Raw genomic sequence first — 576,716 nt, 5'->3', positions numbered from 1 at the left:
ACAGAAAATGTCTAGTGATTATAGGGTACAGCTCAGACACTACTTCCTCAATAGAATTTTCCTGTGTCTCCAGGTTAGGGCACATCCTCTCATGTAAACACATTCATTACACATGTACATCTCTTCTATCACATTTACCTCAATTGTAAGTATACAATCATCAAGGTAATGAATGTTTAATATCTGATCTCACTAATTAGAATGTAAACTCTATAAGGGATGGGATGATATCTGCCCCATTTACCTCTAGTCCTGGCACCTAGCCCTGTCCCTGGTACAAATAACACATGCAATTTTTTCCCCCGACAAATGAATAAATTGACCAGGCATGGTGGGTCACACCTGTAATCCCAGCACTTTGGGAGGCCAAGGCAGGTGGATCACCTAAGGTCAGGAGTTTGAGGCCAGCCTGGTCAACGTAGTGAAACCTTGTCTCAACTAAAAAAAAATACAAAATTAGCTGAGCATGGTGGCGGCCACCTATAATCCCAGCTACTCGGGAGGCTGAGGCAAGAGACTCGCTTGAACCCAGGAGGCGGAGGTTGCAGTGAGCCAAGATCGCGCCACTGCACTCCAGCCTGGACAACAACAGCAAAACTTCCAGTTCAAAAACAAAACCAAAAAAAAATGAATAAAATCGGTGAGGGACCAGAAAAACAGAAATGATAAAGTTGGTTTTAGATAGATTGAATCTAAAATAATAACAAGGCAACAAGTTAGAATATTTAAAATAGACAATTGAAAATATGGGACCATCAAGGTGAATACAGTCTAATATTCCATGGGACTATGGTCTTTCAAAAAGAAGACCAAATATCCAAATACCAAAAATGTTTTACTTCCCCAAAGGACGAGTGATTTCCACTTAGGGGTTGAGTGTTGATGAACAGAGGGGCTCATTCAGGAAGTCTTTTGTGTCTACACACCTGGTGTTTTACTAACAGGCTTGACCCAAACTGGAGTGCCAACCACGGGCAAAAAAAAAAAAAAAGGAAAAAATATTACATACAGAAACCTGAAATAATTTTAGTTTTATTTACACAGGTTGTTCAGCTTAGAAACTGAAGTCAAATTTAGAGATTCAAACAACTCATATAATGGGTACATTTTCTACCATCTTTTTCCTTGGTAAACAGCATTCAGAGACAGTGAAAACAGAGTGTCTTTCTAAGAAGAGCCCACTGTTCCATTCAACATTCTCCTCCACACCCACTCTCTGCTCAACATAAAGGTTTTGCTTGTTTGGGGTTATTCTGAGCTTAAGGAGCACTTCTCAAGAGAGTAGCCTAAAGGGTGTTTTTGTATTTTCCTTCCTGAGGTGTGTGCAGGATGAAGGAAAAAAATAACAGCCACAGCTATCCTCCTGTTCAAAACAGTCCATCAATCATTTTTCTTCTTACATATTTTTCTTCAATATTTAACAGAACCGTGAGTGGCTAAAGTCCTAGAAACTTCAGACATATCAGTCCCTTAATAAAAATAAAAGACTCCTGTTTTCAAAACACAATGTTGGTTGCAAAGTATAGATATTTGGCTAATGTTTACAAATATTACATGTCCTAACTTAAAAGAAAAATTATGGAAAGGAAAGAGGAAAAAGCTGTGCTTGGGTTTTTTGGGTTTTTTTTGTTTGTTTGTTTCTTTTTGGGGTTTTGTTTTGTTTTTTTTTTTTTCCAGACGGAGTCTCACTCTGTAACCAGCTGGAGTGCAGTGGTGTGATTTCGGCTCAGGGCAACCTCCATCTCCCAGGTTCAAGCTATTCTCCTGCCTCAGCCTCCCAAGTAGCCGGGACTACAGATGTGTGCCACTATGCCCAGCTAATTTTTAGTAGAGACGGGGTTTCACCATGTTGGCCAGGATGGTCATCTCTTGATCTTGTCTTCCACCTGCCTCAGCCTCCCAAAGTGCTGGGGTTACAGGCATGAACCACTGCACCTAGCTTGAGCTTTATTCCAAAATTCAATCCAGCCCTTACTAAATCAGTAGTTTATGTTGTCAGCAGCAAAAGAGGAATCTCCGGACAAGGAGAGAAAAGCAGGTAAGAAACACCCAGAAGAGAGGAGTTGAGCTGAGATCAAGGAAGGGATGATGTGAGGCCTTCTTTGAAGCTGAGCTTGGACTTCAACGTTTTTTCATAGCTTATTCTCCAATAATTTTGTCCATTCACTGGCTACATGTGTTACCTACTACATTTCAGGGGGCAACAGGAGAATAAAGACTTAGCCGAGAAGTAGGTGAGTTACTCAGACACTTGTCTACTTGTTGAAACTCCTTCTTTTTTCTCCTTTGCTGGCATTTTGCTGGGCAAGGAAAGAGAAGAGTTCACAGATGCCTGAAGATTGGTCTGTCGCCCTAAATACATCACGGATATGCATAGCCTACAGGTTCAGAAATAGAAGGCAGGTAGGAAATGCCATGCTAACCAGGCCCATACAGGATAAACCCCTACAAAACTCTGCAGTCTGATGTTTTTCTTTTTTCTTTTTCTTTTCTTGAGACAGAGTCTCACTCTGTTGCTCAGTTTGGAATACAGTGCAGTGATCTTGGCTCACTGCAACCTCTGCCTCCTGGATTCATGTGATTCTCTGGGTCTCAGCCACACAAGTAGCTGGGACTACAGGTGTGTACCACCAGGCCTGACTATATTTTGTATATTTGGTAGAGACAGGGTTTTGCCATGTTGGCCATGTTGGTCTTGAACTCCTGACCTCAAGTGATCTGCCTGCCTCAGCCTCCCAAAGTGCTGGGATTACAAGCTGAGCCACCGCGCCAGCCTGCAGTCTGATTTTTTAGTGCATTAGGATTGCTCTTTCATTTTTCTACACACTCCCCTAGTCTGCTCATTACTGCATAAAATTCCAGACTTATAAGGCAAATTTTAGAAAAGAAAATGCATATTTGGCTAAATAGGTAAAGTTCCATAAATGATTGTTAGTATAGTTTGTTTTTCTTTTTTTAGAAAGTAAGTTTGACAAGTTTATGAGGACAGAGAAAAAGGGAGTAAAGGGGGATTTATGAAGGGTCTAGCAAGAGCCTAGAAAAGTCAGGCTAGGAACAGAGACCAACCCAACCTTTGACTGAAATTAGACCTAAGGCTGGCTCTGAAGCATTTGTTAAGTCCTCTTTTTTTTTTTTTTTTTTTTTGTCTCTGCTATTGAATCCAAAGATGGTAGTACAAAAGTAGGACCTTTCTCTAAGAATAAGTCAGTGTTAACTGGTAAGCAATAATACCTTATTTACACATAATTGAGATTAAAATGTCTAGCTAGGCAGTACGATAACTACCATATGGAGAAGTGGCTTTCAGTGGAACCTGCAACTCCAGCCCTAATCCCCATAACATAAAATTTCTCCAGGTCTCACAATAAAATAATGCTCACAAGAGTAATTTAGGAGTGTATCATATGCATACTAACATATCATATACATACAGTATGATTCATAAATCGCACCCATCTACAGAAATAATATGAGCATGTAAAGATGTGTAGAAGAATTTTCATTGCAGCAGTTTATGAGAATAAAAATTTGGAATCTCACTGTATTCATTTCCTGGGGCTGCTGCTGTAACAAAGTACCACAAACTGGGTGACTTTAAGCCACAAAAATGTATGGTCTTGGAGTTCTGGAAGCTAGATGTCCAAAATCAAGGTGTCCGCAGGGCCACGCTTCCTCTGAAACCTGAAGGGGAATCCTTCCTTGCTTCTTCCTAGTTTCTGTGGTTGCCAGCAATCTCTGTGTTCCTTGGCTTGTACATGCATCCCTCCAAGCCCCTGTCTTCACACAGTCTTCCCTGTGTGCATGTCTGTCTCTGTGTCCACATTTCTCTCTTTACTGGTCATTGTCATATTGGATTAGGGCCCACCCCAAGGACCTTATTTTAACTCAATCACCTTATAAAGTTCCTATTTCCAAACAAGGTTGCATTCCTAGGTAGAGGAGATTACAACTTCAACATAGCTTTTTGTGAAGGGCACAATTCAATTCATAACAAATATGAAAGCCCATCAATAGAGAAAACAAATTCTGTATTTCTGCAATGGACCACCCTATAGTCATTTAAAAAAAGAGAGAGAAAGGTACTAGGTGCACTGACCTGGAAAGCTGTCTGGGACATATTATTACTGCGTATTATCCAATGCATACAATATGTGTGGATACTAGTCTATTTATGTGATACTTGACAGTTCCTGTTATTGGTAAGGCTTCCTGTCAATAGTAAGCAATTAGTAGTCAAGTTTTGAGGTAGTCAGAAGTTATATGCAGGTTTTCAACTGTCTCCCAACCCTTGCATTGTTCAAGGGTCGTCTGTGTAGAAACAGAAAAGATTAGTAACTGTTAGGAGACGGTGAGCAGTGGATGTGGCTGTAAAAGGGCAGTATGAGCAATCTTTGTGGTCCTGGAAATGTTCTTGACTATATCAATGTCAACACCCTGGTTGTGATTTTGTGCTGTAATTTTGTAAGATGCTACTACTTGGGGAACCTGGTTAAGGGTATATGGGATCTCGATGTATTATTTTTTTACAACTGCATGTGAATCTACAATTAACTCCAAATAAAAAGTGTAATTTTTTAAAAAGCAGGTGCACCAAAATCTCAGAAATTATTACTAAAGAGCTTATCCAAGTAACCAAAAACCACTTGTACTCAAAAAACTATTACAATTAAAATTTTAAAATGTTAGCTCTCTTTTTTTCTCTGCCATCGTGGTGCGTGCTTGACTCCACTTACCCCCATACCTTCTCACAAGACTTTCGGAATTAAGCACTTCCTGGCCAAGAAACAAAAGCAAAATCGTCCCATTCCCCAGTGAATGCAATGAAAACTGGTAATAAAGTCAGGTACGGAAGAAGACATTGGAGAAGAACCAAGCTGGGTCTATAAAGAACTGCCTGTGAAATGCACACATATTTACACTGTGTCAAGGTCACAACCATCTTACCATATCAAGCTGAAAATACCACCACTATCTGGACAGTTGAACATGTTTTATTAGAAATATACATTTTTTCTCTGTGTATGTGCTGCAGGTGCACTGGTAGGCTGGATTCAGTAATAAATATGGGAGTTTTCATTTCAAAAACAAAATATTTAAAATTAAAAAATAAGTAGACCTGTGTCATTCAAATTCATGTTGTTCAAGGGTCAATTGTAATTTGTCATTTCAAGAATGTCATATAAATGGAACCATACAGTATGTAACCTTTTGAAATTGCCTGGTTTTTTGCCTGTAGATGTTCAATTGCTCCAGCACCGCTTGTTAAAAAGACTATTTTTCCTTTATTGAATTGATTTTGCACCTTTATCAAGTCAGTTGGGTATATTTGTGTGGGGCAATTTCTGGGTTCTCTTCTGGGTTCTGTTCCTCTGTTCTGGGTCTGTCTGTCTGTGCAACAATACCACACAATCTTGATTCCAATAGCTATAAAATCAGTCTCAAAATGAAGCAGACTAATTCCTATGTTTCAAATTTGTTTTATACATTGTTATGTATTTGCCCCTTCATAAAAATTTTAAGATAATCTTATACATATCTGCAATAAAATCTTCCAGGAATTTTTGCAGAAATTGACCTGCAGCTGGGCACGGTGGCTTACACCTGTAATTCTAGAACTTTGGGAGGCAGAGGTGGGTGGATCACTTGAGGCCAGAAGTTCGAGACCAGCCTGGCCAACATGGCAAAACCTTGTCTCTACTAAAAATACAAAAATTAACCAGGCATGGTGGCACACGCCTGTAATCCCAGCTACTCAGGAGGCTGAGGCAGGAGAAATGCTTGAACCCAGGAGGCAGAGGTCATAATGAGCCAAGATTGTGCCACTGCACTCCAGCCTGGGTGACAAAGTGAGACTTGGTCTGAAAAAAATTTTTTTTTAAAAAGAGATTGACCTGCATATCAATTTGGAGAGAGCTGGCTGGGCACAGCGGCTCACTCCTGTAATACCAACACTTTGGGAGTCTGAAATGGGACAATTGCTTGAAGCCAGGAGTTTGAGACCAGCCTGGTCAACATGGCAAGACCCTATCTCTATTTAAAGTTTTTATGTAAAATGTAAATAAATAAAGAAAAATATTGGAGAGAATTGATACATTCTCTATATTGAATCTTCCAATCCATGATCGTGGAATGCCTGTCCATTTATGTATATCTTCTTCATTTGCTTTCATCAGCACTGTGTGGTCTTCAGCATGCAAGTCCTGTGCATGTTTTGTTAGATTTACACCTAAATATCTCTCTTTTTTTTAGGCATTGAAAATGGTATTGTATGTTGAATTTCAGTGTCCTGGAATTCACTGCTGGTATAGAAATACAACTGATTTTTTTTATCTTTATTTCATATCCTGTGACCTTGCTGAATTCACTTCTTAGTTCTAGGAAATTTGTTTTTGTGGATTCCTTAGGACTTTTTATGTGGACAATCATATCATTTGCAAATAGGGATACTTCTGTTTCTTTCCTTCCAGTTTATTTACTTATTTCCTTTTCATACCTTATTGCACTATGTTGAATAAGAGTGATAAGGCTGACATAATTGCCTTTTTGCCTATCATAAAAGGTAAGCATTTACTTTTTTACTCATTAAGTATAATGTAGGTATAGGTATATACATGCTCTTTATAAAGTTGAGGAAGTTTCTCTCTATCCTATTTTTCTGAGAGTTTTTATCATGAATGTGTCAAATTTTTATAAATGCTTTTCCTACAGTAATTGATATAATAATGTAACTTCTCTTTTTTAACCAGTTAATATGATAGATTACATTGACTAATTTTTAAATATTGAACCAGCCAAGCATCTTGGAATAAATATTGCCGGTCATGGTATATAACTGTTTTTGTATCTTGCTAAATTCTATTAGCTAATATTTTGTTAAGGATTTTTGCATCTATATTCATGAGAGATGTTGGTCCACAGTTTTCATTTTTGTGTTGTGTATTGTCATTGGCTTTGATTATCAGGATAGTAGTTTTATTAAATGAATTTGTAAACTTCCCCTCTTCTATTTTTTGGGAAAGATTGTGTAGAATTGATATTAATTCTTCTTTAAACATTTCATAGAATTATCCACTGAAACCATCAGGGCCTGAACATTTCTTTGTTGGGAGTTTTTAATTATGAGTCTGATTTTCTTGAAAATGTCAAAGATATTCAAATTATCTATTTTATTTGGGGTGAGTTGTGGTAGTTCGTGTTTTTTGAGGAATTGTTCTATTTTTCTTAAGTTTTCAAACTTACTTGTGACAAATGTTTATAGTATTTCCTCATCCTTTTGACAGCTGCAGACTCTGTAGTGATATCCTCTATTTCATTCCTGATATTAATAATTTGTGTCTCCTTTTCTTTGTTAGTCTTGCTAGAGGTTTGTTAAATTTATTGACCTTTACCAAAAAAAGAAAAAAAAAAATAGCACTTTGTTTCATTGATTTTTCTCTATTGCTTTCTGTTTTCAATTTCACAGATTTCTGCTCTTTATTATTTCCTTCCTTCTGCGTACTTTGGGTTTATTTTCCTCTTTTTTTTCCCCCCGGGCTTTTGAGGTGGGAACTTAGGTTACTAATTTGATACTTTTTCTCTTTCTTAATGTAAGCATCTCATGCTATAAATTTCTTCCCCACTGCTTTAGCTGTGTCCTACAAATTTTGATAAATTGTATTTTGAAGAGTGGGATAGCAGTGAGAGTTCCAGCCATCCATAGTGGGGTGGTCTCATTAATGCTGGATAATGGTAAAAGTCCTGACTCCAATAGGCCTGTTTGACACCATATCAGTGGGAAGGGGTAGGTAGCTACTTTGCTGCCTGGTGGAGGTTGAGGTCGAGACTCTCCACTTGGTCTTCAGTGACACAGCAGGGGGCCTGCCTTGTTACCTATCCCAGGAATCAAAGTGACTTAGGACTTTTTATGTCCTCCTGTTGAGGCAGGAAGGCTGGGCTCCACCACGTGGCCTTCGCTGGTATAGGTGAGGGTGGGGCCCCGGTTTTTCTGTGGTGTTTGCCTATAGCAGGATGAATATTGTCTAAAAGATTTCTGGTTGCCTCTTTATAGGTTGACTCTTTCCTACTCCTTTGGCTAGAGAGAGCAGGCTTTTGTCAGGGTTGTTTGGTTGGTTGGTTGTTTTGGCGATGCTAGTTAGTGTTTCTGGGTAACCAGGTTTTTAAGCTCCAGGGCTGGGATATAGAAGGCAAAAAGAAAACCCCAGGGAACTCACCATCATGTTGATCCTCAGGTTCCTAGGTTCATTGCCAGTCTGCTTTCTGCTCTTCCCACTTCAGACTCTTCTCTTACGTTCGTTTTGTATATAATGTTGAGGGTTTTTAGTTGTTCTTAGTGGGAAGAATTGGAAAAAGTAATCTACTCCATCTTCCTGGAAGTGGGAATTGTACTTTTACTTTTTGCTCTGTATAATAATTGATTATTCTTTTTAAATGGTGGGAGTATGAATAACCTCTAACATTTTTCTTTTGTGTTTTTTACTGTCAATATGATAAACAATGAATCTATGTGGTAAAGCTATATGATCTTCCTGCTGTAAAATTTTTCATGTAGAATATATTTACATGAAAAATCTCAGATAACAGGAGGCAAAGATTCTTGTCAGATTATTTATTTCATGCAACTGAAAATGTTTCTTACAGTATCTCATAATCCACATTTAAAATATTAAACATAAGCTTTGCACAGTGGCAGTATCATAGCCAATGAGGTTTATCTGAGGCACAATTATTGCTAATTGAAAACATTTCCCAATACCCTGCCATGAAGACTTGCAATAGAGTTGACACTAGTAATTTTTGACAGTCTCCATGGTGACTGAATATAATATTGTATATTATACTTATATATTACATATAGCCTTGTAATAAAGATGCAGTAGACATAGTTTCTTTAAACCTGTATTTTCTCTTCTCTCTAAATCATACTCAAATAATAGTTAAGAGTTCAAAAAGTAAAATATTACAAGGAAAAAAATTGTAATGGAGACAGATGCAAAGAAATTTTTAGTGAAAGAAAGCAGCTGAGTATATGGTAACTGACTTAACAAACCTCATAAAGGGGAAACCAAACCAGGCAGTGAGGGAATTCCAACAACAAGCAAACCCTAGGACCCTGGAAAAGTTCAGAACTTGGAAGTACATGGTAACTTTCATGGAAGTGAGAGTGTGACCAAAATAGTAGAATTGGTTGAAAGTCTATAGAAAGCCCTGTGACCCCCATGTCTCCTCCTGTACCCTAGACAGCTAAATGATTACTTTGTCCTCTAACTTGTTTGATGAGAAACTTATTTTCTGGTGAAGTTGAACCAGAAAGACAGTCTCTGAGCTTGAGGTTTCCACTTTCAGTTGATGGATGGTTGAGTGTTCATATACTGAATGGTGAAATTTCATAGCCATTTTCTTTTATTGGACCTTCAAACACTGGCAACCTGACTTTTCATTCCCAGAGAATTTCCAGTGTGGGAAACGGACCAACCCAAGGAAAATGACTTACAAGTACTGGCAGGCATATGATTAAGAGTAGTCCCAGAAAGAGAAAAAAGAGAATACTAAGTTTGAAAGATTATTTTTAAAAATTAAAGACAATTTCCTACAACTAAAAAATATATCTTTCCACCTTAAAAAGACCCATCAAATACCCATACAATAGATGGGAAAATGCATACATTCTGAAATTTCATATCACTAGGACAAAGAGAATAGCCTAAAGCTTTCAGTACAGAAAACAATACAAGTCAAAAACACAGCATCAGTAATCAGGATGTCACTGGTCTCTCAACAGCAGCTTTAAGTCTAGAAGATAATAGTAAGCAGCTTTCACAGTACTGAGGAAAAAGTATTTCAAACCCAGCATTTTATACCTCACCAAATTATCAAGTAAATGCAATGATAGAATAAGAAACTTTCAAACTTGTGAGGTCTGAAAAGATTTATTTCTTATTTACTTTGTCCAAGAAAATACTAGAGGAAGTGGTCCAGCCAATACAAGCAAGCCAATAAACTGTAAGGAAAAGCAAACGGGATACTCAGTATGACAGTGAAGGAAGATCCCAGGGCAAGAACTGTATAGCAGGCTGGTTGAGAGAGCAACCAGTCCAGACTGAAGTAAAAAAGAGCACCGGGAGTGCAGAGAGACAAAGAGAGAAAGGGAGAGAAGAAAAGAAGGAAGGAAAGAGAGAAAGAAAGAGAGAGAGAGAAAGGAAAGAAAGAAAGCGAAAGAAAGATTGAAAAGAAAGAAAGGAAGGAAGGAGGGCAGGAGGGAGGGAGGGAAGGAAGAAGGGAGAAAGAGAAAGGGAGGAAAAGAAGGAGGGAAGGAGGAGAGAAAAGAGAAGGAAAGATAGCAATTGTTGTATCACTTTATAATGTGACACTTCTAGCAGAGAGGTTTAGGATTCATGATATAAAACTAAGCAAACAACAGAGACAATTATCAATTCCAAGGAAAACAAAAAGTTGCTCAGAGCAGGAAATGAAATCTTAATCCCCTTACATGGCTTAATTACAAGTAATTTTCACATACTCCTAGTATTTTAAATGCTGAATATCATCTTACCAAGAATTACGGTAAAATCATAATGTGTTAGAAAAAGGGACATGGAAGGAGGGTATGTAACTATAGGTAAGCTAAATCCTCACCTTCCATAGTAAAAAATCAATAGCTAATATTAAACACCTTTAAATAACAGTGTGTATTAGTCCATTTTCACACTGTGAATAAAAACATACCTAAAACTGGGCAATTTACAAAAGAAAGGGGTTTATTGGACTTACACAATCCCACATGGCTGGGGAAGCCTCACAATCATGGTGGAAGGCAAGGAGGAGCAAGTCACATCTTACATGGATGGCGGCAGGCAAAGAGAGAGAGCTTGTGGAAGGAAACTTTCATTTTTAAAACCGTCAGATCTTGTGAGACTCATTCACTATCAGGAGAACAACATGGGAAAAGTCCTTCACCATAACTCAATTACCTTCCACCAGGTTTCCCCCACAACACATGGGAATTATGGGAGTTACAATTTAAGATGAGATTTGGGTGGGGACACAGCCAAACATATCATTCCGCCCCTGGCCCCTCCCAAATCTAACATTCTTTTTACATTTCAAAACCAATCATGCCTCCCCAATAGTCCCCCAAAGCCTTAACTCATTTCAGCATTAACTCAAAAGTCCACAGTCCAAAGTTTCATCTGAGACAAGGCAAGTCCTTTTCTCCTATAAGCCTGTAAAATCAAAAGCAAGCAGTTACTTCCCAGATACAATGGTGATACAGGCATTGGGTAAATACAGCCATTCCAAATGGGAGAAATTGGCCAAAACAAAGGGGCTACCGGCCCCATGCAAGTCTGAAATCAAGCAGGGCAGTCAAATATTAAAGCTCCAAAATGATCTCCTTGGACTTCATGTCTGATATGCAGGTCATGCTGATGCAGGAGGTGGGTTCCCCTGGTCTTAGGTAGCTCCACCCCTGTGGCTTTGCAGGATACAGCCTCCCTCCTAGCTGCTTTCATGGGCTGGCATTGAGTGTCTGTGTCTTTTCTAGGAGCATGGTGCAAACTCTCAGTGGATCTACCATTCTGGGATCTGGAGGATGGTGACCCTCTTCTCACAGCTCCACTAGGCAGTGACTCTGTGTGGGGGCTCGGACCCCAAATTTCCTTTCTGCACTGCCCTAGCAGAGGTTCTCCCTGAGCATCCTGCAAACTTCTGCCTAGACATCCAGGTGTTTCCATACATCTTCTGAAATCTAGGCAGAGGTTCCCAAACCTCAGTTCTTGACTTTTGTGCACCCACAGACTCAACACCATGTGGAAGCTGCCAAGGCTAGGGGCTTGCACCCTGTGAAGACGTGGCCCAAGCTGTACCTTGGCTTTTTTCAGTCACAGCTGGAGTGGCTGAGACACAGGTCACCAAATCCCTAGACTGCACACAGCAGAGGGACCCTGGGCCCAGCCTGTGAAACCACTTTTTCCTTCTCAGCCTCTAGGTCTTTAATGAGAGCAGCTACTGCAAAGGTCTCTGACGTGCTCTGGAGATACTTTCCTCATTGTCTTGGGGATGAATATTTGGGTCCTCGCTATTTATGCAAATTTCTGCAGCCAGCTTGAATTTTTCCTCAGAAAAAACGTTTCTCTTTTTTATGCCATCATCAGGCTGCAAATTTTCTGAACTTTTATGATCTGTTTCCCTTTTAAAATTGAATGTATGTAACAGCACCCAAGTCACCTCTTGAAAGCTTTGCTGCTTAGAAGTTTCTTCTGCCAGATACCCTAAATCTCCCTTAAGTTCAAAGTTCCACAAATCTCAAGGGCAGGAGCAAAATGCCACCAGTCTCTTTGCTAAAAGATAGCAAGAGTCATCTTTGCTCCAGTTCCCAGCAAGTTCCTCATCTCCATCTGAAGCAGCTCAGCCTGAATTTCATTTTTTATATTACTATCAGTATTTTGTTCAAAGCCATTCAACAAGACTCTAGGAAGTTGCAAACTTTCCCACATTTTTCTGTCTTCTTCTGAGCCCTCCAAACTGTTTCAACCTCTGCCCGTTACCCAGTTCCAAAGTCACTTCCACATTTTCAGGTATCTTTTCAGCAGCACCCCACTCTCCCAGTACCAATTTATTATATTAATCCATTTTCACGCTGCTAATAAAGGTATACCTGAGACTGTACAATTTACAAAATAAAGAGGCTTAATGGATTTACAGTTCCACATGGCTGGGAGGCCTCACAATCATGGCAGAAGGCAAGGAGGAGCAAGTCATATCTTACGTGGATGGCAGCAGGCAAAGAGAGAGACCTTGTGCATGGAAACTCCATTTTAAAAACCATCAGATCTCATGAGACGTATTCACTATCACTAGAACAGCACAGAAAAGAACCACCTGTTACTCCCACTGGGTTCATCCCAGGGCACATGGGAATTGTGGAAGTTACAATTCAAGATGAGATTTGGGTGGGGACACTACCAAACCATATCACAGGGCAACGGTATTTGCATATATGGAAGTAAATACTGTAAGAGCTAAAATGAGCTGAAGATGTTTGCCTCTGGGGAATTGGAATCAGATATGAAGAGGGTACTGAATTAAAATCTCTTTTAAAAAGATTATAACTTATCAAATCTTTAGTTTTAATTCTCATTTTTATAATAAAAAAATCACAATTCAAAGACACAATTTATTTTAAACTCTCTTTTTATTAGAGGCAATTATTAAGTATTTACGTATCTAATGCTTGGGTCTGTTTAGCCTTCTGATCCTTAGTCATTTTGGGTAATATCACACTATTATCTATGCCAATAAAAACATAATTTAGATAATGTGCCATTTTCCTTGTTCACTCAAATTTAACATTTATTCAGAAGGTATTCACAACAATTTGACAAATTCTTAACTAGCTCAAAATTGCTGTCATCATTATATTCATTTTATCATTATTTATCTGTAGTAAATGATCTTTGGATTGGTCCCCAAAATAATGACATAAAATTTTCAGAGGATATTCCATCATCATTTTTGCCTGGACCACAGCACACTTATTAAAACCCACTCAAATAATCTGATTTAAGTTTTAATTAACCACTTAGTTTCTTAAATGAGTTTTGGAAACATGCCATGCTCTTAAATTAGTACTTGAGAGTGAGCTATCATTTGCTTTTAAAGACTGTTCCAGCACATTGCCAGCACTTGAAGACTAATGAAAGAAACAATCAGTCTAATGTTCTAGTATTAAACAAATTTAATTTTTTATTCCTTTGTCAAAAATCATATGCCTATATTAAGTATTCTGAAAATCCAATCGTTCTTCAAATTAAAAAAAAAAAAGGTGGAGAAAGTTTTGTTATCTTTAGTAATAATGGGCCAGCCACGGTGGCTCATGCCTATAATACCAGCACTTGGAGAGGCAGAGGCAGAAGTATCACTTAAGTGCAGAAGTTCAAGACCAGCCTGTGCAGCATAGCAAGTCCCCTGCTTCTACATAAAAAAAAAAGAAGAAGAAGAAAAAGAAAATTAGCAGAGCATGGTGACACATGCCTATAGTTCTAGCTAGTTGGTAGGCTGAGGTAGGAGGAACACTTGAGCCCAGAAGTTCAAGACCATAATGAGCTATGATGGTGCAACTGCACTCCAATCTGGGAAACAGAGTACGACTCTGTTTCTAAGCACATTAACATCATCATTGGTCCCCTGAAATGTTTTACAGAGAAAGATACATGACTCTAGCATATTCTTGCTAAAAATGCAGTTCTGTCTAATCTCGAGAAAACATCGGACAAATCCAAATTGAGAGGCTTTCTACAAAATAACTGATTCATTAGAGGTGTCAAGATCATTTGAAGACAAAGAATGAGAAACTGTCATAGATTGGAGAAGTCTAATAAAACACAACAAAATTCAGTGTGGGATATTAGAGCCAAACAAACAAACAGAAAAAGGATTTTAGGGAGAAAACTGGTGAAATGAATACATTTAGTTAATAATGTTATAACAATGGTAGCTTCCTTGCATTGATAATTGTAGTATGCTTATATAAGTTATTAACATTAGGGGGAAGCCAGGTGAACAGTATGCAGGAACTCTCTATCTTATGTTTGTACCTTTTCAATAAGCTTAAAATTATTTATAAACAAAAAGTTTAAAAAGAAGCATCAAAGAGTCTGGGCATGGTGGCTCATACCTGTAATCCTAGCACTTTGGGAGGCTGATGCAGAAGGATTGCTTGAACTCAGGAGTTCAAGACCAGCCTAGGCAACACAATGACCATGTCACTGTTGTGTGTTTGTTTGTTTTGAGACGAAGATTCACTCTTGTTGCCCAGGTTGGACTGCAATGGCACAATCTCGGCTCACTGCAGCCTCCACCTCCCAGGTTCAAGTGATTCTCCTGCCTCAGCCTCCTGAGTAGCTGGGATTACAGGCATGCACCACCGCACCCGGCTAATCTTGTATTTTTAGCAGAGATGGGGTTTCACCATGTTGGTCACGCTGGTCTCAAACTCCCGACCTCAGGTGATCTGCCTGCCTCAGCCTCCCAAAGTGCTGCAATTACAGGTGTGCGGCACCGCACCTAGCCTTCTATTGTTTTTTTAAATTTAAAACTTTAAAAAACAATCAGAAAGCAAATTCTTTTTTTTTTTTTTTTTTTTCTCTTTTTTTTTTTTTTATTGCATTTTAGGTTTTGGGGTACATGTGATGAACATGCAAGATTGTTGCATAGGTACACACATGGCAGTGTGCTTTGCTGCCTTCCGTCCCCTCACCTGTATCTGTCATTTCTCCCCATGCTATCTCTTCCCACCTCCCCACCCCGCGCCCCTCCCCCATTTCCCCCCAACAGACCCCAGTGTGTAGTGCTCCCCTCCCTGTGTCCATGTGTTCTCATTGTTCAACACCCGCCTATGAGCGAGAATATACGGTGTTTGATTTTCTGCTCTTGTGTCAGTTTGCTGAGAATGATGGTTTCCAGGTTCATCCATGTCCCTATAAAGGACGTGAACTCATCGTTTTTGATGGCTGCATAATATTCCATGGTGTATATGTACCACATTTTCCCTATCCAGTCTATCATCGTTGGGCATTTGGGTTGGTTCCAGGTCTTTGCTATTGTAAACAGTGCTGCAATGAACATTCGTGTGCACGTGTCCTTGTAGTAGAATGATTTATAATCCTTTGGATATATACCCAGTAATGGGATTGCTGGGTCAAATGGGATTTCTATTTTTAGGTCCTTGAGGAATCGCCACACTGTCTTCCACAATGGTTGAATTAATTTACATTCCCACCAACAGTGTAAAAGTGTTCCTATTTCTCCACATCCTCTCCAGCATCTGTTGTTTCCCGATTTTGTTTTTTATAGAAAAGGAAAGAATGAGATCTTAATCAATCTATAAATCAGAGATGTACATTAAAATGTCTTTCATTCGTTTTAGTTCAAAACTAAAATAATGTACTATATATGTCAGTTGTTTCCTAAGGTATTGCCTTTATTAGATGTAGTTTGTTCCTATTATGTAATGGATACTTATTTGGCTCTAAATTATCACCCTTATATTTGGCCTTGCTAGATAATAGGTTATTTTTCTCAGTTTGCTCCCAGATCCATTCTCCACCCTGCTCTGCGCCTTAGTGGGGGTAACTTTGCATCCTCATCCATTGCCCTCTGGCTTCTGGTTGGAGCATTTTCTCCCACTGAGGCTTCATCCGGCTGACTATTCTGATAGTGGCTGGGTTCTTTGACAGCCACAGCTCTTGTTGGAGGCCTCTTCCAAGGTCACCACTCTCACTGGCTGGGATAATACCATTTCCTCTCCTGCCCTTTGGATGTGTAAATTAATGGCTTCCTACTGTTACTAATCCCTGGATGCCTCAACATCCCTTGTTGGGTCTCTTAATCCCTTAATCCACCTGCAACTCTGTAAATAATCCCTTTAAACAACACATCCTTTTAAAAAATCCCAGCTGCGTGTACTATCCCTTTCCTATCAGAGCCCTGACTGATACAGACATGTTACTGAAAATCACTGGGGCTGTTTTATAGGCTTCTCTCTCTCTCTCTCTCTCTTTCTTTCTTTTCTTTTCTTTTTTTTTTTTTTTTTTGGTAGACTCACAAGTATTCTTTTAATCTCCTACAGGATTTTCTATATACACACATACACACACACACATTTTATTTATTGTTTATTTATTTTTAAGACAGAGTCTCAGTGCCATTGATCCCCAGGCTGGAGTGCAGTAGCATGATCTCCCTTCACTGCAGCCTTGACTTACCAGGCTCAAGTGATTCTCCCATCTCAGCCTCCTAAATAGCTGAGACTGTAATATTGGGGTTCAGGGTACCCTAAGAGGATATTTCTACAGGTTCTTGGTCTCCTACCCTATCAAGAATGAAAGAGGGGACCACGGGACAGTGCCCAGTAAATGTGGGAATCAAAAGTGTCTGTAGAAAGTGATTTATTTAAAGAGAGAAACAGGAGAAGGAGAGAGAAGGAAACAGCTGACTCTTACGCTGAGTGAGAGAATCCAGAAAGATGGAATCCAGGAGAGGAAAGCAGCTTCCACACTGAGTGGGAGGGAATAGAGAGAGATGGAGTTTAGGAAGGGAAGACAGGCATCCACGAGAGAGTGTGGAAGGGGACTCCAGAGGGGAAATCCAGGACAGAGGAAGACGGCTTCCTCGAAGGAAGTGTTCGTGGAAGGGGACCCAAACATGGAGTCCAAAGGAGTGTGGGAGAAGGGGACTTTTAACCTGGGAGGAACCCCCACCTTCTCCAAGACCCCAGGCCAATCAAAGGAGTTCCTTAGAACTTCCGCTGGAGTGATTGACTTTTAGTTTCTCTCCATGCCCGTGAAATTTAAACATAAACAGTTAAATCTCCCAGATGAAGAGAGATAGGAGGGGTGTATGGTGCTAGGAAGTTCTTGCCCTTAAAACTAGGCCCCCTTGTGGACCTGGAAAGAGAACACATTCCCTCAAGACTACAGGTGTGCACCACCCACTTGGCTAACTTTTTTATTTTTAGTAGAGACAGAGTTTTGCCATGTTGCCCAGGCTGGTCTCTAACTCCTGGGTTCACGCAATCCTATTACCTCAGCCTCCCAAAGTGCTGGGATTACAGGCGTGAGCCATTGCACTCAGCTAAGTGTCACAAGTATTCTTAACACTTCTGGATTCAAATTGCATAAAATAACATCATGAATTGCACTTACTCTACTCCAGAGGTGTCCATTCTTTTGGCCTCCCTGCACCCCATTGGAAGAAGAATTATCTTGGGCCACACAATAAATACACTAACACTAACAGTAGCTGATGAGCTTTTTAAAAAATGGCAAAAAAAAAAAAAAAAAAAAAAAAACAAAAAAAAAAACCTCATATGTTTTAAGAAAGTTTACAAATTTGTGTTGGGCCGCATTCAAAGTCATCCTGGGCTGCAGGTTGGGCAAGCTTGCTCTACTCTAAAGCAATATAATTTATTTTATCATATAATGATTTTGAGATGATCTCTATGGGAATTTGAAATTTATCTTATCCTGACAACATTTCCCTAAAGACCTATAGAATAAATATCTAGTACCAGTGGCAATCAACCCCAAGACACAGCAAAAATGAAAATATCTCCAGCATCACCTAAACAGAGAGGCAGTAACATCTATGGTTCACAGCACATGCCCTGAGGTGTGGCAGACTTGGGTTCCTATCCCAGTTCCTGAGCACAATAGTTGTATGATCTCAGCATATTTATTCTCTCTGTCTCAGTTTCCTCAACTGTAAATTAGATTAAAATGTTTATCTCAAACAGGAGTTAAAAGAAGATTAAATGAGATATTCTAAGTTTAGCTCTTAAGATAGTGTCTTACACAGAGTGAGTGATCATTTTTGTTTACTTTTATTAAATAGGCCTATTTTATTTAATCTATTATAAGGTATGACCCAAAAGGAAGCACTACTTAGCCTAAAGTATTATTGAATTGCTTGCCCAAAGACTTAGTAGAACTAAGTGACATAATGTATGAATCAGTCAATTACTTGGAAAATGGAAAAAAGAGAAAACTCAGTTTTTCCCCAGAACCCTTCTATGGAAGGGTTATCCTTGGAAGGATACACCTTAGGAGGGCTATCTAGTGTATATTTATCTGTCAGAGCCTGAGTGTGAGTTGGAAACTTCACAGCCTGTTGTCCACAGAGAGTAAGAGGCCACTGCTCTTTCTCTTAGGAAAGAGTTAGGAAAAAATCTGACCCCAACTTCTGTATGGTTGAATGGAGGTGGCAGAACAATCTGAAAAAAGGTATTGCTGGCTGGTGGAGGTGGCTCACAGCTGCACACTTTGGGAGGCCGAGGTGGGTGGATCACCAGGTCAGGAGTTCCAGACAGCCTGACCAACATGGTGAAACCCCATCTTCAGTAAAAATTAGCTGTGGTGGCACGCCTGTAATCCCAGCTACTCAGAAGGCTGAGGCAGGAGAATTGCTTGAATTCAGGAAGTGGAGGTTGCAGTGAGCCAAGATCGCGCCACTGCACTCCAGCCTGGGTGACAGAGTGAGACTCCATCTCAAAAAAAAAAAAAAAAAAAAAGAAGTTTTGCTTTCTTTCCTTTTCTGAAGTTACCATAGTCCGGGAGTAAAAGGGAAGCTGTTCAGGATGCCTGTTTTAATTTTTCAATGGTTTGATTTTCAGGTATTTATGGTAAAGATACTTACCTTCTTTCTCCCTTTATTATCAAAGGAGTATTTACTTGTAATAAACTCAAAAATACTGAAGTGTCTAAAGTAAAAACATGATAGTTACCTTCTCAACACATACTTTTAAATTCAGAAATCTCTCTTCTACTTCCAACTTTTATCCTTATGAGTATATTAAAATAAATATAAAAGTGTGGGAACAAAAGAAATTGGAATGCATTACTTTAAACTTAAATTAATTCAAAAGGCTAATTAAGTTTGAAATTATTCTAAATGACTCTAAGTGAAAATTCAACATTCATTCATTCATTCATTCAGGAAATAAAGGTGTTTCCATCACATTCTTGTCCCCATGGAAAGTTGCTCCTAAGGATACACTTCCCTGGCTGTCTTCTCACTTCCTTTTTCCTTTGACCTGAACTTACATAAATTGCCATTTGCAAACCATTTCTTCTCTCTCTGCCCTCAAAAACTCCAACTCCTATGAAGTTATTCTATCCAGCTTTATGAGAGCCTATCCTTGTTTGTGCCGTCATCTGTGATCTCTTAAATTATTTCATGTCCCTCATTGAAGATTGCAGCACATGGCTCACTGTTTCCTTCTTCACTCTGCTTTGGTCACCATTTTCAAAAACTGTGACATCCATGTGCTATCCCATTCAACATTACACCTTCCCAGTTTCTTGATCTCCTTCTTTCTCATGATCTTTTAATCTTCCTCCATTGCATCCTCCTACTTCTTCTAGTCATGACTTCACCTTATTGTTATCAATAATTAGATTATCTTCTACAACACTGATTGTTTCAAGGCTTTTCTCTCCCACCAGTGCATTTACCCTTGGATCTCCTAGCTATTGACCTTATAACTTGTTCAATATCCATTACCTAATGAATGGCTTCATTTCTGCCCCCTACCCCGCCACCAGCTTTTTTTTTTTTCTACTTTATTCTCTATCTCTACCCAGAAAAATGTAAGCTCCATGAGGACAAAAGTCTACCTTTTCACTCTTAATTCTAGTGCCTGGACCAGAATCATGCCTCACACATAGAAGGAACTCAATAAAAGTTAAGTAAGTGCATGAGAGGCCAGGCACGGTGGCTCACACCTGCAATCCCAGCATTTTGGGAGGCCAAGGTGGGTAGATCACCTGAAGTCAAAAGTTTGAGACCAGTCTGATCAACATGGTGAATCCCCATTTCTTCTAAAAATACAGAATTAGCCAGGTGTGGTAACACACGCTTGTAATCCCAGCTACTTGGGAGAGTGAGGCAGGAGAATCTCTTGAAGCCAGGAGGCAGAGGTTGCAGTGAGCTGAGTGATTGTACTCCAGTCTGGGCAACAGAGGGAGACTCCATCTCAATAAATAAATAAAATAAATGCATGAATGCCTAGTGGAGCCAAGCATTTGGCAAGGATAAAGAGACAAAAATAAAACCTCTACCCTCAAGAAGTTTAATCTATTTATGCTTATATATTTGCACATGCATGCAAATTTCAACTATTTTTTCCTTGAATCAATTGCCTATTCTTAGTTCATTTCAAAAATAATCTTACATTTTATTATTCCAATGTCCTTCTGCTAGATTTGGAAAGTCTCTTACTGGTAAGAAAATCTTTTAGCTTTTCAAGCATATCTTTTAGATATATAAGTAATTGTGCAAGGCATTGAAAACCCCTAAAAATAATTAGCTGGTTTTTAAATCTATTTCATACAAACAACTATCAACTCAAAAACACTAGAAACTGATGATGTTGGCAGTCACCCTTCATAAGCAGGACAGTATTCAGGTGCATTAGGAGTTTCATATTATTTTCATCTTGTGCCATCTCTAGACCCATTGATAGCCCAATGACACCATTGTGCAAAACAGAAAATAACTCTACTCGAGACACTTTATTGCCATTGCCTAGAAAATTGTTGTAGTAACTATAGAAATCTGCCACGATTGCTGATATGAATGGCTCCCATTAATGTTACACAGTTCTACAGTTTTAAAATATTGTTCAACCCACTATTTCCAGAATGTATTTGATCATGGAACCTTTCTTTATTCTTCATGCTACTTAAACATATTACATGGAACTAACATTTTCTTTTATTATTATTATTTTTTTTAGACAAAGTCTCGCTCTGTCACCCAGGTTAGAGTGCAGTGGCACAAACTGGGTTCACTGCAACCTCTGCCTCCCAAGTTCAAGCAATTCTCCTGCCTCAGCCTCCTGAGTAACTGGGACTACAGGTGCTCACCACCACATCTGGCTAATTTTTGTATTTTTAGTAGAGACAGAGTTTCGCCACGTTGGCCAGGCTGGCCTCAAACTCCTGACCTCAAGTGATCCACCCGCCTCAACCTCCCAAAGTTCTGGGATTACAGGTGTGAGGCACCACACCCAGCCAACATTTGCTGATAGGCAAACATTGCTCTAGGTTACCATATAAAGTGGTTAGTTTTAGGCCTATGGCTTTTATTCCAATTGTATATATTCATACTATTATTCTCTGTTCTTTAAGGGTTAGACCTGGAGTCAAATGGACTTGGATGTGAAATCCAGCTCTTAAATTAACTTTGAGTGAGTTATACAGTCACCCTAAGAATCAATTGCCTCATTTGAAAACTGCAGATGGCAATAGTACTTTCATTAGAAGATTACTGTAAGGACTACAAGAGACCTTGCTCTGGTCTCTGAGTGTGCTAACATCATTAAATGGTAATTAATCTACTCATAATGTTCTTCAGGCTATCTGATTTATAGAACAGAATTACTTAAAAGAAGGTGTATTTGAATGAGGAAGCATAAATTTGAAGGAATCACTGTAAAAAGTGAAAGCTTGCTAGGTGTGGTGGCTCACGCCTGTAATCCAAGCACTTTGGAGGCCAAGGCAGGCAAATCACCTGAGGTCAGGAGTTCAAGACCAGCCTGACCAACATGCTAAAACCCTGTTTGTTTTTTTTTAAAAAAAAAAAAAAAAAAAAGTAAAAGCCAACTGGATTTTGTTGTAAATTCATTTTTATAAAAACAAAAGTTGTTTGAATTTTAACCAGAATTTCTGAGTTCTTCAATAGACAACATACACAAAACCCAGGTCATATGTCAATATAGAAAGAAGACCCATGTCTACACACATACTCCACTATTCATGCCATATGGGTAAAATAATCGCTCAGTCATAAAGAAAAGTAAGGCCATTAGCCACACAGTTCAGAAGCTGTCCCCCAGCTGGTAGACCTGAGAAGCCAGCATTGCAGTCTACTACAGATTAATTCACTGACTAATCATTCCCTGACTTCAGGTACTTGCAGATCTAACTTCATAGAAGCTGGGCAAATTCATAAGCCTTTTGTCACACAGCCAATCTGGCCCCAAGTCTTGAAATATTTTTACCTACTGTACATGCACAATAGAAATGTGAACTTCTATAGATAGGACCATTTTTTAAATTACCACTAAAAAGGCAAACATCTTGCCAGGCATATTCTGATGGCACCAATATCCAATATCCATTTTCTACCTTTAGAACTGGCTTGAGGGTGTGGTCAACTTGGTGACTATACATATGCAAAAGATGTGGTTTCTGGACTATTAACTGGGAATGTGGGCCTGTGTTAGTTTGTTAGAGCTGCCATAACAAAATACCACAGACTCAGTAGATTAAACAACAGAAATTGATCTTTTCATAGTTCTGGAGCCTGAAGTTCAAGATTAGGGTGTCAGCAGGTTTAGTTTCTTTTGAGGCCTCTCTTTCTGGCTTACAAGTGGCTGCCTTTCTCTGTGTCTGCACATAGTCTTTCCTCTACGGAAGCAACTGTCTCTATCCCAAGCACTTCTTTTATTTTTATTTATTTATTTATTTATTTGAGATGGAATCTCGCTCTGTTGCCCAGGCTGGAGTGCAATGATGTGATCTCAGGTCACTGCAACCTCCACCTCCCAGGTTCAAGCAATTCTCCTGCCTCAGCCTCCGGAGTATCTGGGATCACAGGCACACACCACCATGCCACGCAATTTTTGTATTTTTAGTAGAGACAGGGTTTGGTCATGTTGGCCAGGCTTATCTTGAACTTCTGACCACAGGCAATCCACCTGCCTTGGCCTCCCAAAGTGCTGGGATTACAGGTGTGAGCCACTGCACCCAGCCAAGCTCTTCTTATAAGGACACCAGCCATACTGAATTAAGGCCTACACAAATGACCTCACTTAACCTTAATTATCTGTTTAAAGACCCTATCTCCAAATACAGTTGCTGGGAATTAGAACTTCAACATGCACATTTGGGGGGACTGGAAGTTAGGACTTCAACATATGAATTTGTGGGGAGACAATTCAGCCCATAACAGAGCCCAGTTCTAGAACAGCAGTAGTACTTGTCACTTCTGTGAGAGTGCTGGCCTGTTTGCCCCTGGCTAACAAAAGAACAGAGTCCCAGAGCTTTATCTAAACACATTTTCCTGCGTAAAGACCAACTCTTATTTCCATTTTTACCTCTGCAACTGAGAGAACCTGGAGAACCACAGAATAATTGGAGATCTTTATCTATATGCTTCTATAAAGTGTGGTAAAGCGCTTATTGTGAAAAATGCAGCTGAACTGCCCACATTAGCATTTACGGTAGAGACACACTGCCTTTATCGCTTCGCTTGTGGCTTACCAGTTACCCTCTTACCTCCTAGTGACTCAAAGCTGTACCAGCAGCCAACCTCTGAAGGTAGCCCTTTTCTCCTCAAGATGAACAGCTCTGAAAACCAATGGAAGTTAACAGCCAAGATGTGCAGTTTTCAAGTTAAAGTTACTTGGGACTTTTAAAAAATAGTTTTTCATATTGTCATATTAATAAGGGCACTAGTAAAAAGGAATGTCACATCTAAAATACTTAAGGGAAAAAAAGACTATTACCAAGAAAGCAATGGTTATAAGTGTACTTATTCTTGGTGTGAAACACTAGAAACAGTATTGAAGGCACAGGGAAACAAGCTGAGAAGGTAAAGGCTGGTGTAAGACTGAATGATGGTAGTAGTGGGCTTTCAAATCAGTCAGTTTTGATGATTGAACTCGTACCGTACTAAAATTGTTGGAAAAAGTGTTTCGATGACTAAAATCTTTTTGTTACATTGGTGTATACTAATGCAGAGAATAATGACTGTGAAACAAATCCATCTTTTGCTTTAATATAACCAAGATCGGTTTTAAACTGGTTTCGATTGCTACAGATATGAGAAAGATATTTAAGGTAGTATTCCCTACAAAGTGATCATACTTGCTCGTCAATAAATGATTAAAAGTAACTTTAAGAGATGTTCTCAGTGAAATAGATCTTCAAGTCCAGCTTTCCAGCTTTGCAATGGGCCAGGTGTAGACGTTCCAGACACGTTGCCCATAAACCATGTGACAGCAGGGGGAGCTCTTCTGTTAAAATCCGCAGTTCTTTTTAAAAGCTGTTAGGACAGCATATTCGCTCGATACCCAGCCTTCAGCAGTGATGTATTGTCTTCAAATAACAAAAGTCTGTTTGAGCTTTAAGTTTTATTTGGGGCGGTGAGGGGGCAGGGAGCACGTCAAAGTAGAACAATTATGAATATAATTTAACAAGGTCTTTGTTATTAGTACGTGCTTAGTTTCTTCTGAATGTTTATGTCTGATTCATTCCACTAACATTTGCTGAGGACCGACCGTGTAGGACACCAACATATATACTGTCAGCAGTCATCCCAGATATCGCTAAAGGAAGGCTTGGAACTTTAGAATATGCCACGCGCACTTTACGGGAAGAACATTGTAAAACAAAGTGTCACGTATTTATCCCACTCAAAAGTAGAGTTCACTATAGCATAGTGGTGTTCGGAGCAAATAGCAGCAAGAGCTACTATTTTCAGTTTGCATCCTGAAGACACAGGTGATTTTGTAACAATATGTAACAATATTTGCATATTTCTACGGCCAATCACTGGCACTCCCTGCAACAGAATCCTCGGTTGCCTTTCCACCCCACAACACTGGGTTGCTTTCCTCATTCCAAAGCGTGGTCTTTTTTTCCTCCTCGCTAACCTTCGCCATCCCACTCGCTCCCTGGAGAGAATCCACTCGGGTCCGAGTCAAGGAGCTGGATTTTCAATTGCTGCAAGAGATTCTCTACCCACAGAACCGCAATGGGGGAAAGTCTGTGTGTCGCTGTTTAATATTGGCTCACTGGCGCATTTTTTTAAAACTAGGTTTAAACCAGGAGGCATCAAGCATCTTGCATTTTCGAACCCTCCCTGTTTCGTTTTCAAGCTAACGAGGTCTTAATAGCGATCATGCAAAAAGCCTTTTTTAAACACCCGCTAGTCGCAAGTCATTGGACAGGACTCTCGCCGCGGCAAGGTCTCACGTGGTTTAAACGCAGCCTCTGCGAGCCATCCAGAGCGTTTGCTGGGGTGTCACTCCGAAAAATGTCCTTCTTTTCTGTAGAAATAAAACAGACCCAGTTTAAATGGGAAGCCCTTGGCTGACCAAAACTGAGCCTTCTGAGAGGCACTGGCGTCCCGGAGGACCGCCGCCTGACTCAGGACTTTAAAGGTTCCCGAGTTCAAGGTACTCTGGACGCCACGACTGCCACCCCGCTGTCCCCGCCCGCGGCCCCGCGTGCCTGCAGAGGTGCAGAAGGCGGGGTGCCAGCCCCGGGCCGAGGTCGCCACCCGGTTGTGCAATCCGCCTATGCAAATAAGCGAGGTTATTCCGGCCAATCGGAAGCCGGATGTGTCGTGACGCACGCGCCGAGCGCCCGTAGTATTTATAGCTCGTATTTAAAGAGCCCTTGGGAGTCTCCCCCTGCTCGGCTGGGCGGCGGCGGCGGTGGCTGCTGCGGGGCTGCAGCGAACGCGGCGCGCGTGAGGTGGCGGAGCGGCCGCCGCGTATCCCGGCCCTGTGGCGTGTTAGGTGTGGGGGAGCGTCCTTTCACGTTCCAGGGTTGGTTTTCCCCACGTCCTCGATCGGCTTCTGGAAAGGGGGAGGAAACGCTGCCGCTTTGACAGTACTTTTGCTTAAGACAAAGCCAGGGGTCGGGAGTCTCAAAAGCGCTGTGGGCAGAAGGTTGGAGCCGACCCCACCCAGGTCTTCCGTCGGAGCGCCGAGCGGAGCGGTGCGGTTTCGCGGTGCTGACCGCACGTTCCGGCGGCCTTCCTGGGGGGAGGGGACAACAATGCCTCCTGCGAAACCAAAAGTCGTGGAATTTGGGGGCGGGGCTCTTGGGCCAATTAACGTGTATTCGTGGAAAATAAATGGCAAGATAGTGGCAGTGATGATCTTGGCGTTCAGTCGATTGATCTGACTTCCCAGCCAGCGAACTGCACACTGCGGCGCGAAAGCAGGAAACTGGCATTACGTCAGAAGACAGAAGAGCCCCAAACTGCAAGGGCTGCATCTGCAGGGCTGGCTGGCTTCCTCTCCTAAACCTAAACCTTTCTTTTCCAGGGAGCGGCTTCGCTGGGCCGCAGGCTCGGGCACCGGGTTCTGCCCCAGCGAGGCACTGCAGGATTTTAGGCTAAGGGCGGGGGGCGCTGGAATGACTTGGGAACTCTTGGCCACAGTGTCCTGGGCCCCGTCCCGGTTCGCCCTACGGTCTCCTCTCCTCTGCAAGCTCTTTAGGAGCCACACATTCCTTTTAAAGATAGCCCCGCGCTTGGATGGATTTCCAGCATTCCAGGACGGCGTAGGGAACCGCGCTAAATGTGCGGCTGGTGTCCTTAGTTGAGCGTGAGGTCAGGTCAACCCCAGGAAACAAGTGGTGAATGGGGAGAGATCCTAGCAGCATGCAGGACTGGACGATTTCTTAACACCTTGTGAGGGGTCTCATCTCTCGGTATGTAGGGACGTGATCACAGGCTTGTTCTGTCAGGCACCCTTCTCTTGAGGTTTTGTCGCTGATGTTAAAAATCCCTTAAAGACAAACGTGAAACAGAATGTTGTGATTTAATACATTTGACCTCCTGGAACACGTTGAGGAGTTTGACACTATTTTTACCTGCTCCGCGGTTCCCTCACTGCCAGATTCAGGGTCATTACAAGGTATCCTTAGCAGCCAGTTCTAGGGTCCTGCCCCACTCCACCCCTGGGCAAAGCTTAACAGAGATGACGATAATAATGATGATGGACTGTTCTGTTCTAGGCAGCATGCCGCCTGCTTTGTGAGTCACTACCTCACTTAATTCTCATAGTAGCTGGTTGAGGCCAGTACTGTTACCCTTTTCAAAGATGAGAAAACAGACTCAGAGGATTCGTGTGTCCACCAGCTGGGAGAATGTGAACCCAGGCAGCCTGACTCCAGAGCTACTTCTCTCCCACTGTCTGGGGTGGGGACCTTCCAGGCTTACCTCATACCAGGAAGGCAGGGACCTTCATTCAGTCCTGCTATCCTGTCAACTTCAATAAACCTAGTCCTGGTTAAACATGAAAGGTGTCAGGTGACATGTTTTTTGGTGTGACCTCACGTAAGAGATACTCTTTAGGAAAACCCAAGATACTTGAGCTAATTTTCTCATTGCCCGTGTTTGCAACCGTACCCTATAATAAAGTCGCTTAATGATTAAACTTTATATAGCACTTAACTTCTAGCTCAGGCCATTAGGTAGTGGCAGATTCTTTTCTCCTCATTAAACATACAGGGAAACTAAAGAACTGATTTGGCTGGTGATGGTGGCTCACGCCTGTAATCCCAGAGCTTCGGGAGGCCAAGGCAGGTGGATCACCTTAGCCCAAGAATTCCAGACCAGCCGGGGCAACCTGACAAAACTACATCTCTACAAAAATGAGCCTGGCGTCGTGGTGCGTGTCTGTATTTCCAGCTAATTGGGGGACTCATGAGGGAGAATGACGAGCCCTGGAGGTTGAGGCTGCAGTGAGCCAAGATGGCACCACCGCATTCCAGGCTAGACAACAGAATGAGACCCTGTCTCAAACTAAATAAATGGAAATAAGAACTGAGTGATTTATCACGTAAATTAGGGGTGAGGTAGTGTTCAGAATTAGCCAATAACCTAATTCAAGGTCAGATAAATCTCTGCTTTTCCCTTTGGTTGCCTTATCCTCTGAGAGCCAGGGAAGATTTGGGAAGATTGCCTGTGAGTAGTGTCTCGGAAGGGAAATCCAAATGAGGAAACATTTAGGGGGAGGGGTTGTACTGTTTATACAATGACAGTTGCGTATAATAGAAATGGGTGATTGGGAAGTTAAGTACCTGATACTGGCTTTGCCCCATCCCAGCTGGATAGCCTTCTACAAGCTGTGGAATCTGAGACCCAGTTCCTCATCCGTAAAGTGGAAGTTAACCTGCCACCCGTCTGCTGGCAGCCCTGCTCCTGACATTCTCCTCTGCTGCCTTGTTGCCCAGGCTGGGGTGCAGTGGCACGATCGTGGCTCACTGCAGTCTGGATCTCCCAGGCTCAGGCCGTCCTCCCACCTCAGCTTCCCAAATAGCTGGGACTACAGGTGCACACGACTATGACTGGTTAATTGTTGTATTTTCTATGAAGACAGGCCTTGCTGTGTTGCCCAAATTGGTCTCGAACTTCTGGACTCAAGTGATCCTCCTGTCTCGGCCTCCCAAAGTGCTGAGATTACAGGAGCGAGCCACCTTGTCTGGCCTCCTCTAGTCCCTTAAATGCTGGTTTTTCTCAGTGTTCCCTCCTAAGCCCAGTCCCTTCTCACTCAGGACACTCTCCCTGAGGGATTTTACCCATGCTGTGCCCCTGTAACCACTTGCAGCGTGTCTTTCTTGCTCGTGCCTCTTTCCTGAGCTCTAGACCTCTGTATCTGGCTGTGTACAGAACATTCCCTCTTGGACACCTCAAGCTTGAATGTTTCAAGCTGAAATGCTCATTATCTGTCTCCCAGCTATCTCTGATGAGAGTCTACTCCAGCTCTTTATAACCCCACCCAGTTGTTCAAGTCAAAGTCTGCTGTCACTCCTCTTTGCCTTACCCAGTTCATGAACAGCCAACTGCTAAACATGGGTTGGGCCGTCAGCTGCCTTCTGTCTACTAAAACCTCCAACAGCTGTATCTCCTCTATCTTTCCCCTTCAGTGGCTCTCATTGCCCTCAGAATGAAGCAAGGCAATGAAGGCTACAAAGCTCCTCAAAATTGGGCCCACACCTGGGTCTCCCACTGCCCCTCTTGCTTGCTTGCCACCCTTCAGCCTCTTAAATTCTTTCAGTTCCTCTAAAAATGCCAAATTTGGCTGAGAACGGTGACTTACGCCTGCATCCCAGCACTTTGGGAGGCTGAGGCGGGTGGATCACAAGGTCAGGAGATCAAGACCATCCTAGTCAACATGGTGAAACCCTGTCTCTATTAAAAATACAAAAATTAACTGGGCATGATGCCGTGTGCCTATAATAGCAGCAACTCGGGAGGCTGAGGCAGGAGAATTGCTTGAACACAGGAGGCAGAGGTTGCAGTAAGCCAAGATCGCACCACTCAACTCCAACCTGGTGACAGAGATTCCGTCTCAAAAAAAAAAAAAACACAGATGCCATATTCTCCTGATTCTCCTGTTGTTTCTTTGAGCTTTAGCATAGGCTATTCCTAGAATGCTGTTATCCCATCCTCATGCGCCTTCTCGGACTAAACAGCTGCAACTACTCTTTCATTTCTTACTCTATGTCACTTCCTCCAGAAAGCTGTCCCTGACAGCACCCAGCTCCACTGGAGGTGCTCCTACAGCTTGCTCAAAACACTGTGCTTCCTGTGACAGTACCCGTACACTGTGTTCTAAGTGTCTTTTAACTTTTCTGAATCTGTGTCCATATTCCTACGGAAGGGGGATACATCAGAGTCACTGGGGATACTTGGTCAATCTGCACCCAAAACCTCACCTACTCGTCCCCACTCCCAGTCTGCCATGAGTGTATCCTGAGCACAGGGAGTCCGTGGTTCTCATACTGTGCTGCACCCCTCCAGTGCCTCAGGGTGGGAAAAAGGCTGAGAAGCATTGCCGTAGACTGGCAGCTCTACAGGAAAGACATCGCAGCTGTCCTGTCTACCACTGTTTCCACAGTGCCTGGCACAGGGCGAGGTGTATGGTTGTGGGCACTCAGGAAGAACCTGTTTGTTTGATTGATTGTGGGTGAGAGGATTAGAAAAAAATGTGCACACTGAGTCCCCAGGACATAACAGGCATTGAGTAAATCTGGATTGTCTTTCCCGCCACTTGCTAAAATGGAGCTTAGGAGTTACCATTTGATACCTTGTGCCTGTCATCCTTGTCACCCTTCATCCTCCAAGTGAAAGGGAAAATGTTTAGAGTGGGTTCCTGGCTATGCCTCATCATTACCGCTGGTTTTTGTTTTTTTTTTTTTTTTTAAATATCTTATGAAACCGAGGCCTAGGTGTTGATTGGCACTGTTGTTAGTAAGCAAACTGCCTCACATTTATTTTCTCTCTCTGCTTATTGGTTGTTTTGTTTTGGTTTTGTTTTTTGTTGTTTTTTGTTTTGGAGATAGGGTCTCACTCTGTCACCCAGGCTGGAGTGCAATGGTACTATCTTGGCTCAATGCAACCTTTGCCTCTCGGGCTCAGGTGATCCTCCAACCTCAGCTTACTGAATAGCTGGCACCATAGGCATACACCACCATGCCCTGCTCTTTTTTTTTTGGTCTCTGTTATAGAGACAGGATTTCGCCACATTGCCTACGCTGGTCACGAACTCCTGGACTCCAGTGATCCACCTGCCTCGGCCTCCCAAGGTGCTGGGATTACAGGTGTGAGCCACTGTACTAAGTCTGGTTGTTTTTTAAGAAGGAGCATGGCTCCCAAAATTCTTCTTGAGGGGAGCTACCTTCAGAAAAGAAACTTTCCTCATAATGTCATTGAAGAAGTGAGACTGAAACTTGGGAGAGTCAAGGCTGGGAATATAAAGGTGTACATTGGGACCTAATGAGACCCATGGCACTTCTGAGTCTGGGCAGGGCTCCACTAATAAATGGGTGACTGCGAGGCGGGCATTCGTGGCCTGGAATAGGCCTGCCCAAAAGAAAACAAGATATAGCCAGATCTGGAGTCAGGGCTAGATTTGAGTTTAGCGGTGTGGCCTCGACCAGTAGCACAGCCTCTCTGGGTCCTTCCTTGGCTTCATTCTTGGTAAACTAGGATTTCTTTTGTTCTACCTACCTACAATTATACCCCATGGATTGTCACAATACAGTTTGTAAGATGTAAAATATTATATAAATATTGAGCACTATTATTATTATTTTGCGATGGAATGTCACTCTGTCACCAGGCTGGAATGCAGTGGCACGATCTTAGCTCACTGCCATTTCCACCTCCCAAGTTCAATCAATTCTCCTGCTTCATCCTCCCAAGTAGCTGGGACTACAGGTGCTTGCCACCATGCCCAGCTAATTTTTGTATTTTTAGTAGAGACAGGGTTTCACCATGTCGGCCAGAATGGTCTCCATCTATTGACCTTGTGATCTGCCCTCCTCAGCCTCCCAAAGTGCTGGGATTACAGGCATGAGGTATCATGCCTGGCCATATTGGGTATTATTAATGTGCTATGTAACTATAAGGTAGTCAGTTATGGATTGAAAGTCAACACACGTTTATTGAGCATCTCTTGGTGATAGGACACGAAAGATTAATGAAGATGAAAAGAAATGTATATTTATTGATCCTGCCATTTCTGTTCCAAGTGCTTTACAGTCTTTATCTCTTTTAATAGTGCCAAGGGGGCCGGACGCAGTGGCTTATGCCTGTAATCCCAGCACTTTGGGAGGCCGAGGCAGGCAGATCATCTGAGGTCAGGAGTTCGAGACCAGCCTGGCCAACAGGGTGAAACCCCATCTCTACTAAAAAATACAAAAATTAGCTCAGTGTGGTGCTGGGTACCTATCTCAACTACTCAGGAGGCTGAGGCAGGAGAATTGCTTGAACCCGGGAGGCAGAGGTTGCAGTGAGCTGAGATTGTTGCTCTGCACTCTAGCCTGGGTGACAGGTGAGATTCCGTCTAACAAAAAAAAATAGTGCCAAGACTCCCCTCAAGAGGCTCATATTCAGAAGGATGACACAGGTACCTATTAAAATTCTTATAAAGCAACTACGATAAATACCCAAATTGTCAACGCTTAACAAGTCCTTAACAAGTCCTAATTATTTTACCTTGGAAATTTATCTGATTTGACCCTTCTCTCTTACCCTGTAGACTCTGCCCTGATCTTCTGTGATTTTAAGCTTTCTTCACCCATGACTCATGGTAAGAAATACATTTTACATTGTGACACAAGAAATGCATTTTGCAGTTCAAATTTTAAGAAAGCCACTTTTATATGAGGTGTGAACAATTTTCAAAATGCAACCAAGAGGGAATCTACTCAAGATTTAAATCCAACAATTAGCATTCCATTTTTTCTCATTTATTTTCCAGGTAATAAACCCTACATTACACGTTATGATTTCAACCCTGTCATACTTTGTGTCCAAACTGATGGTGCCTATTTTGAATGAGGGAGTAGACTCTCGGAGATGAGGGTGAAGGTGGGGAAGGCATAAAGAAATAGTGCCAGGCTGAGCACGGCAGCTCACATCTGTAATCCCAGCACTTTGGGAGGCCAAGGCGGAGGGGATCACAAAGTCAGGAGATCGAGACCATCCTGGCTAACATGGTGAAACCCTGTCTCTACTAAATATATAAAAAATTAGCTGGGTGTGGAGGCACGCATCTGTCGTCCCAGCTACTCAGGAGGCTGAGGCAGGAGAACAGCTTGAACCTGGGAGGTGAAGGTCACAGTGAGCCAAGATTGTACCACTGCACTCCAGCCTGGTGACAGAGCAAGACTCCACCTCAAAAGAAAAGAAAAGAAAAAGAAATAGTGCCATTGATATTTGGCTGTGGAAGAATAAAGTAGAATTAACAGGCCTATGCGGAGGGGAAGACATGTCAAGTAGAAGGAACAGCAGTGGTAAAAAGATGGAGATAGGAGAGTTGGTAAGTGGGGGAAAGTTCATGGGAGTGTGGTGTAGTGGGGAGTGGTGGCACTGGGTAGAGATAAGGGTGAAATATGAAAGCCCAGCTGGTTCTAGAGGACCTTAGATATCATGCTATGAAATCAGGATTTTACAGGTAATGAGTCAGGCTCCAAGGACATTTTTTATTTCTAAGAGGAAAGTGACAGGATTAGAGCTGTCTTTTTTCAGTAAGGTAGTTGTACAGAAGCCAGACTGGAGACAAAGAAACAAGTTGGAAGTAATTGTAGTGACCTAAGCCAGTGATCGTGAGAGCCTAAAACAGTGGTTTTCAAACTGTGGTTCACAACCTGTTAGTGAATCCTGAAATGATTTTAGTGAGTCACAACCAAAAATTGTTGTTTCATCCGTCTCCCATTTTATGTGTTAATAATTACAGGTTATGCATAAACTTTCTGGGCAGTTTAAATTTTTAATAAACTCACTACTATGATAGATTTAAATATTCAAAATGAGCAAAGTGAGTTTACTTAAAATTTAGCGTGTTTAACTACAGAAACGTTAGCTTTCAACATAGACATTGTCATTTTGGACAAAAAATATGACAAGATTGAAACCATGAAGTATAATGTATAAATGAGGAAAACATGGATAGTTAAATGTTAGATTTAAATCTTGAGTGGATTCCCTCTTAGCTACATTTTGCAAAATTGCATTTTATATAAAAGTGACTTTATTAAACATTTGAAGTTCAGCATTATAAACCCCCAAAATTTGAGACAGGTCTCAAATAACTTAGAAAGTTTATTTTGCCAAGGTTGAGGACATGCCCATGACACAGCCTCAGGAAGTCCTGACAACATGTGCCCAAGGTGATCAGGGCGCAGCTTAGTTTGATGCATTTTAGGAAGACATGAGACATCAATCAATATATGTAAGAAGTACGTTGGGTGGGTCTGGAAAGGCGGGACAACTTGCAGCAAAGTCAGGAGGACTGGAAGTGGGGAGCTTCCAGGCAGTTACATTCTTCTGTAAGTTTCTGGTTACCCTTTCCAAAGGAGGCAATCGGATATGCATCTATCTCAGTGAGCAGGGGGTGACTTTGAATAGAATGAGAGGCAGGTTTGCCCTAAGCAGTTTCCAGTTTGAGTTTTTCTTAGGGATTTGGGGGGCCCAAGATATTTTCCTTTCACAGAATGCATTTATTTCCCTTTTTTTTTTTTTTTTTTTTGTTTTGCTCTGTTGCCCAGACTGAGAGTACAGTGGTGCCGTCTTGGTTTACTGCTACCTCCACTTCCCAGGTTCAAGCGATTCTCGTGCCTCAGCCTCCCGAGTAGCTGGGATTACAAGTGTGCCACCACACCTGGCTAATTTTTGTATTTTTAGTAGAGACCAGGTTTTGCCATGTTAGCCAGGCTGGTCTCAAACTCCTGACCTCAAGTGATCCACCCACCTTGGCCTCCCAAAGTACTGGAATTAGTACCCAAAATGCATTTCTTGTGTCGCAATGCAAAATGTATTTCTTACAGTGGGTCCTAGTGGAAGAAAGTTTAAAAACACTGACTAAGGGCCAGCATTGGCTGACTCACACCAGTACTGGCTCACACCAGTACTCCCAGCACTTTGGGAGGCTGAGGCAGGCGGGTCACGAGGTCAGGAGTTCAAAACCAGACTGGCCAACATGGTGAAACCCTGTCTCCACTTAGAAATAAATAAATTAGCTGGGCATGGTGGTTCATGCCTGTAATCCCAGCTACTTGGCTGGCTGAGGTAAGAGAATTGGTTGAACAGGACCTGGGACCCAGGAGGAGGAGGTTGCAGTGAGCCAAGATCCCACCACTGCATTCCAGCCTGGGGCACAGAGCAAGTCTCCATCTCAAAAAAAAAAAAAAGAAAAGAAAAGAAAAGAAAGAAAGAAAAGAAAAAAATACGGACTTAGATTTGGGCAGTGGCTATAGGGTGAGAGAGAAATGTCAAGATACCAGAAATTTCTAAAGTAAAATAGTGAGGACTTATTGACAATTGGATGAGCAGGTAAAGGAGAAGGAAATTAAGGATGACTCACTGGTTTCTAATTTGGGCTGCCAGGGCACATGGGGATATGGATCAGTTGATTTCCACCAGTATCTCTTGATAGTACGGAAGCATAGACAAATGAGGAAGGCATGGTTGGAGCTCTTGAGGCACTCCACATACGTGAAAGAGACTTGTAAACAGGGTGTCTTAATAAAACATGCTAACTGTAGTCATAGAACTATACACAAGCCCAGAGGCAGCCCAGCGTGGGTGTTGAGAAAAGCTTTCCAGAGGAGACATTCTTTATGAGATGAGTTTTGAAGGAGGGTTGAAGTCAGCCAGAAGTAGATAGGTAAGAAGGAAACTGACGAAGACCAGTGAGGAGGAAGAGCAGGATGTTGGTGTGAGCGGCTGTGTGTATGCACATAATGTGAGTGGGTGTGTGAGCCAGTGTTGTAAGCAACGTGATGTTACTAGAACCTTGAGAAGCGAGAGAGGAAGCTGGCTAGGGTAGAGACAGGTTGTAAAAATCCTTGTCCATCATGCTAAGCAGCTTAGCTCTTGTGTAAGATATAAAGAGTTACGGGGGCTGGAGGGAGCGGGGAAGGGGAGGGCTATTTTGGGGTTTTTTGTTTTTATTTTTTTGTAGAGTCTTGTTCTGTCGCCCAGGCTAGAGTGCAGTGGTGTGATCTCGGCTCACTGCAGCCTCTCCCTCCTAAACTCGAGCGATCCTCGCACCTCAGCCTTCCTGGTAGCTGGGACTGCAAGTGTGCACCACCCTGACCGGCAAATTTTTGTATTTTTTGTAGAGACGGGTTTTTGCCATGTTGCCCAGGCTGGTCTCCAACTCCTGGGCTCAAGCAATCTGCCCACCTAGACCTCCCACAGTACTGGGATTACAGGCATGGGATTACACCACACCTGTCCTGGAGGGGTTTTTAAGGACGTTAATAGTGACAAGGTCACAATAAGGTAACTTTTCTTTTTGTATGTTATAGTCCTTTTTAAAAAAAAAATTATTTTAGATTCAGATGATATGTGTGGTTTGTCACGTGGGTATATTGGGTGATGCTGAAGTTTGGGCTTCTAATTATCCCATCACCCAAATAGTGAACATAGTATCTGATAGGTAGTCCAATTCGTGCCTCTTTCCCTCCTTTCCCTCTTTGGAAAAATCTTCAGTGTTTATTGCTTTTATCTTTGTGTCCATGTGTACCCAATGTTGAGCTCCCACTTACAATTATGAGAACATGCATTGTTTGGTTTTCTGTGCCTGCACTAGTTCACTTAAGATAATGACCTCCAGCTGCATCCATATTGCTACTTAGGACGCGATTTCCTTCTTTTTTATGGTTGCATGGAATAAGTCTTTAAGGGAAATTAGACTAAAGGTCAAAAGATTGGAAATGGAGAAGTTAGTCTAGGTATGCGATGCTGGACTGCACTAAGGTATCAAAAAAAGGGTGAAGAGAATAGAGTCACAAATTGACAAGGCTTGGTGATGAACTGAATACGGAGAACTCTCTTCTTTTTTTTTTTTTTTTTTTTTTTTTGAGATGGCGTCTTGCTCTGTCACCAGGCTGGAGTGCAGTGGCATGATCTCAGCTCACTGCAACCTTCATCTCCTGGGTTCCAGCAATTATCTTGCCTCAGCCTCCCGAGTAGCTAGGACTACAGGCACATGCCGCCACACTCAGCTGATATTTGTGTTTTTAGTAGAGACAGGGTTTCACCATGTTGGCCAGGATGGTCTCGATCTCCTGACCTCGTGATCTGCCCACCTCAGCCTCCCGAAGTGCCAGGATTACAGGAATGAGCCACTGAGCCCAGCCTGAATATGGAGAACTCCTATCAGTCAATGTCTGCTCAGGAAAACAGAGCCCATGCCAGCAAGTTTGATAGAAAAAAAGTTAATTATGGAGAACTTTTTTGAAAAGACATTAGAAAAACTGAAAAGGCAGGTAGGAAACAGGAAACCGGGATTAAGGAATAAGGCAGAGCAGGGTTATTACCCCAAAGCTGGAGGGACCAGAGGGACAGGTGGTGTCATCAGAATCCAGGAGCGGTGGCTGCCTGGAGGCAGCTAGACCAGAAAAGAGACGCAGTCACTCTCAGAGAAGCCCCTGAAACAAGGAAAGGGAAGGTACAGGCTGGTTTTCCTCCTCCCACTGTCCTGTTATCTTCAGTTGACCAAATCTAACTAGAAGCCAGTTGGGCAGGGAGCCTGGGAAATGTGACTTTTTGCAAGACAAGTAAAGCAAGGGGAGGTGAGAAAATAGATGTGAGCAAGGCAAATAAATACAGAATGAAGATAAAGAAGTAGATTAACTCCTCCCTGAAATTGCTTGGATCCAGGTTGGATGACAGTGTCAGAACTTGGGATTAGGAAAGCAGGAAGAGGAGAGAATGACAGATAAGGAAAAAAATATAATCTGAATTACTGACTTTTAAAGTCCCCCTTACTGTCATATTGTTATGTATATTATTAAGATTATAGGTAGGCTGGGCATGGTAGTTCACACCTGTAATCCTACCACTTTGAGAGGCCGAGGCAGGTGGATTACCTGAGCTTAGGAGTTCGAGACCAGGCTGGCCAATATGGTGAAACCCCGTCTCTACTAAAAATACAAAAATTAGCTGGAAATCGCTTGAACCCAAGAGGCAGAGGTTGTAGTGAGCCAATTATCATGCCACTGCACTCCAGCCTGGGCAACAGAGCAAGATTCCATCTCAAAAACAAACAAAAACAGAAAAAAGATTATAGGTAGAATTTATTTTAAAAAAAAGTATTTTTAATAAATATTTAGAATGGTTTTGTAGTGACTGTTAACATGGTGGAAGAGGGAACTCAATGTTTTGAATGAAATGAGCAGTATTTTCCCCCCAGAACTTACCCTCCCCCCAGGTCTTGTTTATAACATTTCTGTTTGCAATCTATAGAAAAACAGGAGGTGCTTATTGAATCTCTACTCAGTGCCATCCACCCACTGTATCATTACACAGCATTTGTAACAACAGATGACACACGCTATCTCATTTAATCTTTAGAATAGTTTTTTTGTTGTTGTTTTGTTTTGTTTTGTTTTTGAGATGGAGTCTCGCTCTGTCTCCCAGGCTGGAGTGCAATAGCATGATCTCAGCTCACTGCAACCTCCGCCTCCCAGTTTCAAGCAATTCTTTGCCTCAGCCTACTGAGTAGCTGGGATTACAGGTGCTTGCCACCACGCCCAGCTAATTTTTGTGTTTTTAGTAGAGATGGGGTTTCACCATCTTGGCCAAACTGGTCTTGAACTCCTGACCTCATGATCTGACCCGCCTCGGCCTTCCAAAGTGCTGGGATTACATGTGTGAGCCATCGCACCCAGGCCAGAATAGTTTTATGAGGTGGGGACTATTTCTCATTCCTATGTTACAGATGAGGAAACTGATACCTAGTGAGATTTAGTGTCCTTCTTGCCCTTCCCACCTAAACCTTACAGCAATTAAATGTTGGCTGGTTCTAGAGCATTGGGCTGTCTGATTCAATGTCCATGCCCTTCTCCCCTATACCGTAAAAGTCTTACAGACTCCAAAGTGCATCAATCCACGTAACTAAAACAATAATACTGTAATTGTACCTACATACATCAGTTTCGTGTGAACTAATGAATGCTTTTGTGAATATTCTTACTTCTTTTTCATTGTAGAGTTTCACAATTATGCTTTTGTTTCCCAAACTGTTTCTGCAAACTGGGAGTGCAGTAGGCAGAACTCCTATGGTGGGAAGGGACCAGAAAGCTAAGTCAACATGGCTTATACATAAAAGGAAGCTTATTGCCGGGTGTGGTGGCACACACCTGTAATCCCAGCACTTTGAGAGGACAAGGCAGGAGGATTGCTTTGAGCTCAGGAGTTTGAGAGCAGGTTGGGCAATATGGCGAGATATTGTATTTTTTTCTCTACAAAAAAATACCAAAAAAAAAAAAAAATTCCCCGGGTGTGGTGGCAAACACCTGTAATCCTAGATATTCAGGTGGCTGAGGTATGAGAATTGCTTGAACCTGGGAGGCAGAGGTTGCAGTGAGCCAAGATTGCACCACTGTACTCCAGCCAGGGTGACAGAGTGAGACATTGTCTCAAAACAAAACAAAACAAACAAGCAAACAAAAAACAGCAGCTTATTGACTCACTTAAGCTAAAAACTCCAAGTGTTGGCTAGTCTTTCACCATTGTTAGATAGGCTCAAATGACACTATCAGGATTATTTTTCACTCTCTATGTCTTAGCTCTGCATTGGCCTCATTCTCTTGTAGGCTTTGTCCTGGTGGCCAAAATAAATAAAAGGTTTACATGTCCTTGTTAGCTGGTGGCCCCAGAAGGAGAAATGCCCTATTTCCCAAAAACCCTGTCAACCTCCAAGTTCCAGTTTGGATGCATGGCCCCTCCAGACTAACCACTGTGTCCAGGAAATGGCACTCTCTGATGCTCAGGCCTGTAGTGGGAGAGGCAGAGCTATCTGGTTGACAGTTCTATTAGAACCCCATGATGCTGGAGAGGGAAGCAGTTGCCCAGAACAAGGCTCAAAAGACAGTAACAAAGTCACAGATTTCTGCTAAAGGGAACATCTGAAACTGTCATTTTTCCTGCTCATCCAAACGGAATTCTGGAAGTTTTCAAGACCACTGGATGATTGTGCATTCTACTCTTGACTTAGACTAAGAAGACATTCCTTTGCACTTCTGTTTTTAATAGCACTTCTACTTGGAATTCTAAGCCTTTTTCTTCAGGAGGCAAAGTTAAAGCATCAGAGTAACATGCAATTTTGGAAAACATTCAGAGCCTCTCTAGCAACACCACATTTGTACCCTCTGCTATCTTCCCTCCAAACTCCTCCCACGCCTTCCCTCAAGAAATCTGAACTGTGATTCTATGGAAAACCACTGGATCTGTCTTCTGATATATGTGGTCAGCAGGGTGGTCCAAGATCTAAGGCATTGTTTTGGCAATCAGTCAGTCTTTTTTTTTTTTTTTTTCTTTTGGCAACTGAAGACTGTCATTTAATTATTGAAATATTTTAGGAAGTTTTCAAAAGAATTAGTGAGTGCCATTTGAAAACTGCATTCTGCTGTTTTGCCCTCTCTAATCCCATGCTAGCCTGGTTTATTTTAGAAGCCAGCCTGATGACCAAGATTACTCTTTAACACTGAGACTGTGACAAAGCAGATAGATGCCTCACAGAAAGTGGACAAAGACTCAGCTGGAGCCAGTTGTCTGTCTGTTTCCTGTTGGTATGCAATCTAGCTTTAAAGAGTGTTACTACTGGAGATTTAAATCTGCCAGTACATGTTAAGTATGCCCTATACAATTATTCATGAAACTTGCTTCAACTCGCCAGTACAGCTAGCTAGATGCCTATGCAAATAAACTATTCTACTTCTGGAAATGTCTGCAATTAGTACAGCGTGCTGGTCTTCCATTAATTGTTTTCTATGTTATTAATAATAGGTGGAATATTCTTTCCTGTAATGAAATATGTTAATATTAGCTCAGTAATCCACAAATACAAGGGTTCTATCATTCAGCTAGAGTCCCATTTTCCTGGTGCTTTCACCTTGTGGCGATTCTCTCTGCTGTCCTGGCTAGCTATTTTGGAAACAAAAGTAGATTCAATTCTTACTTAAGTGATTGTTGTTACAAGCCTTATATTCCTATTTCTTTAATTCTGTGCTGTTACTGTCTGGGTGGTTAGGACTTCTAAATGTTATTATTATTATCATTATTATTATTTGAGATGGAGTCTCGCTCTGTCACCCAGGCTGGAGTGCAATGGCGCCATCACAGTTTATGTCAAACTCTTCCTCCTGGGTTCAAGCTATTGTCCTGCCTCACCCTCCCAAGTAGCTAACTACAGGTGTGTGCCTAATTTTTGTATTTTTAGTAGAGACAGGTTTTTGTCATGTTGGCCAGGCAGGTCTCGAACACGTGACCTCAGGTGATCCACTTGCCTTGGCCTCCCAAAGTGCTGTGATTAGAACCTTGAGCCACTGCACCTGGCCTTCTAGGTGTAATTTGCCTGTTTTATTTTTATAGCCAAGAACACTGTTACGTATTAAGACCATTTAGCTTAGCCTTCTTAAGGCTAAGTAAAACCAGTTCCCTTACCAATTTAATGCCCTGTTTTCTAACTCATCATTCTCTGCGCTATGCTCTGTATCCTTTCTAGTTTCTCCACATTCTTTTAAAAATATGAAACCTCAGACTGGATGTGAGTTTCTAATATGGGCTTGACCAACCCTACATATACTGGGAAAATTACTTCATGGTTTTTGTGTGTCATATTTCAGTTAATATACTGGAGCATCATGTCAGCTCTTTTTAAATAGCAGTTCTACATTGCTGACACATTCATGGTGACTTAAGCTGGGCACCTAGATGGTACTATAAAGCTGGCTTTCAACTTTTTTAAGTTAAAGCATTATGAAAGTTGTTACGGTGGCTATAACTACCATTCCAGGAAAGTCTCCTTCAAATAGATCATCGTCCTCATATTTTACATTTTGGCTATTTTTTTTCCTTCTGAAAGTTCAAAGTTCTTAGCAATAAGTTGTCTAGCCCCAATTAACTATATGGTTTCAAAATAAAATTTTACACTTACATCCTGTAATTTTAGACTGCCAAGCAAAACTTCTCATGGAGGGCTCTCCTTTTAATCCAGTATTCTCAAACACTTTTCCCACTTGTTCTTGGGGATCCTCCTTTTTTGTTCTTGGACACCTAAGGACAAGCACCGCAGGCTTTACTTAAGACTTCTCAGAACGAAATAAAATTAGCAGGTTTTCATATAATTAGCATATCTTAAAGTTTCTACTCAAAAATTCTTTTTCATGTGATTTAATCCCTTATTTCCCTCTCTCCCACTTATATTTAATCATACCTAATATTATATATTTTAAAAATGTTTTGAGATAGGGTCTGGCTCTGTTGCCCAGGCTGGAGTACAGTAGCACAATCTCAGCTCACTGCAACCTCTGCCTCTGGGACTCAAGTAATTCTCCCACTGCAGCCTCCTCAGTAGCTGGTACTACAAGCACCTGCCACACACCTGACTAATTTGTTTTTTAGCTTTCATGGAGATGGGGTTTCACCATGTTTTTCAAGCTAGCCTTGAACTCCTGAGCTCAAGTGGTCTGCCTGCCCTAGCCTCCCAAAGTGCTGGGATTACAGGTGTGAGCCACTGCACCCAGCCTAATATCATTGTTTTTTGTTTGTTTGTTTGTTTGTTTGTTTGTTTGTTTTTTGAGACAGAGTCTTGCTCTGTCACCCAGGCTGAAGGGCAGTGGTATGATCTTGGCTCACTGCAACCTCTGCCTCCCAGGTTCAAGCAATTCTCCTGCCACAGCCTCCTGAGTAGCTGAAATTACAGGCACCCTCCACCATGCCTGGCTAATTCTTCTATTTTTAGTAGGGACAAGGTTTTGCCATGTTGGCCAGACTGGTCTTGAACTCCTGACCTCAAGTGATCCACCTGCCTCGGCTCCCAAAGTGCTGGATTATAGGCGTAAGCCACCATGCCTGGCCCGAATATAATATTTAAATAGTACTATTTAATCATACCTTATATTACTTTTATGTGTTTATTTGGTAAACACAGGTTGCCTGGCTCACTATATTGCCCAGACTGGTCACTAACTCCTGGTCTCAAGTAATCCTCCTACCTCAGCCTTCCAAAGCACTGGGATTGCAAGCATAAGCTGCTATGCTCAGCCATACCTTCTATCACTATTAAATAATAGTGCTGAATTTATGAAGATATATAAATTTGTAAGTCCTGATCCCTGATCAATACTTTAGTTCTGGCAATATTCTATATCCATGTAGTATTTGACCTTTCTTTGGAGTTCATTAGATTACAAATAGACAAAGAGTGTCCATCTAAATTTACAATGTAAAGCTATTTTTTTTAGTGAGCCTCGTGAGTCATTTTGATTATTGTATTGATTGACAGTATTGTGCGTCCATCCATTTAATTTTTCTTTATAGAGGCCTATAATCCACTTCATTTCTGAAATGGTCAGGGTTCATTTGCAGAAAATAAAATCTACTCAAGCTAGTTGAAGCAGGAAAGGATTTATTATGGGGTATTAACTGGCTTAAGAACCATTGAAATGCGGAGCAAACAGACTTGAGGTGGAGCTTTAAGGACAACTGACAAAGCTGTGCCACAGAACTGGACCACCATGGTAGCTATTGCCTCTTCTCCAGTCAGGAAGCTGCAGGTTCTAGAATTACATTACCGCTGCCACCATCATGAAGCTACTGCCACACCTACTGGCTTCAGAACCACTTCGTGCTTATTACAATCCATAGCAACAAAACCCATGTCCTACCTCTTGCCATTTTTACCCATGAAACTAGTGACTAGACAGTGAGGGTGCTCTGGCCGGGAGCAGTGGCTCATGCCTGTAATCCCAACATTTTGGGAGGCCAAGGCAGGAGGATCATGAGGTCAGGAGTTCAAGACGAGCCTGACTAATATGGTGAAACCCCGTCTGTACTAAAAAGACAAAAAATTAGCCAGGTGTGGTGGCGCACATCTGTAGTCCCAGGTACTCAGGAGGCTGAAGCAGGAAAATCACTTGAACCCAGGAGGCAGAGGTTGCAGTGAGCTGAGGTCACATCACTGCACTCCAGTCTGGGCAACAGAGTGAGACTCTGTCTCAAAAACAAACAAACAAACAAACAAAAATTGTGAGGGTGCTCTACTAATGCTGTTAAAGAAAGCCCAGCACCTCCACAACTGTGCTGGCCAGACAAGGTAACAGCAGTAAGGTTTGCTCTCACACAAATGCTTCACACTGGCTAAATCCAAATAAATTTTGCGACCCAGCTGCAAGGAGTCTGGGAGACCTTCCAATTTCTGCAGAATAGGCAGGCACATTGGAAAGCTGAGGGAAAGTGTATTGAACACCAGTCTACATGAGTATGCCTCCATTTTTGTCATCTTTTTTTCATTAAAAAAAAACAACTTACTGTCCTTTTCAATGGCAAGTTGTAAATCAATTTTGTTATTAATTAGGGTTGAAGACTTCCTTACAACTCTTACTACAAATACACCTCCAATGATATTTTTATATAGGATTAAATATGACAATAGCATATAATTCTCTGTGATAAGTATTAATAAATCAGTTATGTTCTTATATAATGATATATGAGCATCTGCTACACATATTACATCTAAGTGGACACAATAGGGATTGAAAAAAATAGACACATAACACAATGCTATTTTCCTCAAACAACTCACACTAAAATGGGAAACAGAAACACACATGGAAGGATGTGCCTTCCAATGCAAAAAATCTGGGTTCAACTCTTTCCTACTTTATCTATCAGATGTGTAACATTGCCATATATAAGTGCATATGCCAGATATACACATATATCAATATAGATATAGAGAGAAAACTTGGTAACTAAAATAGCTAGAACTTAGTAGGCCTTGAATAAACTATAGCTACTAAGGAGTTATAATGATAAAAGCAATAGAAAAATTACAGTAGGATACAATAAATGATTGTCATCAAGTGAGTAATGAAGGTAAGTACCTTGTAAAGCATTCAATCATTTGTACTGTAGAATCTAATTTTAGCACGAAGTGTTAACATTTTTATCCAGACCGATCCATGGAGGTTTACTGTGGTCAACGTGAGTTCTGCTAGGGTCATTGCAGTTTTACCTTGGCTTTCACCCTCTTGCTCTCTACCAGTGGCTTATTTCCCTGCCTTGTGATTCAGGTTTTTTCTCATCAAATTCCTCCATCAAATGGACAGGCCAATGAGGGACTGATGGTGTTGTGCAGACAGGCTTTGGGCCATCATGGGGCAGGTTGGGGGTGTCTTTGGCAAGACCAACACCCAACAGATATCAGAAACAACAGAAATTGGTTTGCCTGCCTTTAAGGCAGGGACCAATATATGTCTTCTCTAGATAGGTATTCCATATTTTGAAAACAAAAGCAAGGCCACCTTCCCCATGTGTGTTTGTTTGCCATGACATTGTCCCCAATGCATATGATTTTTTTTAAATGAATTTGAGCCAGTTTCCTTGATTAGATGCCTCTTTATTGTTTGTACAGGTAGCAGACCACCCACATTATAATTTTCCCTAATGTAAAAAGCATAATAGCTAATATTTATCCAATGCTTACTACATGTCCATCACTTTTACATACTTTATTTTATCTCATTTCACTTTAATTCAATGAAGTAAATGAATTGTGATTTTTACACATGAAGAAATAGATTATGAAAAAGCCCATCTTGGAAACATCTTTAATGAAATGAGCTATTTCATTCATGTATATGTGTATGTTTGTGTATCTGTTTTGCGTGTGTGTGCAAAAAAATCTTCGCAAAAACAAGTAAGAATTATACACATGGGTGACATATAAAAAAACAAAGATGCACTCCAAAACAACCCAAAAGTGTTTTCTCTGGGTAGCAAGATTGTTTTAGAAACTTTTTCTAATCAAATTTTCTACAATGAAGATTTTTCAAACTTTTGGCAATTCTAAAGCTTTCAATAAATATAGACAACTTTTGCTTGATTGCACAGTGTACTTTAAGCATCATATAGTTAACGCAAACAGCATACTCTTTGACTAGTTAAATCTAGTACTCATATTTATATCAGATTTTGAAGCATAATTTATTTACATTAAAATTCATCCTCTCCTAATGTACAGTTCAATGAGCTTTGACACGTGCAAAATCATGTAGTGACAATCACAATTAAGATAAAGAATATCTCCATTCCCCAGAACTTTCCCGTGCCTTTATAGGCAGTCCTTGGCAAGTACTGATCTGTTTTCTGTTCCTGCAGTTTTGCAGTTACTATCGAGACAAATCTACAATGGAAAACTGAAACTCTTACAAGTGGAAAGGCATGCTTTTCTTAGATATTTCTGTAACCACAACAAAGTACATCAGACATTTTTCATTTTAATTATTTCAAAGGATTACAAAGAGATTGCATGTCCAGAATGTGATATAAATGGAATCATGCAGTCTTTTGTTTCTGGCTTCTTTCATTATAAATATAATATTTGATTACCTTTTGTTACAATATGAATCTGAGATGTTTAATAATAATAGGTTTCTTTTATTAATTTGAACTTTATAAAGTTGTAATTGGGGTGCCTTTAATTATCTTTAGTCTTTTACTTAAAAACTGACTTTTCTCCCTTCAATAAAACTTCTGTGTTCTAGATAGCCAACACATTCTAGTTCATAGATTCAAGTTTATTTGCTAGATTGCTAGAAGTGAAAAACTGAACAAAACAAAACAAAACTTATTATCAACTGTTGCATATTTAAGGTAATCTATAAAAAAAATTTCTTTGCAATCCTTTGAAAGGATTAAAATGCAAAATGATATACTTTGTGTGGTTACAGAAATGTCTAAGAAAAGCATGCCTTTAAGAGTTTCAGTTCCATTGTAGATTTGCCTTGATAGTGACTGCAGATGTCTGTGCTATTAGCTGTTCAGTTCTGACAGCAAGTTCAAAATCTATCAAATTTATTGTCTGTGCACATGGTGAAGCAAACCTTCAAGCTCAAAAAAAGCCTCTTAGTTGTATTTCTTGTGAGAGAGGTTTTTTTCTGTTTTGCTTTGTTTTTGGTTTTTTGAGACAGAGTTTTGCTTCTTGTTTCCCAGGCTGGAGTGCCTTGGCTCACTGCAACCACCGCCTCCCGGGTTCAAGCTATTCTCTTGCCTCAGCCTCCTGCGTAGCTGGGATTACAGGCATGAGCCACCATGCCTGGCTAAATTTTTTTTTGTATTTTTGTTAGAGACAGGGTTTCACCATGTTAGCCAGGCTGGTCTCAAACTCCTGACCTCAGTCAGGTTATCCACCTGCCTCAGCCTCCCAAAGTGCTAAGATTACAAGCGTCAGCCACTGCGCCCGGCCAGAGAGTTTTTTAAGTATACCGTTGGGGTGTCTTAAAATTTAATGTGAACTTTAGCTCCGCACTTATAACTGCTTTGATGTGAGAGGGAAGCATTTGAAACAGAGCCATTCTTTTGGTGACTTTTAGCACATTGCTAATCCTTTAGCTGAATATTTTCAGGGTCGTTAATTATAACTTTTAAAAACAATTATTGAGATATAATTAAATTGTCACAGATTTTATTCATTTAAGATGTACAATTCAACAGGTTTTCGTATATTTACATAACAGTGCAACCATCATCATAATCCAGTATTATAATATTTTCATCATCCCAAAAAGAAAGTTTCAATTTATTAGCAGTCATTCTCCCTCCCACCGCCAGCCCCATGCACCCACTAATCTGCTTTCTAAATGACAATGACTTTTAACTGGCAGGGTTTTGGTTTTGATTGTTGTTGTTTTTTAAGCCCTGTAGCTAAAGGGGGGGCCATATTTTCATATTTACTTCATGTTAATTTTTTTTTTTTAATTTTGGACACTAACTTAGGGCAATTCATCATTACCTTTGTGAGAATGTCTGGATGAAGTTGAATTTTTCTAAAAATAGCTCTTTTTAAAAATAGATCTTTCCCTTTCTTCCCCCACTACAGTTTTTAACGCTGTTTCTTTCAATCCTTTGAACGTGTAGCTAACGGACAGTTGGTGCTCAGGAAAGCAAATATTAGTATGAGTGGTTCCAAAAACCCCTTCCTTTAGTAATTAACAGGGAGTTTACATAGCTAAAAATATTTCAATAACACACATTTTCTCAACAAGTTACTTAGCACAAGTAAACAACAAAAGTTTTTAAATATATGAACAGCAGCACTTTTGTTTCATGTGTTTTTTTTTTTAAGTCTAGGTCTGTTTAGCATTTAAAGGAAAATTCAGTTGGATGGAGTGGAGAGATCCTGCTTCTCTGCTACTTGTATTATTTTGCTGGTGACCTCAGCTCTTGCCTGAGTTTTTACTACTGGTGAAGAAAAACAGTGTTTCTAGTCCTCCCTGCAACAAAGATCTCATTGGGTGAAGACAAATGACTAACTATTAGAAACAGAGTGCCTTCGAGATATGTACTTCTCAAAATAGTAGACTCCACAGGAAAAAGGAATCAGAAAATATATTCCATTTGTGGTCATGTGGTCTAATTTGGCATCTTAAGGTTGACTTCATATTTCAAAAGAAAAGACTGCTGATAAGTTTACTCAGAAATATTTGTCAGATTTATTTGTTAGTTCATATATTCATTCTGTATTGCTGTGTAACAAATAATCTGAGAATTTAGTGACCTAAAATAATGGCGTGTATTATTTTTCACTGTAATGATGAGCCAGAGGAATTTAGGGAATGGTTTGGCTGGGCAGTTCAGGCTTGGTCTTCTCATGAGGTTTGCTCAAATGTCCACTGAGATTGACATGTAAAAGCTTTATTCAGGTACAGATGGCCCACCCACATGGTTGGAAAGTTGGTGGTGACTATAGGTAGGAATGTAGTTTCTCTCCACATATGCCACTCGGTAGATTTGCTTAAATATCCATCACATGGCATCAGACTTCCTTCAGAGTAAATAATACAAGAAGACAAAGCACAGCTGCAAAGTCACCTGGCTTCAGAAACCATCTGTTTGATTTATTGGTCCCATGCAGCAGCCTGTCTTAATGTGGGAAAAGACTTTACAAGGGCACGGATACCAAGGAGGTGAGAATCACTGGGGGCCCTCTCAGAGGCTGGCTACCATAGCTTATACTATAACGCCTTACAGATAATTCTTATTTTATTTTATTTTTTATTTTTTTGAGATGGAGTCTCACTCTATCATCCAGGCTGGAGAACAGTGATGCAATCTTGGCTCACCATAATCTCCACCTCCCAGGTTCAAGCGATTCTTCCGTTTCAGCTACCTGAGTAGCTAGGATTACAGGTGCGTGCCACTATGCCCAGCCAATTTTTGTGTTTTTAGTAGAGATGGGGTTTCACCATGTTGGTCAGGCTGGTCTCAAACTCCTGACTTCATGATCTACCAGCTTCAGCCTCCCAAAGTGCTGGGATTACAGGGGTGAGCCACAGTGCCCAACTGATGTTTTATTTTTTAATAAAGATGGGATCTCACTATGTCCCCAGGCTGGTCTCAAACTTTTGGGCTCAAGCGGTCCTCCTGCCTCAGCCTCCCCAGCAGCTAGGATTACAAGCGAGCACTACCACACCCAGAACCTAATTTTTTTTTTTGAGACAGAGTTTCACTCTTGCTGCCCAGGCTGGAATGCAGTGGTGTGATCTCGCCTCGTTGCCACCTCCACCTCCTGGGTTCAAGCGATTCTCCTGCCTCAGCCCCTCGCATAGCTGTGACTATAGGCACGTGCCAACATGCCCAGCAAATTTTGTATTTTTAGTAGAGATGGGGTTTCATCATGTTGGTCAGGCTGTTCTTGAACTCCTGACCTCAGGTTATCCTCCTGCCTTGGCTTCCCAAAGTGCTGAGATTACAGGTGTGAGCCACTGTGCCAGGTCCAGATTTTTAAACATAAGCAAAATGCAAAGCCATTAATTTCTTTTCAAATATAAAAATCCTTTTAGATATTTATTTTTATTTTTATTTTTATTTATTTTTTATTTTATTTTATTTTTTTTTTTTTTGAGACGGAGTTTCGCTCTTGTTACCCAGGCTGGAGTGCAATGACACGATCTCGGCTCACCGCAACCTCCGCCTCCTGGGTTCAGGCAATTCTCCTGCCTCAGCCTCCTGAGTAGCTGGGATTACAGGCACGCACCACCATGCCCAGCTAATTTTTTGTATTTTTAGTAGAGACGGGGTTTCACCATGTTGACCAGGATGGTCTCGATCTCTTGACCTCGTGATCCACCCGCCTCGGCCTCCCAAGGTGCTGGGATTACAGGCTTGAGCCACCGCGCCCGGCTATTTTTATTTTTAAAATATAAAAATCCCCAGTGAACAGCAAAAATGTGATGAAAACACATACTTATTTTAGATTCCAAGGCAAATACTCAAGTGTTCATTAAGAATATCCTATATCCCTAGAACTGTGCTGGGAACATATCTTAAAGGATGTGACAAAGGCATCTTGGAATTTTATCTGAAGGCTATCTTTTCAGAATCATATTCCCTGCCAAAAGTTAGGCATGGAATTCAAACTCAATCCCTCAGTATATGCCTATATCTCCAGCTTTCTCTGGTGAATTCTGGTTTTCTCTTGGTCCTAAGAGAAAGTAGAATGCTACCTATCAGAAACAGAGAAGGGCCAGGCACAGTGGTTCATTTCTATAATTTCAACACTTTGGGAGGCCGAGGCGAGAGGATGGCTTGAGCCCGGGAGTTCGAGATCAGCCTGGGCAACATAGGGGGACCCTGTCTCTATGAAAAAAAAAAAATAGCCAGGCATAGTGGTACACATTTATTGTCCACAGCCTGGGCGACCAAATGAGACCCTGTCTAAAAAAAAGAGAGAGAGAGAAGTCTAGATCCTAGCCAAGGTTTCTTTTTTTCTTTTTGCAAAAGAGTCTCTCTCTGTCACCCAGGCTGGAGTGCAGTGGTGTGACCTTGGTTCACTGCAATCTCTGACTCCTGGGTTCAATCAATGCTTCTGCCTCAGCCTCCCAAGTAGCTGGGATTACAGGTGTGTATCACCATGCCTGGCTCATTTTTGTATTTTTTTAAAGTAGAGACAGGGTTTCACCACATTGGCCAGGCTAGTCTCAAACTCCTGACCTCAAGTGATCCACCTGCCTCAGCCTCCCAAAGTGCTAGGATTATTGGCATGAACCACTGCACGGGGCCCCATGCTTTGTTTTGATTATTGGAATACATCCAGCATTCATTGGGATTTTCTTACATTTCTAAATTTGCTCATGATTGAAAAAAAGTCTGAAAGGAAATGCACCAAATTATTAACAAAGGGAATTGTGAACATTTACTGGTTATTTGTTTCACACCTTTCTCTCAAACAGCCACCCTCTCTATCTGAGAAACTGTTCCTCTTTCTACTCTTGTCAATTGATCCTAATGGAGATGGTCATCTTTCTTTCAATACTATTCCTCTGGCTGCAGCAGTTGGCCAATTGTGCCACCCAAGACCTCCTGGTTATTGTGATTACTCTAGAGATTAGCATGTACCCAAGCCAGACTAATCAGAGTGCTTTTTGAGGGTTCCGCCAATTTACTTCTTCTAAGAAGGCAAGGAAGATTTCTACCCTCTATAGTCACTAAGATGATTCTTGAGCTGCTGGTGGCCGATCTCATTCCCAGTGGAAGAGAACCAGTCTGAATTAATAAAGCTAACATGCAGAGACAAGTGGAGATGAGACAGCCAGCCATGGGTCCCTGATTCCCAGGGAACCAGATCCCGCACTTACCCTTCTGAAGTCTTGGTTATGTGAGCAAATAATTCTTGCTATTTGTTTAAAATGGATCAAACTAGGCTTTGGTTACTTGTATCCTTAAACTTTGGCTAGTATGTTTTGAGAAGTGGTTGAGAAAATTTAATTTCAACTTTAGACATTAATTGTACTAATCAGAAAATTTTGGCTACAAATGAAAGAAATGCTATTTGAGCTAGCAAAAGCAACTGGGAATTTATTAGGTCATGTACCCAAATATAGGAAGGGCATAGGTGAAGCTGTCCTGAGGCATTTCTAAAACCAAGGATCTAAATGCCATCAAGACTCACTGCTATTTTTCTTTCTGGCTTCCAGCTTTATTCCTCCTCAACTGTCAGCTTTCTTTTTTCTTTCTTTCTTTCTTTTTTTTTTTTTTTTTTTCTTTGAGATGAGTTTCATTCTCGTTGCCCAGGCTGGAGTATAATGGCACAATCTTGGCTCACTCCAACCTCCACCTCCCAGGTTCAAGTAATTCTCCTGCCTCAGGCCTCCCAAGTAGCTGGGATTACAGGCATGCACCACCATGCCCAGCTAATTTTGTATTTTTAGTAGTGATGGGGTTTCTCTCTGTTGGTCAGGCTGGTCTCGAACTCCCGACCTCAGGTGATCTTCCCACCTTGGCCTCCCATAGTGCTGGGATTACAGGCTTGAGCCACCGCACCCAGCCATATTGTTCATATATTTTATAACAAGCAGGTAGCATTTGATATTAAAACTGAATAAATCTATATTATATATTATCAAATCTTAATTATATATGTAATATATGTTACATGCTACATAATAATTATTCCCTATGTATCATATTACATTTTATAGATTTATTTGCTTATAATACTAAATACTTTCCCTCTGAAGGCATGTCAAGTTTGTAAGAGATCTTAGAAATCATGTGGTTTGCAGCCTGGCCAACATGGTGAAACCCTGTCTCTACTAAAAACACAAAATTTAGCTGGGCATGGTGGTGTGCACCTGTGATCCCAGCTACTCAGGAGGCTGAAGCAGGAGAATTGCTTGAACCCAAGAGGCAGAGATTGCACTGAGTGGAGATCATGCTACTGCACTCCAGTGTGGGCAACAGAAAAAGAATAATAATAATAACAGAGAGAGAGAGAGAGAGAGAGAGAGAGAGAGAGAGAGAGAGAGAAACCCCTCTCATGTTATTCTTGATCAGGAATGTAAATACTTTCATATCTTCAGTGCTGATTTGAAGAACTATGAACATAGATTTCTCTGGGAAACAAAGAGTTGAGATATAACAGCAGAGTTGACTAAACTAGTAGCTGTTAATTAATCTGTAATCTTCATATTACCTTGGAAAAATTGCTGTCTCTCTGATATCCTTTTCTTATTAAAAACTTAGAGTAGGCCAGGTGTGATGGCTCACACCTGTAATCCTAGCACTTTGGGAGGCTGAGGCAGGAGGATATCTTGAGTTTGGGAGTTCAAGACCAGCCTGGACAATATAGTGAGACCTCATCTCTACAATTTTTTTTTTTTTAATTATCCAAACATGGTGGCACACACATAGTTCCAGGTACTCAGGTGGCTGAACTGGGAGGATTGCTTGAGGACAGCAGGTCAAGGCTGCAGTGAGCAGTGATCATGCTACTGCATTCCAGCCTAGGTGACAGAGTAAGACCTGGTCTCAAGAAAAAAAAAAGAGAGAGAGAATAATAATAGTAAGACTACTTACATTTTAATTATACCACCGGAGGTGGGATAGTGGGGGAATATGGCTATGGTATCTTTACAAGCACAATCTGTAAGTGGCAGCTTTAATCATTTTCTCTGTACTTTTTTTTTGAGACAGTTTTGTTCCTGTTGCCCAAGCTGGAGTGCAGTAGCACAATCTCAGCTCACTGCAACCTCTGCCTCCCAGTTCAAGAGATTCTCCTGCCTCAGCTTCCCAAGTAGCTGGGATTACAGGTATGTGCCACCACGCCTGGCTAATGTTTTGTATTTTTAGTAGAAATGGGGTTTCACCATGTTAGCCAGGCTGTTCTTGAATGCCTGATTTCAGGTGACCTGCCCGCCTCGGCCTCCCAAATTGCTGGGATTACAGGCATGAGCCACCATGCTTGGCCTCTTGGTACTGTTATTAAGATGAAATCTGACCAGGCAGTGGGAACACCTGTAATCCTAGCACTTTGGGAGGCTGAGGTGGGCAGATCACTTGAGGCCAGGAGTTCAAGACCAGCCTAGGCAACATGTCAAAACCCCATCTCTACAAAAAGTAGTTGATGTGGTGGCACACACCTGTAGTCCCAGGAGGTTGAGGTGAGAATCACCTGGGCCAGAGATGTTGAGGCTGCAGTGAGCCAAGTTGTGCCACTGAACTCCAGCCTGGGTGACAAGGGTAAGATCCTGCTTCGAAAAAATAATAGTAATTTAAAAATAAAACTTATTCAGCCAAGCTATAAAATTAGCCTAAAATGCTGAATGGCACTTTAAGTTCAATTGGTGTATTATTTGGTGCTTATTAAACACCAGCTTCTTTCAGAACCTTTTTAGAGTACAAAATGTGGTCTGTGTTCTCCAAGTCTTCTGAGTTTTTCAGCAAGAGTTCTGTTTGCTGTTCTGGGACACTGCATTCTTCTGTCAGTGAAGCACTTTCCCCTAAGTAAACTGAAATGTTAAAAGTGTGAGTGGTATTTTGAATTGTGAACATTTGAAAGGATATAGATTGACTATATCTGTCATAAGTGTTTAGAATGATATGTCATAAAGCATAAAAGTACTAAAAGTAAAAATCAGTAAGAAAGTAAAAAAGAGAGCAATTCATGAAAAATTGTGTTTGTCCTGTTTAGTAAGGCAAATGATGGTGATCATGATGATGGTAATAATAACAAATGCTCATCTCTGTGAGTAAGAAGAAATGTTTCATTTCTGCATTTCCAGAGAGACACACCTAAGACATACCTAAGACAACCTTCTCAGAAAATGGCATGGGTCTGAGGTAAGAGGGGCACTGGTTGGCTAGGATTTTATCTGAGTGTGCTCTTCTAGCGTGGTAGAGTGGCAAAGAACATTGGCTGGGCGCGGTGGCTCATGCCTGTAATCACAGCACTTTGGGAGGCCAAGGCAGGTGGATCACCTGAGAATCTGAGATCAGGAGTTCCAGACCAACCTGACCAATGTGGTGATACACTGTCTCTGCTAAGAATACAAAAAAATTAGCTGAGTGTGGTGGCGGGTGCCTGTAATCCTCACCACTTGGGAGGCTGGGGCAGGAGAATCACTTGAACCTGGGAGGTGGAGGTTGCAGTGAGCTGAGATCATGCCATTGTACTCCAGCCTGGGTGACAGGAGCGAGACTCCATCTCAAACAAAAAGAACATTGAAGACATAAATTCCAATGCTAGTCTTCCACCTATACGCTGTGTGACTATTGACCTGTGTTACTTTGTTTTCATAGACCTCAGTTTTCTCACATAAATTTAAATATAGCCAGATGCAGTGGCTCACGTTTGTAATCCCAACACTTTGGAAGGCCAAGGCAGGAGGATCACTTGAGCCTCAGGAGTTTGAGACTGACCTGGGCAACAAAAATGAGATTCTGTCTCTACATAAAACAAATAAATAAAATGAATTTAAGTATATATTTGTGATATTAAATTTATGAATTTAAGTTTATATTTATGATATTAAATATCTACTTAAATATATATTTTGTTATATATTTTTATATATTTTAAATATATATGTTAAATATATATTTAATTATATATATTGTTGTTTTATAACAACAGCAACTAACCTATGTGCAGACTTGTGCAGATTACAGGAGATCAAGTGACATGCAGTGCTTGGCATGTCATGGATGTTCAGCAGGTATTAGTTGAATTGGATTTGTATTATTTTGTCATGAGACAGCCTCACCATTGAGTGATAATGAGGTTTAAAGAGCAAACCATGGGACTGTGAACATGGTGGGACTGGGAAAACTGAAGGTGAGTGGAGCATTCCTGGAGGAAGGGTTTCAGGCAGTCCTGGTAGATGTTCCTCCCCGTGTGTGGAGAAAGGTGAGAGTTTAGACTCACTTCAGTCTGTTTGCCTGGGGCATTCTAGTTTGCCTAGTGATCTTCTGACATTCCTAAGGTCTTTTGGTCTGCAACCTGGAAAACCAGTGCTTAATCTGAATGGAGTCCGCCCTCAGACCCCCACTCCTCACCCCAAACCCTTAGGACTTCATCTAGCTTTAGCCCTATCCAGCCAGCTTTGACAAGGCAGGGGGCAGAGGCGTTGGGAGATACTGCTTAGCACATTGTCGATGCAATGCTTTAGTTGTTACTGGTTTACATTTTGAAATAACATTAAAACCAGGCCAGGTGTGGTGGCTCATGCCTGTAATCCCAGCACTTTGGGAGGCCGAGGCGGGCGGATCATTAGGTCGGGAGATTGAGATCATCCTGGCTAACAAGGTAAAGCCCCATCTCTACTAAAAATGGAAAAAAATAGCCTGGTGTGCTGGCAGACATTCCTAGCTACTTGGAGGCAGGAAAATCACTTAAAATCTGGGAGGCAGAGCTTGCAGTGAGCTGAGATCGAGCCACTGCACTCCAGCCTGGGTGACAGAGCAACACTCTGTCTCAAAAAAAAAAAAAAAAAAAAAAAAAAAAACCAATAGGATGTGCAACTTGGGTCATAAAATTAATTATAGTTAATGAGCAGAAGGATGCATTTTATAATTATTATAATCTGAAGGTTACAAGAGAGAACTCTCATTTAGTGGTAGTTTGTGGTGTTTAGCTCCTTTGATCTAGCAGCATGCTGGTACAAGATTTCTATGTTAAACAGAGAGAAAATTATTCATTTAAAGTGCAAAATGTCACTGACAAATGGAGCAGAATCTCTAATTCATTTGTCAGTGCATTCTCTCCATTTGAACAGCTAAATGCAGAAGTGAGGACAAGAAACCCAGCTTCTTAGGAAGTCAGTCTTGAAGGCGCTTCCATCCAGGCCCAGGTGAGGCCGATGAAAAACACCTGTCCCTCACAGACACAACAAGTCTTTCTTAATTAAGATGCCATGTGATTGCTCTTCAGACACCTCTTTCCAAGACCCCACCTGCTTTTGTGAAAAAGTCTTTATTCACTGTCTATACACAGTTGTTTATTTTGTCTTTCTTCATTATAATCACATGCATTCATACGCTTCTTAAATAATACTTTAAACATCCTGATGAGTAGGTTTGTGCATTTATCCCTCAAAACTCTTTTTTTTTTTTTTTTTTGAGATGGACGTTTGCTCTGTCACCCAGGCTGGAGTACAGTGGCACAGTCTCAGCTCACTGAAACCTCCGCCTCCCGAGGCCAAGCAATTCTCCTGCTTCAGCCTCCTGAGTAGCTGGAATTACTGGTGCCCGCCACCACGTCTGGCTAATTTATGTATTTTTATTAGAGATAGGGTTTCACCATGTTGGCCAGGCTGGTCTGGAACTCCTGACCTCATAATCTGCCCGCCTTGGCATCCCAAAGGGCTGGGATTACAGGCCTGAGCCACCGCGCCCCACTCTCTTCCCCCAAAACTCTTTATTCACTAATGCCAGCACTCTCTTAGCTCTCTTGGATTCCCGGGTTTTTTTTTTTTTTTTTTTTTTTTTTTGCTCTGAGACAGAAAAAAAATAGGCTCTAGGCTAGAGTGTAATGGCATGAGCTCAGCTCACTGCAACTTCTGCCTCCCGGTTCAACTGATGCTCCTGCCTCAGCCTCCCGAGTAGCTAGGATTACAGGCGCTTGCCAACATATCCAGCTAATTTTTGTATTTTTAGTAGAGATGAAGTTTCTTCATGTTGGCCAGGCTAGTCTCGAACTCCTGACCTCAGGTGATCCACCCGCCTAGGCACTTTGGGAACAAAGTGCTGGGATTACAGGCATGAGTGACCATACCTGGCCTGTTTTGTTTTGTTTTGTTTTGTTTTGTTTTGTTTTGTTTTGTTTTGTTTTCAGATAGAGTTTTCTCTCTTGTTGCCTGGCAGGAGCTCAGTGGCATGACACTGGCTTACTGCAACCTCTGCCTCCTGAGTTCAAGCCATTCTCCTGCCTCAGCCTCCCAAGTGGCTAGGATTACAGGTATGTGCCACCATGTCCCACTAATTTTTGTATTTTTAGTAGAGATGGTGTTTCACCATGTTAGGATGATCTCGAACTCCTGACCTCAGGTGATCCACCCACCTTGGCCTCCCAAAGTGCTGGGCTTACAACAGTCTTGAGCCACCACACCCAGCCTTTAAAAAAAATACAGGGTTGGGCCGGGTGTGGTGGCTCAAGCCAGTAATCCCAGCACTTTGGGAGGCCGAGGCGGGTGGATCACAAGGTCGAGAGATCGAGACCAACCTGGTCAACATGATAAAACCCCGTGTCTACTAAAAATACAAAAAATTAGCCGGGCATGGTGGCGCGTGCCTGTAGTCCCAGCTACTCAGGAGGCTGAGGCAGGAGAATTGCCTGAACCCAGGAGGTGGAGGTTGCGATGAGCCAAGATCGCGCCATTGCACTCCAGCCTGGGTAACAAGAGCGAAACTCCGTTTCAAAAAAAAAAAAAATACAGGGTCTCGCTCTGTGGCCAAGGCTCAAGTGCAGTGGTGCAATCATAGCTCACTGCAGCTTGGAACCACTGGGCTCAACCACCCTCCCACCTCAGCCTTCTAAGTAGTTGGAACTACAGGAACATGCCACTATGCCTGACTGATTTTTAAAATTCTTTTTAGAAATGGGGTCTCACTGTTTTGCCAAGGCTGGTCCTAACTGCTGGTTTTAAGTGATCCTCTCATGTAGCGGGATTTCAGGGATGAGCCACCATGCCCTGCTCTCTGGGGTTACTCTTATTCATCACTAATATCACCCATTCTTTAGAGTAAGAAAATAATCTTATTTTTCTAGTTTCTAAGTTTTTAGAGGAACACCTTACATCTATCAACACTAATAATAAGCCATGTAGGCCGGGTGAGGTGGCTCATGCCTATAATCCCAGCACTTTGGGAGGCTGAGGTGGGTGAATCACGAGGTCAAGAGATTGAGACCATCCTGGTCAACATGGTGAAACCACGTCTCTACAAAAAATACAAAAATTAGCTGGGCATGGTGGCGCGCGCCTGTAATCCCAGCTACTCGGGAGGCTGAGGCAGGAGAATTGCTTGAACCCAGGAGGCGGAGGTTGCGGTGAGCCGAGATCAAGCCATTGTACTCCAGCCTGGGTAACAAGAGTGAAACTTCGTCTAAAAATAAATAAATAAATAAATAAATAAATAAATGATAAGCCACGTGCAACCTCCAAGGCTCTAAAAGCCATAATTTTCTATTTCTACATCTATAAATTAGTGTGAAATCAAAGTTTGCTCTATGGATTCAAGTTTTACCTTATAGATTTGCCATATAACAGCAGGATTACCGTTCAGGTGGCTAGAGTCACTGATGTAAGCAAACTTTCAGACAATTTTAAAAATGCATTTTAATGACTTGGTACTAGAGGCTTTCACCACTTGTGACTATATAAAGAGGATGATTTTAAAATTCTATTTTTCGATGATGATTACAATCACATAAAATTGTCTTCAAACCGTGGATCCAGTGATCTAAAAGAATCTCAATTCCAGAGGTAGCTCTTAGGTGCCTAACTGAAATTACCCTCTTACCAACATATCTATATTTTTAAAAGAACTTTATAAAACTAGGAATTTTTAAATGTTAGAATAGCAACTAAGAAAGAAACTCTTTCAGTCAGGCACAGTGGAAGCACTTTGGGAGGCCAAGGCAGGTTATCACCTGAGGTCAGGAGTTCGAGACCAGCATGGTCAACCCCGTCTCTACTAAAAATACAAAATTAGCCAGGCGTGGTGGCTGGCTCCTGTAATCCCAGCTACTCAGGAGGCTGAGGCAGGAGAATTGCTGGAACCTAGGAGGTGGGGGTTGCAGTGAGCTGAGATTGCACAACTGCATTCAACAAGAGCAAAACTCCATCTCACAAAGAAGGAAGGAAGGAAGGAAGGATGGAAGGAAGGAAACTTGCTTTACAAATTGTGATAAACTTTAGGAGCTAAAGGTAACATTGTTATGACATAATGCAATAAATATGCATTCTACTGCTGCTATTTATTATTTCTCATTTCCCAGTCTTATTTTTGTCCTTTTTTACACTAATACATCATTTTGCCTAATTACTTAAATATCTTCATTTGTAAAATTGGAGATCCAATAAAATCCCACAGGTGTTTCCCATGTCTAACATCCTGCGGTTTCTTAGTCTTTTCCTCAGATCACTCATTATCTCTTCTTCACAGCAAAACACCCAGCTTGAAATCAGAGAATCCGTCAGTGGCATAGGATACTATGCAAACAAGAAAAGTCACTGTTTGACAGAAGGGAAATGGAATGCTAATAATAAGTGGGAATAATTAATGACAACCGTTATGATTCCTATGAACACATCATGATGGCAAAAAGAACAGCTTAAACCTGTATGGGAACTACATTTGTGTTCCAGTTTTGATAGACAGTAGAACCACATTCTCTTGTTTGAAACACAGTCTATATAAGTCAGTGATATCAAGTGATAAACTCAATGGCTCTTTGATACACCTTAACTTTTAAAAAAATTGTATCTAACTTTCTCAAATGTAACTTTGATTTTGAAATAATTTTAAAGTCACAGAAAGGTAGCAAGAATAAAACAAGAGAACTCTTAAATACGCTTTACAGATTCATCAACTTTTATTTATTTCTTTTTTGAGATGGAGTCTCACTCTGTCGCCCAGGCTGAAATGCAGTGGTGCAATCTTGGCTCACTGCAACCTCTGCCTCCCAGTTTCAAGCAATTCTTCTGCCTTAGCCTCCCGAGTAGCTAGGATTATATGCACCCACCACCACACCTGGCTAATTTTTGTGTTTTCAGTAGAGGCGGGGGTTTCACCATGTTGGCAAGGCTGGTCTCGAACTTCTGACCTCAGGTGATCCACCTCAGCCTCCCAAACTGCTGGGATTACAGGTGTGAGCCACTGTGCCCACCCTCACCAACTTTTAAAAATTTGTTAAGTATTGTTCTTGAAGCATTTGAGAGTAGGTAGCCTGCATCTTGTCCTTCATCCCTTTATACTTCAATGTGTGTTTTTTAAGAACAAGAATATTCTTTATGTAGTCACAGTACAGTTAACAAGTTGAGAAAATTGAATACTGCCAGAATATTTCTACTTTAGAGTGTCTGTTCCAGTTTTGTCAGTTTATTTAACAATGAACTTTATGACGTTTTTCTTCTTCATTACAGAATTCATTCTAGGTTTATGTATTGCGTTTAGTTGCCATTACTGTTAATTCTCCTTTAATCTGAAACAGCCCCTCAGTCTTCGTTTTCCCTGATGTTGACATTTTTCTTACAGATGGTTGCTTCATGGAATGTCCCCCCATGTGGGCTATTTGATGGTTTCTCATGATTAGATTCAAGTTATGTATTACCATGTAATGTATTATGTGCTTCTCAAGGTATTTGTTATATACGCTCATGATGTTAATCTTCTCACTGGCAATTTCTTTTTCCTTTTTTCCCCTAATTTTTATGTTTATTTATTTTCAATTTTTTAGCTTTTATTGTAGGTCTGGGGATACATGTACAGGTTTGTTACATGGGTAAATTGCTTGTTCCTGAGGTTTAGTGCACAAATGATTTCATCACCCAGGTAGTGAGCATAGTATCCAATAGGTAGTTTTTAGACGTTCATCCTCCTCCCACCCTCTACGCTTAAGTACCCGTAAGTAGGCCCGAGCCTATTGTTCTTCTCTTTGTGTCCATGTGTACTCAATGTTCAGCTCCCACTTGTAAATGATAACATATGGCATTTGATTTTCTGTTCCTATACCAATTCACTTAGAATAATGGCCTCCAGCTGTATTCATGTTGCACCAAAGGACATTATTTTGTTCTTTTTTATGGCTGTGTAGTATTCCACATTTTCTTTCTCCAGTCCACCATTGATGGGCATCTAGGTTGATTCCATGCATGTCTTTGCTATTGTGAATAGTGCTGCAATGAACATAAGAATGTGTGTATCGGTGACAGGTAATATTATCAACTTGATTGGATCGAAGGATGCAAAGTATTGTTTCTGGGTGTGTCTGCGAGGGTGTTGCCAAAGCAGATTAACATTTGAGTTAGTGGACCGGAAGAGGCAGACCCAGGTCCATCCTCAGTTTGGTGGGCACCATCCAATCAGCTGCCAGCATGGCTAGACTAAAGCAGGCAGTAGGTGGAAAAAGAAGACTTGCCGAGTCGCCCGGCCTTCATCTTTCTCCCGTGCTGAATGCTTCTTGCTCTCAAACATTGAACTCCAAGTTCTTTAGCTTTTGGACTCTTGGACCTACACCAGTGCTTTACCAGGAGTTCTCGGGCCTTTGACTACAGACTGAAGGCTGCACTGTTGGCTTCCCTAATTTTGAAGTTTTGGCACTTGGACTGGCTTCCTTACTCTTCAGCTTGCAGATGGCCTATTGTGGGACTTCACCTTGTGATCGAGTGAGTCAACAATGCTAGTTAACTCCCCTTCATATATAATTCTATCCTATTAGTTCTGTCCCTCTAGAGAACCCTGACCAATACAGTGTGTTTTGGGTAGAACAATTTATATTCCTTTGGGTGCATACCCATTAATGGGCTTGCTGAATCAAATGGTAGCTGTGTTTTTTGAGAAATCTCCAAACTGCTTTCCACGGTGGCTGAACCTTCCCATCAGCAGCGTATAAGCGTTCCCTTTGCTTCACAACCTCGCCAGCATCTGTTATTTTTTGACTTTTTAATAATAGCCATTCTGACTGGTATGAAATCGTTATCTCCTTGTGGTTTTGATTTGCATTTCTCTAATGATGAGGGATGTTGAGCATTTCTTAAATATGCTTGTTGGTTGCATGCATGTCTTTTGAGGAGCATCTGTTCACATACTTTGCCTGTTTTTTTAATGGGGCTTGTTTTTGCTTGTTGATTTAAGTTCCTTATAGATTCTGGATATCAAACCTTTGTTGGATGCATAGTTTGCACACATTTTCTTTCATTCTGTGGGTTGTCTATTCTGTTGGTAGTTTCTTTTGCTATGCAGAGGCTCTTTAATTAAGTCCCACTTTTTTTTTTTTTTTTTGAGTGCAAAGGCAGGATCTCAGCTCACTGCAACCTCTGCCTCCCAGGGCCAAGAGATTCTCATGCCTCAGCCTTCCAAGTAGCTGGGACTACAGGCACCCACCACTATGCCCAGCTAATTTTTATATTTTTTGCAGAGACATGATTTTGCCATGTTGGCCAGGCTGGTCTCAAACTCCTGACCTCAGGTGATCTGCCCGCCTCGGGTTCCCAAAGTGCTGGGATTACAGGCGTGAGTCACCGCTCCCAGCCTGAACCACTGCACCTGGCTGAGTCCCACTTTTTCTGTTTTTAGTTTTGTTGCAATTACTTTTGGAGACTTCATCATGCAATATTTATGAAGGCTTATGTCCAGAAAGGTATTTTCTAGATTTTCTTCTAAGGATTTTATAGTTTTAGGTCTTACACTTAAGTCTTCATTCCGTCTTGCATTGATTTCTATATATGGTGCAAGGAAGGGGTCCAGTTTCAATCTTCTGCATATGGCTAGCCAGTTATTCCTGCACCATTTATTGAATAGGGAATCCTTTCCCCATTGCTTGTTTTTGTCGGCTTTGTCAAAGATCATATGGTTGTAGGTATGCAGCTTTATTTCTGGGTTCTCAACCCTGTTCTATCGATCGATGTGTCTGTTTTTGTGCCAGTACCACGTTGTTTTGATTACCGTAGCCTTGTAATATAGGTTAATATAGAGTAGGGTGATGCCTTCAGATTTGTTCTTTCAGCTTAGGATTACTTTGGTGATTCAGTCTCTTTTTTGGTTCCATATAAGTTTTAAAAGTTTTTTCTAGTTTGATAGGAGTAGCATTGAATCTGTAGATTGCTTTTGGCACTATAGCCATTTTAACAATATTGATTCTTCCCATCCATAAGCATGGAATGTTTTTCTATTTGTTTGTGTTGTCTCTGATTTCCATTTTTTTTTTTTTTTTTTTTTTTTTGAGACAGTCTTGCTTTGTCATTCAGGCTGGAGCACAGTGGTATGATTTCAGCTCATTGCAACCCCTCCCAGGTTCAAGCAATTCTCTGCCTCAGCCTCCTGAGTAGCTGGGATTACAGGCACCTGCCACCACACCCAGCTAATTTCTGTATTTTTAATAGAGATGGGGTTTCACCATCTTGGCCAGGCTGATCTTGAACTCCTGACCTCGTGATCCACCTGCCTCAGCCTCCCAAAGTGCTAGGATTACAGGCGTAAGCCACTGCGTCCAGCCTCTGATTTCTTTGAGTAGCGTTTTGTAGTTCTCCTTGTAGAGATCTTTTGCCTCCATAGTTAGCTGTGTGTGTTCCTAGGTATTTTATCTTTTTGTGGCTATTGTGAATGGGATTGCATTCTTTAGTTGGCTCTCGGCTTGGATATTATTGGTGTAGAGAAATGCTACTGATTTTTGTCCTTCGATTTTGTATCCTAAAACTTTACCGAAGTTGTTTATCATTGTGAGTCTTTCGGCAAAGCCTACAGAATTTTCTAGGTGCAGACTCATATTTGTGAAGAGAAATAGTTTGGCTTCCTCTCTTCCTGTTTGAATGCCTTTTATTTCTTTCTCTTGCTTACTTGCTCTGGCTAGAACGTCCCTCACTGGCAATATCCTTCTAGTCACCCGGTTAAGGTGTGATCTTGTTTCTATTACTGTTTACCCATTTATGACTAATAAGCAATTTATGGGATCACATCTATTTTTATACCAGTGTTTGCCCCAAATTTATAAAATTAGAAGTCTAATAAAATGCCAGAATTATCATGAGAGATTTTTTTTTTCTTTTTTGAGACGGAGTCTCATTCTGTTGCCCAGGCTGGAGTGTAGTGGCACAATCGCAGCTCACTGCAACCTCCATCTCCCAGGTTCAAGCAGTTCTCTGCCTCAGCCTTCTGAGTAGCTGGGATTACAGGTGCCCACTGCCACACCCAGCTAATATTTTGTATTTTTAGTAGAGACAGAGTTTCACCATGTTGGCCAGGCTTGTGTCGAACTCCTGACCTCATGATCCACCAACCTTGGCCTCCCAAAGTGCTGGGATTACAGACATGAACCACCGTGCCTAGCCAACATTTTTTTTTTTTTTAACTGTCTGTCACCCAGGCTGGACTGCAGTGGCATGATGTCAGCTTATTGCAACCTCCACCTCCCGGGTTCAAGTGATTCCCTTGCTTCACCCTCCTGAGTAGCTGGGATTAAAGGCCCCCGCCACCATACCGGGCTAATTTTGGTAGTTTTAGTAGAGATGGAGTTCCACCATGTTGCCCAGGCTGGTCTCAAAATCATGACCTTGTGACCCACCTACCTCAGTCTCCCAAAGTGCTAGGATTACAGATACAAGTCACCACACCCAGACAGAATTCTTTTAAAAGATATTTTCCAAGTATGTCATTGAGACTGTAAACTCTAAAGCCAAATGCCTTTGGTTTAAATCCAATTCACATCCCTTCCTTGCTGGAAAGCGTGGTAAGTGACCTTACGTCCCTTTGCTTCAATTCCCTCATTAATAAAAAGTTAGGAGATCAAAATAATGCCCCAGTTCATGGTGTTGTTACAGAATTAAGTGAGTTAATAATACATATCTGGCACATAAAACACATAATAAATCTGGGATTTTATATAGAGCATATTTTATACATAATATATACTTTTTGCCTCCATAGGGCACTATATACTTTTTAGGGCACTCTTAAAAATACAGGATAGTAACTAAATACTTTTTTTTTTAGGGCACTATAGTTTATATATATATATATTTTTTTATATGTATATACTTTCTAGGGCACTCTTAAAAATACAGGATAGTAACTAAAAATCCAAATAATGAAGTAATTATTATTTTTTATTTTTTGTACCCCAAATTTTATTAATATAAACAATGTATAAGTGGGCATATTTGAACCAAATTATTCAAATATAATGAGCATTTAAATATGAATAACAACCTATGATTAATTCCGCAGAGTAAACACCAGATGTAAAAAGAATGAGTTAAAAGATATGTATACGTTTAAGGTCCTCAATGCATACTGTAAATCTCCCAAATTTTGTATACTTTTTCAGCAACAAGCACAATTATTGATCTTTTGATACTTATTTCAACTTTAAATATTATCTTTTTTACATATGTATTTAAAAATTTTTTCCATAGGTTATTGATGCACAGGTGGCATTTGGTTACATGAGTAAGTTCTCTATTGGTGCTCTGTGAGGTTTTGGTGCACCTATCACCCAAGCAATATACACTGTACCCTATTTGTAGTCTTTTACCCCTTGCCCCCCTCCCACCCTGAAGTAATTATTTTGGATGCAGCTGTTATTCTTCTACCATTAGATCTAAAACATAAATTTAGACAGATATGGCTGGGTGTGGTGGCTCACGCCTGTAATTCCAGCACTTTAGGAGGCCGAGGCAGGCAGATCACCAGCAGTCAGGAGTTTGAAACCAGCCTGACCAACATGGAAAAACCCAATCTCTACTAAAAATACAAAATTAGCTGGGTGTGGTGGCACATGCCTGTAATCCCAGCTACTTGGGAGGCTGAGGCAGGAGAATCACTTGAATCCAGGAGGCAGAGGTGGCAGTGAGTTGAGATAGTGCCATTGCACTCCAGCCTGAGCAACAAGAGTAAAACTCCCTCTCAAAAAAAAAAATTAGTTGAGTGTGGTGGCAGGCACCTGTCATCCCAGCTCCTCGGGAGTCTGAGACAGGAGAATTGCCTGAACCCAGTAGGCAGAATTTTCAGTGAGCTGAGATTGTGCCACTGCACTCCAGCCTGGGTGACAGAGTAAGGCTTCATCTCAAAAAAAAAAACAAAACAAAAACAAAAAAATCAAACAAAAATTTAGACAAATATAATTTTATAAATTACTTGCAAGTGTTTTGATGTTTTTTGTATTTCATTTCTTGAACAAATTTGCAACAAGCTTTCATAATGTGCCAGGCACAGATGTAGGCACAGGGTATACAGTGGTGAACTAGATGGCTCCCATGGAGATTTTATTCTACTGGAGAATATAGTTAAGAAATGAATATATAAATTAAGATAATTTCAGGTAGTGCCAATTGTTCTGAAAAAAACAAATCAGGGAGATGTGATAGGGAGAGCCTAGGTTGGCAATATTAGATGACTCAGTCAGGGGGAAACATTTTGGTGACATACATATTTAATGTGTCTTCACTGCTTAGCTAACAAAATTTTTCATAGAATTATGGTTCGAATTGAAACAACATGGAACAAATCCTTCCTAGTACATTAAGCTCTATAAATAAGGTATTATCACAGCTGTGTAATGTTTTTACTATTGCAGAACATGTATCAGTTAAGCTGATCTTGCACAGTGCTACTCTTAATTGAAAATGTGCCCTCTTTATCATCATCCCTTCTTAATTAAGCTGCTGATGTCATTGATTACATACTTCCATTTAGAAACCAGTGGCATGAATACTTCCTCCTTCCCTCTGCTGTATTTTCTATCTTAGCTGTTCTGGATGTTAAGTTTTCCTTTCAAATGTGTTTTGTAGCGTCCGAAAGTAAAAACCACATTGAAACTTACCTCATCGCTTCATCATTCCTTAATTTCTCCACTGTGCTGCACTGACTTCAGAGATACTGTAACATTCAAGGATTATCTTTTGTGCCTTTTGAGATCTTACTCAAGGTTGCTCTTGTAACCCTCCTTGGACTTGAGGTATTTGGGGCTTGAAAGTCAAATAGATTTTCCTTTGAAGTTTTCATTTGCTGTTTACCAGCTGTGTGACTTTGGGAGTGTTGCTTAACCTCCCTAGTCTCATCTCTAACATGTAGAGTGAGGTTTAGATAAAGTGAAGTGAAATTATAGTTGTGAAAGGCTAGCACAGCATATTGCCTGGGGCTCAAGCTGCTCTTCAACTATGGCGTTCTTTTCCTCCACTCTTACCCCCGGTGAACTCTGTGGAGCTAATGGAGCTAAGGAATTTCTCCAAGGAGTTCCTGAAACTGGCCAGCTCCCTTCAAGGTAAAATTTCTTATCCTGAGAGAACAACAAATACCTTGATGATGAGGTGGTTTCCAAAACTACTTCAACAGGCTAATCCAGGATTTCTTAACCTGGGAACCACAGACCCTAGAGCACGGGAACTCGGGGTGTGCAGAGAGAGAGCTGGGATATGTAAAGGCCTTAAGAGCAAGCTGCGCCCCTTCTGATTTGTGGTCTGTGTCCCCAGTGGCCAGAACAGACAAACTTGCCCTTTCTAGTTCTGCTCTAGTTCTTGATCAAGTATTTATATACCATTGTCATTTCATTCCTAGTAAGTTAGAATGTAATGGCTTCTCATAGCCTAGGACAGTATTTCTCAAAAATGTGATCTGCTGCAGAATCTCCTGGTTGCTTTGTTAACTAGGCAACTTTATGAAACCTCCAAAAGTACTAAATCAAAATCCCTGAGGGTGGAACCCAGAATCTACATTTAATAAACATGACAAGTGACTCTTTTTTTTTTTTTTTTTTTGAGACGGAGTTTCACTCTTGTTACCCAGGCTGGAGTGCAATGGTGCGATCTCGGCTCACCGCAACCTCCGCCTCCTGGGTTCAGGCAATTCTCCTGCCTCAGCCCCCTGAGTAACTGGGATTACAGGCACGCGCCACCATGCCCAGCTAATTTTTTTTTTGTATTTTTAGTAGAGACGGGGTTTCACCATGTTGACCAGGATGGTCTCGAACTCTCGACCTCGTGATCCACCCACCTCGGCCTCCCAAAGTGCTGGGATTACAGGCTTGAGCCACTGCGCTCGGCATGACAAGTGACTCTTAAGGCAGATGAAAGTTATATACCTGGACTCTTACCATATATTTAATAGATATCTTACCCTTCTACTACTAACTTTTTTTCATCCAAATATAGAAAAGGAGATGAGATTCTGAAAATGTCTGCTTTGTAAAATGATTTGTAAATTTCTGTAAAACAATTTTGCAAGTTTCTCATGAGTTAATGCTTTGCCCAGAGAATAATCTTACTACAACAGGGTGAGTATAAGGTATAAGAAAAACATTGATCAGCCTGGTGCGATGGCTTACACCTGTAATCCCAGAAATTCAGGAGGACAAGGCAGGCAGACCACTTGAACTCAGGAGTTCCAGACCAGCCTAGGCAACATGGAGAAACTCCACTGTTGCAAAAAAAGAAAAATGCAAAAATTAGCCAGGCATGGTGGTGAGCACCTGTGGCCCCAGGTACTTGGGAGGCTGAAGTGGACAACTGCTTGAACCCCTGAAGGTTGAGGCTGCAGTGAGCCATGGTTGTGCCACTGCACTCCAGCCTGGAAGCCTGGGTGACAGAGTGAGACCCTGTCAAAAAAAGGACAGGAAAGGGAGGGGAGGGGAGGGGAGGGGAGAGGAGGGGAGGGGAGAGTGATCAATTTGGAAATTAGGTGTCATTTTACGTAAATTCACGACTGAACCCTGCCTCCATCTACTTGGGAAAACAGTGTTCTTAAAGGGATGTTCAATGGGATTGCTTGCGTTAGCTCTTTTGCATGGCTTTAGTTTCCATATACAAGGTGTAAGGGTAACATGACATATGCAGTCCTCATGTTGGGGAGCTGGGGCAGACATGATGTTCCATCCCAGCTTGAGGTGTATGGATTCTACAACCACAGACCTCCCCCCGACCCAGTGTTGCTTTTGGGTCCTGTGGCTTTAAAAGAGGGGTGACAGCCAGGTGGAGATTCTGCACATACACAGTGGCAAGGCTTATACCTATAGATGCTTCCTTGTCTCTGTGGATTTTGAAGATACCGTGTATCATGTAAGTATGATCAGGACCAGAAATGGTTGGCTAAGTCTGAAGTTTTTTATGTTTGTTTAGTCTTCTAAACAGAGTTGCATAAATGTAAGAAATTTTAAAATGGGCTTTGGGGTTCAAAAGATCTGACTTCAGTTCTGACCCTACCATTGCAAACTACGTGACCTTGGGTCTCAGTGAGGATTAAATATTGTAATATATATGAAATGCATGGCGTGTAGAAGTTTTAACATAGGCTGTTATCAGGAATACCCTTTCACTTAAACTGTAAACACCTATTCAAATACAAACTAAGAAAGGAGGAGGGATCTGGGAGGGGGGTGTACCTAACACCAACAAGGTGGTTTGCTTTTGGAAGGAGATGGGGAGTCGGTGTGGAGAGGTTTGGCTGTTGCTTAGAATTGGGTGGCCACATCTAGGTTTAGGCTCTGCAGCAGCTAAGGAATTACTTACAGAACTTTCCAGACTTTACCAAAGGATACTTAATGGTGGAAGAGATGGAGGGAGAGGAAATCTCTGAGGATCTAGGGAAGCGCTCTAAGTGAGTGTGCCAAATAAAATTTCCCTGTCTGCAACATATACACATTTACTTCTGTATAAAAATTATGCTTTGCCCCTGCTCCCCACAAATCTTTATGGTAAATTGGTAGTCTAGAAAGTTGCACTCCGTGTATCCTAAAACCTAAAATGCCCCTGGGTGATTTTTCTCAAACACAACAGTTTGAGAAACAAGCACTGAAAGTCGAAAGGATAAGCCCACATCCGTTCATAGGGCCCTCCACGGTCTGAGTGCGTTACCTATTCTGCCCTCTGTCCCTTCCAAATGCCTCCCCACTTCCCAGATATAGAAGGGCCTTTAGCTGCCTCAGGCCTTTATTTCGGTGTTTCTGCCCTGCCTGAAATGAAGGACCTTCCTTCCAACTCTCCTTTAGGAATTTGGGCTGCTACAACAACATACTACAGACTAAGAGACTTAGTAACAACCACCATTTATTTCTTGCAATTCTGGAAGCTGGGAAGTCCTAAGTCAAGGTGTTGGCAGATCCAGTGTCTGGTGGTTGGTGTCTGATGGTCTCCTGGTCTCCGATGTGCCTTCTTGCTGCATCCTCACCTGGAGGAAGGGCTGAGGCAGCTCCTTTGGGCCTTTCGCAAGGGCACGAATCCCATTCATGAGGGCTCCACCCTCATGACCTAATCACCTCCCAAAAGTCCCGTTTCTTACTACTATCAATTTGAGGGTTAGGATTTGAACACATGAATTTGTGGGGGACACAAACATTCAGACCATAGCACTCTTCTTCCCTACTTCTCCCCACAATCTAATTCCGCCTCCCAGATCCAGCTGAAAAACACTTCTGTGAAGCCTCCCCAGCTTCTCTAGACAGGCAATATGGCTCCCTCCAGCACCCTCCTGGTACATTCCACAGCAATTCCTCTCTGTTGGGAAAAGCAGCAAAGAAGAAAGGACTTACAGAGTGCCTACATAAATTGGTTATGAGCAACATATAAACAAGGAACAACAAACTTCGGAGGGCCGCAGGAGGCCTCTGAGGAGGAAAGCCTCTCTGTGCCTCATGTTCCGGTGCAGGGTAACCTAGGCTTTGTCAGCATAAGCATTGTGCTGAGGGACATAAAACCCCTTCATAGCACTATTACGGAGCCAGACTGTAGGCTCCTTGTAAGGCCCAAGTTTCATCAGCTGGACATAGATAATAAACTAAAGATAACCACAGGTTCTTGTTTTGTGAAACTCCCAAACCACCACTGTTATCAGTCCTTAGAATGACACACCAGTTCCAGCTCACTGATTCACTTCTGGCTCACTGGTTCACTCTTCCATACTCCACCCCCACCCTATAGATCAAAGTGATTGTAATCAATAAATAGTGTGAATGATCAGAGCTCAGGGCCTTCACTGCCTCTGGTAATAAGTGATGGCCTCCTGGTCCCACTGTCTCTCTTAATCTGCCTTTTTCTCATTCCTTTGTTGCCACCGAATTTGGGGTACCCATGGGTGATGTAGGGCTGGCTCCCTACACCTCTCCTGCTCACTAATGAGATAAACCTAGTCTTACTCACCTTCTTATCCCCCAATGCAGGGAATATTTAGTACACCTTCAATAAATTAGTGTAGACAACTAATTAACAAAAGAAAGGCAACTGGAAATGGAGTTGTTTTAAAAAGGTTTTGTCCTTACACCTAGGATTGTCCTTTGGGCATGGAGGTTAAGATGAGTCCAGCTTAAAGAGAAAATCCTGAATGATGTTAGCCCGTATGCGTTAATGTGATCTGGTATACGCAAAAGGCCTTTACATTAATTATATTACTTTGTTGTATTTCCTCTTCATGTTATATATTTCTAGAGAAAGATGATTTTCAAGTGAAAATTTTTAAATTTTGCAGATGGATTTGTTTGGAAAGTGAGGTAAGAGATGTTTTACCAAAACTGGTTCATTTTTTATTTCATATTTTTAGTTCGTCAGAGCAGGCTAAATTCAGTCCTCCTGTGATTTTTCTCAGAAGTTTTCCCCCTTTAAATAGATAAGTAATGATGTGAAAAAGCACACACACACATGCTCACACACACACGCTCACACACACACAGACACACAGCTGTTAAGAGGAAATAAATTATGCCATCATAGGAATCCAGTATTCTGGGGATCTTGCTATATTTGGCTTTAGATACACAATAAGCACTGAAAATTGTTAGATGTAGCAGTTCAGTTTATTTAATTGCAGATACTAGAAATAACAACAACCAAGAAAAGAGCCAAAAAAAATCTAGTTATGAAATATGCTGCTACCCTGGAGGCCTGCATTAACTTCTACCTATTAGTACATTAGTAATCCCATATATAATAGTGCTAGGGCATATCAATATCTTAAAGAAATGCGGGACCAGACTTATAAGTTTATTTTTAATCTTCATTTCTACTCTTATTTATCTATACTATAATCGCTTATAGGGCCTATTTGAGAGTCAGTTCAAGAATTATTTATTGAGCTTCCACTGTCTGTCAAGTCTATGCATACTTAATACTTTGACTATAAAAATTAGGACATGGTCCCTGATCTTCAGGAACTCACAATGTAATCAAAGAGAGATGTAAAGAAATACCTACAATACAGCTCTTTTATTGAGCCCAGGGACCTAGCACCCTCCTTCATGAAGTGACCTAATTCGCATACACTTTACCTCATTAACAAAATTGTGAGGTGTATCCTTCTCTGCAAATCTTGAATTCACTTGAAAATGTGTATCGGTTTAAGCACTCATGAGCACACACACAGCAGCATGCGAGCTGAAGACACTGATAACTACAAAGGCCACAAGAGCATGCAGATTTGAATGCTAAAGTATTTTTGTTGTTGTTGTTGAGACAGAGTCTCACTCTGTTGCCCAGGCTGGAGGGCAGTGGCATGATCTCAGCTTACCACAACCTCAGCTTCCTGGCTTCAAGTGATTCTTCTGCCTCAGCCTCCCAAGTAGCTGGGACTACAGGTAGGTACCACCATGCCCGGCTAAGTGTTTTGTATTTTTAGTAGAGACTGGATTTCACTATGTTGGCCAGGCTGGTCTCCATCTCCTGACCTCGTGATCCACCCATCTCAACCTCCCAAAGTGCTGGGATTACAGGTGTGAGGCAACATACCTGACCTAAAGTGGTATTTTAAAATTGGGAAATAAAAATGATGAATTATTACTTGCGCTATAAGCTTAGCTTTAAAATAAACACTGCTTTATTTTAGGCAAATACAGTAAGAATTCTTTTCTATTTAAATGGAAATTATATTTCTAACTTTAATTTTTTGAAGACATGAATACTGGGCCAGGCACGGTGGCTCATGCCTGTAATCCCTGCACTTTGGGATACTGGGGTGGGAAGATGGCTCAAGCTTAAGACCAGCCTGGGCAACATGGTGAAACCCTATCCTCATAAAAAAAAAGTATAGAAACAAGCCAGGTGTGGTGGTACGTGCCTGTGGTTACAGCTACTTGAGGACTGAGGCAGGAGGATTGCTTGAGCCCAGGGCTCAGAGAGCCACTGCACACTGGCCTGGGTGACAAAGTGAGACTCTGTCTCAAAAAACAAACAGTAAGAGTATCCTTCTCCAAATTTTGCCCCTATTTCAACCTTAATAAGTTAATTAATGTCTTCCAAACTCTAAACTGTCAGTCTTTTTCCGGGATATTTTCTGAGGTCACTCATTAGTAAATAACTAAGGAATTTTGAAGACAATTGCTTCTGACTAAGTATTGATCATTTCTAGGTGGTTCCAGCTGAATTTTAATTGTATGTTTTCTTTTGGCTTAGCCTCAGTTGGTAAACCTTCATGAACAAAGATCACAGAGATGTCTATAATTGCAAATGGATCAAGGAGAATCCACAAAGTCCAGAAAGAGAGGAGTGAGACTACAGGTGAACATTATCAAACTCCTCACCCATGAGAACCCAGATATATAAACATTCAATAAGTGTTGAGGGAAGCTGGTGATCTATCTGAAAACTAGAGAGAAAAATAACCACTGTGAAATGGTTTCACAGGTTTTCACACACAGGAACCATGTCTGATTGGAGATTTTGCTTTCAGGAGCCACTGAACGTAAATACTCCAGGAAGAAAATCAAAACGCTTTTACCACATTGATATGATTTGGTTGTGTCCCCAGCCAAATCTCATCTTGAATTCCCACATGTTGTGGGAGGAACCTGGTGGGAAGTAATTCAATTGTAAGGGCAGGTCTTTCCCGTATTGTTCTTATGATAGTGAGGAAGTTTTCAGCAGTGTGAAAATGGACTAATACAGTAAATTGGTACCAGTAGAGTGGGGTGTTGCTGAATAGATACCCAAAAATGTGGAAGTGACTTTGGACTAAATAACAGGCAGAGGTTGGAACAGTTTGGAGGGCTCAGAGGAAGACAAGAAAATGTGGGAAAGTTTGGAACTTCCTAGAAACTTGTTGAATGGCTTTGACGGAAATGCTGATAGTAATATAAACAATAACGTCCAGGCTGAGGTGGTCTTATATGGAGAGGAGGAACTTACTGGGAACCAGAGGAAAGGTGACCCTTGTTCTGTTTTAGCAAAGAGACTGGTGGCATTTTTCCCCTGCCCTAGAGATTTGTGGCACTATGAATTTGAGAGAGATGATTTAGAGTATCTGGCAGAAGAAATGTCTAAGCAGCAAAGCATTCGAGAGGTGACTTGGGTGCTGTTAAAGGCATTCAGTTTTATAAGGGAAGCAGAGCATAAAAGTTCAGAAAATTTGCAGGCTGGCAATGTGATAGAAAAGAAAAACCCCTTTTCTGAGGAGAAATTCATGCGGGCTACAGAAACTTGCAGAAGCAACAAGGAGCCAAATGTTAATCCCCAAGAAAATGGGGAAAATGTTTCCAGGGCATGTCAGAGGTCTTTACAGCAGTTTCTCCCATCACAGGCCTGGAGGCCTAGGAGAATTGGTTTTGTGGGCTGGGCTCAGGGTCCCTCTACTGTGTGCAGTCTAGGAACTTGGTGCCCTGTGTCCTAGCCACTCCAGCCATGACTAAAAGGGGCCAAGGTACAATTTGACTGTTGCTTCAGAGGGTGGAATCCCCAAGCCTTGGCAGCTTCTATGTGGTGTTGAGCCTGTGGGTACACAGAAGTCAAAAATTGAGGTTTGGGAATCTCCGTCTAGATTTCAAAAGATGTATGGAAACACCTGGATGCCCAGGCAAAAGTTTCCTGAAGGATCAGTGCCCCCATAGAGAACCTCTGCTAGAGCAGTGCAGAAAGGAAATGTAGGGTCAGAGCTCCCACAGAGTCCTTGCTGGGGCACTGCCTAGTGGAGCTGTGGGAAGAGGGCCACTGTCCTCCAGACCCTAGAATGGTAGATCCACTGACAGATTGCACCATGCACCTGGAAAATCTGCAGACACTCAACACCAGCCTGTGAAAGCAGCCAGGAAGGGGGCTATACCCTGCAAAGCCACAGGGACAGAGCTGTCCAAGACCATGGGAACCCACCTCTTGCATCAGCATGTCCTGGATGTGACACATGAAGTCAAAAGGGATCATTTTAGAACTTTAAGATTTGACCACCCTGCTGGATTTCGGGCTTCCATCGGCCCTGTAGCCCCTTTATTATGGCTAATGTCTCTCAAAAGCAAGTTAGTTACTTCCTAGATACAATAGGGGTACAGGCATTGGATAAATACAATGGGATGTCCCATTGTATTTATCCAATGCCTGTACCCCTATTGTATCTAGGAAGCAACTAACTTGCTATTGATTTTACAGTCTCATAGGCAGAAGGGGCTTGCCTTGTCTCAGATGAGACTTTGGACGGTGGACCTATGAATTAATGCTGAAGTGAGTTAAGACCTTGGGGGACTGTTGGGAAGGCATGATTGGCTTTGAAATATGAGAACATAAGATTTGGGAGGGGCCAGGGATGAATGATATGGTTTGGCTGTGTCCCCACCCAAATCTCAGCTTGAATTCCCATGTGTTGTCAGGGGAACCCTGTGGGAGGTCACTGAATCATTGGGGCAGGTCTTTCCCCTGCTGTTCTCATGATAGTGAGTAGGTCTCATGATGGTTAGTATAAGGGGTAGTTTTCCTGCACAAGCTCTCTCTGATTGCTGCTATCCATGTAATATGTGGCTTGTTCCTCCTTGCCTTCCACCATGATTGTGAGGCTTCCCCAGCCACATGAAATTGTAAGTCCGATTAAACCTTTTTTTTAATAAATCGCCCAGTCTTGGGTATCTTTATCCAAATGTCTTTATCAGCAGCATGAAAACAGACTAATACACTCACTCATTTGATTTCCCTGGAGGAAAATAAGGTTGGTGTTTTTGTTTTTGTTTTGTTTTGTTTTGTTTGAGACAGAAGCTTGCCCCATCCCCCAAGATGGAGTGCACTGGCACAATCTCAGCTCACTGCAACCTCTGCCTCCCAGGTTCAAGCGATTATCCTGCCTTAGCCTCCTGAGTAGCTGGGACTGCAGGAGCATGCCACCAAACCCAGCTAATTTTTGTATTTTTAGTAGAGATAGAGATGGAGTTTCACCATGTTGGCCAGGATGGTCTCAATCTCTTGACCTCATAATCTGTCCACCTCGGCCTCCCAAAGTGCTGGGATTACAGGCATGAGCTACCACGCCCAGCCAGTTAGCTGGTATTCTTAAGCAAAACATTTATACTCTCACACCTTTACAAAAAAAATCTATTGAGAATAATTTACTCATTGAAACTGTGATTTAGCCTTCACTGACAAAATGATTATAATACCTGTTCTTATTGTAGCTGGCCACACTTCGGTTAGGATCAGATATTCATATTCATACTTCTGACTGTCGAAAGGACAAATTCTGACTATAGAAAGGAAAAAGGAAACTGTAATGATACAAATACAGTATTTGATTTCAAAGGTATGTTTGAAATCATCTGCTATCCAGAGTGGAATTCTAACATCAGAATCTAGACTCCCATCCAAAATTAAATTGCCAATAAGTTATGGCAGATTTTAGGAAAAATCATGACACTCTTGTTCTCACATAGTGCTCAACTTAGTCCTCCTAACAAATTTGCCATATTTCACTCTATTCTTCAGTCTCACTATACATTATCTTTTTGAGAACACAGATGGTGTCTTACTTACCAACAGATTTCCAGTAGCTAGTACATTATTGGGTACACATTAAATCTTTTAAAAACAGTTGTTAAAGAAGTGTATCCATTAAAATGCTGAGATTTTTATTACCAATCTATAAAATTAAGACAACAGGTCATACAAGTTATCACAAGATAACTGTAATGTCCATTTCAAAGGAAATAAACAAAGCATTTAGTACAGCATGTGGGGGCACAGTATAACATCCATAAATGTTTATTTCTTTTTCACAGTTTTCTTGTGATAACTTGTGTATAAGACCTGTTGCAATGATGCAAAGCAGCACAGAAGTTCCTTATACATTACCAAGAAGGCTTTGCATTTAAATCTTTTCATATGATTTCAAGGTAATCTTGAAAATCATTGAATATACTTTCTTTTATAACTGCAGGCACCATTGGGTGATTTTCTGTAATGCATTTTTATACTCTGGTCCAACAGATTTTTAAAGATGTCTTCAAGACCGTATCTGGAACAAGAAATAAACAAATGAACACTTATGGATGTTACACTATGCCCCCACATGCCATACTAAATGCTTCATTTCCTTTGAAATGTTCATCACTCTTATCTTGTGAAATAGCCATTAAACTCTCATTTTATGAGTAACGAAATCAGTGTCTTTATTTGTAACTTCTGAAGGAATGGAAAATACCTGAAATAGAAGCCATCCAGAGAAAAACTGTGCTCAGTCCTAAGATACGCCAGTACTGGAAGATATCCAGAGCAGATGAAATAGACAAAACACAGCTCCTCAAGGAATAACCACATGTCACAGCATTCTCTATAATAAACACACAGTATTGTTGAGTATATTCCCACAGGGCCATTTAAAGTAATTGGATGAATCTAGAATCTAGCCTTAGGCATACAGTTGCTAGTAAAGCTAGTGAATAGGTAAGTCAGTCATCTTTGAGGCCCAGTTGGCCTCTGTGGGTCATGATAAAATGCTGGAGTCCTCCCCACGGCTCTGTCCTTAGAATTATTTATGTACACCACAAATATGTCCATAATTTGGCTGTATATCCTAGATGTACATCTTCAACTTGGATCTCTCTTGAATTTCAGCCTCAGATAAACTGACTTCTTGACATCTCCAAAATGTGTCTTACGTTGAACCCTTGATATTTCCTCCTCCATCAGTGACGAATCAACTGTGGATGCTATTTATGATCTGGCATTTCCTTACCTCCCTGACTTCATCTTCCACTGCTGTCCTCTTTGCTAACTCCGCCGCAGTCACGTTGCCTTCATTGCTGCTCTCCAAGCACACTTGGCAAGCACCTGCCTCAGGACCTCTGCACCTGCAGTTCTCTTCTTGGGATGCCTTTCCCCTAGATATTCACGTGGCTTCCTCCTTCACCACCCTCAGATCTGTGCACAAACGGCACTTTCTCAATGAGGCCTTCCCATCTAAAATTGCAACCGCCCCCACAAGTCACAAGCACTTTCTATCTCCTTCCCCCTCTTGCTTTACTTCTCTTTTTTAAAAATTAATTTATTCTCAGTCATTTTTGCAGTGGAAGTTGCTTTACTTTTCTCCTTTGTACTCAAAACTATCGAATCATCTATTTATTTTTCTTATTATCAGTAAGAAACACTTCATGAAATCTTAGACGTCTTTGATTATAAGATGCAACATTATTTTTGTATCACAAGAAAAACAGCTGCCAATTACAAATGTAAGATGGTACTAAGTCAGATTACAATTTCAGAGATTTTGAAGTGTGAAAAATTGTGCATCTTACATTTGATGAAATAAAGTATTTTCTGTATTGTATTTCTCTCTTACTAAAATGCAACTTCCATATGGATGTGGATTTTTTTAAAAAAATAGAAACAGGTCTCACTGTGTTGGCTAGGGTGGTCCCAAACTCCTGGTGTCAAGCAATCCTCCTTCCTTGGCCTCCCAAAGTGTTGGGGTTACAGGTGTGAACCACCACATCCATCCTTGATATGGATTTTTATGTCTGGTTCATTGCTGTATTATCTGTCGTGTGGTAGATGTTTAATAAATATTTGGTGAATAAATGTTAAAAAAAAGCTAATGAAAAAAATGAATAAATAATAGACCCCTATATGAGCAGAGTGTATCTGTTCTAATTACCTTAGAAGATTGAAATCTAAGAAGAAAAAGATCATGGAGGATGTCAAAATTTGATCTGAATTCCCTAGAGTTTTCTGAAACCTCTAGAGAAGATGATAGACTAATATTAATTCCACAAGTGCTCCTGATATTCTTGGGTTGAATGCATGCAAGGGCCATCCAACCTCGGTTAAAGATTTTTCCAGAATACTCTCTGCTCCCAAAGCTTAACCTAACAAGCTCCATCTTATCAGATTCTCAGCTCAGGCATCACCTTAGAAAGGGGTTCCAAGACTGCACATTCTAGAAAAAGTAGCCACCACCACCACCTATCCCAGCTCTACCCATTCATCTCTGTCTCATCACTTGTTGTCTTTTATTCATAGTACTTATCACAGTATGAAATTATACTGTGTGCCTAGAATGATGTCAGAAACATAAAAAATGCTCAATAATTAGTTGTTGAATGCATGTACCTGGAGAATTTAGATCCCTCCAACTCTGTTCCCTCCCATCCTGACCTAAAAAAGTTCCAGAGAGTTCTATTGTTAAAGTCATTTTCTTTTAGTAAAGTTATACATATTCAACAAATCTGATTATAAAGGAAATGTGATATTTGGACAAAGGTAACATTAGCTGAGAGGTACCCATTAACACGTTGATAAGCGCTGCTTTTCCTGATGAACACTTTTTATCTAATCAAAAACAAAGCCCTGAGGGATGGGGAGAAGTTGGTTAGATGGCTTAGACCAGTGGAATTCAGAGCAGCAACTGTGAAAGTGAGAATCCCCAGAAGCTAGTTTTCTGGACCTGAATGTGAGGAGAAGGGGCATTAAATGGCTGAGTTTGACCTCTCTAACCTTTTGCCTAGGATTTGACCAAGCCCAATGGCTACTTCCGCTTCCCCTTCCTTTTTCCCTTTCCTTTCCCTCTTCCCCTTCCCTTCCCTTCCTTTCCCTGAACCTTCACCCTGTGGTTTTTCTCAGCACCTTTTATATTCATCTCTGCTAAGAAGGAATGCTTTCTATACGTTTTAGGTTTTTTCCTTCCAAAAAGGATCATCTCCAGTATATTATTTGTATAATGCAATCTCAGATCTACAAATTTTTCTAATGTCAACCTACAATTTTCTTGCTGTAGTTCATTCTTCCTTTGCACTATCTCTAAAGGAAAGAAAATGTCTGTTTAGCATATAATTCATAGAATACTCTTCCTATATTTAAAGATCCTTAAATTCTACATTTAATAGGTCAGCTGAATTTTTTTTTAATTAGCTTTATTTGCTGTATAAGGCGGTTGGTTATTGGAAGAACTTCAACCAGTGTTTATAAGCCAGCTTTAGTCAAATCACTTTGTCTAGACACTTCACTTCAGTTTTCTGCAGTTTAAATATCCCAGATCTTTAAGCGTTTCCCTATGGGGCCAGTTTCACAGAACATTAATTAGTTTTGTGGTTCTTTCATAAAGTCATCTCAATTCTTTTTTCCCCCTCTAGAAATGACAGCTTTTTTCCTTCTAACATAAAAGCTTTCCAACCAGTGGATTTCTTTTGAATCTCTGGATATCTAAAACCTGCATTTATATCCTTACTGAAGAAAATTATATAACTTTCTGTTTTTCTTCTATGTACCTTTAAGTGATTTGTTTTTTCACCTATAATTCTATTATGCTAATCAGCTCAGAAACATGGTCAGAGTGTGTGTCCTAGACCTAGACTATTCAAAATTAAGTAAGAAGAGAAAAGAAAAAGAGAGACAGAGAGAGAGACAGAGAGATTAGAGGACAACTGTTTGTGGTTACTTAGGAATAGAGAATTTAAAATTTTAAATATAGACAGCCCAATAGGTATTAAAAGCCTAGAATTGTGTGCATTTGTATTAATTCTGTGTTAAAAGCGAGTATTATTTTTTGGTATATTTAAAAGAGAATTTTGTGTATAGAAAAGATTATTTTGAACTTTTATATTAAAATGACAAGTTCTAAACAGTAGCTCTTCATTAAGGTATTAAATTCAAAAAATTAATTCAAAGTCTGGTAATTAATAATAATTATATATAAGGGCCATCAATTATGTTTTATCTCATTTATAGGTAAATGGGCTCCTTCAAATAGCTTAAACTCTATTTATAGATTTAAAACATTAATTTTCTTTTCAACACTCTAATTGTCTGATCTAACAAACTACCCTGGTACCAAATAAACCATGAATCTAATAAATTTATAAATACAATGAGCTTTAGCATCTCTTCACTACTCTAATACATAGATCAACTCAATAAAATTTCAACTTAAATCACAAGTCTAAATCCATTAAGCATTACCTACATGTTTAAAATAGAAACTAAGAAACTGATCTGTTAACTATAATAGGCTAAATTATAAACATTGAAAGTACACATGATGAAACCCCATCTCTACTAAAATATAAAAAAATTAGCCGAGCGTAGTGGTGGGTGCCTATAATCCTGGTTACTTGGGAAGCTGAGGCATGAGAATCGCTTGAACCCAGGAAGCAGAGATTGCAGTGAGTCAAAATTGTTCCACCACACTCCAGCCTGTCTCAAAAAAGTACCAAAAATACTAAGCATATATAGATTTTCTAACACAAAATATGTTAATATAATGAAAAACTTTCTAAATCTTCATAGAGTTGGAAGAGGCTTAGTCATCAAGGAAGTGATGATGTCATCCTTCACAGTTTGGAGGATTACCTCTCTGTGAAATTTATGGATTGACTTTTTCGCTTGCTAAAGCTTCGTGGGTGCTAGGTGATACAGGCTGAGACAACACTCGATGGGTGTTTATGACCCTGAAAGGGCACATTGAGCCCTATTTATAGCCTGTAACAGAGATTTCGTCATTTGAAACAAAAGGTGGTCACTTAGCCAAAGACCTTAGATGTGAGTCATCTTATTGCCTAATTTTCAAATCATATTGGGATCTGTAACACCCACTCTTGAAGCTTTCTCATTTGATTGAATTTTATATTTCTTTGGCTTTTGGGATGTTTAAATGTCTTTTTTTTTTTTTTTTTTTTTTTTTTGGCAGAATTTTGTTCTTGTTTCCCAGGCTAGAGTACAATGATATTATCTTGGCTCACTGCAACCTCCACCTCCTGGGTTCAAACGATTCTTCTGCCTCAGCCTCCCAAGTAGCTGGGATTACAGGAATGTGCTACCATGCCCAGCTAATTTTGTATTTTTAGTAGAAACGGGGCTTCATCATGTTGGCCAGTCCAATCTTGAACTCTTAACCTCAGGTGATCCACCTACCTCAGCCTCCCAAAATGCTGAGATTATAGGCATAAGCCACCATGCCTGGCCATTTAAATGTCTTTTTAGTCAAACTCCTGCATTCTTTACATGTACATGTAAGTTTTAGAACCATTCAACTACTACAGATAATAGACTAATAATCCATTAAATTCTGGCTATGTCTTCTGATTTGTCTGATTATTTTATAAATTCTAAGATCATCAAGCTGACACCTTGCACCTCTCTTCTAAAAATGTATCCTAAAGAAATATTCAGAGGTGTGCAAAAGAATTCAACCACAGGAATTTCATTACAGTATTATTTTTAGTAGAAAATGACCTAAATGTCAAACAAAGTCTTCTTTTGTTATTTTAAAATTCTATTAAGCTGAGAACCACAGTTTGTTCATTTTTGTTTCTAGTTTTGTCTAGGATTTACCTTATGGCATTGCATACAGAAGGTGCTCGATAAATGCTTATTAACGGAACAGGTAACTAAATAGTCTTATGGACACCCCTCTGCAGCAATTGAGGCACTAGGAGTGTAGCTTGGGAGGGCTTTATCTGCAAAACCTCTCTGTGAGCCCTTTTTCAAAATGAATAACTGTTTTTCAGGTCTTATGTCACGTGCTATACAAACTCACAGCTTTAATCCTCTCTTTGTAACAAGACATGGCTTCTAAGCCCCTCTATGTAAAATTCTAGATATGACACTGCACTGTAAGATGCAGTCTTCAAGGACAAAAAGGAAAAGAAACTTCTCGATATCCTTTGTCACCTTTGTTCTCTACAGGAGAAAACGATGTGGAAAGGAGAATGGATCGCAAACCAGCTAAGAGGTAAGTGCCTCTGCTCTGTTATCGATCATGTCAAATGCTTACCTTTTCCAAAGTTTGTGTAATAGACATATATTCCTTTTGGAATAAAGAAACATAATGCTTTGAAAACTATGCTTAACTAATGCTATAATCTGCTTTCAATTTTTATTTATTCAATTTATTTCTGCCAATGATGTAAAAGCTTTTGTTGTGCATTGTTCAATGGACACCTTATTACAGTAATGCTCCTGGGCAGCACTGAAACTCACTGTCATTGAAAACTTGAATTATACCATACTAAGAATGAAACTGCTAACTCAAAAGTAAAAGAAAAGAGTCTAGAAAAACAGCCCAAAGCTTCAATGACAGGGCTGGTCTGGTTCTTGCAGGCTCTGCTCGCCTCCTCAGAGTAGAAAAACACAGGTTTATAAATTCAGGGTCTTTCCCAAGGAAGTTCTTTTTTTTTTTTTTTTTTTCTTTCCTTTTGAGATAGTTTCTTTCTGTTGTCCAGGCTGAAGTGCAGTGGTATGATCTTGGCTCACTGTAACCTCTGCCTCCTGGGTTCAAGTGATTTTCCTGCCTCAGCCTCCCAGGCAGCTGGAACTACAGGCACACATCACCATGTCCAGTTAATTTTTTTGTATTTTTAGTAGAGGGGGTTTCACCATGTTGGCCAGGCTGGTCTCAAACTCCTGACCTCAGGTGATCTGCCCACCTCAGCCTCCCAAAGTGCTGATTACAGGTGTGCGGCACCATGCCACAGTTAATTAGGAGGTTCTGATTTCCAAAGTGAGACAGATAATCAGATAACATTGGTCTATAAAGGGGGTGTAGAGAATGTTGTTAACATTGGGTCGGGTGTAGTGGCTCACGCCTGTAATCCCAGCACTTTGGGAAGCTGATGTGGGTGGATCCTGAGGTCAGGAGTTCAAGACCAGCCTGGCCAACATAGTGAAACTCCATCTCTACTGAAAATACAAAATTAACCGGGCATGGTGGTGTGTGCCTGTGGTTCCAGCTACTGGGGAGGCTGAGACAGGAGAATTGCTTGAACCCGGGAAGTGGAAGTTGCAGTGAGCCAAGATCGCACCACTGCACTCCAGCTTGGGCAACAGAGTGAGACTTCGTCTCAAAACAAACAAACAAACAAAAACAAAAAGCACAATGTTGTTAACATTGAATTCAAGGAAAGGGTTTACTTTTTTACTTTGAATAAAATGAAAGGGCAGTAGATGCACAGAGTGACAGGTGAGAGTGAGTCCCAGGAGGTTACTACTGTCCACCCTTGGGGGCTGCTGGGAGTAGTGGCTGACACCCTTAGCTGCAGTCCTGGAAGGCTTGCTGGAGAAGACAGTTTTCAGTAGCTGCTTTCTCAGACACACATAGCAAAGAAATTGGTGTGACATCAAGTTATGCTAAAAAAAGAACTGGACATCTAGCTAGTAAAAAAGAAAACAGAAAATAGGGTTTCAGTGTTTCGGAGTCTCACTGGGAGCCCCACGGTTGGTGAACTAATAACCCTTGGACAATTATCTTAGAGTTTGGTTGCCTGATGATCTAGGGTCTCCTCCCTACCCAGACCCCATTTCAATCTCATGGTTTACATGCTATATATGCCCCCATCTCCACTGCAAGAGCTCCTGTATCCCTCCATACCTCCATCCCCTCACCTTAGTGCCCTCTCCGTCAGTTACCTATTTGAAATATACAAATAACAGCAGAAAATCACTGTGATAGGTGATATTTAGGAGCTGTGTAACATGGTATAGTTACAGATAAATAAAACCCAGGCTCTCATGCTGGCCCTACTGGGCTCTGTAAGTCTGTTTCCTCACACTTACAATGAGGATAGTATGCACACTTTCCAACATTGCTGTCAGGGTGGAATGAGATGATGTCTGTGAAAGTACTGTCTAATGCTCACTTGCTACGTGATTGGAAGATAAATCACTGTATTTTTCAAAATATGAAAATATGGCCAATAACAGATGAGTTTTGATACAGTCTGATTGATTATTTTCCTTCTTTAGTCTTGGAATAAGTCTTCTCTTAGCTAAAGAAATTTCAGTAATAATAACTACATCCAACTTAACATTTGCATTAAGACTATGCTACACTATTGAATACGAACATGCAGGTTTTGGATTTATAATTCTGCCATGTGACTTTAGCACATAGGGGCTTCCGTTCTAAGTAAGGTCCAAGAAGGGCTCTCTTCTAAACTCAGCTTTGGCTGGTAACAAGTACTCTTCCCTTTGGTTCTCATCAGTTGTCTATAATCTACTCTTACTCAGGTCTGACCTCTGCAAGGATAAGACCTTTTTGGCTATTCTAAACAACCTACTTTTACCTTGTTGAGTATTACTACTAGTACTTAATGGCTGAGAAACTCCAATGGAGATTTGGTCATGAAAATAATATTCATTACATAGTTCTTGTTTATAGAATACATTGTATTTGTCTAATTTTTACAACAACCCTGCAAGGTAGTTATAATTATCCCTATGTTGCAAATGAAGGCATTAAAGCCAAAAAAGATTAGGTAACAATCAATAGTAGCACTTAAATTCAAAGCATGAGGTTTTCACAGCACTAAGCTATCTTCCAAATCTGTTTATTATGCATTCATTTTGTTTTTTTAAATTTGTAGTTAATTAACTTGTTTCTATTCCATAAGCTACTAATCACAGTATCTCTTTGTAAAAGGCTTACGTTACACTCCCGATTACTTTTGTTTCATCTGCATTTCTAAGTTACAATCACCTGTTAGACAAAGATAATGCTCTCCAATTCTTAGGTGTTGTCATTGTGTACTTTCAGTACAAGGCAAGGAATCTAAACACTCTTTATACATACTTTTTAAACTAAACGAATCAATGAAAAAGAGAGATCATAATGAGAACTCCAGATCATTACTATCCATCAAAAGTTGAGCCCAAGATAACCTGAGGTCAGGAGTTTGAGACCAGCCTGACCAATATGATGAAACCCCATTTCTTCTATAAATACAAAAATTAGCCTGGAGTGTTGGTGCACACCTGTAATCCCAGCTACTCCGGAGGCTGAGGTGGGGGCATCTCTTAAACCCAGGAGGCGGAGGCTGCAGTGAGCCAAGATTGCACCACCATACTGCAGCTTGGGGGACAGAGCAAGCCTCCCTCTAAAAATAAAAATAAAAGAAAATAATAGAATTGAGCCCAAGAACGTGAGTCAATATGTATTGACCTATGTCAATACTGCAGAGGTGGTGGAAATACCTGCTACCCAAAGAGGTCAGATCCTCAAAAAGTCTCGCCCAGTGTCACCAATTTGCCAAATAAATGATTTAAGTTATTTGTTTTTCATGATGAGGTGAGCCAATGCAGAGCTAACCTAAATCCTTGCCTCTAAAATGTTTTTTAAAAAATAAATTTTAAAGTTGTTATTTAATTATAGCCAAACACATCCAAAAAGTGGCAATAACAACCAATGTTTTTGTCACCCAGTTTTTAAAAATAGCTTACCTATGTCTTACTCTTTTAGACATTCAGATATTACTAAATATATTTTCTCGCTAAAATGTTAACTGCCAAGATTCAGCCCACAGTCATATTTTTATAGGCAAGTTACATATCCCTGAAAAATTATAGAAATACACAATAACGCCTACATCCCCAGGGCCAAAATCCACAAGCAGCTTCTACAGACCTTGTGCTACAGGAGGCAGCAGTTTTTCCCAACTAAAAAGGACTCGTAAAAATCTCAAAGGAGATGAAAACACCTTTTTAAAACATGAAGCATCAAGCCATCCATTCCTGTAAAAAGGGAAAGGCACCAGTTAAAAATATATCCCATGTTCTTTTCAATCTTGTTTATTGTATTCATAAATAAAAATCTCCTACCATATATTTTATTCATGCATATATCATGAATATTTATTCATATTTATTCAACAGCAACAAGGTTCCCAACAGTACTCTGGCTTTGCCATTTGTATTCATTTGTTTCAGTCTCTATGGACTTGGTTATTATTAACAAAAACCATGCCTGTGAATTACAATTAGGGCTTGGAGAAATTGTATCATCAGTCAAACATTTGGTGAGTGTTTACAACATGCAAGACACTGTGCTAGGCACTGGGCATATTCAAAATAAAAGATAAAATTTATTTAAGATGAGAGTTAAATTGAATACAGTTATTACTATGCATGCTTAATATCATACAGACATCCGACTTCTATAGCCCTTTGAAGACTGAGCTGTAAAAAAAAAAAAAAAGAAAAAGAAATTTTAGAAAATCTGAGCTGAAAACAATTTGCCAGTCAGTATTTTGAGATGATTTGCCTTTGAAATTATGTGGTTCTCTCTAGATGTATTCATTCTAGTACCTAGTGTATTGTTGTTCACATTGGCATTCACCAAAATACATTCTAGTTTGAACCGAGCAAAACAAAGGTAACTGGAATTTCTCAGAGCCTTTAATACAGTAATGAGTTTCCTGGACATATTCAACAATGAAGATTTTTAATTTTGTTTTGTTTACAGCATGTCTACTATTAATATCTAACAGAACCTATGTTTGTTTCCATGTTTGTCTTCTCAGGAGTATGGAAGTTCAAAGAGAATTGTTTTTTAATTTTTACATTTTTATTGTTGTTTTTAATCTAAAACAATTTAGATAAGCATGCTGTGAGTCATCAGAATAACTGTCTTACAGCTGAGTAGTGTCGTGCGGTTTTAGTGTCCTCCTTTGCATTTCTGCTTATGAGCAGGTTAATAGCAAGCCAAATGACATCATGCTTTGTTGCACAAGCAAAGGTTCCCAGAGATTTGAATAGAGGAAAGTGGTAGGAAAATGGAATCATTACATTGAGCATGGTTTACAGGCTTGCTGAACTCAAGAGAAAATGTGTAGTAGATAACTTTATGCCAGAGCAGGAGTCTGGAGTTTATATATTATTTCTTCATACAGTCCCTCTCATGGCAGTTCACTAACATTAGCATAGTTACAATTTTAAAGCTTTAAAAAACGATTCTCTTCTTCTTCAACAAATTTATTTATTTTTTATTTTAATTTTTGGAGACAGCGTCTCACTCTATCACTCAGGCTGCAGCACAGTGGCACAATCTCGGCTCACTGCAACCTCCGCTTCCTGGGCTCAACCAGTCCTTCCACCTCAGCCTCCCGAGTAGCTGGGAATACAGGTGCAAGCCACCACACCTGGCTAATTTTTGTAGTTTTTGTATAGATGGGATTCCACCATGTTCCCCAGGCTGATCTTGAACGACTGAGCTCAAGCAATCTACCCACCTCAGCCTCTCAAAGTGCTGGGATTACAGGCGTGAGCCACCGTGCCTGGCTAAAAAACTATTCTCATGTACTGCATTTTGCAGGAAACTACTAAAATTGTTGGCAGAACAAGATAATAAATGATAAACATCATAAAGTATTTCAAATGCTGAGACAATGGCAGTGAGTCAAAGGATTTGTTATGTGAGAAAGCAAAGGGATCATGTAGACAAACACACAAACACATTGTTCTACTATTTAATTTGACATTGACAGCTAAGTTTAAGCAGAACATCAATCATCACATTAATGTTGTAGACATATATTGTAATTTGGTTCTGATTTGTTAATTTTCTTTGGTTTTATTGTCATATGAAAGTTTTCCCTCATCTAATAATTAGGAGTTTCCTTCATAATTAGGAGTTTTTCCTCATCTAATATTTGTATGTGATTTTAAATGATATAATAAAATAATTTAAATCAATATTTAGAGTATTCAATACTCTCCCTCTCTACTCAATGTTGAAAAACACTGATATAGTGAAAAACTCGAGTAAAAAAGGCTTGAGTTCTAACTCAACATTTAAGTCTGAGTCTCAATTTACTCACCTGTAAAACTAGAATAACACTAAAATGACCTTTTCACTGTTGTTGAAGGTACCTTGATCAATGTATGACACATAATAGGAGATCAGTAAATAGTAGCTAATTTTCATCAGTAACACAATGTCAGAATCTGTAACTGTACAGTTTTGTGGCCCAAATCTGAAAATTAGAACCGTTGAGTTGGGCAGCAAAGAGAACCAACCTAATACCAGAAGAATGGTTTAGCCAGTAAGTGCATCATGATTCTCTATATAAAATAAAAATAAATATATATAAATTACCATATATATATATATATAGTACCAAATATATATTTTGGCCAAGTAGACGTGTGTTAAAATCAATATTCAGTGAAGCTGAATGTTATTATCACCATTAGCGACTTAACTTCTGGGATACAAAACTAAATCAGAAGTGTTATTTTTTAAAACTATTATGATTACAATTATATTATTAAAAATTAGACAAATTTTCAGTTTGATATGACAGTTCGGGTACAATAATTTCTTAGCAAAGTTGGCTAAGGTTGTTTTAGAGCCTGCATTTGTGTTATTGGACAGACGCCCCCTTTCAAGTGGCACATATAATAGCAACACTCATCTTTTCTGTGCAAAGCAGAAAATAATTCTCTTTTTTTTTTTTTTTTTTTTTTTTTTGCTTGTCTTTTAACTTCATTAGTATCCAAGACTGGGGAGAGGGATGAGGTGGGAGAGATCAAGAATTGGGGAGCAGATGGGAGGCACTACCTCACTCAGGAGACTCAAGTCCTCACACAAGTTTAAGGTGAAGGAAGCAGGGGCAGAAAAAGACTCCCTGCTCACAACAGTGGCTGAGGGAGAAACTCCTGGCCCAAAGCCAGCTGGACGCAGGGTGACATTGCTCCCCCTTGTAGGCCATCTTAGCTATACCTTTGTAGCTGTGGCCCTAGGCAGAGGAGCCACCTGGGAACTGAACTAAGGCAGGTTCCTTCTTCCAATAGGAGACACAGCTGGGAGGGACTGTGCAGACTGAGCAGGGTCAGGCCAGCTAGCAGCCAGCCAACATTCATGTCCCTCACCAGTCCCGGGAGGGTCCCCAGCCGAGCACAGATCTGATCAGTGCCTGCCAGCAGCTTGAGCTGGAATGCCCTGGGAGGGTCCGTAGAAGGTGGTCACTTGAGGAGCTTCACAGAGAGGCAGATGTCAGCACAGAGGAAGATGCTCATGAAGTCACAGCCTACCTCCTGAGCAATCTGGGAGATCAGGTGGCCCTTTAGACCAATCAGGAACCTCACATAAGATTCTTTGGGCACCAGAAGCTTCTGTTGGATAACCAGCTCCCCACTAGGTCCTTCCTCCCACACTGCCGTCTTCTGCTGCACATTGTAAGGCACCTCTTGGGACAGGTGCTCTAGGAGCTTCTCTCGATGTTGGCACAGATCTCTTCTGGTGTCTGGTTAGTAAGGACTTCACTGTGGTACTCCCAGAGCCCTGGCTAGGCCCCCTGTGCCAGGAGGTATTGCTTTAGTGTTTTCACATCCTCCTGCCTTAGGGCTGACAACATGAAGAGTGCCTGGAAGTGGGGCCAGCCAGTCCTCTGAGGGCTTCCCACAGATTGTGTGTTTGGGTCCTTAACTGCTGGGCTGGGGCAATGGGTGCCAGGGTGTGAGTGGAAGGCCTGCCTCATCTTGAGCTTTTTGCCATTGACCATACCTTCAGGGAGGGCTGCCCTGAGCTCCAGGAGAACTGACTTCTGCTTCAGACAATCTACCTTGTTCATGATCAGGATACTAGGGATCTAGGAGAACTTGGTCAAGCACCTGAGCAACTGGGGTTTGAGCTGGTTCCCAGTCCACTTGTCAGAGACATCCACAGGAACCACAGCAAGATCAGCAGACTCCATGCTCTTCCATGGATCTTCCAACAAACGGAGCCCCAGGTGGTGCCTCTTCTGTTTAACAGGACCGATAATGCCAGGTACGTCAAGTAGAATCACCTGGGTCTCCTCTGCGCTGACTCCCAGAGCGTGGCAGCGAGTGTATGCAACTTCTTGGAAACAGGGAACACCTTTTGGCCCAGTAGCTGGTTGGAGAGTGTTGACTTCCCTGCATTTCGGCTTCCGGGAGGACCACTCGTAGGACCCGGGGATTCTCAGGCGTATCAGGGTGATGGACCAAGCGGCGATCCTGCTCATCTCTGTGCATGGACACTGCAGGGACAGAAGGAGTCACCGAGCTGTCAGGCTGAAGGAATCTGAGGACTGTGAGAAGCCGAGGCCAAGCTGGGACGGAGAAAGCGGAGCCCGCCACCCAGGACACGCACCTCCGTCGATAGCCTAAGAGTGAGGTAAAGGGATCACCCGCTCCCTCACCACAGGAGGGTCCACCTGCCAGACGTTTAACGCTGCCCCAACGAGCCCAGCCCGGCGCCAGCCACGGGCAGCCATTACCACCGCAAGGCGTTCCGGAAAATAATTTTCGGTAACGTTTCCTGGAAGAAATTTTGTACCTAGGACTCACAGCTTGGGTAAGTCTAAAATATCCTTTATCTTTACATGATTAACAATCTATAACAATCATTTTAACAAGGTTTTAAAGTATTTTTTGAACCCATAGACTCAAAACCCAGAGAAAGTATCTTAAAGCACTCTTGCAAAGGCTATTGCTTTGGAGTTAGGGGAGTGAGTACAAGGTATGTTTTGAGTGACTTCTTTAAGATTCTCTTCTTTCCATCACGGGCTTTATCTTTTTTTTTTTTTTTTTTTTTTTTTTTTTTTTTTTTTTTTTTTTTTAGTTTTTCTTTGGCTATCATATACGTTATCATGAGTGTTACTATACATAATTTTGGAGCTTTTTATTTTTGTGAAGTTTGTAGGTAGTAACACTGAATTATTTTAATTCATTCTTGCAAGGTTTAAAGTAATCCCAAATAGGGACTTTTTTTTTTTTTCCTGAAAAATGGCCTATGTGGAATTAAATAACTACAATTAAATGCTCTCCTAAAAGTTTATTTTTGTTTAATGTTTAAAATTTCACTTCACAAAACAACAACTCTTAAGATTGTATCATGGTGTAATTTTAAGAATATCTGTGTTTTTCTGTCTTATGTTGTTATTTTTATGTTTATGAACACCTGTTTATAAATTCTTATTTTTTCTAAAGTTATCTAGGAATGCCTACCTTAAAATATGTCCACAATTTTTTTATCTCTAATTTAAAAATCCAAAAGCTCTGAGAAATGAAAATATTTTCATAACTCATTTGGCCACAGAATCTGTGTAATCTGATGTGAGGCTTAGTGGGAGTGGTCACACATTTTACCATATAGTAATGTGCTACATCATCTTGTTTTCTAGCCCCCCCAGCCCTGGAAAGGTTGATAAATATGGTACCTGCAATCTATTACCTTCCTAAAATCTGAGTAGCTCTGCATTTCAAAAGACATATGGTCCTAAGGAATTCAGATAAGGAAGCGGGGTGCCGTGGCTCATGCCTGTAATCCCAGCACTTTGGGAAGCTGAGGTGAGTGGATCACCTGAGGTCAGGAGTTTGAGACCAGCCTGGCCAACATAATGAAATGCTGTCTCTACTGAAAATACAAAAAATTAGCTGGGTGGGGTGGCAGGTGCCTGTAATCCCAGCTACTAGGGAGGCTGAAGCAGGAGAATCACTTAAACCTGTGAGGCAGAGGCTGCAGTGAGCCGAGATCACACCATTGCACTCCAGCCTGGGCAACAAGAGCAAAACTCCCTCTCAAAAAAAAAAAAAAAAAATTCAGATAAGGGATTATAAATCTATTTTCATAGTAACTGTCAATCCTATTTTTCTACTTAACTGTTTGAAAGCTCTTAATAATTGAGGAACTTTTTGGAAGATAAAATTAGTAAGTTTATAATCATTATTATAACATTTTACTCTCAGAATAGTAAAAATGTATTTATAGTTCAGCTGTCAAAACTTGAACAAACCACATAAATGAATTTTTGCTCAAAGTAGTATCTGGAATACTTACATTATGAGCATTATAATAGAAATCTATGTATTTGTAGTATATAATATATATAATATAGTCACTTATATTTGAAAGTGAATGTTCACATATAAATATTAATCAGAATAACAAACCTTGTTTGTGTTACTGACATTATATTATGGAGTAGGCATTCAACTATTCTGCCTTTCAAAAGACAAGGTCAAGTCTGAAACTGAAACCAAATAGTAAATTTTGTTTGAATTTGGAGGCTGAGGCCAGACTTCAATGTATCCTAGACTATATATATGTGTGTATATTTTCCAATTTTACTCAAAGACCATTATCACATTTTTAAAAGTGGTTTAGATTCTCATAAAAATTTAACAGAATGAGCATGGTAATATCGGAACTTACCTTTCAGAAGTCAAATTTTGAAGCTCTCTTCTTCAGGACTTTTTAAGCCTAAAATTTAGAATTATTATTATTTGAGACAGAGTCTCACTCTTGCCTCGGCTGGGGTGCAGTGGCACAATCTCGGCTCACTGCAACCTATGCCTCCTGGATTCAAGTGATTCACCTGCCTCAGTCTCCCAAGTAGCTGGGATTACAGGTGCCCACCACCATGCCCAGCTAATTTTTGTATTTTTAGCAGAGATGGGGTTTCACTATGTTGGCCAGGCTGGTCTTGAACTCCTGACCTCAAGTAATCCCCCCACTTTGGCCTCCCAAGGTGCTGGGATTACAGGCGTGAGCCACCGTGCCCTAGAATTATTATTATTTTTTAATCAAGAGAAAAAAATAAGACTTTCTCTATGTGGAGGGCTATAGTATATGTGTGGGTAGTGGTAGAGGAGGTCCATGGATAAGCTTCCTTTGGTGGATGGAACGTAGGCTTTGCATCCACGTGATCTGTATTCAAATTTCAGTTTCTGTGTTTTCTAGCTGAATAGTCTTGGAAAATTGGCTTATTTTCTAGACAGTTGTTGTCTTCACTTTTAAAACTGAGGCGACAAAAACTACCTTTCAGGGTTGTTGATACTGCTAAATGGATTAATTTATATAGCTGTCTAACACAGAGTTACACTATGCGTAATACAGAATTCACTATCACCTAGTAAGCAGTAAAACAGTGCATGGCTCTTCCTCAAGGGAAAAGTTTCGAAGAGGGAAAATGTAAGTATGTGATTAAACCTCTGCCTTTACTAAACAGACTAAATACATAACCGAGTGCCTCTTCTGTCTTTACTTTAATCTTGTGCTAGTTACTATGCTCGTCCACATATAGAATTATCTGGATGCCAAAAATATCTGAGCTCCTCAAGATGAAAAGTGTTGTCACAGAGAAAAGTGTTGTTCTAACCAGTTCTTCCAGCCACATCAAATATGGGCCACACATGAAAGTTTGAGCTCACCATCCCCCTCTCACTTTTTCCCCTTAGCTTTCAGCTAAGACAGCTGCTGGATTCAGCCCTTTTCAGTGTTCCTCAGAGAGCTGTGAGAACTGAACCAGAGCGGCTACACACCAGCCATTTCTCCATGACCAGGAAAATCCCTGAGCATGCCTGCAACACTAATCATATCTTTAGAAAAATAGATGAGTAGGGGAGCACTTTGCAGTGGGTGGGCTGGAATTCATCCCATTCTGCATGAATTTCAGAGTATTCCCTTTGAAGTTCAGTCCCTGACCTACAGTTTGGAAGAACTGGGAATGTTTCTATTACCGTTATCATCAGCAGTGGTTTTATTGTTACTTACCCTATGAAAGATATTTCTTCTTATCTTGAAATAGGGCATATGAAGTATGAGTAACAATTCTTGAAAGTAAAAATATGCTTCTCATTTTTCTAGGATAATGCTTAGAAAATGTGATGGTCATTTTAAGACAAAGCTTACTTAAGTGATATAACATTTTAAAGAATTCATTTTTTAAAAAAACTCATTTTTGGTTCATCACTTAAGTGTTTTTATGCTGAGTTGTCACATATTATTTATTTAGTTAATTTGCTTATTTTGCCATGATTGTATCCTCTTCTGGTATTTTCACTTTTTACATGAAATACCGATTATATTTCTTAAGTGCCAGGAAAAATGAGAACACTTTAAAGAGCTGGAAGTATACTGTATCTCACGCTTGATGCCAGTAAAAACAACCCACAAACCAATAAAGAGAAGGCAAAGGAAATGCAATGTCTGCAATGAGTCATTTAACAATATGGTAGTCAAAGGTAAAAGAGGAAGGCTTGGATTGTTTACACTCTTCTTCGGCTCTTCAAATACCGCCATCAAAGCCCTTCAACTTTAGCAGATTATTATTTGTATCTACTTTTTTGTTTGTTTTTTGATTTTTGGTTTTTTTGAGATGGAGTTTTGCTCTTGTTGCCCAGGCTGGAGTGCGATGGTATGATCTTGGCTCACAGCAACCGTCACCTACTGGGTTTAGGAGATTCTCTTGCCTCAGCCTCCTGAGTTGCTGGGATTACAGGCGTGTGCCACAGCGCCTGGCTAATTTTGTATTTTTAGTAGAGACAGGATTTCTCCTGCTAGTCTCAAACACCTGACCTCAGATGATCTGCCCGCCTCGGCCTCCCAAAGTGCTGGGATTACAGGCGTGAGCCACTGCATCTACTTTTTTAAGGAAAGAGATCAGGCAACGTGGGTTTCCTTTACTTCCGCCACCCTGAATTTCTTCAGATTGCTAAGGATGAAGAGACTAATTTCCTCTCCAGGGACGACTCCACACCTATGCCCTGCTCTCATTCTTTCCAGTCTTCTCCATGGTCTTGCCCTCCATCAGTCATCCTTCTATGAAGTGTCAATCACTCTTGATTTTCCTTGATTTCTCCTTGACCTATTAATGGAAACATGCTTGATGTTTCATATTCCATTTTAATGTCTCTTTTGCTTTTCTAACTTCATTACCAAATGGTCACTTTAAATCTAGGTCCTCCACTCTACAAAAATGGTTCTCCCAAAGGTCACCAGTGGCCTCCCTAAACGGCCTTTTCTCTGTTCTTACCCTTTCTGATCTCAGCAGCATCTGACACTGTTGACACCGACTCTCTGTTGCATTCTCTTCCTTGAAGTCTTAGATTCCCCTCTGAACCTTTAACCTCATTATGCTTTACAGATTTTCCTTCACTTCTGCTCATTAAATGAAACACTACTAAGAGTCTTCCTTGACCCTCTCTTTATCTTAGTCTCTTTGGTGCTCTTTCTTGGAAAGCTTATTTATTCAACTTTTTCAACTTTCTGCAATGACTTCAAAATATATGTTTCCAATCTTGACTTCTCTCCTAATTCAGCATCTGAATTTCCAGTTGCCTGCTAAACACTGCCATATCTCCAAAACAATTAAAATTTTAAATTTGAAAGCCAAATGAAGCATCTCATCTTTGAAACGTTCTCATCTAAGTTAATACATTTTCAGCCTCCAAGAGCATTTGGGAGCACTTTCAGCCTCTCCCTTTCTCTTACACTCTGCATGAATTTAATCAGTGAAACTCTGAAACCAGACTGACTTGGGTTGAATCCTCCTTGTGCCACTTTCTAGAACTGTGACCTCAGGTTAATTGCTTAATCTCCCTGAATTTTTTCATCTGAATTAATCAAGTACCCATATTTACTCAGCCCAGGTATTGCACCAGTTAAATGAGACAATGTTCACAAAGCACCTTGTATGTGCCTAACATATCACAACCAGGCAAATAATTTTTCTACATTTTAAATTTTTAGTTTTGCTTACAAATAGTTGCTTTTATTGTAACATTTTCTCTTTTGATATTACTTCGTTGTCACCACCTTTGTTTTGCATCTCATGGCCACTTGCCTAGACAATTGCAACTTTTCTAGAAATACTTTCTTGCTTATCTCCCAGCCTCCTGTCCACGCTGGTTACTACTACTAGAACCCTTTCTAGAGCACTGCTATCATCTTGCAATGCCACATGGCTTACAGAATAATAGATGACAAGCTTCCCATCTTGGTATTTAGGTTTCTCCACAACCCATTCCTTCTCAGCCTTTTAAGATCACTACTACATATGTAGTCTCCTGAGCCCCAGGTTTTAGCCGGACTGGACCCTTAATTCAACATTCTTTACTTTCCTAACTCCTTACTTTTGCTCACTCATGCTCTTTGTCAACTGATGGCATCTGATTAGGCCATGTGGCCATGGCACCAATTGTCTGCATTTATTAAAATGATACCAAGAGAAAACCACAAGGAAATGCCTTTATCTGACATAAAAACTATGTGTCAGAAACTTTTCTAAGTGCTTTGGAGATACTAACTCATTTAATCCTTATAACAACCTTACAAGTTAGGCACTATTAGGATCCTAATTCAAAAGATTAAGAAACTGAGGCATACAAAAAAAGTTAGGCCAGGTGCCCAAGATCATTATAAATAGCACAGCCAGCCTTCAAGTATAGATAGTCCAGACAGTCAAGAGTACGTGCTTCGCTCATCACTATGCTGCCTCTCCTAAAGGTTTGTCCAGGGCAGCACCAACATTAAATAGTTTTAACTAAGGTTGCCAATCTGTGTACATGAAGCTAGACACCAATGGTTAGGACCAAACAGGTCAGGAGTGAGATGCATTGTTGTATGAGGAAATTCCAGGTTGACAGTTGCAAGATGAGCAAATGGAAATTACCTGAGCAAAGTTCAGGGGCTCTTGACAGCTTTGAACACAGAACCCATGACCTCTGTGATGGCCGAGTTGGGAGAGCGAAGGGACCTGACACAAGCAAGTCTGTCTTGTTCACAGTCATCTGTCTCACCCTGTCCCCATGAGGTGTGAGCTTCCCGGGAGAAGGAATTATGCATTCTTAACCTTTGTGGCCTCCTAGCATCTGATGTAGCAGACTTACTTAGTCAACACACATCAGGTGCCTATGTGCATTAGGAACAGCATAGGGATTGAGACGTTTCATGGTTTCTTCCCTCAGAGTTGCTTCGGTACTTTTTCTCTGATTTGTTCTGTAAATTGTATTTGTGTGAGACAGATGATTGCCAAGAGCCCTTCTCCACAGTCTTTGCAGAAGCTATATAAATCACCTTAAAACCACAGGGCTTTCTGGAAATGAATTAGGGCTGAGACTTACAGAACTGACTCTGGGGAATTTTAATTAGAACTGCAAATTCATCACACAGATTCTTTGCCATTTGGTGAATCAAACCTATTCCAATAAAATTGCGTGCTTGGCTTCATTACAAGTGCTGTGCCTTCTCCTCTGTATTTCCTCTGATACCCAGCGTAGTGTCTAAATATGGTAGACGTATATTTGCTATACATGCTAGATGAATGCATGTTTGATGATAAGAAATGCTAGTGAAACTTTACCATTTCAGCACTTTCTTGTTTTTGTCTCTGAAGTTTTAAGTTGTTTTCCTCAGCGGGGAAGGTTGGCTGGTACAGTAGAGAAGTGTCGGGGCTATTGATCACAAGCCTCTGACTCTAGAATTAAACAACAAAAAAGGTTTGAGATAAATGTCCTATTTTAAAAGTACACACAAAGTAAAGTTCGTTCTCTACACCATTGACCACCAACCCAGACCTTCAACGTTTTCTTTCACTTGGGATAAAAAAAGAGGTTTTCACTGCAGTTTCTCCTAAATCATATAATTATAGGGGTCTTGAAATTACTGGATCTAGTCTTTGACCTTCAGGCAGAAAGTATGTTTAAAAATTTCCCTGAGTGAAAATCGTTATAGTTGTGTCTTGAATTTTGTATGCAGCATTAGTTTGTATAGATGTGGAGGCCATAGGTACTGGCTTGCTTTATTTGCAGTGTCATGAAGAAGTCAGATGTAGCTAAACTTTTTCTTTTGTGGGGTCTTTGAAGTGGTATAAAAAAGGAATTGATGTGGTTTCATCAGTTCTAAACCAGGATCCATCTCCAACACTGACCCATTGAGAAAATAGGAAATAAGAAATAAGTCAGGTTGGTTGCTTCTTGTCCGTCTCTAACCTAAACACTTTTTTAACAGTTAGGGAGAATGTTTGATGAAATAAAGACAAATTTCAATATCAGCAGAGACTAGATTAATGCATACTTTATAGTAATTAAACTAATAGCAATGATGTAATAAAACTCCACTGTTCCTTTTAAAAAAAGAAAAAATTCCCTGAGCAGATTAGAGTTTGTGTTGTTTTTAGGATACATTTAGAGCTTGCAGAACTACCACCAATAACTAGTTTAGTGTTTAATAGCTCAAGTCTTATTTCCAATCAAACCTTTCCAATATTTCTTTCTCTTCTCTTTAGTGGAGCTTGAGAACAACTTGGTAACTTCGTGTACTTACTTTATGAAGTCATTTATTTTTCTCAAGAAAAAAATTTAGAAAATGTAGTAAGTGAATTATAAACCCCTGTATTGCAGGGCATTCCTGCACATAAAGATGCTTATATTAATATAGAGACAAATAACATGGATATATGTTGTAACTAAACAAATATTTGAGATTGAGTCTTGGTTCTAACTCTTACTAGCTATGTGGTTTTAAAGGAATGTAATGTTATCTTTATGAAATTATGTTTCTTTATCTAAATTAATATGTGAAATGAAATTATGATAACCTAATAGAGAGTCTTTCTTATACCATGAAACCATCTTCCTTTGGGGATGGGAGCATGCCAGCTTATCAATAATCCAATACTACTCAATTATCACAGCAGAACAGGAAATTAGACTTGTATGCCTACTTTCTTTATGAGGCTGTAAATTCTTCAGGACAGGGATTCTGCCTTATTAATCTTCACAGCCTCTATTACCTGTGCAATGTACAAGGTAAGTATTTAGCAAATAAGTATGGGATTTAAAAATTGTCTGATTGAATTATTTATAATAATTTAATTATTAGCTGAGCTGTGTAAAGTGTCTCATGCCTATTATTCCAACACTTTGGGAGGCCAAGGCAGGAGGATCACTTGAGCCCCAGAGTTTGAGGCCAGTCTGGGCAACATAATGAGACACCATCTCTACAAAAAATTGAAAAATAAAAAATTATCTGGGTGTGATGGCATGTGCCTGTAGTCCTGGTAACTCAGGAGGCTGAGATGGGAGGATCACACTTGAGCCTGGGAGGTAAAAGCTGCAGTGAGCTGTAATCATACCACTGCACTCCAGCCTGGGCTGAATGAATGAATGAATGTTAGCTGGTTACCTGAAGGGAGACTTGATGTACCAAAATAACTCTTTCTCATCTTCAAGTATATAGAAAGACATTTGCCTTCTTGTACTTCATATATATCAGCATGAAGATTTTTAATTTAGCAATAAACTAAACCTAAATTGTGTAATATAACATGTTCTAAATCCTGGAAACACTTCTTTGCCCTAAAACTATACGTTCATTCTAAAAGGAGAAAATAAAAATGATCATACAGAGCAACAAGATTAAATATTAGACAAAGAAACAAGTAAGACATTTGAAACTGACATGACTGAAGGAAGCAACGCACATTTAAATGGCAAATATTTTACTCCAGGGACTTGGCTAAAGCATTTAAAAATCTAGGGGCCAACTATGTGAACTCTGGAGACTGTTGGGAGGGTAGTTACTGCTATGTGGGTGCTGGAAAAGAATATGTCTTTTCTTTGCACAGGCTTCCAGAACTAGTTCTCTTGAATGCCTAAAATATTTGTTGTGGTGTTTTACAAAGCCATGTCAAGAGCTTTTTCTTTTCCCTTGCTTTTAGAGAAACTATTGTCCCCTTGAACTTCTTTTCAAACATAGTGTGTATTTTTTGATACTTGTAGCAACTTCATAAATTCTTTTCAGCTGTTTAGTTTAGCCATGTGATATAAAACTTTTCCATTTAAAATGCAAGTTTACCAAAAGAGAAGACATTAATAAGAAAATGTCAGTTGTTCCTCTTCCTTTTGGTTGACCTTGTCAAACAAAAGAACTACTTGAGTTTACCCTCCAAGGTCTTGGTGAGGGAATGAATAGACTTTCCTTTCTAGACACACACACACAAACTCTTACATTCACACCCTGTCACACTCTTTAAACACACAGATATTTAGCAAAAGAAAATTTTTTAAGACAGTGTCTCTCTTGCTCTGCTGCCCAGTCTGGAGTGCAGTGGTGTGATCTCAGCTCACTGCAGCCTCAACCTCCTGAGCTCAGGCAATCCTTCCATCTTCACCTCTTGAGTAGCTGGGACCAAAGGAGCATGCCACCACGCCCAGCTAATGTTTTTATTATATGTCGAGACAGGGGCCTTACTATGTTGCACAGGCTGGTTTCAAACTCCTGGGCCCAGGCGTTCCTCCTGCCTTGACCACCCAAAGTGTTGACATTACAGGCATGAGCCACTACACCCAGCCATAAACAAAAATATTTTCCAAAAGGGCTTTTTCTTCTAAAAATCCCTGGGGTTGGGTATCTTGAACCTTTGTTCCAGATGAGCTGATGATCAAAGAACCTGGGGTGATACCAGAACCCACCAACTAGACAATACTTTCAGGGTAAGCACAATCTATTCATGACACTTGGACTACACAAGGCCATTCAGACTCAGCTGCAGGAATTTCTGTCCAGTCGTAGAGATTCTTTGTTACTCATCATGAACGCAATCTTACCACTCCTCACAGCAGAGCACTCCAGGCAGAAAAGCCTCTTGCCATCTCAGGTGCAGAGAATACTGACACAAAGTATGTGAACTACAGATTCAGATGACAGGTATTTTGCAGAGAAAAATACATTCTGAGAGATACTCTTCACAGCAAAGGAGACCCTGTGATTGGAGCCTGTCCTCTAGAACCTTCAACCCATCTTGAAAGTTCTAGATGCCATTTGTATATTTAGCACAAACCGGGAAGATACAGCCAGAGTTAAATCTGTTACTGGAAATTAACTTGGAGTCTACTTGTAATAACTTGTTTGTTTGTTTGTTTCAATAGGTTTTTGGGGAACAGGTGGTATTTGGTTACATTAATAAGTTCTTTAGTGGTGATTTCTGAGACTTTGATACACTCATCACGCAAGCAGTATACACTGTACCTAAGGTGGTCTTTTATCCCTAACTCCGTTTCCACCCTTTCCCTGAGTCCCCAAAGCCCACTATATCATTCTTTTTTGTTTTGCTTGTTTTTTTATTGAGACAAGGTCTTGTTCTGCCACCCAGGCTGGAGTGCAATAGTTCGGTCTCTGCAGACTACAACCTCTGTATCATTCTTTTTCTTCTTCTTCTTCTTCTTTTTTTTTTTTTTTTTTTTTTTTTTTTTTTTTTTGAGACAGAGTCTCTCTCTCTTGCCCAGGCTGGAGTGCAGTGGCATGATCTTGACTCACTGTAACCTCTGCCTCTGGGTTCAGGTGATTCTCCTGCATCAGCCTTCCGAATAGCTGGGATTACAGGCCTGTGCAACCACATCAGGTAATTTTTGTATTTTTAATAGAGACAGGGCTTCACCGTGTTGACCATGCTGGTCTTGAATTCCTGACCTCAAATGATCCGCCCACCTTGGCCTCCCAATTTGCTGAGATTATAGGCCAGAGACACCACACCTGGCCAAAAAATTGTATCATTCTTATGCTTTTGTGTCTTCATAACTTAGCTCCCCGTTATGAGTGAGAACATACCATGTTTGGTTTTCCATTCCTGAGTTACTTCACTTAGAATAATGCTCTCCAATTCCATCCAGCTTGCTGAAAATGCCATTACTTTGTTCCTTTTTATGGCTGAGTAGTATTCCATGATGTATATACATATATACATTTTTTATTGCATTTTAGGTTTTGGGGTACATGTGTAGAACATGCAAGATTGTTGCATAGGTACACACATGGCAGTGTGATGTGCTGCCTTCCTCCCCATCATCTATATCTGGCATTTCTCCCCATGCTATCTCTCCCCAACTCCCCACCCCTGTTGTCCCTCCCCTATTTCCCCCCTACAGACCCCAGTGTGTGATGCTCCCCACCGTGTCCGTGTGTTCTCATTTTTCGACACTCACCTATGAGTGAGTACATGTGGTGGTTGATTTTCTGTTCTTGTGTCAGTTCGCTGAGAATTATGGTTTCCAGGTTCATCCATGTTCCTACAAAGGACACGAACTTATCGTTTTTGATGGCTGCATAGTATTCCGTGGTGTATATGGACCACATTTTCCCTATCCAGTCTATCATCGATGGGCATTTAGGTTGATTCCAGGTCTTTGCTATTGTAAACAGTGCTGCAATGAACATTCGTGTGCATGTGTCCTTATGACAGAACGATTTATAATCCTTTGGATATATACCCAGTAATGGGATTGCTGGGTCAAATGGGATTTCTATGTCTAGGTCCTTGAGGAATCGCCACACTGTCTTCCACAATGGTTGAACTAATTTACACTCCCACCGACAGTGTAAAATCATTCCTATTTCTCCACAGCCCCTCCAGCATCTGTTGTCTCCAGATTTTTTAACGATCGCCATTCTAACTGGCATGAGGTGGTATCTCAATATAGTTTTGATTTGCATTTCTCTGATGACCAGTGATGATGAGCATTTTTTCATATGTTTGTTGGCCTCATGTATGTCTTCTTTCGTAAAGTGTCTGTTCATTTCCTTTGCCCACTTTTGAATGGGCTTGTTTGTTTTTTTCTTGTAAATCTGTTTCTTTATTCATTTGTTGATTGATGGACATTTGGGCTGGTTCCATATTTTTGCAATTGCAAATTGTGCTACTATAAACACGCATGTGCAAGTATCTTTTTCGTATAATGACTTCTTTTCCTCTGGTAGGTACCCAATAGTGGAATTGCTGGATCAAATAGTAGTGCTACTTTAAATTCTTTAAGGAATCTCTACACTGTTTTTCATTGTGGTTGTACTAGTTTACATTCCCACCAACAGTATAAAAGTATTCCCTTTTCACCACATTCATGCCAACATCTACTTTTTTAAATTTTTTTATTATAAATATTCCTTAAGGGGTAAGGTGGTATCTCATTGTGGTATTCATTTGCATTTCCCTGATAATTAGTGATGTTGACCATTTTTTCATGTTTTTTGGCCATTCATATATCTTCTTTTGAGAATTGTGTATTCGTGTCCTTAGACTGCTTTTTGATGAGATTGTTTGTTTTGTTCTTGCTGATTTGAGTTTCTTATAGATCCTGGATATTAGTCCTTTGTCAGATGTACAGATTGAGGAGATTTTTCTCCCACTCTGTGAGTAGTCTGTTCACTCTGCTGATTATTTCTTTTGCTGTGCAGAAGATTTTTAATTTAATTAGGTCCCATCTATTTATCTTTGTTTTTGTTACATTTGCTTTTAGGTTCTTAGTCATTAAGTCTTTGCCTAAACCAATGTCTATAAGGGGTTTTTCCAATGTTATCTTCTAGAAATGTTATGGTTTCAGGTCTTAGATTTAAGTCTTTGATCCATCTTGAGTTGATTTTTGTATAGGATGACTGATAAGGATCCAGTTTCATTCTTCTGTATGTGGCTAGCCAGTTATCCCAGCACCATTTGTTGAATAGGGTGTCTTTTCCCCACTTCGTGTGTTTGCTTACTTTGTCAAAGATCAGTTGACTGTAAGTATTTGGCTTTATTTCTGGGTTCTCTATTCTATTCCATTGGCGTATATGCCTGTTTTTATACAAATACCATCCTGTTTTGGTGACTATGGCTTTACAGTATAGTTTGAAGTTGGGTAATGTAATGCCTTCAGATTTGTTCATTTTGCTTTGTCTTGCTTTGCTATGTGGGCTCTTTTTTGTTTCCCATATGAATTTTAGGGCTTTTTTTCTAGTTCTGTGAGGAATTATGGTGGTTTTTGATGGGAATTGCATCAAATTTGTAGATTGCTTTTGGCAGTATGGTCATTTTCACAATATTGGTTCTACCCATCCATGAGGATGGGATGTGTTTCCATTTGTTTGTGTCATCTGCAATTTCTTTCAGCAGTGTTTTGCATTTTTCCTTGTAGAGATCCTTCATCTCCTTGGTTAAGTATATTCCTGAGTTTTTTGTTGTTGCTGTTTTGGCAGCTACTGTAAAAGGGGTTGACTTTCTTATCTGATTCTCAGTTTGGTCACTGTTATAGCAGAGCTATAGCAGAGTTACTTATTTGTGTACATTAATTTTGTATCCTGAAAATTTGCTGAATCAATTTACCAGTTCTAGGAGCTTTTCAGATGAGTCTTTAGTGTTTTCTAGGTATATGATCATGTCATCAGCAGACAACAGTTTTATTTCATCATTACCAATTTGGATGCCCTTTATTTCTTTCTCTTGCCTGATTGTTCTGGCTAGGACTTCCAGTACTGTGTCAGATAGAAGTGGTGAAAGTGGGCATCCTTGTTGTATTAGTCAGGGTTCTCTAGAGGTACAGAATGAAAAGGATAAATGTACATATGAAGGGGAGTTTATTAAGGAGTATTGACTCACAGGATCACAAAGTGAAGTCCCACAGTAGGCCATCTGCTAGCTGAGGAGCAAGATAGCCAGTCTGAGTCCCAAAACCTCAAAAGCAGGAAAGCCAACAGCGTAGCCTTCAGTCTGTGGTCAAAGACCTGAGAGCCCCCTGGCAAATCACTGGTGTAAGTCCAAGAGTCCAAAAGCTGAACAACTTGGAGTCTGATGTTCAAGGGCAGGAAGCATCCAGTATGAGAGAAATAAGAAGACTGGAAGACTCAGCAAGTGTAGTCCTTCCAACTTCTGCCTGCTTTATTCTAGCTATGCTGGCAGCTGATTAGATGGTGCCCACCCAGAGTAAGGATGGGTCTGCCTCTCCCAGTCCACTGACTGACATGATAATCTCCTCTGGAAACCTCGCAGCCACACCCAGGAACAACTCTTTGCGTCCTTCAATCCAATCAAGTTGATACTCAGTATTAACCATCTCAAGTCCACCCCTTGTCAACTTGAACCCATACATATCTCCTGCAATTATACATAATTTTCAAATAAAGACAATAATAAGGTCATAGTTACGCCTAACATAATTATTTCGGCTGTACTTCATACAATCAGAAGCACACTAATCCTTAATCTAAATACTATTACATAAAGTTAGCAATACTTAAATGCTGATATGAAGTTAATAAATCTTATGTCACAGGATAAAGGAAAAAGAAAGGAAATAAAAGGAAGATATTTTCTTAGTACAAGTGTATACATGCACAAACATGTTCCTAACAAAGTAAGGAGGAAATACTCAAGACAATTATAGTCCTCATTTCTGCAAATGGTCACGTGGTTGTAGCTGGTATTGATGACTACCTTCTTCTACCACCCATTATGTATTCCCTTTGCCTTCAGCAAGTGCCTCAGCAGGTCATGGTTTTTTACCTGATGGAGTGACCCAAACCTTCATTCCTGCAGGGTCTGAGCCATTTGTAGTCCTGCCTGAATTGGGTTTTGTAGTTTTCCATTGACCTTAATCACAGGGCATGGTAATACTAAGAGACACCCTAAGAGAGCCCTTGTATTCCACGCATACTCTTCCTCACCTCCATTGTGGACTGACTTACCTCCATAGTATGCTGATTTCGTGTTAGTAGTCTGGGTCAGTCACCCCAGCCAACACTGTAACTCCCTTCTTAGCCTGTTCACTTAGGGATAGGAGGAACCCAAAGTTTCCAGGTGTCAATCTTAAGTTCCAGTTTAATGAAATTGTTGTGTGCTGTTGGTAGCATTCCTCCTTATGAAACTAAGACCTCTAGGCCAACAGAACATAATGTTGCAGAAACGGGAAGCAAACATTTTGCTAATGAATCCCTAGGGGTGATGGTGACTGGTGCCACTTCCACTTCCACACCTTGATTCCTGGACCCATGAATCCTGGCTAAGGGAACAGTGCCACATATTGGATACTGATTCAGGGCATACATAGCCTTCTGAAGAACTTTGCCCCAATTCTGCAAAGTATTGTCACTTAGTTGGTATTGTGATTGTGACTTCAAAAGGCCATTCCACCATTCTATCACTCCAGCTGCTTCAGGACAATGGGGAACATGGTAAGACCAGTGAATTCCATGAGCATGAGCCCACTGCTGCATTTTTTTAGCCATGAAGTGAGTGCCTTGGTCAGAGGAAATGCTATGTAGAATACCATGATGGTAGATAAGGCATTCCATGGGTCCACAGATGATAGTCTTGGCAGAAGCATTACGTGCAGGATGGGCAAATCCATATCTGGAGTATGTATCTATTCTGCTGAGGACAAACCTCTGCCTCTTCCATGATGGAAGAGGTCCAAGTAGCTGGCTGACTACCTTGAGGAATGGTACCACATTGAGGGTTCAGTGTTGGTCTCTGCTGGTGGCAAATTGGGCACTCAACAGTGGCTGTGGCCAGGTCAGCCTTGGTGAGTGGAAGCTCATGTTGCTGAGTCCACGTGTAACCTCCATTCCTGTCACCATGGCCACTTTGTTTATGGGCCCATTGGGGTATGACAGGGTGGTTGGGGAAAGAGGCTGAGTGGTATCCACAGAATGAGTCGTCCTATCTGCTTGATTATTAAAATCCTCCCCTGCTGAGGGCACCCTTTGGTGAGCATCCACATGAGATACAAATGTCTTCACAGTTTTTGCCAATTAGAGAAGTTCATCCATATACCTCTTCCCCAGATTTCTCTGTCACTAATTTTTCAATCATGCTTCTTCCAAGACCCCTACCATCCAGCCAAACCATTGGCTACGGCTCATGAATCAGTATATAATCGTACATATGGCCATTTCTCCTTCCAAGCAAAGTGCACAACCAGATGTACTGCCTGGAGTTCTGCCCACTGGGAAGATTTACCTTTGCCACTGTCCATCACAGATGTCCTAAACAGGGGCTGTAGTGCTGCAGCTGTCCACTTGCAGGTGGTGCCTGCATATCATGCAGACCGATCTGTAAACCAGGTCCTAGTCTTCTCTTCCTCTGTCAACTGATCATAGGGAATTCCCCATGAGGTCATCAGTGTAGGCTGGGGGTGAGAAAGCAGGGTGGCAGGAGTGGAGACCATGGGTGTTTGAGCCATTTCCTCATATAAACTTGTGCCTCCAGGACCTGCTTGAGCCCAATCATGGTATATACCACTTCCATTTGATGATGGAATGCTGCTTTGCATGGCCCACTTTATGGCTATATGGCTTAGAAAGCACCTAGTTCATGATAGGCAGTTCAGGTCGCATGGTGACTTGATGACTCATAGTCAAACACTTAGTTTCTACCAAAGCCCAGTAACAGGCCAAGAGCTGTCTCTCAGAAGGAGAGTGGTTATCTGCAGAAGATGGCAGGGTTTTGCTCCAAAATCCTAGAGGCCTCCACTGTGATTCACCTATGGGGCGCTGCCAAAGACTCCAAACAGCATCCCTATCTGTCACTGACACCTCAAGCACCATTGCATCTGCTGGGTCATATGTCCCTAGTGAAAGAGAAGCCTGCACAGCAGCCGGGACCTGTTGCGGAGCCTTCTCCTCTAGACCCCACTCAAAACTGGCCACTTTTTGGGTCACTTGATAAATGAACCAGAGTAACATGCCAAATGAAGAATGTGTTGCCTCCAAAAACTAAATAGGCACACTAGTCATTGTGCTTCTTTCTTGGTTGTAGGAGGGGCCAAAAGCAGCACCTTACCTTTCACCTTAGAAGGAATATCTTGACAGTCCCCACACCACTGGACCGCTAGGAATTTTACTGAAGTAGAAGATCCCTGAATTTTACTTGAATTTATTTTCCATTCTCTGGCGCACAAATATCTCACCAATAAGTCCAGTGTGTTTGCTACCTTCTCACTCACTGGATCCAGTTAACATAATGTCATCAGTCTAATGGACTAGTGTGATTTCTTGAAAGGAAAAGTGACCAAGATCTCTGAGAACAAGATTAAGACACAAAGCCAGAGTTGATATACCCCTGAGGTAGAACAGTGACGATATATTGCTGGCCTTGCCACCTGAAGGCAAATTGCTTCTGGTGGGTCTTATGGACAGGAATGGAAAAAAAAGGCATTTGCCAAATCAATGGCTGCATACTAGGTACCAGAAAATATATTAATTTGTTTCAGCAATGAACAGATCTGTTCTAGCAGCTGCAATTGGAGCTATCACTTGGTTAAGTTTATAGTAATCCGCTGTCATCCCCCGAGATCCCTCTGTCTTCTGCACAAACAAAATAGGAAAGTTGAACAGGGATGTGGTGGGAATCATCACCTCTGCATCTTTCAAGTCCTTGATGGTGGCACTAATCTCCACAATCCCTCTAGGGATGTGATATTGTTTTTGATTTACTATTTTTCTAGGTAGAGGCAGCTCTAATGGCTGACATTTGCAATTTCCCACCATAGTAGCCTTCACCCTACCAGTCAGGGAGCCAATGTGGGGGTTCCACCAACTGCTGACTATGTCTGTGCCAATTATGCATTCTGGCCCTGGGGAAATGACCAAAGGATGAGTCTGGGGACCCATCGGACCTACTGTAAGTAGAACCTGAGCCAAAACTCCACTAATTACCTGACATAAGCCTCTACTTTAACGGGAGGACTGCAGTGATGCTTGGGTCCCCTTGAATCAACATCAGTTCAGAGCCAGCGTCCAGTAGTCCCTGAAAGGTCTGATTATTCCCCTTTCCCCAGTGCACAGATAATCTGGTAAAAGGCTGGAGGTTTCCCTGGAGAAGGGTGGGAGAAAGATTAACAGTATAAATTGTTGGTAGTGTAGTGTAGTCCTTCCTCAAGGGGGCCTGGCCTCCCTTTCATTCAAGGGCTTCTGGGTCTGTAAATTGGTTCAAGTCTGGAAATGGATTGAGAGGCTGTAATTCTTTATTTTTATAATTCAAATTAGTTTTTGTCCACTCAGCCTGAAAGTTTTTGCTTATACAAATTACTATAGAAAGAATGCTGTAGGCTTCTTATCAATTTCACTTCTAGGAACACTGTGATTAGCCAATGCCAGAGCTCTACACGAGTCAGACTATTCTGATTGCTGCTTTGCCTCTGCTATCTCTTGCAGTAACTACACCCACCTTGCCTTTGAAGGTTGAATACCACCGCTTGGCGCCTGCCACTTCGAGATTCAATTATTCCCATTGCGTTTAAATTTTCTAATTAAGTGACTACAGTTCCCACTGTAAAATCTGGCATGCAGAGAAGAGCAATCACAGCTCTTCAAGGATGCAGGTGCTACCCTCATAAATCTATTTTGCAAAGCATTGGTGAAGGGTATGTCTTCTGTATACTCCCAGATGGGATGAGTAGGTCTAAAGTGACTCATCTACCCTAGCATCCCAGTCTCCCTAAGCCTTTGGATCCTTTCCTCTACATTAAACCAAGGGAGATCAGGCATTTCCAGCTTGCTCACAATGGACCATCTTTTGATCCATATTTTAGCTCCTCAAGCAAATAGACTATTAGAACCATTTGTAACTCCCCAAGCTGTAATAGTAAATGGAGGATCCATGCCTAGTGGACCCATGTCAGTGAATTCAGTCTGATTCAACTTTGTTTCTTCCATCGTTATCCCACATACTTAATGTCCATTCCCATGCATGTTCTCCAGATTTCTGTTTACATAAATTAGAAAACTCAAGCAGTTCTTTTGTAATGTAGCACACCTCCTTGTGAGTCACACTCTGAACCTCACCTCTAGGGGCCTGTTGTGACTTGAGTCTAGTTATAGGTCTAGAAGCAAGCAGGGGTGTTGGGGGTGGGTTCGGAGGAGAGTAAGTATTATTTTGCCTGGCAACTGCCTCAGGGGAGGCCATCACTGTCGCTTTAGGCAGTACAGAGTTAATCTCCTTGGCCAAAGGTAGAAAGGCTGATGGCAGTGTGGGTGGGGGAGGTGATGTTGCCACTACCGGTTATGGGGAAGCTGTTCCTTCTGGCAAAGAAGGGTCATCAGAGTTTACGAACTCAGTGTCCCCGGCCCCCTCAAGGTCTTCCCACATGACCCCATTCCAAGTTGCAGGGTCCTATTCATTTATAACCAATTCCCTCACTTTAGCAGTAGATACCTGGCAAGGCTGAGCATGCACCTTTCATTGCAGGTCAGCCACTCTCATGATAAGAGCTTGTGTCTGATTTTCTGCAATTTCAGACCTTTGTCTACAAGAGATAAGACACTCACTAAGGGCAATCTCAGAAGACTTGAGACTCGGTATGTGCTTCGGTAGCCAGGAGTTAGATTTCTTGAGCTCATCCTTTTCTTTCATCACTTTTCCAACAAACATATGAGCAACCAACCATCTTCATTATATTCCTTGGTTCTCCACTTATGGTCAAAAGTATTATGTATAGAGTCACTAAATTCCTTGACTTTCATGAGTGGTGAATCAGGAGTATCAAATACATTTATTTTGCGTAACTCTCTAAAGAATGCATGCCAAGGACTATCAGTGTTCTTCATACTATGAGAAGTAGAGTGCTTAGCATTTTTGAGTCTAATCAAATTAAACAGCCAACTCCAGAAACCTCAAAACCAACTAAAGAAAACCATTCTTAAAATTCTGTTCCTCTAGAACCACTCCTGGTACCGAAATCCGTATTAGTCAGGGTTGTCTAGAAGGACAGAACTAATAGGATAAAGGTACATATGAAGGGGAGTTTATTAAGGAGTATTGACTCACGTGATCACACGGTCAAGTCCCACAGTAGGCCATCTGCAAGCTGAGGAGCAAGAACACCAGTCTGAGTCTCCAAACTCATAAGTAGGAAAGCCAGCAGTGCAGCCTTCAGTCTATGGTCAAAGGCCTGAGAGCCCCCTGGCAAATCACTGGTGTAGGTCCAAGAGTCCAAAAGCTGAAGACTCCAAGCTAAATTTGGAGTCTAATGTTCGAGGGCAGGAAGCATCCAGCATGAGAGAAAGAAGACTGAAAGACACAGCAAGTTTAGTCCTTCTGACTTCTGCCTGCTTTATTCTGTGTGAGCAGCTGATTAGATGGTGTCCACCCAGATTGAGGGTGGGTCTGTCTCTCCCAGTCCACTGACTCAAATGTTAATCTCCTTTGGAAACACCTTCACAGACACACCCAGGAACAATCCTTTGCATTCTTCAATCTGATCAAGTTGACACTCAATATTAACCATCAACCTGTCTTGTTTCAGTTCTCAGGGAAATGCTTTCAGTTTTTCCAAGTTTAGTATAACGTTGGCTGTCGGTTTGTCATAGATGGCCTTTATTACATTAACATATGTCTGTTCTATGCTGATTTTGCTGAGAGTTTTAATCATAAAAGGATGCTGCATTTTGTCAGATGCTTTTTTCTTCATCTCTGGAAATGATCATGTGATATTGGTTTTTAATTCTGTTTATATGGTGTGTCACAATTATTGATTTGAGGATGTTAAACCACCCTTGCATCCCTGGTATGAAACCCATTTGATTATGGTGGATTCTCTTTATGATATGTTGTTGGATTCAGTAAGCTACTCTTTTGTTGAGGAATTTTGCATCTATATTCATAAAGGATATTGGTTTTTTATGTTTTTGTTATATTCTTTCCTGGTTTTGGTATTAGGGTGATGCTGGCTTCATAGAAAAATTTGGGAAGAATTCCGTCATTATTTTTTGGAATGGGATTGGTACTAATTCTTCTTTAAATGTTTGATAGAATTCAGCTGTGGATCCATGTGGTCCTGAACGTTTTTTCATTGATAATTGTTTCATTACCATTTCAGTCTCACTGGTTGTTATTGGTCTGTTCAGAGTTTCTATTTCTTCTTGGTCTAGGAGAGTTTCTATTTCTTCTTCTTCTAGGAGAGTTGTATATTTTGTATATTTCCAGGAATTTATCCATCTCCTCTACACGTTCTAGTTTATGTGCATAAAGGTGTTCATAGGAGCCTTGAATAATCTTTTGTATTTCTGTGATATCTGTTGTAACATCTCCTGTTTCATTTATAACTGAGTTTACTTGGATATTCTCTCTTCTTGGTCGATCTTGCTAATGGTCTATCAATTTTACTTATCTTTTCAAAGAACCAACTTTTTGTTGTATTTATCTTTTATATTTTGTTTGTTTCAATTTCATTTAGTTCTTCTCTGATCTTGGCTGTTTATTTTCTTCTCTGGGATTTGGGTTTGGTTTGTTCTTCTTTCTCTAGTTCCTTGAGGTGTGTGCTTAGATTGTCTATTTGTGCTCTTTCAGACTTTTCGATATAGGCTTTTAGAGCTATAAACTTTTCTCTTAGCACTGCTTTTGCCGTATCCCAGGACTTTTGATAGAATATGCCATTATTATCATTCAGTTCAAAGAATTTCCATCTTGATTTCACTGTAAACCCAACAATCATTCAGGAGCAGGTTATTTAATTTCTATGTATGTGCATGATTTTGAGGGTTCCTAGTGGGGTTGATTTCCATTTTATTAAGACTGTGGTCTGAGAGAATACCTATATAACTAATAAGAGTACTTATATAATTTATGTAATTTTTATTTTCTTAAATTTGTTAAGACTTGTTTTGTCATCTATCGTATGGTCTTCTTGGAGAATGTTCATGCATTGATGAATAATAGAATGTATATTCTGCAGTTGTTGAGTAGAATGTTCTGTAAATATCTGTGAAGTCCATTTGTTCTAGGGTATAGTTTAAGACCATTGTTTGTTGACTTTCTGTCTTGATGACCTGTCTAGTGCTGTCAGTGGAGTACTATTATTGTGTTGCTTTCTATCTCATTACTTAGGTCTAGTAGTGATAGTTTTATAGATTTGGGATCTCCAGTGTTAGGTGTGTGTATATTTAGGATTGTGATATCTTCCTGTTGTTATTTTATCATTATATGAAGACAGCAAATACTTTATTGGTGATGTTTTTTGTTTTTTGTTTTTGTTTTTGTTTTTTTTTTGAACCATTGTTTCACTCTTGTTGCCCACGCTGGAGTGCAATGGCATGATCTCAGCTCACTGCAACCTCTGCCTCCCAGGTTCAAGCAATTCTCCTGCCTCAGCCTCCCAAGTAGCTGTGATTACAGGCATGTGCCACTATGCCCAGCTAATTTTGTATTTTTAGTATAGACAGGGTTTCTCCATGTTGGTCAGGCTGGTCTCAAACTCCTGACCTCAGGTGATCTGTCTGCCTCAACCTCCCAAAGTGCTGAGATTATAGTCATGGGCCGCTGAGCCTGGCTGCTGATGAGTTCTTATACATTCTGCTATCATGTGTCTTTTAAGTGGAGCATTTAGGCCATTTACATTCAACATTAGATGTGAGGGTCTGTTATATTCATCGTGTTATTTGTTGCTTGAATACCTTGTTTTTTGTTTATTGTATTATTGTTTTATAAGTTCTTGTGATAATTATGCTTTAAGGAAATTCTATTTTGGTATATATTGAGGATTTATTTCAACATTTAGAGCTCCTTTTAGCAGTTCTTGTTGTAATGGCTTGGTAGTGCCTAATTCTCTCAGCATTTGTTTATCTGAAAAATACTGTATTTTTCCTTCATTTATGAAACTTGGTTTCACTGGATGCAAATTTCTTGGCTGATAATTATTTTGTTTAAGGAGGCTAAAGATAGGACCCTAATCCCTTCTGGTTTGTAAGGTTTCTGCTGAGAAATCTGCTGTTAACTTGACAGGTTTTCCTTTGTAGGTTACCTGATGCTTTTGCTTCACAGCTCTTTAGATTCTTTCCTTCATCTTGACTTTAGGTGAACTCATGATTATGTGCCTAGGTGATGATCTTTTTGTGATGAATTTCCCATATGTTCTTTGAGCTTCTTGCACTTGTATGTTTAGATCTTTAGCAAGGCCAGGGAAGTTTTCCTTGGTTATTCCCTCAAATATGTTTTCCAAAATTTTAAATTTGTCTTCTTCCTCAAGAACAACAATTATGCTTGGGTTTGGTCATTTAACGTATCCCAAACTTCTTGGAGGTTTTGTCCATTTTTAAAAATTCTTTTTTCTTTGTCTTTGTTGGATTTGGTTAACTCAATAGCTTTATCTTGAGCTCTCAAGTCCTTTCTTCTCCGTGTTCAGTTCTCTTGCTTACTGAGAATTTCCAGTGCATTTTCCATATCTCTAATTGTGTTCTTGATTTCCAGAAGCTGTGATTGTTTTTTATGTATACTATCTATTTCACTGGAGCGTTTTCCATTTATATCCTGGGTTTTTTGTTTGTTTGTTTGTTTGTTTCATTTCTATAAATTGGACTTCACCTTTCTCTAGTACCTCCTTGATTGGCTTAGTAATTGACCTACTGAATTCTTTTTTGGCAATTCAGAGATTTCTTCTTGGTTTGGATCTATTGATGGTAAGTCACTGCGATCTTTTGGGGGTGTGAAAGAACCTTGTTTTGTCATATTACCAGAATTTTTTTTCTGGTTCCTTCTGATTTGGGTAGACTATGTCAGAGGGAAGATCTGGGACCCAAGGGCTGCCGTTCAGATTCTTTTGTCCCATGTGTGCTTCCTTGATCTGGTGCTCTCTCCCTTTCCCTAGGGATGAGGCTTCCCAGAGACAAACTGCAGTGATTGTTATTTGTCTTTTGGATCTAGCCACCCAGTGGAACTACCAGGTTCTGGGCTGATAATGGGACTTCTGTCAAGAGTCCTGTGATGTGATTCATCTTCAGGTCTCTCAGTTGTGTGTACCAGCAACTAATCTGGTGGAGATAGCAGGGGAATGATTTGGACTCTGTGAGGGTCCTCGGTTGTGCTTTTGTTAAGTGCACTGGTTTTGTGTTGGTCGATCTCCAGCCAGGAGGTGGCACTTTCAAGAGAGCGTCAGCTTGTGATAGTATAGGGTGGATCAGGTGGTGGGTGGGAAGATAAGGGTCCCAACAGATTATGTTCTTTGTCTTGGCTACCAGGGTGGGTAGGGAAAGATCATCAAGTTGGGGCAAGGTTAGGCTTGTCTGAACTAAGACTCTGGATGGGGCTTGCTGCGGCTGCTGTAGGGGATGGGGATGTGGTTCCCAGGCCAATGGACTTAGGTTCCCAGGGGAATTATGGCTGCCTCTGCTTCTTCACACAAGTCACCAGGGAAGTGGGGGAATGCCAGCAGTCACAGGGTTTACCCAGCTCCCACACACCCTGCAGCTCGAAGGCCTGTCTCACTCTCACGGCGTCCCACAACAGCACTGAGTTTATATTCAGGCAGCAGATGAGCAGGGCTGAGAACTTGCCCCAGGCTACAAGCCTCCAGCTGAGAAAGCAAATGGACTCACAGTTCCTTGCTGTGTCGCAGAGCCTGCAGCGGCAATCCACCTCCTTCAAAGAGTCCGTAGATTCTCTGGACTTTCCTGGTATGTTCTCGTGGCAATTCTTGGAGCAAAAGTTTATGATATGGGTCTCTATATGCTCTGTTTGTCTGAGTGGGACCTGCAAGCTAGTCTGGCCTCCTATCTGCCATTTTCCCCCATCTTTCTACCCTTCACTTTTGAAAGGACGTCATGTTCAATTTAATGCCAATCCTAGCCGGAAAAATCTACATAAATCTTTCAAAGTATTTGTTGTAGCTATTTTCTGATTAACTCTGGGAATTATTCTCTCAGTGTGGATTGGACTGACCTGAAATCACTTGAAAAATTAAAATAATTAAACATGGTAGTAGTTTAAGAAAACAACGTCTAGTTTCTGTATCATTTATGTGAATATTTGAGTTACTGCACTTGTTGAGAAATGGTTATCAGATTAAATCTGACCAGGGCAGAATCACCATTCTTTAGGTTTGGAAGTAATGTTTCCCCTTAAGGGCAGACATGTCTTTCCTGGTATATTCATGAGAAGAGGCAATTCCTAAAGCAGAAAAACTGTAGTGACCTCTCGGTAGATAAGAGAATAAAAAGCTCCACCTCCCTTCTTGTTAAACTGTAAAGAATGTAGGTGTCCAGGGAAAGTGGGCCCTACAGGCTAGGGTTAACAATAGCCTTTTCCAGGTGGAAGCAGGAAGGTAGCCAGTAAGGACAGGCCAGCATTCAGGGTGCCATACAAAATGAAAGTCTCTAAACTAATTCATTTGCCAGATTTTCTAAATTAGTTTTATTCTTTTGTTAGGTTGCTTTGTAATTGTTCAGCCTTGTAGTAAAATCTTGTTTGACTGTTCCAGATTTGTCAGCCCTATTAAAGATTGTAAAGAGAAGGAATGAGTGAGAAAGTTGGAGATGATGTCAGAAAGCTCCACAGCAGAGCGGTGTTTACCGGAGTCAAGTTTTCAGAGGCTAAAGTCCTGACTGGTTGTGTTTTTTGTTGTTGTTGTTGTTTTTGTTTGTTTGTTTGTTTGTTTTTAATAAAGACAGGGTTCCCCATGTTGCCCAAACTGGTCTTGAACTCCTAGAATCAAGTCCACCTCTATCACTTATGTGAATATTGGGTCACCTCACTTGTTGAGAAACTGTTATCAGGTTATATCTGACCAGGGCAGAGCTACCATTCTTTGGGAGTTTTTTATTTTATTTTATTTTTTAATAGAGACATAGTGAACCCTTTCACTATGTTGCCCAAACTGGTCTTTAACTCCTGGACTCAAGTCCACCTGTATCAGCCTCCCAAAGTGCTGGGATTCCAGGCATGAGCCACCTCATCCAACCAGTCCTGGCTGTTATTATGACTGCAGCCTCATGCAAGACCCTGAGCCAGACCATCCAGCTAGATCACTTCAGAGGTAACAAATGTTTGTTGTTGTAAGCTGCTGAATGATGAAATATTTGTTGCACAATGATAAATAATGAAGGCATAACAGTATAGAGCTAAGAAGTCCAGGAAGAATGTAAACTAGAAGAGGGAGACTCGGATCGTACCGATGTCCCAGCTCATCGCCACCACATCTTTCCTTGGGGGCTTTTGGTTGAAGTCTAGTTGAGGAATGAGATGGTGGATTCGCTTTTGTACTCATCAGATTGAGGGAAGAAAATGCCCACTCTAGACCATAAAAACACAACTGGAAAGAGCCAAGTGGAGTCAGGGTCTGAGCTGAGAGAAGCCCTAGGGACTGTGTTCAAGAGGAGAAAGAAGTGCCTACCAACACGAAGGAGGAGTGGGTTAGGGGAGAAACCTGCTTTCCATAAATCCTCCACTTCAAAAGGGAAAGAAAAATGACCATTCAGGACAAGAAGGGCCTCAACTTGTTAAAGAGTCAGAGATCCTTTGGGCAGGGAGGCCTGAGAGCCAGGCATCCATGGTGAGCCTCTCCAATCTTTCTGCTTTCTGGGAAAAAGAAATGCTGAACAGCCTCTTCGTATCAGGGAGGGGTTTAAAAGCCCGATTTGAATAGATCATTCTCTTTTTTTGATTAACCACTAATAACTTTCACATTTCCAAATGGCTGAGATGAACAAAACAGTAAATTGGAATACCTGTCTTGCTCTAGGGTCCCTACCCAGCTAAATAGAAGACTCCATGGAAATACTGAAAGCAAGAGTGAAATTTGTGGCCAAGCACAGTGGCCCAGGCCTGTCTGTACTTACAGCATTTTGGGAGACTACAGTGGGGGGATCGCTTGACACCAGGAGTTTGAAACCATTCTGGTCAACATAGCAAGATCCTGTCTGTACTAGAAAAAAAGGAAAAGAAAAGAAAAATTAGCTGGGTGTGATGGAGTGGCACCTGTGGTCCCACCTACTTGAGAGGCTGCGGTGGGAGAATCACTTGAGCCCAGGAGATTGAGGCTGTAGTGAGCTTTGATTGTACCACTGTACTCCAGCCTGGGTGACAGAACGAGACCCTGTCTCAAAAAATAAAATAAAATAAAATAAAATAAAAATAAAATTAACATTAGAAGAAACTACCTTACAAAATCAACCCAAGCAGAAGCACATGAGATGAAATACTTGGAAAACTAACACAACTCTGATCAAATAGGAATTGGTTGAGGGCAGGTTGGCTAGTGATTGGATTCCGAGACATCCAACAGGTCCTAGGTAAATAGAGGTGGTGGTCATGGTAGTAAGACTGTCTATGAGGTCACAACTAAAAGATGATAATTTATGAAAGTCTCCCACACTGCTGAGAGAGGAGTAGACAATTTCTGAAGCCTTCCCTCCTAGGGAGCATGATAAAGCAGGAGGAGATGAATGGGTCGGAAGGGGGTCAGGGGAAAGCATTGAAGACTGAGCTATATGGCAGATTATTCTGCCTGCTCCATTCCCAGCCAGAGGCTACCTTAGCGGACCAGCAGGGCATAGGGGAAACTGAGGAATGAGTACCAAATAATAATCTATAGGCTATTCTGACAGGAAAAAAATGAGTAACACAAAATAGTTGCAACAAGTTTCTTTCTAGCATTAAAATGTGAATTCTAGATTTATTTTTTTAGAGAGAGTGACATTGCATTACAGGATTCCTTGTCTATTTTTCACATTTGCCAGTCACTTATTTAGACTTTAAACAAAGTAATTAATTGATCATATTGTAGAACAATATGAATTACACAATGTTAAGTGGGAAATAAAAAGTAGGTTACAAATAGTATGGCAGTACAATTCTGCTTTTGTTTTTAAAATGTTTGTATATTACATTCAATGATGCTCGATATTATTAGTAATCAAGGAAATGCAAATTAAAACCAGAAATGAGATACCACTATATACCTATTACTTTTTCTTTTTTTCGAGACGGAGTCTCGCCCTGTTGCCCAGGCTGGAGTGCAGTAGTGCAGTCTTGGCTCACTGCAACCTCCGTCTTCCAAGTTCAAGCAATTCTCCTGCCTCAGCCTCCTGAGTAGCTAGGATTACAGGCGTGCACCACCATGCCTGGCTAATTTTTTTTGTATTTTTAGTAGAGACAGGGTTTCACCATGTTGGCCAGGCTTGTCTTGAACTCTTGACCTTGTGATCTGCCTGCCTCAGGCTCCCAAAATGCTGGGATTACAGGCATGAGCCACTGTGCCTGGCCACTTATTACATTTTTAATTTTTTTATGTGAAAATAACAAGTGCTGATAATAACGTAGATCTAGAACTCTCATTCATTGTTGGTGGGAATGGAATTGGAAACAGTTTGGCAGTTTTAATTAATAAAGTTTTTTTAACTTTATAAAGTTAAGAATTTTTAAAATATTTTGTAAAGTATAAAGTTTTACTTTATAAAGTTAAACACACTATATGATCTAGTGAACTCACTCCTAGGTATTTACTGAAGATAAAGAAAAACACTGGTCATATATGTTTATAGTAACTTTTTTCATAATCAACAAAACCTAAATGTGCTTCAACTGGTGAATGAGTAAACTGTAACACATACAATAGAATATTACTCAGCAAAAAAAAGGAATAAACTACCAGTACATGCAATAAAATGGAGGAAGCTCAATGTGAAACATTAAGAAAGGAGGGTTAAACATGTATGATCCTGTTTATAAGACATTCTGGGAAAGGCAAAGCTGTAGGGACAGAAAATAGATCAGTGGTTTCCAAGGGCTACGGTGAAAGACAGGTTGACCTTGAGGAGATACAAGATAACTTTTGTTGGTGCTGAAAATATACCATATCTTAATTGTTTGGTATACATATTAGTAGTGGTCTATAATTCAGTTTTAACTTTTTTCTTTTTTTCTTATTAGAAGGTTTACATACTTTATTTTACATATACCATGGAGTAGAAATAAAAAAATCAATTCTCTTATTTTAGTGTACAGTTCTGTAACTTGTTTTGACAAAGGCATATGATTGTGTAACCACTACCTTATCTAGCTTTCTACATGCTATTCTCTACTGAATAGAACAAGAGACCTACAAAAAAAAAAATTAGTTCCAATGATTGAGCAGAAAGATGCAAGATGAATCTGGAATATCTCACTGCACCAGAAAGTTAGGATTTGCTCAAGGAATGGAAGGACTGTATTAAAAGGACACAGAAGACAGCTGCAATGGCCAAATGTGGGACAATTTAGATGTCCAAATACATAAGTAATGATAGCAATGGATTACACCCTACTGAGTAAAATAAAAATCTGTGAGCTCATACTGACATACATGCATATATATAGGAAAGCTCTTCTTTACAGTAGGAAGTTGACTAATAAATATAAAGAAATAAGAGTGTTAGGCTGGGAGCAATGGCTCACGCCTGTAATCGTAGCACTTTGGGAGGCTACGGCAGGTGGATCATGAGGTCAGGAGATCAAGTCCATCCTGGCTAACATGGTGAAACCTCGTCTCTACTAAAAATATAAAAAAAAAAAAAAATAGCTAGGCGTGGTGGCACATGCCTGTAGCCCCAGCTTCTCAAGAGGCTGAGGCAGAAGAATTGCCTGAACCCAGGAGGTGGAGGTTGCAGTGAGCTGAGATCACACCACTACACTCCAGCCTGGGCAACAGAGTGAGACTCTGTCTCAAAAAAAAAAAGAAAAAAGAAATAAGAGTTCCAAAATGTTCAATGGATGCTAAACCAAAAACATCACATTTTGATGAGGAACAGGACATTTGCATGGTTTCACAGTGGAGAAACCTGGAGAACACTACCCTATCCAAGTAATCATAGTCAGTAGTAACAGTACTATGTGCCACTTCTGTGATTGCTACAAAATGGAGGTCAAACCATGATTTCCATGGTTTTCCTGGGAAAATCCATAACCTAAATCTAAACATGAGGAAATGTCAGATAAACACAGGTTGAGGGACAATCTCCAAAGTAATGGCTGTATTCTTCAAAAATAACGGGGTTAAAAAAAAGCAACAGAAAAGCCGGGGAATTATTCCAAATTGAAGAAGACTGAAGAGCTATGACATCTAAGCACAATGCCTACCATCGGAATCCTAGATTAGGAAAAATACCAGCGATGACTATTAGAGAATCCTTGATCCAATTGGAATATGAACTATGGATTTGACAATAGCATTATAGCTATGTTAAATATCCTGATTTTGAGTACAGGAAATGCACAATGAAGCATTTAGGAAGAAAGGAACATGAGGTCTCCAACTCATTACTATGTTTCAGAAAAGAATACATACATGAGTAGATACAATGGTAAAGCCAATAGAGCAATATGTTACCAAAAAATGGGTGAATCTGAGTACAGGGTATACTGAAGACTCTTACATTGCTGCAACATTTTCAAGTTTAAAATAATGCCAAAAGAGTAAGTTTTTTAAAAAAAAACAATATTAGGGATATGCTGGAGTCGTTTTGTACCAATCATGTGTTCCCATTGAGCAGGCAGAGATGCAACTAGAGTTTTATAGCTATTTAGGGGAGTTTATCAGAACATTTGCAGGAGCTCTGAATGCTTCTCAAATCTGGTGGAATCCTTATTCAGTAAAGTTGGTATCATATGTTGGTGCACATTCCTGTGGAAACTTTGGGAGGCCCACATTCAATTAGAAACATGAGGTATTACTGCCTTACTTATATATCCTTCTCCAACTTTCCATATCTTTTACTATTTTAAGACAAAACCTTAAAATGGTGATTTATTGGTTAACCTATATACTAGCTACAAATTCAAGTCCCCTGCCATACTGTATTTTGCCTAGTCTCAAGTGTATAGGACAAAAATTAGGCCAGAGGAGGTGTGGGAATATTATTCAGTGGAGAAAAGCCTCCATGAGCAGCAAATTTGGAAATATTTGCAAAATATCCTTCTACCTCTGGCTGAAGGCATGAGGCACGTGTGGAAACTTGGTGAACTTTTCTTATCCCTAAATACCACCACTTGCTTCTCCGCGCTTTCTTTTTTTTTTTTTAAGACAGAGTTTTGCTCTTGTTGCTCAGGTTGGAGTGCAATGGCATGATCTCGGCTCACTGCAACATCCGCCTCCCGGGTTCAAGCAATTCTCCTGCCTCAGCCCCCCAAGTAACTGGGATTGCAGGCACGTGCCACCAAGCCCAGCCAATTTTGTATTTTTGGTAGAGATGGGGTTTCTCCATGTTGGTCTGACTGGCCTCGAACTCCCAGCCTCAGGTGATCTGACCACCTTGTCCTCCTAAAAGTACTGGGATTACAGGCGTGAGCCACTGCGCCCAGCATTCTCCATACTCTTAAAGCTTTGTACTACATCAAGTGATGAGGAAAGATCAGTGATCAAAATAAATAAAAATAAATTTTCATAGAAAATTGACATTAGCATGGTATAATGGAAATAATGCAGACTTTGGCGTCAAAATATCTGGATTCAAGTTTAGCAAACCACTCCACTCTCTGTCTTCATTTTTTCATCTGTAAAAAACACATGGCTTCCTGGTTTTGGAGACACAGAGTTCTTATACAATAAAAAATACTAGTCATAAAGGAAAGAGAGTCAGAAATTGGACTACATTGGAATTAAGAACTGTTCAAAGAAGAGACACTGTGAGGAAAGTGAAAAAACAAGCTGTTAGGCGAGTAAATAATATCTGTAATATAACTCAATTACAAAGGACATATATCCAAGATACACAAAGAAACTCTGTAAGTCAATAACGACAAAGACAGATAACAGAAAAATGGGTGAGGGATTTCAACATACACATCACACACACAAATATCCAAATGGCCAATAAATGCATGAAGAGGCTGGATTCCAGTGATAGTAATCAAGAAAATGAAAATTAAAATTATACTGTGATAGTACTACATACTCACCAGAAAGGATAAAATTAAAGACCAGCAACAGCAATATGCTAGTGAGTGGCCAGAATGAGAGGAACTCTCATATGCTATTGAAGGGATTGTGAATTGGTACAACTGAATGAAAACAATTTGACATTGCCTAGGAACTGCATAATCTATGACTCAATAATTTCACTACTCCATATCTACCCTAACTTGTGCACATGTGCGCCCCAGGACACATGTACAAGAAGGTTCACAAAAGCATTATTTATATTTGCCAACTCTGAAGCAATCCAGATTTCGATCATTAGTAAATGGAATCTAGGCACAGTGGCACGTGCCTGTAGTCTCAGCTACTTGGGAGGCTGAGATGGGAAGATCACTGGAGCCCAGGAGTTCAAGGCCAGACTGGGCAACACAGCAAGACTGTGGGAGAAAAAAAAGTAAATGAATAAATTAATTATGGCATATTCATTTAATGAAGATCCTCCATAGCAATGAAAGTGGATGAACTATAGCTGAAAATAACATCAATAAATATCAAAAAACATTATGTTGGGTCAGAGAGTCCAGGTGCAAAAGAATACATATAGTACAATTCTGTTTAAGTCAAGTTAAAAAGACAAAAATTGCAGTGTTTAGGTATGTATTATGTATCTGTGGGTGGCAGCACTGTAAAGAAAAGCAAGAAAATGAGGGCCATAGGTGTCAGGCCACAAACATACCTACCTTGGGTGCAGAGGTTGAGCTAATTGTTGAAAAGGGTACAGGGGGCACTTTTGGGACCTGACAATGATCCTTGATCTGGAGGTGGTTACCCAGTTTATTTTCTTAAATCCTTGAGCCGTATATGTTTTGTGTACCTTATTGTAAGTATATTGTATTTTAAAATGAAGGGGTTGAATTTATTTTAAAAGATGAAATTCTATCAGCCCTATCTATGTCAAATATTTGTTATGAATCAAATAAGAAATGTAAAGGCACTTTAAACCTATAATGTACCATATATTTATGCTGCTGGATTTTCTATTAATAGCAAAATAAATACCTATAAAGGGCCAAAGAGACATCTTCACAATGAAAATACTAGAGTAGCATATCCTAAATTGAAATATCACATTTCTAAGGGCATAATGGCTACCAGCCTAAAGCTCTGCTAAAATGAATTCATCCTGTCTAGACCAACTCAGCATCAGAAGTGAAAACAGATGACTGAGCTATTTCCTTTTCTTTTTAAATTTGACTAGTAATGCTCATTGATATGGTTTTGGGCCTGTGTGAAAATTAAATCAGAAAACTCAAGGTAACAGTTGAAAAACAAGAAGGAAAATTCTAAGTGATAATTTATAAGCACAACTCACATTATCATGTTTCCCCTAGCTTCTTTTGCACCGCTGATCTTTTAAAATTACTGTTTATTATTGATATCATCTATAAGAGTAATAGTAGCAAGTAATAATTATATATCCTGAAAGTCAGAAAATATTTTATTTAAAATTATTCACTTTGTGAGCGAGTTGGAGATCTTTCCTTTAAGGTACCACTACTATAGCTAGGATTCTCCTATCTACTACTATTAATAAATTAGCAATTTATTCATAAACTAATTTCATAACACTTTTGTTTCTTCAGTAATTTAGTAATATACATAAAGAGGGAGTTTTTATGGAAGAAATCATTTGTAGATCTCCTTAGACTTTATACTACCTGCATAAACATAGGAATCATTTTTAACCTCCTCTTGTCTCTCTCTATAACTAACCTGGTCCTCCTGATTGTACTTTCATTCTATTTTTAATTGTCTCCAGATTCTGTGTTTTCATCCTTCCCCCGGAAATGGTTTTACTTCAGAAAGCCACCATTCCCTCCGATGAGCTGTTAAAATGACCTCCTAACTAACTCCTCCTCTCTTCTCTGCTTCTAATTCATTCTTCCTCCACTAATTCATTCTTCACATGATATATGATTTAATCATGCCTGTTTCTCCCTTTGAAATTCTGATGGCTCATTCCAGCTTCTAGTTTCATCTCTTGCCACCAGTCCCTCCTCTCCACCCCACACCCCACCTCCCCATGGACTCCAGAGATACCTTACATTACAATTATACTGAACCCTCTGAGCATTCTTTCAACCCAGCCCTCCTCTACCTATATAAGCTTCCTATTTCTTGCCAGTCAAATGTCTACCATGGGCACATTAGTAGTCATTTAATAAATATCAGTTGACTACAAAGCTGTTACACCTTAATGGAAATGCACATGACTCTCCCAGGCAATTAATTGCTTTCTGTTCTGGGACTCCACAGTGACTTGTTCCTATAATGATTACTGTTTTGTAACTCTTTATTCTTCAAGAACAGCAGCTCGGTTTATTGATTGTTGTATTCAAATAGTACCTGTCATACAGTCAGTGCTCGATAAAATGTAATGCTTTCTTACTATTTTTCTAAGTTTTGTAAATGGTAAAAACAACAAGGGCAAATGAATAAGGAAACTCTTTTGGGGGGTCCTGGGAATGGCTGCTGTTAAAAGAAGATTGACTCATTTCAGCCTTTCAACTGCATGGATATCTAATACATAACTATTGTATACATCCTCTGTGTCAGTAACTATGCTAGGTATTAGGCACAATAACTCATAATTGCTTTCTTATGGCACTTTATATCTGGTGGAATAATAGAGCTACCATGATTGGGTCTAAGAAAGGTGTTTTCCCATTTGCCTTCATTCATAGGAAATGCTTGGAATAACCTGTATGGAAAGGATCAGCTTTTCTTTTTTTATCTTAGCCTTTAAAATAGCTCCTTTCATCATAAATGCTCATAAAAGCATTTCTCTGCTTCTCCGTCACTTGACTTGAGGTTTTCAAAGTATCCCTCAAAGAATCTGATTTGAAAAAAAGAAATCTTTAGTCATCATGATGTGAAATTGATCCTCGGTCACATGCTTTTCTTACTCAGACAGCAATATTAACCACTATCCTATTAAGTGGCGCCAATTATGTTTAAACGCCCATCATGTGATCATGGTTTGTTGGCTAGCCCCTATTTGAATGAAATCCTTTAGGTTTACGAGCCTTGTAGAAGGTAAATAATCAGACTGTCAAACAAGCTTTACTGTTAGCAATTAGTTCTTTGTGGGCTATACAAGACATGATAGTAAAGCATTTTGGTTAGGAAAATAATTTTCCTTCCTTTCTAATATAATTAAATTTTATGTATTTTAAACCCTAATAAAAAAGACTTTAGGGAGAGGTTTTATGTTAATTATTTAATACACACACATATTAAATTCTTATCTTCCAGAGCAGGTTGAAAATAAAAATTAAACATTTCAGTTAATTATATTCCTATATCTGCCATTCATAGATGATCAACGGTTCAAGATTTAGAGTTAATAAAATCCATGTAACATTATATATATACTTTTAGCAATGTATTAGTCTGTTTTCACGCTGCTCATAAGGACATACCTGAGACTCGGAAGAAAAAGAGGTGTAATTGGACTTACAGTTCCACGTGACTGGGGAGGCCTCAGAATCCTGGCAGGAGGTGAAAGGCACTTTTTACATGGTGGTGGCAAGAGAAAAATGAGGAAGAAGCAAAAATGGAAGTCCCTGATAAACCTATCAGATCTCATGAGACTTATTCACTATCATGAGAACAGCACAGGAAAGACCTGGCCCCATGATGCAATTACCTCCCGCTGGGTCCTTCTCACAACGTGTGGGAATCCTGGGAGATACAATTCAAATTGATATTGGGTCAGGGGACACAGCCAAACCATATCAAGCAGCAGGTAACAGAAAACTTTGGTTAAAATGGGCTTATACAGAGGGAAGGCAGGCTACAGATGCATAGAGTCTAGGTCCACTTCTCTGTAATCTCTTGCCTTTGCCTTCTCTGTACAATGGCTTTATCTTCAGCTTCGTAACAAGGAGACCAAGCAATTTCAGGTGCCAACTTCAGATGTGACACAACAATATCCAGAGGAGGAGGGCACTGTCTTTCTTTGTGTCACAAAGGATGGCTAAACCCTTCCCCAAAGCCCCCAGCAAACTTTCCCCTTAGGAGAATTATGCCACAAAGAAGTGCCTCAGTCAGTTTCTGGTCAGGGACTAAGACTGTCATGATTGCCTCAAGACCAACAAGAATTTAGCACCCAGAACTAAACTGGTGGAGCCAACATCCCTTGAAGCCCCTAGTCCTAAGGAGGAGAATGGACACCTAAACAAAACTAGAGTTCTGTTAGTATCGAAAAAGCAAGGAAGTTGGTTGTTGATTAGGCAATCAGCATCCACTGCAGGCCTGAAGGATACATTATTCTGTGAAGTGGAAGAGAGCTGAGAAGACACCCTAAATACAAAATTCATAAGCTTCAAATTTTTGCCTGGGGCTCAACTCTGGTTTTAAATTCATCTTTAATTAATATCCATTATTGTTGTACATCAGTCTCAGAAACATGTGTCAATAGAGATTTTCTAGTTACCAAATAGTTGCTAATAGAAACAGCCTATTAATAGAATTATTAAGTATACTAAGTCATCATGCTTTCTATTATGGAGTAACTAAGGCATCCATCATGCTTTCTATTCCCCACCAAAGCTAGTGTAAAACAACTAATTTTTTGTGTTAATGATTTCATAGACAAAATACAGCATGCTTCCTGCAATTTATTGAAGAGTTATTTGATAACATGCATAGGTGTCTAATGTTTCATGATTTAGTCCTCAGAAGAGGGAATACATTAGCTTAATATTTAGATTTCTAACCATTAGTTGTATTGTCTAGTATTTCGGTAATCTGATTGTTTACTCATTAACTTATTAACTCAAATAATATTTTCTATATATATTTCGTGCCAGGCACTAGGCAAAACTCTGGGAATATAAAATTTGGTAAAAATGGACTAGATTTTCTTGAACAGATAGATGTTTTATTCAGTAGGTTTAGAAGAGTAAATCTCCTGAGGGATACTCCTTCTTTAAAAATCACCCAAATCAAAAAATATTCCACGAGAAGAAAGAAAGGAAAATAAATTTAAAAAGCCAAATTTTCTTCAAAGGGAGAAATGGTCTGGAACATAATTAATGCTGTGTTTTAAGAATTATTTTCTTAAAAGCTTCTTGTGGAGGTAAGTTTACAGTTTGGAGGGAACTGTTGGGAAATAGGAGACTTCCTCAGTCCTCTTGCTTTATCTCCATAGATGGTAAACACTTAATGAGCCCAAACCTGTGATATCATCTACCATCACACCTTTGCAAATAGTTATCTCATTATCAAATGGGAATAGATGAGAGGAGAGGAACCCACAGAATCTGGCAAATACATGTCTTTATGGCTAACAAAGCATAGATTTCAAAGAATTCTATTTCTGTTTCATAAAATGTAGATATTTTGACTGTCAAAATCTCGGAGGCTGGGGTTATTATTTGTAATTAGGTACTTTCTGCAACTACCTAGTGTTTATTACACTCTTTTGTTTTCGACACTTGCTTAAATATTTTATGCTGAGAAACATAAAGTAAATTCATTGCTCATTGTCCATTTGTAAAACTTACACATGAAGTCTGCTCCTTGCTTATTTGGGGATAAATTCATCATAAGACCCTAAAGGCTAGAAACAAAGATGCAATTTGGTAGCTACCCTATGTTGGAAACACATTCAAACAGTAATTTCTATTTACATGCAAAAAACCTCAAAGTTGCCTGACATAAAGCAGGAAAAATTATGTAAACTCATAGGAAATATAAGCACATCTTTTGTATCTTATTCAGTTCAATCCAGTTTGATAAAATAAATACATTACAAAAGCCCAGATGAAGGTTAATGGGGTTATGATTGAAGACAGTAACATTGAGAGTAGAAAAAGTTGAGCAATGTTGTTGCACAGGATAATATATAAATTCCTAAGCATGACATGAAAGACTCTTCACAATCAGATTTCTGATTGCCTTTCCTGCTTCATCTTTTGTCTAACTACTTCACGTTCCAGCCACTGAACACCACCTGGGATTCCCCACATGCTTCATATCTCCATTCTCTTTTCCCCAACATTTTATTTTGAATATTTTCAAACAATGTTTTAAAGAATGTTACAGTAAGCATCCATATGACCACTACCTACATTTTATTTTTATTTTACTGTATTTACTTTATTATATTTCTACCCCTCTATCTATTCTTCCATCAAGTAAATTGCAATCACCAATGGTCTTGCCTCTAACCGCTTCAGCATGCATATATTTAACTAGAGATTAGTGTCTATTTATGGCCTTTTATCTTCTTTTTTCCAGAAAAATTTACATATAGTAAAATGCATAAATCTTAAGTATACCATTCACTGAATTTTGACAAATATACACAGCTGTGTAATACAAACTCATGCTGAGAAGTTTTATTTTGAATATTTTCAAATAATGTTTTAAAGAATGTTACAGTGAGCATCCATATGTCCACTACCTACATTTTATTTTTATTTTACTTTACATTACTTCTGGGATTTTCTTCATAGCTTTTCCCAGTCAAACCCAGTCCATCTTCCAGACGTAACTACTGCTGAAATTTTTTTCCTAGAGATAAGATTAGTCTCATATCAAAGGAATCACGCAGCATGCACCCTTCTCTCACCTAGCATAGTGTTTTTGAGTACAGTTGAGTGTATCAGTTCGCTCCTTTCTAACTGCTGAGTTGTATTCTTTTGTATGAAAATATCCTGTTTGATTATGCATTCTCCTGTTGACAGATACCTAAACTGTTCCCAGTGTTTGGCTATCACAAATAAAGCTATTATGAACATTCTTGTACATATCTTTATTTGGACTTATGTTTCCATTCTCTTGGGTAAACACTAGTGAAATTGCTGGATCATAGGATAGGTATATGTTTAGCTTTCTAAGTAATAAATCTCTTCCTAAAGTGGTTGTGCTATTTTACACTTCTCTGCCAATGTATGAGAATTCTAGTTGTCCCACATACCCAACAGCTCTTGATGTTGTTAGTCTTTTTATTTTTATCCGTTCTGATAGGTATGTGGTGGCATCTCATTGTTGTTTAATTTGTATTTCCCTAGACACCTGACAAAGTTGAGTTTTTCTCATGTGTATTTTTACACTTCCTTTCATGATGTGTCTGTTCATAATCTTTGGCTTTTTATTATTGAGTTGTAGAATTTCTTTATAATCCTGGTTACCAGTCTTTTGTCAAAGAATTTTCTTTTTTTTTTTTTGAGATGGAGTCTCACTCTGTCCCCCAGTCTAGAGTGCAGTGGCATGATCTTGGCTCACTGCAACCTCTGCCTCCTGGGTTCAAGTGATTCTGCTGCCTCAGCCTCCTGAATAGCTGGGACTAAGGCTGTGCCACCATGCCTAGATAATTTTTTGTGTTTTTAGTAGAGACAGGGTTTCACTGTGTTAGCCAGGATGGTCTTGATCTCCTGACCTCATGATCAAGCTGCCTCGGCCTCCCAAAGTCTGGGATTATAGGCATGAGCCACCATGCCTGGCTGTCAAAGAATTTTTAAAACATTTTCTCCAATCTGTGACTTGCTTATTTATTTTCCTAATGATTTTTTTTAAATAATCGGAGGTTTTTGACTTCATAAAGTCTAGTTTGTCAAATTTTTATTTTTGGGTTATTGCTTTTCATATCCTAAGAAATCTTTGTTTGTAAGGCACAAAAATATTCTCCTGTTTTTCTTTGAAAGCTTTATGGTTTTAGCTTTCATGTTTAGAACTGTAACCCAACTTAATTTAGTTTTTGTGTATAGTATGAGAGAGAGGTTGATATTCATTTTCATTTTTTACTACATTGATAGTTATTTCAAAAGTTGGTTGGGAATAATTCCCATATTATTGCTTTAGTCATTTTTTAAAAATCAAATGACTGTCTAATGTAGATCTATTTCTGGGCTTTCAGTTTCATCCCATTGATCTATTTCTTGATATTTATGCCAGGACCACAATTTATTGATTACTGTAGCTTTATAATAAGTCTTGAAATCATGTAGTATAAATGCTTCAATTTATGTTTCAAGTTTACTTTGATTCTAGATCTTTTGAATTTTCATATAATTTTAGAACAAGCTTGTCAATTTCTACCAAAGGAAAAAAAAAAAAAAAAAAACACCATGCTGGAACTATGATTTGGATGGCATTGATCTATAGACAACTATGTTCTTTATTTAAAAAAAAAAAAATTTTTTTTCCTCCATGCTTTTTTCCATGCTACTTCAACTGCCTGAAATTTCCTTTTCCTATGTCTATTAAAAGGCAACTCTTGCTCATTTTTTATGATTCAGTTCAAATAGCACTTCTGGGCTGGGTGCAGTGGCTCATGCCTGTAATCCCAGCACTTTGGGAGGCCAAGGTGGGTGGATCACCTAAGGTGGGGAGTTCAAGACCAGCCTGACCAACATGGAGAAATCCTGTACCTACTAAAAATACAAAAGGTTAGCCGGGTGTGGTGGCACATGCCTGTAATCCCAGCTACTCCGGAGGATGAGGTAGGAGAATCGCTTGAACCCAGGAGGCAGAGGTTGCAGTGAGCTGAGATCATGCCATTGCACTCCAGCCCGGACAACAAGAACAAAACTCTGTCTCAAAAAAAGAAAAGCACTTCTGTTAAATCTTTCAACCTTCTCTGGAGGTACAATTAATTATTCCTTCCTCTGAGTTCCATAATTAGTTACATACTGTATATTTCAATACCATTTATCATTTTATATTATGATTGTTTTAGGTTGCAATATCCTTCGTGTTGCAATATCTTTTTTCTCAACTAGCCTGAAAGGTCATGAGTAGGGAATATCTTATTCAGTGTTATTTCCTATCACTTAGCACAGTAACCGATACATCGTAAACTCTTCTCAAATTTTTATCCATGAAACTTCTTCTCATGTGTCTACATATACCAAGGGTTACATCTTACCTGAGGGACACAGAAATAAACCTACATAGATAAATGAATAAAATGATTACGGATAATGCTAAGTGACATAAAGACAATAAAACCAGAGAAAGGGGCAAAAGGGTAGAGGACATTGAGGGATATGTTGCAACTATTTCACCTCAGGCAGTCATGGAAGGACACTGAAAAAGTGACATCTGAGTTGAGAAAAATGATGGAAATGGAGCATTCATTAGGATTTGTGAGGGCTCAAGAGCCTTTCAGGCAAAAGGAACAGAAAATGCAAAAGCCCTGAGGTGAAATCAAGCTTAGACCAAGGAAGAACCATTATTGAGCAACTGAGTGTGTCTAACAAGAAGGGTTTATGAGAAAGCCTCACAGACTTCAGACTTGAGAAAATGAGTAGATGTTATTCTGTCAGTGAAGCCGGAGGGAAAATAATCTAGGCAGAGGCAACTATATATGGCAAGGAGAAATACGCAGTACAAGGAAAAAGTGGTAAGAAATGCAATTACAGAGATAGGCAGGAGCCAAATGCTGTAAGTCTCATAGACCATAGAAAGCAGCTTGGACTTGATTCTAATTGCAAAGAAAGTTATTAAATTCAGAAGATGATATAGTAAGAGTCTTGTCTATGGATTGAATAAGGTATATAAGGAGAACAAGATCAAGGGTGATTCTTACTTTTTCTGGCCTGGGTGTGCAATGGGGCCATTTACTGAGATAAGGAGGAGGAGCACATTTGGGCCGAAGGAATGGGAAGGAGGAGAGGCCAAAAATCAGAAGTTCCATTTTGGAAATGTTAAGTTTGAGGTGCCTGTTATTCAAGAAGAGATGTTGAGTAGATAATTGGGTATATGAGTCTGGAATTCAGGGGAAAGGTCAGAACTGGATGTACTTGGGAGTCATAAGCATATGGCAGGTATCCAAAACTATAAGCATGGATGAGATCACTAAAGAAGGAAAGAGGACTAAGGAACAAAGGAGACTGGAATAAAGAAACTGTGATAGGATAAAGCCAAGAGCCTATGATACAAAGGAAGCCTAGAGAAGAAAGAGAAAATGTTTCAACAAAGAAAGACTAGATAAGAGATCAAGTCAAATGATGGGTGGAAAGCTGGCCTGTAGAAATTGTCTAGGATGGAATTACCTGGTGACCTAATAAAAGCTGTTTCAGTAGACCGGTATTTACAAAAGTCTTAAAGTGGATAGAGGAGTGATTACAAGGTGCAAAAGGAGACAGGTAACATAAATCACTTCGAAATTTTTGTTCTAAATGTGCAGAGAAATATTGAATCAAAGGATTTATTTTATTCATTCATTTTTAACTTGGGGTGATATTAAGGCATATTTGTATGCAGATGGAAATAAACTAGCCATGAGGTAGAAAGTGAAAGAAAAAGGAAATAATTTATGATACAAGATCCTTGTTAAAATGACAGGTTGAAATGAAGAGCACAAAAGGAAGGCTTGGCCTTAGGAGCAGAATTAGTTATTCCATTGCAAGAGGAAGGGAAGCAGAGCACATGGGTACTGGTGTTATTTCACTATTACATGGGTAGTACTACATTAGTACCATGTCCAATGTTAACACTGTAGGGTGGTAGATTTGCTGGAAAGAAAACATAAATAAAATATAGGAAAAGATGAAAAACTTGTTGAGAGACATGAAGATTGATTGGATTAAAAAGAGTGAAAAGCACTTAAACATTTTCAGCATTACAAGTGAATGTGGTAGGAAGGAGTGTCACTGACAACATTTTTAATCAATTCATTCATTCATTGACTCATTTAGCAAAAGGCAGCATGGACAAAACTGACACCATGCCTGTCCTCAAGGAGCTTTCAGCTGAGGTTACATAATACATAGTTCTTGAGGATCCTATTATTTTATGAGACACTAGAAGAAAATGGATCGCTAAAGCATTGTTCCGTGGTCATGAATAAAAACAGGGGCTGTTTATTTTTCCTGAGATGCATTCTTCAAATAGGATATCTTGAGATACTCTTTTTAAATTTTTTTTATTTTTATTTTTGTTTCTCATAGGGCACACTAGCATCTCAACTCTTTTTAATTTTAAAATTGCTTTTATCATGACTGTATTACAAAATATGAACTCAGTGGGCCCCAAATGTTTGTCCCTGTACAATCATAAGGTGGGCATAGTTACTTTGTCCTTTTGAAAGGCTTTTTTTCTGATCCCTTCTTCTGAACTGTTCATATATTTGTGGTTGGTTACATTCCTTCTTTAGATATGGTGATATAATCATTCAACTTACTACAGTGTGCCACAGTAGAGATTCATCATTAAGAGTATGGACCCTAGTACCAAATTGCCTAGATTTAAAGAACATCTTTACCATGGACAAATTCAGTGACCCTTCTTTCTAAGCCTTTCTAAGCCCAAGTTTTGTCTTCTATAAAATGGGAATAATATATATGGTGAAATATATTTACACAAATAAGTGCATGTACAAAAGGCAAATCTGAATTAGCTCCATGGGTTACACCAATGTTAATATCTTGGTTTTGGTATTATAGTTGTGTAAATGTTCACATTAAATGGGGAGAAGTGTGCTTGGGACTTCACTGTATATATTTTTTTTTTGCAACTTTGCATGAATTTATTATTCTTCAAAATAAAAAATTAGAAAAATGGTCGGGTACAGTGCTCACACCTGTAATCCCAGCACTTTGGGAGGCCAAGGCAGGTGGATGGCTTGAGATTAGGAATTTGAGACCAACTTGACCATCATGATGAAACCCTGTCTCTACTAAAAGTACAAAAATTAGCCAGGCATGGTGGCAGGTGTCTATAATCCCAGCTACTCAGGAGGCTGAGGTAGGAGAATCACTTGAACATAGGAGGTGGAGGTTGTAGTGAGCTGAGATTGGCCACTGCAGTCCAGCCTGGGTGACAAAGCAAGACTTGGTCTCAAATTAAAAAAAAAAAGAAAAAGAAAAATGTGAATAATAACAATACCTATCTCATAGGATTTCAGAAAAATTAAGTAATTTGAAATATATGTGTAAATTTTTTAGAACCGTGCCTGGTATACATTAAGCATTATATAAATGTTAGCCATCAGTTAAAGGTAATTTTTATTGTATTTGCTCTCATTTATTTTTATAGTTTTACTCTCTGAGGACAACTGTATTCCTTTCATTGGATAATCCTTGGGTGAACTGTGTGTAATTTGAATATTATATATGCCATATACGTATGTATAATACATACACTTTTATAATTTAGTATAGTGTCAGGCACCCAATAGGCTTTCTACAAATGTTCATTCTACTTTCGCCTAATGTTAACATCTTACATAACCATAGTACGTTTGTCAAAACTATTAACAAAACTACAGACATTATTCTGTTTCACCAGTTTCTCCACTAATATTCTTTCTCTGTTCCAGATCAAGTCCAGGATCCCACATGACATTTAATCATTGTGTCTTCTTAGTCTCCTCTTATCTGCCTCAGTCTTTCCGAGTCTTTTTTCTTTTTTTTTTTTTTAATTTTTAATTTTTGAGATGGAGTCTTGCTCAGTCACCCAGGATGGAGTGCAGTGGCACAATCTCGGCTCACTGTAACCTCTGCTTCCTGGGTTCAAGTGATTCTCCTGTTTCACCCTTCCTAGTAGCTGGGACTACAGGCACATGCCACCACTCCCAGCTAATTTTTGTATTTTTAGTAGAGATGAGATTTCACCCTGTTAGCCTGGCCTCCTGACCTCAGGTGATCCATCCACCTCACCTCGGCCTCCCAAAGTGCTGGGATTACAGGTGTGAGCCACTACACCAGCCTCCATATCTTTTGAAGAGTATCGGTCAAGTAGTTTGTAGAATGTTCCTCAATTTAGGTTTGTCTGACGTTTTCTCGTAATTAGTTTAAGATTGTGGATTTGGGGAGGAATTCCACAGAGGTGAAGTTCTATTTTCATTGTATCACATGACAGCATACGTAATATCAGCACAGCATATCACTAATAAAACTGACCTTGATCACTTGGTGAAGGTGGTGTCTTCCAGGTGTCTCTACTGTAAAGTTGCTGTTTTTTTTCTTTTCATACTTAATTTCCTTTCCATAGTTTGAAAGCAAGTCACTAAGCCCATACTAAAGGAGAAAGGAACTAAGATCTACATCCCAGAGCAGGAGTTTCTTTCTATATATTATTTGCAATTTCTTAGAAAAAAATATTTGTCTCTTACACCAATTTATTTATTCAATCATTTATTTATATCAGTATGGTCTTGTAAATATTTATCTTATTCTTTGAATGATAATCCAATACTATCGTTGTTTATTTTGTTGCTCAAATTGTTCCAGCTTTGGTCATTAGAAGCTTTTTTGGGTTAACTCCTGTGTCTTTTTAACATACTCCCATCCTTTTTCATTGTCAACTATTCTTTTAAAGCATAATAAATGCCAACACACACAAAAATGTATTCTCTAACAAATGGAGCACAGTGGCAATCTTTGACACTTTATGTTGGCAGGTACTTTTAATTATGACATTCTGGCAATAGACGCTTTCTGATATCACTACATAGATTCAAACTTTTGTTTTACAACATAAAATTCCTTGAAATTTTTCACATATTGTTCCACTACAAAAAAAAGAACTTGAAAACTGAGAAAACATTGAGTATCTCCTGTACTTTTTCACTTTCTGCTTCTCAGTCTTCTGGAAACTGAGAAATCTGTGGAAATAATTCTTTCATTTTTTTTCTATAAAAAATAATAATACAGTAAATAGATCCCCTTGGTTGAGAAGTGTGACATAGTGAGGAAGCCCTCCTGATCCTGGCATCTAGTTGCTTTAGAAATTCTGGAAGAGCACTGCCAAGTGTTCCCCGAAAGCCTTACTAAATATCCACCTGAGTTGTTCTAGCAGAGGCTTTTCTGAGCCATCAGGCATTCATGAGCATGACTATACTGGCAGTCAGGCAATCTTCTGGGGAGAGATGTAAATGTGATGAAGACATTTGTATCATCTACGAGTAGTTCCAAAACAAGCCAGAAAGCTGAGCTAGAAGAGGAACAAACACGTTTATTTAGAAACTCATGGAGTTTAGTGGATTTTAATATACCTAAAAAAATACTAACAATATAAAGTGCTTATTTGTACGAGGCATTCGAATGGTCACTTTTACCTTTAATTCTTATAACCTTAGAGGTTAAATCTTTGTCCAACGTCATTATATTAGTGTGCTTGGTGTAAGTGACAGAAAATCCAACATTACAATGGCATAGACAGAAGTTTACGTCTCCTGTGTGAAAGTCTGTGAGCTGATACTATGTTTTGAGGCATGCATGGTCTTGACTTTATGGTCCAACGTGGCAAGCATCTATGTTCCAAGCAGAAGGAAGGAAGGAGTAAAACAGGACACACATGCTGCTCTTTAGAAAGGCTCCCAGAAGCTTCTCCATGACACTTCTGGTCACAGTTTACTGGCCAGAACTTAGACACTGGCCATATCTAGCTGCAAATTAGGCTGAAAAGTGTAGTCATTCATTTTTCCAAATGGCTTTGTGCCGAGTTTTCTATAACTACAGAAGGGAAGGAACAACTAGAAGTTGGGAGATATTAGGAACACCTAGAAGTCTTTGCAGTAGTCATAGTAGTAAAGATGGGATTTAAACTCAGATATGTCTTGCCCTTTTTTTTTTTTTTTTGAGATGGAGTCTCACTCTGTCACCCAGGTTGGAGTACAGTGACATGATCTCACATGATCTCAGCTCAATGCAACCTCTGCCTCCCAGGTTCAAGTGATTCTCCTGCCTCAGCCTCCTGAGTAGCTAGGATTACTCAGGCGCATACCACCATGACCGACTAATGTTTGTATTTTTAGTAGAGATGGGCTTTTACCATGTTGGTCAGGCTAGTCTCAAACTCCTGACTTCATGATCTGCCTGCCTCGGGCTCCTAAAGTGCTGGGATTATAGGCATGAGCCACTGCGCCCAACCACCCTCATGCGCTTTCTAAGCCAGATATGTTTATGAAGAAAGTTCTAGAAAATATGTTGAATTGGCCCCTTTAGCATTGTGAAGTTAACCAAAAGGAAGGAACATGTGTGTGACATGGGATGGAAAGGAGCTGAGAAATCAGAAACCGGGCATTGTGAGTAATCATAACTTTTACATGGGCAAGAACAATTTTGCTAAGTCTTCAGGTTATCCTGCAAAAGAAAAACAATATTTTGAGCAGCTCTCATCTGAGACCTTAGACTTTAGCTATGCTGTCTAGCACAGTAGCCACTAGCTTTTTGCAGCTACTGAGCCCTTGAAATATTGCTATTTAGAATTGAGATGTACTTAGTTTAAAACACACACTGAGTTTCAAAGACTTAGTACCAACAAAAAATAAAATATATTTCAATAATGTTTTATATTGGTTACATTTGAGATAATGATATTTTAGTACATCAGAAATAAGCAAAAATTGAATTAATTTTGCTGATTTCTTTTAATCTTTTAAAATATAGCCACTAGACTTCAAATTACATATGTGGCTTGCATTCGTGGATTTCATAATATTTCTGTTGGAAACAGATTTATCTAGAAGACAAAAGATTGTCCTATAGCTTCTGTCATGAAAATGGTTTTCTTTTTTTTCTTTGAGGTGGAGTCTCACTCTGTCACCAGGCTGGAGTGCAGTGGCATGATCTGGACTCACTGCAACCTCCACCTGCCAGGCTTAAGTGATTCTCCTGCCTCAACCTCCCGAGTAGCTGGAACTACAGCGTGCACCACTGGCTGCCACGTCTTAGAGACACTCAGGTAATCTCATGGAGAGGCCCATATGGAAAGGAACTAAGGCCAAGGCTAACAGCCAGTGTCAACAAGCCACCATGTGAGAGAGCACCTTGGAAGCAGACCTTCTAACCCTACTGAACTCTGAATGATCCTAATCACACGAGAGACCAATTTGGGACCAATTGCCAAGCCATCCCCATAGTCCCTACCCATAGAAACTGTAGGAAATAAGAAATGTTTATTGTTTCTTTCAAGCCACTAGATGTGGGGGTCATGTTTTGTTCCATGCATATTTGTTACCTATATAACAATAAATAAGTCATACAACCTTATAGGAATATTAAAAAAGAGAAAAAGGAGAGTGAGAATCCTAATACAAGAATATGGTTCTTTCCCAGAAAGATGGTAGTGATTAAGTGGGCAGCCAGGGCTACCTGGTACTCCCGTTTCTTATTTGCTTTAAACACTTACCTGGTTATACATGTTAGCATGTATAGCATCATAGAAACTAATATCTCCTAATAGATGAAAAATAGCAAATTGATTCATTCAAATTGCATTGCATGATAAAGAATAATCTGACAGAGGATAATCTGTTAGTTTAAGATTCTATATTGACACTTAAATATATTAAATCTCAGCCACTGTTACTCATAGAAAAATAAATATTAACTTCTTGTGGAAATTTAAACACATTTTCCCACTGGTTAATACAATGAAGGCAAGACTTTCTCTAAATGAATGATAGGACTTCTGCTATTATCGTCTAAAGAGGACTCTAATCATTGAATTTTTAAATTGACTTCTCTGCTAGAAGATTGGATTTTTACCTTGATGTAGAGTATTACACAAATACAATTTTTTTAAGTTTTCATGTGGCGTTTTAAGCTTGTTAAATAGCATTTTTTTTCCTTTTTTAAATTTTTATCCCTCAAATTTTTTAGTTTTGTTAATTAGTTCATACTTTCTTTTAGGGTTCATTCAACTTTACATTCAAATGCTTACTCAGCAAATGATGCAGGTGCCTTTCCACTGGTCTTGATATGAGGCAGCGTGCTGAGAGCCAGCAGATCTGTGCTTGGTCATGCTCCTAGCCTGAGTGGTAGTACACCATAACATAGCTTCTTGGCACTTGAGTCCCCTCATCTATAAAATAAGCGCCTTGGACAACTACATTCTAAAATTCTCTAAAATTGGGAAAGTTACTGAATTTTGAATATTCAGTCACCCATCTTATAAATCAGTAAATCAGAAACACATACATGTGTTGTATGGGTAGAACAATAGATTTTTAGTCATGTTTGTGTTCTTGACACCTGGAGTTGTATGTTGCATGATAATTTCACTGCTGGAAGGATTTTAAAAAGGAAACATTATCAATAAGGTAAAATTAATGTCTTAATTGCTGGGCACAGTGGCTCACGCTTGTAATCCCAGCACTTTGGGAGGCTAAGCGAGTGGATCAGGAGGTCAGGAGTTCGAGACAAGCCTGACCAACATGGTAAAACTCCATCTCTACTAAAAATACAAAAGTTAGCTGGGCGTGGTGGCACACACTTGTAATCCCACCTACTCAGGAGTCCGAAGCAGAAGAATTGTTTGAACTTGGGAGGTGGAGGTTGTAGTGAGCTGAGATAGCACCACTGCACTCCAGCAGCCTTGGTGACAGAGCAAGACTCTGTCTCAAAAAAAAAAAAGATTGATGTCTTAAAACGCTATTAAGAAAAAGTGCATAGAAACCAGGAGTGAGCCAGAGTTACAAAACAGATAATACCTTATATTTGAAAAACAATCTTTTTCAAGGAATTATGATTTAAATTACAATTAAATTATATCTTAGTTAAGGAATGTGAATACTCCAATGAACTAATATCTTTTCCTTATGTTCTTCCTAATTATTTGATCCTATAATGAAAAATTTTCAAAACACTGGATTTTTACAATAAAAGTATAATTAAGTAGCTATAACACAAATAATTCTTTTTTTTTTTTGAGACGGAGTTTCGCCCTTGTTACCCAGGCTGGAGTGCAATGGCGCAATCTTGGCTCACCACAACCTCTGCCTCCTGAGTTCAGGCAATTCTCCTGCCTCAGCCTCCTGAGTAGCTGGGATTACAGGCACACGCCACCATGCCCAGCTAATTTTTTGTATTTTTAGTAGAGACGGGGTTTCACCATGTTGACCAGGATGGTCTCGATCTCTTGACCTCATGATCCACCCGCCTCGGCCTCCCAAAGTGCTGGGATTACAGGCTTGAGCCACCGCGCCCGACTAACACAAATAATTCTATAGCAAACACTGTATGTACATCTCAGTCAGCATTTTATTTAATGCTGCTGAAAAGTCCTTCTCTAAACCAGCAATGAAACATTAATTCATGACCAGTAAAATTTTACTGTTTAGTATTTAGTGTAGACTGGAGCTAACATTTACCTAGGTACAATAATCCCTCTGCATTGTATGCCATATTTCTTTAGATACACACATCAAAGTCATGAAGGAGCCACCGTTATGCCCACTTTTTAAACAAGGAAGGACTGATAAAAGAAAGTAATTAATTTACGCATTTTGACATGGCAAGAACGAGGGACAATGGGATTTGAACACATATCTTCAACAAGAGTTTCCAAGCTTTTTGTTAAGCTGTGGAATCTTTCCAACAGGAAAACCTTCTGTTCATATGAAAAATATAAAACGGATAAACTCCTGGACACTCTTGCTTGTGCAGCTGGTTTTGCTGCTTCACTTCTCTTTCTGTCTCTGCCTCCCTCTGCCCTGCAACATCCCGCAGTTTGAAAACTACCGTGTTTTGCCTGATGCCATCTTGTTCTAGTTTTTCTAGAAACAACGATCCTCATTTAGTGTAACAAACCATTCTCTATAAACAAGAATACTTGGCAAACCAGAGTGACACGTTTTTGTAAGATAACATTTGTGAAGCTGTAGATAGTATACCAGGTAGATGTGGTGGTGACAATGATGGTGACGGTAGAGTCTACTCTATGTAAACACTGCACACTTGTTAGTTTCAAAGTTAAATAACAAAATATGTGCAGGCCTTTACAGCTCCTAGACAGTTTCACTGGTCTCTTCTGAGACTGAAAAGAATCAGAGTCATTTTTTGAGAGCGGTTCCTTGTTGTTGTTGTTTGCCGTGTCACCCTGCTAATTAGACATGACCTGAGGACTCATGGCCTATGAGGAAGCCTGGCACAAGAGGAGAGTCCTTTCTTCTGTCTTAAAAGGGTTTGAGTATGAAACATCCAGGGAGGGGTCAGCATTGGGTAAATGCAGAAGTGGAAAGAGGGAAGACAGGAAACAGAAGCCATGAATAAGCAAAGCCATGAGGCAGAGAGAAAGTGAGTGAGTGACGTCAGTAGCAATGATTGGAAAAATAAGCAGGTACAGAGAAATAGAGACAGAAGAGCTGAGTCATGTGCATGGCAAGGAGCCAAGAGTTTGTGTGAGGTCACCAGGGTGTAAGTTATGCTACTAGATCAGAGCTATTACTCAGTTGTGACTTAGTGACTATAGCGCAATTCTAGTTTTCCATGAGCCCGTCAATAAGATCTTTATATATATATTTTTTCTACTTCTCCATAAAATATTCTTTTTGTTGGAGGCGGGTGGAGGGGGGTGGATGGGGTTTTGCTTTTGTTGCCCAGGCTGGAGTGCAATGGCACGATCTTGGCTTACTGCAACCTCCGTCTCCAAGGTTCAAGCGATTTTCCTGCCTCAGCCTCCTGAGGAGCTGGTTTTACAGGCATGCACCACCACACCCAGCTAATTTTGTATTTTTAGTAGAGATGGGGTTTCTCCACATTGGTCAGCCTGGTCTTGAACTTCCGACCTCAGGTGATCCGCCTGCCTCAGCCTCCCAAAGTGCCGGGATTGTCGGCATGAACCACTGAGCTCGGTCATTATATCCTTCTTAATCAACCTGCATTAATTGGGCCAAGTGGTCATTTCTCTATTCTTTGCACTCTGAAAGAATCAAATTAACACAATATTGAAAGAAGCTTGCACAGCACCTGGAACATAATAGGAGCTCCACAGGGCATGCTTATCAGGATTTTAAAAGAGCTCCTTTGGGAAGAAGCAAAAACTGCAGACTAGCTCTCAAATCCAAGAATCATGGTTGGTTTGGATTTTCAGTTTGGTAGCTTTTTTCCCCTCTTGCTTTAACGGTTTTTTTTAATTCTAGGAGAAAGCCCAAATTGGATAAATTTAGATATGGAAATAAAACGCATGTTCTCATAATTTGGGAGAGATGGATGAATCTCTTGGGATATGGGGTTTCGCCAAATATTTCAAATTATTTTTTAAATATTATGGGCTTGGCAAAAACAAAATGATTTTCTAAAAGAACTTGTCTTTTTAACATTCAAATGGTCTCAAGGGAAATGTAATGTACATATTTCTGTTTCAGGTTATATAACTCAATATCGTTTAATAGGAATTGATTGATGTTTAAAAATTCAATAAGGGTTTGAACTAAGAAATATTTTTGGATGTTAAAACTGTCTTCTGAGAAAAAGGTTGAATAAGATGTTTTCTTAAAAGGGTCTCTGTGCTTGGCCTCAAACTTTACCAAATATTTTTCTTCCTTTGTATAACAGAAAATAACCTTTGTATAATTCTAAATAACCTCCCTTATTTTCCAGTTACAAACAAAAAGACAGAAATTTGAATTCTAGAATATTAATGTATTATTGAGCAACAGGGAAGAAACCAACCATACAATTAATTTGGGTGTAAAAAGAAAAGAGAGAAGTAGAAACAGAAAGGAAGGAGAAAGAACTACTGAGATGTTAAAGGATTACATGCTGATGAATTAAATGACACATAATCAACAACCCAAATTTCTTTCTTTCTTTTTTCTTTTTTTTAAGACGAGGTTTCACCATGTTGGTCAGGCTGATCTTGAACTCCCGACCTCAGGTGATCCGCCTTCCTTGGCCTCCAAAGTGCTTGGCTTACAGGCGTGAGCCACTATGCCAGGCCAACCCAAATTTCTCTGTGGAATGCATTAGGTTTCAGAGCAATCTAGAGACCTCAGCTGGTATAAATCTACTTTCACTCGACTCTCTTAATACCCTGTTCTTCTCCCATTATAATACTCAAACTTTACTGAAATTACTTCCTAATTGTCTGCCTGTCCTCTGCATTGTAAACTGCGTGAGGATAGGGTTCGTGTCTGTCTTGTTCTCCACTATTCCCAGAGCCAGCATAATACTGGCAGAATTGTTACCATCTCTTCCTAGCTCAGAAGTATTTGTTGAATCAAACCTTGTAACACACTCATGTGTAGAGGTTAAAAGCACAGGCTCTGAAATCCAACTCAGTGTCATTTTTGTTTGTTTTGTTTGTTTGTTTGAGATGGAGTCTCACACTGTTGCTCGGGCTGGAGTGCAATGGTGTGATCTTGGCTCTCTGAAATCTCTGCCTCCTGGGTTCAAACCGTTCTTCTGCCTCAGCCTCCTAAGTAGTTGGGGTTACAGGTGCCTACCGCCAAACCCGGCTAATTTTTGTATTTTTAGTGGAGACAGATTTTCACCATGTTGGTCAGGTTAGTCTCGAACTCCTGACCTCAGGTGATCTGTCCACTTCAGCCTCCCAAAGTGCTGGGATTACAGGCGTGAGCCACCGCACCTGGCCAGTGCAGTTTTGAAATCTGTTTAGTGGATACAGTAATGGTGCCTACCTCCCTGAGCTGTAATGAGAATTATATGAGGAAATACGTGTATAGCGCTAGACATGGTGCTTGGCATATTGTTAGTGTTCCAAACACTGTTGCTTATGAAAATAATAATGTGTATTTCCCCTTAGCAATGAATCCAAGTATTTTTCTCTCAACGAAAGAAAGTTTTTACAAAAATAAAATAAAAATGGGTTTTTTAAACACACACATTGTTTAGTCATGCACATTTTATCATCAACATAGCCTGAAACATTACAGGTAATACTCTTAAAAATCTTCCCCTCCCCCACAATTGGCTGACTGGCCATTCTTCCCATTAGTGAGTCATTTGATCTTACTCATTTCTGGATGAATTCAGCTGGCTGCTGGAGAATATGAAGGCTTGTAATTCTAGATTATTTTGGCCTAATAATTATGTCAGTCATTTAAAAGAATGGCCATGATTTAACGGTTACATAGTCAAGAATTCCTAGAGTAAGGCATTTCTTTTTTTTTAACACTAGCATGACCCTGACCCTAAACAGAGTATAGTCAGGTCACTAACTGTGGCCACTGCCCAAGTGTCCCTTGGGCAGATGACACAGAGATTGAAAGGCCATAATTGACTGACTGTACATTCAGGAATGACAACTGGCTTTAACAGAATTCAGCAACATGGCTGGAGGGTAATAGGTAAGAGAGCTAACATTGACTGAACACTTAACAAATATAGATGCTTTATGTATAGTATTTCTTATTCTTTTTATTTATTTAGTTTTTTAGACAGAGTCTTGCTCTGTTGCCTGGCTGGAGTGCAATGACATGATCTTGGCTCACTTCAACCTCCACTTCCTGGGTTCTAGTGATTCTCCTGCCTCAGCCTCCCAAGTAGCTGGGACTACAGGCATGTGCCACCATGCCCGGCTAATTTTTTTGTATATTTTAATAGAAATGGGGTTTCATCATATTTGCCAGGATGCTCTTGATCTCCTGACCTTGTGATCTGCCTGCCCTGGCCTCCCAAAGTGCTGGGATTATGGGTGTGAGCCATCGCACCTGGCCAGTATTTCTAATTCTTAAAACAAAACCTATGAAACGAAATCTGTATTTCCCATTTCACAGATAAGGAAACTGAAGATCAAATAGGCTGAGTCTTTGCTCAAAAGTTCACGTAACTAAAATCACAGGACAGTATCATTTTCACAATTTGTATGTAAATGTAAAACTGCTCTAAAATATACAGCTTATTTCAAAAATAAAAATATTTCCTTTCTAAATGGAAATCCTTAGAAGAAAAACTAAGTTAAAAAATAAATTTCTAAAACATAGACTCTGCTGGGCCTGAAATAAACCCAGTTCTGTCTTTTTTAAATTAATTAATTTATTTATTTTTAAATGGGGTCTTGGTCTGTTTTCAAGGCTGGAGTGCAGTGGCAAAATCTTGGGTCACTGCATCCTCTAACTCCTGGGCTCAATTGATCCTCCCACCTCGGCCTCCCAAGTAGCTCTGACTATAGGCACACATCATCAGGCCCAGAAAATTTTCGTAATTATTTTTGGAGAGATGAGATCTCACTGTGCTACTCAGGCTGGCCTCAAACTCTTGGGCTCAAGTGATCCTCCTGCCTCAGCCTCCAGAAATGTTGGAATTATAAGCATAAGCCACTGTGTCCAGTCCCCAGTTCTGTCTTAATCTTAATGCAAAGAGCCTATGCTTTGCTGCCTGCCTAGTGAGTATAATGAGATTTCTAAAAAGACAGAAACCATTACACAGATTGGGTCTTTTATTTTGCTGATAAGTTGCATACTTTGTGAGACTGGGGTGTTGCCTGTTTTGTTCATTGTTCTATCTTTGCCACTCAACCCAAAGCCTACCATAAAATCGTGCACCATAAATGTGTACTGAATAATAAGTAAATGCCTCTTTCTTCCTGGAGGTCCCTGGGAAATAGAATGGTAGGTATCACTAATTACTCAAATGTATCGTCAGGCATTGTCTTCATAAAGGTCTTCAATGAGCACACAGTACAGAGGTTTACTGCTCTAGGGGCAGGACTGACTTTGTGATTGGTGAGTCATCTGAGGAAGGCTGAGAGTGAACCCCTGCATCTCACCCCCTCACCACATATACCCATTAAAATTCTCCCATTCACTACCCATACCATCTAACTTGCATCACTTTGAAAACTGCTCTCAGTGAGTAAATGCTCATTTAAAGAAGGTAATAAGGAGAGAGTCTCCTATTGGATAATTAGGCCTACTTGAATAAAGGAGGTAGTGGCAGCTAAAAAGAGAAAGAAAAAAAAAACCTCCTGGGGCCCAAACAAGAAAAGCCAAGGAATATTATGCTAGAAAGTAGGTCAGTGGATGTCACAAGGCCTGACCCACAGTAACTGAGCTCTTCACTTGGTAGCTTCCTAGGCAAAGTGGCTGTACCCACTTCTGCCTGATTCCAAAGCCAGGCCATATTCTCCTCCATCATGGGATAGAAAGTGGCAAACTGTTTGATGGTTCTACTCTTAGGCTCCCAGTTCTGTAAGAGGAGGTACTTGTGTGCCCTGAGCATTTAACATGGTACCTGCACTAAGTAGGTGCTCAGTAAATATGCATAGCTTGACTAAGTAAGCCGTATTTTGTGTTAAGGATTTCATTCCTAATCACTTTGGGAAAAAAAGAAATGGATACATGTAAGGGAACCCCCTAAATTGGCTGCTATAAAGATTACAAAGCCCTTTAGAAGAGCAATTATTTTTCATTTCTTTTGCTTTTTATTTCCACTTTTACAAGCCATGCATTGTTTTATTATTTTAGAAGTAACAAACTTATCATTAAAATTTTTTAAATAATTAAAAACTTTTCATTTCACTGCCCACCATATTCACCATTACTAGTTTAATAAATAGCCTTCTAAACTTTGCCATACATATGTGTAAATATTTCTCATTACAAAAATAGGATCATACAATTTTATAATCTATTATTTTCACTTAACAATATACTGAAAATAATAATAAACATATTTTTATATCATAATTATCAGTGGTCATATGGCATTCTTAGGCAGCTGTATACTATATTTGATACTAAAAATCCCTGGTGTCCTTTTTTTTTTTTTTTTTTTTTGCAGTACAACTATGTTAAATATGTATCTTGCTTGTTTTTAAACACTCAACAAGGCTTTACTGACAGCTGAATTTTTTTTTTTTCTTCTGAGACAGAGTCTCACTCTGTCATCCAGGCTGGAGTGCAGTGGCACAATGTCGGCTCATTGCAACCTCAGCCTCCTAGGTTCAACCAATTCTCCTCCTGCCTCAGCCTCCCAAGTAGCTGGGACTACAGGTGTACACCACCATGCCATCTAATTTTTGTATTTTTAGTAGAGAGGGAGTTTCACCATGTTGTCCAAGCTGGTCTCGAACTCCTGAACTTAGGTGATCCACCTGAGTTGGCCTCGCAAAGTGTAGATTAAAGGCATAAGCCACCACATCCAGCCTTACTGACAGCTGAATTTAACAGGAGAGAATAACAGAACAGGGAGTTTGAAAGTAGATGCTGGAACTGGTAACTCTCAGAGTCTATAGACCCGAGGTCCTACACACGGATCCTCCAAGGGCCTAAAAGCCATTTCTTACCTTAGTCATAGCCTTCTTCCCCATTGCAGAGTTCCCTCACCCCAATCCATGTTTTATTTAGCTTTAGAATAGATCTCTACCCATTTTTTTTTTTTTTTTTTTTTTTTTTTTTTTAAGAGATGGAGTTTCGCTCTGTCACCCAGGCTGGAGTGTGGTGGTGCAATCTCGGCTCGCTGCAACCTCCGCCTCCTGGGTTCTTGGCAATTCTCTTGCCTCAGCCTCTCAAGTAGCTGGGACTACAGGTGCATGCTGCCACGCCTGGCTAATTTTTTGTATTTTAGTAGAGACGGGCTTTCACGGTGTTGCCCAGGCTGGTCTCGAGCTCCTGAACTCAGGCAATTCGCCCACCTCGGCCTCCCAAAGTGCTGGGGTTACAGGCACGAGCCACCGCACCCGGCCTTTCTACCCCTTATTTTTTAGGAGAGCCTCATGATCTATTGCTCAGCTTTGCCACCTTCTTCTTTTTAACTTCCATTCCCAGCCAGAAGATGCAATACTGGCAGGATAGGAGATTTTCTATTATTTTAAGACAAATATTTGCATCTTTTAGAGTGGCCTACCTGTTAACAAGCAGCTCATTGGCTTCTGCCTATCTCTTTTCAGCTTACACATTTAGGCAGTGCTATGGTTTGGATGTGGCTTGTTTGCTCCTGTGGTATCTCATAATAAATTATCCCCAGTGTGGCAATGTTGGGAGATGGAGTTTAGTGGGAGGTGTTTGAATCATCGGGTGGACCCCTCATGAATGGCTTGGTTCTTAGGGTAGGGAGTGAGTGCTCACTCTCTTGAGATTGAACTGGTTCTCTAGGGAATAGATTCGTTCTGTAAGAATTGGTTGCTATAAAGCCAAGACATCTCTAGGGGTTGGTCCCGCTGACACATGCACAATTCTTTTTTTTACCTTCTCTGTTATGATTTGAGCCAACACAAAAGCCCTCGACAGAAGCCAAGCAGATGCCTCAAACAAGCTGGTGCCAAGTTCTTGTACAGACTGCAGAACCATGAGCTCAATAAACCTCTTTTCTTGATAAATTATCCAACTTTAGGTCTTCCTTTCCAGCAACATCCAGTGGACTAAGACAGGCAGTGAAAGAGAGTTTCCTGGTACCTCTCAAATTCTTCTATGCCACCAACCCCATCTCTGCTCAGTGAAGATCTTGAGCCCATCTTGGACAGTCACAGGCCATGTCACCATGACCCTATGCCACTCCTTCTGCTTGCCACACTTAAGTCACCCCTAAAAATCATTCTTTTCAAGTCCCACATTACCTTGGGATGGGCCCCACAACAGTGTATTGGTGTCTTTCTGACTTTAGGAATGTTACAGGCCATGTCTCCATTGAATACAGAGAAACAGTTATTCAATTCAACACATAGTTATTGAGCACCAGGCCCTAAGTAAGACTGGACTGGAACAGGGTCAGGAAGTAAAAACCTTGAGAGCACAAGAGACATCAAAGCAAAGAAAACACCTGTTGGAGAAGGTCTGAGAAAGGGAATACAACACTGAGTCTCCCTTTTTTTTTTTTTTTTTTTTTTTTTGAGGCGGAGTTTCATTCTCGTTGCTCAGGCTGGAGTGTAATAGCATAATATCGGCTCACCGCAACTTCCACCTCCTGGGTTCAAGCAATACTCTTGCGTCAGCCTCTCAAGTAGCTGGGATTACAGGCATGTGCCACCACACCCAGCTAATTTTGTATTTTTAGTAGAGACGGGGTTTATCCACGTAGGTCAGGCTGGCCTTGAACTCCCGACCTCAGGTGATCTGCCTGCCTCGACCTCTCAAAGTGCTGGGATTACAGGCATGAGCACCCGGCCAGCACTGAGCCTCTTAAGCTGCATGAAGCAGGGACCTGTGTGTGTGTGTGTGTGTGTGTGTGTGTGTGTGTGTGTGTGTGTGTTTGTTTACTGTTATACTCCCAATACCTGATACAGTGACTGGTACATGGTAGACATTTAGTTAATATTTTAAAAATGAATGAATGAACAAGATATAACTCTTGTCCTAAAGAAGTATGCAATCTAGTAAACTAGAAACAAAGGCAGTGCTCCCAAGGGGATAAGCAAAATGGCAGCAAAGGTACCAGATCCAGGCTTGAGGTGGTCAGACAGCGCTCAGGACTGCAAATTTTGGTTTCTCCAGTTTGCCAGAGATTGTAGTAAGACTGGGAGAATGATAAATGATAAATCAAATGGTTCTACTTCCTAGCCAAATGTGTTGAGCTGTGTCAAACTTTTTATTCTGTTTGCTGCTAGTATATATCTCCTTAGTTTATCTTCATGACTGGCCCTTAATATGCCTATTTCCATTTTAATAGCTATCATGGAGTGCAAATGCAAATTTCTTTCTTTCTTTCCTTCTTTTCTTTTCTCTCTCTCTGTCTGTCTCTCTCTCTGTCTCTCTCTCTCTCTCTCTGTCTGTCTGTCTGTCTCTCTCTCTCTCTCTCTGTTTCTTTCTTTCTTTCTGAGGCAGAGTTTCTCTCTTGTTGCCTAGGCTGTAGTACAATGGCACAATCTCGGCTCACCACAACTTCTGCCTCCCAGGGTCAAGCAGTTCTCCCGCCTCAGCCTACTGAGTAGCTGGGATTACAGGCGTGCACAACCACACCCAGCTAATTTTGTATTTTTTGTATAGATGAGATTTTGCCATGTTGGTCAGGCTGGTCTTGAACTCCTGACCTCATGACCGCCTGCCTCAGCCTCCCAAAGTGCTAGGAGTACAGGCGTGAGCCACCGTGCCTGGCTTCCAAATACAAGTTTCTATAAATAATTTTAGTATTAACCTTCCTTTTTATCATGGATGTAAACATTATCCTTTCTGGTTGAATAGTACAGTGAGGCAGAGAAGGAGAAAAGAAAAAAAAAAAAAAAAACAGTGTGGATCCTTAAGAACAACAAAACCAGAGGTAGGAAGTCTGTGGGTTCCTGAGTTACTAGGGGGAACTAATTTCTGAAAACTGCTCTGAGTACTTAAAAGGAAACTTTCCCTTCAGAGAACAAACTAGAAAGTAAAAGTAAGGTTGTCCAATTATTTCACCACGCCTTTCTACTCTAAATATGAATGAGAAAGTTGAGGGCCTGGCTCAATTACTACCTGTGCTTCTACTTTAGGCTGTTACAAAATAACTTGTATCTACCTTTAAAGTTACTTGGCTTAGGGCCTGAAAAGAAAAAAGATTATCTTTTGGTCAGCCACAGAGGCTCCCACCTGTAATCCCAGCACTTTGACTTGAGGTCAGGAGTTTTGAGACTGGCCTGGGTAACATGGTGAAACCCTGTCTCTACTAAAAATTCAAAAATGAGCTGGGCATGGTGGCATGTGCCTGTAGTCCCAGCTACTCCAGAGGCTGAGGCAGGAGAATTGCTTGAATGTGGGAGGTGAAGTTGCAGTGAGTCGAGATTGTACCACTGGACTCCAGCCTGGGCAACAGAGTGAGCCTCCATCTAAAAAAATTTTTAAAAAAATTAGGAAAGAAAATTATCTCCTAAAATGAAAGCAAATGATGCTGTTGAACATCACAAGTCCTTGTTCCCAAATAAACACAGAAAATGATTCTTTTTAAGGACAATTTTCAACCACAGGGTAGCTCTTACTCTAAAACATATTGTTAGCTCCTACAGAATCCTGCAGGAGCAGTGCACAGATGGTGTGTGATACTGAGATTTGTGAAGGGCTCTCTGTATGTTGATGGTATTAGTTGATGCCCATGATCAGCATTGCTTAATCAACAAATAATAAACAGCAAGGACATTTAGTGATAAAATAGAATGCCATTTGGGCTATTAATATTTTCATTATGGAAAATTCAGGGTAGTATGTAAAACTTCGGGTAAATATGTTTATCCCTGTTAACTGCACGGGTGCTTTGTGAAAAAGACTTGCTGAATAGAAATCAAGGCTAGTGGTGGTGATACATTATGCATAATATTGGAGAGCTATGTCATAGGAACCTGAATTACTTGGGTAACAAAACATTTCATATGGAAACTATGTATATAATTTCTCAAGTCAACAGAAGAGGTTAAAATTGATGGATCATATACTGAAATAGAGCTGACTGAATAATTCATCCTGATTTATTTTCCAGTAGGAAGGGAAAATATTCATTTAATTTTAATTTGTTGATGTTTTAGACTAGAATTATTCTAATTGAAACATAAGTTAGTGCTGTTGCATATATCCATAAAAAAGTTCTTACTGGGAATGTTATGCTCATTCTTCTCATTCTTTCAGTTCAAGCAGCAATGTTTCTAATGAAAAAATTTCAAACTAAATGTCTAACAAAATGATTTTGTGTTTCTCTTTTCACATACTGAGGTAATCATGCAAGAAAAGCAAATAAATCATTTTCTTTGGGGTGAAAGCATTCATATTTGATAAGTGTTTTGAAAGTAAAATGAGATTTTACATAAACATTTTACATTTTTTATGGACTTATCTTTATTGGTATTCTTTTCAGGAAGGGATCATTACTAAAAGAAATATGCACATATAAAAATATGTATGACAAAATACAGTTATGAATAATTTGTGTTAGAGAAATAAAGAAATCTTGCAGAGTATAAACTCAGAACTTAATACAAGAAGAATATGAGAAAGAACCTAATGATAAAAATGTTCCAGGAGAATAGTATTAAAGACAATAAAAACAAAAATGTTTTGTTTTAATGAAGATAGGACTGCTACCTAGAAATACAATCCAGAAGACATAAAAAAGAGGAAACAACAAATTACTGAAAGAGAAAAACATAAAACAGAAGATACATTAGTATATCTCTGTTTTTAAAGATGTCATTGAGGTCTTAATGTGGCCCCTCTGGATGGTTGCCAACTCAGAGTTAGACTAGAAATGTGCTTGAGAGACCTAAAATAGAAACTTTGTTTCACATTCTTGCTCCACTCCTGAAATTTTTTTTTTTACTACATTTAAAACATTACTTTATAATTACTTAAGCATTTCTTATGTATGCAGGGGCACTAGTCTCTGATGAAATCTTATAAAACTGTTTATAACATATTTCATAGTGGATACAAAAAGCAAAGGATGGCCAGGCATGGTGGCTCACACCTGTAACCCCAGCACTTTGGGAGGCCAAGGCAGGCGGATCACCTGAGGTCAGGAGTACAAGACCAGCCTGGCCAACATGGTAAAACCCCATCTCTACTAAAAATGCAAACAATTTAGCTGGGCATGGTGGCTGCACCTGTAATCTCGGGGAGGCTGAGGCAGGAGAATTTCTTGAACCGAGTAGGTGGAGGTTGCAGTGAGCTGAGCCAAGATCACACCATTGCACTCCAGCCTGGGTATCAAGAGTGAAACCCTGTTTTTGTTTTTTGTTTTTTGTTTTTTGTTTTTTTTTTTTAAAAAAGCGAATGACAAACTACCCCACCTCCACTCCTACCTTTAGTTTCGGCTTTGTACCCTCTGGCTAGAATTACATATGAAATAGGGAAACTCTATTTTAACGTGACTGTTACTGAGAATAGGGGTAATAAATAACCACCATGAAGAGTGACCAATGCCGGATTATACTTCACAATATTTTGTTGGGAGGGATCAGGTTTATATTCAGGGCATAATCTGGGTATAATGTTAATGTATTTTTATTGAGCATATATTCTGTTCTGGGCACTAAGGTACTCTCTATGAAGGATGCAAAGACAATGGAACATGATTGTGTCTTTAAGGGACTTACAATCAAGTAGGGGATATAACAATACATACAGCTATAATAAAGGTCTGCTCTGACAAGCAATGCTCTGATTGTCTAATATATTGACAGCAACCTGCTATGGTTTGACTGCGTCAAAGTTTGTGTATTAGAAACTTAATCTCTAATGCAACAATGTTAGGAAGTGGGATTTTAAAAATATGATTAGGTCATAAGGGCTCTCCTCTCATGAATGAATTAATGCTGTTATCTCAGGAGTGGAGTTTTAATAAAAGTATGCATTTCGCCCCTTTCTTTTCTTGCTCTCTCTTTCTTTCTTACCTTTCTGCCTTCCACAATGAATAACACAGCGAGAAGGCCCTTGAAAGATGCTTGCACTGTGATAATGGACTTCCCAGCCTTCAGGACTGTGAAACATTTATTACTTTTTATTATAAATTTTCCAACCTGTGTTATTCTATTATAGCAGCATAAAATGGAGTAAGATAAAAAAATTATATCAAGAAGTGGGGTGAAGTGGGGCTGTTGCTATAAGAAATACCTGAAAATGTGGAAGCAGTTTTGAAACTGGGTAATGGGGTAGCGGCAGGAAGAATTTGGAGGAGCAGGCTAGAAAAAGTCTAAATTGCTGTGAGTGGAGCATTAAGGACAATTTTGGTGAGGGTTCAAAAGACAAGGAAAGTTGGAGGGAAAGTGTAGAACTTCTTAGAGATGACTTAAGTGGCCATGATCAAAATGTTGGTGGATATATGGACAGTAAAGGCCATTCCATTCTGATAAGGTCTCAGATGGAAATGAGAGATCACTTATTGAAAACTGCACTACAGGCCATTTTTGTTATAAATTGGCAAAGAACTTGACCAGATTGTGTCCATACGCTAGGGCTTTATGGAAGATGGAATTTAAATGCAGTGAGCTACCATATCTGGTGGAAAAACATTTCTTAGCAAAATATTAAAGAAGCTGTGTGGCTACTTTTAACAACATACAGTAAGATGCAAAAGGAAAAAAAAATGACTTGAAGACAAACTTTATAATTATAAGAGATGCAGAATGAAAAGATTTTGAAAGTTTTAAGCCTGGCCCTGTACAGAATAAAAAGGTGTATTCAGAAGAACAAATCAAGGGTGTGGCCAAGTGACTGTTTTCGAAGGAGATTAATACAGATGGAAGGGAGCCAGGTGCTATTCATCAAAACAATGGAAGAATGTGCCCAAAGGCATTTCAGAGCCCTTAGAGACTGCCCCTCCTATCACAGGCCCAGATTCTAGAATGGCACAATGGTTTGAGGGAACAGGCCTGGGTCAGTTTTCATGAACCCACTGCCCAGAGCCACACAGAGTCTCTGTAGATTCTGGTGCAATGCTCCTTGGTCACCTCAGCCATGACTCAAATGGGTCCAAGTGCAACTGGACCTGCCACTGTGGCAGGTGCAAACCATAAACCTTGTGGCATCCATGTGGTGCTAATTCTGCAGGCATGCAAAACGCAAAAGCTGTGGGGACATGACTTAGTTCACCTAGATATTTTTTAAAGTTAGAATTATTTCATATATACATTATGCATCCTAATACTTAGAAGATTGGATCTGAGATGGACAACCTATTTCCAGAGCTAGTCTGGGGCATGAACTCTGCCCAATACAGGAGTTCAATGCTGATAAGTCACTCACTAGCTAGGTAGTTCAAATTCACCCTCCAGAAATTTGAATGAGACATGCAGAGAGAGTAAATTTGTTGATAATGTTGCTGGAGTTGAGAAGCAGAGATGGAAGGTTGCTAAGTCATAGTGATAGCAGAAAAGAACAAAGGGTAACTGATGATGTGTTGCTTGAGTTGAAGGGATGAGGATGGCCAGCAGAGGCAGACAGCTAGTGCTTCTGAGCCTGGAGGGGCCCAAGCATGGCTGTATCCTGGGAAAGGTTCTTTTCTCAGTTGATATGGCTATTGAGACACTTTCTTGTTCTTTTACTTTCCTGCAGAGCTTCACAACATATTGCTATTGATTAGGAGGTAGCCTGGGTGTGCCTGTTTTTTGCACACTGAAAGGACCCTTCCAAACACAACTAACACATAAGAGAGTTAAGTGCTTAGCAGCAGGATGCTTCTTACTCTTGCAGTTTCAGCACCAGACACTCAGAGGCCACACAGATGTTTGAATGAATAGGAGAAATGGATATAAAGTATAATGAGAGTCAAAGGGAGTGGAAATTATTTCTTTTTTTTCCCTGTAAACTCTGCAAAGAAGTAGAAAATCATTTCTTACTGAGAGAATCAGAGATAAGGCTTTATGATGACAGTGTCATCTGAGAAGAGCCTTGAAGAGGGTGCCAAGTTGTGTGCGAAGGGGGGATTGCTTCCCCCAGACATATTCTCTAAAAATGGGACTTTTACAGTGTTTTGAATGTATTATGTTGTCACGAAAGTTTCTGAGGCTATGATAAAAATACATCAGAGAGAATACTGTAAAAATAGCAGGCAAATATTTGCACTTTTGGAGAGTTTTCACTTTCCCATAAATCCAAGGAATAGGTATAACACAAGGGTCTAGAAATGTCTCCCCATTAGAATCTGCTTTGCTAATTCTTAAAAATCACGGAGGATTCTGACATGAAACAAGAATTCCCAGCAGTGGGGAAAAATCATAGTGGCAGGACAGCTACAGGAGTGGAGAAGTTTAGCTTCAAGTAAGGCACCTTAAGGGAAAGAGTAGTGGCAAATATGGTTGAAACAGCAGACTCAGGTTTGAACTTTATTCTATAGGTATTAATGTTGTAGGCATTTATGATTTCTAAACAAGGGAGGGACGTCAGCAGTCTACATCAAGAAGATTAGTCTGAAAATAGTATGAAGTGAATTTGAAGAAGGAAAAATCATAGTTGAGGGAACCAGTTAGGAACCTAGTACAAAAGCTTAGATGAGAAATTATGTGCATTATCATTATAAAACTACATACACGTTTCAGTGTTATTACTGAGTATGTGTGTCAGTGTTTTGCATTTATACGCGTTATGATTTATTTATTACAGCTCTTTATGGTGAGCTACTGTCATGGCAATACGACACTCCTTCCTTCCTTCTTTCCTTCCTTCTTCCCTCCCTCCCTCCCTCCCTCCCTCCCTCCCTCCCTCCCTCCTTCCTTCCTTCCTTTTTTTCTCTCTCTCCCTTTCTCTTTCTCTCTCTCTCGTCTTGCTCTGTTGCCAGGCTGGAGTGCACCAGCGCGATCTTGGCACACTATAGTCCCCACTTTCTGAGTTAAGTGATTCTCCTACCTCAGCCTCCTGCGTAGCTGGGATTACAGATGCACACCAATACACCCAGCTAAGTTTTGTATTTTTAGTAGAGATGAGGTTTCACCAGGTTCCAGGATGGTCTCAATCTCCTGACCTCATGATCCACCCACCTCAGCATCCCAAAGTGCTGGGATTACAGGCATGAGCCACTGCACTCAGCGTCTTTCTTTAATTTATAGCAATGGAATCACATACAAGATAGAGCTCCATAACAGCTTGTCTTTTTAACAGCACATAAAAAAAAATAATAACTACTCTACACATTGTTTACTATTTTGTGTAGAGATGTTACTGGAAGCCAAATCATCCCCAGGTTCTCTTACAAAGTAATACTTTTTGTTTTTCTCAGATGCTCTGAAAAATCTTAGATTTGAAAGAAAACCAAAAGTGATCTACCTTTGGATGTTGAGTTTCATATGTTAATGAGTCAATGCATAACACTGCACCATTTGGAAATTTTAAAATTCCCATTTCACCCTGTGAACCTACATGCATTACAGCAGCTTGCTTCTAACCACCTGAAACCATGGTCATGATGAATGGCTTTCAAGTGTTTCACTCTCAAATTATTTGAAAATGATGGCCCACCAGCTTATTAATAATGACATCAAAGCTTTGCTTGCTTTCTTCTTTATTTTGTAGGGTTTCTAATTTTCCTTAGAAAATGAATCAGACCAATAATTCTCAGTCTTTTCTCTCTCAGACACAAATGATTAAGGATAATCACATTAATAATATGCTCCCATGGGAACTAACTGCAACTCCCACTCAAGGAAGCCATATGATAATTCAAGCCAGCTTGAGAAGCATTGTGCTAGGGGTAACCTTGAGCATGAATTAAAAATTTTTAAGCCAACTGAAGTGTGAAATACTTTAACATTAGTTACAAATGACTTATAGATATCCTCACAGTGAAATCCATCTCAATAGTTTGCTAGTTCAGAGCTGCTAGACTTGATGCTACCACTGCCAGCCATTATTGAGTGTTGGTGAGGTCTACACACACAATATACTCCCCCACCATCCACACACATGTGCACATTCCCAGTATTAATTAGACTTAGACTCTGTCTTGGTCCATTTTGTCCTGCTGTAAAAAATACATGGAACTGGTTATTTATTTTTTGAGATTGAGTCTTGCTCTGTCACCCAGCTGGAGTGCAGTGGCGCAATGTCGGCTCACTGCAACCTCTGTCTGCCTCCCAGGGGCAAGTGATTCTCCTGCCTCAGCTCCGGAGTATCTGGGATTGTAGGCACCAGCTACAAGACCCGGCCAATTTTTGAATTTCCAGTAAAGACGAGGTTTCACCATGTTGGCCAGGCTGATCTCAAACTCCTGACTTCAGGTGATCTGCCCTCCTCGGCCTCCCAATGTGCTGGGATTACAGGCGTGAGTACTGCGCCCAGCGAAACTGGGTAATTTATAATACACAGAAAATTATTATTATTATTATTATTATTATTATTATTATTCCCAGGCTGTGGAGGCTGGGAAGTCCAATACTGGGGCTGGCTTCTGGCAAGGGCCTTCTTGCTGCACCGTGCCATGATGGAAGGGCAAAGACAGAAGAAGAGAAAGAAACAAAAGGGAGCGACATTTGTTCTTTTATAAGAAACCCACTCCCTGGATAATTATATTAAATCCATTCATGAGGGCAGAGGCCTCATGGCTTAATCACTTCTTAAAGGTCCTGCTTTTTAATATTGTTACACTGGGGATTAAGTTTCCAACATACACTGTCTGGTGGACACATTCAAACCATAGCAGACTCAGTTTTTCATTCTTACCTCTATTTTCTGAACTTTGACTTTTCAAACTCTTAACAAAAATTGTATACAATTGTTTAGTATGTGCTCTTTGAAGAACCTGTCCCAAATCCACTAGTTACACTCCCCTTTACTCATAACACATTTTCATTTAGAAAATTAGATTGGTTATTGAGAGTTTATTTTATTTGTTTTGATAAAACTGATTTTAGGCCAATAGCTGTCTTAAACCATAAAGAGAAAATAAGAAATAAGATAGGTTTAAAGGTTGTCAAGTGCCTTCTCTCATATAAAATCAAGAGGAGAATTTTCAATCAGCTCACAAATTTATCTATTAACAGAATTCATTTTGATAGTCCTGCCATTCACTTAAAAAAATACAAACAAAAATATAAACTGTATAATATTCTGAAGCCAGCAGAAAAAGTTGAATAGAATACCCGCTTATCCTTGATTGTTGATGAAATAGCTATGTCAGAATGATTTTCTGGAAATACCTATTTATTACATTTTAGCATGTTTTCTTAGTTGGCTACATTCTTATTCATTCTGAAACATGTCAAAGTGGATTTGGGGATTTCTTTATTTTTTTCATTTAACAAATATTTTTTGAGTATCTATAATGTATTCTAGTGATGGGGGAAATCCACAGTGAATAAAACAGACACAAATCCCAGCTCTTGCACATTTTCTAGTTGGGGTGGGGAAGACAGACTATGAACAAATAAATAAGTGAAACATATTGTATGACAGATGGTGATAAGTTATATGGGAAAATATGCAGATAAAGAAAAGAGAGTTCTGGAATGGAAGTTTCATTTTTTAAGAATAAGGTGGTCAGGAAAGACCTCACTGAGAAAGTGGCATTTCAGCCCAGAGCTGATAAGGAGATAAGGGAGCAGATCATGGGTTATCTGGGGAAAGAGCCTTCCAGGTAGGGAGAACAGGAGGTGAAAAGGCCCGGAGGCGGGTGTCTTACTGGTATGTTCAGGGAACAAGAGGAGGTCAGTGTGACAATGAAAGCTCAAACAAGGGGAAAGGAGTAGGGCATGGAATTGGAAATGTAAGAGGCCCTTTCTAGGTCATCTCAGGGTTTTGCCTGTGAATGAGATGGGAAACTACTGGAAGTTTTGAACAGAGCAGTGACAAGATTTTATTGTGGCTGACTTGAACATCAGTGGATGGGATACAATGACTTTGAGGTCACTTAAGTAACGACCTCTACAGAGCTGAATGTTTCATGGAGGTGTGCTAAGATTTCATGATTCCATTAAGTTTGGAGGAATTTCATAGTTTTGGCTTTTTTTTTTTTCCTGAAAAAATTAAGGAAGGAAGGATGGAAGCAGACAGGAGGGTGGGAAGGAGGGAGGAAGGGACAGAACAAGACAGGAAGGAAAGAAGGTGTAAAAAAATGAAATCAAATATTGTCAAGACATTGCGAGTAGTAACTTTCATTAAAACAATGTAGTCCATTCTCCTGGAAAACATGGTCTATTGTAACACCAGTCCGGGCCAGATGTGGTGGTTCATGCCTGTAATCCCAACATTTTGGGAGGGCGAGGTGGGCAGATCACCTGAGGTCAGGAGTTCGAGACCAGCCTGGCCAACAGTGTAAAACTCCATCTGTCCTAAACATGTAAAAATTAGCTGAGCATGGTGGCAGGTGCCTGTAATCCTAGCTACATGAGAGGCTGAGGCAGGAGAATCTCTTGGACCTGGGAGGCGGAGGTTGCAGTGAGTGGAGGTTGCAGTCAGCCGAGATTGTGCCATTTCACTCCAGCCTGGGCAACAAAGTGAGACTTTGTCTAAAAAAAAAAAAAAAAAAAAAAAAGTCTGGAGACAAGATAGTGTGTTTATAGTCACAATAAATACACAATAATTCTTTGGTTTACCTCATAGCTTTCCTTCAAGCTAGAACAAGCCCTGCTACCCTGTCAGTTAAACTGTTTACAAAATGCACAAAAATTTTATTTGGAAACATTTTATTGGCCTCTTGGGATGTTCAATCAATTAACATTTGTAAAGTACTTTAAGATGCTCAAGAACACAAGACTGACTTAGAAACAAGAATTTTCAATTATTGCAAAGAAATGTACTATTCGGGGCATCTATTTTACTTTAAATTTTATCTTAATGATAATCTCTCCTGGTTACCATTATCAATAAATACTGTCTAATAGGAAATCAGATAACCTGTTCTGAAGAATAAAACAATAGTTTGAGGAAAGCTAATTATTGCATTGGTCTTTCTTAAATTTGGCCCTATTTTATTAGCAAGAAAAAAAATTCATAAAAAGTTCTTTAAAACAGCATTTCTCAAAGTGTGGTACAGGCACCTTTAGTGGGGGTCCTAAGATATATTTAGGAGGTCTGGAAGATCAAATCTATAATCATAATAATACTGAGGTGTGAGATGTTATTTTCCTTTTCATGTTCATTTCTCTCATGAGTATACAGTGGAGTTTTCCAGAGATTATATGTGATATCTATACAGATAGAATACAGGAGCAGATTTGAGAATCTAACTTCTTCTATTAAACAAGGCATTGGCCGGGCGCGGTGGCTCAAGCCTGTAATCCCAGCACTTTGGGAGGCCGAGGCGGGTGGATCACGAGGTCAAGAGATCGAGACCATCCTGGTCAACATGGTGAAACCCCGTCTCTACTAAAAAAATACAAAAAAATTAGCTGGGCATGGTGGCGCGTGCCTGTAATCCCAGCTACTCAGGAGGCTGAGGCAGGAGAATTGCCTGAACCTAGGAGGCGGAGGTTGCGGTGAGCCGAGATCGCGCCATTGCACTCCAGCCTGGGTAACAAGAGTGAAACTCCACCTCAAAAAAAAAAAAAAAAAACAACAAGGCATTAAGGATTTGCAAATATGTTAAAACAGTGACACTCTTCTCACTACATTTTTAAAAATATAATTGTTGCCGGGCGCAGTGGCTCAAGCCTGTAATCCCAGCACTTTGAGAGGCCGAGGCGGGTGGATCACGAGGTCAAGAGATTGAGACCATCCTGGTCAACATGGTGAAACCCCGTCTCTACTAAAAATACAAAAAACTAGCTGGGCATGGTGGCGCGTGCCTGTAATCCCAGCTATTCAGGAGGCTGAGGCAGGAGAATTGCCTGAGCCCAGGAGGCGGAGGTTGCGGTGAGCCGAGATCGCGCCATTGCACTCCAGCCTGGGTAACAAGAGCGAAACTCTGTCTCAAAAAAAAAAAAAAAAAAAAAAAAAAAAAAAAATATATATATATATATATATATATATATATATATATATAAAATTGTTTTCAGAATAATGTTATTTATGTTAATATGTGATGGGTTTATTATTGTTATTTTAAATAAATAACTTCTAAATATGTGAAATGATCCCAACATCAAAAAGTCTGAGGAGTACTGCCTTAGAATGTGAGTTCCAAGATAGCAGAGATATTTGTCTGTTTGGTATATCAGTCCATCCCAAATGTCAAAAAGGGTACCTGGCATATTGTAAGTGCTCAGTAAAAAAAATGCCTATTGACTGAATGAATGAATAAAATGTTGTTAACATATTAGATTAGCTAATATTGAATATTGGCTTTTTTTTTTTTTTTTTTTTTTTTTTTTAAGACAGGCTCATTCTGTTGCCCAGGCTGGAGTGCAGTGGCACAATCTCGGCTCAAAGCAACTTCCACCTTCGGGGTTCAAGCGATTCTCCTGCCAAAGCCTCACAAGTCTCTGGGATTGTAAGTGCCCACCACCACACCCAACTAATTTTTGTACTTTTAGTAGAGACGGGGTTTCACCATGTTGGCCAGGCTGGTCTTGAACACCTGACCTCAAGTGATCTGCCCACCTCAGCCTTTCAAAGTGCTGAGATTACAGGCATGAGCCACCATACCTAGCCTGCTGATATTGGTTTCTAAAGGGCCTGTAACAAATGGCAGTGTTTGAGTTTTTTGAGGTTTGCATATATTAGAACAGAATTAATTTATGCAGACATTAGAATTATTTATGAAAATAATTCAGGGTAAAGTGAAATAGTCATTTATATTTCCATTTACCACCTCTCTACATTTAGACATCATATATAAAAAAATATTTCGCAAGGCAGAACAACCTTCCAAAAAGAATATAGCTGAAAGGTGACTTGCTTCATTAAACTGAGGATATATGGATCCTAAATGAGATGTCTGTTTCCAAAAGGTTAACACTCCTAGACTCCATGTTAAACTCATGTGCACAAATAAAGCTCTATTTGAATACATAATACCATGAATGGAATATAAGCACCTGACAACATATCCAATAACTGTAATTAGAGAGAAGAGACAGAAAGTAGGAAAATCAGGCTTGTAATCAGTAGGGAGTCCAATTAGCACATCCTTGGGAAATTAGAAGGAAATGATTTTAAAAAATATTTCTGATTTCTGATATTCTTAAAAACAAACTAAAGTATCTTTTTTTTTTTTTTTTTTTTTTTTTAATTAAACAGGGTCTCACTCATCAGTTAGGCTGCAATGCAGTAGTCCTGTGATTGCAGCTCACTTTAGCCTTGATCTCTTGGGCTCAAGCAATCCCCCCCTTCCCTAAAGGCAGGACCACAGGTACACACTACCACGCCTGGTTAATTTCTGTATTTCTTGTAGAGATGGAGTTTTGCCATGTTACCATTTGCCAGGCTGGTCTCAAACTCCTGGACTCAAGCAATTCTCTTGCCTTGGCCTCCAAAGTGCTGGGATTACAGGTGTGAGCTACCATGCCTGGCCTAAATGAAGTACTCTTGCATTATGTAGACAAAAGCAAGACCAAGAGACCTAAATTGACTTGAAGAGACCTCACTTAGAGTGGATTATTAGTCCTATTATTTTCTTTATAGCAACTTATCAACAAATCTTTATTAAGTGACTAATATGTGCCAGGATTTCTCTGGACATTGAGGAGTCAGTGGTCCCTGACTCATGAAATTTATATTTCAGGGGAGGAAACAGACAAGCCATCAACAAATGATCAAGATAATTTAAGATATGATAAGCGCTAAATATAAGAATAACACAGGCCACTATGTGAAAGAGAGACTCATTGAAAGACAGAAGTTAAGGGATAAGGTGAGGAGTGCTGATTTAGACCTGGTATTGGGGAGTCTTTCACAGAAGCAGTGGTATTTAGCTGACACCTGAAAGACAGAAAGCCTGGCTGGCAGGGGCATGCTGGACTGAGAAGAGCAGTCACAAGCCTAAGGAAGGAATGAGCTCAGTGTGTACCAGGAAGAAAAGGGCAGCTGAAGTTGAAGCCTAGTGAAGATAGGTCTCAAACCATGCAATCAGAGGTAGGCAAAAACTAGATCATGAAATAGATTTAAGTTTTAACAAGAAGCCATTAGAGAGCTTGACCTGGTCAGATGACCCATTTTGCATTTGTAAAAGAACCAGTCTGGCTGCTCTGTGGAGAATAGATTGCAGAGGAACAACAGCAGAAGCAAGGAGACATGTTAGCTGCTGACTGTCTGCCTAGGGGAGGGACAGCAATGGCTTGGACTACACTGGGAGCAGGGAGGAAGTTGAGAAGTGAACACATGTGGAGTAGATTTATTTATTTAAAATAATGTAAATCTACTTGGGCGTGGTGGCTCACACCTGTAATCCAGCACTTTGGGAGGCCAAGGCAGGCAGATCACCTGAGGTCAGGAGTTTAAGACCATCCTGGCCAACATAGTGAAACCCCGTCTCTACTAAAAATACAAAAATTAGCTAAGCATGGTGACAGGTGCCTGTAATCCCAGCTACTCAGGAAGTTGAGGTAGGAGAATAACTTGAACCCAGGAGGTAGAGGTTGCAGTGAGCCAAGATTGTACCACTGCACTCCAGCCTGAGTGAAAAGAGTGAAACTCCGTCTCAAAAATAAATAAAATGAACATACGTGTGCATGTGTCTTTATAATGGAGCAATTTATAATCCTTTGGGTATATACCCAGTAATGGAATTGCTGGGTTAAATGGAATTTTTATTTCTAGATCCTTGAGGAATAGCCACACTGTCTTCCACAATGGTTGAACTAATTTACACTCCCACCAACAGTGTAAAAGTGTTCCTATTTCTCCACAGCCTCTCCAGCATCTGTTGTCTCCAGATTTTTTAATAATTGTTATTCTAACTGGTGTGAGATGGTATCTCAGTGTGGTTTTCATTTGCATTTCTCTAATGACCAGTAATGATGAGCATTTTTTCACGTTTGTTGGCCTCATGTATGTCTTCTTTTGAAAAGTGTCTGTTCATGTCCTTTGCCCACTTTTGAATGGGTTTGTTTTTTTCTTGTAAATCTGCTTTAGTTCTTTGTAGCTTCTGGGTATTAGTCCTTTGTCAAATGGTCAGAAACTCTTAAGTTTAATTAGATCCCATTTGTCTATTTTGGCTTCTGTTGCCGTTGCCTTTGGTGTTTTAGTCATGAAGTCCTTGCCTGTGCCTATGTCCTGAATGGTTTTGCCTAGGTTTTCTTCTAGGGTTTTTATGGTATTAGGTCTTATGTTTAAATCTTTAATCCATCTGGAGTTAATTTTAGTGTAAGGCATAAGGAAGGGGTCCAGTTTCAGCTTTCTGTACATGGCTAGCCAGTTTTCCCAATGCCATTTATTAAACAAGGAATCATTTCCCGTTGCTTGTTTTGGCTATGAGAGGGACAGTGGGGGTGGGGGGAGTGGGGAGGGATAACATTGGAAGAAATGCCTGATGTAGGTGACAGGGAGATGGAGACAGCAAACCACCATGACATGTGTGTACCTATGCAACAATCCTGCAAGATCTGCACATGTACCCCAGAAGTTAAAGTACAATAAAAAATAAAATAAAAATAGCGTAAATCTTATCTGGCTCATAGGAGGAATTTTATAAATGGTAGCAATTATTACATTACTCCATTATTAAACATGAAGCTTGAAGAGATTTATGGATTTGTTCTAGCTCACAGGACTAGTAAATTAAGCCAGGGCACCATACCCACCGCTACTTCATACTGTCATGCTATCCACAAAATATCTTACCTGAGGTCTTTTTTTCCTTCCAATCTTTTCTGCATGTAGCTGCTATTCTAATCTTCCTCAAACATTGCTTTCATCATGTTTACCCTGCTGATAAGCACATTATGTGTATTCATGTGGTTATTGAGTAATTGCAATGAACTAGGCTCTACCTGTGGGTGGGGTTCACACACCTGAGATATGGCTCTTGCCTCTAGGATTTTAGAATCTACTTGCAGAGACATAATTGACCCACCTAAAACAATAGAGAGGGAGATTAAAAAATGAGGCAGCGTAATCAACAAAGCATTCATAGAGAAAATAGGTCTTGTTCTACATCTTGAATGAGGGAGAATTTTAGCAAGGATAAAGGCAAAAAGGTGTCCGGTGAGAAAAGGAGCAGAGACATAAATAAAATATCCAATTTTGGTGATATATTGAGGGGATTCACTTGAGATGAGAAGAGCATCTATCTGCTTTGAGAAGTTTGGAAACAAAGTCATAGGGTCAGGATGGTACCTGACTATGGATGTTCTAAGATTTGGATTGGATTCAGCTGGATGTAAGAAGTTGTTACAGACTTGTAAGCAAGATTAAGTCCCGGGAAGGGGAGACTTAACTGGGATTAGAGATAATTTTCCCCTATAATTTCTAAGGTACTTATCATCTTTAGGTACTCATTTGGTACTTAGCTTGTAACTCTTTCTACTGTTCAAATATATACCCAGTATGCAGGTAGCCTGTATAGAGCAGGCACAGAGTAAATGTTTGATGACGATAAAAGACATGTGGAAGGAAGGTTAATTTGGCAACATTATAGAACTGAATTGAGACAAAGAAAGCCAGGAGGTAGGAAAGTCAATGAAGAAGTTGTTACAGAAGTGTAGCTGAGAAGGAAGACAGAAGAGGCAGATACGGGAAAATACTCAGAAAGTATAATTTTTTTTTTTTAGATGGAATTTTGCTCTTGTTGCCCAGGCTGGAGTGCAATGGTGCCATCTCGGCTCACCACAACCTCCACCTCCTGGGTTCAAGCGGTTCTCCTCTCAGCCTCCCAAGTAGCTGTGGATTACAGTCATGTGACACCATGCCCGGCTAATTTTGTATTTTTAGTAGAGATGGGGGTTTCTCCATGTTGGTCAGGCTGGTCTTGAACTCCTGACCTCAGGTGATCAGCCTGCCTCGGCCTCCCAAAGGGCCGGGATTATAGGTTTGAGCCACCACGCCTGGCCAGGAAGTATGACTAAAAGGAGCTGTGACCAATTTTAATAAGGAGTGGGTTAAAAAATTAATTTAAGTTTTCAAATCTAAATGTTCTGGAGGACCATGACATCACTCAAGTGAGATGGGAGAATAGGACCCCATCTCAGGTAAGACAGAAGTGTCACTTCTGTCTTACCTGAAATGTCACTCAGGTTAAGACAGAAGAATTGAGAGAGGGAATTCATTAGAGGGAATAAGGTGGAGAAATTGGCTTTGGACAGGCATTTGCCGTGGTAACAGAATATTCATTTAGAAATGGCCCAGGAGATTGGCTTGATGAGAATGAAGTGCCTCTGAAGAGAGAAGATTGAAGTTTGTTATAATTTCATTGACTTCAACGGTATTTACAGAGGACTCATACATGCTAAGAACCAAGAAGACATGGAATTAAAAGAAACAGGGGCCTGGAAGAATTTACAACCTAGTTCAACAGTTATGGGAACACATATTTGCAAAAAAGGTATATAAAGTATAGTGAAATAAGTGTCCAGTAAGGACAAAGTGCTGAGTAAGCGAAGAAAGTAGCATCCATTCATCTGTTCAAATTCCTGTGAGAGTCAAAAGGTTGTGCTGAAGTAGAGTCCATGAAAGCACCGTAGGTGGCTCCTACTGCTCAAGTTCCCCTCCTCTGTGTCCTGCTACTCTGGTCACAACTGTCTGGACTAAGGGTTGGCATACAAACAGTTAACACAATAGTCTTTTAGCCAGACATAAAGAAGGTCAGCCACCAATCAGGAAAATCGTGTCCCATAAAGGTCTTTCCTATGGAACAGTGAATGACAGACATGGCCAGATCCTCGCTCTTGGAATGCTTTGAATGTTAGTCACAGAGTGACCACTAGAAGCACAGAGAGCAATGGAAGCTAAGACTCCATGAAAAAGCAGTGGACAGATGGTGATTTATGAAAATGGCAAAATTACTAGTTATAGGCAATGGATACTTGTTGATCAAGGGATGAGCAGGGCCCCACAGCCTGTTGCGGGATCGCAAGTGCAGTCGATTCCTGGACTGAACAGCAGCTCTCTGGCTGATGATAGGGTTTTCTAAAGTGTTCTTATTGCCTTAAAGTAAATCCTCAGCATTTGCAATACTCCGAGGATGTCCTAGCATTTTACACCTTTTGTAAGAGCCCAGGTAACATAAGGGCACTCCTGTTGTTTTGGCTTTAATTCTATCTGCAGAAGAGGGTTTCTTGTGAAAGAAAGGCCAGTATGGTCTTCATACAGCAGATAAAAAGGATGTGTACATGTGCAGTTTTGTACATGGTTGCTTTTCCAGGACAGTCTAACAGTGGAGGGTAGAAACTTCAGTTATAGCTTAGAGCAGGCCTGGAATCCCCACGTTTATATTTATTTCCTCTCCCTTTTCCCGTGTGATCACAGTCTGGTTCTGTGTGCTTGTTGTTGGAGAGAGCAAGGGAAAGGAGAGCCACCAGGCTTGAGAAAGAGGAACCCTGAAGACAGCAGAAAATACAGGTTCTAAGAATTTGAGTATCTACATCAGAGTTTCTCAATGTGCACACAGTGAAGCACCAGTTTAGGATCATTTGATTTGTTAAAACTGAAAACTACTGGTCTACTTTAGACCAACTGAATAAAATATCTGGGTGAGGGACCGAGGAACTTGCATTTTCGGTAAGCATGGCAGGTGATTCCTAAAGCATTTACCCTTGAGACTCACCCACTGCTGTAAGCTCTATGTTTGTTTTGTTTTGAGACAAAATTTCACTCTTGTTGCCCAGGCTGGAGTGCAATGGCCTGATCTTGGCTCACTGCAACCTCCACCTCCTGGATTCAAGTGATTCTCTTGCCTCAGCCTCCTGAATGCTGGGATTACTGGCTCCCACCACCACACCTGGTTAATTTTTGTATTTTTAGTAGAAATAGGGTTTCACCATGTTGGCCAGTTTGGTCTCGAATTCCTGACCTCAGGTGATCTGCCCACTTCAGCCTCCCAAAGTGCTGGGATTACAGGTGTGAGCCATTGCACCTGGCTAGCTCTATGTTAAGGAAAGAAAGGGACTGTTGCAAAGGAGGTGGTGCTGGCTTCTAAGAAAGTACCCAGGACTGAACAGCAGAAAGACCTGACATAGCATATGTATATATTGCTTTGGAAGTGAAAAGGAAGGAGAAAGTGTCTGAGGTAAAGCTGGGGTGGGGGGGTGCATGAAACAAATGGTTGGATACAGATTTGCCTTGGGAATCATGAGCCTAGATGATAACTGAGACCACGTGGATGGATTAGGTTTCTGCTAATGCCAGAATTTTTATAATCAGCATAAAAGTGCTATATAAAGCTTTTTCCTGTTCTATATTATAGTCCTTTTAAGATGTATGGAATACCAACTATAGGAAGAACATCATATTCACAGCTGTAAGAGAAAACAAGAGCTTATCATGTACTTGATGTTGCACAAAATAAATCCGTGATTTATGCTCAAGTGACCACAGAGTAACATACACGTAAGTGCAAATTCATTCATTTAAGAATTCCTTGTGTCTATTATGTACGACATAAGTGTCTCTGGACTGTGCAGAATGTGGCTTATCAGGTGACTGGAGTGAGTTTCAAAGCAGATTTTGTAAGATGAAGACGAGACTGACAGAAGGTTTGCGACACTCTGTCTAAGTAAAGATTTAGAGTCACAGAGTTCATGGATTAGAATTTAGACTCCACAGAGGGTCCTGTGATTCACTCAATATTCCACAAATATTTATTGAATGCCTTATTTGTGTCAGAGACTGTTTTGGGCACTAGAAATTTAGTAGTAAATATAGCAAAACCCATTCCCTCATGGAGCTTACATTCTGGTGGGAGAAAGAGAGACAAGAAAACAAAATAAATAGTGGATTGCTGAAGGTGATGAGAGCTCTGGAGAGAAAGTAGGAAAAGCGATAGATTTGGGACAAGGGGGAAATTGCAGTATCAAAAATGATCTTTTTAGGGAAGATTTCATTTTAAAAACACTTTAGAACAAAGATTTAAATAAGGTGCCAGGCAGAGGGGTAGCAAGTGCATATTCCCTGAGAAAAAAGCCTGCCTGGCGTTTTCAAGGAACCAGTAACCAATGTGTATCTATGGAAGTGAGGAAGGGAGAACAGTAGGATGAGAGTTCAGAGAAGTAAGAGGGTAGGGGATATCAAATAATTTAAGGTCATGTAGGATTTTGAGAATTTTGCTTTTATGTCAAGTGGAATGGGGGCCATTGATGATCTGGGAGCAGAGTGAACACATGATCTGACATAAAGGATACTCCACTTTTGAACTATGTTAACTTGGGCCCAGCTTTTAACCTGTAAATCTATTTATTTATTTGTAAAACAGTAAAAACTATTTTACCGTATGAGGTTGTCCTGATGATTAAATAAGATGATACGATAAATGCAAAACATTTAGCTAGTACTCAACATGGAGTAGGCGCATTTTCTCCCCTTCCCTGTCTTCCACTTTCTTGTGCTCCTTCCACCTGGCGCTAGGAGGGGGGAGACTGGAATAAACCTTGCAGATGACAGCCCTTGTTAGAAAGGAGAGAGTAACAGTTGACGTAAAGCCTTGCTTAACAGACCTAATAGCTGAGATTTCAGGCAGCTTTATTGGTGGTTTGTGATGTGGACTAGAGGAATGGAACCGAAAGCAGAGTCTTGGAGGAGGGCGATGCTATCAGGTACAGGCGCTGCGTTTCCAGCCCTCAATCCTCAAGCCTCTCCCAGAGTACCTTTCTAGGTAGTTTTATCAACTCCGGGGATGCTAGCATGTTTAATTGCCCCATTGTTTCAGGTCTTAACTCCATGAACATTAACTGATCAATCTCAGTCTTCTAATTAATGTCTGAATGACTCCTCAGGTCTAAACTACCAAGGGCACCTCTACTGAAAAACAGTTTGTCTTCTGTTTGTGATTTCGGGGGCAATGGGGATGTGCGAAGTCCCTGTTTAGAGACCTTGTGATGGCTTCAAAATATCAAGAAAGATAGCAAAATATCGTAGACCTCCTGCCCCGAGATTATTAGCGTTGAAACGGTCGGTCGCGTTTGTTTGGGCCTGGGGCTAAATTCCCAGCCGGAGTGCAGAGGCTGACAATAATCGGGGCGGCCATCAGAAAGCCCCGGGTGGGAAGTTGCCCGCCGGGTCTCCCTGAGTCCCCGAAGTCGCCTCCCACTTTCGGTGACTGCCTGTTTATTTACGTGCAGTCAACGAGAGTACACGGATGCGCGCCAGCACAGGCCGACCCCGAGGGCGGCGCGGCGCTCTTCGCAGCTTCTCCGTGCAGACCGCTGGGCGCGGCGGCGGGGCCGCTCGCGGCGTCTCCCTGGTGGCGTCCGCTCCGCTCGCGCGGTCGGGTCCCACTCCGGGTCACAATCCGCGGCGGCTGGGACGGCCTTGCGGCGAGGCGGGGGGCGGGCCACCGCGTGGGTCCGGCGGGCCCTCCTCCCGCCGAGGCGCCGCCCAGACTCGCTCTCCAGCCCGCCCAGCTCCACCCTCGACCGCCCCAGCACCCCTTCCTCCGCCGCCCCGGCCCCCGCTCCTCCCACGCCGGCCGGCCCGGCCCCCTCCTCCTCCCCGCCGGCGCTCGCGGCCGCCTTCTCTTCCCGCTTCCCACACCGCCCTCGGCCGCTCCCTCTCACACTCCAGTCTGAAGAGGAATCGAGCGCGGAACGCATCGATAGCTCTGCCCTCTGCGGCCGCCCGGCCCCGAACTCATCGGTGTGCTCGGAGCTCGATTTTCCTAGGCGGCGGCCGCGGCGGCGGAGGCAGCAGCAGCGGCGGCGGCGGTGGCGGCGGCGGCGGTGGCGGCGGCTCGGCCAGTACTCTCGGCCCCCGCCATTTCGGACTGGGAACGAGCGCGGCGCAGGCACTGAAGGCGGCGGCGCGGCGAGGCTCGGCGGCTCCCAGGTGCGGGAGAGAGGTACGGAGCGGACCACCCCTCCTGGGCCCCTGCCTGGGTTCTGACCCTCTTTGCCGGCGCCGGGCGGGGCCGGCGGCGAGTGAATGAATTAGGGGTCCCGGGAGGGGCGGGCGGGGGGCGCGGGCGCGGGGCCCGGGCGGGCGGGGTGAGGGGGGTCTGCAAGGGGAGGCGCGCGGACGCGGCAGCGCGGGGAGTGAGGAATGGGCGGTGCGGGGCTGAGGAGGGTGAGGCTGGAGGCGGTCGCCGCTTGTGCTGCTTCCTGGACGGGGAACCCCTTCCTTCCTCCTCCCCGAGAGCCGCGGCTGGAGGCTGCTGGGGAGAAACTCGCGCCGGGCCAGCTGCCCCTCGGGGCGGTGGGGTGCGGTGGAGGTTCGTCCCGCTGCGCCCCGGCCTCCCTTCCCCCTCTCCGCGCTCCTGCACCTCTTGCCTGCCTTCCCAGCACTCGGCTGCCTCGGTCCAGCCTTCCCTGCTGCATTTGGCATCTCTAGGACGACGGTCTAAACTTCTCCCTCGAGCGCAGGCTGGACGGATAGTGGTCCTTTTCTGTGTGTAGGGGATGTGTGAGTAAGGGGAGGTCCCCGTTTGGAAGAGCATAGGAAAGTGCTTGGAGACCACTGTTTGAGGTTATTGTGTTTGGAAAAAAATGCATCTGCCTCCGAGTTCCAGACTGCTCCCCTCCCCCATGTATGGGCTGTGACATTGCTGTGGCCACAAAGGAGGAGGTGGAGGTAGAGATGGTGGAAGAACAGGTGGCCAACACCCTACACGTAGAGCCTGTGACCTACAGTGAAAAGGAAAAAGTTAATCCCAGAAGGTCTGTTTTGCTTGGTCAAATTAAACACGAAGAAAACCCGCAGAGCAGAAGCGAGGCTTTTTCTTTGCTAGTTGAGTGTAGACAGCAGTAACAAAAATAGTACTTCAAGTTTAATTTACCTGTTCGTGTCCTTTCCCCTATTTCTTCTGTATTACCTTCATCCCTCTTCTATACTACCCTCATTTTGCAGATGTTTTCTTCATCCCAAGAGGTATTACAGTATTCCAAAACAGCACTTAAACATGATTTTTTAAACTTACAGAGGAATTGTAGCAGTCCACTAGCTAAACCTAAAATGGGCATGTGCATCTTTTTTTTTTTTTTTTTTGAGATGGAGTCTCGCTCTGTTGCTCAGGCTGGAGTGTAGTGGCATGGTCCGAGCTTACTGCAACCTCTACTTCCCGGGTTCAGGCGATTCTTCTGCCTCAGCCTCCCCTACCGAGTAGCTGGGATTACAGGCGCCTGCCACTATGCGCGGCTAATTTTTTGTATTTTTTGTAGCGACGGGGTTTCACCATGTTGGCCAGCCTGGTCTCGAACTCCTGACCTTGTTATTCGCCCGCCTTGGCCACCCAGAGTGGCATGTGCATCTTACAGCTGAAGTCCTAAGTTAGCCTTCTTAAATCTTGATACCTGTCAAAACAGAAAGGTTTTCTAATTGTTGTACAACATATATGTTATGTTTATAATAAATCATTTAAAGAGTAAGTTATAAAGGGGAAAGGTCTGTTTGTAATTATCAGCTCAGAAATAACCATGTAACTGGTGGCACTCTGAAGTGACTGAGGTCCAAAATGCTGATTCTTAGATGTGATAAACTACAGATATCAAATATGGTTGCTAACAGTAGTTTATTTTGAGACTGTAGCCATCCACAGTATACCTGCTTTTAAGAGATGTTAGATGGTAATGCAGTTTTATGACAAATAAAAATGTATTTTTTTCCATAACAAAATTGTTGGATTCAAGACCTTGCTACCTTTTCTAACTCTGGGTGAGGGAGCTCCTCCCTCCCATGATCTTCATTTGATAAGACTCCTTTGGAACCAGATCTTTCTAGTGGATTTAAATGTGACTTGGTTTCAAAAATCTAATTCAAGGGTTTTTTTTTTTTTTTTTTTTTTCTGGAAACAACCATTGCATAAATAAGTAGATTGGAAGGTATATGTGGCTCTGAATTCGTACATATACACAAACTCTAAACCAGTGTCTGTCCACAGTATTTCCTAGGCTAGTAGACTTTTTGGTCTTAACGACCCCTCTACACTGTTTTTGTTTTGTTTTGTTTTTGAGTCTCACTCTGTCACCCAGGCTGGAGCGCAGTGATGCGATCTTGGCTCACTGCAACCTCCACCTCCTGGGTTTAAGCAATTCTCCTGCCTCAGCTTCAGAAGTAGCTGGGATTATAGGCGCCCACCCCCATGCCAGGCTAATTTTTGTATTTTTAGATCCGGGGTTGCATCATTTTGGCCACGCTGGTCTCGACCTACTGACCTCAGGTGATCCACTGGCCTGGGCCTCCCAAAGTACTAGGATTACAGGCGTGAGGCACCATGCGTAGCCTGCCCTCTTAAAAGTTACAGAAGGGGCCGGGCAAGTTGGGTCTTGCCTGTAATCTCAGCACTTTGGGAGGCTGAGGCAGGAGCGTTGCTTGAGGCCAGGAGTTCGAGACAGCATGCTCAATCTAGTGAGACTTTGTTATAAAGAAAAAAAATATTGAGGATTAAAAAGGTACCTGATTTGTGTGAGATTTATTGATATTTACCATATTAGAAATTAAAACAAGTTTTTAAAACAAATTTTAAAAGTGTATTAATTCATTTAAAATGGCAATAATAAGCCCATTACTTGGTAATATGAATATTTTATGAAAAATTAACTATTTTCCAAAACAAAACCAAATATTAGAAGGATTGTTTCACATTTTAGTAAATCTCTTTAATGATGTGGCTTAATAGAAGACATGGATTCTCACTGGGCTCAGTGGCTCGTGCCTGTAATCCCAGCACTTTGGAAGGCTGAGGTGGGCAGATCACCTGAGGTCAGGAGTTTGAGACCAGCCTGGTCAACATGGAGAAACCCCGTCTCTATTAAAAATACAAAATTAGTCGGGTGTAGTGGCACATGCCTGGAATCCCAGCTACCTGGGAGGCTGAGGCAGGAGAATCGCTTTAACCCCGGAGGTGGAGGTTGAGGAGAACAGAGACGGCACCATTGCAGTTTAGCCTGGGCAACAAGTGAAACTTCGTCTCAAAAAAAGAAAAGAAAAGAAAATAATAGGACTGTTAATCCACTTTAAGTCAGGTCTCTGCAAGTCAATGTAGATCTCTTGATTTTGCTTCTGTCTACATAATAAATATAAATAAATAAAGACGTGGATTTTCACATCTGCATCTGCATTCAATCTATTGTGATCACACATATGGAAAACTTGTGAAAGGATGGGAATGAAAAAAGGGTAAAAGATACCTTAGTGTTATTGAAAACAGTTTTGACTTGCACACCAGAAAAGTCTTAGTAACCTGAGGGGTTCCTGGACCACATTTTGAGATCGGTTTTAGGCTATCCAAACTGGTTGGGGGGAGGTTGGGGTAAGCAGGGAGCTAGAGGTTACATGTTAGTGTGATTCTCCTCATCTCTTCCTAACTGCTTTGGCCTACATTTGAAATAAAGAGTGGAGTCAAATGGGTAAGATACGTGTTTGTAGTGGTTGTTAACTTCGCCCTACACAAGCAGCCAGTAAGTCTAGGTAGAGCAGAGTGACTGTGTGTGATACAAGTTTTCTAGCGTGTGGTGCTCTTTGAGGCAGGGCTTAGGAGTAAGGTTAGCAGGTTATCATTTGGAAAAGCAAATTATTATTTTTGATCTTCAGTAAATAGGATGCTGTGTGTATTTAGTGTTTATCTACAATATATGCACATTCATTAATCTGGAACTATTCGTCCTATAATACAGGATTATGTATTGTGATTGATGCATTCACTGCCCTTTTTTTCTGCATTTCTCTTTATTTGCAATAATGTGTTACATGAGGGAAAGGAGATGAAATTAAACATTCATATTATTTTTAAAAATTTGGAACAACTGACTAAAAAATAGCGTGTTTTATTTTCTGTGTGGTGTTTGTTAAACAAGTTGTCAGTGTTCATACACCTGTTGGGAGACATTGTACAAAAATCAAAGACTAATAGTTACATGGATTACTGAGATATATTCACTTAAATCTTTTAACAACTGTTTTCTTAATAAAAACAATGTTTATCTCTAATCTTTTTTGTTTGTTTTGAGATGGAGTCTCACTGTGTTGCCCAAGCTGGAGTGCAGTGGCGCGATCTTGGCTCACTGCAACTGCAACCTCTGCCTCCCGGGTTCAAGCAATTCTCCTTCCTCAGCCTCCTGAGTAGTTGGGACTACAGGCGGGCACCACCACGTCTGGTTAATTTTTGTATTTTTAGTAGAGATGGGATTTCACCATACTGGCCAGACTGTTGAGCTCCTGACCTCTGGTCATCCACCCGTCTCAGTCTCTCAAAGTGCAGGGATTACAAGTGTGAGCCACTGTGCCCGGCTTTCTAATCTTTATTTAATTATCTTTTTTGTGCAGCAGTGATACAGGATTATGTATTGTGATTGATGATCACATCACCTGTACTGAATAGTTAATTCAGAGTTCTGTTAGTTTTTACCTTTATTTTTTCAGAGATTTTTTTTTTTTTTAAAGGCAGTCTTGCTCTGTCACCAGGCTGGAGTACAGTGGGGCGATCTCGGCTCACTGCAACCTCCTGCTCCTTTTTCTCCAGAGATATTTTACAAATTAAGATGTCATCAAATATTGTTCCTCTCTGCCTCCGTGTTTAAATTTTTATTTCCCTGTGACACAATCCAGCTTTGTTTGACATTCTCCCAACCCTCATCTGATTTTTTACTGTTAATATTTATCCAGGAGAACTACTGACCTGATGCTTTAAAAGTTTTTCTGAAGCTGTTGCACATTGACTTCTAACTCTTAGAGGTGAGGGTCAACTAGGAAAACTGTAACAATAGGAGTGGAGATAGCTGTCAACAACTTTTTTGGAGGGTGTGTCTATAGGGTGTAGAGCACTGTGCTAGACACTTGCATGAGTGAAGTAATGATCTTCTGAGAGCCTTTAGCTGCTACAGAACAGCAGTCTGGCTGTTTAGATAGAGCAATTTGAATTTTAGATAAAAGAACTATCTATGTAGTATTTGTGTGTATTTCTTAAACGTTGATGGAGGAGTTTGTAAATGAAGTATAGTTCATGATGATGTACATCTGTATTCAACTGGAGTTTTCATCATTGAATTTTGTAAGGTATTTTGAAATAACTTTTTATATAAAGGTGAGTTTGTGTTAAAAGGTACTGATAGAGTGTTTGATAGTGTGTGTTAACCTCATGTGTGACGTGTTCTAATTTAGTCACATTTTCATTATTTTTATTATAAGGCCTGCTGAAAATGACTGAATATAAGCTTGTGGTAGTTGGAGCTGGTGGCGTAGGCAAGAGTGCCTTGACGATACAGCTAATTCAGAATCATTTTGTGGACGAATATGATCCAACAATAGAGGTAAATCTTGTTTTAATATTATGCATATTACTGGTACAGGACCATTCTTTGGTACAAATAAAGATTTCTCTGACCATTTTTGTGAGTACTTATTATAAGATAATTATACTGAAAGTTATTTTAAATTATCTGAAATGTACCTTGGGTTTCAAGGCTTTAACTCAAGTTGCATGTAACCATCAGTATGGGAGCTTTACTTCCCTTGGGGGTATGTCAAGGTCCATGATGTTCACTCTCCGTGCATTTTGATTGGAAGTGTATTTCAGAGTTTGCGAGAGGCTAAAAATGTGAATTTGTATCTTATCTGTACCTAAAAGACATGCTTTTTAATCTGCCTTTTATTTTTGTGGATTTCTTGGTATCGTGACATCATATGTAAAGGTTAGATTTAATTGTACTAGTGAAATGTAATTGTTTGATGGTTGGTTTTTTTAAAACTTCATTAGCAGTATTTTCCTATCTTCTCAACATTAAAGTAGTGGAGAACCTACAACTACCTGAGAAATTTTAAAAAATGAATTCTTTGCCTGAGGTATGATTTATGTAGAAGTACCATTACCAACTTTACCTTTGCTTTGTTGTCATTTTTAAATTTACTCAAGGAAATATTAGGATGTTTACAATATTTCCTTGAATAAACATACATTTTTATTATGTCTTTAAGGATTATTTTCAGATTTTTTTAGTTTAATGAAAATTTACCAAAGTACAGGTCAGCAGTAGAATGATAAATAAAGGCCTGGAAGAGACCTTGAGAGGTCAGGTAGTAGTATTTCTTTCTGCCTCCTGGCAGCATTAGACTCAGATCATCTCAGGCAGATGAGGATTTATTTGATCTCAAAGACCTGCAGGAGGGGACATTCCCCACCTGTCCTTGTTAAACCATTTTCAGAACATACTTATTAGCATATTTTACACATAATTTGAATCTTGATATTTAACATCAGTGGAGATGGAAAATAAGCATATTCCCTTGTCTTTGAAATAGCCCTTATTGTTAGATTATTTCGTAGACTTCTTTACCCCAGGTTAAGCAGTCCTAATCCTTTAGCATTTATTCTACATCTAATGAGCTAATTTTAAAAATTCAGTTCTGAAAAATTTCTAAGAACTCTTTTCAAGCCCCAAGCTGTGAAATCTAGAACAGGTCAAAGTGCCCTATTAAGGTACTGTACTGTGTAATGTCTTAAAGAACACTTTGCACTGAGGTGAGTTCTGAGGGCATTGATGGCCTTGGGAAGGTGTTTATGCAGTTTAGAACTTGGAGGTTTGATTAGATAACTGAATTCATAAGGAAATGTCATGTATTTTTTGTACTGTAAAAAAGTGGATAAGTAATGCTTATTTGCAGAGATTTGAGTTAAACTAAGAAGCAACTTTATTTGGCTTCCAATATTAAGAATTTACAATAGTAGAGGGAAACAGACTAATTGAAGTGGACGGCCTGTGTGATAGTCTCTGTGTATTTACTTTTGACAAGTTAATTCAATGTGTACTATAGTTTTGTTTGTTCCTTCAAGGAGGTTTGAATAGTGCACGCATTTCAATCTATATTGCAAATCCAGGGTTACTTGGCAGACTACTGTTTAAATCAGATGTAAAAGGAAGTTTTAACAGAATTCACTTTATGCATGAACATTTTCCTGGGATTTTGAAAGGTAGTTTTCCTGGAAATGTAGTCCATCTTTCCTGAAGATCTGAGAAATTCCATTACACTCTGTTTCCAATCAGAGGCCATGAATACTATATGAGTACATAAAGCATGATGTCATGAATGATAAAGTAGGTTAGGAAACCTTTTGCTCATAATTGTTAAAATGCAGTATAAATCTTGAAGAAATAAAGCTAACAATTAAGCCTTTATTTGCGGGGGAAGGTTAAAAAAGTTTGTAAAAAGTTTGTAAACTTAAACCCATAACTCTGATCATGATTTCTGCGAAACCGGAAAACTTGACTCTGGGAAGCATTGATTACCTGTGAACTTTGAAACTGATGGTCCCTGACGTAGTTTAGCCGTTTGGAAAAAGGTATCTGAGATTATCTCTTATCTCCCAAGTTAAAATGAGTCTCTAAGGGAACTGACAAGTTACATTAAGTTCTTGGTGTAAACTGTGAGAAAGGCAAGAGAATTTAGCAGTTTAACTTAATAAATAGTTGGTTAAACAGAAATGCTGACTCCATGTTATTGTAAGAAGTTAAAAATTTAGGAGGGTATGGGGATTTCACTGCTGTTAGGTTTTGATTGGTGAATAGTATGGGTCAGAGAAGATTAGAAAGGCTATGACTGCACATTTTGGAATTAATAGCAGTTTTTCTACATTTAAAATGGAATGAAATTTTTAAAAAATTTAACGTATTTTTTTGATGATTTAAATTTTGTAAAATTTACACTAAGAGGTAAATAAGGAGGGCAGCCATTGTTTCTTTCATTTTATAGATGACTCTGAGAGGTTCTAACTCATCTAAGGATACATAGCTAATAAGTGGTGGGATTTGAATTTAAATTTTCTGAGACCAAGTTAAGTAGAATTTCCACTGTACTCTTGTATAGCTTTTTATTTATTTTTTATTTTATTTATTTTTGAGATGGAGTCTTGCTCTGTTGCCAGGCTGGAGTGTCGTGGCACTATCTCAACTTACTGCAGCCTCTGCCTCCCGTGTTCAAGTGATTCTCCTGCCTCAGATTCCTGAGTAGCTGAGACTACAGGCATGTGCCACCACGTCCAGCTAATTTTTCTATTTTTTTAGAAGACACAGGGTTTCATCATGTTGGCCACGATGGTCTCAATCTCTTGACCTTGTGATCTGCCCGCCTCCCAGAGTGCTGGTATTACAGGTGTGAGCCACTGCACCTGGCCTTGTATAGCTTTTTAAAACTGAAAATTAGCTGTCTTTCAAGTTAAGAAAATACTTATTAATGGAAATTAAGTCAGATTTGTCAATAAATCAAAATTTGAAATTAGCCTACTATTTAATGGCAACTTAGTGGCAGAGATATGATGTAAAATCATTCAGGCATGACACATGGAGCATGTTTATATTTGAGGCTGTGCATATAATCACCTTTACTTGCATTGTGAAGGATATATCATTATCTTTTGTGAAGTCCACCAGGCCTGGCAAGGTGGTTCACGCTTGTAATCCCAGCACTGTGGGAGGCTGAGGTGGGCAGATCATGAGATCAGGAGTTCGAGACCAGCCTGGCCAACACAGTGAAACCCTGTCTATACTAAAGATACAGAAATTATCTGGGTGTGGCAGGCGCCTGTGGTCCCAGCTGCTTGGGAGGCTGAACTGGGAGAACTACTTGAACCTGGGAGGCAGAGGTTACAGTGAGCCAAGATTGCGTCACTGCGTTCTAGCCTGGGCAACAGAGCTAGACTCCGTCTCAAAAAAAAAAAAAAAAAAAGTCCACTAAAGAGTCCCACTACCTTGTTAGTAGGGCAAGATTATTAAAAACTCAAAATAGGCCCTAAAAACAATACTCGGCTAGAAATACCTGCTTTTATAACTCAGAGATCACTTGTTATCAAAACCTCGAAATTTTTTTTAAGGTAAAATGTGGTGGAAATGTAAGTTTTGTTTTTAAAAAAAATACAGGTAGTTACAGAAATCAGAGTGATCAGTTGATCACTTACCAAATATATATTAAGTATCTTCTGTATATAATATGCTAGTAAGAATAAATATAGCAAAAAGTATTTTTTCCTTGACTCTAATTGTTTAACAAATGCATGTTTTTATTGTGGCACCTATAATTCATTTCAAGTATTATGCCCTTCTTTGATGGAACGGTTTCCTCTTCAGTAAAGAAGACCATATTAATAATTGAATTGGTTTGTTTCATCTTTAGTGTTCTGGGCTGTGGAGTATTTATTTACCAGGGTTTATCAGTTTTCAGTTTTTTTTATTTTTCCATGTTCATTATAGAATTCATTTTACCTACGAATAAAGTATGTAGATTATAGAGAGAAAATTTGTAAAATAAAACTGATAAGAGTGGTATAAGAAAAGCCTTATGTAATTTGTATGCTGTTATTCTTCTGAGTTTGTACACATATATTTGTGGTAATCAATGAGGGATGGTTGGGTAACTGCCCTCCAGGGGATGTTTGGCAACATCTGGAGACATTTTTGGTTGCTACAACTTGGGGAGAGAGGACTGCTACTGGCATCTATTCAGTAGATGCTATTACTTTTAATGGCAAAACTGCAAATATTTTACACCAACCTAATATTAAACTTCCTGCAGTGCACAGGCAAGCCCCCATAACAGAGTTATCTGGCCCCAGACTTCAATAGTGCTAAGGTCCAAACCCTGCCTGGTATGTTACCTGTAGCTTTAAACATCCTTTAAATTGTCAAATTCATGTCGCTGACATTAGGTTTATGTTATATTTTCAACCATAACATAGATTTAAACTTTACCTTTTGTAAATTAATAATATGTTAGCTTACTCCAGTGTTCTATTAAAACGTTCTGTTTAAAATCAGAGACACACAGCAATTTTATAAATGCCTTTCTCTTCAGGGCTGTGAAGCTCTCCCCACTTTTGTGAGTGCCCTCTACTGGCCAAATTATTTGCTTTTGTAACAGATAACAAATCCTGTTTGTATAGTTTCCCTGTTTAAACTGTGGGTATCATCAATTTATAAATGTATCCATTTTATTTAAAAGTTTTATTTTACATGATTGATTTAAAAAACTTAAAGTATCAGTTTTACTCTTTGCTAATATTAATATAAAGATTGCTGTGTGGATTAGTTAGGCCTAACTAAATAAGTAGGTGAGTATACTGAACTAAGGAAAGAAACTAGGCGATGTATGAGAAAATTGGGTGTTTTCTGTTGTTAACACTCACTGAGCTTATTTTGTTGAAGGGACTAAAAAGCAGCAGTGTGGCTCTCTGAGTCAAAGCTTGGTGTTAACGTTGCAGGGGGTGTTATGAGGGTCCTATTCAGAAGTGGCAAATTGTGAAAGTTTACATTTTGTAGATTTTTATAGAACTGTAGAATAGTTGTGGAGCACCTGATTTGTAGAATAAGTGAACATAAAACTCAGGCACTGTATTTAGGTCAAATTAAGAATAAGGATTTATAAAATAAGTATTTACTTAGACATGACTGTTAAACTTTACTGGTCATGTCTTTTTCTACCTTGGGTTTTTATAAATATAAAGCTTTAAAAATATACAAATGGAAGTTGGTAGTGGAAATAAGCAAAAGGAAAAAAATGATTTTTGGTTTGGAATCTTCGAAGATTCTGGTTTTAGCAATACAACTAATTTCTTAATCCCAGAAATGATCTTCACTGCCCACTTTGTACTGTGCAGGCTTCCTATGGGCTGGAGATAGACACTAGGGAACAAAACAGACTAGATTCCTGCCTTCATGGAGCTTATTAGTTTTAGGTGTACACTTATCCCTTAGTATCCACTGGGGATTGGTTCCAGCACCTCCTGCAGGTACCAAAAGTAGTCGGGCGAGGTGGTGCATTCCTGTAATCCCAGCCACTTGGGAGGCTGAGGCAGGAGAATGGCTGGAACCCAGGAGGCACAAATGGTAGTGAACCGAGGTCACGCCAGTGCACTCCAGCCTGGTTGACAGAGCAAGACTCTGTCTCAAAAACAACAACCACAACAAAAACTTAGTAGAAATAGTGAAAATAAAATATTTGAAAGGATAAAAGAGACACAGTAACTACCTTAGATACTTTTTTCAATGTTTTATTTTTAAAAAATTACAGGCGCAGTGGCTCAGGCCTGTAATCCTAGCACTCTGGGAGGCCGAGGTGGGTGGATCACCTGAGGTCAAGAGTTCAAGACCAGTCTGGCCATCATGGTGAAACCCCATATTGAAAAATAAATAAATAAAAATAAAAAATAAATATGTAAATAAATAAATTCAAACCTATAGAAAAGTATTAAAAAATAGTACAATGAGTAGCTGTTACTCTTAAACTAGATTCACTAATTAACGTTTTGCCATAGTTGCTTTCTCTAGATCTGTTCATCTGTGTATAGAGGTATACACTTAGGTGAATGTATATTCTTTAATAGCTGAACTAAACTTTGAGATTAAGTTGCACCTGTTATGACCCTTCACCTCTAAACTTGGTATAACTTTTAAGACGGGTCTGCAAACTATGGGCTGCTTTCTGGCCAAATCCTAGCCACTATCTTTCTAAATACAGTTTTATTGGAGCACAACCATACTTGTGTGTTTACATACTGTGTGTGGATGATTTCACTGATTTCACACTGCAGTGGCACAGCTGAGTAGTTGCAACCAAAATGACTAAAAGCCTAAAATATTTACTATCTTTAGATCTTTATAGACTTTTTACCTTCATAGAAAAAGTTTCTGACTTTGTTCTAACAATGGAATATTTCCTCGTATAACTACAATATTTCCTTATATATCTACAACATAATGATGAAATTTAGGAAATTCAGCATTGATGTAATCCTTTGTCTCATATGTAGTCCATATTCTAATTTTGTGAGTTGATCTAAGAATGACCTTTTAGCAATTTTTTTTTCTGATTCAGGATCAAAAATTAGTTGTCCTGTCTCAGTCTGTTTAATCTAAGACTGTTTCTTTGCTTTGGTCTTTTATGACAATGACACTTTACAAAGAACTCAGGACAATTGTTTTGTAGTATGTCCTCTAGTTTGGGTTTGTCTTATTGTTTCCTCATGATCAGATTTAGGTTAAACAGTTTGGGCAGGAATGCTACATAAGTGATGTTGTGTCCTTCACCTTGGATCACAACAGGAAGCACATGATGCTGGTATGTCCCATTATTGATAACATTGATTTTTTTGGTTAAGATGATATCTATCAGATTTCTCTCTGCAAAGTTGTCTTTAATGATTTTAATAAGTATTCTGCGGGGAGATACTTGGAGACTAAAAATGCCCTGTGCGCCAATATATTTGCATCCAGTAGGATTTAGCATCCATTCATAATTCTTGCTTAAATAAGTTACTACCATAATGGTTGCAAAGTGATAATCTTCTAACTCTGTCATCATTTCTAGATTAATTAATTGGCATCTGCCATTAAAACAGGCTCTCTTTTTTCTTCCCTCATTTATTTGTTTGGTTTATTTTATTTGTATCAGTATGAACTCATGAATTCTTTTTAATTTAATGTGTTGAAGTCTTTTACAGTGATTATTGATTTCAGTGCTCAAATTTGTTTTCATAAGGCCGATGGAATCCCTTTTAAGCTGGCTTCTGTATCCTTTTAATATGTCTCCTTCAGTTTTTGAGTTCTTCCTTCCTTTCTGGCACTACGTATTCCAGGTTCACCTTGTTCTTTTCCTGTACCCAGCCTGGATTCAGCCATTTGTCTAAGGAGCTCTAGTTCCTTTTAGTGGGGAATGGTGTTCAGACACTAATATCTGGGTCTTAGGTGTGTTTATATAGTGACGATGGGGAGTCACTGCTTTTAGACCCTTTTCAAGGCGCAGAGCTCAGAAATGCATGTTATTAATAATCAACAGTTAACTAATCTTCACCTTCTTTCATCCAGAGTGAGAACCCTGGTTCTACCCTGTTTCTCCTTGTGTAGATTTATATGCTAAACTGTACACTTGTGAAATGAAAATGATAATGTCAATTCTTAAATTATGGATCTTACAGTATTATCTAAGTAACATAGATCGAATGATGTAACTTTAGGTTAGTTTCCTTATTTGTGGAATTTGGATTAAATATTTGTCTCCCTTGACAAAAATGAGAATGCTTTCTTATTATCAGAGTATCCTTAAACCATTAAGGAAAACATTTGGGAAAAAAAAAAATGAGCTATTTGGCTGCATAAAAATTAAGCCGTCTTTAACAAAGATACAAGACAAAACCTAGAAAAACCATTTGGTTCATGTAACAGGAAGCTATCTTATATGTAAATTAGAAAAAAGCAAACACAAATAGAAAAAAAGGGATGGGGGGTGCTAAAGATATAAATAGGCAGCTTGTCTACCAAAAAAAAAAAAAAAATGAGTAACATAAACATATAAAAAGATGCTTACTTCATGAGTATAATGCAAGTTCAAACAATAATAACATTTTTGTAGTTTCATATTGGCTAAGGTTAAAATAACTGCTAGGAAGGATATGGAGAAATGTGTGCTTTGTATTGTACTGTAGTGGGAGTACATACCCTCAGACTTTGTGGAAGTCAGTCTGGAAATAGTTTCAAAATGTAAACTACATGTCCTTTGACCAGGTAATTCAACTTCTTGTAATTTATGCAAGGACTTAATTGGATAAATGTTTAAGATGTTTATACAAGGTTTATTGCATCTTTCATGATTTTTTAAAAATGGAAATAATCTTCATGTCTCCAATAGAGAATGGCTGAATAAGTTATGGTATATCCATACATACCAATTACATAGTTGTTGGAAAGATTAGTAGATTTAGATATACTGACATTGAAAAGTGTCCATTATGTAAGTGAAGCTGGGTCACAGCACCTTGTGTTGAGTATTCCATTTATCTAAAAACAAACTTAATTACTCCCTCATTTTTTGTGGTGTTTTAGTTTTTAAAAATAAGCTTATGCCATTGGGGCTGGGGGAAAAGTATTCATTTTGGAGCGAGAAAAGGGCACTAAAATATCAGATAGCATTAGATTATTTCATGCATCTTTTTAAAGCCTCAATAAATTGGGTAATTCAGATGTAGTCTTGGATTAAGGAAATTGCTATTAAGGCTAAATAAAGAATAACTGAGAGGTATATAATATAAAATATCAACATTATATTGGCAGCTATAATGATTAAGATTGGATCCAAGGTCATTCCAGCCTCTCATTCTTACGTAGACTTCTAGTGATTACTTGTAGATGAATGCCGCATGACTTCAACAGGTTATGGTCATTACATCCTTATTTTCAAAATTTGTCATATAAATTGTCCTTGAGTTGGGCGCAGTGGCTCACGCCTGTAATCCTAGCACTTTGGGAGGCTGAGGTGGGTGCATCTCCTGAGGTCAGGAGTTAAAGACCAGCCTGGCCATCATGGTGAAACCCCATCTTAAAAAAAAAAAAAAAAGTAAAAGTTGTCCTTGAGTTTATTCGATTTTTGAACTAGTTTTTTCTCTTGTAATTAGTACGTATTTAATTCTCTCTAGTATGAAGCTAATGTTCACCATTCTTTTAATTTGAAGTATCCAGCATTTGGTAAAGAAGTCTTTGTTTTCTTTATCCTTACTTTTAGTGAATATCTTAGTTTTTAATTGAAAATTCTGACATGAAAACAAGCTTTTTAACATCCTCACTCCCTAATCAAAACAGAAATCCTTTGTAACCTTCAGTTTTAGCTCTCCTTCCCTGTGATTTGCCCAGCTCCATTATATTTATTTTGAAATACAGTGACCAGTTTTGCAAAATTATTTCAACTATGGATGCCCAATGATTTTATAAGGACAAGATACCCTTTCTGAACAGTTCCTAGTAGCCAGTAGCCTGCCCCTACTTTTTGGCCTACGTGTAGTATATTACATAATGCAGTTAATTTTTTATAGCACTTTTCATTTTATAAAGAGATTTTCATGGTCTTTAATACTAATCTATGTATAAAATCCTGTATGCAATTATTTACCTACTTTTACAGCTGAAGGAACAATAGCTTAGAGAACATGCGAGATTAAGGAGTTTGCCTAAGCCCATAGCACAAATAAGTGAAGTTCTTTGGCTGTCTATGGATTGAAGACTCCCAAGTCTATCTCCAGCCTGGGCTTCTGTCCTCAGCACCGGACATATGGTTCAAGCTGCCTGGAGGTCATACCCACCAGGACAACCCATGAGCATAGGGAATTCAACATGCTCAGTATCAGTCATCTTTTCCTTCACTCTTCCCCTTTGTATATAAGCTCTGTTATTTAAAAAAATTGAAATGTATTCACATAGTATACAATGTTCTCTTTTCAATTGTACAGTTGTTTTTAGTACATTCACAACGGTTATGCAGCCATTACTAATTCCAGAATGTTATTATCACCTCAAAAAGAAGTCCACATCCATTAGCAATCACTCTCTAATCCCTTCTCCCACCAGCCCCTAAAAACCACTGATCTGTCTCTGTGGAATTGCCTACTCTGATTATTTCATATAAATAGAATCATACAGTGGGTTGCTCAGATTACGGCAATGGAAATCAACAAGTTGGACGTCCACTCAGAAACCTAATTAGAAAGTTGGTAATTATAAGGACCACAGATGGATAAATCTATAATGAAGGGAAGAAACCAGCCTAAAAAGGCTGAGAATACCCAAAATCAGAATGCCTCTCCCTCTACAGGGGATCACAGGTTCCTCATCAGCAATGGAACAAGGCCCGATGGAGAACGAGTTTGTTCCATTAACAGAAGTAGGCTTCAAAAGGTGATTGAAAAGAAACTTCTGAGTTAAAAGAACTTGTTCTAACCCAATGCAAAGAAACTAAGAACTTTGAAAAAAGGTTTAACGAAATGCTAACGAGAATAGACAATTTAGAGAAGAATATAAGTGAATTAATGGAGCTGAAAAATACAACACGAGAACTTCGTGAAGTATGCACAAGTTTTAACAGCTGAATTCATCAAGCAGAAGAAAGGATATCAGAAGGCGAAGACCAACTTAATGAAATAAAACGAGAAGACAAGATTAGAGAAGGATAAAAAGGAATGAGCAAAGTCTCCAAGAAATATGGGACTGTGTGAAAAGACCTAATCTATGTTTGATAGGTGTACCTGAATGTGACGAAGAGAATGAATCCAAGCTGGAAAATATTCTTCAGGATATTATTCAGGAAAACTTCCCCAACCTAGCAAGGCAGGACAATATTCAACTTCAGGTAATACAGAGAACACCACAAAGACATTCCTCAAGAAGATCAACCCCAAGGCACATAATTGTCAGATTCACCACGGTTGAAATGAAGTAAAAAATACTAAGGGCAGCCAGAGAGAAAGGTCAGGTTACCTGCAAAGGGAAGGCTATCAGACTCACAGCAGATCTCTCAGCAGAAACCCTACAAGCCAGAAGAGAGTGGGGGCCAATATTCAACATCCTTAAAGAAAAGAATTTTCAACCAAGAATTTCCTGTCCAGCCAAACTAAGCTTCACAAGTGAAGGAAAAATACAGTCTTTTGTGAACAAGCAAGTACTTAGAGATTTCATCACCACCAGGCCTGCTTTACAAGAGCTTCTGAAAGAAGCACTACACATAGAAAGGAACAACCAGTATCAGCTTTTCCAAAAATATACCAAAAAGTAAAGATCATCAACATAATGAAGAATTTACATCAATTAATGGGCAAAACAGCCAGCTAATATCAAATGGCACTATTAAACTCACATTTATTATTATTCCTAAATTTAAATCGATTAAATCCCCCAATCAAAAGACACAGCCAAGATCCATCAGTATGTTGCATCCAGACTCATCTCAAATGCAAGGATGCACAAAGACTCAAAACAAAGGGATGGAGAAGGATTTACCAACCAAATGGAGAACAAAAATAAATAAATAAATAAATAAAAAGCAGCAGTTGCAATTCTTGCCTCCGGTGAAATGGACTTTAAAGCAACAAAGATCAAGAGAGGCAAAGAAGGACATTACACAATAATAAAAGGATCAATGCAACAAGAAGAGCTAACAATCCTAAATATATACGCACCCAATAAAGGAACACCCAGATACATAAGACTTATAAAGAGACTTAGACTCCCACACAATAATAGTGGGAGACTTCAACATCAATATCAGACAGATCAACGAGACAGAAAATTAACAAGGATATCCAGGACTTGAACTCAGATCTGAAACAAGTAAACTAAATAAACATTGATACAACTCTCCACTTTAAATACACAAAATATACATTCTTATCAGCACCACATCACACCTACTCATAGGTTTAATTGAAATATTGGTTGGCTGCTTGTTTGTTATTTTCTTCCCTCATTTTTTTCACCCAGTCTCCATTATTAAGTACAGTTATTGACATAAAAGAGGTTTTCAATAACCATTTTTAGACTGCATTCTATCCTGGGCAGTAAAACAACACTCCCTTTCTCTCTCCCTCTTCCTCTTTCTTCCTCTTCTTCATTCTTTTTTTTTCTCTCTCTCTTTTTCTTTTTTTCCTTTAAAAAAGTTCTTAAAAAAAAAAAAAAAGAATAATACAGTACATGGCCTTTTGTGTCTGGCTTCTTCCACATAGGATTATGTTTTCAGAGTTCATCTGTGTTTCTGCTTTGTGGATCAGTCCTTCATTCCTTTTTATGGTTGAGTAATACTTACATAGATATACCTTATTTTGTTTATCTGTTCAGTTGATGGGCATTTGAGTGATTTTTGTCTTACTGGTTATTTTGAATAATGCCACTATAAACATTTTATGTATACATTTTTGTTTGACCATATATTTTCAGTTCTCTTGGGTATATATCTAAGGCGGAATTGCTGGGTTATATGGTAGCTCTGTCTTTGACTTTTTGAGGAACTGCCAAGTACCAACTAGTTTACATAAGTATTTCTCAAATTTATTTAATTTCCTTGATCCATACTGTTGTTGCTGCCTTCGTTCAAGTTTTGTCATTTCTTTTTTTTTTTTTTAATTGAGACAGAGTCCCTGGGCTGGGGTGCAGTGGTATGATCTCAGCTTACTGCAGCCTTTGCCTCCCGGGTTCAAGTGATTCTTCTGCCTCAGCCTCCCGAGTAGCAGGGATTACAGGCATCCACCACCATGCCCAGCTAATTTTCTGTATTTTTAGTAGCAACGGGGTTTCACCATGTTGGCCAGGCTGGTCTCAAACCCCTGACCTCATGATTTGCCTCCCCAAGTGCTGGGATTACAGGCGTGAGCCACTGCACCTGGCCAGTTTTGTCATTTCTTGTAATAATTCCTAGCTCATCTCCCATTCTTTGCTCCTCTCCCTCTCTCCCTCTCTCCCTTCTCTCGCTCTCATTTCCACCCATTTTTAACATTTGTAGAATTGAGAAGTCTAGTCCAGAAAGCAGAGCCACACTAGATATTTTAGCATGGAAAAGTAACTAGGTGTTAGGAGACTGAAAGGCAAAAAAACACTAAAGTAACACAGTAACATCAAGAATGGCCACTACTTCTGAGATTCAGGGAATGCTGGGAAGATTTGGGGGTTGTTAGAACTGGAAGCTCAGAGAAGGGGCCCCTTGTCTCTGAGGCTTTATTCCTGCAGAGGTGGTGCTGTTGGCTGCTACTGGTACATCAGAGTGGATATGATGAGGCAGTGTCTGGAATGGCCCCAAAATTTTGTCCCTTTCTATAATTTGTCATAATAATGCTAATAGTGAATCTGATCCTCTCTATTTTAAAAACCTTTTAGTGATTTTGTATAGGATGAAGTTTAAAACTCCTTAAATATGATACACATGACCCTCCATAAGCTGGCCTCTGCTTGATTGTCCAGTTTCACTTCTTGCTGCTTATTTCTAAGGCCTCTAAGTCAGGGTTCCCCAAACCGTGGGCTGCGGACTGGTACCCCCCTGTGGCCTGTGAGGAATTGGGCTGTACAGCCAGGAGGTGAGCATTACTTGTCTGAGCTCCTGTCAGATCAGTGGCGGCATTAGATTCTCACAGGAGCGTGAACCCTGTTGTGAACTGCGTGTGCAAGGATCTAGGTTGCATGCTCGATATGAGTATCTAATGCCTCATGGTCTGAGGTGAAATAGTTTAATCTTGAAAATATCCCCAAACTCTGTCCATGGAAAAATCGTCTTCCACGAAACCAGTCCCTGGTGCCAGAAAAGTTGGGGACCGCTGTTCTAAGCTAAAGTTATATTATATATATATATATAAAGTTACATATCCTTGGTTCTGTGTACTCAATATGCTGTTCCATGTTTTTTGTATTCTCTTTGCTCCTTTCTGCCTGGAATGCGCCCCCTGCCCCTGGTCTGTCTTAATTCATACAAAGTTGATCTCTCCTGTGTGCCACCATTGTACTTTGTCTTGCATATGGTGTTACATTAATTTTATTTTAATTATTTATTTACATTCATGTCTCTTCCATTCATTCTGGTTGCTTGAGGTCTAAAACTAATGTGTGACACAGAATGTGACACCTAGATTTTCAATAAGTGTTCCTGTGATACAGGGGAGACCAATGTGGGTAGATGGGAATGAACTCATCAACCTCTGTTTACATACCTTAAATTCCCTGTTTCTTCTCTGTTATAATTCTCACAGTCTACAACAGTCTTTGATGGCTTATAAACTAATAGCGTGGAACACATCGTTTTGTGATGGATGTAAATAATCTTTCGGAATAATAACAAAGTACTTGAGCATTAGTTGAGTAAAAGTTTCTCATTTTTTCCTACACATGTTATTAAACACTATTTAAAAAGTCCTTACAATACTTAATACGTTAAGAAAACTTACAGTTTCAAAAGGAAATCCCCAGGTAATACATTTTGACATTTTCAGCAGTTTTATTCATATTGAGAAGAGTATCTCATGGAATTGGCAGCATGAAGGTGGAGATTAAATGGGATGATGTTTTAATATACTTATAACAGTATCTGACATATAAATAAGGGCTCAGAAAATGTTGACTGCTGAAATTACTATTAATACTAATATGGTTACCTTTAGTAAAAGTTATTAGTTAACTATACTACAATAAAATATGTACTCGGAATATATATATTATTTTGTTTTGATACATGGAATATGTCTTTCTGTGTCAGGGTCACTGCCTGTGTTGGAAAACTAAGTTGAGTATGTTAAAAGGTGAACACACTGAATAATTTAGTTATTAATTATAATGGAAAACTGACAGACTGATGTTCTGGTTAATGAGGTTATTCTACCTTGAATGAGTTAGCTTTTAAATTTCTCTAAATAGGTCTACAGAGAAGTTTCTGTATATCAAAATAACATTTAAAGGCATTTAATAAACCAGGAAACACTTCATTTAAAAAATCAGGCAAGTTAGTATTAAAGATGATTAAAATTCCACATGGGCAAAGGACACACCCTGGCAATAAATATGAAGATAAGAAAAAAAACCTATATAACATTATTACTCCTTAAATAAATTGATATTAAAACAGTAAGAATTTGTAGCTTATCAAACCAACACAAATTTAAAGTAAAAATATGAAAACTATTGTAAGTAATGATAAAATGGGTATACTCTTAGTGTTTTATAGAAAAGTAGTATAAAGAACCTCATGTGTGTACCAACCAGCTCTTTCATATCTTCATATTTGGCTACATGTGGTTTAGCTGGGTTTTTTTTTCCCCCAAGGATAGAAAAGTTAATACTGTTGAAGACTCCTGCATCATTTTCCCTAGTCTTAGTCTCTTCCCTCCCATAAATGTATTAAAATCTCTTGTCTATTGTTTTAATTGTATTTTTCCATAAAAGTTTCCGTATTATATATAATTTAATTGAAGCTAAGATTTATTAATATATGTACTGTAATTTAAAAATTAACAGCTGCCAGGTGCAGTGGCACAAGCCTGTAATCCCAGCACTTTGGGAGGCTGAGGCAGGTGGGTCACGAGGTCAAGAGATCGAGACCATCCTGGTCAACATGGTGAAACCCCGTCTCTACTGAAAATACAAAAAATTAGCTGGGCATGGTGGCGCATGCCTGTAGTCCCAGCTACTCAGGAGGCTGAGGCAGGAGAATTGCCTGAACCCTGGAGGCGGAGGTTGCGGTGAGCTGAGATCGCACCATTGCACTCTAGCCTGGGTAGCAAGAGTGAAACTCCGTCTCAAAAAAAATAAAAATAAAAAAAAATAAAAATTAACAGCTTCATTGTCCTCATAAAATTTATCGTATCTTAAACTTGTGCTTCTTTTCCTAAGACTGTTTAATAAGAGAAAATTGAAATAAAGATTTTAAAGCAAATTGCTGAAAGATTTAAAAAATTGCCAGGCACGGTGGCGCATGCCTGTAGTCCCAGCTACTCAGGAGGCTGAGGTGGGAGGATCCCTTGAGCCCAGGAGTTCTGGACTGTAGTGTGCTATGCTGATTGGGTGTCTGCACTAAATTCGGCATCGGTACGGTGACCTCCCAGGATCAGGGGACCACCAGGTTGCCTAAGGATGGGGGAACCGGTCCAGGTCGGAAATGGAGCAGGTCAAAACTCCTGTGCTGATCAGTACTGGTATCGCACCTGTGAATAGCCACTGCACTCCAGCCTGGGCAACACAGCAAGACCCCAGCTCTTTAAATAAATTAATAAATAAATAATAAATTAGAAAAAAAAAGGAAAGATTAAAAAAATCTATCTTTGCAAACTATTACATTGAAAGTGGGGGAGTTTGCTATGAAATTTTCATTTCAAATATGTAGTATCTTTAGAATATTTGAGAAGGATTTGTATTTCTGAAAAATCTGTTAAATTGTGTTTATGTTTACTGTTTAATTGTAATATAAACTTTCATTTATTTTAAAGTATCTGCGTATATTTACATCATATAATTCATTCACTTATTTAAGAGGCAATACTGATTATCTATAGTGTTCAAGACTGTTAGGTACATAGTGTGTAGGGGTGAGTAAAACAGGCATGAGCCCTACTGTCATGGAGTTTAAAGCCTAGTAGGGGATATAGACTTAAACAATTTCACAAGTACATACATAATTACAAACTATAATACATGCTGTGAAGGAAACATAGGAAGTGCCAGGGAAGGAGGAATGCTTTGCATTTTGATTTTTAAGACTGAAGAGTGCAATTGGAGGACTTTGAGCAAGTGAATGACGTGATCTAACTTTCATTCATTCATTCAGTTATGTACTTAATTTTCTCCTGGGCTTAAGTGATCCTCCCACCTGACCCTCCCTGAGTAGCTGGGACTACAGGTATGCACCACCACACCTGGCTAATTTTTAAAAAAATTTTGATGGGGTTTCTTTCATCAGGTCGGCCAGGCTGGTCTCAAATTCCCAACCTCAGGTGATCCACCTGCCTCAGCCTCTCAAAGTGTTGGGATTACAGGTGTGACCCATGGTGCCTGGCCCTAACCTACATTTAAAAATTATCACTTGCTGCTGTGTGGGGAATATATTAAAAGATTAACAACAGGGATACCTGCTGTTAAGCAATTGCTGCAGATTGCCTGAGACAAAATAGTCATCATAGATTAGGGGGATGGTGGTGGTGGTAGGTGGTTGGATGTAGGGTACATTTTGAAGATAGGTAAATGGTGCAAGATTGTGGGTCAGTTTTAAATGCCTAGGTAATTTTTCTTCGTAAGACATTTTAGGATGCCATGTTAAGTATCTCTTTATAACTGTCATTAAAAAATAAAACAAAACAAAAAAAACACTGTATTTTCTTAGCATCATTTCCCATAGTGGCATTACTGTGTCAAAGGCTATGAACATTTCAGTGACTCTAGATAAATACTGTAATTGCTTTCCAAAAAGACTGTGCCTGTTAATTGTATCCCCAGAAATGTTGGAATTCTGTCTACAATTCAGTCTTGACAGTGTAGTACATTTCGTTTAGAAAAGTTTTTACTACTTACATAGATGTAGAGAATAGTACTTTAGCTGGGAGTGAGGAGAATATGGGCAATAACTTTCCTTCATTTAATATTGTATTGCGAGTTAGTTTAAGTTATTTTATCCCAGTTTCCTAAGGCTACATATTAGTAACTTTGGTAAATTACATACCTAATTTAAAAGTTTACTTTTTTGAAAGGCTAGAAGTAATAACTAATTAAGAATGTAACATCTTCATCCTTTTCTTTGCTCCATTATTAACTGGTTTCATTGTAGAATACTCATGTTTTTGAATCAGTTTTCATAACCAGCACTTTCTCAGAGTGGTAATTTAAAAATATATATTTAAAGAGAATAAATAATATGTGTTGAGAATACTTCAAATATGTGAAGTGTTATTAACTTACAGCAGGAGTTGGCAAACTTCTGTAAAGGGCCATTTGAATCTTTGTTGCATAGTCTTGGGTTTTTGTTTTTGTTTTTTTAAACAGCCATTTAAGTATTCTTAGCTCATGGGCAATATAAAAACAGTGGGCAGGAGCTGGCCTGTGGGCAGTAGCTTGCTGAACCCTTATTTAGACTCCAGTTTTGTTGAAAGAGTCTACATTCATGCATAGTTTTTTTCTACCTCCACGTACAGTTGACCCTTGAACAACATGGGTTTGAATGACATGGGTCCACTTATTATACACATCTTTTTTTCCCAACGAAATGTAGATATGGAGGCTGACTTTTCATATACATAGATGTTGCTGGGCCAACTGTAGGACCAGAGATCAGGGCGGGTCTTGGAACCAATGCTCTGTATCTATCAAGGGATGACTGTATTTCTCATGGCCTGACCTGAAGTTGGAACAGAATTTTATTAATACATCATTTTTGTTGTGTTTGTTTTCTCTTTATCAGTTCTTTTTAGATCATATTTAATCATTTCATACTTTTTGTTCTTTAGTTTTTGCCAAGTTGCACTGAAAATAGCTCAGTGACTAATTGCACTTCTAAGGAAAAGGACCCTAGTTAAAATTAACTCTGAAAATACTGAATTTTTAACCTAAATCTTTTATTTCTTTTCAACAGTATTGTTTATGAGTAGGTTGTGATTTACTTTGAAACTGAATGTGGCTCAGAACTTTGCTATCAATATTTTTAGGGTCTGGTAAGGAAAAGATAATAGGAATGAAATATGTTAGTGAATAGGGGACTGTCACTATTTTATATTTCCACCAGCAATGCATAAGGATTCCAGTGTCTGTTATCCATTTTTTTCATTTATTTTCCATTTTTTGAGATTTTTTTTTTCGTTTTATTTTTTAATAATGGCCAATCCTAATGGGTATGTGGTAGCATCTCATAGTTTTCATTTCATTTTCCTGATGATTGATGATGTTGAGCATCTTTTCAGGTGCTTGGTGGCCATTTGACTGTCATCTTTGGAGCAATGTCTTTTCAAGTCCTTTGCCCATTTTAAAATTGGATTTTTTTGTTGTTGTATATAACACCTTTTTTAAAGTAAAAGGTGCACTGTAATAATACAGACTATGTTTCTCCCTTCTCAGGATTCCTACAGGAAGCAAGTAGTAATTGATGGAGAAACCTGTCTCTTGGATATTCTCGACACAGCAGGTCAAGAGGAGTACAGTGCAATGAGGGACCAGTACATGAGGACTGGGGAGGGCTTTCTTTGTGTATTTGCCATAAATAATACTAAATCATTTGAAGATATTCACCATTATAGGTGGGTTTAAATTGAATATAATAAGTTGACGTTAAGGAATAATTATGGTTTTTGAGTCTTTGCTAATGCCATGCATATATTATCAAATTAAAATTTTGAAATAATTTTTGCGAGGTAGGTAATATCTCTGTTTTATAAATGGAGTTCTTGGGGGATTAGAGCAGTGGGGTAATCCAGACTGCATCGGTAATGGTGGTTCTGGGATTGAAACTAGGCCTGTTTGACTCTACAACCTTCTTTCTGTACTCTTGACTGTTCTACACTAGAAAAGCAAGACTTTAAACTTTTTAGATACATTATCAAAAAGGAAAACCATAAACAAGAATATGAAAAGATGATTTGAGATGGTGTTACTTGAACAGACTTAAAAGCTGTTACGTGTATATAGTGTAGAATTCTTTGGATTAGATAAAGGGATTTTATATATATAAAATATATAATATATAAATATATATAATACAGTTATATATTAATATATAATAAATTATATATATATATCTAGAGATATATCTACATATATCTATATATACCTGTATAGATAGATCTGTATCTATCTATATGTATATATGTATATATATATATATAAATATGTATTTTTTTTTTTTTTTGAGACAGAGTCTTGCTCTGTTGCCCAGGCTGGAGTGCAGTGGCGTGATCTCTGCTCACTGCAACCTCTGTCTCATGGGTTCAAGCAATTCTCCTGCTTCAGCCTCCTGAGTAGCTGGGACTACAGGCACATGCTACCATGCCCGGCTAATGTTTTGCATTTTTAGTAGACCCAGGGTTTCACTGTTTTAGCCAGGATGGTCTTGATCTCCTGACCTTGTGATCTGCCAGCCTCGGCCTCCCAAAGTGCTGGGATTACAGGTGTGAGCTGCCATGTCTGGCCGGGAGTATATATTTAAAAAAACAAAAGTTTTGAAAGATTCAAGAATTCGGGCATTACCGTTTTTTTAAAAAAATCAGACAGAGCTGCATAAAACTATTAAAATAATCATTATTGTACTATTTTATATTCTGTTTCTTTGAGGGTTTAGTTTTCCTAAAACTACATATTAAGCAAATAAATCACTCCCTGGCTATGTCGTGTAATGGTGAGTTAGCCTAGTTAAGAGGTTTAACATTTTATTTAAGAACATTATTTCCACATGTTCACTGTGTAGTCTAGTAATAGAGTAAAAGACATTTGGGTGGGTGGTAGTGGTAGTATTTTTATAGAGGAGTTAACAGGTGAAATTTGGTAACTTATCCAGGTTTACCCAGCTAATAATAGAGGAACTGGGAATTTGAACCAATTCTGACTCAGTTATCTGCTGTGTTCCTTCTTTTGTGCTCTATCTTTGAAAGTCACCTAAAATTGTGAGGGAATATAATTTCACCCCAAATTTAGAGTTTATGGACTTGTCATATTGAAAATTACTAACATGTAGAAGGGCTTTTAACACCTAGATATCAAAATCTTTCTACTTGTCAACTTTGTTTTTTGAGAAAGTAATGTGAAAATTATCTTAATGCTTTAGTTCAGGTTTTTGTAAAAATATTTTTTATCTTTATACATTTCACATGTGTTTCTGAGATTATAGTCTGTTACAGCACTTTTGGTCTAGAGTTTTTCAGTAGTTTCTGCTTTGCTATTACCATCTACCTGCATATTAATCTATTAGGTTATAGTTTTACTATACTACTAGGTATCTGGTCTTTTGAGAGAAACACAAGGTTTCTGTTTTAAAAGGTAGAGAAAAAAATAGTAGAAGAAGGAAGGAAAAGTTTGTGTAGTGGAAACTAGGAATTACATTGTTTCTTACAGTCAAATTTTATGAGGCAAAAGTTGTGGACAGGTTTTGAAACATACTTTGTTACTAATGCCTCTGCTATAACATTTTTTCCTTTCCCAGAGAACAAATTAAAAGAGTTAAGGACTCTGAAGATGTACCTATGGTCCTAGTAGGAAATAAATGTGATTTGCCTTCTAGAACAGTAGACACAAAACAGGCTCAGGACTTAGCAAGAAGTTACGGAATTCCTTTTATTGAAACATCAGCAAAGACAAGACAGGTAAGTAATACTGAAATAAATACAGATCTGTTTTCTGCAAAATCATAACTGTTACGTTGTTTAATGTGATATATCAGTTTTTTTCTCAATTGTGCTGTAACAGGAAATAAAATAATGTTTATTTAGTGAATGTTTTCTTCTCTTGAGAGGGCAGTGCTTCTTAATCCAGTGCCTGCGATACTGCTTTTGGCTTTGGTTTATTTCTACATTGAAAGTTTCTCTTCAGTTCTGAGCACATCTTAACATTTAGAATCCAAGAGATGTGGGGTTTTTTTTTTTTTCACTGTTACACACACACACACACACACACACACACACAGAGCACAGATTTTTTGAGTTTCCTATTTCAGTCGTACTTTTAAACCATTATGTCATGTTTCGAGGTTAAATTTTGTTGTATTTGAAGATTTTTACTTTGGCAGAATTTTTTTTGAGGATATGTTGATTTTTGGAGAAAGTTCTCATTAAAGAAAGAAAATAAAAGCAAATAGAAATTGTTATTCATTTAAAGCATTTTTCTGACAAAAAATAATGCCAGAGGGAACCTGAATTTTGTTTTAAAAATCTTCGTTTTAAAAAATTACTTTTTCTTTAGGTAAAATAAAATAATTTCAATTGATATTATTTAACCTGTTTGTATGATGTAAGAGTTTAACATATAGGAACAAATCTTAGAAATGAATACATGAAGATAGGAAGGAATTAATTTTCATATAGAGTCATATGTCCCTTAATGACAGGGATACTTTCTAAGAAATACATTGTTAGGTGATTTTGTCCTTGTGCAAACATCTTAGAGTATTTTTATATAATCTTGGTGGTATAACCTACTATACACCTGGGATATATTGTGCAGTCTCTTGCCCCAGAGATAGACACCTGTGCAGTATGTAACTGTACTAATGACTGTAAGCAGTTGTTAACACAATGATAAGTTTTGTGTGTCTAAATGTACACTTGGGCTCCCCTAAATTTATATTTTTTAAATTTCTTGTTCAGTAATAAATTAAGTAGTTTAATGTAACTTCTTTACTTTATAAGCTTTTTAATTTTTCCTAACATTTTGGCTTTTGTAATAACACAGCTTAAAACACAAACGCATTATACAGCTATACAGAATTTTTCTTTCTTTATGACCTTACTCTGTAAGCTTTTTTCCATAGTTAAAAATTTTTATTTGTTTTTGCTTATAAAATTTTTTTGTTGGCCGGGCGCGGTGGCTCAAGCCTGTAATCCCAGCACTTTGGGAGGCCGAGGCGGGTGGATCACGAGGTCAAGAGATCGAGACCATCCTGGTCAACATGGTGAAACCCCGTCTCTACTAAAAATACAAAAAAGTAGCTGGGCATGGTGGCACATGCCTGTAATCCAAGCTTCTCAGGAGGCTGAGGCAGGAGAATTGCCTGAACCCAGGAGGCGGAGGTTGCAGTGAGCCGAGATCGTGCCATTGCACTCCAGCCTGGATAACAAGAGTGAAACTCCGTCTCAAAAAAAAAAAAAAAAAAAAAAATTTGTTTGTTAAAAACTAAGACATGCATACACATTAGCCTAGGCCTGCACAGGGTCAGGACCATCAATATCAATGTCCTCCACTTCCACATCTTGTCCCACTGGAAGATCTTCAGGGGCAGTAACACACATGGAGCTATCATCTCTTATAATAACACTGCCTTCTTTTGGAATACTTCCGGAAGGACCTGTCCAAGGCTGTTTATAGTTAACTGTTTTTTTTTCTAGTGAATAGAAGGAGTACACTATAAAATAATAATAAATAGTATAGTGGATACATAAACCAGTAATAGTCACTTATTACCATTATCAAGTATGTTGTATAATTGTAGGTGCTATAGCATTATACAACTGGCAGTGCAGTAAGTTTACACAAGTATCACCACAAACACATGAGTAGTGTGTTGTACTACAGTGTTAGGATGGCTATAACATCACCAGGCAATAGGAATTTTTAAACTCCATTATAATCTTATGGGACCACTATCACATATGCAATCTACTGTTGACCAAAATGTCATTTTGTGGCACATGACGGTACTAATAAATTGATCAATTTTTATTCCATAAATTTCTTTAGGGCTTTTTCTGGTTACATTTACCTGTGAACCCAGAAAACCAGTTTTTTAGAATTTAACTTCTGTAATGCTGGGAGTTAAAATAAATTGATGATAAAAATAGGCATTCTAGAAGTTTATCAAGTTTCATAAAAGTGCAAAAATGTAAATGGAAATTATTATCCAGCTAACATATATATTTCCCTAGTGAGAGCATATGTACCTCTTCCAAGTTATACAAATTTGATACATAGTAAAGAAACAATAATTTCTACTTCAAGTCGTTTTTGGGAGATTAAAAACGGAATTTCTCTATTTGACCATTATACAAATTTCTCTGGCAGTTTTACTGAAACCTGATTTATAGGTTAAACTTGGAATATATCATATCACTTTACTTCAGAGGAATTAAGATTTCACTTAAATCCATTTCCAGGTTCCAAAGACTGGGAAGAGGCTTGGTTTTTGTCTTTATTTTTACTAGTCTCCCATAATCAGTCTCCTTGATTTTTCTTAGGAGAGAAGGTACTGAGAAAACATGATTCTAATATTTATTACTTTTTCTTTCAACATTTTCTTATGAAACATTTTCAAATACAAAATTGAATTTTATTTGAAACATTTGGAAATCTACCTAGATTCTACCATTATCATTTTATTATACTTCTAAATTTTAAAAGATGTTTTTTATACTAGTGAACATTTTAGCTTACGTTTCACAAAGAAAAAATTTAAGAGACTTTGCATAATGTTTTAAAGGGTTGCAGTACAGAAGTCCTTCTTATATTTTCTTAGGCATACAAATCAACTGGGCTTATTAAAATACAGATTCTAATTCAGAGGGTTTAGGTTGGGACTGAGTCTGCATTTCTTACAAGCTCCCAGGTGGTACTTTTCTTGGTACTTGGACTATATACGTTGAGTAGAAGAGCAGTAGAGGACATAAAAAGAGTCTCGTTATTCCCACAGTGTTGCTCTCCACTTCGCATTTGATAAGATCCTAAAATAGCTGTGTATCCTTTTGATGGTTGTATGATCACTATCTCAGAAGTACTAATTGATTCTTGCTATTTAACCTTAATACTTTAATATAACACAGCATTCATATTTGGTCAGAAAACTGACTGGCTTCTTTTATAAGAGATTTTTAGTTTTTTTACAGTTTTGTGGCCTTGGGTTTTTTGGTTTGATTTGTTTTGTTTTTTTGAAGATATGTAATACGTAAGTAGATGAAATTTATAGATATTTTTATGTGGATCATCTAATTAAAATATGGAGGGATATAGTGTAAAAGAATGCTTGTACTTCTGAACCTAGCACTCAGCCTTTCTTTTGTATATCTCTTTTATATATTTCTTTTATATTTCATTGATGTTTTTATGTAGTTTATGTTGCTAAACTATAACTTAGATATTTAATTTCTGTCCTTCGATTTTCTTTTATTAAATGGACTTGTTGATTTGCCTAGAAATTAATTTGCCTTCCAAAAGTCTATTAATCTTCCTCTGTTTAAATTAATTTGATATTTGCATGCTTCTGGGAGATTTTAAAGAGCTATTCTGAGTAACTGTAGAGATTATAAAATTATATATGTAAATTTTAATAAGTTTTACATCTCCAGTTACTGGTGAAAATGTCAAGCCCTCCTTTCTGCAGAATATTTTGTTACTTATCTGTTATTCAGCTTATTTATTTGTTTTTTAAACCAAATTTATGCGCATATCCTTGTATTTTATTAGGTGGTTTTATGCCCTAATATTTAGGGTCTTGATCATGAGCCTAAAACACGTAAACACCCAGAAAGAATTATATTCAGGTTAAAGGAACAAAACATTCATTTAGAAGTTCTCATCCATGTAAATCAGAGACTGGCAAACATTTTCTGTAAAGGGCCTGATAGTAAATGTTTTAGGCTTTGAGGGCCACAAGTGGTATCTGTTCCATATTTTTTTCATAATTATAACCCTTTAAAATGCAAAAATCATTGTTAGCTTGTTCATAGTATGGCTCATGCCTGTAATCCCAGCTGGGAGGCTGAGGTGGGCGGATCACCTGTGGTCAGGCGTTTGAGACCAGTCTGGCCTACGTGGTGAAGCCCATCTTTGCTAAAAATACAAAAATTAGCTGGGCATAGTGGCCGGCACCTGTATTCCCAGCCACTCAGGAGGCTGAGGCAGGAGAATCACTTGAACCGGAGAGGCAAGAGGCTGCAGTGAGCCAAGGTCACACCACCGCATTCCAGGCTGGTTGACACAGTGAGACTATCGCCCCCCACCCCCCACCCCCCCCAAAAAAAAGTCTGTGGCAGGATTTGGCCTATGGGCTATGGTATGCTGATTCCTAATTCTCTGGGTAACTTTAGTGTTTGATTAGATGCTAGAAGTTAGGTCAACCTTTTATCCTGAATTTTGCAGGCTAACCTTAATCTTAAAGTGAAACTATGTATTTCATGAAAAGGAAACAGAAATTTTACCCTAGTCCTTCTTTTTTTTTTTGAGGCAGAGTCTCCCTCTGTCATCCAGGCTAGAATGCAGTGGCGGGATCTTGGCTCACTGCAACCTCCTCCTCCTGGGTTCAAGTAATTCTTGTGCCTAAGCTTCCTGTGTAGCTGAGGTTACAGGCATGCACTACCACGCCCAGCTAGTTTTTGTGTTTTTAGTAGAAACAGCATTTTGCCATGTTGATCAAGCTAGTCTTGAACTCCTGGCCTCAAGTCATCCTCCCACCTGAGCCTCCCAATGTGATGAATTACAGGCATGAGCCATTGTGCCTGGCCCCTAGTACTTTCATTTCTTTTTTTTTTTTTGAGACAGAGTGTTGCTCTGTCGTCAGGCTAGAGTGCAGTGACGTGTGATCTCAGCTCACTGCAACCGCCGCCTCCTGAGTTTAAGCGATTGTCCTGCCTCAGCCTCCCGAGTTGCTGGGACTACAGGCACCTGCTACCATGCCCAGCTAATTTTTGTATTTTTAGTAGAGACGAGGTTTCACTGTGTTAGCCAGGATGGTCTTAATCTCTTGACCTGACAATCTGCCTCCCCCAGCCTCCCAAAGTGCTGGGATTACAGGTGTGAGCCACCACTCCCGGCCATTTTTTAAGGAAAGAATTCAGCATATTCATGTTTTTACCAACTTAATAAGTTACCATTTTAAAAAGCTGATTACCTAGCTAGAATATAATATATTACGTAGTCTTTACACTTAGTTCAGTCCACATCTGAAAGGCTGAGAGTTATTTTTTGCTAGTAAATTATGTGGTCTCTATGTTCCTAGTGTATAAAAACTGTTATCTAGTTCACATGTATCTGCGTTGATGACAGATTTTTCTATTCCCTTTGGACAGTGCATGGCCATGTTGGCAAAAGCTGTCAAAACTGAAACATTAACACCATGAGAATTGTTTGTTTTCCAGTCTGCTAAAATCAAAAGTGGGGAAGGTTCAGTAAAGTGAATGACAGAAGCAGAGTTCTCAGGGTATCTGTTACTCCTCATTCAGCTGTTTTGCTTTCTGGGAGTCTCAGTTTAAATATAGTGTGAAAATTAGTTTTAGGAACTTAAAAATGTTGAGTGATTAATTTCCTAGTTGTGTTGTTAATTTCTAGATATTTAAATCAATTGTTAGAGCTCCATTAAAGAATGCTTTGTAAAACAACCTCCTTATGTGCTATGTCTCTCTGTTTAATAGTAGTTGAGTTTGTGTACATGAGATCAATATTTTGGACTTTAACTTTTCAGGAGTTAAAAATTGACAGAACAGTTACTGTGCACTTGCTGTGCACCATGGTAGTCTCCCAAGTAGTGGTTTTTCTGCATTTCAGTAGTACATGAGATAGGCTATAGGTGGCAAGGTTTCTTGAGAAAGTCAGGGATGCACAGTTGGGTATACATCTTCTTCCTCCATGCCCCTCCCTGCAAGAAAGCTGATAGTCTTGGATCTGTATACAGTTCAGTTAGGGCATTCAATGTGTTATTTCCTTGACAGAGTTTTGCAAGAATTTGCAGATTCAACAGGAACAAAAACTTACTTAAAATCTCTTAGTAAAAGCATAGTCCAGCAAGAATTAGATGATACTTTTGGTTAACAGTTTTTCCTCTATGTGAAGTGCTTTGTTTCCATTGCCTCACAAGTATGTTTTAGAGATAATAGTTGAGCTGAAAATGTTGTCAGTCTCTTGCTTGTAAAAAATTTACATATTTAAACTTGTATACTTTTATTCCTACATATTTTCAATCTCAAAGTTCAATCATCGACTTTTGGAAATGAGTATATGTGTATAAAAACAAAAGTAGGCTGGGTGCAATGGCTCATGCCTGTAATCCTAGCACTTTGGGAGGCCGAGGCAGGCAGATCACTAGGTCAGGAGTTCAAGACCAGCCTGGCTAACATGGTGAAAACCCATCTCTACTAAAAATATAAAAATTAGCTGGGCGTGGTGGCAAGCACCTGTAATCCCAGCTACTCAGAAGGCTGAGGCGAGAGAATCGCTTGAACCTGGGAGGCGGAGGTTGCAGTGAGCCAAGATTGTGCCATTGCATTCCAGCCTGGGCGACAGAGCAAAACTCCGCCTCAAAAAGAAAAAGTAAAGAAAGAAAATGAGTATGTGTGGCAACAAGCCATATTCTCAAAAATAAATCATTGCGTGCCAGTTGAGAGCTTAGTGAGTAGCCATAGTGGGTATTAAATATCTGTTTTGGCTATATTCATCTTTAAAAATTATCTGCAAATTTTGGAATGTGAAAAACCAGTGTTTTGTTTTGTAGGTATATATACTATAATGCATTTTTAAAATAAGAGCGAGTGCCAGTGCTTTACAGTATACACAAAGATAATGTTCTCATGTTCTCTTGATGTCAGTATGACTTTAAAACATATTATCAAGAAATAACAGTCTGGAAAACTGTGGTAAATAATGGATTCTCTAAAACCTAAGTTTCTTACTAGTAAAAATAAGAAATGGAAAAAGTCACTGTGTGCTATTATTTGAGCCACTGAGGTCCTGACACTGAATTCTTGGTGGTGGATAATAATCTCTTCTTTTTAATTATTGGCTTCCAATTCTCTCTCTGCATTGCTGGAAACAAAAATCATATATTTCACTATTGGTGGTGGGGATGCTCACACTGAAAAAGTAGACACATTCAAACTGATTTTAGAAGTAAGTTACAATCAAAATTTGCTTCTGCTAAATTAGTAGAGGACCAATACTGTTTTTCTCCTTCATAGCATGTTTTGGTACTTCTACATTGACCTTATAACTTTTTTTTTTTAAACAGGAATAGAAGTTTACATTCTTAAACAATTTATGAAAATATGAGCTTTTACCTGGTTTGTATGTGTGTATATGTATATATACATATATATATTTAAATTTCATGCATTGATTTTCAAACTGAGAGTATTATTTGTGAAAATATCTTACAGAGTTCATGGTTTACATTTTACATGCTACAAAAGTTATTTTTGTGCCTTAAGTTATTTATGTTGCTTATTAATGAAAATTTTGAATACATAATTTTCTCAAGGACAAAGCTAAAAATAATAAACCCTTTCCTTTTGAGGATTAATGATAAATTTAAACTTTAAAGCATTAAAATTTTTTTTCTTTTAGAGACAGTCTTGCTTTGTTGCCCAGACTGAAGTGCAGTGGTACAGTCATAGCTCACTGAAGCCTCAAACTCCTGGGCTCAGGCAACCCTCCTGCCTCAGCCTTTTGAGTACCTGGGACTTGAGGCTCATGCCAACATGCCTAGTTTATTTTTAGTAGAGTTGAGGTTTCAAACATCTGGCATCTCTTGCCTTGGCCTCTCAAAGTGCTAGTACTACAGCCATGAGTTACCACACCCGACCCTTAAAATCTTTTATGTACAGGTGTAAGTGGGTATCTTAATTTAAAGTGCCAACATATTTAATTATTTCTAAAAGTGGTTGAAAACTTGTATTTCTAGTTGGCATAGCTAACTAGTTGACTAAGTTGATTCCATTAAAAATAAGAATGTTCTTAGACTGTAATGATTTTTGTTATTAGTTAAATAGAAATCTATCACTGGATAGTATATGTTAATGACTTGAGATACGCATTTGAATATATAATCACATTACTTAAATGCGTACTTTTGAACTGAAACTTAACATTATGAATTTTAAATTAAAATTTGACTTTAGAGGTAAATTTCTGTATGTTACTAAAACAGTTCTTAATATACTTCTGAGATTTCTAAAAATTAGTGTGCCCTAAAGAATTCAGGTCTGTTTTTCTTAACTACTGTAGGCAATAGATGTACAGATGATTTTTGCATGCAAAAATTAAGCCCCTAGCCATTGGTTTACTTCAATTAATACGTAGTTGCCAATTCTCTGTGTGTGATTGAGTTTAAAATTATGAATGGGGCTGGCTGTGGTGGCTCATGCCTATAATCCCAGCACTTTGGGAGGCCAAGGCGGGCAGATCACGAGGTCAAGAGATTGAGACCATCTGGCCAACATGGTGCAATCCCATCTCTACTAAAAACAGAAAAATTAGCCGGGCGTGGCAGTGCACACCTATAGTCCCAGCTACTTGGGCAGCTAAGGCAGGAGAATTGCTTGAACCCAGGAGGTGGAGGCTGGTGAACCAAGATCACGCCACAGCACTCCAGCCTGGCCAACGGAGCGAGACTCTGTAAAAACAACAACAACAACAACAACAAACTACAGATGGTACTTTTGATATATTACCTTTTTAGGTGCTGGGTCCATTTGCTACATTTGGTTCAATAGAAATATTGATGTTACCAATCTTAAGAAAGTTAAAATATGCCAATCCCCAAATTAGGTAATTAATTCCCAATTTTAAGATAAAAGAACAGAATTCCCTTAAAATTAAATGTGCAGTAAAATATACCAACTTTAAAAAATACTTACCTTTCTTTTAGAAGAATGAACCCAGTATTACATCTTTTAATTTGCACTACATATAGATTAATATTTCTGTGCATTTCTCTGTGCCCCTACTTTGGTGGTATGCTTTTCTGAACAAACTAGCAGCACAGGTAACTAAGCACTTTGTCCCATTTGATGACTGTTTAATTTCTAGTTTGGAAAAGATTAAGAACTTTTATCTCCATATGGCCAATATATGATTGTGCCTGTTGTCATAGCTTTCTTATCATAGGCTTAAGCAAGAAGAACCCTGTTGAGTGTTTAAATTAGAATAGAAGGTACAAAGCCAGTATGACTGAACACTGTTCTAAAAATTATTTTTAAGACTTGTGGTAAGGCCAGGTTTGGTGGCTCATGCCTGTAATTCCAGCCCTTTGGAAGCCAAGGTAGGCGGATTACTTGAGCTCAGGAGTTTGAGACCAGCCTCAGCAACATGGTGAAACCCCGTCTCTACAAAAAAATACAAAAATCAGTCGGGTGTGGTGGTGCTTGCCTGTAGTTCCAGCTATTTGACAGGCTGAGGCAGGAGGATCACCTAGCCTGGGAGGTGGAAGCTGCAGAGTAGTGATCTTGCCACTGCACTTCATCCTGGACAACCCAGTGAGACCCTGTCTCTAAAACAAAAACTCAAATAAACAAAACTTGTAGTAAGGATACAAAATGTTCCTGTTTAGTGTGTGTCCTTCAAATAATGCATGATGTTTTTATATTATGGCAGATAGCCTTAAGATTTTAATTTAAATAACGTAGTTACACATGTACAGAAGACCCATCACTTTTTTCCTAAGTCAGAGAAATGATTTAAAGCGAATTTCAGTTTAGGCTTTAATTCCAAGGTTAGCAAACTAAAATGGTTGCATTAATTGATAAACAAAATGCGAATACATGTATTTACACTTGTCATAATCTCTCCTAATTCCTAATTTAAAAATTTTAAAATTTAATTCCATTAGAAAACAAAATTGACTTTTAAGAACAAACCAGGATTCTAGCCCATATTTTAAAACTGCATCCTCAGTTTTATTCAAACAGTCTGATGTCTGTTTAAAAAAAAAAAAAAAAAACAAATCTCAGGCTCATAATCTCAAACTTCTTGCACATGGCTGTCCCAATAAATTACTCTTACCAATGAAACAGACTTTAAAGAAGTTGTGTTTTACGATGCAGAGAGTGGAGGATGCTTTTTATACATTGGTGAGAGAGATCCGACAATACAGATTGAAAAAAATCAGCAAAGAAGAAAAGACTCCTGGCTGTGTGAAAATTAAAAAATGCATTATAATGTAATCTGGTAAGTTTAAGTTCAGCACATTAATTTTGGCAGAAAGCAGATGTCTTTTAAAGGTAACAAAATGGCAACCACTTTAGAACTACTTAGGTGTAGTATTCTAACTTGAAATATTAAAAGATAAGAAACCTATTGGTACAGTTAATATAATGGGAATTATGAGACAGTTTTGATGGCTGTAGTACACTAATTATATTTGGCATAAAGTCTAATGATTTAATGAGTCTTAGGTAAACTGAATATTTGGGAACTGATATTTACCTTTATTTTTAACGGAAATCATACTCAAGTTTTGAGATAATCAGCAGCGTTGGGGTTCTTTTTAGGTAGGGAGAAAAAAATATGAGAGATAGTGGAGAGCAATAATATTGCATGGCCCAGAAGGTGGGAAAAAGCCACTCTTAAATGTATTTTTCTTTTGGATATTTTATAAGCAAATAACCATTTTTCTGCCTAAGTTCTCCAACTCAGTGGCATCAGTAGCACTTTTTTATCCCAGTGAGAAACCTGGGAGTTTTAGGATGACTCCTACTGCCCTCTTTCCTCCAGTTCCCCAGTTGGAAGTGTCCACAAATTCCTGTGATGTTACATTCTGTGTCTTTTATGCCATCATTAGTTCAGGCCCCTGTCATTTCTTTCTGGACTGTTAGAACCTCCTATCTGATTTACTAGTTGCTGCCATGATTCATTGTGCAACTAGAGAGATATATGTTAAGAAATGTCATTTTTGGCTGGGCACAGTGGCTCACACCTGTAATCCCAGCATTTTGGGAGGCTGAAGTGGGCAGATCACCTGAGGTCAGGAGTTCAAGACTGGCCTGGCTAACACGGTGAAACCCTGTTTCTACTAAAAATACAAAAAATTAGCCAGGCGTGGTGGTGCATGCCTGTAATCCCAGCTACTCAGGAGGCCAAGGCAGGAGAATCACTTGAACATGGGAGGCAGAGGTTGCAGTGAGTCAAAATTGTGTCATTGCACTCCAGGTTGGGCAATAAGAGGGAAACTCCATCTCAAAAAAAAAAAAGTCATCTTCTTATCTTTAAATCTAGGTACTAACTTAGCTATAGAATAAAATCTCATGTTGTACAGCATGTCATAAATAGTCCCTACTACCTTCCCACCACTCCATCTCTTTTTTGGTCTTATATCTAAAAACTTCATCATCTTGCCTGAATGTCTTTTGTCCTTCTATAAATAAATGGCATGTTATTTCCTACCTTCCCTTGAATCTTGGCTCTCGTTTGGGATGCCAGTATTTTTATCCCTAGTCTTACTAATTAGCTAACACTCTCATGATTCCTCATTCTCCTATGCTCTAAAAATCTTTCTTTAACCACTTAAACTAGGCTTAGAACCCTTCCTGTATATTCCCAGGATATTATTATTAACTATTATGTTTCCTCTGTTATGTTGAAATAACCTCTTCTGTTTCATTCCTATATTATTTGACAGGAAAATCTTAGCCAGAATTACGTATTTTTAATTTTTGCACGCCCATTGCCTAGTAAGGTTCCTGGCACATAGTAACTACCCAGTAAATATTTATTGTGTGGAATTCTCATTTTTGTTTCTAAACTAGCCCATGTTAAACTCTGTCTTGCTCAGAAAATACTTCACTAGGTATCATAAAATTCATGGCAAAGCTTAATTAAGCTTTGGATGCATATTGTTTATAATATATCATGTTCTTGAGAACGGGCAGTAATATTGCCGTTTTCAAAAACTAGCATATCATTTTTTTTTTAGGAGGGAGAGGAGAAGGAAGGGGAGGAGGAGGAGGCTACTAGCATATCATTTATTATACTTACAACAAGTTGGTGTTCTTTATTATATGAATTTTAGGTGTTTTCCAGAAGTATAAAATATATATCTGAATAGTAGACTCGATCCCAAAAGATGTTATGTGGTGTACTAATCTACTAAACTCAGAAACAAAGCATAATTGGCATTAATTTTTACTGAAATTTATGAACTCAGTATTTTTTGAGTATCATTGTGTAAAGCAGTATTTTGCAATTAAAGCAATTTTGCATGTTAAATTTTACCATTGTCTCTAAATTAAAATATTGCAAATTTAACAATGCAGTTTGAAAAGTTGCACATTTTAAATAAGAGTACCATGACCAGATTTTTGGTGGTTTTTATTTTTTATTTTCTCCCCCTATTGTCTCACAATTAGATTATTTTAAGAATAGAACTGTTTAGAGTGAAATAAATGTTATGCTTTAATTTATATTTAAAACAAAGGTGTAAACATACTATTCTAAAATTTCTAATTTGTGCAAATCTTGTTTTATACGGTGACTATAGGTGAATGTCACAATTGTTTGATGGTAGACATGGAAGTAATTTATATAAAAAAAGAAGTATACTTGGTAATAATTAAAAAATTAAAGTTAAATACAAAATTTTTTTAAAAGATTTATGGCCAGGTGCAGTGGCTCATGCAGAGGTGGGTGGATTGCCTGAGCTCAGGAGTTTGAGACCAGCCTGGGCAACACAGTGAAACCCCGTCTCTACTAAAATAAAAAAGAAATTAGCTGAGCATTGTGGTGTGCACCTGTGGTCCCAGCTACTTGGAGGCTGAGGCAGGAGAATTGCTTGAACATGGGAGGTGGAAGTTGCAGTGAGCTGAATTGCAAGATTGCACCTGGGCGACAGAGCGAGACTCTGTCTCTACAAAAGAAAAAAAATTATTTGACAAGCTGACTGTGGTGGTGTGCACCTGTAGTATCAGCTGCTTGGGAGGCTGAGGCAGGAGGATTGCCCGGAGTTTGAAGTTGAAGGGAGCTATGATGGTGCCATGGCACTGTAGCCTAGAAACAGAGAGAGACTCCATCTCTAAAAAAAATTAAAAATAAAAAAATTTTGGGCCAGGGTCAGTGGCTCACACCTGTAATCCCAGAACTTTAGGAGTCCAAGGTATGAGGATTGCTTGAGGCCAGGAGTTCAAGACCAGCCTGGACAACACAATGAGACCCCAGCTCTAGCAATGAATGAATGAATGAATGAATAAAACTTATTTGACAATGATAAACATATATAAATTAGCTTTTCTCGGTTCTGAAAAAGATCATGTTTAACCGAAATAATTACTGGAATACTACTTTGGTCTTTGTGTGTATGTGAGAATGATTAGTTCTCATATGAGAAAAAAGAATTCACTGCTCTGTGTAATTGTGACATTTCCCTCATTATTGAAATTAATTTTTTTATTATTTATTTTTAAAATAGAGACGAGGTCTTGCTGTGTTGCCCAGGCTGGTCTCAAACTCCTGGCCTCAGACAATTCTGCCTCACCCTCCCAAATTGCTGTGACTGTAGTTGTTAGCCACTGCACCCAGTCAAAATTATTTAATTCTAAGAAGATGATGTAGAGAGCAGAGGTCAGTGCAATGTGAGCCTGAAATCTTTGTCAGAATCTTAGAAAGTGATGTTATCAAATTCTGTGTTTTCACCATAAAATGTGTCTTCTCTGTATCCATCACATGGTTTCTCATTTTTTTTTTTTCTGCTTTACCATTTTGGTATCATTGGCATTTTTCTTCATTAAAAAAGTGGTAGAAATGGAATAGATTACATAAGGATGTGATCAAAGGGAATTAATTCATGCAGGGTGAGGGAGTTAGATTAGATCCTCTTTTAAGATCCCATCACATTCTAAGGGTTATGATTCTAAATTGTCAAGTGCTGGCAAGCTACACGATAATTTTTATTACATCATTGAAAATTTTCCCCTCTGTATGAGTTAAAGAGGTTAGCCTAAAGGGATACAAACACATACATACATATAATCAAGCCTTGATGATGGTATTGTGTTGCTGATAAATTATTTCTTAACCACTTTTCCTTTCTCCTTTGGGAGAAACAAAAGCATATGTTTGTGTTGTATCAGTAATGATATTATAAAGTGGGAAACATCAATGAGTGCAGTTTGGGGACTTTATTGGAGACATTTATTCACTAGTGCTCAAATAAGTTAATGCTGTTTTTATCCTACTGTTCTCTTAATATGGACAAGCCTCTCATTCCCATTCTGTTTACCTCTTAAAATACTGGTCATGCTTATGAACACTCGTTAACTGTAGCTAATTTTCAGTGTTCATGTTCTAAATTTTATTATTTTGAAATATTAATCTTATTAGTACATTAAAGGAGAAATATCACTTAACATTTTTGGGTTTTTTTTTTTTTTTGAGATGGAGTCTCACTCTGAGTGCAGTGGTGTGATCTCAGCTCACTACAGCCTCTGCCTCCTGGGTTCAAGCAGTTTCCCTGCCTCAGTCTTGTGAGTAGCTGGAATTACAGGCTCCTGCCACCATGCCCAGCTAATTTTTGTATTTTTAGTAGAGATGGAATTTCACCATGTGGGCCAGGCTGGTCTCAAACTCCTGACCTCAAGTGATCCACCCACTTCGACCTCCCAAAGTGCTGAGATTACAGGCATAAGCCACTGCAGCCAGCCCACTTAACATTTTAATTTTAAGATAATATAACCTGAATTTTTTACATGTATAATTTTTATATTTATTTACATAATTTATATTATCCAACAGAAATGATTACAATATGTAAAAACCCAGTTTTCATTGTTCTTCAAGTGGGTTGATTTATACAACTTGATGTGTTGGGTATTTGTTTCTAAGACTCCCTCTGCTGCCTAGGTTTGGAAGTATATTGTGAGGTTAACAAATTTTCTTTTTATAGTTACTACTCAGTTGAACAGGCTTTAAAATACAGAGAGAATTATATTTTTTCATTTTTTTTTTTTGCTTTTATTTATACTTTTAAGTGGAGACATGACAAGAATTGGCTTGTGTACGGATCTTGCATAATTTAAGTATTGCAGGTTTAAAATCTACTGTTCTCCCACTTTTAGAGTGCCATTTTTCACACTGTAGATTATTAGGTTGAAAATTATTATGGCTTAAAATTACTTTTAGCTATTAAACAACCTTGCTTTAGTCATAAATAGATGGTGGTTGCAGTGACTGTTTAACTCTGAAGGCAAGATATTTGGCCTTATATGGCAAGCTTTTGAATACCTAATGTATTAAACAGAAATTAAAACTTTATGGGATAAAGAGAGAATCTCCTCCACATTGGTAAACTTTCAAAAGATTTAGCTGATTTCTCCACAAATCTGAGGTATTAGGTTTTTTAAAGTGGTATTCTCCTGTGTTGTGGTCTCTTTAAACCTTTTTTTTTTAATTGATAAATATATGAATTGAAAGGAATCCCTTAATATATGTTATTTGACAACTGAAATACTATGTTAAGATACTGTTTACTTCTTGATAAATTATTGGACTAGGATATTTGAATACTGTTTACTTCTTGGTAAATATTTAATCCAATGGATTTTACGTAAGTATAGCTCAAATACTGTTATTGTGTTGAAGATTTTTGAAAATAGTTTACAGCTGCATGGCTTATATCAAATAAGTCCAGAAACACAAGGACAATTAAGTGTACACACATACACGCAAACACAAATGCATTTGGATTTTGGTGACTGAGGTTTCCCAATGTGGAAAAAAATAGTAGCAAATTAAGATCGCCTGTGAAAAAGTCATTACCTTATTCAAAATTCTGTGCTGTTGATTATCCTTGCCTATTGTGAAAGTTAGTGTTCCTGTTTATAATATTGACAAAATATCTGTGCAAATTACATTTAAGAATCCTAAAGTCTAATATATGTAATATATATTCAGTTGCCTGAAGAGAAACATAAAGAATCCTTTCTCAATATTGTTTCCATTAATAAATGGAAATCTGTTATTTGTACACATGAAGCCATCATATATATTCACATTTTAATACTTTTTATGTATTTCAGGGTGTTGATGATGCCTTCTATACATTAGTTCGAGAAATTCGAAAACATAAAGAAAAGATGAGCAAAGATGGTAAAAAGAAGAAAAAGAAGTCAAAGACAAAGTGTGTAATTATGTAAATACAATTTGTACTTTTTTCTTAAGGCATACTAGTAAAAGTGGTAATTTTTGTACATTACACTAAATTATTAGCATTTGTTTTAGCATTACCTAATTTTTTTTTTTCCTGCTCCATGCAGACTGTTAGCTTTTACCTTAAATGCTTATTTTAAAATGACAGTGGAAACTTTTTTTTTTCTCTAAGTGCCAGTATTCCCAGAGTTTTGGTTTTTGAACTAGCAATGCCTGTGAAAAAGAAACTGAATACCTAAGATTTCTGTCTTGGGGTTTTTGGTGCATGCAGTTGATTACTTCCTCTTTTTCTTACCAATTGTGAACGTTGGTGTGAAACAAATTAATGAAGCTTTTGAATCATCCCTATTCTGTGTCTTACCTAGTCACATAAATGGATTAATTACTAATTATAATTTCATTTGAGGCTTTATAACTGGTTTTACTCAAAACATTGAGGGAACACAAATTTATGGGCTTCCTGGTGATTCTTCTAGGCATCATGTCCTATAGTTTGTCATCCCTGATGAATGTAAAGTTACACTGTTCACAAAGGTTTTTTCTCCCTTTCCACTGCTGTTAGTCATGGTCACCTTCCCAAAAATACTATATTTTTTCTATAAAAAGAAAAAAAATGGAAAAAAATTACAAGGCAATGGAAACTATTATAAGGCCATTTCCTTTTCACATTAGATAAATTAAAGACTCCTAATAGCTTTTCCTGTTAAGGCAAACCCAGTATGAAATGGGGAGTATAGCAACCATTTTGGGGCTATATTTACACGCTACTAAATTTTTATAATAATTGAAAAGAATTTAACATGTATTAAAAATTATAGGAATTAAATGTAGTCTCCCTGTGTCAGATTGCTCTTTCATAGTATAATCTTTTCTTCAACTTCAGTCTTTGAAGATAGTTTTAAGTCTGCTTGTGATACTAAAGATTATTTGGGCCAGTTATAGCTTAGTAGGTATTGAAGAGACGAAGGTTGCAAGGCCAGGCCTTGTGTGAACCTTTGAGCTTTCATAGAGAGTGTCACAGCGTGGACTGTGTCCCCGCGGTCATGCAGTGTTGTCATGCATTGGTTGGTCAAAATGGGGAGGGATTAGGACAGTTTGGAAGGTGATCCTGCTGACACATCAAGAGCATCACTTTTGTTTTTAAGAAAACAAACTTTTTTTAAAAGTTACTTTTAAATATTAACTCAAAAGTTGAGATTTTGGGGTGATGGTGTGCCAAGACATTAATTTGTCTTAAACAGTGAAGTGAAGAAGTTTTAAAATCTGTTTGGCTACTTCTCTTAACACTGGTTAAATTAACATTTCATAAACACTTTTCAAGTCTGATCCATGTTTAAGAATAATGCTTTAAAAATAAATATGAATAAAAACAATCCTTTTAATACATTTACAATGTCACTTATTTTAAAATATATGAAGTGAGATGGTGTGAGGTGAAAATATCACTGGACTAGGAGGAAGGTGACTTAGGTTCTAGATAGGTGTCTTTTAGGACTCTGATTTTGAGGAAATCATTTACTGTCCATTTCTTCATGTTAAAAGAAGTCATCTCAAACTCTTAGCTTTTTTACAACTGTGTGATTTATATTCCGTTTACATAAGATACACTTATTTTTCAAGCTGAGCACAATCTGTAACTTTTTAACCTATGTTACCATCTTCAATGCCAATCTTGGGCAAAATTGTGCAAGAGGTGAAGTTTATATTTGAATATCCATTCTTGTTTTAGGACTCTCCTTCTCTATTAATGTCCTTTTGCCTGCCTACCTTCCACATGTCCCATGACTTGATGAAATTTTAATACTTGTAATTCCCCTAACCATAAGATTTACTGCTCTTGTGGATATCTCCATGAAAGTTTCCCATTAAGTCACATCAAAATTTTGAGCCTTACATCTTATTTTCTCAGGGCTCAAAAGCATCTGACAGATATCATAATGGGATTTGACCTAATAGCTAATTTTCAGGTGGTTGCTGATCCTTTGAACATCTCTTTGCTGCCCAGTCCATTAGCAACAGTAGGAATTTTCAAACCTGGTATGAGTAGATGGTCTCTATCCAATAGAAGGATAACTTAATAAAGTTAGTGTTGAAATAATTCTTTAGGTAATCTATAACTAGGACTACCCTGGCAACAGTAATACATTCCATTGTTTTAATAACCAGAAATCTTCTTACAATGAAAAATACTTTAATTCATAAAGCATAGTTTCTTTTGTTTGTTTTTTGAGACAGAGTCTCACTCTGTCACCCAGGCTGGAATGCAGTGGCGCCATCTTGGCTCACTGCAACCTTCGTTTCCCAGGTTCAAGTGATTCTCGTGCCTCAGCCTCCCGAGTAGCTGGGATTACAGGCGTATGCCATCATGCTTGGCTAATTTTTGCATTTATAGTAGAGATGGGGTTTCACCCTGTTGGCCAGGCTGGTTTTGAAGTCCAGACCTCAAGTGATTTGCCCGCCTCAGCCTCATAAAGCTGTTTTGCAGAACTCATTTATTCAGTAAATATTTATTGAGTGCCTACCAGTTGTCAGTCACTGCACAAGGCACTGGGTATATGGTATCCCCAAACAACAGACATAATCCCGGTCCTTAGGTAGTGCTAGCATGGTCTGTAATATCTTAGTAAGGCCTTTGGCATATGACCCAGAGATAACACAATGTGTATTTTAGTTTTGTAAAGAAGGGGTTTGGTCTCTAAGGTTCTGCCAGTTCTGTAATTGTTTTACTATGATTCCAGTGCAACTCTTTGATCGAGCTACTTTATGTAAATCACTTCGTTGTTTTAAAGAAATAAACTTGATTATATTGTTTTTTATTTGGCATAACTATGTGATTCTATTGGGACAATTACTGTACACATTAAGGTGTATGTCAGATACTCATATTAAAATTCCCAAATGTGTAATATTCCAGTTTTCTCTGCATAATTAAAATAGACTTAAAAATCAATAGTTTTATCTGGGTACAAATAAACAGGTGCTGAACTAGTTCACAGACAAGGAAACGTCTATGTAAAAGTATGATTTCTGAAATGCTATGCTAAACTACAGATCTATGGGACATTGTTTAGGTAGGGTGTTAAGACTTACACAGTACCTCTTGTTTCTACACAGAAAGAATGGCCATACTTCAGGAACTGCAGTGCTTATGAGGGGATATTTAGGCCTCTTGAATTTTTGATGTAGATGGGCATTTTTTTAAAGGTAGTGGTAATTACCTTTTATTATGTGAACTTTGAATGGTTTAACAAAAGGTTTTTGTAGAAATTTTAAAAGGGTGGGGGGAGAATTCTAGAAATAAATGTTATCTAATTATTACAGCCTTAAAGATAAAAATCCTTGTTGAAGTTTTTAAAAAATGCTAAATTACATAGTCTTAGGCATTAACATTTTGTGGAAGAATATAGCAGACATACTGTGTCATTTGAGTGAATATTCCCAATTAGGCATTCTAGGCTCTATTTTAACTGAGTCACACTGCATAGGAACTTAGAACCTAACTTTTATAGGTTATCAAAACTGTTGTCACCATTGCACAATTTTGTCCTAATATATATATATAAACTGTGGGGCATGTTAAGTTACAGTTTGCACAAGTTCATCTCATTTGTATTCCAGTGATTTTTTTTTTTTCTTCTGACCATGTTTTCTTCAAACAGTATATACACAGTTTAGGGGATTTTTTTAAATAGTAAAAACTATCTGAAGATTTCCATTTGTCAAAAAGTAATGATTTTTTGATAATTATGTAGTAATGTTTTTTAGAACCCAGCAGTTACTTTAAAGCTGAATTTATATTTAATAAATTCTGTGTTAATACTGAAAAGCATGAATTCTGCATTGAGAAATTGAATAGCATACAACTGATAGCTGTCAGAAAATAAAAATTTCTTTCTAAAGAGACTCAGATGAGTTATTAAGGAATAGTCATAACTAGATTAAGATTTGTGTTTTAGTTTAATAGTTTGAAGTGCCTGTTTGGGATAATGATAGGTAATTTAGATGAATTTAGGGAAAAAAAAAGTTATCTGCAGAAATGTTGAGGGCCCATCTCCCCCCCCCCCCCCCCCATAGAGCTACCTGGGTTACAATGTTTTATCCCAAAGTTTCCAATTCCACTGTCTTGTGTTTTCATGTTGAAAATACTTTTGCATTTTTCCTTTTGAGTGCCAATTTCTTACTAGTACTATTTCTTAATGTAACATGTTTACCTGGAATGTATTTTAACTATTTTTGTATAGTGTAAACTGAAACATGCACATTTTGTACATTGTGCTTTCTTTTGTGGGACATATGCAGTGTGATCCAGTTGTTTTCCATCATTTGGCTGCGCTGACCTAGGAATGTTGGTCATATCAAACATTGAAAATGACCACTCTTTTAATTGGAATTAACTTTTAAATGTTTATAGGAGTATGTGCTGTGAAGTGATCTAAAATTTGTAATATTTTTGTCATGAACTGTACTACTCCTAATTATTGTAATGTAATAAAAATAGTTACAGTGACTATGAGTGTTTATTTCTTCATGGAATTTGAACTGTTTGCCCTGAAATGGATATGGAATACTTTATAAGCCACAGACACTATAGTATACCGGTGAATCTTTTATGCAGCTTGTAAGTTAGAAATATCCTTTATTTATAAAAGGTGCTGTGGATACTTTGTCAAGGTGTGTTTGCTTAAATTTAAAACCATATTTAGAAGTAGATGCAAAACAAGTTGGCCTTTATGACAAAATAATAGAATAACATTATTTATTTCCTTTATCAAAGAAGGTAATTGATACACAACAGGTAATTTGGTTTTAGGCCCAAAGGTAGCAGCAGTAACATTAATAATGAAAATAATTGAATAGTTATGTATGTAATGCCTGTCACTAGCAGACTATTTCAATGCAGAAGTAATGACTCCATACATATTATTACTTCTATAACTACGTTTAAATCATTACCAGGAACTGTTTGTTTTGTAGTGAGCCCTGAATATGTGCAGTTAATATACCAAATTGAGTGAAAAAATAAGGGATTCCTTTCAAAAATTAAGAGAAATAAGTGTGTAAGAAATTATTTTGCTTATTCAATGTTCAGTAAATGGCATTCTGATCAGCAAAATGGAGAAATAAGCTAAAAATAATTGGCTAAGTCCTATTAAGTTACAGAATTAAGTGTATATTTTCATTCAAAATTGGGTGCTCATTATAAGTGGTAGTATAGCTAAATTGCTATCTTCGTATCAAAATTGAGCATAAAAGTTGGTGATAAATCTCTCAGTTTGAACAGAAGCTGAAACCTACTTAGTTCAGTAGGGCAGCTCATGGATTTTTTACACAACGTGTATCTTCCCATTTTACGTTAGAATTATTTTACAATAGCTGGTATATATAAACAGCTGGCACTGATTGTCAGCTAAATTAAAGTTGTAATGATCAAGTAGTTTTGTTGGTATCTGAATAATAGCGTTGCTTCATAGCTCTGTATTTCCTAAGGAAGTATAAGGCTTCTAGCTCTTTCATTACAAATTCACCCTGTGCAATAAGTTCTTTGATCTTCTCTGGATTCTTCACATCTTTGTTTTTAAGGAAAACATTCTTCAAACGCCTTTTAAAATAGTCTGCTCCTTTTGGATAGTCTCGTCCAAGATACAGCAGCTTCAAAAAGAAAGATTGTGTATTTCTAAACAATCCATGTCATATAATAACAGTTTTATAAAATTGGCAACATAATTACTTACATTTTTATAAAGATTTAATACTTCTCCTCTTAAAGAATTGGCCATTTTCATTTATCCTGTACATTATCCACTTTTATGCATAACATACCTAAAGAAAAGGAAAATTTGCAGTTAGCTGCACTGTAGTCTTAGAAAAAAGGTTATATACATTAAGAAAACAGTAACTTTTTTTACATTCAATAAATATTTCTTGCGAACTTTTTGTTCCATTTACTGGGATATAGTTATAGACACATCAGATAAAATAATATGCTGTCACAGAATTAACTTTTCCTACAGGAGGCAAAATAAGCAAAGAAGACAGCTAACAATTGCGAGAAGTCATATGAAGTAAATGAGAGAGAAAGTGGATTGTCACAGGTAGGTGTACCTCCTTTTTCGCCACAGTGGAGTGAGTTAGAACTAGATTTAAATCCCAGCTGCATAATGTACAGATTAACTTTGCTGAGCCTGAGTTTTGCTTATGAAAAAAGAGATTATCTTACCCTGCTCTCTAGGCAAGTCTAGACCATTGGACAGGCATTGAGCAGAGGCCTGATCAAATCTCGATGGGTGCTTATCCAAAGAGAGGCTTAAAAACTAGCAGAAACTGAGTGAGTTAAGCAGGTTGGAATAGTAGATGGGCAGTAAGATTGGTGGTGAAGAGACCAGAAACAACCTGTAAGAGGGTGTCTCTGAGGAACAGGTGACATCCAGTGAGAGAAATCATAACCTCTTTCTGTGTAATGTATTAATGCTATTGAGGAAAGGAGGCTCCTTAAAGGCACAATGACAGCCTAAACCTAGAAAATAATTCCCACTACCCGCCAGAGTTATGGGGATTAAATAGTGAATGTTTAACACTGCATCCTATCAGGTGGATGCAATTGAAATTTGTTCCATTGTGATTGCTGTTAATTTTGATTACCCGATTAAAGTCGTGTTTCCTAAGATTGTCCATTATAAAATTATTTCTCCAAGGAACCTAGTCCTTTTAATGCAGAATAGCATTTGGAAACTATAATCTGGATGGAATGTTTTAGAAACCAAATTCTGGGTGCTAGAAATGCTAATTACCATGGGACTGCCTGTTCCCAGGTCCTCTAAGTGACAAAGCTGCAAGTGTATAAAACATGCAGATTTTAGTGGTGTGTTGTATTTTTATGTTAATCTCCATATACTCTGATACCTAACATTCAATTCCAATACTACAGGGTTTATTTTCATTTCCCCTCTTTACATGGGTTTAATACTCTTGTCCAACAATAAGTCTGGTTCCCACTTGTCCTTTATAAATTTACTTTTAAAAAATGAAAAAAAATATTTTTTTTTTATTTTTTATTATTTATTTTTTATTGCATTTTAGGTTTTGGGGTACATGTGAAGAACATGCAAGATTGTTGCATAGGTACACACATGGCAGTGTGATTTGCTGCCTTCCTTCCCCTCACCTATATCTGTCATTTCTCCCCATGCTATCTCTCCCCACCTCCCCACCCCCCGTCCCTCCCCCATTTCCCCCCAATGGACCCCAGTGTGTAGTGCTCCCCTTCCCGTGTCCATGTGTTCTCATTCATCACTCCTCTCACTATGTAGTGAAATTTCTGTTGCTGTCACCATTCAGCACACACACTACTCTCTGAGCTCTGCCACCTCATGTCAGAGTGCCACTGCCACCATCCTGCATTCGTTGTCTTCTCATTACTCCTTTCCCCTAGCCTACCCTCTTGGGCTCAAGCAACTTACGCTGCACCACTTCCTCCCTTCTGGATAAGGCTCACCTTTTGTTCCCACTCCAAAAACCTGTGCCACCATTTCCTTCACCCTAACAGGACACCCTCATCCCCTGCTGGGCCGCTGCTGTGCACAGTCCCTTACTTCCAGAGGCCCTACTCACTGCATTTGGGCTCCACTACCCCCTGCTGGGCTACTACCTTGCCAGCCTTTCTCTCAACACGCCCCTTCCCCAGATGCCTACCTTGCTCAGCCCCACGTAATGGCTTTTGGACTGAATTATTGTGAAGGGCAAGCAGGAAGCAATTTTTTTTTTTTTTTGAGACAGAGTCTCTTGTCACCCATGCTGGAGTGTGGTGACACGATCTTGGCTAACTGCAACCTCCACCTCCTGGGTTCAAGTGATTCTCCTGCCTCAGCCTCCCGAGTAGTTGGGACTACAGGCACTGGCCACTATGCCTGGCTTCTTATTTTTATTTTTATTTTTTTAAATTTTAGTAGAGATGGGGCTTTACCATGTTGGCCAGCATAGTCTTGATCTACTGACCTTGTGATCTGGCCACCACCTTAGCCTCCCAAAATGCTAGAATTACAGGTGTAAGGCACTGCACCCAGGCACAACATATATATACTTTTATTTTTTTGTGAGAGGGAGCTCTGCTGTTGTTGCCCAGGCTGGAGTACAATGGGGCCTCTATTTAATATATATACAAGCAGAGGTGCCAGTCTACTGATTTCTGGCCGTGGTAACAAAAATTACATGTATACTATATATAGTATATATACTATATAGTTCATTTATATCTATAAATATGCATATATAGATGTGTATATATGAACCAAATTGATCAAATTGTACTTTTTAAGTGTAATTCATTATCAATTCTACTTCAGCAAAACTTAAAAAAAAAATAGAGATGACAGCAAAAGTCTAAAAACAGAGCTAAGAGATGCTGAGATAACACATGGAAGTAGAAATTGATCTAAACCACAAGGCTGCCAATTCGTGGGTAGCATAGGTGACTTTACTTGCCCCCAGTCAATGGCTGCACAGAACTTGGGGTATGCCTCTCTGGGGAGGGAACCCTGGGAATACACACTTGAATAAATTAAAAAACATGAAAGGGAGTTGCTGCCAGCATAGCAATGAAGCCAAGACCTTTTCTTGCGAAGGTCACAAATTTACTGCTTTTCTGGCTTCTCTTAGGGGAGAAAAAAAAAATCACACCAGAATCAACATTACTTCTACATTCATACTTGTAAAATTGTACTTATTACTATTTATGAGCTAATTCACATAATAAGCATACTATGTAGGCCTATTTTCTTTCCAAGTTCACTGATAATTCCTTTCTTGAAATGTTCTGTTCCATTTCTTCAAATTGCTTTTCTGCTTGCTTTTGTCTCTATCACTTCTGAGCTTTATTCCAGTCTGATCATTCTTTTCTGTCTACTCTTATGAGTCAAAAGACAAAAATGCTTTTTAGATCTGTATATATGGGAAGCTTACAGATTTTGAGCTTCACTTAGGGTGCTCTGAGTGGGTCTTTACTGGGAAGCCTCTGATGGCAGTATCTTGTTTTGTTTTGGAGACGGAGTCTCACTCTATTGCCCAGGCTGGAGTGCAGTGGGGTGATCTCAGCTCACTGCAACCTCTGCCACCTGGGTCCAAGCAATTCTCCTGCCTCAGCCTCCTGAGTGGCTAGAATTACAGGCACGTGCCACCATGCCCAGCTAATTTTTGTATTTTTAGTAGAGACGGGGTTTTACAATGTTGGTTAGGTTGGTCTTGAACTCCTCACCTCGTGATCCGCCTGCCCCAGCCTCCCAAAATGCTGGGATTACAGGCATGTATCTGGGATTGCTCCTCCTGGGCTGGTCAGTTCCCCAGAGTAGACAGCCTTCTTAGGATTTGCCTATTAAACATTAAAAATGAAAGAGGAATGCAAGTCCTGTATCCAGCACTGTATATACCTAAATTCACTTAATTTTGTTTCCAGTGTGCTTCTCATGAACTCTAGAATGCCTGAGGATGCCCTAGTCCAGGGTCTAGTAATACTTTGTCCAGAAATAAACCTCTAGTCTTCTATGGGAGTAAGGTGGTAGAGTTACTTAGAGTCGTTTCTCAAATAGCTTTCATGTAGTCTGCTTTAATTTATTTCATTCTTCATTTCCAATTTCAGGGCCCTTGTTTCAGTGCCTTTTGAGAATTTTGCAGAGTAAACTGGGTTTTTCTGGTGTGCTACGTCACATTCATTCACCTGTTTTCCAGCTGCTGACGTTTTATTGCTGTTTTCTCCTGTCCGCATTTTTCCAATTTTTTTATCATTTTACTATAGATTTAGTAGTTTTGGAAGGGAGTAAAATTAGATGAGGGTATTTAACCCACTATATTAACTACTTCATTTTTTAAACTTTTTTTTTCCTTTGGCAGACAACCATTACCAGTGTGAAATAATCTTATTGAAGAATGATTCTTATGCTGGGTATGGTGGCTTATACCTGTAATCTCAGCACTTTTGGGAGGCCAGGGTAGGAAGATGGCTTGAGCTTAGGAATTTGGGACCAGCCTGGGCAACACAGTGAGATCTCATCTCTACTAAAAGTAAAAAAAAAAAAAAAAAAAAAAAAAAAAAAATTAGGCATGGTGGCATGTGCTTGTAGTCTCAGCCATTTGGAAGCTGAGGTGGGAGGATCACTTGAGCCCAGGAGGTTGAGGCTATAGTGAGCCATGATTGTACCACTGCTCCTGCCTGGGCAAAATTCATTTTGAGACTCTATCTCAAAACAAAAAAACACCTCTTAGGAACCATGTGCTTTTCACATAATTTAAAATTAAATCTACATAGATGTAATTTCAAATTGCAAACTATAACCTGTTTAATGCCTGACAAACAGCACAGCTTCATTTAATTCACAATTTGTCATTTGTGAAAGCTTTTAGGGACCTGGCTTAAGTTGTCCTTTTTAGTTGTTGGTCTTTTTACAAATTATGTATTATAAAAGACTTGCCTAGAAAAAATGGAACTAATTTGGCTAAGGTACATTTGTTTTTATTTGATATGTTAACTTTTATGAATTAATGCAGTTTACCTTGAAGCATTTAGGTTTATTTTAGCCATTAAGAGAAATAGGTTTCCTTGGGTTCACAAAGTAGTGAATAAACAAATTGGGTTCAGCAGGGCCCTCTGGGGCTGCTCCTGAACTGTGCATGAAGTCATGGAGATTACTGTTTTTAAGAGCCAAGTGAGTTAAGGACTAAAAGAAGCCCCCTATGATTCTGAGAACTTGGGGGTGTGGGCTGGATGAGAGGGGATGCAGTGCCTATTGACAGCTTCTCCCGCCCCGCCCCCGCTTCCCCCGCCAGTAATTCTACGCTGAGTTAAGACTTAACCAGTTCCAGTTTTGGGCTAATGGAAAATTGTCATCTTGTTGGGGGTGATGGTGCCCAAGGTTGTTAATCATTCTTCCCCATGAGGTAGAGTGAGAACTTCAGTAAAGCCTCTCCTCTAAAAGCCCACTATTTTAAGGTACCTTGGAATTACTCTACCATCTCCTTACCCCCATCAATCCTAATTTGAGTTGACTGAGGTGTTTTATCATTAAACATTAGTTTTACTGATAATTTAAAAGGAAACCTTAACTTCCATACCAAATAGCTACAGTAAACTCAGTAAGAGCTCTGTACAAAGTCGCTATTAAAATGTTTTCATCTTGCTACCAGGATATGGATGTGAAATACTAATAAATATTACACAACCTGGATTTGTTACAATGGGGATGACAACACTTTAACTCACAAAGACTAGCTTGGTCCTACTATTTATGAATAATGCATGCAGTCAGTAACATTGGAAGGGATCGAGCATTCTAAACTTAGAATTCAGAGATGAGAAATGGTGCCAGTAATTTAGAAGTATTTCAGGTCTCATAATGCTAAAACAGGGTGTAAGTATGCCCTAAAATTATAGAGAACTCAGTCGGGCTTGAGGAGAACAGCCTCACTTAATTGTAGTTTTCCTGTTGGTGTAAGGTGCTAGCGTTTCTTCATGTGGGAGGAGACTGAAATTCTGAAGGTTGTGCTACTGGTTAGTACAATTAGTCTGTGACCTTGGGAAACTAATGACTTTTTGGGGCCTCAGCGATCTTCATGTTAAGGAATATTTTACCCAGGAATTGCTTCATTTTCAATTTTTGCTTAGGGCGCTCTTAGGAAAAAGGACACTTAACGCTGCACAGAAAGTAAACAATAGAGCTGAGAGGAATCCGAAGGACATTAATCTTAAAATAACCTTCCTGGAGCCAACTTACTTCCCTCTTTAAATTGCCAAACGGGCCCCGTCCTCCTGCTGGCCTAACCCGCAGTGGCCCAGGCCGCCCACCGGGTGTCCGCTGCCTGAACCCGTCGCAAGCCGGCTCCCTTCCTGGTCGAAACCCTCACTGAAAGATCGCCCACCAACACGCTCTAGGAAATAATCTGTCAACGTCAGAGACGCTCAGAACCCTCTTCCCCACGCCCGGTGGTCCTCGCCCAGAGCGCACTTGTCCCCAGACCCCAGAATCCGGGAACCGAACAAAACTCCCCGGCGGCGGCACTCACGCACTTTCCTGCACGCCGGAACAGTAAGAGCTTCCAGCACTTCGACCCTCAGTCCGTCGACGGCGAAGCGGGGCGGGGTTGGGGGAGGTGGGGCAAGCGGGGAGAAGGGGGCGGGGCGCCGGCCGGAAGGGCCCCAGCGCGGCTGCGCACTTTTGATGGCGCCCCCCAGGTGGGCGGGGCCTGTCGTCCGGACAACCCAGGCGCTTTCGTCCACGCAAGCTGAGTTCAGACTTTGCTGACTACGGCGGTGGAGCTTGACTTCTAATGGTGAGCAGAGCAAATGAAGCAGACAGGTGGAGGAGCGACCGTTGATTCTGCTTCACCGGTGTTAAATGATGCAATAAGAGCCGGTCGTATATTACAGCGGAGTGGGTTGGTTTGGGAAAGAACTCAAACCCTGGGGTGGGTTGGCCCTCTTCTCAGCAATGGCTTCCCTTACCTGGATCGGGCGGAAAGGTAGGAGTCCCAAACCAGTTTCTGCAAACGGGAGATAGTCAAAGCTGTCACAAAGCTATATCCTAATCTCTAATGTTGCTAAGCCTGAAAATGGGTCCCAACCTAGTAACTTCCAGTAATGATAGACGTTTCCACTAAATTCTCTCTTATTGCAACTTGGCGGAAATGTTTTAGTACCTCTCTAGCAGTTAATTAAAAGCTGATGCAATTTACTCTGATTTGAAAAGATGTTTTATGTTGTCTTTTGTGGGAATATGAATTGTTTTGTGATTCAAGTACTCACCCTACATTAGTTAAATATGATAAAGCTTCTCCTTTTGTTTTTCTGGACTCCTCAACTGCCGTATTTTCACCAAGGAGACAGGCCAGCATATAGCTATGAGAGTATCTGTTCTGATTTTCTTTCTTTCATTCTCTTTCTTTCTTCCTTTCTTTCTTTTCTTTCTTTCCTTTGTTTTTGTTTTTTGTTTGATGAAGTCTCGCTCTGTCGCCAAAGCTGGAGTGCAAGGGCGTGATCTCCGCTCACTGCAACCTCTGCCTCCCAGGTGCAAGCAGTTCTCTGCCGCAGCCTCCTGAGTAGCTGAGATTACAGGCGCCTGCCGCCATGGCCAGCTAATTTTTTTAAATGTTATTTTTAGTAAAGATGGGGTTTCACCATCTTGGCCAGGGCGGGGTCTTGAATTCCTGACCTCGGGATCCACCTGCCTTGGCCTCCCAAAGTGCTGGAATTATCAGGCGTGAGCCACCGCGCCCGACCTCCGATTTTCTTCAGTGTGGTTTCCATCAGGACATTTTCTATTATTAAAACCAGAGGAAGTGGAGAATGTAATTCCTTAATTAAATTCATTAATTAAGGGAAAATATGGAGTGCATTCTTTGTACTTGGCACTGGGCTAGACGCCAAGGATGCCAAGAATATGATGACAACCCTGCTTATGGGATACAGATGAAACTAATTAATTACAATACAGCTTTACAACTGTGACAACTGAAGTATCTAAAATGGGGTAACACAAAGCTGGAAATGATAAAATTTCAGTGAGGGAAACAAGGGAAGGAAAGAGTGGTGCTTTTCAACCTGTTCTAAAGTATAAATATGAGTTTTCCACAAATGGTGGGAAGAAATAGGGAGTGGAGAGCATTCCTGGCAGAATGCAAATGGATCTTAAGCCAATTTACAATTGCTAATAAATTGGGAGAACAGTAAGCACTTATTTGTTACTTTCCAATTTGTTACCTAAGTTTCTTCTTAGATCCTTCTCCCAATGTTTCCCAAAGTTTGGCCCAGAGTACTTGTTAAAAATGCAGATTCCAAGAATCCACTCAACTCCAGATCTACTGTATTAGTTTCCTAAGTAAGGAATTGCCAAAAACTGAGTGGTTTAAAGAAAAGAAATTTACTGCCTCACAGTTATGGAGACTAGAAGTCCCAGATCTTAGTGTCAGCAGGTCTGTGATACCTCTCAAGGCCTTAGGGAGAATATGTTCAGACTTCTTTCCTGGCTTTTCGTAGTTCCTTGGTTTGTGGCGACAAAACTTCATTCTTCACATGGCATTCTCCCTCTGAGAATATATGTCCAAGTGTCCTTTATTATTATTATTATATAAAGACACAAATCATTTTGGATTAGGGACCCACCCTATTCAGTATGGCCTCATCTTAATTTATTCAGTATGGCTTTATTTTAATTTAACTAATAAAATCAGCAATGACCCTCTCTGCAATTAGGTCAAATTCTGAAGTACTGGGGATCAGGATTTCAACCTATGAATTTCTCTTTCTGTTTTGAGACTGTGTCGCTTTGTCACCCAGGCTGGAGTGCAGTGGTACCATCATGGCTTACTGCAGCCTCAGCCTCTCTGGTTCAAGCAATTTTCCGAACTCAGCCTCCTGAATAGCTGGGAGTACAAGGCACACACCACCACATCCAGCTAATTAAAAAGATTTTTTTAGAGACAGGGTCTTGCTTTGTTGCCCAGGCTGGTCTCAAACGCTTGGGCTCAAATGATTCTCCCACATTGACTACTCAAAATGCTGGGATTATAGGAGTAAGCCAGTGCACCCAGCCAACATATGATTTTTTTCTTTTTCTTTTTCTTTTTGAGACAGAGTTTTGCTCTGTCACTCAGGCTGAAGTGCAATGGCGCTATCTCGGCTCACTGCAACCTCCGCCTCCTGGGTTCAAGCGATTCTCCTGGCTCATCATCCTGAGTAGCTGGGATTACAGGTGCATGCCACCACACACAGCTAATTTTCGTATTTTTAGTAGTTAGCCAGGCTAGTCTTGAACTTCTGACCTCAGGTGATCCACCCGCCTTGGTTTCCCAAAGTACTGGGATTACAGGTGTAAGCCACCGTGCCCAGTCAACATATGATTTTTTTTTTTAGGGATACAATTCAACCCGTAACATGTTCTGAACCATAGTGTAGGAAGAGAAGTGAGTGTGTACACGTTTAGTCCAGAAATAGCATTTCTAACAAGCTTCCCATATGATTCTTATGCCCTTTGAACTTTGAGAACGACTTCACTACATAGTGGCCCTTATGACATATAAGAGGAATGAGGGTATGTACTTACCCCAAACCTGATTTATATTAAAAGTGCAAGTGAGAAGTGACAATTTGCCCATCTTTAAAATATGGCTACCTGAGAACCAGAGCAATGCTGTTTGCGTATTCAGCTGTTTAGTACTTATTTCATGATGGAAATATGTTAACTATTAAGTAATAGAAAACATGATGAAATAGAATCTATTCGTAAAAATTGTATGGCAACGAAGTCTTTACTGCCTCCAGTGCCTTTAAGGCCGTTTTGCGTGCGTAAAATAACAGATTCCCTTTCTATAAAAATCAAATAACTTTACAGAAAAGTTTTTCTTTGTGAGATGATTCCCACACTTCAAATTTGATATTAGTGCAACTGATTGGTCAGTGATTTATTGTTGTTTGAACCTTTAAATCAGTGCCTTCTTTACTAGTACTCTGTTTAGTAACAGGGCATTTTATTAAACATGGATCATTGATTGTCCTAAGAAATAGTGTAAAATCTACATATAAAAATGCTTCAGTAGGTGAGCTTAGTTTTCCTATACTTATTTGTAGTTTTGTCTGAATTCTTTTTAAAAAAAGCTTTCTATTTTGGGATATTTGTAGATTTGCAAGAAAAATTACAAAGATGGTACAGAGAGTTCCCTTCTGCCCTTTACCAAGCTTCTTCTAAGTTCAACACCTTACATAATCATGATAGTTTTGTTAAAAGTATCAGAATTCTCTTTAAAATTGATACATTCTTTTGTTTTCCAACTTTTAGGGTCCCAAACCAAAAAAGGTATGTAGAAATTTTTTTCAAAATAGGTAGTTGTGTAATCACTTACAGTGTATGAATAGAATATTTACAGAATTATAAAATATTTTTATAGTTTTAGTTTATAGACTTTACTAAGCTTACTTTTTAGACATTAATGCTGTTTAAATCATGGAATAATCCTTTACAATAATACGACAAATTTCAAATTTGACATGAGAGTTGTGATTTCAGAAATACTTTTAAAAATAGCTTTTAATGTTTACTTGTGTCCAGATTTGAGACTTTTTGCTACTTCTGCTCTAGAAAATGTTGGCTGAAGCACCCCTTTTTCTTCACTCCAGACATATACATAAAATTTTCATTATCAAATGTGCTGTAGCTTTAAAGTGAAATCTAAGGTAATACGACTTTAAATGGGTTGCATGGTAACACAGATTTGGTATTTTTTTGGTACTGTTTAGAAATTTGAGTTCAATAAATGATGTAGTGTTCTATATGTCCAGAATGCCTTTTTCTCTCTTCTTTACTTTGTAGATTTATACGTCAAATTAGAGATTATAATCTATTGGCTGGCAGGCCACGTTTACCCTGCAGATGTAATTTGTTTGACCTTAGAAGTGTGTGTGTGTGTGTGTTTTTTTTTTTTTTTAAATTAGTTGCCAACCGATTTTCATGCAAAAATCTGATTTCCATCTATTCTTTAAAAATTGGAAACATTTTTTATTGAAATTGAAAACACTGGGCCTAAATAGTCCTATAAGGCAACAAGTGGCTGGGCTGAGTAACAGCTACTCCTTTTAGGAATGCATGAAATCCTCGATTTGCCATAGTCTTGACCATAACCAAACGTCTTACTTTATTTACCTGCTTGGTCCCAACAGGAATTTGGGTGTGGAATGCCTGCTTTAAGGCATATCTCAAATGTCACTCCTCTGTAAATTTTCCCATTGTTTTCTGTTACAGAATCAATTATACTCTGTGTTTTCTTGTTTTTTTGTTATGTGTTTTCAAGACAGGATCTCACTCTTTCACCCAGGCTGGAGTGCAGTGGTGCAGTCTTGGCTTACTGCAACCTCCACTTCCTGGATTCAAGGAATTCTCCCACCTCAGCCTCTTGAGTAGCTGGGATTACAGGCACATGCCACCATACCTAAATATTTATATGTTTTGGTAGACATAGGGTTTCACCTTGTTGGCTAGGCTGGTCTTAAACTCCTGGCTTTAAGTGATCCTCCTGTCTCAGCCTCCCAGAATGTTAGGATTACAGGTGTGAGCCACCACGCCTGGCTTATACTCTATGTTTTCATAGCACCTGCATTCATACATACCTCAGTTATAACCCTTCTGTCATTTTATTGTAATTATTTATAATGGTGAGCTTTTCAAGGTAAAGAGCATGTCATATTTATTTTTACATCCATAATATTTAGCACAGTGCCTGGCACATAGTAGAAATTCAATCAATATTTGTTGAGTGAATATGTGAAACCCCATTTAATCTACCACCCTTAAAAACACTTGGGCTCCTTAAAGGAAATGTTTATAAAGTGTATTTAGTATTTATACAGTTAAACATTTCTTTAAAAAATACTATTGAGTGCCTTTTGTGTTTGCTTCTGTCAGTCACTTGGACCCATGACCAACCTGATATTCTTTTAGGAACTGTGTATATAACTAAACAAAACTTACGAAGGCTCTGGAAGCATTCTTTTGGGGGAAGCATCCTGGAGGGCCTGTGTATCTCTACAGTCATTCATTGATTTGTGCAGACATTCATTTTCTTGCTTTAGACTGTGAAATCTTAGAGGCATCATTTTAAATCTGAAAACTCATTGTTCTAAATAACTTTGGTGCTTTATCATATACATGGGTGGATTATTATGTTTATAGTATTGTTTCCCTGAAAGAATGATGAGATTCTTCCTAAGAAATTTGATACCAAACCCAAGGAAGAAATCACTTACTTTTTTTTTTTTTTTTTTTTTTTTTTTTTGTGACAGTCTCACTCTGTTGCCCAGGCTGGAGCGCAGTGGCGCAATCTTGGTTTACTGCAACCTCTGCCTCTCAGTTCAAGAAAAGAAATCACTTAGTTTTTAATTATTTCATTTTTAAATATTGCAGTTTGGAGATGTGGTGATCTACAAAGGGAATTAATTGTGTAAGCAGGAAAACATTGAAGGATATACTTTCTGCCTTTTTAAAGTTTTCTTTAAGGGAAAATTAATAAACACAAGTGATACAAAATTAAAATAGCATTACACAGTTGAAACTTTTCTTCCACCCAAGACATTTGATCTGTCCTCCTAGAACCACTGTACATCTTTTCATAAATTTTCTAAACATTAAAGGGTGCACATACATACACACACCCAGATACACTCAGACCCCTTTTTTCCCCATGTGTGGGAGCACTCTGCACCTTCTGTTTTTCCCTTAACAATATTTTATCAATTATAGGATACTTGACTTTTTACATTTTAACATTACTGAAATTGAGATGTGTCTTGTAAGAGTATCTTATAATCATTTTAGTCCTCGATTGACATCTCTTTCTTTAACAGAGGGTGTTTACTTGTGTCACTTGGGCTTATTTTCAGCCTGATACTACTTTTAAATTCTATTCTTGAGGGTTTTGGCCCACACCAACAGTACGAGTTAGACTGCAAATCCACATGAACTGGCTTGTGGTTTAAATTCTCAGGAATTTTTTTCTTCCTTCTACCAGTGTCAGAGTTGAGATATGCAAGGTTTTATTTATTTATTTATTTATTTATTTATTTTTGCTATGCATTACTGTGCTGTGGGATTGTCTTTCCCTGTATCCAGTTTTATACCGGTGTCGCCTTTAACTCCCATCTTAGGCATTATTTCCTTCTTTAGTTATAATAAATACATCTCACATCTGATGACATCTTAGATTCAGTGGAGTATACTTTGGGGACCTTTTTGTTTTGCTGTATTGAAATTGCCTCACTCATTTTCAGGGCTGTGTCATATCCCATTGAAAGTAGGCAACATGATTTTTATGTTGGCCCTATTTTTTGCTATCACAATCAAGGCAGCAATGAAGATCCTTGTATATAAGTTCTTGTGAACATGGAAGAATATTTATTTCATTGATTTAGCAGTGTTCAAGGCATTAAGTGAACAGCAGTAAGACAAAGTTCCTGCCCTAATGAAGCTTACATTCAACTTGAGGGTGGGAGGTGAGACAGGAAAATAAATAATGTAATTTCAGATAGCTTTTAATACGTAGTAACCAAGTAAGAGGTCATAAAAAAATGTGGGGTAGGGCTAATGATGATGCTATTTTATATAATGTGATTAAGGAAGTAAAATTTAAGAAGATACCTGGATGAAGCAAGGGAATAGGTCAGTAATTACCTGGGGGAATGAGTAGGCTAAACAGGAGAAATAGCTATTGCAAAGAATCATAGTTTAGAATGACCTTGTTGAGATGCCAGCGTGGTTATAACAGACTGTGTGAGATAGAAAGTGAAAGATAAAAACATGGCATGGAAACACATAGTGGTTAAGCAGGAGCTGGTTTGCAGTTCATGGCCAAGTAAGCCATGGTAAAGTGTTTTGTTTTAAGATGGAGTTTTGCTCTTGCTGCCCAGGCTGGAGTGCAATGGTGTGATCTTGGCTCACCGCAACCTCCACCTCCCAGGTTCAAGCGATTCTCCTGCCTCAGCCTCCTGAGTAGCTGGGATTACAGGCATGTGCCAGCATGCACAACTAATTATGTATTTTTAGTAGAGGTGGGGTTTCTCCATGTTGGTCAGGCTGGTCTTGAACTCCCAACCTTAGGTGATCTGCCCTCCTTGGCCTCCCAAAGTGCTGGGATTGCAGACATGAGCCACTGCACCCGGCCAAGTGTTTGGGTTTTATTGTGAGTGTGATGGGCAGCCTGGGAAAGTTGTAAATGGAAGAGTAACATGATCTGATTTACATTTTTAAAGGATCAATTTGATTGGCATGTGGAAAATTCACTGTAGGAGATACAAGAGTAAAAGTAGAAATATGCTTTAGGAACCTATTAAAGCAGTATAGGTTAGAAGTCTTCAAACTGAGAAGTAAAGCATACCCTCACAGGTGTACAAAGATTTTCTAAGGATGCAAGCATACAGTTTTATGGAAATCAATCTCCAGAAGATATTTATCTTTTCCTGAAAAGATGTAGTCATAAGGTTCTGCCTTTTTACCATTGCATCCTTCTCTGTCCCAATAACCCTTCTTTACAAAGCAGAGCTTATCTGTTATTTACTCTCTTTTTCTTTTTCTTTTTTTTTTTTTTTTTTTTTTTTGAGACGGAGTCTCACTCTGTTGCCAGGCTGGAGTGCAATGGCAAGGTCTTGGCTCACTGCAACCTTTACCTTCCAGGTTCAAGTGATTCCCCTGCCTCAGCCTCCCAAGTAGCTGGGATTACAGGTGCATGCCACCACATCCAGCTACTTTTTCTATTTTCAGTAGAGACAGGGTTTCACCATTTTGGCCAGGATGATCTCGATCTCTTGACCTTGTGGTCTGCCTATCTCTTCCTACCAAAGTGCTGGGATTACAGGAGTGAGCCACCGCTACTCTCATACTTACTGTGATTCGTTACCCTTGGGCCTGGGATGTGAAACCATCAGACAATTCAAAACGTTGATGTTGGCAAAGCTTTCTTTAATCAAGCCACCAAGGACTTCCTGTTTTTGTCTGCCATACCTGTCCTTTTGGAAGTGGTGAAATGTGTCATTAGAAGTATTGAGACTTTGTGAACTTCTACATATTGTAGTGTGAAGTGGTAATAATTTTTGTTTAGTTACATTGCCCATTAGATTACTATCAAATGATGGTACCAAAAAATTGATCAAGTTACATTGTGATAGATTTTTTTGGTACTATTGTTTGATAATCATCAACGTTTTGGTATCACACTACAAAGATAATGTTGATTTTTTAGTGAAAAAGGATTAGGGTATCATTAAAAATGTGAGTGTAATATTTTTGTGCAGATTTTAAAGTTGCCTTTTGAAGCTTCATGTAATTTAAATTAGTGTTGTTCATCACAAAAGCTAGAAAATTGTGTAAGACTAAAGAAAAGGTTACAATACCTGATGTACTATTAAAACACACATCATTGCATTTATATTAATATATTTTTATCAGAAACTACTGTACTTCATAGAATACATGAAATACAGAAGACAGTGATTATACTGTGAGAAGAATTCTTACAAATTGATGAATACCTAGATGATTCCAGTTATTCTCAGTTGATAATTTATGCCTTTCTTCCACTCAAGAAAATGGCATTATTAATACAATTTTGATATTCAAATTCTTGCTTACGAATGCAACTGTGGGTGGGGCGCAGTGGCTAACGCCTGTAATCCTAGCACTTTGGTAGGCTGAGGCAGGTTGATCACAAGATCAGGAGTTCAAGACCAGCTTGGCCAAGGTGGTGAAACCCTGTCTCTACTAGAAATAAGAAAATTAGCTGGGCGTGGTGGTGAGTGCCTATAATCCCAGCTACTCAGAGGCTGTGGCAGAGAATTGCTTGAACTCAGGAGGCAGAGACTGCGGTGAGCCAAGATTGCACCACTGGACTCCAGCCTGAGCAACAGAGTGAGACACCATCTCAGAAAACCAAAAAGAAATACAACTGTGAAAAGATTTTACAAAAATTTTAATACTTTTATTTGAATTGATTGTATTTTATTTGATAAAAATGGTGCTCAATTACCCACAGGAATGGGACTGTAATGAATGGGCAAAAGGGAGGTTCTTATTGCTATAATCTGTACTTTAAATTCTATTTTCATTTAGGAACACTGTCTTCACAAACAGGCTTCAGTTGCCAAAGAGTTAGTCCTGGTTTTTATGGAACATTCAGTGCTGACACTAAAATATAAATGATATAAAGTTCAGGACACTAAAACTGCATCTTTTTAAAACAATGTATGAGGTAATTAAATCAATTTATACCTGGCTCAGAATCAGAAATGAGACAGATTGCCATGGGGATGCATATAAACATATTTATTTGTACCAAAAAAAATGAAATCAGACTGTCTGATAGAAAGTAAGTCTGATATGGCTGTTTAGTTTAAGTGTGAAAACAGTTTTGCCGATTAGGTAAATGATAGATATTTTTAATACTTCAAATGAGCTAAATCTGTAGCTTAAAGATTTTGGTGAAAGTGATAAAAGAGTTATGAAAAATGTTATTTTGATCTTTCCATTTCCATTAATATTAGGCTTAAGATTTTTGGGACCACCCTTTCTGCTAAAAGCAATAAATAATGTTTACTACAATACATACATGTAGATCAAAGCTATTATCTTAAAAGCATTTAAGAACCGATTAAGAAAGGAAGAAATGATCAGAGAAAACGTGAGTGAAGACATGAACCGAAGAAGTAATGGAAGCACTGCAAGTCTTTTTGTTTGTCGGAGATGGAGTCTCACTACGGAGCTTAAGCTGGAGTACAGTGGCTCGATCTCATCTCACTACAACCTTCACCTCTGGGGCTCAAGCGATTCTCTTGCCTCAGCCTTCCAAGTAGCTGGGACTACAGGTGCTTTCCACCATACTTGGTCAGTTTTTTTGTATTTTTGGTAGAGATGGGGCTTTACCATGTTGCACTGGGTGGTCTTGAACTCCTGAGCTCAGATGATCTACCTGTCTCAGCCTCCCAAAATGCTGGGATTACAGGCATGAACAACCCAGCCTGTTTTTGTTTTTTGTTTATTTTAGAGACAGGATCTTTCTCTGTCACCCAGGCTGGAGTACAGTGGTGTAATCACAGCTAACTGTAGCCTCAACCTCCTAGGCTCAAGTGATCCTCTTACCTCAGCCTCCTGAGTAGCTGGGACTACAACCATGTGCCACCATGCCTGCTAATTTATTTTTCTTAGAGATGAGATCCCAAAGCATTGTTCAGGCCAGTCTCAAACTCGTGGGCTCAAGCAATTCTCCTGTTTTGGCCTCCCAAAGTGCTGGGATTGCAGGCATGATTCACTGTGCCCAGTCTAAAGCAGTTTTTATCATGAGGCCATTTGCAGAGCTGGGCAGAACTTGAGCTTTGGACTTCGTAGCAAAAATAAAAGCCACACTGTGGAATGATATCTTCAGTGTACTGAAAGAAAATAACTGCCAACTTAGAATTCTGTACCAGCTAAAATAAGAAAAAATAATAAAAACATTTTTTCACAAATGAAAACTGAGTTTGCCACCTGCAAAACAGATTATACATGTAAGGTATAAAACAGTAATCATAATAAAAGGCCTATGAGTTTAAAAAAACTAAGATACATGACAGCAAACAACTCAGATGTTCATCAGTTGATTAATCAGTAAACGAAATTTGGTATATCCATGCATTGGAATATTATTTGGCCATAAGAAGGAAGTACTGACACATGATACAGCATGGATGAACCTTGAAAGCATGCTAAATGGAAGAAGACAGTCACAAAAGACCACATTTTACCTGATTCCAATTATATGACTTATCTAGAAGAGGCAAATCTAGAGACAGAAAGTAGATTAATAGTTTCCATGAGCTAGGGGTTGGGAAGAAGTGGAGAAGAACTGCTAATGAGTATAAGATTTATATTTTGGGACGATGAAAAATGTTCTAAAATGGATTGTGGTGAGGGTTACTCAACTCTGTGAATATACTAGAAACCATTAAATCGCACATTTTATATGAGTGAATTGCATGGTATGTGAATTATATCTCAATAAAATTATTAAAAACATGCATGACAATACTAATGCGTAATTTGGTAGGGGAAGGATAGATTGAGTTAAGCTGTTCCAAAATCCTTGTACAGGTGGGAAAGAGGATACAGATGTTGATATAGTAGATATATTGACTTTCTATAGCAGCCATTAAAATTATGCAGTGTATAACTTCCAAACTGGTAGAGAGAACATAGTGGGATAATTTTAAAAATCAGTTGAAAAGTTACCAAAAAAGAATACAAAATAACACCCCAAAATAAGATAGTATATTTAAGCCCAAATGCATCAGTTAATACATGGAATATAAATGGATCTATTACTTTTGTTAGAAGAGAAAGATTGTCAGATGGGATAAAGAGTAAAATCCAACAGTCTTTTTACAAACAGCCACCTTCAGAATAAAGATTCCAGCACTTTGGGAGGCTGAGGCAGGAAGATTGTTTGAGTCCAGGAGTTTGAGATCAGCACGAAAAGCAGAAAATTAAAAAAATTTTTTTTTTTTTTTTTTTTTTTTTTGAGACGGAGTTTCGCTCTTGTTACCCAGGCTGGAGTGCAATGGCACGATCTCGGCTCACTGCAACCTCCGCCTCCTGGGTTCAAGCAATTCTCCTGCCTCAGCCTCCTGCGTAGCTGGGATTACAGGCACGCGCCACCATGCCCAGCTAATTTTTTGTATTTTTAGTAGAGACGGGGTTTCACCATGTTGACCAGGATGGTCTTGATCTCTCGACCTCGTGATCCACCCGCCTCGGCCTCCCAAAGTGCTGGGATTACAGGCTTGAGCCACCGCGCCCGGCCAAAAAATTTTTTAAATATAGAAAAGTTGGAAGTGAAATGATAGAAAAAGTGATACTATAAAAATTACTAGAAAAACAAAAGCTGATATAGCTTTATTTATATTGGGCACAATAAACTTTAAGAAAAAAAGCACTTCTAGAAATAAAGAGGGACATTTTGAGGTGATAAAGATTTTTTGTTTGTTTGTTTTGTTTTAGCATTGGTTTCACCGGCAGCCCAAATCCCAGCATCATCCAACATACTCATGTAACAAACCTGCACATGGGTATATTGGGTGATGCTGGGATTTGGGCTGCCGGTGAAACCATTGCTCAAATAGGGAACTTGGTCCCAATACATAGTTTTTCAACCCTTGCCCCTGCTCCTTCCCCTCTTTTGGTGTCCCCAGTGTCTATTGTTTCCACCTTTATGTCCATGTGTACCCATTGTTCAATTCCACTTACAAGTGAGAACATGCAGTATTTGGTTTTCTGTTTCTGCTTTAATTCTCTTAGGTTAATGGCCTCCAACTGCATCCATGTTGCTGCAAAGGACATAATTTCATTCTTTTTGTGTCTGTGTAGTGTACACTGATGTATATATACCTCACTTGCTTTCTTGTTTGCTTTCTTTCCTTCCTTCCTTTTCTTTTCTTCTCTCCTCTTCTCTCTTGTCTCCTGTTCTCCCCCCCCCTCCCCTACCTTCCCCTCCCCTCCTCTCCCCTTCCCTCCCTTCCCCTCCCCTCCCCTCCCCTTCCCTTCCTTCTTTTTCTTTCTTTGCTTTTGAGACACTCTGTTTCCCAGGCTGAAGCGCAGTGGCATGATCTCGGCTTACAGTAGCCTTGACTTCCTGGGCTCAAGCGATCCTGCCACCTCAGCCTCTCAAATAGCAGGGAACACAGATGTGCACCAGCGCACATCTAGCTAATTAAAAAAAAAAAAAAGAAAAGAAAAGAAAAAAAGAAAATTCAGAAATGAGGTCATTCTGTGTTACTCAGGTTGGTCTCAAACTCTGGGGGTTAGTTGATCCTCTCACCTGGGCCTCCCAAAATGCTGGAATTAAAGGCATGAGAGTCACCATATCCAGCTTTCTTTTTTTTTTTTCTTTTTTGGTAGACAGTCTCACTCTGTCACCGAGGCTGCAGTGCTGTGGCACAATCACAGTTTACTGCAGCCCCGACCTCCCAGGCTCAAGCAATCCTCCCACCACAGCCTCCTGAGTAGCTGGGACTATAGGTGTGTGCTACCACACCCTACGTTTTCTTTATCCAATCCACTGTTGATTAGGTTGATTCCATGATTTCCTTATTGTGACTAGTACTGTAATAAAATATGAGTGTAGGTGTCTTTTTGAAAAAAAAACAACTTGTTTACTTTTCAACGGATACCCAGTAGTGGGATTGCTGAGTTGAATGGTAGATTTTTAATTCTTCAATAAATCTTCATACTGTTTTCAATAGGGGTTGAACTAATTTACATTCCCACCAACAGTTCCCTTTTTTCTGCATCCTCACCAACAGCTTTTTAAAAATCTTTTAATAATAGACATTCTGACTAGTGTGAGATGGTATCTCACTGTGGTTTTAATTTACATTTCTCTAATTAGTAATCTTGAACATTTCTTCATGTTTGTTGCCACTCGTATGTCTTCTTTTGAGAAGTATCCGTTCATGTCCTTTGCCCACTTTTCAATGGGGCTTTTTTTTTTTAATTAGGTTCCTTATCAATTCTGAATATTTGTCCTTTGTCACATGCATAGTTTGAAAATATTTTCTCCTATTTTGTCTGTTGTCCGTTAACTGTTGTTTCTGTTAAGTGTTGTCTGTTAAGTGTTGTAGGTTGTTTCTTTTGCTATGCAGTTTTTTGGTTTAATTAAGTCTCATTCACCAACTTTTGTTTTTGTTGTAGTTGCTTTTGAGGTCTTAGTTATAAATTATTTTCCTAGGCCCATGCCCAGAAGAGTTTTCTCTAGTTTTCTTTTAGGGTTTTTAGGTTTTTATAGTTTGAGGTCTTAGCTGGATGCAGTAGCTCACACCTGTAATCCCAACACTTTGGGAGGCTGAGGTAGAAGGATCACTTGAGGCCAGGAGTTCAAGACCAGTCTGGGAAACATAGCAAGACCCCATCTCTACAAAAAATTAAAATGAAAATTAGCCAGATGCGATGGCATGCATCTATAATTCCAGCTACTACTGAGGCTGAGGGGGAAGAATTGTGTGAGCCCAGGAGTTTGAGATTACAGTAAGCTATGATCACACCACTGTACTCCCATTCTTTACTGAATGACAGAGCAAGACCTTGTCTCTTAAAAAAAAAAATTATAGTTCGAGGTCTTATATTTAAGTCTTTAATCCATCTTGAGTTAGTTTTTATATATGGTAAGAGTTAGGAGTCCAGTTTCATTCTTCGGCAAATGGCTAGCCAGTTTTCCCAGCATCATTTATTGAACACAGTGTCTTTTCCCTACTGTTTCTTTATTTTTGCTAACTTTGTCAAAGATCAATTGGTTGTAGGTGTGTGGCTTTGTGGATTCTCTGTTGTGTTCCATTGATCTATTTTTGTACTATTACCATCTTATTTTGGTTGCTACAGCCGTAGTATAGTTTGGTCTGGTAATTTGATGCCTCCAGCTTTCTTCTTTTTGCTTAGGATTGCTTTGGCTATGTGGGCTCTTCGTTGGTTTCATATACACTTTAGAATTGTTTTTTCTAATTCTGCGAAAAATGACATTGGTAATGTGATAGTAATTGTGTTGAATCTGTAGATTGCTTTGAGCAGTATGATCATTTTAGCAATACCAATTCTTCTAACCCATGAGCATGGACTGTTTTTCCATTTGTTTGTGCAATCTGTGATTTCTTTCAACAGTGTTTTATAGTTCTTTTTGTAGAGATATTTCACCTCCTTGGTTAAATATATTTCTAGATATTTTATTTTTTTATGTGTGGCTATTGTAAATGGGATTGAGTTTTTGATTTCGTTCTCAGCTTGAATGTTCTTGGTGTGTAGCAATGCTACTTATTTTTGCATGTTGTATCCTGAAACTTTACTGAAGTCATTTATCAGGTCCAGGAGGCTTTTGGAGGAATCTTTTAGGGTTTTCTAGGCATAGGATCATGTTGTCAGTGAACAAAGATAATTTGACTTTCTCTTCTATTTGGATGCCTTTTATTGCTTTCTCTTGACTGACTGCTTTGGCTAGAATTTCCAGTACTGTTGAATAGGAGTGATGAGAGTAGGCCCCCTTTTCATGTTCCAGTTCTTAGGGGGAATGCTTTCAACTTTTGCCCATTCAATATAATGTTGACCATGGGTTTGTCACACATACATGGTTCTTATTATTTTGAGTTATGTTCATTTGATACCTAGTTTTTGGAGGGTTTTTTTTTTTATCATGAAGGGATATTGAATTTTATCAAAAGGTTTTTTTGTGTCTATTGGGATGATCATATGGTTTTTGTTTTTAGTTCTGCTAATGTGGTAAATCACATTTATTGATTTGCATATGTTGAGCCATCCTTGCATGTTGATAAAGACTTGATTAGCCAAGGAAATATAATTTTAAATTTGTATATACCTAATTACAAAGCCTTGAAATATACAATGTACAAATTCAGAGAACTACAAAGAGAAATAGACAAATCCACAATCATAGTGGAAGATTTTCTCTTTCAATAATTAATAGAAATAGTGTTTAAAAATCAGTAAGGATTTAAAAGATTGGAACAGCATAGTAAACAAATCTAATGAATTAAACATATTTAGAACACCACACCAAACAAGTAGGTGATTTTAAGTGCACACACTTTTCCCCCCAAAATTGCTAGTATACTATTATATAAAACTATTCTCAAAGTTCAGTGCATGAAAACAATTTAGAGAATGTATCATAATAAATATTATATTGAAGCTAAAAATAATTCAGTAGTAAACAGGAAGGTACAATATGCTTGGAATTTTTAAAACATTCTAAAGTGGGTCAAGAAGTAGTGTAATGGAAATTATAAAATATTTTAAACTTGCTGTTAAGGAAAATACTTAAAAATTTGTGGAATGTATCTAAAGCAATATTTAGAGGGAAATATGTAGCTTTAAATACTTATATTAGAATAAGAAAAAAGGCTAAAAATCCTAGGCATCCTTCTCAAGAAGTCAGAAAAAGAATAAAACCCAAAGTAAGGAAAAGGAAGGAAATAATAAGAACAAATATAGACATTAATAGAAAACAAGGAATAGAATGGGTCGGTAACCTCATATCCTTCAAGTCTTTACTGAAATACTGCCTTCTCCCTGAGCCCAGTCCAAACCACTATATTTAAAATTGTGATTTCATGCCTTCCACAATGATACCAGCCATCTGGAGTCCCCCAACTTTCTTCCATTTCCCTTATCACTTCTGAAAATATTTTATAATTTCTTTTAAATTTTTGTATATTATTTTTGCCTTCCTCTTTCCATTTGAATGTAAGCTTGTAAGTGCAAGGATTTTTGCTTAATGATATATCTCAAATAAGAAGCACATGTTAGCCTCTCAATATTTATTGAAACAATTGAATAAATGAACAAGACACAATATATTTCTTTGAAAACTGATAAAATTCACAATTATCTGGTATGTCAAGAACAAAAGGCATAAATAATAAATATTAGGAATGGAAAGAGAGACATGACTTTAACAATAAATGACATTATTTCAACAACTTTATATGCCAATAAATGAGAAAACATAAATGAATTAGACAAATAGCCAGAAAAATATTAAACTGTTTTCATGAAGAAGTAGAAACCTGAATAGTCCTATAATCATTTAAGAAATTAAATCAGTGGTTATAAAAATTCCCAGAAACCAAATTTTAGGTCCATAAGTCCTCATTTTCTAGTTTTTTATTCAGAAGTAAAGAAATAATGTCATAGTTAATAAGGATTCTTCCAGAGTATGACAGAAGCGGGAATACTCCTTAAGTCATTTTGAATTACCTGGACAATATGAAATTATCATGAGAAAGGAAAATGGAAGCCCGTTCTTGAACATCAATACAAACATCCTAAACAAAATGTTACCAGCCTCAATCTGGAAGATGATAATAAATCATGCCACAATTCAGTTTATCCCAGGAAGGCAGAGTTGGTTTAAGATGAGAAATTAACTAAATACAATTAGATTGAGTTAGAAATTCATTTAATGTACTTTACCATTTGATAGGTTACAGGGTACTTTCTTAGTCTGATAAAGATGTAGGTTACAGGGTACTTTCTTAGTCTGATAAAGATGTCTGCTTTTTTTTTTTTTTTTTTTTTTTAGACGGAGTTTAACTCTTGTTACCCAGGCTGGAGTGCAATGGCATGATCTTGGCTCACTGAAACCTCCGCCTCCTGGGTTCAGGCAATTCTCCTGCCTCAACCTCCTGAGTAGCTGGGATTACAGGCATGCGCCACCATGCCCAGCTAATGTGTTGTATTTTTAGTAGAGATGGGGTTTCACAATGTTGACCAGGATGGTCTCGATCTCTTGACCTCGTGATCCACCCGCCTCGGCCTCCCAAAGTGCTGGAATTACAGGCTTGAGCCACCGCGCCCGGCCAGATGTCTGCATTTTTAAACACCTTTTGGATAAGCAAAAGTGCTGAAATTAACAAATATTGACTTGGATAATAATTGTGGGAGTGTAAATTGGAAATAATGATTGTGGGAATGTAAATTGGAATAATTACTTTGGGAAGTTCATCTTTAGTAAAGTTGAAAATGTATGTACCCATCAGTTTTATTCCTAGGTACACACAGTAGAAAACCCCTTACAAACGGATACCAGGATAGATATATTCAAAGGTTTATAGCAGCATTAATGATAGTAAGAAACAAGAAACAGTCCAATGTCTAGCGATAGAAAAAATGATAAATAAATCAGTGGATTACTATTCAGCAGTGAAAATATACAGCCATAGCTATATCCATCAGCATGAATGAATTTTACAAACCATAATATATATCTAAAGAACTAAATCATACATAAGGACAAATACTGTATTTTTCCATTTATATGAGATACATAGAGTAGTCAAACTCATATAGACACAGTAGAATGTTGAGTGACAGGGCTGGGGCAATGGGAAGCTACTGTTTAATATTTAATATTGTTTAATGGTATACAAGATATCAGTTTGGGATGCTGAAAAAGCTCTGGGGGTGGGTTGTGGTGATGGTTGTACATCAGTGTGCCTGTGCTTAAAGCCACTCAGTTGCTAACTTGAAATGGTTAGCTGGGCGTGGTGGCTTATGCCTGTAGTCCCAGCACTTTGGGAGGCCGAGGTGGGTGGATCACCTGAAGTCAGAAGTTCAAGACCACCCTGGCCAACATGGTGAAACCCCTGTCTCTACTAAAAATATAAAAATTAGCTGGGCATGGTGGCAGGTGCCTATAATCCTAGTTACCCGGGAGGCTGAGGCAGGAGAATAGCTTGAACCCAGGAGGTGGAGGTTGCAGTGAGCCAAGATAGCACCATTGCACTCCAGCCTGGGTGACAAGAGCAAGACACTGTTTTGAAAAAAAAAAAAAAAAGAAAAGAAAAGAAAATGGTTAAAATGGCTGGGTATGGTGACTAATGCCTGTAATCCCAGCACTTTGGGAGGCCAAGACAGGTGAATCACTTGAGGTCCAGAGTTTAAGACCAGCCTGGCCAACATGGAGAAACCCCATGTCTACTAAAAATACAAAAATCAACCAAGTGGGGTGGTGGGTTCCTGTAGTCCCAGCGCCTTGGGAGGCTGAGGTAGGAGATTTGTTTGAACCTGAGAGGTGAAGGTTGTAGTGCACTGAGATCATGCCCCTGTATTCCAACCTGGGCAACAGAGTGAGACTTGATCTCAAAAAAATTAAAAAAAGGAAATGGTTTAAAATGGTAAATTTTATGTTATGTATACTTTGCCACAATTTTTTAAAAAAGCAAATCACAATAATATAAAGTATCATTAAACTTATGTCAAGTTCAAAAATCTATATTTTTGGATATAGACATAAGAAAACTAAAGAAAAATAAGGAAATGATCACAAATGTCAGTGATTATTTATAGGGGTAATTTTTATGGTAAATCAGTATCTAATTTTTGGCATAGGAGGTGAAGGAATTCAAAGAATTACATGGTATTACTATAACCTATTTTGATTGACTTTTTAATATAAACCAGCTTTCTCTCACGTATATTTATAAAAATTAAAAATAAAAATAGAATTAATCTGAATTTCTCTTTTATTCGGCAATAGCTAGCATTTATCCATGGATTATGAGCTAACCAGAAAAAAGAAAAACCCAACATTTCATCAAAAGATGTACATCTAGGAAAATTTTACTTTTTATGTTTAATATGTAGTTATCAAAATTTATAGTATAACTATGTTACTTTATTCAGTTGTGTACTGAAAATAATTATATGAGTAACTCAATCTAGAGCAGAGTTTTTAATACTTAGAGACAAGGGAAATAAATTTTTTAATTTAAATTTTTTTCATATTTTAAATTTTATATTCATATTTTTGTAACAAATATAACAGGGGGATCAACAAAAGTTTTTCAAGTATATTACATTAGGATAAGATTCTGTGAGGGAAGTAGCATGGAAATATGAACTCAAATAGAAAACAGATTAACATTTTTATTTTAAAAAAATCTTTGTATTTTTAAAATGGTTACAATGGTCATTAAATCTGTATGGTATATAATAGATTCTATTGGATATATGGTTTTTTTTTTCTTTTGAGATGGAGTCTCACTCCATTGCCCAGGCTGGAGTACAGTGGCATGATCTTGGCTCCCTGCAACCTCCATCTGGCAATTCTCTTGCCTCAGCCTCCTGAGTAGCTGGGATTACGGGTGCCCACCACCATGCCTGGCTAATTTTTTATATTTTTAGTAGAGATGGGGTTTCACCTTGTTGGCCAGGCTGGTCTTGAACTCCTGACCTCAAGTGATCTGCCCGCCTCCGCCTCCCAAAGTGCTGGGATTACAGGTTTGAGCCACTGCACCTAGCCTTCTGGTGGATATATCTTAAGCAGTGATAGATAGACTTCAAAGAGTACTGTAAAAGTTTTGTTTTAAGGATTATATACTGGAAAGGACAATATTCACAGCTATTTAAACTTGTGATAAGAAGTTTTTAGTGACACCTTAAAAATGTATAGAGCCGGGTGTGGTGGCTCATGCCTGTAATCCTACCACTTTGGGACAAAGTGGGATATCATATAAGACATTTAAGACAAAGAGGGATATCATATAATGGTTAAAAACCTTGTCCAGGTTGGGCCCAGTGGCTCACTCCTGTAATCCCGACACTTTGGGAGACTGAGGCAGGTGGATCACTTGAGGTCAGGAGTTTGAGGCCAGCTTGACCAACATAGTGAAACCTCACCTTTACTAAAACTCCAAAAAATTAGCCTGGCATGGTGGTGGGTACCTGTAATCTCAACTACTTGGGAGGCTAAGGCAGGAGAATCCCTTGAACCTGGGAGGTGGAGGTTGCAGTGAGCCAAGATTGTGTCAGACTGGCATGACAGAGTGAGAGTTTGTCTCAAAAAGAGAAAAGTGTAAAAGCAAAACATGTAGTTCATCCACTGTGATAAGGAAGGCAGTCGAAAATATAGATAGGCTCAAAGATTTGGTGTGTAAAGGTTTTTCTCTTCTGAAAGTTTCTATTTTTTTCAGTGACATAAAAGGTAAAGCCAGCAGCTAAGAATAGAAGGGAAGAGAGGATTTTGGAGATTTGAAGTGAGAATGAAATAGTTGTGGGAATTCTGGACAGTGCTTAGGGTATATATTTTTTTAAATTTTATTTTTCCATAAGTTACTGAGGTACAGGTGGTATTTGGTTACATGAGTAAGTTTAGTGGTTATTTGTGAGATTTTTGGTGAACCCATCACCCAAGCAGTATACACTGCACCATATTTGTAGGCTTCTATCCCTTATCCCCTTCCACTCTTCCTCCCAGTCCCTAAAGTCCATCATATCATTCTTATGCCTTTGCATCCTCATAGCTTGGTTCCTACCTATCAGTGAGAATGTACAATGTTTTGGTTTTCCATTCCTTAGTTATATCACTTAGAATAATAGTCTCCATTCTCATCCAGGTCATTGCAAATGCTGTTAATTCATTCCTTTTTATGGCTGCATAGTATTCCATCATGTGTGTATATGTGTGTGTGTGTGCGTGTATACATATATATGTATATTAATTCATTTCTTTTTATGGCTGTGTAGTATTCCATTGTGTGTGTATGTGTGTGTATACACACACATACACACACACACATTTTGTGTGTATGTATATATATACACACACACATACACACGTATTTTGTGTGTATGTGTATACACACACACACATATATATACATACATACATATATATACATATATATATCTCATAATTTCTTTATCCACTCATTGATTGACAGGCATTTGGGTTGGTTTCACGATTTTGCAATTGTGAATTGTGCTGCTATTATAAACGTGTGTGCAAGTATCTTTTTCGAATAATGACTTCTTTTCCTCTGGATAGATACCAGTAGTGGGATTGGTAGATCAAATGGTAGTTTTTCTTTTAGGTCTTCAAGGAATATCCGCACTGTTTTCCATAATGGCTGTACTAGTTTGCATTACCACCAGCAGTGTGGAAGTTTACCTTGTTCACCACATCCATGCCAACATCTACTGTTTTTTTTTTTTATTTTATTTTTTGGTTATGGCCATTCTTCCAGGAGTAAGTATCGCATTGTGGTTTTGATTTGCATTTCCCTGATCATTAGTGATGTTGAGCATTTTTTCATGTGTTTGTTGGCCATTTGTATATCTATCTTCTTTTGAGCATTGTGTATTCATGTCCTTAGCCCACTTTTTGATGGGATTGTTTGTTTTTTTTCTTACAGATATGTTTGAGTTTGTTGTAGATTCTGGATATTAGTCCTTTGTCAGATGGATAGATTGAGAAGATCTCCTACTTTGTGGGTTGTCTGTTTACTTTACTGACTGTTCCTTTTGCCATGTGAAAACTCTTTAGTTAAGTCTCAGCTATTTATCTTTGTTTCTTTGCATTTGCTTTTGGGTTCTTGGTCATGAAATCCTTGCCTAAGCCAGTGTCTAGAAGGGCTTTTTCAATGTTGCCTTCTAGAATTTTTATGGTTTCAGGTCTTAGGTTTAAGTCTTCAATCCATCTTCAGTTGATTTTTGTATAAGGTCAGAGATGAGAGTCCAGTTTCATTCTCCATGTGGCTGCCCAATTATCCCAGCACCATTTGTTAAAAGGTGTCCTTTCCGCACTTTATGTTTTTGTTGACTGTAAGTATTTGGGTTTAATTATGCATTCTCTATTCTGTTCCATCGGTCGATGTGCCTATTTTTATACCAGTACCACACTGTTTTGGTGACGATAGCCTTATAGTATAGTGTGAAATCAGGTAGTGTGATGCCTCCAGATTTGTTCTTTCTGCTTAGTCTTGCTTTGGCTATGCAGACTCTTTTTTGGTTCTGTATGAATTTTAGAATTTTCTAATGCTTAGAATGAATGGTGGTATTCTGGTGGGGATTGTATTGAATTTGTAGATTGCTTTTGGCAGTGTGATCGTTTTCACAATATTGAATCTCCCCATCCATGAGCATGAGATGTGTTTCCATTTGTTTGTGTCGTCTATGATTTCTTTCAGCAGTGTTTTGTAGTTTTCCTCATAGATGTCTGTCGCCTCCTTGGTTAGGTATATTCCTAAGTGGGTTTTTTCGTTGTTGTTGTTGTTTTTTGTTTTTTGTTTTTGTTTTTTTTTTTGCAGCTATTGTAAAAGGAGTTGAGTTTTTAATTTGATTATCCGCTTGGCTGCTGTTGGTATATAGAACTACTGAATTGTGTATATTAATCTTGTATCTGGAAACTGCTGAATTCTTTTATCAGTTCTAGGGGCTTTCTACAGGAGTCCTTAAAATTTTCAAGGTAAATTATCATATCATCAGCAAACAGTGACAGTTTGACTTCCTATTGATCAATTTGGATGCCCTTTATTTCTTTCTCTTGTCTGATTGCTCTGGCTATCACTTCCAAAACTATGTTGAAGAAGAGTGGTGAGAGTGGGTGTTGCTGTCTTGTTCCAGTTCTCAGAAGGAATGCTTTCAATGTTTCCCTATTCAGTGTTATGTTGGCTGTGGGTTTGTCACATTAAGGTATGTCCTTTTTATGCCAATTTTGCTGAGAGTTTTAATAATAAAGTGATGCTGGATTTTGTAAAATGCTTTTTCTGCATTTATTGAGATGATCATGTGATTTTTGTTTTTAAATCTGTTTAAATGGTGTATCACATTTGTGCGTATTACATCATCCCTGCATCCCTGGTGTGAAACCCACTTGATCATGGTGAATTATCTTTTTGATATATTGCTGGATTCGGTTAGCTACTGTTTTGTTAAGGATTTTAGCATCTATGTTCATCAAGGATATTGGTCTGTAGTTTTCTTTTTTGGTTATGTCCTTTCCTGGTTTTGGTATTAGGGTGATGCTGGCTTCATAGAATGATTTAGGGAGGACTACCTCTTTCTCTATCTTGTGGAATAGTGTCAATATAATTGGTACCCCTTCTTTGAATGTCTGGTAGAATTCTGGTGTGAATTCATCTGGTCCTGGACTTTCTTTGTTGGTAATTTTTAAATTACCATTTCAGTCTTGCTGCTTGTCATTGGTCTGTTCAGGGTAGCTAATTTTTCCTGATTTAAGCTAGTATTTTTCCAGGAGTTTATTCATCTCTTTTAGGTTTCCTAGTTCATGTGTGTAAATACGTTCATAGTAACTTTGAATTATTTTTTTGTGTTCCAGTAGTGTCAGTTGTAATATCTCCCATTTCATTTCTTAGTGAGATTATTTGGATTTTGTCTCTTCTTTTCTCAGTTAATCTTGTTAATGGTCTATCAATTTTATTTATCTTTTCAAAGGACCAGCTTTTTATTTCATTTATCTTTTGCATTTTTAAATTCAATTACATTCAGTTCTGCTGTGATCTTGGTTATTTCCTTTCTTCTGCTGGGTTTGGGTTTGGTTTGTTCTTGTTTCTCTAGTTCCTTGAGGTATGACCTTAGATTGTCTGTTTATGCTCTTTCAGACTTTTTGATGTAGGCATTTAGAGCTATGAATTTTCCTCTTTGCTGTATCCCAGAGGTTTTCATAGGTAGTGTAATTATTGTCATTCAGTTTGAAAAATTTTTATTTCCATCTTGATTTCATTTTTGACCCAATGCTCATTCAGGAGCAGGTTATTTAATTTCTATGTATTTGCATGGTTTTGAAGATTCCTTTTGGAGTTGATTTCCAGTTTTATTCCACTATGGTCTAAAAGAGTACCTGATATAATTTCAATTTTCTTAAATGTATTGAGGCTCATTTTATGGCCTATCGTATGGTCCATCTTGGAGAAAGTTCCATGAGCTGTTGAGTAGAATGTATATTATGCAGTTGTTGGATGAAATGTTCTATATATATCTGTTAAGTCCATTTGTTCCAAAGTAGAGTTTAAATCCATTGTTGACTATCTTGATGACCTATCTCAGGCTGTCAGTGGAATATTGAAGTCCCCCACTATTACTGTGCTACTGTTTGTCTCATTTCTTAGGTCTACTAGTAATTGTTTTATAAATTTGGGAGCTCCAATATTTGGTGCATATATGTTTAGAATTGTGATGTTTTACTGTTGGACAAGGTTTTTTTTTGGTTTTTTTTTTTGAGACAGAATCTTGCTCTGTCACCCAGTTTGGAGGGCAGTGGTGCAGTCTTGGCTCACTGCAAGCTCCGCCTCCTGGGTTCAAATGATTCTCCTGTCTCAGCCTCCTGAGAAGCTGAGATTACAGGAGCCTGCCACCACACCTGGCTAATTTTTGTATTTTTAGTAGAGAGGGAGTTTCACCATGTTGAACAGGCTGGTCTCAACCTCCTGACCTCAGGTAATCCACCTGCCTCGGCCTCCCAAAGTTTTGGGATTACAGGCGTGAGCCACTGGCTCATCCCGGACAAGGTTTTTAACCATTATATGATATCCCTCTTTGCCTCCTTTAACCACCATTGCTTTAAAGTTTGTTTTGTCTGCTGTAAGAATAGCTACCCTGTTCACTTTTGGTGTCCATTTGCATGAAATGCTTTTCCACCCTTTTACTTTATGTGAGTTCTTATATGTTAGATGTGTCTCCTGAAGGCAGCAGATGGTTGGTGAGTTCTTATCCATTCTGTGGTTCTGAATTTTTTTTTTTTTTTTTTTTAGATGTCTCGCTCTATTGCCCAGGCTGGAGTGCAGTGGTGTGATCTCAGCTCACTGCAACCTCCGCCTCCCAGGTCCAAGTGATTCTCTTGCCTCAGCCTCCTGAGAAGCTGGGATCACAGGGCCATGCCGCCACACCCAGCTAATTTTTGTATTTTTACTAGAGACGGCGTTTCACCATGTTGAACAAGCTGGTCTTAACCTCCTGACCTCAGGTGATCCATTCATCTCTGCAGAGCTTACAGCTTGCAGTGACGTACTCAGATACTTCAGCTGAGTGGGGCTAGGGGATGGCTCTTCCAAGAGTCTGCCCCAGCATTCATCCAAATATTTATTGAAAGGGCTTGTATTAACTACAGACATCCACTAGATGGCCATTTGAGGTGGGTTACTGAGGTACCTGTGACCTTTACACATTCAAACTGCATTCTCAGGAGGCTGTTTTCAGCGTCCCTTATCACACCACACACTCCACTCCCTGTCCTATTTTCAGGAATAAGGAGTTTCATTCCCATGCACAAATAACATATACAGTGCCTCAGTATTTTTCCATGCCCTGACCTCAAATGCCATGTACATAAGCTTGACTATGTTGCCATGGGCCTCCTACATCTCCCCCTTGTTTAATTCTTAGAGCATGCAGGTCATCCAACACAAGGTAAGCTTCTGTCATTCTTCTCTGGTCGTAGATGTGTTGGGTGGCGGCGCAGAGCCATCTGCAGATGCCTAGCAAACAGATACAAAATAGAATAAGTATAGCGACCATCACCCAAATGTGTATGTTTAACTCAGACAACCAAGTATTTGAGTTTAACCATTGAAAGCCGTCTTGTAATGTGTGAAGGGCACTTGTTTGTAATTGCTGCGATCATTCTTCAAGTTGTTTAATTCACACTCGAGTGGAAATTTGAGAAGACAAATGGTTGTGATAAGCCCCTTGCAGATGTGCTTTTCTAAATTACTGCAAGGTGGAATCTCCTTTCCAGTTCCGGGTTATATTTACAGGCAGCCAAAAGTCTGCATGCTGTTTTAACATCATGACACAGGTTATATTTAACTGTAACATTTCGACAAGCATGTAGCATAGCAGCTACTGGAAGAGACCTAAATACTGTAAAAGGATTGATTCTGCTCTATATTAGGAATACCTTGCCCAAACGGAAGAAGTATATAAGAGTATGTAGTACAAACCATGACTGTATTAGTAACATTATTATGCAAAAAGAGGGTACAGTTGCCACCATTAGTAATGTACTCACCATATGAAAGAACCCTTTTAAAAAAGGAAGACCTAGTCTCCAAATGTGGTTATGAACAGGCTTAAAGCTTGTTTCCCTTTTAGTTGTGATATTGGTCCTGAAAGCCCATACTCTGACCAGGTGATAGAACTATTAGAGAGACTCCCAAATCCAATAGTCTAATTTGCAGACATAAGATATCCATGGGGGCCCCAATTAAGTAAAGTGTCATTATCAAACAGAGGCCCTTCACACAGCATAGATTGTCTGCATGGAGACCAATGGATGGCCTCAAACTTCTATCTTCAGTCTCTACTCAGATGTCACATAGGAAGATCAGGCACTTGTGTAGCTTCATTAGAGACCTCAGTAAGATTAGTGGTAACAGCAGAAATAAAGGTCAAATTTGCAAGCTTAGCACCCCTTTTGGGCTGACAGTAAAGATATTCCTGAGGAATGAGAGTAATACCCTTATCATGTGCTGTTGTGGAAAAACAAGGAGGGGGATTACTAGACAATAAAGTCAAGGAGTCATTAAGTTTAATCCACCTCAAATTTTCAGTTAAGGGGTAGGACAGGAGCATCTACTGACCTCCTGTCCAACAAATATCATTAGAAGACAAAGGCAGGTCAGCATCCCACCACGTAGTAACATTAAACACGGGAATTTAGAACATCACTCCAATAAACATGTTCTTGAGCTGATCACACTTGGCAAATGACAAGAGTTACCAGTCACCCCAACATGCGTGCCTGTCTTACTTTCTCAGACGTTTCCCCAGTTACTGCCAAATACATATGAAACCGGTTCTCTGCAATTGCAGGGGCTTCCACGGCAGCAAGCCCGATCGTTGCCTGTTGATCCAATCTCTTTAGCTGTCCTCAGGTCATGTCAAATGCCTTTCAAGTCATCACCGTCACTGTTGGTTGATTCTCCAATGACAAGTCCTTCATCATCGGGAGGGGGTTGTTTGGTGGCCTCCTGTTCTCAAAGAGAGAGCCCCATACTCTCCTTTTTTGTTTATTAAGATATACTTTAAGAGCTTAATGAGTTTATTCAATAATGGCCTAACCAGCTGAGTTATAGAAATTGCCAGTTTTGTGTTGTATGTGTTGAAGTTGTAATGCATATGTAAATTGAATACTAAGATAACATCAGTGTTTATAAGTCTGTGGAAGGACTAAAGTTATAATAGATTTAAACAAATGAGCAATTGCATCTTTAGTTTTTTTCTCTGGTCCAGAGGGTAACATGTATCAAGCTTGATAAGTGTCCATGGTAATGTGGAGAAATTTAAAATGTCCAAAAGGTGGATACTAAGTAACATCAGTTTGCCAGATAGCATGAGGCACCAGGCCCTAAGGGAAAAGGAGAGAGAGAATGCCATTGGCTATCAGGACAAGTTTTAATAATCATGCAAGCTTGAGCAAGTGTGAAATAAAACTGTTGTTTAAGACTGTGGGCTTTCTGATGAAAATAGCATGATCTCGCAAAAAAGCAGGAAAGTCTACAAACCACATTTGTGGTTATATCAGAGCATCAGCTCAAGCATTCCCTTCTGATAGGGGACGAGGTAGCCCAGAATGAGAACGAATATGGGTGATATAAAGATGGTGACGAGGGGCACAGAGGAGCTCTTGCACTGCAAGAAACCAAGCTAGTAGAGATTCATTATTAGTAATGCTCTTCGCATGTGCAAGATCTAAATGAGTAATACTATATACCATGTAAGCGGAATTACTAACTTTATGTCTTGGTGAGGAAAAATTGGTAAGGCCAATATTAGGGCACCTAACTCCACCTATTGCGTAGTTTTTTAAATGTTCCTGAATTTTGTGTTGCCAATTTTGCATGGCATCTTGCCACACTATAGCTGCCCCTTTAGTTTTTTTTTTTTTTTAAATGATCTGTAAACGCAGTAGTGGTGTGAAGCAAAATCTCAGAGACAACAATAGATACAAATTTAACAGGCACAGTTTGCAAAAAGTTACCAGCTTAAAGGCTGGTAAGTGAAAACTGACATTACCAATAAAGTCAGCCATTGCTATTTGCCAATCAAGATCACAAGTTTAGAGAGTATGATATTGTTCCTTGCTTAACGGTGGGAAAAGAGTAGCAGGGTCATATCCTGACAATTGGACACAACATTGGCGTTCCTTTATGAGAAGAGAAGCTATTAAATCTGTGGCCTTTTGCATATGTTTAGAGCAGGCGTCCCCAAACTTTTTACACAGGGGGCCAGTTCACTGTCCCTCAGACCGTTGGAGGGCCGCCACATACTGCGCTCCTCTCACTGACCACCAATGAAAGAGGTGCCCCTTCCTGAAGTGCGGCGGGGGGGCCGGATAAATGACCTCAGGGGGCTGCATGCGGCCCGCGGGCCGTAGTTTGGGGACGCCTGGTTTAGAGGGATTATGAGACAGGTAAATAGCACATAAAATACAGAAATAGCAAAAGATAAAGCCTACCTGTTAAACTAAGGCATGGGAGGGATGGCTATTTTAAGTTTAAGTTGCCATATTCTGGCCCTTGAAAGTCATTAGAATGTGACTGCAACGTGCATTGAGTTAGCTTAAGTGTGTAAACGTTAGAGAAAAAAAAAAACAACCCAGAACATTTTACAGTGTCTCTAGGTGTTGCCCATTTTCTTTCACTAGCCTTTAGCTGGAATGTCTTAGAAGTGAGCTTGGGAAAGTAGGGCTGTGGCTGGTTGCTTCCCATCTGCGCCGGGCTCCTTAGGCAGCCTCTCTTTTTAACAGTCTGCCACTTTACTACAAGCAGCAGCAAGAGGCCAGAGAATGACCAGGCCGTAAAGTGCACGTGTAAGTGCAGAGACAGGAGGCAAGAGGGTAACAGGCTGGGAGAAAACCACGCCCCTCCTCCTCCTGGCCACCTATGCTTGGAGCCAACCCTGTTAGGTAAGGTACTGAAAATATACTGGGCTTTTTAGTATTTTTACCACCCACAAGCAGAGAGGCTCAGGGCAGGAGCAGACATGCAGCATTGGGTCTGCTTTGAAGTTTCCCAGCCACAGTGCTTCTGCACATTTTGTAAGAAAGTGAAACAAACATTCCTTACTGTTGCGTCTATCTTCTGAAGATGACAGCAGCTGGCAGAGCTCGTCCACTTCAGCCTACTTAGCATTTAACATGTGGCTATGGGAGAGCACCCCTCATTAGCGGGCTTCTCCCCCAGAGCTCTGTACTCTAGGCTGCTCTATATTCCTCTGCCCACCTTAGGCTAATAAGGTTGGGGTGCACATAGACTGTGTCATAGCCCTTTCCCTAGAGAGCCAGGGAAGACAAGGAAATGCTTGTCAGCTGAGACGTGTGAGGGGTGGCAGGGATGGGCAGAAGTAGGAAAAGCAGCAGCACAGCAGGCAGCAGGCCACTTTCTGGCGGGTTACTAAGGTACCTGACCATGGTGAGGAGGATTCTCAGGACCAGGCTAGAGCTGCCTGCAGCCACCCGGGGACTCGGTCTGTACCTCTTGGTCTCCCCTCCATCACCACAAACCCAGAAAGGGGCAACTTACCTAGACTGCCAGTGACTAAATGGGCACTCCATAGCATCTTAGCAACTCTCCTGCCCCAGGCCTCTGTGGGCAGCAAGAAAGCCAGAGCTTTCTGGAATAAAACCCAGAAGGCAGCCTGCAACTTTCCCTTACACTCCAGGGAAGTAGAAAAAAGACAAGGCCAAGAAGGCCAATGCTGGAAGTAGGAAGTGAGAATTTCCTTCCCTCCTGGAGGCACCCCTCCAGCAGGAATATTTGTCAAGGAGATGTGACCACCCAATCATATAGATGTTCACTGACTCGGGGGTCTTATCCAAGAACCGTCCCTTGGGCTGCCTCCAGTCTCCTCAAGGGGGCTAGGAGGTGCTGTTGGCTGAATGGAGCCAACAGATGCAGGTCCCTTTAAGGGTGGAAGAAAAGGCTCTGGTCCATTTTTACCATCACTAGAAAAAAGATCTCTTTCTTATTCTCCATAGAAGGGAATGAAATGGGGAGAGGAGCCTCTCCCTGTTCTGGTTCCTGTTTTTTCTTCTCCTTTAAATCTCCTGAATTCCCTTCAGGTGGAGAAGATGGGTGGTTTGACATCATCTTCTGGCAGATAAAGAGGATACGACGCAGAGCATACCAACGCCCAGGTGGTCAAAATAGTAACATTAGTAAAATGACCTTGCTCATATCCTCTTTTCAGGCAGTGACCTACCTGTTCCCATAACTCTCAATCTAAGGTTCCTTGATCAGGAAACCAAGGGTATTCCTGCCGAATTAAGAAAATAAGCTTATGTAGAGTTCCAGGCTCTACGGTGCACTGGATAGCCTTAAGGAGCTGTTGCACTGTTTTAAAAAAAATTCTCTCTGCTCTTTGGTCATTTCTTGACCTGTGATAACCTAACCCCTGCTATTTTACTCCTGATGGGAGTCAGAATGTCAATTTGTGCCCTCCCCCAAGTTCTGGCCAGGGGGCTTCTTGCCCCATTCAAATTGTTACAAAGTCCTGCTAGAGAATTCCTTTTCACTGTGGAGTTTTATCCCCTGCTTCTCTGGCCACCCTCCTGATGGATCCCTGTGGTGCAGGAATGGGCTGCTTGGGGATCCAGTGAGCTCCCAGGGCCTTTCTGCTGCTTCCACTACCCCTGTATTTAGCTCAGCTCTCTAACTCGACTCAGCTCCAGGTAAAGTCAGAAACTGCTCCTGCAAATAGACCTTCAGCTTCTCCAGTGGGGATGTGTGTTTATGAGAGGAGCGTCTTCCTTTCCCACCTGCACAATTGGGGCACTCACAGTATTTGGGGTATCTCCTGTGTCCTACAGGAGCAGCCGCTTCCTTGGGTGTGGGGGGGTGGTCTGTGGGTCCTCTTGGGATTGCTGGTTTGTTCTTACAGTCAATCTGGAGCTTAAATTCACAATCTAGAGTCTATTTTAAAATTATGCTGATAAATTTGAGCCCAGGTGTTTTCTCTGATAAGGTTCAGCTGCTCATATTGAGTAAATGGAAAGTTGAGTTTCACTGATTTAGCCAGCTGAGCTTTTTAGAGGAAAAGGAGAACAGAGAAAGTTGGAGGTATGTAAGATAGTGATAAGGGTGATGAACTGTGAAATCTAACCTGGGAAAGGAGGAAAGGAAGGGATAGAGGAGGTTGATGAACAGTGAAAAAGTGGTAGGGGCAATGGGTTAGAGATTCCAGTGGAACCAGTGGACTCTATGAGCATCTTGGAGAAGGTGAACGAAAAAGGGAAAATCCAAGAGTCTATACATCCCAAGAATTAACTCCTCCTTCTATAGATTCTTCTTACATTTAGATGGTGCTCTTCTCTTTAGCTTTCCCATGTGAAAATGGAGAAGAGGTCATTATCATAGAAATTGCTTTCAAATCTGCTTCCATAGCACTGACCTCTTTGCTAAACCTCAGTTCTATAGTTCTAGTGCCTGCAAGAATTGCCTGAATGATCTACCAGCATTTTGTACTAATTGCATGTAAATTATTTTTAACAATTCTTCATTCAAATTCACCTGTTCCGGACTGCCATTCTCCCTCTGTCAGACTGTCTCCTGTCTCCTCTCTTCACTTCTGATTTTAATCATTACTAAGTAAGTTAGCTTATAAAATGTTTGTTGGATCCTCTCTGCATTTCCAGGGCCAGTTGACCTTGCTGGCCCATCCAGTGCCCATTCAGCTCCCTAACTTGCACCTTCATTTCTCTCTTTTTGGGATATCTTCTCTTAAATGTTAAAATCTTTTGGCCACAAATTGAAATGCCATCTACTCACTAAACTCTAGCAGGACTTCAATTTGTTGAGTATTGTTAATAGTATGGCGTCTTGTTAATAAAATGATATCCTTTTTATGTTTTTTTCTCTAATATCAGGTTAATTTTCAAAGTTATATTCTTCATAGCCACAGCCCTTCTCAAAAACTTTTAGGAGTTTTCCATTTCTCTTAGAATAATGTCCAAACTCTTTAGCATAGGCTCTAGCCTTTCACATTCTCATTTTCTTCATCACCTCTTCTTGGAGTCTTTCCAAGGCCCACTGAACTTGCTGGCCCATCGAATGCTCTTTCAACACCTTATCTTATACCTACTTCTCCCTCTTCCTGGAGTATCTTCCTCTGAATTATAAAAATCCTTTGAGCACAAATTTAAATATCACCTGCTTTGTAGACATTTTACTTGCTCCTCGCTGTTGAAAGTAGTCTCTCCTTCCTTCAAACTTGCAAAATAACTCTCTGTATACTAGTTAGTCATAAGAATACTTTTCAGTTTTATAAATGTACAGTTTCAAACTGCTTTTACATATGTTTTACTTTATTTCCTACAAGATGAGGTTTTCTTTAGCACCATTTTAGAGATATGGAAACCGGGCATGAGAATTATTTAAATTGCACATACTTGTCACTGTCACCCTTGCCTTTGAATAATTTATATTATTTTTCCTGTTTCCAGACTTTGTCCTTCAATGAACTGAGTCAAGGCTTCACACTAATAGGCAGTCTTATTTGTTGAATGAGTGCATGAAAGTCTGGTTTTATGAAAGCAAAAATGTTTTTCATAATTAGTATTTTAAAAGATGTGTTTTTAAAGTAACTTACATGTTAGTGGCCTTTCTTATGATGTGGCCTTTGTTAAGTCTGGCAGTAAGAAAAAGAAAATCACCAAAGCTGAACGATTGAAGCTGCTACAAGAGGAGGAAGAGAGACGACTGAAAGAGGAAGGTACAAAATAAATAGTGATGCTGTTTACAGACACAGGTGATAGTAACGAGAGGGTGGTCTTCTGTAGTACAGTCAATATTTTTCCTTTTTAATTTTAAAATTTAATCTGTTTTTTGATAGATAGCTATCATTTGGAAAGTATCCAGAAATATGTTAGTACATGCCAGTCTCTTCCAGGTATATATTGAAGTAGGGTTGCAGATAAAATACAGGAGCATAGTTAAATTTATCTTTCAGATACTCAAATGAGTAATTGGGATAATTTGTCCCATGCAATACTTGGGACATTCTTAACTTAAAAAAAAATTATTGTTTATCTAAAATTCAAATTCAACTGAACATCCTGTGTTTTAATTTGCTAATTCTGGTAACCCTATCTTGAAGTGTTTATATTTACTGATGAAATTAGGAGCATTGGTGATTATTGTTTCAGTAAAAATTCTGACACTCAAATTCATTAAATGTGGGAAATATACATTGGCAAGAAATACACAGAGCAGCCTAAATTTTTTAATATTTATTTGCCAAATTTAAAATACTAATTTCATTTGTTAAAAATCAATTAAACATTGATAAAAAGTGCTTATTAAACTACCAAAAAGTGATTTTTAAAATCTGAGTATTTAGATACAGGTTTTTAAAAGACTGTTCTCAGGTTCCATGTTGATTTTTTATGTATAATATTATATACTCTTTCTTTCGTTAACTCCCAATAAGAATACAATATCAGGATCTATGTCTTGGGGCATGTTTTATTTATATTGGATTTAACTTATATTCTTCAATATAGATTTCACATTTTGTTTTTAATAGAGCAAGAAAAGATTAAGATAATTACATCTGAAGTTGTAGATGTCACAAGATTATGGAAGTCTTCTGAAGACTTGACTTCCTCTTAATTGCCATGATAGGTCTGCCAGATTTTGTTTGTTAAAATCACTATTGGATTGCTATAAACTTTTTGGAGAAGAAAAATATTATGCTGGGCCTTTTTTTTTCCTGACCAGAAAATTTGAGTTGTTACTTTTGTTTCCTTTTCTTTTTTTGAGGCAGACTCTTGCCCTGTTGCCCAGGCTGGAGTGCAATGGCATGATCTCAGCTCACTGCAGTCTCTACTTCCCAGGTTTAAGCAATTCTCCTGCCTCAGCCTCCCAAGTAGCTGGGGTTACAGGCGTGTGCCACCACACCCGGCTAATTTTTTGTATCTTTAGTAGAGATGGGGTTTCACCATGTTGTCCAGGCTCTTCTCCAACTCCTGACCTCGTGATCCACGTGCTTTGGCTTCCCTAAGTACTGGGATTATAGGCATAAGCCACTGCACCCGGAGAGTCATGTTGCTTTCTTGAAGAAAGGAGAGCTGACACTTTTTTCATTTCTACTGTGTAATAAAGACTGTGACTTCTATAAAAGATTTCACTACTACATCTTGGAAATATTAGAAGTAAATTTAAGGGCTTAAAAATACAGTGATCTATTCACTGAGGGAAAAAATTTTTTTTTGGTTCTTTAGAGGAAGCCCGTTTGAAACATGAGAAAGAAGAAATGGAAAGGCTTGAAATGCAGCGAATTGAGAAAGAACAATGGAATCGACTTGAAGCAAAGGTAAATAAACATTAATAATGTTCTTAATGAATAATTAAACTATGGTTATCAGATCTGTTGTCATTTAATATCCTTCTCAGTCCATAGCTACCAGTAATATTTAGGCCTACATGAACTTAATCTAACAAAGATAAGTGACTTTGTTATCCAGATTTCACAGATGAGGAAATTGAGGCATGGAAAATTAAGCATGTAATAAGTGGCTTAGCCGAGACTTAGATCTAAGCAAGTCTTGCTGCAGAGCCTGTGCTTGTAACCTTTAAGCATGCATGAATCGGTTTTATAGACAATTTAACAGGAACCAAAAAAAATTCTCAGAATATTCAAATTCTACCTCTCCTTTGTTAGTTTCACTTTTCTTTTTCACTAGAATCTTTTAGATCAATAATTCTGAAATACTTTGTTCTCAGGACAAAACTCCATTACTATTAAAAACTGAAGATCCCCCCCCACCCCAAGGAGCTTATATTTATGTGGATTACATCTATCAGTATTTACCGTATTGGAAATTAAAACTGATAAATTTTAAAATGCTTTCATTAACAGATATTACATGTTGATTAAAAATAAACTATTAAACATAGGTAAATATATTAACACTTTTAAAGAAAAAACTATTTTTTAAATTAAGGAAATGAGTGGCATTGTTTATATTTGAAAAATTTATTTGGTATCTGACTTAACAGAAGACAGCTGGATTCTCATATCTATTTCAGTATTCCATCTGTTGCAGTGTGTTGTTTTGTATGAAGCATATAAAGAAAATCTGGTCTTATACAGATATGGAGTTGGAAAAAAAGAAATATTTTAATAGCCTTTCTGATAATTGTGGATATTCTTCTTTGATACTAGATCAAAACTCTACAAGTCATAGTTTCTTAATGTAGAATATGAAACCATATTAATGAACTATTCATACTCTGTTATCTTGAAACATTGATTTATCTTGTCCTCTGAATAGATCTTGTTTCCATACATGATTTGGCATTATCATGTGTTGCTTGCTTGAAAAGTTTTGGTTCACTAAATTATTTGCTTCCAAATGTTGATGTAATGTATTATTCATTATCAAAAATCACATACATTAGTATAATCGCCAATCAAATCAGAAGTTTTTAAGGATCAGAATACTGTCAAGCTTACAGTGATGGATATAAGTTTTCTAAAATTTGAATTTTTGCCTGAAAGCTTGAATTTTATCATTGGCGACAAATATTTTGAGTTGTTTCCTTGATGTGACACACTCCATTCATTCATTTTTGAGAGAATGTTACCAAAATAGTCAAATAATTGCACAAGTGATATTTCTTAAGACAGTATGGTCATTCCATATGCAGAAAAGCTTTATGCATAGTTCTCGTTTTATCCAACAGGATATTAAAAAGACATGTACTTAGGGTTAAGATTTAATACAATTAATAATATTCACCTCTTCATCTGGGCATTCTTTTTTTTGAGACTGAGTCTCTCTCTGTCGCCCAGGCTGGAGTGCGGTCACGCAATCTCAGCTCACTGCAGCCTCCACCTCCTGGGTTCAAGCCATTCTCCTACCTCAGCCTCCTGAGTAGCTGGGATTACAGGTACACGCCACCATGCTCGGCTAATTTTTGAATTTTAGGTAGAGATGGGGTTTCACCATGTTGGCCAGGATGGTCTCCAACTCCTGACCTCGTGATCCGCCTGCCTCGGCCTCCCAAAGTGCTGAGATTACGGGTGTGAGCACCCACCCTACCCCTGCACCCTTTTGTAAAGCTGGCTCCTTCCCCTCACCTCTTCACCTAGAAAGAGTACTGTTGGTGTCATTGCCTGATTTGTGCTAAGACATCAGCACTTTTACACCATCTTGCACAATCAATGCAAATAGGTACTCGATGAAAAAGTCAAATAATATTATTATGGAAATAGATTTGACCTCACAGATCACAGGTTTTAGGTGCCCACCAAGAGTCTATAGATCATACTTTGTAAGCCACTGTTTCAGATGAAACCTTTTGGAAATATCAGTTATATTCAAACTAATTTTAGTATTCATTTTGAAACTGCAGTTATAATGTTTAACCACATTGTTTTAGACGTTACTTGTGAAGCGTAAAGCTACAATTAAAGAACAGATAAATGTATCTGTCCCTGTGCAACAGGATCTAGAAAGGAGAAATGAAGAACTGGAAGAACTTCGTTTATTAGAGGGGTGTTTTCCTGAAGCAGAGAAATTGAAACGGGAGACTCGATTGCTTTCTCAGGTAAGACCGATTTCTCTTTTTGTAGCTAATACTTTGGCGACCACAAGAGGGAGTTGTAGTCTAATTTTGATGCCAAGAAACTAAATTTATCTGTTTAAAAAAAACCCCTCTCATCTGACAAAGTAAAGTAACATAACTTTGTAGAAAGCTATTTGTCAGTTATAATGTCCTTGAAATGTTTATATTCTTTGACTCAATTGCTGGGAATGTATACTAGGGAAATTATGCTAAATTAAAACGTAAAAGCTTTGTGCTTAAGGCAATCTAGTCTTGCTCATACAGCGTAACTTGGGAAATAATATAGGTGAATATCAGGAGAAAAATGAAAAACTATTATAATATGGCTAAAGATTGTGGTATATCTTAAGTGAAAAATTCTAAGTACAGCACAGTATGATTACAAATGTGAAATTTGCGTAAACTACATACAAAATGAATGGAAGGACTTGTACTAAAATGCCAGCGACAACTAGTAATTAGTAATAATTTGGGAAGTAGAAATTAGCCCAGGTGTTGGCCTTTGCAAATAAGCAGTTCTATGATTAGAGAGGAAAACCAAGCAAAACAAAAACTACTTATAAATAATACTGTAAAATTAAATATATGAAAGTAGTTAATACTTCTATTTGTCTGAATATTAAGGATTAGAAAGTACTGGATAGAGAAGAATTTGGTTATTTTAGAGCTCTCTCAAGTTATTAGTTAAAGCCATTGTGTTTTTATCTAAATTGATTAAACTAGGTTATAAGAATTTATACTTCAAAAAAGAAGTCATTTAATCTTTGGCTGAATCTTCATCAGTGTGAACCTTTAAACATTTTTATTCCACAGTGGGAACACTACATTCAATGTGATGGGAGTCCTGATCCTTCAGTAGCCCAAGAAATGAATACTTTTATTAGCTTGTGGAAAGAGACAACAAATGAGACTTTTGAGGAAGTGATTGAGAAGAGTAAAGTAGTGCTAAATGTAGGTGTTTATGTATTTTCCTATAAACTGGCTGTTACAAATAGTTTGATATTAACTCAAAATATAAATTAATGTATTATTTGCAAAATAACACTGCTGCTTCTGAATCCTTGGCTATAGCGAAAGAAGTAATTGGTAATCTTTTCATTTTCTTTTTATAAGTCTTAAGAATTTCTTGCCATGTTAGCTAAGGTCAGCATATCATAAAACATTGATTATTTGTCTGCCTAATCAAGCAAAAAAAAAAAAAAAGTCGCATGCATTCATGGAGATAACTTGGGTGGGAGTAGTGGGTAATTTTATCCTCAGCTGGAATATCCACTATTCAGCAATTTAATACTCATGATTTTTAATGTTTACTGGGTGCCAGGTATACACTCAGTGAGAGTGCAAAAATAAATAAGAATATTCTATCTTTTGTTCCTGCAAATAAGACGGTTAGACTAACCTGAGAAGCTTATACTTTACAATGCACTTAAAAATACTAGGGAAAAATAATTTATTAAAAAAAATTTTTTAATTCATTTCCCCAGTCACCAAAAAGTAAGGTTAAACCTTAGAGGCCATAAAACAATCCAGAAAGTAAGAAAGTCTCAAAGCCAGTGGCTTCCCAGAGAGTATCAGCTAACTGCTAGTGGCTTAGCATTGGTTCAAAGGGCCATCAAGAGGCAAAGCCTAGAGTACATACAAGGTGGCAAGTTTAATCAGAGACTCCTGTATGGCTGGGAGCCTCAAAAGATATTATGGAATATGGGAAAAATTCATTGTGCAGAAGGAAATTATAAGATGTGTTTGGCTTATCCTTAGCTTAGTGAGTGAGAAACAAAAATGTCTCTCCACTGTGAATTTTTATTTGTTTATTTTTATTTGTTTTTGAGACAGCGTCTCCCTCTGTCACCCATGCTGGAGTGCAGTGGTGTAATCTCAGCTCACTGCAACCTCCACCTCCTGGGTTCAAGCAGTTCTCATGCCTCAGCCTCCCAAGTAATTGGGATTGCAAGCGTATGCCACCATGCCAAGCTAATTTTTGTATTTTTATTAGAGGTGAAATTTCACCATCTTGGCCAGGATGGTCTCAAACTCCTGACCTCAAGTGATCCACCCACCTCAGCCTCCCAAAGTGCTGGGATTACAGGCACGAGCCACTGCATCTGGCAGAGAAGTTTTAATCATGAGTGAATCAAAAGTTGGATTGGAATAATTTACGGGAAGACAGCACAGAGACAAAAAGAAAATATGAAAGAGCAGTTGACAGACATATATGATAGAGTAAGAAGGGCCAAAAATATATGGAAAGAAGTACTAGAAGGGATACAGAAGAATGGAAGAGAGACAATAGTGAAAGAGATAATGGCTGAAAATTTTCCAGAATTGATGAAAGATGTGAATCCTCAGATTCAAGTAGCTCAAGAAATTCTAAGTTAAAAAAAAAAAAAGTGTGTTTATGCTTATAACACTTCTGACTTCAAATGAGTGTGTGGTTTTCTCACACCAACCATTTATCCAACTCTCCAGACACCTGCTGAGTGTCCTTCGATCCAATGCTGGTACTGACTACCTAGAGCTAGTGCAGACCCCAGTCCCATAAAACTGCCCCTTCCTCCACTTCCAGTCACAAGTCCCAGGTTGTCACCTACACTTCGGATCAACCTGTTAAAAATCAGGTTATTTGCTATAATGGCTCTCAAAACTCAGGGAAACATTTGCTCATCTCTACTGGTTTGTTATAAAGGATATTACAAAGGGTACAAGTGAACAACTAGACAAAGAGGTACAAGGGGTGAGGTCCGTAGGGAGGAGTGTAGAGCTTCCATGCTCTCTTTTAGCACACCACCCTTCCAGCACCTCAATGTGTTCACCAGCCAGAAAGTTCTCTGAACTTGCTGTTTGGGGCTTTTATGGAAACTGCATTATGTAGGCATTATTGATTAAATCATTTGCCATTGGTGATTAATTCATCTTTATTCCCTCTCCCCATCCTGGAAGCTGGGGAGTGGGGCTGCTAATCACCTGGTTGGTTCCTCCGGCCATCATTCCCCATCCTCTAGGACTCATCACAATAGCATAAACTCTCGTAAGGTTGGGAAGGGTTTATTATGAATTTAAAAAAACTGTTTCTCTCATTCTTACCCCTCAAGAAATTCTAAGAAGCTTGTGCCAGGAACAAGGGGCGGAGACCAAATATTTATTTCTTTTTATGTCACACCAGGTTAGGATAAATAAATTCACACTTAAACACACTTACATAATAATAGAAACTAGAAGGAATTCACTACTCTTATTCCTGGTATTATCCTTTAATGCTTTTTTTGGTCCAGTTCCTCAGTTTTATGCTTCCTGTCTTTGCTGCTGCAGTTCTTCATGTTTTTATAAGAGGGTATAACTGTAGACTCTTTTAAGCTCATACCACGCGTTGTGTGATTTAATCTGAACAACAAGGTTATGAGAGTCATTTAACAAATAAAGAAACATATATTGTGATTTGCTTACAGTCCACTATGAGACCTTAGATGGACCTTACTCTGACTTTCCAAAGGCCCAAAAAGTCTCCCATACAGTCTGAGCTATTTAATAAACTCATATAGTACTTAATCTATGCCAAGCTTTGGAAATAGTAACTTTTTGAGTTCTCATAATAACACTATGAGATAAGTACTGTTAACCCCATTTTTCAAATGAGGAAGTTGAGGCACAGAGATGTTAAATAACTTTCCCAAGATCACACTGCCAGTTGACAGGTGGCCAGGATAGAAGCCCAGCATTCTTGCTTGAGTCCCTTCTGCCGTATGCTATGATGCTGCCTGTCTCCATTCAGAACATTTCTGTGTATTTTCTGTGTCAGTGTTCAAAATTATATTCTGCTGCTTACTAGTTGTTCCTTCATCACACTGTGCCTCAGTTTCCTCATCTATAAAACATGCACAATAACAATATCTACCTCATAGAGTTATAATGAAGACTAAAGGAATTAAAATGTATACAGCGTTTAGAACAGTTCCTGGTGTATAGTAAGCATTGAGTAAAAATATTAGTAGTTCTCTTCCATCTCCTTCTCCTCATTGTTGTTATATTATTGTCTTTCTTATTGTTTCTCAGTCTGAGGTAATGACAAGTTGCCACTCATTTATCAACTTGCTAATGAAAGCTCTGTTACCCATAGTTAACTGGTAGGTCTGAGGGTTTAATTAGACTCACAGCCACCATTTCAGCAAGAAGGCATCATAGGTTATGTTGTGCTCTTCATACTGTATCCTATCAGAAGCCATAATTAATAATGTTCCATTATTAATTTAATGAAGTGAATTTGATCACATGGTTAAGGTGTTGACCATGAAATCTCCACATTGCAAAGTATTTTCCCCAATCTGAGATCAAATACTTTAGCACTGAAAGAATTATGTGTTCCTCAGCAGCTTTTCACCTAATCATTTAGGTAGCCTTGAGGATCTTTATCTGAAGTGGTTATTACACTGGGGATTGAAAAACGGTGATTTGCTAACCGATCATTGCATCCGCATTAGATAGATGGCATTCTTTCTTTACCCCACCTTCCACTTTCATTTCTGAATATCTGTCACTATAGACTCATGGATTTTTATTTGTTCAGTGTATTATAATTAATTTTAAGGGAGTTTGGAAGGAAATTTTTTGTTTGTGATCTTAAATTACAGAATAAATACAAGAAAGGATTTCTTGTTTGTTTTGTTAAGGATGTGTTCCTCAATTCAAAAGGGATAGAACATTTCCTTTTACACTTGTCCTTGATTATTTCCCAGAGAATTAATTGAAATATTCTTTTACTTTACAGTTAATTGAAAAATTGAAATTTATTTTATTGGAAATTTCACCATGTGATTTGCAAGATAAAGATATAATACAGTACCAAGGATCAATTCTACAACTGCAGGAGCTCCTTCATCTTAAATTCAATGTAGCCACAGAAATACTTCTCAGAGTAAGTGTGATATTTTGCTTATATATTAACTTTTATAAGAGTTAACTTTTAAGCATTAACATTTTATGTTATGTAATAAAATAATCCAGTATTTTTTAAATAGAAAAATCAAGAGATTGTGGAAAAGTTAGTAGAATAAAGTACATATATTTATCCAGATTTAATAACTGATAATATTTTATTTTTAAACTTAATTTGTTTTGGTTTGGTTTTTTGGGGAGGAGAGTAAAGATAAGATCTCCCTGTGTTACCCAGGCTGGTTTCAAACTTCTGGACTCAAGCAGTCTTTTTTCCTTGGCCTCCCAAAGTACTGGGATTACAGGTGTGAGCCACTGCTCCCTGCCAAACATTTTATTTTTAAAGAAATAGAATATTATTTCTATTTGCCATTAAAAGTAATGACAAAAACTGCAATTACTTTTGTACCAACCTTATAATAGTATTATTATGATGATGATACTAATATATAAAGATAGAATAGGAGAACTCATCCTAATGTATATATTAGCCAGGCATGGTGTGCCTGTGGTCCCAGCTACTTGGGAGCCTGAGGTGGGAGCCTTGCTTGAGCCCAGGAGGTCAAGGTTGCAGCGAACCATGATCACACCACTGCACTTCAGCCAGGGCAACTGTGCCAGACTGTGTCTCAAAAAAAAAAAAAGAAAGAAGAAAATTAGAAAAAATACTATAATGTTATATTTGAAATGGAAATACCAGCATAAACCAGATTGCTTTTTATTCCATGAATGGGATTTGGGATTTCAGTTCTGGGGCAGGAAAAGCAAAAGATGAGACTGGATTGTCTTATTGTGCTAGAAGGCAAGCAAATGCTAACAGATTAATGACTTTGTATGAAAGAGATACCATCCGCTAAGAGGCTAGCTTGGAAGTACTACTGCTCAAATTTGGAATGATTTGAATATCAGAAAGAATAATGATTATACTCAATTATACCACATTGAATAAATTAAAAATTTGTGAGTTTATAGTGATACTGCAGAAACAAAGGGAGAAGATGGAGTGAAGAAATAACAGTTCTTTACAGAAGAATATCATCTATCTAATGTGGGTGCAGTGATCAGTTAGCAAATCACCATTTTTCAATCCCCAGTGTAATAACCACTTCAAATAAGGATCTGCAATGGCTACCTAAATGATTAGGTGAAAAGCTGTTGAGGAACACATAGTTCTCCTATTGCCAAAGTATTTGACCTCAGATTGGGGGAAACGTACTTTGCAGTGGGGAGATTTGGTGGTCAGCACCTTAACCAAGCGACCAAGTTCATATAATTAATACTGGAACATCATATGCCTTCTGATAGGGTGCAGTATGAAGAATACAGCATAACCTGTGATACCTCCTTCCTGAAAATGGTGGATCTGAATCCAGTTAAACCCCTATACCTTCCAGTGTACAAAAATAAAGAAGATAGAGGAGCAAGTTAAACAATGCCATGAGGAAACAAACATGAAAATCCACAATGTGGGACAGTTCTTCTACAAGACAACTGTCCTGAACACTTCAAAAAGTTAAAGTTACAAAACAAAAAGGGTGCAGGAGAATAATCACACTTAAAATTAATAATAAATATAATCAACATTTTAAAGTTTTACATTCTAGCAACCACATTATTCAAACCCTTTATGACAGCTGATTTCTTGAGCAATAGGTATCAAACTGTGTTAGTTTTTATTTTAAAATTCTTAAGAGCATACTTGAAATTTATGGTTAAAATTAAATATTAATAATTAGACTAGCAAAAACTCATCTGGATTTTATAAGCTGGATATTTTGCTTTCTAAACTTGATGTGTTCCAAGATAGGTTAACTTTTTTTTTTTTTTTTTTTTGAGACGGAGTTTCGCTCTTGTTACCCAGGCTGGAGTGCAATGGCGTGATCTCGGCTCACCGCAATCTCCGCCTCCTGGGCTCAGGCAATTCTCCTGCCTCAGCCTCCTAAGTAGCTGGGATTACAGGCACGCACCACCATGCCCAGCTAGTTTTTTGTATTTTTAGTAGAGACGGGGTTTCAGCATGTTGACCAGGATGGTCTCAATCTCTACCTCATGATCTACCTGCCTCAGCCTCCCAAAGTGCTGGGATTACAGGCTTGAGCCACTGCGCCCGGCGATAGGTTAACTTTTGCAGTAAAATAGTCTACACTTTAATAAGATACAGATAAAGAAGTATGTGTATAGTTAAAATGAAAAGTCATGATTCTGATGTTATGATTGAGAAAGCTAACATAATATTAATCCACAGGTGCTACCTAGTAATATAGAAGTAACTTTACTTTTCTGAGACTGAGTCTCACTCTGTCACCCAGGCTAGAGTGCATGGTGCGATCATGGCTCACTCCAGCCTCAACCTTCCAGACTCAAGCAATCCTTCTACCTAGGATTTTTCCAACTCCCAAATAGCTGGGACTACAGGCACATGCCACCACACCCAGCTAATATTTTTAGAGACGGGGCTCTCATTACGTTGCTCAGGCTGTTCTTGAACTCCTGGGTTCAGGTGATCCTCCTGACTTGGCCTACCAAAGTGTTCAGATTACAGATATGAGCCACCTCACCCAACCTAAGGGCAACTTTAGTTCTTAGACACCTAGAAGAAACTGAATGGAAAAAGGAGATGCATATTTAAGTAAGTAAATATGTTTGTATCCTTTAGAGAATTTTTAAAAACAATTCTTTGTCATTTTGATGCAACCTTATTTTTACCCAAGTTACTCTAAGTAATTAATTAAGGGAATCCAACACATAAGTGATAAAATAACTTATCTAAGTTGTATAATTTATGAGGGCTGTGGCCCTTTATGATGTTATCTTTTTCTTCTTAACAGCAAGCTAGTACTTTGGCAGATCTGGACAGTGGAAATATGGAAAAAATCATTAAAGATGAAAATGTTACTCTATATGTGTGGGCAAACCTCAAGAAGAATCCAAGGTACCCTGTGGGTCATATTTTCCTCATAGGTGGAAAGACTGAGCCACATCATGATTGCCAGACAGATGCCTATTGCGTGGTGTGTTTGGAAAAGCCTATTTTAGGAAGTTAGCCCACTGAGGGTTGAATCACAAACCTGCCATTTACTTACACAAGTTACTTAACTTTGTTGAGCTTCAGTATATCAGCAGTAAAATGATGATTATGCCACTTAATAGGATTGTATTGAAGATTAAACGTTAGTACATGTAAAAGTTATAGCGTAGTATCTATTACAAATATGCACTCATTCAATACCAGGTTTTCCCCTTCTCTTTACCCACTTAATCCCTCTGCCCTCCAAAAAAGTAGAAGTGGTAAGTACTTTCTTTCTTTTTTTTTTTTTTTTTTTTTTTTAGACAGAGTCTCACTCTGTTGCCCAGGCTGGAGTGCAGTGGCATGATCTTGGCTCACTACAACCTCTGTCTCCTGGGTTCAAGTGATTCTTTGTGCCTCAGCCTCCTGAGTAGCTGGGATTACAGGCATGCACCACCACACCTGACTAATTTTTTTTGTATTTTTAGTAGAGATGGGGTTTCACCATGTTCGCCAGGCTGGTCGCAAACTCCTGACCTCAAGTGATTCACCCGCCTCAGCCTCCCAAAGTGCTGGGATTACAGGCCACTGTGCTCTGTTGGTAGGTACTTCCTACATGGTAATCTGAAATTTTGGTTTTAAAAAATATATCTTTGTGAACTGTTAAAAATAATAAATTTTCATATTTGTATTTCTTGGACATTTAAGTGTTGTTTCCCCAATAGTTTTCAACAAAGAAACATCTTTCTGAGAAATGACAATGATGATGACAAATTCATGATCACTTGGTTGAAGCTTGATCTTAAAACATTTTAAGTTACTTGCACTAGTATAGCAGTGAGTTTTAGAAAAAAATTACTACAATAAAAATTAGGAGGCCTAGGTTCTGATCTTACCTCTGAAAAGACTAGCCATGTGACATTGAAAAATAACTCGACTTAGTTTTTGATATTTAGTAAAAGGGAAGAACAAAATATTTCCCAAGTTTCTTCCCTTTGCTATGAAAAACAAGAAAAAACACCTCTTGGGTTTACATCTAATCAGAGACAATATAGTAACTTTTTTCATTGTAAACTATGTCAAGTACAGAAAAGTAAAGGAAATTAGTCTGTATAGTTTTAAAGGAATAAAAATAAAATGAATAGCTCTGTACTCACTACCCAGGTTTAAGAAGAGAACTGGGTGGTCTCTTTTACAAGATAAGGAATAATGCAGGCAGAACAAGTTTCATTTTGATCATGATTGGGGTGGGGGTTGTAAGGATGTTGAGTTTGGCGCTGAACTGGTTGAGTTTGAAGTACTCATAAGATTGAATCAAAGTGCAACTGGCTGAAGACATTGGGAGAAATCTGAGGTGTAGTATATTTTGGGGAGTCATCAGCATAAGACATCAATGGTTCCTCACTTTTTGGGAGTCATGGATTCTTCTGAATGTCAAGTAATTACATATGCTCGCACTTGTGGAAGGGCATTTTTGGACCTCTTAAAGTCCATTCAAAGATGCCTCATACCCCACCCAACCCTAGGAAAAATAAAGCTTATATTAAAAACCTCTGATAGCATAAATAGTAATTGAAACCACAGAAGTAATAATATCCAGAGAGTGTGTGTTGAGGGAGAGAAGAAAGAGGTCTTAGGATGGAGCACTGAATAATATCAACATTTAAAGGATGGTTAGGAAGAAGGCCATATAGAGACAGATGGAACTGCCAGAGATGGAGGAGACTGTGGGATTATGGATCCATAGACTGTTTTGAGAAGGATAGCATCAGCAACTGGGTCCAAATGCTGCAAAGAAAGCATATATGATCAGACTCAAAACTGGAGCAAAATTAAAGTGAAGAGAAATACTGCTTAGGTATAAATTCGAAACAGACCTAGTTTCTTAGGGTCTCATTTTTTTGGTTATAATTAATTATTAACAGGTACAGAAGTGTCAGATTCTCTGAAACACAAATTGGATTTGAGATTCCAAGGATATTAGCAACAAGTGACATTGCTCTACGACTCCTGCATACTCACTATGATCATGTGTCTACACCGCACCTTGTTTCAACACCATCAAAAGAAGACACTTCGTCAGTAACTGAGCCAGTCAAAGATGATGTTGACAATGTAGAAAAAGCAATCAGCAAAGAGGTTGAAGAAAAGTCCAAACAACAACAAAGAGGATCTCACTTAATTCAGGAGGAAGAAATAAAAGTTGAGGAAGAACAAGGTGACACTGAAGTGAAAATGGTAGGACACATTTAAATATACACATTTTTTCTTCATGTAACATGTGTTATTAGATTCCCTTAAAGTATTCTCAAGATTTTTCCTGAACAACTAGAAATTGTCTGGGAGCCACTTTCTTGTCAGTGCCTGAATTTTTAATGTGTATCTTTTTCTTGCCTTCCTGTTGCCCAGGCTGGAGTGCAGTGGCATGATCTTGGCTCACTACAACCTCTGTCTCCTGGGTTCAAGCGATTCTTTGTGCCTCAGCCTCCTGAGTAGCTGGGATTACAGGCACGCACCACCACACCTGGCTATTTTTTTTTGTATTTTTAGTAGAGATGGGTATTAATAGTCAATTAATGGGTATTAATAGTATTAATAGTCAATTAATAATTGAGCCACTAGCTTCAACATCCTAAAGCTCAGCACAGAAATTGCTCATTTTTATATTAGGTACACAACTGGGCAGCTTTGATGCCATTTAATTTTTGTATATTATATTTAAACTCACTCAAGGGAACTTGGCATTAAATGGAAACTTACAGTAAATACTTTTATAAACTGAAGGATAATCTTATATTACCCTGTTAACTTCCTCAGTCTTAGTTTTGTAGGAAAGAATTTTGTAAAGTAAAAATTGATTTTCTTAAAATATTACACTCTTCTCTGAAAATTTGACGTCTTTAGATACAGTATTTGAGCAGTAATCATTCCTCTAGTTAGCTTCTACTCTTTTTTCTGTTGCCAAGATGGTCAAGCTATTTATGTTAGGAAAAACTATCTCTTAAGAATTTACTAAAACTTTCTCAGAGCTGAGCAGATTTTTTGTTTAATAGCCTATTAGCATGTTACGAGGGGCCAAAAAATCCCAAGGTTTTTGATAAGTGCTTAAGACATGAAATGTATTGGTTTATTGATTTATTTTCTTTAAACACAGGAAAGGATTGAGTATTAGATTGAATACAAATTTCAAATCAGAATAGGAATTATTAGATATTCTAAGAACACATGTGATTTATTAAGAATTCCATTTAAAATATTGCACTGGTATCAAAAATTATAGGCTGGACCTGGTGGCTCACACCTGCAATCCTAGTACTTTAGGAGGCTGAGGTAGGTGGATCACTTGAGGTCAGGAGTTCGAGACCAGCCTGATCAACATGGAGAAACCCTGTCTCTACTAAAAATAGAAAAAATTAGCCCGGAGTGGTGGTGCACACCTGTAATCTGAACTACTTGGGAGGCTGAGACAGGAGAATCGCTTGAACCTGGGTGGTGGAGGTTGCAGTGAGCCAAGATTGTGCCATTGCACTCCAGCCTGTGTGACACAGTATGACTTCGTCTCAAAAAAGAAAAAAATTATACAGGCTTTATAGCAATGCAGAAAAATGGATATGCCATAATGCTAAGTACAAAAAATAGTATTTAGACTCTAATGACAAGCACGTGAAAATTTTAAAGATACAAGAAAATGAGAACTCAGAAATCTGTGCATAACTGATATTTTAGAGAGGTGGGAAATAAGTGATTTATTCCTTTTTAAAAGTTTGTCATTTTTGTTTAAATGTTTTTTGAGCAGTAAGATAGTTTTTAAAATAAAAATTTCATTTGAACTCTCAGGTAGTGTGGAAGCTCTGCTAGAGACAGTAGTGTTTCCAGTTCTCTTCATATTCCTGGAATATGGAAGGATTATACTCCTCTCCACGTTGAAACTAGGCCTGACCATGTGACTTACTTTAGCTAATAAGATGTGATTAGATATGACAAATTAACATTCACTCAAACATCTATTATTTTACTTTAAAGTTACGGCCATTTTTACAGGAGTGAGGTGGTATCACATTGTGGTTTTGATTTGCATTTCCTTAATAATTCTTTCATATGACTTAACATTATTTCAGTATGCAGTAAAATACAAAATTAAACTCCACTAACTTAAATTTGGCAGGATTTGTGATTTTAAACTCCTGTAAACAAAGAACCCGTCAGTATTTTACATGTGAATGTCACATTATTGATTTTAAAATTGTGAAATAATAGTTTGAAACCATATAATTTGAACTATTACTTGAATTTACATGGCTAAAGCAATTTTTTCTTATGCACATATCTCAAAGTGGCCTCACACTAATAATTCATTATAGTTCTGTTAATTTTGGCAGTAGTTTTATTTTTATTTTTATTGTTTTTATTTCAAATGGTTTTCGGGGAACAGATGGCATTTGGTTTCATGGATAAGTTCTTTAGGGGTGATTTCTAAGATTTTGGTGCACCCATTACCCCAGCAGTGGACACCGTACCCATTGTGTAGTCTTTTATCCCTCATCCCCTTCTCACTCTTCCTTTGAGTCCTCAAAGTCCATTGTATCATTCTTATGCATTTACATCCTCATAGCTTAGCTCCCACTTAGAAGTGAGAACATGTGATGTTTGGTTTTCTATTCCTGAGTTACTTCACTTAGAATAACGGTCTTCAATTCCATCCAGGTTGCTGTAGATGCCATTATTTCATACCTTTTTATGGTTGAGTAGTATTCCATGATACACATATACCTCATTTTCTTTATCCACTTGTTGATTGATGGGCATTTGAGCTGGTTCCATATTTTTGCAATTGCAAATTGTGCTGCTATAAACATGCGTGTACTGGTGTCCTTTTCATATGACTTCTTTTCCTCTGGGCAGAAACCCTGTAGTGGGATTGCTGGATCAAATGGTAGATCTACTTTTAATTCTTTAAGGAATCTCCATACTGTTTTCCATATCATTGTATTAGTATACATTCTCACCATCAGTGTGAAAGTATTCTCTTCACCACATCCACTCAAACATCTATTATTTTTTTGATATTTAAGTTATAGCCATTTTTAAAGGAGTGAGGTAGTATCACATTGTGGTTTTGATGTGCATTTCCTTAATAATTAGTAATGTTGAACATTTTTCATGTTTCTTGGCCATTTGTATATATTCTTTTTTTTTTTTTTTTTTTCTTTTTTTTTTTTATTGCATTTTAGGTTTTGGGGTACATGTGATGAACATGCAAGATTGTTGCATAGGTACACACATGGCAGTGTGCTTTGCTGCCTTCCGTCCCCTCACCTGTATCTGTCATTTCTCCCCATGCTATCTCTTCCCACCTCCCCACCCCCCGCCCCTCCCCCATTTCCCCCCAACAGACCCCAGTGTGTAGTGCTCCCCTCCCTGTGTCCATGTGTTCTCATTGTTCAACACCCGCCTATGAGCGAGAATATACGGTGTTTGATTTTCTGCTCTTGTGTCAGTTTGCTGAGAATTGTCTATTCATGTTCTTAGCCCAGGTTTTGATGGGATTATTATTTTCTTGCTGATTTGGGTTCCTTAAAGATTCTGGATATTTAGCATCTGATAATCTTTGTCAGATGCATACTTTGTGAAGATTTTCTCCCACTCTGTGGATTATCTATCTGTTTACTCTGTTGATTATTTCTTTTGCTATGCAGAAGCTTTTTAGTTTAATTATGTCCCATCTACTTATCATTGTTGTTGCATTTGCTTTTGGGTTCTTCTTCATTAAGTATTTTCCTAAGCCAATGTCTAGAAGGGTTGTTCCAATGTTATTTTCTAGAACTTTTATGGTTTCAGGTCTTAGATTTAAGTCTTTGATTCATTTTGAGTTGATTTTTGTATAAGGTGAGAGATGAGTATCCAGTTTTATTCCTCTATATGTGGCTTGCCAATTATTCCAGCATCATTTGTTGAATTAGGTGTCCTTTCCCCCACTTTATGTTTTTGTTTGCTTTGTCAAAGATCAGTTGACTGTAGGAATTTGCCTTTATTTCCAGGTTCTCTATTCTGTTCCATTGATCTATATGCCTACTTTTATACCGATACCAAGCTGGTATACCAGTACCATGGTGACTACAGCTATATAGTATAGTTTGAAGTCAGGTAATGTAATGCCTCCAGGTTTGTAATTTTTGCTTAGCCTTGGTTTGGCTATGCGGTGTCTTTTTCAGTTTCATATGAATTTTAGGATTTTTTTTCTAGTTCTGTGAAGAATGATGATGGTAGTTTAATGGGAATTGCATTGAATTTGTGGATGGCTTTTGGCAGTATGGTCATTTTCATAATATGATCCTACCTATCCATGAGCATGGGATGTGTTTCCATTTCTTTGTGTCATCTGTGATTTCTTTTAGCAGTGTTTTCTAGTTTTCTTTGTAGAGGTCTTTCACCTCTTGGTTAGGTATATTCCTAAATTTTTATCTTTCTTTTTTTTTTTTTATTGCAACTGTTGTAAAAGGGGTTGAGTTGTTGATTTGATTCTCAGCTTGGACACTGTTGGTGTATAGCAGAGCTACTGATCATGCTCATTGATTTTATATCCTGAAATTTTACTGAATTCACTTATCAGATCTAGGAGCTTTTAGGATGAGTCTTTAGGGTTTTCTAGGTATACAGTCTTATCATCAGCAAACACTGAGACTTCCTCTTTACCGATTTGGATGCCCTTTGTTTTTTTCTCTTGTTTGATTGCTCTGACTAGGACTTCCAGTAATATGTTGAATAGAAATGGTGAAAGTGGACATCCTTGTCTTGTTCCAGTTCTCAGGGGTAATGCTTTCAACGTTTCCCTATTCAGCATAATGTTGGCTGTGGGTTTGTCATAGATGGCTTTGTTACCTTAAGGCATGTCTCTTCTATGCTGATTTTACTGAGAGTTGTAATCATAAAGGGATGCTGAATTTTGTCCAGATGTTTTGTTTAATTCTATGTGGTATATCACGTTTATTGACTTGCACATATTAAACCATCCCTGCATCCCTGGTATGAAACTCACTTGATCATGGTGAATTATCTTTTTCTTCTAGGGTTTTTATGGTGTTAGGTCTTATGTTTAAGTCTTTAATCCATCTGGAGTTAATTTTGGTGTAAGGTGTCAGGAAGGGGTCCAGTTTCTGCTTTCTGCACATGGCTAGCCAGTTTTCCCAACACCATTTATTAAACAGGAAATCCTTTCCCATTGCTTGTTTTTGTCAGGTTTGTCAAAGATTGGATGGTTGTAGATGTGTTGTGTTGCCTTCAAGGCCTCTGTTCTGTTCCATTGGTCTATATCTCTGTTTTGGTACCAGTATCATGCTCTTTTGATTACTGTAGCCTTGTAGTATAGTTTGAAGTTCGGTAGTGTGATGCCTCTCACTTTGTTCTTTTGCGTAAAATTGACTTGGCTATGTGGGCTCTCTTTTGGTTCCATATGAATTTTAAGGTGTTTTTTTTTCCAGTTCTGTGAAGAAGGTCATTGGTAGCTTGATGGGTATAGTGTTGAATCTGTAAATTACTTTGGTCAGTATGGCCATTTTCACGATACTGAATCTTTCTAACCATGAACATGGAATGTTTCTCCATCTGTTTGTGTCCTCTCTTATTTAGTTGAGCAGTGGTTTATAGTTCTCCTTGAAGAGGTCCTTTACGTTCCTTGTTAGCTGTATTCCCAGGTATTTTATTCTCTTTGTAGCAATTGTGAATGGCAGTTCGTTCTTGATTTGGCTCTCTTTAAGTCTGTTATTGGTGTATAGGAATGCTTGGTATTTTTGCACATTGATTTTGTATCCTAAGACTTTGCTGAAGTTGCTTATCAGTTTCAGGAGATTTTGGGCTGAGATGATGGGGTCTTCTAGATATACAATCATGTTAGAGACAATTTGACTTCCTTCTTTCCTATTTGAATACCCTTTATTTCTTTTTCTTGCCTGATTTCTCTGGCTAGAACTTGAAGTACTATATTGAATAGGAGTGGTGAGAGAGGGCATTCTTGTCTAGTGCCAGATTTCAAAGGGAATGCTTCCAGTTTTTGTCCATTCAGTATGATATTGGCTGTTGGTTTGTCATAAATAGCTTTTATTATTTTGAGATACGTTCCATCAATACCTGGTTTATTGAGGGTTTTTAGCATAAAGGGCTGTTGAATTTTGTCAAAGGCTTTCTCTGCATCAATTGAGATAATCATGTGGTTTTTGTCTTTGGCTCTGTTTGTGTGGTGAATTGTGTTTATAGACTTGTATATGTTGAACCAGCCTTGCATCCCTGGGATGAATCCTACTTGATCATGGTGGATAAGCTTTTTGATGTGCTGTTGCAATCAGTACGGCTTGCCAGTATTTTATTGAAGATTTTTGCATCTATGTTCATCATGGATATTGGCCTGAAGTTTTCTTTTCTTGCTGAGTCTCTGCCGGGTTTTGATATCAGGATGATGTTGGTCTCATAAAATGATTTGGGAAGGATTCCCTCTTTTTGGATTGTTTGGAATAGTTTCTGAAGGAATGGTACCAGCTCCTCTTTGTATGTCTAGTAGAATTCGGCTGTGAACCCATCTGGACCTGGGCTTTTTTTGGGTGGTAGGCTCTTAATTACTACCTCAATTTCAGACCTTGTTATTGGTCTATTCAGGGTTTCAGCTTCTTCCTGGTTTAGGCTTGGGAGGATGCAAGTGTCCAGGAATTTATCCATTTCTTCCAGGTTTACTAGTTTATGTGCATAGAATTGTTTGTAATAATCTCTGATGATGGTTTGTATTTCTGTGGAATTTGTGGTGATATCCCCTTTATCATTTTTTATTGCATCTATTTGATTATTCTCTTTTCTTTTTTATTAATCTGGCTAGTGGTCTATTTTGTTGATCTTTTTGAAAAACCAGCTCCTGGATTTATTGATTTTTTTTGAAGGGTTTTTGTGTCTCTATCTTTTTCAGTTCTGCTCTGATCTTAGTTATTTCTTGTCTTCTGCTAGGTTTTGAGTTTTTTTGATCTTGCTTCTCTAGCTCTTTGAATTTTGATGCTAGGGTTTCAATTTTAAATCTCTCATTGCTTCTCATGTGGGCATTTATTGCTATATATTTTCCTCTAGGGACCGCTTTAAATGTGTCCCAGAGATTCTGGTATGTTGTGTCTTCGTTCTTGTTGGTTTCAAAGAACATCTTTATTTCTGCCTTCATTTCATTGTTTATCCAGTCAACATTCAAGAGCCAGTTCAGTTTCCATGAAGCTGTGTGGTTCTGAGTTAGTTTCTGAATTCTGAGTTTTAACTCGATTGCACCGTGGTCTGAGAGACTGTTTGTTAATGATTTCCATTCTTTTGCATTTGCTGAGGAGTGATTTACTTCCAATTATGTGGTCAATTTTAGAGTAGGTGTGATGTGGTGCTGAGAAGAATGTATATTCTGTGGATTTGGGGTGGAGAGTTCTGTAAATGTCTATTAGATTTGCTTGGTCCAGGTCTGAGTTCAAGTCCTGGATATCCTTGTTAATTTTCTATCTCGTTGATCTGTCTAATATTGACAATGGGGTGTTAAAATCTCCCACTATTATTGTGTGGGAGTCTAAGTCTCTTTGTAAGTCATTAAGAACTTATGTATCTGGGTGCTCCTGTATTGGGTGCTTATATATTTAGGATTGTTAGCTCTTCTTGTTGCGTTGATCCTTTTACCATTATGTAATGTCCTTCTTTGTCTCTTTTGATCTTTGTTGCTTTAACATCTGTTTTATCAGAGATGAGAATTGCAACTCTTGCTTTTCTTTGCTCTCCATTTGCTTGGTAAATCTTCCTCTATCTCTTTATTTTGAGCCTTTGTGTATCCTTACATGTGAGATGGGTTTTGGCATTTTATCCAATTTGCCAGTCTGTGTCTTTTGATTGGGGCATTTAGCCCATTTACATTTAGGGTTAATATTGTTATGTGTGAATTTGATCCTGCCATTTTGATGCTAGCTGGCTGTTTTGCCCATTAGTTGATGCAGTTTCTTCATTGTGTTGATGTGCTTTACCATTTGGTATGTTTTTGGAGTGGCTGGTACTGGTTGTTCCTTTCTATGTTTAGTGCCTCTTTCAGGAGCTCTTGTAAATAAAGCAGGCCTGGTGGTGATGAAATCTCTGAGTACTTGCTTGTTTGCAAACAATTTTATTTTTCCTTCACTTATTAAGCTTAGTTTGGCTGGATATGAAATTCTGGGTTGAAAGTTCTTTTCTTTAAGGATGTCGAATATTGCCCCCCACTCTCTTTGGGCTTGTAGGGTTTCTGCTGAGAGATCTGCTGTAAGTCTGATGGGCTTCCCTTTGTGGGTAACCTAACCTTTCTCTCTGGCTGCCCTTAACATTTTCTCCTTCATTTCAACCCTGGTGAATCTGACAATTATGTGCCTTGGGGTTGCTCTTCTTGAGGAATATTTTCGTGGTGTTCTCTGTATTTCCTGGACTTGAATATTGTCCTGCCTTGCTAGGTTGGGGAAGTTTTCCTGGATAATATCCTGAAGAGTATTTTCCAGCTTGGATTCATTCTCTCTGTCACATTCAGGTACACCTTTCAAACATAGATTTGGTCTTTTCACATAGTCTCACATTTCTTGGAGACTTTGTTCAGTCCTTTTTATCCTTTTTTTCTCTAATCTTGCCTTCTCTTTTTATTTCATTAAGTTAATCTTAAACATATCATATCCTTTCTTCTGCTTGGTCAGTTCAGCTGTTGAAACTTGTGTATGCTTCACCAAGTTCTCGTGTTGTGTTTTTCAGCTCCATCAATTCACTTATATTCCTCTCTAAGTTGTTTATTCTCATTAGCATTTCATCAAATCTTTTTTCAAGCTTAGTTTCTTTGCACTGGGTTAGAACATGTTCTTTTAGTTCACAGAAGTTTCTTATTATCCACCTTCTGAAGCCTGATTCTGTCAATTTACTACACTCATTCTCCATCCAGCCTTGTTCCCTTGCTGTTGAGGAGTTGTGATCCCTTGTAGGAGGAGAGGCATTCTGGTTTCGGGTGTTTTCATCCTTTTTGCACTGGTTTCTTCCCGTATTTGTGGATTTATCCACCTGTCGTCTTTGTAGTTGTTGACTTTCAGATTGGGTCTCTGAGTGGACGTCCAGTTTGTTGATGATGAAGTTATTTCTTTCCGTTTCTTAATTTTCCTTCTAACAGTCTGGCCCCTCTGCTGTAGGACTGCTGAGGTCCACTCCAGGCCCTCCTTGCCTGGGGATCACCTGTAGCAGCTACAGAACAGTAAGGGTTACTGCCAGTTTCTTCTTCTGCTATCTTTGTCCCAGGATACCCACCTGATGTCAGTCTGAGCTGTCCTTTATGAGGTGACTCTTTGGACATATGGGGGTCAGGGAGTTGCTTGAGGAGACAGTCTGTCCTTTATAGAAACTCAAGCTGAGCTGTCAGCCCCGTTGCTCATTCAGAGCTGCTGGGCAGGTACATTTAAGTCTGCTGTAGCAGAACTCATAAACCCTCCCACTTTTTTTCCCCCAGGTGCTCTGTCCCAGGGATTTAGGGCTTTATTTATGAGTTTCTGTTGTGCTGCTGCCTTTTTTCAGGGCTGCCCTGCCCAGGGAGGAGGCAGCCTAATCACTGTCTGCCTGCAGAGGCTTTGCTGAGCTGCTGTGGGCTCCGCCCAGCTACCGTGTGAACTAGCCAATAAAAATATACTAAACCATAAGTAATCAAATTAGAAAAAGTCATTTGTTTTCCTGTCAGATTGAGTAAGCAGGTATCTTCAGATACTGTTGTTAGAAGTGTAAATCTGTACAATCCTTATTTGGCACTATGTAAACATGCCTATGATTAGTGATTTTACTTATAGTAATTTATTATGAGAAAATAATAGAGCAAAATAAATAAAAATGCCAAGATGTTCATTGACATATTTTTATAGTAGCAAAAACAGTCCACAAATTAATTATAAAATATTCAAACAATACTAGTTTATTTGGGTATTTGGATATTTTATCATTTAAAATGACACAGATTTTATATACTTTTCTATAGAAAGATGCCTAGGATGTGTCATTAAAAGTTTTTTAAAGTTAAAACTCTATTATCGATATGATTCTGTGTTTGTGAATGCACAAAAAATATCTAGGACCCTCTTCACCAAAGTGGCTATTGGTGGTGGGGGAAAGATTGTGAGAAGGATGGAATGATGACATATTATTAGTGATTTTTTACTCTCTGTACACTATTGTATTATTTGAATTTTTAATAAATAAGTACCTAACACACATAACTTTCCTCATAGGAAATGAGACAATGTATTTCCCATTTTGGCTTTAAAGGGGGAATTTCATGGTAAGTCTGTGTGCTGAGGTGAAATTCCCTTCCTCCATCACACTAATCCCTGTACCTAACTTCTACTTGTCTTGATTCAAGACATACCTTAAATTTTACCTCCACAGAATCCTCCCTGTCTCCTCAGGTTAAATTAGCTGTCCATCCACCATGCTCTTATCATTCTGTTTATTAGAATTATTACCTTAAACACTAAATTATGATCTTGAGGACAAGAATTTCTTGATAGACTTCATATTCAAGCAGAGAGCATAGAGCTCATGATAAAGGCTCAATGAATGTTTATTGAATGAATAAAGGAAAAAGTGAATGAATGGATGGTTAAGTGATGAAAAGCAGGCCCTGACTTGAGTGTGATATATTGTTAGCAACCTACATAAACTGGGGAATTCAACCACTATCCCCCTCCCTCTTTTGAGAGATACTTAAGATCCTCTTCATTACAGTTGGGTGTGCTGGAGATCATTTCTGCTACCTCTAGGGAATCTGCAAGCTGGTCACTGGGGAGTCTGTGGACTCTCCCCCCTACAGTTCTGATTCTCCACCCCTTTGGTGATCCAGCATAGTATATGGTGATAGGAAGACTGTTGCTGTCACTACTGCAGCCTCAGAAAAGGTGTGCTCCTTCCATTCCAGTTGGAACTCGGTGTGAGTTTGAAGCAATATTTACAGACAGTGGTTAGTTTGTATTCCTATATAATCATGGCTACAGGAGAACTAACATAACCCTAGGTTTCATTCATAACACGATGCGTGTGTGTGTGTGTGTGTGTGTGTGTGTGTGTTTGTATGTCTTGGTGTGTGGGTGTGTGTGTGACAAAATGTATTCTAAATGTTTTAAATTGTCATATAAATTCATGATATTCAACTTTTGTGTGTACGTGTGTAAATTAGGGACTACATGTAAGATCAGTGGGCAAACTTAACTATGTTTCAGATTTAGAGAAAAAAAATTCTCTATTTTTCCAACATTTTTTTTCTGGTTGGGGTAAACTGCTTACCTCATAATTTTAGGTTGGCATATTTTATTATAAATCCTACATTTTTTATGTCTTTATAATGACTTTAGAGACTGATGCAAAGCAAATATGATATAATAAAGCAAGAAATATGGCCCACAATATTTGAATTATGTTTGATACATTAGATAATCACAAATAACAAGTATTTAGTATTTTGTTCATTTAAAAATTAAATCTCTTACATTAGAAGATGTAGTTTTCTTTCTCATGAGTAGCACGAAGTTTGCCACTAGAGGGCTCTTAATACCATATTTTAGTTCATTTAAATATGTTATGCTGATATTATAGGTTCCCAATTACTGTATCATGCAAACTTTTTAGAAAAGTTTAAGTGTCACACATTTATGAGAAATTTTTTTTCAATGAGAATTACCTTCAGAACTACGTTAGTGATCTAAAGGGCATGCAGGATAGTATGTGGGTCTTTGAACTTTTAAAAAGTTCAAGTTAAAGTAGTCTCTGGCTTTAAGATAGTTTAAACAAACATATACAGGATTTAACATAAATATTTTATATATGTAATATTTATATATGTTATTTGTCAAACATTTACTAAATACCTGCCATTGATAAGGGATTCAACACGATCTTCTTTTTAATGAGCTAACAATCTTGTTGTGGATTAGAAGAGTGACAGTTACCATATATTCTAATATGTACAATGAGAGAGATTTTACATGGGGGTTAAGAGATCAAAATAAAAACAAACGAACATATTGGAAGTCTATTCTTACGAGGTAACACGAGCTGAATCTTTTGGTGTGGCATGGAGAAGTTTAGACAGGAAGGAAAGGATGTTATTTTGGTCAGAGGGAAAAGTATGGAGACATGAAGTAGTTTTGGTGATTTGGGATGTTTTGTGATCATTGTGGATAAATTAAAAATCCATGCGAATAGGTTATATCAAAAACTAGCATCAGAGCTCCTTAACATTCAACAACCTTTAACTTGCCACAAATGTATGTTTTCAGTTCATTTCCAGGCCATACCCTGGGAGTTGTTCTCATTTACTTACTTACTGAATATTTATCGTGTGCCTACCTCTGTGTGGTAGGCACCATTCTGGCCCTCAGGGGACGATAGCCAAAGGATAAATAAGGTTCCTTCTCTCATAATTTACATACAAGTTAGGAGAAATCAACAATAAATTTAAAAAGTAGAAATTAACATACGGTAATCATTCATGTACAGAATTTAAAAGGATTAAACTGGGAGTGACTTTACATTGGGGAGTTAGGGAGGACCTGTTTGATACGGCACTATTTAGCTGAGACCCAAATGACAGGAAGGAATCAGCTATAAAATGAAGAAGGTAAAAATAGTCTTCAGGCACAATTACTGCAGAAGTCGTAAGATAGAAGTGAGGAGGAAGGCCAGCGGACTGATGTTTGATGGGCAAGAAGGAAAGTGATATATAATAAAGTTGGAGAGGGAGGCAGAAACCAGATAAAGTCAGGCGTTGCAGTCCCTAGTGAGAATTTAGGCTTTTATTGTAAATGCAACGGGGAACCATTAGAGGGTGGTAAGTAGGAAGGAGTATGACATGATGTGATATATGGCTCTGAAAGGTTATTCTGGCTACTGTATAGAGAACAAATTGTGAGGGGCCAGAATAAAAGCACAGTGCCTAGTTAAATAGTACTGGTAAGTAATAAGTCATGGTGGTTCGCACAGAGGTTGCAGTAAGAGTTGTAGAAAGTTGAATATGTTTGGGTTATGTTTCGGAGGTAAAATAAATGTTTCTGCGATTTTATTTTGAGAAATGAGGCATATGGTGATACAGCTTACAGAGATGAACAAGAATAGAGTGAAACAGTTGAGAGTAGCTGTGAAACGAGTTCTGTTTGTGTTATAGTAAGTTTGGAGGACACAAGTGGAAATGACAGGTAGGCAAATGTGAAACTGGAGTTCAGAGGAAAGTCAGACAGACCTATCACGAACATGTTCATATGCAGGTTATGTTCTGAACTTCTGGAGTCAAGCAATACACAGTATCTGTGACCTACAGAGCATCACTAGCTTATATTTGGGGACCATTGGTCTGGAGATAGTGTTTAAAGCCACTGAAATGAATGAGAACGGTAGACTCAGTATAATTATTCTTAATTAATGCTGTATTTTCAAAATTTATTTTCAATTCCTTATCAAGAATCAGCTTCAAAATTTATTTTGAGTTATAGTAAAATTTAAATTATCTTTTGATGAAAAAGTATATTTCAGATCAATGAATTTCTTTGGCATAGATCTATTGACGGATAATAAAATTTAAGACATTCTGTTAAACTTGTAAAGTGTTCAGTGCTGACATTTTGCAGATATTATCAAGATCATTTAGTTCATTAGTAATTGTTGGCATCAGTTTCATATATTATCTTCCAATACTTTCATGATTTTGTAGCTTTTGATTGGCTTAGTTATGTTTTTACATTTAAATCTTATATCCATCTGGAATTTATTTTAGTGTAAAGTGAGAAGAATGAATCTAAATTTATTTTATTGCAAATCTTAGCCAGCTGTCTCAAAACACATACTATATAAACTTAGGCTTTTTCCATTGATGTGAAATGCCATATGCTGAATTTTTAAGTGGATCCTATGATCTATTTTTGGAATCTCTATTCTGTTTTTATTGATCCACCTATTAATGATAGGTTATGTTTTTATATCAAATTCAAGTTGCACATATACTAAAGGAATTTCTATGTTATAATATCTGTGCATTTGTCAAGTTGCAATGAAAATTATTTGCTAGTGTCCTATGAAGTTCTGTTATGTTATAAGCCAGTTCTTACATATGTTGAGCCAAGATAGCATTGAAAAGTTATACTTTAGCTACCTTCTCTAATTCGTATTCTTTCAACATTTCAAAGCAAACATCTTTTGGAAAATGTTATTTACTCTAAATCTATCATAAATCTATAAATTTAATATAATTGAAGTAAAAATTCCAGTTGTCAATTTTGAGACTTGAAAAAATACTATTAAAGCTTATGTAGAAAAAAAAATACTTGGAAAACACCCAATTTTGTAAAAGAATTATGATGAAAGAGGGCTTTTCATTACCAGATATAAAACATAATGAAAATATGAATAAAGTAATTTTTTGACTTCATTGCCAACAAACACAAGGAGATTATTATTATAATATATAAAACTTATATTGTCAGCAAATGAGATTTGAAGTTTTTTTGGCAGGAGCATGTTTTGATGACACTGTTACAATTACAGGAAAACATTCTAGAGTAATTACCAAGATTAAGGAGCTTGTGCTAGAATGTACATTGACTCACTGCATCCTTCATCTGGAAGTCTAACTTCAAAAAAGTCAGTTAAGCTCAAGAGTAGTACAAATTTTTTAAAAATTGAATTATGTAAAGGCAGTGTGTTACATGCTAGATTATTGGTAATATAGAAGCTGATAAATGCATGTTGTTGCATACTGAGGTGAAGTACTGTGTTTATCAAGGGAAAAGTTCTGTTGAGAAAGTCTAAATTCCTAGTGATCCTGCAAGATAAGAAGCCAGTTTGGTCTAAACTCTTTGAAGAGTTCTCAACTTTTTGAAGATATGAATCAGACTGACTTGCCTGTTGGTCTGATATCTTTGATATTTTTATTGATCATAATCCTCCCTGTAAGAAATAAATACAATTTGTTTTTTAAAGATAAATAATGCTGAAGGACACCTGGCTTTCCCATAGGCACCTCAAATTCAACATTCCACAATCAAATTCTTTATTTTTTCCCCAAACCTGTCCTTCCTCCTTTTCTTTTCTCGCTCTTTTTTTTTTTTTTTTTTTTGCTAATTGTTATCACTCTCCACCTTAATTACCTAAACCCAACACCTGAAAATCAGCCTTACCCTCTTTCTTGCTTTACTTTTATATCTAGTCCCTCTTCAAGTTACATTGCTTTTACTTCCTTATCTTCTCTCCTGTAAGCTCCTTCTAGTGGCCCTGGCTGCTTCTGCCTTGGGTAGGTCCTGGTCCTCTCTACACTGAACTTCTAGCACTTCACTGAGCAAATCATTCATCAGCTGGCTGCCAAATGCAACTTTCTTCACATTAAGTTCCTACTGAAGGCCTCTCATGAGCTCTCCTTTACCCATAGGGGAAATTCTAGTCTGTAGAGTGGCTTCCAAAGGTCTCCACAATCTGGTCCCTGTATCTCTCCAGCCTCAGATATCTTTACACTCTCCTAGCATGCCTCATTCCAACTATACCTGACCATTTGGAGTGCTTGGAACACCATTTTGCTTCATGCCTTTCACTCACATTAGAATTTGCTCCCATCATTTTTGGGGAAGGATCTATTAATAATTATCTTTCAATATTTAATCCAGCAAACCTGGAAGCATGACCTTACCTGACTTCAAACTATATTACAGGGCTACAGTAACCAAAACAGCATGGTACTGGTACAGAAACAGGTACATAAACCAATGGAACACATAAGAGAGACCAGAAATAAGGCCACACACCTACAAACATCTGATCTTCAACAAGGTTGACAAAAACAAACAATGGGGAAAAAGACTCTCTATTCAATAAAAGTGGTTCTGGGATAACTGGCTAGCTATATGCCGAAGATTGAACCTGGACCCCTTTCTTATACTGTTTATAAAAATCAACTCAATATGGATTAAAGACTTTAATGTAGCGAGGCATGGTGGCTAACGCCTGTAATCCCAGCACTTTGGGAGGCCAAGGCAGGTGGATCACCTGAGGTCAGGAGTTTGAGACCAGTCTGGCCAACACCGTGAAAACCCATCTTTACTAAAAATACAAAAGATTAGCTGGGTGTGGTGGTACGTGCCTGTAATTCCAGATACTTGGGAGGCTGAAACAGGAGGATCACTTGAGCCCAGGAGGTGGAGGCTGCAGTGAGCAGAGATTGCACCATTGCACTCATAACCTGGGCAACAAAGCAAGGCAAAAAAAAAAAAAAAAAGACTTAAATGTAAAACTTAACACTATAAAGATCCTGGAAGACAACCCAGACAATAAAATCCTGGACACAGGATGGGCAAAGATTTCATGAAAAATACATCAAATAAAGTTGTAACAAAAGCAAAAATTGACAAGTGGGATCTAATTAAACTGAAGAGCTTCTGCACAGCAAAAGGAACTATCAACAGAGTAAACAGCCTGAAGAATGGTAGAAAATATTTGCAAACTATGCATCTGACAAAGGTCTAATATCCAGCATCTATAAGGAACATAAGTTTACAAGAGAAAAACAACCCCATTAAAAAGTGGGCAAAGGACATGAATAGACACTTTTTAAAAGAAGACATACACGCGGCCAAGAAGCATATGAAAAGAAGCTTAATATCACTGATCGTTAGAGAAATGTAAATCAGAACCACAATGAGATACCATCTCATACCAGTCAGAATGACTATTACTAAAAAGTCAAAAATTAACAGATGCTAGTGAGGTTGCAGAGAAAAGGGAACACTTAAATGCTGTTGGCGGCATGTAAATTAGTTCAACCATTGTGGAAAGCAGTATGGTGATTCCTTAAAGACCTAAAAGCGGAACTACTATTCCACCCAGTAATCCCATTACTGGGTATATATGCAGAGGAATATAAATCATTCCACCATAAAGACACATGCATGTGAATGTTCATTGTAGCACTGTTCACAATAGCAAAGAAATGGAATCAACCTAAATGCCAATCAGTGACAGATTGGATAAAGAAAATGTACATATACTCCATGGAATACCATGCAGCCATGAGAAAGAATGAGATCATGTCTTTTGCAGGGACATGGATGGAGCTGGAGGCTATTATCCTTAGCAAACTAATGCAAGAACAGAAAACCAAATACAGCTAGTGCTTGACTTACGACCAGGATTGGTTCCGACAGATCAGTCGTAACACGATTTGGTCGTAAGTTGAGTAGGCTATATGTACAGTACTGTGAAATGTTATAAAAATCTTTAAGTCATATTTTATAATTTTCTTTCATTATTGTTATATATCATAATTTTCTTTGTTCATTTTATGCCATTTGTATCATCTCTACACCATTTTGTTTCTTATTTTTACATTCATCAGGTTTAGGTAAAACACTACATTACCAGTACAACTGGTTTAATATTTGCAAAACATACAAAATTACAAAATACAGGTGCATACAAAAATACAAAATACAGGTGTAAAAAATACCATAGGAAACATTCTCCGTTTTGTGGATGGGCCTGCTTCATTGCTTTGTTATGACTGTTGATCGCATCAGTGAAGAACCTTTCACAGCTTCACGAATTCTTTATCTTTCAAAATCGTCGACACAGTCGAGTGTGATAACTTCGTATCACGTGGGATCACATTCCCTTTCTTTCCTCCTTCGTACTGCTTAATTACCTTCATTTTCCTGTCGAGATCGATGGCCTTTCTTTCCTTCTTGGCAGGCTGAGATGTAGACAAAGACAATTTCCTCTTGGTAGACATCTTGGGAGGGGTTTGATGAAAAATATCCAAGACACAAAACACAAATTGCTGTACCGAGTCTGGGATAACAGTTGAAATGGTGCACGCGGAGATTGTAGTGCTGCTGGAAGCTGGTCCGCACTATTGTACACCCAGCTGGGCAACGTTTGTGCTGCCAGACATGGAGCAGTCGTGGCTAGAGATTGTGGTCCTAAAGTCGAATGATCATAAGTTGCATAGGTAGTAAGTCGATCAATACCTGTACCACAAGTTCTCACTTATAAGTGGGAGCTAAATGAGACCTCATGAACATAAGAAAATAACAGACACTGGGGTCTACTTAAGAGTGGAGGGTGGGAGGAGAGCAAGGTGCAGTAAAAATAACTATTGGGTACAAGGCTTAATACCTAGATGATGAAATAGTCTATACAACAAACTCCTGTGACATAAGTTTGCCTATACAACAAGCCTTCACATGTACCCCAGAACCTAAAAGTTTTTTAAAAATTTAGTTCAAACTTATCATCTTTAGGTAAGAGAGGTGTTGCCTGTTTCACCCACCCATTTTCCCACACAATTAACTCTTCTTTTTTGTACTCCTATTGTGGATCCCTTACTTTCTACAACACTCACAAGAATATGCCCATTTGTTTACTTGCTTCCCTAATAGTCTGGAAGTTCCTTAAGTCAGGGACTTGTCTTTTATTGCCAGTTTCTAGCAGTGCCACTACAATTTAGGAGCTCTGTGAAATTATTTTTGAAGGAATAAGGGAGAAGGTACAGAGGCATGATGGAAAGGGTTTGCAGAGAATGCAATAGTGTTAGAACTGGCCAAGAGGAAAACACATAGGGCACTATGGTGATGAAAGATGAGAAAGGCTAGATTACTAAGAGGCACTTGTCTGCGTATGATGGTTGAGAGATAGGGGATTAACTAGCTTTAAATTTCTGACTAGAACTCTGCTATAAGGTTATTCTGTTGTTGCAGAAGTACAGGTACTATATGAAGTCAAATGAAGTTTGCTAGATATCATTCATTTTGCAAGTATTAGCACACACACACACACACACACATACACCCCCCATTTTTAAAAATATATTTTAAGTTCTGGGGTACATGTGCAGAACGTGCAGATTGGTTACATAGGTGGTTTGCTGCATCCATCACCTCATCTACATTAGATAGTTCTTCTAATGCTATCCCTTTCCTATATCCCCACCCCCTGCTATCCCTTCCCTAGCTTCCCACCCCCTGACAGGCCCCAGTGTTTGATATTCTCCTTCTTGCCTCCATGTGTTCTCATTGTTCAACACCCACTTATGATTGAGAACATGTGGTGGTTGGTTTTCTGTTATTGTGTCAGTTTGCTGAAAATGATGGTTTCCAGCTTCATCCATGTCCCTACAAAGAACATGAACTCATCCTTTTTTATGGCTGCATAGTATTCCATGGTATATATATACCACATTTTCTTTATCCAATCTATCATTGATGGACATTTGGGTTGGTTCCAAGTCTTTGCTATTGTGAACAGTGCTACAATAAACATACATGTGCATGTGTCTTTATAACAGAATGATTTATAATCTTCTGGGTATGTATCCAGTAATAGGATTGCCAGGTCAAATGGTATTTCTAGTTCTAGATCCTTGAGGAATCACTACACTGTCTTCCACAATGGTTGAGCTAATTTACACTCCCACCAACAGTGTAAAAGCATTCCTATTTCTCCACATCTTCTCTAGCATCTGTTGTCTCCTGATTTTTTAATGTTCACCATTCTAACTGGCATGAGATGGTATCTCAATATGGTTTTGATTTGCATTTCTCTAATGGCCAGTGATGATGAACTTTTTTTCATATGTTTGTTGGCTGCATAAATGTCTTCTTTTGAGAAGTGTCGTTCATATACTTCACCCACTTTTTGACAGGATTGCTTTTTTCTTGTAAATGTGTTTAAGGTCTTTGTAGATTCTGGATATTAGCTCTTTGTCAGATGGGTAGATTGCAAATTTTTTTTTCCTATTCTATTGGTTGCTGGTTCACTCTAATGAATAGTTTATTTTGCTGTGCAGAAGCTCTTTAGTTTAATTAGATTCCTTTTGTCTATTTTGGCTTTTGTTGCCATTGCTTTTGGTGTTTTAGTCATGAAGTCCTTGCCTATGCCTATGTCCTGAATGGTATTGCCTAGGTTTTCTTCTAGGGTTTTTATACTGTTAGGTCTTATGTTTAAGTCTTTAATCCATCTGGAGTTAATTTTAGTGTAAGGTGTCAAGAAGGGGTCCAGTTTCAGCTTTCTGCACATGGCTAGTCAGTTTTCCCAACACCATTTATTAAACAGGGAATCCTTTCCCCATTGCTTGTTTTTGTCAGGTTTGTCAAAGATCAGATGGTCGTAGATGTGTGCCATTACTTCTGAGGCCTCTGTTCTGTTCCATTGATCTATATCTCTGTTTTGGTACCAGTATCATGTGTTTTGATTACTGCAGCCTTGTAGTAAACTTTGAAGTCAGGTAGCGTGATGCCTCTAGTTTGGGTTTTTTTGTTTGTTCATTTTTTTTGTTGTTGTTTTTTTTTTTTTTTTTTTTTTTTTTTTTTTTTGGCTTAGGATTGTCTTGGCTACGCAGGCTCTCTTTTGGTTCCATATGAAATTTTAAGGTGTTTTTTTCCAATTCTGTGAAAAAGTCAATGGTAGCTTGATGGGGATAGCATTGAATTTATAAATTACTTTGGGCAATGTGGTCATTTTCTCGATACTCATTTTTCCTGACCATGAGCATGGAATGTTTTTCTATCTGTTTGTGTCCTCTCTTATTTCCTTGAGCAGAGATTTTTTCTTCTCCTTGAAGAGGTCATTCATATTCCTTGTTAGTTGTATTCCTATTTTATTCTCTTTGTAGCAGTTGTGAATGGGAATTTGCTCATGATTTGGCTGTTTGTATGTTATTGCTGTATAGGCATGCTTGTGATTTCTGCACATGGATTTTGTATCCTGAGACTTTGCTGAATTTGCTTATCAGCTTAAGGAGATTTGGGGCTGAGATGATGGGGTCTTCTAAATATACAATTATGTCATCTGCAATGATAGAGACAATTTGACTTTTTCTTTTCCTAATTGAATACACTTTATTTCTTTTTCTTGCCTGATTGTCCTGGCAAGAACTTTCAATATTATGTTGAATAGGAGTGGGGAGAGAGGGCATCCTTGTCTTGTGCCGGTTTTCAAAGGGAATGCTTCTAGTTTTTGCCCATTTAGTATGATATTAGCTGTAGGTTTGTCATAAATAGCTCTTATTATTTTGAGGTACATTCCATCAATGCCTAGTTTATTGAGAGTTTAGCATAGAGGGCTGGCTGTTTAATCTTGTCAAAGGCCTTCTCTGCATCTCTTGAGATAATCATGTGGTTTTTGTCTTTGGTTCTGTTTGTGTGATGGATCACATTTATTGATTTGTGTGTGTTGAACCAGCCTTGCATCCCAGGGATGAAGCCAATTTGATTGTGATGGATAAGCTTTTTGATGTGCTGTTGGATTTGATTTACCAGTATTTTATTGATTTTTGCGTCAATGTTCATCCTGGATATTGGCCTGAAATTTTCATTTTTACCTGTGTGTCTGCCAGGTTTGGAATAAGGTTGATGTTGGTCTCATAAAATGAGTTAGGGAAGATTTCCTCTTTTTCCGTTGTTTGGAATAGTTTCAGAAGGAATGGTACCAGCTCCTCTTTGTATCCCTGTTAGAATTTGGATACGAACCTGTCTGGTCCTGGACTTGTTTTGGTTGGTAGGCTATTAATTGCTGCCTCAATTTAAGACCTTGTTATTAGTCTATTCAGGCCTTCAACTTCTTCCTGGTTTAGTCTTGGGAGGGTGTAAATGTCCAGGAATTTATCCATTTCTTCTAGATTTACTGGTTTATTTGCATAGAGGTGTTTATAGTTTTCTCTGATGGTAGTTTGTATTTCTATGGAATTGGTGGTGATATCTCCTTTATCATTTTTTATTGCATCTATTTGATTCTTCTCCTTTTTCTTCTTTATTAGTCTGGCTAGTGGTCTGTTTTGTTGATCTTTTCAAAAAACCGGCTCCTGGATTAATTGATTTTTTTGAAGGTTTTTTCTTGTCTCTATCACCTTTACTTTTGCTCTGATCTTAGTTATTTCTTGTCTTTTACTAGCTTTTGAATTTGTTTGATCGTGCTCCTCTAGTTCTTTTAATCATGACATTAGGGTGTTGATTTTAGATCTTTCCTCATTTCTCTTGTAGGCATTTAGTGCTATAAATTTTGCTCTAGACACTGCTTTCAGTGTGTCCCAGGGATTCTGGTACGTTGTGTCTTTGTTCTCATTGTTTTTAAAGAACATCTTTATTTCTGCCTTCATTTAGTTATTTATCCAGCAGTCATTCAGGAGTAGGTTGTTCACTTTCCACGTAGTCATGCAGTTTTGAGTGAGTGTCTTAATCCTGAGTTCTAATTTGATTGCACTGTGGTCTGAGAGACTGTTTGTTATGATTTTCATTCTTTTGCATTTGCTGAGGAGTGTTTTACTTCCAATTACGTGGACAATTTTAGAATAAGTGTGATGTGGTGCTGAGAAGAATGTATATTCTGTGGATTTGGTGTGGAGAGTTCTGTAGATGTCTATTAGATCTGCTTGGTCCAGATCTGAGTTCAAGTCCTGGATATCCTTGTTAATTTTCTGTCTCATTGATCTAATATTGAAAGTGGGGTGTTAAAATCTCCCACTATTATTGTGTGGGAGTCTAAGTCACTTTGTAGGTCATTAAGAACTTGCTTTATGTATCTGGGTGCTCTTGCATTGGGTGCATGTATATTCAGGATCATTAGCTCTTCTTGTTGCATTGATCCCTTTACCATTATGTAATGCTTTTCTTTGTCTCTTTTGATCTTTGTTGGTTTAAAGTCTGTTTTATCAGAGCCTAGGATTGCAACCCTGGCGTGTGTGTGTGTGTGTGTGTGTGTGTGTGTGTGTGTTTTCCATTCGCTTGGTAAATCTTCCTCCATCCCTTTATTTTGAGCCTATGTGTGTCTTTGCATCTGAGATGGGTCTTGACTCTATCCAATTTGCCAGTCTGTGTCTTTTAATTGGGGCATTTAGCCAATTTACATTTAAGGTTAATATTGTTATGTGTGAATTTGGTCCTGCCATTTTTGATGCTAACTGTTTTGTCCGTTAGTTGTTGCATTTTCTTCATAGCATCAATGGTCTTTACAATTTGGTATGTTTTTGCAGTGCCTGGTACTGGTTGTTCCTTTCCATGTTTAGTGCTTCCTTCAGGAGCTCTTATAAGGCAAGCCTGGTGGTGACAAAATCTCTCAGCAGTTGTTTGTCTGTAAAAGATTTTTATTTCTCCTTCCCTTATGAAGCTTAGTTTGGCTGGATATGAAATTATGGGTTGAAAATTCTTTAGGGATGTTGAATATTGGCCCCCACTCTCTTCTGGCTTGTAGGGTTTCTGCAGAGAGATCTGCTGTTAGTCTGATGGGTTTCCCTTTGTGGATAGCTCGACATTTCTCTCTGGCTGCCCTTAACATTTTTTGTTTCATTTCAGCACTGGTGAATCTGACAATTATGTGTCTTGGGGTTGCTCTTCTCAAGGAGTATCTTTGTGGTGTTCTCTGTATTTTCTGAATTTGAATGTTGGCCTGCCTTGCTCAGTTGGGGAAGTTCTCCTGGATAATATCCTGAAGAGTGTTTTCCAACTTGGTTTCATTCTCCCCGTCACTTTCAGGTACACTGATCAAACATAGATTTGGTCTTTACACATAATTCCATATTTCTTGGAGGCTTTGTTCATATCTTTTCACTCTTTTTTCTATATTCTTGCCTTCTTGCTTCATTTCATTGAGTTGATCTTTAATCTCTGATTTCCTTTCTTCCACTTGATTGAGTCAGCTATTGAAACTTGTGTATATTTCACGAAGTTCTCATGCTGTGTTTTTCAGCTCCATCAGGTCATTTATGTTCTTCTGTATGCTGGTTATTCTAGTTAGTATTTCATCTAACTTTTTTTCAAGGTTCTTAACTTCCTTGCATTGGGTTAGAACATGCTACTTTAGCTTGGAGAATTTTATTATCCACCTTTTGAAGCCTGCTTCTATCAATTTGTCAAACTAATACTCCATCTAGTTTTATTCCCTTGCTGGTGAGGAGTTGTGATCCCTTGGAGGATACGAAGTATTCTGGTTTTTGGAGTTTTCAGCCTTTTTGCACTGGTTTCTTCCCAACTTCATGGGTTTATCTACCTTTGGTCTTTGAAGTTGATGACCTTTGTTTTGGGTCTCTGAGTGGACGTCTTTTCTGTTGATGTTGAAACTATTTCTGTTTGTTAGTTTTCCTTCTAACAGTCAGGCCCGTCTGCTGGAGTTTGCTGGAGGTCGCTGGAGGTCCACTTCAGACCTACCTTGCTTGGAATAACCAACAGGGGCTGCAGAACAGCAAAAATTGTTGCCTGTTTCTTGCTCTGGTAGCTTCCTCCCAGAAGGGCACCTGCCAGATGCCAGCCAGAACTCTCCCGTATGAGGTGTCTGTCAGCTCCTGCTAGGAAGTGTCTCCCAGTCAGGATACATGGGGGTCAGGGAGCCACTTGAGGAGGCAGTCTGTCCCTTATCAGAGCTCAAATGCTGTGCTGGGAGATCTGCTGCTCCCTTCAGAGCTTCTAGGCAGGGATGCTTAAGTCTGCTAAAGCTGTATCCACAACCGCCCCTTTTTCCAGGTGCTCTGTCCCAGGAAGGTGGGGGCTTTATTTGTAAGTTCCTGATGGTCTGCTGCCTTTTTTCAGAGATGCCCTGCCCAGCGAGGAGGGTGTCTGGTGACATAGTCTGCCTGCAGAGGCCTTGCTGAGCTGCTGTGGACTCCGCCCAGTTCCTGTGTAAACTTGTGACTTGGTTTACACAGGCAAGGTTAAAATTGCCTACCCGAGCTTCAGCAATGGTGGACACCTCTCCCCACAACCAAGCTTGAATGTTCCAGATTGAGCTCAGACTGCCGTACTGATTGTGAGAATTTCAAGCCAGTGGATCTTAGCTTGCTGATCTTCATGGGGGTGGGACCCACCAAGTCAGACCACTTGGCTCCCTGGCTTCAGCCCCCTTTTTCAGGGGAGTGAGTGATTCTGTCTCACTGACATTCCAGGCACCACTGGGGTAGGGAAAAAAACTGCTGCAGTTAGCTTGGTGCCTTCCCAAAGAGCCACCCAGTTTTGTGCTGGAAACCCAGGACACTGGTGTTATAAGCACTGGAGGGAATCTCTTGGTCTTCAGGTTGTGAAGACCATGGGAAAAGTGCAGCATCTGAGCTAGAGTGTTGGGAACAGTCTCTAATGGCTTCCTTTAGCTAGAAGGGAGAGTTCCCTGGCCCCTTACACTTCCTGGGTGAGGTGATGCCCCACCCTGCTTTGACTTGCCCTCCTTGGCCTGCACCCACTGTCTGACCAGTCCCAATGAGGTGAACCAGGTACCTCAGTTGGAAATGTGGAGATTACCTGCCTTTTGTGTCACTCTCACTGGGAGCTGTGCACTTGAGCTGTTCTTATTCGGCCATCTTGCCAGCAGTCTTACCCCCAATTTTTATACTAGCAATACTGCATTTCTCTGGTTCTTCACATTCTTTTGTTTCCGTTATCTTATTTTACCCTTAAAACAGTTATCTCCCTCAGCTTCAGGTTCCTTACTTCTTCAGATTGTTTGCAAGATGTGTTATTTGTCTGGTACATGGTTAAATACTAAATATGTTACTGTTACATCAAGAATTTGAGGCTCAAATAGTTAAATGATTGGCTCGAGGTCATATTGCTCAGAAAGGTAAGTTAGTGGCAGATTTAGACATAAAGTCTAGATTCTCTTTACTGCACTAGAGTACAGTGAGGTACTGTCTTCTACATTACTTGATGTGCAACATCTTTAATTTCCTTGAGAGACTTACCCAAAAGCAGGCTTTGGGATGATTCTATCACAGCTGATTATCAAATTTGAGCAAAATCTACCTCCTGGATAAAACCAAAATGCAAATATAAATAATATTTTTTATAGCTTGCATTGCTTTCTAATCTCCGTCTTTTACGCTTGAGACTTTTCAGCAGAGAATCTGAATGGGTAGCCTCTTGCCCTTGTGAAGTTTTGTGGAGATGCGCCCTTATTTTAATTGCTTTTTAAAATATTGCTTTTGAGGTCAATTTGGGGTTTTGGACCCTAGAATTAAGGTACCAGGCGTCTGAAGTTAGGACTGGAACGGAAAGATAATGACTGTGCTTATGTAGACACTGACAATCACACCCATGTGTCTGTGGTTTTTTTCAGAGTTCTGCTGAGGAAGAATCTGAAGCCATAAAATGTAAACTAGAGATGAAAGTATTAAGTGAAACCATTTTAGCAGGTATTCTAAATTACATTTTAAGCATTTAACTTTATTGAGATTTTCTTCTTACAAAAGAAATACAGGATCATTGTTAAGAAAATTCAGACATTGCAAAAATATATTTAAAGTGAAAATTCTTCATAATCCTTTTCTGAGATAACAGGGTTAACAGATTTCTTTGCTCAATCTATCCTTCTCTTAATTTCTAATAAAACCATGGGATTATATTATACAAATGTTTGTATTGAGAATTACTTTTTTCCCCACCTAACAGTATGTTACATACATAGAACACAATATGTATTTCATATAATGAATATTAATTATTCTAAGAATTCATTGGTAACCTCACTTTTTAAAGTAGTTGTATAATTCCATCCAGTAATAGAACATTATATAAGTCCTTATTCATAGACAGTAAGTTTTTTTCTAATTTTTTATTATTACAATGTTGTAATGAACTTTCACAAGTACACATCCACAATTGAAAATCTCTCAACACTTCTGGATATTTACAAGTGTTTGCATTCAGTCTTGTCCTGGCAAATAGCAGTTAGATATAGTTTAGAAATGTCCAGGGCTTTCCTCCTTCACTTTTTCTTTCTTCCTCCTCTTCTTTTGTTTTTTTTTTTTTTAATTAAGATGAGGTCTTGCTCTGTTGTTCAGGCTGGAGTGTAGTGGTACAGATTATGACTCACTGTAGCCTCAATAGCCCAGGCTCCAATAATTCTCCCACCTCAGCCTCCTGAGTAGCTGGGACCATAGGCATGCACCACCAGCCTGACTAATTTTTAAATTATGTATAGAGATGGAGTCTTGCTATGTTGCCCAGGCTAGTCTTAAACTCCTAGGCTCAAGCGATCCCCCACCTCAGCTTTCCAAAGTACTGGAATTGCAGGCATGAACCACCACCCTCCAGCCTGTTTTCATTTTAATAATAACACTTCCTTATTGTATGCATGGGTTAGTAGATGAAATGAAAATAGTCCTCCCCTACACTCCACCAAAACACATGCTTTATTTCCACTTCCAAGGTCAGCTCTACGAATCATTTGAGTTAACCACTTTTTGATAATTTTTAGTAGCTACTTGAATAGACACTTCCTTTACCAGTATTAGAATTTTTAAATTTCTTTCCTAAGAACATACAAAACTGTCATAATCTATTTGGAAACTGTTCATCTGATTAATTTTAGCACAGTTGTTGCTGGTAGAGAATTCGTCTGAAAAGCCGGAATTCTTTGAAGACGACATGGTGGATTTATGCCAGTTCACAACTCTGGGTGGAATATACCACTTGGATATTTTGGAGCTTCCTCCACAGTGTAAACGAGTGAAGGGATGGATGATTGTGGAAGTAGGTTGATTCTTGAATCAAAACTTATAAGTAAAATAATTGCTCACAGTTTTACTTTATTTCATATTATCTAGCATCTAATGAGCTTTACCCTACTAAACAAGCAAAAAGGAAAAAATGTAATTTTAAATTGTCTCAAATGTATTGGTATTGAAAATTTGAATCAGATACTAAAATAATCTAAAATAATATGAAGTTTATACTAGAATTTATATATGTTAACTTTATTGTAAATTTACATCATTATGTTTTCTTAGTGCCAGTTCAGCCTTAATAGTCTTGATAGATGAGAGGTTGGCAAACATTTTCTGTAACAAGCCAGATGGTAAATATTTTCAGCTTCAAGATCCCTACCAGTTCTGTTGAAGTTACTCAACTCTGCCATTGCATCGCTAAAACTGCTGTGTGTAAACGAATGGGCACAGCTATGTTCCAATAAACCTTTATTTACAAAAATCGGTGGTCGGTGGGATTTCCCAGGGACCATAGCTTGTGGACTCTAGTCTAAATCAGTGGTTGTCAATATGTGTTCCCTCAAGCAGAGGCATCAGCATCCTCTGACATCATCTGGGAATTTGCTAGAAATGCAAATTAATGAGCCCCACCTCAAACTGACTAAATCAGAAACCCAGAGGTAAGGCTTTAACAGTCTGTGTTTTGGTAAAACACACCCTAAAGTTTGAAAATCACTAGTCTAAATTCTTAATATACAAAATGGGGTCCTAAATCAATAGCATATCACCAGCAACATTAGTGTCAGCTGGGAACATGCAAGAAATGCATCATTTTGGGCTGCACTTCAGAGCTACTGAATCTGCAGTTGAACAAGATCCCCAGGTGATTCATATGCACATTGAAGTTTGAAAATCACCAGTCCACGTGATGCCAATGCTGCTGATGCACTGACCACACTTTGAGTGGTAAAGTTACTGATGATAACAGTTGTTAGTTGAAAGGAGTTTCTCACCACTGTTTATAAGTAGTAACACTGGTGCTGTTATTGACTTGGTTTATTTTTAACTTAACCTCATGGTGGCTTGCTTCCTGTAAAATGCTACCACATATATCCAGTTAATTTGTTATAGGCTGCTCCTTCCTTCCTCTCTTTCTTTCTCCCACCCTTCCTGTCTGTCTCTTTTCTTCTCACCATCTCTCACTGTCTCCCCTTACACAACATGTACACAGATTACTGGGTACTTGTCATTTGCAGTCAAATCCATTAAGGACCTTGGTTCATTCTTGTATTTGAGAACTGTTTTCCAACCTTCCCCCCACCACCCCCGTTATTGCCCTAATCACCTCCCACTCCAGTAAAATTTTAATGTACTCTATCCATTGGAAGGTCCTAGCCTGAGCTGGGCTTTTCAAGAATTCATCTAAAGATCTGTTGTTCTTGACTTTTATCACAATGTCCTGAGATCACTTCATACTCTCCTCTTGAACCTAAAGCATCCTCCTTCACAGCCATTTTTCTCTCCTGCAACAAAGAGGCTTTCCTCATTTTCAAGGCTTTTTCAGTAACTTTTCCTCTAGAATCTTGCCCGATCTAATTTTTCCCTCTATTTTCTAATATTTTTAAATTTTCCTTTCTTCCCTAGATCCTTCTCTGCTGCATTTGGATAATGTACAAATCTTTCTTATCCCAGAAAAATCTGCTGTCTGCTTAATTCACTTTCATCTTCATTTCCATACTTCTCAGTAGGTTGTCTATGTTTCTTTCTTTACTTACACACCCTTAGCATGGTATTAGAGCATGTGATTTAGGGTCCCATAGACCAGTTTTTGAATTCTGGTGCCCTTTTGAAGTATTTTGCAATCTTTCTCAAGTTACTTGATTTTTCTAAGTCTTAGTTATCATCTCTGTTAAATGTAGGCATTTAGGATTGCTTGGAGGAATAAAATGATAAGGAAGCCAGCCCCAGCACACAATCTGGCCCATAGGAAATTCTGTACATTCATATTTAGTAACTGTTTTCCTCAATCATTTATCTTTTAAATTTTGTTGTGACATTTTGTTAATCTGTATATGAATGGGATCAAACTGCAGTGCTTATTAAAAATAACTATATAGCTTATTCAGTACTATTTACATTTTTCACTGTTACCAATCAACTAACTTGATATTGTTTTGATCATTTTAAAAAGATATGCAAAGAAGGTTTACAGAAATATACTTATCCTCCGGAAACTACAGAAGACTTGGAGACAGAAAATGCTTTCCCACCTATAGAGGTCACACTTGAGGTTCATGAGAATGTAATCTTTTTTGAGGATCCTGTGGTTGCCAGGTGGGATGCTGAAGGTACAGCTTTTATAATTATGTAATCAAAAAAGGGGTAATAAAACCCTTAAATTGAAACAGAATGTGTAGTGTATTAACTGAGCTTCTTATCTTACATATTTCTATGCAAATTCTAGGGTCTCATTTTGTTTCTTCTTGATAGAAATGAATAGCGATTGGAGTTTAAAATTTGCTGAGTGTTGTAACTATTCCTAAAGTATCTTCCATTGTCTATGAACTATTACTTTATGATTGTATCATTATGTTTATTAAAAATGAGTGAAAGCCTGGGCACGCTCATGCCTGTAAATCCCAGCAGTCTGGGAGGCTGAGGCGGGTAGATCATCAGAGCTCAGGAGTTCAAGATCAGCCTGGGCAACATGATGAAACCCTGTCTCTCTACTAAAAAATTTAAAAAATTAGTTGGGCATGGTGGTGCCTGCCTATAATCGCAGCTACTTGGGAGTCTGAGGCATAAGAATTGCTTGAACCTGGGAGGCGGAGGTTGTCACGAACTGACATGGCACCACTGCACTCCATCCGGGGTGACAGAGTAAGACTCTGTCTATCTCAAAAAAAAAAAAAAAAAAAAAAAAAAAAAACCAGACCAGGTACGGTGGCTCATGCCTGCAATCCTAGCACTTTGGGAGGCCAAGGCTGGTGGATCACCCAAGGTCAGGAGTTTGAGATTAGCCTGGCCAACATGGTGAAACTTCATCTCTACTAAAAATAGGAAACTAGCGGGGTGTGGTGGTGCACACCTGTAATCCCTGCTACTTGGCAGGCTGAGGTAGGACAATAGATTGATCCCAGGAGGCAGAGGTTGCAGTGAGCCAAGATGGCACCAACTGCACTCTACTCTGGGCCACAGAGCAAGACTCTGTCTCAAAACAAAACAAAACAGGCAAAAATTAGTGAAAATATCAAAATAAGGCCGGGCTGTGGCTCATGCCTGCGATCCTAGCACTTTAGGGGGCCTAGGCAAGTGGATCACCTGAGGTCAAGAGTTCGAGACCAGCCTGGCCAGCATAGCAAAACCCCATCTCTACCAAAAAACAAAAATTAATGAGGTGTAGTGGCACATGCCTGTCGTCCCAGCTACTTGGGAGACTGAGGCAGGAGAATTGCTTGAATCCAGGAGGTGGAGGTTGCAGTGAGCTGAGATTGTGCCACTGCACTGCAACAACAGGGCGAGACTCCCTCCATCTCAAAAAAAAAAAAAGAGAAAAAAAAAGAGAAAATATCAAAATAGCAAATCAAAAACATAAAAAGTCTACTCTTTTGAAATAACCGAATAGTTCAGATTTGGATGATTAATATTTGATTATTTCAATGTTAATCATTTATAAATTGCACACAAGTATTGAGGATGAGGAATGGGCAAATGGGAAACCTGAGAAAGAGGAAAACTAGCCACTGTATACATTTTTATAACATTTTATTTTTAAGCCATGGGACATTACTGGTTATTCAAAAATTAAAAATAAAATTAGAAGTATCTACAGCGATATAAGCTAATGATTTGTTAATCATTAACAAATACCTCCTTTGGAGTAGGCTTGCCGAATTTTGAAAGATCTTGGTCTTGTGAGTTAATGTATGCAGTTTTAAGGATCCTAGGTGAGAAGAGTAATGCCTTTGCTTTTAAGGTTGTTTTATATCCATCTATTGGTGAAGTGATTTATACTCTTGGTGATAGCTGAGAACAGGTAAGATCACTAAGGCACAGAGCTCTTACATAATCTACTTATTTAGTTACGGAAAATTTAGGAACAGAGAATTCAGGAATTTATACCAAGAAATTTAAATATTTGGCATTTTAAATTTTTTAATGAATGCCCTGGTGCTCTACATTTTTGTTTGTATAGACAGGCCTACAAGATGTATTATTTATATTCTAGAAATAGTCTATGTATTAAAAACAGTAAGCCAGTCACAATGGCTCATGCCTGTAATCCTAGCACTTTGGGAGGCTGAGGTGGGTAGATTACTTGAGCTCAGGAGTTCAAGACCAGCCTAGGCAACATCGAGAAACCCCATCGCCACAAAAAATACAGAAATTAGTCAGGTGTGGTGGCATGTGCCTGCAGTCCCAGCTATCCTAGAGGATGAGGGGAGAGCATCACTTGAGCCCAGGAAGTTGAGGTTGCAGTGAGCTGTGATCTTGTCCCAGCACTCCAGTGTGGGTGACAGAGTGAGACCCTTTCTCTAAAAATAAAATATAAGTTAAAAAACCCAGTAAATCCTAACATATTAAACTATAAGATACATCAAAATGAATAATTATATCTCTTTTGATATTGGTTCAGAGGTGTCACTTTAATGGTAATATTCCTAAATATTTGTCACGTTAAAAATCATTCACACGACCAGGTGCGGTAGCTCACATCTGTAATTCCAGCACTTTGGGAGCTGAGGAGTGCAGATCACCTGAGGTCAGGAGTTCAAGACCAGCCTAGCCAATATGGTGAAACCTCGTCTCTACTAAAAGCAAATTAGCTGGGTGTGATGTCAGGTACCTGTAATCCTAGCTACCCTGGAGGCTGAGGCAGGAAAATCACTTGAACTCAGGAGGTGGAGGTAGCAGTGAGCCAAGATCACACCATTGCACTCCAGTCTGGGTGACAAGAGTAAAACTCCATCTGGGGAGGAGAAAAAAACAAAACAATTCCCACAAAATTAAAATCAGACAAGGTAAATTATTCCACACAATTCAGGGAAATAAACTCATGCAAAATTTTACTCTGTAACTTCAGTAATTAGACAACAGTAATTTACCACTCTAGTAATTTTAAAAGTTTCCCGGACGTGGGAAACTTTTTGTCCAGAATTACAAGAAATTTGGAGAATTTATTTATAGGTAATAACTTTTTACCTTACAAATTAAAATGATTTGTTAATGTAGAGACAAAAAGAGAAATTAAAAATAAGTCTGTGAATGTAATTTATTATATGAAATTTAAGAGTAAAAACTAGGCCACAGAACCCTCCAGTTGAGAACAGGAAAGAGAGCTAAGTAGAAATGTAGAGTGGGTCTGGGAAGAAGATGGTTCATTTATTTGTCCTATAAAGATGACCCCCACACCACCCCCGCAAAAAGGAATACAGAGGTAAATGAGGCATAGTTTCTTCCTCTGGGAGTTTCAAAATTGTAGGAGAAGCAGACAGGAAAACACCATATTGTAATACATCATAGTGGGGTACTAGCATAGATGTAAAGGGCTCTCTAGAGCATGACAGGGATGGCTCAATCTTTAGTGTAAAGGAAGGCATCTCACGGGATGGAATATTGAACAAGGCTCTCAAAGACGAAGAGAACATTTGCATGCAAGACTCTGTGGACATGTTTTCAGTTATGTTAGGTATGCACCTAGAAGTAGAATTGCTGGGTTGAGTGCTGAGTTTATATTTAACTTTCAAAGAAACTGCCAAATTGTTTTTAAAAGTAGTTGTACCGTTTTACATGTCTGCCAGCAATATATGAGGTTTCTTGTTTGTTCACAACATTTGTTATTTATCTTCTTGATTATAGCCATTCTAGTGGTTATGAAGTAATATCCCACTGTGGTTTTAACGTATTTTCCTAATTACTAATAATATTGATCATCTTTTTAAGTACTTATTAGCCTTTCATCTATTCTTTGGTGAAATGTTTACTCGAATCATTTACCCACTTTTAAATTAGGTTGTGTTTCTTTATTAAGTTGTAAGAGGCACAAAAGGCCACATATAAGATTATTGGATCTGAGGGAAAAGTCTGAAAAGGGCACATCTTTAAAGACAGGAAGTACATTAATCGTTGCCTGGGGCCGGACATGGGAATGGAATTAACTGTAAATGAACATCAGGATCTTAATGTGGGGATAAAAATGTTCTAAAACCTGGATTGTGATGATGGCTGCACAACTGGGTAAATTTACTAAAGATAATTGAATTATATACATAAAACACATGAATTTTGAAGTCATTTTAAAGCAAAGATGAGGCCAGGTGTGGTGGTTCATGCCTGTAATCCCAGCACTTTGGGAATCCGAGTCAGGCAGATCACAAGGTCAGGAGTTCGAGACCAGCCTGGCCAAGGTGGTGAAACCCTGTCTCTACTAAAAATACAAAAATTAGCTGGGCACAGTAGCTGGCACTTGTAATCCCAGCTACATGGGAGGCTGAGGCAGGAGAATCACTTGAACCTGGAGGTGGAGGTTTCAGTGAGCTGAGATCGTGCCATTGCACTCTAGCCTGCGTGACAGAGCAAGACTTTGTCTCAAAAAAAAAAAAAAAGGTGAAGAAAATGTATCTGAAAGTTTATCAAAGAGTACTGTAGGAATAAAGAGTTGTATAGCAGAGGCCCAGAGGTATACATGCAGTGTTGTTAGAGAAAGAGAAAAGTTGGGTTGAAAACAGAAAAACTTTTTTCCTTGAGAAGTGGCAAGGAATGGAGCCAATAAAGTGAGTCAGAGCTTCATTCTGAAGGTCTTAGCATGCTGAGGAGGTGGGACTTGATCCTGTAGGCAGGGGAAATCTCTCAGCAAAGTTGGCCTTCTTTTGAGATCCTATTCTAAATATGAAAGATCAATTTACACATAAAGTAATTTTTTCGGTGATTCATCTTTTTATAGGAAAAAAATGAAACTAGTATCACTTTCTTCATTAATTATAAAGGTAAACATTGGAGAACTGATGGCATCAGCAATGTATTCTACAAACCAAAAGAAAGACTGGTAACATTCAGCCTGGAAGCCTTTGGCCCTCTTACCTTGATTCAAGATGCTCATCTTAACATGCCATACCAGTCATGGGAACTAAGACCACTTGATGTAAATAAAGTACTTTTAACTGTGACTACAGTATTTACTGAGATTCAAATACAAATTAAGGTGAGTATTATAGCTGTTATGTACTGTCATATCAAAGGTAAACCATTTTTGATGGATATACTAGTTTGTCAAAGCAATCAATGGCTGCTGATTTATATACTGAAATATAAATGTCTTATAATGACATTGAAAATGTACCTTGAGCTATATTTCCAAATGAAATATATAATAATTAAATAGGCAATAACATGTTAGTAGCAAAGCTCAAACTCAAACTTGTACCCTAAAGTTACAAAGGCTAGATCAAGTGATGAACCGACGAGTCTGGTTGCAGTATGAATTTTAGGGTTTTTTTTTTTTTTTTTTTTTTTTTTAGGCAGAGTCTTGCTCCATTGCCAGGTGCCAGGCTGAAGTGCAGTGGCGCGATCTCAGCTCACTGCAACCTCCACCTCCTGGGTTCAAGCAATTCTCCTGCCTCAGCCTCCTGAGTAGCTGGGATTACAGGTGTGCGCCAGCACACCCAGCTAATTTTTGTATTTTTAATAGAGACAGGGTTTCACCATGTTGGCCAGGATGGTCTTGATCTCTTGACCTCATGATCTGCCCACCTCGGCCTCCCAAAGTGCTGGGATTACAGGCGTGAGGCACTGCACCTAGATGAATTTTAGAGTTTTTGATCCATCCTAAAGGGGCTACCTGATTTTTATCATCCAGCCATTTGAAATCTCTTTTGAGGTTGGTTTCTCTTCGAATAATCCTCTATTGCTCATCAGTCAGAAATTACATAGCCTGGGCCAGGCATGATGGCTCACACCTGCAATCCCAGCACTTTGGGAGGCCAAGGTGGGTGGATCACCCGAGGTTAGGAGTTTGAGACCAGCCTGGCCAACATGGTGAAAGCCTGCATCTACTAAAAATTTAAAAATTAGCTGGGTGTGGTGGCACACGCTGGTAATCCCAGCTACACGGGAGGCTGAGGCAGGAGAATCACTTGAACCCAGGAGGCAGAGGTTATAGTGAGCTGAGATTGCACCACTGTACTCCAGCCTGGGCAACAGAGTAAAACTCTGTCTCAAAAAAAAAAAAGAATTTACCTAGGCTGAGATTTATAGAAACAAAAGTAGATTAGTGGTTACCTGGGATTGAGGGTAGATGGGGATTAACTATAAATGAGATAAGGGATCTTATTGGGAAGGATGAAAGGGATTTATGGTGAGAGATGTACCACTCTGTGAAGTTACTAAAAATCTTTGAATTATACATTTGAAATAGGTGAATTTTATGGTATGTAAAATATATCTTAAGTTGTTTTTAGAAAGAGAGATAGGTCGGAATTCCTCCTGAATACAGAAAGCCTAGAATATTATTAAACTTTGCTTTTAAAACTAGATGAGATGGGAGATGGAGAGCCTCCGAATCATCAGCGCTGCAAGTGCCCTTAAAATGCTTCTGGTCTTTCCTCCCATTTTGTATAGAGAAAAAGTAAGGCCCATAGAGGCTGGAAGGTTAAGTAACCTTTCTGAGATTGTGTAAGGGGATTGTACTGCTGGAGCCTCCTTTCGGGTTTCTCTGCACCATTCCAGCAGCCCTGACGACCCCAGTGCAAAAACGCTTCCTCTAGACTCATGGAAAAATACAAGCACCTTCACAGTGTTCACTTATGAATATGACAGTTGAAACACCCAAGACTGCTCAGTGTGCGTTTTCGGGTTAGTGGATCTGTGCTGTCTCATGCTATTGCATTAGACAGCTACCAGCCTTATGTAGCTACTGCATGTGACTCGTCCAAATTAGTACATGCTCTAACTGTAAAATAAACACAGATTTTGAGTACTTGGTATGAAGAATGTAAACTCGTTAATAATTTCTATACTGATTACATATTGAAATATTTTAGATATACTGGGTTAACTGAAATATATTAACATAAAAAGAAAATGAGATGTGAATTCTCTACACCTTCAAACCATCACTTTGCCAGACTTTGAAACTGCCTCATTATGTTAACTTTTACAGGTATGAAAAGAATGATTCCTAAAAGTTCAATCATAATTGTTATCTAATAACTATTTTAATTCATTGTGAACATACACATATTCTCATAACTTATAAAATAGGAAACTTGAGAGATACTTTGGTCCGTTTCCTTGATTGCTCTGATGAAGCCCAAAAAAGGTAAACTGCTTAAGGTAACATGGGGACTTTGTGTCAGAGCATCCAGATGAGGCCTAAGAATGCCCTGCATTCCTTCTAATATAGGGTGATAGATGACTTTTAAAAATGTATAAAGCATCTAAAGGCTGCACCTAGAATAAGACTGAATTAATGATTTTGAAAATTTACATAAAAGCTTCTTTTTTCTTATTTAAACTAGGAAAATCTCTGCATGTTATCTTCAATCAAACTAAGAGACAAGAAACACATCTCTATTTTGGAAGGGAAATGGATGACTCCTGTTCCTTTCATTATTGCTTTGAAAGAAGCTGGACTGAATATCTTTCCTACTAGATACTCTCATTTTTATGTTATTATAAACAATAAGGTAAGAATGAACCTTTCCAAATTTAATGCAGCAGACATTTAAAATGTTAGCAAATATTAAATGTTATGTAATTTAATATTATATAACTGTGTTTTATATATTCACTTATATACTATTATACTTAGAAATAGATGAAAAGACCAGAAATTCAGGGTTCTCTTAAGTTTAATAATTTTCCCTAAGCAAATAAGCCTGTAGTATGGGCTTCATATTGACAGATGGAACATATCCACAGGTGATCAGTTTAGTGAAAAGGTAGTTTAAGCAATTCTCATTCTGTCTACTTTTTTTCCATTACTGGATATTATATAAGATTTCTTTAAAATGTAAATAACTCTGCACTTTCCCAAACATGGTAAGTTAGGCAAAATTAAAAGTACAAGGTCCACTAATGTACAAAACTGACTTCCTTTAGTTTTTTGGCAGAGCCTCCATGTCTATGTACTGGAACTTCATGTTCCTCATAAGGCTTTAGTCCAGTAAGATCCTTCTGAGTTAAACTGTGAGCTTCCTGAGGATGGGGGTCATTTCTTAATCAACTTTCATTCTTCTAGCATGTAGCACAGTCCTAGAATATAGTAGATGCTTAGTAAACATTTGTGATATGCAAAGACACAAAGTAACTTCTAATCAGGAAAAGTGTATTTGTAGGCAGAAGAGTTCTATATTCAAGAAGATTAATGAATGTATCAGAAAATGACAATATAAGTAGGTATTTCTATAACATTTGGAAATAATAAGTGTATGTACCTATACGCATAGGAAAAAACCCTTGCTTTTAGTAACCCAAATTGCCTGTTACTCTTCAGTGTTGAATATAGTGTTCTGCTCATGCTTTCAGAATATTCTATGCAAGGAAATATTTTTTTCTGAACACCTACATGCTAGGCACTATTTTAGATGATTAGAATACATCAATGAATGAGACAAAGGTCCTTACCTTTGTTTTCCTTCAGAGTCGAAGGAAAAAGAATTTAAAAATAAATGATTAGTATGTTAAGGTGAAACGGCTATGGAGAAAAGAAAAGGTACATCAGGAATAGTGGGGTTGAGGCCGTATGACACCCATATTAAATAGGTGTCAGGGAGGGCAGCTCTGTGAGAGAGAGCACTTGAGCGAAACTCACAGATGGGGACTTTAGCCACGTGCGTATCTGGGGAAGCAGCTTCCAGGTAAACAACTGGAGCAAGAGCCCCGAGGGAGTGGCCTGGTGTGCTAGAGGATTGGAGGAACACCAGGGAAGCATGGGGCTGGAACTGAGAGAACAAAGGGAGAAGAAAAAGAGATCAGCAGTCAGGAGGAGGGATGCCAGAGGGCCTTGCAAGTCGTTAACTTTGGATTCTATTCTCAGAAAAAGGGGAAGCCATTGCCCAGTGCTGAGAAAGGAGTCATGCACTCTGACTTAAAATTGTAAGTGGATCCTTCTGTGTTGATAATAGACGGAAGGAGGCCAAAGATGGAGGTAGACTTGGGAGGCTCAAAGATCAATTCTATTTGTTTATATATTGACAGGTTCCTTTGGTAGAAGTGAAAGCTTATCGACAGATGGCCCTACTAAGTTCTGCTTTTGCATTTGGTTGGAGCAGGTGGAACCTACTATGTAATTCTACAAAAGTTGTATTTAAGGTATAATATGTAAAAACCCATAAAACTACTTTGTCCTCCAAAAGAAAACTACTCAAAGACTAAATGAATGTAGACCAAGGCTTCCCCTCTTAGAAAGGTTAAAAAGAAATTTTAAAATGCCATATCGAATGTTAAGTTTTTTTTTGTCAAAAATATAAATCCAAACTATATAAAGTTTATGCCTTGTTGTCCATTATGGTATCAGTAATGGACTTCAAGCCAGGCCAGAGTCTTTGTTATCTCTTTGCAAATTGACTCAAGAACAAATGGAAGCCTTGCTGGGTGCAGTGGCTCACACCTGTAATCCTAGCCACTTGGGAAACTGAGGTGGAAGGATCGCTTAAACCCAGGAGTTTGAGGCTGAAGTGAGCTATGATCACACCAACTGTACCCGAGCCTGAACAACAGAGTGAGGCCCCCATCTCTAAAAAAAAGAACAAATAGAAGCTTTTAACATGAGTATGTCTGTGACTTATAAGCCTTCTCTGAGAGGGTTAGTCCTCCATCTTAACTTTCTGATGCCTTCTTATTGTTATCAGGTAGTAAGTATATCTTATCAAATTCCAGAAAGGACTGATGAATGTTTTGGCCTAAACAAGCAATCATCTTTGTTTCTCTTGTTTGTTGTGTGTTTCCCCTACTCAAAGCTCCCTGAGGGCAGGGCTTTCCTGTTGCAGTTGCTATTTATATATGCTGTATGTCTATATTTTTTCTGTGTTTTCTTTCCCTGTTACATCCCGAAAACTTAGAACAGTACCTCACACATGACAGGCACTAAATATTTGTTGCATGAATTAATACAGGTGGATAAGCTCCATAATCACCAAAATATAAATAGTGTCATGGTTTTTCAATACCCAATAATGGAATACTTAGATTGTTTCTTTTAACCTTTGCAATTTGGGGGTAAATTGAACCCTTCAATTAATAATCTACTTCCAAAATATTGAATAGAAGAATTATTAACAAGTTGCTTGAATTTCCTTTTTTTTTTTTAGGTGAAGGAACACCTTACTGAAGAATGTACTGAGACTCCTAATTGGGCCATTTTAATGTTCAGTGGTGACAGGGCACAAAGACTTAAGATCACAGAAGAGAGTGAGGCATTTTCTGAAGCACTTAAAGAAGAAACTGAGTTTCATTCTACTTTATATCACATGCTGAAGGATTGTGCTTCTAAGGAAGCAATGGAGAAAGTCAGGAGTTCCAACTGTCAGTTTGTCAACTCTGTGTGCCACATGCTGCTCTCTACCAGATTGCTCAGCTATTCCTAACCGCCGCTTACGAACTGTATTCAGCATGAAGAACCAAGCATGGCGAGAGACAGGTACTTCGGTAACAGAATGTAATGAGTGAGTTAATACATTTCAAATAGACTATTAAAATTTTCTAATCGGCATTTTCTACTCATTTTATTTTAAAGTATTTTTTTTCTTTTGAATACTTGGACTGATGAGAATTTTAACTTTCACTCTGTGAAGATTTAAATGATTCTTTATTTCAGTAAAATTTAACAAACAATATATAATATTTCTTCCTTAAAAATCTCATTCAAAGATCATAGACTTCTTCCCCGTTGTATTTTAGTTGGGGAGATAAAGGCAAAAAGAGGAAATGTAAGCTTTCTTACAGTCATTCTGAGAACCTCTGGTTTCAGGCTTTACTTTCCCAGCTAAAAGCTACTAATTTTACAAAGTTCAGATACTCAAACTTCAAAATCAAGATCCATTTATTAGGATGTTCTGCTGTCACACTGGTGGTGGCCCATTGTGTCGGAGTCTGGTAAATGGCCACAAGATATGTTTTAGGGACGTCCACGAGTCCTCTTCCTGTGTGGGGGCGGCATCCACAGACTTCTGGAAGAATCGGCCTGTGAGGAAGCTCATCAAAGCTGCAAACAGTACAATGAATGCAAGAGAAAGCCAGACAGCCTTATTAGCCTTTCTGATGGAGGACTTGAGATGTGTTGCCCAGGAAGCTATCGTGTCATAACTATAAGGAAAACAAACAGAATTTGGTAATCAGTAATTTGTCATTAGAAACATTCCTTTTGCTAACAACACCAATCAAGTGATCTGCCCTTCATACCCCTAATACTGCCTTTTACTCTACATATTATGATTTATCATTTTGGTTTTGGAAACAATCTGCCTTAGTATTTGTAATTATTAGGATTAAAGAAATGATGTGCTATGATGAGAATCTGAAAATTATGTGATATAGGCATTATCTTCCAGCAAGTACATACGAGTATCTCATTCTTTCAGTAAGGTAAGGCAACATATTCCTACAGTGGAAACAAAAATGTTATTTGCTGGGTAGAGGGGAGTGTATGTGTATGTACTTATGTATGTATATAATACTCCTCTTTTATTCTTGTGGGTATGCTCCAAGACCTCCAGTGGATGCCTAAAGCTGAAAATAGTACTAAACCCTATATATACTGTTTTTTCCTATGGATACATGCCTATAATAAATTGATTTTATGAATTAGGCACAGTAAAGATGAACAATAACATAGAATAATATATAACAATATGTTACAGTAAAAGTTATGTGAATGTCATCTGTCTCTCAAAATATTTTACTATATTCACCTATTTTTGGATTGCAAAAGTGAAACCACAGGTAAAGGAGGACTAAAATTTAAACTCCATTTGTTTTAAAAACATCCACCAATAATACGTATTATACCATTTAAGTCTTTGAAAAATAGTTAACCCTGTGCTAGATACTACTAAGATTTTACATGTGCTAATTCATTTAATCGTGACACCAACACAGTGACATGGGTACTATTAGCATCTTTATAAAGAAATTTTTACACAAAAATGGATGAACTTGCCCAGGTTACACGGCTCGTTGGAGGGCTGGAATTCAAACCTAGGCTATCTGGGTTCGGAGTCAAGTTCCTATAAACTCTCCTGCCGCCTTTGTAACATAGGTTCAAGGAAAAATAGACATACTAAATGTGTTATTCATCTTACATGTAGCAATTTGGCATGTCTTTTAGTAATTTGGTTAAGATTAATACTGTCAGCCCTGCCTCATCCTTTTCCATTCTACTAAAATGGTAGAATTTTCAAGTAGATAACTTACACTGAAGAGACATCCTGCCTTGATGGATGATTTTTCTTTTCAGAAAGACTTGGCTTCCTTGTCCTTTCTACTATTTCTTCTCCATGTGGCTCTGAGTCATCTTTAGTTCTGTAAGTAAATATTGTTTTTAATATTTGAAACTAAGGATATGCTATAATTATTCACAAAATACTGGTAATCTTACTGTAACTCAAGAGGCTCACAAATATTTGTTCTGTTTTGGGGAAACTCAATAAATATCTAACTCTAGAAGTCAAATCATCAAATTTATAATTAAAACATTTATAGAAATTTAATTTAAAAATAGCTTCCTATATTTAGAAAAATAATGTTTGTGTAGAAAGTTATAGCCAAATATATATAAAAAGGGGGAGATTTAAAAAGAACATACAGAAGTTAGTCTCACCGCTCATCATTAACCAATGTTATTCCTGTGATTTCTTTCTCTGCATATAGATATGGTATGCATGTTTAACCATACTTTATTAAACACTTTAATCTCAGCACTTTGAGAGGCCAAGGAGGGGGACTTCTCCCAAGGTTCTTAGGACTCTAGGTATTGCTGGAGCCCTGGAATTGGAGGCTGTAGTGACCTGTAGTTACCTGTAGTTACACCACTGCATTCCAGCCTAGGCAACAGTCAGAATCTGTCTCAAAGAAAACTACATGTATGTGTATATATTCTACATACCCATATTTATATATTATATACACATATATATTCATATTTATATAATGTATATTATAGAAATGTGTATACCCATGTAAATATGTGTATACATATATAATATTTTATATAATATGTAAAAATTTATGTAATACATTTTATATGTGTACATATATAAATACGTGTGTGTGTGTGTGTGTGTATATATATATATATATATATACACACACACACTTTTTTAAGAGAGTCTTACTCTGTTGCCTAGGGTGGAGTGCCATATATATAAATATATGCTATATATACACATATTTATATATAAAATATATATACATATTTTTATATATATACACTTATATATCATACAAAGTTTATAATATAAAAATGTGTATATATATTCTATATGTATATATAGTATATAACAAATATGTGTATATATAAATATGTATATGGCTTATATGTATATATTATATATAAATAGGTATGTATATTTCATATCTGGGTGTGTATAACAAATGTGGACACCATATTTCTTTTAAATTTTTATTTAAATCTTTTCTCATTATTGATTTTATTCCTTTCTTTGATTTCTAATCAGTGCTAACTTGGAGTATCATCAGAGTTCATTTGTTTTCTCTGAAAATCTTAATTTAAAAAGTGTTTTTGAAAATATTCTCAATGTAAAACTAGTTAAAATGAAAGGTTAGTTAAAATAAATTAATATTCAGTGAACTGGGAAATAGCAATTGGATTGACTGTATTTTAAATCAAATTATATTATTTAAAGAGGTATTCCTACATCTAAACAAAACAATTTTTCCACTATATTTGCTGATGAGTTCCTAGTTGGATTTGAATTTTGAAATCTCAAGCTCTTAATACGCTAAGAATTGTCAAAGAGAAATGTGTCTCAAAGATTTATTTTCATTCAAACATCTATAGGAAATACATATGATAGACTTTATTTTTTAAAGAAAACAAGGCCCAAAAGCCAGAATAAATTGCATTTAAGATTCTCAAGGTTTCAGTCTTTTGTTTACAAAGACTTCCTTAGTAGAAATGATATCATACTAACACAAAGCAAAAACTAGATAATCTTTTGAAAGAGACTCTTTTTTTTTTTTTTTTTTTGAGACAGAGTTTCGCTCTTGTTACCCAGGCTAGAGTGCAATGGCACAATCTCGGCTCACTGCAACCTCCGCCTCCTGGGTTCAGGCAATTCTCCTGCCTCAGCCTCCTTAGTAGCTGGGATTACAGGCACATGCCACCATGCCCAGCTAATTTTTTTGTATTTTTAGTAGAGACGGGGTTTCACCATGTTGGCCAGGATGGTCTCGATCTCTTGACCTCGTGATCCACCCGCCTCGGCCTCCCAAAGTGCTGGGATTACAGGCTTGAGCCACCGTGCCTGGCGAAAGAGACTCTTGAACTGACTTTTTTTTTCCAACCAGCTCAAAAAGATTCATGATGTTAATTCTAAATCTGAAAAGACTTTGTGACACATGCAATAGGCTCCCAGGACTTAAAAATAAAAACTCTTTGAGGGTTGCACCGTGTTGTGCTCAACTTACTTTATATTCCTTAGAGTTGAGCAGCGTGTCCATCACATGGTAGGCACTCATGAAAATATATAAACTAAACATAAAATCATTTCCATAACATCTGTCATTTTAACAGATGTAAAACTGAGACCAAGTAAACTTAGGCAGTTTTTCCAATGTCACCCAAGGACTCAGAGGTAGCATTTCTGCATATCCTCCTTCTTGCCCTCTACTTTTCTCTATAGAAGTATATTTGTTTCATTTACTATATACAGAGATAGCAATACAGAATTTCATGTTTCCTCTACTCTTCATTTACATAAATGGAAGATAGATGTACATACACATTATATATCTGCCTGTATGTTATATAATACATATGTTATATATCTCATGTCTTTAAATAGATGGACATTTTACTTCTGTTGCTCTTTACTGACCTTTCCCCATTATGGACAGACACCTGGACAGGAAAAAAATTACCTTCACAAATATGGCAAATTCCAGGGTCTTTTCTAACATAAGTGCTCAAACTTTGCCATTCTGAGAGCTACAAGACTGAATGTATTATTGTGCTTTACAGTTTATAAAAATTTTTTAGTGAATTATCTTTTTAATGATACAACATTATCTTATCTCCATGGAATAAAAGTTATTCCCATTGTTTATGCCCCAGTTTATGTCAGGTTAATAAACACACTGAGCTTCACCTACTTTAGTTCACATTTTTCTTCTTCAGCATCTGCCCAGGAATAGGTGCTAATAAATCGAGGTAATGAGGGACGGTGTTCACTCTGCTTTGACCCCAAAATACGCCTAAATAAAGACGATTATAGCCACTCGTCAAATCAAATACATCTGTAGCCATTATCACTTTTATTTCCTACCGCTTAAATAAATACAAAATTATATGTCCTATTTTTTTTTCTTGGCACATTCACAGATCATAATAAAAAACTTCATAATTATATACCAGTTTGTCTAATTATTCTGTTTATAGTTTGTACAAATCAAATGTTACTATATCACTTAATTCGAGCACTCATTTAGTTTAGCCCAAGTTAAAAATAGTAAGGTTTCCAAAGTGGAACCATGAAATTACACTTACCAACTGCTTGACCTCCTACTGAATCGGTCATTATTTTCCATCCCAGCCACCTTTAGAAGTTCAAGTGTTAAAAGAAATGATAAAATACACGTTTATATTTTCTGTCATATGAAAATGAATTTCCCCTTGACTAAGAACACTTAGGAATTGTCTTACCATTCCTGCAGTTCCAATATTTCTGGGTAAAGAGGCAATAGTCACTCTTCGAAGAGAAGATGGCTGGCAGAAGGAGAAAAACGTACATTTAGATAACTCTCAATAATTTATCATTGTATGCAATACCAGTGAATATCCTTGTACATGCACATCCATGCACTTGACCACTGCTGAGTTAAACAGTAGACATAACTTAAAAGGACCTTCTTCTGGACAAATTGTTTTCCAGACATATTTTACCACTTTATATTCCACCTAACTCAATGTTGGATTATTATAATTTATGCCAATAAAACAAATATAAGATTCCTTGTTTGGGTTTGAAATTATTTGACTTCTATTACTATTGAACATTGCTTTTTTATGTTAAATAATCATGTATATATCTTCTCTGGAACCACCTGTTTATGTTTACCATCTTTGTTCTATATTAATTATTGTTTATATTGTATTTGGTCTATATTGAATTTTCATATTTCTGGCAGAAAACTTTATTGTTAATCCAGCCAAATCTATTCGTCTCTTTTGCTACCATTGCTTCTATGCTTAGAAAGACTTCTCCCAACTCAAGAGGAGATAAATATGCACCTACATGTATAGCTTTTTTGTTCATAGTTTCATTTTTTCCATTTAACACATTTAAGGATGGCCATGTTTTAATGAATGAATGAGTTTCTTGAGCTTTGTACAAAAACGTTATATAATATTGTGTGGTTCTTAAAGTTTAAATACATCAACGGAATATAAAATTTTTTAAAATATAATAAACCAATTTAAGGAGGTTGCATGTGAATCATTTTCTTTATCATCCCTACTTTAATTTCATGGATTAGTTGAGCATCAAGAGTATGAAATTGTGGCCCAAGAAACTTGGTTTCTAATCATGCTCCTACCAATACATGATCATAACTGATCACTTCTTTGTTTCTCTTCCCTCATCTGTGAAAAAGAGGGATTTGTATGGAATGATTTTAAAGTCACTTATTCAAAAAGTCTATATATCGGTGTAATCCTGATTTTTACACAGTGGCAAAAACTACCAGCTGACCTTCAGTATCACATTCTTCCTTCTTAGTTAATAATAAGCCTCCTGATTTTTAGCTAGGCATACAGCCTCCTGAAAAGAAACTGTACTTTCCAGACTCATATGCAACCAAGAATGGAAAGAGAAATGTTATTTTGGACTTCTAGAGAATGTCATTACAGGGAGATGGAACACTTGTTGCTTCTCCCTTTTTCTTGGAATGAGATGATGTAATGATGAGGGCGTGCTGCCTTGCTCTGAAGTAGGCATTTTAGACCCTGAGACAGAAGCCAAGGGCTGAGGGTAGTGAGGCAGCAAGAAAGGAGGCTGGTCCCTCAGGAGTGCTGCTGTGCCACTGTTGGGTTACCCGTTTCCAACTTTAGTTTTATACAACAGAAACCATTATTCTACTGACTCTCTTCATGCTGCCAGGCACACTTAATTAATACACAAATATAGCAGAAAGCATAAAAGCATACTTAGATAAACAAATACATCTATATGAATTTAAATCACTATTTTGTTATTTACATATAAAGGCCTGGAGCTTCAAATAACATTTTAAAACCATCTTGTAAGTATTTGATAGACATTTGTTAAGTGAGTTGGTAATTACCTTGGAGTTTAGAGAAGCTGAACGTTTTTTAATTTGGCAGTCATCTGAAAGGAAAAACACATTTACACATTTTAGCTATTGCACATGCAATTTATGTTTAAGCAATGTCTTAATTCTTTAAAGGTAAAGCAAAATTCACAAAAGATTTATTAAGACTTTAGAGACTACTGAGCAATATGTGTCTGTTTATCATTCATTTCATGCGTCATAACAATTACCATCTTAACCAATGGAATACAGTCCTCCGTGTCTCTGTGGTGTCAGCAGTGCCTAGCTAGCACAGGGTAGGCACTACATGAGTGTCTGCTGGAGAAAGGAATCTAAAGTACCGTTCAGGAGAATATCAAATATGGTTGCTGTTCTAGAACAGGGAACAGATTCTTGAAATAAGAATTCTCAGAAAAGTTCATATTTATTTTAAATAAAACTATGGTATGATTTATAGAAACAATATGTTATTCCCCATAGCCTCATATGGTTCTCTGTTTTCCAGTTTATCCATCAGCTTACTGAGCCAGGGTCATTCCTTCCTTGAGGAATCAACCATTGCTGATGAGAGCTCCCATTTAAGTGACTTCTCCTTAAATTATTTGTTATTTCTAATGTATAGAAATTCTAATGTATCCTCAATAGGGGAACACTAAGGTCAACTTCATCAGTTGGATTAAACATATTCTGTCATCTCAGTAATCTAAATTAATAAATTTTGGTATCATTACCAAAGAATTCTTCATGTCTCCCAACCTTTCTGACACCTTACTTTTGGCTATATAAATAACAGGAATTAAATATTTTTCTAATATAACCTTAACCTAAGAGTCTTATTGTACTAAAGTCATAATAAGACTGAGAGAACAAGAAAGAGGAGAATGTAAAAAAACATAAGTAATACTATGATCTTAAATTTTTATTACCGTCATCTTCAAGAGGATTGAAAGACCGTTCATTCTGCAGAAGGACCTGTTTGAGTTCTTCTAATTCAGCATGCTCTTTGGCATACATCCTCTTCAAGTTTTCTACATGCTGAATCATCACTTCAACTGCTTTACTAACCCGGCTTTCCTAGCAAGAGAAAAATGAGCACATTTACATGGAAAATACTATTCTCAATTCTCAAAAGATGGTGATTAAACACATTTACCTTCATTCTATTCCTAGATCTCACTACAATGGCAATAAATGGTTTAATAAAACAAACACATGCATCTACAAGTGCAAACAGAAGAAAATATGACAACAAGACTTTGAAAGCTGGATGGAAGGACTAGTGGCAAGTAACTAAGAGGTAGAAAAGCTGAACCCTAAAAAAGGCAGTAAGAAAAGCCTAGAAGCTACCTAGGTTGCACCTCAATAAGTTTGAAGGTGGGCATCTGAACAAAAGAAATGGTCGAAAGTCTATGTTTAAAAAAAAAAAAAAAAAATTGGCCGGACGCATTGGCTCAAGCCTGTAACCCCAGCACTTTGGGAGGCCGATGTGGGTGGATCACAAGGTCAAGAGATCGAGACCATCCTGGTCAACATGGTGAAACCCCGTCTCTACTAAAAATACAAAAATTAGCTGGATGTGGTGGCACCTGCCTGTAATCCCAGCTTGGGAGGCTGAGGCAGGAGAATTGCTTGAACCCAGGAGGCGGAGGTTGCAGTGAGCCGAGATCGCGCCATTGCACTCCAGCCTGGGTAACAAGAGCGAAACTCCGTCTCAAAAAAAAAAAAAAAAAAAAAATTAGATCCAGAGATCTCCTCCTTACTCTGGCCAGCAGAGCAATTTTCCCTCCACTATTTTGGTGAAAGACTATATGCAGTTGGCTATCTAGAGAGAGTTAACTTGAGGTTCTACAGATTGGGAAAGAACAGTTGATGATGGATCTATCATGATGAAAACAACAGATTTAAGCAAAACTCTATATTCATATTGAATGTTAAGATCCAGCCTTAGTCCTCCTCCTTTCAGCCTCCAAACACTGGCAGCCAGAGTTACACCCTCAAGGCGGCAGTTGGAAGGTTTTTCTCTGGTGATTCTAACATACTAAGGTAAAAGTCCTATAACTGCTGGCATTAGGAGTACCCCCATGAAACATTTGGAATGTTCGTAGTGCTTTGAATATTTGTGTACACGTATCTGAGTGCCTGTTTTCAATTATTTTGGGTATATATCTAGGAATGGAATTGCTAAGTCATATGGTAATTCCGTGTTTAACTTTTAAGGATCCACCAAACTGTGTTCCACAGTGGCTCAACCATTTCACATCTCCCAGCAATGTACAGTGTCTGCATTCTCCTCACATCCTCACCAACACTATTCCTTCTTTGCTTCCTCCCTCCCTCCCTTCTTCCTTCCCACCTTCCTTCCTTCATTCTTTCACAATAATCATCGTAGTGGGTGTGAAGTGGTATCTCATTGTGGGTTTTTTTTTTTTTTTTTTTTTTTTTTTTTTTTTTTTTAGACAGAGTCTTGCTCGTCACCCAGGCTGGAGTACAGTGGCATGATCTTGGCTCACTACAATCTCTGCCTCCTGGGTTCAAGCAATTCTGCCTCAGCCTCCCAAGTAGCTGGGACTACAGGTGCGCACCACCATGCCCAGCTAATTTTGGTATTTTTAGTAGAGATGGAGATTTGACCATGTTGGCCAGGCTGGTCTTGATTGCTTGACCTTGTGATCCACCTGCCTCGGCCTCCCAAAGTGCTGGAATTACAGGTGTGAGCCACCGTGCCCAGCCTCATTGTGGTTTTGAGGATGTTAAGCATCTTTTCACCTGATTATTGGCTGTTTATCTTCTTTGAAGAAATGTCTATTGAAGTCTTTTGCCCATTTTTTAAATTCAGTTATCTTTCTGCTGTAAGAGTTCTTTATGTATTCTGTATACTAGCTTCTTATCAGATCTATGATTTCCAAGTGTTTTCTCCCATTCTGAGATTGTCTTTTCACTTTCTTGACACTGTCCGTTGAGGCACAAAAGTTCTTAATTTTGATGAAGTCTATTTTTATTGTTGCTTTTGCTTTCACATACTCAGCAAATATTTATTGACCACCTGTGATGCATTAGGTACATTTCAGGCATGAGGAATACAGCAGTGAACCATACAAATACTCCTGCCTTCATGGAGCTTATATTCTAACAGGAGGAGACAGACAATAAAGATGTCAGAACACATAGTATGTTAGGAGGTGATCAGTGCTATGAAAATCGAAATACAGGAAAAGGCATGAGAAGCTCTGGGGTAGAGAGAGATTGAAATTTTACATAGAATGTCATGGGAGTAGGCTATTCTGTAAATTGACATTTGAACAGGGCTTGAATAGGTGAGGGCTAAGACATGTAGATAGATGCCTAGAGGAGGAGTGTTCTAGGCAGAGGGAACAGCTAGAGCTGGGTGGCTGAGGTGGCAGGGTGCCTGGCCTATCTGATGAACAGCAAGGAGGCAGGTGTGGTTTGTAATGTGATAATCCAGGAGGACAGTCATAGGAGATAGAGACCAAGAGGGCAGAGGGCAGGGGAATTGCGCACATCTGTTCTTAGAGATGGAGTCTTGCTCTGTCCCAGGCCGGAGTGCAGTGGCATGATCTCAGCTCACTGCAACCTCCGCCTCCCAGGTTCAAGCAATTCTCCTGCCTCAGCCTCCCAAGTAGCTGGAACTACAGGTGAGTGCCACTAGTAGAGATAAGGTTTCATCATGTTGGCCAGGCTGGTCTCGAACTCCTGACCTCGTGATCCACCTGCCTCGGCTCCCAAAGTGTTGGGATTACAGGCGTGAGCCACTATGCCCAGCCGCACATCCTTTCAAACCACAGTAAGACATTGGTTTTCACTCTTAAGTAAAATGAGGAGCTTTAGGACATTGAACCAAAAAGTAACATAATCTACATTTTAAAAAATGTAATGAGTGACTTAACATATTTCAAATAGACTATTAAAATTTTCTAATCAGCATTTTCTAAAGTTTTAAAGTATTTTGGCTGCTTTATTAAGGACAGACTATGTTGAGGGGAGGGTCTGGGATTGGATGGAAGCAAGGAGACCATATAGAAACCTGTTTCATTAATCTGGACAAAATAGAATGGAGGCTGAGATCAAGATGGTAGCAGTAGAAAGGGAAATATGTGGTTGTATTTTGAATGTATTCTGACAGTTCAGCCAATAGGATTTGCTGTAGGATTTAATGTGAAGTGAGAGAGAAAGGTGTTGAGAATTATTCCAGCTGCCTCCGTCCCCCATTTTGGCCTGAGCAACTGAAAGGACAGAGCTGCCCTGAAGTGAAATAAGGAGCCTACACATGGAGTAGGTTTGGTGGAGGACCATGAACAGTTCAGTTTTGAATGTTAGGTTTGAGTTTATCAAACATCCAATTGGAATTGTTGAGTCAGCAGTGGCATATTCTGGTCTGGAGCTCAGGGGAGTGGGTTAAGCTAAACATACGAATTTGAGAGTCCTCAGGTGACTGCCTGGGATCACAGGGGGACTGCGTGCACATGGACATCAAATGTGCACGAATGGAGTCCCAGGGCTCTTCGATATTCAGAGCTCCAGGAGAAGGTGTAGAACTGCAGGAAGCCTGGAAGGAGCAGCCTGTGATGCAGAGAAAGGCCAGGGGATGTGGTTTCTGGAAGGTAAATGAGGAAAGCATTTCCAGGAAGACGAAGACATCAGCCACGACAGATGAGGACTGAGAAACTGAAGCTGGTAATGTGGAGGCCACTGGTGACCTTGGCAAAATCTGCTTTGTGGAAGCAAAAGGTTGATTAGAGTGGGTTTGAGAGAACTTGGGAGGAGAGAGACTGAGCACAGTGAGTACCATTCTGTCGAGGTTTGCTGTACATGGGAGCAGAGAAACAGGGTGGTGGCCAGGAAGGAAAGGATGAAAGGTTATTTTGTTTGTGTCTGTTTTACGTTATTATTCCCATCTAGAAAACAACATATTATTTGTGTGCTGATAGAAATGGTTCAGTAGAGTGGAGAAAACAGAAATGGAAAAAAGTCAGGAGTGTAAATTAGTGGGGAAGGCTCCCATCTTCGTGGGGAAGGCTGGCCTTGGATAGGGTTAGAGACAATGCATCTTTAGGAATGGGAGCAAGGCAGTGTGTAAGGGTTCACAGGCCAGGAGGCTCAGGGCTTGCGGCAGTTTCCTTTGATTGTCCCAGTTTCCTCAGTGAGGTAGGAAGCAAAGTCATTACCTGTGTTTGAGAGAATATGGGGAAGGACATGACAGTGGTTTGAGGAGAAAGGAAAGGGTGTGAAATTGATATTTAAAAGAGAAGGAGGGTGAGTGAAGGGAAGCCTCAAGGACCCGCTTGAGGTTTGTGATAATGAATTTAAAGAGAAACAGGTCAGTATGGGAATGTGGCATTTTCCAACTATGCAGGCACAAGAGGTGGAGAAGCAGATTCATTTGCAGATTTGCCCAATGAGTAAGGTAAAACAAGAAAAGGAAAAGTGTTGAGGGCTCATGCAAGGTAGTGAAAACTGTGTTTAACCGTAGAGTGTAAGCTTGGCCAGGAAAGCAGGGTGGCCAACTGTAGCGTGAGGGACAGTGGGGACAGTGAAAAGGGGTGTGGGAGGCGGGTGGGCAGAGATTGATAAAAGAACGAAATATTCATCTTCATAGTGGGAGAGCAACAGATAATACCTAAAACTGAAAATAAATCACTAAATGATAGCATGAGCATGTTATTTAAAAATGTGAATGCAAATACAAAACAAGTAAGACAAAAAAATTGAAAGTTGTTTCTCTAGATTATGGGAAATTAGGCTTATAGAGCTGATTGACCTTTTAAAAAAACTCTGTGCATATACAATTTTAGTAAAAATGAAACAAATAATAACAGTATTCTCTAGTGAGGAGTTAAAAGGGAACTAAGGAGTAAAAATGTATAACAAATGATCAAACTAAAATTACCACCACAATTAAATTTCTCTTTCTTAAGAAAATATATTTTAACAAATCTGCTTAGGTATAGATTAAAAAAAAAATCATATCTCCTCAGGTTTGTCCACAAGGAAATTTTGGAATTCTGCTTCTCTAAGGACAAGTACACACAGATGCATATACAAGGATACTTACTGTAGCATTGTTTATAACAGAAAAATATCAAGAACATCATAAAATGATTAAATATAAGGAATTTGTTAAATAATTGATAACCACTCAACCAGTAGAACACCATAAAATGGTGATATGTGTGTATATATTTATATCACACAGAAAGCTGCCTATGTTATATGAATAAAAACACAGATTATAACACTATATAAGGGATTATAAACACTACATTATACTATGTATCTTGAAGAATATCACAAAATTTGTATGATTGTCACTGGCTTGTGTTATTAGAAGAGTTTTTTACATTTTTATTTGTATATTCCATTTTCTTCTATATTAAACACTTACATGTTATACAACAAAAGTATTTTTTAAAACTTATTCCTAGAAATGAAAAATCAATAGTCTCAGGAAAAATGAATCTTTTTGTAATTTCATTCTAATTAGAGAAGTGAAGACAGGTTACCTGGTTGATGGCTCCCAACATCTCAGCCCTACTGGCCACTCGAGCTGTGCACTGGCTAAGAAACTTTATACTCTTCTCCAGCTTCTTAATGATTTCCTGTGCCTGGTTGTCATCTTCACACAGAGGTGTTAAAGACTGTACAGAAAACAAGCATATTAAAAGATATCCAACACAAGTGTTCAGCGAGTGAGTCTAACACTGCTTAAGTCGCAAATGTCAATGACATTCTAATCTTAATTATTTTGGTGGAGGATGAAATGAAGCAGCAAAGACCAATAATGAATGATACTGATATATTAGTATCTTTGTTGCCTACTGGGTAGATACATGCAGGTGATCACAAATCTTTTATTTCTATTCTTGATCCCTTATTTCTTTACTTCCCAAATTTGCCACTTCCTTACATGCATTCACATCTTTCTTCTACAGCTAATAGGATGGGCTGCAATTAATTAGTAATGGCAAAGGGATTATAAATGAGGTGAACGTATCATATGAGGAGCATAGGTTGAAATTTTGAGAAATGTAACCAAACATATTGGAATTAAAAATGTCTGTGACAACTATGCTTGTTCTTCTACAGACGATAAGGTATGATTGGGCCAGGTAGGTGAGTATACATTCATTGCCTTATGAATTTTCTTCTCAATCCTGTGCCCTTTATTCAAGATGACACCCTTCCTGATGAACATCTTTCTCACCAGAGTACAGACAGGATTAAGTGAATAACAGATTTGGAAGCAGACAAGACACTGCTCATGACCTGTGTGATTGTAAGCAAATGTCTAAAGCTTTCCCAAATCTAAAAGAGCATGAATTATAAAAGATACCATGATTTTGTATATCATTAAGAAAGAAAAAGTTGTCAATAAAACCATTAGGCACCATTGACTGTAAATTGCATTATAATTTTAGAAATGTTAAAAAAAAATCAATCTTTCTGATTTGCTGTTTCCTCATCTGTCAGATGGAGACAATCACATATCCTCTCCAGGAATACTGTCATATGAGAGGTAAAAGATGCCAACTGCTTGTCACACATTTGTGCTCAGTGAAAGACAATCACTTTTGAAATACACAGATATGTATAAATTGTAGTTAGAGAGTTTCTAACCAACTAGAATGGCAATTGTCAGACATGCAGTTTGTTACAGTGGTTTAAACCACCATCTCCAGTTGGGAAGGAAAGAACAGAAGTGAATTGTTAGCAAACAGAGTATAGTCAACCAGGAGTAAGCCATAAAGAAATAAGAGAATCTGAACAAACTGATAACTAGTAAGAAGATTGAATCAGTAATCAAAAATCACCCAACAAAGAAAAATCCATGACTGAATGGCTTCGCTGAAGAATTCTACCAAACATTTAAAGAATTAATGCCAATCTTCATAAAACTCTTCCCAAAAATTGAAGAAGAGGAATACTTCCAAGCTCATTCTATGAGGTCCACATTACTTTAATACCAAAGCCAGAAAAAGACGTTACAAGAAAAAAAAAAAAAACACTACAGACCAATATCTCTGATAAATATTAATGTAAACATTCTCAACAAAGTACTAGTAGACCGAACTCAAAAGCACATTAAAAAGATTATACACCATGTACAAGTAGGATTTATTTCTCTAATGTAAGGGTGGAAATCAATCAATATAACATACCACATTCACAAAAAGGAGGACAAAAACCATATGGTCATTTCAACTGATGCAGAGAAAGCATGTGGTAAGATTGAACACTTTTATGATTAAAAACACAAAAACTAGGAACACTGACAAAAAAATGCATTAAAACCTCCAAGATTATTTTTACTATGTCACTGAAGTGCTAATTAAAAAAAACAAATAGAAGGAAATTACCTTAACATAATAAAAGTTATATATGAAAACCCTACTACAATCATACTCAATGGTGAAAGACTGAAAGCTTATTCCTCTAAGGTCAAGAACAAGGCAAAGATCTCACTCTCACCACTATTATTCAACATAGTCCTAGAAGTTCTAGCCAGAACAGTTAGGCAAGGAAAATAATGAAAAGTTATCCACTGAAAGGATGAAGTTAAATTATTTCTGTTTGTAGATGACATGATCTCATAATAAACACTAAAAAATTCCACCAAAAAACCTGTTAGAACTAATACACACATTCAACAAAATTGTAGGGTACAAAATTAACACACAAAAAAATTAGTTGTTTTTCTACACACTAACAATTTCCAAAAAGGAAATTAAGAAATCAATTCTCTTTACAATAGCATCAAAATGAGTAAAATACTTAGGAATAAACCTAAGGAGATAAAAGAATTGTACACTGAAAACTGAAAAACATTGCTGAAAGAAATTTAAAAAGACAAAAAAATGAAAAGACATCCTGTGTTCATGGGTTGGTAGACCTAATTTTGTTATCTATACTACCAAAAGTGATCTACAGATTCAAGGCAGTTTCTCTCAAAATCCCAATGGCACTTTTTTAGCAAAAATAGAAAAAGTTATTCCCAAATTAATATGGAATCCAAAGGGACCCTGATAACCAAAATGCTTTTGAAAAAGAAAAAGTAGGACCCACACTTCCTAATTTTAAAACATATTACAATGCTACAATGATTAAAACAGTGTGGTACTGGCATAAAAACAGACATATAGAGTAATGGAATAGAATTAAAATCCCAGAAATAAGTGTAGATTAACAAATGACCTTCAACCAAGTGCGAAGAATGCACAATGAGGAAAGGGTGGTCTCTTTAACATGATGTTGCTGAGAAAACTTGATATCCACATGCAAAAGAATGATGTTGGACCCTTATCTTACATCATATATAAAAATTAACACAAAATGGATTAAATACCTAAAACTAAGAACCCAAACTAGAAAACTCATAGAAGAAAACATAAGGGAAAAGCTTCAAGACATAGGATTTGGCAATGATTTCTTGGATATGACACCAAAAGCACAAATAACAAAAGTGAAAATAGACAAGTGGAACTACATGAAATTTAAAAGTCTTTATGCATTAAAAGACCCAGTCAACACATTCTATAAGTTACAACAAAAAGTAACTTATATTCTATAAGAGAGAAAATATTTTCAAACTATACAACTGATAAGGGGTTAATATCCACAATATATAAAGAACTCCTACAACTCAGCAATTAAAAATCCAAGTAACTCAATTTAAAAATGGAAAGAGAGCGGCCTGATAGCCCTGCCACATTGAGTGCAGCCTCCCAGGCATGCAGGTCAATGATAATCAAAGAACATTTTATGAAGAACACATTCTGTGAAAGATAAAGCTGACCAAAACTGCAAGCCTACCAATGTGTTTTGATTTTCCTAATAATTCTGCTGTCTCGAGAAGATACAAATAAATGGAAAGACATCCTGTGTCTTGGTGAAAATGAGAAAGATGAAGAACCTTATGAAACCTTTGATCCTCCTTTACATAGCCCATCTATGTACGCCAATGAAGAATTTTCCAAATATTATGGATTATCTAACCCTTCAACTCCTCCAGGAAAAGAAGAAAAAAGAGGCTCGAGGAGTTCTGAAAATGGAAGGAAGTGAAAAATAAATCTGTAAAAATGAGTGCAGAAAAGCCAGGAAGAAAATTCAAACCCATTAGCAATGAATCTGAAAGCACTGAAGAAACTGATGTGAGAAAAGTTAAATCAGTGGAGAAAATAAGGATCCAACAACACGAACCTATTCTAACCACAGCATCTTCAGACCTTTCAGAGAAACCAGCTGACTCAGTCACTTCTAAAAGATAGGACCCATTAGTGCCCAGCCTTCTGTTGAAAAAGACACACTGACAACAGAAGGTCAAGCAAAAACTCAGAAAAAAGGAAATACATCTTGAGGCAAAAGGAAGAAATCAAGAAGCGAAGCCATAGGCTTAGATATTTCCAACATCGTGCATGTTTGGTGTCTAGAAGGAAAGAAAATCAATGACATCATGGAATTGAATATTGCTTGGCCTGCATTTGAGAAAACCCTCATCCAGTATAAACACAGAATAGAATCTAAAGTTTGTAAGAAAGCCATCAATAAATGCTTAAGGAAGTCCAGATACTGAAAAATCTGGAAAGGAAGAATGCTGAGATGATTTCCGATATCAAAAAGAAAAGACAGTGTTTGACCTAAGGCCAGGATGAACTGCTTTGGTTAGAGCCACAACTGAAGCAACTACAAACAAAATATTAAGAACTTAAGGGAAGAAAAGTCTTTCCTTAGAAATGCAGCTATTTCTTATCTAATTTAAAACAGCTTTATCAGAAGTATTCAGATGTTCAGGAGGAAGAACCACACGTAAAGGAAACATGATTCATCCAAACTCCCAGGTCTGTTATCTAAAACAAGAACACTTTTGGGAGCTGAAAACCATCCATAAAATATCAGCCATCAATGAGAGAAGCTACTAGGTAAGAGACCAGTCTACTAAAACGTGCCTAGAGAAGGATTAGTCTTATGCTACTATGGTACCTTCTGAAACTGTAATTTCCGTTTTTTTTTTTGTTTGTTTGTTTGAAATGGAGTCTTGCTGTCACCCAAGCTGGAGTACAATGGCGCAATTTCGGCTCACTGCAACCTCCACTTCCCAGGTTCAAGCAATTCTCCTGTCTCAGCTTCCCGAGTAGCTGGGATTACAGGTGCATGCTACCATACCCAGGTTTTTTGGTTTGTTTGTTTTTGAGATGGAGTCTCTCTCTATTGCCCAGGCTGGAGTTGGAGTGGCACTATCTCAGCTCACTGTAACCTTCACCTCCTGAGTTCAAGTGATTCTCCTGCTTTAGGGTCCCAAGCAGATGGAAACTACAGGCACCCACCACCACACCTGGCTAATTTTTGTATTTTTTTGTAGAGATGGGGTTTCACCATGTTGGCCAGGCTGGTTTCAAACGCCTGACCTCAGGTGATCTGCCCGCCTCGGCCTCCCAAAGTGCTGGGATTACAGGTGTGAGCCGTCGTGCCTGGCCCCAGTTAATTTTTGTATTTATAATAGAGAAGGCGTTTCACCATGTTGGCCAGGCTAATCTCGAGCTCCTGACCTCAGGTGATCTGTCCACCTCAGCTTCCTGAAGTGCTGAGATTACAAGAGTGAACCACTGCGCCCAGCCCTGAAACTGTATTTTTATAAATAAATTATTTTTTGCAAAGAAAATAGGAAAAGGACTTTAATAGACATTTTTCTGAAGATATACAAATGGCCAACAAGCATAGAAAAGATGCACAATGTCACTAATCGTTAGCAAAATACAAACCAAACCACAAGAAGATACCACCTTACACCCATTAGGGTGACGACCATAAAATCAAACAGAATATAACAAGTGTTGGTGAAGATCTGGAGAAACTGGAACCTTGTGCACTGTTGGTAATAATGTAAAATGATATAGCTACTATGAAAGTACAGTGGTTTCTAAAAAATTAAAAACAGAACTGTATGATCCAGCAAGTCCACTCCTGAGTCCGGATATACTCAAAAGAACTGTAAGCAGGGTCTCCAAGAGATGTTTGTACACCTATGTTTCAAACAGCGCTATTCACAATAGTCAAGAAGTGGATGCAGCCCAAATGTCCATTGATGGATGAATAGATAAGCAAAATTTGGTAGATACATGAGGATATTTTTGAGCCTTAAAAGGGAAGGAAATCCAGTCACATGCTGTATTATGGATAAGCCTTGAAGGCATTATACTAAGTGAAATAAGCCAGTTACAAAAGACAAATACTGTATAAATCTACTTATGCAAAGTCCCTAAAGCAGTCAAATTCATAGAATCAGTAGGATAATGGTTACCAGGGGATGGGGTAAGGTGGAAAAGAAAAATTAACAGGTAGAGAATTTCAAGATCTATTTTGCAACAATATAAATAAACTATTGAATTGTGCACTTGAAAATGTTCAAGATGGTAAATTTTATGTTATATATTTTTTATCACGGTAAAAAATAACATGATTCTTTTCCATGTTTCTCAATTTTAATATCCTTCATCCAAAATTAAGCCTACTAATCCTCCAGCTCATCTCTAAATGTATGGTAACTTCACCAGCTGGAAGAATAATAGTTGTTACACTCCTGTGCACCCCCATTCTTCTCTCAGTACCCTACAGCAGGCTTGCCCATCATCTGGAGGACTGAATCAGTTACTATTTTCTTTCCTCAGTTAATCATAAATGGAAATAGCCTCGATTCTCTTCTTTGAAGCTTAAAATTGATATTTTTTCCTATGCCCAGTTTTCTGCATGATTCCTCTTCTGCCTGAAAATGGAAAATCCAGAGAAAAGGCAGATGACTCATGCACCTACTTTAAAAAGGTATTTTTCATTTTATTGCTGATACTCTCCTATTAGTGAAACTTTTATTTCAGCCTGATCCTGAATTCTTACTTTCTATTCACATTTGGCTCAGGCAGAGCTTCATACCTGGTGCTGGTTTGGGTCATACAAGTAATTTCATGTGTAATTATGAAAATGTTATTAAAAATATGACCAAATGTTTTCTGTGGGTGTTTTTTGTTTTGTTTTTGAGACAGGGTCTCACTCTGTCACCCATTCTGATGTGCAGTGGTGTGACCATAGCTCCCTGCAGCCTCCAACTTCTGGGCTCAAATGATCCTCCAGCCTCAGCCTCCCAAGTAGCTGGGACTACAGGCATGCACCACCACACCTGGCTGATTGTCTTGTTTTGTTTTTGGTAGATATGGGGTCCCACTATGTTGCCCAGGCTGATCTTGAACTTTTGGCCTCCAGTCATCCTCTTGCCTCAGCCTCCCAAAGTGCTGTGATTATAGATTTGAGCCACCGTGCCTGGCTAGACCAAATGTTCTGATTCTCACCTCTAATAGTTTTAAACAGTTAGTTATTTCTTTCTTCAAATTTTCTTCTGCCAAGTCACGGGACCTCTCTTCAAGCTTCACTCTCTTCTCCAAGGTAAACCAGTCACACTTAAATCCCAAAGATAATCTGAGAAATTCTGCCTGTTGTCAAAATAACGTGAGGGTGAGGAGAGAAAAATGAATGTGGTCAGATGTTTCTGTTTAAAGCTGTTTTATACAGACGCAACATAATGCTGACATGCACAGGCTTCACCTGTACAGAGTCACTGCCAAGCCAAACAGCCACTGACCATAAGAGAGCTTGTGCAATAGCATGAAGTGACTGTAGCAGGTGAGTCTGGAACTTTTTTTTTTTTTTTTTTTTTTTTGAGATGAAATCTCACTCTGTCACCAGGCTGGAGTGCAATGGCATGATCTCAGCTTCCTGCAACCTCTGCCTCCTGGCTTCAAGCGATTCTTCTGCCTCAGCCTCCTGAGTAGCTGAGATTACAGGCATGCACCACACCCAGCTAATTTTTTGTATTTCTAGTAGAGACGGAGTTTCACCATGTTGGCCAGGATGGTCTCGATGTCCTGACCTCATGCTCCACCTGCCCCGGCCTCCCAAAGTGCTAGGGTTACAGGTGTGAGCCACCACGCCCAACCTGGAACACTTTTTTAAAAGGAAAAAAATTTGCTTTAAACTCACCTCAACCTCCTTCTCATTAGCAGAAGTGCTGTAGGATAAGATAAAAAACATATTCAGACATAATACAACAGAAAAATAAAACATGTTAACAAGCTACATGAAGAAGCACTTACTTGTCACTTTGTCTAAAGTTAACTGATTTCACAGTGGTTACAGGAAGAGGGGAAACCGCAGAGTCTGTTAAAAGACAATAAAATAGTATTTGGGTAAAAAGGCTTAACATGTAAAAGCATGTCTGATCTAATGTTATATCTCCACTAAACAAAGGTGTTTCATTTAAATGTGTCTGAGATGAGAGCCAGCTAATAATGTGTGCACTTGAATTACGTTATGCTAAGCTACTGGGATAAAAATGACATTAAAATCATTGGTTTATACCTCAGCATGTGAATAGTCTTTCAGACTTAAAGATGTGTCAGAATCAAGCAACAGCCCAATTTGTTCCCTTTGCATTTGCATGGTTTTTTTTTTTTTTTTTTTTTTTTTTTAATATATGAAGTCTTACTCTTGCAGTCCAGGTTGGAGTGCAATGGCACAATCTTGGCTGACTGCAACCTGGGTTCAAGTGATTCTCCCGCCTCAGCCTCCTGAGTAGCTGGGATTACAGGCACCCACCACCACACCTGGCTAAGTTTTATATTTTTAGTAGAGATGGGGTTTCACCATGTTGGCCAGGTTGGTCTCGAACTCCTGACCTCAGGTAATCCACCCACCTTGGCCTCACAAAGTGCTGGGATTACAGGCGTGAGCCACCATGCCTGGCCTACATGTTTGTTATACTTGATCCCATGGCAAAAGCCTAAACCTCCTACTGGTATCCTGGTTCTTCTTTGGATCAAGGTTTTATTAGCAGTAGCAAGAACAGTAGTAGTAATAATACTGGTAACAATAACAGTGACAATAAACATGGCATCAACCATGGCTTTATTATATTGCCAGGGCCAGAGCAAAGCAGTTCACACATATGATTTTATGACAACTTTACCAAGGACAATGCATTAGTTATTAAGAGCATTGGATTTAAAGCCAAACAAACTTGGTTTAAATCCGAGCTTTGATTCTTACAGTTAAGTGATCTTGAACAAGTCACAAACTTATTAAGCCATCTACAAGATAAGATTGATAATTTTTTTTTATAATAGTAGCTAACTTTTATGAGAACTTTTGTGCCAGGCACTTTTCTTTTTTTAACTCTGTTGCCCTGGTTAGAGTGCAATGGAGCAATCGTGGCTTACTGCAAGCAACCTCCACCTCCCGGGTTCAAGTGATTCTCCTGCCTCAGCCTCCTGAGTAGCTGAGATTACAGGCACATGCCACCATGCTCAGCTAATTTTTGTATTTTTAGTAGAGGTGGGGTTTTGCCATGTTGGCCAGGCTGGTCTTGAATGCCTGACCTTGTGATATGCCTGCTTCAGTATCCCAAAGTGCTGGGATTACAGGCGTGAGCCACCGCACCTGGCCTGTGCCAGCCACTTTTCTAAGTGCTTCACATATATTAATTTAATCAATCCTCACAGTGAACCTTCTGTTGTAGATATTTTATTGTTCACATTTTACAGGCTACATAACTGAATGACAGTTTACCACTTCACATAGTATTTGGAGGACTAAATAAAACTAGGCACATGAAATTAGCCTAGTTCTTAGCCTAGAATATATTCTCAATTAAGTGTACTTTTCTTCTCTTCATTTTCCTCTTGCAAATGAGAAAACTGAGACTTGAAAATAAATAACTTTCCAGAATCACAAAGCTAGTCCAGAGGTTGATCCCCATGTAGAATCTATATGACTCCAAAGCCTGAACTCTGTTCACTATTCCATCCTAATGGAGATAGGCAAAGGAGGAAAGCATACTAGCACTTATTCTGTAAATAGTGGCTTTACTTTTAGATGGGATACTAAAAAAGAACTCAAAGGAGAGCACAGCATTTGCTATCAGTATTGCCTTGGTCCTTAGTTCACAGTAGAGCACGAGTTATGACAAGTTTTCTGGGACCAAACAGTCAACGTGGCTTTTTAAAAGTGATACCAATGGAATCAATAATTGGTCCTATTTGCTGACCTTATCTAGAGATGCAGAATTTGTAGGTGACATACCTTTCCTCAGACAGATTTCACCCACAAAAATAGCAGCCGAGAACAAAAGTTCACATGGGGATTAAGAGGAACACTCCTTACCTCCTGAAGCACGTTCTTTTTTATGTTCTTCTATTGTTTCTGGTTTCTCTTTGGCTTCCTAAAATCATAAGGAGATTTTTATTTCTGTACATAGAGTGGAAATCCTTCATAACCAGTCATTTTCCTACTTCCTGTCCTCTCCTAAGCCTATTCTGACAAAAGCACTCTACAACAGCACTCCCCAATCTTTTTGGTACTGGGGACCAGTTTCCTGCAAGATAATTTTTCCGTGGGGGTGGAGTGGCAGTGGGGTGGGGGGAAATAGTTTCAGGATGAAACTGTTCCACCTCAGATCATCAGGTGTTAGATTCTCATAAGAAGCATGAAATTTAGATGCCTCGTTTGCATAGTTCACAATAGGGTTTGTGCTCCTATGAGAAGCTAATGCCGCTGATTTGACAGGAGGCGGAGCTCCGGTGCTCCCTGGCCTGCTCTCACCTCCTGCTGTACGGCGCAATTCCTAACAGGCCACAGATGGGTTCTGATCCCTGGCTCAGGGGTTGAGGACCCCTGCTCTATAGTATTTAAAGCTGTTAAGAAGGAAATAAAATTGGCTGCAAGGGGGCTTCCAATCTATTTGAAGCAAAAACATGAAAAGATGCAAACATGACACGAATTACAACAATGCAAACCAGGATTCATTGCCAAATAAATAAAATAAATAAACAAGTGCTTTGAATAGGAAAGAGATGGCCAGGCATGGTGGCTCAAGCCTGTAATCCCAGCACTTGGGTGGTTCACCTGAGGTCAGGAGTTCAAGACTAGCTTGGCCAATATGGCGAAACCCAGTCTCTACTAAAAATACAAAATTAGCAAGGTGTGGTGGTGTGGGCCTATAATCCCAGCTACTCAGAAGCTGAGGCAGGAGAATCGCTTGAACTCGGGAGGCAGAGGTTGCAGTGAGCTGAGATCATGCCATTGCACTCCAGCCTGGGCAACAATGTGAGATTCCATCTCAAAAAAAAAAAAAAAAAAAAAAGGCAGGAGAGTGGCACCATGACACCATGACTTGGACTAGCACAAGGAACATGCCGCAGATTGGTGAAGAAGTAGGACTGGATGGCTAAAGAGGTAAGGTATAGGTGATACAGGGCTATCACATGTGGCTTTCTAGATAGGTTTTTGGAGAAATTGTGACAAAGATGGCTGCTAAGACAGTGTTATGTTAGGCTTTTAGTGCATATAGATGTGTTTTAAGGTCACATAACGAGTCGTGTGTGGCTGCTGTTTCCAGTTCTTCCTCTTCCATTCATGATCAATTACCTACTCCACCCTTTTAGGCAACACTCCAAAGAAAGTGTTCTCATGAGCTATCTGAATTCCTATTGCCAAATCCCATGGCTAATTTTCAGTCTTGATCTTACTTGACCTTACTATAGCATCTAAAATGATCTATACATCCCTTCTTGAAGGGTTTTTCCCCTCGATTTCCCTCTTATGATGCCCCAGCCCCGCATCACTACAACAGCCCCTTCTCAGTCTCCTCTGCCTTCTCTAGTAGCTATTGTTAGCCACGATTCCTTTATCTTCAATGCTCCCTTCCTTCCTGCCACAGTCCCTGGGAAATCTCATCCACACACTTGGGTGTTTGCTGGTAACTCACAAATATGTGTCTGCTTTCAAAAGCTGCACAGGTGAGTTTATGAATATGGATGTGTAGCCACATATAAAATCTCCAGACTACTGATGTCTCAGATCAGTCTGAAATTTGACTTGTCTGAAACTGATCTTATTTTACCCCACAAATTCTACTGTGTAGTCACATATAAAATCTCCTTACAGACTATTGATGACTCATATCAACCTGAAGTTTGACTTGTCTGAAACTGATCTTATTTTATCCCACAAATTCTACTCTTCCTCCTCTTCCTCTACTGTCATATTATTCTACTCACTCTGTAGGTTGAGCCATCAGCCTGGGCATCTACGTTTTCCCTTACCCCTGACATGACATCATCCTCTGTGAATTCTACTCCTTAATAGTTCTCAAATGTATCTCCTCTTCTGCACCTTCACTAAATTCATACTACCTTCATCTCATCTAAATTATTGCTGTAATATTCTAACCAGTCCCACCATCTCTAATGGCAAATTGATCCATTATTTTAAAAAGTGTCTTTATGTCTTTATTTTTTTGAGATGAGAAGGAATTTTCTCAGAAGAGTCTACTATGAAATGCTATAGGACTTGAATTTTCCTCTGTTCATTTTTTCCTAGGGACAACCATTTTCAGCATAGGTACTAGCCAACGCTATATACTACTCCTACCTTTACAGCTGGCCCTCTGGATGTGTGGGTTTGCATCTATGGATTTTTAAAAAAATGTAGTTAGGTCAACAATGGTTGTATCTGCACTGAACACACAGATTTCTTTTCTTGTCATTATAACTATTTACATAGCATTTACACTGTATTAGGTATCATAAGTAATCTAGAGAGGATGAAAAGTAGATAAGAGGATGTGTTAGTAATACAAGATAGGGGTACGGAAGTGCTGGATAGAGAAAGGCAGGGTCCCTGGTAAGGGTTCCACCCTCAGGCCTGTGCCCACAGACCTAAATGAGAACAAGCACTCCTATTTTTGTGCCTTAATGTTGCATTTTCGAAGACCACTCTGGCTCACCACACCCCTCATCCTGTGACAACATAAACCTGGGACCTTAGCGGGCACACAACACCAGCAAACTAGGACACTGGCAGACTGGCAATGGTGGAATGACATGGCAGAGAAAAAGAGAATAGGAGGGATGTCTGGACACCAAGGGGATTTCAGCCTGGGACAGTCAGGGAAGAGTATGGCCTCTGGGCAGCCTGACTCCAGGGGAATAGCACCTTCCCACTCCATCCCCTCTTCCAGCTCCCCATCCGTCTCACTGAGAGCCACCTCCACTACTCAATAAACCTTGCATTCATCCTTCCAGCTGGTGTGTGATCTAATTCTTTTGGGACACTGGACAAGAGCTCAAGATGCAGAAAGCTGTCACATTGGCCTTCTGTCCTTGTGATAAGGCCGAGGATCCATTGAGCTAATTAACACACAAACTGTCTGCAGATGGCAAATCTGAAAGAGCTTTGTAACACACACCCACTTGGATTTTGGAAATCACAGACGCTTACCCCTAGACACTACCTGGGGCCAGAGCCCAAAAGCCCTCACCCTGGCCTCTAAACCTGCCGGTCTGCATGCTCCTCCTAGGGGTTTGTGCTGTGGGGTGACCAAGCAGGCAAGCCACACCACTGTTGCACGTCCTGCAAGGAGAATCAGGAAACTCTCCCGTTTCATTAGGTTACATGCAAATACTATGCAATTTTATATAAGAGACTTGGGCATTCTCTGATTTTGGTATCTGAGACAGTCTTGGAATCAATCCCCTGTGGATTACGAAGGACACAAATGACATCATGTCATTGTTCCAAATCACATATCCAATCATTTAACTAGCTTCAGAATGAAATGATGAAAAATTCTCATCTACTTTCCTGCTCCAAGTCTGTGCCATGGCCTCCTCTTAACTTGAGTTATCTTGTATGGGTTTCTGTTTTTCGCAACCAAGTACATAACTAGAACGATGCTTGTATGTTGAGAAGAAATTAACAATACACACACAGAAACACACACACACACACACACACACACACACACACAAACTCCACACATACAACAGAGAGACCAAGATATAAACAAGATCCTTGAAGAATCATGGAATTGGATCTGTAGCTACTCATAAATGATTATTAATTCATAGACATGGAAATAAGTCTTCTCTCTCTCTTTCTTTTTGAGACAGGGTTGTGCTCTGTTGCTCAGGCTGGGGTACAGTGGTGCAATCATGGCTCACTGCAGCCTAAACCTCCTGGGCTCAAGTGATCCATCTGCCTTGGCCTCCCATATAGCTGGGACAACAGTCATGTACCACCATACCCAGCAGATTTGTTTTTATGTTTTGTAGAAACAGGGTCTCCCTATGTTACACAGGCTGGTCTTAAACTCTTAGGTTCAAGCAATCCTTCCACCTCAGTCTCCCAAAATGCTGGGATTACAGGCATGAGCCATCACTCTGGCCCTAATGAGATTTTTCTTTAAGGAAATAATTTAATTCTTTTCTCTAATAATTTCCAGCTATCCTTATGTTTTGTAGAGCTTTACTATGCAACTGTAGAACATTCAATGCCACTCACACGGTACCTCCTCCGTGACATGTTTTCTGGCCTGCAATCTCAAGCATTTTTCCTTTCAAATCACAAAACACACTCTAATTATTGAGTAATTATCTGTTTCTTCACCTGATTAGAACATATCATTAGGATAGATATCATTGTTTTATTCAAATTCATTTATTAATGCATTCATTTATTTAAGCAGTCCTCTACAGACAAATAGCTTGTTTCCAATTGACTTTTGATGAATAAATGAGTGAGTGAATGAATGAATGATAAATCAAGTTGGAGCTTGGAGGTCCTAGCTCTGACTCTGTTGTGTGACCTTGGACAAGTCACAAAAACACTTTAGCCTCAACTACTTCACCTATAAAATATTAAATTATATGAATTTCATAATATTTCGAAAGGATAAATGAGATAATACTTTTAAGAGTACTTTGTAAACTTAAAGGGACAGTTCTACCATTGTAAGATATTATCATCTTTGTTGTGAACATGCATATTTCCTTACCAGATTTAATACGGTTTTATCCTTACTCGTAGAGTCTTGGAATGCAGTAATATCATGAGCTGGACTTGTGCCTATGAGAAACAGGAAACACACAAAACAGTTGGGGGGAGCAGGAACAAGTAAGAGGAGAAAATAGTGAGGGTGGCAATAGGACTGACCCGTAACTGACAAAGTTCTTAACATATGAGACAAATTATGAACTACACAAAATGTATATGTGCCCATTGACTCAGAATTGGGATGGAGCAGCTATGGCCAGAGAAGATGTCTTAAAAGAAATGAATGTCTGTATAAATGGCTTTCAAAGAGTAGGATTTTTTAAAAAATCCCTTTTTAGGCTGATGCTGTGTTTTTTAATGGAACACATTACTGGCATAATAAAAAATGGATGGCAGAAAGATGAACAGTTAGTAACTTAGTAGCTTTTTAAATAGTTTTACAAGTCTTCTTTCAAAATTATATATGTAAGGCTGATAATAAAAAGTAGAATATCCTTCTAAAACACGGTACCTTTGTAAATAAAATGTCATGAAACAAAGAAGAAAAGATGCACTTTTAACTTGTGCCATTCCTTTTGGTAATTTCTGTTTATTTTTATGTACTTTATTTGTACTGATATGTACCGGATAATTATTCTCCTGTTTACTCAATCCATTGTCCTACATTTAGTTCACTGCAGGCACAAAGGTCAGCAGATACAAATATGGTTTAGTATTTAAAGCGTGTATTATATTTGTAAAATTTATATGGAAATAAGAATAAAATGGTAAGCAGTTTCTTCAAAGCTATACAATTTTTTTCCCTATGAAAATTTTTAGTTCCTTTTTTTTTTTTTTTTTTTTTTTTCAGAGGGTCTCACTCTGCTACCCAGGCTGGAGTGCAATGACTCGATCTCAGCTCACTGCGACCTCTGCTTCCCAGGCTCAAGCGATCCTACCACTTCAGCCTCCCAAGTAGCTGGGACTGCAGCCATGCACCACCATGCTCAGCTAATTTTTGTATTTTTTGCAGAGACAGGGTTTCACCATGTTGCCCAGGCTGGTCTTGAACTCCTGAGTTCAAGAAGTCCTGCTGCCTCAGCCTCCCAAAGTTCTGAGATTATAGGCATGAGCCACATGACCAGCCTTTATTTTAATTTAAAAAAGTTTTTAGGGCAAATAGTAGATTCATACAGTTCATCAATCAAAGAGTGTAAAAATCTTTTCCAGCGAAAATGTTTCCTCCCATCCATGACTTCCAGAAATCCAGTTTATCTCCCTAGACACAATGTTACTAATTTTTGTCTAGTTTTCCAGGGACATTTTACGCATACATAAAAACTTTTTCTTCGAGACCAGCCTAGGAAACAGTGAGACCCCATCTTCACTTTTTTTTTAATTAGTCAAACATGATGACTTGCACCTGTAATCCCAACTACTGAGGAAACTGGGACAGGATAAGGGCTTGAGCCCAGGACGTCGAGGCTGCAGTGAGCTATGATTGTAACACTGCACTCCAGCCTGGGCAACAGAGCAAGGCCATCCCCACCTACACCAAAACCCAACTTTTTCTATCCTTTTTTAACAAAATTTTGTTCACTATCCATAACATTCTGTACTTTTCCCCCCAAGAAACAGTAGTCCTTTTATATAATTGCAAGAAAAAAGTCTCCTTATTTATGTTTTTATGCCTGCAAATTAGTATTCGATTACATGGATATGCCAAAACATAATCTTCTGTTGGTAGAAATTCTAACTTGTTTCTCACATTTTGTCATTATAGATAACGCTGCAATATATAAGCTTTTGCATATGTCATTTGGGATGTGTATACATATTATCTATAGGATAAATTCCTGGAAGATGAATAGTTGTATCAATGGATATATACTTTTAACATTTTGATAGCGACTGGAACATTTTTCTTCATATTACAGTACCCCCCATCCAAGGTTTCACTTGCTGCGGTTTCAGTTACCTACTGTCAACCATGGTCTGAAAATATGACCTACAATAATATATTTTGAGAGAGAGAGAAAGACCACATTCACCTAACTTTTCTTACAATATATTGTCAAAATGGTTCTATTACTAGTTCTTGTTGTTAATATCTAATTAACAAATTAAACTTATTGTAGGTATGTCTATATAGGCAAAAACATACTGTATATAGGGTTGGGCACTATCATTAGTTTTGGGAAGCCACTGGGGGTCTTGGAATGCAGCCCCAATGAATAAAAGGGGACTGCTATAGTTATAACACAAAGTTACATTTCCTACGGCACTTTTCTTTTGCCCTTCCAACTTTACCAACAGAGTATAATCAAACTTGTGCATCTCTGTCTATACAATAGGTGAAAAATGGAACCTTGGTGTATCTTCACTTAAAAGATGTACTTATTCGATGTGAGATGGAATACAAAGACATTCTGTAATTAACCCATGAAATGAATTCCATTTCTGCAATTTTGTGACTATTCTAGTTTGGCACCTACATCTCAAACTTAAATGTTGACTTTAAACAATGCAATGAATTTTCCTCAATTGACTTTTTTTTTTTTTTTTTTTTTTTTTTTTTTTTTTTAGTGGGAATTAGAGCCTATTCCTCCCATGAATGTTTACTAAAGTGGTGTCTCACTGAGAATGGTCAAGAATAACTATTTTGTTTTCAGAGTCAAGTAGCAGAAAAGGACCTAACAAACCACCTGGTTAGTCCTTTTGCCTCTGGGTAGACCGTGGCTAATTGCTCCATCCTTCTAACCTGATAAATTTGAACTAGGATTCCAAGAATTTCCTAAGCAGGTGATGTTTCTTCTGTGCCACAGCTGAAAACCAGTAAATTCTAGTCAATCTTTGCCATAGGAAATATTTGTCCTGTTACAATATATCATAATTTTTGTTCTGCCTATAAAATTGAAAACAAAAATGGTACCATCCTTATATGTGAAGCCCATGGTTAGTTACCACTTAGACTTCTTTTCTGCAGACTACATGTTCAAAATTATTTTATAAGAATTATTTTACGAAAAAATAATATTAATATTATTGAGCTAGTGTGGATAGCTGCTTCACTAGCTTATAGACTTGGTTAGTGTTTAGAATGAAAATGATGCTTATACCTGTCAACATTTTACCTTGGGCCTTTATCATCGGAGAAGCTGATCTTGTATCCTCCTCTTTCTTACTGTCAAGGTCACAAGTAGCCATATTCAGAATTTCTAATCCAGGATCTGTCAACAGGAAGAAACAAATGGTGTGAATACTATGCAAAAAGAGTATTTGCCTACGTTCTCATTTGTACACACCCCAGCAGGCCACAGGACTTCAGGCTGAAAGCTATAATACTAACACTCTATTTTAATATTATTTCCAAATCCACTTACCACTTGAAGTTATAGTACTGTCTGTCGATGAAGTGGGTCTGGGTAACGGTAGTGATGAATGTTCCCTGCCAAAAAGATAGCAAAAATATTTTGGAGTGTCAGGTCCAAATAATTCTCTTAAAACCAATGAAATATGCATACGAATTCACAAACACAACACAAACAGGCAAACCTGGACTGCAGCAGGCTCTCAGAACACACGCGTTCAACACCATTCTCCTTAAAGAAAAAGAAAGGAGACACAGGTTCAACGATTTGACATTTTCCATTCCAAAGAAGTTGTTTTAAGCAAACATTTTCATACAATTCTAAATGAACCCATATTTACTCTGCTCTTTTGGAAATTATATGGGAATGGGACGGTATAAGGCAGATGGATATACACACTTCCTCAAAGCTGTATTTACCCAAAAATCCAATACTAAGTATATTTACAAGTCTGATATTTAAAGAAAACCTGATAAAAATTTTGGGCAAAACAAATTCTAAACTCAAAGGGCAGATAGGGTTTATTTCATAAACTTAAGTTTTCTTTAAACAGAAAATTTTACAAGGGCATAAAACATTTCTATGTGTGTGAATATTACTCAACCTAAAATTTTTGACCTGGTGATTTTAAAACTGATCTCAGTTTTCTAGTTAGAAAGATCATGCATTTCAAACTTAATCAGTTTCTCAAAGATCTGAAGGATTACATCTAAATCAGCACCTACTACTTGATGCCCAAAAAGAGCTTATCAAAATTATAGTCCCAGTCTGCCAGGGCAAGTGTTTGAAAGTTTCACATGAACCTCTTAATTTCTACAAGGAATTCCTATTTTGGGGGTAACTTTAAGGCATTAAGGTTGTACAACTTTCTTTTTCAAAAAATACAGTGAGAACATAGTTTCCTTTCTAATAACAAGCTTTTCTAGTATATTATTTTAATTATTTGATTTAGTCCAGAAAATAAACTGAAATTCAATAAATTAAAACTGAAATCATTCAGACATATCGAAAGCCTGAACAAGGTAAAAAGAAGGCATTTAGGCATTTAGGTATTCCATAATCAAGCAGAACTTATTAACTGTCACAACCAACAATCGATACCCCTGGGGGAATATTGTATATCACACACGGTATTTAGAATCATTCCGAGAAAGTAACTCCCATAGTCACAGACAACTACAGGTTTACTAAGGGTTTGCTGAATTTGTATTTACCCAATACAATGACAGCAACTTATATAGGTTTAGCACATTAAAATTTACGAGAGCCCTTTAATGTATCATCTCATTTAATTCTCCCAACAACATTAGTAGTAGGTTTTAGCAAGAAAAGATTTACTTATTGCAGGTAATGAAGTGAAGGCCAGTAAATAAAGTAATTTCCTGAGACCAGTCAGAATGGTGGAGCCAGCTTTCAAACACATATCGAACTAAATATTGTGTGCTCTCCACTGTAAACAAAACCAACTTGGGCATACCCTAACCCAGGCTACTGGAGAGGAAAAGACTTTTCATGATTTTACTATAAACTTTTAAGATATTCACCTCACATGTTTAGAAAAATCCACAATAAACTTGCAAAGCAAGAATTTATACCTAACACTCCTGTATCAGTGATGTTGGTCAACCTTTTTAATTTCATTTTGTCTCTGCCTTAAATGACTTTGGGTCAGATCATACATGACTGAAGCTCCTCAAGACATCAGTTTAATTTAATTCAACAAACTTTCATCCAAATCCCACTTTGTGCTAGGAACAGTGACAAGGGTTAAAGATGATATACAAAACCACTGTTCTTGTCCTGAAGAAGCATGTAGGCCAGACAGGGAGAGAAATATATAATACAAGCCCTACTCTATAACTTACAAGCAACATGCCACAGAGGAAAGTAATATGCACAGAGCAGAATTAACAGATTGGGGATATCTGAATTTTTATTATTATTATTTTTTTGAGACAGATCTTTGCTCTGTCACCAGGCTGGAGTGCAATGGTGCAATCTTGGCTCACTGCAACCTCTGCCTCCTGGATTCAAGCAATTCCCCTGCCTCAGCCTCCCAAGTAGCTGGGACTACAGGCACATACCACCATGCCCAGCTAATGTTTTAGTAGAGACAGGGTTTCACCATGTTGTCCAGGATGGTCTCGATATCCTGCCCTCCTGATTCGCCTGCTTCGGCCTCCCAAAGTGTTGGGATTACAGGCGTGAGCTACCACGCCTGGCCTGAATTAAATTTTAAAGAGAAATTGTACCTTAAATTGTAATTGCCCTATTTTAAAAATATTTAAATAAATTGTATTGGTAATTTGTATACGTTTATTTAACTATACTGTTATGTGTGTAATGAGCCAGGCATGGTGGCACATGCCTGTATTCTCAATACTGTGGGAGGCCGAGGTGGACGGACTGTTTGAGGCCAGGATTTTGAGAACAACCTGATCAACATGACAATAGCCCATCTCTACTAAAAACAATAGCAGGGCACAGTGGCACACACCTGTGATCCCAGTTACTTGGGAAGGTGAGACGGGAGGATTGCTTGAGCCCAGGTGGTTGAGGTTGCAGTGAGCTGTGATCTTAGCACTGCACTCCAGCCTGGGTGACAGAGCAAGATCTTGCTTTACAAAAAATAAAAAAAGAAAACAAAAGAAAGGAAGCTATAAAAATTGGAGAAAACTAAATATCCTTCAGTTTTATTGAGTGTAACATTTCATAAAAATCAATAAGAATTGATTTCTTAATAATAATAAAGGTTAATATTCTAACACATATAAAAACATTGTTATTATGTGTGGCATGAAATAACATTTATTATTACACTATAACTAAAAAACACTGTTGTCAGAAAAGCCTTCATTTTGTATCTGTCAAAATTATGGATATTCATATTTAAGAAATATGAAAGAGAAAAAGAGAATGCAGTTCTTATTTTCTAATCCATTATACCAGTTTCCAGTTTGGTGAAAAGGGAGCACATCATTTCTGCAAACCTTTTCAAACAAAAAGTCTAATTATGATGTAAAGTCAAAGTAATAAATACAGTAAAAATACGGTTTGCCTCCATTATGTTACATATCAGCCACATTTGCTTTTATGCTCTGTGTTATGCCTTCTTTTGCCCTATGCCTTAGATGTGAAACACTGTAGTTAGAAGTCTTTCAATAAATACACATATTTATTGATTACAGAACTAATTATGTGATTTTGGAGAAATTGCCTATGTTTAGCAGCCATATATTACTACATTGTTCTGAAACAGTAGCAAGGTAAGCAACTGGATATTATTCTCAAATCACTCATCTTTATAAAACTCAGTGATCAGAAAACAACCCAATATACAACATATCCCAATCCTGAGTTTTCCTAAGTTTGGTCTAATGAGATTTTTTTTCTTCTTACACGAAAAACCAAAGTAAAGATTTTTTAAAAACGATCTGGTTTCAGATTTAGGATGGACAGTTCATGAAAACTGAAGATGAAGCCTTCAAAGGCTTGGGGCAAAAACTTTCCACAATTGGGCTCTTCCAGCTTCTAAAGTCACCTCTATTTAAACCAGCACACACCAACTGTGACAGCTGGACAGATCATGAGAAAGATAATCTACTAGATATAATTTAAAATCAATGAAAATCAAGCATAAGAAAGTTCAGATGAGAGATTTACTTACATGTAGAAGATTGGCTCAAGTCAATGAATCTAACACATGCCAACAGCAGAGAGCAGGGAGAACGCTCTTTCTGTCCAAGCCATTCAAATATTAACCTGCATAACATTTACATGAAAAATCCATGGTCCAGCCCATTTGCTTTTGACAGCAAGAGTCTAATGTAGGGTGAGGTAGCAAAGGTACTCATGGAAAAAATGAAACAGATTCTCCCATGGGCTGGGTCAGCAAACACAGGAGACACACACACACACACACACACACACAAACACGGCAGTATTATTTCAATATTTTGATAGAAGAACAACAATAAAAAATAACTTTTATGATTAATTGACCTAATCTCCTGGGATTACTTTATTTTTGCTCTTTCATATGAAATACTAAAATACAGATTTTGTGATCAGAAACCTTGTACTAATAAACATTTATGATTCCAATGTAATGTTCACTATTTGATCCAGTTTAGGCAACTGACGATAGTTAAATAAATTAATGTGATTTTCTGAGAATAAAAAAGTAACAAAAAGAGTCTATATAGACTTACTTCTGATTTGATTCAGTGTCTGTTTAAATGTCCCCAAAAGAGGAAGAATGCTAAGTTGAATTTTAAACAATTAGAACTACTGGAACCTAAACAAAGCTAAATTTGCTTATAGGTTTGCCTTTTTTTTTTTTTTTTTAGTCCTAACTAAAGTATACCACACCCTCAGATCTACAAGACACACCCACCACTTTCAGGTTCATTTATAATACAGTTATCAGTCAACTTCTACATGTTCCAATTTTGCAACTGGCAATGTTATTTGTTCTCCAAGGTTATTAATGCTGCACCCACACACAACTTGAAAGAACAGGATAAACCATGGCCAGAACATCTGAGATATTTTTAAATTGATCCTGTTCTTGGCCTTAATAAATCACCTCCTCCCAGTGATAGTGTATCTTAGACAAAAACATGTAATAACATGAAGGATAACTCAAAGAGAGACAAGACACTTAATATTTGGTATATGTAATTTTTTTTAAAAAGCCAAAAGAAAAACAGAGAAACTCATCTCCAGATCACTGGCCTGTTTCAAGATACCCTCTGCCTTCATGCTGCTGATAATTCTGATTCTGGGTGATATGAGCAGCTAGTTTTCTTTTTGAGCGCTTACTATGACCCAGGTATTCTGCACACATTACAGAGTATCTTGGTGGGGTCAGAGCTGAGACTGAAGTACAGTGGAAGGAAGAATCAATTTTGTTGTCACAGAACAGCGTGGACAACAAACCAAAAGAACTGCGGAGATGTGAGTGGTGAAACCAGCTTCTTTGCGCCACATTTTCTTGAGAGATTAAAAGTCTGCTTAGAAGCCACTAGTCACTGAGGCACAGGGATATATTCAGTATGCTCCTCTGGAGATTACTGGAAATGTCGGGAAGCAACTCCTTGAAAAGAAAGACTTTCTTAGTCATCAGCAAGTGGGGAAACAAGGCACACAGAGGCAGTGTCTTGCCTGTAAATATAACTGACCTACTTGGTCTTTTCCATGGACTGGTTAGGTCAGAAACAGTGATACAGATCTATGGAAATGTATGTATGTAACATATTTGTGAGTGTTTATTTGAATCCTCAAAAGAACTATGAAAATCAATGTCTTTCTTTCACGGGGACACAGCAAATTCACACAGGTTAGGCCATGTGTCCGAGTTCACACACCTAAGTAATAAAGTCAGACTTGAATCTAGGTATGCTTCGTTCTACAGCCTATGCTATGTGGGTAAAGATTCTAGGCCATTACTAAGAAAAATTTCAGGCAAATGCAAAAGTAGACAGAATTAAGTATCTAATGAATCCTGGTATATCCATCATGCAGATTCAACAATTACCAACCTATGGCCAACCTTGTTTGAAACTCTCACCCTCCAAACCTACACCTGCCTTGTTTTGAAGCAAATGCCAGACATCATAACATTTTTGTCCATAAATATTTCACAGTGAATCTCCAAAAGATAAGGACTGAAAATAATTTGTTTCCTTCTTTCCTAACTATACCCAAATATCCCAAATAAACTAATTTATTGGGTCAATAAAGAAGTTCTTTTTTCTTCAAGAATGTCCCAAACAGGGCTCCAAATTATTTTACTATGAGATGTTCTTTTTGAGACATTAATCTTGTTAGCATTCTCTACTCTCTCAAAAACCTGATTATGAATAATGATGTTCACTTTTATCTTTGCATTGTGCCTTCTGGAAAAGATATTAGAAGATAGCTTCCTCTGTGATTACGGGGAAGGAACAGAAAGTAAATCTCAAGTTCTTAGGAGCACCAGTCTAAAGAAACGAGTCAGAAAGCAGTAAGCTAGCTGAGTGCTCTCTCTCGGTGTTTTAAACAGACCTTGTAGTGAGTACAACCTAAATAAATAGGCATTCAACAAATATTAATGGCAGCTACTGTATGCAATCCTATGCAGGGTGCTACATGTGCGTGGCCAAATAAGGGCACTGTCCAGCCATTTTGTCACCTAATACACAAATAAATATAAGAAAGTAAGTAACTACAATGCAAACCAGCATACAGGTAACAAGAAATGGGGGGTGCAGAGAGTTGCGAGGGTCTCAAAGACGGGAATCTGCTTAGTTTTTTTCTAAGTGGGATCATTGAGAAACAAGGAAACAGGCCTGAAAACACGACTTTTCCAGAGTCACACAGAGGCCAACCCACAGAAAAACCTCATCTCCCCACTCGTAATTCATCATGATTTCCACCTCAAGAAGGACTGGATATGCTTGGATGTCAACATTTTATGCTACCACAAAAAAGTTTTTATAGGATTTTGAAATGGACCTTGACAGCTGAATAGAATTTTGACAAATGGAAACCATGTATTGTTCTGGGCAAAGAAAACAGCACAAACAGGTTTGTGTGATATATTCTGACAATATGAGCTACCTGATTTGGCTGAGGAACAGGCACAACCATACACAATGATGGGAAAATAAAGGTTAAAAAGATAGATGGCAACCAGTTTAGAGAGGGACTCAAATACCAAGTGAAGCTGTAATAAGGCTGTAGTGTAGAGATTGACAAAACCTTCATTTAGAGCTGAGGAATTAAGAAAACACCCATCATTTGGGGGGGTCCATTGGAATGATAAACGTATATTATGTTTTTAAAATAGTTTATATCTTATATTTACTCTAATTCCCTGTACTTTTTGCCAATGAGAATGCTTAGAAAAGCATTTTCTAAAGAGAGCTTTCTATTTGCTTACGAGACGATGTGAGTATAAAATGATGGGAGGAGGGGAGTTTCTCAAAAGACAAGGGGCAGAGGCAGAGAATACAGTTACCAGGCTGTCGAAATTCTCCAGTGGAGCAGAAACTGGGAATGGGAAGGTTGAGAATTCGTGGTATCAGTCACAAGGTACAGCCAACAGACTAATTCCAGGACTGTTGCAAACTCCAGAAGAAACAGCACAGAATACAGCAAGAAAACCTTCAGGAAACCTACAGGAGCATGTGATTGGAGGCTCGATTGTGATGTTAGCTCCTATTTTTTTTTTTTTTTAGATGGAATTTTGCTCTTGTCACCCAGGCTGGAGTGCAATGGCACAATCTCTGCTCACTGCAACTTCCACCTCCTGGGCTCAAGCAATTCGCCTGCCTCAGCCTCTTGAGGAGCTGGGATTACCGGTGCCTGCCACCATGCCTGGCTAATTTTTGTATTTTTAGTAGAGATGGGGTTTCGCTATATTGGCCAGGGTGGTCTCAAACTCCTGACCTCAGGTGATCCACCCACCTCAGCCTCCCAAAGTGCTGGGATACTGGCATGAGCTACAGCGCTGGGCCCAGCTCCTATTTCTTAATGAGTCTCAAGACCATAGACAAAACCATTCAGTCACATATCCTACCCAGAGTCAATTTGGAGGTCTTTTTACATATAAAAGGCAGTACATTTCTTAGCCAAAAAACCACTTTCAAGGTAACACTAAGTGATTATGATTAAAATGTCTAAATTAAGTGTAATAAGAGTGGTCATGAAAAAGGCATCCTTTGAAGCTAGACAAATCTGAATTTTAATCTCAGGTTTGCTACTTACTAATTGAGTGATTATGGGCAAGTTATTTAACTCCCTCAACTTCAGTTGCCTCCTTTGTAAAAAGCAGAGAATTGTGGAGAAGATTAATCACATGGCATGTGGAAATGGTTTTGTACAAAGTTCCTGGCACACAACTGATATTTGTTTCTTCCTCCTTCTTAGTAAAATCAGTGCCAGATAAAAGGGAAATTACTAATAACCAAACATCCTGTAAGCTTCCAAGTTCAACTTCCTTTACTAAAACTTTATAAAAAACTGCTATGTAAGAGCAAAATATATTTTAAAATTTTTGAATTTATATTTATTTTTATTTTTATAGATGAAATCTTGCTCTGTCACCCAGGCTGGAGTACAGTGGCACAATCTCAGCTCACTGCAACTTCCACGTCCTGGGTTCAAGCAATTCTCCTGTCTCAGCCTCCAAAGTAGCTGGGATTATAGTTGCTTACAACCACACCCAGCTAATTTTTGTATTTTTAGTAGAGATGGGGCTTCACCATGTTGTCCAGCCTGGTCTTGAACTGTTGAACTCAAGGGATCCACCCGCCTTGGCCTCCAGGTAAGAGCAAAGTAGATTTATTTCCTTTTTCTTTCTTTTCCTTAGCTACTCAACCAGACATGTATTTATGACCAACAACAACAACAACAACAAAACTGCCATACACACACTTAACAGGAAGAATAACAACAACTTGTACAATTCAACAGTAAAAAGAAATATAATCCCATCTTCAAAACGAGCTAAGGATCTGAGTAGACACATCTCTGAAGAAGTTATACAAACGGCCAATATATAGCTGAAAAGATGTTCAACATTATTAATTATTAGAGAAATGCAAATAAAAAATACAATGAGGTATCACTTTGCACCCACAGAGATGGCTTTAATAAAAAATACGCAAGTATTTAGTGAGGATACAGAGAAACTGGAATACTCATACACTGCTGTTGGAAATGTAAAAGGATATAGCCACCCTGGAAGTCTCTTCTGCAGTTCCTCAAAAACATTAAACATAGAGTTACCATCTGATGCAGTAGTTCTGCCACTGGAATACACTCAAAAGAATTAAAAACATATTTACATGGCCGGGCGCGGTGGCTCACGCCTGTAATCTCAGAACTTTGGGAGGCCGAGGCGGGTGGATCATGAGGTCAAGAGATCGAGACCATCCTGGTCAACATGGTGAAACCCTGTCTCTACTAAAAATACAAAAAATTAGCTGGGCATGGTTGTGTGTACCTGTAATCCCAGCTACTCAAGAGGCTGAGGCAGGAGAATTGCCTGAACCCAGGAGGCAGAGGTTGTGGTGAGCCGAGATCATGCCATTGCACTCCAGCCTGGGTAACAAGAGCAAAACTCCGTCTCAAAAAAAAAAAAACAACATATTTACACAAAAACCGATACACTAATGTTCTTAATAGTGTCACTTGCAATAGCCGAAAAGTAGAAACAACTCAAATACCCATCTGCTGATGCATGGAGAAACAAAATGTGGTGTGGAATCTACACAATGGAATATTATTCAGCCATAAAAATGAATGAAGTACTGATATCATGCTATGACATAGATGAACCTTGAGAACCTTATGCTAATTGAAAGAAGCCAGGCACAGGAGAGCACATATTGTATGATTCCCTTTATATGGGATGTACAGAATAGGCAAATCTTTAGGACAGAAAGTAGATTAGTGGTTGCCTAGAGCTGGGGGTTTGAGATAGGAGGAAATAGGGAGAGACTACCAATGGGTATGCAGTTTATTTCTGGGGTGATCAAAGTATTCTAAAATCGATCGTGGTGATGGTTGTACAACTCTTTGAATATACTGAAAGTCATTTAAGTGAATAATTTAAATTAGTGAATTGTCTGGTGGGTGAGTTATATCTCAATTAAAATATAAAAGAGTCCAGGGGTGGTGGCTCATGCCTGTAATCCCAGCACTCTGGGAGGCCAAGGCAGGTGGATCATGAGGTCAGGAGATCGAGACCATCCTGGCTAACACGGTGAAACCCCGTCTCTACTAAAAATACAAAAAATTAGCTGAGCATGGTAGTGCGCGCCTGTTGTCGCAGTACTCAGGTGGCTGAGGCAGGAAAATTGCTTGAACCCAGAAGGCAGAGGTTGCGGTAAGCTGAGATTGCACCACTGTACTCCATACTGGGTGAAAGAGCAAGACTCCATCTCAAAAAAAAAAAAAAAGAAAAGAAAAAAAAGAAAAAAAGAAAAAAAGTAAAAGAAAGAATAATGATGGACTGAAACAGAACTACCTGCTCCATTTGATTGAGATCACTAGGCTCACACTGCAGACTGAGAAAGGCAATCCAACCACATCTCAATGATGACCTAATTGACTTTCTCAGGTTATTTAGCGTTATTCTCTTCTTGGGTAGAAAAGTGGCATTAACACCTAAATTTGCCAATTAGTACATGACTAGTCATGGGCATGGCCCAGCTTTGTGGTCTTTTTGACAAAGGGGTACCAGCCCCTCAAAGATTATCCAGACTTGACCCCTATACTTGGAGAATCAACAGGATCTGAGGCTTCTTACAGTCAGTCATTAGTGAATTTAAGTCCCAAACCAGCCTGCCTCTCGAACAGAAATTGAGCCCACTTTATCGAAATCTCCTTTTGATTATATAATCCACAGTATATACAAAACACAGGGTAGAAAGCCATCAAATTAAATAATTTTTAATTTCTTGATTTCAATCTAAGGTTGCTATTTCTTATGCATCTGAATTTTGGGATAGCAGACTCAAACTTGCTATAAAAATATCCATAATACTTAAAAAATAAAAAAAAGAAAGTGAAAAAGAATACCAATAGAAGAAGAGCAGGATATGGTAATGCTGAAAATGAAACTAAAATCCAGTCCAATACTCACTTCCATACTCGGCTCATCATTCATCCTGATGCAGCCTGAGAGATTTGTTCCTTGGTTGGGGCCACTTGTGGGGCCTGGGCACCTGGCAGTAGAAAGGAGAGTTATTTACTTCAGGTGGAAAAACTGCAAATTTTAGCAGATACTAAACAATAACATAGTTCCCACTTCCCTACACCCACTCCCAATGTCATCAAATTTCTAATTAAGTTCATGGTTTAAGTAAGACATTATGAAAGAGAGTTCCTACCTCCATCAGACAGAGGTTACAAATAACAGAGAATCCAGCCAAAAATGAAAATGAAGCATTTGCAATTCAAAGCCAGCCTTCCTCATCCTCAATATAGAAGGAAAATTTTATTGAGGTAGATTAGGTCCTCACAAATTGCACTGACATTTCTGAATGTTTTCTAAGGAAGGTGAGTCTGTACACTTAAAAAGGCAGGTGCAAATGAGCACCAAAGGAGGATGGGGGCAGGGACAGATATAGGTTCCCAAAGGCTTGTTAACCTTGAACATGAAAGAAACAGAAATAGGATCAAAACCTGCCTAAGTTAACTTAGCAGGATGTCATTGATATTTTGTTCTATCCCCCCAGTTCCTGAGACAGAACTCCTAAAATCCTTGTAGACAGAGGTGCTAGGGGAATCTTTATTCTTACATTTTTGTCTCTGACCATGGTTCCTGATACACAGTGCCTAAGAACTTTGTAATTTCCTGAGTGATAGGTGTGTTCGATGCAGAGCTCCTGAATCTCCTGAAATTTCTTAGGTAGTAGGAGCATCTTCTGTTCTAAAGAGGTATCTCTTGGTGGGCTTCTGGATAGCCTTAGGATGAGGGGCTGGTTGCCAGGGGAACCAATCTGCAGTTAGAGGATTGAAACTTTCAACTTCACCCACCAAACTCCTGGGAGGGGAGAGGGGCTGAGCCGATCACCAATTGCCAATGATTTAATTAATTGTGTCTAGCAAGGCCTCCATAAAAACCCTAAAGGACAACACTTGGAAAGCTTCTGATTTGGTGAATTGAAACATAGCCATGTGCGGGGAAGATGACACACCCTAACTCCACAAAGACAGACCCTCCTGTACTTGAGACATTTTCAAACCTTTCTGACATACCTCTTCATCTGGCTGTTCATTTGTATCCTTTAAAATAGACTTTGCCACCTGGCACAGTGGCTCATGCCTGTAATCTCAGCATGTTGGGAGGCTGAAATGGGAGGATCACTTAAGTCCAGGAGTTCAAGACCAGCCTGGGCAACATGGAGAAACCTTGTCTCTACAAAAAATATAAGGCTGGGTGCGGTGGCTCACACCTGTAACCCAAGCACTTTGGGAGGCCAAGGTGGGCCGATCACCTGAGGTCAGGAGTTCAAGATCAGCCTGTCAAACATGGCGAAACGTTGTCTGTATTAAAAATACAAAAACCAGCCTGGTGGGATGGCATGTGCCTGTAATCCCAGCTACTTGGGAGGCTGAGATAGAAGAATCACTTGAACCTGGGAGGCGGAAGTTGCAGTGAACCGAGATCACACCACTGCGAATCTAGCCTGGGTACGAGAGTGAGACTCTGTCTCAAAACGAAAACAAAACAAAACAAAACAAAACAAAACAAAACAAAACAAAAATTAGCTGGGTGTGGTGGTGGGCACCTGTGGTCTCAGCTACTCAAAAGGCTGAGGTGAGAGAGTCACCTGAGCCCAGGAAGTCGAGGTTGTAGTGAGCCCAAATCACTACTGTACTCTAGTCTGGGTGACAGAGTGAGGCCCTGCCTCCAAAAAAATAAATAAAATAATAAATAAAATAGACTTTGTAGTAAGTGAGTAAATGTAAGTAAAGTGTTTCTCTAAGTTCTGTGAGCTACTGTAGCAAATTATTTGAACCCAAGAAGGGGGTCATGGGAACCCCCAATTCATAGAGAGGTGGTCAGAAGCACAGGTCACAGTCTGGGACTTGTAAGTGGTGTCTGAAGTAGGGGCCAACCTTGTGGGACTGAGCCCTTAACCTGTGGAATCTGAAGCTGTTCATAGGTAGATAATGTTGGAATTGAACTGAATTACTAGACGCCCATTTCATTTCTGCTGGAGAAGTGATGGGTGTGTGGAAAATTGCTTGGAGTGTGGGAAAAAAACTCCCATACATCTGGTATCGGAAGGGTGGCCTTGAGACTACAGTAGGAAAAAACACTCCATTGGTGAGTGTGCTTTTCCTTTAGATTGGAAGATTAGTCTATGTACTTAAAGAGGAAGAGGGTAGTGTGCAGGGAGAAGGAGAGGTTCCCAAAGATGTGTTAACCTTGAGTATGAAAGAAAGAGAATGATGATCAAAACCTACCTATGTTAACTTAGCAGTCTATGGTGTATTCCTAAAAATTAGAAACATCTTTGTCTAATTTGTCTTTTAAGCATTAGAGTGGATATCATGAAATTCAAGAAAAGCAAGAAGACTACACTCCAAGAAAACTACATCAATAACTTTATCTCAAAATTGTAAATTTTCAGCTGGGTGTGGTGGCTCATGCCTGTAATTCCAGCCCTTTGGGAGGTCAAGGAGGGTGGATCACTTGAGACCAGGAATTAAGAGACCAGCCTGGCCAACATGGTGAAACCCCATCTCTACTAAAAAGACAAAAATTAGCTGGGCATGAGGGTATGCATCTGTAGTCCCAGCTACTTGGAAGGCTGAGACATAAGAATTGCTTGAAATTGGGAGGCAAAGGTTGCACTGAGCTGAGATTGCATCACTGCACTCCAGTCTGGGCAAGAGAGCAAGATTCTACATCAAAAAAAAAAAAAAAAAAAAAAAAAAAAGAGAGAGAGAGAGAGAAATTGTAAATTTTCAGGAAGTTAGAGAACTTCCACAATAAAGATGTCATCTCAAGTCATAAAAATCCAATCAATTAAAAGGTAATGTGACTAGCTCACCCATGAGGAGTAGAGTAAATAAACTTTGCTCGCAACCTACTTGTGTTGTCTTGTTACATCCAAAGCACAGTCCTTTACTTCTCCGTATGTGGGCCTTTCACACAAAGCATGGATTCGGTTGGCTACACCTGAGAAGGGTGTTGATTCCAGAGTTGGAAATGCTGTAAAACTATCCAGAGATAAGGCATCTGCAGTAGAAAAGAAAAAAAAAAAATCAAAATAGAGACCAATTTCTGGTTCAAACTATATTGAAGCATGAAGTCTTTCCCTCTTGAGAGACTGAACCATTCTGAAAAAGTAAGTTAACCCACTTCTATTAACATTTTAACATAAACTCCCTTGATGCCTAGTCACAGGGGGTGAAAATGTCAAATGCTTAATTTTAACAAAGTGTTTGGGAATAATGATAGCAATATTAATATATATAAATATAAAATAATAATTTTAGTTCTGATAATATTAAAAATCATAATTTCAAAATTTTTTTAAGTATAGGAGAGGCCAGAAAACCTCTGCCACTAAGCAGCTAGAGGGATTAACAACACTCTATAGCCAGCAGGCAAAAATCCAGCCCGCTGCCTGATTTTGTAAAGTTTCACTGTGGCCAGCTGTGGTGACTCATGCTTGTAATCTCAGCACTTTGGGAGGCCAAGGCAGGTGGATCCCTTGAGCTCGAGAGTTCAGACCAGCCTGGGCAACATGGCAAGATCCCATCTCTATAAAAAATACAAAAATTAGCTGGATGTGGTGGCATGTGCCTGTAGTCCCAGCTACTTGGGGGTATAAGGCAGGAGAATCACTTGAGCCTGAGAGGTTGAGGCTGCCATGAGCTGTGTTTCTACCACTAAGTGACAAGCTGAGACCCTGTCTCAAAAAATTAAAAAGTTAAGTTTTACTGGAACATGGCTGCACCCATTTGTTCACACGCTGTCCATGGCTGTTTGTGTGATACAACACTAAAATTGAGTAGTTACAGCAGAAACTAAAATATTTACTATTTGGTCTTTTACAGAACAACTTTGCAGCCTCCAGAAGAGAAAAGCATTAGGCATCATAATTAGAACCCATCAAAGAGTGATAGAGGATATAGGTTGAGATCACAAATCATTCATTAGGGAAAACCGTCTTGTTATATGTGTTTCTGAGTATAGGAAGCAGCAGAGTTTAAAGGAAAAAACATAGGCTTTAAAGTCAATCAGAAATTTTTGGTTCAGATCCTGGCTCTGCCACATACCATTTGTGTGACCTTGAATAAGTAACTAAGCCACTCTGAGCCTCAGTTTGCTTATGTATAAAGTGACAGATGACCTTAGGCAAATTATTAACTCAATGTTCCTCTGTTTCCTTATCTCTTGAATGGTAATTACATTAACATCTACCTCATAGGGATGTGGTGAGGATTAAATGAGTTAATAGATACGTTAAGAGCATAGAACTGTATCTGGCACATAGCAAGCACTTTCTTTCTTTCTTTTTTTTTTTTTTTTGAGATGGAGTCTTGCTGCAACACCCAGGCTGGACTGTACAGTCATGGCTCACTGCAACCTCCAATTCCTGGGGCCAAGCGATTCTCCTGCCTCAGCTTCCCAAGTAGCTGGGACTATAGGTATATGCCACAATGCCTGACTAATTTTTGTATTTTTAGTAGAGACAGGGTTTCATCATATTGGCCAGGCTGGTCTCGAACTCCTGACCTCAAGTGATCTGCCCACCTTGGCTTCCCAAAGTGCTGGGATTACAGGTGTGAGCCACCGCACCTGGCCAGCAAGCATTCTTTAAAAACTCCCACTCTTGGTGGTGGTTAATGAGTTACTGTGAGTATCTCTAAAAGCACTAATCTATATTGCCTGACACAAAATAGACGCTCCATTAGTAATAATAGGAGTTTTTCCTCCTCAAATTTTAAATGATCCATAAATCACTCTACTTTTCTCTTCATTCCTTCTTAAATTTATTTTGATAATCATTTATTTTGTCATTTCAGAACTAGACATTAATTTTGGCTTTTAAATGCATCCATGTTGTGCTGAGAGATGTCACTACTTTGACCATTTCCTAGAATAAAGCTCTTTCTCTTGGCATTGAGTAATAATTCACCAATTTGACCCACAGCCCACTTTTCCTTCTCCAAATGTCTATTCTACTGTATCTCAACCTGAATCCTTTTGTTTTCAAAATGACTTGTCTACCTTTGGCTCTTTTACAAACACCAAGGTTTCTGCATTCTTACTTCTCTTTTTTTTGTGTGTTGTTTGCTCATGTTACTCTCACCCATTAGAATACCTTTTCGATGCTTTTCACTTTTCTAAAGCCAACTAATCTTCCAAGGCCAGTTCAACTTGAACCTTTTCTATGGAATCATCTTTGACTTCTCTGAGCCCAGGTCTTGTCTCCTTACTAGTCTGTGAGCTACTTTAGGATTTACTCTTTTTTTTTTTTTTTTTTTGAGATGAGGTCTCACTATGCTGCCCAGGCTGGTCTCGAACTCCTGGGCTCAAGTGATCCACCCGCTGTGGCCTACCAAGGTGCTTGGATTACAGGCGCGAGCCACTGTGCCTGGCCAGGACTTATTCTTTATCATGCATAATATGGTGCCTTGCACAGAGTAGGTACTCAAATATATATTGATTAACTGAATTCAGTGATAAATATCCAAGTATTCAACAATTCTTCCTATACAAATGTAATAATAATTATTTATTTTCCCTTTCAAAAAAAAAAAAAAAAAACTCTACCCCTTCTTGTGTCTGAGCAGGTATTGGAGAGGGGCTTACCCAGCAGAGGCGTATACCAGCATGTATGTTTCAAGGTCAGGGGTGTCTGATGTATTCTTGCTTCTTGACCACCATACAGTTTGTGGCAACACCGCTTCTGAACAGAAAACCAATTATTATTAGCCACCTAAAGGAATGTAACATATTATATTTCATAATCTACTACCTCCATTTTTAAAGGTAGAAAGAATATCACTAGTCTCAAATGAGCCTGTGAGAGGGATCAAGAAGAAAATAAATGTCAAGTAAAGAAGCTTTCAAGTGTTTAAGCAAAAGGTATACATATGAGTAAATTATTATTCTTATTTGAAAATCACAATGTAATAATCTAGCAGAATGCTAACAAAGGTTTTGAGGAAAGAGGTATAGAGAAATAGACTTTGTTACATAATTCTTTGTGATGCTGCAAGTAAAAAACGTAGAACAGGCCAGGCCTGACGGCTCACACCTGTAATTCCAGCACTTTGCAAGGCCAAGGTGAGTGGACCACTTGAGGTCACCAGCCTGGCCAACATGGGGAAATCCCGTATCTACTAAAAATACAAAAATCAGCCACGTGTGGTGGCACCTGACTAATCCCAGCTACTTGGGAGGCTGAGGCAGGAGAATCTCTTGAACCCAGGAGGCAGAGGTTGCAGTGAGTCGAGATCAAGCCACTGCACTCTAGCCTGGGCAACAAAGAACCAACCAGGTTTGTGTATGTGTATATGTACATTTACGAAAATAGTTATCTGTTGCCTCATTTGATAATCTCTTGATAAAAGCAACATAGTTTACAGTTTGAAGGCTCCTAATACAGACTGGACTTAGCTTTTTAGTACAGGATAGTTATTGATTCACAATTATTACCTAAATAATTTCAAAAAGCTTGCAATTACCAGTTTTTCTTGAAGAGGCTGTTGAATTGCATTTTTGCAGGAGAGGGAATCATAGTGAGGAAATTCCTCATCTAAAAAGCTCTGTCAAGAGAAAATGTTAGAGTATATTCAAAGACAGAATGATGAAAAGGTCAAAGACCCCCAAATACATTAGACTTAACAGAAGATATGACACAGCCTAAAGTGGGTGAAACTGACAGGTTCTTTATCTTGTATTCTACTCCATTGGAACACCTTTGTAATTGTAAACTTCCCATTGTATTTTACCCATTACTTGACCTAGGAATGAAATCTGAAGATCAGGAACAAGAAACTGAATGGCTTTGTCATTGATATCTTCAGGCAGAGGCTAAAGAAGCTTGTTAGAGATGTAACTCAGAGTAATGAAAATGGTGTCTGTGAACATTTTATAGCTATAAAAACTATGGCCTTAATCCAAGAGGTAGATTCACATCTATCGTATTTATATTGTAACAGAAAATGTTGTTGGTGTTCTTGAGATGATTAAAACATCTTTAGATATGGAGGTTTTTCTAGCTCAACTTATTGCAGAGAGCTTTTTAGGCATTCTGCCTAGCTTAATCTTCCACGATTTTTTTCTTCCTGCTTTAACAGATGTGTCTGCATGATGTCCTGGAAACAGATACATGCAAATACCACCCTTCTTTCTTTCCTCCTCCATCATCTTCCTCTAGTGCCAACCTTGCTGTTCCCTTATGTTCTTCATTTCTGAACAAAAAGTAGGTTCACCAAGTATCATAAGGGAAAGAAATACACTTAACGCTACCAGAGATATCTTGAGATGACCCATACAGAGAGAAACAGAAAGTTTAATTCAAATATGAGATAGAAAAAAGAGATAGTAACCATCAAACCTATTCAAGAATACTCAAAATTTCAGCATATTATAAATTAAATAATATGCTCTTACTATCAGAAAGGAGGTGCCCAAGACTGAAAAAAACTGGCTCTTTACTAATAGATATATATAGTGGTGGGCAAAGAAAATTCTGAAATACTTCCTCTTTAGAAGGGATTTTCAGTAGCCACTCACTAATGTAAGATCTCCTTTCTTGTTCTGCTAAATGCTTTAAGCACATAAGAGAACAAAGTCCACCAAAACATTTTCTTGTAAATGGGTTATTTAACTTAATGATTGAAGTCATCGTATATTCTACATTAGCTTCAAAATCTTACATGAACTGAATAATTTCCTCCACAGTAAGTGAACACGTATCACAGACACTTTACCTGAAACAGCAAGCCATGGTGTTCCCCTTCAATTAACTTCTTTCGAAGTAACTCAACTGTTGCTACAAAGAGAATTCATAACCAGCTCAATACAACCACTTTTATAATTCTTTTTTTTTTTTTTTTCCTTTTTTGAGACAGGGTCTGGCTCTGTTGTCCAGATGAGAGTGCAGTGGCATGATCTCACCTCCCTGCAACCTCCGCCTCCTGGGCTGAAGCCACCTTCCTGCCTTAGCCTCCCAAGTAGCTGTGATTACAGGCACACACCACCACACCAAGCTAATTTTGGTACTTTTTGTAGAGGCAGGTTTCACCATGTTGTTCAGACTGGTCTCAAACTCCTGAGTTCAGGTGATCCACCAGCCCCAGCCTCCCACAGTGCTGGGATTACAGGCATGAGCCACCACACCCAATATGATCATATTTAAACTTGTCTTCCTTAATTCATTTCATTGCTTCATAAACTTTTAATGGCTTTAAATTTGGGGCCTGGGGAAAAGGAAAGGGAAAACAATGACTTCCAAGAATGGCACTCTCAACTTATGACTTGGGAAAAATGGAAAAGTAGGCTAGAACAGATAAGCCATTATCTCCCTTGGGTATTTATATTTTACTTTGATAGATCCAGGTGAATTGTCTTCTAGAAGTGAGTCAAGAATTACCTAATTTAAAATAAGAATACACTTGCAGTGGCTCATGCCTGTAATCCCAGCTCTTTGAGAGGCCAAGGTGGACCGATCATTTCAGGCCAGTAGTTTGAGACTAGCCTGGCCAACATGGCAAAACACATCTCTACTAAAATGTATATATATATGAAAATTAACTGGGTGTGCAGGTATGCACCTGTAATCCCAGCTACTCAGGACGTTGAGGCAGGACAATCACTTGAACCTGGGAGGTCGAGGTTGCAGTGAGCCGATATTGTGCCATTGCACTGCAGCTTGGGAACAGAGTGAGACTCCCTTTCAAAAACAAACAAACAAACAAAAGAATACATCTTAGAGGTCATTCAGTCTGACCTCCCACTGATGAAGAAATCCTTTCTCCACAAGTTCTCACTCATAGGCGGGTGTTGAACTATGAGAACATGTGGACACACGGAGGGGAGCATCACACACTGGGGTCTGTTAGGAAAGCTAGGGGAGGGAAAGCGGGGGTTGGGGAGGGTGGGGAAAGATAATGTGGGGAGAAATGCCAGGTATAGGTGATGGGGGGATGGAGGCAGCAAACCACCTTGCCATGTATGTACCTATGCAACAATCCTGTATGATCTGCATATGGTCCCCAGAACCTAAAGTACAATAAAAAATAATAAAAAAAGAAATTCCCTCTCTATTAAGCCTCTGCTTGAGCCCTCAAATTACAGCCCGCGGATCCCAGAACTCTGCAAGTAGATCTCAGATCATGAGAACACTGATGTGGAGAGGATTGAAAAGGTAACTGGTAAGTCATGGAGCTAAGATTAGACTCATGGAACAGAGCTTAATTCAGGGTATCATTCTGTGAAACTAAAAATATTTATTTTTCTGCTTAAGTAAAATCTGCTTCCTAGTAACTTCCAAAGGTCTCATGCCTGGAATAATGGAAGTGGGGGAAAGTACCTAATATTTAACTAGCTCTTTGATGTACATATAGCATATTATTTATTTGACAAATCCTACTCTCTGAAACATAACCAAAACCAGAAAATAAACCCAAATCTTTTGGACAACTAGAACAGATACTGATATTCATGCCCTTTATTCACGTGGCAAATCTCACACTTAAACTCAGGCAGTGGGCTCTGGATATATACATAATTCTCACCAGTTTGATGTTTTCTCAGCCCACAGAAGATTAAAAGCAAAACTTAAACGAGAATAAGGAGCTCTGCTAGATGGAAGCATATTAATAGCTATCGCTATTTTTTTAATCACTAACAGCCAGGAAAATTATTAACAGCAGATACTCTGGTATCCAAAACACATAGAAATCTGGTGCTTCTTATTTTATAAACCAACAGCTTTATATCTAAATAGCCTGAAGAAATTCTGAGTCATGAGCATAATGCTAACGAAAAGAAGTACATAATCTAATTTTTAAAAAATTTTCAGGAAAAAAGGCTCTAAAAGCTTCAATTATATAGAAAATTACCCATGTAAATTTTTTATTTTATAGGACTTTTTGGCAAAAATAACTTATTTCTCAGTCAAGCTTGACATAGTGTTACTAGGCCAAGTAAAAGCAAAACAGATGTTTGTTTTTAAACATCTCCTTCACATAGGAAGGAAAACTTATTTTTAAATAAGTATTTTTAGGCTGCGCATGGCTCACACCTATAATCCCAGCATTTTGGGAGGATGAGGCAGGTGGATCATGAGGTCAGGAGTTGGAGACCAGTCTGGCCAACAGGGTAAAACTCGATCTCTACTAAAAATACAAAAAAGTGCCGGGCGCGGTGGCTCAAGCCTGTAATCCCAGCACTTTGGGAGGCCGAGGCGGGCGGATCACAAGGTCAAGAGATCGAGGCCATCCTGGTCAACATGGTGAAACCCCGTCTCTACTAAAAATACAAAAAATTAGCTGGGCATGGTGGCGCATGCCTGTAATCCCAGCTACTCGGGAGGCTGAGGCAGGAGAATTGCCTGAACCCAGTGGGCAGAGATTGCGGTGAGCTGAGGTCACGCCATTGCACTCCAGCCTGGGTAACAAGAGGGAAACTCCGTCTCACAAAAAAAAAAAAAAAAAAAAAAATACAAAAAAGTTAGCCAGGCATGGTAGTGTACACCTATAATCCCAGCTACTCTGGAGGTTGAGGCAGGAGAATTGCTTGAACTTGGGAGGTGGACGTGGAGTGAGCCGAGATTGCACCATTGCACTCCAGCTCTGGATTGACAGAGCAAGACTCTGTCTCGGGATGGGGAGGGAAGTATTTCTAACCTATTAAAGTAATTAAAAATTTATTTCTTAATACTTATGACTCTGATAAAGATGAAGTTTTAAAAAATATTCTCTCTTAACTGTATTAAGAAAGAAGGCCCTGTCTTCCCTCTGACATACATCTAAACAATAGCAACCAAAGCTATAAGAAGTGCCCATCATGTTTCTGAAGGTTGTGTATCTCCACAATACAAATTCAGAATACTGTCTTAGAATTGCCAATGAAGCTGTATTTCAGAAGCAATGATGAGTTAGTGTAAGATTGTCTAAATTGCCCATCTGCTTGCTCACCAGGCAATCTTGGGTTTTAGAAACAGTGTATCTTGAAGCATTCAAATTGAAAGCCTTATTTCAACAGATGTTTTGTGCAATGTGTAGCAACTATTTCCATATTTTCCACATGGCCAAACAAGCTGGCTGATGACCACAATTTGCATTCACCTTTGCATTCTGCTTTACATGTTTGGAGTTGGACCTGTTCTGTCTCTAGAACAAATTTATGCTTCATATAGAAGGAAGTAAAACAATGGCCACTGTATCTCCTGCTGTTGCCATCTGCCATGCAGGAAGGGACCAGGTGTCTTGGATACACTGCCTCTGAGGAAAGCTGAGATAAAGCAGCTTTCTAAACGACTATGCAATGAGGTTCCAGGCAAAGGACCCACAATTAATTGGCCGTTGAAAATGAAAATTTTAAAATTATTAGAGCTGTAATCATGTTAGTTATCAATGATGGTTGACATTTATAGAGTATGGGACTTGTATAATACTATCTACATGTTGCTGTAAAAACCTGATGTTCTGTAAAATTGTATATTAAAAATATCAAGGTTCATTAAAGAACCCCAAACTAAGATCAACTTGCATATATCTGTCAAAGGACTTATATCCAATAATAAAAGGACAGACAACCTAATTTTAAAATGGATCAAAGACTTAGACACCTCACAAAGAAGATATACAATGGCCAATCAGCACATGAAAAAGGGCTCGACATCATTAGTCATCTGAAAAATATATATTAAAATCACAATGAAATACCCATTTAGTAGAGCGGCTAAAATGGCAAAGATTGACACTACCAAATACTGAAGATATGGAACACCTAGAACCCCCCACACTGCTGGCGGGACTGTGAAATGCTATAAACACTCTGGAAAACTGTTTGACGGTTTTTTAAAAAGTGAGAGTCACAGCTATGGTATGACCTAACCATTCCACTCCTAGATATTTATTCTAGGTGAAATAAAAACATATGTGTACACAAAGATCTGTACACAGATGTTCATAGAAGATTTGTCCATTGTAATCCCAAACTGCATATACTGCAGATATCCAGTAACAGCAGAAAAACCAAATTGTGGAATACTCATACAAGGAAATACAACTCAACAATAAAACATACTTCTGATAAACACAACATAATCCCATTATGCTGACAGAAAGAAGACAAACACACAATAAAGCACATACAGTGTAACTGAGTTCTAGAACAGGCTAAGCTAGCCTAACACAACAGTGGTTGTTCCTTATGGTGCTAGAGGTGGGGGCAGGGCATTGACTGGGAAGTTACACAAGGGAAGTTTCTTGGGGGACAGAAGTTCTGCATTTTGATGTGTATTCATCTACCTGGTTGAATAGCACACTTGAGAGCCGAACATTTTATGTCATGCTAAATACATTAATAAAGAAGAAGTTAAAATTGTAAGCACAGAAACAATGCAGAGATTATGAGAGAAATAGGGTTAGGAAGAAACCACTAAAAAAATGCATGCAGCTGGGCAGAATGGCTCATGCCTGTAATCCCAAAACTTGAGGAGGCTGAAGAGGGAGGATTGCTTGAGCCCAGGAATTTGAGACCAGTCTAAGAAACATAGTGAGATCCTATCTCTACAAAAAATTTTAAAATTAGCCAGGCAGGCCAGGCGCAGTGGCTTACACCTGTAATCCTAGTACTTTGGGAGGCTGAGGTGGGTGGATTGCCTAAGCTCAGGAGTTCGAGACCAGCCTGGGCAACATGGTGAAACCCTGTCATTATTAAAATACAGAAAAATTAGCTGGACCTGGTGGTGCTCACCTATAGTCCTAGCTACTCAGGAGTCTGGGGTAGGAGGATTGCTGGAGCCCAGGAGATTGAGGCTACAGTGAGCCATGATCCCACCACTATAATCCAGAGTGGGTGACAGAGTTAGATCCTGTATCCAAAAAAAAAAAAAAAAAAAAAAAAAAAAAATCTACCTACCTACCTACCTACCTGTCTATATGTGCAACATTGTAACCAGAGTACTAACAAACACAATTATTAAATTATTAGTACTAAGAGATCACATGCATCACTCAGACCTGCATCTTTAAATGCCTCACAGGATATCAGAAATACACAAAAGCAAGAGAGTGGAAATGCTGATGATGCTTCAATGAAAAAGTGTTGATGGGTGAAAGACACATGCAGGTGGAGACAGCAATAGATGGAGACAGCGAGGCTAACAAGGTGAACACAGGAGGGAGTGTGATCTGACACAAACCGGGGCTCTATAAGGCTGGGGTTGAGTGGCTCTGGGGAGGGAGGCCTAGGTGCAGATACTTATTTTTAACATTCTCAAAATAAAGCTGAAAGGGTTCCTGTTGCCTGTTCAGCAGCAAGCTAAGGATTTTTTCTTTCCTGAGGGAGGTGAGAGTTCCATTCCTACCAATCCAGATCCAAGTCCCAAGAAAATAGTGAATAAAATAACTTCTATACTATATAACCGCAACATTTCCCATTTACAAATCACAAATGAGATGATTCACGTTACAGAAATGTGTTCTAGCAGAACACAAACACAACAACTATGGCCAAGCATTAGCTACTATTTTTCATTTATGATGTTATTTAATAATTCACAACAATTGCATTTAAAAGAAGAGGATACAGAAGCTCAGAGAGGCAATGTGATTTGCTCAACTTTACCCAGCCACTATTGCAGACTTTGCGTGAGAACATAGGTTTGTTAATGTCAAATCCCATGTTCTTAATCATTATCCTATACTTCCCAGATAACTTCTCCATATCTGCATTTTTCATTTGGGAAATCTTGGGTCCCCACTCCATCAGAGTTGTTGAGCAAGCTGTATTTGGCTTTGGTTTTCTCCTTGGCTGTCACCCCAAAACCTTCTATCTTTAAGTATTTCAATCACCTGGATCCATGCCCCCACCTTCTTTGGATCATTTCCCTCCTGTTTACTGACTGCTTAGGACAGAAGGCTTTCATCTTGCATCCATGCTCCAAGCCCTAACGCTTTTACCTCTCCCAAACCTTGCACCCTCCATGCTAAGAATAGCAAGCTAGAAGAGTGTTTGCAGTGATAGCATCTAGGTGAAAGTCTTCTCTAAACTATGAAGTTAAGGTGCAGATACTATGTTCAAATAAGAAATTATGCTATATAGGAGCTTCCCAGGATCTCTTTTCATGGAAAAATCTATGGTTCTTAAAGGTAGTTCTCTCATTGTCTATTAGAAGACTGACTCCATGATTTCATGTGAGATGGGAACAGGAGATGGTGAATAGTAAAGAGGTGATAGTTTTGGATTATATTAGTCCATGATTTCTGCACATAAGATTCACCCTAATATGTTATATATTCATCCTATAAGCTTTTAAAATGTTCCTTTTAAATAAAACACCAATTGTAATCCAGTCATGCATATATTAACAACATACTTACATATAAACAAAGTTTAGAAGCAGAAGAAAGAAAATACATAAGTAACCTTTCAAGAAATCGAACAGTTTTCATGGCACATTTCTTGAAGGATATCATGCACGTGAATTGCCTCATAAACCAGGCCAGTCCTGATGGCAATTGGAACTTGAACAATATTATTTATTCAATATAAAGTTCAGAATTTCCGATCAAATGTCATGTATACATTTCCAGTTCTGGTCTGTGAACATTATGTACATTGATCTGAACATTTGGACAAACCAACTGCCTCCCCACACAATGTGCTGATGCAGCTTAGATGGAGCAGAAGACAACTGTCTGAAATACTTTGTGAATTTATTAAACTAGCCAGAGAGGTTCAGAAAAACTAAATAGATTTAAATACGTTTTGTTTTCTGACTCAGAATTCAGACGTCTGACTCAGAACTCAAACAGCATGGGGTGGCAGTGGTCATGGTGGGATGTGTGTGGATGTGTTTGTGTGATAACTGCTACCTCATTGACATTTGTTCACAGTCTATCTGGAACATCTGCTATATAGAACATTTTGAAAATATGTGCTCTCTAAATTTCCCTCTTCTCTCAAAGGCTGAATTTAAAGGGCACTGTTAGAAAGATCGTAAGCAAATGGTCATACGAGCAAAATCCTGATTTGTATGGGTTCTTTGCGCAGCAAAAGATACAAGTAACTAACAGATCAAGAATTTCATGAATCTGGACAGGTTATGAATAATTCAGTACAGAAAGGAAGTGTCCACTCTACTTTATCCAGGCGGAAAAAAAATACATGTATCAACTCAGGGCAGCTTTCGTAATTCTGCTTTTAAGTATATTTGGACCTATTATGCCCTAAGGTAAACTGGGAAGACAATAGCAAGTCCATAATTTCAAGAACGTACACTTTGAGATAAGTTATAAAAGTGGACTCTTCTAAGAAAATACTGCAAGAAAAATCACAGTGAGGAAGGGGAACAAATTCCTAGCAGTTTATAAAACTTAAGTTTTAATCAAAAGGCAAAACTGGAGCAAAAGAATAGTCCTGAGCACAGTGTCTAAAGCAGACACACCTTAAACCAACTTTGGAATGCCTTGTGATTCGTGTCTTGACGTGTATATTCTAATCACCAGGGAACACTCTCCGGTGCGCTCTGAGCAGCAGTAAAATAACACACAGACTATGTAATTTAAAGACTGCCTTACTAGCATAAAGAGTGAATCAAAATAAATATTTAGAATTATTAAAACTGGCAAATTCACAAAGGCTTAAAAATTATAACAACAATATGCTAAATAACCATTGCTATTCTAACATTTTATTTATTATTTATTTATGTTTTTTGTAGAGATGAAGTTTCGTCATGTTGACCAGGCTAGTCTCAAACTCCTGAGCTCAAGCAATCTGCCCACCTCGGCCTCTCAAAATGCTGGGATTATAGGGGTGAGCCATCATGCCTGGCAAACCATTGCTATTTTAAAACTAGACTATTTCTTAAATTCCTAAATAGTTTTCTCAGATAAAATCCAAAACAAATACAAGTCTGAAATTTTTAATCTCTAGCCTACCTTAAGCTTATATTTAGTTGTTATTACTTAAACCAAATAACTTTCTATAAAAAGAACATTTATCCTGCTGGAACAAGAAACTGGCCGAACAAAAGCAATTGTCTGATAAATGGCTAAAATAAGTCAGGTTTATTTTTACCATACCATGTTTCTAGAATGAAACAATTTCATAGTTAATCTGACATCTGTAATGTGACAATTGTCTTCTCACATAAATCCCTGGTAAATGCTTATACACTTTTGGGTAATACAGCAAAATGACAATATTCCAATTTTTAAAATGCAAAATATGTAGAGAGTGCATTAAAATTTTAAAAGAATGTTCACACATGTTCAGTACTTTGATACACATTGAATTCATAATTATTTTGCCTAATCCCCTAAAATTATCAAAGAAAATAGAGGGGCAAGGCCTTTCTACCATATGAGAGGAAAAAATTAGCTAATAAAATCAGAGTATACTGTATAACAACTTGAAAGTTCAAATATACCATGCATACTTGATTTTTCTCCTTGTTTACTTTTAGAAATATTGAGAAGTTTAATTTTAAAAGAAAAAACAGCCATAGACAAAACCAGCTCATAATAAAAAAGCAAAAAGGAAAGTTAGTGGTTAAACCCATGCATGTACCTAGCTACTCAGCAAACCTCTCTTAAAGCCCCACAATACTGCCTTCTCAAACCATTTCATTGCCATAAATTCATGAATAATATCCTAGCTGCAATCTAGAAAAATGTCTGAAGTCCTATGCCCCGCCTCAGGGTGGACAAAAACTGGGGCATAAATGAATATTTGCTACTCACTTTTCAGTTTCCTTGTCTTCTGCTGAAGTGTCTGGCAAGTGTTCGATAACTCAGTATTTATAGTTTGAAGGTTCCGTTGTTCCCAAATTGCTTCCTCTAATTTATGCCGTAAAGACGTAGCTTTTTCACTGGCAGAGTGGGCTTCTCGCTCTCGATCCTTAACCTGGATATGGATAGTTAATACTGGATTCTAGCAGTGTGGCCAGGAAAGAAAGCAACTGAGTGCTCACTCTTATGATGTAGGCAAAACTGAAAATGTGTTTTTCTTCTCAGGGAAGTGATAAGCCTCTCCTGAACTTCTGCAATTCTGTGTTTGCATGGGCTTGGTATGCCTGAGCTATTTCTACAGCGGTTAAAGTCCTGATATGTCAAGTTGCCTCTTTCTGCAGAGTCGCCTCTTTCATCAGCAGGCTGTTGACACCGCCTCTCTTACAACTCCCCCTTTACTTCCTCTGCTCACTGCTAGTGGCTAGGGACTGAACTTGCAGTTCCTCTTTGCTTTTTGTTGTTTGTTGCTGTTGTTCCTCCTGCGTTTTCATTTCATGGTTTTCAGGGCATCTGAGGAGACGTCCCGTGAATCTAACGTAGCCATGAGCCACCCTACCTGCTTCTCCGCATCCTCCAGCCATTGGCTGGCTTCTTGGAGCCTCTTTCTAAGGATGCCTTCCTGCTTCACAGCATCTTCTTGCAGTTGTTTAATGGCTTCTAGTTGTTTCTGACTGGAGTTAAAAAAAAAAAAAAAAAAAAGTCCAAACCGCAAGTTGTCAGTGACATTTCAACCAAGAGTCACCCTGTGAAACTGCAACAAATTTAAACTTAATACCACTTCCTTAGAGATCAGAGGAAAAAGTGAAAGCATTTACATATAAATGCTTCACAAATATAAAAGCTTAAGCAAAGCATATAGGTTGTTTAGCCTGCCACCCTCACTTTACAGATAAGGACGTCTAGCTTCACCTTTTATACTGGTGTGCTCCCTTCCCACAAGCTGCATTTATAGCACTTAGCATCAGTTGCCAGTTGTTCAGAAGATGGCTCTACAAAGAGGTCAGGGTGACAGGTGCAATATGTACATATCACAACTAGCCTTTGCAGAAAAAGAAAGGAATGTGGAAAAGGTGTGGGGAGGGAAAAGAAAAGGAAAGAGAGATGAAGCTGGAAACCATCATTCTCAGCAAACTAACACCGGAACAGAAAACCAAACACCGCATGTTCTCACTCATAAGTGGGAGCTGAACAAGGAGAACACATGGACACAGGGAGGGGAGCATCACACACTGGGGCCTGTCAGGGGGTGGAGAGCTAGGGGAGGGATAGCATTAGGAGAAACACCTAATGCAGATGATGGGTTGATGGGTGCAGCAAACCACCATGCCATGTGTATACCTATGTAAGAAACCTGCACATTCTGCACATGTATCCCAGAACTTAAAGTATAATTAAAAAAGAAAGAAAGAGAAAAAAAAGAAAAGAGCTTTGTTTCATGACCTTAGCCTTTCTCCTTAAGGGCTGTCAATCATACTATACACATGTGCCACGAGCACAGGAAGGACCGCCCCCGGGCACAGATGCAAACTGGCGGTTGATACTTCTACGTTAGTCCTCTTTTTGCTGAAGCTCTTCTCCCCACCACGCTCCCCCACCACAGACCTCACAGTGTCATTACCTTACACCTCATTTGGATCCAATTCTAATCTCCAAAACATAAAAATGCACTTACTCTCTGTTAGCAGATGAGATTATTTAACATGTGTTACATGTCAGCACATCAGTGATTACCTGGAAACAATTTGACTTGAATACGGACCCTAACTCAGAGTGGTGATACATGCTGGGAGTTGCAAAACAACAAGGAAGACACTGTCAGCTCCAGGCCTTGTGCATGCCTCTCAAATGTTAACATTTAGTCAGAATCCCACTGCACACTGGCACAAATCCAGCCCTGTTTCCAAGAAGAACCACATGGGAGGCAAGAATGCTCTCACAGAATGCTTACCATACTGGTAAACAAGCAAACAAACTCCTAAGCAAAACTAAGGACTGCCTACATCACCACACATTCCACTGAGCATCCTTCAATAGCTTAAAGTTGTCTTTTTTTTTTTTTTTTTAATGGTGGTGGGAACATTTAACAGATTTACCCACTTACATTTTTAAGTGTACAATACAGTATTATTAGCCATAGACAGAATGTTGTACAGCTGATCTCTAGAACATCTTCATCTGGCATAACTGAAACTTTATACCTATTGAGTAGCAGCTCATTTCCCCCTCCCCCTAGCCTCTGGCAACCACCATTCTTCTCTCTACTTCTATGAGTCTAACTGTTTTAGATACCTCAGATAAGTGGGATCATGCAGTATTTGCTCTTTTGTGACTCGCTTATTTTACTTGGGATAGCGTCCTCCAGGTTTATCCATGTTGTCATATGTGGTAGAATTTCCTTCTTTTTAAAGGCTGAATAACATTCCCTTATATTTATATACCAAATTTTCTTTAATCATCTGTGGACACTGAGGTTGTTTCCAAATCTTGGCCATTGAGAATAATGCTGCAATGAATATAGGAATGCAAATAGCTTCTCCAGATCCTGACTTTAATTCTGTTGGATAAATACCCAGAAGTGGGATTCCTAGATCAGATGGTAGTTTAATTTTTAATATTTTGAGAAAACTCGGTAACATTTTCTATAGTGGCTGTGCATTCTCCCAACTGTGCACTAAGGCTCCGATATCTCTACATCTTTGCCGACACTCATCTTTTAAAAATAACAGCCATCCTAACAGGTATGAGACAATATCTAATTAGAGTCGCAACTTGCATTTTCCTGATGATTAGTGATGTTGAACATCTGTTTGTACACCTGTTGGCCATTTATTGTCTTCTTTTGAGAAATATCCGTCTTTTGTCTATTTTAAAATCTAGTTATTTGTGGGGTTTTTTTTTGTTTTTGAGTTGTAGGGGTTCCTTATATTTTCTAAATAGTAACCCCTTAAGTGAAGGACTTCTTCAAGGAGGACTACAAACCTCTGCTCAAGAGAATTCAGAGAGGACATAAACAAATGGGAAAACATTCCTGCTTATGGACAGGAAGAATCAATATCATGAAGATAGCCATACTGTCCAAAGTAATTTATAGATTCAATGCTATTGTCATTAACCTACCTTTGGCATTCTTCACAGAATTGGATAAACTATTTAAAAATTCATAGGAACCTGAATAGCCAAGACAATCCTAAGAAAAAATAACACAGCTAAAGGCATCACGCTACCTGACTTTATACTACAAGGCTGCAATAACCAAATAGCATGTCACTGGTACAAAAACAGATACATAGACCAATGGAACAGAATTCAGAACTCAGAAATAAGGCTGTACACCTACAACCGTCTGATTTTTGACAAACTTGACAAAAACAAGCAATGCGAAAAGGAATCCCTATTTAAGAAATGGTGCTGGGAGAACTGGCTAGCCACATGCCAAAAATTGAACTGGGTCCCTTCCTCAGACCTTATACAAAAATTAACTCAAGAAAGATTAAAGACTTAAGTGTAAAACCCAAAACTATAAAAACCCTGGAAGAAAATCTAGGCAATACAATTCAGGACAAAGGCAGGGGCAAAGATTTCATGACAAAAACACCAGAAGCAATTGCAACAAAAGCAAAATTAAAAAACAGGATTTAATTAAACTAAACAGTGTCTGCACAGCAAAAGAAACTATCATCAGAGTGAACAGACAACCTAAAGAATGGGAGAACATTTTTTCAATCTATCCCTTGGACAAAGATCTAATATTCAGAATCTGCGAGGAACTTCAACACATTTACAAGAAGAAAACAATCCCATTAAAGAGTGAGCAAGTTGGGCACGGTGGTTTATACCTGTAATTTCAGCATTTTAGGAGGCTGAGGTGGGCAGATCACTTGAGGTCAGAAGTTCGAGATCAGCCTGGCCAACATGGTGGAAGCCTGCCTGTACTAAAAATACAAAAATTAGCCAGGTATGGTGGCACAAACCTGTAGTCCCAGCTACTCAGGGGGGCTGAGGCAGAAGAATCACTTAAGCCTGGGACATGGAGGTTGCAGTGAGCCGAGATTGAGACCACAGCACTGCACTCTAGCCTGAGTAACAGAGCAAGACCCTGTCTCAAATAAATAAATAAATAAATAATTAAAAGTGGGCAAAGGACATGAACAGACACTTATCAAAAGAGAACATTCATGTGGCCAAGAAACATGAAAAAAAGCTCAACCTCACTGATCATTAGAGAAATGCAAATCAAAACCACAATAAGATACCACCTCATGCCAATTGGAATGGCAATTATTAAAACTCCCCCCAAAACAACAGATGCTAGTGAGGTTGCAGAGAAAAAGAAATGCTTTTACACTATTGGTGGGAGTATGAATTAATTCGTCCATTGTGGAAGACAGTGTGGTAATTCTCCAAAGATCTAGACAGAGGCAGAAATACCATTTGACCCAGTAATGAAATTGCCGGGTCAAATGGTATTTCTGCCTCTGTCAAGATCTATAAATCATTCTATTATAAATATACATGCATGCATACGTTCATTGCAGCCCTATTCATAATAGCAAAGACATGGAATCAACCAAAATATCCATCAGTGACAGACTGGATAAAGAAAATGTGATACAAACACACCATGGAATACTACACAGCCATAAAAAGGAATGAGATAATTTCCTTTGCAGGGACATGGATGGAGCTGGAAGCTGTTATCCTCAGCAAACTAACACAGGAACAGAAAACCAAATACCACATGTTCTCACTTATAAGTGGGAGCTGAATGATGAGAACACATGGACATATGGTGGGGGGAACAACACACACTGGAGCCTGTCAAGCAGGTGGAAAGGGAGAGCCTCAGGAAGAACAGCAAATGGATGCTGGCCTTAATACCAGCTGATGAGTTTATTTGTGCAGCAAATCACCATGGCACCATTACAGTGTTACAGCATTCTGTGTTTGTATTTTCTCTTTGCTAAAATTCTAACTTTGCACAGGCATTGTTCTTCCGATCTCACTGAGCATTTTTATGGGATTCTCTGTTAGGTAAGCCATTTATCTGTTTCATTAGTCAGTTTCCAGAGATTTATTTTGTTCCTTTGTTTGCAACATACTTTCCTACTTCTTTATTTTCCTTGTTTCTTTTTAACCATGCATTAGAAAAAATAGCCAATTCTCCCTGTCTTCACATACTGGTCTCATAAGGGAGAAAACCCTTAATCAATTCAGGAAGAGATTCTGGGGGCCAGGGGTGGGGGTTGTCTCTCAAACATTCACACTAATCCAAACCACCATTTTTGTTTCTAGCAACCCTCAGGCATCTAGAGCATGCTGGGTCTCATAGTACTCTGAGACAGGTAAGACAGAAGTGAATTCTTTGGGCAGCAACCAGAAAAACTGAAACATCAGATGCATAGTCCAACTCTTCCATCCTTTTACCCCTGGAGAGAAGCTGAGCTCTAGGTTTTTCATCTGCTTGCTTTTCACTCAGCTGGGAGTAGGGGCTCCAGCAAGTACATGCATACTAGTGCAAACTACCTTCTTTGTTTTCAGTTGTATCCAGGCATCGAGAGTATGCCAGGTCCCCTTAGCACTACAAGACAAGTGAAACAAAAGCTGGTATCTTATTCTCCTCCCCACCTGACCATACTAGGGAGAAACTAAGAGCTGGAGTTTTCTTTCCATTGACATGGCACTGAGCTGGGTTTAGGATTATGATGAGGATTCTTCAAATTTTCCAGCCTTGATGAAGCTGGTTTCATGCTCACTGAGGATTCGGGAGCCTCTCAACTAGTTTCTGGGTTTCTCGCAATAGAAATTTGTTCATGTATCATTGTTGAATTTGTGCGCTCCTGGAGAAGAGGCTTCAGAGCTTCCTATTCCACCATCTTGTTGGAATCACGCCTCTTTTTTTTTTTATTTTTTTTATTTTAAAGACATCACTTTTATCTATCTTTCTCTTTTCCAGGAATAATCTATATTCTCAAGAGTGTCCATTATTTTCCAAGAGAAAGCAAAAGGACTTTAAGGACCATCATAAATTCATATTTATTAATACTAATACTTTCACTTATATGTATTTTCACCAGTAGAACATGTTTTATGAATTTTATGAATCATAAGTCTTAGAAACAAGTTTTTAAAAATATTAGATGGTACCATCTGTTAAAGATATTCAACAGATGATGAACCTTTGAAGACTTTTCTCCCACAGAAATTTTATTGTCATGTAAAGAGGTATATATGAGCTTGTGTGCGTGTTTAAATCCAACAATTCTCCCTGCAAACACATTCTAATGGCAAGTCTTTCTCAGACTTTGCTATCGAACTAGCACACTATTTACCTGGTTTTCAGATCAAAAGCCTCTGAGTCAAGGATGACTCCTCTCTTTCTTGCACTCCACACATACAACTTGCCAGCATGTTTGTTTGATCTGATCCACCCTCAGAAATACACTTTGAATTTAATCATTTCTTACCACTTCCACGACTATTACCCTGGCCCACAGTACATCCCTCACCCGGACTACCATAGTAGCTCCTAACTCTATAACTTTTTGATAATGAAATATTTTATATTTCAACTCAGTATACAAACAAACGAATACACATACACACATGTGGCTGAAACAAAAATTCAATTCAGCACTACTTATTATATGTAATGCACTCTATTATTTTATATCTCATTTATTTAAAAAAAATAGGTCATGAGCCAGTAAGTTGATATCAGAATCTCTAAATGGTTATCTTTTGTTGAAAAACTCTTCTCTAGCTTGGTGCAGTGGTTCATATGCCTATAATACCAGCACTTTGGGAGGCCTAGGCGAGCAGATCACTTGAGATGAGGAGTTTGAGATCAGCCTGGCCAACATGGCAAAACTCCTCTCTACTAAAAAAAATTAAAATTAAAAAAAAAAATACAAAAAACAGCTGAGCATAGTGGCACATAGTTACTTGGGAATCTTAGGCAGGAGAATTGCTTGAACCCAGGAGGTGAAGATTGAACCCAGGAGGTAGAGGTTGCAGTGAGCTGAGATCATGCCACTGTATTCCAGCCTGGGTGATGGAGTGAGACTTTGTCTTGAAAAAAAAAAAAAAAAAGAAAAGAAAAACTCTTCTCACTGGTTTCACTGCTTTCACTTTTGCCTTCTGTAAATACTTCTTCATCTAGCAGATGTTTCAAAACACAAATCACACCAAAAAAAAAAAAAAAAAAAAAAAAACAAAAAATAAAAACAAAAAAAAAAAAAGAAAAACACAAATCACATTTCTTCTCTGCTCAAAATCCTCTAATGGCTTCTCATCACGCTTAATAAGAGCCTAACTCCTAAACATGAACTGCAAAAGCTGTGTGTGGCCTGGCCCCTTCTATCCCTCTGGTCCCACATCCTACCACTACCCAGCCTCTGTCCTGCCCCAGCCATGCCGGCTTCTTGCTGCTGCTCGAAAACACCAAGCTTACTACAACCTCAGGATCTCTGCACCAGCTACTTCCTCTGCCTGGAACACACCAGGATTGTCACATAGCTCACTCTCTTGCCGCACTCAGCTCTCCATTCAATTCATCACTCCTCAGGCACGATTTTCCTGGCTATTCTCTCTAAATTTAGGTTGTCCTGTTCCCTGTCACTCTCTGTCTTCTTAACCTGCTTTAATTTTCTCCATACCACTCCCTGACATTATATGTCTATCTATTTGCTGTTTGCATCCTTTATTAGATGTTTGTTTCATAGAGGCAGAGATTCCTGTCTTGTTTCCTATAATTCCTTAGCACCTGGGGTTGCGGAAGGGGTGGAAGCCAGGCAAATAGCAGACACCCAGATGGATATTGTATAAATCAAGTCCTACTTTCCTTGCCAAGCCTTCTGAGAGCACTCCTTTCTGTCCATGCCTCTATTTGGACCATTCAAATCTTTCCATTCTTCAGCACTAGAGCCTATTTACCCCACAGCAGAATGGGAGCCTTCTCCTCCTCAGCAAACAGCCCCCCAAAATGTACCTTTAATAAACATTTCCTACCTCATGTAAACAGAATTCTGTCTCATCCCCGCAAAACACTCCATTCATTTTCTTTTCTTTTTTCTAAAGAGGTAGGGTCTTTCTCTGTCTCCTAGGCTGCTAGAGTGCAGTGGCACAATAGCTCACTGTAGCCTCCAACTCCTGGGCTCAAGCAATTCTCCCACCTCAGCCTTCCAAGTAGGTGAGACTGCAGGCATGCATCACCATATCCAGCTCATTTAAAAAAAAAATTGTTTGATATAGGGTCTTGCTATGTTGCCCAGGCTGGTCTCAAACTCCCAGGCTCAAGCCATCTTACTGCCTTGTCTTCCCAAAGTACTGGGATTATAGGCATGAGCCAGGGCACCCAGCTATTTACTTATTCATAGTTAAAATCTCCAGTCAAATTATTTTGTGTGTAGCCTTTATGCGGCTTTGTCAGTTTTAAATTGTGTCCAGAAGCCAGAGGTTATAACCATCTTATGCTGGCAAGGAGTATTTTTCCCAATGCTAGGTTTCCAGAATATTTTTAAAGCATCTTGTATCAGATTTAACAAGTTGATGGTGGGGGGTTAACCGTCTAGAATACAGGCTTTGAAGTCAGACAGAACTAAGTCTGAATCCCAGCTATCACTTAATCCCAGCTGGGTGACCTTGGGCAAATTAGGAAACCTCTCTGGAGATAAATATATGTCAAATTCTTAGCACTACATCTGACACAGTAGCTTCTAGACAAATGACACCTACTGTTATTTAACTGGGCTGCTTGTAGGTTTAAGTAGGATAATACGGAAGATTCACTCATTTCGAGATGACATTAGTGCAGACCTCTCTCCAAATAGTTCTTTGTTGCTAAATAGAAGAATGTTGACGCTCCCTTTCATGGAGATGGTATCTGCTTAAGGAAGCTGCATGTCCGCTCAGCCCATGTCTTTTACCGCTACAGGGAAGTGTGGGCTCTCTGCTTCTTAGGGAAAGCAGAAGATCATTTTCTTGAGAGTTCCTTCTGGTATTACCTCTCTCTGGTATCTAGTTTCCTTATATTTGGGAGGAATAAAATAGTTTTTTCTGGCTATTTTCTTCAAGTTTACCTCAGTCTTTAACTACAGTTTAAAATTTTGTTCAAGTGCAATATATACCCATGTTCATTTGCTCATTCACTCAAAAAGCATTCCTTAAGAGAGTGCGAAGTATGGCCCTAGCAGTTATATAAATGGTGGTTAACAAAAGATAAAATCACTGTGCTTATGGTTTCTAGAGTGTAAAAATTACGATAATTTCCCCATTATGATAAGAATTGAGGGTAAAGGAAGGAAAAGAAGGTAAATTATTTTATATTTGTTATTATCTATTCCCTATGACTCATTTAACTGACATTTAGTTGCCCAGTGCCCAATGTGATACAGCATTTACTAAGGTCAAACATAAAACCCAGTGGGGAGGAGCCAACAGACCTGGCTTCAAGTTCCAGAGCTTTGATTAATCACTCTCAGGCCTTAGTCAATTCAACTTTATCTCCTCATGCCTTAGTCCTCTGTAAAATCATGAGATTACTAGAGGATCTCTAAGGATTCTTCTGATAAAAGACTATATTTCATAATTCCAAATTCTTTCTCTAGGGAAAAAATAAATCATTATACTGGTTTTCACCATTTTTTTTTTTTCCTGAGATGGAGTCTTACTCCGTCGCCTAGGCTGGAGTGTAGTGGTATGATCTCGGCTCACTGCAACTTCTGCCTCCTGGGTTCAAGCAGTTGTCCTGCCTCAGCCTCCTGAGAAGCTGGGATTACAGGCATACACACTACACCTGGCAAATTTTTGTATTTTTAGTAGAGATGGGGTTTCACCATGTTGGCCAGGCTGATTTCCAACTCCTGACCTCAGGTGATTCACCTGCCTCGGCCTCCCAAAGTGCTGGGATTACAGGCGTGAGCCACCATGCCCGGCCAGTTTCCACAAATTTTGTAGTTCGTTATCTGCAATTTTGAACATGTAAGTCAATTTCACACTGTTTTACACTTCAGAATTGTCAAACAGAATGTCTTCTCTGGAAAAAAGTATCATCTGAAATCAATACATACAACTTTCAGAAAGTAAACAATGCAGTGGCACAATCATAAACATGTCGTGTATATTAAGCATGGATTTCTTATATATAAATGTTCATCACCTGGCAAGAAATTCTTTTCTGAAATAAAAATATTCCTGTCTGAATCTCTTCAAAATCTCTATTAACTTGTCAAATTCTTTATCAAGAGACTCTTTGTGGTTTCCCAAGATGTTCAGCATTAAAATACAAAGATTTAGTTTCTCTTCCATGATATGCTTGAATTCCTACAAGAAAAGTCACAGGACAAACCCCAGTACTCCAATGTTAAAAGCGGACAAATGACAGAGGCAATCTAAAATGCTGCAGACATTCTATCTCAATGGCATACTGGATGCCAAAATTGTATGTCAATTAATACCAACTCTCACTTGTATGTCAATGAATACCAGTTCTCAATTGCCCAGAGACTGACTATCCTATTGGTTGATTATGTCAACGTAACAAGTATGTAGTGTCTATTGTGCCCCTAAAACTGAGCTTTACTTTCTTTTTCTTAAGTTAGTCCCTGATAACTTCAGCCATCATCACAATTGCTTTAGAACAGGATGAGACAAGATAATGCAATAATATCCATCTTTGTTGATTATTATATTCACATGCAATCTTTAAAAAATCAGATTGACTGTAATCCCAGCACTTTGGGAGACCAAGGTGGATGGATCACCTGAAGTCAGGAATTTGATATCAATCTGGCCAACATGGTGAAACCCCATTTCTACTAAAAATACAAAAATTAGCCAGGTGTGGTGGCACATGCCTATAATCCCAGCTACTCAGGAGTCTGAGGTAAGAGAATCACTGGAACCCAGGAGGCAGAGGTTGCAGTCAGCCAAGATCGTACTGTTGCACTCCAGCCTGGGCAACAGTGAGACTCCATCTAAAAAAAAAAAAAAAAAAAAAAAAAAACAGACTGGCAAAGGGGTTGAAACCATATTCCAGAGTTTACTTTTTTTTCTTTATCTTAAGGGGTTGATAGATGCTGGAAAGTAGCTGGCAGTCAAGAAGTAGAGGTAAATAGGTGGAGAGATGAAAGAGATATCTACCTTCTCATATGCTTCCTTTCTAATAAAGCTGGGAATAGCTACCTAAGAAGTTCCTGTTTTTCCAATGTTCTGCAAGTTTCTGAGACAATAAAACTGTCCAAGTCTCAAGAATAAGGTTCTTTTATACAATAATTATTGTTTCAAAGTTAGGCAATTTTAACAGGCTAAGGAAAAATCTAAGCTTAGACTAGCTAATTCTCACAAGGATATAAATGCAGTTTTTCATTAAATCATCTGATTATTTGTCTCTCCATTACATCTCACATATCTGCACACTCACTCTCCTTCACATTCTTTCCTTACCCTCACACTCATACACTTACTCTACACTCATCAGACTCAGACTGCAGAAGACCACAATAAAGTCTTAGAAAGGGTACTGTATATATTATTACCTGGCTTAACAAAGTAGAAGAAAAACCAGGAAAATCACAAAATATAGAACACTTACAGTAAGCTGTTCCTCCCACTTTTCGTTCACAGTAATTTCTGGATTAGTTACCCACCATTGAGAGCTTTCAATGAGGGTTGCAATTTTAGAAATTTCTTCATGCTGAAAAAAGAGTTCCACAACGTCAACTAGGAATTTAGATGAAAGTCATATGCTAAAATCAGAATCCATTGAGACCAAAGTTCTACTATACAGGTAACTCAGGAAAATACCAGACTACATTCCTTTGCATCTAATGCCTCCTGTGACTTTCTTTTATTCCAGGATGTTGCCCTGTGTACATATTCATCAGGTGCTCTAAACATGTTGAATATGTACAGAGAGAATCATTTTCTAGAACAAAACCTATCTTTTTAAATAGAAGAAAACAACCATTTTCACTTGTGTTTACCATTCACCAAACTAAATGCTACCTACTATCTGCTAGGCACTATGAAAGTGACTGGCAATACCAGTACGAATATGTTGTTCTCTGATTTCTTGAGTCATCTAGCATTTCCAGTGAGAAATCAAAATGGAGGAAGAAATACCAGCCATTAACCAGAAGAGAAGTAAAAGGAGGAAACTGGTCAATACATACCAAGTCTTCAGCCCTTTGATACTAAAGATTAGCCCACAGGAAAAAATAAACTCAAAAAATCCATATCTAATGGTCAATCTGTTAGCCCTGATTGGCCCAGAACTAAAAGGCCAGCTTCAGAGAGCTGAGAAAAACCTTCGCTTTTCAGAGTGTATTAAGTTGGGTCTCACCAGCACACAGATACATTTGGACTCAGCAAACAGGCTGCAGGTCAGTTATCTGCAGATATCCCCAGGCAAAGTGGAACACCACGATACAGGTATGTTATACGATACCAGCTTCTGAAGCGTGGCTGTGAATTCCACTCCTTTTGGCTCAGGCTCTCTTAGTAACAGCAGCATTTCTTGATCCACCATGGCATCCAGAGATGACAAGTTGATTACATTGTGCTGCCTTTCAGTTTCATTGTTCTGAAACAGCCATAGAAATGCCCACAATTGCTATCTGAATAAAGAACATTTATTATTTTTACTTAACAAAAACGATGCTCATGAGTTAAGGTAATTGTCATCGTCGTTTGGTTCTCAACAGTCTTGTGGAATTCTCCTACATCCTAAAAAACTGCTGACATTTTCTCTCTAGGACAGCTTCAACTGAACATTTATTCTGTCTTAAGGAAAACTCATTTATCAATAGATAACATCTACATGCGGATGATATAAACTGTTATGGCTCTCATTTTAACATAAAAATACGTAAAGCAATACCCAGGGGGAAGAAATTGGTGGAGGAGGGCTGCTCAATCAATCCCACTAAAAACAGGTTGGCTTCTTTTGTCTCTCCAGTTCATCAAAAACCATATGATGCTTCACAAAGTACATTCCCCATACGTCTCTCAAAGTTTCTGTCTCCTGTCATATTTTAAATATATGACCCAAGCCTTCTTTTTGCTGTCTGTTGAAAAGATCACAGGACTCTTATTTCAAGATTCTAGTTAGAAGACAAACTTCCTAACTCATCAGTGGGTAAACCTCTGAGCCAGAACTTGGCCGGCGGATAACCCCCTCTCTAGAACTATAGAACTTTCTGGGCTGGCATCTTGACATCATTATTATCTCAGAGGACTGAGGATAAAAACACACTGCTGTGGCAGATTTGCCACAGTTTCATTCAGTCTGGCAGTTTGGCTTGGTTTCAAAAACACAGTGAAATGATGAGTATTGGAAACAGAATGTTAGGAAAGCACAGCCCTCAGCAGAATGTCCAGGGCTGCCGGAGACGGCTTCAGATGAAGGCAGCATATGTTGTCCCTGCATCCTTGGCAGAAGCAATTCAAACAGCATTTGCCCAAAGGCATTCTTTCTCTCCTTTCAAGGTCGCATCACAGCTGTCAACAGGAGAACATTCTGACATATCCATTGTCCACAGATAGGAAGAGACCATCAAATGGTGAAAAGAAAGCAGTTTGCTAAATAAAGCGTTTCTGAACTTAACAAGCACAAAACTGGAAAATACAAAAGAATGACAATATAGCATAGGGGAGTCAGAATGTCTTTATCTCAGAGAAGGTTTTAAAGCGATTTCTTCCGATGTTATAAAGCACTGGGTCTATCAAACAAATGGAAATTGTTTAAACTAATCAATTCATCTTGCCACTTTAACCAAAACACATGTAAGAAAATGTAAGTTTTTGTTTAGAATGCAAAAATCAATTAATTTGGGTGGATACAATTATAATCTAAAGCAAATACATTTGGTATTGTTTATGGGCATCTTTATTTTCGATAAATGTATTTACTTTGAAGGTTTGAAAAATTCTAAAAAATAACTCATGGATCTCCACTGCTACCTTTGGGACCCCAGGCTGGGGATTAGGACAGGGAGTCTGTCCTGTCAGGAAAATAAAGATTTCTAAAGTCTCAAAGTCCCTGAATGCATACTTCCACAAACCTTCAACCTTGCTGTAGCTTTGGCCATAACTTGAAATCGGTCTTTTCTCCCCAAGCTCAGAAACTAAGAGAATGTACTACCAGTACATTCTCTTAGTGTCCCTGGTAGTTTTCAGCAAGCTGTAAACCTTCATTTAATCATAAGCTGTCACATGCGGTATTTTTTAAAGCTTTCCATCGTATTATAATGACCTACCTCTGCAGACTGAGCAAGAGTGAGTTCGTAATGTAAAGACTTGTCTCCTTCAGAGATGATACTATTATGCTCTCCACTAACATTCAACTGGATCCCATTTCTTGAAAAAATAAAAACAAGAGTCTAGTTAGGTGTACCTCCAACATTACGTTTTAAGTCTCTAGAATATAGGGTTCATTTATCACCAACTATCAGTCAGCACCCATGTGAGCCAAGGATTAAGTAACGTGTTTGGGAATATGGAGAGAGGTCAGAAATAGCCTCTGTCTGCCAGGAGCTGCACAGACTAGTGAGTCTAGGAGGTCACAAACCAGCCACATTTTTAAAAAGAATTGGAGTCAACAGTTAAAAATCAGAAAACATCACTTAAAAATCTCGATTGCTGGCTTTTCTTCCAAAATCAGAAAATGTGGCCAAACTAGGCCCATACAGTTTTGATGTCACAATTAGTTGGAGCTAAACAGAGTAGCCCCCTCTGCCTTTATATGGGTAATGCACTTTTCATCTTTGCCATTTGCATAATGTAGGTGTGTGCATATTCCATTAACTTTACTCATCTTTGTTATCTGGGTGGCTCTTGTGCAGGCGTCCCCAAACTATGGCCCATGGGCCGCATGCGGCCCCCTGAGGCCATTTATCCGGCCCCCTGCCGCACTTCAGGAAGGGGCACCTCTTTCATTGGTGGTCAGTGAGAGGAGCGCAGTATGTAGTGGCCCTCCAACGGTCTGAGGGACAGTTAACTGGCCCCCTGTGTAAAAAGTTTGGGACTCCTGCTCTTGTGCATCCTGTACTAGTATATTACTCACATTCAGAAACAAATGATTATCATACAGGATGATGTGTGTTAGAGAAGAGGCAAGAACAAGGTGCCATGCTCACATTCAAAAGGGTTACTTAGGCTGGGAGTGGTGGCTCACACCTAAAGATCACACCTAAAGTCGAGGTGGGTGAATCATGAGGTCAAGAGTTTGAGACCAGCCTGGCCAACATGGTGAAATCCCGTCTTTCTTAAAAATACAAAAATTAGCCAGGCATGGTGGCATGCACCTGTAGTCCCAGTTACTTGGGAGGCTGAGGCAGGAGGATCGCTTGAACTCAGGAGGCAGAGGTTGCAGTTAGCCAAGATTGTGCCACTGCACTCCAATCTGGGTGACAGAGTGAGACTCCATCTCCAAAAATAATAATAATAATAATAATAATAATAATAATAATAATAAAGGTTACTTACTCCAGGGTAAGGGAAAAGCAAGGGAAAGTCAACACAATGGACTGAATGTTTGTGTCCCCCCTAAAAATTCATATATTGAAATCCTAACCTCAATGTGATGGTATTTGAAGATAGAACCCTTGGAAGGTAATTAAGTTATGAGGGTGAGCCCTCATGAATGGGATTACTGTCCTTAGAAGAAGAAGCCAAAGAGTTAGCTAGCTGCCTTTCCTCCACGCTGGTAATAAGGATAAGTCAGCAATCTGTAACCTCATAGGGGGCCCTCACTAGGGCTCAACCTTGTTGGCACCCTGATCTTGGACTTCCAGCCTCCAGAACTGTACTAAATAGATGAGCGGTGTTGAAGCCACATAGTCTATGGCATTTTGTCATAGCAGTCTGAGCTAAGACAATCAGGGAGGCGTGGGTGGGGGAGTCACAGCAAACTCATAAAGGAGTTCTCACGGAGACAAATAGGGAAAATATCACATACAAAGGTATAGAGGAAAATAAGATGGCACATACAAAGCTCAACTGGCCAATAATGTAGGGTAGACGCACAAGAGAGGAGGCTGGCAAGGGCTGCTGTCTACTTACCTGATGAGGTCCTGTTGCAAGTGCTGTAACTCATGAGCCAGTTTATTTTTATCTCCTCGTAAATTCTGGAATTGCACACATTACGCTTTACATGTTACTCTAGTGGGAATTTACATTGAACAAGCCCACCTTACAAGCTGTGGCATTATTAATAATAATAACAGGTATACCTCTATAATGCTTCCATATTCCATGATGGTTGATTTAAGCTCTTCTATATATAAGCCTTTCTGAAAAGTAGAAGAGAGAAATAACAGCAAAAAAGTAATGGGTTCACCAAATCCTATTTATTAGACTATTGATGTGAGCCACAAAAGAACTGTAAATGCCCAATCATCATGCAATTCTACCAGTCTCACTATCGGAAAACTGAACCAGTCAGTGTCTGTGATTAAAAACACACAAGAATGGCTGGGTGCGGTGGCTCACGTCTGTAATCCCAGCACTTCGGGAGGCTGAGGCGGGCAGATCACCTGAGATTGGGAGTTCAAGACAAGTCTGATCAACACGGAGTAACGCCATCTCTACTAAAATTAGCCAGGTGTGGTGGTGCATGCCTATAATCCCAGCTACTAGGGAGGCTGAGGCAGGAGAATCACTTGAACCTAGGAGGCGGAGGTTGCAGTAAGCCAAGATTGCACCACTGCACTCTTGTTTCGGCAACAAGAGCAAAACTCTGTCTTAGGAAAAAAAAAAAAAAACACACACACACACACACATACACGAGGACAAAAAGGCAGCAATATGTAACTGGTGTCAATACAATGTGTTTATCTGACCCAGTGGAATCAAACTCTAAAAGGTGATTCCTAAGCCCAAATCATAATTATATTTATCATCATGATGTGTTCTGTTTTATTTTTATTTTATTTTTTGAGATGGAGTTTCACTCATGTTGCCCAGGCTGGAGCGCAGTGGCACAATCTCAGCTCACCACAACCTCCTGCCTCAGCCTCCCAAGTAACTGGGATTACAGGCATGCGCCACCACACCGAGCTAATTTTGTATTTTTAGTAGAGATGGAGTTTCCATGTTGGTCAGGCTGGACTTGAACTCCCGACCTCTGGTGATCCACTCACTTCAGCCTCCCAAAGTGCTGGGGTTACAGGTGTGAGCCACTGCGCCCAGCCCATGATGTGTTTAAGAAAAAATCAGTCTTGCAAATGACTAATGAAATTAAGACATCTGATTTTTTCCAGTTCTAATGATACCTCTTTGTTTTGTTTTACAAAACCAAAAGATACACGTAGTGAGTACCTGATCTCTAATTTTATCCCGTGGCTAGCATGGCATCTGGCACATGGCAGATGGTCAATCAATACCTGATGAATGCTGGACAAGAGTGCAGAATGGTGGGAAGACCAGAGTCATGGAGGAACTGAGTAGCCACTATTATCACAATATCATTACATAGAGAACACCCGCAATGAAGAAATCAAGTTAGGACAATAGTCTGTATTCCAGTCAAAGTCTACAAGGTGTGCGTGTTTCCTTTGAAACTCCAGAATGTTCAGGGAAAAGAAGACTGGCAAATATCATTCTTTCTTCAATTCCTTGTCATGGACTGTGGACGATTATTGACTTAGGCTGTGTTCCTTCCCGTCTCTCTTAGGCTACTGTAATCAGCACCATTGTAGCAAGTATCCTTGCCTACAATCGCAGGATACAAGAATAAATAGAATAATATCTATCTATGTATCTATCTAATCAATCAATTAAATTAGGTTTCAAATAATTTGGGTATATATTCTTCCACCCTAAAATGAATGGCTGCAGGCTCATTTATGTTGTTAGAAATTAAAACAATGTCACAGGTATCTAGCCAGTGACTGGTAGGCTGGCTTACTAATATTTGTCACATATGTGGATTAACACCACCAGAATTTAGAGAAGATATGTTCAAACTTATTTTTATAAAGTACTATAAAGGAAAGTCTCATGACATCATAACAGAATCCAATCTTTTAGACTGAGCATGGTGGCTCATGCCTGTAATCCCAGTACTTTGAGAGGTCAAGGGGAGTGGATCACCTGAGGTCAGGAGTTCAAGACCAGTCTGGTCAACATGATGAAACCCTGTCTCTACTAAAAATACAAAAACTGGCTGGGCATGGTGATAAAATGCCTGGAATCCCAGCTACTCGGGAGGCTGAGGCAGGAGAATCACTTGAATCCAGGAGATGGAGGTTGCAGTGAGCCAAGATTACACCACTACACTCCAGCCTGGGCAACAATGCAAGACTCCATCTCCAAAAAAAATGTAAAAATAAAAATAATCAGATCCTTTAGTAGGGGTGCAGTTAAACAAATGGCCAATTCCTTCATGCTTTGGAGAGAGCTAGCCAATGCCACGGGCCTTTGTGGGAAGGAACAATACCAACCTTCTGCAAACTTGTATCTTTATTAAGCAAAGTATTCTCATATGTGTGTAACTGCATCTGAAAAGAGACGAATTTAGGGAAGGCTGTTGGGACATTGCTTTGGTAAAGGGACAGTGCCATAAAATCATTCCAGTAAAGTGTTTCTGAAGCACCTTTAACATGTATGTATTTTTCACTTTATAAAGAATTTTCCTATCCAACTCTAGAGGCAGAAGTCATTGGTCTCACTTTACCAGTGAGGAAACCAAAGCTCCACACTACCCAGAGACTCACCCAATGTCACACACTGTCTACGGTACAGATGAGCTTAGAAAGCTAGTCTACAGGTCCAGCCAAGTGCCATTCCACACTTAACATAATAAGGGAATGTTCAAAATCTTCACTTTTTTGGTGAAAATTAAAAGTCTACATAGAATATGAAGACAAAGATTCCATAAGGACATACAGAAGACTCTTCCCCTTTTAAAAACACAGTTTAGACTGGCGTGGTGGCACATGTCTGTAGTCTCAGGCACTCGGGAGGCTGAGGCTGGAGGATGGTTTGAGCCCAAGAGTTCAAAAGTGCAGTGAGCTGTGATTATACCACTGCACTTCAGCCCCAGCGACAGAGTAAGACTCTCACCTCTACAACTAAAACTTAAATTAAAAACAAACAAACAAAAAAAACCATAGTTTAAAAATGCTTAAGATTTTTTTTAGGTAAGTGAACATAAAGGATATATCCATTTATTCAAATCAAAAGCAAGCTTGTTGGCATATGCTGCTATGCATTATAGAATGAATAAATATGTATATGGACTGAATTGAGAACCTGGAAAAATAATCATCACGGTCAGAAGCAGATTCATCATCGTAATCTTATATACTGGCTATAATCACATTATCAGCTGAGTTTACAACAAACTTGTGAAATAGGTAGAAACATCACAGGCATTTACTAGATGCGAAAATTTAGACCTAGAGCTTGCTTGAGGTTATAACATTTTTAAGTAGAAAGACAGGATCTGAACCCGTGTCTTCTGGCTCTTTTCACTAGTTCATCACAGTTGTGTTTTTCAAAGACAGCCACTCCTAGTGTGGAATTACTTTTAATGTCTAAGAAGGCTGGGCACAGTGGCTTACAGCTGCAATCCCAATGCTTTGGGAGGCCAAAGTAGAAGACTCACTTGCTCAAGGAGTTCAAGATCAGCCTGGGCAACACAGCAAGACTTCATCTATACAAAAAATTGAAAAATAAATTAACTGGGCATGGTGGTGTGCATTCCCAGCCACTTGGAAGTTTGAGATGGGAAGATCACTTGAACCTAAGAATTCAAGGCTGCAGTAAAAACTATGATCGTACCACTGCACCATAGCCCAGGTGACGGAGTGAGATCCTGTCTTTAAATTAATTAATTATTAGTTAACTTTTAAAATTTTTGATGTTTAAATTATAACTGTTGTTTTCTATATAAATATGTAAAAATAACACACACATGAAATGTTAGTTTCTGCTAGGAAACTGGAAAATTCTACATATAAATATGAAATGTAACTATATCATTTCAGACATGTACATCAAAATATTTCTCAAATAAACCATTAGAGATAACAATCAGCATGACACAAATTCCTGAATTTCCTAGTCATTGTCATCTGTTTCCTGATAAGAATGTACGACAGATAACAAAAATATGTATGAAATAAAGACAAAATTAGACACTATCTAGACAAAAAATATTTGTGTAAGGTATAATGTCTTAATTTCATCAGGGATAAATTTTTCCCCTCCTCATTTTTAGCATTAAGAAGGTACAATATCTCAGGTTGAGGTTGAATAACTACAAAAACAAAATAAAAAGGTGCAATGTTTGAAAATTTTCCTGATTTAGAAATTTATAAAATCAGATACAATTAAATTAAAAATTGCCATATAATGTAAAAAGATAATAACAAATCTTGGCAGGAATGTGGAGACGTTGAGCCCTCATGTACTGCTGGTGAAATGCAAGATGATGCAGCCACTGTGAAGACAGCCTGGTAGTTCCTTAAAAGGTTCAACACAGAAACGAGGCTGGGCGTGGTGGCTCCCGCCTGTAATCCCAACACTTTGGGAGGCCAAGGCAGGCAGATCACTTGATGTCAGGAGTTCGAGAACAGCCTGGTCAACATGGTGAAACCCCATCTCTACCAAAAATACAAAAATTAGCTGGGCATGGTGGTGCATGCCTATAATCTCAGGTACTCAGGAGGCTGAGGCAGGAGGATCCCTTGAACCCAGGAGGTTGCAGTGAGCTGAGATCGTACTCCAGCCTGGGCAACAAGAGAAAATTGTCTGTCTCAATAAATAAATAAACAAACAAACATAGAAACATCAAGTGATCTGGTAATTTCACTCCTAGGTATATACAACAACCAAGAGAAATCAAGACATATGTACACAGAGAAATTTGTACACAAATGTTCATAGCAGATGATTTACAATAGCCAGAAAGTGAAAACATCCTGAACGTTCATCAACTGATGAGTGGACAAACAAAATGTGATATATCCATATAGAACATTATCCAGCCATAAAAAGAGGTAGTAATACATGCTACAATATGGATGAATCTTAAAAACATTATGCTAAGTGAAATCAGCCACACACAAAAGGCCACATATATGACTTCATTTAAATGAATTGTCCAGAAGAGACACATCTACAGAGACAGACAATAGATTAGTGGTTGCTTAGGGTTGGGGAGAAGATGGGAAGTGGTTCCTGTTAAAGGGATTTCTTTCTGGGTGATGAAAATGTTTTCAATGTGATTCTGGTGATGGTTGCACAACTCTGTGAATGTACTAAAACATACTGACTTGTATATTTTAAGTTGATGAAACTTAAGGTAAAGCAGTTGCCAAAAAAAAAAAAAAAAAAAAAAAAAACAAGGAAAAGGAAACTGATTTTTATATAACTCAAATATTTTGTAGACTACAAGTTTCAGAATTTATAATCAAAAGTTAGTTTGTCAATGAGGCATAGATATCTTCATAGAATAATATTGGTTTGACAAAAAAATATATATTTTACCAGTATTTGGGAAGCGCTTACTTGGTGCTCTGTCTCCGTTTTAGACAATTCCTCAATCTTCTTTTCCAATCTGTCTATATCCATGATGTTCTTGATATTCTAATGTAAAAGACAGTATTCTTGGATTTAGCACCAAGAAAAATAAAGGATGATGACAATCAAATTCTCTTTTAGGAGGTGTTATTTCATCACTCTCAGTATTGCCTTTTTATATTCCATTCAACCTCAGCTACCACTCCCATGGTCACAAATTCAAACTTGTTATTACCGGTCACTGCAGTCCCCCCATTACCCTAACTGCAAGCATCCCACTCTTCAACAACCACCTTTTGCCTTTCCAGATTACTTCCTCTATACCAACAAACCTTCAATCCCCCCTGGAACCTGCAATCCATTGATCCTACCACCTTTTCATTATCCTTCAACCTTGCCATGAACTCAGATCCCTCTTTTCTTAGCTTCAGTTCTTCCATGGGCAATCATTATAATCACTCCCTTCCAAATGCCTCAATTCCCTGCCTAACTCCTGCTTCTTAGCATTTTCTTAAATTAACTTACCGCCCACTCTACGCCAGCACCCTTTCAGATGAACATGCTCAAAGAAAGCTTGAACAGACAGGTCACACGTTTAATTCATGACCTTTATACTCAGTGTTTGCTGGTGATCATATCCTATAATCCTGGTATATTTATACTGCCTTTTACCTAAATCAGGGGATGTGGTAAACTATGCCCACCCCCGTCACTCCACCCCTAAAGGTCACATTTAGCTGATAACTTGTTTTTGTAAATAAGGCTTTATCAGAGCAAGCTGTGCCCATTTGAGTACATACTGGTTATGACTGCTTTCACAATACAAACGCAGAGGTAAGTAGTTGCCACAAAGGGAATTTTTGTGGCTAGCAAAGCCCGAAAATATTTATAATCAGGCCCTTTACAAAAAGTTTTCCAACCCCTAGCCCATTTCATTCTTTCTCCTCAAATTTCCAATACCTCCTTTAACATCCACACTCTTAGCTGATGACTTTGCTTTGTATTTCACTGAGACACTAGAAACAACGGGAAGAAAATGTCCTTCTTACCTGAATGCATAAGAAATATCTTTGGATATATTACAACGCATTTCCTGATCCAAACACTGCTATCCATCTCCACTGCAACTGCTCAGTCCAAGCCCCCCTCAGCTTTTGACTGGATAATTTCAAGGGCCTCCTAATGGATATTCCTGTTTCTTCTCTTGCCCTGCTGCAATGAATTCTAAACCTAGCAGCCAGAGTTGTCTTGTTAAAACAAAATTACATCATATTACTCCTTTGCTCGAAACCCTTCAGTGGCTCCTGTCTCACCCAAGTGTTCTTTTTTTTTTTTTTAAAAACAACAACAACAACAACAAAAAAAAGCCAGAGTCCTTGCAATGCCTGTGTAAGCCCCTGGTATCTGACCCCACCAGCTCTTGGCCTGCATCTCTTGCTACTTCCTCACTTTGCTCCAGACACTCCGGCCTCACTGTCCCTCCAAAATAGCAGGCAGGCAGTAGCCTCACGAGTTTGAGCTTACTATTTCTTCTGCCTGGAAGGCTCTTTCACAGATAAACCTCCTTTCCCAGTTTTAAACCAAAGGATTAGCTTTATACGGCTGCTTTTCCTACCACCCTAGTTTAAATTGCACTCCTCTCTGCCTCAATTCTGTGTTCTGCTTTTCTTTTCTTTTCTCCATAGCTCTTTTTACCATCTAACATACTAGTTCCACACGAGCTATTTTGCTAAGCTCATATATTCAGCACTTAGATTAGCTCTGAGGTCTTCCAATGAGTATGTGTTGAATGAACTAAATGAATGAATGAATAAAAGTGATTCACTACCCAAACCATTGTGATGTTACTCCACAATGCATCAGATTTTTCCCTCCCGAAGGAATCTTAGCTAGTTGTAACACTTATATTCATTTTTCTAATGTAAGTCAATAATTGCAATGCTATTTCATGATGAAGAGCTTTAAATCTTCCTTTATCTCAATTCTGAAATGGTTTGATACAATTCTTTGATGCTTGTCAGTCATTTAAATAAGAGGAGAAAAATATTTTACATTAGAAGTTTAATTTTAAAGCACTAGTTTCACAAAAGCCTGGCCTTGAGGCTATAACAGCTCTGAATCTTAATGTAGGCTTTCTTTCCAATCTTTAATTGTTCCTTTCCAATCCACTTTAAAATTTTAAAATACCCACTTGGCCCACATTTTGAATAACTCTCTAGACCGTGCAGCACAGCTTCATAAATACTTCTGATAGCCTTACATAAAAGCAAAATTTAAAAACTGGCATGCTACTTGATATTAAAATGATATCTATTATACAAGATAGAATTTTCCCTGCAAAACAGTAACTTACTAGTAGCTTGTTCTGTTCTTTCCATACTTCAATTTTGCTGTTTTAAAAAAATTAGTCTTTTTCTTTGAGATTATATTATTTCCTAATATTTATAAGGTACATCATGGTTTACCAAACAGCTTCACATGAATTATCTTAGTTAATCTCAAAAATAACTCCCTGGAATAGATACTGTTAGCCCAGAAAAGGTAAATGATTTTTCCAAGGTCATTTTTTCAGTGAATTTAAGATGTGAATCTTATATTCAAGATTTTGTCACTCTGTTCAATGGAATTATAATAAAAAATTATTAGATAACATCCACAGCTTCCTTCTTGATTTATGTATTTTTTAGATGGGTTCATTGTATTTCATCTTAAATTTGAATTTCTTAAATCCCATTTCTTCCAAGAATAATTGCAAAAGCAATAGTTCCTCTGTTCAGACATGAAAATCCCATCCACTCCTCCTCACCTGTAATCTGACAAATCAACCTGCTGTCTGGCCAGAGGAGCCTGACTATCCACATGATTTTTATTTAACCCACAGTCATAACCCATGATGTGATGTACATGTTTGCTTATGTCAGTGTTTAATGACTCTGACATACCTCTTCCTGTAGAATCCGAATCTTAAGAATCAGAGCCCGGTTTTCTGTCTCCTAATTCATTGTGAGAAAAATAATTAAAATGTATTTAAGATGTTTATGAAAATACCACATATTTACCTCCAGGCTATTGACATTCTTTCTCTTTACCAACTTTAAATGTGGCATTCACTTACCACGAATCAGCCTACTCTGAAAATATTTTCAGTGTGGCGTTAAGCCTTGGCTTACAGGTTCTTGGGGATCTAAGTTAAGTCATTCTCCTCCTGGACTCAGTGTAACTATGTTTATTAGGGAAGAAAAGACAAAAACCAAAAAAAGCAACAACCTGGCTTCTTTCCCTGCTACTTCATTTATGACAGGTAGTTGCAAACTCAGCTATTTAAATAGCACCTCGAAATCACAGAGCTCTGGCTTTCTATTTGAAGCTGTGGATATTCTCAGATTCAGTATCATCACAACATATGAGCATCAAAAACTGTTTTATAATTAGCCTCAAATTCAGAACCATCAGAAAAAAATTAATATATTTCAGGACAGGATATTTGCCAAAATGTTAACAGTAAATGTCACGGGTAGGTTAAGAATTTTGTGAAACTTTTTATTTGTTAATATGCATTTGTTTATTCTTATAAAGTAAATAGGCATTACCTTTAAAATATAAAAATGAAAGAAAAAGATATCTCAAGCTAGGATTTCATTGACACAATAATAAACACCTGCTCCCCCTCCACGTACTTAAAATCAGAATACCTGAGTTCAATTCTGGCCCTACCATTTTTTAAAAATTGACAGATAAATAACATCATATGCTTTTATCACATATAACATGATGTTCTGAAGTACATATACACCATAAAAAGTTAATTTAGCTCTATCATTTATTAGACACTTGACTTTGAACAATTAAAAACTTTCTCTGAACTTTATTGCTCTATTAAATGTTTTAACCTATAAAAATATAGCAACTTTTGTTTCTACCTTACAGATTTTCTGTTATTACCTATAAGATGAAGTATTAACTAAATATTTTGAAATTATAAAGCACTAAAAAATGCAAATGATTAGGATTCTGTGTCTAGGACTGTGCACTTTACTTTAATTATTTATTTTTTGAGACCAAGTCTCACTGTCATCCATGGTGGAATGCAGTGGTGCAATCTCAGCTCACTGCAGCCTCTGGCTCCTAGATTCAATGATTTATGGGGCTTCTCTGCAACCTGTAAGTACTGAGAGAACGAATTTTATTTTAAACTACGAAAAAAGGTTAAAGTGCTAGGTGCAATGGGTCACGCCTGTAATCCCAGCACTTTGGAAGGCCAAGGCGGACAGATCATGAGGTCCAGAGATGGAGACCATCCTGGCCAACATGGTAAAACCGGTCTCTACTACAAATACAAAAAAATTAGCTGGGCCTGATGGTATGTGTCTGTAGTCCCAGCTACTTGGGAGGGTAAGGCAGGAGAATCACTTGAATCTGGGAGGCAGAAGTTACAGTGAGCCAAGATCATGCCACTGCACTCCAGCCTGGCAACAGAGCAAGACTCTGTCTCAGAAAAAAAAAAAAAAAAAAAAAAAATCAAAAAAAGGTGAAAGTCTCACAGATAATTTTTTTAAATTCAAGTAGTTTTTAGTATCAGATATTTTTAAATTCTATCAACTTTAAGAGGAATTCCAGATATTTTCTGGATTTTCACAAACTATTGTGAAAGTGACTGAGAAACGTAAAAAATTTTAATCTTTATTGAAAAGGAGGTCAAGCATAGTGGGTCATGACGATAATCCCAACACTTTGAGAGGCTCAAGTGGGAGGACTGCTTGAGCCTGGGAGGTCAAGGCTGCAATAAGGCATGATCCTGCCACTGCAAGGCAACAGAGCAAGATCCTGTCTCAAAAAAAAAAAAAAAAAAAAAAAAAAAAAAAAAATGGTAAAGAAACAAAAGAAAAGTAAAAGAAAGAAAAGGAAAACACAGATTCAAAAAAAAAAAAAAAATCCTACCTGCCTTTGCTTTTCTAAAGTGTTACCAATTCATTCATCAGCCTATTGACTTCTGATATTTGCTGTAAGATAAGTCCCCTTATAGATTTCAGTTATGTAAACTATATGTCAAATTCAAAGTACTATAATAGATGACTTACTAATTGTTTGCTCTGGGCTACAATCATGCTCTTCTGCTCTTCTGAAGCATTCATACTAAGTTTCAGTTCCTCCAGTTCTTCTTTTAACAGATTTGTTCTCATAATAGCCTGGTGGGCACTGTGGGGGTGGGGGAGAAGGCCATGAGCAAAACCTCAAATATAACCGTCAAAGATACTAAGAACAGCCAAGGACTATTTTGGACCCAAGTTGAAAACCACTAAAGGCTTAAACCAGATGCCCGCAATAGTAAAAATATACCCATGATCTTTCAGTCCTTGGAAAAGGAAGGAATTTGGAAAAAGTGGGGAGTGGGGAATGGAGACTAGAGGGAAAACAGACAAATATATTCCTGAAGCTAAGATGTAGAGGATCCCTTTAAAAATCCATTACTGGCTGAATCACCTGGTTCTTTCTCCCTACTAAGAAGATGTAATGTTAGTTAACGCAGTTCCGTAAGTATTTATTGAATAATACCTAACGTTCTAGGTGCTCTACAATGCAGGCTAAAATGGTGAACAAAAGGGACATGGTCCTTGGTTTTACAGAGCTTACATACTACGGAGGGAGATGACAACTAAACAAAGAAATAATTACACATGACATATTCTTTAAAGAAGTTTAACATACTGTTGATCATAACAGAGCATTGGAAGAAAACCTAAACATCCACCAACAGAGAACTGATTAAATGAATTGTGTAATCCGTATCATGAAATTAACTATCTGTAGCTCCCATTAGATTATAGACTGTCCCATAGGAACAAAGGCTTCAAAGCAGATAAAATTTTCTCCTTACTAAGAAATTACACTGATAATTCAACACACACTAGTTGAGCACTAAACCTGCTCCAGGCACCATACAAGGCATTGAAGAAGGCAAAAATGACTGAATCCAGAGAACTGTACTCACCTGGAGTTTATAGCCTAGTGGGATAAATAGACAATCATAATGACAACACAGTATGCTAAGAATCAAAAGAGATAAGGGTTCTTGGCTTGTAGGCAGCTGGAAGGAAGGTAGTGCTGTTCTATGGTAGATACTCTAATGAGCATTAGGCTAAACAGGATGTATTTGACATAGTTCCTCCCATCAAGGAGGTCACAGTGATACGAACAAGAGACAGGCAAATACTAGGTAGAAAAGGGCAGGGTCCCTGGCAGGAATTCCACCCTTAGTCCTGGACCCACAGCCCTAAATAAGAACTTCACATCCCCATTTTCCCTCCTGAATGTTGCCTTTTGGCCTGCTGCACCCCCTAGCCTGTGCTTGTAAAAACCCCAAGCTCCACTGGCAGAGGAGCAGAACAGTGTGGCAGAGAAGGAGAGAAGAGAAGAAGCTCTGAACATCAAGAGAAGAAGAGGCAGCTAGACATCAGAGACTAAGGTCAGAGAGGAGTTTGGCCAGGGACTGTCAGAGAAGAGTTCGGCTGGGACAGCTGAACTCCTGGGGAAGATTATCTTTCTACTCCATCCCCTTTCAATCTCCCCATCCCACTGAGAGCCACTTCCACCACTCGATACAATCTCCCCATTCACCATCCTTCAAGTCTGTGTGACCTGATTCTTCCTGGAGTCTGGACAAGAACCCGGGTACCAAGAGGGCAGGGTATAAAAGGCTGTCACCCTGACCCTCCACTGAGCTGGTTTAACACTTAGCCATCCACAGATGGCAAATGCTAAAAGAGTATTGCTTGTAACACATGCCCTCTGGGGCTCCAGAGGTTGTGGGCAACCCTAGATGCTGACACAGGCTGGTACAGGGTTTGCTCTTGCTGGCATCCAAAGGCACTCATCCAGCTCCTACACCTGCTTACCTGCATGCTCTCCCTCCTGCCAGGGGTTTGAGCATGGCAGTTGAAGAAACAAGACACCCCCGTGGCAAGTCCCAGGAGGGGTTCAAGGGAACTCTTCTGCCTCAACAGTTAATACAGAAGCCAAATTACACTATGATGGGACAACTGTACAATATCAAAAATAGGTGTGGGAACCCAAAGGAAACAGAGACTTCAGAAAGGATTAGGGGAAGGAGAAAAGAGAAAGACACATGGCTTAATTTTGTTGACAGTGGCATTCTGACTGCCCATCTGGATTCTTCAGCCCTTTTGTCTATTATGTGAGTTACTTAATTCCTTTCTGATATGACTGCCCATTTAACCAGAGTTAGATTCCAGTGCTTGCAACCAAAAATCCTGACCAATATATTCATCCAAAGCAGTTTTGTTAAATAAACTTTGAATTTTTGTATTTCAGTTAAATAATAAGCCAACTGTGAAATGAGCCAACTGTGAAATAATAAGCCAACTGTGAAATTTTTGTATTTCAGTTAAATAATAAGCCAACTGTGAAATGACTTGAGGTAAACACTTCTTTTAAAGATGAGTTTAGAGACTGGACTGAACAAGGTCAAAGATTTTGAGGATGAGAATGCTTTAGTGAAACATATGGCTGGGCATGGGGGCTCACTCCTGTAATCCCAGCACTTTGGGAGGCTGATATGAGCGGATTACTTGAGACCAGGAGTTCAATACCAACCTAAGAAACACGGCGAGATCTTGTCCCTAGAAATACACAAAAATTAGCCAGGCATGGTGGCGTGCTCCAGTAGTCCCAGCTACTTGGGACCGTGAGGCCAGAAGATTACTGGAGCCCAGGAGACAGAGGATGCATGCAGTGAGCAGTGATCATGCTGCTGCACTCCAGCCTGGATGACAAAGCGAGGCCCTGTCTCAAAAAAAGAAGGAAAAGAAAGGAAAGAAGAAAGGAAGAAAGAGAGAAACAAATCCACTCAAAAACTCATGCACAAATGTTCATAGCAGCATTATTTCTAATAGCCAAAAAATAGAAACACCCCAAATGTCCATCATCTGAAGAACAAAATCTGATATAGCTATACAATGGAATATTATTCAGCCATGAAAAGAAATGAGGTAGCAATACATGCTACAACATAGATAAACCTTAAAAACATAGTGAAATAAGCCATACAAAAAGGGTCACATTTTGCATGATTCCCTTTATATGTAATGTCTAGAGTAGGCTAATCTGTAGAGACAGAAAGTAGAATAGAGGTTGCCAGAGGCTAAGGAGAGAGGAAATAGAGAGTGACTGCTGAGAAGTATGGAGTTTCTTTTCAGAGTGATGAAAATAACCTGGAATTGGTAATGGTGATGATTGCATAACCTTGAGAATATTCACTATGGTTTTTTGTTTTTGTTTTCTGAGACAGAGTCTTGCTGTCTGAAGTGCAGTGGCATGATCTTGGCTCACTGCAACCACCGCCTCCTGGGTTTAAGAGATTCTCTTGCCTCAGCCTCCAGAGTAGCTGGAATTACAGGCTCGTGCCACCATGCTCAGCTAATTTTTGTATTTTTAGTAGAGATAGAGTTTCACCATGTTGGCCAGGCTGGTCAACTCCTGACCTCAAGTGATCCACTTGCCTCAGTCTCCCAAAGTGCTGAGATTATAAGCATGAGCCACCATGCCCAACCAGAGAATATACTCTAAAAACACTGTATTGTATACTTTAAGAGAACAAATTTTATGCTATATGAATCTCAATTTTAAAGAGGTTTTTTAAAAAGAGAATAAAGAACTGAATGTTCCCAGCACACTGGACCCCACTGTGGCTCACCTTTTTACCTGATGGCGCAGTTTGGTACAGTCCTCTGATAACTGGCTGTTCGTTTCTTCCAAAGTTTCTAAAGCCAATTTAAACTTACTATTTTCCTCTTCCAGTTTTTGCTTGTTGAAATGGAGGTCTGCTACATAGGCAATCAAATCAGACACTTCTCTGCAAGTGAAAGAATACATGAGAATAACCTTCACATCACTAATTCCTTCTAATAAAAATAAGGTATAAGGTTAAACAAACCAGACTGAAATATTCTGGTGAGTATTTTATTTTTACTTTACCCTCATCTGTCATCATAAACATATTTATCTAATAAATAGCTATTCAAATGTTTATTACAATAACACCAAAGATGTTTTCCAAAATTTCCAAGTAGCCATCATTTGCCAGTTGTAAAATCAACTTCTACAGTTTTTGTTGATTCTTTTCCACTTCACTCTCAACATTTGTCTTCTAAACTGAAGAGTTTCTATTTCTGCCTGGAACATGAGAGATCCTGAAATAAATGGACATAATTTTTTTTTTTTTGAGACAGTCTCGCTCTGTTGCCCAGGCTGGAGAGCAGTGGCACAATCCTCTGCCTTCCAGATTCAGGCAACTCTCCTGCCTCAGCCTCCAGAGTAGCTGGGACTACAGGCATGTGTCACCACACCTGGCTAATTTTTGTATTTTTAGTAGAGATGGGGTTCCACCATGTTGGCCAGGCTGGTCTTGAACTCCTGACCTCAAATGATCTACCTGCTTCAGCCTCCCAAAGTGCTGGGATTACAGGCATGAGCCATCATGCCCAGCCTATATTCTTTCAGTGAAGGGATCTCAGTAGGTTTACACTGGAAACAAATCCTAGAGTCTTATCATTGTAGTCTGTGGCTCACAATTCAGTATTCATCTTTCTTAATGTTATGTATAGCTTGCCAATGTTTATGAGCATCATTTGCCATGACATCAGTTCATAAATCCTAATTTAAGAGTCTGGACTATGTGTTTCATGGAGTCCCAGGCCTCCTTTGCTTTTTTGCTATCTCATCCCAGGGCCTCGCTCAGATTGAGAACACAGTTCTCACTTCACTTTTTTTTTTTTTTTTGAGATGGAATCTCACTCTGTCACCAGGCTGCAGTACAATGTCACCATCTCGTCTCACTGCAATATCCACCTTCCAGGTTCAAGCCATTCTCATGCCTCAGCCTCCTGAGTAGCTGAGACTGCAGGCCTGTGCCACCATGCCCAGCTAATTTTCGTATTTTTAGTAGAGATGGGGTTTCATCATGTAGGCCAGGCTGGTCTCAACTCTGGACCAGCTGCAAGTGATCCACCTGCCGCAGCCTCACAAAGGGCTGGGATTATAGGCATGAGCCACCATGCCCAGCTCACTCCACTTTTCACAGATAAACCTGAAGTGGCAAAGATAAAATAAGGGAGAGACAGAATCACTCTCCTTAATATCTAAAACTTACACGTCATGGAAAACAGCTTTTCTCATTTTTGCCTAAAAGATTCTACTAAAGAAGTGCTTTAAAATAATCTCCAAAAGAGCTTAAGGTCAATATCATAACCGGACTTCAAGAGGAACTTTTTTCCTACAGAAAACACATGAAGTTAATGAAGGAGAAGGGTTTCATGAGAAAGCAAGTGATTTTGGATTTGCTAGTCATGTGAGAATTTCTGTTCCTAGTGAAACTGTTTCTAATACAGGCAGTATTAGAATCAGATTAAGAATTTAAAATCAATTATGTTAGTCCTACTGCAATAAAAAAGCAAAGTGACTTTATCATAACTGAAATATATAGATTTATGAAATAAACAAGAAAAATAAAGTTGAAACACATGCAAAAGTATCACAGGGTAAACAAGGCTTACAAGACTCCTTTAGATGTATCTCCACCAAAAGCCTCGAAACTCCCCGACGTAGAATTTGTTACATCTGTGCTCATCTTCACTGAAATACATACAAGAGTTTTATGAAAAAAAAAAAAATCATTTTCTCCAATACATAAGGAAATGGCAGAACAATCCTGAAGAAACACATACATACTTGTTCCATCTGATATTATGCCGTCCTGTTCAAAAGCAGAATCATCAATGGTGCCGCTTAATCTATGATTCACTCCATTCCTGTAGCCAAAAAAAGCAAAACTAGTGAGCTAGGACTCTTTGCCAGACCACAGTTTTGTTTTTGTTTTTTTTTGTTTTTTTGTTTGTTTTGTTTCTTAGATTTATGCTCTGTACTTTCCTTTTTAGGTATATTTTTCTGAGTTAAAATATACATACATATATATATATATATATATATATATATTTTTTTTTTTTTTTCATTCAACAACTATTTGGAGCCCAATACTATGCTAGGTACTTAGAGTGCTAAAAAAGAATTTGTGTTACTAGTGAAACTGTTTCTGATGTAGGTGGTACATTAGGCATTACCTCTGCCATCCACAAACTTTTACCTGATATGAAAAAGAAAACACACAGGCAGCACGTGATTAGCAGATGTGGTGTCTTGTTGGATTAGGAAGTAGACATAGGCTGGAGTGGTCAGTGGAGATTGTAAGATCATGGGCCTTAAAGGATTGTGAAGGAAATACGGGAACAACGAATACTTTGGGATACATTGACAAGGATATATATTCCCTTTCTCATGGAGAACCAAATAGTACCTGGACTAATTTTACTTTGGGCATTTTACTCCTGAAATCTGGGAAACCCTGTGTACAGGCTGTGCAGCACACACACTCTAGCTTGAACTGCAAAATAAAAACATTGACATTTCAACCATTTCCTTTCAGAGTTTTTATATTATAATTTAAGTTTGGTTACTTAACCTAAGCACCAAATTCTCAAGCTTCTCTCTGGAGCAGACACAAGATCCCACAAATAGATGTTTACATCTCATTGTCTGTCATTGTGAAATGTCTGTCACAAGTTGGGAGAACAAAAAAAACTCACACAGCGTCCTATTGCTGTGTTCATACCCATTCCCGTTTCTGAGTTTCTGCTCTTCTATATTTCCACCTCCCATATTTTTTCCTTTATATTTATTATAAATGTTTTTCTTTTGTCTTCATGCTGTTTTATAATTATTAATATTTTTATTATACAATCAAACTTGCATGTTTTGGAAATATTAAATTCATAAGAAAACAAAAAAATTAACCATTATGTAAAAATAATCACTTTGGCATAAATTATTTCCAACTTTTTCTTACGTATATTTTTTCTTCCAAAAATGGGATTATACTACATGTAGAGATTTGTGACCTATTTATTTCAAATAATTACATATGAATTTCTCTTATCTAATATTACCTTGAATGACTAGGATTCCAGTGTATGAAAGTAATATAATTTATTTGTCCAACTGTCTCTTTTTAAATATCTAAATTGCTTATATTTATCACTTGTCATAAACTACCGTCAACCTTCTATATTGGTGTTTATAGTTAATTATCTTGATTAAAGTTACATTACTTCTCAAAGAGGCTGCTTTTATTGGGGGGCGAGACAGGGCCTCACTCTCTTGCCCAGGCTGAAGTGTAGTGCTTCTACCACAATCCACTGCAGCCTCAAACTCCCGGGCTCAAGTAATCCTCTCACCTCAGCCTCCCAAGTAGCCAGGACTATAGGCACATACCACCATAACTGGCTAATTTTTAAATTTTTTGTAGAGACAGGATCTTGCTGAGTTGCCCAGACTGGTCTCAAACTCCTGGCCTCAGGTGATCCTCCCACCTTGGCCTTCCAAAGTGCTGGGATTATAGGCATGAGCTACTACACCTGGCTAAGACTGCATATTTTGAAGGGCCTGATACACATTTCTAAATTGCTCTTTAAAAAACCTATGCCAACTTGCATTACTACCAATAGCAGATGGGAGGGCTTATTTCTTCACCCTTTCCCCAGCCCACAACATGGGATAGAGTCATTTTTTAAAATCTTTGTTAAACTAATGGGTAAAATGGTATGTTATCTATATTTACAGTTGCTGATTACACTAACATTACTTATTTCTATATATTTATCTTGCCTTCATGATTAACCTGTAACATTTCACTTACATTTTTTTAAGTCATCTATATATCATAATCCTACCAGAAATCTGGTAAGTTTTTCCATTTCTTGCTCTTGACATTTTCTCTTTTTTTGAGTCTCACACTGTTGCCCAGGCAAGAGTGCTGTGGCACCATCTAGGCTCACTTCAACCTCCACCTCCTGCGTTCAAGCAATTCTCCCGCCTCAGCCTCCCAAGTGACTGGGATCACAGGTGTGCACCAACACACCCAGCTAATTTTTGCATTTTTAGTAGAGATGGGGTTTCACCATGTCGGCCCAGCTGGTCTCCAACCTCAGCTGACTGGCCCGACTTGGCATCCCAAAATGCTGGGATTACAGGTGTGAGCCACCATGCCCAGTCAATATTTTCTTTATGCAAATCCTAGCATGCATCAGCAGATAGCTGAAGACTGGTGGCTGAATAGGAGGCATAGGAATTAGGCTTCCTGGCCAGGTGTAGTGGGTGGCTCACACCTGTAATCCCAGCACTTTGGGAGGCTGAGGTGGGCAGATCAGCTGAGGTCAGGAGTTCTAGACAAGCCTGGCCAACATGATGAAATCCCATCTTAATACAAATACAAAAATTAGCTAGGCATGGTGGCACACACCTGTGATTCCAGCTACTCTGGAGGCTGTGGTGGGAGAATCGCTTGAACATGAGAGGTGGTGGTTGCAGTGAGCTGAGATTGCACCACTGCACTCCAGCCTCAGCAACAGAGTGAGACTCCATCTCAAAAAAAAAAAAAAGTGGAATTAGGCTTACTGTGGAAGAAGACACACATCTCCAACATCTGCCAAGGGCACCTGAGAAGACTGTGGGTGCCATTCTCCTCCTTTTTCTTTTCTACTATTCTTTTTCCCTTTAGACTCCCTATATTCTGGGATTCCTAATTACATTCACTTACTCGCCCCTCTGGACTTAAAAGGGAGTCTATTATTAAATTTAAATACATTTGGAGATTTGAGAGTATCACTAATTCACCTGACTCGTATGTCAGCTCAGTTCTCTGTGAGAACGTAACATGTGCTCCTCACTAATCACAAGAAATGAATGACAGCAGTGATTCCAAAGCATGAGCAGTCTGCGCTCAGCATCAATATCACCGGAAACTTGTTAGAAGGTAAATTATCAGGATTCACCCCAGATCTACTGAATCATGGTGGTGGGGCCTGAGCAAGCAGGTTTAACATCATTCAGGTGATTCTAATGCATGCTAAAGCACTGGTCGACAGTATTTCCATCAACACAGAAAACAGTGATTAGCATAATTATAATCAATTGTTAAAATATAGAATCTTAAGCCGCCTCCCACTAGGACTCTGATTACCATTTGTTTCCACAGTAAGCCATCCATTCTTTCATCATGGCCTGGAAAGTTTCCAGGTCCACATGTGGGTCTCTCTTCTCAGGATCAAGCATGTTCCACAACTGCTCAAGGCTACTGTCTTCAGCATTTTGGCTAGTTGTTTGTCTCAGTAAACTGATTATTTTGGCCGCTCCTACTGAGCCTTTGGAAAAAGAAGGGCAGATCAGTTTCGAAAGACAGAGAAAGTTACAATTCTAACAAGTGAAGTACTTTTCTCTTTTACGTCTCATGGATCCTAGAAACATGCTATATAACCCTGGCAGTTCTGTGGAGCTGGCATGGTATAAAGAACACTGGCCTTGGGCTAGACTCTAACGTACCTAGTGTCAAATCTTGGCTCTGAAGATTACCAGCTATACAGCTTTGGGAATATTACTTAACCTCTGTGAACCCATTCCTTTATCTGAGATGGGGTGATGATACCTATCACACAGAACTGTGACATTTAAATACTGATGATATATGTAATCAATAATTTCTCGTGGGAGGTAACCAAAATGACGTTACATTTTTTTTTCCTTTCAGTTTTTCCTTAAAAAGCATTGGCCGGGCGCAGTGGCTCAAGCCTGTAATCCCAGCACTTTGGGAGGCCGAGGCGGGTGGATCAAGAGGTCAAGAGATCGAGACCATCCTGGTCAACATGGTGAAACCCTGTCTCTACTAAAAATAAAAATTAGCTGGGCATGGTAGCACGTGCCTGTAATCCCAGCTACTCAGAAGGCTGAGACAGGAGAATTGCCTGAACCCAGGAGGCGGAGGTTGCGGTGAGCCGAGATCGCACCTTTGCACTCCAGCCTGGGTAACAAGAGCGAAACTCCGTCTCAAAAAAAAAAAAAAAAAAAAAAAGCATTAAATGAAGGAAGTTTTTTCTCTGCCTTAGTTAAAATTTCAATCTCAAGTAAAAATTTCTACTTTTGGGGGATGGAGGAGGCATTCTTAGACAGTCATCTCTAATACCACATTCAGAGAATAAAATCAATCATCCAAACTAAGTAATTCACACGCCAATCTCTTTTAAACATAAGGCTTTTCTTTTGCTCCCATTTAGGACCTGCCTTGTGCTGGCTACTTGCAAGGGAGAGGGAAAAATTAAGTAGGAGTTTGACAGAGCAGATGCCAGAGTGAAGGTTCTTCCCTGAAGGAAATATTGATAGACCATGACATCAGAAAAAAAAAAAAAAAAAGTCTCAATTAGAAGGAGGAGATACTCATAAAGGAGACTGAATAACTTCAAAGTTATTAATAACAAGTCATTAGATTTGATAGTATTAGAAAGAAATAAAATGGCTAATACTATTTATTATTTAGAGAGTGAATTGTATTTTTTTTTTTTTTTTTTTGAGGCAGAGTCTTGCTCTGTTGCTCAGCTGGAATGCTCATGGCTCACTGCAGCCTCAATCTCTTGGGCTCAAGTGATCCTCCCACTTCAGCCTCCCTCGTAGCTGGGATTATAGGCATGTGCAACCACACCCAGCTAATGTTTGTATTTTCTGTATAGATGGGATTTTGCCATGTTGCCCAGGCTGGTCTTGAACTCCTGGACTTAAGGGACCCACCTGCCTAGGCCTCCCAAAGTGCTGAGATTTACAGGTGTGAGCCACTATGCCCAACAGAGAATTGCATTTTTTTATTTGTAGAAGAACTGGGAAGCAAGCTGGAAAGCCAGCAAGAATCCATTTATCACATTTTCCTCCACTAAAACTCTAAGCCCTCTATCATATAAAAACTAGAAAGATGGCCGGACTTGGTAGCTCACGCCTGTAATCCCAGCACTTTGGGAGGCTGAGGCAGGTGGATCATGAGGTCAGGAGTTTGAGACCAGCCTGACCAACATGGAGAAATCCCATCTCTACTAAAAACACAAAAATTTGCCAGGCATGTTGGCATATACCTGTAATCCCAGCTACTTGGGAGGCTGAGGCAGGTAATCCCAGCTACTTGGGAGGCTGAGGCAGGAGCATTGCTTGAACATGGGAGGCAGAGGATGCAGTAAGCTGAGATGGTGCCACTGCACTCCAGCCTAGGCGACAGAACAGACTCCATCTCAAAAACAAAAACAAAAAACCAGGAAGACATCCTGTGACGGTTATGTGTCAACCTGAGCCACGGGGTACCTAGATATTTGGTTATACCAAATATTATTTTGGATGTGTCTGTGAGGTTATTTTTGGATGACATTAACATTTAAATCTACAGTCTGAGTAAAGCAGAATTGTCCAGCTAATGTTGGTGGGCCTCATCCAGTCAGCTGAAGGCCTGAATGGAACAAAAAGGCTGACCTTCTCCCAGGTAACAGAACTTCTCTTGCCTGCCTACCTTCAAACTGGAACATGGATTATTTTTTCTGTTTCCATACTTGAACTGAAATGTTGGCTCTTCCTTCCCTCAAGCCTACTGGCTTTTGGATGGAAACTACACCAGCAGCTCTCCTAGTTCTTAGGCCTGTGGACTTGGAATGGGACTAAACTGTTAGATGTCCTGAATCCCTGGTTTGCTGACACCCTGCAGATCTTGGAATTTGCCCGTCTCCATGATCACATGACCCAATTCCTTATAATAAGTCCCTTTAGCTAGCTAAATAGATAGATACAAATATATCTTCCCACCAGAAAGCCCTGGCTAATACACATCCCATTTCCCTTCAGTGAAGCTTTCTTATTTTCTTCAGAGAATTAATTTCTTAAATCCTGTCCAAGCAGAGAAGCTCTCTGGGAACAAATAATGCCCACTCATCCTAAAGAAATAAATAAGGGTCCATGCAAATATTCTGCTACAAGTGTTCAATACAGTGTTTTTATATGTAAAATATTTATTACAGTTTTGTGATTTTTTGAGACAGAGTCTCACTGTGTTGCCCAGGCTAAAATGCAGTGGCATGATCAAAGTTCATTGCAGCCACAGTCTTCTAGGCTCAAGGCATCCTCCCACCTCAGCCTCCTGAGTAGCTGGGATTACAGGCATGTGCCACCATGACTAGCTAATTTTTAAAATATTGTTTTTTACAGACAGGGTCTTGCTATGTTGTCCAGGCTGATCTTGAGCTCCTAGCCTCAGGTGATCTCCCTGCCTTGGCCTCCAAAATTGCTGGGAGTATAGGCATGAGCTCTCATGCCTGGTATATTATAATTGTTATAACAGAAAAAAATAATATCCAATTGAGATGGATTGGTTAAACATGTTACATCAAAAAATGGCATAGGATATGAAGAACATTTTTTGATATAGACAGGTACTCAAATTATTAAATGAGGAAAAGCAGATTATAAAACAAATTTGAAAATATTCTCACACATACTCGAGAATATATTAGTTTATCATTTTTTAAAAAAAGGATGACCAAGAAAACATCTTCAACCATCGTTAGCAATTCTGTTGCCTGGCTAAGTTTTCTTTAATTTTGTGATGGAGTCTCGCTTTGTCTCCCAGGCTGGAATGCAGTGGTACCATCTTGGCTCACTGCAGCCTCACCCTCTTAGGATCAAATGCTCTTTGTGCCTTAGCCTCCCTAGTAGCTGGGATTACAAGTGTTTGCCATCATGCCTGGCTAATTTTTTGTATTTTTAGTAGAGACAGGGTTTTGCCATGTTGGCTAGGCTGGTCTCAAATTCCTGGCTTCAAGTGATCCACCTACCTCAGCCTCCCAAAATGCTGGGATTACAGGCTTGGAGCACCACACCCAGCCTAAATTTTTCTAGTTTTAGTAGAGACATGGTTTCATCATGTTTCCCAGGGTGGTCTCGAACTGCTGGCCTCAAGTGGAACCTCCAACTCCCAAAGTGCTGGGATTACAGGTATGAGACACCCCACCCAGTCCCAATTTATCATTTTGAAAACTGGTAGATAAAGAGAATCAATCAAGCTTGTATCCTGCCTCTCCTTTAGAACACAAGACTCGGGATAGCAAAATAGTTGATAAAGCAGAGTAGAGTTTCTCGTTATAGATGTATTTCAGGATACATTAGGAAGGAATGATAGAATATCACCATTTTCAACATCTAGTGAAAATACAAATCTAGGCAATTGCAGTTTTTGCACTGCAATCACATTTGCACCAACCTAATAGAATTCTTGCCCAACCAAAATCAAAAAACAAAACCCTCAAACTTTTATCTGATTATATTTCTAAATATAGGAGACAGAGAAACAGGCTATATTCCTACAGATACACATTAGAGTGAATCGGCAACCAATAGAATGGGAAAAAATGTTTGCAATCTACTCATCTGACAAAGGGCTAATATCCAAAATCTACAAAGAACTAAAACAGATTTACAAGAAAAAACAAGCCTATTTTAAAGTGAGTGAAGGATATGATCAGACACTTTACAAAAGAAGACATATATGAGGCCAACAAACATATGAAAAAATGCTCATCATCACTGGTCATTAGAGAAATGCAAATCAAAACTACATTGAGATACCACCTCACACCAGTTAGAATGGTGATCACTAAAAAATCTGGAGACAACAGATACTGGAGAGGACGTGGAGAAATAGGAACACTTTTACACTGTTGGTGGGAGTGTAAATTAGTTCAACCATTGTAGAAGACAGTGTGGTGATTCCTCAAGGACCTAGAAATAGAAATTCCATTTAACCCAGCAATCCTGTTACTGGGTATATATCCAAAGGATTATAAATCGTTCTATTATAAGGACACATGCACACAAATGTTCATTGCAGCACTGTTTACAATAGCAAAGACTTGGAACCAACTCAAATGCCCAACCCGATGATAGACTGAACAGGGAAAATGTGGCACATATACACCATGGAATACTATGCAGCCATAAAAAACGATGAGTTCGTGTCCTTTGTAGGGACATGGATGAACCTGGAAACCATCATTCTCAGCAAACTGACACAAGAACAGAAAATCAAACACTGCATGTTCTCACTCATAGGCAGATGTTGAATAATGAGAACACATGGACACAGGGAGGGGAGCATCACACACTGGGGTCTATGGGGGGGAAATGGGGGAGGGGCAGCAGGGGGTGGGGAGTTGGGGAGAGAGAGCATGGGGAGAAATGCCAGATTAGGTGAAGGGGAGGAAGGCAGCACATCACACTGCCGTGTGTGTACCTATGCAACAATCTTGCATGTTCTTCACATGTACCCCCAAACCTAAAATGCAACAAAAAATAAATAAATAAATAATTTGCCAAGGCCAATGTCCAGTATGGTATTTCCTAGGGTTTTTGCAGTTTTAGGTCCGGAAATTTTAAAAAGAACACATCTCAAAAACAAAAGTTAAAGAAAAACAGAAGTGAAAGTCCAAAATTACCTAAAAATTTTGAGTTAAACTTGTATAGTTTTACATATTTGAAAAGAATATTTCCTGTGGGGCATCACCTATGACATGTAAGTAGTTTCAATAAGTAAAGATGGTAAGTCAGCTGATAAGCTGAAAACGAACCATTTAAGTCACTGTTAAAATAAGCTGATGCAAAACGGGCATAGAGAAATTATAAGAAAATAACCAAGCCTTACAGAGCAAATCTTATTCCCAGATTACGTGGGATCCATCACATGTGTAGACACAGACAGTGAGCCCCACAGACAAATCACTTTCCTTTCTCTCACAATAGAAAGTTCAGATGACTTGGTGAGTCCTACCAAACAGGTGAACAGATAATTTCCAGCTTACCTTTCTGTTTTCTGTCACATGCATTAAAAAGACTTGTGAGTGCCTCCTCTTCACAGGCCCTGTTGATGCTGTGTCTTACATCTTCTTTACCATCATCAGCTCCTTGTTTCCATTCTATCAGAAGAAAAAGTTTGTAAATCCTGAGGCTTTCTGTGCTACAATATTAATTTTCCTTTTTTGGTTTAATTTTAACCAAGAAAACCTATCATAATAAAGAGCCTTCCTTACATATAGGGAAATTCTTCCCTATATCTAAGATTCCCATTATGACATTCTATTTTGTTCTGAAAACAAAGATAAAACAGAAAGGGAAAGATGGATGATTCCATCCAAACTTTAATAATGTGTTTTTTTTTTTTTTAGTTCAGGTATTCTAAAAGTAGACATGCTTATTGCTCTATTGGAAGGACAAACAATAAAAGATGAATATTTACCATCTTCATTCAGAGATAACTTTTTTACCACTGAATCCTGAGGATCAAAACACTCTGAGCTTTGACCAAAGGTGTAATTAAAGTCAAGTGTTAAGGTACTGAAATTATTTTCACAACAATAGTTATTCAAATCCTTGTTAAAGAAAAACTCCCCTTTTCTGATCTGGGACATCAAAGATGTGCAATTTTTGTTGCTCTGTGACTTCGGCTTTGAGGCGTTTTCGGAACTTGTGAGAATAAAAGAGTATGTTGCAGTCTCAGAAGAGCTGAGGTGAGAAGTGGATGGGGTTCTTGGAGATATTATTTGAGGAGATGAAATGAAGGCATGGACTTCCTCAGAACTTGAGCAACGAGAGTCAGGCGTAAGAACACAAGCAGCAGTCATTTTCCTCAGTATCGCTTCAAAATCTCTCTTGGTGTTGGTCTGTGGGCTATCAAAACTGCTAGACTGGTATTTGATAATCTGCTGAATTGGATTCGAAATGGCTTCTCTCTTGTGGATAGCTCTGATCTTTCTACAAATGCTTTCCACTGGGTTATGCCGCTTCTCAGTTACCTTCCTTGCAGAGGCCATTGTTGACTTTCCCCCAGCTATACGGATAAAGTAGCTAAAGGATAGGCAAGAGTAGATACATATTTAAAAGTCAGCATTTTCCTAACAATAATTTAGTAATAGGCAATTTATTCCCAAATCAGCTTTGGAGGGATCATGACAAGATGTTAGTTGCTCTAAGCAATTTTCTATGCATTTAGCTTTGGCCCCCAAATTTCAGGAAAATAACAGCTAACATATATAAAGTATTTGTTAAGTGCCAGGCATCATACCCATCAACTCATTTCATCCTCAAAACAGCTCTGAGATAAATGTTACTACTTTCTCCATTCTCTGGCAAAAAGAGAATAAGCAACACACCCCAAGTCACCCCAATAAGTGCCACAGCCCAGATTCTAACCCAGGCAGTCCAACTCCAGAGGCTAGATAACTATATTGCTTTTTATTTATAATGTAGCAGGTGGCAATGATACTAACAACTCTCATTTGAGTACCTACCATTGGTACTGTACTGGTTGTCCTCTATTATTTGAGGACAACTTAACTAAATATGCCCCATATCAGGTGTTTTATGTGTGTATGTCTAAACTTCACATAAATCCTGTCAGTTGCGTGAAAATATCCTTAACAGTGACATCTGTAAGATTTGAGTCAAAGAATGTCTGACTCCAGTATAGTTTTATCGCATAGATGTATGACCTTAAAAAAAAAAAAGCATAATTTCACTTATTATAGTAACTCAGAAATTTGAAAATACATTCAAAGTTTTGCCTAAACTAGTAAGATTTAAAATAATCTAGGCCGGGTGTGGTGGTGCACATCTGTAGTTCCAGCTGTTCAGGAGGTAGGGGTGGAAGGGTCACTTGAGTATGGCAGGTCCAGTCTGCAGTGAGCCATGAAGGTGTCACCACATGCACTCCAGCCTGGGCAACAGAGGGATGGATGAATGGATAGATAGATTAGATTAAATTGGACAGATCTTTTTTAAATACTCTAGGCAAAAAGTTAAAATAGTTTGAATAGTTACAAAAAATAGTTGAACAGTTATGCAATTACTGATTTAGAAAACTATGATCTTTTAGGACACTAACAAAAATTTCCAGGAATCTTTTTTTTTAAATCCCCAAATAAAAAATGAAAATAGCAAAGCAATTTTAAAAGTTCTATAATTGCAAGGGATATCTAGAATTATTGGGAGGAAGATGATACTCAAAATCCTCTGAATCTGACTTGATCTTCCTTCAATATGATGACCACCATTTCTAGCCAGCGTAGTTTCCACCAACAGCATCTTTTACCACTTAAGGTAATGATCATCTCTCAACCTTACATTGTTTCCTGACAATACCTTTCTTTTCCTCTATTCAAGAATGATCTCTTGGCCAGGCATAACGGCTTAGCTGGTAATCCCAGCACTGTGGGAGGCTAAGGTGGGCGGGTTGCCTGAGGTCAGGAGTTCAAGACCAGCCTGGCCAACATAGTGAAACCCCATCTCTACTAAAAATACAAAAATCAGCCGGGTTTGGTGATGGGTGCCTATAATCCCAGCTACTCAGGAGGCTGAGGCAGGAGAATTGCTTGAACCCAGGAGGCAATGGTTGCAGCGCACCAAGATCATGCCACTGCACTCCAGCCTGGACCACAGAGCAAGACTTCATCTCAAAAAAAAAAAGAAGAAGAACAATGTGAAACCTAAAGCACATTCCTCTCTTGAAATTCTAGAATCATTTTTTTAACATGGTTCTTTAGAGATCTTTCTGATCTTTAGAGATCTTTCTGATCTCTCCTAGGATTTATAATTATAACACACATTTTGTTGTTTAATTAAATGTTGTCTTCTATTCTTGGATTGTTTCCAATGTGTGTGCATGCTGTCTGCTCAAAAATACTTTTTAAGTATTGTACTCAAAACCATTATATAATTCTCTTCTAGATACTTAATACAGTATTGTTGGCATAACTGATAATCTACAATTACATATAACTTATATAATTACCAGGCTTATGGACTTATCCCCCAGCTGCTGTGAATATTGCCTTCCAACTACTTTCAGGACTAGCTTTTCTGGAGAGCTTCCTGCCTTGAATACATAAGAGCTGCTCAACTGCTCCAGGGAAAGGTAGAAGTGCAGCAGCCGTAATGACAGAAGAGACTTCACCCTTGAATACAAAGCATTCCAAATCTACAGTTGACTGACTTAGCAGGAACACATCTCACTTCCCTTTGTCAAGCAAAGAGCCTTATTAAACAGTAGTTAAGGCAGGGCTTGGTGGCTCACATCTGTAATCCTAGCACTTTGGGAGGCCGAGACAGGTGGGTCATGAGGTCAGGAGTTCAAGACCAGCCTTACCAACATGGTGAAACCCTGCCTCTACTAAAAATAAAAAATTAGGCAGGCGTGGTGGCACGTGCCTGTGATCCCAGCTACTCAGGAGGCTGAGGCAGGAGAATAGCTTGAACCTGGGAGGCGGAGGTTGCAGTGAGCCAAGATTAGACTACTGCACTCCAGCCTGGGTGACAGAGTGAGACTCTGTTTCAAAACAAAACAAAACAGTAGCTAAGTATCTGTCAGTGTTCTCAGTGTGAGTCGGCTGTTTCTTCATTCTAGAGCCAGATAATTGAGGCACAGTCTGGGCATAAGGCTAAAAGAAGCCCCAGAACTGGAACCTCAGGCTCCCAAATCCTGTCTACTCATGTCTCTGAACAGTGATGTGGTATGCTGTTCAAGCCGCAACAAACAGTCTCGCTTTGTAGGCATTTGTAACCGACCTAGATTAATGTTCCTAGCATATAAGACACATGTTTCTACTTGCATTTACAAGACAGTTTTTCTACTTTTACCAACTGTTTTCATTTTTTTGGAGGGGGGTTCTTGGTCTGTCACCCAGGTTGGAGTGCAGTGGCACAATCATGCCTCACTGCAACCTCTGACTCCCCAGGCTCAAGCAGTCCTCCTGCCTAAGCCTCTGGAGTAGCTGGGACCACAGGCATGCACCATCACACCCAGCTTTTTTTTTTTTTTTTTTGTACTTTTAGTGGAGACAGGCTTTCACCATATTGCCCAGGCTTTCTTTTACTGTCTGTTTTCTCAACTCTCCAGACTTGCCTAAGTGAGCCCTGCTTGGTGTGTTGATAAGCTAAACCTTATGAAGTGTGCACTTAAAACAGTGGCTCTTCATGAGCTGCCAAAGCTTCACAAGATTAACTTGTCTTACTTTTTCTAATATAGAGCAGAACACGGGTGGGAGTTTAATAAATAAGATGGGATGATAAAGATTTCAAAATTTGGGTCATCTTCTCCATATGCAGCTTGGAAATATCTCCTATCTCTTCTGTCTAAACCTCTTATTAAACTTTAGATCCTGGTAGAAAGGATTAGCTGCAATCTGCCAGAAAACTTAAAAATACAAGCCTAACTTGCTTTGTAAAGTAACCGCCTTTGAAAAGGCATTAAGTGAAAATTAGGAACTGAAAGTGAATTGTTATTAGGAGAGTCAGTTGCTTGGAGTCTATCTTTTAAAAGGAATTTATTCCTTACTGATCACCCACTACATAAAGATGGTATACCTGGAGAAATTCCAGTGGCAAGAACTGCTTCTTCTGCTTTCAAGTTCTACGGACCTCAGTTGCATTTTCCATGCTTGCTTTTTTTTTTTATTATTATTCTTTTTAATGTTTTAGACACTGAGTCTCTGTTGCCCAGGCTGCAGTGCCATGGCTATTCACAGGTGTGATCACAGCACAGCACAGCCTCAAACTAGGTTCAAGTGATCCTCCTGCCTCAGCCTCTGAAGTAGCTGGGATTACCACACCTGACTTTGTAGAGTTTTAATTAAAATACATTTTTTTTTAGATGGTGTCTCCCTGTCACCCAGGTTGGAATGCAGTGGGAAAACAGTATCCGGTCTCCTAAAACCAGTAGTCTGTGGAAGATACAGCTATGAACAAGTAAGCCACTAGAGCTGCCAGGTGAAATCCAGGAAGCCCAATGAAATTTTAATCTCAGATAAATAATGACTAATTTTTTAGTGTAGGACCCAAACTGTTGCACAATACATAGTATACGGGAAAATTATTTGTTGTTTATTTGAAATTCGAATTTCACTGGGTCTCTTGTAGTTTTTTTTGAACAATGTCAAATAAATAATTACATAGTCAGGAGCCAGGAGAACCTACAATAGGTTATCCAAGTTTGGGAGTAGGGCTAGAAAAAAATTTAGGGACATCTATTATGCGGCTATTTTATACACTGCAGAGAATGTTATACATACTGTTTGCTTTTTTTTTTTTTTTTTTTTTTTTTTTGAGACGGAGTTTCGCTCTTGTTACCCAGGCTGGAGTGCAATGGCGCGATCTCGGCTCACCACAACCTCCGCCTCCTGGGTTCAGGCAATTCTCCCGCCTCAGTCTCCTGAGTAGCTGGGATTACAGGCACGTGCCACCATGCCCAGCTGATTTTTTGTATTTTTAGTAGAGACGGGGTTTTACCATGTTGGCCAGGATGGTCTTGATCTCTTGACCTCGTAATCCACCCTCCTCGGCCTCCCAAAGTGTTGGGATTACAGGCGTGAGCCACTGCGCCCGGCCTTGTTTGCTATTTCTAGGGTTACAAACAGAAAATTAAGAAGTGGGACTATAAATCTGTTCTAGGAATTTCCACTTGGATTCATGTGAGCTAAAGGTAACGTAAAATCATGTTAGAGATTGTCCATACCACTTATGTGGCTAATCTTTTTTATTCCTCCTGTTGATTGAACTATGCTTCATTACTCTGGCTTATAGATTGAGTCCCATTACTATGATTGTCTCAATTTTCTTGTTCTATACAGTCAAAGCTCTTGAATCAACACTTTTCAACCATCTGCCTGATCTAAAACTAGAAAGCAACAAGTAAAATCCTCTAACACATGGCAACACCTGTAAAAGAAGTCTGATTTGGTTCTTACCTAAAGTTATTCGTTATATATTTGACTTTCACCACTGGTATAACTGCAGACTTCAACATAACCCTGTAAGACATCATACTCTTTGGGACTTAAGAAAATCTACGTTTGTTCTGACTTCAATGAGTTAGAGTACATCTATCGTGTATGTACAATGTAGATAATTTTTTTTTTTTTTTTCTTGAGATGGAGTTTCGCTCTTGTTACCCAGGCTGGAGTGCAATGGCGCGATCTCGGCTCACCGCAACCTCTGCCTCCTGGGTTCAGGCAATTCTCCTGCCTCAGCCTCCTGAGTAGCTGGGATTACAGGCACGTGCCACCATGCCCAGCTAATTTTTTTTTTGTATTTTTAGTAGAGACGGGGTTTCACCATGTTGACCAGGATGGTCTCGATCTTTTGACCTCGTGATCCACCCGCCTCGGCCTCCCAAAGTGCTGGGATTACAAGCTTGAGCCACCGCGCCCGGCCAATAATATTTTTTATTTAGGAATTTATATGTAAACATAAGGACATAATTTGTGTTTATCAATATCCATATTCTTCAATCACTAAGAAAGTTGCATTTTATTGTGAAGAAAGGCATATGATGTATACAGAGTTACAAAAGTAGCATCCTTGAAAAAGCTGGCAGATTTCAGGGTGATTCAAAAGGTTCTCTAGAGAGCTTTGTAAGTCAACTTCTAACTCCAAACAGATTACGTTAACAATGTAATCATCTTTCCTTACAATTTTTTTCTTAAAATTTTTTTCCTCCCTTTACTAAAGTTATTTCATTAACATTGAACTTTCAAACCTTAGATGAGGCAGGCTGATTTTTAAAATCATTCAAAGCTTGATTATGAAAGCCAGTCAAGAGTTCATGACTCATCTACGTGAGATCCTCTTGGTAGTCAATTAATGCAAAACCCTTAACATATGTAAAAAAAAAATTAAGTATGTGTGTAGATAGACAAGAGATTCCTTTTGCCAAAACAACCCTTCACTAATGATTAGATGCCACTAAACTCTTCATCAAAATCTAAGAAGAAACATCTGTTCAATGAGACATTTCCCAAACCTATCTTTAGCAAGCTCAGTAGGAAGGCAGAGCATGGTTTTCTGCTTAACCAGTGAATTTCCTATCTGCCAGATTAAACTGTTTTCACTCTTTGTGACTACTATTTTATGTGATAAAATAATAACACTTCTTCCTGCCCCTTCTAGGATAGATGATAGCAGCTGTTAATCAAAATCATTTGCAAACCACAAGTACCAGATTTAGTAAATGCTCAGCAAGTCTGTCATGTGGAACCTTTCTGATTATTAATAAATGCAAGCTGGTGTAGACTAGAGCCTTTCCTCCCACCAGTTAACCTTGTTATATTAAGCTTCTTGGCTGGGTCACACCACACTTGTTATAAACATCTCTTATTGGAACAATTCCTAAAATAGCAGAGTGATACATGCTTCTGAAAACCGTGTTCTTTTATCTCACTTCTATTACATGAAATCTGGTTTTCTTCTCAGAGAACAGGAGAAGACCTACAATAAATCTCTAACTTCAAGAATTCAGCTGCCGCCTTCAAGTTCTTAAGGTCTACAAAACTCCCTTACCGCTTTTCACTAACACACATTCCAAACGACCAAGCCTGCAAATGACGGTTAGGGTTAACTTTCCAAAAGCTCCATTTAAAACCATTTGAGATTTGCCTGGGGTGACAGCAACATATCTGGGGAATCTCATTGTATCACTCTCACCCACCCATCTTTCGTGTTTTTCTTTTCTAGGTTTGTTTCAAGTTTTCAACCAACTCTGTTGAACCTCTAATACTGACCGACTGGAGGTTTATCCCTACAAGCATTCTGAGGTGGAGGGACAACAGACCAGCTCACATCCGATACTGCTTTTCCCTGGTTAGGGCAGTCCTTTCTCGGCCTTAGATGACTAAAGGCCAGACAAAGTTTAATTACTTAGTTGGGGAAAAACTCACCGCCTTATTTTTGCTTGACTTTACCAGCACTCCAAGAACCGTCTGAGCTCCGGGAAGAGAGTGTGGAGATCCGCGGGTCAGATGATGTGGGTGGAGCCCATCTTTATAAGTGGCTTGGGCTGAGGTAAAAAAAAAGCTGGAGCAGGGAGCCACTGATGCGCTGCACCTGCCTAGGTTGGAATTAAGATACTAATCACAGCAGCAGTGCTGGGAGAGATGCATATGAAGGATGAGGCTGACAGGCACCATTTTGGTGTGCGTCCCACCATAGCAATAACAGAAATATAGTATGGGCGCAGTGTCTCTGACCTGTAATCCCAGCTCTTTGGGAGGCTGAGGTGGAAGGATCACTTGAGCCCAGGAGTTCAAGACCAGCCTGGGCAACATAGTAAGACCTCCATCTTACAAAAAAACAACACATTAAAGCTTACTCTGAGTAAACTCTCTCGAATCAGACGAAGGAAAAGTTATTTTTAAGTTAAATCTCATAAGGTTTTTTTTTTTTAGAAATGGAGTCTTGCTTTGTTGCCCAGGCTGGAGTGCAGTGGCACAATCTCAGCTCACTGCAACCTCTGCCTACTGGGCTCAAGCCACTCCCCCATCTCAGCCTCCCAAGTAACTGGGATGACAGGGGCACACCACCACAGCAGGCTAATTCTTGCATTTTTTAGAGATGGGGTTTTACCATCTTGCCCAGACTGGTCTCAAACTCCTGAGCTCAAGTGATCTACCTGCCTCAGTCTCCCAAGGTGATGGGATTACAGGTGTGAGCCACTGCGCCCAGTCTGGTCATCAGCATTTCTATCACCAGGTGAGAGGGAAGAGGAGTCAAATACTGAGAATAAGAACTGGGGCTCTGAATTTAAATAACCTGAGTTCAAATCCCAGTTCTACTGCTTACTAGCTTTGTGACCTTGAACAAATTATTTAACTATATGTGCCTCAGTTTCTTCATCTCTAAAATTGCATCAATATCATGCAATGACCTCCTGGGCATGCTGCAGGGATTAAATGAGGTAATACAAGAACGGCCTTCAGAACCGTGTAGCACGTTCTGAGCTCTCCGTAGTGTTAGGTGTTATGATGCACTTTCTGAAATTCCTCTAACTTATTCCAATTCCAGATGTCCTCTTAAAGCATCAAATAGCACATAGAAAGAAATGACCAAGTAACCCGCTCCTCTCATTAGACTTGCTGTGTTTAATTTCCCATGAAATAACCTACTATAACATTCATGCTCGTGATGTCCTTATCAATCCACAGATACCGAAACTAGCAACACCCAGAGATATTTCCCTCCTAGTCATAAAGGAATCCAGTAGCAGAGCAAGAAATAATATTCAAATTCTGAATCCACTAGACTATATCGCCTGTCTGACAAATTGTACTCTAACTTCCTGCTTCATATGAGTCTATTATACAAGACGTTTCTCAGAGCAGTGAGAGGAATAACCTGAACAATAATTTCCAATGGATCTGTAATGAATGGCATTAACATGTTATTTCATTATTTATGTCATATTACCTCTGGCGGTTCTCATAAGGTACCCACAATGCCGGGTTTTCTGCCCACTGAGAGTGAACAAGGGAACGTGCAGACACTGGGCAGCATACATCAGATGCCTGCAACTTTTGTATCTGCCCCTGAAGGCTGCCGGAAATATGCCGTCTCTACTAAACCAGCTTTTCCAACCCTGAGCATGTTTAGTGAACATGGAAAAGAGTGCAAAGGGGTCAAATGCAGAGTTTACAAAAAAAACCCAAGATGGAGATTCATGTTCGGGATACACTCTAGGTAGGGTTCATAACAACATAGTTGTTTACTTGCCAAATAATTGGAAAGCAACTAATTAGAGAACCTGTAAGGGATGCCAATCCCAGTGTTCAAAATGGCGTTTCAAGGAAAGTAAATCTTATCTTGTAAATAGGTCAAGAAAGCCATTTAAACAACATATCCTCTTCTCTCTAGGTAATCTACAATGTTGTTAAACTATCAAGCCAGAGGTTTAAATATGTGTTGGAATTCCAGGATTAATCTCTGGTTGCTCCGAGGGAGTCAACAAATATAAATGTGGTAGGAGGCATGATTAGAAGTATGGTTGAGAGGCACTGTTAGAAGAAAGGGGCCAGGTGCAGTGGTTCATGCCTGTAATTCCAGCACTTTGAGAGGTCCAGGCAGGCAGATCGCTTGAGTCCATGAGTTTGAGACCAATCTGGGCAACATAGTGAAACCCCATCTCTACCAAAAATACAAAATAAACCAGGCGTGGTAGTGCGCGCACCTGTAATCCCAGCTACTCAGGAGGCTAAGGCAGCAGAATTGCTTGAACCTGGGAGGCGGAGGTTGCGGTGAGCTGAGCCATTGCACTCCAGCCAGGGCAACAAGAGCGAAACTCCCCTCGAATACAATGCAATGCAATGGTAAAAAATAAATTAGTCAGGCATGGTGGTGTGTGCCTGTAGTCCCAGCAGCTCAGGAGGCTAAGGTGGGAGGATCAGGCTTGAGCCTGAGACGTCCAGACTGCAGTGAAGCAAGATTGCACCACTACACTCCAGCCTGGGTGACAGAGCAAGACCCTGTCTCAAAAACAACTCAACAAACAAACAAACAAAAAAAAAAAAAAAAAAAAGGGAAGAAAAGAAGAAAACGATAATAGAATCCTTCTCCAGAAAATGAATGGCCAAACATAACTTTTATTTTTCAAAACCCATTCTATGTAAAATGCACTGTTTATTTCTCATAATATACTCTTTCATGTGCTAATATTCTAGGTGTCTTTTTTTAATTGCTTTTTTAATGGATTTTCAATCATAATTATTATTTTTTTGAGACAGATTCTGGCTCTGTTGCCCAGACTGGAGTGCAGTGGTGTGAACTTGGCTCACTGTAACCTCTGCCTCCCTGGTTCAGGCAATTCTTGTGGCTCAGCTTCCCAAGTAGCTGAGACTACAGGCATGTGCCACCATGCCCAGCTAATTTTTGTATTTTTAGTAGAGATGGGGTTTTACTATGTTGCCCAGGCTGTTCTTGAACTCCTGGCCTCAAGTGATCTGCCCACCTTGGCCTCCCAAAGTGCTCATACCTGGCCTTTTAATTGGACTTTAATGAGTAAATGCAGTGTCTTCAGAAAGCCTGTTTTTTCTTCTTTTTTTTATCAGCCTACATCATGCTTTGACAATTTTTATACAGTTGCTGTCTCAGAAAGAAAGGGATTGGGAATTTCAGTGATCTATAGATTCCATTCCAAAAAGGAGTAACACAGAAGTAATTACTTTGAAAGAAAAATTGGTAATAATTTTTTGGAGAAAGGTGGAAATGAAGCAAGGTCCTGAATATATTACCAGGATACATATTACGCTGAAAGAAATCATCCGTTGCCCTTCCAGATCTACCCCATGGATACAGAGCAAGAGCGACCCATCTTTGTTCAGCGTCCCAGGTGACCAGCCTCTACTGACAGCGTCAATCTGGCTCCTTTGCCCTCTGATTTCCAGTGAATGTGGCCAGTGGGAGGCCCCAGCAGATGGAAGGCCAAGAGCAGGAAGGGCCTGCAGCATCTGTTCTCCTGGTTCCCACCCTGCCAGGCCTCTGTCTGACAGTGGCTCACGCTTTTCCTCAGCTCCTGTCAGGTGGCCTCTCCCAAAATGATGGTGCTCACTTGGTTCTGTGTTTCCTCCATTGCCTCCTGCCAGGGAGGGTAATGGCTTCCTAAAGCCAGATGCCAGCACCTGAGGGTGCCCACCATCCCATGCTATTTCCCTGAACCCTGCCCACACCATCAGTAATTGAAACTCTTTGCAGCCTCCCTTTTTTAAAAAAGGTACTATCGATTTCCTAAAGGACCATGAGTGATATATGCTCAGAAATTCTTTTAATTGTCGTGTTACTTTCCACAGCTCAATATGCTTGTTATCCACGTTATACAAAGAACATAATACCTACCTTAAATTTTAATATTTTGTCTTTATTCTTCAACTATGTGTAGCATTTCCTTCTGGTTAAGGACACGCAGATAATTCAAATAAAGAGATTTGACTAAAAGAAAAAAACTCTACAAACTTTCATATAATTTTTTTTGAGGGGGGGTCTCACTCTGTCACCCAGGCTAGAGAGCAGTGGTGCAATCACGGCTCACTGCAGCCTCGACCTCCTGGGCTCAACCCCAATCCTCCCAGCTCAGCCTCCCGAGTAGCGGAGACTACAGCCGTGCTGTAGCTAGCTAATTTTGTATTTTCAGTAGAGACGGGGTTTCACCATGTTGTCGAGGCTGATCTCAAACTCCTGAGCTCAAGCAGTCTGCCTCCCACGACCTCCCAAAGTGTTGGGATTACAGACGTGAGCCACCAAGCCTGGCTAGTTTTTAAAGTTTGTTAGCTGATGCCAAATTGGTTTCTATAGAGGTTGTACCAATTTATAGTCTCACCAACAATCTGTGATCCTGCTTGTTTCCCCACACCCTCACAAACACAATATGTTGGTCTTTGCCAATCTGATAGGTAAAATACAGCATCTCATTATTTTAATATGCTTTTCTCGAGGGGCGTGGTGACTCATGCCTGTAATCCCAGCACTTAGGGTGGCAGAGGCAGAGGATAGCTTGAGCCCAGGAATTTGAGACCTGCCTCGGCAATGTAGTGAGACCCCCCCGCCTCCCCGCCATTCTCCACAAAAAGGAAAAAAAAAAAAAGACCCAAAAAAGTGTAATTTGCAATTTCTCTATTTATGAATATTGTTTCATGTGTTTAAGGCCATTGGTACTTCCAAGTTTTGTTTGTATGCTTTGGTCATTTTTCACTGGGGCTTGAGTTTATTGATACACAAAAGCTCTTTATGTATTACAGAATTTAGTTCTTAGGATGTATTACAAATACATTTTTACCAGGTGTTATATTTTTGATTATGGTATTTTTGCCACACAGATTTTTTAAAATACACAGTCAAATTTCAATCTTCTTTATATGCCTTCTGAGTTTGTGTTAGCCTTAAAAAAGCTTTCCTGACTCCAAAATCATTAAGACATTCCCCTCTGTTCTTTTCTAGTGTCTTTGATTTAATACATTTGGAAGTTATCTTGGAATAGAGAGATGAAACTATACTTTCATTATTTTTCAGATGGCTACCCAGTTTTCCCTAGGAAATTACCCTACAGATATACTTGCACATATTTACAAAGTTAAATGTAAAAATACACTTAATTTACCAATGTTTGTCATGGCGAAATATTTAAAATAACCTTGCCATCTTTCACCACAGGACTGGTCACATTAATTTCTGTCTATTTACACACTGGAATAAAATATACCTGTTTAAAATAAAGATGTTTTGTAAGTACTGATATGGAATCCCAAAATTACGTGGTTTGTTTATAAATCAACCCTAAGCTGAAGAATAGCGCTTATAGCATTTCTGATTGAAAACACAAAACAAGGACGGGAAAGGTGGCTCACGCCTGTAATCCCAGCACTTTGGGAGGCCGAGGCTGTGATCAAGGTCAAGAGTTTGAGACCAGCCTGGTCAGCATGGTGAAATCCCATCTCTACTAAAAATACAAAAATTAGCTGGGCGTTGTGATGCACGCCTGCAATCCCAGCTACTAAGGAGGCTGAGGCAGGAGAACTGCTAGAACCTGAGAGGTGGAGGTTGCAGTGAGCCAAGATCACGCCACTGTACTCCAGCCTGAGGGACAGAATGAGACTCCGTTCCAAAAAAAAAAAAAAAGAAAACCCACACAAAACAAAAAACACATACAATACAAACACAAATCATAACACATTTACACATAAATACAGAAGAAACTGAGACAATGATAACCTTGAAAGAAAACTGAGGAACTAGAGGACTAGGGGAGAAGAAAGAATTAATTCTTTATGTATATTTTTGTCCCAAATTCCTGTGCAGTATCATCTATTTAAATACATGAATAAAGAAAAGAAAAATACAGATTTTTAAAACTGAAGGTATTACGTTTGGGTGGCTGATTCATTATCATGCCATACAGATTTGTAAGATAATGTCATTTACAGTTTCGAAACCTGCCCATTAGTTCAGCAAAGCATGCTTTATACACGTAAAACTATGGGTAAGTAGCACCCTCTGCTGGTCACTAGTTGGAAATCATTAATAAACCTACCTATGATTTATCTTATTTTCAATTTTGGGATTACTGGTTCGTGTGCTCAAATTGTGTATCATAAGAAAGATATTTAAAAAAAAAAAAAAAAGAAAGAAAAAGAAGAAAGCTGGGCACCGTGGCTCACACCTGTAATCTCAACACTTTGGAAAGCCGAGGCAGGTGGACTGCTTGAGTTCAGGAGTTCAAGACCAGCCTGGGCAACATGGCGAAACCCTCATCTCTACTAAAAATACAATTAGCCAGACATGGTAGGTGCATGTCTGCAGTCCCAGCTACTCAGGAGACTGAGGTGGGAGGGTTGCTTGAGCCAGAGGAAGTCAAGGCTGCAGTGAGCTGTGATTGCACCACTGCACTTGAGCCTGCATGACAGAGTGAAACCCTGTATCAGAAAAGAAAAAAAAAAAGATAATGTTTGGTATCTTTTTTAATATTATTATACTTTAAGTTCTGGGGCACATTTGCAGAACGTGCAGGTTTGTTACATAGGTATACACGTGCGGTGGTGGTTTGCTGCATCCATCACCCCGTCATCTACATTAGGTATTTTTCCTAATGTTATCCCTCCCCTATCTCCCCTCTACTATCCCTCCCCTAGCTCCCCATTCCCCGACAGGTCCCGGGGTGCGATGTTCCCCTCCCTGTGTCCATGTGTTCTCCTTGTTCAATATCCACTTATGAGTGAGAACATACGGTGTTTGGTTTTCTGTTTCTGTGTCAGTTTGCTGAGAATGATGGGTTTCAGCTTCATCCATGTCCCTGCAAAGGACATGAACTTCTTTTGTAGGTATCATAATGTTTAAAATATTACTGTGGGGATTTTTTTAAGTTACAAAAATCACACATTTTGACAGCAGTCCACAATTTTTGTGCCTAAACCATTGCCTGGGTGCAGAACTCTATTTTGATGATGTGGGAACACTGAGGACAAAATAACTTTTTAACAATAGTTGAAACTGAAAATTGTCACCAATTTGCATAAAAATAAGCACCATTGTATATGTCTGCCTTGTTGGTCTGCATATTTTCATCATGCCCATCACCATTATAATTCATTCATTCAAGAAATACTGAGTATTTGGTAGTATCAGGCATGTTCTAGTGCTAAGGATAAACAGTGAACAAAATAGACAAACTTCCTGCTCTCATACAGCTTACTTTTTACAAGGGGAGACAGAAAATTAACACAATAGACCAAAATATGTAGTATGTTTTGGGCTGATAAATGCTAAAGGAAAAAATAAAAATACAAAGAGTGAGTTTGGTGGAAGGTTTGCAGTTGTAGATGGGGTAGCCCAGGAAGGGCTCTCCAGAAGGCGTATTTGAATAAAGACCTGAGAAAGTGAAGAAGCTGGAGAGAGGACACCCGAGGAAACGTATTCAGACAGAAGGAAGGGCAGGTGCAAAGGACCTGAGGTGCAAGTGTGCCTGGCATGACCAAGGAACAGCAAGGAGGCCAATGTGGCTGGAGTGACCCAAATACAAGACAGAGTGGTAGGAAACGAGGGCAGAGCACTAATGCTGGGGGTAAATTATACAGGATCCTAGAGTTATAGGACGTCAGCCTATACTCTAAGAGAGATGGGAAGCCTCTGAAGAATTTTAAGCAGAGCAGAATTATGCTGTGAATAAATGATTAACTGAAGAGAATTAAGGGCAGAAATAGTGAGACAAGTTAGACCTTTACAGCAATAATCTAGGGCCAGGCACAGTGGTTCATGCCTGTAATCCCAACACTTTGGAGGCCAAGGTAGGAGGATCATTTGAGCCCAGGAATTTGAAACCACCCTGGGCAACATAGTGAGACTCCCATCTCTATAAAAAACAAAAATAAAAAAATTAGCTGGGCATGGTGGCATGTGCCTGTAGTTCCAGCTACTCAGGAGGCTAAGGAGGGAGGAACACTTGAGGCTGGGAGGTCGAGTTTGCAATAAGCCATAATTGTGTCACTACAGTGCAGCCTGGTTGACAGAGAAAGACCCTATCTCAAACGAACCAACCCGGAAAACCCCGCAATAATTCTAGAGGAGAAATGATGACAATAAATTGTAGGTAGGTAGGTAGATAGATAGATAGATAGATACCGTTAGATGAGACAGAATATGCTAGCCGACCAAATGTGGGTATGAGAGTAAGAGAGGAATAAAGACTGACTTAAAGATTTTGACCTGAGCAAGTGGAAAAATGTAGCTGACATTGATTGAGATGGCTTAGAGAACAGGAGGAATACCAGGAGTTGTTTTAGAATGTGAAGTTTGAGCTGCTGTTAAAGCCAAGCATGGTGGCTCATGCCTATAATCCTAGTACTTTAGGAAGCCAAGGTTGGAGGATCACTTGATCTCAGGTTCAAGACCAGACTGGGCAATGCAGTGAGACCTTGTCTCTATTAACTTTTTTTAAAAAGAGAGACTATTAAATATTCAAGCGAATGAAAAGCCCCTTAGGGTTGCTTTTCACCCTAATTCACCCAGAATAATTTGCTTTTCTTTGTTTTAATTGAGTAGTCAAAATTGCATGTATTTGTGGTGTACACTATGGTGTTTTGATATGCGTATATATTATGAAATGACTAAATCAAGCTATTTAACATATGCATTATTTCACATGCTAATCATTTTTTGTGTGTGAATAGAACACCTAAAATCTACTGTCTTTAGCAATTTCCAAACTTGCTATTGTTTGCTATTTTCTACTGTTGTTAGCTGTAGGCACCCTGATACATAACAGATGTCTCAAACTATTTCTCCTGAAATGTTATGCCTTTGACCAATATCTCCCCAATCCTCCCACCAAACCCAGAATTTTATTGTCCTATTTTATGTATTAGTATCTAATACACTTAGCTCTTTATTGTCCAATTTTATATATTTGTCTTCCACATAAAATGCATTTGTAGGCCAGGCCTGGTGACTCATGCCTGTAATCCCAGCACTTTGGAAGACCAAAGTGGGAGGATTGCTTACGCTCAGAAGTTTGAGACCAGCCTCGACAATATAGTGACACCTCATCTCTAAAAAATAAAATAAAATAAATAAAATTCTTTGTACAAAGTACAAAGTCAAAAAAATGAAGTGGAAATGTCGAATAGGCATTTGAATATATGTCTGGATTCAAGGGAGAGGCATGGGTTGTAGATAAAAATCTGGGAGTCCTGAGCCCACAGGTGACACGTCGAGCTGTGAGAGCTCTTGAGATCCCTTCTCTGTGAAGGCAGACAGAGAAGGGAAGTCCAGGGCTGAGCCCTACTGCACGCCAGCACTTACCAGTCTGATGATGACACAAGGAGGAACTAGCAAGGGACTGAAAAGGAACAGCAGAAAGGTAGGTGGAAAATCAGGTGAGTGTGGTGTCCTGGAAGCCAAGTGGACAAAGTGTTTTAAGGAGAAGAAAGTAATTGGCTGCTGCTGAGACAAATAAAATGAGAACTATGAAAGTATCTTGGATTAGCAGTGAAGCAGGAGGTAACTGGTGATCTTGAGAGCAATTTCATTGTAATGTGTTCAAAAGTGAATGGGGGAGAGAAATGAGAAACCGCAAAGACGCATACTACTTTTTAAGAATTTGCTGTGGGCCGGGTGTGGTAGCTCATGCCTGTAATACCAGCACTTTGGGAGGCCGAGGTGGGCGGATCACCTGAAGTCAGGAATTCGAGACCAGCATGGCTAACATGATGAAACCTCATCTCTACTAAAAATACAAAATTAGTCTGGTTCATACCTGTAATCCCAGCTACTTGGGTGGTTGAGGCAGGAGAACTGCTTGAATCCAGGAGACAGAGGTTGCAGTGAGTGGAGATCCCGCCATCGCATTCCAGCCTGGGCAACAAGAGCAAAGCTCCATCCCAAGAAAAAAAAAAAGAAAAAAGGAAATAAATAGACACTAGCAGACAGAGAAGTGGAGTTAACGAAGTTTCTGTTTTAGTTTGGGAGAGATAACCGCGTGTTTGTATGTTTATGGGAATTATCTAATCAGGAGGGGAAAACTGAGGGTACAGGCAAGAGAGATGAAAATAGCAGAACCTCTTCTTGAGCATGCGGCAGGAATGACTCTTAATGCACAAGTGGTGGGTTTCACTAGCGGCAGAGACAGGTGATTCCCAGGAAGAGGGGAAGGTCAGAGTGTGGGTACAGGTGCAGATAGGTAGGTATAGGCGAGGGAGTTGCAGATGATTTCTTCTGATTGCTTCAACTATCTCAGCAAAGCTGTAGAGAGGAAGTGTTAAATGAGGGAGAGGAGAAAGTATAAAATAATCTAGGAGAAAATATGAGAGAGACTGGATTCGAAAAACACTATATGATTCCTGGGCTGTGGAGTGGGCAGCATGAAAGACTGCATGGAAATTCATGGTCCCAAATTTAACAGGTGACCAGCTAGCATGGTTGTATGTCTTCTAACTGCATGGGTGCAGGCACGGAGCAGGTGAGGGGTTGCAGTTAACTAGGGTTGTGATCTCTCCAAGCAAATATGGTGCGAGAAGTAAGGACTTAGTAGAGTTAAATGTTTGCAAAGTAGTGACTCTACTGATGGCCATAGGATGTAAGGTAGGTAGGGAGAAAACAAATGACAGAGAAGTGTGGGGGTAAGTGACAGTATAATAGTAATAAAATCAATAGATGAAAGATTCTGCTAAGGCACAAGGTTGGTGAATTTGAGATACTAGAAAGAGTGAGCTGGAAAGTTAGCAGGTGTTTGTCGAAGTGTGGAATACAGCCTTTGAGCTAGGACAGGGTTACAGCTATTGGTAATAAGGTCAAGGGCATGGCAGTATCCATGTGGTGCTAATTCTGTAGGCGTGCAGAAAGCAAAAGCTTAGGAGACTGTGGAGTGAGTGGCTGTGTGCACATTCCACTCATCTCTGCTGGTTTCCCTTTCTTCCGTTTCTTTCACAGCAAATTCTTTTTTTTGAGAGAGAGAGTCTCACTCTGTCACCCAGGCTGGAGTGCAGTGGCATGATCTTGGCTCACTGCAAACTCTGCCTCCTAGAGTCAAGTGATTCTTCTGTCTCAGCCTCTAGAGTAGCTGGGATTACAGAGATGCACCACCATGCCCAGCTAACTTTTGTATTTTTAGTAGAGACAGGGTTTCACCATGTTGGCCAGGCCGGTCTTGAACTCCTGACCTCAGATAATCCACCTGCTTGGCCTCCAACAGTGCTGGGATTATAGGCATGAGCCACTGTGCCTGGCCCAGCAAACTCCTAAAGAGCTGTGTCTGTACTCACGGTCTCTAATTTTTCTCCACCCACTCACTTTAGAACACATTATAATGAAATTGCTATCATCAAGATCAACAATTACCACCTCATTTATTATTATACAAATCCAAAGTCATTTCATAGTCCCCATTTTACTTGTGCCCACAGTTTATATTCTTTCTTCAAGAGGAGGCCTCCTATGGCATCTAATGACTGAACTATATGATTTAGGTGCACTGTTTCTACATCTGTGTTGTGTGTACTTTTGGAAATAGTCCCTTGAGTGGTTCATGGGTCCATATTAGAATATCAAATAGAATGCATACTTGTATTTTTTAAAAGAAAGAGGTATTTCATTCCTCCCAAATGTGCAATCTAAGTGCTTGAACCAGAGCCCTATTTAGTTGGTAAGACATACATGTTTTTATTTTTCCTGTCTGGTAGATAAGAATTAGTGTTACACAGTATTGCATTTACTTTCTTATTTTTACAATGTACAAAATGGAATTATTTATTCCCCATAAAATTACTCACAAAGTAACTAGCACACAGAGTTGCATAATAAATCAAGCACCCTACAAAAAAGCTAAGTATTTTCTACATACCAAAATTAACAGATTTGCCTTTGTCATTTTTATGGAAGACAGAAAATTTGCCAGAGAAGAACTTCTCGTCCTGAATATCTGGATTTGGAAATCAGAAGCCCAGTGTGAAGTTTTTATAATGTAAGGATGATCCTACTACTGTAATATATATCAGCACCTTGTAGGTTATGAGAGGAAGACAGCACTGCTTACACCTGCATTAAAATTCTTTCTTCCAATTTGCACATCCATTGTCTACAATATATTACCAGGACAACTGTGCTGGGTGTCATTCCCTGACAGTCAATAGGGCATTTTTATCAGCAACAAAGGATGCTCGGGACTTTTTTTTTTTTTTTTATATTTTACTGATCAGGCCAGACAGTGCTCAGAGTAAAGACACCAGGAATTGCTTGGTGTCGTCTGCAGAGGCAGAACTGGGGTTCAGTGCATTAGGCTCTGCTGAGACTCCCAGGTGCTTTCTACACACCATTTTAAATGCCGGATGTAGGCACATGGAAGTCACTATAGAAAGGAAGACAAAAACAATTAAAGCAGGAACGGCCACAAGAAACAAACCTCTCAGACACTGAACTGGGAAGGAAGGGGTGATTTTGGCCAGGAGCAACACTTTTAAAGGCTTACAGCTCTAGAAGTTACATGTGAAAGGGTCTTGGGCTTACAACTCTAGAAATTACATGTGAAAGGATCTTGGGCCATGGAGTAGGGTGCGCTAGAGTGACTTAGGTGGGAGTTTGATCGTATTTAAGTAAAAACAGTGCCTTCCTGAAAGGTTCCACTATACCATGCCTTCGATCTATAGGAGGGCGATTAAAAGTGGCCACCCGTCTGCCAGGCTTCACTTCTTCTATTGAAATGCAACATGGAGGTCAAGGGGGAGGTGGTCTTAGATGCTTAAGGATGATTAAGAGTCTCCTTCCTCACAACAAAGTAGCCTATGACTTCCATTCTTTGTTTGTGAAAAATTGCAATAGTTTTTATTTTATCTTGAAGGAGGGCCATATGGATCAAACTGTTGGTGAGTTTATTTCTCTTGAGTGAATCAGTTGGGGTGGAAATGTCAGAACATACAGCATCACAAAAGAGCATGGACGGGCATATCTATTGCATCCATTACTTGGGCTATGTACCTCTTTTGGAAAGTGCCCTTCCCTGCCAGTAGAGGCAGATTTCATCATAGTCTGCTAGTTGTTCTGAGTGGGAATAGGGTGGTTTGGTTGGCATGTGCAAAATTCATGCACTGGAAATTTAATCCCCAATGCAACAATATTAGGAGTTGAGAACTTTAAGAGGTAATTAGGTCATGAGGACTCTGCCATCATGAATGAATTAAATTATCACAGGAGTGTGTTAGTTATCATGGAAGTGAATTCCCTTTTTCTCTTGTTCTAGTGTGCTTGCTTCCACCTTCCCCACTTCTGCCATGGGATGCCCTTCATGAGATATAGCACCATGTTCTTGGACTTCCCGGCCTCCAGAAATGTGAGCCAAATAAATGTGGGATTGGAAATGCCACAGAGAGTCCCCACTAAGGCAATATCTAGTGGAGTCAAGGAAGTGGGGCTACCTCCAAAACCACAGAACTGTAGGGCCAGCAGCATGCAATTCCAGCCTAGGAGAGCTGAAGTGTGGCTGAACACAGAAAAGCTGTAGGGGTGCGGCTGGCAGAGGTCTCGGGCTCAACTCCTGCCCTAGTGTGCCTGGGATGCAGGACATGGATCCAAAGGAGATTATTCTCCAGCTTTAAGACTTTTTTTTTTAAGAAACAAGTTCTCAGTATGGTGCCTAGGATGGAGTTAGTGGCTATTCACAAGTATGATCATAGTGTACTACTGACTTGAACTCCTGGCTTCAAGCAATTGTCCTGCCTCAGCCTCCTGAGTAGCTGGGATTATAGGTACATACCACCACACCTAGCTTAACTTTAAAACTTATTGATGTTTTCCCTTTTAGGTTTTGGACTTACTTGGGACCAGTTACCCCTTTCTTCTTGCCTATGTTTTCCTTTTGGAATGGAAATGTCTATTTTATGCCTGTCCTATCATTTTGAAAGTAGATAACTTGTTTTGATTTCACAAACTCACAGCTAGAGGAGTTTGCCTTGGGATGAATTGTGTCTCAAATTTTACTCATATCTGATTTAGATGAGACTCTAGGCTTTGAACTTTTGAGTGGGTGCAAGAATGAGTTGAGACTGTTGGGATAACTGAAATGGAATGAATGTATTTTGCATTGTGAGGAGGACAAGAATTTTGGAGACCAGGGGCAGAAAGCTATGGTTTGAACATGTCGCATAAAGTTCAAATGTTGGATACTTAATCCCCAGTGCAACAATACTGGGAGGTGGGAACTTTAGGAGGCGATTAGGTAATGAGAATGTCACCTTCATGAATGCATGAATCCTGTTATCTCAGGGGTAAGTTAGTGATGATGGGACTGGGCTCCTGATAAGTCCCTGTCTCTTCTTTGTCTACTGCACTTGCTTCTGCCTTCTGCCAAGGATAACATTCACCAGATATCAGTGCCATGCTCTTGGACTTCCCAGTCTCCAGAACCATGATGAAATAGCCTCTTTTCTTTATAAATTATCCAGTTTGTGGTATTCTGTTATAGCAACAAAAAACAGACTAATAGGGAACAGGCAACATAATTTATATAGATTCCTCTTAATAAATTTAAATTTAGTCCTCAGTGAGCTTTTTCACTTTTTGTCTCTGTTCTTGCACCCCTTCATCCCTTCCCATGATGGCCTTTTGCCATAATGGGCTGTAAGGAGCAGCACAACAGGAGTTAAGAGCATGGACTCAAAAAAATCTAGACTGCCTAGGTTTTCCTCCAAACTTTGCCTTTGAACAGTGACCTCACCTCTCTATAGCAGTTCCTTATATGTAAAATGGTAGTCAAATAGGATCAGTTAGGAGGATAAAATGAATTGCTATATGTAAAATACATAGAACACTGCTTAGCACATACCAGGTACTCTGAGGTGTGAGCTATATTATTGCCAAAAATATATCAGACACCAAATAGTTTCTCTATGTCTTACCCATTTTTATTATTTACTAATGTGAAGCAAATCACTCCAAGATTTAGAGGTCTAGATTAATAAACATTCATTCTCTCAGTTTCTGTGGCTTAAAAATCTGGTACTGTTTAGTTGTTTCTGCCTCCAAACTCACTCCTGTAATTACTGGCAGGTCTCAATCCCTTTCTACATGGGTGTCTCTGCAGGGTTGCCTCACAGTTTGGCAGTTGGCTTCCTCCAGGATGAATGCGCCAAGAGAAGGGGACAGAAAAAGAGAGAGAGAGAAGAGGGGAGAGAAAGAAAGAATGTGCAAAAATAGCAACAGTCTTTTAAAATCTAATTTTGGAAGTGACATTTCATCACTGCTATATTCTATTCATTATAATCAAGTCACTAAATTCACCCCACACTTAGAAGAGATTACACAAAGGCAGGCATCTTGGGGACCAGCCCACCATACCATAGATTGTGACCTCGATCATGCCACTGCACTCCAGCCCAGGTGACAGAATGAGGCTCTGTCTCAAAAATAAAACAAACACTAAAACAAACCAAAAAAAACCTTGGGTGACCCCACCTCTGCAACAACAACAACAACAACAAAATGATTTTTAGTTAGCCGGGTATGATGGCACATTCCTGCGATCTCAGCTACCAGGGAGGCTGAAGCGGGAGGATTGCTTGAGGCGAGGAGGTTGAGGCTGCAATAAGCAGTAGTCGTGACACTGCATTCCAGCCTGGGTAACAGTGTGAGACTGTCTCAGAATAGATACATACACACAGACACAGCAGACTTTACAATGCCTTCCTCTAAGATTTTCTGTAGGTCCTACCAATTCTGTGAAAACGCCCTCTCATTTTGAAAATATATGGCCATAAATAAAAGAATAAATGAAGGATATAATAAAAAGAAAATGGTAGAACTTACATATTTTTCTAACTTACATGAGTCTCAAAACAGAAAATCCAGACAAGTGGCATGTCTGTGTTGAAGCCCACTACACAGTAGCTCAAAACTAAGAAAGTATTTTGTTGACTTAATAAAGCCCTCTCTGGCAGTTCAAAAGGCTGTTGTGGCATTTCTGCTTCACAGACTTCAGAGAAGTTGATCTTCCATGAACACTGAAAGAAAAGGAGCATCCAAAATGGATAAAATAAGATTTAGTACAAAAATTGTCTTTAAATTGTAAAATGGAGGTTTTAAGTGAATAAAAACAAACTATATACACGATTATCTCAAATATATAGACAACAGGAAAAAATCCTCCAAAAGTAATATTCAAATTATTAACAATGAGGGTTCTGAGTAGTGAAATTGTGGATAATATTTTATTTTTCTTCAACTTCCGAAATTTCCAAAATAAAACCTTTGTGTGTGTGTGTGTGTGTGTGTGTGTGTGTGTGTGTGTGTGTGTACACATATCCATGCTTTAAATAGGGGTTTTCCATATTGAAATTTCAGTATTACTGCAGAAAGTTCATTCCAGAAAGCTAAAAAGGCAGAATTTAGCTATCTTTGAATAGTAAAGAGGTTAAAATCTGGATTAGTTAGCTGTGGCTGCTATCATAAATATCTCAGTCTGGGCAGCTTAAACAAGAGAAATTAATTTTTTTCACAGCTCTGGAGGGTGGAAGTTCCAAATCAAGGTGCCAGCTGCTTTGGCTCCTGGTGAGACCTTTCTTCTTGGCTTGCAGATGGTGGCCTTTTTTTTTGAGACGGAGTTTCGCTCTCCTTACCCAGGCTGGAGTGCAATGGCGCCATCTCAGCTCACCGCAACCTCCGCCTCCTGGGTTCAGGCAATTCTCCTGCCTCAGCCTCCCTAGTAGCTGGGACCACAGGCACGCGCCACCATGCCCAGCTAATTTTTGTATTTTTAGTAGAGATGGGGTTTCACCATGTTGACCGGGATGGTCTCGATCTCTTGACCTCGTGATCCACCCGCCTCGGCCTCCCAAAGTGCTGGGATTACAGGCTTGAGCCACCGCGCCCGGCCAATGGTGGCCTTCTTGCTGTGTCATCCTATGTCTTTTCCTCTGTGGCAAGTGGAGCCAGGGACATCTAAGAGCTCTTTCTCTTCTCATAAGGGCAACAATCCAGAGGATGAGGGCCCCACCCTTATGACCTCATTCAACCATAGTTACCTTTCTACAGCCTCTATTTTCAAATACAGTTGCATTGATGCTTAGGGGTTTAAGGTATAAATCTGGTGGGAATTCGATGGATACAGATCAGTCCATAGTAGTAACAACTAAATCTAGACCATTCCTTCATGGTCTTTTGTGGTTGTTGTTGTTATTGTTGTTGTTGACAAAGCCTTGCTCTGTCTCCCAGGCTGGGGTGCAGTGGCACAATCACAGCTCACTACAGCCTCAACCTCCCAGGCTCAAACGTTCCTCCCACTTCAACCTCCCAATAGCTAGGACCAAATGCCCTCATGCCTGGCTAATTTTTTGTATTTTTTGTAGAGATAGGGTCTCTCCATTTTCCCCAGGCTGGTCTTGAATTCCTAGAGTCAAGAGATATCCCCCACTTCAGCCTCCCAAAGTGCTGGGATTACAGGCGTGAGCCACTGCACCTGGCTTCACATCATTGTATAGGCAGCCTGTTCTGTTCTAGAACAAACACAGTGACAGTCTCATCTCTCTCAAAATCCATAGCCCAACTAAGAACCTGTATCTTTTCCAGGTTTAGGATTGGTTGGTTATTCTTCTGCAGACCCAGCACATCTGAAATGCTGCCTGTTTTTAAAAGTATTTTCCCAAGTGACAAAAATTAATTAATTAGATAGGAATTAAATATGTTCTCAAATCTATCATTCCACCTTTATATTTCCTAAGCTTGAGGAAATTGTTGCGACAGTCACTTCCAGACTGAAAGCAGATCCTGCCTGTTCTACGTCGGCCCGTCTGCGGGTTATTGCCCAGCCTTCACACACCCATCATCTGGAACCACACCAGAGGTTTTGGAAGAATTCAAATTCATTTAACAATCCGTGCTGCTCATGTGTGACTATTTAAATTTAAAATAATTAAAATTAAACAAAATTTAAAATTCAGTTCCTCAGTCACACGAGCCACATTTCAAGTGCTCCACAGCCACATGTGGCCAGTAGAGACCATATTGGGCACTGCAGAATATGGAACCTTTCTGCCATCACAGAAAGTTTTACTTTACAGGGCTTCATTCTATTATAAAAATATTGCCCAATATCAGAAAATGCTGGCTACTTATTCTCTGACAGATGTGTACATAATGTAACAGTTTTTCTCATCTCTTGGAACTGAGACTATAAAAATGAATAAGACTTTGGGAATGCCTTCGGGGAGTTCACTGCCTACAACTTTGATGTAAATTATGGTAATCTGTTACTTTACTCTTCACTGACATTCCAAATTTCCTATAAACGCCCTCAATTGGGGTTGTGACATGAGTGAAAGTTAATAATGATGTAGGACTTTTGTAGATGCAGACATTTTCCTGCCATTTTGCATAAAAGAAATTACTCCTTTAACATAGGATTCTGGTCTTAAAGGAAGACTCAGTTTAAAGACCAGTTCTTGGCCAGGTGTTGTGGATCATACCTGAAATCCCAGCACTTTGGGAGGCCAAGGTAGGAGGACTGCTTGAGCCCAAAAGTTTGAGACCACTCTTGGGTAACACAATGAGACCTTGTCTCTATAAAAAATTTAAAAATTAACCAGGCATGGTGTCTACATGGGAGACTGAGGCAGGAGGATCTCTTGAGCCAGGAGGTTGAGACTGCAGTGAGTCATAATTGTTTCTCTGTACTCTAGCCTGGGCAACAGAGCAAGACCCTGTCTCAAAAAAACAAAACAAAACAAAACAAAACACAGCACAAAGACCAGTTATTTCATATGGAGTTCTCTGATTCCACTTCCTCCCGCAACTTCCCTTTTTCTTTGGTAGCAGAGTGTGGTGGCGAAAGTCCTGACTTACAATGCCTGGTTTCAGATCTCAATTTTGCTATTAATACTTTCTGGCTGTGTGATTCTGGGCTAGTTGCTTAACCTTTCTGTGCTTCAGTTTAATCACAGTAAAAACAACAATGATAATGCTACCAATATTAAGAGGTTCTGGCCGGGCGCGGTGGCTCAAGCCTGTAATCCCAGCACTTTGGGAGGCCGAGGCGGGTGGATCACGAGGTCAAGAGATCGAGACCATCCTGGTCAACATGGTGAAACCCCGTCTCTACTAAAAATACAAAACATTAGCCGGGCATGGTGGCGCGTGCCTGTAATCCCAGCTACTCAGGAGGCTGAGGCAGGAGAATTGCCTGAACCCAGGAGGCGAAGGTTGCGGTGAGCCGAGATCGCGCCATTGCACTCCAGCCTGGGTAACCAGAGCGAAACTCCATCTCAAGAAAAAAAAAAAAAAAAAAAAAAAAAGAGGTTCTGTAAACATTTCATAATTGAAAACATATAAAGTGCTTAAAATGGTACCTGCCACAGAGGTAGTGCTTAGTGAATGCCAGCCAAAATTAAGTTATTCAAGTTTTTTTTCAGCAAGTAAAATTTTGAATGTCTTGAGCTAAAAGCACAACGATCTCTCTTTCCTAACGTTCTAGAGCACTCTGCTTTTTTATTCAGCAGGTATTAAATCCTGCCATCTGTTAGAGAGCTCTGCACATATCTGTCTCCTTGTCTCCTTTAGCTGATAAGCTCTTGGAGAGCAGCTTGTCTTTTTCATCTTTGTAGTCTGAGTACCTAGTGTTGTGACATTGCCGTTCATTAACGTTTTTTTTTTTTTACTTTTTTATCTTTTTTTTTTTTTATAGATAGGATCTCACTATGTTGCCCCAGCTGGTCTCAAACTCCAGAGCTTAAGTGATCCTCCTGCCGCAGTCTCCCAAAGTGCTAGCATTACAGGTGTAATGCACGCCCGGCCATCTGTTAAAGAAAGTATAATATCACATTCCTTCCTGAATATCATGGATTGTCAAAACCCCCATGTCAAATTACATTTCTATTTGAGAAATTATTTTGGTGTGTCATTTAATTAATTTATAGTTATATTGTTTTATTTTATTTTATTTATCTAATTTTGAGACAGAGTTTCACTCTTTTTGCCCAGGCTGGAGTGCAATGGTGCAATCTTGGCTCACTGCAACCTCTGCCTCCCAGGTTCAAGCAATTCTTTTGCCTCAGCCTCCTGAGTAGCTGGGATTACAGGCACGCACCATCATACCAGCTAATTTTTTTTGTATTTTTAGTGGAGACGAGGTTTCATGATGTTGGTCAGGTTGGTTTTGAACTCCTGATCTCAGGTGATCCACCACCTCAGCCTCCCAAAGTACTGGGATTACAGGTGTGAGCCACCGCGACCGGGTATATTTTAATTTTTTTAGAGACAGGCTCTCTCTTTGTCACCCGGAGTGCAGTGACACAATCATAGCTCACTGCAGCCTCAAATTCCTGGCCTCAACTGATCCGTTCACCTTGGCCTCCCAAAGTGCTGGGATTACAGTGTGAACCACTGCACCCAACTGGTATTCTAGTTTAAACTTTAGTTTAAATAATCATGCCTGGGCGACGTAAGTTGAAGAGAAGGAAGGTTATTGAAAGAGCCCCAGCAGCTTCAATTTTGCAACAAGTCTTTTCAGGGGCATTCTCGCCCCAATTATGTAATTTTTTGTTGCTATCTTTAATTGAGAACAAAAATACAAGCAAACATAGGCTTATGAGTACATTCTTCATTGATTGATTGATTGAGAGGGAGTCTTGCTCTCTTGTCCAGGCTGGAATGAAATGGCGTGATCTCAGCACACTGCAACCTCTGCCTCCTGGATTCAAATGATTCTCCTTCTTCAGCCTCCCACAGGCTCTGAGGCTCCCCATGTAATGGAATGTAACACAGGACCAAGTACATTTCCCAGACAAGGCCTACTTTGGGGCTTGTGCTCAAGCATGAGGGAGACATTAGAGGTGCAAGTGTTCTCTGGCTGGCACCCTGAAAAGAGTTAGCATGGATTTTTTTATGAGGCAAAGTGTGGGAATTGACATCAGGGGCAGGGTAAGCAAAGCTAGGCTGGGCAAAGCCCGTGAAGGGCAGAGTGTGATGGTCAGCATACCTGGTTGCCATGGTTATACTGGAGTAATGGGTCATCTGTGGTCTGGCTGACGACAACAAGGCTATCAATCAATCGTTTAGCATTGCTTCCGGAGGTGGGACACTCCACAACCTGGTTTGCTATTTGGCTCTCCTAGTGATAGTTTCTGGAGTTCTGTAAGTAACAGGCCTGGTTAGACACCATGAGAGCACAGAGGAACGGCTGTTTTCATTTTATGACTAAAGCCTCAGGGTTAGCAGGTATAGCATCAGCAAGGTAGCATAGTAGTAAAGGAGGTTTTGTAAAGAGAAGAAAAAAATGAAAAAAATATGTAAAGGAAGAGCTGTACCCCACTCCTGTTCTGCCTCATTATGACACAAGCCTATCCCAAAAGACACCAATAGGACAGACTTGGTAGCAGTGGCTCTCTTTGTAAGAGTGTACTCATGGCCAGATGCAGTGGCTCACGACTGTAATCCCCGCATTTTGGGAAGCTGAGGTGGGTGGACACCTGAGGTCAGGAGTTCAAGACCGGCCTGGCCAACATGCTGAAACCCCATCTTCACTAAAAATACAAAAATTAGCTGGATACGGTGGTGAGTGCCTGTAATCCCAGCTACTCGCTACTTGGGAGGCCAAGGCAGGAGAATCGCTTGAATCTGGAGGCAGAGGTTGCAGTGAGCTGAGATCATGCCATTGTACTTCAGCCTAGGCAAGAGAGCAAGACTCCCTCTCAATAAATAAATAAACAATTTTTAAAAAGAGTATACTTATAAGTCTATATTTGCTTGTATTTTTGTTCTCAATTAAAGATAGCAGATATTGGCCGGGCACAGTGGCTCACACCTGTTAACTCCAGCACTTTGAGAGACAGAGGCAGGTGGATCACCTGAGGTCAGGAGTTTGAGACCAGCCTGGCCAACATGGTGAAACCCTGTATCTACTAAATATACAAAAATTAGCCAGGCATGGTAGCAGGCGCCTGTAATCCTAGCTGCTGGGGAGGCTGAGGCAGGAGAATTGCTTGAACCTGGGAGGCGGAGGTTGCAGTGAGCTGAAATCATGCCACTGCACTCCAGCCTGGGAGACAGAGGGAGACTCCGGCTCAAAAAAAGTAAATAAATAAATAAAATAAAAGCAGATTTTAAACTGTTTTTAAGGGTTTTCAGACATTGAATCACAGAACAAAGCAGTAATCCCTGAGAGCAGGAAAACAATTGAAGTGAACCTAATGGTTGACCCAGATTCCTGCCTAGAGAGTTTCCAGACTACAGCATAGATAATATACCTGGGTTGTCAATGAGTTGAGGAGACGTTGCTGAGAGTATGTAGAGCCCAAGGCAGCTAGGGTTTGCAGAGCCGAGTACTGAAGAGGAGTGGGGAAGAGACAACTCTGAGGGTCTGCAGTGAGTGGGTCCCTCCCGGTCAGTACACATCTGTGAGGAAATTACTCAAGATTAGGGTCCCCACTGGGGCCGACCAAGCTGAGCAGGGCCACCATAGACCACAAGCCCCTGCTGCAGGAGTGGCCCTGCCCGCCTACAACCTGAAGGCCGGCCAGGGCAACTACGCATGCGCCCGCACAGCTATGGCGCCACTGCTGCCCGCCCCTCTGCCGCCCTACCCCTACCTCGTTACAGGGATCCCAGGGTCCACAACATCTACAGCTGGACCGTCACCCAGTACCCTGCCAACTCTATCATGGTCGTGGGAGGCTGTCCCGTCTGCAGGGTCGGGGTGCTGGAGGACTGCTTCACCTTTCTGGGTATCTTCCTGGTCACCACCATCCTGTTCCCCTTTGGGTTCATCTGCTATTTTCCCTTGAGGAAGCCAAGAAGCTCCAGCTTCAAACCTTCACTTAAAGGGAACACCACGCCTGGCTTTCCTATACCCAGCTCTCTTTTTCTGATGTAAATGTCGTGTATAATAGTTTTATTTGATTAAGCTTCAGAACTGTTTTTTGTGTTGTTTTGTTTTTGAGCCAGAGTTTCGTTCTTGTTGCCCAGGCTGAAGTGCAGTGGCATGATGTTGGCTCAATGCAACCTCTGCCTCCCGAGTTCAAGCGATTCTCCCGCCTCAGCCTCCAGAGTAGCTGGAATTACAGGTGTGCACCACCATGCCCAGCTAATTTTTGTATTTTTAGTAGACATGGGGTTTCGCCATGTTGGCTAGACTAGTCTCGAACTCCTGACCTCAAGTGATCGGCCCACCTCGGCCCCACAAAGTGCTGTGATTACAGGTGTGAGCCACCGCACCCACCCTCAGGACAGTTTTGTAAAGCTGGGTGGGATTCATGTGGCACAGGCACGTAGCATTTCCTGCAGCATGGAGAGGCAGCGCTGCTGCTCCCTCTTAAGGTTAATGACAACTCAATAAAGCAATATTTTTATTTTTTGCAGTCTTCAATTTGAGAAAGGTGAGAAATAATGTTTTCAATAAATGAGATTCATACCATTTTTTTAAAAGGCTGGGTGCAGTGGCTCATGCCTGTAATCCCAACACTTTGGGAGGCTGAGGGGTGGACCATAAGGTCAGGAGTTCAAGAGCAGCCTGGCCAATGTGGTGAAACCCTGTCTCTACTTAAAATACAAAAGTTAGCCAATCGTGGTTGTGAGTGCCTGTAGTCCCAGCTACTTGGGAGGCCAAGCCAACAGAATTGCTTGAACCCGGGAGGTGGAGGTTGCAGTGAGTCAAGATCATGCCACTGCACTCCAGCCTGGGTGACAGAGTGAAACTCAGTCTCAAAAAGAAGAAAAAAAGATTAGTAGAAAAACTACCTGAAAGGAGTAGGCAGAACTAACTTGGGAGCTCATGCAGAGCCTAGAATAGTGGACATTCTAACCAATCAGAGTGGGAAAACTTTGTAATACATGGAATACTGGGTATGGAACTCAGAAGAATAGTTCCTCAGAAGTGGGACAAAATCGCTCTTGACCAAAGGCTGCTATGGTCACATCTAACAAAGTTTTAAAGTAAGGAACGATAGACTGGGCCTGGCGGCTCACACCTGTACACCAGCACTTAGGGAAGCTGAGGCGGGCAGATCATTTGAGGCCAGAAGTTGAAAACTAGCAGTTGGAGACCAGCTTGGCCAACACACCAAAACCCCGTCTCTACTAAAAATACAAAAATTAGCCAAGCGTGGTGGTGCATGGCTGTTGCCCCAGCTACCTGGGTGGCTGAGGCACGAGAATTGCTTGAACCTGGGAGGTGGAGGTTTCAGTGAGTTGAAACTGCACCATTGCACTCCAACTTGGGTCACAGAGCAAGACTGTCTCAGAAAAAAAAAAAGAAAGAAAGAAAGAAAGGAAAGATAAAACTGGCTCCAAATGACAGCTGTGTCCCACGACATGGCACAAGAATATCGAAACGAAAGCAATACAAGAATACCTATCACCCAACAAGACAAAATTTACAACGTCTGGCATCCAACAAATATTACATGACATGCAAATAAGCAAGAAATATGACCCATAATGAGGAGAACTATCAATAACTGAAAGGGATCCAGAAATGAGATTGAAAATAGAATTCTTAGGCAAGTATATTAAAAGTTATAATGAGCGATATTTATATCGAATTGTAAATTATGTTTTATATGTTCACAAAGATAGAGGAAACGTAAGCATGTTAGTATAAAGAAGATATTTAAAAAGACACTTTCATTCCTGCAAGGTTTGAGAAAAAAATAAGACTCAACTGAGCCGGGCACGGTGGCTCACGCCTGTAATCCCAGCACTTTGGGTGGATCATGAGGTCAACAGATCGAGACCATCTTGGTCAACATGGTGAAACCCCGTCTCTACTAAAAATACAAAAAATTGGCTGGGCATGGTGGCACGTGCCTGTAATCCCAGCTACTCAGGAGGCTGAGGCAGGAGAATTGCCTGAACCCAGGAGGCGGAGGTTGCGGTGAGCCGAGATCGCGCCATTGCACTCCAGCCTGGGTGACAAGAGTGAATTCTGTCTCAAAAAAAAAAAAAAAAAAAAGACTCAAATGAAACTATAAGAAATAAAAAATATAATATTTGAGATAAAATAGAGACTATGTTAATAGTAGAGTAGATACTACAAAAGAAAAAAGTAAATTAAAAAAAACAGAAACTATTGAAAATGAGACAGAGAAAAATCAGAGTAAAATAAATAAATAAAATACAGTATTAATTAGCTATGGGACAACTTCAAGTGGCCTAATATATATATAATTATAGTCTCTGAATTATTCAAGAGAGAAGGGGCATTCAACCTCAGAAAGCTGATTGAAAGAAAAATTAAAAAGTAAATAAAGACAAAGTAAAGAAAAAATGCAAATATGTCAGATGTGGTGGCTCACACTTGTACTCCCAGCACTTTGGGAGGCCAAGGCAGAAGGATTGTTTGAGCCTAGGAGTTCAAGACCGTCTTAGGCCACAGAGTGAGGCCCCATCTCTACCAAAAATAAAAACTATTAGCCAGGCATGGTGGCATGAACCTGTAGTCCTAGCTATTTGGGAGGCTTAGGCAGAAGGATTGCTTAAGGCCAGGAGTTCAAGGTGCAGTGAGCTATGATTATACCACTGCACAAGCCTGGGTCACAGGGCATGACCCTGACTCCATTTAAAAAAAGAAAGAAAAGAAAGAAAGAAAGAAAGAGAAAAAAATAAAAAAGAGAAGAGACTGAAAAAATAAATGCTAAAAACTTTACAAATTTGACAAAAACTGTAAACCCACAGATTCAAGAAGCTTAACAAACCCCAAGTGAAAGAACATGAAGAAAACTATGCCAAGGCACCTCATAACCAAATAGATTAAAATTAATGACAAAGAGCAAATGTTAAAAATAGCAAGAGATAAAAAGGCATACATGCAGAGGGACCAGCATAAGAATGACAGTAGATTCTCAATGTAAACAATGTAAGCCAGAAGATAGAACAATGCCTCTAAAGTATTAAAAGAAAAAGAGTCCAGGCCCAGTAGCTGATTCCTGTAGCACTTTGGGAGGCTGACACAGGAAGATGGCTTGAGACCATGAGTTCAAGACCAGCCTGGGCAACATAGCAAGACCCTTGTCTCTACAAACAAATTTTTTTTTTTTTTTTTGAGACAGAGTTTCACTCTTGTTACCCAGGCTGGAGTGCAATGGCACTATCTCGGTTCACCGCAACCTCCGCCTCCTGGGTTCAGGCAATTCTCCTGCCTCAACCTCCCAAGTAGCTGGGATTACAGGCACGTGCCACCATGCCCAGCTAATTTTTCTACAAACAAATTTTTTTTTAAAATTAACTGGGCATGGTAGCATGTGCCTATAGTCTTGGCTACTCAGAAGGCTGAAGCAAGAGAATCAGAGGATCTTCTTAGCCCAGGAGGTTGAGAATGTAATGAACCATGATTGTACCACTGCACTCCAGCCTGGGTAATAGCAGGACACCCTGTCTCAAAAAAATAAAAGATTTTTTTTAAAAAAATCTGTCAACCTAGAATTCTATAACAGTGACAATATTTTGCAGAAATAGGTAAAATAAGGATTTTTTTCAGACCTACAAAACCAGAAAAAAATTAATCACCAACAGACCTGTACTGTAAGATATGTTAAAAGAAATTATTTGGCAGCTCATTTGGGTTCTGGTCGCATGGATCTGTCTCTTGCAACAATGTTTGAAGGGAACAGCTCAAAGGACTCCCTCACTTCCAGCCTCTGACCGCCTTCTGAGCTCCTCTCCACTTGCAACCTTTGGGACCATCTTCCAGGCCATCTCTAATACCGTTTTTGTGGTTAGTTCCTTTTTGCTGACCAGCCATGAGCTCCCAGATTCAGATTAGTCAGAATTATTTCACCAAGATGGTGGCAGCTGTCAACCGTCTGGTCAATTTGCACCTGCAGGACTTCTACACCTACCTCTCTCTGGGCTTTTTTTTTTTTTTTTTGAGATGGAGTCTCACTTTGTTGCCTCGGCTCACTGCAACCTCTGCCTCTCGAGTTCAAGCAATTCTCCTGCCTCAGCCTTCCAAGCAGCTAGGACTACAGGTGTGTGCCACCACACCTGGCTATTTTTTGCATTTTTTAGTGGAGATAGGGTTTCACTGTGTTAGCCAGGATGTTCTTGATCTCCTGATCTTGTGATTCACCTGCCTTGGCCTCCCAAAGTGCTGGGATTACAAGCATGAGCCACCGCACCTGGCCCCCTCTCTCTGCTTCTATTTCAACCGCAATGATGGAGTTCTGGAAGGCGTGAGCTACTTCCTCTGTGAATTGGCCATGGGGAAGCATGAGGGCACCAGCATCTCTTGAAGATGCAAAAGCTGTGTGGTGGCACGCTCATTTCCAGGACACCCAGAAGCTGGCTCAAGATGAGGGAGATAAAACCATAGATGCCATGAAAGCCACCATGGCCCAGGGGAAACATCAGAACCAGGCCCTTTTGGATCTTCATGGCCTGGGTTCTGCCCATACAGAGCCCCATCTCTGTGACTTCCTGGAGAGTCACTTCCTAGACGAGGAAGTGAAACTCATCAAGAAGACGGTGACCACCTGACTAACACCCACAGGCTGGCTGGCCCCAAAGCTGGGCAAGGATCACTTCGAAAGGCTTACCCTCAAGCAGGACTAGAAGCTTACTGAGCCCAGCAATTTCTTGAAGGGCCCCCTCCAAGTAACATGGGTTCTGCCTAGCCTCTCCCTTCAGCCACTACACAACATTTTAACTACCCTGGAGCCTTCTCTCAGCCTTGGACCACGGGGAAATAAACCTTTTTGGAAGAAGCAAAAGAAAAAAAAATTATTTAGGCAGAAAGAAAAGAATACATAATGGAAAGCTGGAATTACACTGAGAAACGAATATCACCAAAAGGGTAAATAAATTAGTAAATACCAATTTTTTTATTTATTTAAAAAATCAGCTGGGTATGGTGACTAATGCCTGTAATCCCTGCACTTTGGGGGGTCAACATTGGTGGATTGCTCAAGCCCAGATATTTGAGACCAGCTTGGGCAACATGGCAAAACTCCATCTCTACAGAAAATACAAAAATTAGCTGGGCATGTTGGTGTGTTCCTGTAGTCCTAGCTACTCAGGAGGCTGAGACAAAAGGATCACTTGAGCCCAGGAGGTCAAGGCTACAGTGAGCCGTGATTGTGCCACTGCACGCCAGCCTGGGTGACAGTGAGACCCTGCCTCAAAAAAACAAAACAAAAAAAACCCCCACATTACATGGATTGATTATTCCAACTCAAAATAATGTACATAGAATTGTTTGTTTGTGAGACTGGATCTATCTCTGTCATTCAGCCTGGAGTGTAGTAGTGAGATCACGGCTCACTGCAGCCTTGAACTCCTGGGCTCAAGAGTCCCTCCTATCTCAGCCTCCCAAGTTGGTAAGACTACAGTCACATGCCACTATGCCTAGCTAATTTTTTTTTTTTTTTTTTTTTTTTTGAGACGGAGTTTGGCTCTTGTTACCCAGGCTGGAGTGCAATGGCGCGATCTCGGCTCACCGCAACCTCCGCCTCCTGGTCAGGCAATTCTCCTGCCTCAGCCTCCTGAGTAGCTGGGATTACAGGCACGTGCCACCATGTCCAGCTGATTTTTTGTATTTTTAGTAGAGACGTGGTTTCATCATGTTGACCAGGATGGTCTCAATCTCTTGACTTCGTGATCCACCTGCCTTGGCCTCCCAAAGTGCTGGGATTACAGGCTTAAGCCACCGCGCCCGGCCTCCTAGCTAATTTTTACATTTTTTTATGGAGACAGGATCTCACTGTGTAGCCCAGGCTGGTGTCAAACTCTGGGCGTCAGGTGATCCTCCTACCTCAGCTTCCCAAAGTGCTGGGATTATAAGAGTGATCCACCATGTCCAGCCTCCTACATAGAAGTAAAATGCATGCTAACAATAGCACAAAGGCCAAGAACTTGGAAGTGGAAGCATATTTTTATATGATTCTAATACTACACATGAAGTGGTAAAGCACAGCTTAAATTTGGACCGATTGAAGATGTATACTATAAACCCTATAGCGAACAACAAAAACAAAATAGAAGAGAACACTAAAGAGGTATATTAATAAGCAAACATAGGATATAAAATGGAATAAGAGTAAACATGAATTCAATCCCAGAGAAAACAGAGAAAGAGAAGCAAAGGAACAAAGAAAAGATAAATAAAAAATAAATAGCAAAACAGCAAATTTAAACACAACCATGTCAATAGTTACAATATGTAAATAGTCTATCACCCAATAAAAGGGCAGAGATGATCATACTGAATAAAAAGAGATACTCAACTGATGGATCAAGGTACAATAATCTGGATGTGAAAACAAAATAAAGAAATAATCTGGGCCGGGCGTGGTGGCTCTTGCCTGTAATCCAAGCACTTTGGAGACCAAGGGGGGCGGATCACCTGAGGTCAGGAGTTCAAGAGCAGCCTGATCAACATGGTGAACCCCGTCATTGTTAAAAAAAAAATAAAGAAAGAAAGAATCTGTATATGAAAAAACATAAAAGCAGGAAGAGTTTGTAGATAGGAGGATTTTTAATTAGCAAATATTTACTGAAGATCTAGTATATGTCAGATACCTTTTTATTTTGAGATGGAGTTTTGCTCTTGTTGCCCAGGATGGATTGCAATGGCACAATCCTGGCTAATGCAATGAAACCCTGTCTCTACTAAAAAAATACAAAAAATTAGCCATGCATGGTGGTGGGCGCCTGTAGTCCCAGCTACTCAGGAGGCTGAGGCAGGAGAATCCTTTGAACCTGGGAGGTGGAGGTTGCAGTGAGCTGAGACTGATCACTCCACTGCACTCCATCACTCCATCCTGAGCGACAGAGTAACAGAACAAGACTCTGTCTCAAAAAAAAAAAAAAAAAAAAAATGGCCAGGAACAGTGGCTCACACCTGTAATCCTAGAACTTTGGGAGGCTGAGTGGGGCAGATCACGAGGTCAGGAGATCTAGACTATCCTGGCTAATACAGTGAAACCCTGTCTCTATTAAAAAATACAAAAAAATTAGCCAGGCATGGTGATGGGTGCCTGTAGTCCCAGCTACTCAGGAGGTTAAGACAGGAGAATCCTTTGAACCTGGGAGGTGGAGGTTGCAGTGAGCTGAGATTGATCGTGCCACTACACTCCATCCTGAGTGACAGAGCAAGACTGTCTCAAAAAAAAAAAAAAAAAAAAAAAAAAGGCCGGCATGGTGGCTCACGCCTGTAATCCTAGCACTTTGGGAGGCCGAGGCAGGCAGATCATGAGGTCAGGAGTTCAAGATCAGTCTGGCCAACATGCTGAAACCCCATCTCTACTAAAGATACAAAAAATTAGCCAGGCATGGTAGTGTGCCTGTAATTCCACCTGAAGCAGGAGAATCACTTGAACCCAGGAGGTGGAGGTTGCGATGAGCTGAGAACACACCATTGCACTCCAGCCAAAAAAAGAAAACTCTGTCTCAAAAAAAAAAAATAAAATCTGTTAAGAGGTTAGAGCTGTTAAGCATACTTACTTATAATAAAATTAAGAAGAAGAAGGCAGAAGGAGGAAAAAGAAGAGGAAGAGAGGGAGGAGGAGATGGAGGTGGAGAAAGAGAGGGAGTGTGGGGAGGAAGGGAAGAAGGAAAAGAGGAGAGGCACCAGTAAGTTCTCCTTGCCTGACTTGTGTTTTCCTAATCAAAAAGGAAATCCTTAAAAGCTCCTTGGGTGACTTTTCCTTAAGTCTCATTGATCAGAACTTGATTTACTTGATTCTCTCTAGCTCAAGAGAGTGTGGGATACTAAATACATTGCAGAGTACAAGGAGATTGTCATCACTGCCTTAGATTAATTAATTACTCATCCCCTAGGACTAGGCATATTCTGTATCCTTACCCTAGAAAAGAGAACCAGGGCTTTATTAGAAGAAAAAGAAAAAAAACAGACTTTTGTTATTTTTATTTTTTATTTTTATTGTTTGAGACAGTGTCTTTCTGTGTTACCCAGGCTGGAGCGCAGTGGTACAATCACAGCTCACTCAACCTCCCAGGCTCAAGTGCTTCTCACACTTCAGCCCCCCAAATAGCTGGAACTACAGGCATGCGTCACTACGCCTGGCTAATTTTTGTATTTTTTGTACAGATGGAGTTTTGCCATGTTGGCCAGGCTGGTTTCAAACTCCTGGGCTCAAGCCATCTACCTGCTTTGGCCTCTCAAAGTGCTGGGATGATAGGTGTGAGCCACCATGCTTGGGAAAGATGTCCTGTTGCTAGATAAGTAAGAGTATTAGCCAAGATGGATTTCCCTACGGAGAACATTTAAAATGAATTAGAAAAGAAAATTAAAGACATGGGATGAAACCCTAAAAGAGAATAATATCTGAAGAGATGTTAAGAAGTAAAAGAGATTGTGCGGGAATGAGAAGGCAGACTCTGAAAGGTAGTAGGTAGGCTAACACCATGTCGTTACAAAGAAAATGGTTCCACGTTTTCACAGAATGTTTCCCAGAGAAGAGTAGCTAAGACTTATACATCAGTAATTATAGAAACAGTACTATATTAGTCCATTCTTATGCTGCTAAGAAAGACATACCTAAGACTCAGTAATTTTATAAAGGAAAGAGATTTAATGGACTCACAGTGCCACATGGCTGGGGAGGCTTTACAATAATGGCAGAAGACAAGGAGGAGCAAGTCATATCTTACATGGATGCAGCAGGCAAAGAAATAGTGAGACCCAAGTGGAAGGGATTTCCCCTTATAAAACCATCAGATCTTGTGAAACTTGTTCACTACCACAAGAACAGCATGGGGGAAACCACCCCCATGATTCAGTTATCTCCCACTGGGTTCCTCCCACAACACATGGGAATTCTGGGAGCTACAACTCAAGATGAGATTTAGGTGGGGACATAGCCAAATCATATCAAGTACAAAAGTTGCTGTGGGCCTATAAACAACTTTGGCACTATTGGCATATGGGACCAAAAAAAAATTTTTTTTTTTTTTTGAGCTAGAGTTTCACTCTGTTGCCCAGGCTGGAGTACAGTGATGTGATCTTGGCTCACTGCAACCTCCACCTCCTGAGTTCAAGCAATTCTCCTGCCTCAGTCTCTTAAGTAGCTGAGATTACAGGTGCCTGCTGTCATGCCCGGCTAATTTTTGTATTTTTAGTAGAGACGAGGTTTCACCATGTTGGTCAGGCTGGTCTCAAACTCCTGACCTGAGGTGATCCTCCCACCTCAGCCTTTCAAAACTGCTGAGATTATAGGTGTGAGCCACTGCACCTGGCCAGATAATTCTTTATTATGGAAGCTTGTCCTGTGCATAGTAGGATGCCTGACAGCATCCCTGGCCTGTACCCTTTAGGTGCCAGTAGCAAATCTCCCCCACTCCCAGAGGTATTATAATAACAATGTCTTCAAACATTGCCAAATGTCCCCAGGGGGACAAAATCACTCCTATTTGGGAATCACTTGCCTATAACAAGGAGTGCTTCAGGAAAGACTGAAGCAAATGGGGCAATAGTAATTAAAATGGATCTTCAAGACTGGACATCATTCAGGCAAGCAAAGTCAGAGGAAAAGAAATTCCAAGTAGCATTTGTGCAGAAGCAATGATGGAAGATTTCAGGTGTGCTTAGGCACACAGCATGTACTCATGTCATGCCCTCACCAGAGCATCTGAGTGCAAGTTACATGATTTTAAACAGGAGAAAAAAATCTAATCAGAACAGAGGTCTAGGGAGATTACTAGCCATCTGCGTGTTGGATGGATTGGGGCAGGAAGAGATTAAAGGCAGGGATAACAGTAATCCCAGGGGAAGGTACAATGAAAGACCAAACTAGGACAGTGAGAGTGAGAACTGAGGGGGATGCCTGTGTGAGATTTTGTGGAGATAAAATTGGGATGGCTTAGTGATTACTGGATGGGGAAGATTCATATCTTTCTCTCTTGCTTTAAGTACTTTCTACAAAGTTATGAACTATATTAAAGTTTGGAGGCTAGATAATTGGAAGCACATTAATGACATCAGCAGAGAGAGGGAAGCGGGATAAAGAGGGAAGATTATGTGCTTGGATTTGGGTTAATTGGGCTTGTTTGAATAGAGATGAACCAGAGATCTAGTATAGTTTTACGAGTTATCAGACTAGAAGTCACGGTAGAGAAGGAACAGAGTATAAAGAAGAGATCCAAGATCAGATCCAGGCTGGATGAATACTTTGCCTATATTTAGAGGGCATAAGGTGGTCATAAATAAAGTAAGATGACCTGCCAGAGAGGCTGGAGGAGATTTAGAATTGTATCATGGAAGGGAGGAGTTTCAAGGAGAAGGTGGACAGCTTTGTGAGTCAGGGTGGGAAGTACCCTGAGAGGTTCTAGAGAACTAGCAGAGAGAAGACTTTACAATATCTTTTCCAGATAGATGGGAATTAATCTATTTTTAAAGGGCTCAAAGCCAGGAGTGGTGGCTCATGCCTGTAATCCCACCACTTTGGGAGGTCGAGACAGGACGATCAATTGAGCCCAGGAGTTTGAGGTTGTAGTGAGCTATGACTACATCACTGCACTCCAGCCTGCTGACAGAGCAAGACCCTGTCTCTAAAAAAAGATAAAATGATTCTTAAAAATTAAAGCGTTCAGAAGAAAGATTTCATAAATTCCCCTTGGAATTCTTTTGTTGGTTAATAAGTAATGTGTTTTAATATTCTAAAATTTATTTTGTTGCAACTTCAGTCTATACTCCTCACTCATTCCTAGCGGAAAATGAGTAGCTGGTATTTATTCTAAAGTGAGTGGGGTTGAGGGTGCACAGCCATCATGGGTGGGGCATACAGAGTGGGCCTCCAGTGCTGGGAACTGCACATCTATTGCCTCATCTATCTCCTACAACATATTGCCATGTTAGGTACTCCTTTCTTTATCTTAGTGATTGAAAAAAAAAAATACTGAGTTTCAGAAACATTCAATAACATGAAAGATCATATGTTACAAATATATCACAAGTTTTGTGGAGACACAAAATCACATCTGGCTGTAAAGCCTGTGCTTTCCCTTACTCCATGCCACTCCTTTGGTTGAAGATCATTTATTAAACAGCCCCGTGGTCTTCTCTGAACTTAGAGATTGCTATAGGATTAGGCTTGAGTCTGTCTGCTCTTTGAGGGAGCTAAGTGAAGAGCCAAACTAAGAATAAAGTACAAAGGAGTTGTAAAAACATGAATCCTTTTCTCCCCTTACCCAGGGATAGTTTACCCAAAGCTTATTGAGTTACGCAGGGAAAGTTGAATGTAGAGGTCACTATTTTCTCCGTGTTCAACAGCAAGTCCTTGGGTAATTACCCTTCCCCTCTTTTGACGCTACTACCCCTGGGCACAAGAGATTGTCTGACTTGGCATTTCATCACTTTTGACGGGGTGGCCAAGCTCTCTGAGTCTAATTTTACATGGGGATTAGGTACTAGAGTCTGTACAGCAAGGCTAAAAATAAATCCAGTGAGTCTAAATTGTCATGGGAAATCTCCCAAAAAGTACAGTATAAATGATTTTCAAGTACTGAACTTGAGGTGGGTGTATGTGTGTGTGTGTGTGTGTGTGTGTGTGTGTGTGTGTGTGTACATGTATGTAATGGGCAATGAATGCAAGTATTATAGGAAACATAAAAAATAAAATTTTGAAGTATTTTTTATTATGAGAAATAGAGAAAGAGAATGACATCGTTTTCTGAGTATGTGGAGTAGAATTTTAGAGCATATTGTCCTCTTTGGGACAGACTATCATTGCCTTATGTAAACTCCTCTATTCAAATTCCAGGAACTGTTAAAAACTCAAGGCAGAGAATATTTGAGAGTTTCTGCTTTCCCAGAGAAAATTTAGTAAGATACAAGGAAGAAATTCTGCAAGTAGTTGACACTTAATTTTCATAATGATGACAATAAAAGACTTTGTTAAGAACAGTGAGGACAAAAGGAAGCTGGACTGTCTGGGGTTCTGAAGTCCACCTCCAAGTTAGCGTCTATGAAAAATGTTAGACGTGCTGTCTCTTCAAGTTCAGCAGAAGATACTGCCCGTAGATAGTTACGTGGTATATATCCAGGTTGGAGAATTCTCTTTCCCGAAATATCTTTTCCTGTGACTTGTTTGAAGTACAGTGCCACTGGCCGAGTAACAACCTTGGTTGATGATGACCCTCATCATTTGGGAAAAGCATGTGTGTTGTCTGGGAGAAAAGCTTTGGAAGTTTAGGGGTGACAATGAGGAAGAACTGTGGGTCCCTCCTATCAGGTTCCTCCCAGAGGGAACTGGGAGGAAAGACATAGATTGTTCACATATATGTATGTATATATATGTGTGTGTATATATGTATATATATGTGTGTGTATATATGTATATATATGTGTGTATATATATAATTTTATTTAATTTTGAGATAGTTTCTTGCTGCGTCACCCAGGCCAGAGTGCAGTGAAGTGATCACAGCTCACTGCAGCCTGTATCTCCTGGGCTCAAGTGATCCTTCCACTTCAACCTCTGGAGTAGCCTAAACTGCAGGTACATATCACCGCAACCAGCTAATTTTTGTATTTTTAGTAAAGACTGGGTTTTTCCATGTTGCTAGGCTGGTCTTGAACTCCTGCTTTGGTCTCCCAAAGTGCTGGGATTATAGGTGTGAACACCTGGCCCTCATATTCTTCTGTGGATGTTAATTACCTAAATATCTCACTTCCCTTCAAGCTCTTTGTTTTTATAATACCTTCTCTCTTCCTTTGTTACTGATATCAAAAGAATCCTTACATAGGGGTGATAGCAACAGGGACAGGGTCAGAGGTGAAATTGTACCTTTAAGCCAAAAACAGCCAGAAGGCCGAAAGACCAGACTGCTGGTCCTGCATGAAATCCGTGTGGCAGAGGGAGAATTTCTGTTCCTGTTTGCCTGCCCCTCCCCTATTCTGAGCCCGTAAGAAGCTCCAGGACTTAGCCTCATGGAGGGGACTTTCCTGCCTTTGGGTAGGGGGACCACCCTGCTTCCCTTTCTGCTGAAAGCTGTTTCATCACTCAGTAAAATTCCCCGCCTTGATCACTCTGCAATTGTCAGCACATCTTCATTTTTTTTGGGCACAGGACAAGAACTCAGGAACTGGTGTGCAAGGCAGAATTGGCCCAGGCAGGCCAGCTGGGCGGGGTGCCTCCTGCGGCAGGTAGCATGCCCTGAGCTAAGCCTCCGGTATTGCTGGCCAGAGGTCCTTGACTGGCAAAGGGACTGGGAAAAAATCCTGCATCAGGGGTGGCTGGCAGTGGGTAGGGGTGGTCATTGGGTCTAGAAGTAATTGCCAGGCTTGCTCTAGAACTTATTCATTAATGCATTTATGTTTATTACTCCATCTCTCTCTATCCCCTTATCACTCATTGTCATAAAATTTACCACATGATGGTACCTGTTTTTTTTTTTTTTTTTTGAGACTGTATCTTGCTCTATTGCCCAGGCTGGTGTAAAGTGGCACAATCTCAGCTCACAACTCACAGCAACCTCTGCCTCCTGGGTTCAAGTGATTCTCGTGACTCAGCCTCGTGAGTAGCTGGAATTACAGGCGTCCGCCACCACGCCCAGCTAATTTTTGTATTTTTAGTAGAGACAGTGGTTCACCATTTTGGCCAGCCTAGTCTTGAAATCCTGACCTCAAGTGCCTTGGCCTCCCAAAGTGTTGGGATTGTAGGTGTGTGCCACCATGCCCGGCCATAAAGTAAAATCTTTATTGAGATATAATTCACATAACATACAATTCACCTGTTTAAAGGGTATAATTCAGTGGTTTTTAGTGTGTTCACAGAGTTGTGTTACCATTACCATGAGCTAATTTAAGAACATTTTAATTAATTCAAAAAGAAATCCTGTGCCCATGAGCATTCATGCTCTCTATTCCACCCTTTCCTCAGACTGAAAACAACCATGTGTTTTCCGTCCCTGTGGATTTTCCTGTTCTGTGCATTTCAGATAAATGGAATCATATGGTATGTAGTCATTCATGAGAGGCTTCTTTCACTTTTACATAGTGTTCAAGCTTCATCCATGTCACAGCATGTAATCAGTACTTCATTTCTTTTTATTGCTGAATATAATAATATTCTGTTGTATGAATTATACCATGTTTTATTTATCCATTCATCAGTTGATACACATGTTTCTACTTGATTTAAGGTTTACTTTCTGCTTCTTATACCAGTACATAAGCTTCATGAGGGTAAGAACATTTTTGTTAGTTACCACTTAGTCCCTAGCATTTTGCACAGCGCTGTCTCACATCAGTGTCAGGTTCAAATCTATATAGTTGTACTTAACGCTGATGGGGGCCAGGAGGTTTCACAATGACTCAATGGCTGATTAAATGCTTACAGATTCAGAGTTCTCAGAGGCAGAACTTCTGCAAGCATTTTACTTGGGGTCAGTTACTTGTAGGTTTTCATTGCTTTTCCGTTTTCATGGCCTTCCGCAAGTGCCCAAAACCATTATCTTGGCTGCCTCTCTCTTTACTCTCTTGCCAGCGGTGCTAGGCCACAACAGGTGTTATCTTATCACCTCAGTCCACCATACACATGCTTATCACTTTCAGGAGTCAGCAATTTCACTGGAGGCTGAGTCCCTTGTCCTAAATGACTCAATTTTTTTATAGGTAAAATTTCGATGCCATAAAACAAATAACACTCGAAGATGAATCCTCCCTTGAGCCAGGCAGTTTACTGCTATAGAAGGGTGCCGGGTACACAGGTGGAGCAATGATGGCTGAGGCATGCTTGGACAAGGGGAGAAGGGGTATTTATGCCTGAGAGGGCTGGGGGGGTGGGCATCCTTACTGCTGTGTCATCCCCTATTGGCTAGGGTTAGACCGCACAAGCTAGACTAATCCCGATTGGCTATTTTAAAAAGAGTAGGGGTCCAGGCTGGAGTGGCAGGGTGGGTGTTTTGGCGGGAAGGACTGTTAGGGCATGTCAGAGCAGTAGTCAGGGGTGATTAGGTGACTGGGATGAGTCAGGATGCAGTGGGGGGAGGAGGAGGAGATGTGAACCACTGATTTAGAACTGGCAGAGAAGGAATTACAAGGAAGTTAAACTTTAAAATAGAGAATTAAAGAGTAAGATAATTGAACATGCTGACATACTCTTTGATGAGAAATTTAGAACTCATTGTATCCAATAATTTTGAGACATTTCAGATTATAAACTATTATTTATTATATACCCTAGCATGTAGAAATCACTCAGTACATTTGTTGAACAAATAATCTAACCATTCATTCACCTGACCAACAGTTGTTAAGCACCAACAGATTTGTATTCAACACTCCCTCTCTTCCAAGGCAGGCCACTCGGTATGGGAGATAAATATGACAAAGATCTGCCCTTAAGAATCTCATAATCCAGTGAAGTGACAACTGTGCAGACAAATAATTAAAATAAAATTAAGAGGCTGGGCACAGTGGCTCATATCTGTAATCCCAGCAATTTGGGAGGCTGAGATGAGGGGATTGCTGAGGCCAGGAGTTCAAGACCAGCCTGGCCAATTTAGTGAGAACTTGTCTCTATTAAAAAATAATACAATAAAATAATTGGTTTTGATAAAGGATGTGGACAAAGTGCAGCATATAGACCAAGGGCCCAATTCTGTTTGAGGGCATTGGCGGCAACTTCCACAGCAAAGGCTTGGGTTGAAATTTACAGAAATGGGAGTTTGCCAGATTGACAGAGAGGGAGCTGGGGCCAATCAGCAGCACCCTTAGGCAGTCATGGAGTCTGACTTAGGAGCTGGACATGGAAACGTAGCAATCCTGGAGCTTTTATATAGATGTGCGGATGGAACTTAGAGGGGACCAACCGGGCTACCGAGAAATTTCACATTAGAAAGAATTTTATATGCTCCAATTAAAGGATTAAAAATTTCCATGTACATAATAAATTGGCAAAAGTGGTTATATTCGAGGGTGGACTAAGGAACTCCAGGAAAGAGACTGGCAAACCAGGCACATGTTCTTGACTATTGGAAAAGTATGTCTAAAGCAGCTGCGGGGGATCCACGTATACTTTTGGGCAGGGTTGTGCCGTGGTCCTATTGGCATGCAGGAAAGTTACTTTGGTGACAGTAAGGATGTGGGCAGGAGCCAGTGATGAGGGAATGGCAATCGTATTTGACCTCTGATCTGTTTCCTCCTTCTCCCTGACGTCCCAATATAAATGTTACACGGGCATCCCATACTCGGCTACTCACCCACGGGCACTGATTCGGGGGTAACCGTGTCACCTGCTTGCAACACTGGCATCTCCCCCCTGCACCCTCGGAGTGAGCAGGGAGTGACGCTGGGGGCTGGGCGCTAGCTCCGAATCTTCTCGCTGGGAGAGAATCCACCATCTAGGGGCGGCCTGGAGGAGCAGCCTTAGGAGTCTTCCTGCTGATGCAATCTGCTAGAGCGCGAGTCTCCGCCGCGAGAGGGCGGGCCTGCAGTCCCGCCCGCCACGTGTACTCGCCGCCGCCCGGGGCACTGCCCCAGGTCTTGCGGCAGCCGGACTGCGCTCTGCAGCCGCAGACCCGGTCCACGCGGTCGGGGGCTGCGACCCTTGGGATCTGCCCTCCGCTCCGCTCGAGCTTCCCTCGGGGCCGACAGAACAATGCAGGTAACTCATGATTTTGTCTGTGTTTTACAAAAGTGTGTGCATGAATCAAACCTGCGATTTCTCCAAGAAACACAGTTGGCAGGGAGGGGAGGAAGGCGAGACAACCGTGGCTTCTGTCCCCCACAATATCGTCTGCAACATCGTCTTTATCAATCGCAGTTACCTGGGACCGTGCATTCTGTTCAGATTTCGGTTTAACCTACACTCGCAGGATGTACCTTCTCGGACGTTTTCACGTTCGCTTTTGGGAACGGAGGTAAAAGGCTGCTCTCAGCTCCCTCCCTTGCTAGTGAAGTTTGGAAAGGAAGTGGGGGCTTCTCTCCATTTCTCCGGTGCACAGGAGGTGGGGGATTTTGGGGGGATTTTGGAGGGGACGTCCGGGGATGTGCCGGGCTGTAAATGGACTTTCCTGCAGGGTGTGTGTGATGCTAGAGGGAGCGGCTGGAAGAGGTGACCCGGCTGGAAGAGGGGAGGTGGAAGGATCTCTGCGCTGTTAAAAGCGGAGGGCTCGTCTTATTTTGTTTCTTGTAGAAATTAAAGCTTGTAGGAGTTACAAATGACAGACGCTTAAGGGCATTCATCTGTTAAACCAGTGAGCACCCTAATGGCTCTGGTCTTGCTAATCAAGGATAATTAGCCTAGCTGCCTATTGTTTCTGACGATTTAGGTGTAGGAATGTACACCGTTGAGTGTTTTGTTTTCCTGGTTTCAAACACTGGAAAACTGCAATCGCATTTAAAACCCGAAGAGCAACTTTTTCCAAGGGAAGTGAAGGATGGCCAGATATCTCTGCCATCTAACATTTTGGAATTGACCATAATGCAATCCGAATTTTTCGTAGAAATAAAGCCAGGTTTCAGAGTTTTCGAAGGAGGGAGATGAAGCGTGGTTCTCAACTGCCCTTATCTACAACCAATCCCAGACCAAAGTTTCACTTGGAAGAAATAATATGCAAATGGCGCCTTTGTCGCTTTCACTACAATTAAGCAGTAATCGAGTGGAAACTATGCATTTTGTATTCAACAGGGATCACACAACCTTTCTCCTGGAGTTGGAGGTTCTATTTCTGGCTTCCTCATGCTTGTTCCATTTTAGACGAAAAACACACTTTAGTTGAGTATAGCTTTAGTAAGTAAAAGGAGAAAACTATGAGAATGAACAGTCGTGCTTTTCCAGCTTTTTCCTATCCATGTGGAGTTGTGGTTGAGTACACATTTTAGTAGATCCAAAAACCCTGTCCCTTTTACAAGATACTTTTATAACATGGGAAACTAGGTAAGGTATCTACAAGTAGTCTCATTTCTGTTTCCTGATACTTCCTAAGATTAAGAAAGTGATGATTGTATTCTAGGAGTGATCAAGGGAGTATGGGAAGTTTCATTAAGTTCATTTTGTTATAATATTTCAAAAATCTTTCTGCTTATCTCTTAAATATGCATTGCTATCACAAGCTTAATTTTAAAAAAAAGTATTTGCACATGGCATCTTGATTGCCTTTGTCTTCAGCAAATTCTCCAGGCTTAAGTCATGCATGAGCTTGTATTTTAAGATGGACACATACAGAATGGGCAACTGGATAGGAAACACAGCCCGTACACTGATTAGCACATGTACAAAATTGGTAAATGCATATTATGACTTAAAAACATGTAGATGGAGACTTAAAAATGACATACATGTGAATGGGATGGAGCAAGGGAAGTCCGTGTGTGTGTGTGTGTGTGTGTGTGTGTGTGTGTGTGTGTGTAGGGAGGACCGGAAGCCTAGTGGGGAGAGGGATTTTACATTCCAGACACAGGAAGCGGTCCCTCAGGCTAGGCTCAGAGATGTAAAGCTAGTTAAGCTGGCCTAACAAAAGGATGGTGGTTAGAAACTAGGAAAAAAGGAGGTGGGGCTTGGGGAGGACAAGAATTTAATGCTGGCCAATATTTTCATCTGATAAGTTTCAATAATGAGAAATTTCATTGGATTTTAGAACTAGAGAGAGAAATTCGGAAAAACAGATTTCCCCATTTGTACCCAAGAATTTCTCTTGCTTTTCAGCTCATTAGAACCAGAGAAGGTCTAATTATTTGACATGAGTTTAAAACCTTTTTATGAAAGGAAGTTGAAAATATTATCATAACTGAGGTTTGTACTATGAACTAAAACCAAGATGTGCCTTCTGTCAGTAGCTGTGCAACTCCCTGAAAAAAGAAAAATAGCTTAGAGCAATCTGAGTTTTGTAAGAGCTGCACAGTTTATCAGGCCCAGAGACGGAGTGTGTGACTTCAGCCATGCCACCTGGACCCCTGCGCAGGAGCAATTATTTAAAGACATTTGTTCCCGACTACCTTACTCGCTGTGTTCCTGGAATCTGATACAAAAAAGATGTTTAGCCTATCATTAATTTGTGTTATTTTGATATAAGTTCTTTGCAAACAACTTAGAAACTGCTTCCTTTTTTTCTTTAAAAAACCCATTTGTAACTGTTGCATATAGTCAGGGCAACTCGATTTGGTGTTCCCTTGGTTGCAGTACTCACATTTGGCCCCAATATACTCTCTACTTTTATACAGTTTGTCTGTTTTGTCTGTAGACTGCCATTCCAATTGTTTTCATAATTGTATATTTTGTTCCTTATTTCTCATGTCTAGAAATAAAGCAAGGGAAGTAAACAGCTGTAAAGCTGTTAGTGGTGTTACCAATCTGAGAGGGCTGGGCTTATAAGAAAATTATTTCTGTGCATAAATGAAAGATAGTTTCTAAGTTATGGCCATTTTGAGTGTTTACATTAGTTACATCTTTTGGGGTTTGGGGTTGTGGCTTCTTTCAGTGGCCTCTTCTCAATTGGTATAGGAAGTTGGAAAAGAAAGAACTTTCTCTATTTCCCTTTAGTGCTGGTAACCACAGTTTCTTTAAATAACAGATGTCCACCTCAGGGAAACCCAGTGGCATGATCAGCCTTATGCTCAGGAAGGTCTGGTTGCTATACTGGAGAGTGAGAATCTGGGGCCTTCCATGATAGACATAGTTGTCCCAGGTATCCTCTACTTTCCTGTATGACGCTATCATTCTTTTGTTTTTTTGAGACAGAATTTCACTGTGTCACTTAGGCTGGAGTGCAGCAGAGTGGTCTCTGCTCACTGCGACCTCTGCCTCCCGGGTTCAAGCGATTCTTGTTCATCAGTGCATCAGCCTGCCGAGTAGCTGGGATTACCACCGCGCCCAGCTAATTTTTGTATTTTTTGTAAAGATGGAGTTTTGCCATGTTGTCAGGCTGGTCTGGAGCTCCTGGCCTCAAGCGATCCACCTATCTCGGCCTCCCAAAGTGCTGGGATTACAGGCATGTGCTATCATTCTTTCTTTGTTTTTTTTTTTTCAGGGTAGGACCAGTCCTTTCATTTATTATCGGTAAACCATTTTGCCTGTTTCTTCACTTGTAAAACTATGGAGACAGGACAAGACAACTTACGAGTTATCTTCCAGGTGTATAATTCTGTAGTATTCTATGAAATAACACATAAGGTCCTTTAGACTGACTTATACTTTTTCTCTATCCCTGATAGAGCATTTATCATGAGCCCTTGCAGACATCAGGAGTCCAATGAATGTTTGTTGATTCAGTTTTAAAAGTCAAAGATCCAATACATTCTTTGACAAATCAGTACTGATTTTTTTTCCCCCCTTGAATTAACTATGCTTTAAATTTGGGGAGAACAAGCAAAAAGGAGCACCCTCACAAACTTACCCCACTGGAACGCTCCCAAAGATTGCCACTTAGATCTCGGATCCTTTCTTGCCTAGGTGCATATTCTGGACCTTGAAGCTTGCTGGCATTATAAATAAATATAGAGAGAAGGACTGATGGAGCTTCCAAGAAAAATTCCAGGGAGGGCCTGAAGTCAAAGACTAGGACAAACACTGTTGTGATGATGACAGTGGTAACCTGGGCCATCAAGACATGAAACATGTTATCCAGGAACTTCAGAATGAAAGCCACCGAAAGGCCCTGAAATGCAGTTACAAAAATAAGGGCTACTGAAAATGCATTGTGGCCATAAAAAAATCCGCAGTTCTTAATCTGATCATGGTTACTCCTTTGAAGGCCCAGAGTCAGCCCATTAAACATAATGCCAAAGAAATAGAGTTTGCTGTTCTGTATGAAGATGCTTTCAGTGAGCTGGTTCCCTTCCTTCAATGTCTTTTCATTATAGATATTAGCCATTGAAGAAATAAAACACTAGACAACAATAAGAACATGGCCCAAGCCAAGACAGATGTGACTGAAAACCCTGGCTGTGGTGTTCCATTTAGCTTCAGTAAAAGTCCACTCCTTTGTTGTATAATTGCCTTTTCTGGGACACTCGCTCCCGAAAAGAAGGCAGGAATTGGATGGGCTGGAGAAGGCATCGTGATGAAATCCATGTCCTGCCAAGTTGTGCTGTCAAGTTTTAGTCCTGGCAGTCAAGGACAGGATAGACAAAAATAGAATCAGGAGGGAAGCCCACTGGATCCAGTTTAGATGCCTCTTCAGCACTATCCTGAACAGAAGAGCTGTTGTTATAATGCTAATAGTTGAGAAGATAACAGCCATAGCCTTTCTTTATAACACAGAATGACACAAGCACGCAGAAAACCAGCTTCACCAGTTCCGAGCACACATTCACAGTAGTTGGAAGATAATCATACTTGTTTTCTTCATTGGAAGAATATTTCACCAGTAAGATACGACTTGAGCTTAAAGCAATAAATACGGCACCTAGCAGGAATGTATACATTGTTGGCAAGGAACATAACATAGGATGACTATAGCACTGTTGTTCCATTCCACTGTTTTTTAACTGGGCGCAATTGCTTGCCGGCGGGGCGCGGTCACCTCCCTCAGAAGAGCTTCTAGTGGAAGAACGCACATCCTAGAGCTGTGACAGCAACTGTCTGGCCCCGTAGTAGCAGCAGTAGCATTTAGTCTCCATACGCGGAGAAGTTACAGTAGGTAAAGGTGAAAGAGCCTCTGCTCCTATGCCTCCAATTGCCGAACAAAAAGCATGATTATGTCCCGACTGGGAAAAGGGGACCCGGCCCATGTGCTATCATTCTTTTTCAGCACAGGAGGAAACTGTGGTTGATCTGCTCATTTTTTGATAAAAAATGTAGGCAGCCTTTGTATTGTAACATTAACCCCTTAACAGCTGTTCCAGTGGTCTAAACATTTCACCTAACATATGGTAAATGTTCCCAGTGATGGCCTTTCCTGAGCCTTTTTGTCCATTCAACTAAGACCACTGCAATAGGATTGCATGCAATTCAGCCGAGACATAAATGTGAGGTGCAACTCATGTTTTTTAAATGTTTCGAAATTCAGCATTTGGATGCTTTTATTCATAAACACAACTTTGCAAATATTGTAAACAGTTTCATCATAAGACCTTGTCAGTGACCCACAATGTTAATGGTGAAGGCGATGGCAAAGCAGAATCCATCTCTTCTGGAACCTCAGGGTTCAGGTACCAATTTCTCCTGTGCTTATAATTGTCCTCTGAAGTCCACAAAGCTAAATTGTCTTTCCCCTAAAAACTGAGTACTCATATCCTTAAAATAGCTTAGAAATTAGATTACCTTATTAATACAGCATAGCATCTCACATAAACATTTTTCTACTGTCATATTATACCTTTTTGGTGGGAAAGACTATTTTGCAAAACATTTTTCTTGTGTTCAGTAATTAATGGGAAAAAGAAAATCTAAAGGAAATAGATGGTTATGCCCCCAAAATACAGGAAAATGGAAGAACGGAAATAGGGAAGACCAATAAAGAAAAAAAAAAGAAATTACATTACAAATAATAACCTGAAGTCATACTGAAAAACATACGGCTCTTTCTGATTGAAAGTTGTGAAATGCTTGTAAAACTCAGCTAGTTCCATTAAAAATACTCTTATATTTAATCTAAAAAGAACCAATTCATTTGTCAGTTCTTTATTTCAATGTGTAGATTTGAATGTTTGATCAACTGCATCTATAGTTTATTTGTCAGTGTGAAAACTGTTTTTGCCGTTTTGACTGTAGATGGATATCTGCTTTAGGAAGCTTTAGGAAGTCTGGGATACAGGATTAGACATCAAATTTTATCTGACTCCATAGAAATCTAGATGGGAGGAGCACCTGTTGGGATATTCTAGATCAGACATTCCACAGCTGTCTCTTAACGTGACTGACAAGGAGACAGTTGAGACGAAGTTTGGGTGTATCCTGGGATGAGGCCAAGGGTGGATTTGCATAGGATGGTCACAGGGCAGTTGTTAGCATTCCACCACTACATAAAAGGGTGATTTTGCCGAGTGCATTTCATTTCATTTCAGCTGATTTAGATACCAAGTTGTGTTGTTTTGACTTTAAGACTAGATGTGAATTTAGGAATTTGAAATCATAATGTTTCCTTGAACTTTAAGGTAAAAGGTAGGGTTAAAAGACAGCTGCAAAGTCTATGAGGAAGTATAATACATGACTCAGGGTTCCATGGTTTTCAGTGTCGGTGAGTGCTCTGTACACTTACAAGAATAGTGCTTATGTCTATAGAAAAAACACATGCAGGCTTGAGGCAGGACTTCCTTGCTTAACTAAGATACTGGTGCCTTTGCACCAATTTCACCTGTGCTTAAACTTTGTCCTCTGAAGGACATTTTCCATTTTCTAAAGGCCACGCAACATACTTTACTTCAAAACATTCTTCTAAGGAAAGCATCAGAAAACTTACTAGAATTGCTCAAAAATAGATAAATAATACAAATAAAAGAGCAAAATGAGAAAGTAGACAGACTCCTAGTCTATTGTGCTATTCATCTCTCCAGGTTCCAGGCTTTCTTGGGTCTGACACCACTGTAAATTTTTTTCCCCCCGGAAAGTTCTCATTCAGTCATCCAAGATGGAGTGCAGTGGTGCAATCATGGCTCACTTCAACTTCAACCTCCTGGGCTCAAGTGATCTTCCTGCCTCAGCCCTCTGAGTAGATGGGAGCACAGGCACATGCCACCATGCCTGGCGAATTTTTGTATTTTTGGTAGAGATAGGATGTCTCCATGTTGTGCAGGCTGGTCTTGAACTCCTGGGCTCAAGTGATCCACCCACCCCAAAGTGCTGGGATTATAGGTGTCTGCCACTGCACCTGGCCAGTGTGTAAATCTTATGAAAAATGTGGACAATCTTCTGCAAAATGTGCAGATATATAGACATAAAATTATATATATATAAATTATTGGTTATTAAAGCCAGGAAAATAGAGTACATATAACATGGAAGACAGGTAGAAAAGACTGAAATGGTCTCCTCTAGTTTTTCAGAGGAGTGGAGAGTTATTGACTCTTGCCTCTGCAATCAGCTGAGATATGAAACTATATAAGCAGAAGCTTCACACTGCAGTTTGAATATTGAATCACTTGCCTTTTAGTTCACTTGCCTTTTAGTTCAAAGAGATAAACAACCAATGGTTTGTTTGTTCGCAGCACATAAGTTATCACTTTCGTTTTTATGGTTCATCTCATCAAGATCTAAGGTGTATAGTTACCGAATAGAACTGGGTTCATACAATCTGCATCCTAATTTCTTTGATCTTCAACTAGTATGGAAGTGTAGTGTTTTCTTAGTCAAGGTTAATATGTAATTTCTTGGTGGAGTTTGGGGTGCCTAGACTTCCTACTTAGGTAATTTCCCCTGCCTGTAGCACCTGTCAAAGGAGCAGGCAAAGATGGCCATGTTCTTAGCAGGTGACCCCACCTTAGCCACAGTGGATTGTAGAAGGGTATGTATTTGAACTAAGTCCAGCCATCTTTTTCTTTCTTTCCTTCTTTCTTTCCTTCTTTTTTCTTTCTTTTCTTTCCTTCCTTCCTTCCTTCTTTCCTTCTTTCATCCTTCTTTCCTTCTTTCCTTCCTTCCTCCCTCCCTCCTTCCCTCCCCCCTCCCTCTTTTCTTTCTTTCCTTCCTTCCTTCCTTCCTTCCTTCCTTCCTTCCTTTCCTTTCCTTTCCTTTTCGAGGCTGAGTCTTGCTCTTTGGCCCAGGCTGGAGTGCAGTGGAGTAATTTCTGCTCACTGCAACTTCCACCTCCCAGGTTCAAAAGATTCTCCTGCTTCAGCCTCTCAAGTAGCTGGGATTACAGGCACCTGCCACCATGCCCAGCTAATTTCTGTATTTTTAGTAGAGACCAGGTTTCACCATGTTGGCCAGGCTGATCTTGAACTCTTAACCTCATGTGATCCGCCCACCTTGGCCTCCCAAATTGCTAGGATTACAGGTGTGAGCCACCATACCCAGGCCAGCCATCTTTTACTTCTTTCTTATTCTCTTATTCCACATATTCAATCAGGTACCATGTCCTGTGGACTCTGTCTTCTCTGAATCTGTAGGTTCTCTCTTTCCCATTGCCCAGTATACTGGTTTATGCTCTCATTACTTCTCACTTAAATTATTCCCAAATCTCTCGATGGTCCTGAAGCTTAATTTTCATTACATGATGTTCTGATGTCATTCCACCACTCAAAATCTATGGCTTCCCCATTTTCTCCTGAGTTTAGCTTAGTGTATGAGACCTTTTTTTTTTTTTTTTTTTTGAGACGGAGTTTCGCTCTTGTTACCCAGGCTGGAGTGCAATGGTGCGATCTCGGCTCACCGCAACCTCTGCCTCCTGGGTTCAGGCAATTCTCCTGCCTCAGCCTCCTGAGTAGCTGGGATTACAGGCATGCGCCACCATGCCCAGATACTTTTTTGTCTTTTTAGTAGAGACGGGGTTTCACCATGTTGACCAGGATGGTCTCGAACTCTCAACCTCGTGATCCACCCGCGTCGGCCTCCCAAACCTACCTACACCTCTTCTATGTGTATGCATTTCTGTGATCATAATAGAGGATTTGCTCCACCTCAAAATGAGTTCTTATATTTGCATTTACTGGTTTTCACTCCCTGTATTCCGTCTATAATTTGCACCATGTTGCTCACCATGCAGCTCACTCCCCAGACACCTTGTGAGAACAGTGACCATGTTTTTGCAGTGGAATGAACATGGGTGAAAGGTGGGAAGGTATGCCTAGATTTACATTTTGAAGTCAGGAAATAAGATACTGATCAGTGCTTTAATTCCTCTGTTCTTACTATCTTTACCTTTGTTCTAGCATAAACCTTGCACCAATAAGATACTGATCATATTCTGCAACTCCTCTGCACTTACCTTTTCTTCTACTCTGGCATGAACCTTGCACCACTGTGAGTTGCTTTTCAGATATTAGTTGCATTAAATCAAGTGCCTATTTCTGGACTTTCAAGATTCAGATTAATTGATTCTGTTTTATACTTCTCTGTTTTTGAATGGTACATACATCTTTCCACACTTGGATTTCTTTGGAATTAAAGCTTTACTTGACTTCCAAAAAATAAAGGGTTATAAACACACAGAGAACAGTAAAGTATTTACACGGTCTTAATACCTATTGCCAAACTCATATAGCTGCTGTTAATGCCTATTACCAAACTCATGTAACTGCAAACTCATGCAGCTTACTGCCTATTGCTAGACTCATATAGCTGCTATATATGTCTACCGGCAAGCTCACATAGCTCGTTGATTTTAAATTGATTGTAGGAAAATTTATACAAAAAGATGCTACATAGGAATATAAACTGAACACCACAAAAACATAAGAATATAAACTGAACACCACAAAAATCGTAATGAACAAACTCTGCCATGCCAGCCTCTTCAATCACTAGTTTTCAGATTAAGTCAGTATGTAAATGGAAACATCCTTGGAAGGGTCTTAGAGTATAGAACAAAGTCATGTGTCCGGGAATCTTAACCAATTCTGATACTGTTTAACATGTTTTTCTTTGTCGCAAACAATGCAGTTTTTAAGCAAACTAATGAATGCATACCCTGACAAACAAATCCAACAAAAGAGGCACTTAGAGGCAGTGTTCATTGAATCCTAGAATTTTGAAAGAAAAAATCTATTAGGTCATTTTGGCCTTTTACTTCTGCTGAAGAAGGATTGTTCTTTTATTTTTCTAGCTGTCAGTTCTATTCCATTTAAATGCCTTGAGAAATAGGACTTCTCAAATCTCCTGTGGACAGTTCTGCCACCTACTATATTCACTTTTGAAAGTCTCCTGATAACTTATTTCCCTTTTCTTTTGGTTGTAACATACCAGCCATTCATGGACTCTGATGATAGTTTTCCATGAGTCTTTATGCTTATTTAAAAGAAATCATATAACATATAACCATTACTTGTTTATAAAACATGTTATTAACTAAACTGGCTTTTAAAAATTCAGTAACATTAGAGCAAATATTTTACTAATAATGTCAGTAGTTCCATGAGTATATAGATGTAGGATGTCAATAAAGTTTATGCGCCTTAATAACTGACTGTATTAATGTTGTATTTGCTGGTTTACTGGCACCTTCCCTCCCCTTGATCAATGCTCTTAGAACAGTATGTACTGTAGTACATCAGTCTACCACTTGGTATTCAAGGACAACACTTGGAAGCTTGAAATGAGGAATTGTTTTAAGCATATTAACTGCATAGTTTGCAATAAATTTAATGATTCAACATCATTGTTAATATTTAATTAAAAGTGACATATTGACTTGCACACATGTGAAATGATTTATGAATAAGATTATTTATTGCAGCATTGTTTGTGATTACAATGCTCGGAAGTCATTTGCATAGTCATTAGGTCTAAAAAATAATGAAATTAAAAGAAAACAATTGAGGAAAGAACCAGTAAGCTCTCAGGTATAGAAGGAAAGTTACCATGAGACTTTTCACTGTATACATTTATATATTTGATTTTTGACACATGTGAGTTTATTATAACAAAATTGAATTTAAAAAATTGAAGCCTTATAATAAAATTAGCTTGACACCAGAGCCATTATCAAGAAAATCTGAAATACTGGTACCTAAGCAAATGTTATTTGATTACTTTAATTTTTATTGTTTTTCTGAGATGGAGTCTCGCTCTGTTGCCCAGGCTGGAGTGCTGTGGCGTAATATTGGCTCAGTGCAATCTCCAGCCTCCCAGGTTCAGCCGATTCTCTTCCCTCAGCCTCCTGAGTAGCTGGAATTATAGGTGTCTGCCACCATGCTTGGCTAATTTTTGTATTTTTAGTAGTGATGGGATTTTGCCATGTTGGCCAGGATGATCTTGAACTCCTGACCTCAGGTGGTTCACCTACCTCAGCCTCCTAGAGTGCTGGGATTACAGGCATGAGCCACCGCACCCAGCCATCTAAGCAAATTTTAGTTAAGATCAGCAACATATTTCTTGACAGTATTTCCAAAGTTTATTTAATTTAATTAACTCAAAATTATCTATTAAGAAAACAAGTTAAATGTAATGTTACACAGCATACACATTGTAACAATTCACAGTAATACTTATATTAAGGATATCTAAACTTTTCTTCAAATCTACCGTTTATATAGAACAGTAATGACCAGCAAACAGTGACTAAGTTTTACTTAGTTAAGCATTATGTAGCTCCTACTAAGGATACCAGACTTTGTACCCAGTTATAGGAAAATAGAAATAATCCAAGCATTATTCTCACTCTTGAGAGAAAATTCTATTCAGGGAGAGATATATAAAAAGCAAAGGTGGCCGGGTGTGGTGACTCATACCTGTAATCTCAGCACTTTGGAAGGCCAAGGAGGGTGGATCACTTGAGACTAGGAGTTCAAGAATAGCCTGGCCAACATGGCAAAACTCTGTCTCTACTAAAAATACAAAAAATTAGTCGGGTATGGTGCACCTGCAATCCCAGCTAATTGGGAGGCTGAGGCAGAGAATTGCTTGAATCTGGGAGGTGGAGGCTGCAGTGAGCTGAGATCACACCTCTGCACTCCAGCCTGGGTGACAGAGCAAGACTATCTCAAAAATAAATAAATAAATAAATAAATAAATAAATAAATAAATAATAAAAAAGAAAAAATAAATAAAAAGGCAAAGACAATAAAGTGCATATAGTAGGTGCTACAGTAGAAGTCTGCACAAGGTTCTGTGTATGTGGAAAAGATGAGTCAGAGAGATTAGGAAAGAGTTTATTGCGAGGTGACATTTAAGCAGAATCACCAAAGAAGACCAGATGAACAAGGAGGTAAGAGCACGTTTACGCAACCCCACGCTCCCGGACCCAGACTCACTTGCTTATTCTCTTATCATAGAAGACCTTGAGGAAAAGCATGCTGGGCTTCCCTTCCAGCCCACTGGTAAATACAGAGAGGCCTAAGCACCCAGCATCCCCCAGGGAACACACTATTGGGACTTAAAGCATTGGCAACCCAGCACCCAGTTAAATTCCCCATGTCACTGTTTCCACATTGTCCCTATCACCTTCACTCTCTCGATGCTCTGCATTTTCTCTCTTAATTAAACCCACAATAGACTCTACCACTAAAATCTGCCCACAATACCCTTTGCAACCAATATTAGTACACTCCACTTTATCTTGCCCACATGTTTCCTGCTCTTCCTTGTCTTAGGTAAGGTCATTTCTTTGCCAACCTTTAAAGTGTAGGCTGCTTGTTTTCTCTGCCCCTCATCCAGGTCTGGAGGGAAGCTGATGCCTTTCACCCTGCCCATTACTGTTTTCACATGAGAGTCCTTGCATAGCATCTGCTCTCTGCTACTCAGACCAGCAGTCTGTGCTCTCTCTTCCCCTAGCCATCATTGGAAGACATCCCAGACCCTCCGGCCCCATTATCCACTGTAGATTTTAGCACTTGCTTCCTCTCTTCCCCCCATGTGCTGTTTTCCTATATTATTTTAAAGTGCGTGTGGATGTCCCATTCCTTTTCCTGGCATCTCAGTCCCTTCAATGTCTCATTTCCATTACGTAATTTGCAACATTCCTCCTATGCCAGCTACACCTATAGCCATATCCCAGACCTTTGGCTCACATACCAAATCCCATCAAGTCCTATGAGTTATTTTTGGTCCAAGATCTATCTTACATCTATGCAGTCCTATCTATTTTAACTACCACATGCCCAGTTTAGGCCACTGTCTTCTCTTCACTGAATATGTGTGTTTCTATTTCTTCTCATCCCCATTTGTCTCTCAGACCCAATCTGTTCTCCATAGCAGACTGATCATCACATCACTCACCTGCTTTAAAAATTCCTCAACCCAGTAAGGCATGGTGACTCAGCCCCAGCACTGTAATTCCAGCACTTTGGGAGGCTGAGGTGGGAGGATCACTTGAGCCCAGGAGGAGTTCCAGTGATCTGTGATCATGTCACTGCACTCCAGCCTGAGCTACAGAATGAGACCCTGTCTCAAAAAAAAAAAAAAAACAAAATTACAAGCAAAACAACTCTTCAACCTCTTCCTGTCATGTGTTGAATAAAACCTAAAGTCCCCACCATGCTCCAGAAGTTCCCAAGGGATCTGGTCCTTCGCATCTTTACAGCCTCATCTTGCTGTGTCCACCTCCCTCATCCCCCAAACTCTTTTTCTTCAGAGCCTTTGTACTTGCTGATGCCTCTGCCTGGAAGATCTTCTTCCGATTCCTCATCCAGCTGTGCCTTATCACCCTGCCAGCCTCAGATTGAATGCTGCTTCCTCAGAGAGATCCTTGGGACTCCTGTGTTTCCCAAGCCTTTAGTGCCTTCATCTCAACTTACAATGATTGCATTGGGATGATTATCTGTGTGATTTTCGGATTGATATCTGACTCTTCCATTAGACCATACATTTCTGGAGAGCAGAGAGCATATGAAGTTTTTTTTATCACTCTGCAACCATACGTCATCCAATGCTTGACCCATAATAGGGGGTTGGTGAATGTGGTAGGCTGAATCACAGCCCCCAAGAATGCCCATAGCCTAATCCCCAGAAGCCTTCATAGTAAAAGAGATTTTGCAGATTGTGATTAAGGTATGGATCTTGAGATGGAGAGATTATCCTTGATTAACTAAGCGGGTCCGGTATAATCAGTAGAGTCTTTATAAGAGGGAAGCAGAGGGTCAGAATCAGAGAAGGAGATGCCACAGTGGAAGCAAAGGTTTTGTGTGTGTGTGTGTATGTGTGTGTGTGTGTGTTTTAGAGAGAGAGAGAGAGAGAGAGATTGAGATTCAAAGTGCTCCATTACTTGCTCTGAGGATGAGGATGAGCCAAAGAATGCAGGTGGTTTGTAGAAGCCGGAAAAGCCAAGAAAACAGATTCTCACTCTATAGCCTCCAGAAGGAAGGCAAGTCTGCTGACACCTTGATTTAGAACTTCCAGAACCATAAGGTAATAATTTTGTGTAGTTTCAAGGCTGGGCCCAGTGGCTCATGCCTGTAATCCCAGCACTTTGGTAGGCTGAGGTGGGAGGATCACTTGAGGTCAGGAGTTTGAGACTATCCTGGCCAACATGGTGAAACCCTGTCTATACTAAATATACAAAAATTATCCAGGCATTGTGGTGCATGCCTTTAGTTCCAGATACTTGGGAGGCTGCGGCAGGAAAATCACTTGAACCCGGAAAGGGGAGATTGCAGTGAGCTGAGATTGCGCCACTGCACTCCAGCCTGGGCAACAGAGTGAGACTTTGTCTCAAAAATAATAATAATAATAATTATTATTATTATGTGTAGTTTCAGGCCACAGAGTCTACAGTCATGTGTTACAATAGCAGTAGGAAACGAATACAGATTTTGGTACCTGGAAATTGTGTGCTGCTGTAACAAATACCTAAACAATGTGGAAGTGGCTTTGGAATTGGGTATTGGGCAGTGTATGGAAGAATTTTGATAAGCATGATAGGAAAAGCCTACCTTACCCTAGAAAGACTGTTAGTAGAAATAGGGATGTTAAAGGTGCTGTTGGTGAGGGTTTGGAAGTGTGGTAGAGAAAATGTGTTTCATTTTTGAGAATATCAAAGTCATTGTAGAAGCTTGGTAGAAGTATAGGTTTTCATAATATGCTGTCGATGAGGGCTGAGAAAGAAATGAGGAACATGTTTAGGGAAACTAGAGGAAAAAGGATCCTTGTTACACAGTGGAATAAAACTGTGGCATTGTGTCTTATAGTTATATGGCAAGAAGAATTTGTTTGAACTTGGATATTTGTCTGAGCTTTCCAAGTAAAGTATTGAAGGTGTAGCAAGGTTTCCTCTTGCTGTTTTATAGTAAAATGCCAAAGAAAAAGGGATAAGTGAGTAAGAACTGTTGAGAAAAAGAAACAAAGACATGATGACTTGGGAAATTCTCAGGCTACTCAGTTTATAAACAATGAGAAAATTAGAAGAGTCACTGTCAGGAAAGTGTGCTCTGGAGAGGAAGCCAAGGGTGAGTTCCTTGTGGTGTGGGTTAGGAGCTCTGGCAGGGATTCGGGGAAGAGACGATGGTGACTTGGACTAGATGCCTAGTGGGGTATGGGAAAATATAGAGGAATGAAGTGATTCTGTTGGGACTTTCTATTGGGTTCCTTGATTCCATGAGTGGAAACACATGTAGAGCTCTCTTTCCCAGCCACCTAAGCTCTCTGACCATCTCCCTGACTCTCCAGAATGCCTTGCCTTCATGTCCACTTGAGGACAAATCATCTTTTTCTGCATTTTTGAGGGTGTAGTAGTCCATTTTCACACTGCTATAAAGAACTATCTGAGACTGGGTGATTTATAAGAAAAGAGGTTTAATTGAATTACAGTTCAACATGGCTGGAAAGGCCTCAGGAAACTTACAATCATGGAGGAAGGTGAAGGGGAAGCAAGGCACATCCTACATGGTGGCAGGAGGCAGAGAAGGGGGATGTGCCACACTTTTAAACCATCAGATCTTATGATGATGTAGGAGTTAGGAAGAAATCACTTAGGCAGATAGTGAGGGTGTGGGAATCCTTAGTAAGGCTTTTATTTTTGATGAAAAGCAGCCCCAAATTATTTTCTAACAAATAGCAGCCTGTAAAGTCAAGCTGCAAACATAGACAAACAAGCTGGGAACTTGCATGGGTGAATGCTGGCAGGAACTAGGAACTAGACATGTTCAAGATGGTGGCTCCATCGTCCCTTCTCTGCCAATCAAGTGTACAGTAAGGAGCAGAAAAGATGGTACTGGCCAAGAGGAGAATTTATGTGCATATTAAGATTAGGGTGGGGTGACCAGCCTTCCCAGTGCACTATGTAAACATCATACCTGATTGAACCAGTCTGTGAGCCCTATGTAAATCAGACACCACCTCCTCCAGCTCAACTCACAAATCCAGCGTGGCTGCCACCAGTCAGTCTTTCCTCTCAGAAGTCCCTTTCTCTCACTAGAGAGAGAGCTGTTTTCCTTTCTCTTTCTTCTGCCTATTAAACCTGCGCTCCTACACTCCTTGTGTGTGTCTGTGTCCTAAATTTTCCTGGCACGAGAGGATGAACCCCAGGTATATACCCCAGAAAACAGCCATTTCAGTGAGAACTCACTCACTCTTCACCCCCATGATTCAATCACCTTTGACCAGGTTCCTCCCCTGACATGAGGGGGTTAAAATTCCACATAAGGTTTGGGTAGGGACGCAGAGCCAAACCATATCAGAGGGTGAAGAGTAGGTAAAGTTGCTGCTCTCCTGCACGTTCAGGGAAAGGCCATATAACACATGGTTATGAGCACAAACTGGGACTGGACTGCAGGTATGTGAGCCTCAGCCCTTGCTACTGAGTGATCCCCAGCAAGTTATTCAATTGTGTCTCAGTTTTTAAATTTATGAAATGGTGGTAATAGTATAAAACACCTCTCATGGATGATGTGAGGATTAAATAAAATAACAAATGTTGCTGGGCATGGTGGTTCATACCTGTAATCCTAGCATGCTGGGAGGCTGAGGCCCGAGCATCACTTGAGGTCAGGAGGTAGAGATCAGCCTGGCCAACATGGTGAAAACCCATCTCTACTAAAAATACAAAAAAAAAAAAAATTTACCAGGCATGGTGGCACACGCTGTAATCCCAGCTACTCTGTAGGCTGAGGCATGAAATCACTTGAACTCAGGAGTTGGAGGTTGCAGTGAGCTGAGACTGTGCCACTGCACTTCAGCCTGTGTGACAGAACCAGACTCTGTCTCCAACAAATAACCAAAAACAAATATAAAGCACTTATAACAGAGTCTGGTCTAAAATAAGTACTATGTAAGTACTGTAAGTATTAACTAATATTACTACAATTTATTCTCACATAGTGACATATCAAACATTTTCAATCAGTGATGCAATATAAAAAAATAAATTAAATAATGCAGTAGTGACAGAGCTGAGAGAAAGCTGGTACTAATTTATACTGACTGGTCAGAGAAAGCTTCACAGAAAAGGTAAATTTTCATTTGACACCTGAGTACCATGATCTGGAGGTAAGAGTGTCCCATGCATATGGAACAGCAAATGAGACCTTCTGGACTGTAGTCCGAGATGGGGGAGGTCAAGAGTGGAATCACAGATCATTAAAGTTCCATAGTCCTGTTAAGAGTGTGGACTTTATTCTAAGTATAGAGAAATGCCCCTGAGAGATTTTGAGCAGCAGTTGGAATTGCATTTTTAAAAGTCACTGGTGTTTTCCCCCTTATACTCTATTTTCCTTTTCCTGTAGTTAATTACTGCATTATTCCCTTTTATTTGCTTACCTTACTGTATATTTATTATGAATTCTTTCCAATTTCCAACTTCCCAATAGCCTGTCAATATAATTTTGCTTAGGTTAAATGTATCTGTCAGTTCATTTTCTTTTCTTTGTACTCTTTCTGCTACGATTCTCATTCTTGCTCTAATTTGTGCTGGTTTGTCTCTGATCCAGCTGCACAGCTGCCTGCCTAAGACTTCCTTCTGGCGTCTTTTACTGTCTCTCTGTGTTAAGTTCCCGGTTTTCTGAATCTGGTGGCATTCTCCTTTTTACTTTACTTCCTCATTTGTGTTACACATATGCTCCAGTTGTTTTTAGATAGAGTGCATGAGAGGTAGATGTTTTACTTCCTTGCATTCTTGATTTTTGTTCTACTTTCACTCTAGGTTAATATTCGATTTTGAATAACATCCTAGGTTAGAAGTGAGTTTTCATCAGAATTTTAAATAAATTGCCTTACTGTTTTCTAGTTTCCTGTGTTACAGATGAGAAGTCCAAAAACACTTGTAATTTCAGGTCCTTTTTACATGGAACCTATTTTTTGTTCCTTGAGGTTTTCAGGGTCTCTTTTTATTGCTAATTTGGGGAACTTTATCATAACATGGGTCCTTAGTCATTCATCCTAGAAAATTTTCTTTTCCTATATCTTTGATGATTTCTTCTCTTCTGCTTTCTCTCTTTTCTTGTGCTTAAAATTCTATTAGTTTGATGTTAGACTTCCTTGATTGATCCTCTAATTAAAAAAAATTTTCTCTCCCAGTGTCCAATTTTAGAGGTGGAAGAAAGATTTCATCAATGTTATCTTCCAACCTTTCCCTTGAATTTAAAAATTTTATTCTTCATATTTCTTCTGATTACTCCTTTCAAAAATAGCATCTTGGGTTGGGTGCAGTAGCTCATGCCTGTAATCTCAGCACTTTGGGAGGCCGAGGTGGGCGGACCACCTGAGGTCAGGAGTTCAAGACCAGTCTGGCCAACATGGGGAAACCTCGTCTCTACTGAAAATACAAAAAATTAGCCAGGTGTGCAGGCTCCTATAGTCCCAGCTACTTGGGAGGCTGAGGCAGAAGAATTGCTAGAACCTGGGAGGCAGAGGTTGTAGTGAGCTGAGATTGCGCCACTGCACTCCAGCCTGGTTGACAGAGCAAGACTCCATCTCAAAAAAATAAAAATAAAAAAATAGGATTCTGTTTCACTGAGGCTCCAGTGCTGAGCACAGAGGGATACTAACTCCAAATTTCAAACATATGTGATACATCTAAACAACTTTCTAAAGGATGACTAAATTAATTCTGCAAGCTTTAGCCTATAACTTATCTCCAATTTATATTTAAGAGAAGGCTGGAGATTGAACAGAAAGGAAATAAGATTATTTGGAAATAAAAAATTGTCAGCCAAGCAAGGAGAGCCTGCCATTTCTGGAAACTTCTTTTTACCTTGGAGGATGTAAAAAAGTGATTCTCCTATTCCCCAACACAGCATTCACTAAAAATTAAGTGAGAAGCGCTTTGCCTAGAGGATCTGTAGCTTGTGAACACTTGATTTGTGCCACTGGTGTATGGGACATAACGGTGTCAGCTCTCCCTGGGACAGTCCAAGGCTGACTCATGCTGCCTGTGGTTAGAGTCAACTGAGGGGTATTTGGTGGCTGCAGTTTACAGTTCCAGCGTTTAGTAGGGCAAAAATGTCATGAATTATGTGAACTCTGAAGAAAGGTGTCATAGAAACACCTCAAAAGGACACTATCTAAGAAGCCTGCTTACTGGGGCAAGGAGACCCCAGGGGTCAGAGGCTGTGTATAATACCAGAGCTGGGGTTGAAGGAGAATCCTAAGAGGTGAGACAGAATGTGCATCATCGTAGTGGGGCTCTGCAAGGCAGCGGTCTCAATTAGAGGAGGGGATGAGGGGAAGGGGAGATTGTGAAGAATCCATAAGTAACCATGATGCAATAGAAAGCCAGAATTTGGGCATTTGCCATAGGAGAGGTCCCAGTGCCAGATTATAATGGTCACAGACAAATAAAATTTTACCATTTCCTCTAATTCATGGTCCACACGGAATCCTGGGGGTCCTGGAAACAGCACTGGGGAGTAAAGAGGAGAGTGATGTGGGAGTGAGAAGACTTTCTCTCTACCCTTTTGATAACTGAGTTTATGAAGTAAACTGACAGTAGAAAGATGAATAGGAGAAAAGACATAAATTTATTCTGTACATACACATGGGAGTCCTATAAAATATGAGATTCAAAGTAAGTTCAGATGATTGAAGTTTATATAGTATCCCTGAGTTAGACTGGCTGTAGGAGGGTGAGGAGAGGTAGCTATGGTGAACAAAGGTTGTCTTGTTATGCATATAAAACGTTTCTCAGGTGATAAAAGTTGTCTCAGAGGCCTCATCAGAAGAATAGGTTAATGGCCTGTGACAAGGTCTACCTGGGCAAGGTGTCCAGTCTTCTCGCTGGCCATAAAATCTTCCCCAGTTGATGAGTTTCTTATCAAGTTCTTTTTCTTTAGATACAAATTCTGTTTACAGAAGGACAGCTTTTCAGAGCTACTCCTGTGTCTACAGTGTCTCAGAATAACTAAGTGGAAATACATCAAATAAGTATATCATGATGTGGCATATTCTGGTCTTATTTTGGGATGGTGCATCCTGAGCTCCAATGCTGAAAAAACAAGAACCCTATTCCTGTTGGATATGTCAACTTAATCAAAAGGATCAGAATCTAGTTTAAAGATAGTTTATTCAAGTGTGTAGTATAAGGGCAGGTGCTAGGGAAACATGGATTCCAAAGAATGGAAGTCAAGTGTTCTGAACTGTAGAAGTCTGGGATTGTTTGTACAGAGAAAGTTTAGAGAAGCTTAACAGAATTTCAACATCTTTCTGTGTAAGGCTTAATGCATAGTTACAATGATCGGATTAGTCAAGGTGTTCTTTTGCATTAGGGAAAGGTATGTTTAACATTTCACAGGCCGGTAGTGATGGCTTATGCCTGTAATCCCAGCACTTTGGGAGGCCAAGGTGGGTGGATCACCTGAGGTCAGGATTTCGAGACCAACCTAGCTAATATGGTGAAACCCCGTCTCTACTAACAACACACACACACACACACACACACACACACACACACACACACACAAGCCAGGCATGATGGTGCATGCCTGTGGTCCCAACTACTAAGGAGGCTAAGGCAGGAGAACTTGAACCTAGGAGGCAGAGGTTGTGGTGAGCCAAGATTGCACCATTGCACTCCAGCCTGGGCAACAGGAGTGAAAATCCATCTCAAAAACAAAACAAAACAAAACAAAAAACATTTCACACTGAAAGTGTAAAATGTTTTTACCCTGGAGGAGGTAAAGAAGTGTCATAGTTTTTTGTTGTCATTGTTATTTTTTGTGTTTGAGACTGTCTTGCTCTGTATTGCAGGCTGGCATGGCACAATCACAGCTCACTGCAGCTTCAATCTTGTGGACTCAAGTGATCCTACCACCTCAGTCTCCCACCTAGCTGGGACCACAGGCATGTGCCACCATGCCTGGCTAATTTATTTATTTATTTTTTATAGAGACTGGATCTCCCTTTTGCCCAAGCTGGTCTCAAACTCCTGAACTCAAAACAATTCTCTGCCTCAGCCTCCCAAAGTGCTGGGATTACAGGCATGAGCTACTGCACTCATCCCATGGGGTCTTTTGTGCCATCTGGTGTGAGTTAGGTACAGGACAATGAAGGAAGCAGTTAATCCATTAATCTATAACAAAGATCAATGAAGGGGGAATGTCTGGTCTCTAGTCTCTCCTAGTCATTTACAGAACTAGAACAATGAGAAGAGAGTGAATCTATAACGCAAGAAGCAGAATTTCAAACATCCTATTTGACTCAGTTCCCAGAACTTAACTTCTCTCTTGGCATAATAAATAATTTTAGAGGGTTTCAAAGTTTTATTTTCTTTTACAGATGTTACCAATCTGCGCTTGTTGGGAGTTGGTGGTGGTAGCTTCTCAGTAAAGCACTGAATGCAGTGTGAAGTCAAAGTTTTATTTCAAATCATACTGGTCTTTTAAATACTTGAAACAAGATTTTCCTAATACTTAAAAGTGACTGGAAACACAATAGTATCAGTGTGATCATCTCCAGATGGGGATGGTAGATTTTTGAAAGTGGGTGTGAAGGGCAGTAATGAGAGAAAAATAAAACTATTCCAGGTTGTACTCTCCCAAGTCAATGTTGTTCAATGAATGGTATATAGATTTGCATCAAAAGTCCCTGTTTTCAGCCTCACCTTTGGAAGCACCTGGATCCTCTATTCTGAGCCTTTCTGAGATGAGGGAAAGGTGGCTTCTCATCAGTATCTCCTTCTTTGTGCAATATAATTTCAGTTCTTTCTAATCTACAGAGTATTTCCTTCTCTACTACCAGCTTTCTACCTTCCAAAATGTGTTAATGTCACTCATTGTTACTATCTTGTTTCCCATTCTTTTTCCCTTATGGATTAAACTTTAAGAGATAATGTCATTTGTTTAAGTGAATATCTAAAAAGATATGGAAAGGTTTATGTGTTCAGTCTACCATGTTTAATTGGAGTGACTGATAGATTTTTAAGGAAAAATAACATTCTCAGTTTTTCCAGTATTGCTATGTAGCTTGTCTATATAGATCACCTTGAATTCTTCTCTTTCTCTTATAACTTGATTTTTTTTTTTTTTGAGGTGGAGTCTTACTTTGTAACCCAGGGTAAAGTGCAGTGGCACAATCTAATCTCACTCCAGCCTCCATCTCCTGGGTTCAAGTGATTCAAGTAAAATTCCTCACTTGTCTGTAAAATGTGGGGGAGAATTATTTTTAAAAACATATAATCTCCAAACCTCACTTCAACTGTAAGTTATAATCTTTCCTCCTTGATTAAGATTTGTATTGGAAACAATAGTCATTTGCTTTGAGTTAAATTTCATTTCTTGGATGATGATGATATTAGTAAAAATCTAATTATAAGACTCCTGTAATCCTGGTTACTTGGGAAGTAACCAATTGGGTGCCATAGCTTACTTAGCCAAATTGACACTTGAAATTAACCATCACACTTACTGTAGAGATGAAATAACTGTTTCAAAAAACAAATGTTTCTGAATCTGTCATTTATCAACAGATTCACCAATGGCTAACCTTTCATACACTTTCTATTTCTCCCATGTGCTGAATCATATGAAAATAAATTATGGTTGTGATATTTCCTAACTAAATACTTCATATATGTCATTCTCCTACATAGCACACCTAAGAAGACTGATATTAATTCAGTGAGATCATGTCATATACTAGTTCATATACATAGTTATTCCCTAGTTGACCTCTGTCTTCTATAGCTGTTTGTTTTGATTACATAGTACTCTTGATGGTTATGCCTCTTTTAATATAGATCAAGATCTGTGTGTTTTTGCTGCTGTTGTTTTCTAATGACACTCTGTGTTTTGAATAATTCAGGCTCATGGAATATTTCACATCCTGAATTTCTCTAATTTTATCTTTATGATTAGATCTGGGCTATGCCTCTTGGCAAGAAAACCACTGAAGTGAGGTTGTGTACTCCTAATTGCCTTGCATCAGAAGACACATGATATGCACTGGTACCTCCATTAGTCATGTTAAGTTTGATCACTTGGAGAAGGTGGTGGCCACCATTTCTCTCCCTTGTAAAGGGACATTTTCTTCTTTGAAATTAATATATAATTTGTGGGATGAGACTTTGATAATGTGTAAATATCCCATTATCTGACAACTTTTCTTATGACTTTAGCATTTACTGATATAATTATCTCTTTATTGGCACTGAGTAGCATTCTTGTGTAAACAAGGGGTTCTCTTTCTCTCCTTCCTCTCATTGTAATTTGTTATTGTTATTTTCTTACAAGTTACTAAGAATTACTCAAAGGCAGTATTTTTCAATAAGTTATTGGTGATTTATGGTCTTCTCACTCTAGAAAAGGAAGGACAGATCAGAAAGCTGAAAAAAAAGGGACGAAATGAGAATGTATATTATGAACACAATTGATTGAAAATGTCTAGTGCTGTAATTATGCCATCATGCAGATTAAAAAGCCACCGGTGAACAATCAACTTGTATTTGTTTTGTTTCGTTTGACTTTAATAAATCCTCATAATGTATGAATAAAAATTAAATTAATTGATCAGTATCTTCACCAATGGCAGAAAAGGGAATGGACTGAGCAGATTCTGCTTTTTGCTTTGATATTCGTTAAGTGCTCTATGTGGTCTAAAGACCTGGGTTCTAGTACCAGCTCTCCCTCTGCAGGTATGTTACTTTGGCCAAGGCAATCAATATTCTTGATACTCAGTTTGGTTCTCTCTGATGTGAACATAAGAAGTGTACTTGAAGACTGGGTGTGGTGGCTTATGCCTATAATCCCAACATTTTGGGAAGCAGAGGTGGGAGGATCACTTGGGCCCAGGAGTTTGAGACCAGCCTGGGCAACGTGGCAAAACCCCATCTCTAAAAAAAACAAATAAAAAATTATCCAGGCTTGGTTGTGCGTGCCTGTAGTCCCAGCTACTCAGGAGGCTGAGGTAGGCAATCGCTTGAACCCAGGAGGCGGAGGTTGCAGTGAGCTGAGATTGTACCACTGCACTCAAGCCTGGGTGACAGAGAGAGAAAGAGACCCTGTCTAAGATATATATATTTTGTATATATTTTATAAATATATGTACACTTGAATGCTTCATGTCCCTTGCTCGGTAACAGCCCCGTTCTCTGCTTCTGCACAGTTGACCAAGGCTTCTCAGTTTACTCTTGTGCAGAAAAGAATTAAAGTAGGCTTGAGACTGCTGGTCTTAGATAGGCAGTGCTTGCAGGGTTGGCCCTTCTCTGGTGTCTGGGAATTCAAATTTCTGGAGGGTTCTCACCATTCCCTGAAGAGAATGGCTTACGGTGCCTAAAATATTTGTACAAACAATGAAGTTTTTGCTGAACATCTGCTTCCTTCTGGGAGTCTGGAATTTTAGGATGTGCTAGGTAGGGGTGTCTACATGACAGCCCCAAATAAAAACCTTCGACATTAAGTGGCTAATAAGATTCCCTGGTAAGTAATATGTGATACATATTATCACAACTTGTTGCTGGAGAAGTTAAGTGCATCCTGTGTGACTCCACTGGGAGAGGACTCTGGGAAGCGCATGTCTGGTTTCCTTTGTCTAATGCACCTTTTCCTTTTGCTGATTTTGCCTTTTTATAATTTTTATCCTGTAATATAGTTGAAAGTATTGAGTCCTGTGAGTCATCTTAGAGAATCACCAAGCTGCTTCCAATTTTCTCATCTGCAAAATGGGTTGCTATAATAATAATGTTATCTACTGTATAGGGTTGTTTCAAGTAGGAAAAATGTGGTGAAATATGTGTGAAACTAAGGGCCTGATGGAGGATGAGTCTTACAGAGGGTGGTTATTATTACGAATTATATTAACTCTTCGGGTAAAAAACATCTTGTAGCTGGGCAAGGTGGCACATGCCTGTAGTCCCAGCTGCTTGCAGGGGGAGGCTGAGGCAGGTGGATTGCTTGAGCCCAGGAATTCAAGGCTGTAATGTGCTATGACCACGTCTATCAATAGCCACTTCACTCCAGCCTGGACAACATAATGAGACTCTGTCTTATAAAAAAAGGAAAATCTTGTGTTTGTGTGTGTGCTCATGTCTTTGTTGAAATAATACTCACACATTCACTCAAATTAACTCTCCAGTCTTTGACGATTCATTTGATGGGAACAACAGGTTTATGTGCCAGCTTATCAGGACCCCTAGTTGTTTCATCAAAGTGTGTGTATGTGTGTATGCGTGCACACGTTTGCTAGTTTTCTTATCTAACAATGAAATCATTTTGGAGGTTTATTTTTTTCTTTATTATTTTTCCCTTTTTTTTTTTTTTTATGAGAGAAGCGAGGAGGGGAGGGAGGCTCACGGGGTGGGGCTGGGGAAGGCCGAAAAGAAAAAAAGAGAAAGAGAAAGGGGGAGAGAGGACAGGAGTCTTGCTCTATTGCCCAGGCTGGAATGCAATCTAAAAATAGGTATTAAAAACCTCTTTTATGCCAATAATTGTACTTACCAATGGAGACAGGAAGGAATAAGGGAAGAAAATAACAAACAAACAGCCAACCAATATTTCATTTAAATCTGTGAAATGCTATGCAAATGCTGAAGAGTGATTTGCTTCCATTTATGTGGTCACTTTCAAAATAGGTGTAATATGATACTGAAAAAAAATGTATGTTCTCTGGACCTGGGATGAAGAATTCTATAAATATTCACTGAGTTTACTTGTTCCAGGTCTGAGTTCAAATCGTAAATGTCCCTATTAATTTTCTATCTTGTTGATCCATCGAGTATTAACAATGTGGTGTCAAAGTCTCCTGCTATTTTTGTACAGGAGTCCAAGTCTCTTTATAAGTCATTAAGAACTTGTCTTATGTATCTGGGTACTCCTATATTGGGTGCATATATATTTATGATCATTGACTCCTGTTGTTACAGTGATCCTTTTACCATTATGTAATGTCCTTCTTTGTTTCTTTTAGTCTTTGTTACTATTAAAGTCTATTTTGTCAGAGATGAAAGTTATAACTCTTTTTTTTTTTTTGCTCTCCATTTCATTGGTGAGTCTTCCTCCAACCTTTTGTTTTGAGTCTTTGTGTGTCCTTGCTTATGAGATGGATCTGGATACATCCTGCCGATGGGTTTTGACTTTCTATTCAATTTGTGTGTCTGTGTCTTTGATTGGGGCATTTAACCCATTTAAATTTAAGATTAATATTGATATTTGTGAGTTTAATATTGTCATTTAATGCTAGCCGGCTATTTTTCACATTAGTTGATATAGATTCTTCATTATGAAGATATTCTTTACCTTTTGTTAAGTTGTTGGGATGACTGATACTGGTTGTTCCTTTCTGTGTGTAGTGCTTCTTTCAGAAGCTCTTGTAAAGCAGGCCTGGTGGTGATGAAATCTCTGAGTGCTTGCTTGTTCGTGAAAAATTTTATTTTTCCTTCATTTATGAAGCTTAGTTTGGCTGGATATGAGATTCTGGGTTGAAAATTCTTTTCTTTGAGGATATTGAATATTGACCCCCACTCTCTTCTAGTTTGTAGGGTTTCTGCTGAGAGATCTGCTGTGAGTCTGATAGGCTTCCCTTTACGGTTAACCTGACCTTTCTCTCTAGCTGCCCTTAGAATTTTCTCCTTTATTTCAACCCTGGTGAATCTAATGATTATGTGTCTTGGGGTTGCTCTTCTTGAGGAATATCTTTGTGGTGTTCTCTGTATTACCTGGAGTTGAGTATTTTCCTGCCTTACTAGGAAAGTTTTCCTGAATAATGTCCTGAAAAATATTTTCCAGCTTGGATTCATTCTCTTCATGACATTCAGGTACACCTATCAAATGTAAATTAGGTCTTTTCACACAGTCCCATATTTTTTGGAGACTTTGCTCATTCCTTTTTGCTTTTTCTTCTCTAATCTTGTCTTCTCATTTCATTTCATTAAGTTGGTCTTCAACCTCTGATATCCTTTCTTCTGCTTGATCAGTTTGAGTGTTAAAACATGTGCATACGGTAAAGAGTATCTTCATAATGAAGAATCTGTATCAACTAATGGGCAAAATAGCCAGCTAGCATTAAATGACAATATTAAATTCACAAATATCAATATTAATCCTAAATTTAAATGGATTAAACACCCCAAAGACACAGACATGCAAATTGAATAGAAAGTCAAAACCCATCAGCAGGATGTATCCAGATCCATCTCATAAGCAAGGACACACAAAGACTCAAAAAAAAAAAAAGATTCGATGAAGACTCACTAACCAACTGGAGAGAAAAAACAAACAAACAAACAAACAAACAAACAAAAAACAGGAGTTGTAACTTTCATCTCTGACAAAATAGACTTCAATAGTAACAAAGACTAAAAGAAACAAAGAAGGACATTACATAATGGTAAAAGGATCACTGTAACAACAGGAGTCAATGATCATAAATATATATACACCCAATATAGGAGCACCCAGATACATAAGACAAGTTCTTAATGACTTATAAAGAGACTTGGACTCCCGCACAATAATAGCGGGAGACTTGGACACCACATTGTTAATATTTGACGGATCAACAAGATAGAAAATTAACAGGGACATTTATGATTTGAACTCAGACCTGGAACAAGTAAACTCAGTGAATATTTATAGAATTCTTCACCCCAGGTCCACAGAACATACATTTTTCTCAGTATCACATTACACCTATTTTGAAAGTGACCACATAAATGGAAGCAAATCACTCTTCAGCATTTGCATAGCATTTCACAGATTTAAATGAAATATTGGTTGGCTGTTTGTTTGTTATTTTCTTCCCTTATTCCTTCCTGTCTCCATTGTTAAGTACAATTATCGGCATAAAAGAGGTTTTTAATACCTATTTTTAGATTGCATTCCAGCCTGGGCAATAGAGCAAGACTCCTCTTCTCTCTCCCCCTTTCCCTTTCTCTTTCTTTCATAAAAAATAAAATTAAAAATAAATCCATTTATAGCACATATGTGAGCAAGATAAAAATCAGGCCATTTCCCAGATTACCCAGAGTCTTCAAGGGGGAATCATGGGATAGAGAGGTGTGACCGTACCTCTCTATCCCAGTAGTAGAAAAAAACTAACAAACAAACAAAAAACCTGTGCATATTTTGCGGAGTTCTCGTATTGTATTCTTCAGTTCCATTAATTCACTTACATTCCTCTCTAAATTATCTACTCTCCTTAGGATTTCGTCAAACCTTTTTTCAAGGTTTTTAGTTTCTTTACACTGGGATAGAACATGTTCTTTTAACTCACAGAAGTTTCTTATTATCCACCTTCTGAAGCCTAATTCTGTTATTGGAATGTACTCATTCTCCATCAGGCCTTGTTCCCTTGTTGATGAGGAACTGTGATCCCCTGTAGAGGGAGAGGCATTCTGATTTTGGGTATTCTCAGCCTTTTTAGGCTGGTTTCTTCCCATGATTGTAAATGTATCCACCTGTCAGCTTTGTAATTACCGACTTTCAAATTAGGTCTCTGAGTGGACATCCAGCTTGTTGATTCCCAGCGCTGAAATATGAGCAACCCACTGCGCTGGCTAAAACAGCAGCGTTAAGATTCTTGGTGCTTTTCTGCCTGGGAATCTCCAGTCTGGCTTCCTTCTTGAGTCCCTTTTTCAATCAGCTGACTAGGTGACTCTGCCTTCCCGGAGCTCCAAACGTTGACTAAAAGGGGACCCAGTCCCGTTTACTCTGCACCAAGAACCGCCACACCGGGGCACTGGCAAAACCGATACGCCAGCCACAAGAGTCGCCCTGCCGATCTGTGGGGCTCCTCCACTGGGAATCTCCTGGTTCGTGAGCAACAAAAATTCATCTGAAAGTGTGGCGTCCTCTTGTTCTCTGGGGTTTGACTGGGAACTACAATCCTGAGCTGCTAGTAATCATCCATCTTCTGCCTTTTGATGTTTTTTACTATTTTTTCATGCTTTTTGTTGATGTGCACCTGGCAATTTGTAGAACCAACATGTACTAAATATTCTACTGCAGAAAATTACAGAAGTGAGGAAGAAGCAGGAATTAGATTAGAAAGAAATGTTACAGTTTATCAAGTTGTGACTAATGGAAGCTATTAAAACAAAAGGTACCAACCCATCTTAAATTTTCACTTCCTCTAACACTGTTTTTCTATAACTGTTGTCTTTTGTCAGCCCTGGGTGGAGGTAATATTCCTCAATGTCTTCTTAAGTAATTTAAAGATCTCTCTAGGTATGTGCATTAAAGATCCTATGATGTATCTGTCTTGTAAATTGAAACTGCCATATATTGGGATTACATTATTGGGAAAAATGTACGTCATCATCACTGGCGAAAAAGAGTTTCCATACCAGTTTTTTCTAAGTAGAGAGATAAATAAATCAGACTTTTGGAGGAGATACGTTTTAACTCACTAGAGGATCACAGCAAGTCTGAAGAACTAAGGAACCCTAGTGGAAAATTGGTTTTCCTGTATGCTGCTCTAGTGATCTGAGGAAAGACCTAAAAAAAGCCCAGTAACCCTGTAATATTGTGAAGTTATATCTATTTGGTCTTTGTTCCTGTTTCCTGGCATATAATTCCTGAAAATCCTTGGAATTTCCAAAGTGCTGTCTTTTTGTATGTTAGTGTTGACTGATAGCTTCAGGGTGAGGCTGGTCAAGTTGATCACCAGTGGCCAGTGGTTTAAGCAGTCATGTGTGTATGTATGTGTTATAAAATATATCAGCTTATTGGTCAATTTTTAATTTAAGCAAAAACATGGTAGATTAAAATATTCAATCAATTTATTGAGTAGATATTTATCAAGACTCACATATTTACCTGACTGTGCACTAAGCACTGGAAACCCAAAGAGAATGTATGTAATGAAGCCTCCATAAAAACCCAAAAGGAATGGACTGGGGAGGTTCCAAGAACTGTTTTTCACTTCCCATGAGCCTCCTGTACTGAGGCTCATGGGAAGTTCTTGAGATGGCAGCTTGCTTGACACATGGATTTTCTTCAGATTTGTACTTACTACCAACTCTGATTAGGTGTGCAGGTGGAGAGTCCAGAGAAGTTCTCTCTCTCCGTGTCAGAACAAATTTGCAACGAACATTTATTAATCTGATCTCTGCCTTCCAAATTAAAAGGTTCCACAGAACTCCAAAAATGAAAGTCTGATATGTCATGGTATATACAGTAAATTGCTTTATTCTGATTTTTTTTTTTTTCCTAAAAGCCTTCTGCAAATCCTAAAGCGCTGTGTCTTCAAGGAAATTCGTGAAAAGAACCTTGAGAAGTATTTTTTTTTTTTAAAGTTTTTGTCTCTTACTCTCTGATGAGACCCAAGAGAAGACAAGTATTCTTAATTCTGATAACTTTGGAGATCATACCTTTGGACTAGGTAAAAACATCCAAAGTTCTAATAAAAAACTGATGCATTCATGAAGATTGCTAACCCATCAAAGATAATGAGAATTAATTCCATGGGACTGAGTAGATAGAGGACTGAAATTATTTTTTTAAAGGGCTTTTTGTTTGAAACATTACTGACGTTTTTTATGTTTTGTTTTCCAGACTCAAGGAATTTTTTTTCTTTTGAGGTATTTATAGCTTACAGCATTTAGGTAAAGTATACTTCTGTGAGCAAAATGAAAACATTTACCTTTCTTTCTACCTGAATTCTTCAGAATTTGGAAACTATTCATTAGTGTTCTTATTTTCTGGCAATATAGTTATTTCCATAGGTTCAATAAGAACCTATTTTTGGCCAGGCACAGTGGCTCATACCTGTAATTCCAGCACTTTGGGAGGCTGAAGGGGATGGATCACGAGGTCAGCAGTTCAAGACCAGCCTGGCCAAGATGGTGAAACTTTGTCTCTACTAAACTACAAAAATTAGCCAGGTGTGGTGGCAGATGCCTGTAATCCCAACTACTCAGGAGGCTGAGGCAGGAGAATCAATTGAACCTAGGTGGCTGAGGTTACAGTGAGCCAAGATCATGCCACTGCACTCCAGCCTGGGCAACAGAGTAAGACTCCATCTCAAACAAACAAACAAACAAAAAACGATTTTCTTTTCTAACTGGACACATTGGAAACCGTGGTTATTTTACCAAGGCTTTGACTAGAATGTCATTTTTAAATGCAACCAGACTGCTCTGAGGGATTGAGGTTGACTTTATAGAGCCAATAGGCTTGGAAAAAGACAGGCCTCATACCTTGCCCACACAATTCCTTTATAGGGTTTCTAACTTTGCAATAAGTAAAGAATGTCACTTTCTGACAGGCCCAGGAAACTCAAGGTATTTTGGAGACCTTGAAAAGAGATAAATTCACCAAATTCATACGGGTTTCACAGGCACAGTCTGATGGCGAATCCTTGGCTTAGCTTCATTGCCTTGAGAGTTTGTTTTTTTGACATGGAATCTCACTCTGACACCCAGGCTGAAGTGTGGTGGTGCGATCTTGGCTCACTGTGTCCTCTGCCTCCTGGAGTCAAGCGAGTCTCCTACTTCAGCCTCCCAAGTAGCTGGGATTCCAGGCATGTGCGGCCGCACCCAGCTAATTTTTCATATTTTTGGTAGAGACAAGGTTTCATCATGTTGCCCAGGCCAGTGTTGAACTCCTAACCTCACATGACCTGCCTGCCTTGGCTTCCCAAAGTGCTGAGATTACAGATGTGAGTCACTGCACCAGGTCATTGGGAGGTTTTAAAAGTCTTAATCTGAGCTTCCTTATGAAAAAGTTCCAACAAAGCCAACTTAAAAAGAGCCTTTATAATAAATTACCATTCTTACTGCACTTTAAGCAGATAATCATGCCAGAGACTAAACTTACTTTGTAAATAAATTAGTCTTGTTATTATTATCTTTGTGGCAAAAATTGGGGTGACTGCAGAAGAGGAAATTATATTTGAGAAGAAAATTATAGCATACCTGTTATAAGTTTGTAGTCCTGACCATTGGTTTTTTTTTTTTTTTTTTTTTTTTTTTAGTTTTTATTTGCCTGCAATATGGACTGAATCCTGAATTCCTTCCTGGGTATAAGTCTCCAAACTAATGATTTCCCAATTTTTCTACCATTTTTCTGACTTGGAATCACCAAGCCCTGTAAGCTTTAGCTAGACAACTTGATATAAATTTTGGAAGAAATAATGAGAGCAACTTAATAAATGAGAGCAGCATTCATGTCAGCTGAGGTGTGGATTACTCAGACAGTTTAGTTGAACATCTGATTCAAACTACAATCCAGAAATACCTGTAAGATGGCCACTGCAATCTGAAGCTACTTCAGAGACTGTGGGAAAACTAGTTTATAGTTTATAGACAACTCCAGATGTTAATCTTTGTTTTTCTTTTGTTTTCATAGAAATGCCTTGTATTAAATGTCTGATTGGTTGATTCATAGAGAGGCCTGACTTTGGTGGAAGCCCATCTGCAATACCACTGCCTGAAATGTGATACAACTGTTAACTGTTTAATTGGACTGGCCTATTCTCAGGATTGTAAGACTAGTTCAATAGCTTATAAAATAATCCACCTGCCGGGCGCAATAGCTCACACCTGCAATCTCAGCACTTCGGGAGGCTGAGGTGGGCAAATTGCTTAAGCTCAGGAGTTCGAGACCAGAGAGAAATATGGTGAAATCCTGTCTCTATCAAAAATACGAAAAATTAGCTGGGCATAGTAGCATGTGCCTGTGGTCCCAGCTACTCAGGAGGTGGATGCTGGAGGATCGCCTGTGCCTGGGAGGCAGAGATAGCAGTTGACACTGCACTCTAGCCTGGACAACCCAGTGAGACCACATTTCAAAAATGAATGAATGAATGAATGAATAAATAAATAAGTAAAACAAAAGAAAACAGATAATCTACCAACCCAATTTCTCAACTGGGCAATGTTGGGCTCCTGCTCTCCTGTCTCTGGCCCTTCATTCTCCCCTGAGGCTAGTCATAGAAATTACGGTCCTTCTTCCCCAAGGTGGGCCATAGAAACGAAACCCTTTTCCCCAAAGCCAACCATAAAACCTAAAAATAGTACTCTAACTCCACTCCACCCCCCAGCCTTTCTGTGTAAAAACTGGCCATAAAGAAATTATCTGGCTTACCTTGTTTGACTGTAGGTTATAAGACCCTCATTCTCTGCCGGGCGTGGTGGCTCAAGCCCGTAATCCCAGCACTTTGGGAGGCCGAGGTGGGTGGATCACGAGGTCAAGAGATCGAGACCATCCTGGTCAACATGGTGAAACCCCGTCTCTACTAAAAATACAAAAAATTAGCTGGACATGGTGGCGTGTGCCTGTAATCCCAGCTACTCAGGAGGCTAAGGCAGGAGAATTGCCTGAACCCAGGAGGTGGAGGTTGCGGTGAGCCGAGATCGCGCCATTGCACTCCAGCCTGGGTAACAAGAGTGAAACTCCGTCTAAAAAAAAAAAAAAAAACCCTCATTCTCGAGAGGGTCTGGCACCACACCCAGAAGGAATAAATGCATACTCAGAGAGGCAACAATAGTCCAGACAGCCTGTCTGTGCTGGATTTCCCTGCTCAGTCTATTAGCATTATATCCTACCTTTTTTGTACAATCATATTTCTACATGGCTCTCCATACTTTGTTTAACCTAACCTAAGGGGGCTTAGAGTTTTGGCCTGGGCATTGTCTGTTGGGCAGTAGAGTGAGTCGTCCCAGCTTATGGGTTTGCATCTGGTTCTTGTTGTAAAAGGCCCAAAGCCTGTTGGATGGCAACCCTGAGCCATTGTGGAATGGCAGTTCCAGTTTCACGTGCCAGGATCAGCCCTGCTAGGTCCTGCTCCATAGATAACAAATGGCTTCCTTGTGGTGTTTTTATCCTATTTTGTCTCATTAACACTACAACTTTGTCTGTTATCTACTTGCTAATTTGTAATTGTAAATACACACAAGATTATGTAATTTGTGTAAATACATAATGACAGACTTCTGAAAACTGGTGTTTTTTACTTGCTGTCCATTTGGAGCTGCTTTAGGTTCTGTGGCACATGAATTTTGGGATCTTCGTTCTGAAGGCTCTTGTGTCACGTAAAATTATGATCAAATACGTTTGTATGATTTTTCTCCCATTAATCTGCATCTTATCATGTTGCCCAGGCTGCCACCTTATCTCCGTTCTTGCTGAAATCTGGCTGTTTCTCTCCACTTCTGTTACCAACCACCAGCCAAGTCCAACTTATTAAAAGGATCATCTCGTATGTGGGTTCTGTAACAGCTTCTTCAAAATCCATTCCTCTCCACCCAGACCCTCTTCCAATCTCCCAACTGCAGGCAATACCATTCAATTCTATCACCACTCCCACACAGGCCACCTAATCCTTAACCTTTCAGTGGTTTCTCTTGCCCCTAGGTTAAGCTGAATTTAAAACTATTAAAGCTAGAGCTTCTTAACGTAACTAGTAAGTGCAGTGACTAATAACTAATAAGTACAGTGACTAATATGTCTGGTTTACTCCAGCTGTTGCTGATTAATAGCACTCCTGAATGAAGAAATTATATTATTCTACTGTAGGGAAAAATTTGTACTTCAATGGAAAACTGAATTGTTTAGAGCAAACCTTTAAGATTATCTGATTCTGATTCCTTGCGCCCTTTCATTGGGTCTTACATTGATTCATTTTTTTGAGTTATTTTATAGATAACTGATAGAAATGCAAAATAATTCTTGCATGTCCTCATGCAAGTAAATTCTGAAGGTCAGGGTTCAATTAGCTTCTCTCTCCTACTGTGGAAGAAGCCAATTTCATTTGCATATTCATTTCAATATTTCCAATCTATAAATGTGTCTGTTCTTTGAAACAGTTTTTATATCTGCCTGGTAACTTCATTAAATGATTTAAGTAAACTCTATAATTTAGTTTATTCTATACCTATATGACAGGCTTTTACTTTATTTTTGCTTTTTAAAATTATTCTTTAGCTCTCCATAAGGCACTACGTGGCTGGCCCTTTGCCTGCTCACTAGCCCAAGCTCCATCCTCTTCTGTCTACTCCAGCCCTTGCTCTCTTTGGGTTCTTTGTTTCAGCCCTCCTCAGAGATGTTCTTTTGTCCTGAAACTCACTTTCATACCAGGTACTCACCATCCCTTCTTCCTTTAGTAAAGTTCTTTAATCTTTCAGATTTCTGCTCAAGGATCACTTGCTGAAAGCCTTTCCAGGCCTTTCTGAGTCAGTACAATCCATTAATAGAGGCTCTTAGAGCACAGGCAGCTCTTACAATTTTACATCTGTTTGTGGGATTCCTTAACACTTTCTGACACAATTAACACTTTTGTCTCTGGTGGTGGGCAATGCAGGATGACAGGATGGTGGTATGCTCTCAACCCTTCCCCAGCAACTAGCCCAGTGCTTCCAACATGGTGGATACGCTGTTTACATTTTAACAGATTTTTGAGTAGCAAGTACCTACTGCTTAGGAGACAGGTGGACTAAAAAATATATTTGGGAGTCACCAGCACATAGGTGCAGCCATGAAAATGCTCAAGAAGCAAAACCATTGGGAGGAACAAAATGAAAGCTATTAGAGACTTTATTTAGGTGGAATAATTGGACAGATGCTCTTGAAGGGGAGGAAACAGAAGCAGTTAATACAGATAGTGGCTAGGCCCTGTGGCTCACGCCTGTAATCTTAGCACTTTTGAAGGTTGAGATGGGTGGCCTGCTTGAGTCTAGGATTTTGAGACCAGCCTGGGTAACATAGCAAAACCCGGTCTATACAAAAAAATACAAAAATTAGCCAGGTGTCGGGGGAGGCTAAGGTGGGAGAATCGCTTGAACCCAGGAGGTGGACGTTGCAGTGAGCAGAGACGCTGCCACTACACTCCAGCCTGGGTGACAGAGTAAGACTCCATCTCAAAACAACAACAACACTTATTTTATAAGCTACCCTGGACTTACCAGGAACATTCACCACTCTATGATAGCACCTGATCTGCCTGGACTCTGTGGTCTTTGGAGCTTGGGACCCCACCCCAGCGTAAGAGGTCTTTCTGTGCCTTTTATAAAGGCGAGGAAATGTGCAGGTTTTTCGAGTTGATAAGATTAGAGCTACAGTATATTGTCAGTAGTGCTGTATGAAACCATGCAAAGAAAACCAGGCTTTCACCTAGAATAAACTGCCCTTTCCTCTTTCCAAGATCAAGTCAGCCCCAGTCACCACTTCCTATTAATTTGAAAACCAAGAAGTCTCATAATTTAGGCTGACGTTGCTTCAGGACAACACTGTGTATAAGACAATAGCTATTCCAATCCCCCTTTCCCTTTCTAAGCCGCATGGTATTTCTAACATCACTTTTCCAGTTCTCTTTCTAAATATTGCAATTATCAGCCTACATCGGAAAACTGAAAACAGTACGATTGGAGTTCTTGATGGTCTGCGTTGCCTGAAAACGATGAAAGGCGTGGAGATCTGGCAGAAACAGTCCTTAGGGGATGCGAGCCTGGTAGCCCCGTAACACCCGGAGTTACAAATTCGGTTTGGGTAGGTGGCGCAAGGAAATCTAAAAACTGGATTCACGTTTTCCCCTTTCAGTTTGCACATAGGGGTCGGTGGCAGACAAGAGCAGACACACAAATGCCAATACCCGCCTGCAAACTCTCGAGGACAGAAATTGTCTTTTGTCAGTTGGATTTGGAGTCGATGGAAAAACTGCCCTAATGTAGTTTCCCCAAGGTTTCCTTAGCCTTGACCGAGGGGCACTTCTCCGCCCTAGAGGTTGTTTAATAAACAAGGATGGTTGTTTAATAAACAACCCAGTCACCTAGAGGTTGTTTAATAAACGAGGATGCTCGCGAAGTACCTGCGCTTGGAAAGGCGCTCGCTCGCGGCGCACTATCTCGGGCCACCGCAAACCACCCAGGTGGTGGCAGGGACAACCGCCTCTGTTTTCGCGACTGCAGACAGACTGGGACCAGACGGTTGGAGGCTCCTCCCCAAGGGAAGCTGGAGGGGCTGCGTCGTACCATGCGCCTGGCCCTGGCGCGCGGCCCCGGGTCGTGGTACCCGGCGCCCTGCAGGCCTTACGCCTGGGCTTGGCCACGCCGCCTGCTTTCGCTACCAGCCGCGCGCTCGGTGCCACCTCCGCTCTCTGCAGCCCGGCGGCCCCGCAGCCTCCCCATGGCCAGCCCGCTTCGCTTCGCTGCGGCCCTTGCCCGCCAGGTACCTCGAACCCGGGCGTTTGTGGAAGGGGGGAGGATTGGAACTAGGGTCTTGGTAGCTCACAGGCCTGGCCGGGCGCCTTGCCGCGGTTTCCTGCACCATCGTCCTTCGCCTCGCTCTCCATTCCGCCTCCAGCGAGGCGTCTCCTCTTCTTCCCCCATCCCTGCCCGAAATCTAGAGGCCGAGCCTGCAATCTCCGCCTCAGCGAGGCGAGGTGCCCGCTGGCTAGGTCTACCACCAACATAGGTGACCTGCTCCGGAGCGCGGCGAGGACCGCCACGGGGGACGTGAGGGTAGCCATGGACTCGCTCTGAGGGAGGAGGCGGGAGCGGAATCTCTGGGCTGCCAGAACTCACAGCCACATCCTACGTGCCTTTGCCACCCCAAAATATTTTGACCGCAGCCTTCTGCCTCCTGGGATCTCTTTTCCCCTCCTCCTTCCCGTAGTTATTTAGCAGATTAGGCTTTGAAACAAATAACTGCAGGGTTTTCCCAATTAGTCTGCTTCCCTCTCTTTATCTTTTAAATTGCCCCCTAATACCATGAGGTTTAAGGTGTTGGGTGGATGCTGCGGCATCTGAGGACCCTGCTGGTGGAGAAAATGGTTCACGCCCGTCCTCTTCCCCGTCCCCTTTGCAGTCTTGCCATTGTGCGCTTCTGATTGACAAGACCACGAGGCTGAGCGCGCCCTGGAGATTTTTCTATAAATGGCTTAACACCCCAGTCTAGACTATTTGCTCGGATATAAGGGAGACAATTGTTTTTTTGTTCTTTGCCGGCGAACCCTGGCTCGGTAGGGCTGACCTGGAATTTAACCAGTCTTCCCTGAGTCAGTGGAGGAGGACAAAAACCGCCGAGACCCCAGCAGTGGTGGGAAGTGCAGGGCAGCACTCCCAGGACGCGCTTGTTGGAGGTTCGTGCCTGGGTGCTTGGTTGTCTGATCCTCCTTTTTCTGTTTGCGCGGGTCCTAGAGAAGAGCACACGGTATCATGGTGAGTCATGTATGTTACCTCGGGTCCCGCTCACCCACCTGCATTTACTTAATGGTGATTTAATTCTTCTTTAAGGACTGCGGTAACGGATGCTCCGCGGAATGTACCGCAGAAGGAGGATCAAAAGAGGTGCTGCGGGCTTTTAAGGTAAGTTGCTTGCTAGATGTTAAATGTCTAAAGCAATATTCAACGAGTAAATCCATTTCTTGTTGAGATTTGGGGGAATTTTCACTGTGTGGGTTACCCAGTACCTAGGTTGTGTTGTTTGACATTTAAAATTCCACTCTTAGAGCAAAAAAGCCATTTAGAGAGCGACAGTACATTCATCACAACAAAAATTATCTAGCAGCTAATTGCTGACTTTGAGTCATAAATTTTTCCTGAAAAATAGTGATTTTGTAAATATTAACCTAGATGTTTTCTGATTCCACAGTAAGCACAACCCTTCATTCTACTTGTAGAGCAAGTTAAACTGTGATTTTTCTCTTTCAGCAGCACATAACACTGTACAGTGAAAGTGTTGCATTTCCTTCTTTTCTGTCTGAATTATGGGGTTTATATATTAAATAGCTCCTACTTCACAAGGGAATAGTGAGGAACAAAGCAAATTGAAAATTGTACAAATACGAATATAGGATGGAATATTGTTTTTTCTATAAATCATTATGTTCTGCCCTCCCTCCCCATGGAGGTTTTGGCCTTTTCTCTTTATGCCTAGTGCTGCTTTTCTGCCTGTTTGAGTCACTGTCAATTGTCATCCATAGCACAGAGTGTCCTCATGATCTCACATCCTGGTGGTTCAGAGAGGGAAGGAAACTTGACTCATCAGTTTCTTACACATTCAGCTCTCTCTCACAGTATGCTAGGGACTGTGCTATGCATTGGAAATCCAAAGGTGAATTCAAGATTAGGTCTCTACTTGCAAGGATTTTTTATTTTTCTTTTTTCTTCTCTTGCTGTTATCTTAGCAAGGATTTTTTAAAAAACAAAATTCGAATATTGCAATTTCTTTCTTTCTTTCTTTCTTTTTTTTTGAGGCAGGGACTTGCTCTATCACCCAGGCTGGAGTGCAGTGGCACGATCTCAACTCACTGCAATCTCTGCCTTGAAGGTTCAAGTGATTCTCCTGCCTCACCCTCCTGAGTAGCTGGGATTACAGGCATATGCAATTATGCCAGCTAATTTTGTATTTTTAGTAGAGATGGGGTTTTGCCATGGTAGACGGGCTGGTCTCATTCCTAGCCTCAAGCAATCTGCCTGTCTCAGCCTTCCAAAGCGCTGAGATTACAGGCGTGAGCCACCAAGCCCAGCATGAAGAATTCTCTGTAAAGAATAATGTCAACTCAAATATAAATAATCTTTTCCTTTTCTTTTTTTTTGAGACAGAATCTTATTCTGTTGCCCAGACTGGGGTGCAGTGCACCATTAATTAGGGCTGACTTTCAGCCTTGATCTCCCAGTCCCAAGCAATCCTCTTAGCCTCTCAAGTAGCTGGGGCTATAGACTTGCACGCCACTAGGCCCAACTAATTTTGTCATTTTTTTTGTAGAGATGAGATCTCCCTGTGTTGCCCAGACTGGTCACCAACTCCTGGGCTTATGCAGTCCTCTCACCTTGGCCTCCCAAAATGCTGGGTCACAGGCATAAGCAAACATACCTGACCATAAATAATCTTTTTATTTGTTAATTTAGATTTCTGTATATTAGGTTTTAGTTAGGGGAATTGCCTATTGACATGTATTTACACATCAAAACATGAGTTATGATGGATGTAGTCACAGCACATATGTAATAAGGCATGTGTTTCTTCCCTGATAATTTAGGGAAGAAAAATGGTAGATTTTATAGACCATCTTGGTTTTTGACATACTTTTCTCTTTTTTAAATTGATACATAATATGTATACCTATTTATGTGATATTTTGCTATATGCATAGACTGTGTAATGATCAAGTCAGAGTCTTTGTGGTGTCCATCACCTTGAGTATTTAGCATTTCTATGTTTTGGGAACATTTCAAGTTCTCTCTTCCAACTATTTAAAAATGTATAGTCCCATGCACAGTGGCCCATGCTTGTAATCTCAGCACTTTGGGAGGCTAAGGTGAGTGGATCACTTGAGGTCAGGGGTTTAAGACCAGCCTAACATGGTGAAACTCTGTCTCTACTAAAATTACAAAATTAGCCGGGCATGGTGGTGCACACCTGTAATCCTCAGGAGGCTGAGACGGGAGAATCACTTGAGCTTGGGAAGCAGAGGTTGCAGTAAGCCGAGATTGTGCCACTGCACTCCAGCCTGGCTGACAGAGTGAGGCTGTGTCTCAAATATATATATCCTACGTTGTTGTTAACTATAGCAACCCTACTCTGCTATGAATACTAGAATTTATTGCTTCTATCTAACTATATGTTTGTACTCAATAACTGACCTCCTTCCTCCACCTCTACCCTCCCTACCCCCTGCCATCTTCTGATGTCTATCATTCTATTAATACTCTCTTCCTCCATGAGATCAACTTTTTTTTTTAGTTCCCCCATATAAGAGAGAACATTTGTTTTTATGTTGGTTTTTTTTTTCTTTCTGTGTTTGGCTTATTTCATTTACCATAATGACTTCCAGTTCCATCCATGTTGCTGCAAATGGCATGATTTTACTCTTTTTTAAATGGCTGAATAATATTCCATTGTGTATACACACCGCATTTTCTTTATTTGTTCATTGACAAACACTTAGGTTGATTTCATATCTTGACTATTGTGAATAGTGCTGCAATAAACATGGGAGTGCAGATATCCCTTTGATATATTGATTTCTTTTCCTTTGGAAAATACCCAGTGGTAGGATTGGTTCATATGGTCCTTCTACTTACAGTTTTTTGGGAAAACTTCATACCATTTTTCTTGGTAGATACACTAATTTACATTCTTACCAACAGTGTATAAGAGTTCTCTTTTCTCTGCATCCTCATCAGCATCTGCTATTTTTTGTCTTTCTAATAGTCATTCTAACTGTGGTTGCTTTTGATACATGTTTCTATCTTTTTGTTAATCTACATCATTTATAACATTTCATATTGCCTTTTGGGTCTCTCTTGGGTAGTTTTCATATTACTCCTCCTGCCCCAATTATGATGCAGTCATATTACAATGAAGATGCAGTTTTGCAGCAGAGCCTAGCAATGAGATACGCCATTACACATCCTGGTGAATCTTTCTGTGGACTCCAGGATCCTCTTCCTTTGAAAGAGGTCAGCCATCTACTTCTTTCAATTTTTCTGGCTTTACATATCTCCACATAATGCAACAATACAAATCTGCAGTTCTCTTCATGATCCTCTTCATTAGATTTTAAAAGAGTATATCTAAAAGATGATGAGCATGGTCCCTAAGGCTTTCCAACTAGAGTAAGAATAATGCACAGGAACCTAGAATAAAGTTATTAAATGTCCAATACAGTTGTAATGTAGACTTGATTTTTGAAAAGTACAGACAAAGAAGAGAAGAACAAATGTGCTATTCAATGGTGAGTAAAAGGTTTTGACAGGCTGGGTGCAGTGGCTCACGCCTATGATCCCGCATTTTGGGAGGCTGAGGTGAGTGGATCATTTGAGGTCAGTAGTTCGACACTAGCTTGGCCAACAGGGTGAAACCCAGTCTCTACTAAAAATACAAAAATTAGCTGGGCGTGGTGGCATATGCCTGTAATCCCAGCTACTCGGGAGGCTGAGGCACGAGAATCGCTTGAACCCGGGATGCGGAGATTGCAGTGAGCTAAGATTATGCCACTGCACTCCAGCCTGGGCAACAGAGGGAGACTCTGTCTCAGAAAAAAAAAAACGTGTTGACTTCAGGTACTTTCAACAAATTTACACTTCCCTGCCCTGAGCCTCCCTATTTCAGAACAAATGATTACCCAACTGCAGACTTTGAATTAGGAAGTTGGTTTTTTGTTTTGTTTTGTTTTGTTTTTTTTTTGTTTTTTTTTTGAGACAGAGTGTTGCTCTTGTTACCCAGGCTGGAGTGCAATGGCGCGATCTTGGCTCACCGCACCTGGGTTCAAGCAATTCTCCTGCCTCAGCCTCCTGAGTAGCTGGGACTACAGGCATGCGCCACCATGCCCAGCTAATTTTTTGTATTTTTAGTAGAGACGGGGTTTCACCACGTTGACCAGGATGGTCTCGATCTCTTGACCTCGTGATCCACCCGCCTCGGCCTCCCAAAGTGCTGGGATTACAGGCTTGAGCCACCGCGCCCGGCCTGGAAGTTGTTTTTAATATGCCCTGTTTTTGCCAGTATTTCTTGCCATTTCACAATCAGTTTTTATGGCATTCCAAATTCTTTCACAGACATATGGTACGAAACCTCCTGACATCAATGTCATCAGGGAATATAGAACATTGGAAAGAGACAGATTAATTATGCAGAAGAAAGTATCATTTGGCAAAATATTATTTTTATTCATCTTCGGAAAGGAAATTTAGAAAAAGAAAATAGTTTTTGAAGAACACTGAAAAAAATTGTTTATAAAATTTGCTTCCTTTAAGAAAGGAATTTTTCTCTTAGAACTACATTTCATATCTGCCCCAAACTAGTCACACATCTTCAGCTAATATTGTTTATTTACATTTGACCTTTATTTAACTGTATTACCTAATAATTTAGTATTGTTAGGTAATTTCTCTTTGAGCTCAGGTTAAAAGCTCTTATTTTAGTTTCCAGATTTGCAGAAATTTTTTAAAATAGAGGAAAGTTCATGATGAGACTATAAAGCCACCTAATTGTATATTACTTTGAAAAACTGGATATATGCCACGCTTGGTAGCTCACGCCTGTAATCCCAGCACTTTGGGAGGCCAAGGCAGGTGGATCACCTGAGGTCAGGAGTTGAGACCAACCTGGCCAACATGGTGAAACCCCATCTCTACTAAAAATACAAAAATTAGCCACGTGTGGTGTCACATGCCTATAGTCCCAGCTACTCGGGAGGCTGAAGCAGGAGAATCACTTGAACCTGGGAGGCAAAGGTTGCCTCCCAGGTTCAAGTGAACCCAGACTGCACCATTGCACTCCAGCCTGGGTGACAGAGTGAGACTCCATTAAAAAAAAAAAAGAAAGAAAGAAAGAAAAGAAAAAAGAAAAATTGGATATAGGGCAGTCCTTAGGTACAAATCAGAAAGTTAGAGGTTACTATTCATATCATTAAGAAATCATGTGTCTTATGAAAGACTATAGTGGTTTACTGAAATAAACTCGTACCTAGTAATGTAATAATTTATCTTTATCAAAAATTTAATTGGTATGATGAAGTTCTAATTGTAAAAACACTTAGTTGAGGTTAAAAATCATCTTATTGTATCCCTGCTTTGCCACTAATTTGATCTCTCTGGAATAGTGGGCTCTTGTCGGTCCTAGGGGTATTTTAAGGAGAGGTCTCAGAAAACTAAAAATTATATATACTGGACCATAATCATTCTTGTCACCTACTCTCATCTTTCTGTTTTTGTTTTGTGCCTTACTACCACCTTCCTTTTTTATTAGGTAGTCTTAGTAGAAGAAAATTTGCATTAAGTTTGTCTTACTGTATTGATATGGCTCCAAATATTTCTTAGCCCAGGATCCTCCCCATTCACTGAAAAAGCTAATTAAAGCAAATCGCAGGTGTTCACTGTGCAAGAATACTGTGAAACTATTCATGCAATAAAAAGTTTGTGTTAGAATTTCATTCTTTTTAAATCCTGGACATCTTCTGTGAACGAGTCTATCATTCATTATGGGGTATATCTGAAAGCAGCTAGACATCGTCAATATTTAAGAAACCTTTACTATTCTGTGTGCTAGGCACTGTGTTAGCTTTGGAATTCAACTGTGAATAGCCAGAGTTCTTATTTAACAACCCCAGAATAAGGGTTGCTAAACTTTTTTTTTTTTTTTTTGAGATGGAGTTTCAATCTTATTGCCCAGGCTGGAGGGCATTGCCGTGTCTCAGCTCACTGCAACCTCTGCCTCCCAGGTTCAAGTGATTTTCCTGCTTCAGCCTCCTGAGTAGCTGGGATTGCAGGTGCCCACCACCACGGCCAGCTAATTTTTTGTATTTTCAGTAGAGAAGGAGTTTCACCATGTTGGCCAGGCTGGTCTTGAACTCCTGACTTCAGGTAATCCACCTGCCTCAGCCTCCCAAAGGCTTATGATTACAGGCGTGAGCCACCACACCCAGCCTGCTAAACTTTAAAGGCCTAGATGATAAATATTTTAGGCTTGAGGACCATCAGGTTTTTGTCACAACTAGTTGACTATGCCACCATTGAATATACAATAATGGTGTGACTATGTTCCAATAACATTTTAATTCCAAAACATGCCAGCTGGCTGCATTTGGTCTGCAAGTAAAATCTGCCTGACCTGCTACCTAGTCTAGAGGATAATGGGAGAGAAAAGGGATTCAAAGATAAAAATACTTTAGCTGGAATATATTTCTTTAAATAAACTTATTGTACTTAGTAAAGAGTCTTACATTAACATTTTTACTTGCATTAAATAGTGGTAAAACAGGCTAGGCATGGTGGCTCAGCCTGTAATGTTAACACTTTGGGAGGCTGAGGCAGGCAGATTGCTTGAGCCCAGGAGTACGAGACCAGCCTGGGCAATATAGTGAGACCCTGTCTCTAAAAAAATGTACAAAATAATAATAGTAATAATAGAACAAAGTCAATTTTTTATTGAAACTTAGCATTTTATTGGCATATTACAAAGCAGCATTAGTAGACTAGCCTGAACATTACAGTAATATTCTGTCCTTAATGCGTTTTGCTTCATTGTAGTATGAGCTTTCTGGTTGTTTTAGAATGTGTTTTTCAGCCTGAATATTATTCTAAAAATATAATTTAATGTCATTCATTATATATCAAATGATTCAAGTAGCTGCAAGGCAGTGAATTAAGCAGAATTAGGTCATTTAAGAAATAAAGATAATTCACTTTAGTGAATGCCTGTATTTAATTTGGGAGGGAAATGACTGTCTTTGTGTATTCAAAGAGATGGAGTTTGGCATCCCATGACAACCTGATAAAGGTTGAACTTGCCCCTGGTTTTTTAAATGATCAAAAATTTCCTTCCCTGGTATTTTTGACAGCATTCCACAGCTGCTATAAAGTTAGTGGTGGTATCACATGCAATTTGTATGCTTAATGTTTGGCCATTTGCAGTGGGCAAACTGACTATGTAGGGAGCTGGTGAGATGCACCTTGTGGGGAGTTGTTTCCTATTACTCTGATTTATCTTTGTTTAAATAAGAGTTCCTTTGTTCACTGTTTCCTCCACACAGAACAGAGGATTTATATCTTAGTGTTCATTTTTGACTTCCCTGTTTTCAAAGAGGAAAACATTTGCTTCCCTTTGCTCATTTCTTCTCCAGTGCACCCAGGATTTTGAAGGCTTATGCCAACAATTCTTTGGGGCATTTGGAGTGTAACAATTGCCAAGTAGCAGTTTGGTACTTAATGACATTCTTTTTAGTTTAACAAATCATTCTGAGTGCTGCCATTTTTTTTTACTATGGAAAACACCCCTCTCCTCTTTCCCAAACACACAACATGAGTCCTATGTTAAGAGTGAAAAAGGGATGTATATTTTTTTGCATCATTTTACCCCATCTGCTATTTTGTCCCTCTTGTATTTATGACTGAAATTTGGTTCTGATATTCTATTAGGCAGTGTACATTGCAGAGATTATGAATGACTAGCTGAATTCTGAATGCAGGTATGATTTGTTCAGCTCACAAAGTGTTAAATTTCTTGCCAACATTTAAAAGTCAAACGATTTCACTTTTTGCCCTCTGTATCATCTAGCCAGTGAATGCTCAGTAACTTTTTCTTTAAATAGTGATGATTTTTCTTCCTTAGGCTAAAGACCTTGTAGTCACACCAGCTACCATTTTAAAGGAAAAGCCAGACCCCAATAATCTGGTTTTTGGAACTGTGTTCACGGATCACATGCTGGCGGTGGAGTGGTCCTCAGAGTTTGGATGGGAGAAACCTCATATCAAGCCTCTTCAGAACCTGTCATTGCATCCTGGCTCATCAGCTCTGCACTATGCAGTGGAAGTAAGTACATGGGAATTAAAGAGAGTGACATGCTTGCATTTCACTGTGGGTACTAAGTAGCTTCTCCTGCTAAATAGCTCTTGGGCAGTATGGGCTGTGTAATATTTACCAGGGGAAACTGAAAATGTCTTTAAAAATTTTCCTGTAGACAGTTGGATTGAGGATAAATCTTAGCAGCTAATTTTTCAGATAATCTTGCATTTTCTGTGATGTCAATAAAAAAATTATTTAGAGCAAATAGAAAGGACAGCTGTTGGGAAATGTGGTAATTAAAAAGCCAGCACTATTGATATTTTAATAAGTCACCTCTCTTCTTAGATCTAATAATTGAGAAAGGGTCATTGAGTACAATATTATGATTAGATTTTAATGCTAACTCCATGTTTTTATGACCAGCAATAATGTCTAGTTATGCATGTTAAGGGACATGTAATTAAATGTCCTCCTTCAGGCATGAGTTGAACTAATTATAAGCATAAAATGTTCAGAGAATTCTTTCCCTGGTCCTTTTCAAGATACACGGTTAACCAGATGCACAATGAACTTCCCATTGTCTTGATGTTCTCATTGTATTTTACTTTTTAATGTGCTGGACATCTTTCCCAGAATATTAGAGGTGCTGGAAATAATAGTCTTCCTATTAAGCACTAAAATATGGTAATAGTAAAATATTAATAGATATAATGATAAAATAAGGACTTTGGTTTATTGAATTCCTGCAATACATTCTGTGTTATGTTCCATATATGAATCATATAATTTAATTACCTTAAGTGAGAAGGTATGTGATTAAGCATTCAGGTTCTGAAGTCAGACTTCCTGGGCTCAAATTTGGTCTCAGTTGCTCCATAGGAACCTTTATGACTTGGGGAATTTAATCATTTGTGCTTTAATTTCTTTATAAAATTGGGGTAGTTCCAATATCTATCTTACATTGTTCTCATCAGTATAATTTTTCTAAGCACATAGAGTCATGTCTGGTGCCTAGTGAGAGCCCAGTTGTTAGCAATTGTAATTAACTCTTGAAGCAGTGGTCTCATCCATTATAAAAGCAGGCTCAGAAAACTTGTTTCTTGCTTAAGATTACACAGCAGTAAGGGTGGAGCTAAGGTTCCAATGAGACTCTTCTTTCTGTCAAACAACCCCTAAATGTATACACCAAAATTACTAGGAAGCTTTTGTAATTAACTCCTTCAAAATTATAAAATTGTATAATTTTGGAAGCATATTCACTGTCTATATGTATCCACCAAATGTTGAATTTAGGAATCTAAGTTTCTGTTCCCAGCTCTTCCTTTTATGTCAATTTGAATGAGTTCTTTCATTATTTGCCCCAAGCCCTCACCATGTCATAAGGTATAATAAAGAACACATGCAATGAAGTGCCTTTTTTTTTTTTCCCCAGACAGTCTCACTCTGTCACCCAGGCTGGAGTGCAGTGGCATGATCATGGCTCACTGCAGCCTAAACTTCCTGGGCTCAAGCAAGCCTCCTACCTCAGCCTCCTGAGTAGCTGGGACCACAGGCACACACCACTATTTCTGACTAATTTTTGTATATTTTGTTGAGACAGGGTTTTGCCATGTTGTCCAGTCTGGTCTTGAACTCCTGGGCTCAAGCGATCCTCTTGCCTTGCCTTCTCAAAGTGCTGGGATTATAGTTGTGAGCCACTGTACCTGGCAATGTGCTTTTAAATTTGAAAGAAAGAATATGGCCAAGCCTTAGTCATTGGTTCTCAAACTTAATGTGCATCAGAATCACATGGCTACACCCCCAGAGTTTCTGATTTCTAACAAATTTCCAGGTCATGTTAATTTTGCTGCTACAGGGACCACATTTTGAGAATTACTGGCCTATGGGAAGTAAATGAGGAAGGATTTAATGTCATTTTTGAAAGTTAAAAAAAGATCTTGGTGGTCACTGGTTTTTGAAAACTCTTTGAAGGCTGGGTGGGGTGGTTCACATTTGTAATTTTAGCAGTTTGGGGGAGATGGGTTCTTGGGAAATGAGCCCTCGACCCATTGGATCTGATGCTATTTCCACGTACATAATGTCAGAATCATTCAAACCAAACTGACTCAAAAACCAAAATCTTCTATTATTAGTCTTCTGCTTGCAATATATGTAAATGTTTTGTATTATAACTGGATTGTGTGTATTGCATAATTATCACTGAACAACAAAATTAATAGCTTAAAATGACAAGCCTCATTTTAAAATCATTTTTCATGTTTCTAGGGTTGACTAGGATGGTTAGGTGGTTTTTGCTTGGGGTCTGACACACGGTTGCTGTTAGTGGCTGGGGTTAGAGTCAGCTCACAGGCTTCTTAGCTCATATGGTGCTGTGGGAATGTCTCTTAGCATGCTAATGCTTTATAATTTGTGTATAATGTACAGTGAGGACAACCAGAAGTCACTTTCATTGCCATCTGGGCTGCAAAATTCAAGGAATTGAGGGCTCTTCCAGCATTATTTGTTCTCCCTGTCGTCTCCTCAGCATGGTGGTTCGCAGAGTAGGCAGCCTTCTTTTATGCTGACCTAGGGCCCCAAATCTGTGTGTCTCAGCTGACTGAGCCCAGATGGAAGCTCTATTGCTGTTTACTCCCTAGCCTCAAAATTACTCTTTCAGGAAAAATTCTCCAACGGAGTTTTTCATCTATTCTCACACCACCACCACAATAGTCAACATAGGAGACTTCTGTGACCAAAGGTGTGGGGATTTCTCCCCACGATCAAGCAGCAAACCCCAGCTGGGTGTCCTCCAATTCAATTCCTACACTGTTGTTACGGGAAAGGGGTCCCAATCCAGACCCTAAGAGAGGGTTCTTGGATCTTGCACAAAAAAGAATTTGGGGTGAGTCCATAAAGTAAATTTATTAAGAATAGCTACTTCATAGACAGAGTAGCTCTGAGGGCTGCTAGTTGGCTATTTTAATGGTTATTTCTTGATTATATGCTAAAGAAGGGGAAGATTATTCATAAATTTTCCAGGAAAGGGGTGGGCAATTCCTGGAACTGATGGTTCCTCCCCTTTTTAGACCACGTAGGGTAACTTCCCATCATTGCCATGGCCTCTGTAAATTGTCATGGCACTGATGGGAGTGTCTGCTAGCATGCAAATGCATTATAATTAGCTTATAATGAGCAATGAGGATGACCAGAGATTACTTTATTTGCCATATGGGATTTGGTGGGTTTTGGCTGGCTTCTTTACCACAACCTGTTTTATCAGTGGGGTCTTTGTGACCTGCATCTTGTGCGAATCTCCTATCTCATTCTGTAACCTAGAATACTAACCTCCTGGGAATGCAGCCCAGTAGGTCCCAGGCTTATTTTACCCAGCCCCTATTCAGGATGGAGTCACTCTGGTTCAAACATCTCTTATATTATCCACCTGGAAATACTGTCAGATCCCATTGGCTTGAGGACTAATTCCTCAAGACCCCCCACCAACCCCACCTGGCTCAGACATCAGTCACAAGTTCTCGCCTCTGAAATGTCTGATTAACTGGCATCAAGTTAGAGTTCCCATGACCCCCTCTTGTGGTTTAATTAATTTACTGAAGCGGCTCACAAAACTCAGGGAATCACTTAGGTTTAGTGGTTTTTTTAATAAAGGATATTGCAAAGTATACAGATGAAGCAATGTGTAGGGTGAGGTATCAGGGGATGAAGTGCAGGGCTTCCATGCCCTCCCTGGGTGTGCCACCCTCAAAGAACCTCCATATGTTGTTCTGCTATCTGGAAGCTCACTGAACTCATTCTTTTGGGGTTTTGTGGAAGCTTCCCATCAATATTCTTTTCCCTGGGGTATGAGGCAGGACCCTCACTGGAGAGGGTCTTTTATTTTATTTCGTTATTTAAAAAATATAAGATGGGGTCTTGCTATGTTGCCTAGGGTGGTATTGAATTCCTGGGCCCAAGTGAGCCTCCCACCTCTGCCTCCCAAAGTGCTAGGACTACAGGCATGAACTACCCAGTGCCTTTGGAGAAGCTCTTAAGGCTCACAATCGGAAAGGAAGGCAGGAGAAAGTCAGAGAGATTCTGCTTTCTGCCCCTGAGGCCTAACACACCCAGCATTATAACAAAAGACTGTAACAAGGGCTACAGGAGTTACCAGCCAGGAACTCTAGATAAAAACCATTCTATATACCACAACCATGCAGTATTATTTCTGCCTTACTCTTATCAGTCATGATGGTTGCAAAGGCCTGCCCAAGTTCAAAAGGAAGGAAAAAGCACTCTACTTGATGAGGAATGTCAGAGTTCTGGAAGAGCATGGGGGGAGTGGAAATACTGTATGGCCATTTCATGGAAACTATGGTCTGTGATATACATGAGTGATAACTGGGGAGATATGGTGGGTGCATTGGTTTCCTCTGAGTGCCAGATTGGGTTCTAGGATTTCACAGGCCAGGTATTAATGAAGTGACTGCGTTGTCTGGGGTATATACCTTGGGATCGTCGTCAAGTGCCAGAAAAATTTAGGACAAGGAATCACACGAGTTTAGGAGAAGAGGTTTAATAGGCAGAAGAGAAGGATGAACAGCTCTGCTCTCTCTGTAGAGAGAGGGGGTCTCCGAGTGGAAAACACCATCTAGCAGTGGATAAGCTGGATTTTATAGTCAGGTTCGAGGAGGAAGTGTCTGATTTACTTAGGGCTCACAGATTGGTTTGATCAGGTATGATGTTTACCTGGCTCACCAGGAAGTCTGGTTGCCCCACCCTAATCTTATTATGCAAATAGGCTTTCCAGTTGATTGCCACCATCTTATCTACCCTTTACTGTACACCTGGCTGACAAAGAGAAGGGAAGATGGAGCCACCATCTTGAACATGATTGCCACAACTTCGGGTATCTATGCCTGCAGTTCGATTTTACAGGCTGCTCTTCATTAGAAAGGCCTGTTTTCTTTCTAACATTTTAAAAACCCTTACACGGAAAATTAGGCAGGGATTTTATTTCAAAGTATCTTCCCAAATACTATGGTAAAACATCTATTTCATTTATATTTCAGGCTTTTTCATAGATATTAATGTTCCTCTTAGACTGATACACGTAGGACATCACATGATTGTCAACCTTTTAAGTTCAGTAATAGTTGCATTTTTAATGCAAAATTAAATAGGAGTAATATCTTTGAACATGTTTCCCCTCCACTCATCGGACCTGCTGATTCTAGAATCCCTTTTGAGAGCTGCAACTACATGTGGTTTCTGTTAATATTTGAAAGTAATTTTTAAGATAAATATGTGAAGGTTTCAAATAGTGGAGGAGAGACGCAAACTGTGAGTAGGGAACATGGATAAAAGGATATGAAAAGTTGATAATAGGCACTTCATTTTCAGGTTGAAATCAATAGTAATAAAACCTTGCGAGTTTTATTTTAGAAAGTATTTGCAAGCCAGGTGCAGTGGCTCATGCCCGTGATCACAGCACTTTGGAAGGCTGAGGCAGGCAGATCACTTGAGCCCCGGAATTTGAGACCAGCCTGGGCAACATGGCGAAACCTCATCTCTACAAAAAATACAAAAAATTAATTGGGTGTGGTGGTGCACACCTGCAGTCCCAGCTACTGTGGAGGCTGAGTTGGGAGGATTGCTTGAACCCAGGGGGTGGAGTTTGCAGTGAGCCAAGATCTTGCCACTGCACTTCATTCAGCCTGGGTGACACAGAAAAACTCTGTCTCAAAATAAATAAATAAATAAATAAATAAATATATATATATTTGCATGAATTTTTTTGTATCTTTTTGTTTTTTGTCAGCTCAGTCCAATCTAACAATTTTCTCTTTTAACTGAAGCTTTAATCCTGTTGTATTTAATAAACTAATAATATATTTGTACTTAAATGCAAAATCTAATTTTGTGCTTATTAATTATACATGATTTGTATTTCTTTTTTTCTTATGTAAGATTTTAGGGTATACATCTTTAAAGTCCTTACTTTTTGTTATCATTCAGTTTAACATATTTTCTAATTTCCATTTTTCTTCTGTGACCTACAGGTTTATTTAGTGGTAGACTGAGTTTCCAAAATGTGGATAGTGTCCAGTCATATTTTTGGCGTTGATTTCTGGCTTATCTTGTGGTTGGAAAACATGTGAATTCTACAGCCCAACTGTGTGAGAGTTCTCTATGTCAGGGAAGTTTGTTGTTCCTGTTGTTCATATCTTGCCTATGAAGGTATAGATTACTAAGCTTTAGCCTGTTCTATAAATTACTTAGAAAACCTGTGTTAAATTTTCCCACTAAAATTATTGATTTTTCTCTTGTCCCTGTATTTATCAGTACATATCTACTGAAGTCTATTCAAATCCCTGCTCAGTGGTTTGTTGAGGACAGCACTTTGTTTGAGGAAGGTGACATGGCCTAACATAGAATGGTCTTGAGCTGCCAGGTTTCTGTGATATAGGGACTGAACCAGCTCTGGTCACATCTGGATTATCTAATACCCAGTGTTCAAATGAACCAGATTAAACGAAAGAATATGGGGGTACTCTTTGGGGGCCAGGGTGCCACAAGGCCTTTAGTTTCAATCTCCATTGCCTAGGGAATTAACCTGTGTTGTGTGATTTTAGGTGTTTTCTTCCTGCTCCCTTAAATAACACCGAAATGTGTTATTCAGCAGTGTGACTCCTGCTAAGCCATGAAGAATTCGGAATTCCTACCAAATTCTGATGATAAAATAACTCCCCCCGCCACCCCCACATTGTTTTTACTAGTCCTGTCAACTGTTAGCTTTCCTGGATTTAACCGATCTCAAGTTAAGGTCAATATCAACAACTTTACGAAATGAATAAGATGAGCGGCCATAGGAAAGTCAGTCGATTGAACACGGGGGTTGTTTTCTTTTAGTTACCCTCTAAGATTTTTTTTCCCTTTTATCTCCAGTTATTTGAAGGATTGAAGGCATTTCGAGGAGTAGATAATAAAATTCGACTGTTTCGGCCAAACCTCAACATGGATAGAATGTGTCGATCTGCTGTGAGGGCAACCCTGCCGGTATGTACATGTAGGAGTTTGTTTTGTGTTTCTTTTAATGTAATGGGTCACAGTGTTGACCACCAAATAAATCATTTCTGAATAGTTAGACAAATATTCAGTACAAACCATATGAACATTAATGTTATTTCTGATCTACTTCAGCTAGGTAAAAATACAAGAAAATGGCAGGGTGCAATGGTTCACTCTGTAATACCAGCACTTTGGGAGGCTGAGGTGGGCAGATCACTTGAAGCCAGGAACTTGAGACCAGCTTGGCTAACATGGTAAAACCCTATCTCTGCAAAAAATACAAAAATTAGCTGGGTTTGGTGGCACACATGTGTGGCTTCAGCTACTTGGGTGGCTAAGGCATGAGAATTGCTTGAACCTGGGAAGTGCAGGCTGCAGTAAGCTGAGATCATCACATCACTGTACACTAGCCTGGGCAACAAAGCAAGACTCTGTCAAAAACAAAAAACAAAAAACCAAAAAAACCTCCAAAACCCAAGAAAATAATATCACTTGGCAATTCCACAATTTTTAAAAATCAGTGTCTGTAGGGGATTCATATGCATGAGTTGAAAAAATAAGGAAGAAAAATGTATCTCAAACTAAAAGTTCAAGACCACATGAAATTAATATAGAAAATGGAAAGTATGCTATGCAGCACAGGTATTTTGGGGATATTTTCGTAATTGCTTTAGATGCTAGCAAGATACAGTAACTTAATTATTTTAATATTTTATCTTAAGTAATGTTCTGAGATAAAAAGATATCAAAATGGTTTCTCATGGCTATTGAATGATGGCTGTCACAACGTTTGTTATGGAGCAGAAATCACTGTTAAGGTAAGTTAGTTTTTTTTTTTTTTTTTGAGACAGAGTCTTTCTCTGTCACCCGGGCTGTAGTACAGTGGCGCAATCTCGGCTCACTACAACCTCCCGGGTTCAAGTGATTCTTGTGCCTCAGCTTCCTAAGTAGTTGGGATTACAGATGCATACCACCACACCCAGCTAATTTTTTTTTTTTTTTTAAATTTTTGGTAGAGACATGATTTTACCATGTTGGCCAGGTTGGTCTCCAATCCTGGAGTGTTCTGCCTGACTCAACCTCCCAAAATGGTGAGATTACACGTGTGAGCCACCACACCCAGCTTCAGGGGATTTAGCCCAAGCTGTGCATTCAGGAAGCCTGAGGACAGCTAAATTCAAGTGTTCTTCATTCCTTTGCCTATTTTTGTAACCCACATTTCACCCATCTCCTTTGGAGGCCGTAATATAGAAGCAGAGGGGAAATTAAGCTAAATTCTTTGGACTAGGTCGCAGTTTACTCTTCTACCCACTACAGCCAGATCACTGGGAAAAATCTTTAAACTGGGGCCAGAAGAAAAGGGGAGTAATATTTGTTAGATGTCAATTTTGCTACCAACTGTGTTATGTGGTTTCACATTCCTTACCTGTGTAGTCAGAGCAGTAAGGCATTGCTAAGAAGGTTATTTGTTGTACAGTTTATTAGTGCCTTTGTACAGAGAAGAAAACTTGAGTCCAGAGAAATTAAATGACTTGTCTGAAGTCACACAGAGCAAAAGGACAGGGCAAGAAATTAGAGCCAGGTTTTTTGATTCCTGGTCAAGTTCTCTTCTCACTGAATTCTGTCTCTAGATAGCAATACCAGGGGCCGAGGCAAGTGATACAAAGTTCACCTATGTGATTGGCAGTCCAAATTTCGACAATACTACACTATGATTGCTGCTACAGGTAAATTTTTTTTTTTTTTTTTTTTAAATTTCGAGATGGAATCTTGCTCTGCCACCCAGGCTTAAGAGCAGTGGCACAATCTCGGCTCACTGCAACCTCCACCTCCCAGGTTCAAGTGATTCTCCTGCTTCAGCCTCCAGAATAGCTGGGACTACGGGCGCCTGCCACCACGCCTGGCTAATTTTTTGTATTTTTTAGTAGAGACAGCGTTTCACTCTGTTAGCCAGGATGGTCTCGATCTCCTGACCTCATGATCTGCCCGCCTCAGCCTCCTAAAGTGATTACAAGCGTGAGCCACCATGCCTGGCCCTACAGGTTAAAATTTAAATAGACAAATTAGGACATCATGAGCTTTACTCAGATGCTTATTACTCATTTCTACCTTAGGTAATCCATCACATCTCTAAAAGTATGTTTCTTTGCCTTGCAAGTGAAGAGAGTATTTAAATTATTTTACAAAGTATCACCCATCTAGTAGATGCAATTTTTTTTTTCCTTCAGAAATAAAATGCTCTTTGCTTTTGCCCATTTTCCTATTGGGTTATCTATCTCTTCACTGACTTTGGTGATATCCAGATATATATACCAGTTAAAATCCTTTGTTGATCATGCTACCAATAACTTCACTCAGTTTGTTGCTTTCATATCTTTTGAAGAAGAGAAGTCTTTAAGTTTCAAAGAGTCACATTTTATCCATTTTTTTCCTTTATGATTTGTCTTTTACATCTGCTACTTAAGAATCCTTTCCTACCTTAAGGTCACAGAGATATTTTGTACTTTTTAATGAAAGTCTTAGTATTTTGTCACATTTAATTGTATCATCCAATTAGAATTGATTTAGGGGTATTGTATGAGGTAGGGATCTAATTTCTTAACTCATATGGATAGCTCTTCATTCTGTCACAGTTTTTGGAGGGAAAAATCACAGAAAAAAATTGTTTAGTTTTATTATTACTTGAAAAAGTTTTTTAATTGGTACCATAAATTGTCCATATTTATGAAGTACATGTGATTTTTTTTTTTTTTTTGAGACAGAGTTTCGCTTTTGTTACCCAGGCTGGAGTGCAATGGCACGATCTCGGCTCACCGCAACCTCCGCCTCCTGGGTTCAGGCAATTCTCCTGCCTCAGCCTCCTGAGTAGCTGGGATTACAGGCACGTGCCACCATGCCCAGCTAATTTTTTGTATTTTTAGTAGAGACAGGGTTTCACTATGTTGACCGGGATGGTCTCGATCTCTCGACCTCGTGATCCACCCGCCTCGGCCTCCCAAAGTGCTGGGATTACAGGCTTGAGCCACCGCGCCCGGCTACATGTGATGTTTTAATGCATGCATAGAATGTGTAATGATTAGGAAAAATAAGAAAGAAATACATAAAAATTAGGATAATTAGGATATCCATCATCTCAAACATTTCTTATTTCTTGGTGTTGGGATTATTACTACTTTTTTAACAAAGAAAGTTAAAGTCTAAATGCTTCAGTGAGGTTCATTTATTATTGCCACACTGGGAGAAAATTTTGTCATTTATTATGTTTTTCCTTCTTTCAGGAATTTGACAAAGAAGAACTCTTAGAGTGTATTCAACAGCTTGTGAAACTGGATCAAGAATGGGTCCCTTATTCAACATCTGCTAGTCTGTATATTCGTCCTACATTCATCGGAACTGAGGTACAAACCGATTCCTTATTTTGGAGTAGTTTGGTGGGCAAGTTATTGTTTATTGTTGTTTGAAACTTATAGCGTGTAGTTCGCAGTAGCCCTCCAGTTGTATCATTAATGACTTTTTCCTTCTTATTGTCAAGATTAGGTGTAGCAAACATTTTCTGTAAAGAGACAGACAGTAAATATTTTTCGGCTTTGTGGCCTTACAGTTTCCATTAAGAAATTAGATTCCTACCTCTTACCATACCCCAAAAATCAATTATAAATGGATTATGTACTTAAATGCAACAAAATACTATGACATTTATTAAGAAATACAAAATATCTCTGTGACCTTAGGTAGGAAATTATTTTTGTTTATTTATTTTTTTGAGACAAGGTCTTGCTCTGTTGCTTAAGCTGAGGTGCAGTGATGTGATCACACCTGACTGCAGCCTTGACCTCCTGGACTCAAGTGATCCTCCTGCCTCAGCTTCCCAAGTAGCTAGGACTACAGGCATGTGCCACCATGCTTAGTTAATTTTTAAATTTTTTGTAGAGATGAGGTCTCACTCTATTGTCCAGACTTGTCTCAAACTCCTGGCCTCTAGCAATCTTCCCACTTCAGCCTCCAAAAGTGCTGGAATTACAGAGGTGAGCCATGCCACCTGACTGGAAAGGATTCTTAAATTCTGCCATTTTAGTAGTAAAGCAGCCATAGACAGCACATAAATGAGTAAACATGGTGCTGCTTGCCTTGCCTGCTTAAGACTAGTCATTATTTTCTCAGTTTACAAGTGCAGTGTCTCCCATTGTGGCTGCATTTCTCTCGGGTAGAAATGGTTTTAAAATTTCAGGGAGGGAGAGTTGCTACTTTTCATTTTCCTGAAGTCTTAGGATTACTTGGTATGAAGCGGGAATGGAGGGTCCCCTTCCCACATAGAAAAATTGTGAAAATAAAGTTCACGGTGGAAGTTAGGGAGGGAAATTGAAGAGCTGGGATGGTAGGTTTAAATAAAATGACCTTATGATTTCCTGGTGGGCCACAGTCTCTTTGTTGGGTTCCCTTGTGAACAAAAGTATGTATTAGGCATGCCTGGAGGGGCCAAGGCCTTTTGAGTGGACAAGTATTTTATATGAAGACCCTGTCACTTGTCTCCGGTATCTGGTAGGCAGCTGTGACCTTTGAGAGTGGGTGATATCGAAGGATAATTGACAGAAGGAGATGGAATGTAGCTGGCAGGTAAAGAGAGTGGGAACATACGAAGATATGTGGAATAAGAGAGTGAGAGTGCTTTTGCTATAGTCTAGCCATTCTGTTCTCTACTAAGTGTTGTGAGGTTACCAGGTTTTCTACCAGGCTGTATGAATGGGAAAAGTGGGGAGATACATAGGGCTCTGGAATAAATGCCGAAGTGTTTTCTTTGGTATGCTTGATGCCTTTAGCAAACCTTCTAAGGATGTAGATAATAAATTTCGTCTCTCTGACAAGTTTTAAAGAATTGGGACAATTTTAAAAAGTCATCTACTCCCGTAAGTTTTTCGACATTTTAAGATAATTGAATTATTTTTTTTCCAACTTTTAAGATTCAGGGTACATGTGCAGGTTTGTTATATAGGTAAATGTGTGCCAGGGTGGTTTGCTGCACAGAGCAACCCATCACCTAGGTATTAAGCTGAGCATCCATTAGCTATTCTTCCTGATGCTCACTCTGCTCCCACCCCTCCCAACAGGCCCCAGTGTGTGCTGCTCCCCCACATGTGTCCACATGTTCTCATTGTTTAGCTCCCACTTATAAGTGAGAACATGCAGTGTTTAATTTTCCTTTAATTTTTTTTTAACTTTATCATAGGAAGAAATACTTTTTAAAAGTTGGTTGAAACATTGTTACTGATCTCAAAGCACTATCTTCCAGTTATTTTGATATACTTTTTCAGGCTAAGATCTGATACTCCTATTCCTAGTTTGTTGAGAGTTTTTGTCATGAATGGATGTTAGATTTTGTCAACTTTTTTGAATCTCTTGACACACTATGTGGCTTTGTACTTTATTACATTATTAATGAATGAATTATATCAATTTATTTTTGGATATTAAATCAACCTTACTTTGTGAAATCCTACTTGATCATTGTGAATTATCCATTTTTTTATCTTGCTGTATTCAGTTTGCTAATATTTTAAGAATTTTTGTGTCAATGTTCATGAAAGATTGATCTAGTCTTCTTTCTTTCTTTCTTTTTCTTTTTCTTTTCTTTTTTTTTTTTTTTTAACATCTCTCTCCTCTTCCTCTTGATCTAGTTTTCTAATACAAGCTGGGCCCAAACTTACAATGGTCCTACTTAGGATTTTTTGACTGTGTGATGGTATGAAAGCAATATGAATTCAGTAGAAACTGACCTTTGAGTACACATACCATCCTGTTTTGTTTTACTCTTAGTATTCAATAAATTAGATGAGATATTCAATACCTTATTATAAAATAATACAGTTTTAGATGATTTTGCCCAACCATAGGTTAATGTAACTGTTCTGAGCACATTTAAGATAGGATAGGCAGAACTATGATGGATGTTTGGTAGGTTAGCTGTATTAAATGCATTTTCACCTTAAGGATATTTTCAACTTATGATGAGTTTACTGAGGTGGAACCCCATCATAAGTCGAGGAACATGTATATATCTAATTCCATGATTTAGTAAATTCTTTAGATTGCCAGAATCCTATAATGTAGAGTTAGGCAAGATCTTAAGTCGAGTCCATCTTGTAGTCATGATCATTCTCACTATTAGAGAGTTCTTAACTTTTTATATTGGAATTTCTGAGGTGTTATTTAAAATACGCATGTGGAATCCAATCCCCAGAGACTCTGAGTGGATCTGGAGAGTGATTCTGGTGCCTGCCCACATTCAAGAACCTTACCACAAAAGCCCTGCCAAGTTTCTCTCTCACCATACACTCTATCAACTTATATACTTGATCATACTTTGGACCTCAAAATCAATAATTTTAAAAAATCTGCTTCCTAAGTTGTAAGGTAAGAATTGAAGAAAATAATGAATACCATTTGGGGAATCAACATTATTTATATTAGCTTGGTATCTTTATATCAACTATCATTTTCTAATTAGCAGTGTAGGCAGAAGAAGCCATCACTTGTGATTCAGAAAGGATCATGATACAAATAACATCCAATAAAGTACATGGATTTAAATATTTCTCCCCCGGACAGATATTACACAATTCATGTTGGTAATAATCATGCCTTAGGTTTTCATGGTGGTGACGTTTGATATGTGAAGTACTGGCTGGAAGACGGGTGCCAGTAGCTTCAGGTTCACTGGGATTCTTTCATCAGAGATGATTAGCTTTTGCTTGTCTGTTTATGTTACTTGTTTTTATGATGGGTCTGTCCTGTCATTGTCTTCATAGAATAACTATAAGCCTAACTGTGTCAGTTATGTGATTTAAAAAAATTTTTTTTGGTCCTGTCTTGCTTTTGGCTGACTTTTATGTTTTCCTTTCATGTCCTTTTCATGGTTAGATTAACTGGGTCTTATGTCCAAAAGATATTTTGATTTCTTTCAATGAATAAATCTATGTTAGGGTAGTGTATTAAGTTTTATAAACAACAAGTTGATCACTTGTAGCCGATCTCTATTCCCTGGTATGGTAGTCACTGTGTGTATAGAACACTGAGGATTCTACAATGGACACATTTATATTGGGCCCCAGGCCAGACCCAAATTCTAAATTTGTAGAGCCGGGATCAGAGACTCTGCATTTAACGAACTCTCCAGAGATTTCATAACCACTTTTAAAAGAATCACCATCCCAAACCTTGTTAAGGAATCAAATATATGTCTGCCAGTAATTTTTAGCGCTTTAAATCATTGAAAGCTGAACTTTCAATGGCACCAAAGTGGAAATATTTATATCACTGAAGTTAAACTTCATCCTAATGGCAGTGTTGAGTTCACTTCCTAGGCCATGGTACAACAGTCTGATATTAATTATTGCCTTTCACACTAAATAAGATTCAGTAGCTGCCATATAATTGGGGAGCAGCTCTGATACTGACTTAAAGAATTTCATTATGTTTGCCAAGCTCTGCCTCTTTACATGCTTTATAATTAACTGACCCTTCATTTTTAATAATCTTCATAGATACATACTTGTTATACCAAGTTTTTGTGCAGTTCTTCATGATAAATAATTAAGTCTATTACAGAAATCCTTATGGATTTACAATGATAATAAACAGACATGTATATTATTGGAAAATGTTTAATTAACTGTTCATATATAACCAGTGAGTAGGGATTGCCAATTAAAAATACCAGGCTACCACTGCATAGAAATTTGAAGAAAAAAAAACCCCGAAATTCAGAATACTTCAAAATCTGAAACTTTTTGAGCACTGACATGATACTCAATGAAAATGCTCATTGGAACATTTCAGATTTCCTATTTTCAGATTAGGGATGCTGAATTGGCAGGTGTAATGCAGATTAATCCAAAATCAAAAAAAAAAAAAAAAAAAATCCTAAATCAGGAACAATTTTGGTCAGAAGCTTTTTGGATAAGGGATAGTTCAAGCTTTTTGGATTGAAGCTTTTTGGATAAGAGATATTCTGTAATACATAAATACATAATACGGGATAGTAATCGACCTGAATGTATAACATCAATGTGGTACACAAATAAATATTTAAATCCATGTACTTTATTGGATGTTATTTTATATAAATGTATTGTAAAAAATAGTTTAGAAAATAAAATCATTAACATTACCAAAATATTTCTCATATTTTAAAAAAGGATTATAGTAGTATTTTAATCAGTATCTCCTAAAGTATTTATTTACGGGTTGTTAAAAACCTAAGAGAAACTACAAGCTGGAGTGCTCTAAACTACTGCTGATTATGTATCAATTGGGAATTAAGAGAAAATCTGAGATCATAATATTTAAATAAAGAACATTTACATGAATGATTTCTAAATTTTTACTTTACTAGACAAGAAATTAGAATTATCTGACTGTCGTGTTCAATACTGGATACCTAACAACACTACTTCCAAAGCAGCCAAATTTTGCTGATTTTAACCTCACCCTATTTAGTAACTCCATGCAGGTACAGTGATATGAACACAGGTGGACACACAGACCCAGACCTTTATTTCCTTTGGATTCTGTAAGTGCAGAGATGCCTTGATCATAGTCAATAGCAGAAATATTCGCAACCACAAGTTCTGAAATTCCATTTGATCATTGCCCTTAGCCTTCTACTTTTTAGGCCTATCTCAGTCCCAGTTCATCCCACTCTCTCCATTTGGGAGGTGGTAGAGTGAGAAAATACTAAATTATATCAGAGCTGAGAATAAATGTCTTTGAAAAGGGTCGAATCTGATACTAGAGATAGCCCTGTCAGGAGTTAGCCCACCCAGCAACCTGTGACCAGATCCCAGGCTGTCCACCACAGATTTGCAAGCTATCCGCAGATCTGACTTTTTCAAGTGTACTCAAAGACAAGCTGACTTTGGCTAATACAGAAGTTAACTCCTCATACTCAGTAAAATTATACTCCTATACTAAGATTGCCCATAAGTACATTACTGGAGTTGAGCTCAATTAGAGAGAAGCTGTCTGCTTTAGTTAATGCCAGCCTTGGATGCACACAATACAATTTGAATACTATAGAACAACATTTTAATCGTCTCACATAAGTAGTTTCCCCATTTACAACTTCCTGGGAAATCTTTCATTATGAAATTTTCATTAGAACTCCTATTTTAAAATCCTGCTGCCATTTTGTGAGTGGGCAGAAGAAAGGCTGGAGATGAGATTTGTCAGTCTCAAATGGTTCACTCCTTTATTTCTGGTTCACTCCACAGGGAGCTTAAGGACACGTGCATTTCATAGACATGCCTTTCTTTTCCTTTTATCACCTTGTTAAATCTTAAGATTGCGCACACAATTCAGCATGTAATGATATCAATTCCCATGAAAAATATTTTCTTTATTCACTGCCTCTATTTGTGCTTGTACATCTAATCATCTTTTTCCTTTACAATTAGTTTCTATGAACAGAAGAATCTGAAAGATTTAAAGACTAGTTAGCACAGCAGCTATTTACAAATCAGAAAGTTGGGTACTGTCCATACATTTATTTTTAATTTCTTGCTCTATCTTTCCCATGACTATCCATACATTTACTGTGTTCTTTTTCATAGTCTTATGTGAAATACATATACATATATGTTATAATCTTGTGTATAAAAATAATTCAGTTTTGTTTGCATAACTCTTAATATATTTTATATTAACAGCTCCCTTTTTAGTGTCTTAAGACACTGAGTCTGTTTTTAGAGATACAGCCTATTTGCCTTGGTTTTTGCCTGCTATAATCAATTTATTATTATCTGGCCCCTCTTACCAATGAGTACCCTCTTGAGGCTGTTCTTACTCATTTCAGTTTGTCAAAAGGGACATTTTTTACTCTTCGGAGTTTTGGTACACCAGTTTATCAATTATGCTCCTCATTCATGGTACTTACCATCATGGGGCATATAAGGTCCCTCTCTTTGTTTTATTCCCTTCTATCTTCATTCATCACTCTCATTTCATCTCTCTCCACTAGAAATCATTCTCATGTATCAAATTAATCTTTTGGCTTGTATGTGTTTTTTAAAATCTCATCACTTTGTATACGTAATTTTAATTTATATAAATGACTTTGTCCTACAGATTTCATTGTGTTTCTTCTCTTTTCCCCAGCACTGTGTGCTCTATTTCTATCCAGGTTACTATGCGTACATTGAGTCCATCATTGCTAACTGCTATATAGTTCATGATGCAGGGCATCTTCCATATTGTATCCCAGTTCCCTAACTGCTACCTCACACAATGCTCCAGTGAACAGCTGGAAAATCATACAACCCAAGGAATTATTGAAAGTGATCATTTCCCAGCAAAAAACCCAGTCCCATCTTACACTTCCACCCCAAAAAGGTACTGCTGCTTTTTTCAGGGATGGACTAGGTCTTTTTGGTGAAATTGGCATTCGGTCTATTCTCATCACTGTTCTATGGCATTAGAAGTGACCTCATGTGCCAGGCTGATAACAATCTTTTTTTTTTTTTTTTTTTTTTGTGAGACAGAGACTGGCTCTATTGCCCAGGCTGAAATACAGCTGCATGATCTTGGTTCACTGCAATCTCCACCTCCTGAGTTCAAGTAATTCTCCTGCCTCAGCCTCCCCAGTAGCTGGGACTACAGGTGTGTGCCACCACACCCGACTAACTTTTGTATTTTTAGTAGAAATGGGGTTTCACCATGTTGGCCAGGCTGGTCTTGAACTCCCGACCTCAGGTGATCCACCCGCCTTGGCCTCTCAAAGTGCTGGGATTATAGGCACTGAACCCAGCCTGATAACAATCTTGTGAGCAGGTGCTGCTGCAGTATTTTAGAGCTGTGGAAGTGAGGTCCAAAGAGGTGAATTAAGAGCCTGTATGCTCCTAACCTCCATCCTGCCACATCTCTTATGTGTCAGTACCTGCGCTAGGTCTAGGGATACTGTGCTGAGTAAAATCTATCTTCTTGCTTTCACAGAGCTTGGTGTCTGGCAGGGGGTCAGACTTCCATAATATAAACCCACTAAATGAGTGCATATTGATGGTGGTCACTGCTGTGAAGAAGTGGGAGTGGAAACATAGCTCTGATGGGGGCAACTAAGTTCTTTCCCATCTCATTCTAATATGTCTCCTTTCATCTTTATATTTTTTTTTTCTGAGCTATCAGCTTTCTTGCCCTCAACTATATTTGGTGTATTTAACCGGATTTTATATGTTGTATATTTTATAACGTGTCTGTATCATATAACATGCACATATACATACGTACATGCAGGCAGTTAAGTCTCAAGTTCAATTACCATGCTTCTAAGTTTAGGACTATCCATTTTCATTTTGGTGGAGAAAATATCTGGTAAAAAATTCAAACAGGGCCGGGCATGGTGGCTCAAGCCTGTAATCCCAGCACTTTGGGAGGCTGAGGCGGGTGGATCACAAAGTCAAGAGATCGAGACCAACCCAGTTAACATGGTGAAACCCCGTCTCTACTAAAAATACAAAACATTAGCTGGGCATGGTGGTGCATGCCTGTAATCCCAGCTACTCAGGAGGCTGAGGCAGGAGAATTGCCTGAACCCAGGAGGCGGAGGTTGCGGTGAGCCGAGATCGCGCCATTGCACTCCAGCCTGAGTAACGAGTGAAACTCTGTCTCAAAAAAAAAAAAAAAAAAAAAAAAATTCAAACAGAACCAAAGGTATACAATAGATGGGAAGTTTCCTTTTCACTCTCACACTCTCATTCCAATCCAGGGTTCTACCATTCACCTCCTTCCAAGCAATTCCTATTGCCAGCTTTTCTTATACCCTTTAAGAAATACATATTGATACACACACACTTACATGTGTTTGTACATTCTCTTTTTTACAAAATTGGCAGTGATTCTTTGCCCTGTTTGCCACTACTCAAAAATTTTAAAACAAACACACAACTATACTCATACAATTCAAATAAAATAACAAAAATGAAAATCTATGGACACAGCACATGGTTAAGATGAGAGCATGACGGGTACAATTGAAACCCTTTGTGTACCTTGCTCCTTTGCTTCCCTTCCCTCTCCAGTACAGTCCACCATGTTGGGGGTTCTAACAGTTCCTCTTTTACGTCCCTCCATCTTACATTTGTTGTGGCATTCTTTTCTACTACAGACGGACATTTTGGCAGACATATGGACTTGCTTCTCTTTGGTATCTACCTAGGAGTTGAATTGCTGGGTCACAGGGTTTATGTATGTTAAGCTTTAGTAGATACTGCTGTTGTAGGACTTTGTTCTTAGTTCAGCTAAAGACAGGGTCCTTGTCAAACACATGGCCACAAAAAATTCGTTTCACAGACAATTTGAAAGGTGAGAATAATGGAATTTATTGGGAAAAAAGGGAAACAGGGACCCTCCCTGGCACAAAGCCAGGGTCCTGCTAGTGTGCGTCCCACCTCGCAGATTGAATCCCAGGTACCACCCAAGAAGAGGAAGGGCCAGGCTCCTCCCTGCTGCAAAGGGTGTGAACTTGTGTGGCTCTATCCCAGTACGTACTCCTCCCAGTACACAGGCCAGTTGGAGTTTCTCTGGGGACCCCTTCCCACCTGGCTGCCTCACTGCTAAACTCCCAAAGTGCTTATATATGTTACTTTCCCATCAGTGGTATATGTATTTGCTTCATTTCCTTGCCAATACTGATACTGTCTTACTAATTTTCCTCAGTCTGATAAACAGTCTTATGTTATTTGTGGTTTAGTTTATTTCCCTGAGGATAAATTATGTTGAGTACCTTTTCATATGTTTACTAGCTACAGAAGTCCTTTTGTGAAGTGCCTTTGCAAGTCTTTTGTCTTTTTAATTTTTTGCATCTTTGTATATTCTAGTTATAAATCCTTTGTCTAGTATATGTATCACAAATAACTTCTTAATCTGTGCCAAATCCTATGTTGGATAAATGTACTACAAATAGTTTCCCAGTCTGTGGCTAGCTTTTGTGTCTGTCTTGCTTTGTCACTTTCTGATACCTTTTGATGAACAGAGTACTGTAAAGTTTATTCTCTGTAGGTTTATTGCCGAGTTAAAAACGAGGAAACTGAGGCCAGCACAAGAAAATTAGATGCCAATTTATTCAGCTCCTGGGCGAGGTTCTGTGGTCCCGGGGAGAGGGGCCAGGGAAGTCGCACCTGAATCCTCTTAGAAGTGGGGTTTTATAGGGAGTGAAGGCGTTCGATTGGATTTGGAGAAATAGGATGTGGACGGGGTTAGCTGCTATTGGTAGGTAGGTGGGATTTCCGGTGAGCTGGCTAAGTGCTGAGTGCAGAGGGCATTTCCAAGGGTGGGGTTAGGTGCCAAGTGCAGAGGGGATTTCCAAGGCGGAGCTAGATAATGGGCATATTCTGATAACATAATTTTCAAGCAGGGAGGGAGATGGGCGTGTTCGAACTCCCGGTGAGGCAACCAGCCTTACGAGTACTTAATTTTAATGTAAAGTTTTCTTTGTTTTTTAATTTATGTGTTTTAAAGTTTGTTACTCCAAGGTCATACAGGTTAAGGGAATTCTTACTCTAAGAACATTCTTTTAAAGTTTTGCTTTCTTTTAATTTAAATGAAATCCATATGAAAGTGAATTTTGTATCAAATAACGGATTCAATTCCTTTTTTTTCCTATACGGAGACCAAGTTGTCCCAACACCATTTATTGAGTGGTCTTTCCTTTCCTCACTGGTTACAGTGCCAGCTGTTCATCTGTCAAGTTTCCATAGATGAATAACATTTCTGGGCTCTCTATCTGTACTTTCCTTTTTAAAAAAATAGTGGTGATACTATGAACAATTTTGTTTGCATTGTTTTTTACACTTAAAAATTGTCTTGGAGATCCTTTCATCTTGGTACATACGGATATACCCCTATTTTTTTCCCCCATTTTTCTAGATGTGGGGTATCTGTTGTGTCTGTTGTACATATGTACCATACTGAATTTAATACAGAATGTCATAAATTACAGTTGTACCATTATTTTATACACTAAGATGGAGACTCAAACTGCAACACAGTACGTTCGTGATCATCCTGAGTAATTCATGAGTTAGTTATACTAGCCCCTTTTTTCTTTGAGGTATATGTTTTCTGAGGGAATCTGCCATTTCTCCTGCCATCAGTTGGATTGCTTCGCTAGTGATAGGTATTTTTATTTTTGCATGTTAACTTTGTAACAATTGTTTTACAGCTCTATCCCCACGCCCCCCAACCCAACCCTCAGATGGAGTCTTGCTCTGTTGCCCAGGCTGGAGTGCAGTAGTGCAATCTCGGCTCACTGCCACCTCCGTCTCCCAGCTAAGCTGTCATTGCCACATGTGGCCTTAGCTATTGATACTAATGATACTTCCAATGGCTACGGTCATTGGTGACACATGTTGACTGTGCCATGTTAAATGTCTAAAAAACCTATGATTTAGCACTGAGAAGAAATGTAACTGCACAGAAAAGCACAAAAGTAGGAGCAAAGTGAAACAAATTATAAACTATTAAACACATGCAAGTCAATGTTCAAGCGATTCTTCTGCCTCAGCCTCCCAAGTAGCTGGGATTATAGGCATATGCCACCATGCCCAGATAATTTTTGTTTTAGCATAAATGGGGTTTCACGATGTTGGCCAGGCTGGTCTCGAACTCCTGACCTCAGGTTATCTACCCACCTCGGCCTCCCCAAGTGCTGGGATAACCGGCGTGAGCCACCGTGCTCAGCCAGCTTTATCTTTTTAAAGGCTTCTTCCTATTGTGGGTTTCATTAGCGGGCTTACTTGTTGCTTTGCAAAAAAAACATGGACTCACATTTGTTTATATATGTCTCTACTTTTAATTAAGCTGACTTTTAATTAAATATCTCATTACCAGACTCTAGCCGGGACAAACAGCTAATATTTCTGGCTTTTGAACCTTCCCAAAAGTAACCTCCCAGGTGAAACCAATAAGCCTTAACTAAGGTTATGCTTTAACCACAGGTGTGGGAGGTATTTTCAAAGAGGTGGTAAGTGTTTTTTACTAGATCTAGAACCTCCAAACACAGCTCAGAGAAAGGAAAATTCAAGACAGGGAGTCAGAAGTTGTTCATGGAGGGGAAGAGGATTAATAAATGGCAAAGGTCACATAGATATCAAACCAGAAAGGACTTATTCCCAAAGCTAGTAATTAAACCCGGGCCACCACTGTGAAATAGCAAAGCCTTAGCTTCTGAGCTGCAGCACTGCACAGTCTCCATTGCTCCTCTGAAAAGGAGCCTAGAGCAGCCAATTTTGAGCTTGCAAAGGCTTTAACTGCTCAAGATAATTTTTAGGACTGACAGGAACCTCAAGATTCACACCCTCTGGATGGCAGAAGAAAGTACATCCACATGGTTACAAGGTCTAGCTTTCAAGGATGTAAAACAAGACTAGAGAAAACAGTTTGCTGGGCCAGCTTGAATAGCGGATTTGTAGGGTTTTAGGACTGCATTCTATCCTGTGGCTAGGGCTGCCATAATAGAATGTTACAGACTAGGCAGCTTCAGCCACAGGTGTTTATTTTCTCACTGTTCCAGAGTCTAGAAGGCCAAGATGAGGGTGCCCACAGAGCTGATTTCTGGTAAGACCTCTGCTCCTGCGTTGTAGATGGCTACCTCCTCCCTGTGTCCTCACTGGGCCTTTCCTCTGTGTGGACAAAGGTGCTATCTCTGGTTTCTTTTCCTCTTCTTATAAGGACAACAGGCCTATGGATTAAGATCTCACCCTCATCACTTCCTTTAAGTTTCATTACCTCTTTAAAGGCCCTAGTCCAAATACGGTCACATCGTGGGTTAGGATTTCAACACAGGAATTTTAGGGACACAATTCAGTCCATAATAGGAGGGCGTTGGAAGGAGAGTGTTCCATGCAGAGGAAGTAGTGCAGTAGAGCATATGGAAATGTGAAAGTGAGGAGCACTGGAAGGGGTTCAGCACGGGGTGTGTAGAGGATTGAAGGCTATTGTTACTAAACCAAACTGGGGTCTTTCACCCAATGCAGCAAAGTCTCTCACCCACACTGGGATTTTACAGTGGGAGAAAGGAGGGTGTTTATTTACGGGGCAACAAGCAAACAGAATCAGGAGCTCATGATTAAGACCTCAACTCCCCAATGGCTTACATGTTAGGTGGCAAAGCAGACGTTACAGGCAAAGGCATAAATCAGCACACGGAAGCCGTATACTGGTTTGGTCTAAAAAGGTGGGATATCTTGAAGTGGGGGCTTACAGGCTATAGGTAAATCCAAAGATTTTCTGATTTGCACACTGATTAAGGCAGGGGAGATTTGTCTAAAGATGGGATCAGCAGGCCAGGCATGGTGCTCATGACTGTAACCTCAGCACTTTGAAAGGCTGAGGCAGGAGAGCAAATTGAGGCCAGGATTTCAAGACCAGCCTGGGCAACATGGCAAGATTCTGTCTCCAAAAAAAAGGAAAAAAAAGAAAGATGGGATCAGCAGAAAGGAATGTTAGGTCTAGCCTATGGCAGACTTCCTCCAGGCCTCTCAGAAAGAAATTTAAAACAAAGAATGGTGCCAGGCATGGTGGCTCATGCCTGTAATCCCAGCACTTTGGGAGGCCGAGGCGGGAGGATCACTTGAGGTCAGGAGTTTGACACCAGCCTGGCCAACATGGTGAAACCTCATCTCTACTGAAAATACAAAAACTAGCCAGGTGTGGTGGCGGGCGCCTGTAATCTAAAGGAGGCACAGTCAGGAGAAATCACTTGAACCTGGGAGGTGGAGATTGGAGTGAGCCAAGATTGCACCACTGCACTCCAGCCTGGGAAGGGAGCAAGACTGGAGACTCCCTCTAAAACAAAACAAAACATAAAACAAAGAATGGTGATAATTCAGTCCTCAGTTCCCTTTTTTTTTTTTTTTTTGTAGCTGCTCCTATGGAGCAGGAGTACCCCATAGCCAGTGTGCTCAGAGTTGCCTCAGTTCTCTCATATCTACAGTCTGGAGGATCCATTAGATGGGGATCCAGGTTCTGAAAAACAACTCTGGCACGTCTGTTAAGATGTTATCTTTAGTTTGTATAGGAAACCAAACATCTCCTGACTGACTTCCCTGGTGATTGTTTTAAGTGGCTGTTACCTTTTTTGCTTATCAAGTTGCTCATTTACTTCTCAAGTCTAAAAGTCTAGCCGGATGCCTAGACTTTTCTCTTGAAGGAACTCAAATGGTTCCTTTATTTTTATGCCTGGAGGGCAGAGGGCACTCGGCAGGCCCCTAAGAGGTATCCCTGCTGTGTCTTACTATGGGTGAAGGCCCAGGGGGAAGAAGGCTAGACACCGGCTTGAACTCTTAAGGTAAGGAGATCTTGGGTACTTTATTAATATTTTTTTCAAGCTTTGATAAAGTATGAAATAACTCTGGATTAAGAGGAGAACTAGAACTTAATAACCATGGAACCTGAACAAATTGTTTGAAGCCTCAGTTTCCTCAACCTTAATATAGGAATGATAACTTTTTGAATTGTTCTGTATATGAGATAATGATAGTGAAATATCTTGGGGCCAAAAAGCAATGTATATACTATTGAGGGTTATTTTTTAAACTTTCAGCAACCCAGCTATAGTAGTTTCTCCTACATAAACACAGTATGAATTCAGTGCTCTTGCTTCCCTGACCCTCACAGCATTCAAGCCCTGTATGAACCACTGGGTTCTCTCCCTTGCAGCACCCCTTAGTCCAATAGTAAATACTGATTCTTTACTATTTTCCCCTTTAACAATTTAAACTTCTTTCAAAAGAACAGGCAGTATTTTCTTTAAAAAAGAAAACAGACTACTCTTTGAATTTAAAAAAAAAACAAAACTGTGGGCCAGGCACGGTGGCTCATGCTTGTAATCCCAGCACTTTGGGAGGCCAAAGCGGGCAAATCACAAGGTGAATAGATCGAGACCATCCTGGCCAACAAGGTGAAATCGTGTCTCTATCGAAAATACAAAAATCAGCTGGGCATGGTGGCATGAGCCTGCAGTCCCAGCTACTCAGTAGGCTGAGGCAAAAGAATGGCTTGAATCCGGGAGGCGGAGGTTGCAGTGAGCTAAGATCATGCCACTGTACTCCAGCCTGGCAACAGAGCGAGACTCTATCGTAAAATAAAATAAAATACTGTGTTGCTTTAGGAAAAACGTTCTTCTGTCTTTTCCAATTACATTATTTCTTCTGCCTCTCCTTTGCCTTGCCTAGGCAGAATTATTGTCTAGCCCACACATGCTGCTGTGCTTCTCTGCCTTCTAGGTCAAAACATAGGCTAACAGTACTTTTCTCAGCTCACTGAACTCTTTCCTGCCATCATTCAAATCACTGCCTTTCAATAAAGTAATTTCTGGCTGACCCAGAGGGAAGTGATAATTTTCCCTGTGACATGCCTTTTTATTTTCCATCATACCCAAGTGTCTTGTCCTTCTGTGCAAAATATACATGTATTTAATACGCTTACATATGTATTTGCCATTTATTTGTGAGGTGTAACCTATGAAGTTAAAAAAAGTCTTTATTTTTTAACACATCAGCATTTCAGCTTCAAAGTCAGTGTGGTCTCTTGAGAAGTTAAACACACTGCATTTGAAATTTTATATTTCTCATTTTTCATGTGTGTGTTTTTTTTAAAGTCCTTTTCAATTCCGTATGTATTTGAATATTCCAGGAAGCTAGTAGAGTAAAAAGCCAGAGTGCTAAAGTGTTCATAAGGAAATATGACTTATTGAAACTGACTTATACAATTCATCAGCTATCGTCATCCGTATGTTCTCATTATTTATGTGGCTTTTGCTTTATTTTATCAGATGCCTGACCTTATCATTGTGGAATTTTGCTTATAGTTGTTTAATATTATATAATAAAATACTCTTTTGTGTGAAACAAGTAAATTAATTGACTTTCTATTTTTTAAATTTTTAAAAAATTTATGTTAGATTCAGGAGTTACATGTGCAAGTTTGTTACATGGGTATGTGTTGTGATATGGAGGTTTTAGCTTCTAATGATCTCATTGCCCAGGCAGTGAACACAGTACACTATAGGTAGTTTTTCTAAACTGGAATTCCCAGGGTTTATTGTTCCCATCTTTGGGTCCATATGTACCCAATGTTTAGCTCCCATTTATAAGTAAGGACATGTGATATTTGGTTTTCCGTTTCTGTGTTAATTCATTTAGGATAACAGACTCCAGCTGCATCTGTATTGCTACAAATGATGTGAGTTCATTCTTTTTTATGGCTGCATAGTATTCCATGGTGTATATGTATCACATTTTCTTTATTCAATCCACCATTGATGGGCACCTGGGTTGATTCCATGTCTTTGCTATTGTGGACAGGAATGTGATGAACATATAAGTGCAGATATCTTTTTTGTACAACAATTCATAATAAAATACTATTAACAACAGCACAGAATTTAAATTGCTTTTCAGGCTAGAAGGGATAATTATGAATAGAGATAAATAATGACTCCTAAGCATAGTAACAGACCCAATCACAAAGCTCTCTTCCTCTCTTTCTGGCTAGAGTTAGATCTTATTCATTTTGTCTTAAAGCACTGTGATCATTTTCAGTGAAATCACAGAGTTCTTTTCATGAAAAGACAATGAATTGGTGTAAGTAATCATTTAAGGATGAAGGTGACTAGGCTGTGATCAACACCAGCACTTGGAGTACTTGTAAAACATGCATTGACTTTGGTTAAATTTCACAAAATAAAGCGTTAATACACATAAACACATTTTCTCTCAGCATTGAAAAATTCTAGTCTATAATTTACCTGCTTGCTAAGAATAAAAATATTACTTAGAGGTTTCTCAAGACCTTTTTCTAGACACACGAATTTAACGTACAGAATTATTCCATTTTCTATCTGTGCTCTGTATACTACCACCTAGTGGAATGAAATGCAAATTTACCTGTCAAAATCAGGAGAAGGAAATGAACCAGGTGAAATTTATTTCAGGAAAAAATTTTCATATAATTCTTTTATTATAATGTAGTTTGCATAAAATGCATGAGTTCAGAGTGAGAAAAGTCCCAGCCATTCTTGTGCTATTAAAATGCTATTAGCTTGTCCACAAATAAGCTGTTCTATTCAGAAACTTAGAAGCAGGCAAATTATTGAGACCAGGGCAGCATATTCTATCTCTAAATTATGTTGAGACGCTTCTCTTAATTCCTTATCACTAGGGAGGATTAGTCCGTTTTCACACTGCTAGAAAGAACTACCTGAGGCTAGGTAATTTATGAAGAAAAGAGGTTTAATTGACTCACGGTTCTGCAGGCTTAACAGGAAGCACGACAGGGAGGCCTCGGGAAACTTAGGTTCGAGGTAGAAGGTGAAGGGGAAGCAAGGTCCTTCACACCGCGGGGCGAGGGGGCGAGGGGGCGAGGGGGCGAGGGGGCGAGGGGGCGAGGGGGCGAGGGGGCGAGGGGGCGAGGGGGCGGAGGGCGACACAGGAGAGCGAGGGCGCGAGACGGGAGGCGCGAGAGGGCGCGAGAGGGCGCGAGAGGGCGCGAGAGGGCGCGAGAGGGCGCGAGAGGGCGCGAGAGGGCGCGAGAGGGCGCGAGAGGGCGCGAGAGGGCGCGGTCGCCCGCATAGGGGAAGTGCCGCGCACGTTGAAACCCTCAGATCTCGTGAGAACTCACTCACTGTCAGAGAACAACAAGGAGGCAATCTACCTCCATGATCCTGTCACCTCACACCGGCCCCTCCTCCAATTCGAGGTGAGATTTGGGCAGGAACACAAATCCAAACCGTATTATAGGATTCATTTAAAAAATTAAACATGCTGCTTCAAGGCTCCCATGAAATGAATGTACCATTTCTAACTGACAGGTTAAATTAAAAAGCAGAGATTAAATGGTTAAGTTTTTTCATAGCTCGGAAGAAAAGCAGGTGTGTATATTGTGCTTAGGTTTTTCCTTCCAAACAATGAAACCAAAAAAGGCAAATGAAGCTTTGGGGCTCTTTCTCCTTTATTGGTAGGGTGGTCCTCCTTTAATCTTCAGCCTCCATTAAACAACAAACGCAAGCTAATAATCGAAATCTGTTGTAGCTTGCAGACGGATTTCTCTAACCTAGTCTCACATCATCCATCATCGGAATGTTCTGTGGCCACCCAGGCCCTTTGGTCGTCCTGTTCGGATGGAATGCTAGTGAAATTAGTTTCCTGTTTCCGAAGGTGGCACAACTTTCAGATGGCATTGGTTGACACTTGCACAAACGTATTTTTTAATGCTCATGAATATTTTACCTGACTGATTTTGGTGATCTAAGTGTTCAGTAGTGGGTGAGGAACTGTGAGGCAATGGGTAGTAAGAGGAAGTTTAATTTAATTTAAGTTCAGATAAAAATATCCCAAAGTTCACTTTCACCCAGTTTGAAGAAACATTTCAAAGCCACAGAATCAGCTGAAATTGAGTCTCTTCTACGAATTCTCTTTTCTTTCCCTGACAGATCCCCATTCCTATCCAGGTAGACCGGGCTGTAGTGAAGATCGGACACAAGTGGTTTATATCCTCAAACTCTTAACCTAATTGTCCTGCCTTGTTTTTTTACTTCATGTGTTCTTGAACTGCTGAGGATAGCCCAGTGATCGTTTCTACCTCTATTCTATGTAGCCTTCAAAACGCTGGGTCTCTCAGTTTTCTTCCTTAATAAACAGTGAATCCTAATTACGTATAACTGCTCTAGTGCTGGAGGAATTGGCATGATTTTGCATCATGGGCTTCTGACTTTTCAGTGTTTGTGGGAAAGATGGCCTTCTGTCTTTGTTATTTACAAGGCATCCATTCCCTGATATTTTGATGATATTGTTAAAAGGAAAACTTCAGCTGAATTAAATTTAAAAGGGTTTAATTGAGGAAAGAACCATTCGCAACTCAGGAAGCCTTCCCAGCCAGAGTAGGCTCTGAGACTTCAGCGCAGCCTGGTGGTAGAAGAGGATTTACGGAAAGAGAAGTGAAAGTGACATACAGAAAACAGAAATGAGGTACAGAAACAGCTGGACTGGTTATAGCTCAGCATTTGCCTTATCTGAACACAGTTTGAATAGTTTGGCCACATTTAATTGGCCAAAACTCAGTGATTGGCACATGATTAGGCTACAGTCTGTTTATAATGTCTATTTAGTTTATAGTTCATGATGTACAGAGAAACGTTTAGGCCAAGCGTAAAATATGTAATGAGGCAGCTGTAGGCTAAACTTGATTTAACAGTACTTATCCCTGTATTGAAGCTATACTCTTGCTACCTGCTACTTGATGTGGGCAGGTGTGCTAATGGCACATTCCCCTGCACCTACCACCTGCTGAAGACCCTGCCATGTCCTGAAGCAGTCACTTAGGCTGTGAAACAGAAAGATGAGTTAAGAGAAGTAAATATTACATTTTACCCCCCAAAGACTAAAACCATGTCTGAGTTCTCCCCTTTCTCAATTCCCAATCAATGCAACCTTGAAAGGTGTGATATAGATAGCTGTTAGAAATATGTCTCTCCTCCAAAACCCTACTAACATACAAAAATGGACATATCTAGCTTTTCTGCTAAAATCGTAACTCAGACAGCAAAGCAAAATGAAATGTATGTACTCCATTCTCAGGATTTCCTTCTTAAAAAGCATTAGGCAGCTGGGCGCGGTGGCTCATGTCTGTAATCCCAGCACTTTGGGAGGGCGAGGCAGGCAGATCACAAGGTCAGGAGTTCAAGACCAGCCTGGCTAACATGGTGAAATCCCATCTCTACTAAAAATACAAAAATTAGTTCGGCATAGTGGCATGTGCCTGTAATTCCAGCTAGTTGGGAGGCTGAGGCAGGAGAATTGTTTGAACCTGGGAGGCAGAGGTTGCAGTCAGTCGAGATCGTGCCACTGGCACTCCAGCCTGAGCTACAGAGCAAGACTCCATCTGGAAAAAAAAAAAAAAAACAAAAAACGAACATTAAGCTTTGTGTAACTAAACTTTAGAAGTATGACAATAGTTCCTATCATTTGATGGCTTCTTCTGGGAGACAGACATAAATCTATTTTAGACTTTAAGACTGGTGTCTGCATTGTAAGTTAGTTGTGTGTATTTCTGCTTTGTTGCAGCCGTCTCTTGGAGTCAAGAAACCTACCAAAGCCCTGCTCTTTGTAATCTTGAGCCCAGTGGGACCTTATTTTTCAAGTGGAATCTTTAATCCGGTGTCCCTGTGGGCCAATCCCAAGTATGTAAGAGCCTGGGAAGGTGGAACTGGGGACTGCAAGATGGGAGGGTAAGTAAATCTGTGTCTCTGTCTAAAGGAAAGATCCCTGCCTGACCATTTAGTTATTGCCACTTCGCTTCACTATGAACACATACAATAATTTTCAAACGTTAATACTCATTGTGTTTCATAGCTAATTTTTAGTGTTTTAAATGTGCTAGTTTAAAGGATAGCCCTCGGGCCTTCATAAGGGGGAAACATTGGATATGATACTTAGGCAAGAACTAAAGTAAGAAACTGAAACAACCATCGCATCAGTGCTTTGGATGGACTGCCCCTGGGCGCTGGTCTCTGGCTCCAGGTTGCCGGCTGGCATTAAAGAGCATCTGGTCCTGGGACCCAGACTCTCAGTTGGCTCCAGGGAGTGCTGTCTGGGGAAGGTGCCCACTTCACTAAAGTGCTGTCTTCATTGCCATAGATTGTGGCCACACCTGCTGCCAACTGGCTGAGGGACAGCCGTGCTCTGCCTCTGTCAGGCCAGTCTCATAGGCCATATGTAGCTGGCAGGTAATAAAAGAGAATTTGAAGAGTGTTGGACGATTTGGGGATGGACTTGGCTATGAGTTGGGAATGCCCCTATGGGTGAACAAAAATAGCTGGATTAAGCAGCATGGACTCTTGCTTTGCATATATCAAGTGGTGTTGTTTCCATACCCAGGGCAGCAGCTGTCCTAGGAGGTGACTCCATGGCAGTCTTGTGGGCCCTAGTAGGACATGTAGGTTCAGGAGGAGGGGGAGAGTCACATGACGTGTACTGGGGTATTAGAAGCAATGACCACTGGCTTTGATCCTTCTGTAGTCTTGCTGTATTTCCTTTTTCTTTTCTCTCAAATAAAAAATGGATAGTTATAAAAGTCATCCCCATTGGCAAATTCAGCAACTACATTCCCTCAATGGGTAGAGAAATCAAAATGGAGTGCATTAAAACTAGGAAGTCTATCCTTTTTCTGGCTTAGAGCATGCCTTTCTGTGTCCTAGGCTAGCCAGGTTAAAAACTCCTTTTGTTGACTCTTGATTTCTTTTTTTTTTACTGGTTCAGACTTTGCAGAGCATATGCCTACGCACCACTGCATACCATGTATATACTACTTTGTTAAAGCTTCTCTTAGGGTCCACATTAGAGTTAATAAACAATCTTGATAAGAAGTAATAAGGAAGAAGTTTCCCTTTTTAAAATATTGCTTTCTAGCTCCCCCTGCCTGTCAAGGAAAAAGATAACATGGGGCACAGAAATTGCAAGGTAATCTTTATTACCCGGTATTTGGGCAGGTTGTAATTTATTTTGTAAACGATGATTTAATGCACTATCATAGAATACATGATCACTGTAGGGAAGTTAAAAATTAATGCTTTCAGTACATCACAGAGTGAACCCTAATGTAAACTCTGGACTTGTGGTCCACACTAGTGCAAGATGATGATAATGGGAGAAACTGAGACGGGAAGTCAGGAAGGGTATAATAGGGAAATTCTGTTACTTTTTGCTCAGTTTCTCTGTGAATTTAAAAGTGCTCTAAAAAACAAAATCTATTCTAAAAACATTTTGATTGATTAGGCTCAGGTGAACTATGATAAATGGAAATTGACTGGAAATCTTTTAGGAAAGGAAGAGACCAGAGAAGAAAGTATTGAAACTCATAGATTAAAAATGGCAAGAAGAAAGGTGGTAACCAAAAGGATGGGCATTTAAGCTATATGCCTATCCCTTGCAAAAAGTTCTAGGGCTGTCTCATCCTATGCTTCTGACCTGGAGAAGTACAAGGGGAACAAAAGATTCTGCATTTAGTATTATCCTGTTGAGTTGGCAAAGATATCTGGAGTCAACTTTAGTTTTGTGTATTTTTACATCTATAAACCTAATTAAGTCAACAATTACCCTTGAGCATTTTTTATGACCCCCCCTGTAGTTAATTGGTATTATTAAATACCTATTGAGTCTCATAAGCTCAAGAACTTTCTGCTTCTATGTAAGTGCATCTGAGGAAAAGAGAGAAGAATTTTTTAAAAAAATACTGAGATTATGCCACTATTTTGAAGGTTTGAAGGTAGCATTATCCTTCTATTTCTAAATATACACAAGTGAGGAAAGTAATACAGTTGCATACAGCTAAAGGAGAGTCTCAGTGTAATGGGTCTCACCTTGGTTACAAATTGAGATCACCTGGGAGTGTTACCAAATACTGATGCCTGGTTCCTTCCTACAGAGATTCTGGTTTATTTGGTCTGGGGCAGAGACTGTGCATCAGGATTCTTTAGCATGGAGCCAAGCTTGAGAAGCACTGAGCTAGAGAAAGGTCTTGCACTGTAGAAACATCTTTAGTCCCAGGTGACTCATTAGTTAATTTGAAATGAATAAGTCCTTCTCCCTCTCTCTCTCTTGCACATGCACACACACACACACACACACACTACCTCTCTCTCTTAGTATTTTCTTTTTTCTTTGCATTCTGATTCTGCATTTAAGAATACAAGCTTTGAAGTCAGAAAGACCTGGCTTAAAACCCTAACTGTCATAATGGTGCGTAATGTCATTATAGCTTTGTCCAAACCCACAGAAAGTACACCAGGAATGAACACTGATGAAAACTCTGGACTTCAGGTGATAATGGTGTGTCAATGTGGTTCCTCAATTGCAACAAATGTAGCACCCTTGTGAGGCATTGATAATGGTGGAGACTATTCCTTTGAATGGGGAGAAGGGGATATGGGAAATCTTTGTACCTTCTTCTCAGTTTTGCTGGGAACCTAAAACTGCTCTGAAAAAACCTGAAGTCTTTAAAAACAAACCAACCGAATTGCCTTGGGCATGTTACTTAACTGCTCTATGTATCCGTTTCCTCATTTATAAAATTGAGGCAATAATACTTCACGCAGATTGAGATAATAGAAAGTGCCTAGGACAGTACTCGACATATAGAAAACTCTCAGCAAATGCAGTATGATAACCTAATGGTTAAAAGTTTGGTTTTAAGAGTCAGGTATCTGGGAGTTACACACTTAACTATCTGTGAGATCTTCTACAACTGAATCTTCTCTTTCTCCAAGTCTTCAAAAGAACAATAAAGTTTAGGGTTACTTTTAGATGAGTCAATGAAATAATGTGGTTAAGTACTTAGTACCCTGTCTGGCAGGTATGGGTTGCATATCTCTTTTCTGAAATGCTTGGGACCAGATGTGTTTTGGATTTTGAATTTTGGAATATTTCTCTTTAAGCTTCCCTAATCTGAAAATTCAAAATCCACATCGAGCATCATGTTGGCCCTCAAAAAGTTTCAGATTTTGGAGCATTTCAAAGTTTCGAATTAGGGATCCTCAACCTGTAGTAGCCTCTCACAGTTACCGATACTGTGAGGCTTTCTCACTTCCTCATTTCATTTCCTGGACTCTCTTTATCTTAGAAGCAATCAGTTAAATTTTAGGTAATAGAATTTACTCTTTTGGAGGGATGTTTTTAATATGTCAATTCTCCCAAATATCTATTCTATTTAAAACTATATTGAAATGTTTCTATGTCAACAGCTTTTTCACTTTTCCATTTTTCTGTTTCCTCCAAGAACATGTTTCTCTTATGAATACTGGCAGCACATGGGCGGGAACCCAACTATATTACCATGGTATCAGTTATCCTGTGGACATTAATAATATAGCTTATACCTGTGAGAGAACTTTGAGACAATTATAATTTTTCGAGGGAATAAAGACCATCTATAGAATATAACAATACATCAATCAATCAACTAAACACTAAACATAAAAAACCCTTTCCTTTTCAGTGCATTGAAATAGTCACTGTCTTTAATTATCTTTCCCTGCCTAGTGCTTCATGAAGCTGAAGAGCCATGGTTTTAATTCAGCTAGACTTTCAAAAGTGTGTATGCATTTGTATTTAGAAGCTTCTTTGAAAGGCTGAGTATTCATCCTGTAAGAATTCTCTGTGTTTTTTAATACAGTCTAAAGGGCATTTTGTATATGAAAAATGATTTATTTTCAGGTATGGTAGAACTTCACAGTTGTGTCTATGAATGAGAAAAATTTCAAGTAAAATAGTTTTTTTTTTTAATAGTTATTTTTTAGAGATGCAGTCTCTCTGTGATGCCCAGGCTGGTCTGGAACTTCTGGCCTCAAGCGATCCTCCTGCCTTGGTCTCCTGTCCCTGGGATTACAGGCATGAGCCATCACACCCCACCAAAATAGTTATTTTTTAAAAACTTAATTTCATTAGGATATAACAGTCTCATGTAACTCATTTTTTCTTTGTTTTTTATTATGATTTATTTTTTCTAAACAACCCAAAGTAGATATTTTTATTTGCCAGATGAATTAAACGAGCAAAAATAAGGACTAATTTGCTTCAGTTCACATATACCAAATAGCAGAAGTGCGAGAGCTGTGAACCCCAAGCCCATGGTCTTTCTATGGATGTCCCCTGCAATCTGGTTTATACTCATTATTGAAAAGCATTTATAATTTAACTCAGTTATCATCTATTTACTATCAATTATGAATAAAGATTATTTGACATTTTGTGGTCATTAAACAGAAGTTTCCTATTTGTATACCAGACTTGTTCCATCTCCACATTAACCAAGAATTTACATTTTGTAATCTGTATTTATTTAGAAGTGTATGCTTTAAGGTCCTTTTAATGACTTTTTTTGGGCGGGGCGGGTACAGGGGATGGAGTCTTGCTCTGTCTCCCAGACTGGAGTGCAGTGGCACGATCCCAGCTCACTGAAACCTCTGCCTCCCTGGTTCAAGTGGTTCTCCTGCCTCAGCCTCCCAAGTAGCTGGGATTACAGGCATGCTCCACCATACGTGGCTAATTTTTTATATTTTTGGTAGGGATGGGGTTTTACCATGTTGGCCAGGCTGGTCTTGAAATCCTGACTTCAAATGATCCTCCCACCTCGGCCTCCCAGAGTGCTGGGATTATAGCATCGCGCCCAACCCTTTCAATGGCTCTTAACATTACCTTGGTACACATCGACCTCGTCATGCTCCAACTGCAATCACCATAGTGTGTTATCTATTTTCCACAGCTTACTGGAGTATTTCAGCTATTAGTCAATGTTCTTTCAGTTGCAAGTCAGAAAACCAACTCAGAATGATCTTAAGCAGACAGGGATTGATTGGCTTATGAAACTAGGTTGCTAGCAGTGGACTTACTAGGGGCTCAAGCAATGATTTCCAAGTTTCTTGTGTCCTTTGCACATCCCCCTTTTTCTTCTTTTCTTCCTCCATCTCTGGCTCCATGTTGGCCTAGGGCTCTCCCACTTCAGATACTTTCGTCTATGAAGTGTGGTGATCACAGACACAGCAGACGCCCGGTTTACATCATACCTAGTAAACAACCCAAGAAGGGAGAAAATGCCTGTATTTCAAGTTATATACATTAAAATGAATAAATGCACCCAGAGAAGAAATCACGTGACTATCTTAGGTTATATGCCCACCCTTTAATTCAGCTGTGGTAGGGCAAGATGCTCTATTGTCATCAGCTGTGGTAGGGCAAGATGCTATATTGTCAATCTAAGCAGAATGACCTAGCTCCATGTAAAAACCCTGTTTTTATAACAGTATGGAATATAGTGGGAAGGGAAGCTGTACAGATGAAAACAGTAGATATACACTAACATGTGGCTCTAATGTTTAAATTTTTTTTTTTTTTTTTTTTTTAGACAGAGTCTCATTCTGTCACCCAGGCTGGGGTGCAGTGCCACAGTCTCGGCTCACTGTAACTTTTACCTCTGGGGTTCAAATGATTCTCCTGCCTCAGCTTCCCTAGTAGCTGGGATTACAGGCACCTGCCATGATGCCCAGCTAATCCTTGTATTTTCAATAGAGACAGTATTTTACCATGTTGGTAGGGCTGGTCTCGAATACCTGACTTCAAGTGATCCACCCACCTCAGGCACCCAAAGTGCTGGGATTACAGACATGAGCCACCATCCTGGCCTCCTACTCCACTTTTATATAGACAACAGTACAAATTGTAATCTTACCCAGATGTAAAAGAGATAGTCCAAGAGACCTAAATAGGTATTTTGTGGTAGATTACGTTAATGTAATGTAGGAGTTTTGCATTATTACATTTGTAGTCGTTTTAGTTGTTTTTCATTGTTCGTTTCTGTGTATTTCTTGGGGATTTCACAGTACGATGGGGGGTCTAGGGTTTATTCCCAACCCTTGACTATTTTATGGCAGTACTTCTCAGACTTAGTGAGTTACACAGCCAGGGGTGTAGGGAGGCAAGTAGCCGTGACATTTATTTGAGGACTCTCATGTTTTGTCTAAAATATTCATCTGCATTTGATAATATACTCCATAATTTTCCTATGTAAGTTTAAATAAAAGATGATACATTAAAGGTGTTTTAAAAGTAAATCATCATTCTAGGGGAATATGCTGTGTTCCTTTCATTTTAAATAATCTGGGATGATTGGTGCAGGCTGAGAAAACAAGCTTTGAAATACGTTTTGGTTAGCATCGAGACTTTGAACATTTGTCCTATCTTTTAGGGGAATTTAGACATCAGGCATTATGTGTTCCTTGGGTACATTAAAAGGTCTTAAATAAGAGTATGCACACTCGCTGTTCTACTGAAACTTGACAGAATTTACTTCTCTAAACCTTGATTTCTCATCTAAACAATGGAATTAATGACAGTGTCTACCTCATAGTATTGGTATGACATTTAAAAGAAATAATTTATGTAAAATTGCTTGGTGTATGGAAGCATACTCAGTAACTTTTAACTGTTCTCATTAACTTTGCTCTTTACCTGTGTTCTTCTATCGTTACATTTCAAGTTAAAATTTCAAGGTTCCACCTTGTTTTCTCTCCAATGAATGCAGCTAAACCACTTAGATTCTCTAATGCGTTTTTCTTTAATGTTATGCAGTAGACCAGAGAGTGTAATGTATATTAAGAACATAATACCTTCGCTACCTCCACATGTGAATTAAGGACTTGAGGCTATCAGAGTGTAGAAGATAAGGGAATGCAGATGAAGTATGTTTATAACCTGTGTGTTTTCTCTTTCTTAAAGGAATTACGGCTCCTCTATTTTTGCCCAGTGTGAAGCAGTGGATAATGGGTGTCAGCAGGTCCTGTGGCTCTATGGAGAGGACAATCAGATCACTGAAGTGGGAACTATGAATCTTTTTCTTTACTGGATAAATGAAAATGGAGGTAATCCACTCAGATTTCACCCTGTACACTTCTCAGTCATGTTTAACAAGACCAGAAAGACAAGAGCTAGAAACTTAGTATAAGGGAGTAAATAGCACAGTTCCAGAGACTAAGAAAGAACTACTGTGCTTTTGCTGCCCAAGTAGACATGACTTTCAATTTTTTATTTTTTAATTTTTTTGAGATGGAGTCGCCTAGGGTGGAGTGCAGTGACATCACCTCGACTCACTGCAACCTCTGCCTCCCAAGTTTCTCCTGCCTCAGCCTCCTGCGTATCTGGGATTACAGCCTCCCACCACCACACCCAGCTAATTTTTTTTTTTTTTTTTTTTTTTAATAGAGACAGGGTTTCACCATGTTGCCCAAGCTGGTCTTGAACTCCTGACCTCAGGTAATCCACCCACCTTGGCCTCCCAAAGTGCTGGGATTACAGGTGTGGTCCACTGCACCCAGCTGAGTTTTGTTTTAAAGACACTCTACAGGTTTTTGTGTTTTTTTTTCATTTTTTAATTTTTGGCTCTATATGTACTGATTATTGAGATATTGAGATGTCACATTAAGGAATTTAAGTTACTATAATTAGAAGATTTGCTTCCTTATCCCTTCTGCAGTTCCCCTACCATTTTCCTGTCTGAACACCTTGCATTGGGAGATAGGTTTCAGATCAGGTCAATGGTCATTCACCACATACTGTGTATAAAATGCTGTGGTAATAAATGCAGTGTACTGATTCTGCTGGAAGGATTTTGTGTACTCTCTGGCTGTAATTCTTTTAACAATTGTTGCCCTTTCTACATATTTTGAAAATGTATCACAATCTCTCCAAATTTACTCTAGAACTCAATTTGATTAAAGAGCACCATTTTAAAAGACAAATCAATGTATCTTGGAATTGTATCTAGATTCTGTTTCATTGAAGACAATTTTATATATCCACTATAGAAATGTATATTTCTGTATTATCTTTTATATTCTGACTTATCATTACTTTCCTTTGCTGTTCTTTTTATTAGTTGGCAGAGACTATAGGGGTTCAGTGACGTGTTGGCAATGTATATGATATTAAATTAAATGACCAGTGGTGGGGGGAAAAACAGATAGGCATTTATTTCTGTTAGAATTTTGATAATCATACCAAACTTGGAAACATATTTTTAGACTTGTTTACATTCTTAGGTTGTTTATTTCACAGTAGTAATTATAGAGACTAGATATATAAATGATATTTCCAAATACTTATGAAGTTTCAATATTAGTTTCAATTAAATTTTTTTAAATGCAATTTATATTTGAAAGTAGCTACAGTAGCCTCTCTTGCTCTAGTATTATCTGGCTACAAAAAGAGGAAAATAGTAATTTAGATGTGGCTGAGTTCAGAGCTAGGTACTAATTTTAGTATTAGTTGCAGAGACGAACAAGATGAGTCTTATATTGCAGTCAGAGGTAGAGTAAACAGAAGGTGTGGTGAGTACATTTTGTCCTGGGCTTGGCCACTGGTAATCCTTGGCATATGAAAAACCAGATACAGATCATTCTCATTCTTCCATTCCTGCTGTTTATACTTGGCAGTATTTGAAAATAAAATTTATATTGGAATATTTATGATTTATAAATTTGAGATACTATATGTGACCCATAACAAAAGCTATGCTTGGAAGATTGTAGCCAGTGAGTGTTGACCTCTGCCCTTAGAAGATAATAGGCCGATTAAACTCTTCTTCCTATCTGCCCACTCTTACCCCGACTCCAAACTCCACCAAAAAACCCACATAATTTGAAACAAAAACAGTTACATCATTCAGAGGTGGTACCATCATTATTTTTATGGTTGGGAGATGTCAGAATTTAAGTACAGTCTGAATCAGAGATACATGATTTAACCAGAAACCATCCCGGTGGAAAATCGTCCTTTATCCAAACAACAATCATGAAACATTTCCACCGTGGCTTTTAAAGGTCAGAATAGAAATAAGTGAATTTGTCTTCTGCCTCTTGCAAAATATACAAAACCTTAAGAGTGTTACTATTCAGATTCTGGTTTCCTGAGATAACTTTAGTTTTAACATGCTCCTTCACTTTGGGGATGTTCATCTAACAGAACAAATAATATTCGGAATAAGGAGAAAGAAAGGAAATAGAATAAATATTTGAAGTAAATAGAATGCTAGGAAAAAGCTTTGGGCTGAAAAAAAGACATTGAAGCAATTCTGTAGTAGTTTTGGTTTTGGCTTTAGGAAAATACAATGAACAATGAATAAATCAGCAAAATACTGATTTTCACAAACTTTACTGATGGGAGGTATAAGCAGAGTTCTTTTGCTAATAGCCTGCCGTCTTTTCATGAGTGCCCACACACACTGCTGCTGTTGGTTGAGATGGCTGGTGCAGGAAGGTGGATGGGGTGGTGGATAGTGTGAGTTCAAAGCACAGTGCTGTGCACAGTTACTATGTGTGGCACTCAGCTTGTAACTCAAGGGAGTTTTGATTTCAGTAACAGCACCCATGGTGGTAAGATCACACACCATCGCTCTGTTGATGAGTAATTTAACCCATACACTTGCTATTCACTGTTTGAACAAAGCATTGTATCATATCCTGGACCCTGGAGATACCCTGAAAAATAAGACCCAGTCCTTGTGGTTGAGTTCACAGTCACTTTGGGATAACGACCACAGCAGTGAGTATTGGTTTTGCTCAGGCCACATCTTGAGTCTTCTCAGACACGTCAGGTGTTTATACTGACTCGACTTGGAGCATTCTTCCTCAGATGTCTACACCGCTTGCTCTTTTATATACTCCATATCATTGCTTACAAATCCCGTTATCCATCTGGCTTTCCTTGAGCCCTTAATCAAAATCGTCAACTCCCTGTCCTGTTACTCCCCAGCACTCTCCATTGCTTTTCCTTCCTTTTTTTCTCCCTCCATAGTCTAACGTACTGCCAACACAATAAATGTTTACCTGTGCCTATTAGAAAGCAAGCAAGGAGTTATGTCAGTTTTGTTCACTGCACTATTCATAGAGCTTAAAACAGTAAACAGCACTCAATATGTGTTTGTAGAATAAACGGCTAATTGTGCTGATGGTATTTAGGGCACTGACGCAGACCTACATTTCTGGTTTCCATTAGTGTTTGACTTTGGGAAGTCACAGATGAATCCTGCTGTTATTGCTTCTAGATTCCCCATCTCCTAAAAATGATTTCTTTGTCAAAAACAAGCTGCATTGGTAGGTTGTGCTTTCCTCATGTTGGGCAATCTGGAGTGAGTTCTGGCTCTTGTAAGTATGTTTGTGGTTGCAGAGGAAAATGAATATTTCTCACCCAAATGTTGTCATGTCATCATCTCTGTCTGGCAACCAGAGAAGCAGATGTTCTGTTCCTTGACCTCAGGCTAGTGGTTACAGATATGGGTGTTAAATATGTTTCACAAAACAGCACTTGCACATGCGGGGCTGCTGTTTTCATTTAACTTGATGTCGTCTCAGAGCTCAGCAAGCTTTAGGAAAGGTCCGGTTTGGGGGCACTGGAAGTGTGTGTGTGTGCGCACACAAATAGATCCATACATTTATGTGTCTAGTTAGCTAGCTATTGCAAAACACATGTTTATTTTGAGATCATCAACACTTCTAAACACGACAAAGAGTAGCCCTAAGAACATTGCCAAGAACAAATTTTCTCCTTTCCAGAAAGCAATTTTCAGCAGATGATTTTCAGAAACAAAACTCAAAAAAGCCATACTGCTGTATCTTAGCAAAGATAACTTATTCATTTATTTTTTTATTCAAAAGCATTTATTATATACACTCTGGGCCAGGCACAATGCCCAGTTCTGGGGATAGAAGGATGAAGATAGGGTTTGGTATTTCAGATAGAGCTTGATTGTTGAGCATGTCAGATGTAACCCCAGTGGAGCAGGTGAGCCTAGAGCCACTGTGTATTGAGAATGAGGGTGGTGGCTTCAGTGTCAAAACTCACTAGATTCAGACTCCTGGGTGTCAGAGGTGGGGAGGAGAAGGAGATGCTGCGTGCCACAGGGTACTGTAAGGAGAGTTGTGCAGCTGATAGGCCACACATGATGCCTGTGGACAGTTGTCCCACTAGACCTCACAGTAGTTAGGGATGTCTGCAGTCATCTCACAGTAGACCAGTAGCTCAGCCTTGGAGTTTCGTTTTTGAATGTCTTCTTTTTTAGCCGTATGCATGCTTGAGCTCACTCTGAGTCCATTACATTTGAATCTCAGAGGGGGAAGGCAGCATCTCCATATACTTAATTTCTGATGCTCCACCAGGTTTGAAAACCACTGAAGGCAGACTCTCAGGCTCGGCACAGTGGCTCATGCCTGTAATTCCAGCACTTTGGGAGGCCGAGGTGGGTGGATCATCTGAGGTCAGGAGTTTGAGAACAGCCTGGCCAACGTAGTGAAACCGTCTCTACTAGAAATACAAAAATTAGCTGGGCATGGTGGTGAGTGCCTGTAATCCCAGTTACTTGGGAGTCTGAGGCAGGAGAATTGCTTGAACCTGGAAGGCAGAGGTTGCTGTGAGCTGAGATAGTGCCACTGCGCTCCAGCCTGGGCAGCAAGAATAAAACTCCATCTCCAAAAAAAAGTAGACTCTCAAAGGGGAGCATGGAAGCAGTGACCAGCCTGAGTAGGCATGTACACTTCTTGGCAATAGCCTCCTCCATAGCATTCTTAGAAGGTTTGGTAATGACCAGTTTTTTTTAATAAGATCCTATCTACATTATTCTGATTACTAACTACCTTTCATCTGCTAAGGTAAAATTTCACTTCAGATTGTTCCTCATAAGACCATGCAATAACTCTTACTGTTTGTTGGTGGAAAACTGTCTCATTATTTTACTGGTTAAGGGTAAACTGAAGATGATTAGATAAGTAGCTTTCTTTCTTTCTTTCTTTCTTTCTTTTTTTTAAATAGGAGCCTACCTGAAATGTGATTTGGGAGATTTGGGAAATTTGACCACACAGAACAGTAACATTTTCTTTATGTTTGTTACTAGCAAAATTATGATGGTTTTAAAAAAATGGCTGTTGATAATAAAGCATGCGTAATATAGTGAAAGTTTGAAACTATCCCAATTTCTGATTGACAGAAGAAGAACTGGCAACTCCTCCGCTAGATGGCATCATTCTTCCAGGAGTGACAAGGCAGTGCATTCTGGACCTGGCACATCAGTGGGTGAGTGCCTTTGATATGAACAACTTTTATAAGCCTGAAACAAAAAACAATTAAAATAAGCCCAGCCTAGTGTTGAAATAATATCCTGTGGTTCCAACCAATGTTATCTAATCTTTCAATTGTAATGTGAATGAAAAGTATTCTTCTAGAAGGGCTTTCTTGGCAAGACTATTTAAATAAGTATTGTTGATAGGGAGGGCAGAGAGAAACCAGCTTAGCAAGATGTGGTAGTGGAGAAGTATTCTAGTAGAGGTCTCAATCTACCAGGTATCTCCTACCAACTTTTATCTGGTTCATACTTGGTGTGCTTCCATCCAGCCAGTCCTTCACTTCTCAAGTTCATGTTGCTTCCAAGTGGCAATGATACTTCTTCCTTTTCTTTATTTATACGAGTGTAACCATGCTTGTCAGAGAAATGAAATAATCTCACTGACATATAAATGTTTACTAACATTACATTATTGGTTTGGCTGCTGCCTTTTTCTCTCAGGCCTACCCCTATCCCTCCAAAATTCATATACATGACTGTTTTAAAATCAGAACATGCAAGCAAATGTAAGGTTGTTTTCAGTAGACTATAAATTGTGTGACCCAGGCAAGCATATGAAACTACTTGGTGGAGTAGGTGCAGTGGTTCACACCTGTAATTCCAGCAGTTTGGGAGGCCAAGGCAGGAGGATTATTTGAGCCCAGGAATTCGAAACCAGCCTGGGCAACATAATGAGACCCTGATTCTAAAAAAAAAAAATCAAAAAAATTAGCTGGACATGGTGGTGCATGCCTGTAGTCCCAGCTACTTTGGGGATAGGGGGGCGGCTGAGGTGGGAGGATGGCGTAAGATCAGAAGGTCAAGGTCACAGTAAGCTATGATCACACCACTGCACTACAGCCTGAATGACAGGGTGAGAACATATCTCTAAAAATAAATTAAATGAAATTTAAAAAACAATTTGATTTTAGAAATGACATAATGTATTCAAGACAAATTACTGAATGAATTGGGTGTCTGGTAAAGATTCTTGGATGGAACTATTGACTCAAGTGTTCAAATGGTCTCCAAAGAACATGAAAAGGCTTTGAGTTTACCGTGGTCGAAGAGTACTAGTACTAAGAGGACAAATGTTTAGAAACATACGCGTTATCTAGGAGCATACTAGCATGGTTTCTTTGGAAAAGACTTTGAAAATAGATGAAATGTGCTATAAATAATTCTACAAAACCTTGAAGTAGACAAGACCCAACTGCTACATGCTGGCTGACACATTGGGCATGACATTTACAAACTGTTGGTATAATTTCAAACAGCTTGCCCTGTCCTAAATATGTTTGCAATTGGAAAGATATTTTCGAAGCTCAGTAATTTTTGTTGTATTAAAGAAAAATATCAACCAAGTACAGAAGGTTTGATGACAAGTTGCAAGTGGAAATACTTTCCCACACTAATGATTTGCTAGCATGAAAAATAAGTTATTATGGAGGAAATTTTTTCTTGACTTCATAGCTGTAATTTGTTTTCAAAGCTATTTTAAAACATGAGACATGAAATGCCAAGAGGCATGCGGGGGGTCACCACTACTTGCCAGAAAGAGGGAAATTATCCAAAGATAAGTAAGAGTGAGCAGAGTAAAAACAATTCTGCTTATTTACAAAAGAGTTTTCTTTTCTTTTTCAGGACACAGAACTCAGCTTGTTTTCAATTAAGTTGGCTGATTTTCTGCAGTTTATTTACCTTTGAACAACATAATTGCAATTGCAGACTGAGGGAAGTTGAAACTTTCAAAAAGCCATATCTCTATTGCAGACATTTTTTCCTGCCCTTCCAAATCTACTTACAGCATGATGAGTTCTTTTAAATATTCAAATATTTTGAATATTTTCAAAATACTTTGAAAATTGCCAATATATTTGATTTCCATTTTTATCTCTTGTGGGTTTATAGATTTTAAAAAATACTCTTATCTTATTTTTTAAAACCCATCTTTTTTTTGTTGCCCTTTATTAAAATAATGTGTTGACAAACTTTGAACTTGAACCACTGAGATAAAAGAATGAGAATTAAACAGATTAAAGAATGACTATTAAACAGATAGCTTAGAAGGATCAGGATTTTCACCCCCATTTCCTATTTTTGAGCAAAGAATACATTCAAACACTTTGGCAGAAGTCAATGAGGTTATACCACTAATAACATGATGAAAATCAACTGAATATGATACTGAAAGAGGGGGAAGAGAATTGTCACTGTAAAGTCAACTGTCAATAATATTAGGAAAAAAACTACATACAATACAATTGCTCAAATAAAGTCCAAATATACATTCAATGTTTAAAAATAGTGAGTATTTTAGATATTTGAACTCAGTCTGTTCTTCATTCCATAAAAGACACAGGCAAGCCATGCACGGTTACTCACAACTGTAATCTCTGCACTTTGGGATGCTGAGGTGGGAGGATTCCATGAGCCCAAACTGGGCAATACAGGGAGACCCCCACATCTACCAAATAAAATATAAAAAATAAAACCTAGTTGGGCATGGCGGCACACATCTGTGGTCCCAGCTGCTCATGAGACTGAGACAGGAGGATCACTTGGACCTGGGAGGCCGAGGCTTCAGTGAGCCAAGATTATGCCACTGCATTCCAGCCTCAGTGACAGGGCAAGACCCTGTCTCAAAAAAAAAAAAAAAGACAAAGGTAGAAAGAGTACCAAATTTAGAGCCAATCAGATCAGACCTTGGTCCAAATTGAGTTTCTGTCATTTATTTCCTTTGTGGCTTTGGAGATGCCCCTTAACCTTCTTGAACCTTTGTTTCCTCATCTGTAAAATGGGGACGATAGTGCTTACCCTTAGAATTACAGAACTTGGCATAATAACAGGTACTTGATAAATGGTAGCTATAATTATTAATATTATATAATACATTGTTCTCCTTTATGGTAAAGTAGGGTTTAAGACACTGTGTTTTGGGGTTTTGTTTTTTTGAGACAAAGTCTTGCTCTGTCACCCAGGCTGGAGTTCAGTGGCGTAATCTCAGTTCACTGCAAACTCTGCCTCCTAGGTTCAAGCGATTCTCCTGCCTCAGCCTCTGGAGTGTCTGGGATTACAGGCACCTGCCACCATGCCTGGCTAATTTTTGTATTTTTAGTAGAGATGGGGTTTCACCACATTGGCCACGCTTGTCTCAAACTCCTGACCTCAAGTAATCCACCTGCCCCAGCCTCCCAAAACATTGGGATTACAGGCATGAGCCACCATGCCCAGCCTAAGACACTGTTAACATGTGGCACGCATCAAGCAACACTTGAGATGTATCAGTTTTGTGAGACTTTATACAAGTTAACAAATAAGGCAAAAAAGCAGGCGTATGTTGAAGTATACCATGTGTCTTAGGGTGACAATCTTCTATTTTATATTATGGTAATCTCATATGTAAATCTGTGACCTTGAAGTAGGTTGCTTAACACTTCAGTGTGTTCACCAGTAAGATGGTGTGCCCCTTCCAGCTTTCCCTTGAAGGATGATTATGACCTTGTTTAAATGCAATCAGAATGTTAAGCAAAACAATAAGTATTGCAATTGTTTGGCATGCCTTTTCCTTTAAAAATATGCTTGTTATTTTTTATATTCCATGCAGGGTGAGTTTAAGGTGTCAGAGAGATATCTCACCATGGATGCCTTGACAGCTGCCCTGGAGGGGAACAGAGTGAAGGAGATGTTTGGCTCTGGTACAGCCTGTGTGGTTTGCCCAGTTTCTGACATACTGTACAAAGGCGAGGTACGACAAGTATTTCCTCCCTACTTATCATTTTCAATTACATTAATTTAAGCATGTGGATAAAACTGTATTTGGACCCAGACCTAAGATGCAAAAGTTTTATCATTCTTGTTTTTCTTTGTTTTATTTTTTTCTTTTTATTATTAGTATTATTATACTTTAAATTCTGTTATACATGTGCAGAACGTACAGGTTTGTTACATAGGTATACATGTGCCATGGTGGTTTGCTGTATTCATCACCCCGTCATCTACATTAGGTATTTCTCCTAATGCTATCCCTTCCCTATCCCTCTCCTAGTCCCCCACCCCACTATAGCCCAGCAGGCCCCAGTGTGTGATATTCCCCTTCCTGTGTCCATGTGTTCTCACTGTTGAATAACCGCTTATGAGTGAGAACATTTGGTGCTTGGTTTTCTGTTCTTGTGTCAGTTTGCTGAGAATGGTGGTTTCCAGCTAGAGATGGAGTCTTGCTGTGTTGCCCAGAATGGAGTGCAATGGCTATTCACAGGTGTGATCATAGCTCACTGCAGCCTCAAACTCCTGGGGTCAAGCAATCCTTGTGCTTTAGCCTCCTGAGTTGCTGGGACTATAGGAGTGCACCATTGCACCCTGCTAGTTTTTTGTTTTTTTTGTTTTTTTTTTTTTTTTTAAATTTAGCATTTAAAAAAATTAACTGGGACAATGTATCCAGATGAAACTGAATTAGCATATTTCTACTATGTTTCCAGTGATTTCATGTAAGCTCAAACATGGCAGGAAATGAGTTTTGTCCTTGGACAGGTGTAAGATCTGTCTTACCTAAATGTGGGGATTGGAGCTATGCCACTAGCCTTCTATTCTTCTCTCTTCCTTCCTACCAGCACACTAAGGAAGGCTGTATAGGTAGTTACAATTTCAGTTTCTGGTTACCAAAAGTACTTCCAAACTATTGGATTAGGAATGGCAAATAATTATGGAAAATGCATTTGAGTGGTCAGTTCCTCGATTTATTACTATTAATGCTGTTATTGTTAATAATGAATAGACCATTGTACAAGAATTATTCATTGGCAAACCTGGTGCATTTACTGAAATCTTACAAAAGGAATTCAAGGATTTGGTAGAAATAAATGTTTTCCTCTTAGTAAATTAGTCTGATTTGATATGTGTCATACTTTTGTTTTCTTGTCAGTTGTTGTGCTTTTCTCTTTATAACAAAGCTCCAATACTTACGATTAACATTGGCATCTAACTTTATAACTTCAAGGCATGCAAGCATTACCTTTATAATGTGAACTGGCTTAAGTTACTCATGTTACAGTGGATCCTTGAACAACACAGGGGTTAGGGGTGTCAAACCCCATGCAGTTGAAAAATCCACATATTGATTTTTTTTTTTTTTTTTTTAGACAGAGTCTTTGTCACCCATGCCGGAGTTCAGGGCCTCAACCTTGGCTCACTGCAATCTCTGCCTCCCAAGCTCAAGCAATCCTCCCACCTCAGCCTCCCAAGCAGCTGGTGTGCACCACCATGCCCAGCTAATTTTAGTACTCTTTGTAGAGAGAGGGTTTCAAGATGTTGAGTTCCAGTGATCCACCTGCCTTGGCCTCCCAAAATGCTGGGATTACAGGCATGAGCCACCACACCTGGCCAGCATATTAACTTTTGACTCTCCAAAAACTTAACTACTAGTAGCCTACTGTTGACCAGAAGCCTTATCAATAACAAAAACAGCCGATTGACACATATTTTGTATGTTGTATGTGTTATGTATGTATTCTTACAATAAAGTAAGTTAAGAAAATCGTGGGGAAGAAAAAATGTATTTACTATTCATTAAGAGGAAGTGGATCATCATAAAAGTCTTCATCATCTTTGTCCATCTTGTTGTGTAGGCTGAGGAGGAGGAGGAGGGATTGGTCTTGCTGTTTCAAGAACGGTTGAGGCAGAAGAAAGTTCATGTCTAAGTGAACTTGTGTAGTCCAAACCCATGTTGTTCAGATGTCAACCATAAATGCAAATTCTACTGGTTTTCAAATTTTACTTTGTAGTTCTTTTCCCTCAGCTAATCGGAGTTTTCCACAACTCCTCTGACTTCAATGGTGGCTGCTTCATTTGTTGAAGAACTTGCTTTTAAGGGATTGCTCTTGACATAATTCCACCTACAGATTGACGGTTTCATGGGAGAAGAATTATTCTTTTTTATATGAGTACTTATATTGATAATAATGCTACTGTTTAGTATCTTACTATGATAGCATTGAGGTAATGTGATCAATCCATTAATGAAGTGTCATTAGGCCAGATTTTTAAAAAATTATTTCATTTCTAAAAATAAGAAATTTATAAAGTTTAGCATAATTTTAATGGTCCTGGTTTAGGGAGCGTTTACGGCCAAAAATATATCTAATGATTCTGTTATACTAAAGGGCATAATGTGAAAAGTGTTTGAGAGCACAGACTATCTCCTAAAATCAAACTATCAAAACCTGCAAGCCAGCAAGGCATGAGTAGACGTGACTCAGATACAAATTAGAAGCATGAAATCTTTTTCAGCCATGCATTTAATCATGCTGTCCAGTATTATGGAGGTAGTGGCCCCTGGAAGTTTAGCTTGGGCCAGAGGTAGGTATAGAAGCCCCTTTTATGAAGGCATAGACTTGCTTTAATTTATGCTCCCAGAATGACTTGCATTAAATTTTGGCAAAATATCTTTGAGTTTCCATTCCTGCCAAAGGGTTAACATATAGAAGACAGTCATTCATCCCTACAGATTCTCAGAATCTTGGAAGAGGTGGGGTTCTTTAAGTGTAGCTGCTATTTTCGGTACCTGTAGCTTCCCCTTGGTTCTTCAAATGATCCTGAAGGTTGGTATACAAACCATTTATGCCCTCAAATTAATTGGTAGGCAATGTACAACCTATCATTGGCTAGTTTTTATTCAAATTTATGATACAAAAGTCTTTGGCAAAAGGAGCTAGCATGCAGTCAGTAGGTTTTAGTGCTATTCCTTAACTTCAGTGGAATTGCCTTAGCACAGCAGAATCACTGAGTGCCTTATCTGTTATCATCATATACATGAATACCTTCAAATTATCTTGTTTCCCTTTATCTTGTAGACAATACACATTCCAACTATGGAGAACGGTCCTAAGCTGGCAAGCCGTATCTTGAGCAAATTAACTGATATCCAGGTAAAGGTTTTCTTCTCTATTCTTTTCTTTCACCTTATTTCTGTCAGAGCTTACAACTAAATTGTGTTTCAATGAAAAAGAGTAAATATTGTAAGTTGAGATCAATAAGTTAAATTTAAGGAAGATATTCCCAACACTGTGTGTGGGCATGAGCAAAACAGAAATGGGAAGGAAGATACATGTTTTTAAAAGAGAAAGAAAATATTGTTGAGGACTACATTACTTAACATTAAAAAAATATGTAAATTTTGATAACATCTAAAAATCTCATTAAGAAGTATAGCATACTTCTGTTTTAAAAAAAGGAAGAAAAAACTTGAAAGTAGAAGAAACTGAAGGAAGAAAATTACGGTGCATATGATTCCAACACTGAGATATAATCACTCTTAATTTTTGATGTCTTTTTTTTTTTTTTTTTTTTTTTTTGAGATGGCGTTTTATTCTTGTTGCCCAGGCTGGAGTGCAATGGCACGATCTTGGCTCACTGCAGCCTCTGCCTCTCGGGTTCAAGCAATACTCCTGCCTCAGTCTCACTAGTACCTGGGATTATAAGTATGGGCCACCACGTCCTGCTAATTTTTGTATTTTTAGTAGAGACATGGTTTCACCATGTTGGCCAGGCTGGTCTCAAACTCCTGACCTCAGGTGATCCACCCGCCTCAGCCTCCCAAAGTGCTGGTATTACAGGCATGAGCCACCACACCCAGCCAATTTTTGATGTCTTAAACGTCATTATTTTGTAAGCATTTTATTTATTTATTTATTTATTTATTTATGAGACAGAGTCTTACTCTGTCACCCAGGCTGGCGTACAGTGGTGTGATCTCAGCTCACTGCAACCTCTGACTCCCGGCTTCAAGCAATTCTCCTGCCTCAGCCTCCCGAGTAGCTGGGATTACAGGCCTCTTGCCACCGTTCCTGGCTAATATTTGTATTTTCAATAGAGATGGGGTTTTGCCATATTGGCCAGGCTGGTCTCGAACTCCTGACCTCAGTGGTGATCCACCCATCTTGGCTTCCCAAAGTGCTGGGATTACAGCTGTGAGCCACCATGCCCAGCCAGTATACTTTTAGATAGTTATTTTTTCCTAACAAAATGGGATCATATTGTACTTAATTTTGTTACATGTTTTTTCACTTAAGAAATGCTTTGCTTTTTTATGGCAATGGCTTTCTCCAATGGCATTTATAAAGTTTAATTGAATTCCATTATATTGATGTACCATAATTTTTTAAAGAAATTGTATTATTGAACATTTATGTTGTTGGCAATTATTTTTCACTATTATGAACAGTACATCCTTGATTATTTCCTAACGATAAATCTCTGGGATCAAATGGTATACACATCTATTTTTTTATGCTGCTAACTTGGTTTTGCCTATTTTTTTTTTTTTTTTTTTTTTCTGAGCAACAACCTACAGTAATGTCTCAGCAGTTTAAGTAGGCGTACCAAATACCAGACAATGCTGGGCTACTCGGAAAAGAGATTGTTCTGTAATTTGCAAGCATTTCATAAGTTAGAGGATTTTGTGGAACCCAGTTACCATCCTTGTCAATTAGTAAAACTATCTAAGAGGGTCTGAGACATATTGAAAAGTAAAATAAAATTCGATCATTTGAGTGATGTCAGATAGTACTGAGTCATGAAACTAAGCAAAATTTAAAGTTGGTTAAGAATGCAACAGGCTTCAAGAGAACAATGGAAGTACTTGCGTAGTGATAAAAATGGCATTCCTGGCTGGGTGCAGTGGCTCACACCTGTCATCCCAACACTTTGGGAGGCTGAGGCAGGAGGATCGCTTGAGGCCAGGTGTTCAAGACCAGCCTAGGCAACATAGTGAGAACCTGCTTCTAAAAATATGTAAATAAATTAAAAATAAAAATTTAAAAGATAGTTAAAAAGACAGTTTTAAAAGATACTTAGCAACTTTTCTGCCAAATTTATAGTATTAAAAAGAAAGGATGATTGTGTTTTTGTTTCTGTTTTTTTTGGGGGAGGACAAAATCTTACTCTATCACCCAGGCAGGGTGCAGTGGCACAATCTCGGCTAACTGCAACACTTGCCTCCTGGGTTCAAGTGTTTCTCATGCCTCAGCCTCCCGTGTAGCTGGAATTACAGGTGTGCACCACCATGCCTGGCTAATTTTTGTATTTTCAGTAGAGTCAAGGTTTTGCCATGATGGCTAGGCTGGTCTCAAACTCCTGGCCTCCACTGATAAGCCCACCTTGGCCTCCCAAAGTGCTGAGATTACAGGCATAAGCTACTGCACCTGGCCTTGATTGTGGTTTTTGAATCAATGAGCTGCCAGCAACGGTTTTCTATGAGAATTTTCTCTAAACTAAGTAAAGAATTTCTTAATATTGGAAGAAATAAAATTTAGCCAGGGTTGTTTTCTCCCTTTGTATACAGCAACAATTGAAAGTAATTTGAAGAGTAGTTAATTAAAATTTCTGCATGGATGGCTTAGGCATTTTAATATTTTTAGGATTGAGTAAACCTGAAAATAATAAATTATTACAGTTTTGCTCAAATTAAGAACATAAGTAGAACAAAAATAAATAAATAAATAATTGGCTAGATTACATGAAAACCTTTTTCCAAAATAGGAGTTTAGAGGCCAGGGCAAATAGACAAGAAAAAGAAATAAAGGACATCCAAATTGAAAAAGAAGTTAAATTAGCCTTCTTAGCAGATGACTTTATCTTACATCTAGAAAAACCTGAAGACTCCCCAAAAAACTTGTAGAACTGATAACATGAATTCATTAAAGTTGCAGTATATAAAATCAATATACAAAAATCAGTAGAATTTATGTATGCTAACAGTGAACAATCTGAAAAAGAAATCAAGAAAGCAATCCCATTTATAATAGCTACAAAAAATATAAAATACCTAGGAATCAATCTAACCAAAGATATGAGAGCTCTATACAAGGAAAACTATGAAACTCTGATTTAAAAAAATAGACGAAAACACACAAAAATGGAAAGATATTCCATGTTCATGGATTGGATGAATTAATATTGTTAAGATGACAATACTACCCAAAGCAATTTACAGATTCAGTGCAATCTCTATTAAAATACTGATGACTTTCTTTACAGAAGTAGAAAAAAAAATTCTAAAATGTATATAGAATCACAAAAAAACCCCAAACAGCCAAAGCAGTCCTGAGCAAAAAGAACAAAGTTAGAATCATCACACTACCTTACTTCAAAATTTATTTTAAAACTATAATAACCAAAGCAGCATAGTACTGACATAAAAACACACATAGTAGACCAATGAGACAAAATAGAGAATCCAGATACCTAAGTCCACATGTTTACAACCAACTCATCTTTGAAAAAGGTACCAAAACTATAATAGGAAAGACAGTCTTTTCAATAAATGGTGTTGGGAAAATGGAATAATTATATGCAGAATAATGAAACTAGATTCCTTTCTCTCACCATACACAGAAATCAAATGAAAGTATATTAACGACTTGAATCTTAGACCTGAAACTATGAAATTACTTGAAGAAAACATTGAGGAAACGCTTCAAGACATTGATCTGAGCAAAGATCTCATTCTGTCACTCAGGATGAAGTGCAAAATTCTCTCCCACCTTGGCTTCTCATGTAGCTAGAACCACAGGTGCTTGCCACCACACCACTAATTTTTAAATTTCTTATAGAGGTGGAGTCTCACCATCTTGCCCAGGCTGGTCTCGAGCTCCTGAACTCAAGTGATCCTCCCATCTTAGCCTCCCAAAGTGCTGAGATTACTAGCATGAGCCATTGTCTCTGGCCAGCAAAGGTTTCTTATGTAAGACCTGAAAAACACAGGCTATCAAAGCAAAAATAGGCAGTTGGGATTATGTCAAGCTGAAAAGCTGCTCAGCAAAGGAAACAATCAACAAAGGAAATAGACTACCCAAAGAATGGGTGAAAATATTTGCTAACTCTATCTGACAAGGGATTGATAACCAGAATCTATAAGGAACTCAAACAACTGTATAGGAAAACTTGAATAATATGGTTTTAAAATGGTCATGAAACCTGAATAGACAATTCAGTAGGGAAAAAAATCTGATTAAAAATGGATAAAATAGCTGAATGGACATTTCCCCAAAGAAGACATAAAATGGCCAGCAGGTACATGAAAAAATGCTAACATCACTAATCATAAGAGAAATGCAAAGCAAAATTGCAATGTAAAATCCACCCGCCCTAGTTCAAATGCCTTGTATTTAAAAAAACAGGCAATAACAAATGCTGGGAAGATGTGGAGAAAAAGAACCATCATATATTGTTGGTTGACATATAAATAGTACAGCCACTAATGGAGAACAGTATGGAGGTTACTCAAAAAACCAAAAGTAGAACTAGAAATTCAATGTGATCCGGCAATTCCACCACTGGGTATATATCCAAAAGCAAAAAAATTCAATATATCAAAGAACATCTGCACTCCCATGTTTATTGCAATAGTATTACAATAGCCAAGATAGGGAATTGTGTGTGGCATACACACACGTGCGCACGTGCGCACGCACACACACAGTGGAGTACTATTTGACCATAAAAAGAATGAAATCCTGTCATTTGCAGCAACATACATGGAACTGGAGGCCATTTTGTTAAGTGAAATAAGCCAGGGACCGAAAGGCAAATATCATATATTCTCATGCAGGTGCTAAAAAAGTGGATCCCATGAATACAGAGAGTAGGTTAGAGGTTACCAGAGGCTGAGAAGGGGAGTGGGAAGGAGAGGATGAAGGAAAAGAACAAGAATATGAATGTATTTATTACCATTAAACTGAACACTTAAAAATGGTAAAGATAGTAAATTATATGTGTGTATTTTATCTTAATTAAAATTTTAAAAATTAGGAGTTTAGAAATGTTTAAGAGAAGTGTGCCCATAGTGATAAGAAAGAAAGACCATTTTAGAAAATTTTCTTGAACAAATTTTATAGTATTTTCTTAAACAAATTGTACATTCTAGAGCAGTTAATATACCAAGTACGATTTCAAGGTTACCTCTTGGAGATTGTATAAAATAAAAAAATGCAGGTGGGTATAATGGCTTATTCCTGTAACACCAAAACTATGGGGGGCTGATGCAGGAGCATCACTTGAGGCTCATACTTCAAGACCAGTTTGGGCAACACAGTAACACCCAGTCTCCACAAAACAATGAAAAAAATTATTAAGTGTGGTGGTACGTACACGTAGTTCCAGCTACTCCGGAGGCTGAGGCAGGAGGATCACTTGAGGCCAGAAGTGTGAGGCTGCAGTGAGCTACGATTGTACCATAGCACTCCACTCCCGGAAGAAAGGAAGGAAGGAAGGAAGGGAGGGAGGGAAAGAGGAGGAAGAGAGTGAGGGTGGGAGGTGCCACTCACTTTTTAGAACAAGCAGATCTCCTGAGAACTCACTTGCTATCATGAGAACAGCAAGGGGAAGGTTTACTCCCATGATCCAGTTACCTCCCACCAGGACCCTTCCTCCAATATGGGGGATTATAATTCCACATGAGATTTGGGTGTAGACACAAATTTAAACCATATCAGAATGTTAGTGACTAAAGAAAATGTTCTTGATTAACTCTTTAATGTATGTGTTGAGTGCAAGCCATATGCAGAGTTTGTTCTAGGTGCTGGTGGTTTAGTCAAGGAAAGGGGGCAAAAAAATGAAGACGGTGGCCAGGCATGGTGGCTTACGCCTGTAACCCCAACACTTTGGGAGACTGAGACGTGAAAATTGCTTGAGCCCAGGAGTTCGAGATCACCCTGGCAATATGGTGAATTCCTGTCTCTACAAAAAAATGCAACAAAAACCCTGAAAAATTAGTTGGGCATTGTGTCACTCATCTGCATTCCCAGTTACAGGCTGAGGTGGGAGGATACCTTGAGCCTAGGGAGGCTAAGGCTGCAGTCAGCCATGATGGCCCCACTGCATTCCAGCCTGGGCAACAGAGTGAGACCCCATCTGAAAAAATGGATGAAGCACATTGATATAAAAGGATAATATGAGACTATGTAAAACAGTTTAAAAGTAAATGATATATTTTCCACAGAGTATGGGAGAGGGAAAAAAACTTTTCTCTCTAACTTTATATTCTCGGTTAGTGCTTATGGCCAATAAGAAATAAATAATTTCTTTTTTTCACCCTTGGAAGTCAAGTATAATGGTAGTTAACACAAAAAGCTAAATTATATATTCAGAACCTCATACTGAACAAAGAAACAAAGGCATGCAATCCCAGGACAGGTGGAAACAGTGGTTCTGAACTAAAAACAAACCAAATGTGCTACAAATTGTTAAGTAACAAAGGACCATCCCTTCAAAATCGAAGAACACGTCTCAGTTATTTTATGCCTGTGTCCATGGAACCTAAGGTCTCAAAATTACTCTCTTACAAGGTGGCAAATTGAGACTGTCAGCCAAGCTACTAGCTTGTCTGTTTCTCTAAGAAAAATAAATTTCAGTAATTATTAAGGAAAAAGCATAGAATTACATCATGTTTTATGTCTAATTTCTTTTGGCATTGCATGGAAGCATAGATGTTTTCTACAAAGTGCCCTGATAAATTGAAAAAGAGGCCAACAACAGCCACCAAAAAAGCCTTCAAGAACCTTGCCAGTTTGGCCCAGGGGAAAAATTCCCTCATAACCACAGATTTGACTTTTCAACTTCTGTTCTTCTGTATATGAGTAATAATCTCTGAGGTTAAGTATTCATCCCATTTAGCTACTTGTCCACATAACTCCCTGGATCTTAGATTGCTCTATAAATACCTCCTAAGAGATGAATTTTTCAAATAAGTTTCTTTTTTTCCTTTTTTTTAAAGCAACAAAGAAAAACACGTCTGCGTTTATATTTAACCAAACTTGAACTTGGAGAACACGTTCCACGTTGTCAGCATGTTTCTTTTCTCTGCCGTTAAACTCCTTACTGTTCCAGTTACTCACCATCATACTCACCTTTGCTTCAGCCATGTGGGGTCCTGTGTTCTGCACATGTGCTCTGCTCTCCGATGCCTCCAGGTTTTGCTGTGCCTCTAGAAATTTCTCACCTGGATAAGGCCTTGGCTACCCTTTATGACTCATTCCTTTAGGAACCTTTTAAATCTCTCTTGAAGAATATTCCCTTCCCTCAGTCCAAATACACGTTCATTCACTTGAATGCTGCTTCTTCCTCCAGTTTCACGGTGCCGTGGATGATCCCTTAAGGTCTTTAAATTACATTATAATGAGTCATGCACTTGTCTCTGTTCTAGGGTTGTTTGGATTGTTCACTCTCTCTCCAGTGTTCAGCACAGAGCCTACAGGAAAATGCATATGCAATAATGTTTCTTGAAGAAATGAAAGGGCAAGTGAACCACCAAACAAATGCTAAAGAGCAAAAAATGTATTGCTCTTGTATATTAACACATTCTGAGAACAGATAAGGAAGTTCTTGAATAATGCCAAATTATTTCTTAAAGAACCTGATTTAGATTTTTTTTCAAAATGAGATACATGTTGGCACTGCTGTTCTAATCAAATAAAAGGTAGAGTCTGGGTTTAAAGTATCGGGGGGAGCACGTGTGAATAACCAGCATTGCTACTGTTGAGGCTCCGTAAAGTGGGAAGCAGTGATTGCAAAGATCCAGAGATGGACATCTGAAGCATAGTTTGAACGGGAGAGGAGCAGTTTGAACAGGAGAGGAGCAGGATCTGTATTGATTGCAGGTCACCAGATAGAATTATAAAATCTTTGTTCTCACTAGTGGCTGCAGTTTTGTAGGCACAAATGACTATTAGTGGTTATTGTATTTGTCTTGTTTTCAATGGAGCAGCTCCATGACTTAGTTACATAAGAAGTTAAAAGCCCCACCCCTTTCCCTGCCGATGTCCTAAGCTGTCCTCTTTGTGTGCATACAAACTTCGTCTCTAGATTGCCCTGGTGTGACTTAGTTCCTGGACCACCTTCCCAGCCCCTTTTGTTTCTAGCACATCCTCTTTCATGTGTTACAGGATTACAAAGCCTTTCAATAGGGCTTAGAACAAGAATGACAAATTGCTACCTGGTAGGCAGTACTGACTATATTTTTATTGGTGTTGCATAGAGTGACTGCATGACATGCAGGGTGTGCTTTGTTTCTCCAGGAACTTTCTGTTGAATGTAAAAGGCATTTAGCAAAGGCCATATGAAATTATCTGCCTTATGTACCTCAAATGTGAAGTAATGAACTTGTCATTAGTCATGTTTTAGTTTAGTGTTCTAGCTGGAACTTACAAAAGATTAAAATTCTGCACATTTCATTGAGTCTTCCACATGGACTCCAAATACCATCCCACAGGCTCGACCTGACTTGCCATGTTGCTTTGACACCATCTCTGATTCCAGTGAACAAAACTAAGTAAGTGTGACTTACAGCCGGCCTACCAGACATTGAAGGTGTGAGCTTGCCCTGTTGTTTTGTAATGACAGTGACAAGAGTATAATGACATCCTAGTCCGTGAAGACATGCTTTCTCTTTTCCCTCCCTCTCTGTACACTTACTCTTAAGGAAATAATATAATTTCTATTTCTGCTTAAATCTGCCATCTCTACTTAAAATTATTTCCCCTTGAAAAATTAAATTGCATTATCCATCAGCCAAATGAAAAATTTGATTACTAAATGTCTAGTTCTAGGCATTATGAATTACCTATAATATCACATTTCTTGGGCACTTCTCAGAAAGTTGTGATTTTACATAAAAGCATAAATTACAGAATGAGAGGAGTAAAACTTAGTGCATATTATGTGGGTTTGTAGAGTGATATGTTGCCTACGACTGTCATTGTAATCAAAATTGATTTTTGATCATTTATAAAACTAAAACAACTAATTGAAAGCAAATTTACTTTAACTGATGAAATGCAAGGTGAAGTGACAGTAGTCATGAATCACAGTTCTGTAGATCTGCTAAAATGTCAATACACTGACACTCAATTGTTATTAATGGCAAAAGTCTTTAATATATTAATGGGAATCCAAAGAAGGGAAATAAATACATATTTTGCCCTTACCTTAAGTCATGTTGACACTGTACATAAATCAGGTAGAATTTGAAGATGTTTCATCCAGCATTCATCATGAAGCAACAGAGTCAATAGTGGGTGGTGACAGTCTGTAGGCAATGCTTTCTGGTGTGGATTATGCAAGAAACTTACAGTCATTTGGCTTCCTTTCTTCTCCTTTTTATGTAAACTACAAGGTGGTAGGTAGACCTATTCTTGGCTGCCAGTATTTTTACCACTTGGATAGATTCTGCTCTCTGAGATCTTTAAGAGAAACACAGCACATGTACAGTGTGATACAGGATAAATAAAATCAGACAGAAGCAGAGGACTGGGCTTGTCAAAATTAAGGGTGACCTAGAGCCTTAGTGTCCTTATATGCCGAGAAGCTAGGATTAAAATTCATTGCTCTTTACACTTGCTTTTTATGCAGCAGAACTTTCTTCAAAAGAGATTATTCTGGAATCCCAATATACAAAATGGATAAAAGTAGGAATGTTCTGAAGTAAAGAAGTAACACCCAGAGCCCCACTTTTTTGAGTCATCACCTACATTTTAGATGGTCATTAATGTTTCTAGTTCAGAAATTCTGATGTTTTATATTAATTTAAAGTTATGTTAGGACTAGAAGAGCCATTTCATGTGAAAATAGACTTAGTCTGAGTGATTTGGGCAAGCTCACAGTGACAGATTTAGTGGCCTGATACACTGGGTTGGAAAGATCTGTTCCAAGTCAGTCTCCGTACACATGGCTCTCTGAACACGTGGAGATCAGTCTTGGTGGTGGTCAAGAACATGGAATCTGCTGTGAGAGAGACTTTAGTTAGGGTCTGGCCCTTCCATTTGTTAACTGCAAACTTGAGCAAGTTACTCAATCTCCTTAATATTCAGTTTTCTCATCCATAAAATGGACTGATAATGGTACCTTCTGTGTAGAGTTTCTATGAGTATTAAATGAGGTAATAAGCCTGTAAAACTCTTGGCATGATGACACTGGCATACAGTAACTGGTCAGAGAGTGAAAGCTTATTATAAACACAGCCATTTTTGTTGAATGACTGACCTACTGAATGAATTAATATAGAACTAGCTTTCTATTTGTGATGTATGAAATATCTGTTTCATTTAATTTCATTTTAAATATTAAAATTCAGGCTTACTTTTAAAGCAAAGTATTTGCGATGCAAAGAGTCAAATTCTGACTGTGATACAGTGACATAACTTTTGAAGGAATAAGAAAGATGCTAACATAGCATGAACAACTGATTTAGAGAATGGTCTTTGTTAAGATCCATGGGACTTGTCAATTTCATTTTTTTTGTTTATGAGCATAAAACGCTCTAGTGTACATCAGAATCACTTGATGCTTGCTGAATCGCCGGTTGCTGGGACCCATCCCGTTTCTGATTCAGTCTGAGATGAGGTCGGAGAATTTGCATTTTTAACTTGTTGCCAGGTGATGCTGATGCTAGTGGTCTGGGAATACACTTTGAGCATGACTTTCTCCACAGTAAAAGTCACAGCTGTAAAACAATTTAACTTGATGAGAAATGATAATGAGAAGGCATGTACCTAATAGATAAAGGACCTATACCAGCTATGAATTTGAGTTCAGCAATAATTATAAGATTTGTGATTCTTTTCCGGTATTTGGTTGTTTAAAAATCTCACTACGTATGCTTTTTTCTTATTTTTTTTTACATGGTGTCCTCTTTTCCTCTCTTTCTCTCTAATCCGGTTTTTAATATGAAAATGCTTTCTTTTGTTGTTAAAAGCAGAAGTGAACCTTCTGTGTAACCTTGGTGGTATTCAGTTTGTTTGTAAGCTATTTCTGTTAGTTTTTGTACTGAAACATGTTTTCTTGCTTTTGTTGCAGTATGGACGAGAAGAGAGCAACTGGACAATTGTACTATCTTGAACTGAAAATAGAAGATACCAACTGTATGCTATTGGGACAGATTGTTGCATTTGAATTGTGATAGATTTCTTTGGCTACTTGTTAGTAGTTGTCATAATGTAGTTTGTAGTATCAGTGTGTTACAAGAGTGATTTGTTTCTTTATGCCAGAGAACATGAATTGCAATCATCAAATGGTGTTTTGTAAGTTAGTAGTAGTAGCTTACCTTACCTTAACCCTACCTAGAAAAATATTAATGTAAGCCATATAACTTGGGGTTTTCCTCAGTGATTTTAGTGCCTCCCTTTGTACTTCACTGAGATACTAAAATGGTTTTCTCTTTAATATAAGTTATATTCTGCTCCTCAACCAAATGCAGTTTTTTGTGTGTTTGAAAGCTAATTTGAGTAAATTTCATAGGTTACATTTCCTGCCGCCTATCTTTATCTTCACAAAGCATTTTCCTTTTTTAAAATCAAGGCTTTTAAAACTGCATTTCCTCCTATCACAGTTTTCTGCACACCCTCCAAGTCCATCTTAAGGTAAATATCTCTCTTCTTCCTGATGTCACAATCTGAGCATACCCTGTGCATTAGGAAGACCTGAGTGCATTTCCCACCATTGTCCTTTTCATATGATATTGTAGCTGGCTGGCTGTCAGACGACTACAAGACTGAGGGTCTTGTGCCTTATAGATCTTTGTATCCCCAATGGCTGACACATAGTAGGTACTGAGTAAATGGTTTACATAATGAATGAATGGACATTTTGCTTCTATAGAAGTGTACCTTCTTTGTTTCTATATTATGAAACCTCTTTGTTAGAATTTGTGATTGATTCTGACATTGTATAGATTTACCTTATATGGTCTTTATTTTCCATGAGCTACTATGTCATTAGAGATACTCCAAAGCATAGTTTGGGGAATCATTTCATACTGACTGTGTTGGAATTGTCTTGAAATTGAAGATATATATCTAGAGCAGGGGATCCCCAACCCCCAGGCCACAGGCCACAGAGCAGGAGGAGGTGAGGGGTGGGCCATCGAGAAGCTTCATCAGTGTTAACAGCTACTTCCCATGACTCACATTACCACCCGAGCTCCACCTCTTGTCAGGTCAGTGGCAGCATTAGATTCTCACAGGAGCGTAACCTATTGTGAACTGTGCATACAAGGGATCTAGGCTATGTGCTTCTTATGAGAATCTAATGCCTGATGATCTGAGGGGGAACAGTTTCATCCTGAAACCTCTTCCACCCCACAGTCCGTGGAAAAATTATCTTCAACAAAACTGGTCCCTGGTGCCAAAAAGGTTGGGGACCACTGCTCTCGAGAGAGGTCATGATATCATCCCAATCAAATGGAAATGACAAATGTTTATGTTAAATGTTAGTTGCAGAAATAAATCTTTTTTGGGGGGGGTTGAAAACAAAGAGGTATACTCTGATTTTTATACTCTGCTTTTGCAGGTGCTCTTTTCTTTAAATGGAGATTTGATGAGCAAGTGGTTAGGATACAGGGAGAGCTATTATAAGTGGTATTTTCCTTGTCTAGGAGCTGTGAGTTAAAATTACATCCTTTCTTGTTTATCTAGGGGAAAGTCAAATCTTGACAGAAAACATTTTTCCTTGGAAAGTCAACTCTCAGACATTGTATTTTGGTTTTCCTCAGTCCTCATAACTTTCTTCTTGCTGAACATATTTTATTCTCTTTTCAGAAAAGGAAAAAGAAACATTCTAAAAGTTTGATGCATTGGAAAAATTTCCTTGAGGCATTTAGTAATGCATAGCAAATGGGCTTTGATTCTTTTCCAAAACTTTTAGCCATAGGGTCTTTTACAGACAGGAATAGTAAAATGAAAATTGAGAAATATAAGATGAAAAGGAATGGTAAAAATCTCTTTGAGGGGGCTTTTAATTGGTGATCTGAAGTCTTGGGAGAGGCTGTTCTTTTCAGGCCTGAGGTGCCCTTGACTGTCCCCTACACGCCGTATATCCTAAGCAGCATTCTAAGGGCGTGCTTTTGCCTTGGTGAACTCCCTTGACCTCATTCTTAATATAGTAGTCTGGGAAAGACTTGCAGGTAATTTCAGCTGTCAAGTGGTACATAGTAACTAGATTCTGATTCCTATGAGAAATGAGAATTATTTATTTGCCATGAATACATTTTATACTTTGCATCTCCAGATTTTTTATGGCAGGACATGCCCATTGTGAAGCTAGAGAGCATTACGTTTGTATCATTTCTTTCATAAAACCTTAAAAGCATTTTTAAGCCGTTTCCTTCAGACCCAGTGAAAACTACAGATAGATGTTTTTAAAAACTGGAGGTCTCCTGATACGGAGAACACAATCCACCATTGTCATTCAAGTAATAAGACAGGAAATTGACCTTGACGCTGTCTTGTTAAATAGATTTAACAGGAACATCTGCACATCTTTTTTCCTTGTGCACTATTTGTTTAATTGCAGTGGATTAATACAGCAAGAGTGCCACATTATAACTAGGCAATTATCCATTCTTCAAGACTTAGTTATTGTCACACTAATTGATCATTTAAGGCATAAGATAGTCTAGCATTAGGAACATGTGAAGCTAATCTGCTCAAAAAGATCAACAAATTAATATTGTTGCTATTTGCATAATTGGCTGCAATTATTTAATGTTTAATTGGGTTGATCAAATGAGATTCAGCAATTCACATGTGCATTAATGTAAACAGAACTGGTGGCACTTAAAATGATAATGATTAACTTATTTTGCATGTTCTCTTCCTTTCACTTTTTTTTCATTTTCAGACTGAGCTTGTCAGCTTTTTCGAAAACCCTTCAGTAGAAACCAGGATTTAAAATGAAGTATCAAGACAAAGGCAAAACCTGAGCAGTTCCTAAAAAGATTTGCTGTTAGAAATTTTCTTTGTGGCAGTCATTTATTAAGGATTCAACTCATGATACACCAAAAGAAGAGTTGACTTCAGAGACATGTTCCATGCTATCTAGTACAGGAACGAATAAATTTATAACACCTGCTTTAGCCTTTATTTTCAAAAGTGCAAAGGAAAAGAGAAAGAGAAATAAGTGACTGAGAAGTCTTGTTAGGGAATCATGTTTTTTTCCTACCTAGTAAACATCCTTTATTCTTTTCTTAAAAGATTGCTATAAGAAAAAAAAGACCAGAGGCAGAAGCAGGCAGCAGCAAGAAGCAGAGCATAACATCAGCTAGATGGTGGCATGCAATGTCACCTCTCTTGAAGACAGGAAACCTATGTTATATGCCCTGGGTTAAAATTCTTCACCATATTAGTTTTCCCGCTTCAGAAAATTGTACCTAAGCAAGTGGTCTTGCTTGCCTCAAATCCAAGCACTCTTGAACATTTGAAGGCAATTAATGAGTGTATCATAGTCAAAAGAATTGTAGGAGATTTTATTAAAGCTGCAGTTTCAGTTCTGCTTTTGGGGAATTGTGCTGTGAAAGCAGCTGCCTAAATAAGCTCATTTATTTTCTCCAGCCCCACTCAGTGCTCAGTCACTATATTCTGTTTCCTCTTTTTTCAAGTTGCATGTTTGGTTTCCCCTTATGATTGGGAAAGATGAATTTTCAGCAGAAAACAGCATTTGTTCACTTTCAAAGAGTGATAGTTTCTAAAACATTTAGAGCGATAAGTATTCATCAGAGGTACCAAGTGAGGCGGAAGACTTAGGGGTTAGAAACCCCTTATTTCATGTCTTAATTCTAGAATGATCAAAGTATTTTTCTTGTAATGTGGATTTCTTCTTATGCGACTATGCAAAAACTTCAGTTATAATGCTAGCAGGTAATTTTAGTGGATGTTTTATAACAACTGTCACTTTGTTTTGCCACACATAGAGTCTGTTCAGCTGTCTGTTTTCCAGATACCTCCTCACGAAAGTAGGCAAAGGGTACCAGCTTTTCAATAAGCATTGTCTGTTACTTGACAAAGATCATGTAGACTCTATTAATAGTTAATTTGATAAATGTTGGCTCAACCAACAATAGAGATTAGGAAGTTAGTTTTAAGAAATAAATGGCATATAGACATTATCCTCATGGAGTTTATGTTCTGCTACTTGAACTGATTGTAGCTATAAAAGCAATAGATAGCTGAATAGCTTGTAAGAGAAGAATGCCAGAGCACATCTCTTATCAAGAAATCAATGAATAGTTTATCTCATTTTACTTTTAAGGCAACTTTATCCTTCTTTAATTCCTTCCTTTCCTCTAGTACAAAACTACTTAACAAGGACGGTGTTTAGATTAGTGCTCACCCCACTCCTGATACGGTGTGAATTACCTCCTCTTTCTTTACTGTTTACTACCACCCTAGTACATGTGTTGACTGCATTTTTCTGAAACAACGTTGAGTTATGTTTGTCCATCTAATAAATTAACACCACAGATTACAGCATTCTTGATGATTTTCTTAAACTCAAAGCCAGATTATATGGAAATAAAGAAAATGATCCTGGAGTGAATTTTTCTAGAAAATATCTATTATGAACCATGCTGTTTAAAGTATTAGCTTGAAGGTGATGGATCTGGCTACTTAGAAAATAACTTTAATGTAACCATGATTTTGCACAGTATGAGGTTTTAAATGTATTGAAAGAGATAAATTTTTATTATTAACAAAAAGCCCTTTTAAATATTCAAAGGTGGAAGAAAGTGATATTTTTCCTCTTCAGCATGCATACCATGACAAAAAGACTTCTCAGATGTTTAATTTGGAGAGGTTGATAATGAAACATATCACAGAGTATAGTCGTTATAGTAGTGTTTGTGCATAAAGAATTCCCTGAGGTCAGACATATATAAACATATTTGCTTTAGTAAATGATAAAGGCATGAAATCGGTCTTAAAAATTGAAAGGGGAGGGATGGGGGAGAAAAAGAAGAACAAAAATTGAGGTGCTCTTTAAAATCTGCTGGATACAAGTATTGAAGTTTTAAGTTATCTTATTCTGTCTTAAAGTGTACTTTTCATTCTACAGTAGACTCATTTAGCAAGGCCTATAACTTTAGTTGCGTAATGTTCAGTTTATGTAATCTACTGTTGGGATGGTAAGAATTGATGTAGCCTGTGGTATTGAATGAATTAAAATATAGTTTCACTGGCTTTTCTCTACATATCCACCATCAGAATGGCTAGGTTTGCTGTTGCTCACTCTCGTATTATGGAGAAAAGTTTAATGAAAGATTATATCAGAGGAAGAGCAAGTGGAGGTGAGAAGAAAGGAATCATAGAGAGGGAAAAAAAACAAAACATATTTCTGTGTTATTCACAGGAGATTTTCCTTATTCTTTCAAGCACTGAGATCGTCAACTTTCAATATAGTTGCTAAATACAAATAATGCTGCTAGGTAGTGACCAAATACAGTGAACACTTTATCAGATATTAGAATTAGGCCACACTATTGAGGTTATAGTCTGACGGTTGTGCTACATAGAAACCACTTTAGATTACTATCAATTTGGACTAGACTTTATTTTATAACTGCAGTCAGTAATATCTATTGTGCCATTTCTTCAACCATTTTATTCTAAGATCCATGAAGCGTCTTGAGACCAAATAAAAGAATAAGTGACAAGGAGCAGACTGTGACTTTTTTTTTCTTAGCGATACTGTTTGCCGCTATCCCCCTATCCTGATAGGTGGAAGGTATACTGAATTGAAAATTGGTTGAATATTGGTTTTTAACTAAAATGTGCAACAATACATTGCAATTTCCTTCAACTCATTTCCTGTGATCATTAAAGTCATTCTCAGGGTTGAGAAAGGAATGTAAATATCTGTCTCAATTTGTACTTCACTGATAAGTTTTTGAAGAGTACAGATTTGAGTCATGTCTTAAAAATAAGCTCACAAATCTGGGTGCATTGCTAAGTTCTGCAGATGTTTCCTGGGGTGACTTGATAACAATGAATGATTCCACAATATACCTAGCTACCTAATACATGGAGCTGGAGCGCAACCCACTGTTTTTAAGAATCTGCGCTTACTTGTGGCCGAGGAAAAATAAGTAGTTTGAATTTTGAAATTAGAGCTTGTAGATAGAAACAGAATATCAACTTAATTATGAAATTGTTAGAACCTGTTCTCTTGTATCTGAAACTGATTGCAATTACTATTGTAATGATAAACCCCAGCCATTGCAAGTCTGAAATATCTTAGCTGTGTGGTGATTCTTGAAATTCTTTTTAAGAACAATTGAATAGAAAGAAATAAACACTTTCTAAATGAGGCTTGGCTTTTACGAACGACCATTTACAGGCTATGTTAAAAGAATTTTAGTCGCTTAAAATGTAATAATGGAAATGTGGAAAATATTGTAGGTATAGGGAACTACCTCATTCTCTGAAGGTTTTGTGGAAGCACAATTAAACATTCTAAAATGGCTTTGTTACACCAGAGCCATCTGGTATGAAAATCTCTATATTTGTATGTTGAAAGGGCATGGGATAATTGTATTTTGCTGGCAATAGATACATTCTTTATTATTTGCAGGTTCCTCATCAAATCTGTAATTATGCACAGTTTCTGTTATCAATAAAACAAAAGAAAGCTGTTTGTGTGGTTTCATGAAATCAGCATTGTTGAATGCATGAAGTAATAATGCTTAATTAACATTTTTATGATGTCCCAAGGTTTCTGGTCAGGGGAAATGTAGGATACTATTTTTACACCAAAATGACATAGAAAGAATTGAGCACACCAGAAGGACCAGAAACCACACCACTGAATAGAGTTTAGATATACTTCCTTTTCAAACATTTGGACAAGAAATACAATGGACATTTAAACGTTGTTCTTTCCCCTGGTTATGGATTTATCTTTAGTAAAATTTAGCTTTGCTGTTGCACAGAATGGACAGAATAGATGACCTCTTCCCATTCATTGTCATAATGGATCTACCTCACTGATAAATACCATAAATCTATATGTGGTTAACTAGCCTCAGAATAAAATAAAATTTATGAAGTGAAAGGGCTAGAGATCTTCAATGATGTGTACTTTTTAAGCAAACCAGGCCTTGTAGAAATTGTCCTCAAAAGCACCAAAGGGGAATAAAGCTAAGTGTAGAATTATCCGAGGGGCACATATTTTGTTATCTTTTTTTTTTTTTTTTAAGTAATTTGGCCAAATGATTTGAAGTACAGCAAAACCTAAAGTTTTGCAGAGTTCCTGTAAACTGAACTTAAAAATGTCAGAGTGCTCAGTGACCCTCTTCTCCAGCCCATCAACCTGTGAAAATACTGGCCTTTATTCAGCTCTCAAGAAGTTACGTGCAGTTTGGAAAGTCTATGCAAGGGTTATTAGTCAAGTTCTCTCACAGTGTTAACACTCAACTCCCACAAGCGTGAGAAGGAGAGACCTGTCATTCCTGAGGGTGATGACATACATTAACTGGAGCTTATGCAATTTATCAGATAAGACAGCAGTCGCCTTCAGGGTAGAAAGTGTCTTTTCTACATCGATTTAGTACAAAGCCAAAAGAAAAAAGGGAAAAATCTCAAATTTTATAATTATTTTTCTGCTTAGCTGATTCAGTGTGATTTAAGTATTTTTTAAAATCAT

At 39.2% G+C, this 576,716-nt stretch overlaps 5 protein-coding genes, 1 long non-coding RNA gene, 1 other non-coding gene and 4 pseudogenes across 22 annotated transcripts; 6 read left to right on the top strand and 5 right to left on the bottom strand.

The window, feature by feature from the left end:
- The first annotated feature begins 8,671 nt into the window (after positions 1-8,671).
- Positions 8,672-8,812, top strand: LOC120365259 (U4 spliceosomal RNA). The gene has a single exon (XR_005580262.1). It is a non-coding gene; the product is annotated as a U4 spliceosomal RNA (small nuclear RNA).
- Positions 8,813-90,206: 81,394 nt separating this feature from the next.
- On the bottom strand, positions 90,207-91,486 carry LOC101029442 (GTPase Era, mitochondrial pseudogene; annotated as a pseudogene).
- Positions 91,487-171,904: 80,418 nt separating this feature from the next.
- KRAS (KRAS proto-oncogene, GTPase) lies at positions 171,905-219,717 on the top strand. 5 transcript variants are annotated; one of them, XM_039471909.2, is made up of 6 exons: positions 171,905-172,276; positions 177,556-177,677; positions 196,737-196,915; positions 198,811-198,970; positions 209,120-209,243; positions 215,081-215,168. In XM_039471909.2, the coding sequence occupies exons 2-5, from the start codon at positions 177,567-177,569 to the stop codon at positions 209,237-209,239; spliced, it is 570 nt and encodes a 189-aa protein (XP_039327843.1). In that variant the 5' UTR covers positions 171,905-172,276; positions 177,556-177,566; the 3' UTR covers positions 209,240-209,243; positions 215,081-215,168. The 5 variants fall into 5 exon arrangements, with proteins under 5 accessions (XP_039327843.1, XP_039327841.1, XP_039327842.1 ...); XM_039471907.2 differs by having other exon boundaries at positions 172,181-172,263; XM_074402931.1 differs by lacking the exon at positions 171,905-172,276 and adding an exon at positions 172,502-173,090.
- Positions 219,718-219,937: 220 nt separating this feature from the next.
- ETFRF1 (electron transfer flavoprotein regulatory factor 1) lies at positions 219,938-227,347 on the bottom strand. 3 transcript variants are annotated; one of them, XM_074402932.1, is made up of 4 exons: positions 227,260-227,342; positions 224,458-224,571; positions 220,943-221,030; positions 219,938-220,859 (listed from the first exon to the last, which is right to left on the bottom strand). In XM_074402932.1, the coding sequence occupies exons 3-4, from the start codon at positions 220,991-220,993 to the stop codon at positions 220,638-220,640; spliced, it is 273 nt and encodes a 90-aa protein (XP_074259033.1). In that variant the 5' UTR covers positions 220,994-221,030; positions 224,458-224,571; positions 227,260-227,342; the 3' UTR covers positions 219,938-220,637. The 3 variants fall into 3 exon arrangements, with proteins under 3 accessions (XP_074259033.1, XP_003926634.1, XP_010335623.1); XM_003926585.4 differs by lacking the exon at positions 224,458-224,571 and having other exon boundaries at positions 227,260-227,347; XM_010337321.3 differs by lacking the exon at positions 224,458-224,571 and having other exon boundaries at positions 227,256-227,340.
- A 188-nt stretch (positions 227,348-227,535) lies between these two features.
- On the top strand, positions 227,536-314,767 carry DNAI7 (dynein axonemal intermediate chain 7). Its single transcript, XM_074402925.1, is given in 16 exon segments — positions 227,536-227,593; positions 227,596-227,711; positions 260,677-260,761; positions 262,272-262,363; positions 264,502-264,603; positions 265,435-265,572; positions 269,381-269,527; positions 272,373-272,476; positions 274,477-274,789; positions 300,647-300,722; positions 301,901-302,061; positions 304,207-304,363; positions 309,002-309,216; positions 311,531-311,698; positions 313,212-313,325; positions 314,324-314,767. Coding segments are annotated over 16 exon segments (2,322 nt in total). The 3' UTR covers positions 314,600-314,767.
- Positions 314,768-314,801: 34 nt separating this feature from the next.
- Positions 314,802-422,526, bottom strand: IRAG2 (inositol 1,4,5-triphosphate receptor associated 2). 5 transcript variants are annotated; one of them, XM_074402929.1, is made up of 40 exons: positions 422,461-422,526; positions 414,993-415,600; positions 414,559-414,672; positions 408,870-409,050; positions 405,527-405,606; positions 405,352-405,430; positions 403,494-403,652; positions 399,862-399,979; positions 397,726-397,776; positions 394,772-394,849; positions 391,699-391,755; positions 389,488-389,547; positions 389,318-389,382; positions 387,514-387,613; positions 385,704-385,838; positions 384,849-384,950; positions 383,415-383,578; positions 373,815-373,929; positions 373,211-373,373; positions 364,220-364,281; positions 362,969-363,049; positions 362,091-362,187; positions 359,357-359,504; positions 356,394-356,475; positions 345,942-345,988; positions 345,770-345,834; positions 345,521-345,616; positions 342,409-342,479; positions 337,737-337,794; positions 335,672-335,735; positions 335,559-335,586; positions 334,871-335,011; positions 328,040-328,174; positions 322,448-322,595; positions 321,534-321,577; positions 319,894-319,956; positions 319,738-319,787; positions 319,344-319,445; positions 316,425-316,532; positions 315,074-315,317 (listed from the first exon to the last, which is right to left on the bottom strand). In XM_074402929.1, exons 2-40 carry the CDS (start codon positions 415,564-415,566, stop codon positions 315,074-315,076), a joined length of 4,329 nt encoding a protein of 1,442 aa, XP_074259030.1. In that variant the 5' UTR covers positions 415,567-415,600; positions 422,461-422,526. The 5 variants fall into 5 exon arrangements, with proteins under 5 accessions (XP_074259027.1, XP_010335617.2, XP_074259028.1 ...); XM_074402926.1 differs by lacking the exons at positions 373,815-373,929; positions 383,415-383,578; positions 384,849-384,950; ... (13 more) ...; positions 414,993-415,600; positions 422,461-422,526 and having other exon boundaries at positions 314,802-315,317; positions 362,091-362,184; positions 373,211-373,461; XM_010337315.3 differs by lacking the exons at positions 364,220-364,281; positions 373,815-373,929; positions 383,415-383,578; ... (14 more) ...; positions 414,993-415,600; positions 422,461-422,526 and having other exon boundaries at positions 314,802-315,317; positions 373,211-373,461.
- On the top strand, positions 331,021-332,267 carry LOC104651160 (centromere protein U pseudogene; annotated as a pseudogene).
- Positions 422,527-449,259: 26,733 nt separating the features above from the next.
- LOC101028163 (ferritin light chain-like) lies at positions 449,260-450,070 on the top strand (annotated as a pseudogene).
- An 11,839-nt stretch (positions 450,071-461,909) lies between these two features.
- BCAT1 (branched chain amino acid transaminase 1) lies at positions 461,910-575,708 on the top strand. 6 transcript variants are annotated; one of them, XM_010337313.3, is made up of 11 exons: positions 461,910-462,084; positions 500,537-500,608; positions 508,359-508,559; positions 515,454-515,564; positions 518,855-518,974; positions 538,682-538,845; positions 545,885-546,027; positions 551,142-551,227; positions 554,863-555,003; positions 558,104-558,178; positions 569,100-575,708. In XM_010337313.3, the coding sequence occupies exons 1-11, from the start codon at positions 462,079-462,081 to the stop codon at positions 569,139-569,141; spliced, it is 1,161 nt and encodes a 386-aa protein (XP_010335615.1). In that variant the 5' UTR covers positions 461,910-462,078; the 3' UTR covers positions 569,142-575,708. The 6 variants fall into 6 exon arrangements, with proteins under 6 accessions (XP_010335615.1, XP_074259024.1, XP_003926627.2 ...); XM_074402923.1 differs by lacking the exons at positions 461,910-462,084; positions 569,100-575,708 and adding exons at positions 499,208-499,469; positions 566,485-567,243; XM_003926578.4 differs by lacking the exon at positions 461,910-462,084 and adding an exon at positions 499,217-499,469.
- LOC101027841 (UDP-sugar transporter protein SLC35A5-like) lies at positions 465,465-466,892 on the bottom strand (annotated as a pseudogene).
- LOC141585152 (uncharacterized) lies at positions 555,225-567,317 on the bottom strand. Its single transcript, XR_012518494.1, has 3 exons — positions 567,233-567,317; positions 565,157-565,497; positions 555,225-557,146 (listed from the first exon to the last, which is right to left on the bottom strand). It is a non-coding gene; the product is annotated as an uncharacterized LOC141585152 (long non-coding RNA).
- Positions 575,709-576,716: the final 1,008 nt, after the last annotated feature.

This window comes from Saimiri boliviensis, chromosome 7 (genome assembly GCF_048565385.1).
Source record: "Saimiri boliviensis isolate mSaiBol1 chromosome 7, mSaiBol1.pri, whole genome shotgun sequence".
Lineage (NCBI taxonomy): Eukaryota > Metazoa > Chordata > Mammalia > Primates > Cebidae > Saimiri > Saimiri boliviensis.
This window is presented reverse-complemented; position numbering and strand designations above follow the sequence as displayed.

Excerpts from the sequence above, each read along its gene's own strand:
- IRAG2 (XM_074402929.1), bottom strand. The coding sequence starts at position 415,566 with ATGGCCTCTGCAAGGAAGGTAACTGAGAAGCGGCATAACCCAGTGGAA. Across the intron at positions 389,548-391,698 it reads AAGATACAAGTTTGCAGAAG|AAAGGCTTATATATAGAAGA; the intron begins GTTGGTATTGTT and ends TCTACTTTTCAG. Across the intron at positions 316,533-319,343 it reads GAAGAAAAATGTGAACTAAA|AACTAAAGATGACTCAGAGC; the intron begins GTAGGTGAAGCT and ends ATTTACTTACAG.
- KRAS (XM_039471910.2), top strand. The coding sequence starts at position 177,567 with ATGACTGAATATAAGCTTGTGGTAGTTGGAGCTGGTGGCGTAGGCAAG. Across the intron at positions 196,916-198,810 it reads GAAGATATTCACCATTATAG|AGAACAAATTAAAAGAGTTA; the intron begins GTGGGTTTAAAT and ends TTCCTTTCCCAG. Across the intron at positions 198,971-209,119 it reads CATCAGCAAAGACAAGACAG|AGAGTGGAGGATGCTTTTTA; the intron begins GTAAGTAATACT and ends TTTACGATGCAG.
- BCAT1 (XM_074402923.1), top strand. The coding sequence starts at position 499,275 with ATGCGCCTGGCCCTGGCGCGCGGCCCCGGGTCGTGGTACCCGGCGCCC. Across the intron at positions 508,560-515,453 it reads CTCTGCACTATGCAGTGGAA|TTATTTGAAGGATTGAAGGC; the intron begins GTAAGTACATGG and ends TTTTATCTCCAG. Across the intron at positions 555,004-558,103 it reads ACATACTGTACAAAGGCGAG|ACAATACACATTCCAACTAT; the intron begins GTACGACAAGTA and ends TTTATCTTGTAG.
- ETFRF1 (XM_003926585.4), bottom strand. The coding sequence starts at position 220,993 with ATGAAAATGGCCAATTCTTTAAGAGGAGAAGTATTAAATCTTTATAAA. Across the intron at positions 220,860-220,942 it reads TATTAAATCTTTATAAAAAT|CTGCTGTATCTTGGACGAGA; the intron begins GTAAGTAATTAT and ends TTCTTTTTGAAG.